Source organism: Stegostoma tigrinum, chromosome 4 (genome assembly GCF_030684315.1).
Source record: "Stegostoma tigrinum isolate sSteTig4 chromosome 4, sSteTig4.hap1, whole genome shotgun sequence".
Taxonomy (NCBI): Eukaryota; Metazoa; Chordata; class Chondrichthyes; order Orectolobiformes; family Stegostomatidae; genus Stegostoma; species Stegostoma tigrinum.
Genome location: NC_081357.1, coordinates 28537080 through 29113795, shown reverse-complemented (window position 1 = coordinate 29113795; position 576716 = coordinate 28537080). Strand labels below are relative to the sequence as shown.

Sequence of the window (576716 nt, the reverse complement as noted above, 5' to 3'; positions counted from 1 at the left end):
TGCTCAGTCACATGTTTATGGAGGTATATTAAGTTGGTATGAGCATTGCAAATAAGTCTTCACTCTGCAGCCAACCCTTGAGGAGATGAGTATGTTCGGCATTGGAAGCTAGCTTAGATTGGGCAATATTTTACAATGCAGTTACGTGTTTAGCATGGAAAACCCCAGTAAAATAGTGGGAGAAGTTAAAAATGTTGAAATGCCCTCCAATTCGCAATGAAGCCAAATTGTTCTTGTAACGAAAGTACTAGTCAAATGAAAGGCATTGAGAGAATTTACCACAAAAACGGAACAAAACAAATCTCAGGTAAACAAAAAAGAACGACTAAGGGAAGAGGTTTGTTGGAGTAAAGAATTCAGAGGGAGGAACACGCAAGTAATACTTTGTAGAAATATTGCAAAATATAATGTGATTTAAAGGTCAACATTGCTCATACATTCATGTGTTAGTTATTGTGAGTTCCATAATTACAGAAATATTCATGTTTAGGAAAATTATAAAATAAATCACGGTGTGTCCTTGAAATCAGAGGTTGCAATGACAGGCAGAAATGCTTTGGGCTAGAGCAAAGAAACACAGCTTGTGGAACATCAAAATTGGAATGTATTCTTTGTACATTGTGGGTTGAACTTATGATATTAAGTGATCAATGCGAGCAATAGTTGTGAGAGTTCTACCCCCCCTACCACACAATGTCTAAAAGCATACAATCTCAGTGCCCTGGCATGGATCGGATTCAAGAAATTTGCCTATCAAACATTCAAGAAGACTCAGGAGAGTAGATTGGGATGGTGTGAGCATATGAACTGAAGGCCAGAAGACCACTTTAATAGAAGTACATCGAGCAATAGTATACATAGCACTGCTATAATGCGAGTTTCATTAACATGAATTGGCTGTAATGCGATTTATGATTAGTGGACACTGTTTGGATAATGTAACTTTTCTGCTGTGCAGGTAAAGCGATTTTTGCATTATGCAATTTTCTACAGCATGATTTTTTACAGCGCAAGGTTACGCAAGAACGCAACTATCAAGTTAAAGGAGAATTACCTGTACCAGGAAGGAGGAAGACCAAGAAGGAGAAGAGCCTTCAGAGAGAGAATGCCCAAGGCCAGGAAAGTGGAGGAGAGCCATAACTCCACCTAGTGTCATACAGCACAGAAACAGATCCTTCTATCCAACCAGTCCATGCCAACCATAATCCCAAACTAAGTTAGCCCCACCTGCCTGCACTTAGCCCATATCCCTCCAAACTCTCCCTATATATGTACTTATCCAAATGTCTTTTTAAACATTGTAACTGTATCTGCATCCATCACTTACTCCAGCAGTTCATTCCACAAACTACCCACTCTTTGTGTAAAAAAATTCCCCTTCATGCCCTTTTTAAAACTTTCTCCTCTCACTTTTATAAATATGCTCTCTAGTCTTGAAATTCCCCACCTTAGGAAAAACACACCTCTCATTCATGCTCCTCGCAATTTTATAAACCTCTATAAAGTTACCCATCAACCTCCTACACTCCAGTGAAAAAACTTCCCAGCCTATTCAGTCTCTTCTTATATCTGAAACCCTCCATTCCTTGTAACATCCTGGTAAATCTTCTCTGAACTCTCTCCAGCTTAATAATATCCTTTGTATAACAGGGCGACCAGAAATGGACACAATAATCCAGAAGGAGCCTCACCAATGTATTATACAACCAAATGGGAAAAGCGAGAGCAGAGAACAAATGCTGGCAAGGACACCATATCCTATCCCACTCTCCAGCATGGGTACGCTATGTCTCTCTCTTTCAGCAGAGTAATCACTGAAAACAAAAGCTCTTTGTATCTTCTGTCTTCCTCATCTATACTACATTTGAAATATTCCCTCTCTTTTCTTTCATTGCTAGTCCTGTGTCTCTCCTTTTCATGGTTCAATGCAACCCGTCTCCCACTTAATAACTGTACCTATTCTTATAGGCAGAAGCTGAAGCAGGATACCCCAAGCGTGTTTTTCCTGACATCTTTATCACCTTTCTGACCATTCCTTTTTTCAAATCTGACTTTCTACATGGCTGCTCACTCCTTTTTCTGTCTGGCTGTACTTATCACTGCTCACGTGTACAATGGGAGTCCCTCTACCCTCCTCTGGCAATTGTCCTGTCCCATGTATCGTTTGGGCTGAAGACTAACAGAGCTTGCAGTTAACCACAATAAACCAGGCCTTGAGTAACAGACACATGGTAAGAGCTAATTCACAGGCATCTATTGGGAAGCTATCATTCCAGCTGCTTTTACAACTAACTTTGGCAATAGTGCGGAAGGAATAAAATAAACAAACTTCTTCGAAATGTGTGCTTCCTATGGTGCAAAGAACTCCAAAAAGGCATTTCTAAAATCACTCTGTACATTTTTCGGTCAGTAGAACACCATATGTTACTGCAATCTTTAATATATTCATTCCTTGCTCCAAAGGCAAATTCCTTCTGTCTAACAATGTTTCATCGCAGTACATATTTCCCATGATTGTAGGTTAGGGGATCTCATGGCTTAATGGCCAGTCTCAACAACAAACACATTTCTTGTCAAGCCATTCTTGTTGGATTAACTCATCTTTACATGTGGTTGGTTGCTGCTCAAGGAAGTGCTGTGAACCAGAAAATATACTTAAAGGGGATGCCTTTCTGGAGGGTTTGGGAGAAGTGTAATGTACCCCCTGTAAATCCTGTCACAATGGTCATGGAGAATGTCCCTCACCACCACCCGCCAACCTCCCCCACTCAACCCCTGCCACTAGAGCAGACCAGTATCAATTGAATGCATTTTTCAGCACCAGGGGCAGATTGCAGGAACAGAAGAATATCAAAAGCTAAAGGTCGACAAACTTTCACCAGAAGAGCATCAATCCCATTTGAGGTGATTAAAGGATTTGATGGGGTAGTTAGAGAGAAGCTATTTCCTATAGTGCAAGAGACATAACCTCTGTGTTAGACCATACCAGGATGGTGTCAGGAAGCACTTTTTCCCACAAAGGATAGTTATATTTGGAACACGTTCATCCTCAGTTGAGGCTTGGTCAATTGCAAATTTCCAAACAGAAATAGGTAGTACTAACCTCATCCCGTACCCTTGACCTGTCTGTCCTCCTTGGACTGACCTATCTCCCCCTACCTCCCCACCTACATTCACCTTTACTGGCTCCATCTCCACCTCTTTAACTTGTCTGTCTCCTCTCCACCTATCTCCTCCTCTATCCATCTTCAAATCCGCCTTCCCCCTCTCCCTATTTATTTCAGAATCCACTTGCCCCTCCCCCGTCTCTACGTTTCTTCTTTTCTCTCCATCTTCGGTCCGCCTCCCTCTCTCTCCCTATTTATTCCAGTTCCCTCTCCCCATCCTCCCCTCTGATGAAGGGTCTAGGCCCGAAATGTCAGCTTTTGTGCTCCTAAGATGCTGCTTGGCCTGCTGTGTTCATCCAGGTCTGATGAGTGTTATCTAGAAATGGGTAGTCTGTTTTTTGTTCGTCAAGGGTATTAAGAGTTACAGAACAAAGACATGAAGACTGAGTTAAAATATACATTAGCTTTGATCAATTGGCAATAGCAGAACATGTTGAAGGGGTTGAAGAGCCTACTCCTGTTGCTACGCCCTTAAAATATTGCACGCTCAGGAAACCAGAGATAAAAACAAGAAATGAGAAGCAAGAAATCAGAAGCCTGACTCTTTGCTCTCCTCAGTAATAGGTACCAGAAGAGGCCCATTCAAAGCACCAACCAAACAGTATGAGGGTGTCCAGCAATAGCCTGGAAAAGATAGTGTAGGGTATAGATGCCATACTAACACTCCAGAGAGCCAGGTAATGCTCTAAGGAACCGGGTTTGATTCTCATCACAGCAAATGATAGGATATGAATCCAATAAAATCTGGAATTAAAGTTTACTGTCAGTGCAACCATATAATAAAACCCCATCTGGCTCACTAATACCCTTTAGGGAAGGAAAACGGTTGTCCTCACCTGGTCTGGTCTAGGGATGACCCAGACCCACAGCAATATAATTGATTCTTAACCACCCTCATGAAATAGCATCGCAAGCCACTCAGCTGTAACAATCACTAGAAAGTCTCAAAAAAATGGTACTGACCTAGGAAGCACAAACAAAATTGACAAACTCATTTCCTGCTGTCTCACAGATCAGTCATCCTCCTGAATCATACCTTACAATGTCCCAGACACCATCATCACCATTCTTTGGTATGTCCTGCCCCTCCAGTGGGACAGACACAGCAGAGATGGCAGCACAGTGATATACTGGGAGGAGTGAGTTACAGTTGGAAGTTGTCAATATTGACTCAGGATCCCATGAGATCGCATGACTTCAGGTTAAACATGTGGCTGATTACCATGTACCCTTAGCTGATGGTTCAGTAGTCCTCCATGTTGGACAACACTTGGAGGAAGCTCTGAGGGTAGCAAGGACAAATAATATACCCTGGGTGGGGGATTTCAATGTCCACCACCAAGAATGGTCAGCAGCAGTGCTACTGGTCGAGCTGGTTAGGTCCTAAAGGACATAATTGTTATTCTGGCTCTGTGGCAGGTGGTGAGGGAAAGATATATTTGACCTCATCAGCATAGTCTGCCTTCTCCAGACATTTTGTCTGTGTCAGTATCAGTAAGGGTGACCATCGCACAGTCATTGTAGAGATGAAGTTCCAACTTCACGTTGAGAATACCCTCCAATGTGATGTGTGGCAATATCACCGTGCTAAATGGGACAGATTTCAAACAGATCCAGGAACTCAAGACTGGACATCTGTGAGATGTGAATTGTGAACAGTGACAGATTTGTAGTCTGTAAACTCATGGCCTTGCATATCTCCCACTCATCAGCCCTGGTTCAAAGGAGAGTGCAGGAGGGCATGTGAGGAGCAGCACCAGGCACACCTGAAAATGAGGTCTCAGAAAGGGCTACTTTTGGAGCAAACAGCAGAAGCAGCAAAGTGATAAACAGATGGATGCTGTAAATCAGGAACAAGAACAGAAGTTGCTGGAAAAGCTCAGCAAGTCTGGCAGCATCTGGGAAGAAAACCCAGAGTTAACGCTTCAGATCCAGAGAATGTTAACTCTGATTTTTCTTCACAGATACTGCCAGACCTGCTGAGCTTGTCCAGCAACTTCTGCTTTTGACTCTAAGCCATGCCTGAATACTGGAGATGTTATTCTGGAGACGATGCTAATATTGGAGTTCCTAGTCTGCAGGATTGTGCGGAGGCATTACTGGTGATATTTCTCTCAGGATTTGAAGTGTCTGTTGTACATTGTCCATGGAACCAGCACACTCAGGAAGGCAGACAGCGTGTCTGCTCCGATGAGTGTGAGCTTGGTGCTGAAATAAAGGTTCTTGGCATCAAATGCTGTGTTGTTCAGATGGCTAAAGCTGCCCTGGTACATTGAACTCAATATTGGATTTCATCATTGATACTTTCCCTCACTGAGAGGAGGCTCCTAAAGTATGTGAATTGATCCATATTGCCTGGTGGCTCACTGTGGATCTTGATAATCGGCTGCATCTTTGTGTAGCAGGAACTGACTGGCAGATGGCCATAATACTCTACAATTTTAGACGAAGGCCTATTTGTTCCTGTGCTTCCATAAATGAGGGATTGCAGCTTAGGCTCTGAGTGTGCACACATGCAAGTTTCTTCATATTGCATCTTGATGACAGAGATTGGGGTGAGCTTGGCTCTGGACTCAAGGTAATACAGCTTGAACTGTTTGCTATTCATCCTGTAGATTACTTGCACACCATTGGAGTTAGGACGGAGCCCTGCAGTGAGGAAGATGAAGGATAGTGTGAATGCAATGACACATCTTTGCTCAACTCTGGTTTGCACTTGTACTGTGTCTGCGTTGAATCCATTAGTGAGGATCATGGCTTGCATGACATTGCCTGCTGCACAGAAGATGGTGATTCATTGTGCGGTAGCCAAATTTGAGGACGATGCTCCATAATATCTCACAGCTAACAAAATTGAAGGTCTACATGAGGTTAAAGAAGGCCATGTATAGAGTTTGCTGCTACTCTCTGCATTTTTTTCTTGGAGTTTTCTTGCTGTAAAGCTCAGGTCTATTCTTGATCGACAAAATCTGCAGTGCGACTTTGGGACGAGCTGTGCAGCCACTGCAAGATTCTGATTGTGAGCTTCCCTGAGGCGGAAAACAGGAAGACCATCTGAATGTATCATGGTCAGACTTGTCTCTGCTCTTGAAGATGGACAGAGATCTCATGATATGGATTCCAATGAAGCAGCTGAAGTTGTGTATATATGCTAAGAATATTTCTCTGCCATAGTTCAGTATTTTAGCAGGAATTCCTCATGAAACAGTGGCCTTGTTAATTTACACCTGTTGAATGGCCTTGGCAATGTCCTGCCAGACTGGAGTTGTGCAGAGGCGGTCACGATAGGAAAGAGTGAGATATGGTCAAGAGGATCCACATCAAGGACGAAGTCTCAGTTTGGGTTTTTGAAGTGCTGTTTCCAACATGCACTGACTGTTTCATGCTGTTAATGTGCAGCAATCTATTGATAGCCCTCAGTGAGTGCAGCCGTACGGGCCTAGGGCCATAGATGGTCTTGTCGGTGCTGAAGATTCAACATGCGCAGCGCTTTCAGTTTGATTTCCTGTGCTCTATCCAGCCATCATCTGTTCTTTGGGTCATGCATTTTTCTTTTGTTAGACCTTGGGGTTTATTGTTTGTAGAGCTGCTTTCTTTCCCTTGAATTTCATTGGTGCTTTCAGTTCAGGAATGACTTGCACTTATGATTAAGTTGGATTAATGCTGGATTTCCTGGTGAGTCTCATCAAATGGGCCTTGATGTTTCCTGGTGGGGGAACATAGATTCTTCATGGGAACTGGTTAAGGGTGGAGCAGGTGTTATGTACAGTCTGGTTCCTGCTCATTGAATGTTGCCAGGTGAGGCATTGAATGAATAGATCATTTTTAACGGCTATCAAGCTCATTAACATGGAATCTTCTTCAGCAACATTTCGAAATGACTACATTAATACTATCCCATAAATAGGGCTGAAGGTCAGGTCAGGTGTTATGAAATCTGAGGTGACTCATTCATCTTCTGACTCCCACAATCTCCCCACCATTTATAAGACACAAGTCAGCAACACTCAAGAAGTTCAACACCATCCAGGACAAAACATCCAGTTACATCCACTACCTTCAATATCCTGCCGTTCAACACAGCCACACAGTGGCAGCAATATGTGGTATCTATAGGATGACTCACTAAAGCCTCCTTCAATAGCACATCCAAACCCTTGACTTGCCCCATCTAAAAAGGCAGTAGACATATGACAACTCTACCACCTGAAAGTTCCTAGCAGAACTCCTTTCCTAAAGGAATCGTGGATATCTCTACTATCCAAGGACTGCAATAGTTCAAGAAGTCACCTCACCACTACCTACTCCAAAACAATTAGGGATGGACAATAAATGCCAGCCAAACTGGTGATGCTCACATCCCATGAACAAACAAGGAAAGAAGTTAGCTATTAATCTGTATCAGTGAGTTAAAAGTGAACAGTCCTCATCCCAGATTGTATAAAAAGTGGCTGTGACTTCTCTCTGTATAGCAGTCATCTGTCCAATGACCTTAATCTGAATGCCTCCCAGTCCAAGCAGTTTAATACTGGATGGCTGAGGCTAACAATTCAGAATTGTAAAGTTCCAAAATTCCACCCCGGCACCCAGTTTAAAGTGTGTTTTGTATCCCAAAATTTCTGCATTCCAACGATCTTTTAACTTCACCCAGGAATGAAACCTTTATGTCATTAACGTCTTTACTTTCTTGAATGGTACTTTGTGAGTTTTTTCCATTTGCTTCCATGCTGTGAGCTTCTTGCTGGAACACACAGTTTTAAAATGACCCAGTTGGTTATAAAGAGGCACTCTGCAGTTTTAGCAGGACTATCTGCATGAGGGTCTTTGCGCTTCCACTGTTTCTGGGCAGCCACACTTTAATCCAGAGATCAGCAACAGGAATGGAGTCTTGTTTCTTGACAAGAAATCTCTAGAATTATTCTTTGGTTTTGTTTCTAACTTCTGATTGTACAACGTCAAGTTCTCCTTTGACTGCAAAAGATCTGACATCTCCTTTAAGACCAATCACAACTTAGTAATGGATTAAGTTTTCCATTATACTTACAAATTTGCAATGTTCAGAATGCCACTATAAATCATTGCCATTTTCCAGTCAGTTGGTGCACTTAATAAACTTTGCCAGCTCAACAATGGAATTTTTGTAAAGTCTGGAGTAGACCTCAACTGCTTTAATTACTTTATCATATGGAACTGTTTTATGTTAATCCCTTGGCTGACTAGGATGTCATCTGTTCTACCTCCCATCACGTACAAGAGAGTAATGATTTGAGCTTTACTAGGTGTTGTAGCCAGCCCCAAAGCAATGTGACACCTCTGCAAGTCAGTGTGCTGGTTCTTCCACTATTCAGCGAGGCTTGGGCCTACCACTTGCAGCTCTCCGCTAATAACAATAATTACTTCATTCCTCTGTTGCTGCTCTCCACAAGCTGGTTGATCCCGGGCTGTTCTTCTGTTCTGCAACCCACCATTAGTTATTCTGCTCGGCTTCATCTGGGAGGGGGTGTACTAAAGATTACAGAAATCTTTGCTGTTGGCAAACATCAAACATCTTATTTACGTGCGATAAATACCAACTACATACAGGACAAGATTTCACTGCAGCCACAAAGTTGCTGGAGATGACCATCTCTTATTGGTCACGTGATCTTACATCACGTCCCAGTTGACTATCTTATTTAAATATTCACTTTACCCCTTCTCACTACACCACCTAAAAGCCCTGGGCAACAGACATGTGAACATTGCTACCTGCATGTCCCTCTTCAAGCCCCTCACTATTCTGACTTGGAACTAGATAGCCATTGATCTACAAGGCATAGAGCTGGATGAACACAGCAGGCCCAGCAGCATCACAGGAGCAGGAAAGCTGACGTTTCGTGCCTGGACCCTTCTTCAGAAATGGGGGAGAGGAAAGGGGTTCTGAAATAAATAGGGAGAGGGGGGAGGGAGACAGAAGATGGATAGAGGAGAAAATAGGTGGAGAGGAGACAGACAGGTCAAAGAGGCGGGGATGGAGCCAGTAAAGGTGAGCGTAGGTGGGGAGTTGGGGAGGGGATAGGCCAAGGAGGCGTGATGACGTTAGTAGGTACAAAATGGGGGTGGGGCTTGAAGTGGGAGAGGATAGGTGGGTGGAAGGACTGGTTAGGGAGGTGGGGACGAGCTGGGCTGGTTTTGGAATGCGGTAGGGGAAGGGGAGATTTTGAAGCTTGTGAAGTTCATATTGATACCATTGGGCTGCAGGGTTCCAAGCGGAATATGAGTTGCTGTTCCTGCAAACTTTGGGTGGCATCGTTGTAGTTCTGCAGGAGGCCCAGGACGGACATGTCGTCTGTTGAATGGGAGGGGGACGTGAAATGGTTCGCAACTGGGAGGTGCAGTTGTTTAGTGTGAACCAAGCGTAGGTGTTCTACAAAGCAGTCCCCAAGCTTCCGCTAGGTTTGCCTGATGTAGAGGAGGCCACAACGTGTTCAGTGAATGCAGTATACCACATTGGCAGATGTTCAGGAGAACATTTGCTTGATGTGGAAAGTCTTCTTGGGGCCTGGGATGGGGGTGAGGGAGGAGGTGCGGGGGCAAGTGTAGCACTTCCTGCAGTTGCAGGGAAAGGTGCCGGGTGTGGTGGGGCTGGAGGGGAGCGTGGAGCGGACAAGAGAGTCATGGAGAGAGTGGTCCCTCCGAAAAGCAAATAAGGTTGGGGAGGGAAAAATGTCTTTGGTGGTGATGTCGGATTGCAGATGGCGGAAGTGTCGGAGGATGATGTGTTGGATCCGGAGGTTGGTGGGGTGGTGTGTGAGGACGAGGGGGATTCTGTTTTGGTTGTCATTGTGGGGATGGGGTGTGAGGGATGAGTTGCTACTATCTCTGAAGCCATTGTTTCACTGTCACTCAGTCAAAATCCAGGAACACCCTCCAAAACAGTATTGGTTGTGCCTACGCCACAAGGACTGTAGAAAGGGGCAACTACTGCCCAGTCAGCAATGCCAATCTGCAGTTTTCAGCTCCACAGACACAATCTTAGATTCAGGATATTTTCAGAAAATGCATTGAAGGAGCTGCCTAATTGAGAACAGGCTGAAACTAAGTCCTCATTTACTGAATGAGCTTGGTTCTTTCTGTTTGGACAATCTGTAAGCAGCCAACACAATGCAACACAGCACTTGAGTCCAACTCACAACAGAGTGCTGAAGTAGACAGATATTTAGTCAGCAAAGGAATCTAAGGTTTTGAGGATAAGGCAGAAAATGGAGTTGAGGATTAACAGAAGTTCTATCAGTGAATAGCAGAACAGACCTTGCTGAACCAAATGACCAATTTCTGCTCCTACATCTTATGGTGTTCACATGAAGGGATTAATTAAAAAAACAGTTCCTCCATCATGTCCAGGTCAAAGTCTAGGAATTCCCCACCTAAACTGCAACTCCCAGATGGTGGCATTTCAAAAAGGCGGTTCAACACCACCTTCTAAAGAGCAATTAGGAATGGGAAATGCAATGGCAGCATACAATGAGTGAATAAAGTAAAAAAAAATTTGCATCTGGCATTAAATGTTGTTTGATGGCTTCTGAGTGACAGCATTCATTTGGATAAATTACAACGTTTTATAGCTGTGTTTTTATATCATAAATCTTACCATACAATTATCTCAAACAATTCATTACATTTTAGATATGGTTAAATTGCCATGATTGTCTGATAACCATTGTAAAACAACAATAAATGAGCTAAAAATCATTGTCCCCAAATTAGATTTTCCAGACCACCATTGAAGCAGTGATATTTATACAGTGCCTTTTACAAGCTCAGGATGTTCTAAAGTGCTTCACAGACAATAGTGCAGTTATTCTGAAGTGCAGTCATTTTTATCTTTTGTAGGTAGTTGTAATAGTGAATGAGATAAACAATCTGACTATCTCCGTTACCAAAGTTAATCGAGGGACAAATGTTAATCAGGACATTGGGGAATTCCCTTGCTCCTCTTCAGAGCTCTTACACTGCTCTGAACAGGCAGAAAATAAGCTGACAGCCTGAATGGATAGCATAAGAAATCAGTTTGGTCATGGTTGGACTGCAAGTTGTATAACTTGCCTAACTAGCCTAATTAGAACGAGCAATAAGCTGGTGATGATTGCTGCCTCTGACAACCAGAAGTACCAGGCAAAATTCTAACCAAAATGACACAACAACTACTTGTATTTACATAACTTTATTTTAAACATGGAAAAATACGCTATGAGGATTGTTATTAACTCTGACAGTACTGGCATTCCATTATTTACTTCACAGGGTTACCCCTGACCATGGAAGCTGGGCATTGTGGCCCATCAAGCCCAAATTGACTTTCTGAAGGGCATCCTACCCAAACTCATCACCTCCCTATCCTTGTAACTTTGCATCTCCCATAGCTAATCCACGTAATCTACACAACGTTGGACTGTGAAAGGAAACTTGAGAATCCAGAGAGTATCTACACAGATACATTTGAGGCTGGAATTGAACCTAGGTCCCTAGGCCTGGGAGGACAGCAGTGCTAACCACTGAACTAATATGTCACCCAACTTTTAAGTGCTTCTGTGCAAATGCCTTTCTCCCTTCTTCAATGGTACCGTTTCCAAATTGATTTATCACTATTTGTTCGAAAGTGAACGCAAAATATTGTGGATGCTAAAATAAATGATTCCATTTCAAAACTGGACTCAAAACATTCACTTTAAATGAAATTTTCCCAAAATTCAATGGGGTCAATTTCAAGGAATTGTATAAGTTTTCTCTCTAATAGCTCTAGCAAATTATCTCATGTCATTCTCTGTCACCACGACTCCCAGTACAGGGATGGTGAATGCCTAGCAATAATATCACCAGACTGTTAATCCTGAGACCCAAGTAACATTCTGGGCACCTGGGTTTGAATCTAGCCATGGCAGATGGTGGCATTTGAATTCGACAAAAATCTGGAAGAGAGTCTAATGATGACTGTGAAATCATTGTTGATTGTTGGAAAAGCCCGTCTGGTTCATTAATGTCCTTTAGGGATGGAATCATTTCCTGGTCTGGCCTACATGTGACTCCCAACCCGCAGAAATGTGGGTGACTCTTAACAGCTCTCTGGGCAATTAGGGATGGACAAAAAGTGCTGGCTTAGCCAGCGACATCCTCATCCCCCGAATCATGCCTGTATTGTTCCACATCGGTGCACTTGTCAGTAGATGAGGTTCTGCTATGACCTTCTGGATCTTCTGCTATTGGCTCCATGTTTAAATCCCAGCTGTAACCCATATCAGATGCAGCCAGCCAGGAATAACCTTTCCCAGTGGGTGTGCCGGGAGGAAACAGAAAAGAAAAGTTTCTTATAGCATACAGGCACAATGGGTGGCATTTCATGGCAAAGAGAATATCACATTTGAAAATACAAAGTCACTTGAAATCATCACCTGTCTGACTATCATTGTAGCTGCAGTTAAACGCTGTAGTGAGACAGCGCAGTATGGAGTTGGAGGAACACAGCAGGCCAGGCAGCATCGGAGGAAGTTGACATTTCGGATCGGGAACCTTTTCTGAAGAAGTGTCCCAACCTGAAACGTCAGCTTTCCTGTTCCTCTGATGCTGCCTGGCCTGCTGTGTTCCTCCAGCTCCACACTGTGTTATCTCTGACTCCAGCATCGGCAGTTCTTGCTATCTCATAAGTAGTGGTGAGCTGCCTTCTTGAACTGCTGCGGTTCATGTGCTGTAGGTAGATTCACAATGTCACTAGGGAGGGAGTTTCAGGGAGGACGATGGAATCTTCAGCTCCGATGCCTTCACGTGGAGGAAGTTCAGCAACTGCTGGAAGTTGCTACGTGCCCTGGGCTTGCTGCATCTGTGCCTTTTCAGGTTTCCTGTACCATTACAGCAGCACAGCGCCAGTGAGGATGACCTCGGCCTCCGGTGGATCTGTTGCGGATGGTTCCCATGATGGCATTTGAGGAATATCAGAAACAGAATAGTAATGTGAGCAGTCAGTATTTACATCACACATAAATGGCAGTTCATCATAGTCCTTGATACAGTATGACATGGAGGACTCTGACATGGAGGGATACTACACGTGGTCCCTTGACATTGTGGATGTTATTCCAGTGTAAGCAGCAAAAAATATGTTGCAGAAGTACAATAGGAGATTGTAAGCACAGTAGGATTAGTGAAACGTTTTCACTCCACCCCACTTTCACATCTCCAGGGAAATGCAACATTGTATTTTAGAGCATTTCATCATACCCACAGATCGAAGTGAGAGGAAATAAGTTCCATCCCCTTAAGCAGCCACAGAGCCTAATGGTCTTTGTGAATTGTGGTCTTCTGGTGCCACTTTAAAGGTTGACAGTCATTATTCCTGCTTCAGTCAATTTTTAATGACCAATGTTGTGGTCAAGATTATTTGTGGCTAGAATGTGTGTTTGACGAAGTTGGCCACTGCGTGCTGTTCACATGCAGAATTCTGTGATTATGGATGTCTTCAACTTGTTCTGTGTAAATGCAATTACCTCTTGAAGGACTTCATATCTCTCCAGGTTGAGCAGACAGAAACAAACATTCACCTATTCTGAGAGTTGTTTTTAATGCACATTTGTGATCCAGATCAGGGCGGAAGGCAGTGCTCCACAGAGTGAGGCACAGGCTCAGCCTATCAAGCTGAGTGACCTTCCCTCAAATCTTCACAATCCTTTCTTCAATACACTCCCTGTTGACACTACCAGGTCAGAACTTCCACACATTCCATTATAACTCCTCTAATTAACTCTTCATCTCCCCACTTTACCCCAGGCCTGCAGCTGAATTATGCCAAACATTACGATGCACGTCTCCTCCCCTCCCCCCATTAAAGCCAGGGCTTTGATAACCTTCCGTGACAAGTGATCCCATATGAACTCCCCTATCCCATATGTTGTTGACCCTTTCACAATGACCAGCCCCTCTCCTTCCTAACATCTGCCTATAATCCCCACAATTGACTCCCTAACCACAACTGTTGCCCTTGATAAGCCCCACCCTTGAACTTCAGTGAACAGTCACAGGTCTGACCATGGGCTATCTCCCAACATACAGTAACAGCCCTCACTGATGAGTGACATGTCCCATTGCTATTAATCCCTGGACTGGTTGCACATGACTGACCATGACTCACTCCCTGAACTGTAATAAAAAGGAGCTCCTGAATCAGGCTGCCTCAAGTGGCTGACTGATTACATCCAAGCCGTGGACTCAGATTGGATGCTGCCTTTTATCGACGGCGGCAGGACCCTTGAGTGACAATAATCACCATGGGCTTGACGGAGGAATGCTCCCCTCTGCCTCTGAGGCATAACTTTGTGTTTGGCAACAGCGTTGCAATCTAAGATGCCAGCTGGTAATGAAGTGCAGAGTTAAAGCAGTGAGTTGTATCCTAAGTACATCTGAGCTGTGCCATGATGACACGGTGAGGCTTGTGTGTGTCTGAGCCAACTTTCTGGGATGTTGTCACTGACCATGAAGCGTACTCTGAGACATTGTGTCATGATGGTGAGATGGAGAATACCCTGGCAAATCGCAACTGCCATGTCTTCCACTCTGATTCTATGTAGGAATTATCACTATCTTGTTGTTCTCTGCTTCCTGTGAAAATAGTAACCTGCATATAAATGAGGCAAGATTGAGTAATAGATTTCATTAATGCAAATAGGCCCCATCTCACTCAATGCTGACATTCTCACCTAACCGTATAATCCTTGGGTGGAGAATCAGACTTTTTTTTGATCTTGAATAGAATCTCAATTTCTATTCTCGCCACATTTTCCCAACTGACTCACTATGGTTTACATTGTTCAGGGGTGGGGAAAATTCTGCCCTCTGTTTCTCTCTCCACTGATGCTGTCAGACCTGTTGAGTTTCTCAAGCTCTTCTTGTTTTTATGTCAACCTCTTGTTCAACTACTTTTGCCTTTGCTTTTAAATCCAAATACTTTGCCATTCACAAGGCTTCAAACTGAGTTTCACACATACATAACCACACATCTTTGCTGCCTCAATCTCTGCACTGAGCACCATTTCAACTGTGGTCATCTTAATCGCCATTCTAACTCTCATAACATCCTTACAGCAGCTGCATTGTCCTCCAGGTCTCACATTTCATATACACTCTCCAATCCAAATTCATGGTTACTTCCTCCACCGTGGAATCTCACATGGTAGCTATGACCACTGGTTTGATCACTGACAAGGGCCACGAGCTTGTATTCTTCACAGTCCCATTTCCTTCCACATCTGTCCAGGAACCGTTTCTCTATGTAAGTAATTTAGAACTGCCTCTCATAATAAACGTGACTGCCCAGCCATTGACCCTCCATCTGCCACATTATAAATATCAAAGCGCTTAACTCTCCTTCACTACCAGCTTTATGTTTGCTTCCTCTTCAAAGTCTTCACTCTATCCAAATTTGGCACAATCTAAGCAGTGGTCATGGGTACCATGCCTGGCACACAACTGGTTTCCATGGCATGGAGGTGCTGGTTTTGGACAGGGGTAGACAAAGTCAGAGGTGACACAACGCCAGGTTATAATCCAATAGGTTTCTTTGAAATCGCAAGCTTTCGGAAAGTTGCTACTTCATCAGATGAAGAAGGACAAAGGAGCAGTGCTTTGAAAGCTTGTGATTTCAAAGAAACTATTGGACGAGAACCTGGTGTTGTGTGACTTCCGACAAATGGTTTCATCATGAGCTCGGGCTGGACCATAGCAGGCACTGTCAGGCCCAACTCTTCAAACCAGCCCAAATCATCCCAGTGTTAGTCATGGCTCTGTCAGAAATACTTTTGCCTCTGAGTCTGAAAATTATGCACTCCATTTCACTCCTATGAGTTGAGCATAAAAGCCCAGCCATCGCTGGGGTGCAGTGCTGAGGCAATGCTGCATAATCAGATGTGCTGGTTTTCCAGTGGGGTCAACCCTTCCAGAGAATGGAAAAATCTGATGACGCCATTTCCAAGTGCAGCAGGAACTGAAGCCCTGGTCTGACATTTATCTCTTAATCATTATCGTGAAGCTGCCTGTCACATCAGTATCATATTATTGGTGGGAGCCTGGTCTATACTACTGCCGTGTTTCCTACACTACCACATCTACTCCAAATCAAAAGGCACTTTGTAAAATGTGTTGGGATAACTTGTGATCACAGATGGAACTTGTAAAAATACAAGGCTTTGTCAAAGCAAAAGGCTTCTTTTCCCTATCACCCAGTGTCATTTTTATTCTCTTTTTTAGATGGCATGTGAGTGTCACTGACAAGGCAGTTACCCCCACCCCGAACTGCCCTTAAGCTGAGGGGTTTACTGGGTCATTTCAGAGAACAGATAAGAGTCAAACATAGTGGTGTGAATTTGGAGTCACAAGTAGGCGAGGATGAGTAAAGATGGCTGATTTCCCTTTCCTGAAGGACATTAGGGAACCTGAGAGGTCTAATTCTGCTCCTATTCTGTATGTTTGCACGTTCCTAATCTCCTCCTACACTAAATCCCTCTTGACCTCGCTGTGCTTCTGAAATTTGACCTCTTGTGCATCATCTAATTCCTTAGTCCCACTGTTAGCGGTCCTAGCTTCCACAAATGGTGATAGATACATGATCAGTTGTTAATTGTAAATCTGAGGTAGGTAACTTTAATGACAGGCAGAGGTATTAAGGGAAATGGTTCAAAGGCAGGCAAATGGAGTTAGGCCACAGATCAGCCATAATGGTGGATAACAAAGTGTGGAGCTGGATGAACACAGCAGGCCAAACAGCATCTCAGGAGCACAAAATCTGACGTTTCGGGCCTAGACCCTTCATCAGAGAGGGGGATGGGGAGAGGGAACTGGAATAAATAGGGAGCGGGGGAGGTGGACCGAAGATGGAGAGAAAACAAGATAGGTAGAGAGGAGAGTATAGGTGGGGAGGTAGGGAGGGGATAGGTCAGTCCAGGGAAGATGGACAAGTCAAGGAGGCAGGATGAGGTGATAGGTAGGAAATGGAGGTGCGGCTTGAGGTGGGAGGAAGGGATGGGTGAGAGGAAGAACAGGTTAGGGAAGCAGAGACAGGCTGGGCTGGTTTTGGGATGCAGTAGGGGGAGGGGACGAGCTGGGCTGGTTTTATGATGCAGTAGGGGAAGGAGAGATTTTGAAGCTTGTGAAGTCCACATTGATACCATTGGGCTGCAGGGTTCCCAAGTGGAATATGAGTTGCTGTTCCTGCAACCTTCGGGTGGCATCATTGTGGCACTGCAGGAGGCCCATGATGGGCATGTCGTCTGAGGAATGGGAGGGGGAGTTGAAATGGTTCGCGACTGGGAGGTGCAGTTGTTTGTTGCGAACCGAGCGCAGGTGTTCTGCAAAGCGGTCCCCAAGCCTCCGCTTGGTTTCCCCAACGTAGAGGAAGCCACACCGGGTGCAATGGATACAATATACCACATTGGCATCTGTTTGATATGGAAGGTCATCCTGAGGCCTGGGATGGGGGTGAGGGAGGAGGTGTGGGGGCAAGTGTAGCACTTCCTGCGGTTGCAGGGGAAGGTGCCGGGGTGCCATTATGGTGGAACAGGCTTGAGGGGCTGTATGGGGAACTCCTGTTTCTGTTAAGGCCCAAAGCTTACATCACACACTCTCCACCTCTCCCTCTCCATTGTGATTTATTTTTCAAAAAACTGACTGGTTTGACCAAGCTTTCAGTTCCTGTTGTCATATTTCACTTTCTGGCTCAGTGAGGCTTTTAGTTGAATTGTCCCGTAATTTTAGATATATTGCTATGTTAAAGGCACAATGTAAATGTAAGTTGCTCTTTTGTTAAGATACCTCTTTGGTAAAATTTTAATCTCTCCAAGGCTTCATCATTCTGCCTCTCCTCCAGCACAGTAATCCTTTGAATTCTCAGCAATTCTCCGACTCTAGCCTTGGTGCGGATTCAATTTTAATCACTCCACCATTGTTATTTGGCACGGCCCTAGGTTCTGGAATTCTGTCCCTAAATCTATCTGTCTGCCTTTATTTTCAGTAAGACACTCTTTAAAATTTCTGTCCACACTTTTGATCAGCCATTCTAAAATATCCTTGATAACGATGATGTGAAGCGCTGTGGGATATTTTATAACATTAAAGGTGCTATATGAATGCACATTGTTGTTATTTCATTCACCCCCACCCCCTCCCCCCCCCTGCCCTCCTTCTTTGGTTCAGTTTACAGATTACTCCTTTCTGAGTTGGCCTTGGCCCTGGTTATAATTTAAAGATGGATAAATGAAAATAATTGGTATTTTTACTGTTGTCGTATTTTTCTATCAATTATTAATTTCACACTAATCCCAAAACATTTCGGTCTTCTTTGTAAGCCTCATACATGGAACATTCTCAAACGAATCTCAAAAATCTAAATAGCTTGGCCACTTGGTCACCTCCTCAAATAATTCAAATAGATTTATGACCTGCAGCTTCACAATCCCTGCTGATTGCTCCTTGCAACTGCTGCATTCTTCAGATGAATCACAGATTGAGAACACATTGCTTAATGTTTGTAAACATTGTGTTCACAGCCGGACATCTGATTACATAGCTTGTGCCTTATTTCATTCTATAATTTGCATTTATACCACCACAATCCTGACATATGTTCTTTACTAATAATTTCCAGGTATACATTCTATTTTTGAGTTTTATCATAACATGCAGTCAACATGTTCTGTAGCTCCCTGAACAAAATTGAACAGAATTTGCCCAAGATCTAATATGGCGTATACGTTTTACTTCACTCCTCTCCCTGACTTGTCACTCAGAGCAAGCCAGAGTACAACAACAACTGGGATTTAACATCATAAAATGTCCCATGGTCCTTCAAAGGAGCACTGCCAAAAATAAATCGAACACTGAGAAACATAAGGACATACCAAGTCATGTGATCAAAGGCCTAGTCAACAAAGGTAGGATTTAAGGTGCATTTCAAAGGAGGAGAGAGAAATGGAGACAAGCCTTTAGGGAGGAAGTTCTAGAGTGAAGCACTTTGAATACTGAACAGAAAATTGCCAATCAGAGGGGGTGTAGGAGGGGAGTGCACAATTGAATCTTTCCTTCAGAATTGAAGAAAAGCAGAGATAGAACATAGAACATTGAACAGAACAGCATAGGAATGGGTCTTTCAGCCCACGATGTTGTGCCAAACCCGATGCCAAATTAAACTAATCCCGCCAGCCCGTCCATGGTCCATATCCCTCCATTACTGACTTATTCATGTGCTTATCTAAAAGCCCCTTAAACTCCCCTATTGTATCTGCCTCCACCACTAGCCCTGGCAGCACATTCCAGGGACCTATCATGCTTGTGTAAAAATTTGCCCCTCACACCTTCTTTGAACTTTCCCCATGTTACCCTAAATGCATACCCTCTACCTTGAAGAGTTGTGTAAAGGAAGACGATATGGGCATTCAAACAATGCACACATTATCACATTATTCTCAACAATGCTGAACCCTGTACCCCACATCTTATAGCCCACTAATAAGATTTTTTAGTTCCAGTTCTACAGCGTTATCTCACCTCAGCTCAATTGAGGGTCCATGCTTTTGTCGCTTCTATTCCCAATGGCCCTATTATTGACATGAAGATGTGGGGGACCAGGCATGGATCTAACAAGCAGACAGCTGCAGCAGTTTGGCTAAATTCAATGGCAGGCCTTATTTAAATACCCCATCAGTGACTTGTGCTTAGAATTCCAGTAGATTGACTGGCCACAACAAGAGTTTTCATTTATCAGAGAGAATTAATATCAGGGCTAGAGCATCCAATATATTCCTTGCTGCCCTTCCATTCTCTATCCTCATTAACCTGGGTCTTTGGTTTCCAGTTCCCCAACAATATTTAGTCTAAATTTTTAATCTTGCTTTGAATTCTCTCTCCCTATCCTATCTCTGCAAGATCCCCCAGTTTTATTTTCTTCTCACAGTTTAGTTAACTGATTCTAGCCTTTTACTTATTGCTTCCTTGCTGCATAATTGGTGGAAGAGCCTTCACAAGTAATTGGCTTAATTTATGGAATTCCATTCAAAAATCTGTCTGTTTCCACTTCTCACTTCACCTGGAATACCTTGTAGATAAGCCATCTCTCCAAACACCCCAATTAATGATCAGCTTCAATCTTATTTCATGTAATGTGCTTTCTGTTAAATAATTCTTTTCATTTCTGATGTTGATATAATTATCAGTTATTGTCTGTTTTCTATCAATTACCAATATCTCAACACAACATTATTTTTTAATGTATCCTTTAGAGAACCTAGGCACTTTTTCCATTTCCAACATTTCTGGGGTACACTTCTTACTGAAATTGACAGACCAATTTACTTTCCCTTCCTACCACTGCCAATGTTCTAGTTATCCTCAGGTGATTCTTTTGTATGTGAGTCTGAATCTTAATTACAACTGGTTCATTTATATCTTCTAAAATATATCAGTTTCACCCAAAGGCTAGTTATTACCTCCCTGTACAACTGGTGTGGTCTTCATTTTATTGCTTTACCTTCTTATGGAGACTTCCTTCCTATATGCCATTTCCTTCTGTGCTATTCTTAGATCAGTGCCTGAATTATTTCTCACAAGAATGCTCGCCACCACCACAATTTTCTCAAATAAAGGCCTCTAGCAGGAAGGATAGAAAAGCAATAAACTTTAAATGATGAGAGATCACAAAACACAGTGGTAGAGAGATATCTGGGTGCCTTTGTGTATGAATAACAAAGTGTTAATATGATGTTACAGAAAATAATTAAAAAGCCAAATAGAATGCTGTTATTCATTCAAAAGGAACAGAATAGAAAAATAGTGATGCTTTATTGCAGCTATGCTGGTGAGACCATATCCGGAGTACAGTGTACAGTTTTGATGTTTTTACTTGAAAATAAAGTTACTTTGGAAGCAGTTCCCAGAAGGCTCACTTTACTCATTTCTGGGTTGAGCAGCTTATCTTATGGAGACACGTTGAACCTTTGCATACTGGAGATTAGAAAAATGAGAGGATGACTTTTTTGAGACATATATAATCTTGATGGAATTGGTAAAAGGTGCATCCCTGAAGGAATTCTCTTGTGCGAGAGAATTGCTTCAGTGTGGAATTCTCTTCCTCAGAAGATAGTGGAGACTGATCATTTAAATTTATTCAAGGCTGGGTTTGGTAGATTGGATGGAGAAGGGAGTCGAGGATTATGAACACAGGCAAAAAGATGAAGATGATACAACAACCAGAACAGACACAATGTTATTGAAGCAGGCTCAAGAGACTAAATGGCCTCCTCCTAATTCCAGTGTTCCTATGTTTATTATTTTTTTCCAATATGAAGTTAAACTGTAGATCACCAAGAATCAAGTGCCCAGCTGCTTGGAACTTGTAAACCAGTTTTGCTTGAATGTTAAAATACAAAATGGTATCTATTCTTATACACAATGCACCAACACAGACTATCTGAAGAAGATACTTTGTACTTTAGCCCCTGCCTTCCATTCATTCCCGCTGTCTGCCTATCACCAGATATTTAGTACATAATGATTTCCAGCAGGTTTGCTTACTTGCATAAAAGGTTTTCTTTCCACCTACTCACCATCTCTCTTGTTGCCTTTGTAATTAATTTCTCCTTCCATTTTTACTGCTATTTGATCCCATAGTTTAATCACCATAAAGAGAAATATAAAATATTTTATAAATGTATCTTTAAAATGTTCACTTTGGGGTAAGTGATCATAATACTATTAGTTTTGAAATAGTTATGAAAAAGGATAGAACTGATCAAAAAGTTAAAGTTCTAAATTGGAGTAAGGCCTATTTTGACAGTATTAGTCAAGAACTTTCAGGATTGAGTAGGTGAGGCTATTTGCATGTAAAGGAACTGCTGGGAAGTGGGAGGCCTTTAAAAATGAGAAAATGAGAGTTTAGAGACAGTATTTAGATTTTATTGTCATGTGTACCTGAGTACAGGAATGCAGGAGAACAATGGAAAGTGTACAAAGTCGCCGTTCTCCAGCACCATCTTAGGATACAAAAGACAGGATTGAAATCAGAAGCAGAAGCAAAAGAAACAACCAAAAGGAAATACCCAGATCTCACCCCTGCCTTCGCCATGACTCCTCACTGTCATACACTCAATCCCTCAGTCTATGTACACTCAGGTGCCCTGAAACCCCACACGTCACCACAGCTGGAATGCCGCCACCTCCAGGGTCAGGGACCCAGGGCCAGCCATGGCCTGGAGCCTCACCACTGGAAATGTGTCACTATTCTTCAGTACCATCTTGCCTCCACTGGCATGTTCCTGCTGGTGTGAAGGGCACGGTTGGTAGGTGTAGGGAATGCTGGGTGACAAGAAAAATTGAGACTCTGGTCAAGAAAAAGTGGGAGGCATATGCCAAGTACAGGCAGATGGGGTTGATTAAATCCCTACAGGAGTTTAAGGGCAGTAGGAGTACACTTAACAGGGAAATCAGTTGGGCAAAAAGGGGGACATGAGATAGCTTTGGCAAATTGAGTTAAGGAGAATCCAAAGAGATTATATAAGTACATTAAGGGCAAAAGAGTAACAAGGGAAAGAAAAGGGCCCCTTAAAGATCAATGTGGTCATCTAAGTATGGAGCCACAGGATCTGGGTGAGATCTAAATGAATATTTCACATCAGTATTTCTTGTGGAGAAAGACTAGAAGCTAGGGTACTTGGGTAAATAAATAGAGATATCTTGAAAAGACGTCATGTTGGTGCAGAAGAGGTGCTGGAGGCCTTAAAACATAAAAGGTGGATAAATTCCTTGGACTTGATTAGGTATTTCCCAGAACCTCGGGGGAGGCTGGGTCCCAGCCTGAGATATTTATATCATCGACAGCTATAAGTGAGCTGGCAGTGGATTGGAGGTTTGTTAATGTGGTGCCATTATTTAAGATAAGATGTGAGGAAAAGCCACAGAACTATAGACTGGTGAGCCTCATGTCAGTGGTGGGTAAGTTATTGGTGGCGTTTCTGAATGACAGGATTAACATGCATTTGAAAAGGCAAGGACTAATTTGGGATAGTCAACATGGCTTTGTGCTTCAGAAGTTGTGTTTCACTAGCTTGATTAAGTTTTTTGAAGAGGTCACGAAGAAGATTGATGAAGGCAGAGTGGTGGACGTTGTCTATATAGACTTCAATGAGGTGTTCACCAAATTTCAACATGGTAGACTATTTAGTAATATTAGATCACACAGGATTCAGGGGGTACTAGCCAACTGAATTTTTTAAAAAGGTGGCTGGAAGTAGGAGATTGCTTTTCAGACTGGAGGCCTGTGACCAGTGGTGTGCCAGAAGAATCGGTGCTGAGTTCACTGCTTTTCATCATTTGTATAAATGACTTGGATGTGAATATAGAAGGCACAATTAGTAAGTTTGCAGATGATACTAAAATAGGTGGTGTAAGGGGCAGTGAAGAAGATTATCACAGAGTATAACAGGTCTTTGATCAGGTGGACTGATGATCAGAGGAGTGGTACATGGCATTTAATTTAGATAAATGTGAGATGTTGTATTTTGGTAAGGACTGATATAGTTCGTGGTAGGGCCCTGGGAAGTGTTGAACAAAGAGACCTAGGGATGCAGATACATAGTTCTTTGAAAGTGGAAACGCAGGTAGACAGGGTGGTGAAGAAGGCATTTGGTATGCTTACCTTCAATGGTCAGAACATTGAGTATAGGAGTTGAGACGTCATGTTGCAGCTGTACAGGACATTGGTGAGGCTACTTTTAGAATACAGTGTACAATTCTCATTGCCTTTCTATATGAAAGATGTTGTTAAACTTGAAAGGGTACAGAAAGAATTTACAAGGATGTTGCCTGTAATGAAGGCTTTGAGATATAGGGAGGGGTTGAAAAGGCTGCGAGTTCTTTCCCTGGAGCATCAGAGACTGAGGGTGACCTTATAGAAGTTTATAAAATCATATGGGGCATGAATAGGGTGAACAGCCGTGTTTTTTTCCCCAGGTTGGGGAGTCCAAAACCAGAGGGCATAGATTTAAGGCAAGAGGGGAAAGATTTTTAAAAAACCAAAGGGGAATTTTTTTCACAAAGAGGGTACTGTGCGTGTATGGAACAAGCTGCCAGAGGAAGTGGTGGAGACTGCTACAAATACAACATTTAAAAGGCCAAATGCTGGCAAATGGGACTAGATCAGATTGAGACAACAGTGTGGAGCTGGAGGAACACAGCAGGCCAGGCAGCATCAGAGGAGCAGGAAAGTTGACATTTCAGGTTGGGATCCTTCTTCAAAAAATGATCAGTTTTGATTCTATAAAAGAATAATGAATCTAAAAACACAAAGATGATTGGAGTTGGAAAAGAATATTGTTGCAGGTGTTGAGGTATAAAAATCATTTACTTAAAATATAGAAGTTTCAATTTCTTAATTTATACCAATGGGAGCTTCAGCTGTGCTTGACCTAATTAGATATGAATAACCAGTCTGTACGTATCAAGTAGAATTTATTAAGGAAGATTTTTAAAATGCTTAACCAGGAACAGCAAAAACAATAGGGAAGTTTCTTATGTGTAAGGCACAGGATTCATTGAATGTTGTCAGCATAGTTGATGTGTTTCTTTTTCTGTCTCTGAAGTGGTTTTCCATTGAACTGTGTCTCAGAAAAATTACACCACAGAAACCATAGTAAAACTATCTCAGCAAACATTCCGAGTTTCCAACACTCAATCCAAATTCTGAGGATGTCCTATGATGAAAGATTCAAATTAACTCTTTCAATTGGTTTAAGGTGAGGATCATCTGGTGTCATTTCAACTTGGTAACTAGAGTCATGCAAGCTAACAAAAAAATTTAATTCTTATTCCTTAGATTTCAGGAGTTAATGTTTTATTGCATGAATAAATTACATATCTTTTTAGATACAGAGAAGCAATACAGCAATGTTGCTAATGCACTGTGTGTAGTTCTGGTCACCATACTATTGGTGTACAAGGTAATGAGAGGCATGGGTAAAGTCGATAGCCAGAGACTTTTCCCCAGGGCAGGATTGACTGCCATGAGGGGTCATAGTTTTAAGGTGTTAGGAGGAAGGTATAGAGGAGACATCAGAGGGAGGTTCTTCACCCAGACAGTTGTGAGCGCATGGAATAGTTTGCCAGTGGTAGTCGTGGAAGCGGAGTCATTAGTGACATTTAAGCGACTGCTGGACATGCACATGGACAGCAGTGAATTGAGGGCAATGTAGGTTAGTTATATTATTTTTGGATTAGGATTATTCCACGGCACGCATCGTGGGCTGTAGGTCCTGTACTGTGCTGTACTTTTCTATGTTCTATAGAAAAGATATGATTGCAACGGAACTGAGGAGATTCACCAGAATGTTGTCTGGGATGGAGCACGTTGGTGTTGAAGAGGCAGGATAAGTTAGGGTTGGTTTCTTTGGAGCAGCAAAGGTTGAGGGGGTGCCTGGCAGAGGTATATAATATTGTGATGGGCATGGACAGGGTGAATAGAAAGCAGCTGTTCCCCTTAATTGAAGGGTCAATAACAAGGGGGAATAACTTTGGGGTTTAGAGGAAATTTAAGGAAAAACTTTTTCACTCAGAGGGTGGTGGGGCTCTGGAAAGCATTGCCTGAGATGGTAGTTGAGGCAGGAAACTGGAATAATCCCACAGGAGCTGATATCCAATCACCAAGTCACCCTTTATCTACACTTGGAGAGCCCTTGACTCAGAGTGAACAGAACCTCTGACACTCCTGTTTATATCTATTTATAGAGGATTGTGTGACCATTGAATGCCCCCTGAGAAAACTGGTGGAAGGAGAATTCACAATAAATGTTAGAAGGATTGGAAATGGAGTGTAACAAAGTGTATGGCAAAAATACAGTAATGTCTTTTTAATGGATACATTTTACAAAGAGCTGGGATGTGTGATGGGCTGCATTGTCATGATTTTTCTATCATTTCCCTGATTAGAACTATATCTACAACCTCTTCATCAGTTGAAATCAATTTTCTTATTTCTGTCCAAAAAGTATCCTTTCTTTCCTACACCCTCTCAGATATAATTCTCCAGGACTGACATAACAAGGAATCAGCCCTTTGATTTAAGTATCATAATTGCATAAAATAATGAACACACCCTTACACACACAAGTGCACAGGTGCATTTGGACAATTTACCCGATGCCATAAAAGCCAAGAGTGACAAATTGAATAATTATAAGTTTCTTCCTATTCATCGTGCTGCCTTGTGGAATGAGTCACTTTATTGTTTAAAAGAGTTGAGTTGTAGTCCCGTCAAATTCCACATTGCCATAATTCTAGAAGGTGTTTTCATCAATATTTGAATAGCTTTTTTTAGTCGTATGATATTCAGAAGAACATAAGTTAGAGCATAAACGTGCTTTGTTAATTTTGAAGAGAAGCTAAGAGTTTATCATGCAATAACTTTTTTATTCAAAGATTTGAAGGCAGGATCTAAAGTAGCTTTCATTGCACATCATACATAGAAGTAGACAGCATATAATAGAGAATTTCCCCACATTATATTTCCTCTTTCATGGATGAAGGGTCACCTCAATATTATACTCCCGTATCTCCAATTAGCTGGCTCATCACTAGAATGGCAAACAATTGGTAAATTAAGTTCAAGCAAGATAATTGGGATTTTGCCAGAAATGGAAGGTGCGAGTTATAAAGAGAGGTTGGATATGCTAGGACTTTTTTCCACTGGTCTGTAGGAGGTTGAGAGGCTTATAAAACAATGAGGAGTATAGATAAAGTGAATGACAAGTGTCTCTCCCCTGGGGTGGGGGATTTCAAAACTGAGGGCATATTTTTAAGGGGAGTGGAGAAAGATTTTAAAAAGATGTGGGGGACTTTTTTTTATACAGAGAGAGTGGTTTGTGTGTGGAATGAACTTCCAGAGGAAGTGATTGATACAGGTACAGTTGCAGGTTCAAAAAACTTTGAGCTAAGTACATAAATACAAAATATTTCAAGGGATACGGGCTAAGTGCAGGCAGGTGGGACTAGTTTAGTTTGAGATTATGGATGGCATGGAATGGTTGAACAGAAGGGTCCATTCCCGTGCTGTATGAATCTAGTAAATTTTGGTAAGAAGGATAAAAAGGTAATTTATTACCTGCAAAGTTAGGGGAACCAAGCAATCTTCAAGTACAAGTACATCAAACATAAAATGTTGCACTGCAGACTAGCAAGGCTATAGGAAAAATAAAGCAAGCGCTGAGCTTTATTTCTAAAGGGACAGAATTGAAATGTAAAGGATGTTTTACTGACTCCATAACAAACTGTGGTTGGCCACACTGCTGCACAGAGTTCTGACCCACTCATTATAAAAAGGATACTGAGATGCTGAAGAGGATACACAGGAGATTTACAAAGGTGATAGCAGAACTATGGATGACATGGTGGTTCAGTGGTTAGTACTACTGCCATACTGTGCCAGGGACTCATGTTCAATTCCACCCTTGAGTGACTGTGTGGAGTTTGCATGTTCACTCAGTGTATGTGTGGGTTTCCTCCTACTGTCCAAAAATGTGCAGGTTAGATGGATGCTAAATTTCCCATAGTGTGCAGGCTAGGCAGACTAGCCATGGCAAATGCAGAGTTATAGGATGGGAAACTCTTCAGAGGGTTGGTGTGGACTTGATGGGCTGAATGGCCTGCTTCGAAACTGGAGGGATTCTATTCTTATATCTACTGGGAAGGATTGACAAGCTGAGTATCATTTCATTTGTGAAAAATGACCGTGAGGTGGCCTAATAGAGGTTGTGAAAATTCTGAAATCTTTCAATAGAGTGAATACAGATACAATGTTCTTTATTATGAGAAAGAGCATAATTAAAAGCCATCAATATGAAATAGTCACCAAAAAATCCAACAGGGAATTCAGAAGAACCTAATTTAACCAGTGAGTGTTAGGAATGTGGAACTCAATACCACAGGGAGTGGTTGAAACAAATATGAATCACAAAAAGCTAATATCCAAGTTCAGCAGGTAATAGGGAAGGCAGAGAGAATGTTGGCCTTTAGTTCAAAAGGAATGACTACAAAAATAGAGAAGTCTTGCTTAATTATACCAGGTATCAGTCAGAACACACCCTTAATACTATGAACAGTTTTGATCCCCTTATCCAAGGAAATATATTTTGATTTTGGAGGCAGTTCGGAGCAGGCTCATTATGTTAATTTTGGTTACGGAAGGACTTTCTTCTGAGCAAAATTTACATTGGTTTGGTCAGTACTCACTGGCATTTAGAAAAATGAGAGGCAATTTTATTTTTAAACAAACAAAAATCTTTGTGAATTTGGCAGGGTAGATGTGGTGAGGTATTTTCTCCTTTTGGAAGACCCTAGGACCAGATGGTGTAATCTTAGAGTTAGGGGTCATTCATTTAAGACAGAGATAAGGCAAACTTTTTCATTTTCCTTTCAGAGGGCAGTGAATCTGTGGAAGCTTTAATTTATTACCGCAGAGGGCTGTTGAGGCTGGGTCGTTGAGTATTATCGAGGCTGAGGTTGACAGAGTTTTAAACAGTAAGGAATCAGGGGATACTGGTAAAAGGCAAGGATAACGAAGTTGGAGATTATCAGGTCAGCATGGTCTCATTGAATGACAGAGCAGACTCAATGGCCTTAATAGCCTAATTCTTCGCTTACATCTTCTGGTTTTGTGGTCTAGTAAAATGTTCTTATATTAATACATTTAAGGGGAAACTAGACTGCATAAGGTAACAAAAATAGAGGGTTACAGTAATGGACTTAGATGAAGAAAATGGTAGGAGGCTTGATGGAGAATAATGGACCTGTGTTTGTGTCTTGTATCGAATGTAATCAAATCCCATGTCTAACAGCAGGGTTGGCTTCCAGCATTTCTCTGGTCAGAGAACTTAAAGAAGGAAGTAATTAAAACCATGTAAATGTAGAAAGACTTATTTTAAGTGGCAATGCGTGCCCAAAACCACACTTCTGTGAAATTCACAACAATTTTTAGATTCCATTTCATTTGGGTAGTTACATCATTTTCAATTACAAAAGAAAACTCATTTGCATGGCATGTCATAGTAACACTGTAGGTGTGTCCAGGTGGAATTACATTGGAAAGAAAGCAGTAAACACGACAATGGCCTGCAGTTAGAGAAAAGAATACCTATTAGCGCCCTTTAACTTTTAGAAGTATTTTATTTCATCATTGATCATAATCATCTAGGCTGATTGACCTGGATTCTCTTCCCCAAAAATTCCAGGTACTTCTAATATTGTTAGACAATCTTGAGCACTGTGGAAACACTCCCAGAACTACTGTCACATACATCTTTGTGGCTGGCTTATGCTGAGCATTGGCAGTGGCCTGGATGTAGGGTTTAAAACAAATTCTAGAGAGAGAACCCAAGGTTACAGAATGGGGTTTGAAGACTTGTCCTGGTCCCCTGCGATCTGATCTACTTTATTTCCCAGCCAAATAACATTGTAATTTTAAAGTTCTCATGCAGCTGTCAAATCGTACATTGCCTTCCCTGTCCCTACCTCTGTAACCTCCGCTGACCAGACAAACCTGCAAGATGTCTGTACTCCGATCTCTGATTTTAATCATTCCATTTATGGCGGCTCTGTTTTCTGTGGCCTAAGCCCTGAACTCAGGAATTCCCTCTTCATACCTCTCTGCCTTTCTACTTCATTTTCCTCCTTTAAGAGTCTCCTTTAAGCAACTTTTTGACCAAACGCTTGGAGAGCTTAATATCTTATGTCGCTCGGTGTCATATTTTGCTTTAAGATGTTCTTGTAAAGACCCGTGGGAAAGTTTATAAAATTAAAGATGCTGTAGGAAGAAAAATTACTGTTGAAAATTGATGAGTCTTTTCCCTAGAGTGGGGGAGTTCAAAACAAGGGGCATATATTTAAGGTGAGAACAGAGAGGTTTAAAAAAAAGATATGAGAGACATCTTTTTACAAGGAAAATGGTTTGTGTGGGGAGTGAACTTCCAGAGAAAGTGGTGGATGCAGGTATAAAAGACATTTGGATAAGTACATGAACAGGAAAGGTTTGGAGGGATATGGGCCAATTGCAGCCAGATCGAACTAGTTTAGTTTACGAATGTGGTTGAAGTGAGCCGGTTGGGCTGAAGGGTCGGTTTCTATTCTGTATGGCCCTATGATTCAATGGTTAAATTTGAATATTTTTTCAGTGGAATTAAGAGCTCAACTGCACATAAAAAGTAGTAAATAGTCAAATATATTGATTTTTCTCTCACTGGATGTTGACTGTGATGTGATGTGTGTCTCCTGACCCTAATTCCTCTTATTTAAAATGGTTGGACGTAGCATCTGAGTTCTACTGAAGTACGTTAAAATAGTCCAAGCTCCAATTATGAAGATGATTTCTTACACCCTCATTCTGAGTAAGTCCTACGCCTCCAGCCTTGTTGGAGCCAAAACAATATCATCTGTGGAATGCAACCAGTCAACATTGAATAATGCAGATTGCAGTGTATGAGGAATCATAAATTATTGTTCATTACCTTCATGGTTAGAGAGATATTTCATCTCTCTAAGTGTTTGTCCTGGTATGTTTCTCAAAGCTCTAAAAAATACCTTCTCGGTGATATTTTATGTAAAACCATTATTTATTGTTGGCTTCTGGAAAGAAATTCTGCTGGTCTAGCTTACAGGTGTCTTCAGCCCTATAGTAATGAAATTGACTCGTAACTACCTTTGGAAATGGCCCAGCAAGCCACTCAGTATGCATCAAGATTCTATGAGGTCTACAAGAAATGGAACAGGATGCACCACACAACATCAGTCCTTTCCAATCATTTTGAGAGACCCGGTCACCAAACAGAATATTTTGCTACAGCTTGACTTTTCGCAATACCCAGATGTCCTCGTTCCAGTCTATGCAGCATGTTGAGTATCAAAATTCTTAGAATGAGCTCTCTGTCATGTCAGAGAGTTGAGTAAGTCACCCATTACACAGAGCTGTTCTCTCTGTACATAACGCTGTCTCAGAAAGGGATTTTGTAGTAAGCCTGCTGGCCATCCTGGGACACAATACTCCCTGACCTGAACACATTCTTCATCAATTTTCTGTCCATCTCCAATTTTATTTAGTTACTGAGTTGTTGCTGATGAAGTGGTTGTTATTATCAATAAAAAGCTTTGTATCTCGAACAAGAACCACATCTTTTGATCAGGCCATGCTATAGATTAGGGGTCAAAGCATCTGCTGTTTGATATTTTTCTGGCACATATTCTGTCTTTGCATCAAACCATGCTGTCCCCAGTCTGAATTATCATAGTTATGGAGTCTTTTTTGTAATTTCTTAGAATTTAAGAGTGTCAATATGAATTGTGTACTGTCTCTGTCTTGAAGTGGAGGCCAAATAACATAACGTGCAAACTTTTTACAAGGCCATTTACCAGCTAATGCTCCATTCTCTCTGCATATCTCAGTCCAGTGAACAGGGTTGCATAGTAAACTGTTCAATGTTTCTCCTCTCTGTATCAGAAACAGAACAGTTCCCAGGTCTCAGCAGGATGAGTCTTTAGCAATAAAGGTGGGCTTTGGGTTATGGTGGGCTAAAATATCAGATCATATCAATGTCTCTTTAACTTTTCAAAACTCAGTTATGTTTTCTCCAAGCATTATGTATTGTCTTCTACTAAAATTTTAGGGTAGCATCAGAAACACTGGCTTTGTTTCAGGATGCAGGGTGAAGTGTCATTCTTTCTTCAGCTGTCCTACTCAAGTGAACATTGCTGAAAAGTCGGCTCTGTAGTTTTTTTGGTAGATCCACACAGGTTTTCAGTTCCACTACTCTGCAAATCAAATATAAATCAATTCAGGCTTTCCTGATCCAAAGTGAAGAAGTCTGGCTCAGAAACACACAAGGTTTCAGCGATTTTTTTTCTCTATTTATATTGAAGGGTTGCACTCAGCAGTCCTATGGCCTTGAGTTCCATACTTCTTCGATCATGGAGTTTCATCCTCCAAATGACCAACATTCATTTTAGCTGATCTCATTTCTTTTTTATACTATCCAAACTTTTCCTGTCTGTCATTATACTTTGTGCTGGCTATTTTACATAATTTACATTTTTGACTTCCTTGCTTAGCCACGGATGCTTTATCACCCTCCTACAATCTTTCTTCTTCACTGCTTTATCAGTGTCTCTGGGTGAAAAGGTTGGAAAGCCCTTTTGAACAGCAATGTGTGCCTACCCACAGCACGTGGATGGCTGTGATTCAAGCAGGTAGCTCATCACCACCATCTGTAGGGCAATTATAGATGGGCAAGTAATGCTGGCCTCTCCAGCAACATCCATACTCCTGGATAATGACTTTAGCTGTAAGAATTCAGGAATGATCAATCATCAATCATCTTTAGTCAGGCCTTCCTATTGCAGCCATTTGATTGTCTGCAGTAGGGAAAGTGCCAATGGAAATACAGATACTTGAGAACAATTGAAGTGTTCTTTATTGTAATGTGAATTACAAAGAAGCAAAATGAAGAAAGATAATAAGGAAAGGAATTGGATATTCAAAACTTGTGCAATAGTGATCTCAGTTTGGAGGGAAGCATTAGCGATTTACAGTTATTTAGAGTAGCTACAGTCTCTTCTTATTTGGTAGGTGTGCCAAATCTGAGCAAACAACATTGCAGGCCATATGTTGACGCTGACCCTTAAGCAGAGTTCCACTGAGAGATCTGGCATTCAGATTAATGAAAAGCAAGGTTTCCTTCCTTAGAAATTGAGAGGAGGAGATTGAGTAAAAGTCTGATGGAAGACGTTAAAAGTAATTCTCTATTTTATATTATTTCATATAAGATATTCATCTCTGGGACTGATAGAAAATCAATTGTTTGAAAGCTGGAAAGCTAATAATATGCAAATCCTGTGGTTAGAAAGTGCAGCATATTGAGTCGCATTCATTCACACTGTCAGATAGTCAAACCCATGTACTGTGATTGCTTCATTTGGTGTGGTTGCCGACTACAAAGTACACACCCTTCAAAGAGGAGCTTTAAATAGTTCCAGCGTGAAAGCGAAAGCACTATTGTTGTTTGTCCATTTCTGAATTTTGTGCTGCAAAATTAGTAAAAGTGACTGAAGAATGCTGTTCAAAGTTTATAGTTGAGTGTCACAAACCTACCACAGGCTCAACTGATAAGCCTTCTGCCAGTGTGCACCAGATCCAGACAAGGCAAAGAACCATTTTGTTTCACTCAACTCTGAACTAAATAGAGTTCCAATTAAATAGAGCCCACAATTTAAAAAAAACTTAATGTAGGGATTCATCAGGTAGGTGTCACCACATTGTTGGAATGGAAAATGGCTGTCGTGCAACATAATGAGGCAAAATGTTTTAGGAGGTAGTAGGAACTGCAGATGCTGGACTAAATCTAAGATAACAAAGTGTGGAGCTGGATGAGCACAGCAGGCCAAGCAGCATCTCAGGAGCACAAAAGCTGACGTTTCGGGCCTGGACCCTTCATCAGAGCGGGGAATGGGGAGAGGGTTCTGAAATAAATAGGGTTGCAGTGGGAGAGAGATTCCCTTAGGTTGGTCTGGAGGGAGGAGGGTAACTTCTTCAGGTTAGGCATTCCTGGAAGAGGCTTCGCAGTGAGGTTAAAATTGTGATCAGAGATAATGGGAACTGCAGATGCTGGAGAATCCAAGATAACAAAGTGTGAAGCTGGATGAATGCAGCAGGCCAAGCAGCATCTCAGGAGCACAAAAGCTGACATTTCAGGCCTAGACCCTCCCCCCACTGCATCCCAAAACCAGCCCAGCTCGTCCCCGTCTCCCTAACCTGTCCTTCCTCTCACCTATCCCCTCCTCCCACCTCAAGCCGCATCTCCATTTCCCACCTACTAACCTCATCCCGCCTCCTTGACCTGTCCGTCCTCCCCGGACTGACCTATCCCCTCCCAACCTCCTCACCTATACACTCCCCTCCACCTATCTTCTCCTCTATCCATCTTCAGTCCGCCTCCCACTCTCTCCCTATTTATTTCAGAACCCTCTCGCCAACCCCCTCTCTGATGAAGGGTTTAGGCCCGAAACATCAGCTTTTATGCTCCTGAGATGCTGCTTGGCCTGCTGTGTTCATCCAGCTTCACATGTTGTTTTGGGCCTGGACCCTTCTTCAGAATTGGAGAAGGGGAAGAGGGTTCTGAAATAAATAGGGAGAGAGGAGGAGGCGGATCAAAGATGGACAGAGGAGAATATAGATGACGAGGAGACAGACCGGTCAAAGAGGCTGGGTTAGAGCCAGTAAAGGTGAGGGTAGGTGGGGAGTTGGGAGGGAATAGGTCAGTTCAGGGAGGACGGACAGATCAAGGGGATTGGATGAGGCTAGTAGGTAGAAGATGGGGGTAGGGCTTGAGGTGGAAGGAGGGGATAGGTGGGAGGAAGGGCAGGTTAGGGAGGCGGGGACAAGATGGGCTGGTTTTGGGATACAGTGGGGGGAGGGGACGAACTGGGCTGGTTTTGGGATGCGGGGGGGGAGATTTTGAAGCTGGTGAAGTCCACATTGATACCATTGGCTGCAGAGTTCCCAATTGAAATATGAGGTCCTGTTCCTGCAACCTTCGGGTGGCAGCGTTGTGGCACTGCAGGAGTCCCAGGATGGACATGTCGTCTGTGGAATGGGACGGGGAGTTGAAATGGTTCGCGACTGGGAGGTGCAGTTGTTTACTGCGAACCGAGCATAGGTGTTCGGCAAAGCGGTCCCCAAGGCTCCGTTTGGTTTCCCCGATATAGAGGAGGCCACAACAGGAATAGTGGATGCAGTATACCACATTGGCAGATGTGCAGGTGAACATTTGCTTGATGTGGAAAGTCATCTTGGGGCCTGGGATGGGGGTGAGGGGAAAGGAGTAGGGGCAGGTGTCGCACTTCCTGCAGTTGGAGGGTGTGGTGGGGCTGGAGGGGAGTGCGGTTTGGACAAGGCGGTCCCTTTGGAAAGCAGATAAGGGTGGGGAGGGAAGAATTTCTTTGGTGGTGGGGTCAGATTGCGGATGGCAGAAGTGTTGGAGGACGATGTGCTGGATCCAAAGGTTGGTGGGGTGGTACATGAGGGTGAGGGGTGTCTGCGGTGTTGGCGTTGGAAACGGAGGCAGCGGTGTTGACGGTGCTCGCTGTACCCGAAGTGGTGTACCCCATGCTCATGCACCTATGGATGACGCCACATCCTCCACCGCCAGTCACGCCACTTCTGGGACAGCGAACGCCATCGCCACCGCTGCTGACGCCACTGCCTCCATTTCCGAGGCCAACACCACAAACATCAAGGACACACCTACCAATATCGCTGCTGCCACCGCAACCAACATCCAGGACTTAGGGACCGACTGCACTCCTCCCATTGCCACTGCCACTCCGCCCACCGCTGACATCAACACCGACCCGCCCACCACCTCCACCGCCAGCAATTCCAGGGGAGACAACAGCACCCAGCCCTGCCAAGTCTTCACCATCCCCCCCCCCCCCCCCCCGGACTCCCCCCTCACTGAGGACGAATGGTCAGTCCTCAGTAAAGGGCTCACCTTTGTCCCCTCCCACCCACACATTGACGGATACCGCTAACGCTTGGACGTTGAACAGTTTTTCGCTGCCTCTGCCTCCGCGCTTCCTTCTTTAACCGTGAGCCTAACCCTCCCCCTACTGACCCCTTCTCCCACCTCTAACACACCCCCTCCTCCTGGACACCAGCCCAAGGCCTCCTACCCTCCCTCGACCTCTTCATCTCCAACTGCCATTGAGACATCAACCGCCTCAACCTCTCCACCCCCTCACCCACTCCAGCCTCTCCCCCACAGAACGTGCAGCCGTCCGCACCCTCCGCTCCAACCCCAACCTCACCATCAAACCTGCAGACAAGGGAGGCGCAGTGGTAGTATGGCGCACTGACCTCTACATCGCCAAGGCCAAACGCCAACTCTCCGACATCATCTCCTACCGCCCCCTTAAGCATGACCCCACCCCCGACAACTAAACCATCATCTCCCAAACCATCCACAACCTCATTACCTCAGGTGACCTCCCACCCACAGCCTCTAACCTCATTGTTCCCCAACCCCACACCGCCCGCTTCTATCTCCTTCCCAAAACCCACAAACCTGACTGCCCTGGTCGACCCATTGTCTCTGCCTGCTCCTGCCCTACCAAACTTATCTCCACCTATCTGGGCTCCATTTTCTCTCCCTTGGTCCAGGAGCTCCTTACCTATGTCCGTGACACCACCCATGCTCTCCACATCCTCCAGAACTTCCAATTCCCTGGTCCCCAACACCTCATCTTTACTATGGACATCCAGTCCCTATACACCTGCATTCCCCATGCAGATGGCCTAAAGGCCCTCTGCTTCTTCCTGTTCCCCAGGCTGGACCAGTTCCCCTCCACTGACACCCTCATCCACTTATCCAAACTCGTCCTCAACCTCAACAACTTCTCTTTTGATTCCTCCCACTTCCTACAGACAAAGGGGGTGGCCATGGGTACCTGCATGGGCCCAACTATGCCTGCCTCTTTGTAGGGTACATGGAACAATCCCTCTTCCATACCTACATTGGCCCTAAACCCACCTCTTCCTCCATTACATTACATTGGCACTACCTCATGCACCCACAAGGAGCTCAAACAGTTCATCCACTTCACCAACACCTTCCAACCCAACCTTAAGTTCACCTGGACCATTTCTAATACCTCTCTCTCCTTCCTGGACCTCTCTGTCTCCATCTCTGGCAACCACCTAGAAACTGATATCCATTTCAAAACCACCGACTACCACAGCTACCTAGAATACACCTCCTCCCACCCACCTTCCTGCAAAAATGCCATTCCCTATTCCCAACTCCTTTACTTCCGCCGCATCTGCTCCCAGGATGAGGCATTCCACTCGCAAACGTCTCAGATGCCCTTGTTTTTAAATGACCGCAACATCACCCCCACAGGGTTGATAACACCCTCAACCATGTTTCCCGCATTTCCTGCAACTCATCCCTCACAATAATAACCAAAACCTCCGACACTTCCGCCATCTGCAATCTGACCCCACCACCAAAGACATTATTCCATCCCCACCGTTATCTGCTTTCTGGAGGGACCACTTTCTTCGTGACTCTCTTGTCCAAACCACACTCCCCTCCAACCCCACCACACCCAGAACTTTTCCCTCCAACAGCAGGAAGTGTTACAGCTCCCCCCCTCACCCCCATCCCAGAACCCAAGAAGACTTTCCACATCAAGCAGATGTTCACCTACACAGCTGCCAATGTGGTATACTGCATCCACTGTTCCTGTTGTGGATTGGGGAAACCAGGAAGAGGCTTGGGGACCGCTTTGCCGAACACCTATGCTTGATTCGCGCTAAACAACTGCACCTCCCAGTCATGAACTATTTCAATTCCCTCTCTCATTGTCAAATGACATGTCCATCCTGGGCCTCCTGCGGTGCCATAACGATGCCACCCGAAGGTTGCAGGAACGGCATCTCATATTTCTCTTGGGAACCCTGCAGCCCAATGGTATCAATGTGGACTTCACAAGCTTCAAAATCTCCCCTCCCCCCACCGCATCCCAAAACCAGCCCCATTTATCCCCACCTCCCCAGCTTGTTCTTCCTCCCACTTAACCCTCCTCCCACCTCAAGCCCCACCCCCATCTCCTACGTATTAGCCTCATTCTGTCCGTTGACCTGTCCCCTCCCTAACTCCCCACCTACACTCACCTTTACTGGCTCCATCCCTGCCTCTTTGGCCCGTCTATATCCTCTCTACCTATCTTCTCCTTTATCAATCTTCTATCCGCCTCCCCCTCTCTTTCTATTTATTTCAGAAACCCCCTTCCCCTCTCGCATTTCTGAGGATGGATCTAGGCCCAAAATGTCAGCTTTCCTGCTCTTCTGATGCTGCTTGGCCTGCTGTGTTCATCCAGCTCTGCACCTTGTTATCTCAAAATGTTTTAAGCATTGTTTTAACAAGTTGCACAAATACACTACAAATGAAAAATACATATGCATGTAGACCCTATGAATATGAAGTCACATTCATAACTGAAGCACATTCATTCACTACTTCCTAAACAATAAATAAGACTGTTCCGGAATTTCAAATTTTCATTTGACTGTGTATATCCCTCTGGTTGATCTGAGATGGGGAACTAGCACTATATGCAAGGTAGCCTTGAAAATCAAAGATTTTACGTTTTAGTTGTATAAATTCCATCATTTCTTTGCTTCTAATGAGTTTATTGTACAACTGTTTCTAACAATCTAAACGTAGAACAGAATACTACCAGTAGGTAAAGAGGTAAAGACCAAAGTTTATGTTACTAATATATAGTGGGGTGAATTTGGAGACATAGAAATGCACTGAACACTGAGTAACGTTAACTGAGCACCTTACAGTATGGCTATGATTGAGTTCTGTAAAAGTTATGGATACCGAATACTGACTAGAGGGTCAACAAGCAAAACAGATGGGCTACTTCCCACTTTATGTACTCATACTTGTCCAGTTTCATCCCTGTAATGTTCAAGAAACAATAGAACAAAAAGTCAAAGCACCTTTACAGGAAGATGTCCAAATGTTGTCGACATTACAATTTAAGATTAATGAGCTCTCTGGTGGTTTAATGTATGAAACAGCCTTGAAGCCCAGGAGTTTCCCTGATTTAACTCCTGTGCTTAGTTCACTGATTTTAGATGGGGTAATGGTAGGGGTGTCACCTTTGACAGAGGTAAAACTTCATATTCCTGTGAAAGTGGTTCATGGATAGTGTTCCTTTTTGAAATGTACCTTCTGCAGTTCACAACATTACACAGCAGCTGACCAGGATTACTGAAGCATGCACATTATTTCGGTGCCTCGTGCAACTTCTCTGAACTACCATGGTATAATTCAACAGGCATCTGCACTTATTACAGTTACCAATGACAGAACTTTGTCACTTGACCATCTAATTGGGAGATAAAAATTCTCCAAACTTCAATTTGCTTCACATTTGTCCACATCTGCTTAGAAAAGACAAGGTGTCACATTCTATTTCTGCCCTCAACGAGGTTTTAAATGATAGTTTCAACATCTTGCAGCCATTCAGGAGCCTTTAGCTTCTCTACCAAAGCTTTCATTCAGTGACAGTGAAACTGCTTGCATCCACTATTAGCCAAAATTACAATCGTGTAACAATTTCCAGCTGTCTTTCTAAATGGAACAGTCGTTGTCATTATTGCAGTTAGAGCAGGCGAAGAAAATGAAGAGAAGGCGTGGTGGGAAGTAGGTGACTACTATTAGTCATTTTTCTCCATGACTGATCAGAATACATCTAAAACTTCTGCAAAAGTAACTTGCAATTTAGGGTCCTGTTTAATAGTAGGTTCAACTTACGTTTCTGTTCTCCAAAGTTCACTCATGATTAAAAGGCAGTGTGAAAAGAAAAGGAAGACTGTTCATTTACTTCCTAAATTAGGGCAGCCAGGTGTCCACTCTCTGAGCTCCAGATTTTACTCACGATAACGTCACTACACTATATTGTGGTCTGCTGAGCCTGAGGGATGAACCCAATCCAGTAATTGCCGCAGGCTTTGTGAAATGTGTAAAGTTTCTTTGATTAGTTATATCTTAGTCCTTCAATGGTAAGTCTGTTGTAACATGTAAATCCAGGTAAGGTACAGTCGGAGCTCATCTGGTTTCCAACAAGAAGCTGCATCGTTGAACGGGTATACACATGTTTTAAATCTGGTCATCCAAAAGCAAATAATAGTCTTTTGGAGCATGAAAGCAAGGAGGGGTGAAGTTCTCCTCACTTGCAAAATACGATAACACACATTGAAAATTTAACAATTGGATGCATACAGAACTTGGTGTATGTTATAGGTAGTCAATGGTAGACAGAGTTGGCACAGTCAGGGCATAGGAATTCCTTTCTAGTTTTGACCATAAAACCATAAAGGGACAGGAGGAGACCACTGGGCGCCTCAAACCTCTGCCATTCAATAGGATCATGGCTGATTCAACATTCCTGACACCCACTTTCCTGTCTTTTCCCCATAACTTTTGATTTCCTACTGATCAAGGGATCCATATACCTCAACCTTAAGTAAACAAGACTCTGCTCCCCCAGCTCTCTTTGGCAAAGAGTTCCAAAGACTCACAACCCCTTGAGAGAAGAAATTCCTCCTCATTCTAAATCTTAAATTGGTGCTCCTCTATTCTGAGACCATGCCCTCTGGTTGTAGATTCCCCCACGAAGGGAAACATCCTCTCAGCATTTAACCTGACAAGCCTCTTAGCAATCCTGTATGTTTCAACAGGATCACCTCTCATTCTTCTCAACTCCATTGAATAGAGTCTGAACCAGTTTAATCTTAGCTCAAAAGACAATCCCACCATACTGAGAATCACCCTTGTGAATCTTCCACATTCTGCCTCCAATTAAATGATATTTTTTCTTGAAATAAGGGACCAAACTGTTCACAGGATTCCTTGTGTGATCTCACCAACACCATGTACAGCTAGAATCAGAGAATCCCGAAAGTGTTGAAGCAGGCCATTTGACCGATCAACTCCACACTAATCCTTCAAACCGCATGTCACCCAGACCTACCCCATCCCTGTAACCCTGCACCTCCCTGGACACTGCAAGCTAATTTGGCTAATCCACCTAACTTGCACATCCTTGGGCTGTGGGAGGAAACCAGACCACCTGGAGGAAGCCCATGCAGACACAGGGAGGTTGTGCAAATGCTACACAGGCAGTCACCTGAGGATGGAATCAATCCCAGGTGTCTAGCACTGTGAGGGAGTAGTGCTAGCCACTGAGCCACTCTGCTGCCTCCAAAAGGTTGCAATCAGGCTTCCTTACTCTTATAATCCAACTCCTTTCACATAACGGCCAAGAAGGGCTTAATGATGACCTGCTGAACCAGTGTGCTAGGTGTGGTTCATGCACAAGTACACCCAAGTCCCTTCCTTCCAAAAGGTATAATTTCACCTTGTACTCCATTTGGTAACTTACTTCCCACTTAACCTATCAACATCTCATTGTAAACTGTTTGCATTCATTTCGCAATTTGCCATTCCAGGTATTTTTGTGCTGTCTGCAACTTTAGCTATAGTACATCCCATTCTTTCCTCCAAGTCATTACTATATATTGTAAACATTTGCGATCCCAGCACTGATCCCTGTGGAACCCGAGATAACAAAGTCTGGAACTGGATGAACACAGCAGGCCAAGCAGCATCTTAGGAGCACAAAAGCTGATGTTTTGGGCCTAGACCCTTCATCAGAAAAGGGGGTGGGGAGATGGTTCTGAAACACATAGGGAGAGAGGGGGAGGCGAATCGAAGATGGATACAGGAGAAGATAGGTGGAGAGGAGACGGACAAATTAAAAGGGTGGGGATGGACCCAGAGCAGGTGAGTGTAGGTAGGGAGGTAGGGAGAGGATAGGTCAGTCCAGGGAGGATGGACAGATCAAGGCGGGGGGATGAGGTTAGTAGGTGGGAAATGGGGGTACGGCTTGAGGTGGGAGTAGGGATAGGTAAGAAGAAGAATGGGTTAGGGAGGCGGGGACAAGCTAGGCTGGTTTTGGGATGCAGTAGAGGGAGGGGAGATTTTGAAGCTTGTGAAATCCACATCGATACCATTGGGCTGCAGGGTTCCCAAGTGGAATATGAGTTGCTGTTCCTGCAGCCTATGGGTGGTATCGTTGTAGCACTGCAGGAGGCCCATGATGGACATGTCGTCTAAATAATGGGAGGGGGTGTTGAAATGGTTTGCGACTGGGAGGTGCAGTTGTTTAGTGCGAACCGAGTGTAGGTGTTCTGCAGAGCAGTCCCCAAGCCTCTGTTTGGTTTCCCCAATGTAGAGGAGGCCACACTGGGTACAGCGGATGCAGTATACCACATTGGCGGATGTACAGGTGAACACGTGGTTGATGTGGAAAGTCATCTTGGGGCCTGGGATGGGAGTGAGGGGGGAGGTGTGGGAGCAAGTGTAGTCCTGCGGTTGCAGGGGTAAGTGTCAGGTGTGGTGGGGCTGGTCGAGGGTGTTCTCACGCAACCACCTAGAAACTGATATCCAAGCCCGACTCCCACAGCTAACTAGAATACACCTCCTCCCACCCACCTTCCTGCAAAAATTCCAGCCCCTACTCCCAATTTCGTCGCTTCCACCGCATCTGCTCCCAGGATGAGGGATTCCACTCCTGTATCCCAAATGCCATCGTTTTTCAAGGACCACAACTTTCCCCCCGCAGTGGTCGAGAACACCCTCGACCGTGTCTCCCACATTTCCCGTAACTCATCCCTCACAGCCCGTCCCCGTAATTACTGCCAAAAGAGAAGCCCCCTTGTCCTCACATACCATCCCACCAACCTCCGGATACAACGCATCATCCTCCAACACTTCTGCCACTGCTATCCGACCTCAGCAACAAAGACATTTTTCCATCCCCATTTTTGTCTTCCTTCCAGAGGGACCACTCTCTCCGCGACTCCCATGTCTGCTCCACACCCCTCCAACCAGACCACACCCGGCACCTTCCTCTGCAAAAGCCGGAAGTGCTACACCTGTCCCCGCACCTCCTCCCTCACCCCCATCCCAGGGCCCAAGAAGACTTTCCACATCAAGCAGATGTTCACATGCACATCCGCCGATGTGGTATACTGTATCCACTTCCCCTACATTGGGGAAACCAAGCGGAGGCTTGGGGACCGCTTTGCAGAACACCTCCGCTCGGTTTGCAATAAACAATTGCACCTCCCAGTTGCGAACCATTTCAACTCCCCCTCCCATTATTTAGACGACATGTCCATCCTGGGCCTCCTGCAGTGCCACAATGATGCCACCCGAAGGTTGCAGGAACAGCAACGCATATCCCGCTTGGAAACCCTGCAGCCCAATGGTATCAACGTGGATTTCACAAGCTTCAAAATCTCCCCTCCCCCCACTGCATCCCAAAACCAGCCCAGCTCGTCCCCACCCCCCTAACCTGTTCTTCCTCTCACCTCAAGCCACACCATTTCCTTCCTACTAACCTCATCCCGCCCCCTTGACCTGTCCATCCTCCCTGGACTGACCTATCCTCTCCCTACCTCCCCACCTACGCTCACCTCCACTGGCTCCATCCCCACCCCTTTCACTTGACTGTCTCCTCTCCATCTATCTTCTCCTCTATCCATCTTCGATCCACCCCCCCCCTATTTATTTCAGAACCCTCTCCTCACCCCCCTTTTCTGATGAACGGTCTAGGCCCGAAACGTCAGTTTTTGTGCTCCTAAGATGCTGCTTGGCCTGCTGTGTTCATCCAGTTCCAGACTTTGTTATCTCGATTCTCCAGCATCTGCAGTTCCCATTATCCCTGTGGAACCTCACTGGTTACAAATTATCAACTGAAAAAGTATCCCTTATCCCCACTCTCTGTTTCCTGCCCATGAGTTAATTCTCTATCCATGCCAACATATCACCTCCAACGCCAAGGCGTCTTATCCTATGATGTAATATTTTGCGAGCTATCCTTTCAAACACCTTCTGGAAGTCCAAATACAACACATCTGTGTGTGCCCCTCTAACCACTCTGGTTAGGACGCCCTGAAAAACCTCTATTAAATTAGTCAGAACGATTTCCCCTTTATGAAGACATGAAGACTCTCCTTGATAGGATTATAAATGTTCTGTTACTTCCTTAATGATTATTTCCAATATTTTCTGACAATAGATGGTTGGCTAATCAGCCTATAATTACCTGCTACTTTCTTCCATCCCTTTTTGAATAGAGGGGCTACATTGGCTGTTTTCGATACTCTCGTACTTCCGCAGAATCCAAGGATTTTTGGAAAATTATAACCAATTCATCCAGTTTTCTGTAGCTACCTCTTTTAGGACCCTAGGACGCAAGTCCTCAGGATTAGGGGACTTGACTGCCTTTAGCCAAATTAGAATGCAGTCATTCTTCCTTATGCACAAGGGTTCATTTCCTGAGAGGCCATGCGAATGATGAAATTTGCATGTGTGAAGCTCGTCAAAAATAGGTTAAAAATTGCAGACATGAGTTTTCCCATGGATGTTGAATTTTGTCACTACTTGCTTTCTGGCACAGATAAGTATATTCACGAGTCGTGAACTCACGGATACAGTGCATTTATGGCAATGGTACTTATTTCTTCCCCTGCATTTTTTTTAGTATTCATGGGATGTTTGAAGTATGTCCCATCGTAAAGACCAATGCAAAAATATCTGTTTAACTCCTCTGCCATTTCCTTGTTCCTTGTAACTATCTCCCACATTCATTTTCTAAGGGGGTCTATGTTTACTTTGACCTCTCTCTTCCTTTTGGCATCTTAATTCTAACTGGTCTGCCTACCAGTGAACTTAATTATGGTTTACAACCACTGAAATAATAGTCTGAAGCTTAAAATCTGAAGTGTTGTGTGTCCTTAAGAAACTGAAGTAAAGGACTCTACATTCTGGGTTAGCTGCTCCGTCAACTAAAACAACTCTAAGCTACTATTAAGGCAATAAAATAGTTCAGAAGGCATTGGAACCAACAGCATTTGACACTGCCAAGATGGTTAAGACAGAATACTCAGTTTCATGGAATCAAGTCTGCTTGTCTAGACATAAGAACCTACTTTGGTGGTCTGCCTTAATTGCTTTGAGTGCAGTGTTATAAGTAGTTAGCTGGCTTTTTAGAGAAGGGAATCATTTTAATGTCCAAACAATTTAGCCACTGTAAGCAGTTCTGGGCAGCACACCTTGGGAAGAATATACTGGCATTAGAGAGACATAGGTTCACACAGGATTATTGCAATGCTGCTGGCACTCTAAGAGTTAAATTACGAAGAAAGTTTACAAAAACTATGGTTCTATTTCATAGAATTTACAAGGTTGGGCAGTAATCCTCTTATCTCCACTCTTTTATTTCTGCGTGTATGCTTATCTCTTAGCAAGGCAGGTAGCTAATGTTGCTTTCGTAGATAGCTAACATACCCCGGTTAATAAAAACATTAATAGAATTTTTTATTTTTAAAAACTGTTGATCTGGAATAAAGACAGAAAATACTGTTCAAATACTCAACTAGTTGGGCAGCAACTGATCAGGAGCATGGTCGGTTTGAGGGAGACTAATCCCAGTAGGAGCACATCTCGGAATTTTGTTCAAAGTCACAATTGTACAAGGAAGAAACAGGGATTTTAAGTAAGTTTCATTGCAAGAAGGAAGGTGCGCACATCCAGAAGTGAGTGGGATGGGATAAATTTTGTGGATCAAGAGGTCTAACTGAAGGAGCACAAAAGGTAAGGCAGATGAGTTTACCACCTGGCTTAGTACATGGAACTATGATGCTGAAGCCATTACAGAAACTTGGTTGAGAGAAGGGCAGAATTGGCAGCTCAACTTTCTAGCATTTAGATGTTTTGTGCATGATACAAAGAGATGTAAAAGGGGTGGGGGAGCTGCATTACTGATTAAGGAGAAAGTCACAATTGCATTGAGGGAGGACATCTTGGAAGGCTCGTCCAGCGAGGCAATATGGGTAGAACCTAAGAATAAGAAAGGGGCAATCACTACAATGGGGTTATACTATACGCCACCCAATAGGAAGAAGGAGACAGAAGAACAAATTTTTAAGCAGATTGTAGAAAGATGCATAAACAACAGAGTTGCTGAAGTGGATGATTTTAACTTCCCAATATTGACTACGAGTCCCTGAATGCCCAGCCCTTAGAGGAGGCAGAATTTGTTGGGCATCCAGGAAGGATTCTTGAAACAATATGTAGATGGTTCAACTAGGGAACAGACTGTGCTAAACACTGCTACCCCACTGAAACTTTGGCTCACTTAGCCAGACTTATTCTCAGGTACAATTTGGGAACAGTGATCATAAAACTAAGTTTTAAGATAGCTATAGATAAAGGTAAGACTGGTCATTGTGTGAAAGTGCTAAACTGGAGGAAGGTTAATTACAACAATATTGGCAAGGAACTGGAGAAATTAGATGGGGTGTGTTGCAATTTGAGGGTAAATCCACATCTGCCATGGGGGAGTCTTTCAAATGCCAGCTGATCAGAGCTCAGGTCTAGCATTTTCCGATGTGGATGAGAGCTAAGGATGGCAAGATTTTGATAGCCTGCATGACAAGAGATACTGTAAGTTCAGTCAAAAAGGAAAAGGAAGTATATGTATGGTTCAGGAAACTGAAACCAGACAAGGCCCTTGAGAAATATAAAAGAAGCAGGAAAAATCTTCAAGGAGGAATTAGGAGGGCTAAACGGGCCATGAAATGTCCTTGGCAAGTGGAATTAAGGAGAATCCCAAAGCATTTCATACATATATTGAGAAAGAGCTAGGAAAAGGGCAGGTCCACTCATGGACAAAGGAGGGAATGTGTGTGCAGTGTCAGAGGAAGTGGTTTAGGTCATTCATGAGTATGTCGCATTGGTATTCACTTAGAAGTATATGGATAATGGTAAGATTAGGAAATATTCTTCCTTTGTTTAAGGTGGGGTAAAGGGATAAGCCAGTAAATTACAGCCTGGTAATCAATCAGTGGCAGGGAAATAATTGGAGAAGATTCTTAGAAGCAAGATCTACTCACATTTGAGGTTCCATTCCGGAGAACCTCCATGAAGTGAAATTGTAACTGCAGAATTAGTTAAAAATCAGGTTAAAGATTTTGGATGCACAAGTTTGCTCACAGATGTTGAATTTTGTTATTACTTAGTTGTTGGCATGGATAGATGAATTTGCAAGTGGTGATCTCACGGAAACTCAGAATTTACTGCATGCAGTAAATGGCAGGGCCCTTGGCAGCACTGATATGCTGACGGGTGTTGGAGTGTAAGGCCGTTAGCTCTCTGAAGATGGTGAGACAATTGGATTAGGTGGTAATGGGGGAGGCAATGGCCTAGTGGAATTATCGCTGGACTGTTAATCCAGAGACCCAGATAATGTTCTGAGGACATGGGTTTGAATCCCATCACTACACATGGTGGAATTTGAATTCAATAAATATCTGGAATTAAGAGTCTAATGCTGATCAGGAATCCATTGTCAAAAAACCAATCTGGTTCACTAACGTCCTTTAGGAAAGAAAACTTCCATCCTTACCTAGTCTGGCCTACATGACTCCAGACCTACAGCAATGTGGTTGGCTCTTAACTGCCCTCTGGGCAATTAGGGATGGGCAATAAATGCTGCCTATCCAGTGACGCCCTTATCCTGTAAGTGAATGAATAAATGAAAAGGCGTATGACATGCTTGGGGCGCTGAGTGTAAATTCGTCAAGTTGTGTTGCAGCTGTACAAAATTTTAGTTAGGTCACATTTGGATTACAGTGTGCAGTTCTGGTCTCCACAGTGTAGGAAGGATTTGGAGGCTTTAGAGAGGGCACAGAAGAGATTTACCAGGATATTGCCTGGATTGGAATGTAAAAAGCTAGAAGAGGAGGCTGGAAAAATTTAGATTATTTTTGCTACATCAGAGGCTAAGGGGGCAACTCAATAGGAGTAAATAAAATTATGGGAGGCATGGATAGCCTGGACAGTTTTCCCATGGTGGAAATGTTAAATACCATAGGGCAGAGGATTAAGCTGAGATGTGCTAGGCAAGATTTTTTAAAACCGTTGCCAAGGTAGGTGGTAGAAGCAGCTAAGATAGCAACATTTAAAGGCATTTAGACAGACATATGGACAGGAAGTGATTAGACTGATATAGACCATGTGTAGGCAGATTGAATTAGTTTAGAATGGCATCATGGTCAGAACAGACATGGTGGGCTGAAGGGCTTGTTCCTGTGCTGTACTGTTTCATATGTTATGAAAACAGGCCAGCAACAGAGCAGCATCACAAACTACAACATGATGTAAGTGTAGGAAAACATAAGACTGGCATTTCTAATCTTGAAATTAAAAGTCTTTAGTTTGTGTTTAGAGCTGTAGTCATTTTTCAATCTCTCTTTAACAAAAGGAAATTGATACTGGTATTTAAAGAAGAATTAAATTTCAAGTATAAAGGACAGGGAATAATACAGTAACTAATAAGTGAAATGAATAACTGTAGTGGTGGCCAGATTAACAAAGTGTTGCTGCTGCAGCAAGTGGCCTCTGCTGAATACAAATATGATCCACAGTGAGCACACCTGTAGTAAGCATTTGTAGTTCTAGGAATTTCAGAGTCATGGAGCTGGAATCTGAGCTGCAGACAATACCACTGTAAAGAAGGGGATGTTATGTAGACACTTCGCTCCTTAAGAAAGTCATAACCCTTAGATTTGGTGTTTCAAATTTGATTTGCAATTGTGGACAGGAGAGTGACAGCAGGTGGGTAAGGTCTGGGACCCAGGGGATTTGAGGAGTCTTGGTCTCTGCAATTATCTAACAGATAGGAGGTTCTTGCAAGCTATGTGGGTGAGAGTGGGCACTTCAAGATGATTGAGTGAACTGACTACAGTACCTTAGTACAGAAAGCCATTCAAGTGCGGTAAGTAAATAGGAATATAGTAGTGATAGGAGACAATATAATTATTACGGGGATAGATACTTTTCCTGTAACTGTGAACAAGTCCCAGAGACTGGCGCCAGGGTTAAGGAATCTCCTCAGGGCCAGGCAGTAACATGGATAGTCAGGGGAGAGGTCTAGTTATCATCATCCAAATTGGTGACAATGATATTGCTGGGACTTAAAAGGAGGTTCTACTGAAATATTTGGAAAGACTTTGAAACTAAATTAGAAAGCACAACCTCCAAGATAATAATCTTGGGGTAACTGCCTGGCCATGGGCACACTGGTATAGGGTAAATAAAGTCAAAGTTAAATTCGTAGCTCAAAGTTTGGTGTAGGTGGAACGGATTTCAGTTGATAGAGTACTGACACCAGTACTGGGGTAGAAGGGAGCTGTTCTCATGGCATGGGTTGCAGTTGACTTAAAGTGGAAACAGTATCCTGGTGAAAGATGGTGATACCCCAGAGTAAAACAGGAAGGGATTGAGTCTACATAGAGAAAAACAACAACAAAAATAAAACTCATTCATTGGATGTGGGTACTACTGGCTAGATCAGCATTTATTTCCCATCCCTAGCTGTCCTTGAGAAGACGGTGGTGAGCTGCCTTCTTGAACTGTTGCAGTCCATGGGTTGTAGTTTGACTGACACTGCTGTAGGGAAGGGAATTCCATGGTCAAAGGGAAAAAGAAGGTTAAGAAGGCATAATCATTGTTTCTTTAATGAAATATTTATAGTATTTGAAACTAATAAATTAATTGATGGCACAGAGACATTAAAGATATGGTTTTATGTCGTTCCAGAGACATGGTTACAAGAATATCAAAGCCGAGACCTAAATATTTAAAGATTATATGACAATTTTGAAAGGACAGGCAGGAAGGAAAGAATGGCAAAGTAGCTTTGTCAGGACAAGATGGAATAAATGCAACAGCAAAGCAAGAAATGATCTCTGATTAGAAGACAAAATCCATGCAATGGAGTTAAGAAATCACAAGGGAAAGAAAACACTAACTGGATTAGTCTATGGACCCCTTTCAACAGTTCTACTACAGACCACAGGATGAATCAGTAGATATGAGAGGTGATGTAAGAAAGATAGCACATTCATCATGGATGGCTTTTATTTTCATGTCCATTGAGAAAATCAAATTCGCAAACATCGCTACGTGGAAGAATTCATAAAGTGCATTCAGGGTATTTCCTAGAGCAGCATGTTTGGTTAGATCCACAACACCATGTTATTTTGCATCTGGTAACCTAACAATAAGACATATGTCACTAATCACAAAGAAGTAACCAGAGATCATTCAGGTATTAAAAATGTCATTACTGAGAAAAAGTTTGTGTTTGGGATTATTTACTTTAGATAGACAGATTGCTATCCCATTAAAATTACAAAGGGAAATGATAGGGGCTCTTGTGGTGCAGTTACAGTTTCCCTACCTCGAGGCCGGAAGGCCTGGATTCAGCTCCCATCTACTCCAGTTCTGTTCATCACATAAAAGCCGAAAGAACTGCGGATGCTGTGAACCAGGAACAAAAACAAAGTTGCTGGAAAAGCTCAGCAGGTCTGGCAGCATCTTCCTCAGAGGAAGCTCACCGGACCCGAAACGTTAACTCTGTTTTTTCCTCTCACAGATGCTACCAGACCTGCTGAGCTTTTCCAGCAACTTTGTTCTTGTTCCTGTGTTCATCACATATCTCAACAGGTCAATTAGAAATATCTATCAAAAGGAATTGATAACATCAAAGTATTAAAAGATTCAAAATAATATAGAGGTTAATATTAGGAACGAGAAGGACATGCAATTGGAGAAGCTACTGTAGAACAGAACTGAAGGAGACAATATAGACAAGCTCAATAGACAACAGCATACATTTCTAGAAAGAAAACAAATTGAGAAAAAGACTTAGACGTTTAAGATGATTTATGAAACAGGACAGACTAGTTTGACATGTTTACCTGCATAACAATAGTGACTGCAGTTCAAAAGTATTCCAATTGTTATAGAATATTCAGGGGTGTCCCCAGGATACAAAGCATTCTAAAAATTAGTCAGTTTTCCTAAAGGTCTTAGTGACCTTTGTCTATGCATAAACATTCTTAACCATTTGTTTTTATCATATTATCCCAATGGGCTTGACAATGTCATTTTTATGAATAATGTAATCATAAAAATCTAAGTAGGTAAGAAATGCATGGGCTTTGATCACATCTTTCTCTAACAAGAGGCAGCAATCACTTTCAGTGACAAATCTGATGCATTATGGGTGTTGTAGTTATGCAACAGTTGTCACTTCCCTTGATTTTGAACTACAGCACTGAACAGCTAAAATAGGTTTTGACTATTGTATTCCCTTCAATTTTGTTCTTTGCAATCTTCTGGAATACTGCAGATTATTGCATAGAACTGGCTGTCATTTCCACTTCACTTGAGTGAGTATTCATGAATAAATACAAACAAGGCATATTAGCATCCTATTATTTGCATTCATTAAATATCAACATTTACTGCCTGTATCTAATTGCTCTTGAAAGGACAGGGCAGTCCTTGGGATCTGGTTAAATTTACAATGTCACTGGGGAGGAGATTCAGGGTTTTAAGCTAGCAGAGAAGTAACAGCAATATAGTTCCAAGTCACAACGATCTAGAACTGTAATAAGAATTGACAAGTGGTGATGTTCCCCTGCACCTGCCGCTACTGTCTTTCCTGGCGGTAGAGGTCACAGGTTTGGAAGGTGCTGTCAAGGAAGCTATACTGAAGTGCTGCAGGGCATCTGATAAATGGTATAATTCAAGATTGGCTAGTGTAGTGATCAGGGTGTTTTATAGCACAGCTTGCGTGTGTTAGTAGACAGGACTTAACAGCACACTGGTAATCCTGCATATTGCACAAGACCATTTTGTAAAGCTCAATTTTCAAACAGTCAAAGTAAAACTGTGCATTATATTTAACCAAATAGCAACACAATTTGTTGCGCAAGCATAATTTTAATACGTGAACAAAATTTTGAAGCAATTAAAAGTTATACATCTTTTAAATACTTTGCATTTACAAAAGACTGCTGGGTGGAGCACTGTGAAATTTAAAATTTAAATTTATAATTCAAATACTACCCCATTGAATGGTACTGAAAGTACATTCCAAAAATAAGAGAAAAAAACCACAGTAAGAATGCAAAGTAAAAGGCCAGGATTGTTGTGTCTTTTTTATTATCAAAAGGACTAGACTTGTTGCATAATTAAAACAAGTAACAAGAGTACTTAAGTATCACAAGTATTGCATTACATTATTTGGACAAGAGTACAAGATATTAGATGAAAGTTTTCACCAGTTGAATGCGTACAATGGGTGGAACAAACATCTACCAACCTGAACCTTGACCATTATCGCAAAGCAACAAAATAATGCCTTAAGTATTTTCTTTACGGTAACCACGAAGGGGCAGTGATCATACACAAAGCTATTTTCCATTAATAAAAGATTTCACTACATAAAAAAGTTGGGTTGTTTTTTTCATTCAACGCATTAAACCTTTAAGTAAGCCCTTAACAGAATTGTTATTTCATAGCAAATTAAAAAAAAAGTGTTCATCACCCACCTCACTGCTGCACAAAAAAAGAAATCCTACATTGCAGATGATAACTCTCATCATACTAACTCTTCTTTCAAGGACACCAATAGCATGCATACCTGAAAGAAGTCAGAAGCCATTCATTTAGCAATGATAAACTAAGTAAAAGTTTACAACTTCGTTAAAAGGCCACATGGGAGATGCATACTATATATTATGCAACTGAGCATCTTCATTGCCTGGTTGAATAGTGAACCACAGAAGTGGAAAAATAAGAAAACATGTATAAATCAGTAACTGGTCAAAGCCAAGTGCAGCATCCTCAAAATGCTATGTTTTACTGAGACCCCAAGATTTCTTTATTCTCAGAGTAAATAGGTATCTCGCCACAAATGGTAAGTTTTAATTTGAAATTCATTTGTTGAATGCTCACTTGGATCTGCAAGTTAGATATTTTCCACACTTGTGAAACAGCATAGCTAACAGTAAACATCATGGATACCAGTAAATGTACAGAAATGCGTTATTGGGAAATGGTTCAAGTCAATTACAGAATCAATGGAAGTTGATCGTTTATAAGGAAATATCTGGAAATTTGTCACCCCCGCCACTTGCAAAGTCTGGCAATTATAATCAAATTATTTATTGCACATAGTTTTGGAACAAATTGGAATTCTAAATGCCAGTATTTTCTCCACAGCTGTGCACAAAATATGCTACAACAAAGGCATCAGCATTTCAACTTATAGCAAAAGGAAGGACATTGGTAGATATTTTCCAAAGATCGGAGTTTATTTAATAATTCCATTGTGACAGTATCTCTTCTCCTTTGATGTGCAACTCCTGACTTAGTAATAACAATTCCTGTATTTCCTTTCCTTATGCCCCCTTTTTTTTAGCCACAATGTTGAATGCAGCTTTGGGAAACAAATTTGGTTCCATTACAATTGCAGAATGCAATTTCCAAGGCTGCTGTTACAAGTAACCCAAACCCACGAATAGCATGCCCCATTAAGAACTCTTGCAAAAGTAAGGCTATTCAACAAACAAGGGATCTAAATTTGATTCTAGGATATTTCACAGTCATCTGCACGATAAATGATTGACTGAGTCTTTCATTTAGAGGGACAAAAGGAAGTCTAAAGTACATGATTCCGACAAAATATGGAGTGTTATGTACTTACTGAAATGCAAAAGACATGCTTAAAATGCTATACAGTCTAAGAACTGAGATAATAATTTTATTTTCTCATTATCTGTTGTTACAAAACAAATGTCATCTGAATTTATGTAAAAATACTAAATTGTGTCTAATTCAGAATCTTGATGCAAACAACTGTATTAAGCAAAAATGCTTGATTTAAGGTTGGGAATCATTTAATGGATAAAATTGTGTCAAAGTTTTAACACATCAAGTCCAATAATAGTAACTGTACTGCAGGGAAAGGAGACAAGACAGCAAGACCGGGGCGGGGGGGGGGGGGGGGGGGGGGGGAGGGTAGGGAAATAGAAAGTGAAAAAGTAGAAAAAAGGAAACAGATAAAAAGTGAAAAGGGAGGAGGGGTGAAAGCATAGAAGGGAGAGAGTGGAGTTGGCATAGAGGAAGGGCAAAAGAATGAGAAGCAAAAGAGAAATACACAAATAGAGACTTTGAACAATTTCTGTATTACGTTTTCCGGCATCATTGCAAAGAATGCTACTTGTTTTCCTGCGAGCCATTACAATCCTTTGGAAATTAGATTTTTCTTTCCATTCTCAGTCTTCAATATGATCATGGTCACTTTTGGAAATACCCCTGGTTATTTGTTAATCAGAAGGACAGTACAAACACTACATGTTTCCACTGCTTGGTGCCCTCGCAAATTTCATGTTTACCATTTTACTAGAAAAATGATACAAGTGGTCTTGAAAAGTTTTCATGCTGCAAGTGAGGTTTTATGACGACAGTAGAATTACAGTAGTGATGCAAACTAGGACCAGCCCATTATCAGGTTGTGGGATCTCTTCCTGTTTGGCTTGCAGCAGTGAGTATTTCTGGTCAAGTTGCTTCCGACAAGTTCTGTAGAAGATAGAACTGTTCTGGCAAGTCCAGGGGTCGTCTGCTTTTCCCCCCCCCCCCTGTTCAGAGCTGCTGCTTCCTCAGTCTCTAGGTAAAGGAATGATACTAATGTGCAGGAAATTGTCTGGGTAACTCAGATGTTCACTGAGCCACTGAATTGGTGTTTCCAGCATGGGTTCAATCCCGTGAATCACTACTTGATACTGTTTCTCCATATCTAGTTCAAGTATAAACAAAACAGAGTTACATAAAGCATACACAATTCAGTGTGCATATCTAATCTTACAAAAATATAGAACAGCTTCTGTTTTAAAAGCAAACTAATGCATCAGCATAGTTATTTAAATATTTCAGCACTTAATGTATGTCCTTATTATACACTTCTAATTTAAGGATAAGGTACATTTCAGAATGCACTAAATTCAAAAACATTAGGGATACAAGTAATACACATTACATGTAAGAACATATGTACATCATGGTTTTTGCAGTCTTAACCAAACCACTTCCTAACCTAGAGCTGGCATTACCCAATTTATCACTTAATGAATTCCCCACTTTACAGGGAGTGCAGCAAGTGCTCAATAGGTTCATTTAAAAATTTAGTTTCTGCAATGTAAGGTTTTAAAATCAGGACTGGATTTAAAGCACAGTTGTTACACAGCTGTGCCAGGTAACGTTAAGACATGTGTCCATGCAGTAGTAAAAACAGTGTACAAGAACAACTGGATATGTCAATCTTTTCAATTCAATTGCATCACCATTAGATGACTTGTATTTGGGTGATGATAGGAGAACTGGAACCTCAAACATTCCATTGCTTAAATGTGGGAAAGTTACATCAAAGGTAAGAGCACAGTACTACAGGACAACTACAGTAGATGAGACATGAAAAGTTGCTTTAACTTACATATTCAACAGAGTCAGTGGGAAATTAAAAACTGAATACCAGACAAGCCTTTTAGTTGAGTTGAAAGCCTGGACAGTTTTGTTTAGGTTCCGACAAATGCTTAAACTTTATTCTACTCATCAGTAAAAATCTATTTAATTGAATCCATCTACATGAAAAACCACAGGCTGACGTCTATAGCCCATACATCACGGAGAAAGATTTTACCATGGCAATTGCAGTAATAGCCAGTGGGTCAGGTCAAAGTGGATTAACCAAGCCAGGATACACCAAAGGGAGACATCAAACACACATTTTAAAAGGGTAATTAATCTTGAAAGAAAACTTGGCCTAATGTTTCCTGGTGAATGAGATCTCAATCTTACAAGCAATACATGATGTAGCAGTAAAACAAGTATATACACACAAGGATAAGTGCTTTCATCCTGTGATAGTGAACAAACAGTTTTGCTTATAATAAAAACACAAATCCATAAAGGAGTACACATTAAGCAAATTTGTATCAAATTTTATAGGGATAGTCAAAGTGCAGACCTGCAGAAAGAATTGATTAAAAATAAATCAAATGCCACTTTCTCTTTTCTTCTCTACTTCAGTCTTTTAAAAGGTCAAACATTTTGCATGCACTGTTTTTCCAGATGTCTTTTAGGTTTCAACTAAAATCAAAAAAGGGACAATGCTGATGTGACCATCTTCCTTGTATTATGTACTGTGGCCATGACACCAAAGAGAAAAATAAGGCTACTGGAATCTTTGATCAGCACTTACGCTATCAGGTTGAGCTGGTTGCCAATTCTGGTTTTGCGTTTTGAAGAAATATGTAAAAACACCTGCTCAACTGACTGTCTTCAATTTGTACATGCGATAATAGAAGGTTAATCAGTTACATTGGATATCGTAACAAAACCTCGTCCTATTCTCTCACCTATCATTTATGTATGCAGGGCCACTGTGTACTGATCCAGTGCAGAATCACCATCTAAACAGTGCCTTGCTAATCCAGAAAAGAATAGCTCAATTTTAATACCACCACTTTGGCAAAAAAACAGTTTACTCACTAGAGACTTCAGAGTTAAAATGTGGAAACTTCCTGGTCCACCCGATTTAGATTGTCACTACCCTAAATCAGTTGACCCAAGAAAACCCCGAATGCTTTTGAACTTAGAGAAAAGAGTGAGTTTGAAATCTACCGTACCTTGGAACAATTGCCAGTGGAGGTAGAGTTGCAAAGAATGAATTAGACAAGGTAAAATGCAAAAGACTCTTTTTGATGAGATGGATAGAGCTAGAGGATACAGCAAGTGTTGATTCGTGTAATTGTTACTAAATATCACTAAATATATCCTGTTGCAAGTATGCAATAATGTGGCTATCAACTGCCCGGAAAGTTTTCATTATTAGTAACTGCAGAAAATTATTCCAGCATCAAGGACAAGCAGAGAATGTATATACTAATTACAGCACTTTTTAAAATAACATTTAAAATTGATTTCACTTATGTTTGAAATGTCACATTTATTCAATGAAGGTAAAGCTTGGGTAGATGTAGCAAAGCAGGGGAAGAGTTAAGACAGATAAGCCAAACTAAAAAAGTGGGAAATGAAGGTCAGAGAACAGCAGGAAAGGTTACAGAGTTTAAAAAAAGAAAGAAACTCCACAGGTGTGCAATAACATCTCTGAACAGGCTGATTAGAAAATATCTATGGCAAGATCAAATACTGTGGTAGTTTTGGTCTCCTTACTTAAGGAAGGATGTAATTCTGTTGGAGGTGATTAACAGAAGTTATTAGGCCAATACCTGAAATTAGCAGGTTGTCTAGAAGAAACAGGACAGGCGCGGCTTGTTTTTGCTAGAGTTTTGAGGACTGAGGTATGATCTGATTAAAGTAAGCCAAACCTGTATAACGTGAATGTAGACAAAATTCTTCCTCTTGTGGGTGAATTCAGAACAAGGGGATACTGTCTAAAATTTAGGAATCATCCTATTAGGACAGCGAAGAGGGGAATTTTTTGAGTGTTGTGTGATTTTGAAGCAGTCTCTCTCAGAAGGCAGTGGAGGTGGAGAACTGATTTTTTTTTAAAGATGTAAATAGATTGATTCCCTTGTCTCACAATAACCTAAGGTTATTGGAAGTAGGTGAGAAGTAGGTAACACTTCAATATTAGAATGTTTTCACATTTAACACGAGGTATCAAAACATTTACCTCCGTTCAACACTAGCGTTGGATGGAAATATTAACCACAGACAGGCTGATGAGGGCCAGCTGGTTAAGTAAACATGAGAATTAAGAAAATGTATTGGGATGATCCTTTGGGAATTATCTGTCGGCCACTGAGGTTAGGCTGATTGAATTTTAATGATTCAACCTATCATTTTCTCCCGGTTTAAAGAAAGGCATATTAGGAGTGCTCCAGATGACTGACACTGTAGCTTCGGCCAGCAACGACTGGAACATTATGGTGAAAGCTTCCACTATTTCATCAGCATTTCTGGAGGCATTGCACCTACTGCTGTTTTATCTATTTTCAAAGATTTAGCACCCTTGAATACTTGCTTCCTCTCTATGCCCATCTCCCTCAATATTTCACACTCCTCCTTCTCAACTACAATGTCCCCTTGCTTTGTCAAGAAGCATGCAAAGTATTAATCAGTAACAATGGACAATCTCTTCCTTCTCCACACAGAGGTTAGCTTTTTGGTTTCTAATGGGCCTTGCTTTTTCCTTAGCTTTTCTCTTCCTTTTTATCCATTTCAAATTTTCATTTTTGATTGATTTTGGCTGTTAATATTTTCTCATACTCTGTTTTGTTAATGTTCTTTTTAAAATCATTTTGGCACTTTGAACACTTCTCCAGCACTTCTGCAGAATTGAACTCTTGGCATGTTATCTAAGTTCTGGCACATTCATTTGGGCTTGGGGATGAACAATTAAACAATTAACTGGAGACGAATGCTCTACCGATTTCCTCATTGCCAATGATGGTGGAGAAAAGCACACCAGTGCAAAAGGCAATGCTAAAGCAACTGCAACCACCATCAGCCAGGTTGATGATCCATCTCAGCCTCTGCCCGACGTCCCCAGCGTCACAGATGCCAGTCTTCAGGCAATTCAATTCACAACATGTAATCTCAAGAAAAACCCGAACACACAGGATGCACAAAAGTTGTGCCTTGTCAATATCTCATCTGAAGTACTGAAGTTGCACAATGAGCCATGCTGCTTGACACTATTTTAGTACAGCTGTTCTGTCCATCACCAAACAGTGGCAGCAGTGTGTATCATCTACTTGAAGCACTGAAGCAACTCAACAAGGCTCCTTCAACAGCACCTTCCAAACTCTCAACCTCTACCACTTAAATGAAATTTGGCAGGTAGGTGAGGTAGCAGTGGGTAATCATTTTGAAGGTAGTGGTCATTATGCAGTTAAATTTAGCCTCACTGTGGAAAGGGACAAAGACGGAACCACAACAAAATTATTAATTTGGGAGAAGAAAAATTTTACAAAGTTGATGGCAATCTTACAAAGTTACAGCTGCTTTAAGGAAATTCAGTAACAAATCAGTGAGGTGCATTCAAAAGCAAGATTCTACACACTCACTGTGTAAATGAGACCCCAGAAAGAAAAGCACAGTATTACCAAATCTAGAATTCCCTGTGGATATCCAGAAGTACACAGGTCAAGATAAAACAAAAAAATTGAATTTATGGCAATCTCAAAACAAAATCTTTAGAAGCTTAGAAAAGAATACAATGTGCAGGAGTGAGGAGGAAGAGAAAAGCAAAGAAATGACACAAATATATTTTAGCTGGAAAATTTAAGTAAAATCTGAAGATTTTTAATTAGTACATTAACAACAAAAGATAGAATTGGATAGGCCTATCATAGATGTACATGGTAACTTGTGCTTGAATACAGATGTGGGCAGGATTCAGATGGAATTCAATCCTGATAAGTGCGAGCTGATGCATTTTGGGAGGTTTAATAAGGGAAGGTCATACAAAATGAACGCTAGGTTCCTAGGGAGTACTGAGGTGCAAAGAGCCCTTTGCATACAAGTCCATAGATTCCTGAAGGTGTCAGCACAGGAGATAGGGTGAAAGTAGCATACAGGATCCTTGCCTTCATGGCCATGGCGCAGAATATAGGAGCAAAAATAGTCTTGTTACAACTTCATAAACCATCGGTTAGGCCATAGGTGGAATACTGTGTGAAGTTCTAGATGCTCCACTGTCAAGAAGGATGTGACTACACTGGAGAAAGCGCTGAGGAGATTTACCAGGATGTTGCTTGGGATGAAAAACTCAGTTATAAGGAGAGACTGGATAGGCTGTGTTTGTTTTCCTTGGAATAGAAGATACTGATGGGGCGGGGATCTGATTTAGGTATTCAAAATTTTGAGTGTTATACACAGGATAGATTGCGAGAATCTTTTCCCCAAGGCAGATGTCTCTCAGACCACTGGCTACAAGTATAACACAAGAAGCAAATGGTTTATAAGAGATCTGAGGAAAAATTTCTTCAGCCAGCCAGAGATAAAAATATGGAATATGGAACACGCTGCCTGACAGAGTGATGGAAGCAGGTACTCTCAACATTTAAGAGGCATCTGGATGAGTAATTAAAATACCAGGACATAGGCAGGTGAATGAGATTAGTGCAGTTTGATGTTTGTCAGTCGGCATAAACATGGTGAGCTGAAGGCCCTGTTTCTATTACTAAATAAATCTGCGATCCTATAGTCTAACACACACACACACACACACACACACACACACACACACACACACACACACGAAAGAGAGAGAGAGAGAGAGATTGAAAGAAAAAATAAAAAGAAACTTTCTCTGTAAAGATCGACTTCTGAAGATACACAAAGCCAAAACACCTGGACATTCCATCGTATCAGGCAACGGTAGCCTGTGAGGGAGCCTCTCTAGCTATGTCAAAGGCATTTGGAAACACAATGTAAAAGGAAACCCCCAGCTTCTGTCACGACACTGCATACTTCCTAGAGAAATGTAGCAACCATGGACCAGGCAGATCAGGAATACTTCTGGCCACAATGGATGTTTTGGCACTCTACACCAGCACCCCCCACAACAAAGGCATCGCTGCAACAGCCTTGATACTTAACACTGACAACTGCCAATTCCCAGATGCCATCCTACAACTCAGCCATTTCATCCTCGAGCACAACGTCTTCACCTTTGACAACCAGTTCTTCATCTAGACACACAGAACAACTTTGGGGATCAAATTTGCACCCCAATATGCCAACATTTTCATGTCCAAGTTCAAACAAGACTTCTCTGCAGCACAGGACCTCCAATAAATGCTATATACCAGATACATAGACACCATTTTCTTCCTTTAGACTCATGGCAAAGAATCACTGAAATGACTAGCTTCACCTGACAAAGGAGCAGCGTTCCAAAAGCTTGTGATTTCAAATAAACCTGTTGAACTATAACCTGGTGTTGAGTGACTTCTGACTCTGTTCACTCCAGTTCAACACCAGCACCTCCACATCCTAGTACATGCAGATAGGTCACTCAGCACAGACAAAGGTGACACTGGTATCTCTTCAGAAGCAGTTTGTTGATGGGATGTTCAAAGGAAATCTTCGAAGCTTCTCAAGAAGAATGGCTGTTTCAGTCTTTCAGCTCTCACACAGGATTCTCAAGACAGCATCTTAGGAAGATAACAAAGGCTGTGCTGAGGGTCATTTGGAAGGCTGTATTGCTAACAGTTGGCAGTGTCAAATTTCTTACCAAAATAGACCTGTCACATAGATACTGGGCAGATCCTTTCTCACCGCAAGCTAAAGGGACATGGTCTATGTCACACCAGATTGTCGTCTTCAGTGGTGAGTGAAGACAGTTATGCTAAATGGCATCAGTAACTTTCCAGAGATAGATAAATCAAGTGGTAGCCAGAATTGCTTATATTTTGGTTTAGTTTGATTATGTGCTTGTATACAGTGACACCTAGAAAATCTACACAGAACAACTGGAAGCTCTATTTTACCCGACAGGTGATAGGACTTTCAACATGTGATTTTGCAAAAGCATGTGTGACATATCTAGGCTATACAAATACGGCAAGGACAAATGCTGTAATTAATAGTAAAAGTATTAGGGGAATTCCTTGCCCCCAAGATTAAATAAGAAATCATGAGGTTTTTGAGGATGTGTGGTCCTACTACAGGTTTGTATGAAATCTCAGCTGAGTAACAGATAAGGACATATTGCCAAAACAACGCCAGTGTAGAAGATTGAAAGCAATTTTACTTAATGAGCCAGCATTGGCTACTCCAAATTTCAAATAGTTCTTCAAGGTAGGAATTGTTGATAATGGTCTGAGTGTACATGCAGTTCTGCTACAAGATGATAGATTGGGCATAGAGAAGTCAGTGTCAATTTGATGTTTACAAAAATATCCCAAAGAGAGATACTTGATTGTGGCAGAAGAAACTGACCGCTACTGCCTCTTCAACATTTTGAAATATATGCCGTGATGGCCTCAGGGTTTATACTGCTCATACGCCTCAAGCTTTTGTAGAAAAGAGAATGCTAAACTATTCTATTGCAGTTTACTATTATCTTAAAGATTGCTTACATTGTGGGGAGAAAAACCCAAATTCACTGCTTTGTCCAGAATTTAACTTGGCTTTGAATTACTGGAGTAGCAAGATTACACTGGTTATAACTGTTCCAGTTATCTGTAAGGCGTGAATGAGAATGAAGGGGTAAAATCTCTTAATCTTTTAAAAAAAACATCTTTTGTTTTTTGCTCATTTTTAAAAGAAACATTTAAAACTGTTGTTTTGTTTTTCCAAATGTGGCAATATTACAAAGGCACTTTAAAATTTTGAGGAGTCATGATTAAAGGATTGCAAACATCAGTTATTTTGAAGTATTGACAAGGTGTTTGGACCTTTTTTGTGTAAGTGTCACTAACACAACATTACGGATCACTTTAATTTTAAAAGACACTTACTAGAAGTCACATGACTTAAGTTAACTGCTTGAGCTTCTTTATAGGAAGTCAAATTTCTGTTGCCAACTGCTTGGATGTCCTGGAAGCCATATGTTAAGTTACAGTTGTAAGGAGTTGTGGCTATTTTGATTTTTCTTGGCGTTCAGTTGGAGTGTAGTAAGTGAAGAGATAACAACACCCAGCACAGCCTTTGCCATTTTCTTGAGAAGTTCTCGAGGAGCTGTGACAGCTGAACAACAAATTGTTCTGAAGAAACTTAAGAAGATACTCTCTTGACAGCTCCTGAATGAACTGCATCTGAAGAGATTTGACGGACGACTGTCTGTGCCAAGTAACCTGTCTGACTGCACAAGGTTACTCGACTTAAAAGTATTTGGATTTTTTTTCAAAGCTTTTCATTTTCTTCGTTGAGAAGTAACAAGAATGAGGCCAAAATGCTTTTTTTCTGCCCCCCCCCACACAAAACATTAATCTCTGCAGAGTAAGCTTCCTTACTTCTCTTTTAAATGCTTGTGTGTCTGTGTACACGTGCTTGGTTCGCAATTTGATTGTCAATACTTGCGAAGCTAGACAAATGAGGCTTAATTTTTATGTTAAGAACTAAAAGGTTTGAGATAAAGGACCATAAACACCCTGCAAGGGGGAAAAAAAACTGCAAAAGAGGGAATGAAAAGCAAAATACAATTTTGTAGAACAGAGTTTGTTATTGTTCTGGGCTGAGAGGTAATGGGCAGTTTATCTTCAATTATTTCTCAACTTCCCAGCTAATAAATTGCTGGTTATCAATTGTTTCCAAATGCAATGACAGAGCTAAAAGCAAGAACCTGGGGACCAAAACAAATAACTAAATTGCTATCCATTCTGTTTTTGGTAAGTGCTAATAGTTGATCCATATATGTTGAAAGACATCAGTAACTTTCCAGGGACAGATAAACCAGGTGGCATCCAGAGTTCCTTATATTTTGATTCAAAGTTCTTGCACAGAAAATTAGTCCTCTTTCAATTAGAGATAATGGGAACTGCAGATGCTGGAGAATTCCAAGATAATAAAATGTGAGGCTGGATGAACACAGCAGGCCAAGCAGCATCTCAGGAGCACAAAAGCTGATGAAGGGTCTAGGCCCGAAACATCAGCTTTTGTGCTCCTGAGATGCTGCTTGGCCTGCTGTGTTCATCCAGCCTCACATTTTATTATCCTCTTTCAATTAATTATTTTTACTCTTTCTGTCCTTTTTCACGGCAAACAAAACATTACGATCACTACCTTTTGTAGGTATGTAAATACTATAAATATTAGGCAGAACAGTACATCAAGACCTTGCGGGCTGCCACTGAGACAAATAAGGTGGAGATTGAGGCAGCAAAGACCACAAACTTTCGATTCTTCTCGGATTTTAAGGGAGAGATTGCCCAGGAAGAACTGTAACATCTTACTACCCATTTTTTAAAAAATGGCACAAGGATAAGGTTGGAATCCAGTTGGAAATGATAATCTAGGACAGAATTAACAATCTCTTGGAAAATGTTATTCTTTATTCGTTTGAGGAATGAAACCATTGCTGGCTATTGTATGCATTTATTGTCCATCCTAATTGCCTTGGAAAAACTGGTTGTGGGCTATCTTCTCGAACTGCTTCAGCTCTTCAGGTGGTGGAACATCCACTGTAATGTTAGAAAATGAATTCCAGGATTTTGTCCAAGTGACAGTGAAGGAATGACAGTATCGGACCCAGACAAAACAGTGAGAGATTTGGAGTGCAATGGTGTTCATACAGAGTTGTTGCCCTTGCAGTACAGGAGCAGGTGCTCTAGGATTTGAAGTTGCGATTGTATCCAGTAGATGCAGAGCATTGATGGTGAAGCAGATGTATATTCAAGGATGAATGCAAATCCAACAAGTTGCTTTGCCTTGGATTATGTCAAGTTTCTTGAGTGTTGGAGTTGCATCCATCTAACTAAATCTAGAGTATTCCATCAAATTTCTGACTTGACAAAGATAGTAAGAACTGCCATTGCTGAAACTAGAGATAACGCAGCGTGGAACTGGAGGAACACAGTGGGCCAGGCTGCATCAGAGGAGTGGGAAAGCTGATGTTTCTGGTCAGCCCCTTCTTCAGAAGGTCTGAAAAAGGGACCTGACCTGAAATGTCAACTTTCCCACTCCTCTGATGCTGCCTAGCCTGCTGTGCTCCTCCAGCTCCACACTGTTACCATTTTTCTGACTTGTGTATTGTTTAACTGAATTTTATTGAAGAATTCCACAACAAATTTATGAATGGCAGATCACACTTAAGTAACTTTATTAAGTTTTTGGATAAGGTGAGATAGGATTAATGAGGATAATGTAGCTGATGTTGCATACAGGAACTTTAAAAAGCATTTGCTAACACGCGATGCAATGGCTTTGCCAGCCAAATCTGAGCTCATGGGACGACAGGATAGAATGACAGTGTCAGTAGAAACATTGATACAAACAGGAAGACTAATGGCAGTGAATGGTTAATATTTGGACTGGGAGAAATGTATACCAGAAGTTACTGTTAACAGAAGCTGGTATTAGGCTTATTGCTTTTTGTGATCACTTTAATGGTTTAATCTTGGATGGATTGGCACAATTTCAGAATTTTAAGATGATAAACAGTTGTAAAATATTGTGAACTGTGAAGTCACAGACTTCCAACAGGTAAGGAAAAGGCAACCTGACCGAATTAGTACACTTGTGGCTGGGTTTGGGTTTGATTTATTGCTGTCACATATACCAAGGTATGGTGAAAAGTGTTGTTTTGCATGCTATACAGTCAGGTCATACCACACGAAGTGCATCAGGGGAGCAGAACACAGTACAAAATATAGTGTTACAGCCACAGTGAAGGTGCAGAGAAAGAGAGAGATCAGAATTAACGCTTGAGGTCCACAGAAAAGTCTGTTCATGTATCTATTCATACCTGTATTCTAATTTTTATGTCTTCAGTCTGATGGAAGAGGGTGGAACAGTGTATAACCATTGTGAAACAGTCTTTGATTATGTCAGTTGCTTTCACTAGGCAGTGGGAAGTATACATGGAGTGAATGGATGTTGGGTGTGATTTGGACCGGGCTGTGTTCACAATTTGATAATTTCTTGTCGTCTTGTGATCAGCAGTTTCCATACCATGCGTGATGCATCCACTTAAGATGCTTTCTATGGTGCATCTATAGAAATTGGTAAGAATCTTTGTGGACCTGGTGAATTTCTTTAGTCTCCCGTGCCAGTAGAGATGTTGTCCTTTCTTGACCGCCGCATTGAAATGGGTGGAGCAGGCCATCTTGCTGGTGATCACCACTCCCAGTAACTCGATGCTCTTAACCATCTCCATCACAGCAGCATTGATGCAGACAGGGGTGCACCCTCCACTCCGCTTCCTGAAGTCAATGATAAGCTCCTTCATTTGGTTGATGATGATGGAGAGGCTGTTGTCTTTACACAATGCTGCTAAGCACTCAATTTGTTTCCTGCATTATGGTGTTGAAGGAAGATCGGTAATCAATAAGCAGGAGCCTTACGTAAGTATCCCCATCATCCAGATGTTCTGGGAATAAGTGTAGGGCCAGGGAGATGGTGTCTGCTGTGCATTTGTTCTGCTGGTAAGTGAATTGCAAAAGATCAAAGCAATTTGGTCAGTTGATGTTGATGTGAGCCATGAATAACGTCTTGGTGCACTTCATAATTATATAGATTGGAGCCACTGAATATGCCACAGAGTAGTGCTCAGGAACAGAGAGCCGAGACAATATATATGCACAAATCATTGAAGGTGGGCAAGGGAGGTTGAGATAGTGGTTAGAATCGAAGGGCATATAAATACCTGATCCTATAAATAGAGGCATAGTTTATAAAAGCAAGGATAATATGGAAAAACTTTGTTAAAATATTAGTTTAGCTTCAACTGGAGTTGTGTGCACCATCTTTTTTAGAAGCGTTCCTATTATTTTAACATGGAGACAGCCAGCTAAATCAGCCTCCCTCACTCAGTATTTGCAGCACAGTAAAACATAAATACTCACTGATCCTCCAAATTGCCCTAATGATTCCTAAACTGTTATCTTGGTTATTCAGGATGTTTAAGTGTGAAGCTGGATGAACACAGCAGGCCAAGCAGCATCTCAGCAGCACAAAAGCTGGCGTTTCGGGCCTAGACCCTTCATCAGAGATCTCTGGTGAAGGGTCTAGGCCCGAAGCGTCAGCTTTTGTGCTCCTGAGATGCTGCTTGGCCTGCTGTGTTCATCCAGCTTCACACTTTATTATCTTGGATTCTCCAGCATCTACAGTTCCCATTATCACTTGGCTTATAATCACCGACATTCCTTTCTTTGGTTCTTTGCTCATACTTTATCTTGCCAATAGGTGCTTCTAAAGAACATGGTCCACTCAGACAGGAGCTTCTTTCAAGTTGGTTTCTTCTGAACAAGGGTCTCCTACACATTGACATCAATGTTGCATTTCTTGAGAAATGCCTTCAGGGAATCTTTGATACAGTTCTGTTGTCCTCTTGTTTGAATGCCTTCCTTGAGCTGGACAAGGATGGTTTACGTTGGCAGTTGGAATTCAGGCATCCTAAGCATTCAGCAATCCAGCAGGGTTGGTTTTGCATCATGGCCTGGACATTGGTTCTTCTGACTTTTTCAAAAATATGCCGGTCGATCTTCAGTATGCAGATACAGAAGCTTTAGCAGAGCAAAACGAAATAACAAGGTAATCTAATTAATGTCCATGATTTAAACCAAATCTTCTTTGATTCTGACCGCATACTCATAAATGCAGACAGACAGAAACAGTCACATTAAGGGACAAACCAAAAATAAAGTTTAACTGGCCAGTTCAATTAAGCAGTTTCCACAATCCATACTGTGACAGGCACATCTTGCTTGTTTCCAAAGACACCAGTCATTGCAAATAGCTTGCAGTAGGCTCAGAGGAATATTCATTTCATACTTACAGTATTTAGTCTCCAAACTTCCAGTAAGTTGATTATGGAAGAATAAACAAACCAAGCAGTAATCAGATCTCCCTCCTGTTGCTTTTGCAGGCATAATTCGTCAATGGCAAACGGAATTTAGAACCCCTTGAAAATTTGGCTTTTCTTTGTTTTGTTTCTCAACCATCTCTTGGTTAGACAGCTTAGCACTAGCCTACCTGTGTCAGCCCTTGGCAATTGCAAGCATCTATCTATCTGAGCATGACAAATCTCCAAAACCAAAATGTCTACAATCTTCGTTGAATAAGAATCAAGCTGCAACCTTCAACCTGGCCTCAAACAGATATCAGTTTGTCTGCTTTTCACCTTTTTTAAAAAAAAACACGAGCTAGTGCTCACAGCTCACAGATCCACAAACCACAAACAATAAAAATAAACAAAAAACCAGCAAGGGTTCTGACACTTTATAAAGCTTTTGGAAAACATTTGCAAAAATAGTTACATAGATGAGGGGCTTCAATTAGGAGGACAGACTGTAACAGCTCTTGTCTTCCTCTTAGAGAAGGCTGACTAGAGATTTGATGGCGATATTCAAAACTATATGGAATTTAGATAGACTAAGTAGGAAGCAACTACTGCCATAGGAAGGATTTTTGAAAGCCAGAGAACATTGATTTAAAGTCAAAGGGCAAACAAACAATGGTAATATTAGGAAAGCATCTTCGCACAGCAACCTATTAAAATCTGGAATATACTGCCTGAGATTGTGGTGTAAGCAATTTAATTATGACTTTTGAATACTGTAACAATAAACCAGCTGATTAAAAAAAACTCAGCCATTGATGCTTCATTGCCATTACTGGCTAAGAGCCAGATGGAAACACTGAAGTTAATGAAGAAATTTTCTCAACAAAACATATCAAATAATAATCTTTTAAAATCAGGTTTACTTTCAATTAATAATCCTCACAGGTACGAATGTGACTCATCCAAAGGCCTGTCTAGCAAATATTATAATTAAGTGCAGCACATGTTGTGTGCTTCTCTCTCACTTCACCTGAAGGGGCTACTCTCTGTAAATTTATGTTTTCAAATAAAACTATTAGACTAAAACCTAGTGTCATGTGATTTCTGACCCTGACCACCCCAGTCCAAAACCAGCATCTCCACATAGATGTAATCCAACTAAAAGTCAATGCCGCTTTTCAAACTGTTCACCACATAAGCTTCACTGCTTATTGAAGTTACATAGCACATAAAAACAAGGACATTTAGACTCCGGTCCAAATTGTGACCTGGCAAGCTGTTATCATTTCAAAATCTGCTTTCAATACTTTAAAAAAATTTCAAACTGCTAGAGATTGCTAACAATGCAGGGATATCAAAGCAGAAGCTTCTCTGCTTTATGCAGTTTATATTATTTTTGATTTTTAACTGTAATTTAACATCAAAATCTGTGGAAAATGCACAATCTTTCAAATGCATTGTTTAAAATATGAAAGAGAAGAGACCGGCTGTTAACTGTCAATCAACTCTGATGGATGCATTCTCTGCGGAACACCTTGACTATAGGCACCTTGCCAACCAATTAGCATTCTCATCTCATACAGAATTAACATTGGTTTTCTCTTTAATTTGCGTTCCTGAGAACTCTCCCAACAAGTGCAAGATGAAAAGCATCTGTTGACAATACGTACTGTTTTTCAGTAATATTCAACAGATGACCAGTTAATTTATTTTCCTTTTGTAATGAAGTCTGTGGGATAAAGAGATAACGGGAACTGCAGATGCTGGAGAATCCAAGATAATAAAGTGTGAAGCTGGATGAACACAGCAGGCCAAGCAGCATCTCAGGAGCACAAAAGCTGACGTTTCGGGCTGAGAAGCTTCAGAGAGGGGAATGGGGTGAGGGTTCTGGAATAAATAGGGAGAGAAGGAGAGGCAGACTGAAGATGGAGGGAAAAGAAGATAGGTGGAGAGGAGAGTATAGGTGGGGAGGTAGGGAGGGGATAGGTCAGTCCAGGGAAGACGGACAGGTCAAGGAGGTAGGATGAGGTTAGGTAGGAAGGAAATGGAGGTGCAGCTTGAGATGGGAGGAAGGGATGGGTGAGAGGAAGAACAGGTTAGGAGGCAGAGACAGGCTGGGCTGGTTGTGAGATGCAGTGGGGGGAGGGGACGAACTGGGCTGGTTTTGGGATGCGGTGGGGGACGGGGAGATTTTGAAGCTGGTGAAGTCCACATTGATACCATTGGGCTGCAGGGTTCCCAAGCGGAATATGAGTTGCTGTTCCTGCAACCTTCGGGTGGCATCACTGTGGTACTGCAGGAGGCCCATGATGGACATGTCATCCAGAAACCTCATTTTTGCCATGGACATCCAGTCCCTATACACCTGTATTCTGCATGCAGATGGCCTCAAGGCCCTCCGCTTCTTTCTGTCCCGCAGGCCCGGCCAGTCCCCCTCCACCAACACCCTCATCCGCCTAGCCGAACTCGTCCTCACCCTCAAAAACTTCTCTTTCGATTCCTCCCACTTCCTACAGACAAAGGGGGTGGCCATGGGCACCCGCATGGGCCCCAGCTATGCCTGCATCTTTGTAGGTTATGTGGAACAGTCCCTCTTCCGCACCTACACAGGCCCCAAACCCCACCTCTTCCTCCGTTACATTGATGACTGTATCGACGCCGCCTCTTGCTCCCCAGAGGAGCTCGAGCAGTTCATCCACTTCACCAACACCTTCCACCCCAGCCTCAAGTTCACCTGGGCCATCTCCAACACATCCCTCACCTTCCTAGACCTCTGTCTCCATCTCAGGCAACCAGCTTGTAACTGATGTCCATTTCAAGCCCACCGACTCCCACAGCTACCTCGAATACACCTCCGCCCACCCACCCTCCTGCAAAAATTCCATCTCCTATTCCCAATTACTCCGCCTCCGCCGCATCTGCTCCCACGATGAGGCATTCCACTCCCGCACATCCCAGATGTCCAAATTCTTCAAGGACCGCAACTTTCCCCCCACAGTGGTCGAGAACGCCCTTGACTGCGTCTCCTGCATCTCCCGCAACACATCCCTCACACCCCACCCCCGCCACAGCCACCCCGAGAGGATCCCCCTCGTTCTCACACACCACCCCACCAACCTCCAGATGCAACGCATCATCCTCCGACACTTCTGCCATCTACAATCTGACCCCACTACCCAAGACATTTTTCCATCTCAACCCTTGTCTGCCTTCCGGAGAGAGTGGTCTCTCCGTGACTCCCTTGTTCGCTCCACACTGCCCTCCAACCCCACCACACCCGGCACCTTCCCCTGCAACCGCAGGAAGTACTACACTTAACCCCACACCTCCTCCCTCACCCCCATCCATGCCTCCAAGATGACTTTCCATTTTAAGCAGAGGTTCACCTGCACATCTGCCAACGTGGTATACTGTATCCAGTGTACCCGGTGTGGCTTCCTCTACATTGGGGAAACCAAGCAAAGGCTTGGGGACCGCTTTGCGGAACACCTCCGCTCGGTTCGCAATAAACAACTGCACCTCCCAGTCGTGAACCATTTCAACACCCCCTCCCATTCTTTAGATGACATGTCCATCATGGGCCTCCTGCAGTGCCACAATGATACCACCCGAAGGTTGCAGGAACAGCAACTCATATTCCGCTTGGGAACCCTGCAGCCCAATGGTATCAATGTGGACTTCACCAGCTTCAAAATCTCCCCTTCCCAGACTGCATCCCAAAACCAGCCCAGCTCTTCCCCTCTGCCCCATTGCATCCCAAAACCAGCCCAGCCTGTCTCTGCCTCCCTAACTTGTTCTTCCTCTCACCCATCCCTTCCTCCCACCACAAGCTGCACCTCCATTTCCTACCTACTAACCTCATCCCACCTCCTTGACCTGTCCGTCTTCCTTGGACTGACCTATCCCCTCCCTACCGCCCCACCTATCTTCTTTTCTCTCCATCTTCGGTCCACCTCCCCCTCTCTCCCTATTTATTCCAGAACCCTCACCCCATTCCCCTCTCTGATGAAGGGTTTAGGCCTGGAACGTCAGCTTTTGTGCTCCAGAGATGCTGCTTGGCCTGCTGTGTTCATCCAGCTTCACACTTTATTATCTGTGGGATAAATATTGGCCAAATACTAAATCAAAAGTTTAGTTCTTTTTTGACATGGTACCATAGCGTCTTTTACAGCTATCCAGGTTAGGCTGGTGGGAATAAGTTCAACGTCTTACTTGAAAGATGGCACATCCAGTATGGAACGTCTCAATACTACCTCCGGCATTGCCACAGATGTTACTTTTGTGCTCAGTATAAGCTGATCACTGACTTTGGATGAATTTTTCCTGGCTCCAGAGATCATTATCAGTTATCGACCCAAATTATGGGCTCCATACTTGTTTTACGTACTGGCACTTAATAACCAAACATCCATGCCTGTGATTAATTTTATATTGACATTAGAAGTCAATTGTTTTGAAGGAACTTTTCCCAACTTCAGAAATCAACTTGTATCACAACATCAACATCTTTATGAACTTTTTCAGTTCTAATCGCCTGCATGTTTCTGACCAAACTCTTGTTTGGAAGTGCTACAGGCTAAACCCTTCTGAGAAAACTCGTCCTGAAATGACCTGACAACAAAGTGTGGGGCTGGATGAACACAGCAGGCCAAGCAGCATCTTGGGAGCACAAAAGCTGACGTTTCGGGCCTAGACCCTTCATTAGAAAAAGGGGGATGGAGACAGGGTTCTGAAATAAATAGGGGGAGGTGGACTGAAGATGGATGGAGGAGAAGACAGTACGCGTGGGGAGGTAGGGAGGGGATAGGTCAGTGGGGGCGGGATGAGGTTAGTAGGTAGGAAATGGAGGTGCAGCTTGAGGTGGGAGGAGGGGATAGGGTGTGAGGAAGAACAGGTTAGGCAGGCAGGGACGAGCTGGGCTGGTTTTGGGATGCAGTGGGGTTGTGGGGGGGGGGGGGGTGGAATTTTGAAGCTGGTGAAATCCACATTGATACCATTGGGCTGCAGGCTTCCCAAGCGGAATGAGTTGCTGTTCCTGCAACCTACCGGCGGCATCATTATTGCACTGCAGGAGGCCCAGGATGGACATGTCATCTAAGGAATGGGAGGGGGAGTCCTCTACATGGGGAAACCAAGTGAAGGCTTGTGGACCGCTTTGCAGAACACCTGCGTTCGGTTCGCAGTAAACAACTGCACCTCCCAGTAGAGAACCATTTCAACTCCCCCTCCCATTCCTCAGACAGTATGTCCATCCTGGGTCTCCCGTAGTGCCATAATGCCGCCACTGGTAGGTTGCAGGAATAGCAACTCATATTGCACTTGGGAACCCTGCAGCCCAATGGTATCAATGTGGATTTCACCGGCTTCAAATTCTCCCCTCCCCCTACTGCATCCCAAAACCAGCCCAGCTCATCACTGCCTGCCTAACTTGTTCTTCCTATCACCTATTCCCCTACTGCAACCTCAAGCCGCACCTCCATTTCCTACCGACTAACCTCATCCCACCCCCTTGACCTGTCCATCCTCCCCTCACTGACCTCTCCCCTCCCTACCTCCCCACCCATACTCTCCTCTCCACCTATCTTCTCCTCCATCCATCTTCAGTCCGCCTCCCCCCCCTCCCTATTTATTTCAGAATCCTCTCCCCATCTCCCTTTTCTGATGAAGGGTCTAGGCCCGAAACGTCAGCTTTTATGCTCCTAAGGTGCTGCTTGGCCTGTGTTCATCCAGCCCCACACTTTGTTATCTTGGATTCTCCAGCATCTGCAGTTCCCATTATCTCTGAAATGCCCTGAACTACTCCTAGTAGAAAAATTAAACTTGCCACTTAACTCAACCACTGGACTTTCTGAACTGAATTATAAAAGACCTTGAATCCCACATTCATCTGCACGGAGAACAAATCTAATGGACCTTAATGTTTACCCACTTGTTGTAAACTCAATAACATAAACATATTTCCATTAATCCTGCAGGTGGTCAGACACCTGGCTTCTGATAAATTCTGGATGTAGCAGCCATTATAAAACATATATAAATATTATATAGTTTTACATATTTTTCACAATGCTCATGCAAATCTAGTTGATAATTCTTGTACATCTTTTCTGCAACCTATCCAATGTCTGCATCTTCTTGCATATAATGTGGCAACCAAAACTTCATGGGTACTTAAGTATTTGTCATGATGTTGCTTTACATTTAGTAATTTTTGTGGACTTGATTTTGAAAGTTTGTGGACTGATTTTATAAAAAGCTCAGTGAAAAAAGTTTGAATTTTTTTTTAAGAGAAAAGGCACTTCTTAGAGACCACATGGTTCCAGAGAATCATTGGTCTTGATGGCTTGAGCTCAATTCCGGGAAAACATCTGGCTATTTTGTGACTGGGCTTTGTAGCTATTATGTTTGAATCGTGTTGCAAGAATGGTGTTTATGCTTAGCTTTTTCAGTTGAGGAATGCCTTCTACAGAACATGCTGCTTAAACTGCATTGTGTTTCTGACACATCTTTGCTGTGAAACCCAATTGTTCATCTGGCACAGTGGCTTCTTAAAAACTTATCAATATTACATTTCCTGCATCTATCAAAACCCCAGAGACAATCCTGCGTGATAAGTGACTTTACCACACATACAAAACTTTACCAGGTTGAAGATTCTAGGTCATTCTCCAGATATCCTATTTGCCTTCAAGATTACTTACCATTAACCAGAAAGTGTTTTCCTTTTGAAAAGTGAATTTCAGCAGACAGAAATCTGCTTTTTCACTTTATCTGAGGGAAGTCTATTTTGTGTTATTCAGAGGGATAAACAGTTATATTCCCATACTACAAACTGTGTGTAAACCAGCTCTGAATTGTCATTGGATAGGATGTAGCAAATCAATAACTATGTTCAGTAATGAAACATGGTTTATGGGTCTTTTTCTTCTAAGTCTGATATAGAGAAACCATATTATTGGCTATATTGGGACTTGGGTAAAGTTTTCAATTTATATTGCAATCAATGAGGGAGTGGGACAATTTCAGCAGCACAGCCTCTTATATTGTTTGGAACAGTATGGCCCAAAAATGCAAATCTAGCACAACTCCCCAACTTTTAAAAATTCTATTTCTCTATACATAAAACCTAGTGTCTGGTTTGTTTTTAGGCCTTGCTAGCTAGTGGCAGAACTTGCAGCATAAATTAGTGAAGGGTCATAACTTTAAATTGTAATTTTATTTAAAATCTGCAAAAAAAACTGTGGACACCCATCAACAGAAAGCACGAACTCTTTAGCCACTAACTGTAAAATCAATTCTGTTGACATGTAGATAAATGTGTCTTACCAAACTAAGAATTGATAAACTTTTTTTAAAAAATTCACTTATGGGACATTAACATTGCCGACTGGGCTAAAATTTACTGCCCATCCCTACCTGCCTTTGAGAAAGTGGGTGGCAAGCCGACGTTTTGAACCACTGAGTTCATGTACTGTAGGGTGATCCACAATGTTGCTAGTGAGGGAATGTATCCCACTGTCCAACCAGAAGCCTGTCCTGAATATTGATGAGTGTAATGCTACTGTGGGTACCATCTGTATAGCAGGGTTCAAGGAAATCTACAACAGCAGTAGTGATAGATGCTTCACTAGTTAGGGAACAGCTAGATTATTCTGCAGCCACAGACATGAATAGAGAATGGTGTATTCCTTCCTTGGCACCAGGCTCAAAGATGTCACCGAGTGTTGCAGGGTGTGGAAAATGAACATCCAGCAGTTATGGTCCACACTGGAACCAGTATAATTGCTCTGACTGCACTGAATAAAACAAGTGTAGAAGAACCTTGAAGTCATATTTAATAGATTAAAATTAGTGGTGAGTTCACAGCCTGAGGTTTTTAAACGGATTATGGAATTGTGGTGTTCTGTGCTGCCTAACATGCTTCTGGGTTTTCATTGTAAATACTTTGGAACTATAATAAAATTACCAGAGCAAAACACCATTTAAAAAAAACTTATGAAATTATGGAAACTTTTAATTAACTTATCAGCAATACAGATATAGCCCAAGCAAGTTTCAGAATTTAAGAGATTTGCTAGAAATCAACCAATGAACTTTGTTGGTAAGCTTTGTTGGCTTGTACTAGAGTACAACCATGATTTACATGATGCTAAAACTAAACATGGAAATTATTTAAGACAAAGGTCAGAGTGGGTTTTTATAAATGTATTTATCTCAATAGTTGTTTTCAAAATGTTGAGCTATCATTAGGATAAGCCATTACTTGGAATATACCAACATAATATCTAAAGCTTGTTCAATTGCTCAACAACTAATCAAGGATAATTTGACATAATTTGAGAAAATTAGAGGGAGACTACCAAATGTTTGGCTATTTACACAGTTTAAAGAATATCTGCTCTGTCACATTCTATTATGTTGCTTATAATCCTGCCAACATGTTAGAACTATAAATCCAAGGACTTTAGTTTTCCAGTTTAGGCCTAGAACCACTGAATTTTACAGCTGCCTGTATGGTTTCCAAAAGAACTACCCAGCTAGTGTCATTCTCTGGCCCTATTTTTGAGGCCGTCTGAATTTATTACTTTCAAATAGATATCCAGCCCTCTTTTGAAACCTCCTGCGAAATCTGTCTCCATCATTCTCCCAGGCAGTGCACTCCAAGTCCTAACAGCTGTGAGTGAATAAGTTTTTCCTATCTCACACCTAGCTCTCTTGTAGACAATTTAGAAATTGTGACCCCTAGATACTGACATACCAACTAGTAGAAGCAGAATATCCTTCTACACCCTGCTAAACTTGTTCATAATTTTGAACACAATAAGGTTATCTGAGGTTTCTCCGCTCCAAGCAGAAGTCGTCCAATTTCTCTAATCTTTTTATACGAAATCCCTCATTCTTGGTATCATTTCAGTAAATTTTCCTTGCACTCTCTCCAGATCTTTAACATCCATCCTTAAATAAGGTGTCCAGAAGCGAACGCAATACTCCAAATGAGGTCTGAAAAATGATTTGTAGAGGTAAAGCATCACTTTCATGCTTTTATACTCTATGCCTCTATTTATAAACCAATAGATCCTATAAGCCTTTTTAAAAACTATTTAAACTTGCTGGGCCACCTTCAAAGAATTATGCATTTTAAGTCTGAGGTTGCTCTGGTCCTCTATCCTTTCAAAGTGAATCATTAAGCCTTATTGTGTTACCAGGTTTCTTTTACCAAAATGCATTAATAAAGATACATAACAATAAATTCTATTTCACCTTCTGACCCAATACAGCAGTGTTTTTCTTCTTTGGAGAGTTTATAGCTGTTATGGTGTCCAATTTTTCCTGACTGTACTGTCATGACTTGCCAATGTCAAAGATATGCAAATGCAATCCCAAGGCTCTATTTCCCCAGTTTTTGAAGCCCCCATCAACTTTATGTACTCATGTACAAAACCTAGCTCTAGAAGGGCAGCACAGTGACTCCGTGGTAACACTGCTGCCTCAGTGCCAGGGACCAGGGTTCAATTCCACCTTGGGTGATTGTCTGTGTTGAGTTTGCACATTCTCCCCATGTTTGCGTCAGTTTCCTTCCACAGTTTGAAGATGTGTAGGTTAGATGGTTTGGCCGTGCTAAATTGTCCATAGTGCCCAGGGATATGTAGGTTGGGTGGGATTAGACATAGGAAACGCAGAATTATAGGGAATAAAGTTGGGGGAATGAGTCTTGGTGGGATGCTCTTTGGAGGGTTGGTGCAGACTCAACAGGCCAAATGGTCTGCTTCCACACTGCAGGGATTCTAGGATTCTATAAATATTAGCAATCTAGCTAGAAACCTTGGAAAATTGTACAATGGCTGTTCTTTATGAACAAAATTGTCAATTCTGACAGATACATGAAATTTGATGTTGGTGGTTCAGCTGACCATCATGACATACTATGCCTTGTGACAAATGTTACTAATGTCTGCCACCTACTGCAGATGTACTGACAGTGCACTGAAAGAAACACTCCCACAACAGACCCCACACATGCTTCTTTCTCTGTCAGCAGTAGCAAGAGTGAATTGGACATTTCAACTGTGCAATGTCAGAATCATGAGAATCAGGTGCCCAACAGTACTCAAATATTCTACGCAAAGAGGTTCAAACCAATAGTTCCCCATTACTGCAAAAAGATGATTAAAGAAAGAAAGCAACCTTTACCATATTCCAGGAGTGCCCAATAGAAAAGATTTTCCAGTATTTATGGAGATCAGAGTTTAAGAAAATACTGTACACCAATGAAGCAAGAGAGCTGCAACTCTACAGATCATTAAGTGCTAGAACAAACAATAATGGCAAATCTGATCTCTTTCTTCATATGGACAAGCGTCAATGGTTATGCTTATACAACAACAGTAAGTAAATGAAATTTAAATCACTTGCAGCTGACTGATAAACCCAAGTTCATCCTCAGTAGTTATTTTTAGTATAATAACCTGGTAGTGACATCCATTTTGCTGTTCAAACCTTTATCTACAACACAGAAAATGCTGGAGAAACTCAGCAAGTCTGACAGCATCTGTGGAGACAGAAACAGAGTTACCGTTTCAAGTCCATTATGACTTCTTCAGGATACATTCATACGAGACTCAAAATATCAACTCTGTTTCTCTCTCCACAGATGTGACCAGCAGCATTTCTCAAGCATTTTCTTACTGTGTTTGGGTTCCATGTCTCATGTGAAATATGTTTAATACATTAATGTAAATGTTTATGATTGATAGAGTTTGCCATACATAGAAACCATTTGCAAAGTTGACTCCTCCCACTTACTTTCCAAGAGTGCAAGTTCTATTACCATTATTTCTTTATTCTTTCAAGACATGGATGTCACTGACAGAGGCACCATCTGTTGTCTTTCCCTAACTGCCCTTGAATTGAGTGGCTTAGAAAGACATTTTGGAAGGCAGTTAAGAGTTGACCTTGTGGCAGTGTATCTGGAGTCAGACCAGATATGGACGACTGATTTCCTTCCCAGAGAACAATAATGAAACAGACAGGTCTTTGAGACAATTTATGATAACTTAGGCCAGCTTTTCAATTCCAGACATTTAATTAATTTTATGTGCCACCACCTGCCACGTTGGAATTTCAACATACGTCCCCAAAGCTAAGCCTCTGGATTACCGGTCTAGCGACATTATCACTATGCCACCATCTCTCTAATGACAACAGCTGCACATGTATTTCTAGTCCAAAGCATAAACTAACGGCAAATGGAGTTTAATGCGGACAAGTGTGAGGTGATGCACTTTGGTAAGAGTAACCGGAAGGCAAAGTACTGGGCTAATGGTAAGATTCTTGGTAGTGTAGATGAGCAGAGAGATCTCGGTGTCCATGTACACAGATCCTTGAAAGTTGCCACCCAGGTTGACAGGGCTGTTAAGAAGGCATACAGTGTTTTAGCTTTTATTAATAGAGGAATCGAGTTCCAGAGCCAAGAGGTTATGCTGCAGCTGTACAAAACTCTGGTGCGGCTGCACTTGGAGTATTGTGTACAGTTCTGGTCACCGCATTATAAGAAGGATGTGAAAGCTTTGGAAAGGGTGCAGAGGAGATTTACTAGGATGTTGCCTGGTATGGAGGGGAGGTCTTACGAGGAAAGGCTGAGGGACTTGAGGCTGTTTTCATTAGAGAGAAGAAGGTTGAGAGGTGACTTAATTGAAACATATAATATAATCAGAAAGTTAGATAGGGTGGATAGGGAGAGCCTTTTTCCTAGGATGGTGATGGCGAGCACGAGGGGGCATAGCTTTAAATTGAGGGGTGAAAGATATAGGACAGATGTCAGAGGTAGTTTCTTTACTCAGGAGTAGTAAGGGAATGGAACGCTTTTCCTGCAACGGTAGAAGATTCGGCAACTTTAGGTACATTTAAGTCATCATTGGACAAGCATATGGACGTACATGGAATAGCGTAGGTTAGATGGGCTTCAGATCGGTATGACAGGTCGGCACAACATCGAGGGCCAAAGGGCCTGTACTGTGCTGTAGTGTTCTATGTTCTAAACTGAAATTGCTGGAGAAACTCAACAGCTCTGGCAGGGTCAGTGGAGAGAAAACAGTTAATGTTTCGAGTCTAGTGACCTTTCTTCAAAACAGGTGTAGATTGTTCCAATTTTATATTTGTTTGTGCAACCAATCAAAAGAAAACACAATGTGCTGGGAACCAATAATAAGAACAAATTACTTTTCTGTGCAGAAATCTCAGTGAACACATACTTCTGTGATTAGCACATGAATAAGGTCTACGCATTTTACCCGTGCATAAGTGAGAGATATTTTGGAAGCACAACTTTTATTATTTAAGAGCTGCTGATGATCATTTGTCATGGCGCATGGGCCTGCTTAGAATAAAGAGCAAAGAACGAAACAGCACAATAACAGGCCCTCAAGTCTTCCAAGCCTACGCCGACACATTTTACCCTTCCACACGAAAAATGGCTTCACCTACAAAATCAGTATCCCTCAATTCCCTTCCCAATCACGTGGGTGTTTCTGGAATGCTCCTATTGTGTCTACTTCTACCATCTCCTCTGGCAGCACATTCCAGGGGTGCACCACCCTTTGCATGAAAAACTTGCCCTGTATATTTCTTTTAAACTCCCCACCCACCTTGAACCCGTGTCCCCTAGTAATTCACCCCTCCAATCTGGGAAAAAGCCATGCCATTCATAATCAGATAAACTTTTTTCAGGTTTCCCTTAACTTGCTGCATTCCTGTGAAAACAAACAGTTCATCCAACCCTTCTTCATAGCTAAAATATCCCAAACCAGGCAACATCCTGGTAAAACGTTTGTGCCCTTTCCAGAGCATCTACACCCTTCTGGTAGTGTGCTGATCAAAACTGTATGCAACATTCCAAGTGTGGCCTAACAAAAGTTCTTTAAAGCTGCAGCACAACTTGCCTACCCTCATACTCAATACCCCTTCCAAAGACGGCAAGCATACGACTGGTCTTTTTTCTATCTTATCTACCAGTGTTGCCACCTTCAGTGATCTGTGGACCTGCACACCCAGATCCCTCTGTGTATCAATATGTCTAAGGGTTCTGCCATTCATTGTATAATTTCCACATGCACTCGATCCTTGAAAATGCATAATCTCACATTTGTCCGTATTAAACTCCATTTGCCATTTTCCTTCCCATGCCTCCAACTGATCTATATCCTACTGTATCATTTGACAATCCTCCTCACTATCTGCAACTCCACCAACCTCTATCGTTTGCAAGCATAATAATTAGCTAATTTATGTAGACCACGAACAGCAGAGATTCCCAGCACTGTTCCCCGTGGAACACCACTAGTCACAGGCCTCCATTCTGAAATGCATCCTTCTACCGCTACTTTTGGTCTTCTATGACTAAGTCAGTTCTGTATCCATCTAGCCAGCTCACCCTTGATACCACGTGACTTCACCTTTTGCACCAGTTTGCTATTTTGGCACCTTGTAAAAGATTTTGCTGAAGTCCATGTAGACAACATCAACCACTTTTCCAATCATCTTCATCATCTCCTCAAAAAACTCAATCAAGTTGGTGAGGCACAATGACCTCTGCACAAAGCCATGCTGTCTATTGCTAATATGTCCACTTGCTTCTAAATGCGTGCAGATCTTGCCCCCGAGAACCTTTTCCAATAATTTCCCCATCACCAAAGTGAGGATCATGGGCCTGTAATTTCCTGGATAATCCCTCCTACCCTTCTTAAGCAACAGGACAACATTGGCTATTCTCCAGTCCTCTAGGATCTCACCTGTGGCCGAAGAGGATACAAAGATGTCTGTCAATGCTCCAGCAATTTGTTCTCATCTCCCTCAAAAATCTGGGATAGATTCCATCAGGACCTGGTGACTTATCTACCTTATTACTTTTGAGGACACACCTCTTCCTTTTTAATAGTGACTTAGTATTCCCTTAATGCAGATAATCCTCCACCAAATCCACCTCTCTGGTGAATACTGACACAATGTATTTGTTTAGGAACTTATCTACTTGTTCTGCCTCCACATATAGATTCCCTCCATCGTCCTTGAGTGGGTCAACCCGTTCATTGGCTACCCATTTGCTTTTATATATGTATGAGACACTTGGGATTCTCCTTAATCGTGTTTATGACTTTTCATGACTCTTTTAGCCCTTCTAATTCCTTTTTGAGTTCATTCCTAATATACTTCAAGTGTTTTGTACAATTCCCATCCTCACAGACCCTACGTATGCTTCCTTTCTCTTTTGACCAAGGTCATAACATCCCTGAGCATCCGAGGTTCACGTAACTTGCCATACCTATCCTTCGTTCTTGCAAGAACATACCACTCCTGAACTCCAATCAACTGCCATTTGAAATACATCCACATGCCTGATGTGGATTTACCCTCAAACACCAGTCTCCAAAACAACATTCTTCAGTTCCTGCCTAATACTGTTGTAGTTCACCTTCCCCAATTTAACACCTTTACCCAAGGACTGTTGTTATTCCTATCCATGACTATCCTAAAACTCATGGTATTTTGGTCACTACTCCAGAAGTACTCCCCCACAGAAACTTCACTCACCAGGCTGATTTCCCAATGCCAGATCCAGTATAGTCCTCTCCTTGGTTGGACTGTTCACATACAGTATCAAGGAACATTCTAATAGTCATTGCAAATTTTACCCGTTCCAAGCCCCCTAGCACAAAGTGAGTCCGAGTCAATACTGGAGAAGTTACCCATCACAAGCCTGTTGTTTTCACATCTTTCCAAAATCTGTTTTAATATTCCCTCCTCTATCTCCCACTGGCTGTTGGGAGGCCAGTAGTATACCTCTTGCATTACAATTTCACTTTCCCATTCTTGAGTTCTACGCATATTGCCTCACTGCACGAGTCCTTTGATGTATCCTCCCTCAGTACAACTGTGGGATACTCCTTTACTAGTTATCAACTCCGCCACCCATTTACATCCCTCTTCCATCACATCTGAAACATCTAAATCCTGGCATATTTAGCTGCCAGTGCTGTCCCTCTTTCAGCCAAGACTCCGTAATCACAATAATATCATAATTTCTAGTACTAACCAAAGCTCTTAGTTCATCTACCTTGCCTATTATACTTATTGCATTGAAACACATGCATTTCACACCGCTTTTCAGCAACATTTCCCTGTCTACTCTTGTGCTTGGTCATGTTTACCTTGGTTTCTACCTCTCCCTCAATTTCCACATCTACTGTTCTACCCCCTTGGCTCACATCTCTCAAAACACTAGTTTTAAACCCACCCCAACCACGCCATCAATAACCCCAAGGACATCAGTCCCAGTCCTGCCCAGGTGTAACCCATCCAATTTGTACAGGTCTCATCTCCCTAGAACTGGTCCCAATGTACAAAGAATCTGAAACCCTGGCCCTCATTTCAGCCACGTGTTCAGCCCATATATCCTGCTGTTTCTACTCTAGCAGCTGTGGGACTGGTAAAAATCCCAAGTTAACTACCTTCGAGTTCCTACGTTTCAACTTTCTTCCCAGTTCTCTACATTCTGCTGTTGTGACCCCAAACCATTTTCTTAACCTACCTTGTTATTTCCAACATGTACCACGACCAGCAGCTGTTCGCCCTCCACCTCCAGAATGTCCTCCAACCACTCCGAGACATTCAGGATCCTAGCAGGGAGGCTTTACCCTATCCTAGCCATTCATTTACGGCCACAGAAACACAACTATTCCCCTTACGACTGAATTCCCTGTAACAACAGCATTTTCACACCTATTTTTCCCTGTCTGCAGCAGTGCCATGAATTTGGCTGCTGCTGTTACCCCTAAGAGGCCATACCCCTCTACAGTATCCAAAATGGTATATCTGCCAGGGAACAACCACAGGAGATTCTTGCACTGTTTGCTTAGCCCTCCTGCTCTCTGCCATGTGGTCACCCATTCCCTTCCTGCCTGTGGAGTCTGAGTCTGAGTCTGAGGTATGACCACCTCTCCATAAGCTATCCACGATACTCTCCACCTTGAAAATGCTCCAGTGTTTCCACCTGCCGCTCCAAATCCAAAACTCAGACTTCCAAGAGCTGTAGCTGGAGACACTACTTGCACAAACGCAGGCTCAAACCAACAGAAATGCACCCAGCTTCCCACATTGACCAAAAGGAACAGACTACGATTTGAAGCTCTCCTGCCATGTCTTACCCCTTTAACTTAATCCTTACAGTATCAAATACTTTTAAAACTAAGTTGAAGCTACTAAAGCTTTCTGCTCCAACAGCAATTTCTCAAAAGGTACCTGTTACTTACCAACAACAGTTTCCAGAAGCTGTTTAGGCTCTCTTATCTCCTGGAACTTTCACTGCTGACCCTCCTCTCACAATGTTCTGTCTCCTCCCCTTTGAATCTTCACTCTTCATTTTTTTGGATAGAGGAGATAGGAGGGATGGATACACTGCAGTAATGCAATATTCTGTACCTAACAGCAGATTCTTCCAAGATACCCTTCACACCCATGCTGACTGTGAAGTTCACTCCCAGAATGCAAATGAATGATGTCTCAGCGACCTCTAGTTGAATACTTTTCCTCCTGTCTTCCTCCTCTTCTGCACAGTGACAGGGACCCTACACCCTGAACCAGGAGGCCTAGGTTCAAATCCCACCTGCCACAGAGATTTGAGCATATGGTTGCTCATCTCGAAAGTGTGAAATTGGACCAGGCCTGTTACACTGAAAATATAAATGGTCTTCCAAATAAGAGATAAACTTGGCTGTTAGAGGTACTATTTATAGTAAGAAAACATGTTGGTTGAAATGAATAATGTAACAAAGCAAAGCAATAAAGACAATCCTGACTTGGAAACATAATCTCAACCCTTCACTGTCACTAGATAAGAACCTTGATAATTCTTCCTTTGCACCATGTGGATTGTTGTAGTTCAAGGTAACAGCTCACATACTCCAGGGAAGTTGTTACAGTTGGGTTACAGGTGCTGGCCTTGTCTGAGCTGCTTATCTCCCGAAAACAAATTATAAAAGAATCCTGCTCAGAGATCTACAGCAGTGCTGTTCTGAGGAGAAGTCAGAGCCACTTTCCGCTTGTGGTGACACTGCTGTAATATGTTTTGTAAAATCTGGCAGTGAACACCATGAAACAAAACTACAACGTACAATAACTCAAATCACTTGGACGAAGGAACTAATTACTCAAAACAAACCCAAAAAATAAGAGCTCAATTTACAAGGCTTTCTTTCAAAATTTTTTTGTCTAGTGTTTATGAGCATTGACTCAGGTAGGGGCAGAGACTCACTTGACAGCAAAAAAATTAAGGCTTAATGTCTTGAATTTTCATATATATGGACCTACACAGTCAAGGAAAAGGAGGCTAAAAGCCCAAATGCTTTCAACAAGAAATTTGTGCGCTTAAGTTAACCGGAATTCAAAGGTATTTTTCAATGGTCAACAGCAAAGCAGCATTTTGAAATATTTGACTGTTTTTCTGGCATTGGAAATTCCAATCAGTAAACTTTGTGAAAGTACAATCACATTGAGAACAATACATGTCTTGTCACCTCTGCACTTTGCTCCTTGAACTTAAGAAGACACAAGTCTACATTTGTCGGTATATGATACACCGCTAAAACATGAAGTTAAATGAAGAACAAAAATTTATTGTCCTCATGCCTCCTACTTTGAAATCAAGAGACAGACATATTTTGTTAGTCTGATTTGACAAACAATAGAAAATTTAAAAAATCAAAAGACAGAATCACAGAAATGTTATAGCTCAGGAGGTAGCCATTTGATCCACTGTGCCAGCACCAGTTCATTAAATGATCATTAACTAAGCTCTCATTTTCCCCAAAACCATACGTTTTGTTTTCACTCAACTAAGTGTCCAATGTCCTCTTGAATACTTCAACTGAACCTGCCTCCACCACATTTCCAGGAGGTACATTTCATACCTTAACTACTCAGTGAATGAAAAACGTTTTTCCTCACCTCCCCCTTGTTTCTTTTGCAGATCACGTTAAACTTAAGCCTTCTTGTCTTTGTTCCCTATACGACCAGGCTCAGTTTCTCCCTATCTACTCTCTCTAGCCTGCTTTGTGATGGTGAAAACCTTTATCATCAATTGTCACAACATTTTTCTCTGAGGAGATACCCAGTCCTAATTTTTCAACCTAAGCTCATTCTTGAAGTCCCTCACCCTTGGCGCCAACCTTCTACACAGCTTTCACACTCTCTTCAGCACATTCACATCCCTTCTATACTGTGTAGACAAAACCCTAGATGAGTACTTTGTGCTTCCCTTCGCTCATCCAAATTTGTATCCATGTTGCTACTGACCATTTTATTCCATGACTGATAAAAACTTTCCTCATGCATCTGTTGCACTGCACTGTATCAAACACTAAAAAGTCCTTGTACATCACATCAATAACATGACTCTCATTGAGCCTGTTACCTCTTCAGAAAATGTTAGGAAGCTAGTTAAACGTGATTTCCTCTTTAGAAATCCATGCTGAATCTTTCCAAACCCTTCTGGTTGCTGGGATCATTTTAGACAAGTTAAAACTTATGTTATACAAAACAAAAATCAGACACGATTACACAAAATATGGAACTGAATTCAAAACTGGAAACTAAAAATTGGCTAAGTGAAGGATCAGAATCCTACCTTCAGGAGTTACAGCAGCAGGAAACATTTCTTTCAACAAGTCACCAAGATTATGTGGATGTCCTTCTGAACTAATTGGACGAAATAGTTTCTGAATAAATGGCCGTTCATTTAATGGCTGTAATACAAAGAATTAAATTTGTTTAAAATTCAGCACTCCAATTTACATTGCGATAAACTCGCCTGCCATCACTGGTTCACCAAACAGCTTGAAATCTTACTGCACTAAAATTGCAACTTTTCTTAATGAAATACGTACTATAACAAAAGCTTTACGGCCCTTAGAAAGAATCTTGGCTGTGCATTAACATTACCAATTACTAACTTAAGGTTCTTCCATTAATGCATCACTCCTATTCCCACAGAGTAGATTCAGTATTGTATACCTGTGGAGCTCTAAACAATGCATTAGATAGCTTTTCAGTATTAGAGGAGACTGCATACGTCAAATTGTGTTTCACTGTCTACTATCCTCTCCCCATTTTGTCTAAGTGACATGCTTGTTTTTGAAGTTATAAACAGCTCTGAATTCTCCATAGCACTTATGTATTCTCACATATTAACCCTGCTCATGAAGGATCACTCATATCAACTACTGACTGACTGTTAGGTGCACATGGTTTGCATACTCCAAAACAAGCCACTGACTTCATAGGAGATGTGAAGACAGTTGTACAAGTAAAAGATTATGGAGGCAATAAATGTCTTGGAATGACTTTGAAAACCTAAATTGATTTGATTAGAGGTTGAGTCAACCGGCCAGCATCAGTTTAGCTTTCCTGTGGCTGTATGGTTTTTGCTCCCAAAAACCAAAGCTATTGCTCATTTAACATTAATCTCAGGTGAGGGGGCATTTGACACCTCCTCTGAAACAGGCTGGACCATGAGCTCTCTGGCTAACCAGGACAAAATTCATCCCTCACTGTTATCACTAAAACAGTTAATCTGATTACTCATCCTTTGAGGAAACTTGCTCTGTACAAGTTACCTGCCATGTTTACTTAAAGATGAATGGGAATTAAAGTTTCCACTGGCCATGATTAACTCTAAGATGTTTGAACTAGTATCTTGTATAACTGCAAACTACATCTTGCTATCTTCTCAAAAGTCCTTTGCATATCATGTTATTAATCATAATAACAAGGGTGACATAAATCACTGAGCCCACCATTTATAAAAGATGCAGATTGGTCAGGAACAGCTAGCAGCGTACTTCCTGTGGTGGGAAGAACACACCATCATTGTGAGAGTATCACAAATTAAATCTGGACATGAAAACATGACATTTGTTTTTAAAAAAAGCAGAATAATTTTCTTACGTATAGAATTAAAGGGCAATAATATTTAATTCAATCCGGTGCTTATTCTTCAAAGAACAGTTACTTTACAAAACATACCAAAGAAAATTAACCAAGGCAAATATTTAACTAATAAAATCACTTAAAAGTACTGAAAGTGCAGAAAAATATTGTTTCTCATTTGGAAAAGTGTATATGTGGCAAAATCTTTGCCATGTGCGCTTATCTTGTAAACTGCCAAGGATAATGAATTTACAGCACACTTAAAATAAAAGGCAACTGTTTTTCCACACATCAGACAACTTAGCAAAAATCTACAGACACTGGAAATCTGAAACAAGCCCAGAAAATGGTTTACACCAGTCACTATCTGGAGTAAAAACAGGCAAGCCAAATTTTCAAGTATGGACCATTTGTCAGGTCTCTCCATAGATGTATAGAACTGTTGAATGATTTGAGTGTTTTCAATGACAAGCAGAGATCATATAACAAATCAGAAGCCATTGTTCTATACAATTTTCTTTATTTCAATGTAAGAGACTATTTAAAGTAAATTACATTCAGACAGGATCTTTAATACCATGAAACATCACACAACATTTCATAAGAGGAATCACAGAAAATAATTATATAAAGACACTTTGGTGGTGTTGGGGCAGATCCCTAAAAGTATAATCAACAAAACGGGTTTCAAGGAGCTTCTTAAAGGAAGAAAGAAGTGAGGGGGCAGAGATTTAAGGAGAAATTTTAAAACATAGGCTATTGGCAGCACTGTCACCAATGGTGCAGCAATTCACACGCAAAATGGGCAAGAGGTCAGAATGTGTGCAGCATATATCCAAGAGATGCAGGGCTGAAGGAGACTGGAGGGGGGAAAACAGGTGACGCCGGGGAAATTTGAGGAAAAAAGAAGGGGGATAATTTAGAAACATGGCATTGTTAAAGTAGAAGAGCCAATGTGGATCAGTGAGTTTGGGGCAGAGAACTCAGGAGGCCGCAGTACTCCTGTTAGGCTATGTAACAGCCTGAAAGAAAGAAAGTGCACAGGACTCACCATGTAGATATAGGACACACATGCACAGCTGTGCAAAAAGTTTCAATGGGATCGTGCAGTTAGATCTTAAAAGAATGGTGGGAAGCCAGCCCTGAATGCATTGGAAAAGTCAAATCTAGAGATAACAAAACTAGATGCATGTTCCAGTTTTTTTGGATATTGCTGCTGACAGACAGCATTTAGATGCGAAATAGGAAGTGATATGAAAATAGGTACTTGGGTAACATCAGAGGTAAGACTACTTGGGCACAGAAGCAGCCATTTCAGGTAAGCGACTTGCCGAAGTTTTATGTACAAGAATGGAACCAGGCAATGTTAAGGCAATGAGGTATAACCTGTTGAAGAAGTAACAAAAAGAAACTTTCCAGGCAAGTGAAGTGCAACATTTAATCAGGGGACTGCTAATTACTAGATATGAAATTGCAAGTTTATCACCAAGTAAAGATAAGGCAAATGAAACTAGAACGGGGACAGGGAAGAGCTAGGAAATTAATCATGTGTTATGTTGTGCAGTTGCCCTACTGAAAAAGTGCAGGCGATGTCAGGCAAAGACAGTTAATAACAGAGGTACATGTATCAAATCGTCATTCATACTCACTGTCAGGGTTTACAAAAAAAAGTTAATTGTAACATCCTGAAAGAATCAAGGATCCCATGTAACCACGGCTGTCAACAGTCTTGATTGAGAAGCGAGAAAATGAATGGCATAAATTAAAAGTTCTTCCCAGTTGGAAGAACGGAAGGTTTGCTTCCATTGAAAACGAATAAAAGACCTCTGGGATCTGAGGTGTTTACTTTTTTTTTTAAAAAAGACCTTTACACAAAATTCAATTTCAATGTTTACTCAATCATGCATTTGAATTCTGTTAAAAATATTCCGTTCCACAGTTATTTTCCATTTCCTGAAGACAGATTCATAGTCATGTAGGAATTACAACATCAGCTCAAAGAACTCGTTCAGTTTCTAGTTTTACTGTTAATTAAATTGCATCACATTTGCTCTAAAGATTTTTCACTGAACATTTTCCAACATTTCAACTTGTGTGGCTGGAGGCAGTGTTGGTATTTGCTCAAGGATCATTTCTAATTGAAATACTTCAAATAGATATGCACAATGTTCATTTGTTTATGTGTATTTGTTACACACTTTAATTTTGTAAGCAGCAATGGCTAACTCTCTCCTCAAAACAATGCAGATCTTGGCTTGTCCTATATTTTCCTATCCAAACTGTCAGTCACTCACACTTCAATGTAACACCTGAGCCTATGTGCCAGATATACAGTGCTTAGAGATGAATAATCAGTCAGCTCTGCAAATGTAGGTGCATGGTCTTGACACCTGTAACTAAAAGCCCTGTTTTTTTAGGAGGCTGGGGAATTGAAAGCAAACAAAATTGAAATACAGCACATGTTAACAGTGGTGCACATATAGGATTACCAGGAAAACTGAGTCACTGGTAGAATGCGAAGGATTTGAAAGATTAGCTGTAAAGTTTAGATGGTGAGTACGCATATGTTGAAATTAGATGACAACATCTGGATATATTTTTAATCAGATCCATCAATAATTAACTCTTTCAGCATAAAAGGAATGTTAGTCCCACAGTTGTATTTCAATTCCTTGTGCCACAAATAGTTAAATATTTTTAACAGTGTATTAGGAACAGTTTTATGGTCCACTGCTGTTATGCTGAATTTGTTTAATCCTTTTATTAGACAAGGTTAGAAATCACATGACACCAGGTTATAGTCCAACAGGTTTATTTGAAAACCCAAATTTTCAGAGCCTCGCTCCTTCTTCAGGTGTCAGTGAAAGAGATGATATCAGACACAGAATTTATACGTAAAAGATCAACTGGTTTTACCAGATTGTTATAATATTCTCCAGCCTTAAAACTATGTTCCTATAATTTAGATTTCAACCCTATAATTTATTGGTCACAATAGAATTAATTTTATAATAAACATCTGTTAACCTGAAATCGCATCTTTTAAAAATTAAGTTTGGAGTTTTCTAGATCAAAATAAAAAGACAATTCAAACAAAATAAACAATTAAGCACAGCACACTATCAATCTCATTCACTTACATAAGTTTTGGTGTAAAAGGCTTAAGAGAATCTGTAGTGTCCCACAACATTTAAAAGTTTTCAATTCCAGGGAAATATCAGAACACAACAGGGGTTTCATTCCTGCTCCGTCTTGAGATCTATAGTGGAAAGTGCATCGAGCTAAAAGGTCAAGCAAGGACAGAATCAGACTCAGCAACAATCCTTCTCCTACCCTGTGTTATAATACCTGTAGAGGCCAATAAGACCTTTACTATGGCAAAGATCAACATTAACTAAATGTATTATTATGAAACCCAATGCTATAAACTCCAGAACAAATTATTTTAATATTAAAAAGAGTCTTAATCTGACTGATAGGCCAGATCTCTGTAAGAGTTGCAATCTTATGTTTAAAAGTCCAAAATCAGTGTCAGTGGTTGTTCTGAAAGGAGTTCATACTGGGCTCTCAATATCAATTCTGCTTCTCTCTCCAGAGATGTTGGCAGACTGGCTGAGTTTCTCCAGTACTTGCTGTTTTTAGTTTGCATGTCCTTCACCTGCAGCACTTTGCCCTTATTTAAATATTTACTTCACTGCCACTTCTCTTTCAGTTATGCATACATTGAAGTTTTATTCTTCTCTCCAAAGGGATTTGTGTTTGCACCTTTCAGGTGAACAAATCATAAAGTATAGCACAGAAACAGGCCCTTTAAATCATAAAGTATAGCACAGAAACAGGCCCTTTGTCCCTCCAAATCTGTACCGACCATCACTCCCTGATTAATCTAAAAACAAACCTACCATTTTTCGATCTCTATTCCGTCCGTATTCGTGTGGCAATCTAGGTGCCTCTTAAATGTCTTCAATGAGCCTGCTGGCACCACCTCTTCTGGTAGCGCATTCCAGGCTGACACCACTCTCTGCACGAAAAACTTACCTCACACACCTCCCTTAAACTTTTCCCCTCTGACCTTGAACCAGTACCCCCTTGTATTTGAAACTTGGGAAGAAGCCTTTGCCTATTCACCCTATCTACGCACCTCAATTTTGTCAGCCTCTATCAGGTCTCCTAAGGTTTTAGAGCAGATCTGTAGCTCAGGTTGTGGGTGTTGAGGTTGGTTGGCTCGCCAAGCTGGTTTATTGTTCCACAGACGTTTTGTTAATCGTGCTTGGTAACATCCTCAATGCATCCTCTGATGAAGCGTCGCTGTGTTTTCCCGCCTGGTTTTTAAACTCTTGGGTCTGTTGCGATGGACTGCCTCACTTCCAGGTTTCCTCCGTAGTGGAATGTACACGGGGTCGAGTTCAACGTGTTTATTAGTAGCATGCTTCGTGGCGTGCCATGCTTCTAGGAATTTTCGTGCCTGTCTCTGCCTACCCTGTCCCAGGATCCTGGTGTTGTCTCAGTCGAAGTCATGGTTCTCCTTGTCCATGTGGATTGAGAACCACGACTCTGACTGGGACAACACCAAGATGCCGGGTCAGGGTAGGCAGAGACAGGCACGAGAATTCCTGGAAGCATTGCACTCCACGAAGCATTCGACTAATAAACACATTGAACTCGACCCCGTATACATTCCACTACGGAGGAAACCCAGAAGTGAGGCAATCTATTGCAAGAGACCGCAGAGTTTAAAAACCAGGCAGGAAAACACAGCTTCATCAGGGGCTGCACTGAAGATATTACCAGTCACGGTAACGAAACGTCTGCGGAACAACTAACCAGCTCAGCGAGCCAACCAACCTCAATATCAGATCTCCTCTGAGCTGTCATCTTTCCAGTGAAAACAATCCTAGTCTTTTTCACCTTCCCTCGTCGTCAATGCCCTAGAGACCAGGAACATCCTTCCCTGTACTTCCTCCAAAGCCTCCACATCGTTCTGGTAGTGTGGTTATCAAAACTGCACACAACACTCCAAACGCTACCTGACAAGGATTTTATTTAGCTGCACCATGTTTTGCCAACTCTTGTGCTCCTCAACCCAGCTGAAGGCAAATTTGTTCATCTTCATTGCTATCTACATTCCTCCTAGGGTTTGATAGTGTTTAGCAAAACACGGTCTCTCAGCCACCTGGTCCTCCTTAGGTGATCATCTCTGGCTTTAGCATACTCAACATAATTTCAAAAAGAAATTCCATCTCTCATGATTTTAATCCACCCAGGATTACAGAAATTTCTACAATATATTATGCTCTTAACTACTGCGTTGCCGCATGCACATTCTTGGCCTCTCTCTCCATCAGGAGTGCCTTTTGATATCTCAAAGCTGTCTTAACCCTCAGTCCTATTTCATCTCATTTGATGTTTCTACAATAAATATTTTCCTTGCAAAGGAACACAAGATCCAACAACTCAGTTACTTTCAGATCCTTGCTACCTGCTCTTTCCAACTGACTCCACCCCTCCTTTACAGAATCAGGCCATTTGGCCCATCACGTCTGAACTGATTCTCTGAGCATTTTAACTTAGCACCAATCTCCTTCCCCTGTAGGCCTGCAAATTGCTTCTATTTATATAATCATTCAATGCCTTCTCAAATGCCTTAATTTAGTCTGGCTCCACCAAACCTTCACGCGGTATATACTGTGCCCAAATAATTTGAGCATTTTCTCACCTCACAATTGCTTCTTTTAGAAAACGCCTCAAATCACTGCCCCCTCATTCTTGATTTGTTCACGAATGGGGAGGTTCTCCTAATCCAGTTTGTCCGTAGCCCAATGATTTTGAAAATTTCTATCAAATTTTTTCTTAGTCTTCTCCTGTCAGAGAGAAAGTCAAGTTCTCCAAGCTGTCAGGTTCCTCACAACGGAAGTGTCTCATCCCTGAAACCATTCTTGGAAACCTCTTCTACACACTCAAACGTATTCACATCCTTCTTATTGTGCAGCGTCCAGAACAATACAATAACACCAGCTCAAGTCTAACCAATGATTTATAAAAGTATCATAACCTCCCTGCTCATGTTATATGAGCCTCTTTGAAGCATAGAGTACTGTATGCTTGATTCAAAAATCACAGACTGTTCTCTACCTGTCCTGCCACCTTTTAGGCTTATATACATAGAGACCAGGATATCTCTGCATCCGCACACTCTTCAGAGTAGTCCCCTTTATTTTTTATACAAACAAAAACAGAAACTGCTGGAAAAGCTTGAGAGGTCTGACAGCATTTGTGAAGAGAAATCAGAGTTAACGTTTCAGGTTGAGTGACCCTGCTGTCAATGCACTTTGGTACAAAGACCATAATCTCACACTTCTCCACATTAAACTCCATCTGCCACATATTCAACCAGTGTCATTTGTTATTGTCCTTTTGAAGTTCTATACTGTCCTGCTCACAGTTTAGTCATTTCCTATTACAAAGTGCCAGAATTAACACTGCATTTTTTCCAGATGCAGCCAATTCAGTACAAAATTGTCAATATTCTACAACATTCCATTTCTAAATTTTGTTCATTACAACTTTATCTTGATTCTCAAAGCATATATAACCTAACAAAACTGCTGGCAACTGGAACAATTTTGTCTTAGGATCTTATCATCCATCTGCAAGGCACCTTCAAAATCACAAAATAACTGAAGATATTTCAGATACATAAAGTGCACACTAAATCAAAGAAGAATTAATGAGAACGGGGATTAGAAAATTGAGATGCATTTTTAAGGAGATCTTGAAGAAATATAAATAGATATGTAGAAGGGGTCAGTGGGGAATTCAAAATAGTGAGCCTTGGATGTTGGAAGGTCAGGCAGCAGTGGAGTGGCCAGCAAAAAGACTTCAGTGCTGTGACGGTGACTACTTGGGGTGAAAATGGCAATTTAAAGATAGAAGGAACACTGGATTGTAGGGTAGGGACTTTAAATTCAACACGTTGGAGGAATTGAGAGTCAAATGCAGATTAGTGAGGATAGGGATGACTGGCAGGCTTACAGCTGAAATTTATTGAGGATGGCAAACTGATAATGAGAGCCCTGACAAACTTGGGTTCAAAGGTGTTATGAATAAAGATTTGAACAAACAGAGAACAGTCTGGAAAAGCCGGGGTGGGGGGGGGGTTCCAAATCAAAAGAGTCTAATAAGATTGACAGTGGCCAAGCAGGGTATGAATTAGTGGTAAAGATATGAATTTCAAACTAAGGTCAAGGCTACTGCAGAGATAACGGAACTGCAGATGTTGGAGAATCCAAGATAACAAAGTGTGGAGCTGGATGAACACAGCAGGCCAAGCAGCATCTCAGGAGCACAAAAGCTGACCTTTCGGGCCTAGACATTTCTTTAGAAGAGATGAAGGGTCTAGGCCCGAAAAATCAGCTTATGTGCTCCTAAGATGATGCTTGGCCTGCTATGTTCATCCAGCTCCAGACTCTTATCAAGGCTACTGCATTTGGGCTTTGTGGTATTGACTCGGGTGAAGAGCTGGTACCTCATGGAGGGGGCCTGGGAGAAAGCTTGACGACATCAGCCCAAAAAAGGATGCAGCAACAAAATCTATTTCCTGTGAAGAAATCCATGAATTCTTCCTAATGGTTAGATGACAGCACGTACTTTAAGTAGGCAGTTGACAGTGTGGGAGAAGCAGCACATGATTTAGCTTTATGCTCCAAAAGTCAGAAGTCATGCTGTGTTAGTCAATCTGTTTTATGCTCCAGAAAGATATGACAGTAGTAGCAGTGCTGTAGTGGAGAGTAAGGTTTCTTAGAACTTGAAGTTGGTTATATCAGAAGTGGTGATGAAGGATTAAATCAGTTTTAGATTAGGTTCTTTCCCACTTGACCAGAGGCTATTGTATTAGAGGAACAACAAAACTAAGAAACCATGCAGACTTTATCTGAGCACAAAGGCATGAGAAGTGGAAGGGAAAGAATAGTTGAAGAAATCAGCGGCTGCAGAAGTGTCCTGGGGGAAAATGGAGTACCAAGGGGTAGGTAATTGGAAATTTAGTGTACAATTGGAAGTGACTTAGTAAAGTGTTTATTTCTTTCCTCGCCTCTCTCAGACACAAAAAACCTAGTTGAAAGTTTTTGGTTGACATGGGGAGAAATGATAAAATATTTGAAGATGACTTTGTTGGTGATTAAAACTGCAACACCAAGGGACAGCGTTGCAGTAGTGATACAGTAATAGTGCCCCTACATCCAGGCTAGAAGACCTGATTCAAGTCCCACCTCTCCAGAAGTGTATAATAACATGTCCAAATAAATTGGTTGAAAATATCTACTACACCAAGGGAGATCCAAAGTTAACTTGCTTCCATTATGTTGCTTCATGGATCGCATTGCCCAACCAATAGTGAAGGACTTCTTGAGAATGAATAAAACTTTTTAAATAATGAAAATAAAGAACGGCACACTGAAGTGCAATGAGATGGTCAGAGGCTGCATACAGCTCAGGGACAACACTGTACATTACAGATCACACCTTAATGTCAATATATAGACTTACACAGTTGCAGTACAAACTCCACCACTCTCAGATCACAGTTTGGGTGTTCCGTACATGCTGCAATCCCTTCAGATAAGGGCCAGTGATTTGAAACATACCCTTACAGAAAGGCACCTCGGATTTGCATCAATGGTTGGGTGCAAGTTTCCTGAACAGCTACTAAACTCTTTGCAGCATAATATTATTTTTTTCTAGCAAACAGCTGCATTCATTGACTAGCAGCTCAGCAATCTGACTTATGTGGCTGGTCACTGCAGCAAATTCCAAGCCATAGCATCTTAGAATTCAAGTCTAGTAGGTACAATATCATCAAGCTTATTGGAAGAGTTGTAAGGCAAACTATGTCCACTTACAGAAAATATTGGCATCAAAACGACACAAATTTAAAATAATTGGAAACAAATCAGATGTGACAAGGAATAATAATTTTGTTTTCATTAAGTTATGATGACTTGAAATGTACTGTCTATAATGGGTAAAATACAGATTTAACAGAAACTTTTAAAAACAAATTGATATACATTTGACAAGAAAAGAAATGGCAGGATGGTGGAAAAAACTGACCATGGGATTACTTGATTAAAAAACACAGAAGAGCTGGCAGCATTGAGTTTTCTTATTCAACTGCAGCTGCAAAAATGCTGGAGATGTAAATGTCAACAATTTTGCAGCATACAATAAACATTTTCCAACTATTTTTAATATCAAAGGAAGTTTGATACAGAAAGTCAATGTTCAAAATATACAGCAACTACATTAAAGTTCTGCTTACTACAGCCTTTCGTTTGAATCATCCAGAAGCCTTAATTCTTATAAAATGAGACTTCATGCAAGTTAAATGTAAGAATATATTCTTTCAAAAAGGTTGCGCAGTCAGATAGCCCCTGAAGTTAAATTCTAAAGCATGAGCGTAGAACACATTGTCTTAAGGGGCAATGATGGTGTAGTGGTAATGTTACTGGATTAGTAAGCCAAAGCCCCAGGCAAATGTCTGGGGACATGGGCTCAAACCATAGCAGATGGTGAAATCTGAATTCAGTAAAATCTAGAAATAAAAGCTAGTTTAATTGCAACCATGTAACCATTGTTGATTCTTGTAAAAACCCCTATGGTTCACTCATGCCCTTTAGAAAAGAAAATCTGTTGCGTTTTACCTGGTCTGATTTACACTCAATCCAACTTGATGATTCGGTTAGGGATGGGCAACAAATGCTGGCCTTGCCAGTTATATCCATATCCCATACAAGGGTGAAGAAAAATCTGAAATAAACTTGTCTGATGACAAAATTCTGAAATTTTGTACTGCCTTTCCAAACAATATTTTGATCCTTTGCGACAGTTAACCTCTGCCCTTGTCTATATGGAGATTAAGAAATGGAACGGGAGAGAATTACTTCAGCCTGATTAAAGTTGTTTTGTTACAAAGACAGAATAACACATATTTGAACTTCCTTTTCTTTTGGCAAGAATATAATTTAATACTACACAATCACTTGTCTTTCCTAACTGGAAAGCTACTCGAGGATAATTTTAAGTAAATGCCCCTATACGTTGTTCTTTCTCAGATGATTTGACTCCCTCTCAAATGTCTTGTCTGACACTTATTCCACTCAAGCCTCAGGCAATACAACCCAGATCCTAATCACTTGTTGCACGAAAAGACTTTTTCTTGCGTTACCATTACATTTACCAATCATCTTAAATACATGCTCTCTCATTCGTGATGCTTCTACCAACAGAAGCAGGTTCTATCTTCTTAAAGCCCGACAGCATAGAAACAGGCCCTTCAGCCCACCATGTTTACGTCCAGAGCCCTCATGATTTTTAGAACCTCAACTAAATGTCTTCTCAAACTTCTCTTCTTCAAAGAAAATAATCCCAACTTCTCCAATCTATCTACATAACTGAAGTTCCTCATTCTCGTTTTCTGCATAAGCTAAAACATGTGCATGCACTCCACATACTTCAGCTCCTGCCCTCCTCCTTAAGAACCGTACCTGTTAGTTTACATAGTCTTTCCACGCTTTCCCAACAAGGACGTATCATTTCACACTTCTGCAGTGAACTTTGACAGTGATTTTTCAAATATTCCACCAACTTTTATTACTTTGAAGTTCTACACTAATCTTGCCAATGTTGGAACAAAGAATACTAACAAATGGTGCAGGGACAGATGAACAAAATTCAGCAGGTTCAGCTCAAATTTAACCTCAGAAGTTCTGATAGAATAGGTAGGATGCCTCATTTCACTGGAGAGGACACTTCCCACTCAAAACTGTTTACAGAATTATATCTCCTTAGAAAATCTTAGGTTCTCTCTTCTGGCTTCTGAATCTTTCTCCAGAAAATGGAGTAATACAGTCCTGGATTTATTCAGGATAGTAGGAAGTGATACAACCAATGCTGCATCTTTCAGAATGGATTGGATTCCAAAGCAGGTCAGAAGCTAGGAATCTTGCTAAGTGTTAACATCTAAAATCCAAAATAAAAGTAGACCACTTAACTCCTTGAGCCTGCTTTGCCAGCCAATAAGATCGGTTTGCGTTTCAAATTGCACAATTCCATTTACCCCCAAATGTGCTAACAAACACGAATCTACCGACCTCAGTCTTAAAATTGTGGCAGTATTTGTTGATACTAAAATTTTAGTACAACTGCGCTTGCATGCTGACTTATTGGAGCTGCATTTGTACCTTGAGATGGTGGATAGGCATTGGGGAAGCAGAGATTAATTACTCAGTACAAAATACTTAGCTTCTGACCTGCACTTGCAGCCACAGTATTTATATGGTTGTTTCAGTTCAGTTTCTGATAAATCCCTGGATGTTGACCGTGGGAGACTTAAGGATATTAATGTCTCTGAATGCCAAAGGGGGATAATTGCATTATCTCTTGTTGGAGATGGTCACTATTTGGCACAGATATATTATGCCACCTTTCAACCCAAGTCTGGATGTTGTCCATATCTGGCTGTAGATGGGCACAGGCTGCTTTAGTATCTGAGTAATTTTGATGGTGACGAAAATGCAATCATTAGCAAACATCTCCACACCTGTCCTTACGATTGTCAGAAGATCAATGATAAAGCAGTTAAAGATAGATAGGGCTAGGATACTACTCTGAGGAATTCTTACAGTAACGTTTCTGGTATGAGGTCCCTCACCTCCAACGAGCATTACGTCTTCCTTCAAAGTTTTGATTCCAATCAGCAAGATCTCCCTCCAACAGATTTCAATTATCAGTTTTGCTAAGGCTGTTTGATAGCATATTTGGTCAAATACTGCACTGATGACAAAGGCAGTCATTCTCATGTTGCCTCTTTATCAGCCCTTTATCTGTGTTTGGACTGTGGCTGCAATGAGATGTGCAATGAGATCAGCCGCTGAGTTGTCTTGATGGAGCCTAAACTGAGCACTGGTGAGCGTATCATTCCTTTGCAGGGTCTACTTCACAGCACTGTCAATGACCCGTTCTATTATTTTGGTGATGATCAAGAGTACACTGATAGGGGCATTAATTCGCCAGCTTGGATCTGTCTCTCTTTTTGCAGACAGGCCATATCAGAGCAATTTTCTACGTTGTTTTAGTAGGTGCCAGTGTTGTGGGTGTAGTGGAACAGCATGGCTAGGTTTGCAACTAGCTCTAGACCTAACTTTTCAGTAGTATTACTAGGGAGTTTTCTAAGACCCATAGTCTCTGCAGTACCTAGTGCCTTCAGCTATTTCTTGATATGATCAAGTGAATTGAGTTGGCTGAATGGATGTAACGGAAGCATGAGGTACACGTGGACAGGAATAGGGTATTTAGTCCAAAAAGACGCTCTGCCATTTTAGATTATGGCATATCATCTATTGCACTGCCACTTTCCTGTACCATCACCTGTTGTCACTCCATCTAGGGTGCAGAATTCCACTATTCACTAACTTCTAAATGAAGAGGCTCCTCCTCATCTCAACCCTAAATGGCTTGCCTTTTATTCTGAGACTGTATTGCCCAGTTCTGGATCCCACAGCCGGGGAAATGTCTTTTCTGCACTATTCTATTCATCCCTTTAAGAATTAAATTTCCTAAGAAATCACTTCTCCATAAGACCATAAGACATAGGAACAGAAATTAGGCCATTTGGCCCATCAAGTCTGCTCTGCCATTCAATCATGGCTGATAATTTCCTCAAACCCATTCTCCTGCTTTCTCTCCATAACCCTCGATCCCCTTCATAATCATTCTCAGTCTTCTTTACTCCAGGAAATACCAGCCTAGTCTCTTCAAACTTTCCTCAGACGACAGTTCCAGGAACCAGTCTGGTGATGCTGGGGAACTCAAAGAAAAGCAAGATGGATCATTAATTCTGCCTTACCTTAGTAACTTTTAAAGGAAGGACATTGAATCATTTGAAGCAGTGAAGTTGCTGGAATATGGTGAAGAACAAGGTTTTGGCTAAAATAAGTAAAACTAAAAACTTTTAGAGCTAGACTTCAATCCATGGCCTTCTGTCCATGATTACCACTCTACTTTAAACCTTAAAAGTTTATCGTAGCAATGTTTTTCTTCCAACAGATATTAACTTATTTTCCAACACATTCGGGGATGACATTAAATTACATTTTGAAATGCAAATAGCAGTTTAATCGGCTTTGAACAACTCTTCTAATTCAGCTTTCAACAACAAATTCCAGTTATGAGAAGCAATATTTTGTCACTCAATTTCCCTTTCAATTTAAAAATAATTATTACCACAGAGAAAAATAAGTTACACCGATCATTAGAAACTCCTCTCACTGGCAGATTAAGTACTCTCAGTAGCACAGTTCTTTGCTCAGGGTCAGCCAGTTCAATGCAACTCAGCTATTTCAAAGTATCAAGCCAATAAGATAAAACTACATTTATACAAAATGTTTTATTTCAGCAGATTCAAACACAAATGAACTATATAAGTGGGAGAAGAGAGTTCATCATAAAGAAACAGCTATGGCCACCAAAGAAGTAGATGTATAAGGGAGATGTCAGTTGTGATGTCAGCAAAACATTTCCAAAGATGAATTTGTGACACCTCACTATCAGCATCATTGTCCTGGACTATGGTTGGGCAATAATTAGATTGCACACACAAAGAGATACATACAATTCTAGAGCATCAACTCTACAAAACAAAACCCAAGAAAACTTAGTGTTTAGCACAAGCAAGAGACCAGTAAAGTTCACAACCTTTAAAAAGTGTTCAAACCACAATCAAGTGAAATGATATAATGGATCAAAACAAAGCATCAACAGAACTATGAAAAAGCATACAGACAGGTTATCCATCACCAAAGCATGCATCTTTTGTTATCTCTGTATTTTGTCAGTCATAATTATATTTGGCATATCATCATGAACAAAAATTACGAAACTAACATCACCGCATGCATCATATTTTCATCCTACAACATAGTGGCTTAATCTGTGATGCAAAAATTATTGCAAGATTCTTCATGTCTCTGTTACATCTAATACCCACAACTTTCATCTTTGATGGCCACATTTTTAACTGTCAATTAAAATCTTTGACCCAAAATTTTGATCTTCTAAAACAGTTTCACCGCATTAGCTGCCAAGTTTTCTTCTGTGCAATAAGCATTTCTCTTCCTTCAACAACTCTTAGAAGTGCAAGTGGAAAGGTGTGAAGATCATTTTTATTTTCAAGAGACACCCTCAACACCTCATGAGTTTGCTCTTCTGGACAGCAGAGAAAAAAGTGTTATTTAATAGATTCAAATAGTGTTATTTAATAGCACTTCTCTGTAGACATTTTGTATAATTTCATTGATAGCACAATGGATTGATTTTATTACTGATTTTACTTTTGTGAATCAGAGGGTGGCAGAGAGTCATCACAGCAGAATTCTGGGAGACATCACTACAGTCATTATGACTGTACAGCAGGTCATCGAGAACCTTGTATCAAGTCTGTTTGAAGGAAAAGGAACGACTGGCAAATAGGAGACTTTTAAAAAGTGTGATATGAAGAGTCCAAGGATAGTATGCCCCTATTAGGGTGAAGGGAAAAGCTGGCAGCTTTAGGGGTCCCTACATGATGAGGATTTTTGAGGCTCTAATCAGGAAAACGGAGAAGGCGTACGTTGGGTTTAAGCTATTGGGCTCAAGTGAATCACAAGATGACAATAAAAAGTGCAGGAGCACCGTTAACGGGGAAATCCAAACAGCAAAAACAGGGTACGAGATGGATCTGGCAGATAAGGTTAAAGATAACCCCAAGAGGTTCTACAGATATATTAAAATAAAGTGGCTAGGGAGAGAATAGATCCCCTTGAAGATCAGCATTGTTGTCTGTGTGGAGGAAATGCGGGAGATTTATAATGAATATTTTTCCCTCAGTGTTTACTGAGGAGAGAATCTTGGATGCTAAGGAAATAAGGGAAACAATTGGGGATGTTTTGAATCACTTTCATATTACCGGAGAGATGTTTGCAGCCTTAGATTGCATTAAGGCAGATAAATCCCCTGCGACTGATCAAGTCCATCCTTGAACGTTGTGGGAGGCTAGGGAAGAAATAGCAGATGCCCTTGCAGAGATTTTTGCTTCATCCTTAGCCAGTGGTCAAGTTCCAGAAGACTGGGGGGTGGCAAATGTTGTTCCATTGTTTAAGAAAGGTAGCAAAGACAAGCCAGGGAATGAATGGCCAGTGAGCTTGACGTCAGTAGTGGGCAAATTATTGGAGAGGATACTGAGGGACAGGATCCACCAACAATTGGATAGCCAAGGTCTGATCAGGGACAGTCAACATGGATTTGTGCACAGGAAGTCATAAATGACAAATCTTGGAAAACTCTAAAAGAGGTAAGCAAGAGGACAGATGTGGGTAGGGCAGTGGATGTTGTCTATATGAACAGTTTTAGTAAGGCCATTGACAAGGTCCCACATGGCAGGCTAATCATGAAAGTTTGGTTGCATGGGATCCAGGGAGAGCTAACGAAATAGATTCAAAATTGGCCCGAAGATAGGAAGCAGAGGATGATGGTGGAAGGTTGTTTCTTGGACTGGAGGCCCGTGAGTAGCTGTGTGCCACAGGGGTCAGTGCTGGGACCTTTGTTGCTTGTTATTTATGTAAATGATCTGCATGAAAATATACAAAGCATAGATAGTAAGTTTGCAAATGATACAAAATTAGGTATTGCTGATAGTGAGGAAGACTATCAAAAATTACAGAAGGATCTTGATCAGATGGGGAAGTAGCAAATGCAATTCAATACAAATAAGTGAGGTGTTGTACATTGGAAAGACAAACTAAGATACGACTTAGACAGCAAATGGTAAAGTCCTGAGGAGTGTTGTGGAACAGAGGGACCTAGGAGTACAAGTACATAGTTCATTGAAAGCGGTGTCACAGGCAGACAGGGTGGTGAAGACAGCATTTAGCATATTGGCCTTCATCAGTTGAGGAACTGAGCATAGGAGTAGCGATGCTATGTTACAGTTGTACATGTCATTGGTGAGGCCGCACTTGGAGAATTGTGTATAGTTTTGTTCACCCTGTGTTAGGAAAGACATGGTTAAACTGGAAAGTATGCAAAGACGACTTACGAGAATGTTGCCAGGACTAGCAGGCCCGACTTATAGGGAGAGGTTGGCCGGGATAGGACTTCATTCCTTGGAATGTAGGAGAATTGAGATGTATAAAATCATGAGGAGCATAGATAGGATGAATGCCTATAGCCTTTTATCTAGGGATGTTGAATTGAAAACTAGAGGGCATAGATTTAAGGGGGACCTGAGGGGCAATCTGTTTGTCTGGAGAGTGGTGTATATATGGAATGTGCTGCCAGAGAAAGTGGTTGAGACAAGTAAATTTGCAATGTCAAAAAAAAATCTGCATCAAAACATGGATGGGAAGGTTTTAGAGGGCTATGGACCAAAAGTGGGCAATTGGAACTAGCTGAGTGGGCACCATAGTCAGCATGGACCAGTTTGTGCCAAAGGGCCTGTTTACATACTGTATTACTCTATAACACTACAACTGCCATGCCCTCTTACTCGGTCAATATTCTATTCAGCTCACAAAACAAAAAATGCTAGAGAAACTCTGGCAACATTTATGGAGAGATAACAGTTAATGTTTTAAGTTTGATATAACTTCTTGAGAATCCTCTTTGGCTCATTCTGTATCGCCCTGATCAAATGATGAAAGCACCCTTCCCTCTCTCTCAGGAGCAAAACAGAGCATCCCTTGTCATCACATTCTACCTCTCTTCAAAAGGATTATGAACCATTTCAGCACTTCCAAACATATCTATACTCCGTTCCCATCACTTCCTCAGCAGTAACTTAGGAGCCCCCCAACCCCGGTAGCAAATGACAACCCTGCTCCTTCCTACAACATCTTTCCCTGCAAGCACAGGCAATGTAACACTTACATCTGTCGCCTGTTCAAGCATCAATTTCATTGTACTTCATTCAATTATAGGAAGATGATGGCACACTGTATTTCACGGGGCTGCTCTCGGGACATTGACCCAAATTCTACCTGGCAACTGGAATTTAAATTTAATTAATAAACTTTGAACAATCTCAGTTATGGTAACTGTAACAACTATCATTGATTGTTGTACAAACCCAACTGGTTCACTGACGTTCTTTAGGAAAGGAAATCCACCACCCTTACCTAGTCCAGCCTACATCTGATCACAAACTCAAAGTCATGTAGTTGATTCTTAAATGTCATTTGAAATGGTTTTACAAGAGATGGGTAACAAATGCTGCTTTAGCAGCGATGGTCACATCCCACGAGAGAATAGAAAAAAAATACACTGAATTTGTGTCTAACTGTGGAAGCCCCTACAGTGGGAGACTAGAGACTACAGACTAGATGACACTACATAGATCTCCTCTGTTCAGACAGCAAATGCGACTTTTAAAAAAATTCTCCACTTAGCTTCCATGTTGACCTTTCTATGCTCAGAAGATAGAAAAGGCATTTTGGAAATACAATCTTAAGGTTTTGGAGCAGATTTGTAGCTCGCGTTGTGGGTGTTGAGGTTGGTTGGCTCGCCGAGCTGGTTTGTTGGTCCGCAGACACTTCATTACCGAGCTTGGTAACATCCTCAGTGCAGCCTCTGATGAAGCGTCGGTGTGTTTTCCAGCCTGGTTTTTAAACTCTGGGATCCATTGAGGCAATCCATTGCAACGGACCAAATTTAAAAATCAGGCGGGAAAACACACCGATGCTTCATCAGAGGCTGCACTGAGGATGTTACCAAGCACGGTAATGAAACGTCTGTGGAACAATAAACCATCTCGGCGAGCCAACCAACCTCAACACTAATACAATACTCATGGGGAACTTCAATATGCAAGTGGACTGGGAAAAATTAGGTTAGTAGGAGATCAAGGAATTTGTGTATGAGATTCTGCAGTTTGAAAAGGAGAAGCTGAACTCAGAAGTAAAAGCATTTCAATTAAGCAAAGGTAACTACAAAGACATAGGGAAGTAGTGACAAGGACTGACTGGAGGCAGAGCTTAGCAAGGAACTCAGAGCAGCAGCAATGGCTGGAGTTTCTGGGGATAATCTGGGAGGCACAGCAGAAATTCATCACCGAGAAGAAACATGCTAGGGGATGAGGAGGCACCTATGGCTGACAAGGAATGACAGGGACAACACAACCACAAACGAAGAGCATACAATGTGATATGACTACAAAACCAGAGAATTGGGAAGCCTTTAAAAACCAGCAGAGGACTACAAAAAAAAGCAATGAAATAGAGAAGAAGAAATATGAGGGTAAGCTAGCTTGAAATAAAAAAGACTGCAAGAGCTTTTTAAGATATATAAAAGACAAGAGACAGGGATGAGTGGATATTGAAGCACCGGAAAGTGAGACTGAAGAAGTTGTAATGGGGACAAAGAAATGGCAGAACACCTGAATAGTACTTTGTATCTGTCTTCACAATAGGGCACAGACAGGGGGCAGAGGCAAAGTCAAGTGGCCATCGCAAAGGGGAGGGTGCTGGAGAAGCTGGAAGCTCAGATGGTGGGTAAATTACCTCGACTGAATGGGCTACACCCCAGATTCTAAAAGAGGTAGCTGAAGAGACTGTAGAGGTGCTGGTGGTGATCTTTTATGAAGCAATGGAGTTGGAGACAGTCCAAGAGGACTGGAAAATGGCTAATGTAACAGCCCGGCTTAAGAAGGGAGGGAGGCAGAAGACAGGAAATTATAGGTCAGTTAGGCAGGCCTCAGTCTGTGGCAAGGTTTAAGAGTCCATTACTAAGGATGAGATTCTGGATTACTTGGAACAGCATTAAAAAGTAAGGCTGACTCAACATGGCTTCAACAAAGGGAGGTCATGCCTGAATAATATGTTAGTTTTTTTCAGACAGTAACGAGCACTTTGGACAAAGGAGAGTCAGTGGATGTGACAGATTTAGATTTCCAGAAGACTTTGACAAGGTGCCACACAGGAGGTAGCCATTTAAGATTAGAGGTCATAATGTTAGCAGCAAACTATGAGGGGCAACTTTATTCAAACATTCAATATTCTGAGATTTGACAGCAGATGTGGTTGCACCTCCTTGTGAGAGTGTCTCAGACCAGACAGCATAATGTCAGAGATAAGGAGGAATTCTTTTTTCCCCTCAGAGGTTAATAAATCCATGGAGTGCTGATAAGGCTGGCTTGTTAAGTACATTCAAGGCAGAGATAGACAAATCCTTAACCTCGGAATCAAAGGTGATAGGATTAAGGGAGGAAAATGGATGAGGATTATCAGAACACCACCGTCTCACTGAATGGCACATGTACATGAAAGGGACTTAAAGGATGATTAGCCACAATAATTATGAATGGCAGAGCAGGTTCAAAGGGCCAAATGGCCTACTCCTGCTGACATTTCTTATGTTTCTATTTCTCTTTGCTCTTACTGCTGGTTCAGAAAGCCTGGGTTCAAGTCCCACCTACTACAGAGGTGAATCTGAGTTGTTTGATAATTAGATTAAGATTATAATTTAATGGGATGGATAGGCGCAGACAGAACACATTTCCATAAACTATTATAGCACATGATAAAACAATTCAAGAGGATAGTTCCAGGGATGAAGAACTTCTGTTATGGAGAATAAATGGGGAGTGTTGCAATTATTTTCGTGAATATAAGAGACCATCACTATACGTTGCACTCCCCAGTGCCTTGCAAACTGAAACATAAAACTTACTACTTTTGTACTCCATTCCTTTCACAATAAATGATGACATTATATTAGAATTCCTAATTACTTGCTGTACCTGCACACTAGCAGGTTACAATCCACGCAGAAGAATATCTAGATCCCTCTACATCTCACCTCTACTATCTCCGAGGTAACAGGTTTTTCTTTTAATTCTGCCTGCCAAAATGGACATTTCACATTTCCCAGATTTATACTCCATTTGAATCATTTTTCCCTTCCATTTCCAGATTTATAGCTCCTTATCTCCCTAATAGTGAAGAAAAATGCAAAATATATGGTCAATTCATCTGTTGTCCTTATTTTCATTAATTCTTCAGACTTGCTGTCTACAGGACCAATTTCATTCAACCATTTGAATAGCTTCCTGCTCCATGGTACAACAGTCTGTTAGCTAACTCACCTTGCAGCCTCACTCCTCATCCAAACAAACTGAAAGAGCGTCAAATCGGTTGTGAAGATGTAAGAGATCCCACAGCACTACTGAACGAGTACAGCAATTTTACAAGTTTACTAGCTTACATTCTTACCTAAAGGATAGAAGTTAAATAAAATGAATAGATTACACATCTTGCTGCTGTCTGTGGAACTTGGTCATGTATAAATTACCTGCTATATTTACTAGTATATCAACAGTGCCTCCCCTTCAGAACCAACTAACAACTTTTGAAGTGCTTCAGGTTGTTTGAGTGTAAAAATCACCTGTACAAATAAAAATACTTACTCGAGAAATATTAAATTTCATAACTTTTTAACAACTGCCAAAAAGGTAGGTCACCTAAAAACCATTCCAATTTCTTTGTCACATTTAGGTTGAGAAACTGTCAGTCATTATAATGTTGGCTTTAGGAATTGAGGAATGGTTCGCTAGGGAAACCTATTGATGCAGATAACTGCTCCAAAGATGGCTAAATATATTTTTAGAGGAAGACAGTTTTTGATGTACGGAGCTGGGAAAGAGACAGATCAATTTAGGATTAATTTGCATGACCTTAATTAGTTAAACCTTAAATACTGCTTATTAAACTAAATACCAACATGAACATTAAACTCTCAAAATAGAACTGAAGCAAATGAATGATGGAAAATAAAGTGTTATGGCATGGCAAATAAAACAAATGGCAGAGATAGTAACCAAGTCAGCTCTTGATGGAATTTGTAACTTATTCATATATTTCCAAATACCCTCAGAAATTTCTTAAAATCATGCAAGGATGAACTCTGAATTTGTACAGAGTGCATTTAGAAAAATCAGTAATATAGAATTACACAAAGTAGAAGGCCATTCAGATCATTGTGCCCATGAATGTCTGCCATGCTTTCACCACAAATGGCTAAATTCTGCTCCTACATCTTATGGTCATATCAAGAGACTGGGGTTGAGATCAACCTTGATTGAATGGTGGAGCAAAGTGTGGAGCTGGATGAACGCAGCAGACCAAGCAGCATCTCAGGACCACAAAAGCTGACGTTTCGGGCCTAGACCCTTCATCAGAGAGGGGGATGGGGAGAGGGAACTGGAATAAATAGGGAGAGAGGGGGAGGCGGACCGAAGATGGAGAGAAAAGAAGATAGGTAGTGAGGAGGTAGGGAGAGGATTGGTCAGTCCAGGGAAGATGGACAGATCAAAGAGGCGGGATGAGGTGGTAGGTAGGAAATGGAGGTGCGGCTTGAGGTGGGAGGAAGGGATGGGAGAGAGGAAGAACACATTAGGGAAGAAGAGACAGGCTGGGCTGGTTTTGTGATGCAGTGGGGAGAGGGGACGAGCTGGGCTGGTTTTGTGATGCAGTGGGGGGAGGGGAAGGACTGGGCTGGTTTTGGGATGCTGTGGGGGATGGGGAGATTTTGAAATCCACATTGATACCATTGGGCTGCAGGGTTCCCAAGCGGAATACGAGTTGCTGTTCTTGCAACCTTCGGGTGGCATCGTTGTGGCACTGCAGGAAGCCCATGATGGACATGTCGTCTGAGGAATGGGAGGGGAGTTGAAATGGTTCGTGACTGGGAGATGCAGTTGTTTGTTGCGAACTGAACGAAAGTGTTCTGAAAAGTGGTCCCCAATGTAGAGGAAGCCATACTGGATACAATATACCACATTGGCAGATGTGTAGGTGAACATCTTGATATGGAAGGCCATCTTGGGGCCTGGGATAGGGGTGAGGGAGATTCACCTGCACATCTGCCAATGTGGTATATTGTATCCATTGTACCCGGTGTGGCTACCTCTACATTGGGGAAACCAGGCGGAGGCTTGGGGACCGCTTTGCAGAACACCTCCACTCGGTTCACAACAAACAACTGCACCTCCCAGTCGCGAACCATTTCAACTCCTCCTCCTCCCATTCCTCAGACGACATGTCCATTATGGGCCTCCTGCATTGCCACAACGATGCCACCCGAAGGTTGCAAGAACAGCAACTCATATTCCGCTTGGGAACCCTGCAGCCCAATGGTATCAATGTGGATTTCACAAACTTCAAAATCTCCCCATCCCCCACAGCATCCCAAAACCAGCCCAGTCCTTCCCCTCCGCCCACTGCATCACAAAACCAGCCCAGCTCGTCCCCTCCCCCCCACTGCATCACAAAACCAGCCCAGCCTGTCTCTGCTTCCCTAACCTGTTCTTCCTCTCACCCATCCCTTCCTCCCACCTCAAGCCGCACCTCCATTTCCTACCTATCACCTCATCCCGCTTCTTTGACCTGTCCATTTTCCCTGGACTGACCTATCCCCTCCCTATCTTGTTTTCTCTCCATCTTCGGTCCGCCTCCCCCTCTCTCCCCATTTATTCCAGTTCCCTCTCCCCATCCGCCTCTCTGGAGAAGGGTCCAGGCCCGAAACGTCAGCTTTTGTGGTCATGAGATGCTGCTTGGCCTGCTGTGTTCATCCAGCTCCACACTTTGTTATCTTGGATTCTCCAGCATCTGCAGTTCCCATTATCACTGAACGGTAGAGCAGACTTGGTAGGCTGGATGACCCAATTCTGCTCTTATACCTTATGATTTTACAGTCATAAGAAACATTGAACTGCTGACTTTGCCTTGTCCGTTGTCTCTCTGAAAGCCAAGTGTCAAAACCAGTGCTTGAATTATTCAGAAGAATATTGGATCTAATTATAAAAAAGAGAAACCAGATCCATAAAATTCAAACTTTGCATTAATATTAATACAATGATTATTTGACAAACACCCATTAAAAATGATAATTTTGCTTAAAGCTAACTTTAACGTTAAAATCAAGTAAATACCACTCTCATTCTTAAACCAAAATCAGCCATTTGGAACTATTAAGTTTTAATAAAATAATTTAAAAATGTTAAAAAAGTAATGCTGAAAGAGATTTCATTCAACCTTATCTTGTATTCTATGACCACTCACACAAATACCAATACAAAGGGGGGAAAAAAACATTTATAACATGAGAGAAAGTAGTCAGCATAAAATACTGCAGTTTCCATGAAAACAATTCATATTTAGCTATAAGACAACACCCTCTGTGCCGTTCATCAGTATAAAACATTTGCAGCCTACCCCCTCAAGCAAAATGCCCGCACTTATTTACATAACTGGAAAGAGGCAAAACAGAATTTTTTGGACTACGTTAATTTCAGAAAGCTATTTCTATAAAAATAAATTCTCAGCAGAATTAGGTAATTAGGATAATATGGTACTCAAGATTCTCTGATTCATGGTTTCCTGGTCACAGTAATGGGATAAAACTGTAGCTAGTTCGTGCAGCTAGGAAAATAAAAACCTCCGGTATGACTGCTCACTCTCATGTGACTTGCACCTTTGGTAACTTTGCCATTACACAGCTGTGAAGTATTTTAGCATGTTCTTTTAAACAAAAGGGTGGCACAGTCGCACAGTGGTTCGCACTGCTGCCTCACAGCGCCAGACACCCGGGTTTGATTCCAGCCTCGGACAACTGCCATGAGTCTGCACATTCTCCCCGTGTCTGTGGGGATTTCCTCTGCGTGCTCCGGTTTCCTCCCACAGTCCAAAGATGTGAAGATTAGGTGGAGTGGCCATGCTAAATTGCCCATAGTGTTCAAGGAGGTGTATATTAGTTGGGTCATAGAGGGATGGGTCTGGGTGGAATGCTCTGAGGTTTGGTGTGGACTTGTTGGCCGAAAGGCCTGTTTCCACACTGTAGGCATTCTAGGAATTAAAAATATCTGACTATAATTTGTTGCTTGCCATGTTATGGGTGGAAATTAGGAACAGCAAGGGAGTAGTCACCTCGTTAGGGGTTTACTACAGGCCCCCCAATAGCAGCAGGGAGATTGAAGAAAGCATAGGTCGACAGATTTTGGAAAAGTGTGCACGCAGTAGGGTTGTTGTAATGGGTGACTTTAACTTTCCCAATATTGATTGGAACCTCCTTCGAGCAGAAGATTTGAATGGAGCTGTTTTTTAAGGTGTGTTCAGGAGGGTTTCCTAACGCAATACGTTGACAGGCCGACGAGGGGAGAGGCCATTCTAGACTTGGTGCTCGGAAACGAGCCGGGGCAGGTATCAGATCTTGTGGTGGGAGAGCATTTTGGTGATAGTGACCATAACTGCCTCACATTCTACATAGCTATGGAGAAGGAGAGGATTAGGCAGAATGGGAGGATATTTAATTGGGGAAGAGGAAACTATGATGCGATTAGACATGAGTTAGGAAGCATGGACTGGGAGCAGTTGTTCCATGGTAAGGGAACTATAGACATGTGGAGACGGTTTAAGGAACAGTTGTTGCGAGTGATGAGTAAATATGTCCCTCTGAGACAGGCAAGAAGGGGTAAGATAAAGGAACCTTGGATGACGAGAGCGGTGGAGCTTCTAGTGAAAAGGAAGAAGGTAGCTTACATAAGGTGGAGGAAGCTAGGGTCAAGTTCAGCTAGAGAGGATTACATGCAGGCAAGGAAGGAGCTCAAAAATGGTCTGAGGAGAGCCAGGAGGGGGCACGAGAAAGGCTTGGCAGAAGGAATCCGGGAAAACACAAAGGCATTTTACACTTACGTGAGGAATAAGAGAATGGTCAAAGAAAGAGTAGGGCCGATCAGGGATAGCATAGGGAACTTGTGTGTGGAGCCTGAGGAGGTAGGGGAAGCCCTAAATGAGTTTTTTGCTTCTGTCTTTACGAAAGAAACCAACTTTGTAGTGAATGAAACCTTTGAAGAGCAGGTGTGCATGCTGGAATGGATAGAGATAGACGAAGCTGGTGTGCTGAAAATTTTGTCAAACATTAAGATTGACAAGTCGCCAGGCCCGGATCAGATTTGTCCTCGGCTGCTTTGGGAAGCGAGAAATGCAATTGCTTCGCCACTTGCGAAGATCTTTGCATCCTCGCTCTCCACTGGAGTCGTACCTGAGGACTGGAGAGAGGCAAATGTAATTCCTCTCTTCAAGAAAGGAAATAGGGAAATCCCCGGCAATTATAGACCGGTAAGTCTCACGTCTGTCGTCTGCAAGGTGTTAGAAAGGATTCTGAGGGATAAGATTTATGACCATCTGGAAGAGCATGGCTTGATCAAATACAGTCAACACGGCTTTGTGAGGGGTAGGTCATGCCTCACAAACCTTATCGAGTTTTTTGAGGATGTGACTAGAAAGGTTGATGAGGGTCGAGCTGTGGATGTGGTGTATATGGACTTCAGTAAGGCATTTGATAAGGTTCCCCATGGTAGGCTCATTCAGAAGGTCAGGAGGAATGGGATACAGGGGAACTTAGCTGCTTGGATACAGAATTGGCTGGCCAACAGAAGACAGCGAGTGGTAGTAGAAGGAAAATATTCTGCCTGGAAGTCAGTGGTGAGTGGGGTTCCACAGGGCTCTGTCCTTGGGCCTCTACTGTTTGTAATTTTTATTAATGACTTGGATGAGGGGCTTGAAAGATGGGTCAGCAAGTTTGCAGACGACACAAAGGTCGGAGGTGTCGTTGATAGTGTAGAGGGCTGTTGTAGGCTGCAGCGGGACATTGACAGGATGCAGAGATGGGCTGAGAGGTGGCAGATGGAGTTCAACCTGGATAAATGCGAGGTGATGCATTTTGGAAGGTCGAATTTGAAAGCTGAGTACAGGATTAAGGATAGGATTCTTGGCAGCGTGGAGGAACAGAGGGATCTTGGTGTGCAGATACATAGATCCCTTAAAATGGCCACCCAAGTGGACAGGGTTGTTAAGAAAGCATATGGTGTTTTGGCTTTCATTAACAGGGGGATTGAGTTTAAGAGTCGTGAGATCTTGTTGCAGCTCTATAAAACTTTGGTTAGACCGCACTTGGAATACTGCGTCCAGTTCTGGGCGCCCTATTATAGGAAAGATGTGGATGCTTTGGAGAGGGTTCAGAGGAGGTTTACCAGGATGCTGCCTGGACTGGAGGGCTTATCTTATGAAGAGAGGTTGACTGAGCTCGGTCTCTTTTCATTGGAGAAAAGGAGGAGGAGAGGGGACCTAATTGAGGTGTACAAGATAATGAGAGGCATAGATAGAGTTGATAGCCAGAGACTATTTCCCAGGGCAGAAATGGCTAGCACGAGGGGTCATAGTTTTAAGCTGGTTGGTGGAAAGTATAGAGGGGATGTCAGAGGCAGGTTCTTTACGCAGAGAGTTGTGGGAGCATGGAATGCGTTGCCAGCAGCAGTTGTGGAAGCAAGGTCATTGGGGTCATTTAAGAGACTGCTGGACATGTATATGGTCACAGAAATTTGAGGGTGCATACATGAGGATCAATGGTCGGCACAACATTGTGGGGTGAAGGGCCTGTTCTGTGCTGTACTGTTCTATGTTCTATGTTCTATGTTCACTTTGAACCAAAAAGGAATAACAGACTAAGTGTAGCCAAAAAGAAAGTTAATAAGATTGAATGAACAGTTACAACAGCAAAGTACAAAGGATGCAAAATTGGAATGTTACTTCAGAAGTTGTATCATTTGGTTGTTAACTGTTCGTTAACTACCACTTATGACATCTGTCGGTGTTGCCTATCTCTCAAATTGTATTAAGGAATTATTTTTACTTCAGAAGAAACAGAAACCACATCCAAACATTAACTGGCATGTTGGCAACCAAATAAGGAAAGTTCATTTCACGAATGAAGTTATGTAATTTTTAACATGGTTTAAATACTTAGGCCAAATGTACCTTCCACTTCTGAGAATCTGGGAAAAAGAATAAAGAAGTTGACAAAGCATTCATTTAAAAGGAGGCAAGTTAAGAAAGCACTGTACCACAAGATATATTTGCCATAATCCTACCAAACCATAGAGCTGCTCGCTCATTACAGAGAAAGGACTGGAGTACAATTTGAAGAATAAGAGGCACTACAGTTCCTGCATTTACAAACTGTATACAAACAGAAACACGTGCCAACAAGCAATGGCATGGAAATGTTTTGTTGAAACAGAAGCGAACACAGATTAATTTAAAGTTTCCTCATTGGAAAAAGCCACCAGCTTGTTAATTTTATCATTATAGACAAGTCCTAAATTAATTTGACTCCATGAAAAATATTGTAATTTTGAACTAAATTTTATTCGACTATTCCCTTTTCCTTTCTAATGTTTGAAATTAAGACAGGCTTGGACGGTATGGATTTGTGACTTTTGCTTATTTTAAAAATGGCAGAATGAGAAGTCAGGACTCTGAACATGAAACACATTGTGCAATGCAAACTACAAGTGAGAAACAGTGTAGAAACACCTACTGCAGAGAGAGGAACTTGCCAAACAGAGGAAAAGAATCTTGTATATGGGAGCAAAGAAGACAGAACACATGGTACATAGAGAAAAAAAATCTAAAATGCAATGTAACATTGTATTGTATAACAATGCCCTATATTGAAAATAGCTTACAAGCATCTATGTCTATCAAGAAAAGGAAGTTCTAACTGCTGAGACCACTGAAGCCTGACAATTGCGCAAGCTAAACAGATCATACAATCTGATATGTGGCCTTTTGAAAGACCACAACATTTGTGTAATGTAACGCTCAGTGCTTTTCAAAAATGATTCTTGGAAGGTAATGAATGAAGATGCAGCTACAAGTACTGGTTAACCAACATCAAGTTTGAGACCACTCAATCATTTACAAAGACATTTTAATTTACAATGCATTTCTGTATCATATTCAATGAACATAATGCACTTGAGGGACATTCAACCACTCAGGCTGGACAGCTTTTGAAGGCGATGATTGAAAGCTCCATAGGACATTTCATGGGTTACCTGTTTGTATGTTTATGAAGCCAATTTTAGATTGGCAGGTAATTTTATCAGATCATTTCAAAGAGTGTTTGGAGACAAAGTAAGCAAAATCAGAGAAGGATACATCATGCCATTTCCATGAAGTAGCTACCAACTCCTGTATGAATGTGCAAATTAGGCCAATTCCAGACGAACTTCCTGCATGGTCACCCTTTGGAAAGTAAAACTTCAAACAGTACTATTTGGTACCAATGATCAAAAATATTCCTTTTTCTGGAAAATTTGACTCTAGGGGTCAGGCAAAGTCAAAGTGATACCTCAAGCTATGTTTTGGATATGGAATGTAAGCAATGCAGGTAGGTGCTGAACTATTTCTCAGATATAACTGAGAAGAATAAAACAATTGTGTCACTTTCACAAATTAGGTAAATCACTGGCACAAAGTTTTAACATTGTGACTTTGCATGCTCATTTTGTAACCAAATTAATGGAGATGGTTGAGCATTGTATACGAATGTACAAGTTACTTAACAGAAAATTTATTTCCAAAGAAACTTGGAAAACAAAATAACAAATGTTGATCAGATGTTGAATGCCTTAAACTTTCGTCCAAAATAGTGTCTTCCTGGCATCACCATACGGATGTGGTATGAACTACCCCAACTAAATTTACATTCCCAGATATTCAAGAAATATTTTTGACCCATCTCTTAGGCAAAATCGTTATTCCTGACATTAACTAAAATCAGCAACTCACCTCAATAGAGTTCATAATCAACATATCAGGTCAAAATACCAGTGTCCTGATGTCCAATGATGATGTCACCACTGGCCAAGAGATCAACTAGACTATCCATATAAATTCTGTGCCTATAAGAACAGATCAGAGTTTATGAATTCTGCACTAAGTAATTCTCACAAGAACTCCTGTCCTTCTAATATCAGTACATTATTTACAAAGCATGAGGCACAAGTGTGATGAATACTTTCAACTGAAAGAGTGCAATTCCATAACAATCAAGAAGTTTGACATCATCCATGACAAAGTGATAGCTTGACAGGCACCCCACTGACCACCTTGGGCATTCTCCTCCTTCATACCATTACAAAGGCAGCAGCATACCATCTACAGGAGCTGCAGTAATTCACCAAATCTCCTCCAAAATCACTATCATCTAGAAGGAAAAGGATAACAGGTGCATGAGAATACCACCACATGCAGGTTCTCCTCCAATATATACACATCCAGACTTTGAACAATATCGCCCTTCCTTCACTGCCTATAAGTGAAAATCCTGGTAATCACTTCCAAAAGCATTGTGGGCATCCCTACACCACAAGGCCTGCAGGAGTTCAGGAATGCAGCTCACCAACACCTTCATCAGGGTAATTACAAATGGGCACTAAATGCTGGACGAGCATGCTACATCTACATTCCATAAACGAACAAATGAAATTAATTAGTCTGATATAAAATAACCATAAACATTATTGTCTGCCAACATGCTGAAACAGGAGGTCTGTGCTGAAGTCGTCGTTGTGCATCGATGGCTACTGCCTCTTGCTTGACTTCTTACCATTTGCTGCTACTTTCAGGAGTGGAACGGCAAAGGGTCTTTCTAAAAGTTCTTCTGGATAAAAAAAATTGTGTACAGACTTTATAAATGGGTGTTTTTTTAAAAATTGGGGCAAATTTACCAAAGTTTCTAATTCAGCATGTCCAATTGTGAAAACGGTGATTTTCTGGCAAACTTCACATGCAAGGAAAATGTTTAGATGCAGGCAACTATACAGGCATGGGTGGTGAGGACACCCCCTGCAGTTATGATGGCAGCAAATGCAGGCAAAAGGAGAAGCTATTCTAGTAAAGTGGAATATTTTAATGATTCCAAGAACAGTATCTGATCAATGGCATACAGTTATTTTTACAGGAAGTGACCAATACACACCTTCCTTCACTCTAAGAGAGGACTTAAAAGACCAAAGGAAATGCAGAATACCCCATTTATATCACTGACTACCAAGAACTTTAGCAAACCACTTACACATAAGTTACTTCAATCTGCTTTCCTATATTGAGTTCTGCACTTCCTCTTTATTGTTCAATCTAGTTTCATGAGTCAGTTGTGCTGAGTGAAAATGCAACTTTGCAGATTACTCCATGATACTTTAGTTTAAAAACATGCTGACAGACAAGTCAAATAAGCTGCTCAAAAAGCTGCTCAACAGCTTTCAAATTACTAGAATGGAAGAACTGCCAACTCAAAATTACACAAAATTAAATATTTTTATTGTAAAGTACACCATGCAAAGTTTTGACTGCCTTTGATTTAGCAGCCTGTAAATGTTAATTAGATGTTCCAAACAATTTGTCTATAATATTTCCAAATAATAGGTTACCCATTTGCTAGGATTAGCTTCATTCTTCATAAAAAATAACTCATTACAAGATGTACTCTTCCAACTAGTGCCTTGAAAACATATCCCTAGCCTGCTCTCCTCTATGTTAGTAGGTTACCCCTATATGATGAACTCTAACTCTGTAAAAATGGAATTTGGCATCCTGTCAAATAACTTCTGGAAATCCAAATACAGTACATCAATTGACTCCTTTTATCAACATCACATGTTACTCCTTTAAAGAATTCCAGTAAGTTGGTTAAATACTAGCTTGTCTAAAGTACAGCAAGTTCTGGAGTACCAAGTCTTCAATACAACTACCAGGACCCTGCCAATGGTGTATCCAATATTTTCAACTGTTTCTTGGTATCATGTGGAGCAGCCTAAATGGGTTGAAGACTAGCACGTGAGATGGTGGGAGCCTCAAGGAAACAGGTGGATCATCCACTTGATACAGCTAGCCGAAAACATTCTAACACACATGGCAGTGACTTGGTAAATAATTTGTTTTATACACATCCACGTAGAAAGATTGCCACCATCTAGGTAGCATTCAGGACAAAGCAGCTACTGGATTGGTATCCATCAGCTTCAACGTTCCTCCTTTTCACCAAAGCACACTAACAGCAGTGTATTTAGAGACGATACGAGATGCAAAATAAAAATTAATGTACATTTAATTTTAGAAAACGCTACTCTTTCAATCATAGTATAAAACACAAAGGGAGACATGTCAGCTCAGCAAGTCTAATCTGACATTAAAAACAAACATAATACTTTTTTTAAAAAGTATGTCTACACACAATACAGGTGCTGGCTGGGAGCTGTATTTATTGTCCATTCTCAGTTGCTTGAGAAAGTTGTGGTGAGTTGCCTTCTTGAATTGCTTTGACTTGTTGCAAGACAGCAGGTACACTCTTTTACAAATAAATGATCGATTGCCAGACAAAAATGGCAGCTCACAGAACGGTATCAGAAGCAACAGAACATGCTGGGTCAAATCAAATTTCTATCAGAAGTAAAAATAAAACTGCAGTTTCTTTTATATAATTGGCTAACCACACCAAAGCAACAATTAAATTAGGTTTGCCTAAGTGCTTTCAAACATCTAAAACAGAGGAATGAACTACTTCAAATTTTGCGGAAATGAACAAGTAGAGAATCTCATGAAAGAAAAGCACATAAGCTGTGACATATCTATTACACGGTAAAGGCTGTTACCTGATATATCCTGAAAGGAACATATCGGAATCCTCCTTCCTCTGTTGGATACTCCATGAGTTTTCGATTGATGGCCCAAAACTGGTCGAACTTATCTAGAGAAAGAAAAATTAAACTTTAATATTTATTTTGGCACTTAAATTAGCATCAAAACTCATTTTGTCTGATCAAATTTGAAGTATATAGCTGTTTGGTTAACTCAATTTGATTGATCTCTTGGACTGCAGTCTTAAGCTTTGAAAAGCCAACTGCGACTATTTGCTCCTTCAGAAAGGAGGAGGCAAATAACATACCGGAAATGTTGGTGAACAGAATCTAGTGAGAGGGAGGAACCGAAGGATTTATTGGGAAATGGTGTTGGCGAAATCGATGGGATTTTAAGGCCGATAAAGCCCCAGGACCTGATACTGTACACCCAACAGTATTTAAAAAAGTGGCCCCAGATGTAGTGGATGCGTTGGAGGTCATCTTCCGAGATTCTACAGAAACTGGACCAGTTCCTACAGACTGGTAGGTAGCCAACATAAACCCCCTATTTAAGCAGATAGAAGATCGGGAATTATGGACCAGTCAGGTGACACTGGTAGTCAGGATAAAATGCTCAAGTCCATAATAAGAGATATAATGCCTGAACACCTAGAAAACTGTGGCAGGATTGGGCACAGACCACATGGATTTACAAAAGGCAAATCGTGTTTTATAAATCTACTGGAATTCTTTAAGGACTAGCTCTCACTTGACAATGGGGAGCAAGTGGACGTGGTTATTTGGACTTTCAGAAGGTTTTTGACAAAGTGTCACTTAAAATTAAAGCAATTGTGGGGTAATGTATTTGGAAGTATAGATGGTTGGCAGGTTGACAGGAAACAAACAGTAGAAATAACCAGAGATAATGGGAACTGCAGATGCTGGAGAATTCCAAGATAATAAAATGTGAGGCTGGATGAACACAGCAGGCCAAGCAGCATCTCAGGAGCACAAAAGCTGACGTTTCGGGCCTACACCCTTCATCAGAGAGGGGGATGGGGAGAGGGAACTGGAATAAATAGGGAGAGAGGGGGAGGCGGACCGAAGATGGAGAGTAAAGATGATAGGTGGACAGAGTATAGGTGGGGAGGTAGGGAGGGGATAGGTCAGTCCAGGGAAGACGGACAGGTCAAGGAGGTGGGATGAGGTTAGTAGGTAGATGGAGGTGCGGCTTGGGGTGGGAGGAAGGGATGGGTGAGAGGAAGAACCGGTTAGGGAGGCAGAGACAGGTTGGACTGGTTTTGGGATGCAGTGGGTGGGGGGGAAGAGCTGGGCTGGTTGTGTGGTGCAGTGGGGGGAGGGGACGAACTAGGCTGGTTTAGGGATGCAGTAGGGGAAGGGGAGATTTTGAAACTGGTGAAGTCCACATTGATACCATTAGGCTGCAGGGTTCTCAGGCAGAATATGAGTTGCTGTTCCTGCAACCTTCGGGTGGTATGAGTTGCTGTTCCTGTTTCGGGCAGGAACAGCAACTCATATTCTGCCTGGGAACCCTGCAGCCTAATGGTATCAATGTGGACTTCACCAGTTTCAAAATCTCCCCTTCCCCTACTGCATCCCTAAACCAGCCTAGTTCGTCCCCTCCCCCCACTGCACCACACAACCAGCCCAGCTCTTCCCCCCCACCCACTGCATCCCAAAACCAGTCCAACCTGTCTCTGCCTCCCTAACCGGTTCTTCCTCTCACCCATCCCTTCCTCCCACCCCAAGCCGCACCCCCATCTACCTACTAACCTCATCCCACCTCCTTGACCTGTCCGTCTTCCCTGGACTGACCTATCCCCACCCTACCTCCCCACCTATACTCTCTCCACTTATCTTCTTTTCTCTCCATCTTCGGTCCGCCTCCCCCTCTCTCCCTATTTATTCCAGTTCCCTCTCCCCATCCCCCTCTCTGATGAAGGGTCTAGGCCCGAAACAGTAGAAATAACCAGGTCATTTTTCTCTATAGCAGTGACTAATGTTACTGCAGGGATCAGTGCTAGGACCCCAGATGTTCACGATATATGTCAATGATTTAGTCGAGGGAACTAAATGTAATATCTCCACATTTGCAGATGGCACAAAGTTGAGTGGTAGGGTGTGCTGTGAGGAGGAAACAAATGATTCAACTTGATTTGGACAAGTTGATTAAGTGGGAAAATGCATGGCACATGCAGCATAATGTAGTTAAGTTATCTACTTTAGGAGCATAAACAAGGTAGCAGATTATCTGAACGGGTATAAAGTGAGGGGAGGGAACGTGCAACCAGATCTGGGTGGTCATGCACATCAGGCACTGAAAGTAAGGATGCAGGTGCAGCAGGTGGTCAAGGCCATAAGTGGCATACTGGCTTTCATAACTAGACAAATCAAGTATAGGAGCAGGGATGCCTTGCCACAATTACACAGGGCCTTGGTGAGACCACACCTAAAATCGAGTTATGTAGTTTTGGTCTCCTTGTTTTAGGAAGGATATCCCCAAAATAGAGGCAGCACAGCAACAATTTACCTGGAATGGCAGGACCGGTAAATGGGGACTGGTTGAAGCTGACAGGAAAATAGTCTCTAGAGCTCAGAAGAATGGCATGGGATCTCTCAGAAACCTATTAAATTCTCACAGTACTAGGTAAGTTAGATGCAGGATGGATGTTCTCGATGATAGAAGTCCACAACCAGGGGTTACAGTGTCCGCAAAAAGGGTAAACCACTTAGGGCTGAAAGGAGGTCCAAAACGAAACTGCTACCAATGAGCGAGTCAAGGGATAAACAGTAAAATTATTTTTCAAGCTTCCAAAACTCTCAACAGAACTCAAAGAGAAGACAGAATCTTTAAGGTTAAGACGGCAGCATAATGGAATGTTTCATATGGCCAAGAAAAGATAGTGTTTAGTAAGGCAAAAAGAGGGACAACAAAATTTTAAAAGATAAAACAAGCGAACAACACACTGCCACCATTCATCAGTATTGTATTAAAAGATGGCCGAATCAAGAATCTACTGAGTTGACCAAGAACAAATACTTTGAGCACCAACAACGCGTTACGTTCATAGGCAACTTAATAGTGTATGACAATGTAGCACAAGACTAGTCATTCATGCTTCCCTGGGGCCAAACAGAGGGAAATGGGACTATTTTAGTGTAGGAAACCTGGTTGGCACGGACAAGTTGGGTTAAAGGGTCTGTTTTTGTGTTGTCCAATTTTATGATTCTAGTCTGTGGAAGTCTGTGAAATTTGCTATTCTCAAATAGTCAAAGACAAAACACTGTATGATTTCCAAGGAAAATTCAGATATAACACTTGAGGCTAAAGGAATCAAAGGGTAGGAGGGAAAAGTGGAAACAGATTACTGAGTTGGATGATCAACCATGATCATAATGAAGAGTGGAGCAGGCCTGAAGAGGCGATTGGCCTACTCCTGCCCCTACTTCTTGGATAACAACACAGGAATGTACAATCTTCATCATCTTGGAGAGGGTGAGAAATAACTACTGCTGAATCACCAGATAACGAAGTGTGTAGCTGGATGAACACAACAGGCCAAGCAGTACCTCAGGAGCACAAAAGCTGACCTTTTGGGCCTAGAGGGTCTAGGCCCAAAACTTCAGCTTTTGTGCTCCTGAGATGCTGCTTGGCCTGCCGTGTTCATCCAGCTACACACTTTGTTATCTTGGATTCTCCAGCATCTGCAGTTCCCATTATCTCTTATCGCTGAATCACCAAACGCTTTGTCTTAGAAATACTGTACGTTGCCAAACTGTGAAGTTTCCTTGCATGCAACTACATTAATCTCTTCAGCATCTCCCCAGCCTAAACAAAGAAAGTTCATTTTAGCAAAAGTATGTGGCAACATAACAAAGGAAATAACAGGATTTTAAGGATGACAGAGTCTGCGAACAGACTTGACAAATATCTCCATAAAGTCCACTCTCCTCAAACACAGTGACATCTGTAAGAGAAGACTGTCTTGGAGACACAGCCATATCACAAGGCCTTTTACAATGTCCCCATCTAAAGCATCTTCAGATCAAAAGGGAGGGAAACAGTCAACCATAGGTCAATTAGCTTAACATCTGTCAGTGGAAAAATGTTACAGTCTAATATGGGAGAACATTTGGAAACATAATAATAATTAAGCAGAGGTAGCACAGCTTCATAAAAGGTAAATCATGCCTGACAACTCTCTTTGAGCAGGTAACAAGCACAATAGATAAAGGGGAACAATTAATGTAATATATTTGGTGCTATGGGTGGTACAACATTAGCATCGACAGAGAATGGGATAGCTAATTTGGCTAATTGTTAAACTAACTGGTTAGCAATGGCTAAGTAATAGAAGCTGGAGTTGAGATGGTCAGGGTGTTACGTTCAGGACGGCAACCTGTAACTACTGTCGTGCCACAAGGATTGATGCAGAGGCCATAATTATTTACAACAGACAGTGGAAATTAATCACCATGCATGTGACTGACAAAAATAGGTGGGAAGACAAGTAATTAGCCTGAACATTCTACAGAGGAAACTAGGTTAAAGGAGTGGGCAAATACTTAGCTGATGGAATATAATGCAGGATTAAGCACTTTGACAGGAGAAATAGAAAAGCTGAATATTATTTATATGAAGAAAGACCAGAGAGCTTCAGAGGAATTTGGGGACCCTTGTGCATGAACTTCAAAAAGTGAACATAAGTTCAATGGGTGATAGGGAAGCTAAGTGGAATGCTGGCCTTTATTTCAAAGGCACTTTTGTGTGAAAACAGAGTGGTCTTTCTAAAACTACACAACCTCATCAAAGCACACTTGGAATATTGTGAACAGTTCTGATCTCGTTACGTAAGAAAAGATGCATATTAGCATAGAAGACAGCCTAGAGAAAACTCACTAGGTTTGTCGAGAGTATGGATGGACTGTCTTATGAGCAAAAGATGAATAGTTTGGGACTTCACTTAATAGGAGTTTAGAAGGTTGAGAGGTGACATTATTGAAACATACAATATTCTTAGGGGAAAAGCTGTTCCCTTTGAGCGTGTCCAAGACCTTATGGACCAATTTAAGACAGAGATGAAGACAAATTTCTTGCCTTCAAGGGCAGTGAATCTGTTGAAGTTGGATCATTAGACATATTAAAGGCTGAAACAGACAGGTGGTTTATCAGTGAGGATATCAAGAGTTATCAGAAAAAGAGAGGAAAGGAGAGGATCTGCAGGCTAATGTTGTCCCACTTTTCAAGAAAGGACGGAGAGAGAAAACAGGAAATTATAGACCAGTGGTGGAAAAGATGCTGGAGTCAATTATAAAAGATGAAATTACAACTCACTTGGATAGCAGTAACAGGATAGGTCAGAGTCAGCATGGATTTATGAACGGAAAATCGTGCTTGACGAATCTTCTGGAAGTTTTTGAGGATGTATCTATGATGATGGACAAGGGAGAACCAGTGGATGTAGTGTACCTGGACTTTCAGAAAGCCTTTGATAAAGTCCCACATAGGAGATTGGTGAGTAAAATTAGGGCACATGGTATTGGGAGCAAAATACTGAGTTGGATTGAAAATTGGCTGGCTGACAGGGAGCAAAGAGTAGTGATAAACGGGCCCCTTTCGGAATGGCAGGGGTACCGCAAGGTTCGGTGCTGGGGCCGCAGCTGTTTACAGTATTCATTAATGATATAGACGAAGGCATTTAAAGTAATATTAGCAAATTTGCTGATGACACAAAGCTGGGTAGCAGTGTGAAATGTGAGGAGGATGTTGAGAACACAGGGTGACTTGGACAGGCTATGTGAGCGGACGGATACATGGCAGATGCAGTTTAATGTGGACAAATGTGTAGTCATCTACTTTGGTGGCAAGAACAGGAAGGCAGATTACTATCTCAATGGAGTCAAGTTAGGTAAAGAGCAAGTACAACAAAATCTAGGTGTACTTGTACAGTCAATGAAAGCAAGCATGCAAGTACAGCAGGCAGTGAAGAAAGTTAATGGCATGCTGGCCTTCATAACAAGAGGAATTGAATATAGGAGCAAAGAGGTCCTTCTGCAGCTGTACAGGGCCTTGGGGAGACCACACCTGGAGTATTGTGTGCAGTTTTGGTCTCCAAATTTGAGGAAGGACATTCTTGCTATTGAGGGAGTGCAGCGTAGGTTCACGAGGTCAATTCCTGGAATGGCGGGGCTACCATATGTTGAAAGATTGGAGCGACTGGGCTTGTATACACTTGAGTTTAGAAGGATGAGAGGGGATCTGATTGAGACGTATAAGATTATTAAGGGTTTGGACATGCTGGAGGCAGGTTTCCGCTGATGGGCGAGGCCAGAAACAGAGGACGCAGTTTAAAATTAAGGAGGTAGGCCATTTAGAACAGAGTTGAGGAAAAGCTTCTTCACCCAGAGAGTGGTGGATATATGGAATGCTCTGACCCAGAAGGCAGTGGAGGCCAACTCTCTGGATACTTTTCAAGAAAAAGATAGATAGAGCTCTTAAAGATAGTGGAATCAAGGGTTATGGGGATAAGGCAGGAACAGGATACTGGTTGTGGATAACCAGCCATGATAATAATGGATGGTGGTGTTGGCTCGAAGGGCTGAATGGTCTACTCCTGCACCTATTGTCTATTGTCAGATCAGCCATCATCTCAATGAACAGCAGAGTGGGCTTGATGGGTGAAATGGCCCATGTCTGCTCCTGTGTGCTCCGATCTAAATCTTGAACTATTCTGGGAGATGCCAAAGCATCTGTTCCAAAAATAACAGGGTGAAAGCAAACTGATGGCCTGTTGGCATTATTTCCCTCCCATACAGTACCACAAACAAAACACAAGATTTATTCTGGGATCTGGGATTGTTGGTCCAGGATTCTCTAAAGGTTAACTTGCAGGTAGAGTCTGTAATTAAGAACGCAAATGTAATGTTGTCATTTATCTCAAGAGGGTTGGAATATAAAAGCAGTGATGCGCTTCTGAGGCTTTATAAGGCTCTAGTTAGGCCCCATTTAGAATACTGTGTCCAATTTTGGGCCCCACACCTCAGGAAGGATATAGTAGCCCTGGAGCATGTCCAGTGGAGATTCACACGGATGATTCCTGGAATGGTAGGTTTAACATATGATGAACGGCTAAGGATCCTGAGATTGTACACATTAGAGTTTAGAAGGTTGAGGGGCGATCTAATAGAAACTTACAAGATAATGTATGGTTTAGAAGGGGTGGACGCTAGGAAGTTGTTTCCGTTAGGCGGGGAGACTAGGACCCGTCGGCACAGCCTTAAAATTACAGGGGGTAAATTTAAAACTGAAATGAGACGACATTTCTTCAGCCAGAGTGTGGTGGGCTTGTGGAATTCATAGCCACCGAGTGCAGTGGAGGCCGGGACGTTGGATGTGTTCAAGGCAGAGATCGACAAATTCTTGATCTCAGAAGGAATCAAGGGCGACGGGGAGAGTGCAGGGAAGTGGAGTTGAAATGCCCATCAGCCATGATTTAAACGGCGGAGTGGACTTGATTGTCCGAATGGTCTTACTTCCACTCCTATGTCTTATGGTCTTATTTCTAAGAGTAAAAAAGCATAATGTTCCTATCTTAAACACAATAGTACTATCACTGAATCTGCATCTACATCTGCATCTGCATCCTGGGGGAATATCAACCACCAGGCACTGTACAGGATCAGCAGCAAGGAGAGAGGGCACATTGGAATACTTCATCTGTAAGTTCCCTTCCAATGACTTCGAAATATATTGTATCATTCTTTTGGTGACTGAGTCAAAGCCCTGGAATTCCTACCCTAACCAATGCTGATATACCTATACCACAAGTACTGCAATGATTAAAGGAGGCAGCCTGCCAGCACCATCTTGACAGCAGTAAATGCTGGTCTAGCCAGTGATGCCCACATCATGTGAACAAATGCATACAGTCTGAACAATCATGCCGAAAAGACTAGAGAAGAGATTTCCTATTTTCCACCTTCCTACTAAAGGAATCAAAAAATCTTCCATTTTAATTTGCACTGCTTTAGAATGATCTAATCAACCTTGAGAAAGCATCATTACAAAATAACCACCCAGACACCGATCATGCTCTGGTTTGACAAAGTGATTTCTCATACAAGTATTTCCAATGTCCCCATGCTTTAACCTTGGGTGTATTTTAAATTGGTGTTCAAGAACAACCTTTTCCATTCTACTTAGCATCTGGTGTACCTGCACAGTCACATACATCCAGCTATTTCCTTTCAAGTGTTAACATAGACAAGAAAAAGATGGCCAATAGGTTTGTACCTCAACAAGTTGTTGTAAATAAAGGCCCACTACATACTTAGGGGAGTATTAGAAGCATCAATTGCAGGAAGTAAATTGAAAAGAAAGTTTGAGTTAAATTAGAAAGATGAGTTAGAGTAACATTTCTGGGAGAGTTTCACTATTCATAACTACTGACTCAGAATAGAAAAAAAGGATAGGAAATGTGTAAGAGTTCTTCCTTGAGCAGTATGCTATTTGGCTAGAAGGGTGGAGGTATTACTAAATGAGTAATAAAACAGGTCAGAAATAAACACTTTGAAATTTGTGGTGACAACATGCCAACGGTTAAGAACTAACTAGAAAGAGACAAGCCAGTACAAAAACTAGAATGAGACCGCTTTAAGGCAAACTTTGGGTGAGGAATAAGAGATCACAGTGGCTCAGCTGAGAGATCTGTGGCACACAGAACAGTGGGATCCTTTTCAAAGAAAGGCTGCAAAACTACAAATAAGCATATTCTCCTAAGAATTAAACTAATAGTCAAGTTAACTTTAACATCGATACATGCAGGGTGAGATGCCTCTACAGGAAAATTACCGAGGGTCTAGAATTGATATTTCAGCAATCTGTTGAGTATGGTGTGCGCACTAATGTAGAGCTAACGTAAAATTAGTTCTTTTTAAATATGAAGGACACAGTCAATTCAAATAACTTTACATCAGTTAAAGTAATATGTCAGACTGGGCAAAAAAAAATTAAAACCTATTCTGGAGATATGAGCACCACTGTCAAGATCAACATTTACTATCCAGCCCAAATTATTTTATGGGGTATTAAACTTCATGACAGAAGATGGATAGAGATTACAGAAGGTACAAAGCAGATGAAACAAAATGTTATCTGGTATGAGTAAACACAAATACAAAAAAAATGACAAAATGGAATGTTTGAGAAGTAATGTGCTCAAAACATTGAAACAATTGCAGGATGGAAAAGGATAGATAAATCATTAACAATGATTGTTAAATCATTGGTGTGGGTCATGGTGGAGGGATAAAAATCAAATGCAGGAGATTTAGAACTGAGGGCAGAAAAAACCGTCTTTACAATTGTAAAGGTATTAATTTATTTCCAAGATTAAGGATTGAACAATGTTTTGCTCATCTGCCTAACATCTGTTATGACACCGTCATTTTAGTTGTGAAATGGCTTCAGGTGCTTTTTTTATTTTAAAGTTGTTATTAATAAGAGTGTGTTCTTCTTTCTGTTTCATCAGGCTCTAATGTTGTTCTTCTAGTTTAGAACCATAAGCAAATCTGGCTAACTTAACAAATAAAAACCAAAAGAACTGTGGATGCTATAAATCAGGAACAAAAAGTTGCTGGAAAAGCTCAGCAGGTCTACCAGCATCTGTGAAGGGACGTTTCAAGTCTGATGACCGTTCCTCAGAAACCTTCTTCGTTCAGAGGAAGGGTCACCAGACACGAAACGTTAACGCTGTTTTTCTCCTTCACAGATGCTGCCAGACCTGCTGAGCTTTTCCAGCAACTGTGTTTTTGTTCCTGGCTAATTTAAGTTTTATATTTCTGAACTTAGATGGGTCAAATAGGCCAAAAAATGAGCCAGTATTCAGTGCAATTCTGCTCAAACAACTAATGTCCAATATAACGCTGAAGACGACATTCGTTTGAAGCTTTTCTTTTTACACTCATCAGGACAATTCACTAGAGATAACAGAGCAAACTGAAAACAATTTATTCTCTTTAAGGAGAGTGCTGATTGTGAAATGCTGTTTTCCCTTTACTTTGGTATTTATTGTGAATTGTTCCGATGAGTGCAAGATAGAAAGCTTTGACAAAATATGCCTTTTTTCAGCAACACCCACTGTGTACTATGGAATGATAATTTGAATACTCACTGTTTTATTACCTTCCAGATCATTCCTTAACCATCTACAAATTTAAATTAGGCTACCAATCTTACACTTGATTAGCAGTTTCAATTATAGATTATTGATGAGACAAAGGTGAATCTTCTTTGCAATTTATTGATTATTAAAGTAATTGCAACATTTATTTTCTCACCTTTTTGAAAAGTCAGCCTCTTTCCAACCTGCAAGGCCTTCTGCATTCATTGACTCACTTAATACAGCCTCTTGCAGATTTTGCATTCATTTGCCATGTATCGACTATGCTCTGGGATGTATTGAGCCGAGAGGTACTCCGGGAAGTAATATTGTAGTTATTCTACTTATAGAATCTCATTTGACAAAACCCATGACTGCAGTAGTAAACACTTTCAAGTGGCCCTTCCTTTATTTCAAAGTTCGTCACCATTTTAGTCAACTGCATGGATGCAAGTGTTCTCCAAGTTCGGAATTATTATTTATTTGTATTTGTAGCTTCGTAAGAAATTTTCAAATGAGCATTATTCTTGTGTTATGCCAATCATTGCAACTCAGATTGTTTTATACATATTAAACACTGTGGGCGGCACGGTGGCTCAGTGGTGAGCACTGCTGCCTCACAACGCCAGGGACCCGGGTTCAATTCCAGCCTCGGGTAACCGTCTGTGTGGAGTTTACACATTCTCCGTGTCTACGTGGCTTTCCTCCGGGTACAACGGTTTCCTACCACAGCCCAAAGATCTGCAGGCTAGGTGGATTGGCCATGTTAAATTGCCATAGTGTTCAAGGGTGTGTGGGTTATAGGGGGATAGGTCTGGGTGGGTTGCTCCAAGCGGTGGTGTGGGCTTGGTGGGCCAAAGGACCTGTTTCCACACTGTAGGGAATCTAATCATATCTCAAATTTATTTTCACCAGGGAAGCAAGTACCTTATGGTATATTAAATTTGATAAATTTGTCAATTTTGGAAATGTTCACCTTTATCAGAAAAAAAAGTAAATCAACTTCAGGAAAGAATGGGATATTTAAGGATCCGTATAGAATTCTACATTACTGCAGACTAAATTTTAGAATTTAAGAATAGCTGAAATGAAGAACTGAAATAAAGACTCCAACAATAATCAGTCAGCCAGCCAGCTGCAAAATTAATAAATTAAAAGAAAGGTCATCAACTTTCACAGACATAACATACCCATCAGATTTAAACACTGTCGCTAAGTACAACACCAAATGCAGCTGTATGAAAGCTTGGCAAACCAAAGTAAGATGTACACCAAGTGGATTTATTATATTAATTTGGTTGTTGATGCAATTGAATATGGAATCTGGAGTTCCATAAACATTTTTTTAAAAAAACTATTGCTTCTTTTATAGCTTGGATACACCATCAATAATTGCAAAAAGTACACTGACGTTATAAAAATACAGTGGCAAACATTTGCATGTTGTGCTTTCAAACAGCAGTATTTTAATGATAGAATGACTAATGCCAAGAAAATTCAGTGTGTCATGTTGAAACTATAAAAACAGTTAACAGATTGCTTAAGAGTTTCTGTTAGTTTTAAATTCATTGTGCTGGTATTCAAATTCAACCAAAGATCGAAGATTTCATCCATTTAGAATTATTTTCACAAATCTAGAGAAACTGTAGGTTATAGCTTTGAATTTTTATTTATCCAAAACATTGGAAAAAACATCTTATTAGAAACTGCACAACCACTACATATTTCATCACAACTCGTGAGCTGCACAGTCAACTTTTCCCTTGTTGGAGCACACTTAGCTCTAAGGCAAAGGTTTGTTCAAATTCCCTTCTGAATCCCAAGCACAAAATCCAAGTTAGCTCACAGTCAGTACAGTACTGAGTGAAAGCTGCACTGTCAATTGCTTCATTTTTCAGGTAAGACATTAAACATCTCAGGTAGATCTATAAGATATTGATGCTGTTTGAAAAAGAACAATGGGGTCCCCTCTCAATATTTCTCACAAATGGTATTTAAAACAGGTTATGCGGCTATTATTTTTACATGCAACTCTGCGACACTTTTTCCAACATTACAACGTTTACACTTCAAAAATTCTTTTAAGTTGAAGTCCTGAAAAGGTGCTACATAAAACTCCTTACTTTTCTTGTTATTAATATATGCTAAGGCAATGCAAAACAGCGATCACCTTAAGACTGCAGGTAAAAGCTTTCATCAATTCAGCAACAAAGAATCTGCAATAACATCTATTCTAACCGCAAGATAAGATTGTCGGTTTGTGTTTTAGAAGAACTGCTACAAAAGAATTCTTAAAATTCAGGTAAGTTAAAGAAACTAAATTCCACACAAGCATTACAGAAGTCAGCAGCTCCTTGCAGAATCCTATAGTACTTCAGCACAAGTGAGTAATAGTATGGTCTGCTGACAACACTGGTATCATTCAACAGATGCCTGTGCAGCACCTTTAATTCACTGAAATGTCCTGAAATGTTTCAGAGGAAAACGAGGCATTACAATTTAAAAAAAAATTTCAAAAGGATGCAAACAAAGTTGGGGGGAAAATGGTTTCGTACAGGATACAACAAAAATAAAAAGTGAAAGTTGTTTTAAGAAAGAAAACTAGAGAAGGGCCAAGATGGCATAAATCTCCAATTACAGGAAATGGGTATTGCTGAAAAAGCTCAGATGGTCTGACAGCATCTGTGGAGAGAAATCAGAGTTAATATTTCAGGTCAAGTTACCCTTCACCGGAGTTAAATGTTGAAGTTCTTTTCTGAACATCATTTTGGTGTAAACTCACATCAATGTACCACAGAAAATGCAATGGATAACTTATGCATTTTAAGATAAAAATGCTAGCAAAGTTTTAGACAGCAACATTTACATTTTCAATATTACTTTCAACTTTCCTCTGCAGGCCCTCATCCAAATGAATTGCCAGGAACATTCTTCCTTGATGATTAGTATCTTTGGCACTTCAAGAAATGCAATTGTACTTTTCATGTCCTAGCTGACTTCTTGTTGTATGACTCCGCCTCTCCTACAGGTGTCTTGTGCAATGTCTGGAAGACATGTGCAGCTCAAAATATATGGGCTTGCAGAGAGGTAAGAAAGCCAGACACTCAAAGAAACAAGGAACTAAAAGTACAACCTGTAACTTTAACGAGACAAGCCAGCTATGTATTTACATAGCAGGGCGGAATGGAAATGAAAGGAGACTGGAGACCGAAATTAAAGTTAATGTACTCTCATTTCAAAACTGAGAAATTTCTACAGAATTAAGAAGATACTAAGGGTAGAGTGGGCATACAAGGTGGCATGACAGCTCGGTGGTCAGCACTGCTGCCTCACAGCGCCTGGAACCCAGGTTCAAATTCCAACCTCAGGTGACTATTTGTGTGGAGTTTGCACATTCGCCCCATGTCTGCATGGGTTTCTTCTGGATGCTCCAGTTTCCTCCCGTGTACTTTGTAGAATTTAGCATGGCCAATCTACCAATGTCAAGGGACTTGCAGGCTAGGTGGATTAGCCATGGGAAATGCTGGGTTACACAGATGGGGTAGAGGGGTGGGTCTGGGTTGGCTGCTCGTTGGAGTGCCGGTATGAATTTAATGGGCCGAATGGCCTGCTTCCACACTCCGGTCAATTGAATTAACCAAGCCCAATTTTGAGCATGTGTACATTTTTAGATATTTAATGCTTCAGCCATGGGGAGGACAAAAGCCAGAACCAAAAGATTGGTGATGACTTGCACTATTTCTCAGTTGCCCTTTTTGAGATGGGCAGCGTAATTATTTCTAAAATCTCAGCTGTCTGGTGATTTCTTCGTAAGTTTTCCCAGCATAGTGGAACCTCATTCCAATGTTTTGAAATTGTGTCTGAGTGTTTGAAAAGCATATTGGAAAATAAAAGAATACATTTTAAACTCCCCATCTTTCACTAATTGTTTTTAGATACATCATTTTAAGTCTACCATGTGGTAAACTAGATAATTATCATCAATTCAAATAACTTCAATCTTCACAAAAAGAACCAGCATTCATGTAGCAACTTCAACATTTTCAACATGTCAGACATTTCCCAGAGTATAGTCAAGAAGCATTGACACCAAGTTGAAGGAGGATAGGTAATTAAAACAGTTTTAAAAAGATATGAACCTTAAGGGCTGTGCACGGATTTAAACAGGTTGAAGAATTTTGTAAATTTGAGACAGTGATGGACTTGGAACCAGTATAGATGACAGTGCAGATGACATGTACATGGGATGCAGTTCAGGTTTCAAGTGCCCTCAAGAAAACCATTGAGCTTAAATAACTGGAATTTCTTTTGACACTGAACCTGTTCAGTTTCTTGAGTTTCAAAATTGTTTAGGGTCTGAAGCTTTCATCACTACAAATGATACTACATTTCTTAACCTCTTTAAAAGAACTATCATTAAAGCTTGGTTCTTGTTCATTTACTGTACTATAAGATTATGAGCTACTTAATTGTCATCTACTTCCTCTCCCAGCCACTGGAAGCATTTAGCTTATCATTTGAATTACAAGAAATTACAGAATGCAATTTCACAGTAATTGTCACAAGGATGTCTCAATTTTGGAAACTATTTTAGCTCTAATTTTTAAATATAAAAGTGAAACATTTCTCAACAATTAAACTGTTAGTTGATCTCATTTTCATTCAATCCCTGGATTGTCAGCTTGTATTTTCAATTAAGTTCTGATTCACTGAAAAGTATTTGGTCATGTACAATGAATTCTTTTGAAATGTGCTCAAGAACATTTGGGTGACTGTTTGAATTCAGGTTGTATCCTAAGAACATAAGGCCTCAGCTAACTATACAAATATATGAATGAGGAGCAGAAACAGCTAATTTGGCCCAGTGAGTCTCCTCCACCATTCAATAAGACCATAGCTCCATATTCCCATCTATCCCTAATTTTGAATTACCCTCGCCTCATGTTTGTCTATTACTAACTTAAAAATATTTAAAAGATCCTGACCCCTGCATTTATAGCAGAGTTCCAAAGTTGTCCAACCTTCTGTGAGAAAAACGCTCATCTATCCTAAAAGGAGTGACCCCAAATTTTGGAACAGAGCCCTATACTTCTAGATTTTTTTTCTGCAAGAGGAAAAATCCTTTTGACTTCGACCTGGTCATGAACTGGCAGATTTTCACCTCCCAAGACAACCTATTTGTATCGGTCTGAAACCTCCCTGTGTCTTCTGCATAATATTCTCTGCTGCCTATACAAAGGAGCCATTTTTTCTCAAGTTTTTAGAAGACCATTTTCACAATTCTGTTCTGCTTTACATTTCAGTTTTATATCTATCGTGCCTCCATTCCCCTTCATTTCACCACATATTTTTGTGCATATAGACATTATGTATCACAAACTATGACAAACGACGCTGATGATTTGCGCATATCTTTAGTTTGTTCCCCAAGTTTAAGAAGAACTTCTGTACTAAAAAGGTTCTAATATTTTAAGCCGCTCAAACAGAGAAGCCCCGACAATGCTTGTAGTCTGTGGCTATAATGGTTCACAGTCCACCACTGACTCAAATTTACAATGCTGCAATTATACTGCATTTGTTCTGTCAGCCACCATAATGGTCTGCCTGTACGATTATCTGCAGCCAAATGTAAAAAAAAAGTTAATATCAACATTGATAGAAAGTCAAAAAGATGATCAGGGATGCAGAAGGCCAGAGTCAGAAGAATGGAAAATTTGGGGACCAAAAGTCTCCAGGGATAGAAGAAGTTAATAGATAGGAAAGGGCAAGGCTAAAGCATTTAAATGGGGCAAGAGTTATTAAACTAGCGGGATATTAGGAGCTAAGTAGTTGAAGAATGGAGGTGAAGACTCAACAGGACAGAATGCAGGCAGCTGAAATTTGGATTGCTGTAGATAAATAAAGAATGAGAAGCAGGAGAGGAGTACATTACAATTTTAAATCTGGGGGTGTCAAAGGATAAGACTTCCAACTTTCAAACTGTGATGAATCCTTAGTTGTCTCTCCAGGTAAAGATTAATTCCATCCCTCAGAATTTCTCCAATTTTTCATAAAACTGATGCTAAAATCAATAGCTTGTCGTCCACTGTTTTATCCCAACCACTCTTCTTAGATTATGGTTTCACATTACCAGTCCTCTGTCACTTCTTTACCCAAGGCAAGTTTGAAAATTAACATCAGGGCCCCAATCTCCTTCCTTGCCTCCTACACCAGCCTGGAGATTGATTCAATTTTAAACCTGCTCAAATTACTGATCGCTCACCCTTTCAATTGTGCTTTGTTGATGTATATCACAATCCTGTTCTGATTTCTGTACCTACGCCTCTTCGATTGTGAACACAGTTACAAAGTACTCACTTAAAATTTCACATATCTTGTCGCTCCACCAAACATTTGCCACTTAGGTACCTAATGGAAAGATTACAGCTCACTGTTACCCATTGCCCTAATGTACTTACAAAATGCCTACGGATTTTCCTGCATTTTATTCCAGTGCTTTTTCATGCTTCCTCTTTCCTGATTTCTTTTTCAAGTAATCCCCTATACTTTCCACACAATTCTTGGGCTTCTGGTATTCTCAGCCCTCAGGGTCCACATGGCAGATTAGATTAGATTCCCTACAGGGTGGAAACAAGCCCTTTGGCCCAAACAAGTCCACACCACTCCTTGAAGCAGCCTACCCAGGCCCATTTCCCCTATAACCCAAACACCCCAGAATACTATGGGCAATTTAGCATGGCCGATCCACCTAACCTGCACATCTTTGGACTGTGGGAGGAAACCGGAGCACCCGGAGGAAACCCACGCAGACACGGGGAGAATGTGCAAGCTCCACAGAGACAGTTGCCAGAGGCTGGAACTTAACTCAGGTCCCTGGCGCTGTGAGGCTGCAGTGCTAACCACTGAGCCACCATGCTGCCTAGGGCCAGACTAGTGTGAAAGCACCCAATCTCGTCCACACCACAGGGCTCCCTAACATTCTTATCCAAAACTGTACATTCCTTGATATCCAGGATTCTCTGGATTTTTTGCTCCCAATTTTCACCTCTACAGGAAGATGATGGTCTGCACTTGCATGATTTCCTTTTTGAAAAGCTCTCACTACGCCAATGTAAACTTCCCTACAACTGCTGCTCCCAGTTAACTTTAGCCAGATCCTTTCTTATAATAAAATCAGCCTTCTCTCAATTACAAACATTTACTTTTCGTTCATCTTTGTCCTTTACCATGGCTTTTGAGTTATGGTCATCACCAAAATGCTCTCCCATTGACAATTCTACCACTTGCCTAGCTTCATTTGCTAAAATTAGATCCAATCTCTTACAGGACCCTCTGCTGGCTCGCTTAAGAAGATCTCAACACATTAAAAATTTCACCCCCGAAGGCCTTTCCCACTTGGTCTATCCCAGTTAATGTTGGGAAAATCCCTTAATAGCATTCTATTGTTTTTTACACTTCAGTGAAATTTGTCTACACATATGCCCTTCTCTCTCCTCCTGACCGTTTGGGAAGTACTTCTAACAACGCAATTGTGCCCCTTGTCTTTTTACTTTCTATCCGCATGGCTTCAATGGAGGTCCTTCTAAGATAGATGATAGAAATCAAACCATATAGTACAGGAACGCACCTTTTAGCCCATCATGTCTGTACCAACCACAGCATTATTCTAAACATTCTATTCTAATCCCATCTGCCTGCACATGGTCCATATCCCTCTATTCTCTGCCTGTCTACTTGTCTGTTTAAATGCCTGTTAAACTTTGCTAGCTCCTCTGTTTCTACCACCTCCCTTTCCACACATTACCTTCTGTGTAAAAAAGGCTTTCTTCACACATCTTTAAACTATCTCCCTACCTCACCCTCATCCAGCCCTCCACCCTGCCCCTCCTGCCACCTCACCTTAAAGCCACGCATCCTGCTATGGGATATTTCCATCCTGGGAGATAGGTTCCGACTGTCCACCCTATCCATGCCTTTCATAATTTTATATACTTCTACCAGGTCACCCCTGAGCCTCCAACTGGCCAGCAAAAACAATCCATGTTTGTCTTTGTAGCCAAAAACACTAGTCTAGGCCACAACCTGGTAATCCTCTTCTGCATCCTGTACACAGCCTCCAAACCTTCTTATGGTGTAATGTGTACAGTTTTTCAAATGTGGCCTAACCAAAGTCCTATATGGACGGAACATGACTTGCCAACTATTATACTCAATGTCCCAAATGGTGAAGGCAAGCAATCCATATGACTTCTCTACCAATTTATCCACTTGTGTTCCACTTTCAGAAAGCTATGCACTTGGACCCAAGATCCCTCCATATATCAATGATCATAAAGGCCTTCTGGTATACTTTCCTTTTGCATGTGACTGCCCATAATGCAACACCCCACTTGTTCGGATGAAACTCCTTAGGTCATTTCTCTACCCAACTTTTCAGCTGATCTATATCCTGCTGCATCCTTTACTATTGCTCCTCACTATCCATAACTCTGCTAATTTTCATGTCCCTTTCAAACTTATTAATCAGACCACAAACATTTTCATCCAAATCATTTACATATATTACAAACAACGTAGGTTGCAGCAGAACATGACAACTCCAGTGAGAAAAAATCACCCCTCAAGTACTACCCTCTGTCTTCTATGGCTCAGCTAATTTTGCATCCAACATGTCAATTCATAATGACCTTTACGGCATGGAAACAGATCCAACTCATTCATGTCCACCAGATTATCCTAAATTAATCTATTCCTATTTGCCAGCATTTGGCCCATAGCCCTTTAAACCCTTCCTAGTCACATATCCATCCAGGTACCTTTTAAATGTTGTATTTGTACCAGCCTCCACCTCTTCCACTGACAGCTCATTCCATACGTGCACCATGCTCTACATGAGCAAGTTACCCCTTAGGTCCCTTTTAAATCTTTTCCCCTCTCACCTTAAACCTATGCCCTCTAGTTTTGGACTCCCCTACCCTGGGTACTGTTCTTAGCTATTCACCCTATTAGTGTTCCTCAAGATGTTATAAACCTCTAAGGTCATCCCTTAGCCTCCAGTGATCCAGGGAAAATAGCCCCAGCCTATTCAGCCTCTCCACTTAGTTCAAACCCTCCAACATTGGCAACATCCTTGTAAATCTTTTCTGAACCCCTTAACATTCACAACATCCTTCCTTCGGTAGGAAGATCAGAAATGAATGCAGTATTCCAAAAGCGGCCTACCTACTGTCCTGTACAGCCGCAAGACGACGCCTCAACTCCTAACTCAATGCACTAACCAATAAATGGCGGCATTCCAAACAGCTCCTTCACTATTCTGCTGCCCGGGGCTCCATTTTCAAGGAACTATGAGTCTGCACCCCAAGATCAGCAACACTTCCCAGGACGCTACCATTAAGTTGCACTGATTTGTCTTTCCAAAATGGAGCATCTCTCATTTATCTAAATTAAACTCCATTTGCCATGCCTTGACCCATTGGCCCATCCGATCAAGGTGCCATTGTATTCTGCGATAACCTTCTTCGCTCTCCATTACACCTCCAATTTTGGCGTCATCTGCAAACTTACTAACTATATCCCCTATGTTCACATCCAAATCATTTATACATATGACAAAAAGCAGGACATAACATCGATCACTGCGGCACACTGCTGGTCACAGGTCTCCAATCTGAAGAAGAAACCTCCACAAGAGTCCGATGGATTATGAGATTTGATCTTCTGGATCAGCCTATCAGAAGGGACCTTATCAAATGATTTAGTAAAATCCATGCAGACAACATCCACTCAACAATCCTCCAGTTTGAGACAAGGTTTCTGCTGCACAAAGCCAATCTAACTATCCCTAATAAGTCCCTTCTTCTCCAAATGCAAGTAAGTCTGTCCCTAAGAATCTTCTCCAATAACTTCCTCATCCTTGATGCAAGGCTCACTGGCCTATAATTTCTTGGATTACCCCTGTTGCCCTTCTTGAATAAGGGAACAAATACTGGCTATTCTGCACTGTTCTAGAACCTCTGTGCGTGCTCAGAGACATCCCTCTTTATTGCTGTGTTTGACTCTTTGATCAATACTGCGACATCACCTCCTCTTTTACACTACACTGTCTCACCTGAAGAATTTATATGCTGGAACACTGAACTTTCAATCCTACCTCTCCCCAAGCCACACGTCCATGATGGCAATGATACCCTATCTCCATCAGCACCCTCAACACATCTGCCTAACTTACATGGCTCCTCGTATTAAAATAATTGCAATTCAATCTTGCCAAGCTCCACTGTAACTTGATTACATCTGCTCTGCCTGCCAGACTGATTTGGCCTTTCTTCTATATCTGTCTGTGCATTATACAGACCACATCCTATTCCCCAGTCAAAATTATTTTAAATCCCCAACAGCAAATGCCTCAGGGTACTTGGACAGGTCCCATATTTCCCAAAAACTGACCTAGTGAGATATTAATGTAAAAACCCTCTTCCTGCCCCTACTCTTCAGCTACACATTCATTTGCTCTATCTGCTTATTCCTACACTCACTGCCACGTGGCACTAGTGGTAATCCAGAGATTACAACTTTTGGGGTCCTGAGAAGTCAGGTATGCATTCAATGCTGTAAAATTCCTAGTTTTTGATAGCCTCTCATAGCCACAAGCTTTTGAATAGTTGGCCTAGTTAAGTTTCTGGTCAATGGTAACCCCCCAGGAAGTTGATGGGGTTTTCCATAGTTGTATATGTCAGAGGAAGTAACATCATTGCCAGTGCAATTTTTAAGTATACATTGCAAATTATGATCTCAAGCTGTTTGAGGTTGAGTGTTCATTTTAATAAGCACCAGATTGGCCTAGAGATTTTATCACTAGACTACTGACCCAGAGGTCTAGGTAATGTTTGAGGGACCAGATTTGAATCCCATCATGGCAGATGGTTGAATTCAAACTCAATAAAAATCTAGAACTAAAAGTCTAAAAATGATCAATGTTCATTGTTGGAAAAACCCATCTGGTTCACTATTGTCATCCTTACCTGGTCTGGCACAAGTATAACTCCAGATGCACAGCATTGTAGTTGGCTTCCAACTGCCCTCTATAATTAGAAATAGACACTAAATGCTAGCTTAGCCAGCGATACCCATATACCTTGAAGCATATATAATTTTTAAAGTGATCCTGTGCTAAATCAAAACATAGCAGGGTCAACAACCTGGAATCCTTTCCCAACGTGTGGAGATACAGGTGTTGGATTGAGGTGGACAATGTCAGAAGTCACACAACATGTGAAGTAGGAGTACTCAAAGCTTGTGATTTCAAGTAGAACGTAGAACATTACAGCACAGTACAGGCCCTTTGGCCCTCGATGTTGTGCCGACCTGTCATACCGATCTCAAGCCCATCTAACCTAAACTATTCCATGTACGCCCATATGCTTGTCCAATGACGACTTAAATGTACCTAAAGTTGGCGAATCTACTACCGTTGCAGGCAAAGCATTCCATTCCCTTACTACTCCTGAGTAAAGAAACTACCTCTGACATCTGTCCTATATCTTTCACCCCTCAATTTAAAGCTATGCCCCCTCGTGCTCGCCATCACCATCCTAGGAAAAAAGCTCTCCCTATCCACCTTATCTAATCCTCTGATTATTTTATATGTTTCAATTAAGTCACCTCTCAACCTTCTTCTCTCGAATGAAAACAGCCTCAAGTCCCTCAGCCTTTCCTCGGAAGACCTTCCCGCCATACCAGGCAACATCCTAGTAAATCTCCTCTGCACCCTTTCCAAAGCTTCCACATTCTCCTTATAATGAAGTGACCAGAACTGTACACAATACTCCAAGTGTGGCTGCACCAGAGTTTTGTACAGCTTCACCATAACCTCTTGGTTCCGGAACTCGATCCCTCTATTAATAAAAGCTAAAACACTGTATGTCTTCCTAACAGCCCTGTCAACCTGGGTGGCAACTTTCAAGGATCTGTGTACATGGACACCGAGATCTCTCTGCTCATCTTGGACTAATAACCTGATGTCATGTGACTTCTGACGCTGTCCTTTCCCAACAATATGCAAATTTCAGTAATGCAAGTAGCTCACCATCACTTTCAGGGATAACAAAGTGTGCAGCTGGATGAACACAGCCGGTCAAGCAGCATCTTAGGAGCACAAAAGCTTTCACATGGGCAATTAAGGATAACTGCTGGCCTTACTAGCAAGAAAATAAAGTGTTATCAGATCTTTACCATTTTCAAATTTTCCTCTCTACAGAAACACAGCTACTTGCATCTTGAACCTATTTATAATGGTTCTTCAGTAGCCTTCCTTCAGAACACATTCCACACCTTTCATCATTTAGGCTTGAAGTATGCCAACGTCAAGTTTGCTTTAGCTCAAACTTGTGGTCTGACATGTAAGCACTCTGCTGCAGTGATCGATCTACCTGAATCTATCAATTTATTTCACAACCAATTAGATAACCTAAGCATCCTTCAGTAAATATTTTTCAAACAAAACAAGATGAATTTGTAGAAATTGCAAATTATTGATGCCAAGAAAATATTGTCACAATGAATCGTCTCAATATCAAAATATTCCAAACTGATGAGCAGAACTTAACTATTTCTGACAAACACACAACCAGCACTAAAGCTGCAAAAATATTTAAAATCCATAATTTGAATAGTTTGAAGATAACTATTCAAGCAGCAACAGCTCTAATTTACTAATTAAAACGTAAGTGCATTTGCCAGTTAGATTCGCATTAGTTTCAACAAAAAAGCTTCAACAATAAGAGAAACTTAGGGGAGGTCTGACAGTATCTGTAGAGAGAGGAACAGATTTAATTTAACTCTGTTATGTCTCCAGAACTTCAGCCTCAGGAAAATTTGATTTTCCTTTTCCAACTTAGAGTTTCATCTTCTAGGTTTCAACCAACTTGCAAACACAAGTTGAAAGGTGGCGTACATATCTTTTCAACCTGTAGCATTTAAAAAAAAGTGTGCCTGATAACTGAAAAACAAACTGAGCTCAAATACAAAAACCAATAGATCACTTTGAAAGAGAGAATCATCACATTTATGTTAAAACACAACAGACCAGGTTACATTAAAATGATGGAATTAAAATGTCTGTCAACAATGTCATAAAAAGACATTTGCATTGCAAACTTTAATGTCTCTTTATTGACTGTACTATTATAGATTTGCTCAATGAAATACTAAACTGTTAACACATCTGTACATGCGGGCTACAAATGCTCTGGGACAGCAATTCATGATTGTAATGTTTGGATGACAAGGCTTCTGGCTCAGCTAAATTAGTGCACATTTGGATTACTAATTTCACCCCAAGATCAAAACCTTCACAAATGAAACACTTCTCCATTTGCAAGAGTTAAAGCTGTGACTGTTTTGCTAGAATATAGCATTTTAATCAATGGTTATTTCCTCAGATACTTTGTTGAAGCTCAGGTAGGACCTAAAACAGGAGGCGAACCTGCTTCCATCTGGGAGGAACAGTTAAAATCTACCTTCAGCAGGCATGCCTTTTAACAAAGACCAAAAGCTGCAAATTTTAAGACAGCGGTACTCGTAACTATACTTTGTGTCACACTAACTGAGTCCTTATGCTGCTAAATATTTTTCTATTCGGGCACCTTTCCTTTGACCCTACCCCACGCTGGCTAAATAGCATAACCTCAAACTGTTGACATGAAGGTATGTCAGCCATGGGTCATTTGACAGCATTTTGGCTTGCAAAATTTTTGGGCTCAAATCACATTCCAGGGACTTAAAAATGCACAAAAAGCTAGGCTGCTACTCTACAGCAGTGCTGATGGAAGTAATGTCAGAGACAGTATCTTTCAGATGGACAGATCATACAACCCAAATGGGGATATAGTAAATAATGCAAAGGTTCAAAGGAGTTATCCCAACTATTCTGCCCAATTATTTATCAATCAACATCATTAAAATAGATTACCTGACTATCACATTGCTAATAACGAGACCTTGCTGAGTCAAACTGTTACATTTGTGACATTACAACAGCATCACCTCAGTGGCCTTGGGACTGCGAAGTACGAAAGGTGGGATTATCAACGCAAGTCTTTTAGTTTAAAGACGTTGCACAATATTACAAAATTGTCTGTCATTTGACTTATCCTGGTACATGCATCAATAAAGAGCTTAAAAAGAACTTCCAATTGCTTCTTGAATGATTCAAGTGCTTTCACCTCCATTTCTTTATCCAGTGGACCATGGTTGCACAGTAGCAATCCAGAAACCTAGCGGACTGACATTCAATTAATTAACAAATATAGAATCGAAAGCTGAGTAATTACGACACAATCTACCAGCAATTGTAGTTACAACCCATCTAGTTTACTAATGTCCTTTGTGCAAAGAAATCTACTATTCTTAGCTCGTCTAGCGCATATAGGACTTCATACCCACTGCAACAACAGCCCTCTGAAATGGTCTAGAAACCACATGGTTATGCCTTGGCGTTACAAAAAAGCCAAAAAAGTGAACAAGTCCAACAGACCACTTGACATCAACTGAGGCACTGAAACAATGATGGCACACTCAGTACCACTGATCTGGGGAAGATCTCCTTGTGTTCAAACTGGTGAAGCATCATACAGATTAGAAAGCAATAGTTTTACATAGTAACACTCACTGAATCACACGTTAGCAGACCTCACCATCAGCTCAGGCTGTAAACTGCCCCATTAGCAGATCACACCCAATAGAGGGGGCAGCACACAATGTTATACAATCAGAACAGAAACACCCTACAAATCTTCGATTTTGACTCAGACCAATGGTGTCTCACGTCCTTCAGATCAGATACAGATGAGAAAACCTCCTGTTGATTATTATACTATCTTCCTAAGCCTTTGCTGATGAGTCAGTACTCCACCAAAGATTCACTCAAGCTGGAAAGGTCATAGAATACAATCTGCTGCAGAACAGACAAATTGGAATAGTGCAAGAGATGAGGTCAAAGACTTTCTAATAATCAGCCAGAAGCACCAAATGGTTTCCTCAATGTAGCCAGCATCACAGATGTCAGTCATAAATCTTTCCTGATATCAAATGAAGTGAATCAAATTGATTGAAGGCAGTGATACAGCAAAGGCTATGGGCCCTGACAACAGCCCTGTGGCAATGGCTTGTGCTTCAGAACTAGCCAAAAACCTAGCCAACTTATACCAATACAACTACAGTACTGGCATCTACCTGATAACACAAATTACTAAAGTACATCCTGGCTACAAAAAGTTGGACAATCCCAAAATGATGGAGTATAGATGCGTTGGCAAAGTGTAAAATGGCATCAGTAACAATATAGCAATAATCTTCTCACTGATGATCAGTTTAGGTTCTACCAGAGCTACTTGGTTCCTGACTTTATTATTGACACTGGTCCAAATATACTAAAGTGAGAACGATTGTACTTGACATTAAGGCCTCATCTGAATGTGTCTGCTGCCAATCAGAACTACAAAACAGAAGTCAATGATATTGTGAAACTTTCCACTGGGTGGAGTCATAGATTCATAGCACAAAAGTTGATAGTTTTGTTTGTTAGAGACCAATCATCCTAGGCCCAGATAACACTATGGGGGTTCTTCAATGTAGCATCCTTGGCATAACTATCATCCTCAGTTTCATCAATGATCGACATTTCATCATTAAGCTGACTGTTGAGATAATCCCTGCTGATTGCGTAATGTGCAGTATTATCTGAATCTCCTCAGATAACGAGGTCTCCACATCCAATTGCAGCAAGACTTCGATCTTGGATAATAATTAACAAGTGAAGTTTGCATCAAAAATGGTAGGTAACGACCTCCTCATTTTTATACCCTTTCCCTTTAAAGGAAGGCTAACATTCCATTTGCCTTCCATATTACTAAATGAACTCGGATACTAGCTTTTTGAACATTATGCACTAGGGGTTCTTTATTGCAGCTTTCTGGAGACTTTCCCCATTTAAATAATATTCAGCTCTCCTAATTTTCCTGCTAAAGTGCATAACACCACATTTTCCACGTTACCAGTTTTTTTTTGCTACGCATTTAACCTTTCTATATCACTCACAACTTGCCTTCTCACCAATTTGTGTATTAACCACAAATTTGGTGATTATATATTCACTTCTGTCATTTAATTTGTTGTAAACAGTTTTGGCCCCAGCATTGATTCCTGTACCACTCCACAAATTACAGGATTCCGCCTGAAAGTCTCCTCTCTCCCCCTCTAATCTTTGTGGAATTGTATTTTTTTTCGATTTGATACTCTATTTAACTTGCAGAGTGAACACGCATTCCTTTACTCACTAGAACGTGTATTTTTAACTATTCTGAACTCTCTCAAAATGTCTGCTGCCGCACCTTTACTGACCTAATCCTTAATTTGCCAGAGATAGTAAGAACTACAGATGTTGGAGTCAGAGATAACACCATATGGAGCTGGAGGAACACAGCAGGCCAGGCAGCAGAGAAGTAGGAAGGTTAACATTTCAGAATGGGTTGCTTCTTCAGCAATCAATTTGCCAGTTAGCTTTTGCCAAATAGGTCTTGTTGCATTCATAATTGCCCTGAAGTTTAGTACATTTGTATTTACTCTTCTGTACTTAAAACGAATGTGAAATTAAATGTCATAATCATTGCTGCCTTGGGATAAATTCACTGAGGTTATTAACTAATTCTGAGTCACTGTGCATTAAGAGATCTACTACAGCCTGTTCTTAGAGAATTAAAGGTAGAAGTAGAAATGAGCAATTCTATGGGGATGTAAAAACTGGCACAAGGTTGTAAATTAAGCCAAAAATTGGTTAGCAGCTAGGCAAGTGGTGAATGGAAGCCTGTATAACTTGCATTCATGATGGGTAGAACCTTAGATATCAGAACAAATGAACTAGAAATATCAAATCTCAAGGTGACAAAGCCAGGCAGATGAAGGTTTGGTAGCAGTGTGGTGTTAACAGAAAAAGGTCCAGGTGTTGTTTTCTAAGTGGAAGTAAACAAGCTTGGTGATAAACGATGTATTTTTCAGTATTACAGTTGCAGAAAGGATGTTTGGGGACTCGTCAACTGAGGTAGTATGGGCTGAGGTTAGAAACAGGAAAGGAGAGGTCACCCTGTTGGGAGTTTTCTATAGGCCTCCGAATAGTTCCAGAGATGTAGAGGAAAGGATAGCAAAGATGATTCTCAATAGGAGAGAGAGAGACAGGGTAGTTGTCATGAGGGACTTCAACTTTCCAAATATTGACTGGGAACACTATAGTTCGAGTACTATAGATGGGTCAGTTTTTGTCCAGAGAGTGTGCAGGAGGGCTTGCTGACACAGTATGTAGATAGGCCAACAAGGGGCGAAGCCACATTAGATTTGGTACTGGGTAATGAGCCCGGCCAGGTGTTAGATTTGGAAGTAGGTGAGCACTTTGGTGATAGTGATCACAATTCTGTTATGTTTACTTTAGTGATGGAAAGGGATAGGTGTATACCACTGGCAAGGGTTATAGCTGGTGGAATGGCAATTACGATGAGATTAGGCAAGATTTAGGGAGCATAGAATGGGGAAGGAAACTGCAGGGGATGGGCACATTAGAAATGTGGAGCTCATTCAAGGAAAAGCTCCTGCGTGCCCTAGATAAGTATGTACCTGTCAGGCAGGGAGGAAGCTGTAGAGTGTAGGAGCCGTGGTTTACGAAGGAGGTGGAATCTCTGGGCAAGAGGAAGAAGGCGGCTTATGATAGGATGAGATGTGAAGGCTCAGTTAGGGCACTTGAGGGCTATGAGGTAGCCCGGAAAGACCTAAAGAGAGAGCTCAGAAGAGCCAGGAGGAGACATGAGAAGTTGTTGGTGGATAGGATCAGGATAAACACTAAGGCTTTCCATAGGTATTTAAGGAATAAAAAAATGACAAAAGTAAGATTAGGCCCAATCAAGGATAGTAGTGGGAAGTTGTGTGTGGACTCAGATGAGATAGGGGAAGTTCTAAATGAATATTTTTCAACAGTATTCACTCTAGAAAACGACAATGTTGTCGAGGAGAATACTGAGATACAGGATACTAGACTAGGTGGGATTGAGGTTCACACGGAAGAGGTATTAGAAATCCTTCAGAAGGTGAAGATAGATAAGTCCCCTGGGCCGGATGGGATTTATACTCTGATCCTCTGGGAAGCCAGGGAGGAGATTGCCGAGCCTTTGGCATTGATCTTTAACTCGTCATTGTCTACAGGAATAGTGCCAGATGACTGGAGGATAGCAAATGTGGTTCCCCTGTTCAAGAAGGGGAGTAGAGACAACCCTGGTAATTATAGACCAGTGAGCCTTACCTCAATTGTTGGTAAAGTGTTGGAAAAGGTTATAAGGGATAGGATTTATAATCATCTAGAAAAGAATAAATTGATTAGGGATAGTCAGCACGGTTTTGTGAAAGGAAGGTCGTGCCTCACAAACCTTACTGAGTTCTTTGAGAAGGTGACCAAACAGGTAGATGAGAGTAAACTGGTTGATGTGGTGTATATGGATTTCAGCAAGGCGTTCGATAAGGTTCCTCACAATAGGCTATTGTACAAAATGCGGAGGAATGGAATTGTGGGAGATATAGCAGTTTGGATCAGAAATTGGCTTGCTGAAAGACGACAGAGGGTGGTAGTTGATGGGAAATGTTCATCCTGGAGACCAGTTACTAGTGGTGTACCACAAGGGTCGGTGTTGGGTCCACTGCTGTTTGTCATTTTTATATATGACCTGGATGAGGGTGTAGAAGGATGGGTTAGTAAATTTGCAGATGACGCTAAGGTCGGTGGAGTTGTGGATAGTGACGAAGGATGCTATAGGTTGCAGAGACACATAGATAAGCTGCAGAGCTGGGCTGAGAGGTGGCAAGTGGCGTTTAACGCAGACAAGTGTGAGGTGATGCACTTTGGTGGAAGTAGCCAGAAGGCAAAGTACAGGGCTAATGGTAAGATTCCTGGTAGTGTAGATGAGCAGAGAGATCTCGGTGTCCATGTACACAGATCCTTGAAAGTTGCCACCCAGATTGACAGGGCTGTTAAGTAGGCATACAGTGTTTTAGCTTTTATTAATAGAGGGATCGAGTTCCGGAACCAAGAGGTTATGGTGAAGCTGTACAAAACTCTGGTGCAGCCGCATTTGGGGTATTGTGTACAGTTCTGGTCACCGCATTATAAGAAGGATGTGGAAGCTTTGGAAGGGGTGCAGAGGAGATTTACTAGGATGTTGCCTGGTATGGAGGGAAGGTCTTCCGAGGAAAGGCTGAGGGACTTGAGGCTGTTTTCGTTAGAGAGAAGAAGTTTGAGAGGTGACTTAATTGAAACATATAAAATAATCAGAGGGTTAGATAGGATGGATAGGGAGAGCCTTTTTCCTAGGATGGTGATGGCGAGCATGAGGGGGCATAGCTTTAAATTGAGGGGTGAAAGATATGGGACAGATGTCAGAGGTAGTGTCTTTACTCAGAGAATAGTAAGGGAATGGAACGCTTTGCCTGCAACGGTAGTAGATTCGCCAACTTTAGGTACATTTAAGTCGTCATTGGACGAGGATGTGGATGTACATGGAATAGTGTAGGTTAGATGGGCTTCAGATTGGTATGACAGGTCGGCACAACATCAAGGGCCGAAGGGCCTGTACTGTGCTGTAATGTTCTACGTTCTATGATTAGTTTGAGAACATGATCCTTCTAAGTTTTTAGTTTTCTTTGTATGGGGCAGTACAGTGGCTCACTGGTTAGCACTGCTGCCTCACAGCACTAGGAACCTGGGTTCAATTCAATGCTCAGGCTGTGTGGAGTGTGCACATTCTCCCCATGTCTGCGTGGGTTTCCTCTCGGTGCTCCGGTTTCCAGCCACCAGTTCAAAGATGTGCAGGGTAGGTGGATTGGCCATGCTCAATTGCCCATTGTGCTGAGGGATGTACAGGTTAGGTGGGTTTTAGGGGGGTGGGTCTCAATGCGATGCTCTGAGGGTCAGTGTGGACTTGTTGAGTTGAAGGGCCTGTTTCCACACTGAAGGGATTCTATGATCTATGATCAAAGACTAACGAGGCCATATGGAACCACAGGAGATAGATGAGATTCTAAATGAATATTTTGCATCTGTATTTACCATGGAAGCTAGGGAATACGGGGAAATAAATAATGGTGTCTTAAAAGGTGATGGAGGTCTTAAAATGTATAAAGGCAGATGAATCCCTGGGACATGACCGGAGTGTATCCAGAGCATTGAGGAAAGCTATGGAAGAAACTGCACAGCCCCTAGCAGAGGTAGTGGTGTCATCAATAGCCATGGGTGAGGTGCCAGAAGACTACATGGCGGTAAATGTTGTGCCATTATTTAAGAAATCCTGCAAGGAAAAGCCAGGGAACTACAGACTGGTGAGCTTAACATCAGTGGTGGGTAGGTTGTCAGAAGAAAATCTAAGAGACAGGTTCTACACATACTTGGAAAGACAAGGACTGATTATGGACAGTCAGCATGTCTTTGTGCATTGAAAATCATATCTCACAAAACTTGACTGAGTTTATTTATTGAAGAGGTGACCAAGAAGGTACATGAAGGCAGAGTGGTGGATGTTGTCTATAGAAGGCCTTTGACAAGGTTTTGCACGGTAGACTGGTTAGTAAGGTTAATCAAACAGAATCCAGGGAGAGCTAGCCATTTGGATATAAAATTGGCTTGAAGGTAGGAGATAGAGGGTGGTGGTGGAGGGTTGCTTTTTGAACTAGAGGCCTGTGACTAGTGGTGTGTCTTTATCTGCTACTGTTTATCATTTACAAGTGACGTGGATGTGAATATAGAAGGCATGGTTCGTAAATTTGCAGATAACACTAAATTTGATGGCGCAGTGAACAGTGAAGAAGCTTACCTCAGAGCACAACAGGACCTTGATCAGATCAGCCGAAGAGTGACAGACCTAATTTAGATAAATGAGGTGGTTCCATTTCAGCAAGACAAATTATGGCAGGGCACATTTAACAATAGGGTCCGGAGAAGTGTTTCCAAACAACAGGACGTCGGGGCGCAGGCTCATTGCTCCTTGAAAGCGGATTCGCAGGTAGACAAGGTAGCAAAGAAGACGTTTAGTAGGCTTGTCTTTATTGGTCAGTACATTAAGTATAGGAATTGGAATGTCATAATGCTCAGTACAAGACACTGGTTAGACCACTTTTGGAATACTGAGTTCAATTCCGGTATCCCTGTTATCAGATGTTGTCAAATAAGAGAGGTTCAGAAAGGATTTACAAGGAAGTTCTCAGGGTTGGAGGGTTTGAGCTACAGGCTATTTTCCCTGGAGTGTCAGAGGCCAAGTGGTGACTTTGTAGAAGTTTACAAAATGAGGGGCTTGGATAAGGTGAATAGTCAAAGCCTTCTTCCCAAAGTAGAATGTCCAAAACTAGACAGCATAGGTTTAAAGAGAGAGGGGAAAGATTTACAAGGGACCTAAGGAGCACTTTTTTCATTCAGTGGGTGGTGCAAGCATGGACGAGCTGTCAGAGGAAATGGTGGAGACTGGTACCATTACAACAATCAAAAGGCACCTGGGTGGGTACATAACTAGGAAGGATTGACAGGGATACAGGCCAAATGCTGGAAAATGTGACTAGATTAATTTAGGACATCTGGTGGACATGAAAGAGTTGGGCCAAAGGGTCTGTTTCTATGCTGTGTCACTCTAGACTCCATAAAAATGGTATCAAGTTTGATAGTCTGAATAAGAATTCAATGCAGAAAAAAAATTGAAACTTTTCTCAACATCTGCAACCAATCAAGTAGAACTCCAAAATATCTTCCGTGATAAAGCTAATTAACTAACTACCAACTGAATAACTAAGTACTATACTCCTCTGTGACAAATTACCTTTTTTTAATAGCTTAACAATACAATGATGCAGGTTTATTTCAATATGTTTAATGCACTAAGATTGTAAGGATGTAATTTGAATGAAATTTGTTCAGTGAAAGACAGGCATGAAAATGCCTATATATTTATTAAACAAGGTAAGCAACTTTTAAAAGCTTGGGGAAATAGGGATTAATTTCTCAATTTATTAACTACATTTTCTTTCCGAGATTCTTTTGACACAGACTCAAAAATATGCTGGATCTTATTCTGATTAAGATGATAATGACACATGCTTGGACATAGAAAAGCATGAACCACTAATTTAAATTCTCTCCACAAAAAATACCAAGTGTACGATGAACAAGAAGAATGCATCTCCTTGCAGCCCTGTTTCAACATGCAATTACTGTTTCAAATTAATACTTGATATGCAAATGAGGAACTGCCATAGTTTTGTAATTACAAATCTCTCTTCAAAACAAAACTTCACTTAAATGTATAAAGAACACAACTTCAGAATCTGAAATGCCCATCTCTTTAATATTCGTACCCTACGTCAAAGCTGCAAAACAAGCTGATAATTCAATTTTTGCTTTAACTCAATTATTCATCTCATGCATATAATTCCGTTTATTATTAGTACACATGGATATTTGTCATGCAAGTGGAAGTATGCAAACAACATGAGAAAAATAAAGACCAATACTGTCCTTGCAATACAACTAGCATGAAGAATATTTTCCTTTAAAAGCTGAACTAATCATATTCAGAAAAAAGCTAAATTGAAAACTGATTAAATCAATTTGCCCAATTGTATTTAAAATAGGCAAACTCAACTTGATGAACTGTGTTAACAAATTCAACATCAGAGCTACTGTTCAATACTCTTAAGTTACACAGCTGCATTTATACAATAAATAAGAGTTTTAATTTATTTTTATTCATTCGTAGGATGTGGGTTTCACTGACTAGGCCTACATGATTTTCCATCGCTAATTGTCCTAGAGTGGAGACAATGAGCCACATTATGGAATTGCTGCAATCTACGTGCTTAAGTACACACAGTGCTTTAAGGAGGGGAGATCCAGGGTTTTGACCCAATGACACTGGAAGAATGAAGAAGGGTTTCAACTGAAGATCAAATGAGGCTTGGAAGGAAAACTGCTGGTGGTGTTATTCCCAAGTGTCTGCTGCTCTTGTTTAGAAGGTGATCTCAGAGGAACTTTACTGAACTACTGCAATACATCTTGTAGACAGTACACACTGCTGTCACTGTGTGAGTTACCATTAAAGTGATGAAAGAAATTCAGATCGTGTTTTGTTCTGAAAGGGGTCAAGCTTCCCAAATGTTGTTGGAACTGCACTCATTCAGGCAAGTGGTCAGTATTCCATCACACTCAACTTGTGCACTGTAAATACTAGGTAGGCTGGAGGTTAGTCACTTTTCACAGAATTTTCAGCCTCTGACCTATTATTGTAGTCAGTGCTATATGATTGGTTCAGTTTCTGCATCATTGTTATTGGAGGTGATGGCATTGTGGTATTATCACTAGATCATTCATCCACAGACTCTGGCAATATTCTGGGGAACCGGGTTTGAATTGGCAGACTGCGGAACTTAAATTCAATAAATATCTGGAATTAGGAGTCTAATGATGGCCATGACTCCATTGTCGGTTGTCAGGTAAAACTCATCTGATTCACTACTGCCCTTTAGAGAAGGAAACTGCTGGTTGTACCTGGTCCGGCCTGCATGTTACTCCAGACACGCAATGTGACTGACACAATGCAATTACAGATGGATAATAAATGCTGGCCTGGCTAGTGACAACCACATCCAGTAAATGAATGTATATTTTTAAAAATCCCAGGAATTGCGTTAGTTCAGTGTCAGTAATGGTAATACTGACCATTCAGCACCATTCATGATTCCTCAGATATTGAAGCAGTCCATGACCAAATGCAGCAAGAGCTAGAAAATATTCAGGTCTGTGCTAATAAGTCGCAAACAATAACAATCGCCAACAAGACAAAATACAACGACTGACTTTGACACTGAGTGGCATTACCACCGTTAACGGTGGGAGAATTCAGCAATGGGGTCACCAGTGGCCAGAAACTGAACTAGATTAGCCAAATAATGGCTAAATAATATTGAGTTACTCACCTCCTGACTCACCAAAGCCTGCCCAGAAGGCATAAGTCAGGAGTGCCCTGGAATATTATCCATTTTCCTGGATGAGAGCAGTTTGAACAACATTCAAGAACCTTAACATCATACTGGACAAAGCAGTCTGCTTCACTGACACCATCTCTTACAGACAAGCGCTCCCACCATCACCAGTGCTCAGTAGAAGCAGTATATCTCTACAGAAACGCACTGCAGAAATTAACTAAAACACTTGAAACAACATCTTCCAGACCCATGGCCCCTAAAGGCAAGAACGACAAGGGCTCAAGATACATGTGAACAGCTCCATTTGCTAATTCCTCAGCAACCACTCACCATCCTTACTTGGAATTGTATCACGATTCACTCTGTCACAGGGTCAAATCCTGACAACTCCCTCCCCAAAAGCATTTGGAGCGTACTTACATCAGATTGACAACAATTCAAAGGCAGCAGCTGCTCTTGAGGTGGTCATGAGCGAAGGATGAGTAAACAAATAATGGTCGAGCAGGCAGCTGCCAACTTGCGAAGATTTATACTTACAAACAAGATCTTATTATTAATATTAATTCAAGTGAATAAAGTGAAAAATAAAGTCACTGTTACATAATGAACAGTCCAAACATATCAGACATCAACTACAGCCCTCAGTACCTGGAATATAGTCCAAATAAATTGTCACAAATCTGATCATAAACCACACTGGGTCATGTTACTTACAAAAGTGAAAAGCTATTTTATTGATCAATTTTAATTGAAAGTGCTTTGCAATGCATTTAGCTACTACATGATTTTTAATTAATAATTCAGCCCAAAAACCTTGTTGTTCGAGTGGACTAGTTATCATTATCTGCACATGAAGTGTAAAATGTACTACGCACTGCGACTATAATTTGTTTGCAGAGGACAATTTCCTCAATTCTCATTACAATAATTTCTCAGTTCTTGTAGATATGCTAACTAACACCTATTAAAAATGCACAGGCAGTAACCTGATTACCTATGGGATCTCATCTCAAGCATATTCAAAGTCGATTTGTAGACAAGTTGGAATACAATACAATATAAACTAGCCGTCTGTAAGCAGAAGAAAATGTTCACATCGGATCTTTAGAATTAATATTAACACAGGACTTCGTTTGTAAGCATAAATGTTTGCAAGCTGGCAGCTGCTTGTTAACAGTTTAATATTAAAATGAATATGATGCCACCTAGTGGAAAAAGTCAGAAGTCACATGACACCAGGTTCTAGCTCAAAAGGTTTATTTGGAATCACGAGCTTTCATAGCCTAGCCCCTTTACCCAGTGAAGCTTGTGATTTCAAATAAAACCGTTGGACTACAACCTGGTGTGTTTCTTTTGACTTTGTCCACCATAGTCCAACACTGACACCTCAACATCATGGTTACCTAGTGGGAAATGCCTGATTAAAAGTCAACTGAAGCAATAACTGTGGCCAAAATTATTAAACTTAAATGAGTTAAGGGCACCATACATTCTAGCCTTCCACACCAAAACATTAGAATATTAAACCAGCACAGAAAATCTGCTGCTGATGACAGATATTCAAATTCCAACCAAGAAAAGTTTTCTCCTTAACCTTTCACTGCATATCCAAGTTTTGTTTTCAATATAATGAAAGCCTCTGCCTATAACCACTGTTTCATATAGCGAATTTCAGATACCCACTAGTGTCTGGGGAAAGAATTCCCTAATTCTCCTCTCTTCTGATGGTTACTTTAAATCTATGCATTCTGATTATCGATCTCTGTCACTATCCAGCTGATGCAGGACACTCAATTTTCTCACCTCAATTAAATCAGCCTCCTCTTCTTCAAAGAAAAATCAACAACAGGCTAAGTAATCTCTCAAAATTCTGCAGTTCTGATGACATCTATATGGAGTTCTCTGTACATTCTGTAGTGCTATAACCAGAACTATATATACCAAGCTCTAGCTGAAGCCGAAACTGTATTTTATATAAGGTTCCAGCATGGCCTCAGCAAATAAAAGGTAAGCATATTATATTTTTAATGACATTAAGTACCTATTCTCCTACTTTCAAGGGCCCATGGACATGCATTCTGATGCACCCATGTCCTTCTACCTTTTAGCATCCTTTCATTTATTGTGCATTCCTTTGTCTTATTTGTCTGAAGACCTTGCATTTCATTTACCAAATTTTTGCCCTCCTCATTCATTATCATCTGTCTGCAGTCTACTATGAACCAAACCCTACAATTAAGTTTAAGTTAGATAGCAGAAAAAGCAAGAGAACGAGTACTGAGACCACCCCAAGCCGAACAGAAACTGCCTTATGTCACAAAAATACTAGGGGACCATTATCTTTTGCTTCCCGACACAGAGCCAATTTTAGGCCCATCTGGTTACTTTCTTCGGATTCCACAATCCTTAATTTTTCTATATAGAACAGTATAAAAAGTCTTAAAACTGAAACCTATTTCAAAGGTGTCATCATTGAATCTTTTGAGAAGGGAACAAGAAGACAATTAACACAATTTTTCTCTAACAATGACCATTGAGTAATCTGCACCTAAAAAATAACAATTTATTTGAAAATTTATCCAATAATTGCCAATCACACAGAGGTTTAAAAATTAAGTAATTGGGAAGAATGAGTCAAGCATTTAAACATACTTTACATTTTCATTTTACAGTCAATCTTCTTGCCTGGTGAATAACCAAATTAGAGAACTTTTACGTGAGAAGGCACATAACACAAAAGAATTCACTAGGACCAGGCAAAACTCCATGGAAGTATCAAACAGACTGGGCAAACTCCAAACACCTCATCTGTCTGATCTAATCTGCACCATATTTGGCACAGTTTGCACTCAAACTCTGGATTTATCAGCGATCTCAGAATCCTCCAAACTGGTGGTAGCAAATAATTCTCCATTCAAGATCTGTGTAAGGAGAAGCTATAAAAAGCAGGAAAGATAAATAACTGCATATCAAAAGGCTGATTTTGGTGTGATAAAGTTCTGAACCACTTTATCATGAAGGTTCCACAGGCAAATCCTCAGTACATGATATTAAACCTATCATGATCCCAACATCAGCAGAGAACTTTTAATTGGTCTTTATATCTCCTGGCTAAGAGACTAAGAGTGAAAATTCAGCCAATATTCCTAATCATTCCATGGTTACTGCTGATACAATTTGTTTCTGCAAGTATCAAGTGATTAGCCTGCTGACCTGCCTATTTCTCTACCCAAAAGCAAAATACCCCATCACTGGCTTCCCTCATTTGCAATGTATGATTTCTAAAAGAGCTTTCCAAACATATAATGCCATACTTCAGCATGTCAAAGGGAGTAGGAAAGGGTTAATTAAACAAATTTTCAAAATAAATCATCTGCAGGAAGGTATTTGCAGGCATTATTTCAGTTGTTTTATCCAAATGAAACAATGAGTATTTAACAAAGAAAAACACTTAATTTCTGCACAATCTTCAAGCTTATTGCAACACTTGTTCAACAACTGTCAGAATCAGTTTTGCTTCTCTTTTCAATACCAGAAAATACTTGCAGATGTATCATGTTCTGAGATTCAGTGGGCCTAAATTGTACTTTCTTTTACATTTGTGGTTGTGTGCACTGTTTCATAAGTAAGAGAAGATATTCAAAAGCTATGTGAGAATCCTATAAAAAGTAAAGAAAGATGCTAAATGTTCTAAAAGAGTTGTATCAGTTTCAGAAGTTTTATTTCTTTTTCTTCTGATTTAAAAAAATTTGCCTGATTTTTCTTGAAAGCTAGGTGGCATTCATATTTGCCAAAAGCTGCGGCTCTCTTACTTGGTCAAAATTTGCATATCAACTCGAGTGGGCACTATATTTCTAACTAGGATAACAAATATAAAAAAAAAGTCCTTTGTTCACAAAGAAATCACATTGCACAAAAAAGTGCTGTTAAAACCATTTGTTAAGAATTTACAATTCTGCCAGTAATGGTGGCTAAAATTTTGAAAAAGCAGATTGCTGCTTCTGTACCTACAGATGCAGCAATGCAAGGAGTGCGTAGAGATACAAGATCTCTACATACAAGTGCTACAAAAGAACATATTCAGAAAGGAGGTTGCTGTCATCCGGGAGAGTGACACAAAAATTAATGGACTGGGGAGAGTTGGCAGAGAAGAAATGTATTTACAATATTACATTGTTCTTGATGATAGGTGATTAATCTGTCATACAAGTAACTAATTAATTGCTCAGTACTACAATGTCATAGAGTTATACAGCACAGAAACAGGCGCTTCGGTTAGACTAGTCCATGCCAATCATCATCCCGGACTAAACTAGTCTTATCTGCCCGTGCCTGGCCCATAACCCTTCAAATATTTCTTAATAACTTTAAGAAATCTCAAAGTAAATCTAGAAATAAGCCTGAATCTCAAGAGCAAATGTTCTGACAGCCTTCAACAATGATCTTATAAAACACAGACCTGATGTTTTCAGAAATAATCTGATGATAGCACAATACTCAGTAACTTATAGCTCTGGAATCAACCAGAAACAGTAATACATACAGCAGAAAATCCAACAAAGCCAAGTCAGTCCAGTGAAAAACTCTGATGTTGCTTTACCAACGAACTCAGTGAAATCAAATCAGTTATTATAAAATGAAAAAGAAAGATCAGATACTGCCTCAAAGTGAAGTTGGGATATTAGCACCTTTCTGCTGAAAACACTTAACTCTCCTTGCTCTAAAGTTTCTATTCTTCCACACTATGTACTAGCCTGAAACCAGAAGCGCTGCATAACGGTGCCATCTGGTGCAGTAACTACCTCATGTACATTCAACTCTATTTATTGTTCAGTTTTTGGAACAATCCCTGAGAATAACACACTACAAAAATTGATGAACTATGTTTTGCAGCAAACTTAAGATTACTTTAAGATTTCTCCAGTTGGGTTAGCCCCTCAAAATGAATGAAATTACCAGCCGTTTAACAATTATATTTCAAATAATCTCAGATTCAAGAGATAGGAAGTGAATCAGCAGCGTAGCATTTGTCCTTAATATCCTGGAGGAAACTTTTCCCACCTATTCTGTGCACTTTTACACCATTGTTTAGAGGACTTGGTTAAAAATAGTAAACAATCATTTAGGAAAACATCAAATTTGGAAGAAGGAAATGTAATTCTGGAACATTCTGCTTCATGTTAAAACTAACACAGGAAGATGGCAACATCTGCAACACAGTCAACAAAACTGCCATTCATAAGAGATTGTGAACTAAGTACCATTTTGTAAGCCCATCCAGAGTTGTTTATGATCCTTTTTCTGCATCTCATTGATTACTTGACTTTTGTGCTTTAAGGCATCAGCTTCCTTAATGCAAGACATAAAATGAGCTTCAACAGCGTCTTTTGTGAGGCAATGAAGAAGTTCCGATTCAGGGAAATTCTGGAAAAATAGAAAACATAATATTGTGCTAGGTGAGCAAGTGTACAATCAACTAGCACAGGGTAATAAGAAGAAATTAATTTTCAAACAGATAATACTGTTCGACAATGTTGATAACCCAAACGATAGCCACAGTGGAATGGCAGAGCAAGCTGAAATTGTCAGATGGCCTATACCTGCACTAATTCTACACCACACCCCACCCACCCAAAAGAGTTGAATGCAGCAGTGTCTCGAAGTTTTGAACACATTCCTGAAAATGAGTTGAAATGTGATAGAACATTGCAGCACTACTTTTAAGGCTTTATATTAATTTACAACAAAAACAAACTTAACTGCTGTTGGCTCAGTGAATATACCTAGTAACTAAGCAAGCTTTTCAGAATTACTTAAGCCTCAGCATTGGTCTATGCGGAATTATCGTTCGTGTGGACCTATGAAAAGGAATGATTTAGTCACTACTCAAATCAGGTACAAGTCACATTCAACTGCAGGAACTTCAGCCACTTGCTGGAAGTGGATGTAAACATACACAAAAGGCCACTTCATTAAACAGTGTAAAAAGAAACAATGTAACATCATCATATTAATCACTTATTTTCACATTATCATTTAGAATACATTATTGCAAAGTACAAGAGTAAACAGTGCCAGGTACAAAATTTAACTTTTCAAACATACTAATTTTTAAATTAACATTTAAATACACAGAGGAACTCAGCTCCTGTACTGACGAGACACTTGCCACAATAGGATGTCCCAAACAGTGCTTTTCAGCCAATGAAGTATATTTGCATGTTGTTAGTTAAGAATTATCTATAATTTAGAGAAACATGACAGTCAACTTACACACAAGGTACCACAACAAGACATACTGATCTAAACATGCAAATAGGGGCTTCAAAATTATGACAACACACATTCAATACTGAACTGATGGGTTCAAGATAATTATTTTCTCTTATTTATTTTATAGCACCCAAACAGCTTCATACCTCCTTTCTAGTTCCTTCAACACAATTAGTCCAACATACTGAAGAATTAGCAGTCATGTTATTCATCACATAATGGCCTTTTCAAGGAATCAGAAAACTTTAAAAGACATTTGGATAGGTATATAAATAGGAAATGTCTTGAGGGATATTGGCCAGGAGGGGGCAGGTGGGACTTGTTTAGTTTGGGATTACGTTCGGCACGGACTGTATGGACCGAAGGGACCGTTTCCATGCTGTATGTCTCGATGAAAACAGGTGTAGCTAGATCCTAGCAATTCTTCACTTATTAGCTCAATATCAAAAGGCTAACAGGTACAGGGAACTCAGTCATACAGAACATTATGGATAGTCATGAAATCAATATTATCTTGCCCTATTCCTCCAACCAACATAAATTGAAAGGCATAAGAGTTACAGTATCTATCAAAAACATGGATACAGTATTTACAAAGAGGTGGTGGTGTAGTGATGCCTCTGGTCTAGTAATACAGCAAACCAGATTGAAATATTCTGGGGACATGGTTCAAATGGTAAAATTTGAATTCAATAAAATCTGCAATTAAAAACTGCAAGAGCGTACAAATCTGGAGCAGAGTTAGGCAGTTCAGCCCCTCAAGCTTGCTCGGTCATTTGATCATGGCTGACCTCACTCTGGCATCAACTGCCCTTTCCTGCCAGGTCTCCTTAACACATTTACTCATTACTAATTCAAAAAAATAAACATCGATCTATCTACTCCTCAAATTTAATCAAATTTACACAGCAACTGAGGAACCGTTGTTTATTATCGCAAAAACCCATCTGGTAACTAACATCCTTTAAGCAAGGAACTCTGCTACGCTTTCCTGGTCTGGCCTACAACGATCTCAGTCCCAGGGCAATGTGGTTGACTCTTAACCATCCTCTGCAATAACCAGAAATGGGCAACAAATGCCAGAGATAGCCACAGCACTCGGAACTAAAAATAAATGATGTTGATGAAAGGCCCTCACAAGCCGCTTTGCCACATTGTGACATTGTAACAGTAACCAATTTCAAGCAGCAAATACTTACGAAGCACAAAGAATTTTGAAATGCCCCTTTTTAAGCAATTATTCAACATATTTCAACATGCTGAAGACTGCAACAACTATTATAATTCATGTGCCTGCAAAGATTGTCACCAAAATGGAATGATTTCATTAACTATGTTGCTGGCCCGAGTTTCCACTGCAGTGGAGATATGGCTACTTCTTTGCCCTCAGTACAGTGATTCTAGTACAGTGATCCCAGCAAAGGGCAACCGTTAACAGCGTCTTCCAGAAATCTTGGAAAGAATTGCTCGATTGTAGCAAATCTGAATACTGAAGTTAGATCAAGAAGGCTAATGCAATGCTAGTCTTCATATGTAGAGGACTGGAGTATAAGCTCACAGAGGTTACGCAGCAGCCATACAAAACCTTGGTTAGACACCACTTGGACTACATGAGCAGATCCGGGCATCACACCTTAGGAAGGCTATACTGGCCTACTGGCCTTGAAGGGATTCCAACAAATGGTACCTGGACTTCAGGGGTTGTGTGAAAGGAGAGATTATGCAAATTAGCCTGCTTTCTTTAGAATACAAAAGGATCAGGGATGATCTTATCAAGTCTTCAATACATTAGGAAAAGGCAGGGTAGAGAAAGATAAACAATTCTACTGGTTGGGGATTCTTGGACTGGGGCATAGTCTGAGAATTGGGGTGAGACCATTCAGGAGAGGTGTTAGGAAGCACTTGTACACAAAGGTTGGTAGAGGTTTGGAATGCTCTTCCACAGCAAGTGCTGCCAGATTACTTGTTAATTTCAAATCTAAGAGTTTTTTTTTGTTAAGGGATATGGACCAAAGGCAAGTATATAGATTAAGCTACAAGTCAGCCATTAGCTTACTGAATGCTGGAACCGGCTCAAGCATCTACTCATGTTCATGTGCTCCTAACCATGTCGTAAAAACATTCTTACTTGCACTCATCAGGACAACCATAAGAATATCCCTATCACAACAGTTTATACTATAAAGGTAAAAGATGCTGACTGGTTGGCAAGTTGACTCTGCTTTTCTGTGGCAATGCGTCGGCCAAAAAAAACAAGAATGTTAGACTCACCAAGTTTCTAGGTAATTCAAAAGGCCCAAGGCTTGGAAATTTATCCCATATGTTTGCAGAGAACAGGTCCCTGCAAATCAACGTATGTCACTTTTAGCAAACCTACAGTTACACACAGGCTGATTCATTTAAACTGATTGGTGATGTAGCAATTACCACACATCAGTTAGGTATATAAACTGTAGCTCCCAACTGTTGGCTGATTGAATGAAACATGCTTATAGGAACTTCAAATGGTAACTTGTTTGCTCATAATAAACAAAGGCAACTGTGCTGAATCAGGTGTACTTGCAAACCCAAAAAACGTGTATTGTTAAATGTGATTCCATATCTGAACAGCACTTGCTAAACAATTGTGAATGTTCTCATAGGTACATTAGCAACTAATTTGAGATGATCAGCTGAGCTCACAACTTGGTTCATTTACGCGTTTTTTAAAAAAATTCATTCATGGGATGTGGACATCATTGGCAGCCAGAGTTATTGTCCATTCATAGTTGCCACTTGAACTGACTGGCTTGTTAGGGTTATTTCAAAAGGCAGTTAAGAGTCAACCACATTGATGTACATCTGAAGTCACATGTAGGCTAGATCAACTGAGGACAGCATATTTTCCTTCCCTAAAGGGAGATTGTTTTTATGGCAATTAGCAGTGGCTCCATGGTCACCATTAGACCAGGTTTTAAAGTTATATCTGTCATGGTAAGATATGACCCTCTGTCCTGAATGCCTGGCTTGTGACTCTAGACTACTAATCCAGTAATAAAACCACTGCGCCACCAACTCCCAATGAAAAACTTGGTAAAATTAGTAAGTTTTAAGCAGTGTCTTAATGGAAAGCTAAAGAGGAAGAATAGTTTGGACTGAAAATTCCTGAGATCAGGGATTAGATTTTAACAGAGGAATAAGCATTTCAAAATGAAGATTTTGATGAATTGAATGTCAATATGGTAAGTGAACACAATGGGTGAATAGGACCTAGTGTATATTAGGACAAAGGCAGAGATATGGATGAACATAGGTTTGCAGACAGAATATTAGCTAATGACTCTAGAATGGTTTTCACAAATCCTAGCAAGCAACTTTTCAGCCACTCTGTTTCACATTGCTATAACATCTGAAATTTGTCACAGTTTGGCTTTAAATCAACAATCAAAGCATTATGACCCAAACTATTATAACAAGTAAAATGTTACTTGCAAAGATTTCACTATATTGCTGATCATTGATATCTATCAAATTGAAATGAATTGCTGTAATAAACATTAGTTTGGGTGAAAAAGATTAAAAGGCAGTTTGTACTATGAAGCTTCAAGCTGACCTGCCTTTAGAAGGCTCTTTGCTTGCAATATCACAGTTTTAACACATGCTAGGTAGGTAGCAAAATTACCTTGAAATGTACTATAATGTTCCACGGTAGTGCAGTGTTCGATGCATGAAGGTCAAAAAGTAACCCAATTGGATAATGCCTAAAAAAAAGAAATCAGATTGGTCTTTGAAATATGAAGAAAAATACTCAGTAATTTCATGCCCTGAAAATTAAAAGCTGTTTACCGAATATTTGTGACCACATTTGAGTAAGAGGACAAATTAACTGTTTACATCTGGTGGTTCATTAATGCAACCAGATTTTTTAAAAAAATCATTAATCACCGACTGTCACCCCTATTTTTCTCGTCAATCTGTTCGGAAATGTTATTACATGCCTCTGGAGCAGGTGGGATGTGACCCCACGTCTCTCAGTTCAGGGGTAAGGACATTACCACTGCACCACTAGAGGGCGTTTCACCAACCTTTAATACCAAAAATGGGTCAACTTCTCAGTTACAATGTAACAATATATAAATTCATTGCACGTGAGTACTTCGGAAGCAAAGTCTGGTACAGTACATAACTTTTGTCTGAAATATTGTTTTTATTTTAATGATGAAGAAGCAGCCCAATCTGAGTTGAAAAGGCAGTGGAAGGTCTGGAATTTTCTTCTGCAAACACAGTCTCTGATGCTGAATTAATTGTTAATTTTAAAACAGGGATAGGCATTCAGGATGGCAACCTGTAACTAGGTGGAGTGCACAGAAACAGTGCTGGGCCACAATTAATTTCTATATTAACAATCGGATGAGGAAAAAGAATGCACTGAAGCTAAGTTTGCAGATGTCACAAATTGTTAGGAAGGTAAGTCAGGATGTTAAGATAACAGAGTTTGGACAGGAATACCGACAGGTTAAGCAACATTGCAAAAACCTTGCAGATGGAATGTAATGTGAAAAAATGTGAAACCATGTACCCTGGCAGAAGATATTGGAACTGAATATTATTTAAATGGAGAAAGTCTGCAGAAAGCTATAGACCAGAGGGATGTGGGTATCCTCATCCATGGAAAACAAAAAGCCTGCATCCAAGATCACTAGGTGATAGGAAAGGCAAATGGAATCATCTATTTCAAAGGAATGGAGTATAAAAGTGAGGCGATTTTGCTAAAGCTATTCAAGGCACTAGTCAGACTATAGCTCGAATACTGTAAACAATTTTGGGGCCCTTATCCAAGGAACGATATACTGACCTTGGACGCAGTCCAGAGGAAGTTCATTATGCTGATAACAGTAATGGACGGACCATTTTACGAGAAGAGATTGAGCAGTTCTGGCTTGTACTCACTGGAATTTAGAAGGACGAGAGATGACCTTATTGAAGCATACAAGATTCTTTAGGGACCTGACAGATGCAGAAATGTTCTTTCTCCCTGTGGGAGGGCTTAGGAGTGGAAGGCATAATCCCAGAATAAAGAGGTTGCACATTTAAGACAAGGGAGACCACCTTCTCTCAGAGGGTAGTGATTCTGTTAGACTTTAATATGTGACATTGACTCCATGTATGGAGTCAGTCATCGATTAGTCAGGCTCTCAATTCTGCTATACACAGTCTCAAATGTTAAATGGATTATTATGTTAAGTATTTTCCTACCAATTAGAGAAACCAGAGAAAATCTGTTGGATCCCAAACATGCTTGGGTGTGGAGCAAGTGACAATGAAGGAAGTCTGGAATGGAAGCTAGGATTTTATCGTCTGGGACAGAGAGGGGAGTTGCTGGGAGAAAATAAAGTCATTTCTTTTTGTTTCTTATTACAGAAAACTTCAGTTTATCACCAGGCAGCTGTTTCTCATACTGAAAAGAATATAGGTTACTATTTCAGGTATAAGTGCAAAACATACATGATGGCTTTCCAAGCACAGCATGACCACCCTCCACCCTAACTTCTACTGAAATTCTTTGGCAACATCACAAATTACACTATTATGTCTTGATCATAAATTCAGGAACCACATGTCTGAGGATCCAAACAGAGTAGGCAAGGAGAAACTGTCCCCACCCACAAAAGAATTGACAGAGGACAGATTTAAAGTAACCTGCCACAGAAGCAAATAAATTTGGGCTGGCGGCGGCTGGGGGGGGGGGGGGGGGGGGGGGGGGGGGGGGGGAGCCTTTTCACACAGCAAGTAGTTGAGGTTTGAGGTTGGTAAGGTCAGTCTGTTGGATCGCTGTTTTACAACACAAAGTGATGCCGACATTCATTTCCCGCAGTTGCTGAGGTTGCCAAGTATGGCTCTCCTCCTCACCAGCCCCCACACACCCCCACACCGCTCCCCCCCCCCGCCCCGCCCCGCCCCTCACTTGCCTCAGGCATGGTGATTCTCAGGTTTAAGCCACTACCAGTCATTTCTCACTAATGACAGAACAGCCCGAATGTCTGGTCAGACTATGGCACCATATCCTTAAGTTAGGGTCTGGAATGTAATGCCTGGAAACATGGTGGATGAATATTTACTCAAGGCATTCAAGAGAATATTGGACACTTACTTAAAGAGAGCCAATATGCATGATTATGGAGAAAAAAGAACAGGAGATTTGTACTAACTCGGAGTGCTCTTTCAGAAATATGGTGTAGACATAATGGGCTGAATGACCTTCTTCTGCACTGTAACATTGTCACAATTTTGCCCTCACCCTGCTATATTTCCTACCTGAAGGTCCCAATTTCTGCTGACTGGAAGTCAAGCAGAGTCATTCATCTGTGAAAAATAAAAAGCCCCGTTCAGGAATCATTCCCTAAATAGAATTCATCCATTACAACCACTTGAATTACAACCAGTCGTTGTAGTGAAAAGCTGCAAGCAAACTGTCAAAATAACTCTCATATCCGAGTCCTAATTCCAACTGCAAAGGTCAATGAAATCTTGTCAGGTATCACCGATTTCACAAGCTTCTCTCATGTACCATACCCTCTGTCCAGCAAGCAAGTATCCACCAAGTACAAATCTGCACTTCATGTTTAGAGCTAAATAATAGTGAACACTAGTAAAGTAGGTCAACCAGCCTCCCCAACTGAATGAAGTAAATTATCTGCAGAACATGCATCAGAATGTTGTATTGTATCTATAGCTGCAAAAGCACTTTCACTTCCAACTTGCTCACCAGTTCCCAAGCCCTCCATCCCAAAACATTATGAAATAATCTACGCAGCTTTATTTTTCTCATCAAATACCAGTTGGCAACATGCCACACTTCAGCTATCATTCAGGTCACAGCCTACCATGCGGTGAACACACTAGTTACATTAATGATTCAATATAGCTTGTTTTAAATATATGCAGTGGTTAGTCTGCTTTTTTTTCAATGTTAGAATCTGAAAATGTAATATTTGGCCTCCTTTCCAATTACGTAATCAACTGGGTCAATAGGCTGAGGAGCGGTAGACGGAGTTTAATTTGGATAAGTGTGAGGTATTGAATTTTGGTAAAACAAACAAAGACAGGCCTTGTACAATTAATGGTAGGGCCCGGGGTAGTGTTGTAGAACAGACAGACCTAGGAATTCAGGCACACAATTCTTGAAATTTGCATCATAGATAGACAGGATAGTTAAGAAGGCGTTTAGTACACTTGTCTTCATTGCTCAGACGTTTGAATACAGGAGTAAGGATGTCATGTCGAGGTTGTACAGGATGTTGGTAAAGCATCTTCTGGAGTATAATGTGCAGCTCTGGTCACCCTGCTATTGGAAGCAAATTATTAAATTGGAGAGGGTGCAAAAAAAATTTACCAGGGTGAGGAAGGGTCATCGGACTTAAACCGTTAACTCTTGATTTAATCTTCACAGATGCTGCCAGCATCTTTTCCAGCAACTTCTGTTTTTGGTCCTGATTTATAGCATCCGCAGTTCTTTCTGTTTTTACCAGGTTGATGCTAGGAATAGAGGGGTTTGAGTTATAAAAATAGGCTGGGAATTTTTTCACTGGAGCAGAGGTTGAGGGGTGACCTCATGGCGGTTTATAAAATCATGAGGAGCACAGGTAAGCTAAACAGCAAGGATCTTTTCCCTAAGGTGGGGGAGTTCAAACCTAAGTGTATTTTTGAAGTGGGAAGACAAAGATTTTTAAAAAAGGACATGAGCAACAATTTTTTTTTTAAATACATGGATGGTAACTTATGCATGGAATGAGCTGCCAGAGGAAATGGCTAATGCAGGTAATGTTACAACATTTAAAAGATATTTGGATAAGTACATGAATAGGAAAGATTTTCATAGATATGGGCCAATGGCAGGAGGGTAGGACTACTTTAGTTTGGGAACACGATCAGCATGGACAAGTTGGGCTAAAAGATAGGTTTCCATGCTGTATGACGCAGACTCTCAGATCATGCGGTAAATTGTATTCACAAACAAAAATCATCTTTGAGAGATTTAACCAAATTTGATTAACTGGTTATAGAACAAGTATTGGACTAATGGTTGTGAACGTGGAGTAAACTGCACAATAATCCGCAAAAATAAACCCTAACAAAAGGTCATCTTTGCTCATCATTTGTACTGCCCTAAGGGGGGATGGAGATGTACTGCTTCAGAGCACGCATAATCCAAAAACCATTTTTAAAATTTATTCACAGGATGTGAGCATCATTGCGCAGTCACTACCAATCCAAACTTCTCTGTAGAAAGTGGTGACGCGCAGCCTTCTTGAAACACTCCTAACGCATGTGATAAAGGTACATCCACAATGCCGTTAGGGAGGGAGGGAGTTCCAAGATTTCAATCCCACAAGTACAGAAAGGTAAGTTAGTTTGAAGCGATAGATAATGTGATATTAAGATATCTTTTGGGGGGTGGGGGGGCGACGCCTTATGTTTCTATGCATCTGTTGCCCCGATTTCCTGGTTGGGGATCTGAAAGCAATTATCAAAGTAGCTTTGCTGAGTTGCTGCAGTGGATCTCATTGATGGCTTCTGAGGTAGAGGAAATAAATGGTGAAGACAGTGGATGGGATACCATTCAAGTAGGCTCTGTCCTAGTGAGGTCTTAGGACAAAAATGGATTTACCTCCAAAATCCACAACAACTTTCCATTATAATCTGGTATAATTCCAACTAGCAGAGCTTCCCACCCCCATTCTTATTGACTCCAGTTTTGCTCAGGCTCCTTGGTGCAATTGGGATTCAACTGAATGTGGTCTTTACGTCAAGTGCAGGCATGTTCATCTCAGATCTGTGGTTCATTGTATTTTTGTCCTCATTTGGGTGAAGGATGCAAGGAGATCTGGAAATGAGTGGCCCTGGCAGAATCCAAACTGATCAGCGAGCAAGGAGGTTATTGTTAAGCATGAGCCATTTAACAGCACTGTCAATGATCCTTTTCATTTCTTTACTAATGGTCAAAAGCAGTCGTTGGATTGTACTGGTCCTGCTGTGTGTGTGCAGGACAGACTTGGGCATTTTCCAAATCTTTGTGCCCATGCCAGTATTTTAATTATACTGGGCCAGGTTACCTAACTTAATGTTCATTCTGGAGCAACAGTGATTTTAGTACTATTGGCATAACTTTTGGAGTCTCTGGTACATTTGGCACTGAAAAACTAGAAACAAATAATGCTGATGAAATGTTATCAACCAAGGTGTCCATTTTGGGTATCACTTTCCAAAGGTGCTGTTTGACCTGTTGAGTATCGATAGAATTTTGCATTTTACATTGGCCATGCTTGCGTTGTACATGGAGCGATTTCTTTGTACTTGACACTAGCACCATCTAGTGGCAAATATACATATACAAGGAGCTAGAACTCACCAATGGGAAAGGTTGATTGATATATTGTGTTCAAATGCTCACACACTCAGGAGGTTGTTTAAGCTTAGCAGTGCATTTGCCTAGACTATGTTGCCATAGCCAGACACTTCGAAGTAAGCCAAATGTTTTGCAAAAAGTAGAAACTGGAAGCAATTTCTTCACCCTCCACAGCCAGCATTATCAATATTTGAACTGATACAACAGGATTTTGCTGTACAGCCCCATCACCTGTGAATTTGTTGCTAAACTTGGTTCAACTAATCTTGATGAATTTTATAATCATGGCTCTGCATCATCTATAATCATGTTTCAATCTTCACGTTGTATATCAAGTGACATGTGGGAAAGGGATATCCCGATGAAAGCACTAAATATCTGTTTGAACTCCAATCAAGAATTTCAAACCATATTGCTCAAAACTCAGTGAAGGAACCTCAGCAAAATTTGGCAGATATCAGGAGGACCTGCTCAAATGTCCCATCTGTATACAGTGCCATTGGGCAAAACTTAGATTTTAAGTCCTCTTATAAACAAAATGTTAGAACAAAAAACAAAGAAAATTACAGTTCAGCAACAGGCCCTTTGGCCCTCCACCGATACGCTGCCCGTCACAACTAAAACCCTCTACCCTTCCGGGGACCATATCCCTCTATTCTCATCCTGTTCATGTATTTGTCAAGATGCCCTTTAAAAGTCACTATCGTATCTGCTTCCACCATCTCCCCTGTCAGTGAGCTCCAGGCAAGCACCACGCTCTGTTTAAAAAGTTTGCCTCATGCATCACTTAAATCTTGGCCCTCGCACCTTAAACCCACAGCCCCTGGTAACTGACTCTTCCACCCTGGGAAAAAGCTTTTGACTGTCCATACCTTTCATAATCTTGCAGATCTCTATCAGGTCACCCCTCAACCTCCGTTGTTCCAGTCAAAACAAACCAAGTTTCTCAAACCTCTCCTCATAGCTAATGCCCACCACGCTAGGCAACATGCTGTTAAGTCTTTTCTGTACCCTTTCCAAAACCACCACATCCTTTCGGTAGTGTGGCGATCAGAATTGAACACAATATTCCAAATATGACCTAAGGTTCTATAAATCTGCAACAATACCTGCCAAGTTTTAAACTCAATGACCCAGCCAATGAATGCAAGCATGCCATATGCCTTGTTGACTATGTTTTCCACCTGTGTTGCCTCTTTCAGTGACCTGTGTCCCTGTACACCCAGAGCCCTTTGCCTATCAGTACCTTTAAGGGTTCTGCCATTTACTGTATATTTTGCATGTGGATTACAGCTTGCAAACTGCAATACCTCACATTTTCCAGATTAAACTCCATCGGCCATCTCTATGCCCAAATCACCAAGCGATCTATATGCAGCTGTATTCTTTGACGGTCCCCATCGCTATCCGCAATTCTACCAACCTTTGTGTCAAACTTACTAATCAGACCAGTTACGTTCTCTTCCAAATCAGGGGAGGCAATGGCAGACTGTTAATCCAGAGACCCAGATAACATTCTGGGGACCCAGGTTAAAATCCCGCTATGGCAGACGGTAGAATTTGAATTCAATAAATATCTAGAATTAATGGTCTAATGATGACTGTAAATCCATTGTCAATTGATGGGAAAACCCACCCTGTTTACGAATGTCCTGTAGGGAAGGAAACTGCCATCCTTACCTAGTTTGGCCTACATGTGCCTCCAGTCCCACAGCAATGTGGTCAACTCTTAACCCTCTGGGTAATTAGGGATGGGCAATAAATGCTGCCTAGCCAGCAATGCCCTCATTCCCGTGAATGAATAAAAGTATAAAGAAAATTCATATATATTACAAACAGCAAAGGTTCTAAAACTGATCCCTGAGAAACACCACGAATCTCAGCCCTCCATTCAGAAATGCACCCTTCCACTGCTAACCTGTCTTCCATGACCGAGCCAGTTTTTTTAAAATTCATCTTGCAAGCTCACCTCTGACTCTCAGTATTCTGGGCTATATCCCATCAGGCCCTGGGGATATGTCTTCCTTAATATTTTTCTAAGACCCCCCCAATACCACCTCTCTTTTGATCTCAACATGATCCAAAATATCTGCACACCCCTCCCCAGACACATCATCCACCAAGTCCTTTTCTACGGTGAATACTTACGCGAAGTACTCACTTAATACCTCGCCCATTTTCTCTAGCTCCAAACAAATTCCCTTCCCTGTCCTTGAGTGGGCCAACCCTCTGCAATGGCTACCCTCTTGCTCTTTACATACGTATAAAGAGCTTTGGGATTTTCCTTTATTCTGTTGGCCAATGACTTTTCATGACTCCTTTTAGCCCTCCTGACTCCTTGCTCAAGTTTCTTTCGACTTTCCTTGTAATCCACCCTTGCTTTGTGTTCCCAGCCTCCTAGCCTTGAAGCTTTTTCTTTTAGATTAGGCTAACAATATTTCTCATTATCCAAGGTTCCCTAAACTTGCCATACTTAAAAGGAACGTGCCGGTCCCGAGTTCCCAGAAACTTACACTTGAAAGCCTCCCACAAACCATATGTTCATTAGCCCTCAAACATCTGCCTCCAATCTACATTCTTCAGTTCCTGCCTAACATTGTTGTAATCAGACTTCCCCCAAATTCAGCATCTTCACTTGACAACTACACCTATCTTTATCCATTAGTACCTTAAAGCTTACCAAATTGTGATCACTGTTCCCGAGCTGCTGACCTACTGAGATGTTGACCACCTGGCCAGGCTCATTCCCCAATACTAGGTCCAGTGAGGCCCCTTTCCGAGTTGGACTGTCTACATACTGGGTGAAGACGCCCTCCTGGATGCTCCTTCCGAACTCTACCCCATCCAAACCCCAAGCACTAAGTGAGTCCCAGTCAATATATGGGAAGTTAAAAATCACCCACGACAACAACCCTGTTACTTTTACATCTTGCCAAAATCTGCCTGCATTTCTGTTCTTCTATCTCATGCTGGCTGCTGGGAGACCTATGGTAAACCCTAAACATTGTGATTGCACCCCTCCTGTTCCTGAGCCCTACCCATATTGCTTCACTGTGAGAGCCATCCGACATATCCTCCCACAGTACAGCTGTGATATTCTCCCTGATATGTAGTGCAACTCCCCCATCCCTTTTATATGCCTCTCTATCCTGTCTGAAATATCTGTATCCTGGAACATTAAGCTGCCTCTCCTGTCCCTCCCTTAACTAAGTCTCTGTAATAGCAACAACATTATAGTTCCAAGCACTACGTTCATCTGCCTTACCTATTACACTTCAATTACAATTAATGAAACCATAATAATTTAATAATATAAATTATGAAAGGAGATTAAGTTAGCTACACTTGAAAACTATGTATGCATTTACGGTCTGCTCAGGTTTCAAAGAATCCTTGAAAATTTATTTCTTGCCAACTGTGCGATTAGAATATTTTACTGGGTATCATGATATTACATGATATCAGATAAACTTACTTGGAGAAATCACACAAATATCACATGCATTTCTTCTACTGTTTTTATTTTACTATCCTTACATTTACTTTAATAAATGTGGCTTTCCAATACGGTCAGACTTTACTCTCATCATATACCGACACGGTTCTTTCTACATATTATTTCTAAAACAAAGCTCAGTTTGATCTTAGCTGTACAATACAACTTATTTCTAAAAAAGGTCAGTCATTCATTCTTTAGGTTATTTTAAAACAGTAAACAGCAACTACTGAATCTTGCTGCATAGAAAGGAACCATTCTGCCCACACTCCTGCTGAGTTGTCCAAAAAGTTTCATTCCTCTGCCCATTTCCCATTGCTCTCCAAATTTTTTCCTTTCAAATATATATCAAATTCTCTTTTTTGGGGGGAGGAGTGGGTAATCTAAGCCACTGATGTTACCTTTTTAATCAGTCTCTTTCTTCAGGTAACATCCTCATTATCCAAGCTAATTACAGCTCAAACAACTCCAAGCCATGTTATTACCATGTGTCCAAGCGACAGGTAGGCCCGAAAAACTACCTCACTTTGTATGGACACAGAACCCCTTTCCAACAGCCCCATTCAAGACCACAAATTCCCAAGTGACCAAAGATGCTCCCTTTGAGTCAGTGCATTAGAAAGAAAATCTAATTTCACCTTGAGTACCAGGCAAATAACTTTCCGATCTTTTCGGATGTACCATTATACAAAGATTTAAAGAAAATAATGGACGAGAAGCATTTTCTGAGTTTACAGACCTGAATCGAATCAATCAGATGAGCATCAATTTCATACAGCTCTGAGTGTCATACATGACAGATGAGAGAGTGGGAAAGACTGTCCAAAACAATCAGCAAGTACTAGACCAATCAATGTCTGTCAAGTACAGGTTTCATCTTTAATTTTCCTGATTGTGCCTCCCAAATATGAAAATCCTCTTCAAATAATCACAACTCCATTTTTCTTAGCAAACTTCATTCAGCTCAGTGGTACCCCAGCTAATATAATGCTTGTTGTCAATGACATCATGTAAGATATCTCTTTTATTAAGTAGAAAAAATTATCAGTGAATTTCATCCCATTATGTAGCTTTTGTTGATAACTTATTAAAAACAACGACCTTTCAAGATGAGTTAATTCATAAATACATGTTCACTTAGCTAATATTATACGCCTCAGTTAGATACTTCCTCAAACCTATGTGATCTCCTGCTTCACGAGAAACACATTTTGTCGTCATACTCAGAGACAACATAGACGGTGACGTTCAAGTGCCTTGGCTGGATGAGTGCTGCTCCAACAATACTCAAATTGGCAACAAGGCGAAAGCAGACCAATGAGTGGTACGCCATCCATCATTACCAATATTTAACCCTCTACCACGGACATTTTGTGGTAACAGTGGGTGACATCTACAAGATACTCATCAAGCTTCTTTTGACATCACCTTCCAAACTTGTGACCTGTACCACTTAGAAGGGTTGCTGGTCCATGGAAACCACCACCTGCAACATCCCCTCCAAACGACACACCCTCATAATTTGGAACTTAATCAACTTTCCTTCAGTGTTACTTGGTAAAAATTCTGGAACAACCTCCCGCAAACAGCATTGTTGTTGTACCCACACCACACAGGCAGAAGCAATTCTAGCTCATCATCACCTTAAGGCAATTAAGGATGCGCAAGAAATGAGAGTCCCATAAGCTGTGTCCACATGCCTTTTTCTCCGAAAAGAGGATATAAAGCTGCAACTTAAAGTGCATAAACCCTTAAAAATACAGCAATAAATATCAAACACATTACATTCATCTGTTACAAACCTTATATGTTTTGTAAAGAAAGTTAATCTATCTTTAAAATGGTCACAAATAATTTTCCTAAAAGGCTTTCAGAACCATATAGCTTCTCCTGGGTTCACCTATAGCCAAAACAGATTGATTGCAATCACAGTTATTAAATAATTAAAAGGTATGAAGACTCAAAGCTTCAGTCATGTTGAGAGTCAGGAGATCCTGCACATGAATTTCCACATAGCTGACTTTGCTATGTCGAACATGACATGTGCAGCCATTATGTTTGATTGTGATTAACAAGATGTTGTAAAGCCATGCAAAGGAAAACTATCTGAACACCAAGAGACACGTTGAAACAAATGCTCTCAACAGGGAGACTGAGTAAAGCATTGACAGAAAATTAGCTAAAGGTCTGCTATTTTGAACCAGGTTTCCAACAGTCACAGCTCTCAGAGCCATAAAAGTAAAACAAAGGACAATACTCTCTCTCCCAAGAGCTGAATCTACCTGTGGGAAACAACCCACAACAGTTTGACCATAGAAGCCATCACGGCGGCTGAAGCAGACTTCAAATTTCAACACTACATAAGACAATCTTCACACAAGTAAGATCGACAATGATGAGACTAAACTGATTTTTTCATTTCATAAGGCCTGAACCATACCCACTCTCCTCTACCTGGTCGAGCCGGTCTTTACTTTGAACAACTTCTCCAATAACTCCTCCCACTTTCTTCAGGTAAGAGAGCACCAAGGATAACCACAAGTCTCAGATATTCCTGCCTGTGTGGGGTATATGGAACAATCCTTGTTCCAGTCCTACTCAGCCCCCACCCACCACTCTTTCTCTTGTACATTGATGATATCATCAGTGCTGCTTCCCTTTCTCATCCGGAATTGAGAAAGTTTTATCAATTTAGCTTCCAATTTCCACACACCATCATTTAATCCATCCCTGAATTTCCCATTCCCTTCAACGAGTTTGATTCAATTTTGGGGACGACCTGGCCACCAATATTCAACAAAAACTCATCGATTCCCACAGTTACCTTGACTATACATCCTCACAGCCTCCTTCCTGTAAATATTCTATTCCATTCTCCCAGCTCCTTCATCTCATCTTTTCCAATGATACCAACTTCGACAAGGAGGCCTCTGAAAATGTTCACCTTCTTCTCAAGTAGGAATCCCCCAGTTGTGGCTGGCAGGGCCCTCAGCTGCATCCAAGCTATCTCCTGCACTACGGCCTTTGCTCCTTCTCTTTCCTCCCACAACGGACATAGGAACATTGGAATTAAGAGTCAATTCAGCCCTTTGAACCTGCTCCTCGATTAAACATAATTATGGCTGATTTTATCCTTGTCTCAACTCCACTTGTCAGCCTGCTTCTCAAGTCCTTTATCCCACTTTTTAATCAGAACATACCTTTTTTTTCTTGAATCTCTTGATTAACTCTGCCTCCACTGCACTCTGGGGCAGCGAGTTCCACAGTTTCACAACTCAGAGAAATGGTTTCTCTGCATTTCAGTTTTAAACTACCTCCTCTCGCTCAAATCTACAACCTCTTCTTTGAACGGTCCCAGAGAGGGAACATTTGATCAACATCCACCTTATCAATCCCTTTTAGCATTTTATATACCTGAATGAGATCTCCCTCATTCTTCTAAACCGCAACGAGTACAAGCCCAAGCCCAAACTATTCAACTGCTCGTCATACAAGAGCCCTTTCATCCCTGGAATCAACATGTTGGACCTCCAATGAACTGCTTCCAGGGCCACCAAATTCATCTTCAAGTAAGCGAGACCAAAACAGAACACAATATTCCAGGTGTGATCTCATTAAAAAAAAACCAAAAGAACTGCAGATGCTGTAAATCAGGAACAAAAACAAAGTTGCTGGAAAAGCTCAGCAGGTCTGGCAGCATGTGTGCAGGAGAAAACAGAGTTAACGTTTCGGGTCCAGTGACCCTTCCACTCTACCCTTAACCCCTGGGACCTAAGCTTTTTGATCTCGTTAATGCTTCATATAATTGTAACAACACTTCTGTACTTTTCTAATTCAGTCCTTGACTGCCAGGGTAGCCTTTCTTTTTATATGCTGCATTTGCTTACCCACTTTCTGCAATTCATGCACAAAGATGCCCAGTTCCCTCCTGCTGATGCATTTTGAATCTGCTTCCCATTTAAATAATAATTTGCCTGTTTATTTTTCCTGCCAAAACGGACAACCTCACACTTAGCTACATTAAACTCCATCTGCTAGATTCTGGCCCATTCTCCTAGCCTATCAATATCCACCTATAAACTCTCATCACAGCCTGCTTCCCCACCTATCATCTGCAAATTTTGCTATGTTACATTCTGTCCCTTCTTGCAAATCATTTATATTGATTGTAAATAGTTGAGGTGTGACAACTGAACCCTGCGACACCCCACTACTTATAGTTTTTCATCCAGAGAAAGACCCATTCATCCCAAGTCTCTTCTTTCTGTCAGTTAGCCAATCCTCTACACAAGTCAAGACTCTACCCTTAACCCTGGGACCTAAACTTTTGGATCAGTCTTTTATTGGGCACCTTGTCACGTGCCTTCTGGAAATACACCACATCTACTGAATCCCCATTATCCACCATGCTGGTCACATCCTCAAACAACTCAAGAGTTAGTAAAGTACATCTTGCCCTTCATGAACAAAAACAAAGTTGCTGGAAAAACTCAGCAGGTCTGGTAGCATCTGTGAAGGAAAAAACAGTGTTAATGCCTTGGGTCCGGTGATCCTTCCTCAGAGCCAGACCCGAAACTTTTGTTTTTGTTCCTGATTTACAGCATCTGCCGTTCATTCGGTTTGCCCTTCATGAAACTGTGCTGACACTAGTGAATTCAGCTTTGTTTTGCCAAGAGTTCTGTTATCGCCTCCTTTATGATTGCCTCCAGCAACTTCCCCACTACAGAAGTCAAATGAACTGATCTGTAGTTTCTCATTTTTCGTCTATCCCCATTCTTGAATCAGGGTGTCACATTAGCATGTTTCCAATCCACTGATACCCTTCCAAATTCCAGAGAATTTTGCAATATTGTAAATAATGCATCCACTATTTCTGCTGCCATCTCATTTTATATTCTAAAGTGCAAGCCATCAGGACTCAGGCTTATCTGCCTTTAATTCCATCACTTCACTTAACACCTTCTCCCTGGTAATTTCACCAAGTTCCACTGTACTACCTGCAGCTTTTCTGGAAGAAATGATTTCACTGTGAAAACACACAAAATATCGGTTACTGCCTCTACCATTTTGGAGTTTCCCACTACTACCTCACCGTTTTCATCTTCTATCAGTGTACCCGTCTACCATCCGACCATTTCCATCACCTCCAGCAGGATGCCACCACTAGACATATTCCCCTCCCTTCCCTTGTCAGTATTCTACAGGGACCGTTCCCTCCAGACACTTTTGCCCACTTCCAACATCGCTCTAGAACCCCACAGTACCTTCCCATGCAATCGCAGAAAGTCTAACACTTATCTACTGACTTCCTTTCTCCTCACCATCCATCACATCAAACACATATTTCAGGTGATGCAGCAACTTACACGCACTTTACTCAATTCAGTCAACTGTGTTCACTGTTCACAACGAGCTCTCCTCTACAGTGGAGAAAGAAAGCACAGATTGGGCTTTTTCGGTTCTTTTCTGTTTCTTGGCTCCATCTCCTCCTGTCATTTACTCCTTCCCCTTCCCTACCCCTTTTTTAGCAAACAAACCAAGCTTTTCCAGCTACAATCAGTTTTGAAGAAGGGTCAACAGACCCAAAACATCAATTCTGCTTTCTGTTCAGAGATGCTGCCAGACCTGCTCACAGAAAATACTGCACCCTTTATATGTATGACTGAATCTGGAACAATTGGAGCAGAAGTACATGGTAAGTAGACAGACATTACCTCTTTGTTCATCCCTAGATGCTTTGAGAGGATGATTATGAGATGTTTTCTTGAATTGTTGTATTTCTTCGAGTTTTGGTAGGCCCATATTGCTGACTTAATTAAACATCCAATATTTGCATCTGTCCCCGATCACTAATCTGATTTGTCTCAAATCACGTATGCCCGTTGTTCTGAAGAATCATACCAAATTCAAAAGGTTAACTGTTTCTCTCTCCACAGATGCTGCCAGACCCAAGCTTCTTTCATGTTCTCCGTGCTTAATCCAAGTTCAAGTTAGTTGATTTCTTTTGAAAGTTAGATTTGAGCATTTTTGCTAGGGAGTTTTGACGCGTATTTTAGTGGGGTGTAAAACTTCGACATGGAAAAACTTGTTTCAATCACAGAAAGTAGACAACCAACCAGCATTGTAAAATTTACAAAACATAAATTATACAGGATATCAAACAGAAGCTCACCACTTCAAAGGTACTCCTTCGTATTCAAACCATATTTCTCCAATATCCTCTTGTCTCATTACTTTCTGGAAGTGCTTTTTAGCTTTGTCAGTTACCAGCATCAAATAACTCACTCTTGGCAACAGCAGCTGAAAAGAAATTCAGCAAATTAGCACATTTATAATCTTTGTAAACATGCCAAAGTCAGATAGGTTTTTTATCATGACAGGATTGTGGGAAGTGTTGGGAGCGAATTCTGTGGAAATAAACACAGTCACCAAAATCTCCAACTTGTACCCAAAAAGTGGTGTTGACATCTATTTTTTAACTTAGAAGCTCAAGTCAAATATTTCTAAACAAGGTTTAATTGAAAATTCAATTTTACCCTTACCTGACATACTGTCACTAATATCATTTTTAAAAATCACTACTTTTTCTAAATTGTGTATTTTTTTAAAATGGAAGTTACAACCATGTGTACCTGCTCCCCCAGTCACGAAGCTGATCTTTCCCACATCCTCTATGCTTGGTGTCGGTCTTCGACACAGCGAGGGTGTATAACAGTACAGTTTGATAAAAGCTCACAGTTCACTTTTCTTCCACTCCTTTTGGACAGGCCTGGCATTTGACTCAACATTATTACATTCTTAAATTTATTTCAGAATGTACTGTGATTACATATGCAGAGAAGCAGCTTTTTAGAAACTCTCTTCAGACGTTTCTCTGCTAGAAGGATTCATTTAGACAGCATTGTTAATTTTAAGAAAGAGAACATGGGAAAGCCCATTACACCAGTATGTTAAATGGAATATTTTCCTGATTCTCCATTTCTCCTTATTTAGCCAATCTTCTATCCTTGCAACCATATCACACTCTATCCCATGAGCTCTGATTTTGTATAACATTATGTGCTACATTATCAAATGTCCTTTTGGAAATTCAAATACAACTGCTGGCATCTCTTTATTGACCCTCAAAGAACTCTGGTAAATTTGCTGGTGTATCCTTATGTTTGGATGCTCTTCACTATCAATCATCAGCCTGCACAAGTGCCTACTCCTTTCTCTTCAACTTTCCAACTCTCCCCTTGTGCAACTATAATGAGTATTACAAGCAGGGCAACACAACAGATTAGCGCAGATCAACAATAATTTCCAAGTTTTCACTTAAGTGTTCTGGTTAGAATTTGTTTATGTATATGACAACTAAGGCTCAGTTAGGAGCACACATTCTTTGGAGTCAAAAGGTTGTGTATTGAAGTCTCGCTCCCATGCCGGAGCACAAAAATGAGTCAACATTCTAGTGCAGTACTGAGGAACCTGCAAGGTTGGAGGTGCCACCTTTCAGATGAAAAATTAATCCAAAGCACTGTCTGCCTTGTCAAGTGGATTTAAAATATCCCATGGCACTATTTAGAACAACCGCACAGCAGTTATCCCCAATGTGTTGGCCTTTATTTATTCGAGGATCAACACAGTAAAAACAGGACATCTGGCCATTATCAGAATGCTGCTTGAGTTTGGTGTGAGTAAATTAGTATCCAAAATGTAAAGCATTTTGCACACCAGGTCAGTACGATGTTACATGCAGAGTTTTTTTAAATGTTCAAACAAAGCAGGAACAGAAGGTCTAAGGGTGAACAAACATTAAATTGTGATACAGAGGAGTTTGGCTTGCAATGCATTTGACCCTGAAATTAATTCATTTGAGACTTGGTAAAGGTGGAACTTCTGTATCATCCAAAAACAAGCTGTTTAGACCATAAGATGCAAGAGCAGAATTAGGCCACTCAGCCAATCGAGTCTGCTCCACCTTTAGATGTTGGCTGATAAGGCTCTCGATCCCATTCTCCAGCCTCTGCCCGATAACTCTTGATCCCCTCACTAATCGAGAACTTGTCTACTTCAGCCTCAAATACACTCAATGACTTGGCTTTCACAGCCTTCTGCGACAATGAATTCCACAGGTTCACCACCCTTTGGCTGAAGAAATTCTTTATCTATTATCCCTTCATTCTGAGCCTATGTCTTCAGGTCCCGGTATCTCCGATTACTGGAAACATTTGTGTCCATTCCATCCAGGTCTCTCAGTATCCTATAAGTTTCAATGAAATCCCACCATCATTCTAAAACTCAAGAGTACATACCCAGAGTCCTCAACCATTTCTCATACGACAGGCCCTTTATCATCGGGTTCAGTCTTGTAAACCTCCTCTTGACTTCTCTAACACCAGTACATCCTTCCTCAGATAAGCAGCATAAAACTACACACAATATTCCAAATAATAAAGTGTGGAGCTGGATGAACACAGCAGGCCAAGCAGTATCTTAGGAGCACAAAAGCTGACGTTTCGGGCCTAGACCCTTCATCAGAAAAGGGGGAGGCAAAGAGGGTTCTGAAATAAATAGGGAGAGAGGGGGAGGCAGATTGATGGTGAATAGAGGAGAAGATAGGTAGAGAGGAGACAGACAAGTTAAAGGGGCGGTGATGAAGCCAGTAGGAGGTGAGTGTAGGTGGGGAGGTAGGGAACGGATAGGTCAGTCCGGGGAGGACGGACGGACGAGTCAAGGGGGCGGGATGAGGTTCGTGGGTAAGAAATGGGGGTGTGGCTTGATTTGGGAGGAGGAGATAGGTGAGAGGAAGAACAGGTTAGGGAGGCGGGCATGAGCTGGGCTGGTTTGGAATGCAGTGGACGCAGGAGGAGAAATAGATTTCGAAGCTTGTGAAATCCTCATTGATACTCCTCTGTCCATCTTCGATACGCTGCCCCTGTCTCCCTGTTTATTTCAGAACCCTCGCCCCACCCCCTTTTCTGATCAAGGGTTTAGGCTCAAAACGTCAGCTTTTGTGCTCCTCAGATGCTGCTTGGCCTGTGTTCATCCACATTGTTATCTCAGATTCTCCAGCATCTGCAGTTCCCATTATCCCTGACACAATATTCCAAATGCCATCTAACCAGAGCCTTATACGTCATGAACAATATATCACTGCTCTTTTAAATCAGTCCTCATGAAATTAATGCTAACGCTATTTGCTTTCCTACCTACTGACCAAACCCACGTGCTAACCTTAGAAGAATCCCGAATTAGGATGGCTAAGTCAATTTGTGCTTCAGATTTCTGAAGCCTTTCCCAATTTAGAACACAGGCTATGCCTCCACTCTTCCTACCAAAAAGTGCACAACCTTAGACTTTACCACATTATATCCCATCTGCCACTTCTTTGCTCACTCCCCTACCCTGTCAAAGTCCATCTGTAGCTTCCCTGCTTCCTCAACGTTACCTGTCCCTCCAACTATCCTTGTGTCTCTTGCAAACTTAGCAATAATGCCTTCAATCCCTTCATCCAGATCATTAATGTTTAACACAAATAGTTGTGGTCCCATCAGGGGCTCCTGCGGAAGTTCACTAGTCACTGGCTGTCATTCTGAAAAAGACCCCTTTATCCCCACTCTCTGCCTTTGGCCAGTCAACCTCATGCAAGTGCATTTCCCCTAAAACCATGGACTCTTCTGTTACTTAACAGCCTCCCTGCACAATACCTTGTCAAAGGTCTCTCGAAATTCAAACAGATCAAATACACTGGCTTTCTTCAGTCCAATTTGTTTGTTACCTCTTCAAAGAATTCTAACAGATTTTCCAGGCAAGACCTCCCCTTGACAAAGCCATGCTGACTAATATTTTACAATGCACATGCAAGTACTCCACAATCCCATCCTCAATAATGGACTCTAAAATCCTACCAACAATCGAGGTAAGGCTAACTGGCCTTAATTTCCTGTTTGCTACCTCCCTTTTATCTTAAACAGGAGTGTTACATTAATTATGTTCCAGTCCTCTGGGACCCTCCCTGACTCCAGTGATTCGCGAAAGATTACCACCAATGCTTCTACAATCTCCACACCTATCACCTTCAGAACTCTGGGGTGTAGTCCATCTGGTCTGGGTGATTTATCCAACTGCAGGCCTCACAGCTTTCCCAGTACCTTTTCTTTAGCGATGGTCACTACATTCACCTCTGCCCCTGACTCTCATGAAATTTTGGTATACTCGTGGTGTCTTCCACTGTGAAGACTAATGCAAAGTAACTATTCCGTACCTCTACAATTTCTTTGACCCCCATTACTACTTCATTTCCCAGCCAATGTCCACTCTTGCCTCTCTCTTACCTTTTATACATCTAAGAAAAACTCTTGCAATCTGCTTTTATAATACTAGTAAGCATACCCTCATTTAATTTTCTTCTTCCCTGCCCCAACCCTGGCATTGCTTGGTTAAGAAATCTTCTGCTGGTTTTTGAAGGCTTCCCCCTGAAGCATCATCACATTGTATGTTCTATCTTTTCCTTTTGCTTTTATGCTGTCTCTGATTTCTCGTCAGCCATGGTTGCTTCACTTGCCTCTGGTCTGTTTCTTCATTGGAATGATTTCTGCTGTGCCTCCTGAATTACTTCCAGAATCTCCTGCCATTGCTGCACCGCAGTCTTCCCTTCTAGATTCCCTGTCCAATCAATTCAGGTTAGTACCTCCCTCATGTCTTTGTAGTTGCCTTTGCTCAACTGTAATACCGTTACATTTGATTTTACCTTCTCCCTCTGAAACGGCAGGTTGATTTCTAACATACAATGATCACTGCCACCCCTAGGGGCTCTTTCATTTTCAGACCCCAAATCAAGTTTACCTCATTACACCAAATCCAAAACTCCCTACTCCACAGCAGGATCTACCTCAAGCTGCTCCAAAAAAAAATCTCAGAATTCCTTTCTTCAGGATCTGCTACCAACCTGATTTTCCCAGTCCACCTATATATTGAAGTCCCCCATGTTTATTGTAATAGTGCCTCTCTTACACACCTTTTCTTTCTTCTGATTTATTTTCTGCCTCACATCCTGACTGTTCTAGGAGGCCTTTGCGGCTCCTCAACTCTACCGATACAGATTCCATTCCTTCCGACTGTAGATTATTTCTTGCTATCAATTTAATTTCATTTCTTACTTACAAAGCAACCACATCTTCTCTGCCCATCCTTTCAATGTATGCTTGGATATTCAGTTCCCAACCCTGATCCACTGGCAACCAAATCTGTGATATCCACAATATCATACCTGCCAATTTCAATCTGTGCTACAAGGTTATTTACCTTGTTTCCCACACTGAATGCATTCAAGTGCAATACCCTCAATCCTGCGTTGACTACCCCCTTCTCATAGTTATCCACTTCTCTGCTGTGCCCGATGTCCGATTCCTGGCTTTTTCCATACTGTCTGCCCTATTACTTCTTTTAGAAAGATTAATAATCTCTGCTGCGCCCTCCCCCTCTTTAAATTTTTCCATGCAACTGAACCTACCTCCACAATTCAGTTTAAAGACCTATTCACAGCACTAGTTATGTGATTCGCTAGGACTCTGGCCCCAGCATGATTCAGGTAGAGCCTGATCCATTGGAACAACTTTTTCCCCCATTACTGGTGCCGATGTCCCAGGAATTCAAATGCATTTCTCCCACACCAATCTTTGAGCCACAAGTTTACCTCTAATCTTATTGACCCTGTGCCAATTAGCTTGCAGTTAAGACATTTCAAACTAGAGGAGGGTCAATTACTCCCGGATAGTTTCTATCAGATTAGTGGACAGGGGTAAAAAAGAAAAACAAACAGTCAACAGACAAGAAGGAAAACATCCATGTCACAAATACACCACTTGTTTTTCATCAAATAAATTGTTCAAACCAAAATCAGATGTTTAAGTGTCCCTAGTTATTAACAGAATGTACAGAAGTACAGCCCAGTCATTTAAAGTGATTTGCACTTAATACCTCAATCATAAATTGAATCAGTCTTGCCCCATTCCATAAAGCCAAAGATATGCAAACAAGTATTTTCTTTCCTCAGACTTACATAATAAGGTTCAGCCTCTCTTTCAGTTACTTCATCCTGAGATAAAGTGAAACAGGTTGGTATTCTTCCAAACCAAACATCCCGTAATACATCTCTGTCATCTGTCATTTTTCCAACACTCTATGTAGCACATAGAGACAGGTGCGTCTGTCACAGCTTTGGGAATAAAAAAGAATAAGTACACATTCAGCTGGTAAAACCCTGAAGCTGTGTTCAACTCTAACATTTTCTCCCTTTCCATTAAAGTGAAATACATCCTTCATAATATCATGATTGAACTTAAAAAAAAGCGTAAAGAGCGAGCGTACATCCATCAACACCATCAAGCAATTACTTCATACTTTTCTACTCAAAACTAATCATCTCACTTTCTTAATCAAGGTAAATTCTTGCCAAATTATAAGAAATATGGGTAGGCCAAACAAACCTTGAATTTATTCTGCTATTTAACAGTCATAGTTGATCATCTAACTCCACCTGCCCACACTATTCCTCTATCTTGATTCCCTTACTCCCTAGACATCAGTCAACTTCTGTCCTAATATCTTATCACAGTCTGAAACTGATAGTCCTTTATTCTGAGGTTGCAATCCTTAGTTGTAGACTTCCTCTACCCTATTAAGTCTCTTAAGAATTTTGTGTTTCAGTTAGATCAATTCTCAATCTTCTAAATCTATGCAACCTCGCATCCTAAGACGCTCCCCTCAGCCTAGGTACCAGTCCACAGAACCTTTGTAATATTTGTTTCATGATAGTATATCCTTCCGTAGACAAGGAGGCCAAAAATGTACACGCAACTCTCTATTCTCTGAAATAGTGAATATAATTTTAAAACTTTGTCATATTTGTACTCTAATACTTTCGTAATAAAAGCTCTCATACTATTTTCTTTCACATTGAGTGCTGTACCTTCAAGTTAACTTCATGACGACATGTATAAAGACATTTAGGTCACTGAACAGTAACAGTGTATTGTCCCACACTCTAAGGAAAAAAATCTGAAATGGATAACTCAGGATCTCTCCAATTATATTCCACTTATGTTTTAGTCCAAACAGTTAACATAGACAAGAGTATTTCACACTCAGATGTATAATGATGAAGCATTTCAAACTGGCTAAGGCAACACTATTTTGTAAGGAGGCTAACGTTCTCCAAATGCCCTTTTCTGATGGGTGTCGCAAAACTTCACCTCATCCCCAGGCCTAGATACATGCACATACAAGGAAAGGATGTCGTCAAATAAGAGGAAAGGCAATAAAATTTCCGACATCATTCACGACTTACTGACAACAAGCCGTCCGGAAATTGTTTCGTTTTAAACATATGCAAGTGAAATCCTCTGATTTTTGCAGAGAAACTTAATTAAACAGCTCCAAACTAACGGGCGATTGTGGGCAAAGTCAGACACTGATTTTCACGGTTTAAAACCTCAAAGGAAGTTCTGTCTTTCATGTCAAACCATAACTAGTCATTCCCTTTCCCACTCCACCCTCCCAACTGTGCAATCTCTTCTTTCAAGAATCAAAATGTGGGCGTCAATTCCTCCCAAACGGGAGACGACATACCAACGGCTTCCCTCCGCGGGAACGCGCACAGGCCTGGGGACGCGCGCCCGCACACACACACCGCACGCCCCCACTTCTCCTGTCCACGGGGACGCGCACGCCCTCACCTCTCCTGTCCACGGGGACGCGCACGTCCCGGAACGCGCTTCTGTCCCCAGGAGGCGCACGCCCCCTTCTCTACCCGCCCCTCACGCCCTGGGGTAGGGAAGGCGCACGTCCCTCCTCCTTTGCCCCATAGGACGTACAGGCCCCAGTCCTACACCTGTCCCCAGCGATGGGCAGAGCCGTAGCCCCACCATCCCACAAGGCCGCCCTCAGAAACAGTGAACAGACGCAAGCGACTCACACGGAGGTTTAAGACCTATCATCTTACCCGAGCTTTCCTCTCCTCCCCACCCCGCCACTTCCCGCACAAATGTGCTGTTCCGATCGGTCCACTTCCGGCCGCCGGCTCATTCGCGGAATCAAAACCCCAAAGAGCCCCGACCTCGCGCACAACCTGCGTCCTCAGCACGTGACCACCATCGGCAGCAGGATGGGCGCGGACCAGATGAGGGCGGTGCCACAGCGCCACTGCTGCCTTGGAAGAAGCGCGACTGCCATATCTCCACGAAGTGGTGCAAAGGGGGCAGTGTAGCTTCAGTGTGTTGAGCTTGATCTTCTAAATCGACTGGGACAGTCAGCTGGGAGCAGGAATAGGGCGTTGAGCTTGCCCCGTCATTGAATTAGATTCTAGCTGATCAATCATTTCAATGCTACTCCTCTGCAAAACTGAAAGAACTGTAGATGCTGTAAATCAGGAACAAAAACAATGTTGCTGGAAAAGCTCAGCAGGTTTGGCAGCATCTGTGAAGGAAAAAAAGAGTTAACGTTTCGGATCCAATGACCCTTCCTCAGAACTGATGGTGGCTGGGGAGCTTATAAGCTTATAAACTGACGTTTCCCCAGCCACCATCAGTTCTGAGGAAGGGTCACCGGACCCGAAACGTTAACTTTTTTTTCCTTCACAGATGCTGCCAGACTGTGGGGCTTTTCCAGCAACATTGTTTTTGCTACTCTTATGCATTATTTCCATATTCCAAAACTGGAAGTATCTGTTGGAATAAAACAGAGTTAATGTTTGAAGTCCAGTGATCCTTCTACAGAACTGTAGAGCTACCTATAGCTGGTACCCATGATTTAAAACTGAGGAACCTGATACTCATTATAAATGCTATTTATGTGGCTGCTGGTTCTGGCAATAGTTGAAGTTTGCAGAGCTTTAGTTGGCAACAAGTAGCTGATTGGTCTGTGGACTAATGATAAAATATCGAAAATAAAGACTTTCTGCCTGTAACAACTATGTGATTAGTTCTTAGATTGCTGACCAGCTTGGGGCTATGAACAAGATGCAGAGACGTCATTAGTTCTCAACCAACTCACAGGCTAGGAGATAGCAAGAACTGTAGATGCTGGAAAGAGTCAATACAGCATTGAACTGGCAGAACACAGCATATCAGGCAGCATCAGAGGAGCAGAAAAGTCAACAATTTGGATTGGAACATTGGGTCCTGAATCATAATGTCAATTTTCCTGCTCCTCTGATGCTACCTGACGTGTTGTGTTCCTCTGGCTCTGCACTGTATCAACTCACAGACTGTATCTATTTTCTACAACAAAAGCCACTTTAAGCCTGAAGAGTACCAGTTTCTTTTTCCTTCAGTTTCTGTAAGCCATAACTTTTAACTAATCAGTCAGAGACCTCAAGATAAGTGAGAACTGGCTCCCAATACCTCCTGAAAACTAGTGAAAGCCTCCAGAGGAGAAAGACCAGGAAGTAGCATTCAGACTAGCATAAGAAACATTCCAGTAACAGTGTGAACAGGAAGTACTAAATTGCCTCCCAATTTTTCCCTCTGTCTATAACACCTTTTTTTCTGTGTCTGTGTCTGTTTAAGGAGAAATTTACAAGGAGACTAGAGTTTTAATCAGTAAGATTATATTAATGGTTCATAATTGTTTACTTGTTGCTAGAGTTTAGTTATTTATATGGTAGCTCTTGTTAAGTACAACAATCTAGTCCATGCTTTTTGTCAATCGGATATAAAAGACAGGTTTGGGAAATCAGAGATAATGGGAACTGCAGGTGCTGGAGAATCTGAGATAACATAGCGTGAAGCTGGATGAACACAGCAGACCAAGCAGCACCTTAGGAGCACAAAAGCTGACATTTCGGGCCTTGATCCTTCATCACCCTCTGATGAAGGGTCTAGGTCCGAAACGTCAGCTTTTCTGTTAATTGTGACCTGTCATTTTAATTCACTTTTGCTACTGACAACATTTGTGCTATCAGGTGATGAAGGGTCAAGGCCCAAAATGTCAGCTTTTGTGCTCCTAAGATGCTGCTTGGCCTGCTGTGTTCATCCAGCTCTACACTTTGTTATCTAGGTTTGGGAAATCATGCAGTTTTCAAAAAACTTTAACTTTTGCGATGTCTCCAGGATTAGCAGAACTTGATTTCCAATGTTTTAACCCAATGATTTCTAACATTCTGTATAATTCCTGGTTCTAGACTCGCATGCCAGAAAAACATTTTATCTATATCCAGCCTGACACGTCCTATAAGAATTTGTTTCATCTTCATTTCTTTATTGTTATTCTGTCTAGCTTCTGTCGCATGATGTCCTTTGACTTCTAAATCTCTCCTGCCTTCTGCTCTATCACAAATCACCCTCTTTAATCATCATCCACCTATTTCATTTGTTCAAACTGTATTGCATTTATATCTTAGATAACAAAGTGTGCAGCTGGATGAACACAGCAGGCCAAGCAGCATCTTAGGAGCACAAAAGCTGATGTTTCGGGCCTAGGCTCTTCATCATCCTCTGATGAAGGATCTAGGCCCGAAACGTCAGCTTTTTGTGCTCCTAAGATGTTGCTTGGCCCGCTGTGTTTATCCAGCTGCACACTTTGTTATCTCAGATTCTCCAGCATCTGCAGTTCCCATTATCTCTGCGTTTATATCTTTCTTTAGTTCTGATAAAGGATCATCAACCTGAAGCATAAAACCTGTTTCCCTTCACAGATACTTCTTAATATATTGAGTGTTTACAGCATTTTCTGTCTTTATTTCAGATTTCTGGCACTTGCAACATTTTGATTTCGAAGTACATTGTTATAACATTTCTACATATTGCACCATTCATTTTTATTTTAATTTTTTGATCAAACTGTTAATTGTGACCTGTCATTTTAATTCACTTTTGCTGCTGACAACATTTGTGCTAAATGATAATGCATTTGGGGAAGTAAGGGTGGATTAGAAATAGTCAGCATGGCTTTGTGCATGGGAAATTGTGTCTCACAAACTTACTTGAGTTTTTTGAGTATGTGACCATGAAACCAGATGAGGGCAGAGGAGTAGATTTTGTCCACATGGACTTTAGTATGGCCTTGGACAAAGTTCTGTATGGCAGACTGGCTAATAAAATTAGATCACGTGGGATTTGGGGAAAGCTGGCCAATCCTGAAGCAAACTAGGTAGAAACTGCTCGACCATGTCCTGAAGCAAACCAGGTAACTTGTCCGTCTCCCCTGGACTGACCTATCCCCTCTCTACCTCCTCACCTATACTCTCCTCTCTACCTATCTTCTTTTCTCTCCATCTTCGGTCCGCCTCCCCCTCTCTCCCTATTTATTCCAGTTCCCTCTCCCCATCCCCCTCTCTGATGAAGGGTCTAAGCCCGAAACGTCAGCTTTTGTGCTCCTGAGATGCTGCTTGGCCTGCTGTGTTCATCCACACTTTGTCAATTGGATACATAACTGGCTTAAAGGTAGGAGACTGACGATGTTGGTGGAGGGTTGTTTTTCATACTGAAGGCCTATGACCAGCGGTCTTCTGCAGGGATTGGAGTTGGGTCCAAGGTTGTTTATTATTCATGTAAACAATTTGGATGAGAATTTAGGAAGCTTGTTAATAACTTTGCGTAAGACACCAACATTGGTGGCATAGTGGATGGTGAAGAAGGTTATCTAAAATTTAAAAGGGATCTTAATAAATTTGTCCCGGGCTGAGGAGTGGCAGGTGGAGTTTAATTTAGATACATGCGAGGTGTTGCATTTTGGTACGAAGAACGAGGGCAGGACTTACTCAGGTAATGGTATGGCACCAGGCAGTGTTGTTAAGCAGAGAGACGTAGAGGTTCAGGTACAGTTGCTTGAAAGTTGCATCACAGGTAGACAGGGTGGTAAAGAAGATGTTTGCAAGCTTGCCTTCATTGCTCAGACCATTGGGACGTCATGTTACATTTGTACAAGATGATGGTGAAACCATTTTTGGAGTGTTATGTACAGTTCTGGACAAACTACTATAGGAAGGATATTATGAAATTGGAGAGGGTCCAGAAAAGATTTACAAGAATGTTTCTGGGACTGAATGGTTTAATTATAAGGAGATGCTGGATAGGCTAGGACAGTTTTCTACAAGACCATAGGAGGTTGAGGGGTGACCTTATAGAGGGGCATAGACAAGGTGCATAACAAAGGTCTTTTCCCCAGGGCGGGGAAGTTCAAAACTCTGGGGCATATTTTTAAGGTGAGAGGAGAAAGATTTAGAAGAGACCTGAGGGGCAACCTTTTCACATAGAGGGTGGTTCGTATGTGAAATAAACTACCAAAGGAAGTGGCAGATGCAGGTACAGTTACAACATTTAAAATACATTTGGGCAGGTACTTGAATAGGAAAAATTTAGAGGGATATGGACCAAACTCAGGCAAATGGAACAAATTTAGTTTGGGAAACTTGGTCAGCATGGACACAATGGACTGAGGGGTTTGTTTTTAATATCGTATGACTCTAAAATCCCTACAATACAGAAAGGAAGGTATTTGGCCCATTGGATCTGCACCAACCCTCTGAACAGCATCCCACCCAGTCCCGGCCCCATAACCCTACATTCACCATGCCTAAGCCAACTAGCCTGCACATCCCTGGACACCTCAGAGCAATTTTCCATGGCCAATCCACCTAACCAGCATGTCGTTCGATTACGGGAGGAAACTGGAGTACCCTAGCAGAAACCCACACAGGTACGGGGAGAATGTGCAAACTCCATACAGACGGTCAACCAATGTTAGAATCAGACCCAGGTTCTTGGTGCTGTGAGGCAGCAGTGCTAAGCACTGAGCCACCGTGACACCCCTTATTTGGAGAATATGTTAGAGAAATGGTATATAAAATTGGTCATGACACAACTGTGTCTTGGTTACCTGTGAGGCGGTAACCTATTTTTTAGTCATTACTCTATGAATAATTCTAGCTTCCGCGTGACATATGGCTTCAGTTCCGGGCTTCCTGTGATCTTAACTTGAAGTACCATGTCCATCAATTTTGCTGGTAGTGGATCATTTCTGGTGTGCTTCTTAAATTGTCCTGCCATTACCAGAGCGCTATCTATTTGCTCAAAGTAGCAAGTGTCTACAAAAGGACTGTTTGTAGTTGACAAATTTGTAATCTCGAGAGCACATCAGCATTCCCGTGTAAATTATATTACTCATGATTGTATATGGGTGCACTCAGGGCAACAATACCCACCTTTGCATACAGATCACTGTAAGATAAAATATCCCTGTATGACCCCCAAATATTGTGGTCAATGGTCTGTAGTCTGTTAGTATGGTTAATTCCTGGCCGTACAGAAATTGGTGATATGATAGGCATGGCCCAATCCCCCACATTTATATGTTCAGGGACCACCATCTTGACCAACCTCTCTAATTCTGCCTTGACCTTTGGTATGATTGCATAAGGCACTGATTTAACCTTGCAAAATTTTGCTTGATTCTCATGCTTAATTTTCAATTTGACAGGTATCTTTTCCATGCTTCCCAAATCCCCATTGAAAACATTCTTCCCAATAAAGTTGGAAAATTTTGTTTGAACTCGTGTAAGGGCAAATGTACAGACTGACCATATAATTGAACATTCAGTTTGCTGCAACCCTCTTAAAAGTGCATGTTTGCCTGTGTACTTTTTTAGTACAAGTGTTGAGGTTGCAGTGCAATGTGACTCAGCTTCTTCTGGTACACACGTTCGGATATCAATGAAACTGCCGCACTGGTGTCCACCTCTATCCTTATTGGTTTGCCATTCAGTAATGGCTTGTGACTCAGTGTTGGTTGGTGTTGCAGCAGTGGGCAGTGTATTTAGTAACAGCATGTCTTTGGATTGTGAGTATGGGCTTTTCTCGTGCCCTTTTTGCACAATGTAAATTTTCTTTTTCCTCTTCAGTTTCTGTACTTTTGCTTTATGTTGTTCATGTTTCTTCCTCAAATATGCGTGCTGCAGCTTCTGTATTTGTCCTCTTTATACCAGCTGCTAACCTGTTCTTCAACACTGATGGCAGTGTTGAGTGTTTGTTGGTGCTTGCCGCCTTGTGAACTTTCATGCTTGAACTTAGTTGTTGAACTTTCTTGGCTGCTATTTCCAGCAAGACTGCTATTTCCAGTCCTTTCTTTAAAGTTCTATGAACTGGGAAATAGATTCATTATCATGCTGGTTGCATTTGTGAAATCTGAATCTTTCAGCAATCCCCAATGGTTTCAATGAAAATTAATTCTATAAAATTCCTATTGCTTTTTCGTAAGTTCTGGAGTCCTGATTTTCTGGCTGTAGCAGACTACTGGGGAGGTTAAAAGAGCAGGAACGCACAGATGATGATATCTGCTTCAATTTTAACAGCTTGAACAAAATAAATGACTCTCTATGAAGGCATTCCATCCCTCTGTATTACCATCATGTGGTTGAATGGTGCCAGAATTTCCTGCCTTTATCTTAAAATAGGCCTGTGGGGCATTATATGCCACAAACATTTTAAGCACAACTTGTCTTCTTCCTGTCTAAAACAAGTTATTCATGAGACTGTCTTTGCCTTTGGGAGTCTATGCCCCGAGATCAAAACATGTTCCTTTACACTGGATACTCATTACAGTGCTCCTTCAGGGTAGAGCATACAGTGAGCTTCCTCTGCATCGTTCACTTATCCCTGCGATGTATTTTCTTTTTACTGTATCAGTGGATTGACTCAGTAGATATCAAAGCAGATTTTATCCTCGTTGTCAAATTTCCTCTTGTATTAAGTTCCAAAAGGGACTGGGAGGCCATAGTGTTAAATGGCAGGAGCTTTATTATAGAGGTGTTAACTCTACAGGCAGCAAGGTTAGAGAGGTCTGTTTGGCCACTCAAAATGGTCTATGCTATTATCATTATGTCATATAATCGGACTCCTGAAGTGACCATCAAAGGTAGAAAATATAATAACAGGTAAGCTTCCTTTACTTGCAGATTATCAAGAGCAATCAGAAGCAGGACAATTGCATTGTGTGACACTATCACCATGTTAAACAGGATAGGCTTTGAACTGATATAGCAGCTCACAGCTGGGCATCCATGAGGCACTGTGGGCCATTAACAGCAGCAAAACTGTATTCCAGCACAATCTGCTACCTCATGGCCAAATATATTCCACTTTTCAACCATTACTAACAGGCCAGGGAATCAATCCTGGTTCAATGAAGAGTGCAGGAGACCATGTCAGGTTCAAAACCAGGCATACCTGAAAATGAGGTGTCATCCTGGTGAACCTACCATACGGGACTTGTGTACCAAACGGGACTTGTGTACCAAACAGCAGAAGCAGCGCATGATAGGCAAAGAAAAGCACTTCCACAACCAAGGGATCAGATCCAAGTGGACAATTAAACAACTCACTGGAGAAGGAGGGTCCTAAAATATCCCCATCCTCAATGATGGGGGAGCCAACCACATCAGTGTAAAAGATAATGCTGAAGCATTTACAACAATCTTCAGCCAGTAATGCTGAGTTTGTTAAAATACATTTATGGAAAGTGAGCATTGCTGACCATGCCAATATTTATTAACCATCCTCAGTTGTCTAGATGGCATTTGAGAGTCAACCACATTGCTGTGGCCTGGAGTCACACGGAGGTGAACCAGATAAGCACAGCAGATTTCCTTCCCTAAAGGGCACTGGTGAACTAGTGGGTGTTTACAACAATCAACAGTGATCACAAGGTCATTAGGCTAGCTTTTTCTGATTCCAGGTTTTTTTTTAATGAATTCAAATTTCATCACCTGCTATTGTGGAATACAAACCCATGTCCCTGGGTTAGTCCAGTGCTATTACCACTGCACCCTGTAATAGTTCATCAGAGATGCCAGCCTTCAGCCAATTTGTTTCACTCTAAGTGATATCAAATAAAACTGGTTCAAGCAACATCCTGATAACATTCTTACAATAGCACTGAAGACTTGTGCTCCAGAATTTGCCGGTCCCCAGCCAATCGGCTCCAATACAGTGACAGCAATGGCATCAACCTGACAATGTGGAAAATTGTCCAGGTATCTCCTGTCAACAAAATGCAGGACAAATCCAAGCAGTAACCACCTCATTAATCTACTCTCAATCATCAGTAAAGTGTTGCAAAGTATCCTCAACAGTGCTATCAAATAACACTTGCTCAGCATTAAACTGCTTGCTCATGCCCAGATTGGGTTCCACCAGGGCCACTCAGCTCCTGACATTATTACAGCCTTGATTCAAACATGGAGAAAAGGGCTGAATTTTAGCAGTCAGGTGAGAGTGATTGCTATTGACAGAAAGACTGCATTCGACCAAATGTGTTTTTAAGGAACTCTTGAAAAACTGGAGTCAATGTGAAACAGGAAAATTCTCTGCTGTCACACCTTATACAAAGGAAAGCTGATGTTTCGGGTCTGGTTCCATATTCATTTCTGAATAAACGTCAGCTTTCCTGCTCCTCTGATGCTGCCTGGCCTGCAGTGTTTATCCAGCTCCACACCTTGTTATCTCATATTCTCCAGCATCTGCAGTTCCTACTATCTCTTGTACAAAGGAAGATGTTGGTGGCTGTTGGCGGTCAGTCATCTCAGCTCCAGGGCATTGTTGCAAGAATTCCTCATCGTAGTGTCCTCAGCCCAACCTTCAATTGCTTCATCAATTATCTTTCCTCTATCTTAAGGTCAGAAGTGGAAATGTTTGCTAATGATTACAATAAGTTCAGCACAATTTGCAACTCCTCAGATACTGAAACAGTCCATGTTTAAATACAGCAAAACATGGGCAATATCCTGAGTTGGACTTGCAACAGGCAAGTGACGCTCATGCCATGCAAATGCCAGGCAATGACCATTTCCAACAAGAGAGAAGCTAGGTATCACTCCTTTCCTTTTATTGGCATAACCATCACTGAATGTCTCACTATTAACAACCTGAGCTTACCACTGACCAGAAACTGAACTGGACTAGTTGTATGAATACAGTGATTACAATACAGATTAAAGCTGAGAAATAGAGCAGCAAGTAACTGATCTCGTGACTCCCCAAAGCCTCTCAACTATCTACAAATCACAAGTCAAGAGTATGCAGGCAACTCTACTCTTGCCTGGATGAATGCAGCTCTAAAAGTACTCAAGAAGCTTGACTGAGACAAAGCAGGTCACTTGACAGGCACCACATTAACAAAGATCTAATTACTCCACTGCTCGTGCTCAATAACTGAACTGCATACCATCTGCAAAATGCTCTGCAGAAATTTACCAAGGCTTCATAAGACATAGGAACAGACCCACCAAGTCTGATTACTATTCAATGAAACCTTCGCTGTTCTGGTTCACCTGTAGTGGAGGCCATACTACACATTTTTTATTTTTAATTTGTGGAATGTGGGCATTGCTGTCTGGCCAGCAATTATTGCCCATTCCTGGTTGCCCTTGAGAATGTGGTGGTGAGCTGCCTTCTTGAACTTCTGCAGTCCACCTGCTGTGGGTGACCCACAATGCCCTTAGGGAGAGAATTCCAGGATTCTGACCCAGCGACAGTGAAAGAACAGTGATATATTTCCAAGTCAGTATGATGAGTGGCTTGGAGGGGATCATGAAGGTGGTGGTATGCCCATATATCAGCTGCCTTGTTCTCCTAGGTAGAAGTAGTCATGGGTTTGGAAGGTGCTGTCTGAGAATTTTTGGTGAATTTCTGCAGTGAACCTTGTAGATAGTACACACTGCTGCTACTGAGCATCATTGGCGGAGGGAGTAAATGCTTGTGTATGTAATGCCAATCAAGCAGGCTGCTTTGTCCTGGACGGTGTCAAGCTTCTTGAATGTTGTTGGGGCTGCAATCAACCAGGCAAGTGGGGAGTAATCCATTACACTCCTGATTTGTGCCTTGCAGATGGTGGACAGTCTTTGGGGAGACAGGAGTTAAGTTACCCGTCACAATATTCCTAGTCTCTGACCTGCTCTTGTAGCCACTATGTTTATGTGGTGAGTCCAGTTGAGTTTCTGGTCAATAACAACCTCCAGGATGTTGTTAGTAGGGCATTCAGTGATGTTAACACCATTGAATGTCAAGGGGCAGTGGTTAGATCGTCTCTTATTCGTGATGGTCATTGACTGGAATTTGTATACTGCAAATATTACTTACCACTTATCAACCCAAGCCTGGATATTGTCCAGATCGTGTTCTATTTGAACACGGACTGCTTCAGTATCTGAGGAGTCACAAATAGTGCTGAACGCTGTGCTATCATCTCCAATTCTGACCTTACGTTAGAGGGAAGGTCTCTGTTGAAGCAGCTGAAAATGGTTGGGCCCAGGACACTATGTCGAGGAACTTCTGCAGAGATGTCCAGGAGCTGAGATGACTGATCTTGAACAACCATGACCATTTTCGTGTGTCTCAGGTATGACTTCAACTATTGGAGAGTTTGCACCCAGTCCCAATGATTCCAGTTTTGCTACAGTTCATTGATGTCATAGTCGATCGAATGCAGCCTTGATGTCAAGGGCTGTGGCTCTCACCTCCCCTTTGGGATTCAGCATTGTTGACCATGTTTGAACTACAGCTGTAATGAGGTCAGGAGCTGAGTGGCCCTGGCCAACCCCAAATTGGGTGTCATTGAGCAGGTTATTGTTGAGCAGGTACTGCTTGTTAGCACTGTTGATGGCACCTTCCTTCATTTTACTGATTATTGTGAGTAGACCACTCGGGCAGTTATTGGCCAGATATACTATCCCCAAAGCCATGGCCTCTCAGGATGGCAGCTGGTGACAAGTGGTGTTCTGCAAGGGTCAGTGTTGGGGTTACAACTTTTTACTTCTTATAATAATGATCTAGATGAAGGAACTGAGGGCATTCTGAATAATCTTTCAGATGATATCAAGATAGGTGGAGGAGCAGATAGTATTGAGAAGGTGGGGAGGATGCAGAAGGATTTGGCCAGGTTAGCAGAGTGGGCAAGGAAGTGGCAGGTGGAGTACAATGTGGAAAATTGTGAGGACATGCACTTTGGTAAGAATAGAAGTATGGACTATTTTCTAAATGGGGAGAAAATTCAGAAGTCTGAAGTGCAAAGAGACTTGAGAGTTCCAATCCAGGATTGTCTCAAGGTAAATTTGTAGGTTGAGTCGGTAGTTAGGAAGGCAAATGCAACTTTGGCATTTGTTTTGAGAGGACTTCAATATAAAAGCCCCAATGTATTTCTGAGGATCTGTAAGGCTCTGGTCTAGCCACATTTGGAGTATTGTGCACAGTTTTGGGCACTATATCTCAGGAAGGATGAACTGGCCCTGAAGCCAGTACAGAGGCAGTTCATGACAATGGTCCCAGGAATGAAAACCTTAACATTTGAGACATGTCTGAGGTCTATACTCAATGGAGTTTAGAAGGATGAGGGGGGGATCTAATTGAAAGTTACAGAATACTAAATGACCTGGACAGATTGGATGTTGGGAAGATGTTTTCATTGGTAGGAGAGACTTGGACCTGAGGGCACAGCCTTAGAGTAAAGGGAAGACCTTTTAGAACAGAGGTAAGGAGAAACTTCTTCAGACAGAGAGTGGTGAATCTATGGAATTTGCTGCCACAGAAGGCAGTGGAGGTCAAGTCATTGAGTACATTTAAGACCAAGATAAATAGTTTCTTTGATCGTCGAGGGATCAAATGTTGCGTGGAGAAGGTGGGAGAATGGAATTGAGAAACAGCTCAGTCATTATTGAGTGGCAGAGTAGTCTCAATGGGCTAAATGGCCTAATTTCTGCTCTTAGGTCTTATGGTCTTACAGTTATTAAATAGCCTTGTATATATATTGCACTAGAAGCATTTTTTGAAAATCCATCCATTATGTCTACTTTTATCTATCCTGCATGTTCCCTCCTCAAAATTTTTCAGGCATGATATCTTGTTCACGATGTCACACTGAAACTGCTGGGCTATATTATCTATTTCTAAATACTTCACCACTGCATCCTTTTTAAGAGGTTCTAGCATTTTCCCAATGATAGATGTTAGGCTAACTAACCTATGTTTTTATCCATTTTTGTCTCCTTCCTTTTCTGAATAAGGCAGTCTTCTAATCCTCTGGGGCTTTTCCAGAAGCTAAGGAATCTTGGATGATTACTACCATCACATCCACTATCTCTGTAGCTACCTTTTTTAAAATCCTTGAACACAACCCATTCGATCCAGGGAACTTATAAAAACATAGAAAACAGGAGCAGAAGTAGTCTACCAGTTCTTTGACTCTGCTCCATTTAAAATTATAATTGCTGATCTTCCAACTCCGTGCCATCTTGTTATTTTCTTTCCATATCCTTCCATCCCTTTAGCACTAAGATCTATCTGTTGAAAACATTCAATGTTTTGGCTTCAACCACTTTCTGTGGTCGAGAATTCTCCAGGCCTGCCACTCTCTGGGTGAAGAAATTTCTCTTTATCACAATCCTAGATGGCCTATCCTATATCTTTAAACTGTGACCAAATGTTCTGGATTCCTCAGTCATTCGGAACATCCTTCTTCTGCTAATCTTGTCAAGCCATGTAAAAATTAAATAGATTTCTGTGAGATTCCAAATCAATCTACTAAACTTCAATGAATATGATCCTAACTGACATATCCTCTCCTCATAAGTCAGTCTTGCCATCCCAGGAATCCATTTGATAAATCTTTGTTGAACGTCCTGAACAGCCAGAAAATCCTTCCTAAAATAAGGAGACCAAAACTGTCTACAGTTCTTCAATGTGGTCTCACCAAGCTTCTGTACATTCGCAGCAAGACTTCCCTACTCTTGTATTCAAATGCTTTCGCTAAAGAGGTAAACATACCATTCAGCTTCATCACTGCCTGTTGCATCTCCATGCTTACTTCCAGCGCCTTTTGGTCAAGGACACCCAGGTCTTGATGCATGTCCCCCTTTCCCAATGTATTGCCACTGAGGTCATAATTTGCCTTCCTGTTTTTACCACCAAAGGGGAGAGCCTCACATTATACTTCATCTACCATACAAATGTATAATCACTCAATTTGCCCCAATGACACAGATGACTCTGTGCATCTTACAGTTCACCCTCCCGCCCAGCTTTGTGTTGATTTATTGGAATTTTTCCCCATTAAATTGACTAGTATTTTTTCCTATAGTGGTTGTTAATTTCCTTGTCCTGTCACTCTCACTTTCAGGCCCTTGATTATTTAATATTTTGGTAGTGCTGCTACTGTCTTCCAGCATGAAGACTGACACAACATATTTATTCAACCTTTTTCTACTACCTGTTTCTCCATTATTGTTTCCCCAGCCTAATTCTCTAAGGATGCTGTTGTCACTTTAGTTTCTCTTTTCATATATATTTAACTATGCTCATGATGTCCATGTTTATATTACTTGAAAATTTGCCTCATAGCTTATTTTCTCCATTTCTTTTTGTCATCTTTTAATGTCTTTGAAAACTTTTCTGACCTATTGGATTACTACTAATCTTTGCAGTGTATGCTTTTTCTTTCAATTTGATACAATCCTGAACTTCTTGGTTAACCATGGCAATTCTATCCCCTTCCTATCCCCTTCTTCCTCACTGGGATAAAGCTTTGCTTTGAGTAATGTACTATTTTCTTAAATGCCTGCCATTGTTCCTCAACTATGTTTTCTGCCAAATCCTTTCCCTAGGCAACTCCAGCAAACTTTGCTGTCATTCCCATGCAATTACTCTTACATACGTTTAGCACAGTTGTTTCTGACCCAGGTTTGTCACTGTCAAACTGAATGCTAAATTCTGCCTTGTCATGGTCACTGTTCCCTAGGGACTTTTTTTAGTCTGACATAATTTATTAAACCTGCCCCATTTCCATTACCGGATCCAAAATAGCCTGATCCCTGGTTGGATCCACAACATTTTGTTCTAGGGAACTATGCTGAATTCATACTATGAATTATTCCCCATGACTACTTTTGCCAACTTGATTCTCCCAATCTACGTGAAGTTTACGGTCACATATGACTAATATACTGCCTTTTCAGCTGTCCTAATTAACTCATGATTTATTCTCTCTGCTACAAAACAGCTACTGTAGGGGGCCTATATACTACTCTCACCAGTGTATCTTTTCCCCTGTTAGTTTTTTTTATCTCCACTCATTACGATTCTGCATCATCCATTTCCAGATCATTTCTCCCTATCTCACTTATTCCATCTCATTCTAACACAACTACCCTGCCACCCTTTCATTTCTCCCTGGCATCTAGCAGGTAGCACAACCTTCACACTCACACTAATGATTTCAGGGATCAGTATATATCTTCTTAAACCTCCGCAATTGCTACATTTTTATTTTCTCCCCCATTTGAATGACTCCCTGTACCAGAGTGCTGTGGTCAGTTCACTCATCTTCCTGGCAATCCCCACTCTCATCCACACAGCTTGCCTTATCAGTTGATAGGGATTCTTTGAGAGTTTCCCCTTCTGCCTCACCTACAATCCCACCTTCCAGTCCTTGATCACAGATTGGTATTAAACTACCTAATCTAAGGGGTGTGACCGCCTCCTGAACCAGAGTCCAGGTAACTTCTTGTCTCCCTAATGTGGCATAATGTCTGCAGCCCAGGCTCCAGCTCCTCAATTCATATCCAATGTTGCTTGAGCTGCAAGCACTTGTTACAGATGTGTTTATTGTAGGTCAGCTTGTCCAACAGCTCCCCCATGCTTCAGCTGCAACACATCACTTGAGCCGCCATCATAGATTATTTAAATCAATCCAGTATCCCTGTTCCTTACACTTGAAGAATACCTAATGAAACAATTTATTACATTTTTCTCCTTTTGTTTTTACACACTGTTACCAGTCTAATCCTTAACCAGCTATTTTTATGAAACAGAAACAAAAGTCCAGAAACCCAAAAAAAACCAAAGCCCATTTTATGTTAAAGCCTAGAAATATTAAGCAATCATACTCACCAATCAGTTGCTTTCTTAAGGCAAAAGCAACCAAATGTTTCTTTCCCTTCATCACAGAATTCATTGTGATGCTCAATTCCAGCACTCTAGTGTAACTCATCCCTCCAAACCCACGACAACCACCAGGTTAGCAAGCCAATGCATCTAGCATGTGGCTGAAGACAGCCAATTTTCCACTTTTGTTTGCCAGTTCATTTTTCATTTTGAGCCTACATTTCTGGCTAGTAGCAGTATGAAAAAGGTAGACAAATATTTAAAGCTGTTCCTTGAAGACTGTTTGACCTCCAGATATGCAGTGTTCAAGCCAAAACATGCTAACAGTATGGTCTCATGAACCAAATTTCAAGCTGTGGTCAAATAGCCATCTGATTTGTTGAAACATCAGGAGATTTGAAGGGTAACGGAGCAAACCCTGACATTAAAAAAAATGAACTGATCCCAAAGTTGACCGGATATCTAAAAATGCCATCTTTCTTGCAATTCCTACAACCTAGCAAATATCAAGTATAGTGCATTTGATTTCTGTGGACCTGATCAGGCAGATTGAGAGGGGGGCCTTGTTGTTTGTAGAGACCAGAGCTTTACGACTTGGATAGGTTATCCAAGTTATCCAACAGAGTATTAACACAATGGGGGAGAGGACAGTTATAATTGATAAGCCTGACACGATTGGCATTATTGAATGAGGGCTATGTATAGTGTTCACAAGAAGGAGGAAAGTTTGTTGCTCCAATAGTCAGCCAGCACCCACTCAGGTCAGGCAGGCCACTGGCTAATAAAATGCCAACCCATGACAGTTTATCTGCTTCAGTAGGTACTGGGAGCTTAGATATTTTGCTCAACAAGTGGATGAGAGGTGATGCCAATTCTTCAATTGACAAGCTGCAACATCAGGGCCATCTGCACAGGTTTGACGGGTATCATGCCAGTGCAATTAGTATGGGCTGTAAGGCTAATGGCCAAGGCTACTGTATAGCATGTCATTGGAAAAGGTGAGCAGAAGCAAAAAGCTGAGGGCCAAGAAGAGGACTCTCAGTAAACTTGAACCTTGTGATGATACTATCGTTTTAAAAGGTGTATTTTGTCCTTTCTTTTAAGATAGGTTGAGACAGAGGTACTGAGTAGTCTCTTCCAAGCCAATAAAGTAAATAGCTTGTGAAGCTCTGAGTCTTTTTAAAAGTTAGAACAATAGAAGCAACATGAATGGGTGAAGGCAGGCTAAAAAAAAAACAGGGTTTTAGTTTCACTTTGAGTTGTTTGAGTTTTGAAGTTGGCTATGGAAGCTGTCTGCTTCAGCAAAAAGCTTGAGTTCTCCCTTTCTCTGCCAGAGTTTTCTCTTGGTGTTCTTTTCTCCTGGACTGGAGAAATATTACATATAAGACAACCCCTTTTATTGACTTTGCCTTCGCCACAGGTGTGTTTATGGGATGTTACAATATTGGAACAGTTGCTGTTTAGTAGTTAAATAATCTATTATTGTGCTAAGTTTTCCAATAGCTCTAAAGTTAGACCAATTCCTCTTTCTTTTGTTTATATTTTAATTGGGTGTAAGAACTGGTGTGCTTTGCTTTAAGCTGAATAGCCTAACTAACTGAATTACATCTGGAACACAGCACCTTACACTTGCCTTTAAATAAGATGAAAGTTAGAGCCTAGACTTTGCCTTGAAAGGTGTTTGGTATAGCCCACAACAGACTGGCAAATCATACACCCTCATAGCCCATTGTCTTCTTCTACAGCATATGTAGTCAAATCCTAAGATGACCACCACAGTGCAAAGCACCATCTTGTTGGTGGAAGGCAGAAAACTCTAACAGGAGATGTGGTAGAATTGTCCAGAATGATGAAAGGTTTCAACAGCATATTTGGGAAGATGGTGGCATAATGGCAATGTCAGTGGGTTGATAATCTAGAGGTACTGGCTAAGTTTTTTGAATCATTCATGGGATGAGGGCATCACTGACCAGGCAAGCATTTATTGCCCATCCCTATTGGCCCAGAGGGCAGTTATAAGTCAATGCATCTAGGCCAGATCAGGTAAGGTTGGTAGTTCCCTTCCCTAAAGGACATCAGTGAATGAGATGGGTTTTCACATCAACTGGCAATGAATTCATGGTCATTATCAGACTTTTAATTCCATGGTGGGATTCAAACCCAGATCTGGATCTCCGGATTAACAATCCAGCACTAATGCCATTCAGCCATTACCGCCCACCACCCCCCCCGCCAACTCCCCACACACAATGCTCTGGAGACCAGATTGAAACTTCACCAAGGCTGCAGTTGGACTTCAAATTCAAGTAATACGTTTGGAAAATATGTGACTATCAAGCGCCTGGTTACCCTGTTGCTACTTTGGTCTCTATTTTTGTCTTTCATAAGTGATTAAAACAAAGTGTTTAAAAAGAAGTTCACAGATGGGAATCACTTCAGCTGCACTGCAAAGTTTCTCGTTGGCAATATGGTTACCATGGGAATCAGATTTGACAATAGTTGTTCCTACCTGTTCCAGGAGCTGAACAAAAAGTCATTGCTTCAAGTGTGAACGAGTATCATAATAAAAGTCCTTTTGCGTAAGTTGAAGGAAAATGTTCAATGTGACATGACACTCCACAACATGAAAAGAACATTCAAGTATGATCATTTTACAACTTGAAGATGATGATCTGATCATCAGGACAATACCTGATGATCGGATTCTTGTAAATTTTTTTTATTTAATCATGGGATGTGGGTGCCGCTGGCTGGGCCAGCATTTATTGCCCATCCCTAGTTGCCCTTGAGATGGTGCTGCTGCTACTGAGCATTGGTAGTGGAGGGAGTAGATTTTTGTAGATGTGGTGCCAATCAAACGGTCTGCTTTATCCTGAATGGTGTCTAGCATCTTGAGCGTTGTTGGATCTGCAACCATCTAGTATTCCATCCCATTCTTGGCTGGTGTCTTGTCAATGGTTGACAGCTGTACTGCTCCTCTGATGCTGCTTGGCCTGCTGTGTTCCTCCAGCTCCACACTACGTTATCTATATATAGACAAGTCTATTATACAACACTCTTCCACAAAGTTTGAAATGCGGAATTTGATTACCCCAGAACTTTGACCACTGTGTCAATTGTATTTATTATAGCAGATTTATTAAAGCAGTATGTTTTTTTTTAAAGAGACTTCTTTACCAGCTTCCCCACCCCTTACCTTTTCTCCTAAAGGCAAGTACCTTAAAAGGCATGCCACATTCACCTCATTTCCAGCCAAAGAACCCATGCTTAATGCATGAGCTTGTATTCTGATTGGTTTGTTTTAATGCTGGTAGGGCATCTATAAGAATAAATGAACAATCACATGCACTCACAAAAATGTAGGAAAATGTGTGTTGATCATATTATTTAATTCTTCTGGTGTTATTCATCCTCCTGTAATCAGACCTGAAATCATTAAAGAAAATGACACTTCTTTTGTTGAACTGCTCCAGTTAAACTGCCTCATTTCAATTCTCATTTCAAGAAGGAAGCAGTTTTGAATCATCATCGTGCTTTTATTTCCAAATTCAAAAGTTGCCTGCTCATACATAATTAGAATACTTGCAGTCTGTTTTTCAGTTAATGGCTACTGTGCCTAGACTTGTAATGACAGAAATATTTTTTAGCAGGTGTTTATGATATGAATTGTTAATGAACTGTTGTTCATGTTACTACCCAACAATATTGTTTTCTCATGTTATTGTTCCTGTTGTTATATTCTGTTCCGTATTATAATTTATGTTATGCTACTTGTCCTCGAAAATACCCTCTTTTCATTATGATTAAGATGATTTTTTTTTCCGTTTCCCTATGCTACCTCAGTGTGGATTTTGGTTCAGCTACAAGCTATGCAATATCCAGTTAACATTCCAACAGTTAATGGCATTATTTTTACCAGAATCGGTCTAAGTAACATTGTGCAAGTAAACATTCAGAATTCGTGACATCTCTGATCAGTAAAGTGAAAATCTGACTGCAGCAGTTTAAGGACAGCAGTTTTACTTGATGACATGCCAGCGAAGGAAGCTTCAGGCACATTAAGCATTAATTGGGCAGCACGGCGACAGCACTGTTTATCATTCTGCCTCACGGCGCCAGGGATTTGGGTGCGATTCCAGCTTCGGGCAACTGTCTGTGTAGAGTTTACACGTTGTCCCTCTGTCTGTTTCTCTAGGTGCCCTAATTTCCTCCCAGCATCCTGGGAAGTGCAAGCTAGGTGGACTAGCCATGGGATAAGGCAGGGTTGCAGCGATGGGATAGGGCAGTGGCCTGGGTGGGATGCTCACTGGAGGGTCAGTGTGGACTCAATTGGCTGAATGGCCTGCTTCCACATAGTGGTGATACTACAATTCTAAACTATTTTTACATTAAGTTGATACCTAAGTTTTCAGACTGGCTGGTTGAGGGTGGTCTTCTTCCTTAGGACTGTAAATCGTAAAACCCCAAGGTGGAGCTACTCAGCGTACATGCTAGCAAGTGACTAATAACATCAATGCTCCATGCACTGATCAGGCACTCTGGTTAAACGGTATTAAATGTCTAATTACTTCACTTTGTCATCTTAATACATATAATTAACCACAATCTCAGGTTCACACAATACATCAAGCAAGCATGGCACATGGGTGTATCTTCTTCTCCTTCCCATTATTCAGCACTGTTCTTTCATTTATATTTTTAAATGCATTTCCTACCCCTATAAGGTTTTCCATACAACATAGAGGTATGATATTTGTACAGAGATGTCCTCTTAATAATTCAAATTACGTAAACCCCCTTTCCCTTTCCTTTACTTCCAACAGTATCTTCCAAACCCATGATCTTCCCTGCGAGAAGGAGAAGGGCAGCAGCTACAAGAGAGATGCCACCAGTTACAAGTTCACCTCCAAGATACACGCCATCCTGTCTTGGAGATGTATTGCCGTTCTTTCAGAGTCCCTGAGTCAAAAATCCCAGAACTCCCCTCCCAACAGCATTGTGGACAAACTCACATCTCCGAAGACCATGCGGTTCAAGAAAGCAGCTCACTACCACCCTCTCCAGGGCAATACATGTTGGCACTGCTAGTGACAGCCTATTTCCACAAATGGATTTTTAAAAAAAACTGATGATGAAGAGGCATTCCCCTCCCTTCCAGTCCATGTCTCTCCGCTTTTCAAAACCTAACGATTTATATCTTCAAAGTGTGGAGCTGATGAACACAGCAGGCCAAGCAGCCTCTCAGGACCACAAAAGCTGACGTTTCGGGCCTAGACCCTTCATCAGAGGTCTAGGCCCGAAACGTCAGCTTTTGTGCTCCTGAGATGCTGCCTGGCCTGCTGTGTTCATCCAGCTCCACATTTTGTTATCTTGGATTCTCCAGCATCTGCAGCTCCCATTATCTCTGATTTATATCTTCAACTAAGCTTTTTTCAGGCCTGCTAAGATCACCTTTGACACAGCATTTAATTTAGTCAGATTCATATGTTTATGTTTCTGAGATGTATCTTGGGACCCTTGCCTAACTGAAGGTGTGATGTCAATGAAAATTCTCTTTAAATCAAATTATGACAGACTGGGAGAGCCAGTATTAAAATAAATACATGGGTAAATGGCGTTGAGTCACAGATCAGATATGACCCTCATTGAATGATTCTTCTTTTTTCTCTCTTTTGTTTTTTTTAAATCATCCTCTTCCTCTCTCTACCAGCCACCAAACTCCTGGCCTTGAACCTTTTGGCTTCAGGCCTCCCAGTCTGGGAGCTCACTGCCTGCAGCTCGCAGCCTCGGAGCTCTCAGCCTCAGAATTTTCACCCTCAGCACAGACCCGACAAGGCGTCCTCTCAGCCTGTTATGACATTCTGCCGGCCCAGCATGGCTTCAGTGTGGACTTCTGTCTCAAGTTGATTCCAGAACATTTCCTTGGCCTTGCAAATCCTGAGCTGAAGGCAGATGTGGCCTGGAGTCAAGGCTGGGTGCAAACCAGAGGCTAAGTGCCAGCATGGATTGGTTTGGAAGACTGTTGTCCTGAACCTTTTTCTCCTTTTTATAATTTATTCCTGTAATCTGCAGTGCTGGACTTCGCTCTTTTTAATTTCTATTCTTCCAAAGAACTGTAACTGCAAAAGCTGTACTTTGGGATTCATGATCACTTAGAAAGGCACAGTTTGATTCGTGATAGTCAGCATGGATTTGTGAAGGGTAGATCATGCCTCACAAACATTATTGAATTCTTCGAAGAGGTGATCAAACACGTGGATGAAGGTGGAGCAGTGCATGTGGTATGCATGGATTTAAGTAAGGTGTTTGATAAGGTTCTCCATGGTAGGCTCATTCAGAAGGTAAGGAGGCATGAGATGGGGGAAATGTGGCAGATTGAATTCAGATTGACTGACCCTTAGAAGACAAAGGGTGGTAGTGGATGGAAAATATTCAACATGGTGCTCAGTTACAAGTGGTGTACCGCAAGGATCTGTTCTGGGTTGTCTTCTATTTGTGATTTTTGTAAATGATTTTGATGAAAGAGTGGAAGGGTGGATTAGTAAGTTTGCAGACAATATGAAGGTGGGTCGCATTGTGGACAGAGCGAAAGGTTGTTCTAGGTTATGAAGGGACATTGATAAGATGCAGAGCTGGGCTGAGAAGTGGCAAATGGAGTTCAACCCTGAAAAGTATGAGGTGATTCATTTTGGTAGGACACACTTGAAAGCAGAATACAGGGTTAACGGAAAGATTCTTGACAGTATGGAGGAGCAGAGGGATCTTGAAGTTCATGTTCACAGTTCCCTGAAAGCTGCCACCCAGGTGGATAGAATTGTTAGGAAGGCGAATGGTGTGTTAGCTTTCATTAATAGAGGGATTGAGTTCAAGAGCCATGAAGTTATGTTCCAGCCGTACAAAAGCCTGGTTTGTCCACACCTGGAGTATTGTGTCCAGTTCTGGTCGTCTCATTACAGGAAATATGTGGAAGCGTTGGTAAAGGTATAGAGGAGATTTACCAGGATATTGCCTGGAATGGAGGGAAGATCTTACAAGGAAAGGTTGAGAGAGCTAGGGCTTTTCTCTTTCGAACGACGAAGGATGAGAGGTGACTTGATAGAGATATACAAAATGATCAGAGGTATAGATAGAGTGGACACCCAGAGACGTATTCCTAGGGTGGAGTTAGCTATTATGAGGGGCCTTAGCTTTAAAGTGAGTGGAGGTAGATAAAGGGGAGTGGTCAGAGGTAGGTTCTTCACTCAGAGAGTGGTCGGGGCGTGGAATGCATTGCCGGAGAGGGTAGTGGAGTCGGCCTCATTGGGGCATTTAAGCAGCTATTAGATAGGCATATGGATGGTAGTATAAGGTAGTGGTGGAGGTTAGATAGAATTTAGGATTAGGGTAATAATTTGGCACAACAGAGTGGGCCAAAGAACCTGTACTGTGCTATACCATTCAATTAGTGGAAGAAGACAGGACATAGAGGGAGTAAACCCCACCCTATATCCGCATACCCTGGTCAAGGAGACACTACATTGGGAAAAGGTGGTAAAAGGGAAACCAATGATGGAAGCTTGTGGTCATGCTTGTGGACTGAGCAGAGATGTTCTGCAAAGTGGTCAGCCAATTTGCACTAATTTCCAATATAGATCTATATTATGGATGGCAATTACAATATACTAAATTGAAGGAAAGGCAGGTAAATTGCTGCTTCACCCGACAGGGTTTCTCTGATGAAGGGTCTAGGCCCGAAACGTCAGCTTTTGTGTTCCTGAGATGCTGCTGGGCCTGCTGTGTTCATCCAGCCTCACATTTTATTATCTAGGATTTTTTGGGGGCTTGGGCAATGAGAGAAAAGGAGGTAAAAGGACAGATGCTGCAAATGCCTGTCATTTTAATTCTCCACCTTGGGCACATTCAGACTTCTCTATCCCTGGCCCACTGTACTGTTCCAGTGAAGCTCAAAATAAGGTAGACAAACAAGGCTAGAAGAACACTGCAAGCCAGACAGCATCTGGAGGAAAGGAGCTGTCATTATTTTGGGTATTACCCTTCTTCAGGACTGCTCCTTTCCCCCAGATGCTGCCTGGCTTGCTGTGTTCTTCCAGCCCCCTGTTTGTTTATCTTGGATTCCAGCATCTGCAGTTATTTTGCCTCTAATCAAACTCAAAATATGCATGAGGAACAGCATGTCATCTTTTAGTTAGGCACTTGACAATCTTCAGAACTGAACTTTGCATTCAACAGTTTCAGACTCTAAACTCTGAGATCCAGTCATTTTCTTTGCATGCTTTGTTTTTTTTCTAACTTTTGCTTTTCGACAGCAGCACACCAGCTGTTTGCTTCCTGTCTCAACACCACTCCCCTTGGTTTGCTAAAACCAACATTTACATTACAAGAACAAAAGCAGAAGTTGCTGGAAATGCTCAGCAGGTGTGGCAGCATTTCTGAAGAAAATAGCAGGTCTAGTGACCCTTCCTCAGAACGGAAGGTAGCTAGGAAAATGTCAGTTGACAATTCCTTGAACAGGGTGGTGTTTCTAAAAGGCAGGTGACTGGAAGTTCAGGGTCTTTTTCTGCGAGCAGACTAGATTCTGGGAAATGCAGGTGGTGTTGGCTCACCTGAAAGGTATGTTTGGGTCCTTGGACACTGAGGATGGAGGAGATAAATGGGCAGGGGTTACACCTTTGCCGGTTGCAGGCGAAGATGCCGTGGGGCTATGGGGATTGTTGGGGGTGAAGGAAGAATGGACCATGGTATCCCGGAGGGAAGGATCCCTGTGGAAGGTGGAGGGGATGGGAATATATGTGTCTGGTGACGGCATCTCGTTGGAGGTGGCAGAAATGGAGTCTGATGATTTTCTGGATGTGGATGCTGGTGGGATGGTAGGTAAGGACAAGAAGAACCCTATTGTTGTTGCGGGAGGGTAGAAGGTGTGAGGGTGAAAGTGCAGGAGATAGGTTGGACCCAGCTGAGGGCCCTGACAACAATGGTGCTGGGTAATCCTTGGTCTTCTTAGCTACCTTCAGTTTTGAGGAAGGGTCACCGAACTCAAAACATTAACACTAATTTTTTCTCTTCACAAATGCTGCCGGACCTGCTGAGCTTTTCCAGCAAGCTCTGTTTTTGTTCCTGATTTAAAGCCTCCACAGTTCTTTTGGTTTTTATTTAGGATTTAACTCACTGTCACATCTCTTCTAGGCATGTCCACCTTGAAGAGGTTCTGCTCCTCACTCCAGTCGTTCTTCTTGTCCACTGACATTAATTTCACTGTCACTCCTGGTGTTTGACCAAGTATTTGGTAAAATTTGTTCCCACTGCCATATCACATTCCTCAGTGACTGCCTCCAGCTCAGACTTACCCCACGTGGATTCCACCTGAAATTTCATCCCTCATGTTTTGAATCCTCTCAGGATCACAGATATCTCCATCATGTTCAATATTCCATGGACAGCTACTCTTGCCACATCCTGAGATCCACACTCAGTGCCATGCAGCATCACATATGCAGTCTCAACCTTTCTCTCCAACAGCATCGTAACACATTGGCTCAGGGCTGCACCACTCCGCAGTTCCACTTCATCCTCCGGCTAGTTCATCATGCTAACAAGAAACTTTTTCTTTTCCTTTTGGGCATCAAGGCCCACAAGATGCATAACTCAGAGATACCCATTTCCCTCTGGGACCTTCCTCTCGTCCCCTTCCATCTGACTCCATGCCCTTTCCCAATCCCACCTCCTGTCAGGTATTCACCACCCTTTTTAATCTCCTGCTCTCCGATGCTGAATGTTCTGTACTCAGCAAAGGCCTCAGCTTTATTCTGCTGTGTCCCCACCTTAACGAATTTTGGGCATGTCATGCCGCTGAACTCTTCTTCCACCATGCCCATTTCTTTGGTCAACAGTCCTTTTCCCATTCCACAAACACTGTGCCTAGTTCCAATACTCTCCGTCCACCTGGACCTCTTATGCTGGCCTTTTACCTGCTGATTGAGAATTGTTGACGTGATATTGGCTGCCTCAATCTCTCTGCCCTCTTCACCAAATCCAACCTATCTCGCTCTGAACTGACTGCACCCTGTGCGCTTAGATCTAACCTTGACATTTTTATTAAGCCTGCCTATCAGGGTAGTGCAGTTGTAGTGTGGCGTATTGACCTCTACATTGCAGAGGCTGAGGACCAGCTCTCAGATACCTCCTCCTATCTTCCCCTGGACCATGACCCCACCATGACGCATCAGACCATTGCAGCTACTGTGGTAACTGATCTCATTTCATCCAGTGATCTCCCCCGCAACTGTCTCCAAGTTGATTCTCCTCCAGGCCTGCACAGCTCACTTCTACCTCCTCCCAGGAAGTCACAAACAGGACTGTCCAGGCAGATCTATTGTTTCTGCCTGCTCCTGCCCCACAGAACTAATCTTTTCCCACCTTGACGTAGTCTTCTGTCCCCTGGCCTAATCCCTGCCCATGTACATCTGCGATTCCTCTGACACTTTATGCCAGTTTCAGAATTTCCAGTTTTCAGGCTCCAGCTGCCTCATCTTTGCCATGGGCGTGCAATCCTTTTCTATGTCCATCCCCCACTAGAATGGTCTCGGGGTCTCTGCTTCTTCTGGGAACAAAGGCCTGAACTGTTCGCTGCGCTCCCCACAACCCCCACCCCACCCCAACCTGCCACTAGGAAAAACCATTTTCCTAGCTACCTTCAGTTCTGAAGAAGGGTCACTGGATCTTAGACGTTAACTCTGATTTTATTCTTCACAGATGCTGCCAGACCTGCTTTTCCAGCAACTGCTGGTTTTGTTCCTGATTTACAACATCCGCAGTTCTTTTGGCTTTTGTTTTCCATTCCAAGTTCTGTTCCAAACCTGACTTGGAAATATATTGCTGTTCCTTCACTGTCGCTGGGCCAAAATTCTGAATTCCACTCCATGACATTATTGTAAATGTACTTTCAGCATGTGGACTGTCAAGAAGACAGCACAGCACCACCTTCTCAAGGGCAATTAGGGATGGGCAAATAAATGCTAGCTCAACCAACAATGCCCATGTCCCATAAGTGAGTAAAATAAATTCAAGCTTTCCTGTTTTCCACACTATCTTTCTCTGTTCTTGTCCCATGTGCTCAAAAACTATTGCATCTCTATTCTTTCCGTAGTTCTCTTGTAAGGTCACCAGCCTGAAATATTAACTCTGTTTTTCTCTCTCCACAGATGTTGCTTAAACTGTTTCTGTTTTCATTGCACATTTAAATAAGGCAGGTTTATTTATCCAGGCGCACAGATGGTTCCGAAGAAATGAGAGGAAATAATAAAACATGGCTATCTGAACAATCATAAATCATTTCCTCAAACCTTCTTTTCAGAATTCAGCTCTCAGCATGTTTATCTGTTGAGAACAACCCAAACTCACTTTGGCTATATCCCATAATATCTGTGTAAATACTCAGATACAAGGTGGGTAATTAATCATCACTGACCAAAGATTATATTTCTTCAAAATCTTTGTAACCAGTGGTGGACATACATCAGGATTGCTAGATGAATGAGGACAAAGTTCTGCCTAGTTTGCTTTCTATCCTGGTAGTCACACAATAGACACACAAAATCACCCAATCTTGTTGTTAATGGCTAACTGTCGGAAGCAATTACTATTTGCAGATTATATAAAACTTTCAGGCATTGTAAACTGTGAAGAGGATGGTGTAGAACATTCAAAAGGGCATTGACAAGTTGGCAAAATGGACAGATACTTGGCAGATGAAATGCAATACAGACAGTGGACAAGTGGCAAATTAGATACAGAATTGTCTTGATGGCAAGAAACAGAGGGTAATACTGGAAGGATGCTTGTCTGACTGGATGCCTGTGACTAGTGGGTGTGCTTCGGGTTGGTGCTGGGCCCATTGCTGTTTGTTATCGATATCAATGATTTGGATGAGAATGTTCAAGGCAGGATTAGTAAGTTTGTGGATGAGACTAAAATGGGGGATATCATGGACAGTGAGGAAGGTTATCAAAATTGTAGCAAGATCTTGATCAGCAGGGGAAGTGGGCTGAGAATTGGCAAATAGAGTTTAATATAAATAAGTGTGAGATATTGCATTTTGAAAAGTCAAATCCAGGTAGGAGTTTCATGATGAATGGTAGGACCTTAAGGAGTGTACGTGGAAGAGAGGAACTTGGATTTCAGGTGCACAGTTCTCTGTAAGTGGAGTCACAGATAGATGGGGCAGTGAAGAAGGCTTGTGGCACACTGGCCTTCATCAGTCAGGGCATTGAGTAAAGGGGTTGGGAAGTGACATTGCAGTTGTACATGACATTGGTAAGGCCACATTTGGAGTATTGTGTTCAGTTTTGGTCACCTTGCTATAGAAAGGATATTATTAAACTGGAAAGAGTGCAGAAGAAACTTACAAGGACGTTACCAGGACTCAAGGCACTGAGTTATAGGGAGAAGTTAGAGAAGCTGGGACTTTTATCTTTAAAACATAGGAGACTGAGGGGGGATCTTATAGAAGCATATAAGAACATGAGAGGCATGGATAGGGTGAATGCACTCAGTCTTTTTCCCAGAGTAGGAGAATTGGGGATTAGAGGGCATCAGTTTAAGGTCAGAGGGGAAAGAATACATGGGAACCTGAGGGGCAACGTTTTGTACAGAGGGTGGTATGTGCATGGAATGAGCTGCCAGCAGAAGTGGTTGAGGCGGGTATATTAACAACATGTAAAAGGCATTTGGACTAATACATGTTTAGAAGGATGTGGGCCAAGTATAGGAAATGAGGTTAGTGCGGATGGGCATTTTGGTTGGCATGGACCAGTTTGGGCCAAAGGGCCTGTATCCGTGCAGTAGGACTCTATGACTCTAAGTGTGAGGAGATTCATTTTGGTAGGAAAAACATGAAGAGACAGCACAAAATCAAGGGAATAACTTTAAAGGGAGTGCAACTGCAGGAGGAACTGGGCATTTAGGTGCACAAGTCATTAAAGGAGGGAGGACAGATCAAGAGAGCTGTTGATAAGTCAGACAGTATCCTGGACTGTATACATAAGAACGTGGACTACAAGAGCAAGGAGATTATGTTGAACTTGTACAAGACACTTATTTGGCCTCAAGTGGAGAATTGCATTCAGTTCTGTGGGTGGCAAATGGAGTTTAATGCAGAAAAGTGTGAGATGATTCACTTTGGAAGGAGTAACAGGAATACAGAATACTGGGCTAATGGTAAGATTCTTGGTAGTGTGGATGAGCAGAGAGATCTCGGTGTTCATATGCATAGATCCCTGAAAGTTGCCATCCAGGTTGATAGGGTTGTTAGGAACGCATATGGTGTGTTAGGTTTTGCCCGTAGAAGAATTGAGTTTTGCAGCCAGGCGGTCATGTTGCATCTGTACAAAACTCTGGTGCGGCCGCACTTGGAGTATTGTGTACAGATCTGGTCGCCGCATTATAGGAAGGATGTGGAAGCTTTGGAAAGGGTGCAGAGGAGATTTGCCAGAATGTTGCCTGGTATGGAGGGAAGGTCTTATGAGGAAATGCTGATGGGCTTGAGGCTGTTTTCATTAGAGAGAAGAAGGTTAACAGGTGAATTTATAGAGACATACAAGATGACCAAAGGATGAAATAGGGTGGACAGTGAGACCCTTTTTCCTCAGATGGTGATGGCCAGTATGAGGGGACATAGCTTTAAATTGAAGGGTAATAGATAAAGGACAGATATCAGAGATATCTCAGAGAGTAGTAAGGGCATGGAATGCCCTGCCTGCAACAGTAGTAGACTCACCAAGTTTAAGGGCATTTACGTGGTCATTGGACAAACATTTGGATGATAATGGAATAGCGTAGGTTAGATGGGCTTCAGATTGGTTTCACAGGTTGGCACAATATCGAGGGCCAAAGGGCCTGTACTGCGCTGTAATGTTCTCAGTTGTATGTTCTATGTTTCACACTTTAGAAAAGATGTGAAGGCATTGAAGATAATGTAGAGGATGTTTTCAAGAATATTCCCAAGAATGAGGAATTTCTGGTATGAAGATAGAATGGAGAAGCTGGCGTTGTTTACCTTTGAGCAAAGAAAGCTGAGAAGAGATCAGATTGAAGTATTCAAAATCCTGAGAGGGCCAAGCTGATTAAATGAGAAGAAAATGATATGTCCCATGAGTGGATTGTGACTCTGAGAAAGCACAAATCTGAAGTAATTAGGAAAAGAAACAAAAGTGCCATGGAGAAATACATTCTCATACAGCAAGTATTTAAGATCTTGAATGCATTGCCTAAAAGTGTAGTGGAAACAGGTTCAATGAAGGCATTCAAGAGGGAACTAGAGAGTAATTTTGAAATGGAAGAATATGCAGGTTTAGAGGGAAAAGGCAGGAAAGTGGCACCAGGCGAAATTTGGAGAGCTGGTTCTAATACAATGGGGCGAATGGCCTCCTGCAGTGGTGTAACTAACAAATAGTCTGCAACAGACCCAGACAAGACACACAGAAAATCTTGAATGAAGTTTTCTACTGACCAACAGAAGTTGGTTGCTTTTGTTGAACTCGGAAATGAATGCTGTAGAAGTAAATTGGAGTTAGGAGTTAAGACTTTTAAAGTACTTTATCCCCACTCTGCAGATTAACTTCAAACAAAATGCACATCTCGTTCCCCTTTCAGACACAGGCTATGTCCTCTAGTTCCACCAAATACTTTGACACAATTTGTCAAGGCCTGTATTATCTCTAGTTCTGATAGAATCTGAAAAATTGAAATCTCTGTTCTCATCTTTCTAACAGTGAGAACTTGATCAATTTTTCTCATTTGGATTTAAAGGTTTTATAATTCAGCAACTGAACTGTGAGATGGGACCAGATAGGCTAGGATGGAGGTTGCAGAGTAAGATAAGGGCAGTTGAGGTGGAACAGATTGAGATAGGATGGGAGGAGCGGTGGCTGAGTAAGGTGGAAGAAAGCAAGATGATCTAGACTGAGGTGGGAGAAAAGGGAACTTGGGGGCAGAGTGAGAAAGGATGAAGCATGCTGGGTGAGGTAAGGCAAATTAAATGGTGTTAAATCATAACTAACTGACTTGTTGGATTTTTTTTGAATAAATAACTGAGAGGGTTGCTGCAGGCTGTGTGTACATGGGCTTCCAAAAAGCATTCAATAAAGTGCCACACAACAGACTTATGAGAAAAATTATACCATAGTTAACAGAGAACAATGATCAATGGGTGCTTTTCCTGCTGGGGGTAGGTTTTTGGCAGAGATCCCCCAGGGTGATATCGGAATTCTTACTTTTCTAGATATATTTTAATGATCTAGATCTTGGTGTGCAGTGCACAGTTTCAAAACTTGTGGATGACACAAAACTTAGGAGAATAATACACTGTACAGAGAACAGTGTAAAGGTTCAAAGGACCATGACAATTTGGTGGATTGGGGAAATAGGTGGCAGATGAAATTCGATATGGAGAAGTACGAAATTATGTGCTTTGATACAAGAACTTGGAGAGACAGCATAAAATAAAGGGGACTATTCTAAAGAATCTGCAGGAGCGAAGAAAGCCAGGTTTCTTTCTTCTTCTCTCCTTTGGCGGTTCTTCAGGCTCGAGGATGATTTGTTTCCAATCTGGGAGGGTGGGTTCTAGATGAGTTTCCAGTGCTTTTCATAACCACTACTCTCACTGCACTTTCTGTGTTTTGAAAGCGTTTTTTTATTGACACCAGATTTTGTCACAATAAAAGAGTAAATCCCATAGATTGAAATTTGAAAAAAGGAGAAGTCAAGTGTTCCTCTGAATTTTACACAATTGTGAATTGTTTGCCATTCTGGCAGGGGTTGATGAGATCCTTTGCAAATTTAGATTTATGTCGCTGTTGGCAAGATCAGGAGGAACAGGTGTCAATGTAATTCATAGGTGTAATTGTGGAAATCCCAGCCCATTGAACTGAACTGTTTTAATAACAGTTCATAGTTGTGGATGTTATTTTAGTTCCTCTTATGCCAGCTTTGCTTGGAAACAATGTGGAGTTATGCATGGCCAAGAAAGGGCAATCAAATTAACACAAAAGATTCCTTACTGATTCCTAATGCATTTAATTGCGCTGCAAATAATTAAGACATGTGATAATGGCAAGTCATTATCATCGATCATATGGTTTTTCTGACTCATATTATTTTGTATAACCATTACAAACAGGAAGGGATATTTTTATTCCTCTATGGAATGACAATGTTGTTGGCTAGATCAGATTGTTGCCCACCCTAATTGCAATTGTGAAAATGGTATTGAGATGTCTTCATGAAGTTCTGCAATCTCTATGGTACATGCACACACACGTACACACACACACACACAACACACACACACACACACACACACACACACACAAGTGCGCAGTGTAATTTACAGGAATTTATTCAGAGTCATGAAGGAGCATCAATGTATGTGCAAATTAAGATGTTGTTTGTCTGGTCATTTTCTCATGCATCTGCTGTGCCATCCCTTCCATGTTGCAAAAGTCACAGGTCAGAATATGCTGTCAAAGGAGGCTTGGTGAATTTCTGCAATGTTTCTTGTAGATGGTACATTTGCTGCCATTGTGTTCTGTTAATGGAGGAATTGAATATTTAAGATGATGGAGAGGTGCCAATTAAGTGGGCTGCTTTGTTCTGGATCATGTTGAGCTTCTTGAGTGTTGTTGGAGCTGCATTCCATCACACCCATGACTTAGGCCTTGTAAACTGTAGGCAAGCTTTGGCCGAACAGGATGTGAGTTACTTGCTGCAGAATTCCAAGCATCTGACCTGCTATTGTAGCTGCAGTATTTACATCATTGATGAATAAATTCCAAGAAATTATTCTTGAGATTGACTTATATGATCCTCATTGACAACTGATTTCAGGCAGCAAACTAGCTGGCTTCCTATGCAGCTACAAGGCCAGTAGTTAAGTGAGAGTAATCTAAGGATATCTGTTTGATCCAGTTTGCTTCACTGTACTGAATTTAAGCTGCTATTTGATTTTAAAGCGATCTCTTTAGTCAAAACTGTGTTTACATACGCCAACCTCAATCATTCTTTCTTCCAAAATCATTGCCAAGATACTTAAAAGAAGCATAAAGACAAAATGCAGTATAAACTCTTCTACCCACATTCACAATCAATGTTTGCTGTGTCATGTGGCTTCACTACTTATTGTGTCAATCAAAGCCAAGGTGATCTTAAACTACTTCCATGTCTCCAACTCCATCCATATCTTGCCACCATCATCTAATTGCATTTCTTCCTGTGAAACACAATCCCTCTAGTCTACTCTAGTTTACTCTCTAACAGCCTGGTTGTTCACCCAGCTTTAGTTTCTTTAAGTGCAAGTAGGTGCAGGCTTGCTTGCCAAACACCTTTGTTGCATCCAAAGCTTTATTGTGTTGAAGCCATTGTTTTTTGAGGTTTACTGCCATTTCTTATGCTCCTCTGACATAGTAATTGTGATGTGTTCTATTGAGCTCAGAACATAAGACAAATGCTATGTCTACAGGCTTCCTGCTCCAGTTGTCTCCAGCATGCCTGTCCATGCTACTGCTGGTTCATGGTATTAGGGAATGATCATGGTTGATACTGGCAAGAGGACTTAAGACCCTCCAGTTTGAAGAAACTTTCAAGAAGATTTCTGTTTTGGTGTTGCTTTGAATAGAGATACCCTTACCTTTGTCACAAGTTCAGAGGGTACTTGCTTACAGCTACCAGTTTGAGAGGTTTTGAGTACCAGAATGGGATTGCCTTTGGAACTTCCCATTATGTAACTATTACAGAGTAAAATGATGATCAATGCAGTATATGGACAAAGACGAGGTGATTGTTTGAGGAAACAGTGCTCATCAAGGTAATTCTCCCTCTTAGAGAATTTACTGGTCATACAAACTTTATCACAACCACAGTGCTTTGGAAAAAGTGCAGTTCACCAAATGGTGCTCTAGGGTGGTATCATGGGCTGCTATTCTAAGGCCCAGCGCCATGAAACGCTGGAAACAGGACACAGATCTGGTGGCAATTGCCAATCTTAGAAGGAGAGTTGAGCAGTGAAGCAGAAAACTAATTGTGAGGCACATTAAAATTAAAGAGCTTTTATATTCTCTCTGCAAAGTTGAAAGTAGAAAGTCCCACAGTTTGCTGTGGATTCATGGGAGTGGAGGAGTAACCTTTTCAAATGAGTGGTTTTGTCCAGGGCCGTGGTCTGTCTCCCCTAATGCCTCTTTCACAGGGATATTCAGCCTCTGTTTCCAATGGCCTCATGATCAGATACAAAGTAGCCTTTCCAATGAGCTGCCAGGTTTTTGACTCAACAGTGGCCCACACTCAAATAGTAGAAAACTGCGAACATCTTTGGAAAAGGTTGTCCTTACCTGGCTGTTTGTTAACTTTAACCCAGAAGACTAGAAGCATCAGGAAGCTAAACCACCCCACATTCACCATCAATATTCCTAAATTGAAATCATTGAAAGCCACCTCCCAGCCAAGGGTCTTTCATCAGAATCTGATCATTAACTCTGTTTTTCATTCCAAACTTGCTGGCTGAGCCATTGGGAGTTTCCCACTTTTCTTGTTTGTGTATTGTATATCTAACATCCAAGGTATTTTGTATTTGTATGAATATTCTGTAAGTAATGTATCAATTGTAATTTTGTAAACTAATACATGTACTTGAGAGGTTTCAATGCTCATGTTCAACCATAGGACAATTAAAATCTCACTTCTGGGATATGGGCATTGCTGGCTGGACCAGAATTTATTACCAATCTCTAGTTGCCTTCAAGAAGGTGATGGTGAGCTGCTTTCTTTAGCCTCTGCAATCAATTTGGTGTAGGTTCACCCAATGTCATTACAGAGGGTGTTCCAGGGTTTAAACTCAACTACACTGAAAGAATGGTTATACATTTCCAAGTGAAAAGTGACTTTGGAAGTGGTGTTGTTCCAAAGTATTTAGTGCCCATGTCCTTCTAGATGGAAGTTACTGTGTGTTTGGAATATGCACTCGTTTATTATTACTATCCATTCTTATTTATTATCTATTTCAGTTGGAATTTTGACACTGCGCTGTATATTTTATGAACAAGGTGGGTCATGCCTTCAGTAAATACAGTGGATTTGTTCTCAGGAACTGCATGTAGTGCACGTAAGATGTTTACCCCAGAAAATAAGTCCAATGATAGATAAAAAATTTATTGACTCAGCATCATGGTGAATTATAAATCTATCCCTTAGTCTTTATATTTCCATCAAGTAGCAATGAAATATTTTTAACTTCTCCTTAATGTTGGCAGATACGGGTCCAATCCTGTTTCCTCATGTAAAATAATTTCAATGCCAGGCACAGGAAGCAGGTAGAGGCATGTTCATTGAAAGCGATAGGAACGTGGAAAGGAACATTGGAACATAAGTTGGACATTCAGCCTCTCTCCATTATTTAATTATATCATGGTTCATTTCTGTATCAACACTACCCTTTGTAAGCCTCAGGGCTTGTGTAACAAAAATCTATCAAGCCCAGTTTTGAAATGTCTACTTAGGGTCATAGATTCATAGAGATGTACAACATGGCAACAGACCCTCCAATCCAACTCATCTGTGATGACCTGACTTATAGAGTCATGGAGTTGTACTGCGCAACTAGTCCATGTCAAGCATAATCCAAAACTAAACTAGTCCCACCTGCCTGCTTCTGGCCCATATCACTCCAAACCTTTCTTATTCATTAATCTATCCAAATGTCTTTTAAACATTGTAATTGTACCCACATTCACCACTTCAATAAGAAGTTCATTCCACATACGAATGACCCTCAGTGTAAAAAATTTGTCTCATGTCTGTTTTTAAAATTTCTCTCCTCTCACCTTAAAGGTGTTCCATCTAGTCTTGAAATTCCCCATCTTAGGGAAAAGACAACTACCATCATCTCTATCTATACATTTCATTATTTTATAAACTTCTATTAGGTCACCTTTCAACCTCCTGTGATCCAGCAAAGAAAGCCCCAGCCTATCCAGCCTTTCCTTTTTCCAAATTAATCTAGACCCATTTTCCAGCATTTGGCCCATATCACTTTAAACTCTTCTTATTCATGTAGCCATCCAGATGCCTTTTAAATGTTGTAATCATACCAGTCTCCACCACCTCTTCTGGCAGTTCATTCCATACAAGCATCACCCTCTGCGTGAACAAGTTGTCCCTTAGTGGCTTTTAAATCTTTCCCTTCTCAACTTAAAGCTATGCCGTCTAGTTTTGGACTCCACTATCCTATGGTAAAGACCTTGGCTATTCATCCTATCCATGCTCCTCATGATTTTATAAACTTCTATAAAGTCACCCCTCAGCCTCTGATACTTGAGGGAAAACAGCCTCAGCCTATTCAGCCTCTCCCCATAGATCAAATCCTTGAACCCTGGCAGCATCCTTCTAAATCTTTTCTGAAACTTTTCAAGTTTCACAATATCTTTCTTATAGCAGGGAGACCAGAATTGAATGCAGTGTTCCAAAAGTGGCCCAATCAATGCCCCGTACAGCCTCAACATGACCTCCCAACTCCTAAATTCCATGCACTGACCAATAAAGGCAAGCGTTCCAAAGGGCTCCTTCACTATCCTGTCTACCTGTGACTCCGCTTTGAAGGAACTATGAACCTACACTCCAAGGTCTGACCAGCCTGTAAAGCTGTTTTTGTTGGGGGGGGGGGGTGTTGCGGGTATTTTCTGAATTTTCACTTCCTTTGTTTGGGCATTTGTGAATATTTTTAATCAACCGGTTCAAACACATTATGACAACATGTCTGGGATAGGTGGGACTTGAATCAAGGGCTTCTAGCCCTGAGGTAGGGACGTTACCACCACACCACAAGAACAGTCTATTGTGAATAACTGTATCCTGCAGTCAAGTCAAAATATCTCAGCTCTAATTTTAAAATTATACCCAATTAGTCTGAACTCCTACACTATATGTTCCTCTCTTTCTACCCAATCTAGTCATCTTGAACACATCAGACAGAGTACTCCGCACTCTTCATAATTTAGCTCATTAGTCTCAGTATCACTGTGATGTCCTGCACCTTCTTTAAGATCAATAATATTGGTCTGATGATTGCTGCCCAGTATTGAATACACTGCTCTAATGCGGTCTAATCCGAGCTTAATAAAATTGTAGTACAGCTTCATCCCATTTGTATCTCAGTTCCAATTGCAATAGCCTTATTAATTACACTTTGTGCTTGTCCACTAACTTATTCAGCATGTTAGCTAGTATCTATGGAGAGAAAGTTAGCATTTCTGGTCGAGATGATCTTTCATCATTCTCCTCAAATTCTGCCTGACTTACTGACTATTTTGAGATTTTTATGTGCATTTCAATTTCAGGTTTCAAGCAGTGAAAATAAAATTGGACCATACCACAATTTGGTAGAGTGAAGGGGTGCTCAATTAGAAACTGGAAGAATTGAGAGATTTTGGTGTTCATACAAAGAAAATACTCCATGTAAACAAAACTACAAGTTAATGTAAAAGCAAAATACTGCAGATGCTTTCTATTGACCATATTGTTGGTGGCTTTTTTTCTGAGGTTCTGAATTGTCCTGGTGATATATGATGAGGGAAAAAAACTGTAAGAATTATCGTGATTGAATAAAACATTGTGTGTTTCAGCACTGTGTAGCTCAGAGATTTGGTCATGAATAAAATGTTTGGGAGGGCACCAAAGATATATCTGAATTTTGGAGTGGGGATGACTATGGAGGGGTAGAATGGGGAAGGGGCAAGGTGAAGACAAGGTGTCTTTCAAATACGTTACTCCAGAGAAGGAAAGGAGGAAATAATTTGTAGTCATATTTCACAACTTTGAGATATCCTAAAGCTCTTTATACTGATAGCACTTTTGAAGCAGGTCATAGGGGACAAAATAACTCACTGGCGACAGCAATTGGCACTGCAAATTGCATGAAACAATCAACTATTTAGTTCAACGTGACAGTCACGATGAAAAATGTTTGGAGAATGTCTCCGTGGCTACAACAAAAACAAACCTGTTCCTGGTGACCACAAACTTCAGGCAGGTTGCGACTTATTTTAAAATCATGATTCATGTGGTGCATAACGTAAATTATGAATTTATCCTTTTTACTAATCAACTACTTGAACATTGCCACTCTTTGATAATCTTTATTTCAGGACAAATATTCAAAGTGTGAAAGCATCAGAGGAGTAAGAGGCATGATAGTCACTGGGGCCTCATTGTTGATTGTACCCCGGATTCCCAGACTAGAAAAGGGTGGTAACATTTAATTAAAGGCAAATTATTGCAGGTGCTGGGAGTCTGAAACAAATACAAAGAACGCTGGTAATACTCAGTATGAGGAACAGTCACATTGGACTGAAAACATTTTTGTTTCTCTCTCCATAGATGTTGCCAGGCCTGCTGAATTTCTCCAGCATTCTCTGATAATGCTTAATACCAAGTTCACTTAATTCAACTAGAAAACAAAACCTAAACTAATATGTTCAGACTGCCATAGGGGAGAGTCTACTCTTCACTGCAGCTGGGAAATTTGTAGCAAATAAGTGGCAAACAACATTTGCATCACTCGAGTGCCAGGCAATGACTACCTTAAACAAGAGAGAATCTATCCATCTCCTTTAACATTCAATGGCATTACCATCACTGAATATCCTACAGTCAACATCCTACAGTCATCTTTGAGCAGAAATTGAACTGAGCTAGCCACATACATACAGTGGCTACACGAGCAGATCAGAGACTGAAATATCTGCAGCAAAGAAACACTCAATATCTGTCTACCATCTGCAAAGCACAAGTTAGATGTGCGAAGAATTACCCTCCACTTGGCTGAATGAGTGCAGCTCAACCACACTCAAGAAGCCCGAAAACATCCATGACAAGATTATCAATTTTATTGACACCGCATCCACTACTTTCAACATTTTCTCCCCTCACCACTGATGCACAATGCCCGGAGGGTGTACCACCTACAAGATGCATTGCAGCTACTCAGCTAGGCTCCTTTGATGGCATATTCCAAGCCCATGACCTTTGACAACTGCAAGCCATCTAATGATATACATGCACATTGTTGTTGTCTATTCTTCTGATATCTTACCATTCCCTGGATGATGTTCCATCTCTGGAGAATAGTATTCCTGTGGGCTGTGTTGTTCTCGTAATAATTGGTGTTGTTGATTTATTGTCTTTATGAGGAACTGTGCTGCTCTGGAATTGATGGTTATTCTGTACTCTGTGCATCATAATCTTCTAATCATCTATCTGCTTTGAAGGAGCAGTATCTCTAGTTGCATGTATATGTTTATGGTTGTGATGATATAGCTTGTCATTCACATTCACCACATATAATCAAGTTGACAGTCACTTTATACAGGTGTCAAATTGCCCTGTATACTGACACCATTGAGAACATGCTCTGACTGGATCTCCTGTGCTCAGCTTCAACAATGATGGGCCGAATGGCCTTACTTCCACTCCCATGCCTTATGGTCCTAAGGTCTAATGATTTGCCAGTTCCTTTGTTCTGAAATTTGGTTTTCTGACATTTCACTTTGATTTCTTCACTAACTCCTGTTGCTACTTCTGGCATCAGTAGTATTTTAGCTAGTGGAAGAGAGTTTGGATGCAACATGACAATAGTTATAGCACTGGACTACTTTATACTCTGCCAATGCTTCAACTCGGCCCATGGTTGAGCAAATGATGAAGCTGTTGAAGATGTGGTTCTGCTGCTTGGACCAGTCTGTGAAGGCTCTTAGGTATAGCCTAGACAGAGTGTGATGCACCATCCTGGTGAGCTGTGCTCTTCACAATTGGAGCACACATTGAGATGATGTGCTGGATGCAGAGAAACTGGGAGAATGGGAGCAGTCTTCCAAAGAGGAGGATGAAGACTTTGGGGAGGAGGAAGCCCTCCTTCTCTGTGAAAGAACTTAGCTGCGTCAGCTGGTGCTACAGGTTAGACAGGACCTGATCTCACACCTGGTTCCAGCAAGTGAGACCTGGGGTGTACAGAACAGCAGTGATTGTAGAATAATCGTTGGTCACAATGCAAGAGTAATTACTTTTTGGGAGTGAGCTGAAACTTCTATTTGTTTTGTTTGTGTTCACATTTGATGGCTGTAAATAATGTTTGGAATTGTCTGATTTCTTAACTGTGTTTGATGTTGTCCTTCTGGACAATAACAACATACAGTAGCAATGGACATTGGAGACAGAGTAGAGGTGACTTAGAGAGCATGTTCAGATGGAATGTAGGTAAAGACAAGTAAACTGTTGCAATATTCCAGGAATGCAGAATGGCGCAAATGCCAAAACAAAGAAGAATACCTCTACCAAGCATTTAAGAACAATGGATAACTGAACAGCTAGGTCTGACAATACCTGTTACATAAACAACAACAGGAAAGTACAGTTCATCCTGACACACTCGTCATGTTACCATACCATACAGCAAGAACATATCTGAACTGAACACAATCTTTGGGCATCAGAATGGCACACAAACCTACCTCAACCCTACACTAACTGCTAACTCAAATCAAAGGCCCCTTACCCACTCTGGGCAAAACCAATGTGCTATTCAAGATTCCATGCAAAGACTGTGACAAACATTACGTTGGGCAATGGAGGAAAGTGGCCACAAGAATACATGAACACCAACTAGCAACAAAAATACATGACCAATATTCACTCATCTCCATTCACATGGATAAGGAGAACTACCAATTCGATCAGGACAACATCAAGAACCCAGGACAGGCCAAACAGAGCAAAGCACAGAAATTCCTAGAAGCCTGGTTCTCCACCAAGAAGACTATCAATAAACACGTAGAACTAGACCCTAAATGTACACCACTGAGAAGGAAAACCAGAAATGAGGGAATCAACTCCAATGGACCCCAGAGTTTAAATACCAGGCAGGAAAACACAACAGCGCACTGATGATGTTACCCAGCAGGGTAATGAAATGTCTGAGAACTAACACACCAGCTTGGTGAGCCAACCAACCACTGTACCCACAATCCAAGCTACAAATCTACTCACAAACCTTAGATCATCTTTCAGTTGTCCAAAGTTACAAATATCAACAAAATGTGTCAGTTCTATTACATACTGACTAACGTACTGTCTCTTTCCCTGGGTTCCGATTAGAACACATATAATTCATCAGTAACATTAGTTGAGGGTTCAAACTGTAGCTTTTCTGCTCCTCTGTGAGATCTACAACTTGTAACACTGTTTCCTCACAAATGATTACTATTCCTATTTATCCAGGCTTCTTATTCAATTCTGTAATTACGTTATAGTTTTGCCACTAAGTCTGGAAGAAGTTTTAATTCTGGCTCATATCACTTTTCGTTCCCATAGCATTAGGAATTGGAAAATTCACAGCCAAACTTACTCGCCAGAAATGCACAGTTGCAGACTGGTAGAATAGATTATCCATTGTTGTAATGCTAGGCTTAGAAAATGATATCTCCAAATCAGATAAGTGTTAATTGTTAACAATTACTAGGACATGACAATGAGCAACTGAAGAAAGTGGAAAATTACACGGAAAGCAGCCCTGTTGCAAGAACAAAAACAGAAATTGCCGGTGAAACTTGCAGAAACAACATTTAGGCTGGAAAGTAACTTCACTAACCTTGGCTGGGGCCTGGGAAAAAGACTGTTGTTCAGTCAACACAGAAACACTTGGAGTTGTTTTTACACATTGGAATGCCTGGGAATGTATTGGAAGTACTATGAAATGGTGATACACCATGTACTTCTGAAAATTAAAAACATCCAATCTAACTGCATGGATATGGTATAGACCATTCACAAGGCTGGGGCCATAGACTTTTGCCACTGGGCTTGGATTGGTGAGACCAGTGCATTGGAATCTGAGATGATTAACAATTACTAGGACATGACAATGAGCAACTGAAGATCAACTGAAGACTTCAATCAGCTGAATATACAGAAAACCCAAGTGGGACTTTGCCCACTCATGGGGCTTTCACAATTAGGCGGGGGTTCACAAGGCTGGGGCCATAGACTTTTGCCACTGGGCTTGGATTGGTGAGACCAGTGCATTGGAATCTGAGATAGAGCTCCAGTGCCACAATCGCCAATCCCCAATTAGCCAAAAGGCAGTGAGATTCACTATGTTCCACATGTCTAAAGCAGTTTAAGCTGTTAGATTTGGTCAATAGTTTATACATAAAGTAGTTAAGCTGATATATTTGCTCATTTGTTTATAGATTAAGCTGATAAATTTGCTATGTATTGAAGCTCACATGTCTTCTTGCACTCATTTTGATCAGACTTTGAAGAACCCGCTAGGTACTTTCAGCCAAACAATATAGTTGCTTCCTTGTTGATTCGTAGGAGTAGCTGGCTCTCCTGCAGTTCTGCTAGCCACATAATTTTAGCTTCATACTTCTGACATCAAGCTTCAAGTAATGTGTTTATAGGCTACACTCGAAAATGAAAGCAAGTTGCTGAAGATGTCACATGATTATGGCAAGGCACTAGTGTACAATGTACAAAAGCATTTCTCTCAACATTGAATGTGTTACAAGAACAGCAAAGTCATAAGATATTACACATCACTTCGTTGGCTGCTTTCTTGCAGTATTCTCTATTTATCACATTGTCATTGCTAACACCTTAGCAGAAAATATTCAGAACGCACTGACTTAAATCAGGTTGAAATGCATGTTAGGGACACTTGGGAGGTAGGAAGATGTTGTTTCTGTTGTCGGCAAAAGCTACACAAGAGCTACTCTACTTAGACTTCTGAAAATTAAAAACATCCAATCTAACTGCATGGATATGGTATAGACCATTCACAAGGCTGGGGCCATAGACTTTTGCCACTGGGCTTGGATTGGTGAGACCAGTGCATTGGAATCTGAGATGATTAACAATTACTAGGACATGACAATGAGCAACTGAAGATCAACTGAAGACTTCAATCAGCTGAATACACAGAAAACCCAAGTGGTCTGGAGTTAGTAAATGAAATGCATTTTGCGACCCACTAAGTCAGGAAAGCCACAAGAAACAGTGCTTGTCTCAAGATGGTTCTTGTAAATAACAATGCACAATAAATATCAGTGATTTACTTCCTGGATACAGCAACTGAAGATGATTAAGTTCAATATCGTCTGTTTTAGACACATCAAACATCAGGAGCTACCGATACAACTTTAATGGGGTTACGTCCCAAAAATAAGAGCAAATAAACCAAATGGACTGAGTTAAGTTATTGTAAAACACTTCATGGCATAAGAAAAATCTTTAAAACTTGAATATTCAGACTATAGGACATATAAATTGTGAAAATCAGAAAGTTCAAACTGAATAGATGTGAAAGTGAATAGATTAACAAGTAAGTCTAAGATGACATGAGGGGGAAAAATGTCTTGTATAAATTTTGTGACAAGAAAGAAGATTGTGTTCACTTACATACGCAAAAGAACATGTAGAAGCATGCCAGAAGATGAACAAAAAGAAATGACAGAACTAGAAAAAGAATTGCTGTGGATTGAAGGTACAAGAGCACTAAAATGGCATAGAAAGCATTTCAAAAGCCATAAAATATCCTAAGGCAAATCAGAGGAACATTATAAAGCAAAATATGACACTAATGCACATAAAGATATTTTGGGCTGGATTGCATCATCTCAATGGAAATGGGACAGAGCCAGGAGTCTCTGGCACTACTGCCTTACAGCGCCAGAGACCCACGTTCAATTCCAGCCTCAGGCAATTGTCTGCGTGGAGCTTGTGTATTCTCCCCATGTCTGTGTGGGTTTCCTCAGGATGCTCTGGTTTCCTTTCAGCCCAAAGATGTGCAGGTTAGGTGGATTGACCATGCTAAGTTGCCTAGAGTGTCCAGGGATGAGCAAGCTGGTGGATTAGCCATAGTAAATGCAGGGTTTAGGGATAGGGTATGGGTGGTAGGATGCTCTTTGGTGGGTTGGTGCAGGCTCAATGGGCAGAATGACCTGCTACCACACTATAGGGATTCTAAGATTCTATGATTATATGAGGAAGGTTGAAAACAATGTCAGAAAACACCAGGAAGAGAGTTGGATATCTTCCCTTCCTATGCATTCTACCAGCAGCAAGACCTTCTGTGATATGGCTGTGCATTGTAGAGGTAACAAAGGACACAAAGAGGACTTCCCTACACCACCAGCAACAACCTCAGCAGGTTCCTGTGAGGCCTGACCTCCCCCACCACTCCCCCCATTGCAGTTATGGTGCATTCTGTCCCACCCCCGCCACCATTGCCAGGCCGTGTCTGCTAAGCCACATTAATGTCTGTAAAATAACTTTGTTTTTGAGAGTGCTTCTACATACAGTCAACCTCTCCTTTATCACGCAGCCCTAGCAATGTTTCACCAGCCACAAGTAAATGAGAGGCTGGCAGCTTTAAGCAGCAGATACTTCTTCCCAAGAGGTTCTTGAATTTGGAGTCAGTCTCTGGACTATCAAATGTCTGAGTATAATAACAACAATGTGCAGACCTTTGCTTAAAGAAGTGATGCAGGGTGTCCACCAGCTCTCATGTCTGCAACCAAGAACTCTTTCATTTCCACAAGATTCCAGCTAGTGTGCTGAAAATCAGTTGCCTCATCTAAATACAAGGCAGGTCGCACTGCACCAATTCTTAACTAAACAAGAGCAAAGGTAATGTATCAGTACACCTGATCCAAAACAAACAGGATATATCAATCACAACTTATTATGGTTCCACAGATTCTTTTCCAAGTATATTTCACAAGGGAGGCTATTTCGAAGTACAGTGCCACACAATGTTACCAGTGATAGATTGAACATTGCAATGGGAATTATTTTAGAAATCAAAAACAAAAAAAAACAATGTCAAGAAACAGACTGCTGATTCTGAGTCAACAACAGCTACAGTAGTTCAATTGACTGCATACAGTGCACTCCTTATAGGCACAGTATCAGGCCAACTATACTGCCAGCATTGACCACAATACTAAGCTGGCATGTCTCAGTTCCAGTGCATTATCCAATAACAACAGAGCTCATTGAACCCCTTTTTCTTCTCTGAGATCATGGCATAGCCAACAACAATTCTCATCTTTCCTTATCTGAGATTCTTCAGTCAAAGTCACCAACATTTTTTGACTTCAACGACAGTGCTGTGTATTTCCTCATCCTCTCTGCAATGTTAGACATGGTCTATTCCTCTTCCATCAATCATCCCATTTTTAACCGCATCACAAAGCCATGCTCTCCCATTTGACCCAATACAATCAGCAAACTCAACTGCTTCTCCATTTGCAATAATGTAGTTTTCAAATTTATTCATCTTTGTTATGCAGGAAGTACTGTGCCCATTTTGAACACAGAAATATCTAACAATCAGCAACAAGATGGATAATTATATTGTCCTTGACTTGCTTGAGTGACTGATGTTAACCAGAACCTCCTGCACTAGTAATAGCTCTGACAGGGTCTCACTTTAGCATCACAACTTAGTGACAACATTAATTACACTATTACCTCATGTTATGAACCAGATGTGACCCTTCAAAATATATTAAGCAGGTAGCCCAGACCCTAACTTTCCCTTATTTTAACTGTAAATGTGAAGTGCTGTGTTCCAGATGCAATTTGATTGGTCAAACTACTTGACATTAAGCAGAACACAGTTCATTCAAACATTATAGTTAAAATACAGCAAAAGAAATTCAGAAAACAGAATTGTCTCACATGCACTGCCAATAGCCCAGTAGGAAAAACATCCAGAGAAAACTCAGACAGTGAGTGTAGCAGCCAAGAGAGATCCATTGTCTTCCAACCCTGCTGAGACCCCAGCAACGACTGCTGAATGCTAAAGCTAAAAATCCCGGTTCTGTGAGTGGAATCTTGAACACACCCATTCAGGGTGCTTCCATTGTTCTAGCTTTAAAAGCCCAAGGCTTCACAAATTGGTTATCTTCTCACAGACTACTCAATACCTGTTTTTCAATCTCTCTCTCTAAAACAAAAAGGACGAACACTCTTCTTCAAACTACAGTATTGTCACATTCAATACTGAACCAAATGTCAAGATAAGTTCAAATCTGTGGTCTGAAATTGCAAAGCTCTAGACTCTTTATCGAACGTCAACCACCTAAAAGGTCACTTATTGCCCATTAGCTTGCCCACCTCACCCCTTCTTTAATGAAATATTAATGACTTCCCATTAATTTACTCTAAACCTTCTTTTGCTGGTTTCTTAGTCTCTCTTCAAATACTGAAGTTCATCTAGAATTCTGCCAACCTCACCTTTTCAATATCCTTCTTCTTTATCACCATGTTTCTTAACAATTTCAGTGGATTTCCCAAACACCAATATATCCAATGCAAAATAATCATCTGTAAGCCCTTCCTGTTCTCACCCATCCAAGGCAATATTTAGTCACACCAGTGATGTTCCCACCACTGAAGCCAAAAATCAGGCAATGTGGGGGCGAGGTGTGGTGAAACTGCTGCGAAAGTCAACAGGGCCTCATGAGTACAGTCACTTACCACTAAGAGCGGCTGGCCAATCAAAGGGCTGGCAGCAGAACAGCCTCAGCAACGCTACCAGGAAGAGAGGTCACTCTTGGGACTGCATCTAAAATTTGAGAGCACATTGATGGATCTGCCCTCAAGGCAGATTCTTAGAGCAGACAGGCAGGTTCTAGAGATGGGGGTCACTTTACGCAAGAGTGGTGTTATTGATGCTGGGGAATGGGCGTGGCAGGGCCTCCATTGGCTAATGGGTGCCTAAAAATGGAGGATTTCCCCTGGAATACATCAGGGTTTACCTTCAAGTTTCTCCTCATGGCAGAGGGCCTCCAAGTGTTGGTAAACTGACAGCAGAGGTGGGAACAACACCCCACTACTTCTCACTTCACAGCCTGTCCCAGGGGCTAGTAAGATCCAGCCCTATATTTCTGTATTTCTCATTTTTGTGACTCATTTATTTTGCATTGTGTCCTTCCCTACCGCACATTCAGCTACCTATGTGCAACAGGTTGTCTGCAAACCATCACTTGTTAACTCATTTCCCTTCTTTAACAAGCTCATCAACATGTACATTTTGGAACATTTCTTCCTGCAAAGGTTTCTCTTGTTAATACTGAATGACCACTTACCCTTTCTGAAATGCATTGGAACATTTTTATGTATTAAAAACTCTGTGAAATATGAGTTATTGCTGAAACCTGTTAGTCAGCTTACTACAGCATTTATGGCATTAAGCCAAGTTCAAGCTACAAGTGGTGAAGATTTGCTTACTAAAAAGTTGCGATTTTCATATGCCTGATTTGTATGTAGGAAGGCTTATACAGTTCCCTGAAACATCTGAAGTGCTAGTTTTCCACAGGTTTCAAGTATACTTGGAGTTCCATCTAAACATTTAGAGTCAAAGAAAGGAGGATGCTGTTTTTGATCAAATATGCCTATTGAATGGTAAAGAAAACAGTCCAGGTTCAATGGTTTGGGACAATCTTCTCTTCGTTTTTTTGCCTTAGTTCCATCCTTCCAAACTGCAGAAGTTCCAAAACTCTACCATACTAAAGAGCATAGAAGTATGACGGGGCAATAATTTCATAAATGCTTCACTGCACACACCAGGGGTTGAGTTTGCACACTTGGTCAATGCATCTATCCTGATAAATAACTGGTGATCAATGTTTGTCTGTGGACATTTGTTGTGGGCATTATTTGGGTTTTACTGCAAGTGATTGGAGGGCTGCTGCAGTGAATATTTAAGCTCAGAGGCTGAATGTGGGAGGGGTTGCTTCAGATATGAACATTCCCATCGAAACATAAACTAAAGTTTTGACGATCAAACTGGAGCAGGGTTCTGTGTAAAAAGCTTTTTAACAATGAGTCAAATGATTCCCCTCCCACTCAACGGTCCACCAATAATTACGGTTTGAACTCGTACTTAGATAATGGCCTCTTTGCTAAAGTACTAGGGATCATGGAACTGAATCGCATTTTTAAAAGTGCAAATAACATGATCACATTTGTTAATTGTTACAATTAATTGTTGTTCGAAACCAAACAAATCTGATCGTGGAGCAAGTCTCAAAGATTGGATGTAAGCCCAACATTTCTTGATTAGGGGAGTGCAAGGGAACTTGCTAGTCACAAATTGGGTGCCACAACTTTTACATTTCAACAGTCACTACACTTGAAAAGTGCTTCATTGGTTTTAGGATTCTCTGGGGATGTAAAAGCTGTGGAAGGTCCTATAGGAACCTATTTTATTTATTTAATGTACAAGGTAATATTGAATATAATTAGAACCAGCACAAGATAAATATCTTGGTTTAGGTTTATTTATGTACATATTTCTTAATTATACAGATACATTACTATTTCACATCAATGGTCACAACATAAGATAATGTACCTCTGATTGCTTCCTTGCTTAAATGCATGGTTGAGGGAGTACTTAATATTTCTAGATAGCAGCATCCAGTTGTTTCTGAAATGATGACAGGATTTGTAACTCCACTGTTCAATTTCATACATTAATCACCATGTAGAGAGGTTTCCCATATCAATTCTAAAGTAACTTTTTACCACTCAACTTTGAATATGTACTTCTGAATATGTCTGTAAATAATCTCTGTTTTGAGCTGACGAGACAATAATCTTGACTACAATGTGTCTTTATTGAATTGTTTGGAAGATGGCTGCCTGCCATAAGTACCTCATGATTGAGGTCACATGACTACAGCGAGCTAGGAAGCACATCAGCTTAATTTCAATTCAAACACCTCACTTTTCGTACAAAACAATATCAAATTTGCATGTACCACTATTTAAACAATGAATCACCTAAGTTACCCACTAGACAAACAACTATTCTCCTGCATTGGCAAGATAGTAGATTACTCTTGTTAATCACTACTATGTCAGTCTTTCTGGCATGCAGGCTTTTCCTCCAATGTCCATTGGTTTGCATGATGTGGTCTCTGGTTCTATTTAAAAATCTTCTCAGCTAACATTTATAGGAGGAATGTGATTGAACTGCAGAAGGTGCAATGGAGATTTATCAGGATATTGCAGGAGAAAATAACTGCAGATGCTTGAATCTGTACTAAAAACAACAAATGCTGGAGATCACAGTGGGTCAGGCAGCATCCATGGAGAGATAACAAGCTAAAGTTTTGAGTCTAGAAGGCTCTTCATCAGAGTTGAAGTGTGGAGCATTTATGTTACTGTTTGGCAGGAGGTAGTAGGTGTGGGGGGTGCTGGAGGAGAAAAAATGTTGATATTTCAGATTAAGTGATTAGCATATGAGAACAGCAGAACAATGGTGTATCTCCTGCCAGGCTTGAAAGGACAGACAGTTCCACTGGGATGAGGGGAGAGGAGGCAGGACACGATAACAGAATGTACCAAGCGAAGCTTCACAACTTGAAGTTGTTGAACTCGCTATTAAGTCCAGAAGGCTGTAAAGTGCCTAGTCTGAAGAAGAGATGTTGTTCCTCCAAGTTTGTCTGTGATTCACTGGAAAACTGCAACATGCCGATGACAGACACATGGGCATGCGAGCAGGACGCTGTGTTAAAATGACTAGCTACGGGAAGGTCAGGGCCATACTGACTAGAGGTGTTCTGCAAAGTGGTCACCCATGTGTTTGGTTTCTCCAATGTAAAGTAGGCCACATTGGGTGCAACAAGTGCAGTACACAAGATTTGAGGAGGCACAATGAAATCCTGCTTCACCTGGAAAGACTGTTTAGGCTATTAGATAGTGAACAGGGAGGAGGTGAAGGGTCAGGTGTAGCAGCTTCTATGGTTACATGGAAAGGTCCTGTAGTGAGGCGGGGTGGTGTTGGTGGTTGCGGAATGGATGAGGGTGTCCCGGAGGGAATGATACCTGCGAAATGCAGATGGGGGAGTGAGGGGAAGATGTGTTTGGTGGTGACATTCTTTTGGAGTTGTCTGAAATGGTTGAGAATGATCCTTTGACCGTGGAGGCTGGTGGGATGAAAAATGTGGACAATGGGGACCTGATCACACTCTATTGGGTGATCGGAAAGTGCAAACACAGATAGGTCAGATGTGGTTGAGGACACTGTCAGCCACAGTGGGTGGGAAACCATGGTCATAGAAGGAAAAAGCCATGTCAGCAGCGCTGTTTTAGAAGGTGGCATCATCTGAATAAATACAACGTAGACAAAGGAACTGGGAGAATGAGATGGATGTGATGAGTTGCACTGAAGGTAACCACAGGAGTCAGTGGCATTGTAGTGGATAGCAGTGGACAGATTATTCCCTGAAATGGAGACAGAGGTCAATGAAAGAAGGGCAAGTGTCGGAAATGGACAATGTGAAAATTATAGATGGATGGAAATTGGAGGCAAAATGAAGAAATTTTTCAAGGTTGGAGCAAGAAGCGGCTCCGAAGCAGTCATTGATGTACCAAAGAAAGAGATTTATGAGGGGGCCAGTATAAGACTGGAACAAGGATTGTTCCACATCCCCATAAAGAGGCAGGTATTACTGGAACCCATGTGGTGTCCATTGTTACTCCTTTGACTTAGCAGAAGTGAGATGAATTAGAGGAGAAATTGTTCAGTTGCAGAACAACTTCAGCCAGGCAGAAGCAAGTGGTGGTGTATGGGGATTGTTCTGGCCTCTGGTTGAGGAAGAAGCCGAGAGCTCTCAGATCATCCTGGTGGGGAATGGAGGTATAGAGTGATTGGACATCCATGGTGAACAGGAGGCTGTTAGGGACAGGGAACTGGAAATTGTCAACATGGTGAAGGGCATCAAAGGAATGGCAGATGTGGGTGGGTAGGGTTTGGACAAGCGGAGAGAGGATGGAGTCAATGTAGGAGGAAATTAGCTCAATGGGGTAGGAACAGGCTGATATGATGGGTCTACTGAAGCTCTCTGGTTTGTGGATTTTTGGAAGGAAGTCTAGGGTTATCAAAGGTTGGAAGTTCGGAGGCAGTGGGGGCAAGATCCCCAGAGGCAATGATGTCAGTAACATTCCTGACAACAATGGCTTGAAGTTCGGATGTGGGGTCATGGTCCAGGGTCAGTCGGAAGAAGTGCCTGAGAGTTGGCATTGAGCCTCTGCAAGGTGTAGATTAGTGCACCAGACTACAACAGCACCACCTTTGTTGGCCGGTTTGATAACAAAGTTAGGGTTGGACCTAAGAGCACAAAGTACAGCAATTTCAGAAGGGGACAGGTTAGAGTGGGTGACAGGAGCAGAGAAGTCAAGAAGGCTTATGTCATGTTGGCAATGAAGAGATCAAGGGCAGGTGAGAAGCCATGGGAAGGGGTCCAAGTAGAAGTTGAATATTTGAAGCACGTGAGGGGTCAGTGGAATGAGGGGAGGAATTGGAGACAGAGGCAGTGTAACAGTTCAACATTATGATGGGTCTGAAATTCATTAAGGTAATTTACCAGGTTATTGCCTGGGCTGGAGTGAGTTGGTTATAAAGAGAGCTTGAGATAGACTGGACATATTTCTAATTTTGAGCATCTGTTTTCCTTCATTTAACAGTCACATTATCACAGAAAGAATCCCTTACCCCTAAACTAATTCTACCCTTGACGACATAATCTTTTATAGCCTAAATTCACAGGATTTTCTGAGCTGTGCCAATGTAGTCAAACCTCTGATACAAGGGATCATCAGTCTCAGAGCTTTTTCTCCACGATGGACTTACATTTTCAATGTTTCTTAAATTAATGTTCAGATGTGTTATGTCAAATTTCTGGGCAGGTGCATGTTGAACATTGAACTCCAGGATCAGAGGTATGAACAATACCACTGCACCACCAAAGCCCTGGGCCAGAAGTCAACTTTCCTGCTCCTTTGCTGCTGCCTGACCTGCTGTGTTCCTCCACCTCCACAGTGTTGACCTCGAACATTACTTGGGTCTCCAGTGACAATATTGCTACGCCATTCTATAGGGTTTCAACGCAAATTTCAGAGGATGGTTGTGATCCATCAAACACTAGGCTCCAGGCTCAGCGCAATCCCTCTTGCCGCATGTCTCTTGTTCCTTGGCAACCAGAATTGGACGTGAGTATTCAAGGTGCACTCTGACCAGAGCAGGGTGGTGACGCATCACCGCATGGTGAGTGCAACTTGGCAATGAGTTACTGAAAAAAATGAGCTTTACCAAGTCCCTTCAGAACTCGTTCCGTTCCATCCTCAGCTACTTCTGCGCTTTCCTGGATTATTCAAATATGAAATAAATATTTGTTATCCTCTTGAGTTGGGGCCAATGCGAAGAGGGGATTGCAACAGTAAAAGAGTTTGGTTATTGTACTCTCCGGACATTTGGTGGCGGTACTTCCATGCAAACAGAAGGCTGGGCCGAAGTGAACCTGTTGGCCGCCAACAGGAGAAAACATCAGTTACCTGTACCGGGAAATTGAAAACCTGGCCTATCGGTGCATTATTTGCAACCCAAGCGTCTCTCTCCACAGACGGTTTCGCAATGCTTGTTTGAACAGCACTCAACTGTTTTGGTTGGCAGTCGAGTTGTGGAAGAGGCAATGCGGTGAGCGGGGGCTCTTTCCTCATTCTGTTTGTTTGTGTTTTTGCTGCGGCAGAGCAGGGAGCGAACCGGTTCGCTTCCAGTCCTGCTGCCTGCAGCTCTCGCACAGCAGCCCTCAGCGGGCACTTCACTGACTGACCTCCCTCTCTCCGTCCATCGGAGTCGCCGCTCAGCCCGATGGACGGCTCGGAAGGGGCGAGCCCACCGCAAAAACGGCCGCAGAAGGGGCTCAGGGAGAGAATCGGCCGCGTCTTCCACCGCAGCAAGTCGGCGGGCGATCAGGAGGGGGACCAGGAAGCCCCTGGGTCCGGTAGGAGCTGCTGCAATCAGGAGCCGGACTCTCCTCCTGTTTCCCAAGTTGGCGGCAGGAGGAGGAGAAGTTGGGGAAGCTGGAAACGGAAGAAAAAGTCCAACGAGCCGTCGGTGATATCGACACCTCTGCTAACCTGGCCGAGAAGCGACATGTAAATCTTTTCTTTTACATCCTCTCTTCCTAAAGAAGAAATAAATTGCTAGGGCTTACCGGGCAGCTAGATTTTTTTTAAAAAAGGAATATACATTTTTGCAACTTCTAGTCATTTATTATAGTTTCTTTCGGGAGAGGTGAATCCACTTTTAACACATGGAGAAGCTGTTGATATGAAAGCCTACAGTTTGATCTGGGGGTAACAAGATGTGGAGCTGGAGGAACACAGAGCAGCAGGGAAGTTGACGTTTCGGGTCGGGACCCTTCTTCACTGTCATCCTGAATGACTATCCCCTCATTCTCAGCTATTGATAACCTGGTCACCGTCCTCCTGAATGACTATCCCCTCATTCTCAGCTATTGTTAACCTGGTCACTGTCCTCCTGAATGACTATCCTGTCATTCTCAGCTATTGATAACCTGGTCACTGTCCTCCTGAATGACTATCCCCTCATTCTCAGCTATTGATAACCTGGTCACTGTCCTCCTGAATGACTATCCCCTCATTCTCAGCTATTGATAACCTGGTCACTGTCCTCCTGAATGACTATCCCCTCGTTCTCAGCGAGTGGAACATGCGCTGAGGGCTATGACACATGGGTTGGGATAGGACAATGCGATGTTGTTATACATCCCCACTACTTCATGCTCTGTAACTCTGTAAGTCTCAGTGCCCCAGGAGTGTCGAAATGTAAATGTATTGAGGCGGCCTGGTTGGCGGGGGTGTTAGTGTTAAACAGACCTTGTGTTTTAAAAGCACAACGGAATGGAAACCCGGGTAAAGGATCAGCCCAATTCAAAGTACAAGTAGCGGAACTCCCCAGTCCTCCCCCCCCAGCCAGAGGAGATCTAATGACTGATAAGTTTATAGCCGCCTCCTCATTCATGTCAGCAAAGTGTAATTACTGCGTATTAAATCCTACAGTCTGCTCGATTCAAACCGTGAGTTCAGGCTCAGGCCGTGGCTGGTGTTAATTGATCGACCGGCGCATCAGCTAGGGTAGGCATCACTACTGAGAGGAAAATCACCAGGTTTCCGCAGGCGGCACACCTCTGCCTATTTCTACATCAAGAGGGGTCGTTGCTGTTCACAAACAGCGCTTATTTTTTTGGAAAGCCGGGTGGATATTAGGCTCCCAATAATGTTTCTCCATGGACTTGCCAGCGAATTTCCTCTGTCCATTTTTTTTGAGACGAATTTTTCTTTTAAACAGACGAGTTTGTTATCCTTTGTTGATATTTAATATGAAAGGCTGCATCATTGGGCCGAGATAGATACATAAGTCCCCTAGACCACGTTAACCCTGCCTTGTAGTTCTGAAAGCCGCGGGAACATAAGCAGGCACATTCTTTGGGAAATTACATAGAGTCTGACCGCTGTCTCAAACATCATCTTGACTAAACCTGCGCTGAGGTGCGCAATTCTGTCTAGTTGTATAGTATATGACTTGTTGGGGCTATTAGCCATTTGCAAGTAATAAATACGACTGAACTGGATGCCTTGCTGGTGGAAAAATTGGCTCGTAACTTCTCTAGTGTTAACGCCAGCTCTCTCAGTTTGAAGACAGCACCCCCTTCCTATCCCTAAACTCTATTTACACATTTATTTTATTATTCATTCTGTGGGATGTAGGCGTCGTTGGCTGGCCAGCATTTCTTGCCCATCTCTAGTTGCCTTTGAGAAGTTGTTGGTGAGTTGCCTTCTTGAACCGCTGCAGTCCCCCTGCTATGGGTCAACCCACAATGCTGTTAGAGAGGGAATTCCAGGATTTGGACCCAGCGACAGTGAAGGAACAGTGATATATTTCCGAGTCAGGATGGTGAGTGGCTTGGAAGGGAACATGAACGTGGTGGTGTTCTCATATTTCTGCTGCCCTTGTCCTTCGAGATGGAATTGGGTGTGGGTTTGGAAAGTGCTGTCTGAGGATCTTTGGTGAATTTCTGCTGTGCATCTTGTAGATAGTACACACTGCTGCGACTGAGTGTCGGTGGTGGAGGGAGTGGATGCTTGTGGATGTAGTGCCAATCAAGCGGGCTGCTTTGCCTTCGATGGTGTCAAGCTTCTTCAGTGTTGTTGGGGCTGCACCCATCCAGGCAAGTGGAGAATATTCCATCACACTCCTGACTTGTGCCTTGTAGAAGGTGGAAAGGCTTTGAGGAGCCAGAAGGTGAGTTACTCACCACAGTATTCCTAACTTCTGGCTTGCTGTTGTAGCCATTGTGTTGATGTAGTGAGTCCAGTTGAGCTACAGATCAATGATAATTCCCAGGATGTTGATATTTGGGAATTCAGTGATGGTAACATCATTTAATGTCACAGGGCAATGATTAGATTGTCTCTTATTGGTGATGATCTTAGCCTGGTATTTGTGTGGTCTGATTGTTACCTGCCACTTGTTGGTCCAAGCCTGGATATTGTCCAGATCTTGTTGCATTTGGACACTGAACTCCAAACCAGTGAGCTTCGGCATTGGTTCCCAAGGGTTAGCTGATATTTCAGAAGGTTCCCTTTCCTCAGGCACTATACCCCCTCCCTTTCAAATCTGCCGCAAACCCACCATCACCAAAAAAATCTTGCCATCTGTTCTTGCAAACCACCATCTATTTCTAACCTCCATTTTCATTCAAGAACCCTTGAATGTGTTGTTATCTTCTAAATTTGTGCCCTAATTCCAGCAAGTCCATATTTGAATCTCTAATCAGGTTTCCAGCTTTGCCAAAGCACTGAAATGGGCTAAATCAAAATCACTGACCCTTTCATTCTTTTTGACTTCTGTGCAGTCTACACCATTAGATTTGTAACCCAGAGGCACAGGCGAATGCTCAGAGGAGATGGATTAAAATCCCATCATGGTAAAATTTAAACTCATAAAGCGAAATCTATAATTGTAAGATAGTCTCAGGAACACAGCTGTCACTAACTATAAAATCCCAGCAGGTTCACTGATGTCTTTCAGGGAAGAAAATCTTACACAGTTTTGCCTCTGTGACTCCTGACCCACAGCAGTTTGGTTGATCCCCGATTGCATTCTAAAACGGCTTTGCAAGCCATTAGTTAAGGGTAATTAGGAATGGGCAACAATTGTTAATCTTACAAATGAAACCCACAACCCATGAATTAATAAATATCAGCAAAGATGACTATGCCATCCTTCTCCGATGCCTCTTTTCTAAAATCCATCCGGAGGGAGGCTCATCAGATTAGCCAGAGACAAAAAAAAACTGCAGATGCTGGAATGCAAGATAGACAAACAGGAGGGTGGAAGTACACAGCAGGCTGGGCAACATCTGGAGGAAAGGAGCAGTCAATGTTTCGGGTATTATCCTTCTTTAGGACTGGATTTGGGGTAGGGGAAGCTGCAGATAAAGCAGGGAGGAGCGAAGCACAATGGTGGTGATAGGTGAATGCTGGTAGTAGGCATGACCTGCTTGGTCGATGGGAGGGATGAATCTGGTTGGTGGCTGGAAGGGAGGGTCAGCAGATGGAGTGGAAGGGAGCCAGGGGATGGGTGGGAAGTCTACTTGAAATTGGAGAACCCAATGTTGAGACCTCTGGGCTGTAGGCTGTCCAGGCAGAAGATAAGGTGTTGTTCTTCAAATTTGTGTTTTGACACTGGAGGAGACCAAAGGCAGACATGTCGGAGGGTGAGTGGGGGCTGGTGTGGGAGGAGATGGGTGGTGACTGCAAGGTTAGGCTGGCTGTAATGTGCCAGGCGAAGATGCTCAGTGAGCTTCACCTGCATACCAGACTACACCTCCTTCCACCCTGTATCCTGCAAAAACTCCATTCCTTTTTCCCAATTCCTCAATCTCAAACACATCTGCTCTGACAAAGAGACATTCCACTCCCAAGCATTCGAGATGTCTGCCTTTTTCAAACAATGCTCTTTTTCCCCTCTGTCATTCAGAACAGCCCTCCACCATGCCTCCTCCATTCCCTGCTCCACAGCTCTTAACCAATCCCCCCGCCAAAATATAATAATGATTGAATCCCCTTGTCCTCATCTTCTACCCCACCAGGCTCCCCATCCAAACTATCACCCTCAAACACTTCTGCCAACTCCAATTAAACCCCACCACCCAGAACATCTTCCACTCTCCACCCCTCTCTGCCTTCTGCAAGGACCATTGCCTTTGCCACTCCTTAGTTCATGCCACACTCCCCACCAACCTCTCCAACCTGCCTAGTACCTTCCCCTGTAACCGGAAAAGATGCAACTCCTGCCCATACACCACCTCCCTCATCTCCATCTGGGGCCCTAAATAGCCTTTCCAAGTGTGACAGAGCTTCATCTACACCTCCTCTAATCTAGTCTACTGCATCCAGTGCTCCTGATGTGATCTTCATTACATCAGTGAGACCAAATGTAGACTAGGTGCCCATTTCACCGAGCATCTTCACCTGGCACGTAATGGCCAGTCTAACCTCCTGATCACTGCCCATGTCCTCCTTCAACACCCCACCCAATTTCCCCCCTGACATGTCCATCCTAGGCCTCCTCCAGTGTTGCAGCAACTCAGAAAGCAAGTTTGAAGAACAACACCTATCTTTTGCCTGGGCACCCTACAGCTGAAAGGACTCAACATTAGTTCTCCAATTTCAAGTAAGCTTCCCCATCCATCCTCTAGCTCCCATTTTAGCCCCACCTGCTCCCTTCCCTTTCTCCTTCTGACCCTCACATTTCCAGCCACGAACTGGATTCATCCTTCTCACCAACCCATAAGGTCAGACCTACTACTGGTGCCCACCTATCACTGCCATTCAGCTACCCACCCTCTCTTTATCTGCAGCTCCCCCTACCCCCAAATCCAGTCCTGAAGAAGGTTGTACCCAAAATGTTGATTTCTCCTTTCCTCCAGGTGCTGCTTGGCTTGCTGAGTTCTTCCAGCCTCCTGTTTGTCTCTCATTAGATTAGCCATCCAATCATACGCAGAAAATCTGTTGCGTTGTCTTTTCTTCCTGCCACTGTACCTTTGGAGGGCTCCCCTTCTATTTCTCATCTATGTAATTCTTCAATAACTTCAGAATCATGATATCAGTTTCCAAATATACACTGAAATAATTTGTCTACCACTTCTCATAACTCTTCCATTGGCTCTGTTGTCAGTCTGCTCACATGCTGCACTGCAATTTCCTCCATTTAAGTATTGGAAGACTGTGGCATTGTCTTAGAACATAGAACGTAGAACATAGAACCCAGAACAATCGCACAGTGCAGGCCCTTCAGCCCATGATGTTGTGCCGAACTTCTACTCTAATCTTAAGAGCTATCTAACCTCCAGCCCTACCTTATTCTATCATTCATATGCCTATATAATAGCCATTTAAATGTCCCTAATGAGACCGACTCCACTACCCTCTCTGGCAATGCATTCCACACCCTGACCACTCTCTGAGTAAAGAACCTACCTCTGACGTCTCCTCTATATATACATCCACTCACTTTAAAACTATGCCCCTCAGAAAAGCTACCTCCACCAGAGAAAAAAGTCTCTGGCTGTCCACTCTGTCCATACCTCTGATCATTTTGTACACCTCTGTCGAGTCACTCTCATCCTTTGTCGTTCTAAAGAGAAAAGCCCTAGCTATCTCAACCTTTCCATGTAAGACCTTTCCTCCATTCCAGGCAACATCCTGGTAAATCTCCTCTGCACCTTTTCCAAAGTTTCCGCATCTTTCCTGTAATGAGGCAACCAGAACTGGACACAATAGTCCAGATGAGGCCAAACTAGGGTTTTGTATAGCTGGAGCACAACTTCACAGCTCTTGAACTCATTCCCTCTATTAATGAAAGCTAACAGACCATACTCCTTCTTAACAACTCTATACATCTGGGTGGCAACTTTCAGGGAACTGTGGACATGAACCCCAAGATCCCTCTGTTCCTACACACTGCCAAGAATCTTTCCATTAACCCTATATTCTGCTTTCAAGTTTGTCCTACCAAAATGAATCACCTCACACTTTTCAGGGTTAAACTCCATCTGCCTCTTCTCGGCCCAGCTCTCATCCTCTCAATATACCTTTGTAACCTAGAACAGCCCTCCGCACTATCCACAACTCAACCCACCTTCATATCATCTGCGAAATTACTAATCCACCCTTCCACTCCTGGATGTGAGTTTGCTCGTTGAGCTGGAAGGTTAGTTTTCAGATGTTTCATCACCATTCTAAGTAACATCATCAGTGAGCCTCCGATGAAGCGCTCATGTTATGTCCCGCTTTCTGTTTATCTGTTTAGGTTTCCTTGGGTTGGTGATGTCATTTCCTGCATTGGTGATGTCATTTCCTGTTCTTTTCCTCAGAGGGTGGTAGATTGGCTCCAAATCAATGTGTTTGTTGATGGAGTTCCGGTTGAATTGCCATGCTTCTAGGAATTCTCGTACGTGTCTCTGTTTGGCTTGTCCTAGGATGGATGTGTTGTTCCAATTAAAGTGGTGTCCTTCCTCATCTGTATGTAAGGATACTAGTGATAGTGGGTCATGTCGTTTTGAGGCTAATTGATGTTCATGTATCTTGATGGCTACCTTCCACTCCTTCATCCAAATAATTTACAAATGCCCCCTCGTCTTCAGCTGCCATCACAAACCTCCATTCAATGTTATCGACAACATTTTGCTCCTATACCATTGTTGGCCTCAGATCTTTCCAATGTTCAAATTCGCACTAAGTCCTCCTTATACATCTCTACTGTCCTACCTCACTTCACTGGTTTCCCAGTATGGCAAATTTAAAATCATTGTCCTTGCATTCAGATCATACCTTGGTTTTGGATCCTGTCTGTCTTTCACAGCTCTGCAGCCTACCAGTCTTGGAATTCTGAATTCATAGAATTCCTGCAGTACAGAAAGAAGCTATTTGGCCTAGAGACTCTGTACTAAGCCTCTGAACAGCATTACACCCGAACAGCATTACACCCAAACCCATTCCCTACCCTATCCTCATAACCAGGCATTTACCAAGGCTAATCCACACATCCTGCAATCCCAATACACTATGGCGTAATTTAGGATGGCCAATCCAACATAACCTGCATATCTTTGGAATTTGGAAGGAAACTAGAGCACCCAGAGGAAACCCACAGAGACATGGAGAGAGTGTGCAATTTCCACACAGTCACCCGAAACTGGAATCGAATGCAGATGCCTAGCACAATGAGGCAGCAGTGCCAACCACTGTGCCACCAAAATCTTATTCCCTGGCTGGGAACTGTATCCGGACCACAGCAGTGAGAACACTGAATCCTAACGACTAGACTACCAGGAACCTCTGATCACTTCCTCCTGTCATCTAACAGTTGTTAGCCATGTCTTCAGCTACCACTTTCCCAGTGGCTCAAATTCCCTCTTGATCCTCTGCACTTCTACACTTCCCTCTCTTCATTAATGCCTATTAATCCCCAATTCTTTGAACAGATTTCAACAGATGCTGTCAACAGCTACCATGCCATATCTATCTTGTGTTAACTCTCTAATAATCATATGCTGTTTCCCAAAGTATTTTTTAAACTAGGCCTGAAATTGTGACGGTTAAAATCCTGATAAACAAGTTGGTTACTTTTATCAGATTGCTAGACTGTAGCTAATTAGCATTTGAAGTTGCTGTATTTGCAAATCAACTGAATGTGAAACGTGGAAAAGATAGCCCAACCCTTATATTTGATTACGGAAGGTTGTGGCAACTTAACTGGAGGCAGAAACCCGATGCGATGCAGACTGTGGCTACACATTTGTGCTTATGGCAGTGTGGGAGATTTGATTCAGTTCAGAGATCTGTGTGTAACAAAACCTGCAGAAACAAAGATTATAAAGACAGTATGTAATTGGTTTAGCCAGTTCTTGGTGGTAATACTGCAGTCGCTTAGTCAGAAATTAACAGGTTTAAGTATTATTCCCAAGACTTGAGCGTATAACTATATTGACCCTTTACTGCAATGCTGAGTGTGAGAAGGGTCACTGGACTTGAATCGTTAACTCTGTTTTCTTTCCCACAAATGCTGTGTGACCTGCTGAGTTTCTCCAGCAATTTCTGTGGCTTGTTTCAGAATTTTCAGCACCTGCAGTTCTTTGCTTTATTATAGCTGAGTGTGTATTTCTGGAAGGGCTGACTTGCAGATCAAATGCTAAACCAACACACTGTCTGTGCTATCAAGTAGACAATAAAGATCTGATGCCATTATTTGAAGGAGAACAGAGAAGTTGAACTAGGGCTGGGTAGTTAACAGTGTACTGCAGTCCCTACCCTCCTCTATTCTCTAGTTTAAAGATTGGTAGGGTAGCCTGCTCCCCTTCCAGATTGCTGCCAGTTATGAGCCAATTGAAGGTTCAGTTAAAGCAGGACTTGTGTTCTTCAAACCCAGCCCTACCTCAGCAGCTATCTAATATCTGTAATTGAACCCAGCCCTGCTAGTGAGTCTAGGTTCACATTGGGCCCTTGCATCACTGAAAGGAGAGGAGGGAAATCTGGGTGGTTTACACCAACAACAGGACCCTGTGATAGGCCCATTAAGGAACAACCACCCCATGCTTATCACCAGTTCCCTTAGGCATAGGTCTCTCTCCTGCTGCCAGTTAAATCATAATAAAATGTGAGGCTGGATAAACACAGCAGGCCAAGCAGCATCTCAGGAGCATAAAAGCTGACGTTTTGGGCCTAGACCTTTCATCAGAGAGGGGGATGGGGTGAGGGTTCTGGAATAAATAGAGAGAGAGGGGGAGGCGGACCGAAGATGGAGAGAAAAGAAGATAGGTAGAGAGGAGAGTATAGGTGGGGAGGTAGGGAGGGGATAGGTCAGTCCAGAGAAGACGGACAGGTCAAGGAGGTGGGATGAGGTTAGTAGGTAGATGTGGGTGCGGCTTGGGGTGGGAGGAAGGGATGGGTGAGAGGAAGAACAAATCTCCCCTTCCCTCACCGCATCCCTAAACCAGCCCAGCTCGTCCCCTCCCCCCACTGCACCACACAACCAGCCCAGCTCTTCCCCTCTACCCACTGCATCCCAAAACCAGTCCAACCTGTCTCTGCCTCCCTAACCTGTTCTTCCTCTCACCCATCCCTTCCTCCCACCCCCAAGCCACACCCCCATCTACCTACTAACCTCATCCCACCTCCTTGACCTGTCCGTCTTCCCTGGACTGACCTATCCCCTCCGTACCTCCCCACCTATACTCTCCTCTCCACCTATCTTCTTTTCTCTCCATCTTCGGTCCGCATCCCCCTCTCTCCCTATTTATTCCAGAACCCTCTCCCCATCCCCCTCTCTGATGAAGGGTCTAGGCCCGAAATGTCAGCTTTTGTGCTCCTGAGATGCTGCTTGGCCTGCTGTGTTCATCCAGCCTCACATTTTATTATCTTGGATTCTCCAGCATCTGCAGTTCCCATTATCTCTGATGCCAGTTAAATCATTGTGGTAGCAGGATGAGGCCCTTAATTGGGCAGCAATTGTCTCAGTTGAGGGTGTCCTCAAAGAACCATCGAATCCCTATAGTGTGGAAGCAGGCCAATTGGCCCATCAAGTCCACAAGGTTTGAGTGAAGATTTGTAGCTCGGGTGCTGGTTGTAGATATTGACATGTTCGTAGAAGCAGGAGGTTTGATAGCAGACATTTTGCTAGGTGATATCCTCCGTGTTGTGGTACCTCCTGTGAAGCGCTGTTGTCGTGTGTTGTTTCAAATTCATATGGTTTGGTTTTCGCTGCTTCCAGTAAGTGCAGGTTCCGGCTGTGCATTGTAATGGTCAGTACATTGGGTCTAATCAACAAACACTAGTTCAGCAAGTTCTACCGTCCAGTGATCAAAAATGCCCTCAACCATATCTTTTGCATTTCCCGCACTTCTGCCCTCAAATCTCCCTTCCACCAATGAAAATAAAGACAGAGAGCCCCTAGTCCTCACGTATCACCCCACCAACCTTCGCATCCAGCGTATCATTCTCCACCGCTTCTGCCACCTACAATCCGACCCACAACCAAAGAGGTATTTCCCTCCCCACCCCTATCTGCCTTTTGTAGGGACCACTATGTGACTCCTTCATCCACTCCACACGCCCTACTCATCACATTACACCCGGCAACTTTTCCTGCAATCACAGGAAGTGCTATACCTGCCCCTACACTTCCCCTTTCACCTCCATTCAAGGCCCAAAGCAAACCTCTCATATCTGACCAGGGTTCACCTGTACTTCCTATAACTTGGTCTACTGTATCTGTTGCTCCCGATGTCATGTCCTCTACATTGTAAGACCAAGCGTAGTCTCAGAGACCATTTCATAGAACAACTGTGCTCTGAAGCGACAAACGACAACACCTTCCAGTCACCAACGATTTTAACTGCCCCTCCCACTCCCTGGGTGACATGTCCATCCTGGGATTCCTCCAGTGCCACAATGACACCACATGCAAACTGGAGGAGCAGCACCTCATATTCCACCTTGGGAGCCTACAGCACGATGGCCTGAAGATAGAGATCACCAGTTTTAAGATCTCCCCATGCCTGGGCTCATCCCACGTCCAGCCCTTCCTCCCATCCCTGCCTCCTTGAAGTGATTCAACCTGACAATCTTTTCTCCCACCTTACTGACCAATTCCCTATCACCATCCCACTTACCTTCCCCAGCCCACCCCTCCTCTCTATTTATTTTGGAGCTCACTTCCACCTCCCCATTTCTGAAGAAGGATCCCAACCGAAATGTTAACTTTCTTGCTCCTCTGATGTTGCCTGGCCTGCTGTATTCCTCCAGCTCCACACTATATTGTCTCGGACTCCAGCATCCGCAACGTAGTCACTTTTTATTGCCAGTTGTCGTGCGTAAATCACCACAAGTTACTTTTAATTTGGACACTTATTAAGAAACCTCACAGGCAATCAAACACTGTAACAATGGTTTAAACTTTGGCACGTCACAACCAAAATAAGATCCCTCAAGTAAGCAAGTTAAGCCTCACATTTCAACTTCCTACTGCCTGATTTAATGATGGAAATTAGCATTGATTTCAATCAACAGTGTCTGTCTCTGGAAGTGTCCAGCATTCAGCCCTCATGCATTGCTTTTTATCCAAGTTCTGCTGCTGAATTGTTCTGGTTTATTGCATAAAAGCAATGTGTACAACTGAATTTGGTCAGGCATAGTTACTAGGATCTTTGGGAACTAGATAGTTTGGATATATTTGCTCACTCTGAAATCTAGACAGGAGCTCCTTCTCTACGAAAACAGGCTGTGTGTGATATTAACAGAATGGATGGAGCCAATGTAATTTGAATGTTAACATTTTCAAAATCTATTCCTTATACAGCATTTCTCCCTAAACATTTATCCCCATATTAACCTATTGTGTAGTCTAATGTATAACTATGTTACATTTACTGCTTTTTCACCTACCCCAAGTGTCTGAATCCAATCTGATGTTGCACACGTTTTTCAGAATGCACTCTCTTCAGAATTGGTCAATTGATAGGTCTCTTTCTTGTGGACTGTTGGCCATGGTTCTGATCTGTGGGTTTTGCTTTAATCTCTTAGATATCCTTTGCAGAGGACATTGTTCTTTGTAGATGTTTATGCAGGTCCATTATGTTGAATCTGTGAATGTTTGTTTGGCTCCCATGGAGTTGTATTCAACTCATCTCATGGATTTATTCATCCAGCTGGTCTTCTTCAGTTGCCTCTTTTGTATGTTTAACTGGTAATTGAGACATTTTCAGATTCTGTTCCTGAAAGATTGCTGCTCCCTCATCTCTGTTGCTGACATTGACTGTTCTGTTTCAGAACACAGAGAATTGAACATTTCCATTTGTCCTACAAAGTTTGTCATTCGACAATGTTGACATTATTAAATAGCTCCTTTCCACCAAAGTAAGTGATTTCACTTGATTCTTCCTTCATAAATCTGGAAGTGCCATGAAGTATTCAACTGATTGTTCACCAGCTAGTCAAGAAGCAGTGGTTTGCCAATAAATGTGGAGCACAGCAGATCAGACAGCATCTGAGGAGCAGGAAAGTCAATGTTTTGGGCCAAAACCAAGTCAACAACTTTCATCAGAAACCTTTGTTGGGCCCGAAACATTGACTTCCCTGCTCCTCAGATGTTGTCTGACCTGCAATGCTTTTCCAGCTTCACATTTATTGACTCTAGCTTCCAGCATCTGCAGTCCTACTGTCTCCAGGCAGTAGTTTGTTCCTGGACTGTGTTTTGACAGCTGTTTACTTCTGGACCTGTTGTTCCCTCGGAGCTTATCAATTTCCTCCAACTCTTCTGATAAAGTTGAGATCAAGATATGCATGCAGACTCAAAATTACAAGTTGGTTATTTGCAACCAATATGTGCATTTTAAATACACTTATGTGCATTACATTTTGGTCTAACTTGCAGTACTCCTATGCTTCTGACAGCTATTCCACTTGCGCTATATAATCTTATAGCTGTAAAGTGTAATTTCTACTTCTTTTATCTGTGGCAATTGGTCTGATCCGACAGTCATACCTTCTCCTGTATCAAGTACAAAATAAACAGCATGGTCATTGATTTAGACATATGCTGTCTCTTTTGGTTCACTTGGGCTAGCTTGTTCCCCTGGGAAAACCTTAGGTATCTTTTCCACTGGAGGTATCTCTTTGAATGCAGGCTTATGATAGTGAGGGTTATACTGTGTGGACTTCATTTGTGTGTGAGCGCCAATAGCTGCATTGTTCTCAAACTCTTATTTCTGCACATCCAGAAGTGACCTATGTTTTTGCAAATGGGGAATTCCTTAGTCATGCTTGGACATTGTCTGTGCCTGTGAGCTTTTGTTATTGCACAGCACAAAACACTTTATTTTGCACCATATATTTAAACTAATTCTCTGGTAGACTTGTCACATGCTTCTTTAGGGTGGCCATATGTTATGTCAATGTGCTCTGTTGCCCCTTTTTGCACTGCTGCTACCAAGTGGTATTTTCCCAGAAGACCACTTGTGGTACCTTGTGATATATTTGCTACCTCACCAGAATCTGGTACTGGGTGAGGGTTGTTTAAGATAGTCCATTGCCACAAATCCTCATTTGCCTTGGCTTGGGACTATCTAGTGGTTAGCTGTGGAGAATATGTCACCTTATGGTATTTACAGAAGAGGCAATCTTCTTTGGTAGCAATGCTTATTGCATAATAGAAATAAATAAAATTACATTTGATCAGGCATAATTACAAGAATTGTAGAGGGCTGCTCCCTCTACAAGCAAGAATAGCACTCCTTGTCTCTGTATATACAATATATATGCTAAGTATAGATATCGGTAATTTAATTGATTGAAAGCATTGGGTATTGATTGTGAAACTCAAGGGATTGGGACAAATCACCATATTTTGTGATGTACCCAGTTTTATTTGCCAATAATAAGTGCCTATTTTCCAGCAGGTGCTGGAGTGCTGACTCCATTCTCTTCGGAGAGATGGAAAGACAAGACAAGTGCAAGGCACAACTATCTGATCCAAATCACTGGGGGATGTTTGGTTACACCATCCAGTCATACTATCGTACAAATAAGTATAAGGCAGCATAAATTAATTTTCATGGTTCTCAGACTGCTTAACAAGGGACAAGCATCAATGAACCCAAGAAAATAACTATTGCATACTGAAGCATTCAGTACTCTTCAGGTTTGTGGTGTTAGATTGAAGCTTAAGTTTCTACTTGCATGTTTCAGCCATATTGTGGCACAACAGTCTCCTCAAGTCCCAGTTCAAGACATGAGCAGAAAAGTCAAAGCTAACTTTCAACTGCATTACTGAGGCAATGCTGCATCGTCAGAGCTGCTGTCTCTTGATGAAATGTCTAGCCTCTCAGGTAGTTGTAAAAAATCCATTGGCATCATTTCAAAGCAGTGGAGCTATCCCCAATTTTCTGGTGAATAACTATCTTTCAATGCATATTGGATTGCAGATTATCTGGTCATGATCACATTATTTGTGGGATCTTGCTGTGTCAGGTGTCTGTTGTGGGAAAGCAACATTCCAACAGTGATTACATTTCATTGGCTTTCAAGTGCTTTGAGACATTCATTAGTCATGAAAAAGTGCAATATAAATGCAAGTTTTTTTTAGCATTCCAATCTGAGCTGCCAACAGGGAGAGCAGGTTCTACTTTAAACAAAAGTCCTCCTACTCAGGCTGCATTCAGGCCTTTGCTCCAGATACTAAGTTGTTTGTATTTATCTTTTATTCTTTCTTGGGACCTTCTGAAAACCAGCATTTGTTGCCCATCCTTAGTTACCCTGCAGAAAATCATGAATGGCTTGTATGTCTAGACTCAGCACACCTCTGGGTAAAATGACTGCCACACCTCATTCACTTCACTAGCAATGATGCCATGCTTTTAAAACAGAAATTAAGTGTTTGCAGAAGGTATATTCTGTGCCTCTGTAGCGTTTACAAGTTTTGCTTTTATAGCACAATGCGTAGACCCTGCATCAGAAAAGGGGGATGGGGAGAGGATTCTGAAATAAATAGGGCCGGGAGGGGGGGGGGGGGGGTCGCGAACCAAAGATGGATAGAGGAGAAGATAGGTGGAGAGGACAGTATGGGTGGGGAGGTAGGGAGGGAATAGGTCAGTCAGGGGAGGATGGACAGGTCAAGGGGGCGGGATGAGGTTAGTAGGTAGGAAATGGGGGTGCGGCTTGAGGTGGGAGGAGGGGATAGGTGACAGGAAGAACAGGTTAGGCAGGCGGGGAAGAGCTGGGCTGGCTTCAGGATGCAATGGGGGGAGGGGAGATTTTGAAGCTGGTGAAATCCATATTGATACCATTGGGCTGCAGGGTTCCCAAGCGGAATATGGGTTGCTGTTCCTGCAACCTACGGGTGCCATTATGGCACTGCAGGAGGCCCAGGATGGACATGTCGTCTGAGGAATGGGAGGGGGAGTTGAAATGGTTCGCGACTGGGAGGTGCAGTTGTTTACTGTGAACCAAGCGTAGGTGTTCTGCAATGTGGTCCCCAAGCCTCTGCCTGGTTCCCCCAATGTAGAGGAAGCCACACCGTATACAGTGGATACAGTATACCACATTGGCGGATGTGCAGGTGAACATCTGCTTGATGGGGAAAGTCATCTTGGGGCCTGGGATGGGAGTGAGGGAGGTGGTGTGGGGGCACGTGTAGCACTTCCTGCGGTTGCAGGGGAAGGTGCCGGGTGTGGTGGGGTTGGAAGGGAGTGTGGACCAGACAAGGGAGTCATGGAGAGAGTGGTCTTTCCGGAAGGCAGACAAGGGTGGGTCTGGAAAATGTCTTTAGTGGTGGGGTCGGATTGTAGATGATGTGTCGGAGGAAGAAGCGTTGTATCCGGAAGTTGGTGGGGTGGTATGTGAGGACTAGGAGGATCCTCTTGGGGTGGTTGTGGTGGGGGCGGGGTGTGAGGGATGTGTTGCGGGAAATGCAGGAGACATGGTTGAGAGCGTTCTCGACCGCTGAGGGGGTAAGTTGTGGTCCTTGAAGAACGAGGACATCTGGGATGTACGGGAGATGAATGCCTCATCCTGGGAGCAGATGTGGCGGAGGCGAAGGAATTGGGAATAGGGGATGGAATTTTTGCAGGAAGGTGGAAGGGAGGAGGTGTATTCCAGGTACCTGTGGGAGTCGGTGGGCTTGAAATGGATATCGGTTTGTAGGTGGCTGCCTGAGATGGAGACAGAAAGGTCCAGGAAGGTGACGGATATGTTGGAGATGGTCTGGTGTATGAACATCTGGTTTGTGATGAAAAGTGAAGTCAATATTGTGGGTTCAATTTCCACACTGGCTGAGGTGACCATGAAGATCCCATCCCCTCAACCTTGTTCCTCGCCTGAGGTGTAGTGACCTGCAAAAGTTGAGATATCATGATGAGATTGTACAGGATGTTATGAGACCACTTGTGGAATACTGTGTACAGCTCTGGTCACCTAGAACTATTTAATAATATTCTGTAGGAAGGATATTATTAAATGACAAGGGTTCAGAAAAGATTTACAAAGCTGTTACTGGGACTGCAAGGTTTGAGTTATGAGGAGAGGCTGGATAGCTTAAGACTTTCGCCTCTGGAACGTAGGAGGTTGAGGGGTGACATTGTGGAAGCTTTATAAAATCATGAGAGGCATAAACAAGATGAATAGCAAAGGCCTTTTCCCTAAGGAAGAGGAGTTTAAAACTGGAGGGCCTATTTCTGAGTTCCGGGAGGAAATGTTTAAATGGGACCAGAGCGGCAACCTTTTCACACAGGGTGGTTCATGTGTGGAATGAACTACCAGAGAAAGTGATTGATGCAACATTTAAAAGACATTTGGACAAGTACATGATAGGAAAGGTTTAGAAGTATATGGGCCAAATGCAAGGAAGTGGTACTTGTTTAGGTTGGGAAACTTGGTCAGCGTGGACTAGTTGGACCAAAGACTCTGTCACCGTGCTGTATGACCCTTTGATTCTATGACCATGTTGAGACCACTGTTGTTTGTGATATACATAAATGATCTGGAGGAAGGTATAGATGTTCTGACTGGCAAGTTTGCAGATGACACTAAAATTGGTGGAGTAGCAGATCGTGAAGGGGACTGTCGGAGAATGCAGCAGAATGTAGATAGATTGGAAAGTTAGCGGAGAAATGGCAGATGGCGTTCAATCCAGGCAAATGTGAGGTGATGCATTTTGGAAGATCCAATTCAAGAGCGAACCATGTGGTAAATAGAAAAGCCCCTGGGAAAATTGATGCAGAGAGAGATCTGGGTGTTCAGGTCCATTGTGCCCTGAAGGTGGCAACGTAGGTGAATAGATAGTCAAGAAGGCATACGGCATGCTTTTGTTCATTGGACGGGGTAATGAGTACAGGAGTTAGTAGCTCATGTTACAGTTGTATAGGACTTTGGTTTGGCCACATTTGGGATACTGTGCACAGTTCTGGTTACCACATTACCAAAAGGATGTGGATGCTTTGGAGAGGGTGCAGAGGGGGCTCACCGGGATGTTGCCTGGTATGAAGGGCACTAGCTATGCAGAGAGGTTGAGTAGATTAGGATTATTTACAATAGAAAGATGGAGGTTGAGGTCTGAAAAATCATGAGAAGTAAAGATAGGGTGGATAGCAAGAAGCTTTATCCCAAAGTGGGAGACTCAATTACTAGGGGTCACAATTTCAGGGTGAGAGGGGAAAAGTTTAAGGGAGATATGGTCGAAAGTTCTTTACGCAGAGAATGGTAAGTGCCAGCAGAGGTGGTAGAGGTGGGTGTGATAGCGTCATTTCAGATGTATCTAGACAGATACATGAATGGGCAGGGAGTAGAGTGATATAGATCCTTGGAAAATAGGCGACAGGTTTGAATAGAGAATATAGTTCGGCGCAGGCTTGGAGGGCCGAAGGGCCTGTTCCTGTTCTGTAATTTTCTTTGTCCTTTGACTTATGACTCAGTTGTCTGTCTGTAATAAAAGAGTATCCCTATGGTCCTGTGGAACTGTGGCAACTTAACCTTATCTTTATAACCTTCAGGGTAAATGTGGTCAAAGAAAGACCAACGCTGTAAGTTCTGTGACTCTTAGCTCTGGAAGTAATGATTTTCTTGTAATTGATTGTACTTCTAAAGCTGATGTCACCTTCCATCTCACTACCCACTGTCCCTTGACTTGAGGATAATGTGTACTCAGAATCATGAGTTTCTGGATGATCAACCAGAGATGACATTGCTACTAATGACATTGGTGGGATAGGTGAATGTGATACTACAGACAGAATTTTAGACAGCTACAATAGAAAATTAGTGATCCTGGCCTCAAAAGACTGCACACTCCCAGTACCAAGCACCTGTCAGTGCAGAGGTGGGAGGATAAGACAGATGAATGTGTGGCTGGAAGGATTGTATAGAAGGGAGTGCTTCAAAATCCCGGGACTAGTTCTAGGGAGATGGCGCCTGTATAAGTCAGACAGGAACTAAGTTCCTTGTAAAGTATTTTGCTGATGCTGTTACTAGAAGGGAGGCTCTAAGCTAACTCAGCAGGGATGTAAAAACCAAGAGACAATATTAGAGAGTAATATCAAGGTGCCCAAAATACTGCGAGACCTCAATAGGACTAGAATTGAGAATGGTAAATTAATCGATAGAATTGAAGTAAGGGAAAAAATAAAACTTTATGTTAGGATTACACTGCATGTATATGTTTTTATGGGGTATAGTCACTACGTTTGCTAAATTATAGCTGCAGATTGCCATGTGAAATTCTGATATTGTGGCAATAACAGCAACCTGGTTGAAGCAATAGCAAGACTGTGTGTTAACTTTTCCTGGTTATGTGGTGTTCAGGAAATACAGGAAAGGAAGAAAAAGAGAAGGGCGGCAGTATTGAGTAAGGACAGCATTGCAGTATTGGAGGATGTCTCGGTGGATTCAAAGACAAAATCAATTTGACTAGGGCAAAAGAACAAGAATCGAATAATTATACAGCAGCCTGCAGACCACCAATTAGTTGTAAGTATGTGGTGTAACAAATCTGCAGGCGGTTATTGGGATGTGCAGGAATGATAGAGTAGTTATAATGGGGTGTAGCTGTAATTACCTGACTATAAACATGGATAGTGGTATTTGTTTGAGACAATGATAAAAATAATAATGGTCAGTCTAGAGTATGCATACTTAACTGGAGATGAGGCAACCTCAATATGATAAGAGCAAAACAGTTCCAGATAGACTGGAACCTCAAATACACCACCTCTGACCCACCTTCCTGCAAGAACGCTTTCCCATACTGCTAATTCCACTGCCCCGCCGCATCTGTTCCCACGAAGAGGAATTCCACTCCAGGACATCCCCGATATTCTCTTACTTTAGGGACCGTAGTTTCCCTTCCTCAGTATTTAAGGATGCCCTCAACTGCATCTCCTCTACTTCCTGCAATTCTGCCCTCAAACCCCCTTCCCCCAACAACAATAAGGATAAAGTCCCATTAGTCCTCACATACCACCCCACCAACCTCTGGATCCAATGCATCACCTTCTAACATTTCTGCCACCTACAATCAGACCCCACACCAAACAGATATCTCCCTCCCCGCCCCGTCTGCTTTTTGCAGGGACAGTTCATTCTGTGACTCCCTAATCAGTTCAACACTCCCCATCAGTTCGTCCAACACACCCAGTACTTTTCCCTGCATCCGTAGGAGGTGCTACACCTGCCGCCACACCTTTCCCTCACTTCCAAGGCCCCAAACAATCCTTCCAGATCCACCAGAGATTCATCTGCACTTCTTCCAATCTAATCTATTGTGTCTGTTGCTGCCAGAATGGTCTCCTCTATATCAGGGAGACCAAATGCAGACTTGGGAACCAGTTTGCAAAGCTTCTGTGCTCTGTACGCACCAACCAATACGACCTTCTGGTTGCCATCCATATTAATCCCACCTCCCACTCCCCTGCCTACATGTCTATCCTTGGCGTCCTCCACTGTCAGCATGAGGCCAAACGTAAATTGGAGGAACAACATCTGATATTTTGCCTTGAAAGCTTACAGCCCAATGGCCTTAACATTGACTTAACTAACTTCAAAATCCACCCCCAGCCACATCCTATGTCCAGCCCTTCCCTTCCTGACCTGACCTAATCTGTCCACCTTCCCAACCACCTATTTGCTCCACCTTTCCCATAGACCAATCACAATAACCCCCTACCTGCATCGACCTTCAACCCTTCCACATCTCTATCCCCTCCCTCTATTTACTTCTGGGTTCCCCTCCCTCATCCCAGCCCTGACAGTCCTCACACCCATAGAAGCAGGAACCAAAGGTTTGCAGGAAAAACAGTAGCTGAACAATGGGCTACTTTTGAAGAACAGATGGGTTGGGCATAGTTAAGGTACATTCATTCAAAATGGAAAGTTAGGACAAGCAAATCCAGGGCCCCCTGAATGGAAACAGGAGGATGAAATGAATATAAAGACAAAAGTTAGCTTAAATGAGATGCCAGGTAGGAAATATAACTGAGAATCGGGATGAATATGAAATGTTCAGAAGTGAAAATGCATATTGGAGCAGCAAAGAGGGAGATTTTGTTTCTGTTTTTGCAAGGAAGCAGATATTACCCAAAGCATAGGGACAGAGGAGGAAATTCAGTTACAAATAGGAGTCAAAATTGTCAAGGAATAAGTATTGTATAAGACATTGTTACTTAGCGTGTTGATGAGACACTTGGACCAGGAGATACCTGTATAAGGATTTAATGGACATGAGGATAAATAAATTAAATCAAATCAAATCAAATTATGACTTTCCTGGACTTGGCAATATGTCCGAGAACTGGAAAATTACAAGCACTATGCTCATGTTCAAAAATGTAAGGAAAAGACCAGCAATTGCAAACTCGTCACTTTAAATTTGATGCTGGGGAAACTTCTGGAAACAGTTATTTTAGGATAGAATTAATAGTTTTGTGGTCAAATATGGATCAGCTAGTGCAAGTCAGCATGGATTTCTTAAGGGAAAATCTCGTTTAACGAACATGCTGGAGTTCTTTGAAGAAGTATGGACACCCATGCTGACGTGGTGTACATGGACTTTCAAAAGGTGTTTGATGTAGTGACACACAACAGACTTCTGAGAAAAGTTATTTTTCATAGAATAAAGAGAACAGTAGTGATGTGGATTCAAAATTGGTGAAGTGGACAATTTTAATGGATATTTTTCAGGACAAAGGAAGATTTGTAGCAGGGTTCCTCAGGAGGCTCAAAATGCAGCAGGCAATTTCCAAGTTTAACAATAATACAAAAGTTGGAAGCATTGTGAACTGAATGGAGAACAGGACCGAGCTTCAAAAGGACATTAACAATTTGGTGGAGTGGTTGGAGAGTTGACAGATGAATTTCATTGTGAAGAAGTGTGAAGTGATGCACTTTGGTAAAAAGGACATGGAGAGACAATATGTACTAAAGGGCACTATACTAAAGGATGTGCAGGAACGGATATACATACATATAAGTCATTGAAGTTGGCAGGACAAGTGAAGAGAGGGGTTAATAAAACAAACAGTATCCTCGACTTTATTAATAGCAGCATAGAACAACCAGTGCAGGAACGTTATGCTGAACTTGTATGGGACACTGGTTAGAGTATTGTATGCAGATCTTGGCACCGCAGAGGTCTGGACTGATAGACAAGGGGAAATTGATGCTACTCGTAACTAGATTGAGAAGAAGAGGGCATAGCTGTAAAGCAATTTGTGAAAGAAGTAAATTAATGTGATGAGAGGAGAACTTTTTTCACACGGCAAGTCATTAGGTTACGGAATGCACTGATTAGAAGTGTGTTGAATTAAGGTTTATTTTAGGCATTCAAGGGGTTATTTTATGATTATTAACGTAGAAATAACGTGCATAGTCCTGAGGAAAAAAGTAAGAGAATGGCACTGTCATGGTACACATTTAGAGAGCTGGCGCAAGCAAGGTGTGCTGAATGGCCTCCTTCTGCACCATAATAATTCCATGATTCTATATTCAAGATTCAGGGACTCCGCAGGTAATTGTTCAGCATTATCTGATTAAGTTTATGCTGAATGTATGTGCAATCTGGCAAAATGAAAACAAAATATTAAATGGCCCAGAATTTTAATGCCTACCTTCTGTTGCTTGGTAAATTTTATCAAACAACAATAATTGTATTCATATAGCACCTTTTAAAGTAACAAAATGTCCAAAATGTGTCTCTGCAGCATTATAAATCAAAGTATGACACCAAGCCATTTCAGTCAATATTAAGTCAAAGAGGTAAGTTTTAAGGAGTGTCTTAAAGAGACTGGGTGGCATAGGGAATGAATTCCAGAGCTTGGGGCTTGGCCAAAATAAACTGGGGATAGTCAAGACTCCAGTCATTAAGGAGTGCAGATATATTGATGGTTTGTGGGGCTGGCGGAGATTACAGAGCCTGGGATGAGGACACCATTGGCACTCTCTGCTCCATTAAGCCCCAATTCCTAAGTTTTGTTTGCAAAAGTATGGTAAACAAAAGCAGAAGCTTCTCAGCTTAGTGAGGAATTCTCGAGCAAAAGCAAATTAAAGTCCACATGCAACTCCGTAACTGAATTTGTGTTCACATTAGGCTGACAGCTGAAGCTCTGGTTCCCAGCTATAAATGATAAAGAAAAAAAACGCCCAGAAATAATTCTTCAAACAACTCCGCCACTCATTCAAGAAGCTGGCTAAGTGGTACCATAATCATTTCTGTGCCCATTATTTAAGCAATTAATAATTCAATGTGTAGCGTTAAAAAGAAGTTTTGAGTGCTCCACAGCAAACTGTGTTAACAGTGCAGATGAATCCAGCTCAATATTTCATTACCCATAAATTGTTTCATGTACATTCAGAATCATTATTTGTAAAGTATATTTGAAATCATTCAAATCAGATACTTAACAAAATTTACTACAAGGAATACTGAAGTAAACAAACAGCCGTATTTTGAAATAATGGGCAGAATTTTGTAATCAAAAGCCTTCTTTTATTGAACACTGTATTATTGACTTGCCAGACAAGGGACTTGCAGCAGATATCATAACACTTGGATTTTTATTTTTGAAAGCTTTTGGCCAGGTTCCATGCTAAGGATTAATAGCTAAACTACAATCACTGAACAGGAAGTAAAAGTATGGTGCTAAAGTTAAAAAAAGGCATGTCTCAGTCAATGGGGAGGATGTATATCGAGATGAAAGTGGATACATAGGAAATAGAGTTTAATGTATCACACACAAGAAATCAAGACTAATTATAGTTCTTGGGTAAAACTGGGTTAGAAGACAGGGCTCAGAGAACTGAGTTGTTGGTGGCTTGGGGAGGAAGGGAACTTATGACATGGAGCAGCTTTCTTTTCATGACTTGAAATGACTCTTGTTTGTGAGAAAGGGCGAAGAATGCATACTCCAGACGTTTCAGTATTTGACATGCTTTACACATTACCAAATGTCAGAGTGGGATTTTTTTTGCCCTTTATCTTTATTTTAGGATATGACTAGCAATCTTTCCCCATCCCGAGTTACCTCAAACTGAGTGGCCATTCAGAGGGCAGTGAACCACATTGTTATGGGCCTAGAGTCACATAGGCTAAACCAGCGAAGATGGCAGGTTTGTTTTCCTCATGGTAGCAGTGGTTAGCATTGAGTCTCCTGTGGCTGCTCCGGTTTCCTCCCACAGTCCAAAGGTGTGCATGTTAAGTGGTTTGGCCATATTAAATTTCTCAGCGTCCAGGGATGCTTTTTGGAGCGTCCAGGTGGACTTGATGGGTGAAATTGCCTGCTTCCATGCTGTAGCTATTCTATGATATTTGGGAAATAGAGGTCATTGTTTCTGGTTTTCTATTCTGGATTATATCAATTAAATTTTAATTCCAGTAGCTGTTGTGTTGGGATTTGAACTTGTGCCCTCAGACTGTTAGGCTGGGCTTCTGGCTTATTAGTCCAGTGACATTGCCATTACGCCACATCCTCCACTATGGACTATAGGGTTCCTTTTGCTCCATCAAGATCAAAAATCTTAACTATTAATCAGTGGGGAGTGGTGTGAAGTGAGGGCAGTTACTATTTTCTAGGATACATATTTCTTCTTGATGTGGCTGGAGGATGCTCAGCTGGCGGAGGTGATGGCCTTGCAGTATTATAGCTAGACTGTTAATCCACACACTTCGGTAATGTTCCAGGGACCAGCTTTGAATCTCACCATGGCAGATGTGAAACTTAAATTCAATAAAGTAATCTGGAATTAAGAGTCACGAATCCATTGCCAATTGTTGGAAAAATCTATTAGGTTTACCAATGTCCTTTAGGGGTAGGATACTGCCATCCTTAGTTGGTGTGACCTGCATGTGACTCCAGTTCCACAGCAATGAGTTGACTCTTAACTGCCCTCTGGGCAATTAAGGATGGACAATGAAGAAGAATTTGACTCTTGGTGGATTTGTCGAACAGCAGCAGTGAATGAGATCCCATTTTGCTAGTTACCTAGACAGCTGCATTTGCATAGGTGATTTGCAATAAACATTCTTCTTTGAGTGTCAGTAACTACGAGTTGGACCTTAAAGGAGCAGTTTTACTAAGTGTTTAATACATATAGCTTCTGTTCAGTAATAAAAATTTTACGAAGGAAAAGTGAATCTTGTGCTTAGGGAAGTGTAAAGGAAGGTGTGGAATCATGTGTTTTTAACTTCACAGCAAATCTTGTCATGTTACATTTGGGCTCTGTGTGGTAATATGTTATACAACAAGCTGACAGAAGTTACTGGAGGTGACAATCTGCTGCAGAAGCACGCGCAGGCCAAAGTATTGACTTTCAGGAAGCGCCAAAAGTACTGTTTATAATGCTGTAACAAACGGCTATTTTTCTACTAACATTATTTTGACATATTTAAATCTGGAAATCTGCCACTTAGTGTTTGTTACAGGTGACATAGGTGTAATTACAGCATGCCATACTCATATTTAGCATGTTTAGTACAATGTATGGACATTTATAATTTTCATAATTTCTAAATAGGTTGGAACATTTAAGATTCTGGGATGTACTTCTTTAGTAATTGAATACAAATCAAAATAATTTTAATTTCTTCTTTAGTCTTAGTAACTTCATCTCATATTATATACTTTAGCAGTTTAGTTGCAACTGAGAAAAGACTGACTTGTTTATAATTTTCTGGAGATGCATCACTTTGGTAACCCTGTAATCCCCCCACACTATTTTTCAATTACATAGAGTCTTGGAAAGGAAAGGAGTTGAGCAAAATGGTGAGAAGCTGGATAACCTGGGATGTAATCCATGAAACTGTGACCGTAACTTTTGCTGAGCCTAATAGTTTTGTTACCTGCTGCTCAAAATGTTGACATAAAGCCACAATTGAATATTAATATGTTTCCATTCCAGAAAGCCCCTGCTGACAATTTAGCTGTAAGTACACAACACTTAAGTGAACATCTGTTTGACAGGGACAAACAGCTAATGAAAACAATTCCTTAGTTTCGTCATGGGTTCCAGCCTGAGACATTGTACAAAAGGATTTGCATGTGGCTTCATTGGAAATACTGAATACATACAACAGTGATGAGTTATAATAGACTGCAAAGTTCTAGCTGTTGTATCGAAGGAGATTTTATTATCAAAGAAGCAAATTACTGCCAATACAATAAAAGCAAAAAATGCTGAAAATACACAGCAAGTCAGCAGCTTCTGTCAAGAGAAACGGTGGGTAAATCTTTTTGAGGCATGGAGGCATATGCCAATCAGGCATTAACCATACACTGATGGATCTTTATCTGAATGAAGACCCTGGGAAATATTGGTTGGGGGAGGGAGGGGCCATTCAGAGGCAGGAGCTCTTGCGCTCAATAGCACCACAGAGGAGGCAGTGGCAGCTAGTGGGAGAACACCCCCACAGTTCTAGGATTGCAGAGGACCCAAGGCAACAATAAATGTTTTGTGAGATGGTGTCTCGGGTACAGCACGCTTATCAACCTTTAGCCCCATTCATTCCCCCAGTTATTTTTCCTCTAGTGATTGTTATTGCATTTATTTCTTTCCCACACCTCAGCCCCTTGATTATTTGATATTTATGAAATGCTAATAGTATCTGCCACTGTGAAGATTAATGCAAAGTATTTGTTTAACTCTTCTGCATTTCCTGCGTCTATTATTATTTACTCAGGCTCATTCTCCAAGGGGCCCATATTCCCTGTTGCTTTTCTTTTCCTTTTTATATATTTAAAATGTTGGGGTCACTGTGAAAAGGGGACAGTGAAATCTCAGAAGCACGGCCAGGTAGTGGCTTGTAGAAGGCACCGCCTACCCTATGGCCAGTTCCTTCGTCAGACTCTGATATCCTTTGATTGAGGGAACCCTTCTCTCCCCACTTAGTTGGCCACTTAAAGGCCTCAATTAGCAATGGGGTTGATGGGTCAACCTTGGGCCTTTCTGTCTGGAGCATAAGTCTGATGGAGGCGAGACAGTGGTAGAATTTAGGTATAGGGCACACCAGCAGCCTGTTTAACAAGGTGCCCTTCCTGTCTCCAACTAGGAACAGAAGAGGGATGCCAGAGCTAATGTTCTAGATTAATGTCCCTTAATAAGAACCTGAGAAGTTTGGTGTCAGACCTGGGAAACCATGAGGAAATCAATGCATGCTGAAGAGGGTCTGATAGGCTGAAAAAACAAAAAATAAAGATGTTGTTTTATTATTAGATATTCCAGACCAGACAGGAAATGTACATTTAAGACAGTTAAGAGATATCATGACATTGATGTTTGAGTATGAAGTTACCTGCCTCATCTCAGTTGCTTTTTCTATAATGGAGTATGGCAGTGTATTCTGTCAGTCAGTCATTTGTATAATGTACAGTAATATTAAAACACACTGAACACAGATAATGTGTAAGCTTCTGATATTATAGCAATTTAAACAGTTGGTGTTGTTAATCAACTTCAAGTCACCTGTCTCACTAAGAACCGATCTTTGTGATATATTATCTGAGTTAGCAGATAGGGCACCTCTCAGAGAATATCATGTTGGCAGTGGTGTTTGACCTCCAAGACACTATGTTCATTCTCATTATCAATGTACATAAAAATTATTTATGGGTTTTTATCTATCCCTAATTTCCCACGAGCATTGCTGCAGTCCTTGGGTGAAGGTGTACCCATGATGCCATGAGGACGGAGATCCAGGATTTTGACCAAGCAGCAGTGAAGGAACGGTGATATAGTTCCACATCAGGATGATGTGTGGCTTTAACAGGGTCTCGCAAATGGTGGTGGTCCCTTCTCCTTTAAGGTGGGAGAAGTGGTCAGTTTGGAAGGTACTATTGAAATGCGTTAAAAGGATTGGAAAAGTTTTTGAAGCCAACAACATAAGACCCCAAAAAAGGCAGAAAATAAACTATGATGAGAAACTTGCAAATAACATTAAAGCAGACAACAAGAGCTTCTCCAAATATATAAAATGGAAGAGAGAGCAACAGTAAGCACAGGCATCTTCGAGAACAAGGCTTGGAAAGTAATAATAAGGAGCCAGGAAATGGCAGCGGAGTTGTACAAATATTTCATGTTAGTCTCCATCTATAGCTTCACAAATAATACTTCAAAAATGCTAGGTAGTCAAAGAGCTGGTGGGGGAGAAGAAATAAACACAATAGTTAACCCTGGAGAAAAGGTATGAGGGAAATGAAGTGGACTAAAGGCTGATAGATCCCCAGGACTGGATGGGCTGCATGCAATAATATATGTTAATAACTTGGATGAGGAAAGTGATTGATTGTACTATAGCCAAGTTTGTGGATGGCTCAAAAATAATGGGAAGGCAAATGGGGAGGATGGCACAGAGTCTGCAGAGGGATACAGACAGGTTAAGTGAGTTGGGAAATACTTGCCAAATGGAATATAATGCAGGAAAATGTGAGGTTATGCACTTGGATAGGAAAAATAGAGGATCTGAGCATTACTAAAATCAAATTACGAAAACTGAAGTCTAAGGAATTTGTGTATCCTGATACATGAATCAGAGAAAGCTAGTATACAAATTCAGTGAGTAACAGGGAAACCAAATTGAATTTTGGCCTTTATTTCAAAAGAAATGGAGTACAAAAATAGGGAGATCTTTTTAAAACTATACAAGACACTAGTTAGACCATTGCTGGAATAATTTCGGGCCTCTTATCTAAGCAAAGATATATTGTCATCCAGAAAATGTTCAGTACGCTGATGCCATGTATGGAGGGCTGTCTTATGAGAAGAGGATGAGTAGCTTGGGCTTCTTTCAATTGAATTTGGAAGAATGAGATGCTACGTTATTGAAACATTTAAATGTAATGATTGTAACAAGGTCAGCCAGGCAGACCTCATAGAATATGAAATAAAAACCGAAAGAACTGCAGACGCTATAAATCAGAAACGAAACAAAAATTGCTGGAAATTTCTGATTTTGTTGCTCATAGAATATGACTTCCCTAATTGGGGTTGTCAGTCTGGTCTGATCAGAGAACCCTGGCTGACAGATATAAACAGGAGTGTCAGAGATCCTCAACTCTGACAGCTGGCTGTGAGGGAGCTGGATTACTGTCAAGGATGCTCCACGTGTTAATAAAGAGGGACTTGGTGACAGGATATGGCCTCTGTGGAGTTATTTCAATAAGACTGTTAGATGACTTAGATGTGGAAAGGTTGTTTTCCCTTTGTGGGAGAGTCCAGGACCAGAGGGCATTATCTTGAAGGAAGGTATTGCCCATTTAAAACAGATAAGGAGGTTTTTCTTCTTTCAGAACATAGCTACTCTGCTGAATTGTTTACTGCAGAGTGCTGTAGATGCAGGGTCATTACGTATATTCAAGGTTGAGATAGATTTTTAATTAGTAAAGGAATCAAGGATTATGGTGAAAAGGCAGTGAAGTGGAATTGATGATGATCAGATCATCCATGATCTCATTGTACAGTGGAGCAGACTCAAGGGGCTGAATGGCCTATTTCTGCTCCTATGTCCTATGGGCTTATAGCTGCAGAGATGGCGGATTCGCTGGTTATAATCACCCAAGATCTCCCAAGTTGGTTAAAATCTGTCATTAGGAAAATTTTAGTTTATTATAAAGTATGTAATAGCAAAACATTTAGAATATCACTTCACCTGATGAAGGAACAGTGCTCCAAAAGCTTGTGGTTTCAAATAAACCTGTTGGACTATAACCTAGTATCATGTGACTTCTGACTTTGTCCACCCCAGTCCAACACTGGCACCTCCACATCAGAGCATTTAGAAACACACAACATAATAAAGTAGATGTAAGTTTGCTCGCTGAGCTGGAAGGTTTGTTTTCAGATATTTCGTCACCATTCTAGGTAACATCATCAGTGAGCCTCCGGTGAAACGCTGGTGTAATGTTCCGCTTTCCATTTATGTGTTTATGTTACTTATACCTAACCACATAAATAGAAAGCGGAACATAACACCAGCACTTCACCGGAGGCTCACTGATGATGTTACCTAGAATGGTGATGAAACGTCTGAAAATGAACCTTCCAGCTCAGCGAGCAAACTCACATCCAGAACTTCAACCTAAGCTACAAATCTTCTCAAAACTCTCTATAATAACGTAGAGTCAACCTAGCTTCACAAAGTGGAAATCATGTCTGACAAATTTATTAGAGTTCTTTGAGGAGGTAACAAGCAGGATAGATAAAATGGAACCAATCGATGTCCTATATTTTCAGTTCCAAAAGGCAAGTGATAACGTATCCCACATAAGGCTACTTAGTATGTTAAGAATACATGGTGTTGGGGATTGTATACGTAGGGATTGGCTAACTAATAAAAGACAGAATTGGGATAAAGGGACAAAAGGGCAACCTATAACTTCTGGAGTACCGGATGGATCAGTGCTGAGGCCACAGATTTTTACAATAGACATTAATGACTTGGATGTGCTAAGTTTTGTGAACTTGAAATTACAGATGCCTAAACGGCAACCAACAACTTTTAAGCAATTTTATGATAGTTTATTGCATTCTTAAAAAGCAGCACCCTAGATGGGATACATTAATTAATTAGATTTTTTAAAAATGCAACCGTGACAACTGGGGATGGTTTACTGATACCAGAGGACAAACAGGTTATTGGTGCAGAATATATTGGTCTCATTAAAGTTGTGAAGGGAGCATCTTGCTCTTTAGCCAAGCTGTTAAAGAACTCTTCCCTGTTCTGCCTCTACTGATCCATCTTCCAAGTGGAGAAAACAGCTCTCTGGGGACTGATGTGTACAAAATCTACCTGATGAGAATCCTCCTCTGCCCTTGAGCAATTGTTGTTTTTTGGGTTTAGATAACTTACTCTGTGTCAATCAATTGTTTGAACCCTTTAGAATTATGATAGATGTTGCCTGCCTTCATCTGAGGGTTAGTTTATCATCGTTTTTCAGAACAAATACTTCTCATAACGCTGATAACAGGTAAATTTGGCATCAGTTAAACAGTTGACACCTGTTCAGTGGGGCATTGTGACCTTCGTGCTTCTTGAAACTCTTTCCTTTTGTTTTCATATGCTAGACATTTAGAAAATAATTACTCCTTTAAAACTGTAAATATAAACCTCATGTAATAAAATACATTTTTAAGGGGCCCCAATTTCCAATAGATGACTGAAGTTATCACCAAATTTGCAGATACTATAGAAGTGCATGGAAAGGCAAGTAATGAGGACACCAGAGACTATAGAGAAGTGCACACAAGTTAAGTGAGTGAGCATAAATGTGACCAATGGAATATAATGGGGAGAAATGTGAGGTGATGTACTTCAGCAGGTCCCTTACCTAAGGAAAGATATACTAGCATTGGAGACAGTCCAAAAATGGTTCAATAGCCTGATCTTGGCTATGGAGGAGACTGTCTTATAAGGACAGTTTGAGTAGGTTGGGCCTCTACACATTGGAATTTTCAGAGGAGAATTTTTGAAATACACATGATTCTTAGAGGGCTTGGCAGATAGACGGGGCAAGGTTCTCTCCCAAGTGGAAGATTCTAGGACAAGACCTCATTACCTCAGAGTTGCCCATTTAGAGTCATAGAGTCAAAGTCATTCAACATGGAAACTGACCCTTCAATCCAACTAGTTCACTCTGACAATGTTCCCAAACTAAACTAGTCCCTCTTGCCTGCATTTGGCCAATACCTCTCCAAACATTTCCAATTCAAGTACTTATCCAAATGTCTTTTAAACTTTGTACTATACCTGCATCCACCTCTTGCTCTCGCAGTTCATTCCACATAGAACCACTCTATACAAAAAAGTTGCCCCTCATGACTTTTTTAAAACTTTCCCTCTCATCTTAAAAATATGCTTCCTAGTTTTGAACTCACCCATCTTGGGGAAAAAGACCTTTTCTAGTCACCATATCTATGCCCCTCATGATTTCATAAACCTATATAAATTCAACGCTCAATCTCGTATGCTCCAGTGAAAGTGTTCCCAGTCGTTTGAGCATATTTTTGTAGCTCAAGCCCTCCATTCCCAGCAACATCCTGGTAAATCTTTTCTGAGCCCTCTGCAATTTAATATGTTCCTACATATTAAATGAGCAGGGCAACCAGAACCGCACACAGTACTTCAGAGGAGGCCTCACCAACTTACTGTACATCTTCAACGTGATGACCCCAACTCATATACTCAAAGGTCTGAGCAATGGAGGCAAGCACGCTCAACGCCTTCTTAACCATGCTGTCTATCTGTGATACAAATTTCAAAGAATTATGAAACTGAACCCCTCAGTCTCTCTGTTCTATGACTCTGCTGAGGGCACTACCATTAATTGTATAAGCCCTGCTGTTGTTTGTTTTGCCAAAAGGCATACCTCACATTATCCAAATTAAATTCCTTCTGCGACTCCTTGGCCCATTGACACAATTGATCAAGATCTCTTTGTAATCTTACATAACCTTCTTCATTGTCCACTATACCACCGACTTTGATGTCATCCACAAATTTGCTTAACGTGCTCCTGTATTCTCATCCTAATTGTTTATGTAAGTGACAAACAAAGGTGGACTCAGTATTGATCCCTCTGGAACACTGCTGGTCATAGGTCTTCAGTCTGAAAAACAACTCTCCACCACCATCGTCCGCTTCCTACCGTCAAACCTATTTTATATCCAGCTGGTAAGCTCACCCTGGATCATATGTGACCCAACTTTATTAATTAATCCAACGTGCAAAGACTTGACAAGGGCTTTACTAAAATGAGAGTAAACAATGTCTACCGCTCTGTGCTCATCAATCTTTTGGTTACTTCCTGAAAAAACTCAATCCAACTTTAAGACAGAAATATGAGAAATTTCTTCTATCAAAGAATGGTGAATCTGTGGCATTCTTTACAATAGAGACCTCTTAAGGCTGAGCCATGAAATATATTCAAGGCTCAGACAGACAGATTTTTAATCAGTAAGGGTATGTCACAGGTTATGAGATAAAGGGAGGAAAGTGGAGTTGAGGTTGATCAGATCAGCCATAATCTCTTTGAATAGTACGGCAGATTCAATGGGCTTCTTCTGCTATTATCTTATCTGTTAGTAAATGACAATGAGTGTAATTTCACAAGGAATAGCTTCTGCCTAATAGGTGACACCTTAAAATGGTTGTAGAGGAAATGTACATAAATGACAGAGTGGACTATATTGTAGTTGAGTAGAATGGCCATTTATATGCTGCATTTTCCGTGAAATAGTATATAATGTGTCTAAATTTCCAAATGTCCTTGATCAAACAGAATGAGAATCTCGTACAAATTCGGACCACAAGAAGATATGAACTTGCATTGGCACTGGCTATGGGGTGGAAACAAAGAAGAACGGGAACTCAGTTGTAGAAGGTGGAGAAAATGAGCATGCTAGTAGCACCCTATTCCTGTTATATAAAAAGTTTTCAGGAGTCACAGTCATGGTGTATAGAGTAGGCAGGACGTTCTGATCTTACACAGGGAGTTTGGCAGGAATTGCACCTGATTTGATCAAAATAGTACTTTATGTTACACAGCGATAATCGTGATAATGAGATTCAGAATAAATAAAAGGCACAGCCTGTTCCTCCTCTCAAAGTAGTGGATATGGTCAATCTCATCAAAAATATTTCATTTTACATTAATGATCTACTTCAGAACTTCACCATATAACACACACCTGCTGCAATAGCAAGTTGTAAATCTTTGGAGGGGGCATTAAACTAAGGCCCTGTCTGCCTTGCGTAGATCGGGGAGGTTCTTCACACATGTTGACCAAAATTTGTAGAATGATGAATTGGTTAGAGCAAAAAAGTATGAGGTTAATTCACCCTGTCATGGCCTGTGGACTCTCTGAAAGAGCAACCTGTCTAAGCCCACTTTTCTGCCCATTCTGCCATATTTGTTTTCTCTTTGGGCGCTTATCCAATTCTCTTTTGAAAGCCATGACAGAACCTGCCTCCATCATACTGTCAGGCATTCTCCGCATGTCAAAGCTTTTTCTCCAAGCATCTCTGGATCTTTTGCTGAGTAACTTATGCACCATATCCAATACCAAAAAGGCATTAGCTGATCAGTTTCTCACTATTTGAAAGAATTTGCAGTATAAAAATTAGCTGCTGATATGTATTTACAGCACTTCAAATCTTGCTGACTTAGAAGCAACCTGGGATGCCCAGTAGCACTCAAGAAATTCTAGGTGTCCTATAAATGCAAACAGCTTATTTCATAGTACAGGTTCATAGTTCCTTAAAATGGAGTCCTAGGTAGACAGGATAGTGGAGGTGACATTTGGTATGCCAACCTTTATTGTTCAGTGCATTGAGTATAGCAGTTGGGAGGTCATATTGTGGCCGTACAGGATAGTGGTTAGGCCACTTTTGGAGTAATGCATTCAAGTATGGTCTCCCTGCTTTGGAAGGTTATTGAGAACGTTGAGAGGGTTCAGAAGAGACTTACAAGGTTCTCATGAGGGTTGGAGGGTTTGAGCAATAGGGAAAGGCTGAATAGGCAGGGGCTATTTTCCATGGAGCGTTGAAGATTGAGGGGTGACCTTACAGAACTTTATAAAGTCATGAGGGGTTTAGATAGGGTGAATAGCCAAAGTCTTTTCACCAGGGTAGTGGAGTCCAAAACTAGAGGGCATAGGTTTAAGGTAAGAGGGGAAAGATTTAAAAGGGACCTGAGTGTCATCTTTTTCACACAGAGGCTGGTGCATGTATGTAATGAGCTGCCAGAGGAAGTGTTGGAAGCTGGTACAATTACAACATTTAAAAGGCATCTGAGTATAGAACAGGAAGGATTTATAGGGATATGGGCTAAACGCTGGCAAATGGGACAAGATTAATTCAGGATATCTGGTCAGCATGGACGAGTTGGATCGAAGAGTCTGTTTCCATGCTGTACATCTCTGACTATATAAGAGAAAAGTTGGAAGTTACATCTAGAGGCCCTGACAATAGATTTTACCTTCTTTGACTCCAATGGTAACAGGAATAAGCATTTGCTCTTACTCATGGATGTCTACACCAATTCTTGCAGGCTATTCCCACCCCAGACTAAAAAGAATCAACTATAGCCAAAGTGTTAGCATGTGATTCAAAAATATAAATTGCTAGTGAAACTCAGCAATTTTGCAAGGTCTAGTAATAGACAGTGTGAATCATTCAACCATACTCTGCATGACCATCAGCCTTAGCACCAAAAGTAAAGTGGCCTGCATACTTCCCAGAGCTGGTTTATGTTTCTAATAGCACCCTATACTCTCCATAGGCCATTCTTCACACTGTTGTTTCTCTGGACAAGACCCAGCCCATTTCATGAACCACCTCCTTGCGCTCACTGCATCTTCTGATGGAGATGACCAGGATAATGAGTGGATAGCCAAGCTTCACACAAGACTGAGCCAGATCTTTGAGATATTGTCCTAGACAACTGACAGCGAAGCATTGAGAAGAAAAACAGTGACTAATCACAAAACTGATTAGATTGACCTTCTAATCAATGCAACTAACCCTAACCCTATCATATTCCTCCAAAATCAGAAAATTAGAGTTTGAAATAAGATGCAGGATTTGTTGATCATGAAACATAGAGTCATCAGGTGACTGGAGACAGGTGGCTACACCAATGTTTTGAAGCAATAGTTGGAGAATGGCCTCAGACAATGGTTTACAGAGGAATACCAGTTGCTTGAGGCTGGATGGAAGCAGCTCAGTTAGTGGCGTTGTGGAACCTGAAGTGTCAGTGCATGAAGGCTTAAGTGAAGTAGAGTTGGATAGTGGTGCAGAATCCTAAATGAACTTGTATGTTGTGAATCCTGCAGATGTGTCCACAGTGGGGAGACCTACCCCAACCCTTGGAAATGCTCTCTAGAAGGACTAGCTGAATGCCCTCAGAACTATTTGAGACTTATCCAACCCAGACCCCAGTGTGGTGATCCAATCCAGAACCTAGATCCCCTGGAAGGTGTCAATATCGATAAGATACTGAAAAGGTCTTCTCTGACAAATGGAAATCCAACCCTTTGCTATTGCCCAGGTCAGCTGCAAGATCTTTGCACTGTTGGTGTGTTCAAATCTTAGGTTAAAAAAGGAAACACATGGAAATAATGCGCATGTAGAAAGAAGCTATGAATTACAAACACTGTGTTTATTTTCTACCTCTGGATAGGTCTGGTTCAGAGGACCAAGTTAAACTTATCACTTACTATAGCCAATACTTTTGTGATGATTTGATTGTGGACTTCCTGAACTACTGATTTGATCATGAAGCCTGTCTTAAAGTTGTGTTCATGCTGTTCTGCTAAACTGAGAATTGTTTTGAAGGAACAGGATAGAACCGTTGCCTCCAATAAAATCAGAAAATTGCTTGTATTCATTATCTCCAGGAATTGCTACACAGCTGGGTATGGATAAAAAAGAGTGAGAGATCGCTCAAGGATGTGAGGAAAGAGGGTCTTTTTATGGGCACATCCTTTAAAATGAGTAAACCAGCACCAAACAAATAAAAAGCCTACAAGAACACGGAAATGTAATAAAATCAGATGGCTGCTGCTGTTTCAAATAATGGCTCTTGGACAAATTGAGTTAATGAGCAAATGCTTGGCAGACGCAGTATAATGCGGATAAATGTGAGGTTACCCACTTTGGTAGCAAACACAGGAAGGTAGATTATTTCATGATTGCTTGTAAATTGAGAGAGGGGCAAGTACAATGAGATCTGGGTGTCCTCATGTACCATTCGCCGATGGTAAGCATACAGAAGTAGTAATTGGTGGGGAAGACATATAGTACATTGCCTTTTATAGTGAGAGTATTCGAGTACGGGAGCAGGGATGTCTTGTTGCAATTATCCGGGCCTCAGCGTGACAACACCTGGAGTATTGCATGCAGTTTTGCCCTCCTTATCTGAGGAAGGATGAGAGGGAGTGCAATAAAGGTTGGCCAAATTAATTTCTGGGAAAGCAAATTGACATAAGAGGAGAGGTTGAATTGGTTAGGATTATATTTGCTGGAGTTCTAAAGAATGAGGAGAATCTCACAGAAACCTACAAAATTCTAACAGGACCAGTCAGTGTAGATGCAAGAAGGGTGTTCCCGGGATTGTCTAAAACCAGGGTGTCATGGTCTAAGGATACGGGGCAAACCATTTAGGACAGCAATCAGGAGAAATTTCTTCACACAGAGAGTGGTAAGCCTGTGGAATTTGCAACCACATGCAGCACTTCAGGCCAAACCATTTCATGATTTCAGGATGGAGTTGGATAGCACTGGGGCTAATGCAATTGAACTGTTTGGGAGAAAAGCAGGAATGGGCTATCAAGTTGGATGATTAACATTAATCATAATGAATGGAGTAGGTTTAAAGGGCAAAATGGCCTACTCCTGTTCCTGTTTTCTATGATTCTGATGGGATTAAATTTCACATTACAGAGTCGCTGCCCATACTACCGATGTCACCCATGTTTGGTGGGTGGTGACAAGGAGTTCTCGTCTAACTGCAGTAGAGAAATAGTCAGAAATCCTACTTAAGGTATGGCTTGGAATGGCAAAATTATAAGCAGTGTATTGATCAAATCAAAAAAGAGAAAAAATAACTAGGTGCATGAAGCATCAGTGCTGAGGGACAGATTACAGTGTATGGCCTAAATAAGAGTTCTATATACGAATGCATGGATTGTAAAGAATAAATTAATTTATCTGTAGGCACAGATTAATGTTGGAGATTATGATATCGTTATGGACCAAATTAAACCTGTCAAAATATTCTGAAGATAGTCGAGACCCCCTAAATTTTTCATATTTTAAAGGCAAATGTAAGGTGTTATATTCCAGATGCATTCGATTGGTCAAACTACTGAACATTAAGCAAAACACAATTTATTCATAAGCTACAGTTAAAATACAATAAAAGAAAGAATAAAGAAAAGAATTGGCTTAGCTATAATTTTATTGAGTGTTTAAAAAGAATATATAGTAACTATTACTTATTAACTGTCCCGCAATAGTAATATCCCATAAACACACGGTTGGCAAAAGGCAAATTCAGAAAATACATTGTTTCACATGCAGTTCTCCAATTCAGAAGGAAAGAAGATCAAAAGACAATTCTGAGAGAGAGAGAGAACTCCAGCTTTCAGCTGGATAAAAGAGAAATGTGGCAGCTTTTCACAACCCCATCAGTTTCTGCTATTGAAAACCTAAAAAAAGCTAAAAATCCTGGTTCTCTGGTTGGGAACTTGGCTACACCTGTTCAGGCTGCTTCTATTGTTCCAACCTTTTGAAAAAAACACTTGCAAAGGAGATGGAGTAGCCATTACTTCAATCATGAGGGAGGATAAAATGAAGAGAAAGCTTTCAGTAGAGACCATATGAGTTGGACTGAGCAATAGCAAAAGATCTAAAACAGTAGCAGGTGTAAAGACCTCTCAATGGTAGCTCTGAAGTGCTAGGTTATATAAATGTAGAAATTAGGCAAGTGTGTAGCAAAGCCACAGTAGTTTTAATGGGCGATTTCAGCTTTAACAGAGATTGGGAGGGGTAGACAAGCACCTGTCGGGAAGGTAGAGAATTTTTGGAGTGTGTCCAGAATCGTTTCCTATAGCAGTATATCCTGAATGTAACAAGGGAACAAGTATTATTGGATTTGGGAATGAGATGGATTTAAGAATCCAATTGTGCATGAACATTTAACAATTAGTGAGCACAAAATGACCAAATTCAATGTAGCATTGGAAAGCAAAAAGCATAAATCCACTGCTAGAGTTTTAGGTCAGACCAACTTTAATGAGATGAGAGAGAGCAAACAGTAAATGTCCATAGTAAACTGGGAAAATCAAAGAGTAGGTAATACAGCCAAAGAACAGTGGTGATAAGAACTGCCGAAGCTGGAGTCAGAGACCATACAGTGTGGAGCTGGAGGAACACAGCAGGCCAGGCAGCATCAGGGGAGCAGGAAAGTTGACATTTTGGGTCGGGACCCTTCTTCAGAAATGCGCGAAGGTGAAGAGAGCTCCAAAATAAATAGAAAGAGGAGGGATGGGGCTGGGGAAGGTAGGTGGGATGATGATAGGTGAGTGCAGCTCAGGAGTGGTGGGGATTGGTCAATGATGTGGAAAGAACGGATAGGCGGCAGAGAAGACGGACAGGTTGTGTCAGGTCAAGGAGGTATGGATAAGAGGGAGGGTTAGTTGTGGGATTGGGTTGGGAGTAGAGAGATTTTGAAACTGATAAAGTTCACACTTAGACCATTGGGCTGTAGGCTGCTCAGGTGGAATATGAGGTGTTACTCCTCCAGTTTGCATGTGTTGTCATTGTGGCACTGGAGACAGCCCAGGATGGACATACCTCCCAGGGAGTGGGATGCGGAGTCGAAATGGTTCACAATCGGAAGATGTTATTGTTTGATGCGAACAAGTGCAGGCGTTCTACAAAGTGGTGTCCGAGCCACTGTTTGGTCTCACCGAAGGAGAGGAGGCCACATCGGAAGCAGTGATAAAATAGGCCACATTGATGGATGTGCAGGTGAACCTCGGTCTGATGTGAGAGGTTTGTTTGGGGCCTTGGATGGAGATGAGGGGGGAGATGTAGGGGCAGATGTGGCACTTCCTGCGCTGCAGGGAAAGGTGCCGGGGTGGTGGGGCTAGTGGAAGTGTGGAGAGGAAGAGGGAATCGTGGTGAGTGCAGTCCCTGCAAAAGGCAGATAGGGGTGTGGAGGGAAATATATCTTTGGTTGTTGGTTCAAATTGCAGGTGGCAGCAGTGGCGGAGAATGATACATTGATTTACGGAGGTTAATGGGGTGATACGTGAGGACAAGGGGGATTCTGTCTTTGTTTTTGTTGCGGGGAGGGGATGTGAGGGCAGAGGTGTGGGAAACGCAAGAGATGTGGTCATCGAAGGGGAAAGTTGCGGTCCTTGAAATGAGAGGACATCTGGGATGTTTGGGGCGCCCCATCTTGGGAGCAGACCCAGTGGAGGCAGAGGAATTGGGAGTAGGGGATTGCATTCTTGCAGGGAGGTGGGTGAGAGAAGGTGTAGTCTAGGTAGCTGTGGGAATTGGTGGGCTTGAAATAGATGTCAGTTTCAAGGCGATTACCGGAGATGGAGGCTGAGATGTCCTGGAAGGAGAGAAAGGTATTAGAGATGGTCCAGGTGAATTTGAAGTTGGCAGCAATTGCTTAAAGAAATATTTAGCACAATACAAAACCAGTTTCTACCTCTGAGAGGGAACAGCTCCATTTCACAGAAGGAACAGTCATGAAAAACTAAAGAGGTAAAGGACTGCATAAAAATAAAAGAAAGGGCTTACAAAAATGTAATGAGTAGCAAAGATCCTGCTGAATGGGAAAGATACAAAGATCAGCAAAGATCCTCAAAGAGCTAGTGAAAGGGATTATGAAAGGAATCTTTTCAGGGACTTCAAAATCGGGACAAGGAAATATTGCAATTAAATAAATGGGAAGCAGGTGATCAGGAGCAATGTTGGCCCATTAAAGACCAAAAAGTGAGGATACTGTCAATGATTATGGGGCAGGGGCAGTGGTAGTGGCAGTGGCAGACACAATTATCAGCAAACGAAATGAGGAGAAACTTTTTCAGTCATGGTTGTTAGGCTTTATAATATGCTGCCTGGGAGAGTGGTGGAAGCAGATTCCGTAGGAGATTCCAAAGACAGCTGGATATATATTTAAAAGTGTTGAATTTATTGGGCTATGGAGATAGGGCTGGAGGATGGGAGTATGAGGGTAGCAGTTTCAGGAACCAGTAGACAGACAATGAGCCAAATGGCCTCATTCTGTACTGTGAAATTCTATGGGGTGGTATGGTGGCTCAGTGGTTAGCATTGCAGCCTCACAGCGCCAGGGACCCGGGTTTGATTCCAGCCTCGGGTGACTGTCTGTGCAGAGTTTGCATGTTCTCCCTGTGCCTGTGTGGGTTTCCTCCCACAGTCCAAAGATGTGCAAGCTAGGTGGATCGGCCATGCGAAATTACCTGTAGTGTTCAGGGGTGTGTGGGTTATAGGGGGATGGGTCTGGGTGGGTTGCGTCAAGGGGTAGTGTGAACTTGTTGGGCCAAAGGGCCTGTTTCCACACTGCAGGGAATCTAATGATTCCATGATTCTACACATGAATATTATTTTGCCTCAGTATTTACTGTAGAAAAGGAAATTAGGCTGTGGTGGGGAATTGTTGGAGTTTATAATCAAGGAAGGGGTAACTGAACACCATGAAAATGTTGGTCATGTCTGACAAACCTCATTGAATTTTTTGAATAGATGACTACGATAGGGTGAACAGTGGATGTTGTTTATATGGATTCGCAAAAGACATTTGATAATATTGTTCATATAGACTACTAACTACGATTAACAGAACTGTGGGCAAATTACTGATATGGCTAGAAAATGTTTTGAGTTAGAGTTGGCAGAAAATAGGGATAATGGGTAGGTACTCAAATTGGCAGAATGTGACCATTGGTGTTCCACAATGATCTTTGTTACGTCTTTGATTATTCACACTACTTAACAATGACTGGGACAATGGCATGGAAAGTCAAATATCCAAATTTACTGATAGACAGTGTAGATGATAGCATAAAATTATTAAGAAATATTGATAGATTAGGTGAATAACTAAACCTGTTGCATATGAAGTTCAGTGTAAGCAAGGGTGAGGTTATCCATTTTGAATAGATCAAGGTACTTTCTAGATACTTTGAAATTAAATACAGTTTGTTGTCCAAAGAGACTCGGAGGATTAGCTGCATAAATCTATAAAATGTCAAGAACAGGTGCAGAAAATAATCAAGGAGCATCAGAGGAGCAGGAAAGTTGACATTTCGGTTTTACGTCGTTCATCAGGACTGTAAACCCAAATGGCCATAAAGACCCAAAACATTGATTTTCTGATTCTCTGGTGCTGCCTGACCTGCTGTGTTCCTCCAGCTCCACACTGTATTGAATCTGTCTCCGGCATCTGCAGTTCTTGCCATTGCCCAGAAAATAATCAAGAAAGATAATGGAATGTTGGTATTTATAACTAGAGGACTAGAGTACAAGGGTGTAGAAGTTATACGAAACCCTGGTTTAGACTTCACCTTGGAGTATTCTGAGCAGATCTAAAGCACTATACCTTAAGAAGGATATGTTGTCTTTGGCAGGAGTAGAAGGTAAGTTTACAATGATGATACCAGGACTTCAACAGGAAAATACAGGATAGATTAAAAAAAACTGTTTCCACTGACTAACAGCTCTAGAACTAGGAGACATAGTTTGAGAAGTTGGGCCAGGCCATTCAGGAGAGATGTCAGGAAACACTTCCAGACAGAAATGGTTGTGAATCTTTGAAACTCTCTTCCACAAATGGCATTGGAGGCTGGACCAGTTGTTCATCTTAAATGTGAGAAAGATCATTTTTGTTAAGCAAAGGTATTGAGGAATATATGTCAATGGTAGGTATATGGAGTCAGGCCATGATTGCATTGAATGATGGAACAGGCTGGAGGAGTTGAATGGCCTATCCCTGTTCCTATGTTCCTGAGTTTGATGTTCCTTACTTTCGGAGGTGACATGTACATCTGTGCCAGGTTCATAATGTCCTAATATCTGACCAAATGTAGTTATATTTATTGTTATCATGAATTTAACCTTCGTATTTCATTTTTAAAAAAGCGTCAATCTATAGATAGTCTGAAATGGAGTATCATCCATTTCTAACCACCAGGTAGGCCCAAGATAAATGAGGGTTGGTGGCAGTGAGCTACCTTAAATAACCCTTAGCCAGTACCACACATGGGTAGAAGTGGCAAATACCACAAGGTGTCAGGAGTGGTCAACTGGGGAAAATGATACAAGCACCTTCTTCATTCCAGCAAATTTTGTGATATTTTGTTAGTTCGTTGATTAATTTAGCAACTAGACCATCAGATTCGATGAGTCTAGTTGCTTTAGGCTGGGTAGGTAGTGTTAATGTGGGAAACATCTTTCTCAAGTGTCCGATGTTGACTGTTTGTCAGACTCCTTGCTACATAACTGCAGACATGCGATGTGTCACTATTTTGTGAAAATGTAACTAGAAAGAATATAATTTTGTTGGGCCTTCATAACACTTAAAATGTGTGGAACAATATTGGTGTTAATGTAGCCAAGCTTAATTGGCACAGGACAGATCCCAAAAAGAGTAAAAGGAGTGAGTGATCGACCTGTATGTTATTGCAATGTTATTTAAGGAAGAAAATTGATCAAGTCCCCACTGCAGGATTGAGTAGCTGGGGAAGCTTTACTCATTTCCCAGCAGTGATTTGTTCAAGGAAAATTGTTTCTGAAAGATCTGATTGCATCTTCTGATTGAATTTTTTTAAAAAGGGATTTGATGGAAGTAGGGTGGCAGATTTTGTATGTGTGGGTTTTCAAAACAGTATCAAAAAGACAGTGATAACCTAGATATGTAATTGGCTACCAAATGGTGGTATGAATGGATGCTTTTCAATTGGAATGAAGCTGTGTTATGGGGCTCCCACTTAGGATTGTTGGTTTCTTTGATAAATGATATGAGCACAGCAAGTACAGTTTAGAAGGCAACTGATGACAGAAAACTTGACAACACAGTAAAAAATGAATTTTTTACGCTAGACCTGAGGAGGACATAACAATATAGTGAAATGGACAGGCAGATGGCAAATGGCCTGATTTTGACTCTGTCTCTGCTCAGCTGCTTCATCATATCTCAGTTACCTCTAGATTACCTCATGTTTGTAGACTATACCAAGTTGGCTGGGAGGGCGAACTGTGATGAGGATACGGAGATCCATAAATATGATCTCGACAGGTTGGGTGTGCGAGCAAATCCATAGCAAATGCTGTATAATTTGGATAGATGTGAGGTTATTCACTTCAGAAGCAAAAGTTAGAAGGCAGAATACTACCTGAATGCATGTACATTAGGAGAGGGAAGTGTGGAGTAGGACCTGCATGTCCTTGTGCAGACGGTTTTGAAGGTAAGCATGCAGGTGCAGCAGGCAGTAAAGAAGGCAAATGATACAAAGGGAGAATCTCATAGACACTTATAAAATTCTAACAGGACTGAACAGGATAGATGCAGGGAGGATGTTCCTGATAGTGGATGTGTTCAGAACCCGGGATTAAAGTATGAGGATTCGGAGTAGATGATTTAGGACAGAGATGAGAAGACATTTCTTTACCCAAAGAGCAGTGACCCTGTGGAATTCATTACCAAAGGAAATAGTTGATGCCAAAACATTGAATGTATTCAATAGGCAACTAGATTTACCACTTGGGGCAAATGGGATCAAAGGTTATGGGGAGAAAGCAGGGTTAGGCAATTGAGTTAGACGATCAGCCATGATTATGAAGAATGGCAAAGCAGGCTCGAAGGACCAAATGGCCACCTCCTGCTCCTATCTTCTATATTCCTATGTTTCTATGATTGTGCCAACTTATTTTGGACTCGTCTCCTTCATTCTACCACTGTAAAATTGAGATCATCTAAAACTCTGCTGACCGTATGTTAACTCGTACCAAATCCCATCCATCTGTCGGCCCTATGCTCTCTGAACTGCATTAACTTTGACTAAGTAAAGTCTGAATTGTAAAATTTATATCCTTGTTTTCAAATCCCTTCATGGTTCCACCCCTCCCTATCCTTGCAATCTCCTTCAGCCCCACTACTGCCTTAGGTATCTGGATTCAGATTCTAGGCTATTCCTCATCCCTGATTTTTGTTGTTCCATCATTGGTCCTTGATGCCAAGGCGTGGAATTCCCTCCTTCTTCTCTTCATCTTTATCCATCTCTTTCCTCTTTTATGACGAGCATTGAGACTTACTACTTTGACCAAACTTTAGGTCATCTGACCTGATATCTCCTTATGTGGTTCAGTGCCACTTTCACTTTATAATAATCTTTTGAAATGCCTTGAGTTGTATTCTTATGTTTTCCTTATGTTACAAACAACCAATTATAATTCTGATGTCAAGGTGCTCGGTTAAATGGTCAAGGTCAGAAATCACATATTGCCAGGCTCTGGCCCAACAGGTTTATTTGAAAACACAAGCTTTTGGAGTGTACCCCCTTCGTCAGGTGAAGTGAGAAAGAAATACTTAATTTATAAATTGTGTATTCTATGTGCTTCTTTCTGATTTCACCTGATGAAGGGGTTACACTCCGAAAGCTTATGTTTTCAAATAAACCTGTTGGACTATAACCTTATGTCATGTGATTTCTGACAATTATAGTTGTTATTTTCAATGAAATTTAATTTGGTAAATTTGAAGTCATACACTTTCGGAAGAATATTATGGAAAGAGCAATAAATAGTGCTATTTTAAATGCAAGAGCTGACCTGGGGCTTCATTTTACTAGCCTTTGAAGATAGCTGGGCCAGTTGTCAAGGTGGTTAAGAATATGAAGGGATAATTGACTTTGAAAGTAGACGCTTGATTATACAAATAAAGAAGCCTGTAAGTCCTTTACAGATTATTGGTTAGGCCTCAAGACCATGAGCAATCAGAGCAAAAGTAGGTCATTCAGTCCATTGAGCCTGCTTGAGCCTGTGATAAGATCACACCCATTTTCACACCCTTTCCCCATGACCCTTGATGCCCCTACTGATCAAGAATGTACCTGATAGTATCAGATATAATTTAATCTTCCTAATCTTTAATTCGGCGTATACTTAAAAGCATCAGTCTGCAGAACAACAAGGTAAATGCGGGATGCAGGCTCAAGTTGGACAATTCTTTCAAAGAGCTGGCATAGACACAGTGGGCTGAATTGGTTGCCTCCTATCTGATTCTAACACCATGGAAATGTTTTTATTTATAGAATATAGAACATACAGCACAGGAACAGGCCTTACAGCTCACCATATCTGTCATCTACATTCAACAAAGGGAAAACACCTCGTACAAGGCAGTACTCCCACAGTATTGCACTGAAGTGTGAATTTAATTTGTTAAAGACTTGATGTGGGCATCAACCCAATCATTGCATCAGAGTTAAATGTGTTATCAGCTGATTTCAGCTCGCACTTTAATGCTAATTAGTATTTTGAAGGTAGAGGATGAGAAGTTGTTTTTTCGGGGGTTTTAATGCATCAAATAGTTTCATGCAACTACCATAATATACAAAGCTATCATACAATTGTCATTAAATCAGGCTATCTTTTTATCATATGAATGTTTTGTAGAAGAAATGTAGCATGATTATAACCCAGTACCTTTTTGTTTGTTTCCATGGGTACAAGATTATAGACTTGCCATGAAATTGAAATGACAGTGATAATAAAAATTGAAATTCTGCCCACCTGTGTTACAATTGAGGAGATTCTCAAGCAAAGCAATCATTTCAGTCAGTCCTACAACAGCAGCTCTGACATTTTACATCTATTTCTGTGTTTCTTACTTGTTAACTTGGAACTCACTTCGAGCACAAAACTGAAAATGAGGACAAAACCTGCATGATGAGCACAGTGAACTAATTTTGGCTTAAGGTAACTTGCTTTGTATCAGTTCCTGGATTGTGTCTAATTTTGGAAATCCCACATTTATTTTGCATCATTAGGTGCTATGAGAAGAATGTAGATATTCCTGAGAAGGATGAAAGCCACTCTAATATGTGATCAGACAATGATAGCGACAACTAAGGGAAGGAGGTGGCATTGTCTCTGAAAAGATCAATATTACTCATGGAAGGGAAACCAGTGGAGAGGATAATTCTGACAAAATTTTAGACATTCTTATCTCTCCACAGTTTCTATCCAAATTCTTCAGCTTTTATTGTTTTTATCTGCTGGTTAACCGGTTCTTCCCCCGTTTGATTTATTTACCTAGTTTTTAAATAAACGTGTTTGGTTGTGGCATTGCCAAGAAGAATGTAGTGATTAGATGAAGACTGACAATTAACTGCCAAGCAACACTCTCTTCTCACATAGTACGAAATGTCACTACCCTTTACAGTGGTATTCTTGTGAAAGTATTGATGGATGCAAATCAAAATTTGACAAAATTGAGTAAACCATGCTCAATATAATTTATTAAAATATCTTTTCCTATCTAATTGCCCTTAAGAAGGAGATAGTGAACTACTTCCTTGAACCACTGAAGACATGTGGTATAAGTACATCCATATTGCCATTAGGAATGGGGTACTGGGATTTTGACCCAGTGACAGTGAAGGAATGATGATATATTTCCAAACCAGAATGATGAGTAGCTTGGAGAAGAACTTGCAGGCAGTGGCATTCCCATGTATCTGCTGCTCCTGTCCTTCTAGATGGTAGTTGTCATGGGTTTGGAAGGTGCTGTCTACATTACCTTGGGGAATTTTTACAGTGCCCCTTGTAGATAGTCACACTGCTGCTACTGAACGTTGGTGGTGGAGTGAGTGAATGTTTATGGACGTTGTGCTAGTCAACCAGCTGTTCAATCCGATATAGTGTCAAGCTTCTTGAGTTTTGTTGGGGCTGCAGTCATTCGGGCAAGTGGGGAGTATTCCATCACACTCCTGACTTGTGCCTTGTAGATGGTGGACAGGCTTTGAGCAGCCAGGAGGTGAATTATGAATATTTACAATATTCGTAACATCTGATGTGCTCTTGCAGTCACATCATTCCAAAATATTTTTAATCAACCTGTTCAGGCACATATCTGAGGCAGGTGCGAGTTGATCTCCGACCTTAAAGCCCAGAAGTAGGGACTGTAGTCCAGTTCAGTTCTGGTCAGATGTGGGGAACTTGGCAATGGTTAACCTTTTCTTGTTGGTGAAAGTCATTGCCTGGCATTTATGTTGTGCAGATCTGACTCACCATTTTTCAGCCCAAGCCTGGATGTTTTCCAGATCTTGCTACATTTGAACACGGGCTGCTTCAATATATGAGGAGGATCTTGCTGGAACTATAGAGAAACGCTGGATAGGCTGGGAATTTTTTCATCAGAGTTTAGGGGGTTGAGAGATGACCCAATAGAAGTTTATAAAGTAATGAGGGGTATAGATGGAGTTAATAGTAGTTGTCTTATCCCTAGGATGGGGGATTTCAAGTCTTGGGGACACATTTTTGAGGTGAGAGGAGAGGGGTTTAAAAAAGACATGAAGCAGAAAGTTTTTACAGGGAGTGGTTCGCATGTGGAATGAGGAAGTGGTGGATATGAGTACAATTGCAATGGTTAAAAGACATTTGGATAAATACATGAATAGGAAAGGTTTGGAGGGATATGGGCCAGGAGCAGGTGGGACTAGTTCAGTTTAGGATTATGGTCATCATGGACTGGTTGGACGAAGGTTCTGCTCCCGTACTGTATAACTCTATGACTCCAAGTCACAAGAGGTTCTGAACGTTGTACAGTCATCGGTGAACATCCCCACTTCTGAATTTATCAAGGAAAGAAGGTCATTGATGAAGCAATTGAAGATGTTTGGCCCTAGGTTGTTACCCTGAGGAACTCCAGCAAAGATGTCTTACAGCTAAGATGACTGACCTCCAACAACCACAACCATCTTTTTACGTGCCAGATACAATTCTGAACTGCAGAGCATTTTGCTCTGATTCCCATTGATTTGGGTTTTGCTAGGGCTTCTTGACACTGTTTGGTCACATGTGGCCTTTACGTCAGGGGTAGTCACTGTCACCTCACCTCATGTGATGCACAATTCCACAGATTTATGTAGAACACCTCATAGGATATTACAGTGAAGAAGGGGACCACTCAGCCAACCATGCCTATGTTGGATCTTTGGCAGAGCTCTCCAAATGATTCCATTTCCCTCTTCCTTTCCAGAATTCTGCATATTTCTCCCCTTTAACTAGTTATCCACTTCTTTTTTCAACATTTCCGTTGAAATTGCTTCTTTCCATTGCAGATTGCAACACTCACCTTGTTTAAAATGAAGGTTTCTCATGTTGCCTCTAGTTCTTCTAACAATTACTTTAAACCTGTGGTAACAAAGTGTGGGGCTGGATGAATACAGCAGGCCAAGCAGCATCTTAAGAGCACAAAAGCTGACGTTTCGGGCCTAGACCCTTCATCAGAAAAGGCTTTTGTGCTCCTAAGATGCTGCTTGGCCTGCTGTGTTCATTCAGCCCCATACTTTGTTATCTTGGATTCTCCAGCATCTGCAGTTCCCATTATCTCTGATCACTACTTTAAATCTGAGTTAACAGCTCTTCTGCCATTGGAAAGAATTTCCTGTTATTTTTTATTCACACCTTCATGATTTTCAACACGTCTATCAAACCTTCTCTTTTCCCCTCTGCTAAGAAGAGCAAGTTTAGCCTTTTCAGTTTAGCACTGCTGCCTCACAGCGCCAGAGACCCAGGTTCAATTCCACCCTCGGGCAACTGTCTGTGTAGAGTTTGCACGTTCTCCCTGTGTCTGTGTGGGTTTCCTCTGGGTGCACCGGTTTCCTCCCACAGCCCAGAGATGTGCAGGATAGGTGCATTGGCCACACTAAATTGCCCGTAATGTTCAGGGATGTTTAGGTTAGGCATTTTACACATGGGAAATGCAGAGGTAAGGGAATGGGTCTTGGTGGGATGCTCTTTGGAGGAGCAGTATTGACTTGTTGGGCTGAATGGCCTGTTTCCACGCTGTAAGGATTCTATGATGATTCTATGAAGTCATTCAGCCTTGGTACCATTTAAGTAAATCCCCACTGGACCCTCTCCAGATTTTTGTCATCTTCCTAATGTATGGTGCACAGCTTCAGCAATTCGCCTTTCTTTTCAGCATTGTGTAGAATTGAGCAGTGTGCTCCATCTGGTTAACTGTCTTATAAAGATTCAGCATAGCCTCCTTTCTTTTGTACTCAGTCTCTACATTAATAAATTCAGGGATACCACATTCATTTTTTAGCAGCCTTCTTAAATTGTCCTATTCTTCAAAGATTTGGGTACATACATTGCCAGGAATTTTGGTTTTTTTGCATCTGCTTAAAATTTGTTTCATTGGTTTATCTTGCTAGATTTTTTTTACACAAAACTGTGTCACTCACTCTTCACAGTGCTAAATTATATTTGCCATTTTCTTTTAATTTCATTGGTCTATGCAGTTCCTTCTGAGGTCCTTGTTGTTAAGTGCATTTCCAAGTTTTGCATCATCTCCATATTCTGAAACAAGATCCTGCATACAATTCTGAAGTATCAGTGTGTCAGTTGTGGTTCAGTTGGTAGCACTCTGGCTGCTGAACCATGGGTTTAAGTCTCACTGTAACAGATCACCGTAATATTGGAAATGCTGCTTTCGGGATGAGATGGTGAACTGAGACCCAGTATGCTGCTTTTCAGGTGGCTGCATGAACTCCCTTGGTATTGTTTGAATGGACAGCAGGTGAGTTGTGCCATTGGCAGTATCTATCAACATTACAAAGACAGATGGATCATTGTCACATTGTTAGCGACATTCATTATTTACAAAAAATATTGACGCAACATGATATTGGTCGGTGATCCAAAAACGACTAAAGCAGAATTAGAATGAGATAACCTCGGTGAAAGACACTGGTGTTAGTTCTCCATTAGTCATTCCTAATGAGTGACTGTCACATTATTGCTTCATGGGTGCCTGTGAACAGGGTAAAGTGCTGTGCTGAATTTTACATGGAGGCTGTAGGGAGCATCTACTTCTGCCAACTGCGTTCGGACTTTTCCAACTATTACTTAGTTATTTTTGTAAGGTCGTCTTTTCTGCCTTCATGAGGAATGATGTTCTGTCTCCAAGAGCTGCCAAACAATCAGATAGTCAACAGTTCTCTAGTTCCAACAGAGCCGCTTGGTATGATAGCCACTGCTGGGGTTGCGATTGGTCCAGTACAAGTAAATCATGGGAGGCCAAGGTAAGTGGGATGACCTCATTCGGGCCAGTTATCCAAGCCCGGCAAGGCTAGGGGTGGGAGTGGTGACCACGAGCCAGTTTAGTCAACTGGGGATGGACCTGTCCACTGACTGAACCTACATTGCGCCTGAAAATGAGAGATCACTCTACGGCCTGCAGTGAGGCAGTCAGGGGTCCCACTGTGTGGCATGGGCATACTGGCTACTGGTAGTTATGCAGTAATTGGTCACTGTAAGACCTCAACTGGTCCAAGAGAGATGGTTGGCTGGCTGATACACACCCCACTACTGGTAAAGCACCAGCAAGGTCTGTAGGCGATGGGCATGGTATTTAATTCTGCCATTCCACTGAATTTTAAAGTACTCCTTCTTCCCTGTTAGGCTATTTCCCATTTATGTGTGTTTATGTGTGTGTGTGTGTGTGTGTGTGTGTGTGTGTGTGTGCGTGCCTGTCTGTGTGGTCTGGGGGAGTTGGTTTGGTAGAATGGAGCTATAAAATTCGAGCCACTACTTCCATCAAAGTCATTAATTAAAATCTGAAGAAGGGTCTTGACCCAAAGTGTCAAACTTTCCTGCTCCTCTGATGCTGCTTGGCTTGCTGTGTGCATCCAGCTTCATACTGTGTTATCTCAGCTTCTCTAGCATCTGCAGTTCCTACTATCTCTGCAACAATTGAAATCATTTTAGTTTTTGTTTTGATTTTTGAGCACCAGATGGCGCTATTCTATGTTTTAAGCAATATTTTATAAATAATTGATAATGCAATATGTTTCAAACGATTAAACTGCAATAACGTGAAGCTGGAGGGCCTAATTTAAATGTGTACAATATATACTAGCCTTTTTTGTTGGAAGTCAGCAGCTGTGATATTTCGTAATAAAGTTGTGTACCCTCAAAATGCACAGCAAACAGTGGCTGAATAATGCATGAGGTGCAAGGTGATTGAAACTTGGTGTACATTGTATTTATGCTGTGTTATATCTTCAGAACCTTGGGAGGGCACTTATTCTAAGGAGATTTCATGGAACGGTTTCAGTTTTTAGAATGGTAGAAACGTACAGGAGAGAATTGGCCCATAACCAATTGAGTAATGCAAAATTAATTACACTGGCAAATACTTTCCCCAGAGCCCTGTAATATCCTTTTCTGATATTTATTCTCACATTTTCTTAACAGATGCATTGGTTTTGGCCTCAATCACTCCATGTAGTAGTACATTTTGTGCTTGTGGAATTCCCCATGTTAAGACATTTTGACCAAAGTCTGCACTCCCTTCTCACCCATTTGTAAATCGAATTACTTTGTTCATTTCAAACCCTCACCCACCATTGACTTGTCCCACTTTCTTGAAGCAATAATTCCTGTAGGGGGGAGAGTGCATTAGAACTGAGCTCAATCTAGTCCTCATCATCCTATCATAAGGTAGTGATTGAGATTGGGGATTCACGTTGTATTCCTCCTCTCAAGCCATAATGGCTATTAAGAACATTCAAGCTGGATTACAAATTGAACCTGTGGCTCAGTATAACATTCTTTGGAATGGAAACATTCTTCGCCTGCCAATTCTTTTTGCCGCTAAAGATGGGTTCCATGGTGCAATTTCACGGGCAAAAGTCATAATCTGGAACCTCAACTAATTGCATTCTTCACATTTGGGCTCAGAAAGACAGCCATGGTTTTCTGTTTTACAAAGGAAAGCCCATGACATGGACCTTGGTGCAGGAATTTCTTGCTATAATTTCAAAGTGGAGATACTGGTTGATCTTCCTCATCTTTGCCCTGGAGCACCAAGACCCATTGCCCATTAACTCCACTTTTAGTGTTTAACTATTTACTCAGTGCAGACTAGTAACTCAAGGTAGGATGCTTTGATTTTGATGGCAAAGTCACATATCTGAGCCTCTGATAGAAACGTAAAATGTAAATTCTGGATAGACTTTGGACATTTAATTTTGAACAATTTCACTACCTACCAAAAAGCAAATCTCTGACTATATCAGGAAGAGAATGGTTAGGGAAGGGATTTAACACCGGACAACGTAGAAATCTAACCGTCACTCCTAGCCGCACCTATCATCTGGTTTAACATTACCCACAATGCTGTTTGACTGCTAGATTTACATCCTGCTTGCTATGTAGCTCAACAATGTGAAATTGTAGCTTGTTCTCCACCAACTGGTAAACTGCTCATCAATCAGTGACAATCAGTATACCCTGTGTGAATTAAACAGCTATTTTCCAACTAACTGGGCAATAATTGCTGCCCCAGCCAGTAGTGCCCAATCTCATGAATGAATAAAAGAGCTTTTAAATACAATGCATTTTGAAACTGTTGCATGCAAGGACAGGTTATGGTAAACTTCTCCCTGTTGGCTGCAACATGTTATATTTTGAGAATGATGTGTTTTAAACCTTTTTGTGTGTAGTGACTTTAAAGAGTAAACGCACAGATTTTAAATAAAAAGAAATGATAAACAGTTGATGACACAAAACCTAAAATGTAAACCCAATACCCCTTAAACACTGAGGCACACATACGCACAAGGCAAGATTTAAAGTTGAGGTAGATAGATTGTTAATCAGTTGGGGAATCAGTAGGGGGCTTTGGGGAAGAGGCAGGAAAATGGATTTGAGGACTGTCAGATCAGCCGTGATTCCATTGAACAGCAGAGCAGACTTGAGGAAGGAAGTGAGTAAACTGTAGCCAGATTTGCAGATGACCATAGGTGGAAAGGCAGGTTGTGAGAGTGCTACAAATTGTACACAGTTATTAATAGGTTGAGTAAGTGGGCAAAAAGGTGGCAAATGAGTTATAATGTGGAAACTGGTAAAGCTGTTCATTTTGGAAGGGACAACCAAAGAACAGGTTATTATTTAAATGGTGAAAGGCTGCAAACCAAAGGGATTTGGGGGTACTGGTGCAGAAACCACAAAGCTAGAATACAGGTGCAGCAGTTAATCAGGAATGCTAATGGAATGTTGGCCCTGGTTTTCAGGCTTAGGAGCATAACAGTAAGGAAGCCTTACTGCAACTGTACAAGTTGCTGGTAAGCCCACATCTGGAGCACTATGAGCAATTTTGGTCTCTTTATTTTAGGAAAGAAATCATTTCATTGGAGGCAATTCAGAGAAGGTTCACTTTGATGGTTGCTGATATGGAGGGTTTGTTTTATGAGCAAAAGCTAAACAGGTTGGGACTCTCCTGGTGGTACAGGGTTGCGCTTTGAACTGGAGGCCTGTGACCAAGGATTGATGCTGGGTCCACTGCTTTTTGTCATTTGTATAAATTATTTGGATGAGAGTATAGGAGGTATGCTTTGTAGTTTGCGGATGATACCAAAATAGGTGGTGTAGTGGACAGTGAAGAAGATTATCTCAGAGTACAATGGGACCTTGATCAGATGTGCTGATGGGCTGCGGAATAGCAGATGAAGTTTAATTTAAATAAGTGTGAGGTGTTGTGTTTTGGTAAGGCAAATCAGGGCAGAACTTGCATTGTTAATGGTAGGGCTCCAGGAAATGTTGCCGAACAAAGAGACCTAGTGATGCAGTGCATAGTTCCTTGAAAGTTGAGTCACAGGTGGACAGGTTGGTGAGGAAGATGTTTGGCGTGCTTGCCTTCGTTTGTCAGTGTACTGAGTGCAAGAGTTGGGATATCATGTTGCGACTGTACAGGACATTAGTGGGCCACTTTTAGAATATTGTGTACAATTCTTGTCACCATTCGATAGGAAGAATGTTGTTAAACTTGGAAAAGTGCAGAAAAGATTTACAAAGATATTGCCAGGCCTGGAGGATTTGAGCTACAGGGAGAGTTTGCATAGGCTGGGGCTATTTTCCCTGGAGCATTGGAGGTTGAGGTATGACCTTAAGGAGGTTTATAAAATCACGAAGATTGGGTAAATAGCTTTGGAGAGTCCAAAACAAGAGGGCGCAGGTTTAAGGTCAGACGGAAAAGATTTAAGAGACCTGAGGGGTACCTTTTCATGCACAGGATGGTGCATGTATGGAATGAGCTGCCAGAAGAAGTGGTCAAGGCTGGCATAGTAGGAAGGGTTTAGAGGAATATAGGCCAAATGCTAGCAAATGCGACGAGGTCAATTGGGATGTCCGGTCAGTGAAAACAAGTTTGACCTTAGGGGGGTCTGTTTCCATGATGTTTGACTCTATGACTCTCTGATACTGGAGTTTAGAAGAATGAGAGATGTTTCATTGGAACATATAGGATTCTTTAAGGAGATTGACAGAGTAAATGCTGAGAGAATGTTTCCCCTTATGGGACCAGAGTGAAGAGTCTCAGAATAAAAAGGTGCCAATTTGAGACTGAGATGAGGAGGAGATTCTTCTCTTAGAGGGTTGAGAGTCTTTGGAACCCCTTGCAACAGAGAGCTGTGGGGGTAGAATCCTTATGTATATTGAAGGCTGAGCTAGATTCTTGATCAGTCGAGGAATAAAGGGTTGCGGGGAACAGGAGCAAATTAGACATGAGAATTGTCAGATCAGCCACTATCTTATTGATCAGTGGAGGTGGCTCGAAAGCCTGAAAGGTCCACTCCTGCTCCTATTCCTTATGGCCTTATGATACACAAGTACCGACAACCAATAAAATAATAGGAAATATGTTATTAAACAAACCTATGAAATGAAAAGTGTAGCAGATTTGAAGGATGCTGTCTTTTGCCTCTTTAATGACAGCACAGGTTGGAAACCGAGTTTTCCTTTAAGATTGTGGCTGAGCTTCTGCAGAGAAGTAATTTTTGGAAGGGATGGGTAGTCAACCATCCAACCCCTTCCCTGGAAGATAGTCCCATCCAGTGAAATAACATGCTATAATTGTGCTGAACCTGCAAACTGTGGGACATCTTGCCCCTAACTCAGCAAAAAATCCTGCCCCTGGAACTACTGGCCAATTTGATCCACCAGATTAGGTATCTGTTCACCCAACTTATCTTTGGAGAAGTGTCATTCAAAGACAATGCAGCATGCCCCTGAGTATCAACCTTGATCTTTGTGTTTACATCCTAGAGGGAGATTTGAACCGAGACATTTGCAATTCAGAGGCAAAAACACTACCAATTGACCAACACCGTGAACTGATCTTCAAAGTAAATAATGGTGCTGCAGTGAGGGGGTGCTGTTTGAGATCTTGGATCGTGGCTTTTTATTAGCTATCTGAGTAATGACTGTTCTATACTTCCTGCCTATGCTATGACTATTGTGCAAAATGGAATCATGACAAAGAATGTTGCGACCATTTACACATTCTTTCAATAATTCATACTACTTGAGTGTACAATTTGAAGAACTGAAGTATGTTGGCACACGAGTGCACTCGTGATATAAATAAACTTCTGTGGATATATATGTATTTGTTCTTATTTATCGTATTAATCTTATCTAAAAGTGCATTTTTGGGAAAGATAGGTTATATACCATTGGCATTCCAGATTTTAAAATGTAAACACCCAACCACCAAACCTGGATTTATCTCTCTCTCTCTTGCTATTTTCACCAGATTGCTGCTGTCTGTATTTTTTTCATGAAGCCAGCCCTTTTAGATTAGATTCCCTACAGTGTGGAAACAGGGCCTTCGGCCCAACAAATCCACACTGCCCTTGAAGCATCCCACCCAGGCCCATCCCCCTATGACCCACGCACCCCAAACATTATGGGCAATTTAGCATGGCCAATCCACCTAGCCTGCACATCTTTGGACTGTGGGAGGAAGCCGGAGCGCCCAGAGGAAACTCATACAGACACGGGGAGAACGTGCAAACTCCACACACACAGTCACCCAAGGCTGGATTTGAACCTGGGACCCTGACCCTGTGAGGCTGCAGTGCTAACCACTGAGCCACCATGCTGCCCCGAGCAGCCCTCCTTTCAGGTTGCTAGCTGTTATCTAGGGGAAGTAGTAGTGTAGTGGTAATGATGCTGAATTAGTACTCCTGCTCTCTGAGCTGATGTTCTGGGACCAAGGTTCAAATCCCCTCATGGTAGATGATTAAATGTGAATGAGCCATTTAAATTGGGGGGGAAAAAATCAGAATTAAAATAATAATGTAGTGGCACCACAGGGAAGAATCCTGTCTGTTTTGTCAATCTGCCATCCTTACTTATTCTGGCCAATTTGTGACTCTGGATCTGCAGAAATTTTGTTGATTCTTAACTCTGACCAATGAGTTATAGGTGATAAATGTTGGCACAATGGGCAATGCTCACATGCTGTGGACAAATTAAAAACAACCAGAATTTCCTGAAAGTTGTAATAAATCAGCAGAACATTTACCTCTGTCCTCTCCACAAGCAAACTCAATACATTATCAAGATAATAAAATGTGAGGCTGGATGAACACAGCAGGCCAAGCAGCATCTCAGGAGCACAAAAGCTGACGTTTCGGGCCTAGACCCTTCATCAGAGAGCTCTCTGATGAAGGGTCTAGGCCCGAAACGTCAGCTTTTGTGCTCCTGAGATGCTGCTTGGCCTGCTGTGTTCATCCAGCCTCACATTTTATTATCTTGGAATCTCCAGCATCTGCAGTTCCCATTATCTCTCAATACATTATCAGTTGGCAGCTGTTCTAATATGGACTGCCAAAACAAGAGCAGTCCACAAATGAGAATCAAACATTCATGTAAGACACGTATACTGTGAATCACAGAGGATAGCAAGAAGCAGGTTAATATCTGATCTCCAGCTTTTGGATTAAAATTCTACCACGACTGGACAGACTTCATGCAGTGAAGATATTTTCCCTGGTTGGGAATTGGGAGACCCCGTCTCAAACCACAGGATAGGCAATTTAGAACTAAGATGAGGAAAAATGTCTTCGCTTAAAGGGTAGTGAACCTTTGGAATTCTCTACCACAGAAAGCTCTGGAAGTCAAGTAATTGAATATATTCGAGGAAGATACAGGCACCTTTTTAGATTTTAAAGGCATGAACAGGTATGGAGACCAAGTGGAAATATAGCATGGAGGCGGAGGATTACTAGACTGATGTCTGGAAAGAGTAGGTTGTTATCTGAAAATAGTTTGAACAGACTAGCCATGTTTCTGTTGGAGCTTTGAAGAGTAAACAGTGATTTGTTGAACTGTATAAGATTCTGAATGTTTCCTCTTGTGAGTCAGTCCACTATATGAGAAGGGAAATCAAAATTTGTTTTTACTCTTACAAAAATGTGCAGCTTTGGAGCTCTGTCCCTTAGAAGGCATTGAAAGTGGGATCACTCAATATATTTTAAGATTGAGCTGGATAGATTCTTGTTTTCGTGGAAATCTTTGTGGGTGATAGGAATGTGGAACTTGAAGGTCAAATGGATCAGCCATGAGCTTATTAAATGATAAAGTGAGCTGATAGGGATAGCGTTAGTGATTGAATGGTCTGCTTCAGTTATTTTGCATGCTTTGTATCAAAGTAGAGCACATCTGCCCTGTCCCTGGGATTTTAATTGTTTTAAGTTCCTCACTGACTTTCAATTTTGATTTACAATTACTGCCAGAGTGTTATTTACATTCTTTACAATGGATCCAGTTGTGAAACATACAGTTCAATTCACCTGCCATTTCTCTATCTCCCAGAATTAGGTCTACAGATTCACTCTCTAGAGGGCCAACCCTCACTTTTACATTTCTAAATCCATGTTGAAACTCTTTTTGTATTTCTACCTCACACTTTAATTTCCTGTTCCCATTAATCTTAGTTCATCTTTTTATTCTGCCCAAGCTTTTGAATTGCACAAATCTTTGCAGTATTATAGATATTTTCTAACCAACTTATACAGAGATGGTATTATGCACTGCTGGAGCAGACAGGACTTGATGTTAGGCCTCCTCATGAAGAGTTAGGGACAGCATCACTGTGGCAGAAGACCGTCCTTGCAGAAGTATATGCTTTTCTTTCATTTTTTTAATCTATCTTTAACTTACTTGATTCGGCACAGATGGTTCATCCTTCCCCTAGAATCTTTCTTTTTTAGTGGATGAATCTTTTCTGAGTATTCTAAAATATCCCTTCAAATGGCTGCCACTTTATCATTTAATACCGTCCTACATTTAATCTAGTTTTGCAGTTTACTTAAGCAATTCACTTTATTTATCTAGTCAAATTCTTTTGCTACCCTCTTCCTGTCCCTGTTTCCATAAATGAACCTATCATGGCTCCCGCCTTTTTCTGATCTACATGCAGCCCCCGTGGCAACATCATCCAATTGCATTATATCAGTTTCCACATTTATATTGATGCCACTTTACCTCTTCCTCAGCATCATCTCACCCACTCACTCTCTGTCAGACTGCATGAATGTGCAGAAATTTGATATTAAATTTGGGAAGACACAACCATTGTCTTAAGTACAAAATTCATTTCATTGTCAGTTTGAAGCAAATTGTGTGGACCTTTGGCATCACATTTGCCTCTGAGCTCATCTTCAGATCCTCTGAGCTTGTCATCACAAATCTGCCCCGCAAACAGTATCAAGTTGACCCCAAGGCAAGGTCCCAACCACACGTCAGCATGAATGCCTACTCCAGCTCTTGACATAGAGCATTGAACATAGAACATTACAGCACAGTACAGACCCTTCGGCCCTCGATGTTGTGCCGACCTGTCATACTGATCTCAAGCCCATCTAACCTACACTATTTCATGTACGTCCATATGCTTATCCAATGACGACTTAAATGCACCTAAAGTTGGCGAATCTACTACCGTTGCAGGCAAAGCGTTCCATTCCCTTACTACTCTCTGAGTAAAGAAACTACCTCTGACACCTGTCCTATATCTTTCACCCCTCAATTTAAAGCTATGCCCCCTCGTACTCGCCGTCACCATCCGAGGAAAAAAGCTCTCCCTATCCACCCTATCTAACCCTCTGATTATTTTATATGTTGCAATTAAGTCACCTCTCAACCTTCTTCTCTCTAATGAAAACAGCCCCAAGTCCCTCAGCCTTTCCTCGTAATCAACATGATCTGATTCTGCCTTTGTCACAGCTCATCTGCTGCTGAAACCTTCATCTATCCATTTGTCTAATCTTCTCTTGACTACTACAATGCACTCCTGATTGGTCACCCATCTTTTACACAGTATCAACTTGATCTCAGACTTTGACCATAAGACCATAAGACATAGGAGTGGAAGTAAGGCCATTCGATCCATCAAGTCCACTCCGCCGTTTAAATCATGGCTGATGGGCATTTCAACTCCACTTCCCTGCACTCTCCCCGTAGCCCTTGTTTCCTTCTGAGATCAAGAATTTGTCGATCTCTGCCTTGAACGCATCCAACATCCCGGCCTCCACTGCACTCCGTGGCAATTAATTCCACAAGCCCACCACTCTCTGGCTGAAGAAATGTCATCTCATTTCAGTTTTAAATTTACCCCCTCTAATTTTAAGGCTGTGCCGACGGGTCCTAGTCTCCCCGCCTAACGGAAACAACTTCCTAGCGTCCACCCCTTCTAAACCATACATTATCTTGTAAGTTTCTATTAGATCTCCCCTCAACTTTCTAAACTCTAATGTGTACAATCCCAGGATCCTTAGCCGTTCATCAAACGTTAAACCTACCATTCCAGGCATCAAAGATAATGAAATGTGAGGCTGGATGAACACAGCAGGCCCAGCAGCATCTCAGGAGCACAAAAGCTGACATTTCGGGCCTAGACCCTCCAGCATCTGCAGTTCCCATTATCACCATTCCAGGGATCATCCGTGTGAATCTCCGCTGGACACGCTCCAGGGCCAGTTTGTTCTTCCTGAGGTGTGGGGCCCAAAATTGGACACAGTATTCTAAATGGGGCCTAACTAGAGCTTTATAAAGCCTCAGAAGCACATCGCTGCTTTTATATTCCAACCCCCTTGAGATAAACGACAACATTATATTCGCTTTCTTAATTACGGACTCTACCTGCAAGTTAACCTTTAGAGAATCCTGGACCAACACTCCCAGATCCCTTTGCACTTCTGATTTGCGAATTTTCTCACCGTTTAGAAAATAGTCCATGCCTGTATTCTTTTTTCCAAAGTGCAAAACCTCACATTTACTCACATTGAATTTCATCAGCCATTTCCTGGGCCACTCTCCGAAACTGTCTGAATCTTTCTGCAGCTTCCCCACCTCCTCAGTACTACCTGCCTGTCCACCTATCTTCATATCATCGGCAAACTTCGCCAGAATGCCCCCAGTCCCTTCATCCAGATCATTAATATATAAGGTGAACAGCTGTGGCCCCAACACTGAACCCTGCGGGACACCACTTGTCACGGGTTGCCATTCCGAAAAAGAGCCTTTTATCCCAACTCTCTGCCTTCTGTCAGACAGCCAATCCTCAATCCAAGCCAGTAGCTCCCCTCGAACACCATGGGCCCTCACCTTGCTCAGCAGCCTCCCGTGAGGCACCGTATCAAAGGCCTTTTGGAAGTCTATGCCTGTAATTGTAGCTCACATGAAATGCCATTCACCAATCCACCCATCCTTGTGCTTGGTAACCTACATTGATCCCAGTATGCAAGCTGTGAAAATATCTAGTCTTTTCCACCTTTTCAGTCCTCTTTAAATACGCTCATTAAAATTAACCTGCATCTGCCCTCGTTTGTTTTTTGGGTCAATGTCAAAGTCTGATAATTATCAAAACTTGAGAACACTTCTGCAAAGCACCTTAAGGCATTTTTTTGTGGTGAAGTTGCTAGATGAATGCATGCTGTAGTTGTTGCCAACATCTCCATACCAATACCCTTCTAGAATCTCCATAACATAGTCTGCATCTCGTCTTGTTTCAGATAGGAAAAACTGTCGTCGAAAATAAAGTATGACCTTTATCAATGATGTCTAAATATTAGTTAAGCAAGTTAATATTTGCATTTATTTGTTTGGTCATCGCAAGTAAAATAAAAAGGCCTTGAATTTATACATTGCCTAATCACTTAAACACCTCTGCTGATTTCACTTTCATTTAGATTCTCTGGTATTAGCAATGCAAAAGCACATATATCATTTCAATCATAATGGTAACATTTCAGCACAGGCTATTAAATAGTATTCAGCTCAAATATATAGATTTTTGACAATATTATTGTAATTCTGCAGATCTCTCAGAACCAGTGACTGGATGCCAGCTGAGGAAGTCAAGCAGAATTCTGAAGTGGGAAACAACTATGCCCACAACACAGACATTGGTGCTCCAGCTTTGTATTTTGAACAAAGTCCTACAAGTCCAAAAAGCCCAACTGGAAAATTTGCAAAGGTGAGCTAAGCAAGATCATCTTTTTGTATGTTTCCAACTGAACTCAAAATAAGTGACATTTTCTAATTGGTAACCCACACTCTTAGGATTGAAATTACTTCATGGATAATGACATAATATCTCAGTGCACAGGTTAGCACTTTTGCTAAAATGCCAAGGAGAGGTATTTGAGATACCTTGGTTTAGTCTTTCCCTATCATGAAGCCGTGTATTTCTTCTGTTTTGTGTTTTGTAATTACTTATTTAGCACTTACAAGAAGAGATGATGTTATTGGAAACTGAGAATTCTGAGTCATGTGATATGATCGTGACTTTATTATTGTCATCTGGTATCATTTCCCTAAACCTCTGTGCGTCCTGACTAAAATTTATAAGATATCAAGGTTGCTTGAAAAGCTCAGCAGGTCTGGCAGTATCTGTGAGGGAAAAAAGCAGTTAACGTTTCGGGTCCCATGACCCAAGGGTTAACTCTGCTTTTTCCTTCACAGATGCTGCCAGACCTGCTGAGCTTTTCCAGCAACCTTGTTTTTGTTCCTGATTTACAGCATCCACAGCTCTTTTGGTTTTTAAAAGTATCAAGTCACTTTATGTCTGTTATTGCCTTCATTCGGAGAATTATTTGAAGGCCAAGTAGGTAATGTGAGCAAATGCAATATGTGTGATTTCCCAGAATGTATCAGTACTAACAGCTGTACTGTTATAATATCTTTCTTTAGCTTCTTCTAGTACTATTTACTTGGTAGGTCTTCTTTAATCGAATTTGTCAAGTTAAAGCAGATGTTCTGAATTATTTATTGAGCTGAAACTGTAGAGCTTTTTTTTTAATGAAAGGCTAAAAGTGCTGTAAACAACACCCGCAGGGTGGCATCAAGAGTGCATATGTGTGAAGAAGCCTGTTTTGTAATCTTGGAGCAAAGGGAGAGGCAGTCTCCATGCTTGAGCCCAAAGTGATCCAGAACAGGGGGAGTCTGGGGCTGGCAAAGAGGTGCAAAAAGTGCTCAGATCAGCACTTTACCTTTCAAAAAGAGTGGCACGGTGGCTCAGTGGTTAGCACTGCTACAGTGTCGGGGCCTCAGTTCGATTCTACCTGTGGGCAACTGTCTGTGTGGAATTTGCACGTCTTACGTGTCAGTGTGGATTTCCACTGGGTTCTCCTGTCTCCTTCAACAGCCCAAAGATGAATAGGTGAGGTGAATTGGCTGTGCTATAGTTTCCTGGGATATGCAGGCTAGGTGGGTTAGCAATGGGAAACGCGAGGTTACAGGGATAGGGTGGGACACTCTTCAGAAGGTTGGCGTGGGCTTGATGAGCTGAATGGCTTGCTTCCATACTAATAGGATTCTATGATCCTATAAAAACCAAACATTGTTGCCCAGCCATGTCCACCTGACCTTCCTTTATACCCTACTGCACACAACTCATCGTCCACAGATAAAGCATCAGTCTGTACCACCTTGTAGCTCCTGGAAGAACAGTGCAGCAAGGTGACAGCAGGGTGGGCATGACAATGCAGTGGCAATGACAGCCTCGCCTCCACCTACCCTGCTTCTCCTGCCACTGGCTTCAGTATCCAGATCCCAGCACTCATTCAAAGTGTCAATGTAGTGAACCTCCTTGGAAGTGCCTCCTCACCTGGCTCACTCACAGTCACACTGTCTCTGACCACTGACTAAATCACAGGATCACAGAACTTGTCAGAAGGAGGTCATTTAGACTGGAGAACTATAAGACATAGGAGCAGAAATAGGCTGTTTGGCTGTTTGAGTCTGCTCTGCTATTTGATCATGACTGAAATGTTTCTTAATCCCATTCTCCTTCCTTCTCCCCATAACCCCTGACCTCCTTACCAATCAAGAATCTATTTCTGTCTTAAATACACTCAATAACTTGGTCTTCACAGCCCTCTAGGGAAATAAGTTGCACAAATTAACAACCTGTTGGCTGAAGAAATTCCTCCTTATCTCAAAAGGGTCATCCCTTCACTTGAGTCTGTGCCCTCGGGTCCGAGCCTTTCCTTTAGTGTAAACATCTTCTCCGTGTCCACACTATACAGGTCACTCAGTATTCTATAATTTGCAATCAGATTCCCCCTCCCATGTCATCCTTCTAAATTTCATCAAGTACAGACCTGTAGTCCTCAACTGCTTCTCATATGACAAGCTTTTCATCCCTTGGATCATTCTTGTAAACCTCCTCTGGACCCACTCCAATTACAGCACATCCTTAGCCCAAAACTGCTCACAATATTCCAAATGTGATTTGCTCAGAGCCTTTTACAGCCTCAGCAGGACATTTCTGTTCTTGCATTCTAGCCTTGAAATGAATGCTAACATTGCATTTGACTCTTTAACTGCCAACTGACCCTGCATGTTAACTCTTAGCGAATCCTGAATTTGGACTTCCAAGTCCCTTCATGCATCAGATTTCGAAAGCCTTTCCCCGTTTAGAAAATATCTCTGCCTCTATTCTTCCTACCAAAGTGCATAACCTCACATTTTCTCACATTATATTCCATATGCCATTTCTTTGCATTGCTACTCTTCTAGCCTGTCCAAGTTTTTCTGCAGGCTCCCCTTTTCCTCAACACTATCAATCTGTAGCTCCACATTTTGTCTTCTTTCCACACTTAATAATAATGCCCTCAGTTCCTTTGTCCAGATTGTTAATGTATGACATTATGTATGCAGAATTCCACTAGCCACCAGTTGCTATCCTGAAAAGGACCCATTTACCCCCATTCTCTTCTTTCTGCCATGACACTACAAAATAAAGAGCATGATTAGCAGCAGCGAAGGAATTAGGAGAGGTATTAGTGATATTATCACCACCCTGTTAATTATGGACTGTTAATCCAGAGACCCAGATAATAATCTGGGGATCTAGGTTTAAATTCCGCCATGGCAGGTGGTGGAATTTGAATCCAATAAATATCTGAAATTGAGAGTCTAACGATGACCATGAATCCATTGTTGATTCTTGGAAAGAACAATGTCCTTTAGGGAAGGAAACTGCCATCCTTACCTGGTCTGGCCTATGTGTGACTCCAGACCCACAGCAATGTGGTTAGCTTTCAACTACCCTCTGGACAATTAGGGATGGGCAATAAATGCTGCCTAGCCAGCGAATGCCCTCAACCCATGAATGAATAAAAATAAAACCAGCTGATTCTTTATCTATGCCAGTACGTTCCGCGTAACACCATGAGCTGTTATTTTATTTAGCAGCCTCCTGTGCAACTTTTTGTCCAAGACCATCTGGAAATCCAAATAGATCACGGCCATTGGCCCTCCTTTGTCTAACTTGTTCGTTACCTACTTGAAGAATTCTAACAGATTTGTTAGGCGTGACCTCCCCTTGATGAAACTGTGCTGTCTCAGCCTTTTTTCACTGTGCACTTCCAAGTACCTCTGCAATCTCACCCTTAATAATGGACTCCAATGACTACCAACAACTGAGATCAGGCTAACTGGCCTATAGTTTCATGTCTTGTGTCTCTGTCTCTTCTTAAATAGGCATGTTACATTAACCATGTTCCAGTCCTCTGGGATCCTCTCTGACTTCTGTGATTCCTGAAAAAATTGCCATCAATGCCTCTCCAATCTCCTCAGCTATCTCCTTCAGGCCACTGTGGCATTGTCCATCAGGTCCAGGCGATTTATTCAGCTTCAGACTCTTCAGCTTCCCCAGCAACTTCTCCTTAGTGATGATCACTACACTCAGCTTTGCGCCCAACTCTCTTGAAGTTCTAGTATACTACTGGTGTCTTCCACTGTGAAAACTTATCATGAAAGCTTTTTTGCTTAGCCTTCTTCTCTTGGCTTCTCTTCTTCAGAGCAAACAGTCCCAAATCATCCAACCTTTCCTCATAATTGCTTTGTCTCAAACTTAGAACCAGTCTTGTAACACTCCTCTGCACTCTCCAATGCATTCATATCTATAGTGTGGCACCCAGAAATGTACACAATACTCCAACTCCGGTCTAGCCAGTGTCTTAAAGAAGTTAAACATAACTGCCTTGCTCTGGTACATTTATGAAGCTTAGAATACTGTACAATGTATTAAAAGTTCTCTCTGTCTGCCCTGGTACCTCTATTGACTTCTGTACATGTACAGTTAAGCCTTTGTTTCTGCACACCCTTTAGAATAGTACCTTATATTTTCTGCTATATCTCTGTGCTCTTTGTACCAAAGTGCATTAATGAACCAATGATTTGTACAATTGGCAGTAAATGAAAACTTATACACGATTTGAACCCAGAATCTCTCACATTCTCAACTTATCCCTGAACTGACAGTCATACCTCCAAGCAATTGGTATAGTGGAAGGGAAGGAAATGAAACTCAGCGAATTTTGAGAAGATTTGTAGCTCAGGTTGAGGTTCTGGATGTCAGTTTGCTCGCTGAGCTGGAAGGTTCGTTTTCAGACATTTCATCACCACTCTAGGTAACATCATCAGTGAGCCTCCGACGAAGCGCTGGTGTTATATCTCGCTTTCTGTTTATCTGGTTAGGTTTCCTTGGGTTGGTGATGTCATTTCCTGTGTTGGTGATGTCATTTTCTGTTTTTTTTTCTCAGGGGATGGTAGATTGGCTCCAAATCAATGTGTTACAACACATTGGAGCCAATCTACCATCCCCTGAGAAAAAGAACAGGAAATGACATCACCAACGCAGGAAATGACATCACCAACCCAAGGAAACCTAACCAGATAAACAGAAAGCGGGACATAACACCAGCGCTTCGTCGGAGGCTCACTGATGATGTTACCTAGAGTGGTGATGAAATGTCTGGGAACACACCTTCAAGCTCAGTGAACCAGCTTACATCTGGAACAAAATAAAGACCCACTCTCTTGTGGACTGAGAGGAGGAGAGCGCTGTGTTGGAGGTGAAAGGAAGACAGCGGGTTGGCTGTGCACCCTTGCAACCAGTGGATCTTAATGCTGGCTTTGGCCTAATGCTGGTTCAGGGGAGCAGCCAACCTGCAACGATGGCTGCGGCAGGTGCTCGTGCCCCAGGTCAGGGGGTCTGGAACACCATCCGCGTTTCCGTGAAGAAGGTGGATGAAGGTGCACCTGTGGACCGCACTTTCTTCGTGAAGAGGGTCCTGTTGGACTGTTGTGGGTTCGCTGCTGCGGACATTTACTGCCTGCAGGATTTCCCCGGAGGAGGTTTTTACGATGTAACCTTCAGGAGTGCCATGTTTTGCGAGCACTTCCTGGAGGTTTTCAAGGAGAAAGGAGGTGAGGGCCCCCTCTCTGTATTGACCGCTGTCCTGCTGTTCGTAATGCCAGCGCAGAGGAGCCGTATGGTGACTGTACACATTTACAACCTGCATGTGCCAGCAGTTGATGTCCTGACCTTGCTTGGAAGGTACGTGAAGGTGGAAGGGGACCTAACTGACATCATGGACCCCTTTGGCATCTGGACCAGTAAGAGGCAGGTCAAGGTTACGCTGAGGGTGGGCGCGGATGGGAACGTCGTACACCCACCGTCCAGCTTCGCGATTGTGGGAGCAAGGGCTACCTGACCTATGCAGGGCAACCTAAAGTCTGCCATGCCTGTGGTAGGTCAGGTCACGTGGTGGACGACTGCAAAGCCACCATCTGCAGGGAGGAGGGACACCTTGCAAAGGATTGCCCACAAGAGAAAAGCTGCAACCTTTGCGGGGAAGCGGGCCACCTCTATAGGGCATGCCTGCAGCGGGGGACCACCTACGCCCAGGTCGCCGGCAGGGGCCATGTGGGGCCAGCCCCCCAGGAGGAGAGGAAGGCACCAGGGCCCAGCAAGGACCCCACTAATGTGCACGAGGGCCAGGTCGTGCAGGAGGGCCCAGCCCCGCAGGATGGGCCCGAGGCCAGCAAAGCGCCCCTGCAGGCTCCGCTCCCTCCCCCCCCCGACTACACGGAGTCGATGGAGGCGACAACAGGCGGCCCAGGGGAGTGGACGATGGTCCGGAAAGCGAGGAAGGTGCGTCGGCGGGCCCTGGAACCGCAACCATCAGGCGGGAAGAGGCAGCTACAGGGGGGCTATAAGAGCTCCTCTGACGATTGGGATTCAGAGAGGGCCCGCCTGAAGCAGAAGTTAAAGATCTCAAGGGAGAAGGAAAGCAGCACCACACTTCCAGGTGACGGGAGGTGTCCTGAGGCTCCCTCCGACACCCAGTCATGTGCTGCTGGGGCACTGGAGGGCCCCCTGGAACTTCCAGGCGGGAAGGAGGAAACAGCGCGTCCCCAGCCTGACCCAGAGCCGGACTCTCCTGCCTCCGTACCCCCGATGGGGGGATGCCACCCGGAAGGCAGCACGGACAGTTTCCTGAGCCCGGAAAGCGTCCAGCAGTTAGCCCGAGCAATGGGCATGAAGGGACAGATAGAGGGGCTGGACCTTGGACTTGGGGAGGGTACTGTGGTCACTGCCCACAATGGGGGTACGAGTTGCGAGCACTAATATGCGCAGCGTCAAGTCCGCCGCAAGATGTGTGTCCACGTTGACCTACCTGACCACCGTCAAGGCGGACCTCCTGTTTCTGCAGGAGTGCGGGATACCGCACCTCAGCAGGTACAGGAAATGGTCCGGCGCCTGGACCTGTGGGCCTTCAATCTGGTCGGGGGGTAACGACTGTTGCTCCTCGGGCCTGGCTATTCTGCTGCGGGGGCGCAACTTCACCATCTCTCAAGTTCAGGAGGTGGTGGGGGGGGCGCCTCCTCGTGACTGACGTCATCTACAGGAATGCTCCCCTGAGGCTGATCAACGTGTACGCCCCAGCGGTACAGAGTCAGCGGTTGGCCGTCCTGCAGCGGCTTCCACCCCTGCTGGCTACCTCCAGGCCGGTCATCCTAGGCAGAGACTTCAACTGCATCATCGATGCAGATGGAAGATCCGGCGTGGGGACAGCGGGTGGGGGGAGTCAACTGGACGCCAAGCTGCTCAACGTCTTCAGCGCCCCTGCAGACGGAGTGCAGCAGAGGTACACCTGGTCGCTGCCAGACGGGTCTATTCGCTCAAGGATAGACGTCCTGTTTGTGTCACGGGCGTTCTCGGTCAAGTCCACCGGCGTCGAGCCGGTGTTCTCCTCTGACCACTGCCTCCCGCTGGCCGACTGTCACTTCCAGAACAACCAGCCGGCCGGCAAGGGGACGTGGAAGCTCAACACGACTCTGTTGACCCCAGAGAACGTCGAGGAGCTTAAGAGGGAGTACGCCAGTTGGAGAACCGTGAAACCCCTCTTTGAGTCTCCCGGCGACTGGTGGTAGACAGTGAAGGAGAACATCAAGAGGTTCTTTGTCATCAAGGGTGTTCGGAAGGCGAGAGAGAGGCAGGGAAAGCTGTCACGACTCCAGAAAAGGGTGCAGAACATGCTCCTTCTGCAGTCAATGGGGGTTGATGTCACGGAGGACCTCCGTGAGGTGAGCGGCCAGCAAGCCTCGCTCTTCGCTGCGGAGGCCTCCAGGATAATCTTCCGGTCCAGGGTCTGCTCCGTGGAGCAGGACGAGACGTGCTCGCGTTTCTTCTTTCAGAAGGTGCACAAAGAGAGCTCTGTGCTTAGCCGGCTGAAGGAGGACGACGGCTCGGTGACGTCATCTCAGCCCAACATTTTGAGGATCAGCAGATCCTTCTATGCCGGACTGTATGACACGAAGCCCACGGACAGCGCGGCCTCCGAGTCGTTCCTGTCGTCTATCACGGAGGTCTTAGACGACGGCACGAGGGAGTGGCTGGACCGGCCGATATCCCTGGACGGGCTGACCAGAGCCCTCAAGTCCTTGGAGATGAATAGGACTCCCGGGAGCGACGGCTTACCGGTCGAGCTGTATTCCGCTCTGTGGGACCTGGTCGGCCAGGACCTGCTGGAGGTGTACGATAGTGTGCTTCGGGCAAGGGAAATGTGCAAGTCCATGAGGAAGGGCATTATCACCCTCATTTACATGAGGAAGGGGGAGAGGGAAGAAATTAAGAATTGGCGTCCCATTTCACTGTTGAACGTGGACTACAAAATCCTGGCCAAGGTCATAGCCAACCGGGTCAGGTCTGTCCTGGAGTCGGTGATTCACCCTGACCAAACCTGTGCTGTGCCGGGCAGGAAGATCGCTGAGAGCCTCGTGCTCATCAGGGATACGATCGCCTATGTACAGGACAGGCGGGTGGACACCTGCCTCGTCAGCGTGGACCGGGAGAAGGCCTTCGACAGGGTCTCTCATGCTTACATGAGGGACGTCCTCTCCAAATTGGGGTTCGGGGAGGGCATCTGCAATTGGATCCGGCTGCTATACACCAAAATCGTTAGTGCAGTCTCGATCAATGGGTGGGAATCGAACAGTTTTCCCGTCAGATCTGGAGTCAGGCAGGGCTGCCCGCTCTCTCCTGCCTTGTTCGTGTGCTGTGTGGAGCCCTTTGCCGCGTCCATCAGGAAGGACGTGAGCCTGAAGGGCGTGACTATCCCAGGCAGCGGAGGCCTTCAGGTCAAGACCTCCCTGTACATGGACGATGTCGCTGTCTTCTGCACCGATCGTCGGTCGGTGAGTAGACGGTTGGACATCTGCGGCCAGTTTGAGCTGGCCTCGGGTGCCAAAGTCAATAGGGGTAAGAGCGAGGTCATGTTCTTCGGGAACTGGGACGACTGCTCCTTCATCCCCTTCACCGTCAGGACAGACTACCTGAAGATGCTGGGTGTTTGGTTCGGTGGAGCTGGAGCGTGCACTAAGACTTGGGAGGAGCGTATCACCAAACTGAAGCAGAAGCTGGGCAGGTGGACGCTCTGGTCCCTCTCCATCGCGGGTAAGAACCTGGTTGTCAGGTGTAAGGGGCTTTCGGTACTGTTGTATGTGGTGCAGGCCTGGCCTATTCCCTGGACCTGCGCCGCTGCGGTCACCCGGGCCATCTTCCACTTCATTTGGGGGTCGAGGATGGACCGGGTCCGCAGGGACACCATGTACAAAGACCTGGAAAATGGGGGAAAGGGCGTACCGAACGCCACCCGCGCCCTGATGGCTACCTTTGTGTGTGGCTGTATCAAGCTGTGCGTAGATCCTCAGTACGCAAACACCAAGTGTCACTACTTACTGAGGTTCTACCTGTCCCCGGTGTTGCGAAGGATGGGCCTGGCCTCGTTGCCGCGGAACGCTCCGAGTAGTTGGACCGTTCCATACCACCTGTCCTTCGTGGAGAAATTTTTGAAAGGAAACACCTTTGACCACAGGGCCGTCAGGCAGTGGTCAGCACGTAGTATTCTCGCGATCCTTCGGGAAAAGGAGAGGGTGGATCCCGTCATGTGGTTCCCCACGCAGACTGCCAAAGTTGTTTGGCAGAATGCCTCATCGCCAGAACTTTCAAATAAGCACAAGGACATTGCTTGGCTGGCGGTGAGAGGGGCTCTGCCAGTGAGATCCTTTATGCATGCCCAGAATCTCTGCGCCACCGCACGCTGCCCTCGAGGTGGCTGCGGGGGGGACGAGACTGTCAATCACCTCCTTCTGGAATGTACCTATGCGCAGGAGGTCTGGAGGGGGATGCAGTGGTATTTGTCGAGGTTCGTCCCGAGCAGCTCTGTGACGCGGGACTCCGTGCTCTACAGGCTGTTTCCCGGGACGCACACCGAGACCAACATCAACTGCGCCTGGAGGACCATCAATGCAGTGAAAGACACTCTTTGGTCTGCCCGCAACTTGCTGGTCTTCCAGCTGAAAGAACTGACCCCGACCGAGTGTTGCAGACTGGCGCACTCCAAGGTCCAGGACTACGTGCTGAGGGAATGCGCTAAAGCTTGGGGCAGCTGCCGCCAAGGCGCGGTGGGGAAAGACCACCGTATGAAACCCCTCGTCCAGAATAGAAAAAAGGGCCCTATCTGGTAACTGGGCCCAGCTGGCGCCTTCCCCAACTAGTCAGGGGGCCAACTGGGACTGTGCGGGGTGACGACTGCCGGGGTATTTTCTTTGCTTTGTTTTTTTTTCTTTTTTGTTTGTTTTTTTTTCCTTTTATTTGGTGTACGTACCCCCTGGGTAACCCGGAGCGGCTTGCCTGACTGGGTAGGTGTATAAATATGTTTTATTTTTTGTACATCTTATGAATAAAGTATATTTTTTCAAATAAAAAAAAAGGTAACGAAACGTCTGAAAACAAACCTTCCAGCTCAGTGAGCAAACTCACATCCAAAATGAAACTCCGTTACTAGAAGGGTTTAAAATTGATAACAAGGAGATATGTATAAGCTGTTGGTACTTAAAGTTCATAAAACACTGGGACTGAGTGATCAAAGGATATTGAAATAAGTAACAGTGAGAATTGCTGAGTCATTGGTAATTATCTTTCAATTTTTCCTGGATTTAAGAATGGAGCTGGTGGATTTGAGAATTGCAAAAATTGTCCCTTTGGTCAGAAGGGGCTGGAAAGATTGGCTAGCAATTACAGGCCAGTCAGTTTAACTTCAGTGGTAGGGAAATTTCTTAAAGCAATTATTCAGGGTAGAATTAATTGTCAAATCGCAAAATGTGGATTTATCCAGAAGAGAGAGCCAGACTTGATTTGGGAAATTCATGCCTAACAGACTTGTTGGAGTCTTTGAGGAGGTAACGGGGAGGGTTAGTGAGAGGAGACCCGTTAATGTGCTGCACAGGGACTTGCAAACCTGAATATGCTATCGACAGTGGTGTGACTGCCTCCCTTCCCTTATTTGCCACAGAGCCTGAAATTCAGCCTCCATCTCATAAATTCTGATCTGAAGTTGTTCAAACTTCAAACAAATTGCAGACATGTTTGCTGTAGCTCACAAAGGCAGAAAGAAGCTCCTATATGCTGCAGCCCTGACACATGTCCTGTCCAGCACCACTATTGCTTCAAAGATCTGCTCCTTTTATTGCAAACTCCTTTCATTCTGTTCTGCCTTATGCCTGGTTTGAGGTTAGTGCAAATCCCAGTTTTAGTGCTGAGTTTCAGGCCTCAATGATTTCTTGCCATGATCGCACCTCATCTCGGCTGTCACATGCAAGACACTGCAGAAGACCTGTACAGTTCGCATATAGCTATTGTAGGCTCACATTTTCTTTCAATTGCCTCCTTAAACTTTTGATCGCCATCTTTCTGTGACCCCACTAATTTTCAGCAATGTTCCTAACCCACCCACGGGAAGAATGGGAGGAGTTTATGAGACACCAGGATAATGACTTTTTCCTTGATATTGTCCATTTCCCCACGTCCTCCAAACCTGCGAAAACCTCTCTTCTTTGAGCAAAGTAGATGGGAAAGGAAAGTAGGATGAGGAAAACTGGCCTCAAGGTGAAGGTGCTTTTTGGCACTCATTCTTTAAGAGGAAGGATTGGGGTTCGAGCTGGGCTGGTTCGGTGTGCATATGTGACTTGTAGAACAACAGAACAAAATTGAAATGGTAGGATATGTGGGTTTTACATGCAGCTTGAGGAAGAGTAAATTGCAATTTTAAAGAGAAGTCAATGGGGAAACTGAGACATCTCACAAAAGAGGAATGCATTAGTGTCAAGGTCAAGTGTTAAGGGATGTGGTATGAACACAATGGTGGGTTAAACAAGAATGATAATGCAGAAAGGACCTTGTAAAAGAAACCATTAAGAGTCATAATTTTGAGATATTGAAGGGTGGTTGTATCCATGAAACTGAACTTCACCAAATAGCTGGGGCAAGAGACAGGTACAATGAAAAATTCATAGGGCAAGGAAAATCTCATGTCTCAAAAGCGCTAAAAAATAGACACACATTTGTGAAAACTGACAAACAGGGGTGCTGTAGTTTTTGTTTGGTGCAGAATCACTGATAAAGCAATATTTTAAAAATTGTTTCAACTCAATGTGCAAAACTGCTTTTAATCTTACAGCAGAAGGAGAATTTTTTGAATTTTATGAAGTGAACTGATTTCAGTAATGGTCTATAATCTAATTTATAACTTATCACTTAATATGATGGCATTGTGGGCAACACATTGATGTATAAATTTTAAAATGACTACAAGGACCCATGGATGTTAACAGCGCAGAAGGAGGTCATTCAGCACACATATGGCTTCACTGATTAATAAAGATCTGCATACGTCATCTCATTTTCCAGCTTTTAGCTCCTAAACGTGGCGGCTATAACAATACAAGTGAATATCTGTGTAGTAATAGATATTAGAAGCCTCAACTAACCTTTCAAGCAGTGAATTTCAGTTTCTGAATGAAAAACATTTTCCTCAACTCTCCTCATAGCTATCTACCTCAAAACTTACATCCATGCCCCCTGGTTTTCTTACACCTGTACTACAGAGAAAGTGTCTTCCTATCCACCTGTATTCATGTCCCCTCATAATCTTATACATCTCCATCAAGTATCCTTTCACTCTTTGTTGCCCCAAGGAAAACAATCCTAACCTATCCAATCTTTCTAATGCAGAGGTGCTGGTGTTGGTCTAGGGTGGACAAGGTCAGACATCACTCGATAGCAAGTTATAGTCTAACAAGTTGATTTGAAATTGCAAGCTTTTGGAGCACTGTTGCTTTGTCAGGTGCGTGAAGGAGCAGCACTTCGAAAGCTTATGATTTCAAATAAATCTGTTGGATTATAACATGGTGTCATGTGACTTCTGACCTTACCCAATCTTTCCTCATACTTCAGCCTCTCCAGTCCAGGCAACATCCTGGTAAATGTCCTCTGCACATGCTGTAATGCAATCACATCCTTCCTAAAATGTGGTGACCTGAACTGCACACAGTATTCCAATTATGGTTTAACCAGTATTTTATACAGTTCCAGCATGACCTCTTGTTCTTGTATCCTATACCTCAACAACTAAAAGCAGATATCTCATGTACCCTCTTAACCAACATATCTACCTGTCCTCTTACCTTCAGGGATCTGTGGCTATGCAGATGAAGGTGCCTCTGATCTTCGGTACTATCATGTCTTTACCATTCATAGCATAATCCATTGCCCTGGTTAATAAAATGTGAGGCTGGATGAACACAGCAGGCCAAGCAGCATCTCAGGAGCACAAAAGCTGACATTTCGGGCCTAGACCCTTCATCAGAGAGGGGGATGGGGAGAGGGAACTGGAATAAATAGGGAGAGAGGGGGAGGCGGATCGAAGATGGAGAGTAAAGAAGATAGGTGGAGAGAGTATAGGTGGGGAGGTAGGGAGGGGATAGGTCAGTCCAGGGAAGACGGACAGGTCAAGGAGGTGGGATGAGGTTAGTAGGTAGATGGGGGTGCGGCTTGGGGTGGGAGGAAGGGATGGGTGAGAGGAAGAACCGGTTAGGGAGGCAGAGACAAGTTGGACTGGTTTTGGGATGCAGTGGGTGGGGGGGAAGAGCTGGGCTGGTTGTGTGGTGCAGTGGGGGGAGGGGACGAACTGGGCTGGTTTAGGGATGCAGTAGGGGAAGGGGAGATTTTGAAACTGGTGAAGTCCACATTGATACCATTAGGCTGCAGGGTTCCCAGGCGGAATATGAGTTGCTGTTTCTGCAACCTTCGGGTGGCATCATTGTGGCAGTGCAGGAGGCCCATGATGGACATGTCATCTAGAGAATGGGAGGGGGAGTGGAAATGGTTTGCGACTGGGAGGTGCAGTTGTTTGTTGCGAACTGAGCGGAGGTGTTCTGCAAAGCGGTCCCCAAGCGTCCGCTTGGTTTCCCCAATGTAGAGGAAGCCGCACCGGGTACAATGGATGCAGTATACCACATTGGCAGATGTGCAGGTGAACCTCTGCTTAATGTGGAATGTCATCTTGGGGCCTGGGATGGGGGCGAGGGAGGAGGTGTGGGGGCAAGTGTAGCATTTCCTGCGTTTGCAGGGGAAGGTGCCGGGTGTGGTGGGGTTGGAGGGCAGTGTGGAGCGAACAAGGGAATCACGGAGAGAGTGGTCTCTCCGGAAAGCAGACAGGGGTGGGGATGGAAAAATGTCTTGGGTGGTGGGGTCGGATTGTAAATGGCGGAAGTGTTGGAGGATGATGCATTGTAATCCATTGCCCTGTTAGCTCTCCCAAGTGCTTTACCAAACACTTATGCTCTGCCCAGCTTACCAGTCCATTGATATTCTTCTGCAGTTTATAGCTATCCTTAGGCTTACCACTCCAAAAATTTCAATGAAATCCATAAACTTTGTGATCATATCCTCAACATTTAAGTCAAAATTATTAACATACATTACACTTACGACTGCTTCAAAAGTCATGTTACAACTGTAGTTTTGAGTTGAGCAGACTGGCATCCTATTGTGGCTCCAGGAGCATGGTGGTTACATTGTTGAATTAGTCATCTAGAGGACAGGAGTAGAAATCTAATTATGTTTGAATGATCTTTTCCTCTAATGATAGCATTGGATCTTGCTGTGACACAATTATACTGTGAAACCTGCAGGACCACCTTCATCTTTTATGTACTGCTTTTTGTCTGTTTCAGTCAACCATTAAACTAGAAAGCTGGATGTTTACTGTAGGGTTATTCAGCCCCACAGGTGGAGGGAGCAGTTGTCTCAGATGACCACTCGTTACTTCTACTGGCATTTAGAAGATACAGTGAGTAATGCAGCAGACATGCCAGAGACTGAGCCCAAAGCCTTCCTGGGTGTTTTAATGGTTCAATTGCCATTGACTCAGTAAACTACTGCAAAGTTAATTATTACTTCCTTAAACTCACTTCTAAAGTTGCTACCAAAAAAATAGTCTATGCCACTTATTTTCTTCTTGGTTCTGCAACTTGTGTTGTTGATGCATAGTTCATTAAGTCAAAGTGACTGTTATTGAGTAGTACAATTTGGAGGCTGCAATAAAATTTGCAAACTGCACATATGCAATTCAGGTGATTTTCTGTAACATCTGCTTCATAACCAATAACACATGTTTACTGCGTTAAATAAACAAGCCCATGGAATTAACCGTTTCTGAAAAAGAGTCCCGACCCGAAATGTCAGCATTCCTGCTCCTCTGATGCTGCTTGGTCTGCTGTGTTCCTCCAGCTCCACATTGTGTTATCTCAGACTCCAGCATCGGCAGTTCTTACTATATCCATGAAATTAGCCAATCCCTGACTATTAGTTTATTACCAGGAACTTGACACTGCCAACCTCATGGGTAAATGCACAGGAGTTTGTTGCTTGGGCACGTTCTGATATATGAAATGATTTAATATAGGGAGCAGTAAGATAAGGGGCAAGTCCCATTTTGTTAATGAATGGTATACAAGATCAGCAATGCCAGCTGATGTAAGGACTTACTGGCAACTAGAATCAAGCCTGTAAGGTTGTAAAAATATATAGTGTATGTGGTTTATAAAACAGGCAGACTGAGGACGGATCGAGGAGAAGATAGGTGGAGAGGAGAGTATGGGTGGGGTGGTAGGGCGGGGATATATCAGTCCGGGGAGGACTAAAAATAAGAAGAAAAAGAAGAACCTTTGAAAGTTGCCACCCAGGTTGGCAGGGCTGTTAAGAAGGCATACAGTGTTTTAGCTTTTATTAATAGAGGGATTGAGTTCCGGAACCAAGAGGTTATGCTGCAGCTGTACAAAACTCTGGTGCGGCTGCACTTGGAGTATTGCGTACAGTTCTGGTCACCACATTATAACAAGGATGTGGAAGCTTTGGAAAGGGTGCAGAGGAGATTTACTAGGATGTTGCCTGGTATGGAGGGAAGGTCTTCCGAGGAAAGGCTGAGGGACTTGAGGCTGTTTTCATTAGAGAGAAGAAGGTTGAGAGGTGACTTAATTGAGACATATAAAATAATCAGAGGGTTAGATAGGGTGGATAGGGAGAGCCTTTTTCCTAGGATGGTGACGTCGAGCACGAGGGGGCATAGCTTTAAATTGAGGGGTGAAAGATATAGGACAGATGTCAGAGGTAGTTTCTTTACTCAGAGAGTAGTAAGGGAATGGAACACTTTACCTGCAACGGTAGTAGATTCGCCAACTTTAGGTACATTTAAGTCGTCATTGGACAATCATATGGACGTACATGGAATAGTTGTAGGTTAGATGGGCTTGAGAGCGGTATGACAGGTCGGCACAACATCGAGGGCCGAAGGGTCTGTACTGTGCTGTAATGTTCTATGTTCCATGTTCTATGTTCTATTCATTAGTAAGGGAGCAGATTCTATTCTATCTACAGCCTAGCATGGTCTCACTGCATGATGTACAGAAAACAACCTCCAAACCCATGACCCACACCATCTAGAAGGATAAAGATAGCAGATACATGGAAACACCACCGTCTGCAAATTCACTCCAAAAACACTCAGCATCCTGACTCAGAAATGTGCTGTTGTTTCTGTGGTGTTGCCAGATAACAGTCCTGGAACTCATTCCCATTGTGGGCATATATATACCAAGTGGACTGCAGCAGAAAAAGTAGGTAGCTCGCCACCACCCTTTCAAGGTAGCTAGGTAACTAATAACTGTCAACCCACCCAATGATGCCTGCGTCCCATGTATTCATTTTAAAAAAGGACCAGATAAGTTAGCATCAGAGCATTTCAAGTTTGTGGTGAAATTATTCTTTATGATGCCATGGATGAATAATTATGAACCTACGGCTTGTTTTACATCACATTAAGTTGAACCCAGCAGACTGTATTGGTATATGTGTGGGACAGAAACTGGGAGCAAGTCAATACCTGCAAATCAGGGTGAAGTGGTTTGTCAGTAGATCTGTACTTGTGAACCTTTTATCTCGTCCAATGGGTCGTTTTATTATTCTCCTCTTTACAGACTCAGCTATTGCTTTCAATTGTTTAATGATTTGTAAGATTAAGCAAAGCTGCTTGTTTGTTGTATGTCAGGCAAGTCCCTGATTTAACTATAAGCCGAGCAGTTAATTATGTTTATGATTCATTCAGCGGCTGCGTGTCCACTTGTTGCCTCAGCCATTTTTTTTGCTGTTGCACCTTTCGATCGGACGTTGATCTGTGCTGTCAGGTAGGACCTCAATTTTAAAATGTTAAAACAAATGCTAAGAATACTGGGTCCCACAGGCAGTGTGTTTACTGGCATTGCTTTTATAATCCAACCACTAAAGCCTCAGCTCGCTGAATCAGTCAAACATTTGTTTTCTTCAAGACTGTAAATTGGAACGATGGCAGTATTTTGTTGTTTTTTTTAAAAGACATAAATATAAGTGCTGAATTAAGGCAATTCAGTGTAATTTACTAATACTTTCAGGAAGGGGCTGAGACAGTTACTGATGGAGAACAGATTTAATTTTAAAGAAAGTATGGGAAAGAAATTCATCTCCGGTGATGATTCAAAACAGTCTTGCATCAGCCGCCCATTATATGCAGCACATGACACTAAGTTGCTGTGATCGCATTAAAACTGAATATCATGCACTGAGTGGTTGATTCAGTGTTGCCTTCTTATGTCACTAGTCAAGACCAATTTCTAGGTCTGAGATAATGGGAACTGCAGATGCTAGGTCTGTGTGTTTTTATGAAAAACACAGCCTGTTTGATCGGCATTTAACCTACACCTTCAAAATTCATTTGGTCCACCGTCGATGCACAGTGACACTTGTGTGTACCATCTACAAGAAGTAATACAAAATTCACCCAGCCTCCTTGTCTGCAATTTTTACCGTTTAGAAGGCCAAGGACGGCAGATACGTGGAAACATTTTCCAGCCTGTCTCATTTGTGCTGCCTCTTTGAAAGAGCATTGACCTAGTATCACCTCTCTGCTTTCTCCACCATATCCATGCACACAAAACAACCAACTCCATCTTCAATGCCTCAATTGACACTGCCTCCATTGCACTCTGCGGTAGTGAAATCCAGACCTTAATTTCCCACTTGATGAAAACATTTTTTCCTGATGTCTCCTTTGCTTCTGTTGCCAATTAACTTCAGGCTGTGGTCTTTGCTTCTCAACTTGTACCATGAAAAAGAGAAAGGCAGAGATCCAGGAAATAAAGGGTTAAAATAGAAGAAATTTCTACAAGTTCAGACAGAGTTTCTCAACATTAGGAATGATCATACCTAGTCCAGGACTAGGTATGACACATAGTTTTTGACATCATTTTACTTTTGCAGCTGCAGCAGTTTTATTACATGTTTCACTCAAATTGCAGTTATGCATCAGGGTTCGGTGTCATTCTGGTGAATCTGTATGTATCTCCTCCACAGTCAAAGTATTTTTTGTGGGGTGGTTCACAGATATGCTTGATCTGTGATTCAAAGGGAGCTTAATGGAATTCTTCGCGGACCTCTATGGCTCTACAAAAAGCTACAGACCAAGTGAGAGAAAATGGGATTAGAATAGATAGATGGTTGTTTTTGACTGGCACAGACCTGATGGGCCAAAGGGCTGCAGACCTCTTTGACTCTAATTGTGGCATAAATTCACCCCATTGAATTTCAGCCCACAGGTGGCAATATACTCAAATGTAATAGTGGTCTGAAACAACTTGTGCTTCCAGCACTGAGAAACCATGGACATGACACAGACTTTGTAGTTATTTACTACTGAAATCACATCTCAAGATTTCTGCAGAATCTGGCTCAATATGCACCTTAGTTATAAAATATACTATCAGTGTAAAAGATTTGAGTATTTCTGGAAAAAAAGACACATTCTTATGAAGCTTTTAATCTTGCACTCATTGCATCCCTACCTCCGAGCTAGGAGGCTCAGGTCCAAGTCTCATCTGCTCCAATGGTCTGTATACAACACTTTCATTGGTCAGAACATTGAGTAGAGGAGTTGGGATGTCATGTCACAACTGTACAAGACGTTGGTCAGGACACACTTGGACAATTGCATATGATTTTCGCCCTGCTATAGAAAGGCTGTTATTAAACTGTAAAGTTATTAAATTGCAAAAAAGAATTACAAGAATGTTATCAAGACTGGACGGTTTGAGTTATCAAATAATGATTATAACATGACTGAATTCAGTGCAGCATCTGAAAAGTGAAAAGCATAAATCACCTAATAGAGTTTGAGATTTAGGTCAGGCTGACTTTAATGAGATGAGACAGAGACTGTCAACAGTAAACTGAAAAATCTGCTAATGGGTAAAGCAACTGAAGAATTATGGAGGATATTTAAAGAAACATTTACACAATAAAAAAAAGTTCGAACTCCTGAGAGGGAAAAACTCCACTTCACGGAAGAAACACAAATGAACAATAAAATAGATATGAGACAGCATAAAATTGAAAGAAGGTACTTAGAAAAATGCAAAAAAAAACCCAATCTTGCTGAATGGGAAAGATACAAAGATCAGCAAAACACCACAAGGTGGCTTAAAAGTCGCAGTAAAGGCGATTATGAAAGGAAACTTGCAAGAGCCATCAAGATCAATAAGAATAAATTTTATGGTTATGTAAAGAGAAAGCAGATGATCAGGAGCAAAGTGTGAACACCAAAGACTGAAAGTGTGATACTGTCAATGACTACTAGGAAATGGTAGAAATGTTGAGTAATTACTTTACCTTGGTATTCACAGTAGCAAAGGAGGACAGCTTATTGGATGTCTCAAGGAAATTAATGGTGGATTTGTAGGAACTGAATAAAATTAATGTAAGTAAAATATTGATAATAAGGAAATCTTTGTAATTAAAGAGTGATAAATCCAGAACTTGACAGGTTCCATTCAAGGGTGTGTTGAAGTAAGAGAAGAAGCCTATCCATAACTTTCTGGAGCTCCCTATATACAGAACTCATCCCTCTGATTTGGAAAATTGCATATGTTACTCTGCTTTGTAAGAAGGGCAAAATAGGTTCACAAGGGAATTGCAAACCAGATAGCTTAATATTTGTGATTGAGAAATTGTTGGAGTTTATAATCAAAAATGGAGACTGAACACCTCAAATTTTCAGTCAATCAGGGAGAAGCAGGATGAATTTATAACAATTCATGACATGGTCATGCCTAACAAACCTCACGGAATTTTTTGAAAAGGTGACTCAGTTAGTGGACAGGAGAATAGCGATGGCCATTGTTTATATGAACTTCCAGAAGGCAGTTGATAAAGTCCCACATAAGAGACTGTCAACTAGGGTAGATGCCCACAGAATTGAGGTCAAATTACTGACCTGACAAGGAAATTGGTTGAGTGGCAGGCGACAGAAATTGGGATAATGGTTAGGTACTCATTTATTTTGTAATTCATTTGTGGGATATGGGCATCACTGGCCAGCTTTTATGGCTTATCCCTAGTTGCCCTGGTGGTGATGAGCTGTCTTCTTGAACTGCTGCTGTCCTCCTGCTGTGGGTTGACCCACAATGATATTAAGGAGGGAATTCCAGGATTTTGCCCCAGTGACAGTGAAGGAATATATTTCCAATCAGGATGGTGAGTGGCTTGGAGGGGAACATGAACGTGGTGGTGTTCCCATATGTCTGCTGCCCTTGTCCTTCTAGATGGAAGCGGGTGTGGGTTTGGAAGGTGCTGACTGAGGATTTTTGGTGAATTTCTGCAATACGTCTTGTAGACAGTACACGCTTCTGCTACTGATAGTCAGTAGTGGAGGGAGTGGATGCTTGTTGATGTAGTGCCATTCAGGTGGGCTGCTTTGTCCCGGATGGTGTCAAGCTTCTTGATTATTGTTGGGGCTGCACTCATCCAGGCAAGTGGGGAGTATTCCATCACACTCCTGACTTGTGCCTGGTAGATGATTTACAGGCTTTGAGGAGTCAGGAAGTGAGTTACTTGCCACAGTATTCTTAGCCTGTGACCTGTTCTTGGAGACTCTGTGTTTCTGCGGTGAGTCCAGTTGAGTTTCTGAGCCAATGATAACCCCCAGGATATTGATAGTGGGGGATTCAGTGATGGTAACACTGTTGAATGCTGAGAGGCAATGGTTAGATTATCTCTCATTAGTGATGGTCATAGCCTGGCATTTGCTTGGTGCAAATATTACTTGCCACTTGTCAGCCCAAACCTGGATATTGTCCAAATCTTGATGCACTTGAACATGGACTGCTTCAGTTTCTGAGGAATCGTGACTGATACTGAACATTGTGCAGTCATTGACGAACATTGTTACTTCTGGCCTTATGATGGAGGGAAGGTCATTGATGAAGCAGCTGAAGATGTTTGGGCCTACGACACTACCCTGAGGAACTCCTGCAGGGATGTCCTGGAGCTGAGATGACTGATCTCCAACAACTACGGCCATCTTACTATGCGTTAGGTACGACTCAAACTACCAGGAAGCTTTCCCCCGATACCATTAATTCCAGTTTTGCTTGGGCTCCTTGATGCCACACTCAGTTGAATGCAGCCTTGATGTCAAGGGCTGTCACTGTCATCTCACCTCTGGAATTCAGCTCCTTTATCCATGTTTGATCCAAGGCTGTAATGAGGTCAGGAGCTGAGTTACCCTGGTGGAGCTCAAACTGGGCGTCACCGAGCAGGTTATTGCTGAGCAGGTGCTGCTTAATAGTACTATTGATGACATCTTCCATCATTTTACTGATGATTGAGAGTAGAATAATGGGGAGGTAATTGGCTGGGTTAGATTTGTTCTGCCTTTTATGTACAGGACATAGTTGGGCAATTTTCCACATTGTCTAGTAGATGCCAATGTTGTAACTGTACTGGAACGGCTTGGCAAGGGGAGTGGCAAGTTATGGAGCACAAGTCTTCAGTACTATTGCTGGAATGTTGTCAGGACCCCTAGCCTTTGCAGTATCGGTGTCTCCAACTGTTTCTTAATATCATGTGGATTGAATTGAATTTGCTGAAGACTGGCATCTGTAATGCTGGGGACCACTGGAGGAGGCTGAGATGGATCATTCACTTGGCACTTCTGGCTGAACATTGCTGCAAAATCTTCTAATTGTCAGAATGTAACCAGTTATGACCTACAAGGATCTGCGTTATGGTCTCAATTATTCACAGCATTTATTAATGACTTGGATAAAGTTATAAAAAGTCATATATCCAGATTTGCTGGTGACACAAAGTTAGGTGGCATTGTAGCCAGTGTAGATGATAACATAAAATAACAAAGGGCTATTGATGGAGTGGATAAACGGGCAACACTGTGGCAGATGAAGTTCACTGTAAGTGAGTGCAAGATTTTCCATTTTGGACCAAGGAAGGGTGGAGCAGCATATTTCGTAAATGATATAAAATTACATGCAGTGGATGTCCAAACAGACTTCGGGGTTCAGGTGCATAAATCTTTAAAAACTCATGAACAGGTGCAGAAAAAAAAAACAAGAAAGATAATGGGATAGTGGCCTTTACATCTACAGGTCTCGAGTGCAAACATGCAGAAATTGTCTTGCAGTTATACAAAACCCTGGTTAGACCCCACTTGGAGAACTGTGAGCTAACTAGAGCACTGCACCTTAGTGACTATATAGTCACTGTTATACTGGAGTTGAAATACGATCACTAATAGCAACTGCTCAACAACCAATCAATTTACAACTTTCCTGTGATGTCCATCTTTTGACTTTTTTCTCTTCTCGTGCTGTTTTATCCACTCCCCCCCTCACTCTCACTCTCACTCTCTTTCTTTCTCTATCTATCTCTCTCTCCTCTCTCTTTCTCTCTCTCTCTCTCTCACACACACACACACACACACACACACACTTTTAAGTGTTGGTCATTTGTCTCTGGGTTCTCCAGTCTTCTGCTGTTTTCAAAACATTGAGCAATGCAGACTTGCCTTCTCTGAGGATTACTTTCCAATCTACTGTAACCATTTGAGAATCTATAAAAGTTTGAAAATGGCATCCACGACCAGTTATTATCGCTATAGGAACCTCCCTCAAAATCTGGGATGTGGTTCACAAATAGGATTGTTCAACCTTCAACTGTAACAGTTTGTCAAGTACTGCTCATTTATTAACACTACTCTCTTTCCATTCCTCATTCTCACTTGTTCCTTGGCTCCATTACATTTCTGGAAGTTTTCTCCATCTTCCTGTGTGAAGACAGACACAAGATCATTGTTTTGTTTCTGATATAGCTGATATTGGTTCTTGGCAGCACCAACTCACCTCACTCAACTCCTCAAATCCCCTTTCTAGGGCAGCAGTTCCATGGTCAGTGGACCAATATTAACAAGGTCAGTAGATCAATTTGCTGCAATGTTGCTGCCAACCCCAGTAGAATGGTCCAATTGGAATTCCCACACCATGTGAGGTATACTGATTTCATGAAACAAAAATGTAAATTGTTGGAAAAGCTTGGCAGGCCTGGCAATACCTATGCAGAGAAAGCTGGATTGACATTTTGGAGGATCCCCCTTCAAAACTTCAGATTTCAGTTCGTGCAATGGTGGAGTTACAATGAAGGTGAGATAACAAGGTGTAGAGCTGAATGAACACAGCAGGCCAGGCAGTATCAGAGGGGAAGGAATGCTAACGTCAACTTTTCTGCTCCTCTGATGCTGCCTGGCCTGCTGTGTTCATTCAGCTCTACACCTTGTCATCTCAGACTCCAGCATCAGCAGTTCTGACTATCTCTTACTATGAAGGTGGTTAATTTGTATCTCAATAGCATCACAACTGGTGAATATCAAAGTGGAACTTCCAGTTCCAGACGCAAAGTATTTAAAAAAGATTTTTACATTTCTATCTCATGATAGATGCCAATCTTTGTTCTGAGCTGAGAATGGGTTGATCATATACATAGTCAAATGATTGGACAGATAACTTGATATGATGCAATTTACAAACAGAGCTGTTCAGTTTGAGAACACTCCCATACATTAATACTTAACTTACTTCACAATTATATCACATCCGGTGATTTAGTGTGACAGAACTAATTCAGGAATGCCCAAACATTAAATGCCACCATTGTACAATAAATATCAATGAGCCGCTGAGTGGTAGTGTCTCTCCTCCTAGCTCAGAAAACCTGGTTTCAAGTCCCATCTGCTCCTGAGATGTGTCATGAGAACATTTCTCCAAAATCCACAACAGTATCAAAAGTGTGATGGTTTAATATGCTGGTACGCTCATTGCCTAAGATCGTTACAGGATTTTCCGTTTCACCGAAACTGCAAATACATCTGTCACTTCATTTTAAATTCTGCCCCAAAATATATTGCCCAATAGAAACACCCATTCTTACAGACCAGTGAACATACCATTGTACCTATCGGCAATAATGATTGCGATGGATTATATATGCTGAAATTAGCAGCGTGTTACTGTTTGTTTTAGTATTCAGTATTACCTTGTGTCATAACAAACACAGGTGTGGTAACTCAGTCCCAAAATACACACTTTTTCCAACTGACGATAACTTCATATCCTATCACAGCTTATATTCTGACTTAGTTTTGTATTAGCAGGAAGCTTGTACATTGCATTCAGTTCCTTCATTAAAGTCATCAACATAGGTTTTAACCCACAGAGAAACCAGGACTGATTTTTAGGGATACAACTGCTTGCCAATCCTGCAGTTGTAGCTGAGCAGATGAATTAGAAATTCATCAGTACTTTCACATGCAGGTTCAAATTGTAAGGTCTATTGTGGTGAAATGGGTGTGTCCCTACTTGTAGGTTGAAAGTTCTGGGTTCAAGTCTCAACTGCACCAAAGGTGTGTCATAACATGTTTGAACACGTTGAATAAAAATAAAAGCTACTTGTCAGATTAATCATTTATTCTCATACATTTTTTTTCCATCCTAGAACCTATGCGCTATCCATACGTTTATTCCTAATTGCCCTTGAGCTGTCTTCTTGAACTGCTACAGTCTTTGGTGCATAGGCACACCTATAGTGCTGTTAGGAATGGAGTTCTATGATTATGACCTTAGAATAGTCAAGGGGCAGTGAATAGTTCCAAGTCAAGATGGTGGGTGGCTTAGAGGAGAAATTGCAGGTGGTGGCAGCTCCAAGTTGTCCTTCTCTGTGGTAAAGGTCATGAGTTTTGCTCGTGCTATCAAAGGAACCTAGGTGAGTTGCTGCAGTACATTTTGTAGATGGCACATACTGCTGCCTGTATGTGACTGTTGAAGGTAGTGATATGGTCCTGATCTAGAGAGCTTCTTTGTCCTGATTTAATCTCCAAAGGATTCTTACCATTCAACTAATACCTCGGTGAGGGGGTGGGGACGTTATCTTATGAGAAAATTTGGGGTAATGCTGACCCTTTCTCCAGTGGAGTTTAGAAGAACTTATAAAATTGTGAAGGGATCGTACAGGCTAGATGATCAAAAGATGTTTCCCTTATGGGAGAGACTAGAATGATGGAATGCAGTTTAAAAATATGGGGTCTCCTATTTAAGATGAAGATAATGAGGAAACATTTTCTCAGAAGCTCATGACTGTTGGAACTTCCATCTGCAGACAGCAAGAGGCAGAATCATTGAATAATTTTAAATTTCCTGATAACAAAGTTGTCAAATGCCTGTTGGGGGAGCAGATGGGAATGAGGAGTTAAGACCATAATCAAATCAACCATCGTGTCATTGAATGGTGGAGCAGGCTGGAGGGACAAAATGGACTACTTCTGCTCCTAACTCACATGTTCATATCTTGTATTTACAATGGCTGTTTCAAATTCAGGTCACCCAGGAATTTCAAAGTGCCGGTTCAGTGATAGTAATTCCATTTGATGTCAAGACAAGGTTGTTAGATTCTTTCTGGTTGGAGATCATCTTTGATTGGCACTGTGTGACACAAATGTGACTTGTCACCTATTAGCCCACACTTGGACATGGGCCTGGCTTGTTATAAATGAACATAGGCTGCCTCAGAATCTGAGGAGTTGTGAGTGTTCTGAATATTGTGTGATCATCAGTGAACATCCCACTTCTAATATTATGATGGAAGGAGGTTCATTGATGAAGGAACTGAATATGTTTGGGCTTAGGACACAACCTTGAGGTGGATCTGCAGTAATATCCTTTGTGTTAGGTATGACTCCAATCAGTGGCGAGTTTTCCCCCAAAATCCCATTGTCACACTCAGTCAAATGCTCCCTTGATAATGTGACCTGCATTGAATGATTTAATTTTGCTGTGTAGTGAATACAGGGATAGGGAAGCTGACATGATTTGACTTATTGTTCCTGTGTCATAACACAAGTTATTAAATATTCTGGGGTATCTGACTTTTCAAAAGGACAGACAAGAAGGAAATAGCAATGGGGTAGGTTTGTTAGTATGAGATGGTATAAGTATGATAACAAGAAATGATATTGGATTGGATTGGAGTGGGTGGATGTAAGAAATAACAAGGGTAAGAAGACACTGGTGTAAGTAGTTTAATAGGCCCTGTAATAGTAGTAAATGCTTGTAGGGCAGAGAATAACTTAGGAAATAATGACTGCTTGTTTAAAAAAAAAATCAGTACATTCATATTGGGCGATATTAACCTTTATGTAGTTTAGGAAAAGCAAATTGACAAAAGTAGGTGAAATAAATCTATGACAGTCAGTATCCTATCACCAAGTTACCCTTTATTTAGTGCATTGTATGAAACACTGACCCAGTGAGCAGAGTGCCTGACAGTCCTATTTATTCTGTCAGGCTAGGGCTCCTGATTGGGCCAGGTTAACAGCCCCAAACAGGGAACTCCTATTTAATGAGATCCACCTGGCTAACTTTGTTCCAATTACTACAATCTGCATGAGGAAGAATTTATGAAGTGTATTCAGAACAGTTTTTTAGAACAAAATGTTATGGATCCAAACTGGGATCAAGCTATTTTGGATTTGGCAATGTCTATGAGGCAGAAAGACCCTTATGAATTGTGATAATAAAACAAAATAATTTAATGATCAGTCTCAGTGACAAACTTTGATTAGAAACATCTGTGTTAAATTTACATAAGGGCAGTTGTGAAGGAATGAGTGCAGCGTTAGCTGGAGTCATCTGGGAAAGGAATTTAGCAAATAAAAGTTTGATGAATAATGATAGCAAGATGACCAAAATAGTAACAAAAGAGAGAGAAAGTGAACTATGAGGTTTAGTAAATCATATAAAATGGATGTGAAGAGCTTCTTTAGATATATGAAAAGGAAGAGAGAGGTCAAAATGAACATTAGACTCTTTGGAAAATGAGGCTCGAAAAATAATAATGTGGAACAAGGAAATGACAGGGGAGTTATCTTCACAGCAGAAGGTAGTAGTAGCTTTCCAAAAATACTAAATAATCAAGTAACAAAAAGATGAGGAGGAAATATAAAATTACAATTTCTAGAGAAAAAATACTCGGGAACCTAATAGTCTAAAGGCCAATATATGCTCTGCACCTGATGGATTGCATCCCAGCATATTAAAAGAAGTAGCTACAGTGAAAGTGGATGCACTGATTATAATCTTCCAGGACTCCTTAGATTCTAGAAAATTTCTAGAGGATTGGAAATCTGTCCATATAACATACATATTCAAAAGAAGGATAGGATCAAAAAGTAGTAACTAATAGTCAGTTAGCTTAACATCTATCACTGGGACAAAATTTGAGGTAACTATAAAGGAACAATAGAGTATTGAGAGGTTCAGAATACAATCGAACAAAATCAGCAGTTTCATGAAAAGTAAACCGTGTCTGACAAATTTATGTGAATTTGTTTGAGAAGGCAGCAGACAAAACAGATGAAGGATAAACAGTGAATGTAATATATTTGAATTTCGAAAAGGGGTTCCATGAGATACTGCATGTAAGACTGGTAAATAAGGTATATGCCCATTGTGTCAAAAGTAGTATATTACCATGGTTACAGAATTGGCTAACTGACACAAAACGTGGGATAAAAAAGGTTATATTCAGGATGGCAGCTCATAACTAGTGGAGTTCCATAGGTATCAGTGCAATAATTATTTAAAATATATCTCAATGATTTAAATGAAAAAATTGAATGTACTTTAGCCAAGTTTTGGGATAGGCCAAAATTAGGTGGGAACGCTAGTGGTAAAGGTGACACAGAGTCTTCAGAGGATTTTGACAGTTAATTAAGTGGCCAAAAACTTGGCAGCTGAAATACAATTTATGAAAATGTATGATAATGCACTTTGTCAGAATGAATTGAGGAGATGAATATTATTCAAATGGAGAAAGATTGCAGAAAGCTACAGAACAGAGGGATTTTGAATTTCCTGTTCATGAATCACAAAAGAACTAGCATACAAGTTCAGTTTGCTCTAGGGAAGTCAATAGATTGTTGGCCTTCACTTCAAAGGGAATATAGTATAAAATTTTGGAAGCCTTGTTAAAACTTAAGAGGCAGTAATTAGACCACACCTAGAATACTGCTATGAGCAGTTTTGATCACCTTATCGATGGAATGATGTATTGGTTTTGGAGGATGTCCACAGAAGGTTCACCAAGTTAACCCTAGGTATGAAGGGATTTTCTTTAGAGGAGAGTTTGAGTAGTTTGGGCCTGTACTCTTTGGAGTTTTGAAGAATAAGAAGCAACCTTAGTGAAACATAAATTATTTTTAGGGCACTTGATAGGGTAGCTGCTGTGAGGTTGTTTTCCATTGTGGGAGAATCTAGGATCAGAGAGTGTAAACATCTTAAGTAGTTGCTCATTTAAGATGGAATTGAGGAAGACTTTCTCTTCTCAGAGGATGGTGAATCTGTGGAGTCTTTACTGCTGAGATTTGAAGTGGCTGAGCTGCACAATGTTTTAAGCATTAGTGTCAGGTGAAAAGGCAGGAAAGTGGAGTTGAAGATTATCTGATCGGTCATAATCTCAATGAGTGATGGAACATACTGAATGGGCTAAATGGCTTTCTTCTGCTCTCATGTTTTAAAGAAGATCTTATGACGAAGAGTAGATTGATGTGGTGGTAATTAGCTGGGTTTGGTTTGACCTGTTTTTACGCATACATCACAAGTGGGCACTTTTCCACGTTGCTGATATAACTATTCTGGAGCAACTTGCCTGTGGATGTGGCTAACTTTGGAACATGTGGTCAGTACCATTCCTGGAATATTGTCAGGGCTAGGCCCCTCTGCAGTTATCTCTGCCTTTTCTCTATATGGTTGACTACTAAACAGCCTCTGAAATGGCCTAGCAAGCACTCAATTGTATCAAACTGCTTATGATTGGCAAGCAATTCTATGTCTATCTTTTTGGCATTTTAGAAATGCCTATTGAAAATCTTAATTTGCAAGATGCCCTTCGACTACCCTGCTATTTACATCATCTAAAGAACCACTAGAGATTGGCCAAACTTGCTTTTCCTTTTTTAAAAGAAATGTTAAACTCACCTAACCATTTTTCTGATAATTGATGTTGGGCTGATGTCAGTTACCTTTTTTGCTTTCTTTCTCTTGAATAGTGGAATTAGGTGTGCTAATGTCTGATCCACTGCAACCATTCCAGAGAATTTTGCAAGCTGAGAATGAATGCATTCACTTCCGACGCAGCTATTGCTATTAGAACACTGTGATGAAGGCTGCCAAGTCCAGGAGTTTGTCAGTTTTTTTTATTATAAGTAGTTGTCCTAAACATTAAAGAATTTATGTTCTTCTCTCTTCTGAGATCTTTGGTTCCCCACAATCTCAGATATGTTTTCATTGTTATTAGCAATCCTTTATGTCCCATTACTGCTGGTGTAATGTGTTTGTATGCTATTTTTTGGAAACTCAACTTGGAGATCTGGATTAAAAACTAAAACCAAAGCCTGGATTTTTCTGCTGGGGGTTGCAGGTCAGAGGCTAGCTACTGCAGTGAGCAACTGACCTCCTGACTTGCCATACCTTGCCCACCATCTAAAAGATAAATGTCAGGGCTTTGATTAAATAATCCTCACCTGCCTTGTTCGAAAAATACTCACTAAGTGTCACACTGTTCTCAGTTCCGAAGAAGGGTCACTGGATCTGAAACGTCAACTCTGCTTCTCTCTCATAGACCTGAGTTTCTCCAGCTATTTCTGTTTTTGTTTCAGACTTCCAGGATCCGCAGTTCTTTGTTTTATTACTTTTAGTTCCTACTAGCGTCTTCTCCTGGTTCTGACTACGTGTGAAAACCCACCCTTGTTCATAAGGACCCAATATTATTTTGGGCATTCTAGCTTGAGTAGATACACGCCATGAATTCAAAACATAAAAGTATACATTTAATGAAAGTTTAATTCAAGGATCCCACAAGTACAAGAATTCAGGAAGTGGGGAATATTGGAGTAAGATCTCTCGCACATCATTTGGATGCTGTTAAAAAAAAATAAACAAGACATATCCGAAAGCAAAAAGTGCTGGAAATTACATTGGCTCAGGCAGCATCCATGAATGGATGGCACAGTGGCTTAGTGATTAGTGCTGCTGCTTCACATCACAGGGATAATGGGAACTGCAGATGCTGGAGAATTCCAAGATAATAAAATGTGAGGCTGGATGAACACAGCAGGCCAAGCAGCATCTCAGGAGCACAAAAGCTGACGTTTCGGGCCTGGACCCTTCATCTGATGAAGGTTCCAGGCCCGAAACGTCAGCTTTTGTGCTCCTGAGATGCTGCTTGGCCTGCTGTGTTCATCCAGCCTCACATTTTATTATCTCACATCACAGGGACCTGGGTTCGACTCCACCCTCAGGCAACAGTCTGTGTGGAAATTGCACATTCTCCCTGTGTCTGTATGTGTTTCCTCCTACAGGCCAAAAGATTTGCAGGTTACGTGGATTGGCCATGCTAAATTGCCCATGGTGTCCTGGGATGTGCAGGCTAGGTAGATCAGTCATGGGAAATGCAAGATTACAAGGAATAAGGTTGTGAGGGGTAGGATGGGTCTGGGTGTGATGCTCTTTGCAGTATTTGTGTGGACCTGATGGGCCAAATGGCCAGCTTCTGCACTGTAGGGATTCTGTGATTCTAAGAAGTTGAAAAGAGAAGCAGAGAAAGGAAGCTAATGTTTTGAGTCGAGATGACTCTTCACCAGAGCTGCATCTTCAGCATGCAGCATCGGCAGTAATTTGCTCCTACAATGTATATCTGATCCTGGGGCTACTTGGTGTTGATGCAGCATCTTCTAAATATGGAGAAATGTGCCACTCCTCAGCAGTGGTACCACTCGGTTGCTGGAGCATGAAAGAATTCTTTGAATTTTTAGAATAGCTGAAAAAAAATTTCATTTTGAAAATAGTGGTTTCGCCAGTTTGCTGACTTTCTTACAATCCCTTGTGAAAATTCGCATCAAAGAGAGTGTATTCATCTCACCAGTTGCTATTTCAATCACAAAAGTGCAGACAAATGCTGAAATTGTTGCAAATCTGTTATAAATACAGACTTGTTGGAATATAATGGAAGCTTTAAAAATCTTGTAGGTGTTACAAAATATCATACCCTATGACTTACTATCCACTTACTTTGTTTTATAATTTCTTTTGAAGTAAGACTGAATTTTATAAGCATACATCAATTAATGGGCTGTATTTTCAAAAGACATACCAGACCGATATGGAAAGCTTTTGCATAATTTACTGTCAAGCATTATCACCAATAAGTTGCTGATTTCACTGAAGTAATTATTGAGCGTTTGCAGTAACTAATACTTGTATAATAGAATATTAAAATCAAAAGCAAGTTGATAGCAAGTATCTATGATGCAGTCACAAGCACACCTTCCTCACCCAATAAATGTTCCGCTCTCTTAATCATTCTTAAATCTCTTGAAAGGAGACTCCCTCAAAAACAAAACACCCGCTTGTTTTTTATTGCTTTTCCTAACTTAAAAGTAGTTTTGTTTCATTGAACCAGCTGGGTAGACCACCGACTGCTGCCTATTTGATAAAGATTCTTAACTGATACCCGTCTGGGCATTCAATCTCAATATATTTAGATACATTAAATTTAACGTCCATTCTGATTATGTACAAGGTGATTTTGAAAAGACTGGAATAGTTTTGGCTTTGTATAATCATTTAAAATTTGCAAAAATTAGAAGAGGTGTTTAATAGGTTGTGGGACCAACATCACATGGTGAGGCCATAGTGTCCAAAGCCTCAGTCCCAATGCTCTGTTGTAAAATGAAAAAATATAAGATGTTTACATTCTTGTTCTGTGCACTTGAGCTTTGAATTTTTTTCTCTCTCATTGCATTTTTAGAGTGATCTTGTTTCAGCAGGAAATACCAATGAATTACTTGTGAAAATGTGGAGGTGCCAGTGTTGGACTAGGGAGGACAAGGTCAGAAGTCACATGGTACCAGGTTATAGCCAAAAGGTTTATTTGAAATCACAAGCTTTTGGAGTGCTGCTCCTTCATCAGGTGACAATAGTTGGACTATAACCTGGTAGTTGTGAAGAAGGTGAGGGAAATTGTTGAGTCCAACTGTGTAAAGCAGTTCATCATATTGTCAACTTAGTAAATTGATGAAGCTGATTAATAGCTTCAAAAAAGCTAGCACAAACCTCAATACAGCTCGGAAGATATAAATATATCCTTGTGGCATTTGAAGTCAAGAAGATGCTTTTCTGTTGCAGTTAGAAGTACAGTTTACAGCGGGGTGATGAAAGTGTTAAAATAGTGTTTCTTTTTATTCTCTGTGGTGACTGGGGAGCTTTCTCAAGCATTTATAGTATATTTACTGAAATTTTGGATCCTACTGTCATTGTACCTTTCAACCCATGTCTGCCAGGGAATGGTCATCTTCAATAGAAGAAGTCTAACTATGTTCTGCTGATGTTCAAATGGCATTAAAATCCCTAAATGCACTGCCACAAAATCCCGGGTTGCGGGGGGGGGGCGGTGGTCACCATTGACCAGAAACACAACTGGACCAGAGATAATGGGAACTGCAGATGCTGGAGCAACGTCAGCTTTTATGCTCCTGAGATGCTGCTTGACCTGCTGTGTTCATCCAGCTTCACACTTTTTAATCTTGGACCAATTAGCTGCTGGAGTAGGTCAAAGGCTGGGTATTCCATGGTAAGTAGCTCACCTCCCGACTCCCTGAAGCCTCTCCCTCACTTACAAAGCACAACTCGGGAGTGCAATGGAATGACGGATGTTAATCAATTTTAGGTCATCCAGTAGAAAAGACAAACCGTGCTCTGAACAAGTGGTCCACTTAATAAAAACCTCATCCACGAATCTACTTTTGCTGCACCACCTGAATATTATTAGCAGCAAAGTCTATTCCACAGGATACAATGCAACAATTTGCGCTGGCTTCATTTGCAGTGATCACAATTTTAAGACATTGACCATTAGAACATAGAACATTACAGCACAGTACAGGCCCTTCGGCCCTCGATGTTGTGCCGACCTGTCATACCGATCTCAAGCCCATCTAACCTACACTATTTCATGTACGTCCATGTGCTTATCCAATGACGACTTAAATGTACCCAAAGTTGGCAAATCTACTACCGTTGCAGGCAAAGCTTTCCATTCCCTTACTACTCTCTGAGTAAAGAAACTACCTCTGACATCTGTCCTATATCTTCCACCCCTCAATTTAAAGCTATGCCCCCTCATGCTCGCCGTCACCATCCTAGGAAAAAGGCTCTCCCTATCCATCCTATCTAACCCTCTGATTATTTTATATGTTTCAATTAAGTCACCTCTCAACCTTCTTCTCTCTAACGAAAACAGCCTCAAGTCCCTCAGCCTTTCCTCGTAAGACCTTCCTTCCATACCAGGCAACATCCTAGTAAATCTCCTCTGCACCCTTTCCAAAGCTTCCACATCCTTCTTATAATGCGCTGACCAGAACTGTACACAATACTTCAAGTGCAGCCGCACCAGAGTTTTGTACAGCTGCAGCATAACCTCTTGGTTCCGGAACTCGATCCCTCTATTAATAAAAGCTGAAACACTGTATGTCTTCTTAACAGCCCTGTCAACCTGGGTGGCAACTTTCAAGGATCTGTGTACATGGAGACCGAGATCCCTCTGCTCATCTACACTACTAAGAATCTTACCATTAGCCCTGTACTTTGCCTTCTGGTTACTCCTACCAAAGTGCATCACCTCACACTTGTCTGCATTAAACGCCATTTGCCACCTCTCAGCCCAGCTCTGCAGCTTATCTATGTCTCTCTGCAACCTACAGCATCCTTCGTCACTATCCATAACTCCACCGACCTTAGTGTCGTCTGCAAATTTACTAACCCATCCTTCTACACCCTCAACCAGGTCATTTATAAAAATGACAAACAGCAGTGGACCCAACACCGAGCCTTGCGGTACACCACTAGTAACTGGTCTTCAGGATGAACCTTTCCCATCAACTACCACCCTCTGCCTTCTTTCAGCAAGCCAATTTCCGATCCAAACTGCTATATCTCCCACAATTCCATTCCTCCGCATTTTGTACAATAGCCTATTATGGGGAACCTTATCGAACGCCTTGCTGAAATCCATATACACTACATCAACCGATTTACTCTCATCTACCTGTTTGGTCACCTTCTCAAAGAACTCAATCAGGTTTGTGAGGCACGACCTTCCCTTCACAAAACCGTGCTGACTATCCCTAATCAATTTATTCTTTTCTAGATGATTATAAATCCTATCCCTTATAACCTTTTCCAACACTTTACCAACAATTGAGGTAAGGCTCATTGAGAAAGGTTATGACAGCATACCCATGGGAATACCATTGACGCCAAGTGCTCCTCTAAAGCCAACACCATTATGACTTGGACATTAGAAAATGACCTTCAATTACAGCATAATTATTATGTTGCAGAAACAGGCCATCATGTGTGCACAGCCCTCCATCAAGCATTATGAATTTGTTCTGTTTCCCCATTAAAACATTGTTTCTATTCAAATTATGATCTAATGCCCTTTTGAATGCTTCAATTCACACTGCCTCCACTACATTTCCAAGCAGTGCCTTCCAGATCCTAAACATGTATTCAAAGGTTTTGCCTCACCCCATATTGGTTATATTTGTAAATCATGTTAAATCTGTGCTGTCCCATTCTGGATACTTCTCCAAATGGGAACGCTTTATCCCTAACTTGTTCCAGACCCCTCAAGATTTTTAAAACTTCTAGCAAATGTCCGCTTAGCCTTCTTCTCTCCAGAGCAAACAGTCCCAACCTCTCTGATCTATCTTCCTAATTGAAGCTTTACATTTCAGGGAATCATTCTTAAAGATCTCTTCTGCACTGTCTCCAACATGTTCACATCCTTCTCTAGTGTGGCATCTGGACCTGTACACAGTACTTCAGCTAAGGTCTAATAAATGCCTTGTATAAGTTCAGCATAACCACCTTACTTTTGGATTCTATGCAACTCTTGATAACGACCAGAATACTGTGTGTTTTGCTAACAGCTCTCTTCACCTATCCTGTCACTTTCAGTTATCAATACGCATATCCACCCGGGTCCCTCTGCTCCTACAACCCCTGAATTATTATACCCATTATTTTATGAAATCCATTGTCTCCCTATCACAATACATCACTTGATAACAAAGTGTGGAGCTGGATGAACACAGCAGGCCAAGAAGCATCTCAGGGGCACAAAAGCTGACGTTTCGTGATGATGAAGGGTCTAGGCCCGAAACGTCAGCTTTTGTGCTCCTGAAATGCTGCTTGGCCTGCTGTGTTCATCCAGCTCCACACTTTGTTATCTTGGATTCTATAGCATCTGCAGTTCCCATTATCACAAAATACATCACTTCACAGTTTTCCACATTGAACTTCATCTGCCAATTATCTGCCCACTCCACCAATTTATACATGTCCATTTGGAATTTTACAATGTGCACAATGCTTCCAGGTTTCCTACCTTCTGTAAAAGAATGTTATTGCCCCATCAAGATCTTGATCATTAACGCATATCATAAAAAACTAGGACCCAATACTAACACTGGGGAACTTGACTTCAAACCTTCTTCCAGCTCAAAATCTATCCATTAACCACAACTCTGTTTCTCGTCACAGCCAGTTTTCCAATCCTATTGCTTTTGCCCATTTTTTTCCATGAGTGATAACTTTTGTCACAAGTTCGCTGTGTGGCACAGTATTGAATGGCTTTTGTCAGTCCATGTCCAGAACATCATCAACCTTAACCTCATCAACCCATTAGGTTACTTCTTCAAAAAACTCCAATAATTCTGCTCTTACGTCTTATGATTTCATAAGTATATTTAAGGCTTGGACAGACAGAGTTTTGATCAGTAAGGGAATCAATGATTACAGGGAAAAGGCAAGAGATGGACTTGAGGATTATCAGATTAGCCAATTTTTTTGAATGGCAGAGCAGACTCGATGAGCTGAATGGCTACTTCTGCTCCTATGTATTCTGGTCTTAAGTTAGTCAAATTCACTTTCCTTTTTAGGAATGTAGGCTGGTTGTTCCAAAAAATTCACCTTTTTTCCATGTTACTGCTAATCCTATCCCGAATAATTGTGTTCTCAGCCCCATGTCAGCTGAGATGTAACCATTGTAAATAAACGACTTTACATTTTATGTAGCTTCAGGAGGAGTAAGGGTGAAGTAAATATTAAAGGAATGGCAGTGTACTGAATAGAGTATACTGAGCCACATCCTGAAATTTATCTTAATCTTTTTCATTTTAGACAGTACACAATCTGTTTCAAACATGCTGTGACAAATGATAATAGTACTTACTGTTAGAGTGGTAATTACATGTGATTCTAAATTGTTGGTCAGCACACATTGGGAAGTGAGAGGAGAAAATGTATAGAATTTGGGTGGTGGCCAGTGAAAAATTTGTAAAATTTTTATCCCTGGACTAGATACAGTGCCCTGTCCCAGGTTTGAAACTAAGGATGTTAAATAAAGTGAACAGGTTGTCTGCTCTGTCTGAGACAGCAATTGTAATGACATTGACAATGGCGTCCACCAATCAGGCACTAGAGATCCTCAAGTGGAAATTTAATGTGCACTTAAGGACATCATCCCACTGATACGGCAGAGACCTCAACAAATGGCCAATTTTCCATGGTTGGTGGTGGGCAGTAGAGTCATGATCATACAGCATAGGAATAGCTCCTTCAATCCAACCAGTCTATATCAAACATAATCCCAAACTAAAGTAGTCCCACCTGCTTGCTCCTGGCCCACATCCTTCTAAACTTTTCCTTTTAATGTACTTATCCAAATTTCTTTTAAACATTCAAATTGTTTCAACTTTCACAACTTCCTTTGGAAGTTCATTCTACACACAAACCACCCTCGGCACAAAAAATTGGTCCTCATGCATTTTTGAATCTTTCCCCTAGTGCCCACTAGTCTTGAAATCCCCCCTCCTAAGGAAAAGTAGAGGGTAGATCCTCCGTCTAACTGGTCCATTATAACTCCGCTGATAGTACAAACCCTCCAGATTCCTAGTCTTCCATGTCTTCTCAAACCTTGCCTCAAATCCCTCCTGACAACTCCCACAACATCTGCAAAGTACTGATCAAAAGCAACTTGCTCCATCCACCAATGTCTCCTGCTGTCCCACTGGGGCTACAGGTGACATGACAGCTGCTAGCCTCTCAGTTTCTGGCAGCTCTCTGAAGAAGAGTTTCCTGTGCTTGAAGGGCAGAAATTATATTTCCAGGCTATTAGGAAATAATTGTCAATTTAATTAATGCAGAACAGATAGTTTTAACCTGGGTGAGGCCCTTAGTGACCTTTTAACCAAGTGGTGTATTGGGCACAGGGACCATAGAGCCCCCTGATATTGTCACTGCTTTTTCAAACCCTGCCATGGTCTCATCCTCCCGATCTCTGTAATATACATCATGGACCACAAATAATGTCAATTATTTCCTTCTTACATACTATCAACTCCATAACCCCATCTAGAGAACAAAAGCTCACTTTATTTACTGTTTTCCTTCTTGAATGCCTGTAGAAACTCTTGGTATTAGATTTATATTTCTGGACAACTTCTTTTCATAATCTAATTTCTTTCTGTTGATTAATATTTTAGAAATTCACTACCCTTCTTCATATTCCATCCAGTTATCTGACCTATCGCTCATCTTTGCACAATTATGCTTTTTTTTCTTAAGTTTGATGCTTTTCTTAACTTCTGCACTTAACCATGGATGTTGGCTCAGTATGTGACTTGATGCAATGAGTGTGTAAGACTGTCTTAAAGTTATCCATTGGTTCCTAAGGTAATTGTCTGGTTGAGTGATAGTACTGTTATGCAAATTTGAAGATTGAACTAGCTGTGGAGCTACCACAAATTACTTCAAAAGGCACACCTTACCCTGAAATGTCAAGAGGAAATAGAAATGTTACCATTGGCACTGCTGGTCACCATTTTTTGTCTGAGGGTGACTTTCTCATTGAAGTGTTCTGTCACAAACTTAGTCCAGGCTATTGACTACAGGACTATTACTAATCAAATGAATTCTGTAATAGAAAGCAGACATTGCCAACAAATATTCACAGTGAGGTAACAGATTTTTCACTTTGTGTATCCATCTTATTTTTGTTCTGACGTGTAATTAATAAATTCCTCATCAGCTATCGGACATCTGAGTAATTCTAATGTAATAAGCGTAGTGTTTAAGTTTGGAATACTCCTTATTTTGTAGTGGACAGGAGTAACCTGAAATCCTCGTGCAGAGTAAAAGCATTCTATGAAGTAGGATGAACAAGATCTGAGTACACCCATAGAAAAGGGGTATATTCTCTAATTCTTATTAATGATGATGAGGATGTCTTCAGCTTATTGGGCATGTTCTGATGACACCTTCCATATAGCTAATTACATACAGCATCCTGAATTGATTAGCCATTAGGAAAATTATATGATTAAATATTCTGGTATGTTTTTCAAAAGGCCTTCCCTTGATTACATTGTCTGCCTTTCCAATAAACAGATAGATATTTTACCTACTATGCTCGTACCAATAGGTGAAAGGTTGTTGTAACTTGAATATGAAATGTAATGCAGTCATGGTTGAAGACTTAATGCGGTACCATAGTCCCTGCAATGCCAGCCCCCACTCCTAATGCCCAGTAAGAAGATGGGAAGGGGAGCCTGCCTGTGATCCTTGACCCTCTAATGCTATTTAACACTAAGGGTGGCGTTAATTGGTTGGAAGCAGGAGTTCCAGCCCTCTTGCAGAGAAAGCACAATCTTAGGGAGCTGCCACCTAACTGTGACCAGTAGCCACTGCTGGGAATACAGGTAGTATGACTCAGAGAAGATCAGATAAGGCCAGGGTTTGGGGACCTGGTATTGGGCAGGTGGGCCCTGGCGTGGATCCTGTGAGCAATTGGGTCCTGGCTGCTAGCGATTGGTGGAAGGAGATAGAGGGTGGGTGGTGCTTTTGATGAGCACATGGGGCCATAAAGAAGGCCTGGTTCAAAAGAACTTTCTGAAGAAGGATCTTGACCTGAAATGTGAACTTTCCTGCTCCTCTGATGCTGCCTGGCCTGCTATGATCCTACAGCTCCACATTGTGTTGTCTCTGGTTCTCTTTGTGTCGGGTAGCAATTGTCATGACTTGGATTTTTGGCCACAACTTTCCATCTTAACTCGGAAATTTAGATGGTAATTTTGATGGACCCAGTCTGTTGAGAATGGCTGGGTTAGATTGGATGCAAAAAGTGCTTTGAAATCCAATGGTCCCAGTAAGACTAGTTCTCTTTCCTGATTCCAGGAGCCTTGTTCTATTTTCATTTGATCCCACAACTGTTTCGCATCATGGGTTACCAGATATGCCCCATCATCCCACTCTGGAAATGCTTCCTGAGATAGCTGACTATACATTTTCACCACAAAGTAGGACATGTTTCCTGAGAGATTAATGTATATCATGTATGGTTCAGTAAGCCTCCAAGTGTATTGTCAGGATGAACAGTGTAGTGATTAGAACCAGCGACAAGTGAAATCTCATTGACTGAGATCCTTGACTGGAGCTATTAACTTGGGCCAGTCAGGGAGCCCTGACTGACAGACAATTAACAGGAGATTCAGCAGGTCCCCTCAGTCTAGGGCCTAGCTTTGAGCTTGCTGGCCATAGCCCACGATCATTGTACATGTAAGTAAAGGGTGACTTGGTGATGGGAAACTGGCCTCTGAGCAGTTATTTCAAGCAGCTTTATGGTTGTAATTTTGGTGCAGCAGCTATTATTTTGTTCCGCATTGGATTATTGAGAAATTGGAAAAAGAAACAAAGTTAAGCCAACAGGTTGATGATCAACTTGAAATATTGAGATGAGATTTTATTTCATTCAACACCCCGCCATTTGCACAGTTTAAATTGGCCTTGGTTACTGTGTTACTTTTCTTAATAGGTACAAGCAGACATACAAATTAGGAACAAGCTTAGGCTCCTTAGACTCTTCAGCCTCCTCTGTCATTTGAAAATATCATGGCTGATCTGATTGTGGTCTCAACTATATTTCCTGCCTGTCCCATATATATGTCTTGGACTTCAGTGTCAGTCAAGAATTTATCAAACTCAGCTTAAAAATATTTAACGTCCTTGGAGGATACATTTTGTGTGTTGAATTGCTGTTGTGCGTTGACTGATATGCAGCCAGGCTGCGGTCAATTTTCAGTCAGTTACCAGCATCCATTTTTGTGCCGGTCAACAGTTTGTAACTCCCCAACAATCTGCAACTTCGGCCATTCTTTAGCTGATTACCAATGACTATTGAAAGTGTGTAGTCAGCTATCTCAAAATGCATTTCCAGAGTTGGATGATGGGGCATATCTGGTAACCCATGTTGCGAAACCGTTGTGGGATCAAATGAAAACAGAACAAGGCTCCTGGAATCAGGAAAGAGAACTAGTCTTACTGGGACCATTGGATTTTAAAGCACTTTTTGCATCCAATCTAACCCAGCCATTCTCAACAGTCTGGGTCCATTTAAAATGCCATCTAAGTTTTTGAGTTAAGATGGAAATGCCACAAAAGTATAAGAAACCATTTTGCAATTTACAAACGTAGCAGAGATCGTTAGAAGAAAGAATGAATGAGAGAGAAGACATTAAAAGGTAAAAACACAGTTACTAATTACATAGGATATGCCTTGTGAAAGAGACTGACATTGCACACGAACAAGAGTTCAAGCTGTAATATTTTCCAAAGTCCTAGCCTAAGCCTTGAAGGCAATGATCAATCCTGGAAGCTGTTCAAAGAGCAACATTAGTCATTCAGTACTTCATCTAACAGACTGTTCTTTGTACATCCAAAGCCAGTGTTTACAGATGAAAATTTGCTTGTGATGTGAGAGAGTAAAATCATTTTAGTTAAACCTAGTCTCTCCCAACCAAGGTCCATACCTATACACTTTCAAATAGCTGAGCAGATGGTGGGGTGTGTGGTGGTTGATCTGGTAGTAATCAAAAACTTAATTAGTCTAGTTCTTCCATTATCCATGTGACATTAGGACCAGTTGAGGTACCTACCATTTGTCAGAGATCAACTAACAGCCGAAAATGATGACTGAGTATTTGAATGTTCTGTTTTGTAAAAACCATCCACCAGTTTGGTATAAAGCTTTACCACCAATTCATAGAAGCAGCTAACTCACACTTTACCTTAAAAGAAAGATTTTGTCCTCAGGCTTGTTATCACTTCTTTTCCTAAAAGTTAAGGATGAATGAAAGTGCCCTATATTTGGGACACGAACTTCATTGTCGTAAGTGAACTGCTGAAGTCATTGAATCTGATCTTTCCAAATTGAGTCATAGGGTAGAGGGGGTTGGGGGATACAGCTGAGCACTGCAGGTGTAGTGGCTGAAATTGTCAGCATCATAAATTGGACAGCAGTAAAGGAACATATTTACCCCATTCAACAACATCCCTTTACAGAAGGGGGTTATTAGCAAAAGGAGAATCAAAGATTTTCTGCTCCCAATGTTCCTTCTGCTTCTCTTTGAAGTTCAATCAAATGAAGTTCTGCTAAATGGCAAAATCACACTAAAGAATGTGCCAGGAATTTACATCTCCATTCATTTACATCAAGGGGAGAAATTCCGACTACTCTCTGTCTGCAGGAGGGATGGGAAGTGGATTGGAGGCAAGAGAGGGATTTGCCTCTTCATAGACAACAGTTTAAATGCTTTACAGCAAGAGATGCTGCCCCAGATGCGGGTCCCAGGGTTCACGTCTTTGCCCGCTCCCATGCAACTTGCCCCACCCACTGCTGCATGATGTTTAAAAGAAAATCCTTGTTTCTTCATTAGAGATAACAAGGTGTAGAGCTGGATGAACACAGCAGGCCAATCAGCATCAGAGGAGCAGGAAGGCTGACGTTTCGGGCCTAGACCTGTCTTCAGAGAAGGGGGAGGGAAAGGGGATTCTGAAATAAACAGGGAGAAAGGGGGAGGCAGATAGGAGATGGATAGAGGAGAAAATAGGTAGCGAGGAGACAGACAGGTCAAGGAGGCAGGGTTGGAGCCAGTAAAGGTGAGTGTAGGTGGGGAAGTAGGGAGGAGACAGGTCAGTCTAGAGAGGATGGACAGGTCAAGGGGGTGGGATGAGGTTAGTAGGCAGGAGATAGGGGTGGGGCTTGAGGTGGGAGGAGGGGATAGGTAGGAGGAAGGACAGGTTGGTCGGGGGGGACAAGCTGGGCTGGTTTTGAGATGCAGTTGGGAGAGGGGAGATTTTGAAGCTTGTGAAGTCCACATTGATTCCATTGGGCTGCAGCGGCCCAAGCAGAATATGAGTTGCTGTTCCTGCAACCTTTGGGTGGCATCATTGTGGCACTGCAGGAGGCCCAGGATGGACATGCCGCCTCAGGAGTGGAAGGGGGAATTGAAGTGGTTCGCGACTGGGGGGTGCAGTTGTTTGTCATGAACCGAGCGTTCACAAAATGGTCTCCAAGCCTCCACTTGGTTTCCCCGATGTAGAGGAGGCCACATCCTACTATCTCTTCTTTCTTTATTTTTGTTTTTTCTTCCTTTTTTTTATCCCCACCACCAGCAAAACACCAATGTGGATAATGAAATGCTAACAAAGCAAAGCCTGTTGAGGGCAATGGTGTCAACTAAAAAGTGAGGGGGAGGGGTATGGAGAGGATAGGACTAAATCAAAGTGGAGTTGGAGTGGGAAATAAAGCAGTCCATCTCCCGCCTCACCCTAAGACTAGGTCCAGTGTGTGGAAAGAATGGGTTACCTTTTCTGGGTAAATGACATTGGGTCAGGTTGAAAACCACAAGTTAGGGTGGCATGGTGGCTCAATGGTTAGCACTGCAACTTCACAGCACCAGGGACCCGGGTTTAATTCCAGCCTCGGACAACTGTCTGTGCGGAGTTTGCATGTTCTCCCTGTGTCTGTGTGCGTTTCCTCTGGGTGCTCGGGTTTCCTCTCACGGTCCAAAGATGTGCAGGCTAGGTGGATTGGCCATGCTAAATTGCCCACAGTGCTCAGGAGTGTTTGAGTTATAGGGGGATGGGTCTGGGTTAGATGCTGCAAGGGGCAGTGTGGACTTGTTGGGCTGAAGGGCCTGTTCCCACACTGTAGGGAATCTAATCTAATCTAATTCTCCTGACGGCTTGTGGACCCACAGCGTTTTCGGTTATTAGGAGCCTAACTTTCCCTGAGGCACCAGATACTAAAATCTTTCAAGATTTGACAGATTAGTAGGGAATATTATGATCCCAAGCCTCCTCTATTTCTGACATGCTATCAACATTACTCGGCGCTTCGAGAACTAGGGGAATCTGTAACAGAATTTTTGGTGTGGGTTAAGGTGACTGGCAGAGGCATGTGACATTGGTTTAACTCATAATGAGATGTTGAGAGACCAATTGGCTTGTGTATTTGGAATCAATGATGTAACTCTGCAAAAGCACCTACTAGCTGAAACCCAACTGGACTTCAAGTAAGCACTATCACTGGTTTTATTTTTGGTAAATGTAGCAAATGGGGCATATGAATTGCAGGATAGTTTGTTGGAAGTGGACACCCTCGCCAGCTTAACTTCGCTTGGAGAACACCACTTAAGTGAAGGCAATTGCTTAGCCTCACTCAGGACAGAGGCTGAACAGAGGGGCTACTTGATCAGCCAACAGCAAAACACCAAAACAAAGCCACATCTCAGCCAAATGGTTGAAATTTTCAGGATCTGGGCTGGCAAGCTATTGTAGATGTGGTTGGTATGCAGACTGCAGACAGCAAAAGAGTTCCACGTGACAAAAATTGAGTAAGAGAATTCAAAGCAGGTATCCAGAAGACAGCACACCCTGGCTAGCCCACAGCTGACGCCAACGCAACCCCGCCCACAGCTGATGCTGGTGCAACTCCGCCCACAGCCTCCACAGCCAGCAGGTCCAGAGGATACAGCAGCACTGAGCCCTGCCGAGTCTTCACCATCCCCCCAGACCTCCCCCTTACTGAGGACAAATGGCCAGTCCTCAGTAAGGGCTCACCTTCATTCCTGTCCACCCAAACATCAATGACTACCAGTCACGTTTGGACATTGAGCAGTTTTTCCGCCGCCTTCGCCTCCACGCTTACTTCTTTAACCGTGAACCTAACCCTCCCTCTATTGACCCCTTCTCCTGCCTCCAAGATAAGCCCCCCTCCTGGACACCACCCTAAGGCCTCCTACCCTCCCTCGACCTCTTCATCTCTAACTGCTATTGAGACATCAATCGCCTCAACCTCTCCACCCCTCTCACTCACTCCACCCTCTCCCCCGCAGAACGTGCAGCACTCCGCTCCAACCCCAAACTCACCATAAACCCCACGGACAAGTGAGGCACAGTTGTAGTATGGCGCACTGGCATCGCTGAGGCCAGGAGCCAAATCTCTGACACCTCTTCCTACCACCCCCTGGATCTTGACCCCACCCCAAGCACCAAACCATCATCTCCCAAAACATCCACAACTCATCATCTCAGGTGACCTCCCACTCACAGCCTCCAAACTCATTGTTCCCCACCCCTGCACTGCCTGCATCTATCTCCTTCCCAAAATCCACAAATCTGACTGCCCTGGTCGACCCATTGTCTCTGCCTGCTCCTGCCCCACCAAACTTATCTCTACCTATCTTGACTCCATTTCCTCCCTCTTGGTCCAGGAACTCCCTACCTACATCCGTGACACCACCCACACCCTCCACCTCCTCCAGAACTTCCAATTCCCTGATTCCCAACACCTCATTTTTACTGTGGACGTCCAGTCCCTATACACCTGCATTCCCCATGCAGATGGCCTAAAGGTCCTCTGCTTCTTTCTGTCCTGCAGACCCGACCAGTCCCCCTCCACCGACACCCTCATCCGCCTAGCCGAACTCGTCCTCACCCTCAACAACTTCTCCTTCAATTCCTCCCACTTCCTACAGACAAAGGGGGTGGCCATGGGTACCCCCATGGGCCCAAACTATGCCTGCCTCCTTGTAGGTTATGTGGAACAATCCCTGTTCCGTACTTACGCTGGCCCTAAACCCCACCTCTTCCTCCGTTACGTTGATGACTGTATCGGCGTCGCCTCGTGCTCCCATGAGGAGCTCGAACAGTTCATCCACTTTACCAACACCTTCCACCCCAACCTTACGTTCACCTGGACCATCTCTGACACTTCTCTCACCTTCCTGGACCTCTCTGTCTCCATCTCGGGCAACCACCTAGAAACCGATACCCATTTCAAGCCCACCGACTCCCACAGCTACCTAGAATATACCTCCTCCCACCCACCTTCCTTCAAAAATGCCATCCCCTATTCCCAATTCCTTCGTCTCCGCCACATCTGCTCCCAGGATGAGGCATTCCACTCCTGTACATCTCAGATGTCCTTGTTTTTCAAGGACCGCAACTATGACCCCCCCCTCCCCCACCACCCGCTGCAGTGGTCAAGAACACCCTCAAACGTGTCTCCCGCATTTCCTGCAACTCATCCCTCACGCCCCGTCCCTGCAAGAATTCCCCTCGTCCTCACATACCACCCCACCAACCTCTGGATCCAACACGTCATCCTCTGACTCTTCCGCCATCTGCAATCCGACCCCACCACCAAACACATTTTGCCCTCCCCAGCCTTGTCCGCTTTCCGGGGGGACCACTCTCTCTGTGACTCCCTTGTCTGCTCCTCACTCCCCTCCAGTCCCACCACACCTGGCACTTTTCCCTGCAACCGCAGGAAGTGCTACAACTGCCCCCACACCTCCTCCCTCACCCCCATCCCGGGCCCCAAGAAGACTTTCCACATCAAGCATATGTTCACCTGCACATCTGCCAATGTGGTATACTGCATTTACTGAACCCGTTGTAGCCTCCTCTACATCAGGGAAACTAAGCGGAGGCTTGGGGACCGCTTTGCAGAACACCTATGCTTGGTTCGCAATAAGCAAATGCACCTCCCAGTCACGAACCATTTCAACTCCCCCTCCCATTCCTTAGACGACATATCCATCCTTGGCCTCCTGCAGAGTGCCATAATGATGCCATCTGAAGGTTGCAGGAACAGCAACTCATATTCTACTTGGGAACCCTGCAGTCCAATGGTATCAATGTGGATTTCACAAGCTTCAAAATTTTCCCTCTCCCTAATGCGTTCCAAAACCAGACCAGCTCATCCCCACCTCCCTACCTGTTCTTCCTCTCACCTTTCTCCTCCTCCCACCTCAAGCCACACCCCCACTTCTTACCTACTAACATCCCCCTACCTGTCCGTCCTCCCTGGACTGACCTTTCTCCTCCCTACTTCCCCACCTACACTCACCTCTACTGGCTCCATCCCACCTCCTTGACTTGTCGGTCTCCTCTCCACCTATCGTCTCCGCTATTCACCTTCAATCCACCTCCCCCTCTGTCCCTAATTATTTCAGAAGCCCCTTCCCCTCCCCCATTTATGATGATGGGTCTAGGCCCAAAACGCCAGCTTTCCTCTTCCTAAGATGCTGCTTGGCCTGCTGTGTTCATCCACCTCCACATCTTGTTACCCTGGCTAGTCTACCCACATCTGGTTTGGACTAGTTAAATTGCTTAGCAACATCCAAATCAGAACCAATCAAAATAAGCATATGTTAAACGGTGACATGGTTCTATTGGAGGTTGATACTGTTGCGACCGTTTTCAGTGATCGCAAAACTAGTATTTAACAAAATTTGCTCTGGGCTCCAACCTGTAAGTTTGCACAAGACCTTGCTAGACTGAGAACCTGTACAGGGGATCTTTTACAGATTAATTGTATAACTTCGGTTCTGGTCTCTTACAAGAAGCAGCTGGTTCAGTTACGACTGATTGTAGTAAACGGCTCAGGCTCAAGCTTGATGGGGGGAAACTGGTTGAGAAAGATTCATCTTCTGAAGAAGGGTCCAGACCCAAAATGTCACCTTTCCTGCTCCTCTGACGCCGCCAGGCCTGCTGTGTTTATCCAGCTCTACACGTTGTTATCTCAGACTCCAGCATCGGCAGTTCCTACGATGTCTCACTTTAAATACCTGGAAGTTTTTCAGTAAGATAGTGTTGGAACTATCAAAGCGGCCAAGGCCACCTTGCATGTTGATTCTGAAAGACCTGCCCAATGCCATTTACCATAAGGACAAAAGCAGAGTCTAGGAAGTGAAAGCATTATCAAACCAGTCCAGTCGGTGGAATAGGCAGCACCAGCCTTACCGATTTGTGAAGCCCGACCGATAGGCTTGCTTTTGTGGGGATTGTAAGAAAACAGTAAACCGCTTTTTGTTCTTGGATAAATCCCCAATCCCTTGCATAGAGGATTTATATGCAAAGTTGGCAGGGGGCCTCTCCTTCACGACGCTGGACATAAGCCACGCTTACAAAAACAGAAGTTGCTGGAAAAGCTCAGCAGATCTGGCAGCATCTGTGAAGAAAAAAAATCAGAATTCATGTTTCAGGTCCAGTTCTGAGGAAGGGTCACCAGACCCGAAATGTTGACTCTGATTTTTTACTTCACAGACGCTGCCGTACCTGCTGATCTTTTCAGCAACTTCTGATTTTGTTCCTGATTTACAACATCCGCAGTTCTTTCGATTTTTATAAGCCATGCTTATTTGTAGTTGCAGTTGGTGAGTGTTCCCAGAAGTGTGCTACGATTAATACTCATTGTGCCAATATACAAGAGTGCCATTTGGGCATTATCCTCAGCCTGTGCAATTTTTTAGCAGACGATGGAGAATATTTTACAAGGTTGAGCCCAGGTCACCATTTATCTAGATGATGTGCTAATAACAGGGAAGACCAATAAGGAATACATACAGAAACTTGGACATACACCAGCTGGAAGAAAATCTAAGGGCAATGCCTTCGACGGGAAAAATGTGTATTCCAGGCTCCCTCGGTGGTCTACTTGGGCTACAGAGCTAACAAGACCAGGTTGCATCTGTTGAAGGATAACGTGAGGGTAATCAGAGGCCCCTGCTTACATGTCTGTACTGGAGCTCACGTCTTTCCTTGGGCTGGCGAATTGTTATGGAAAGTTCATACATAACCTGGCTTCCATTCTGGCACCTGCCATCCTTACCTGGTCTGGCCTACATGTGACTTTAGACTCACAGCAATGTGGTTCCCTCATAACTGCCTTCTGGGCAATTAGGGATGGGCAATAAGTGCTGGACGAGCCAGCGACACCCTCATCCCATGAATGAATTTTTAAAAAATCTTTGCATTAACTCTTTAAAGGGTCAGCCTTGGAAATGTTCACGTAGCCAATCCGTAGCTTTCAGGGAAGTGAACAAACAGCTAACATCCTCTAAAGTGTTGGCACACTGTGACTCCAAGCAGGATTTCATAATGACATGCAATGTCTCCCTGGATGGCATTGGGATAGTATTAACTCATAGGTGACCCAATGGAAAGGAATACCCAAAAGCATATGCATCCAGGCCTTTGGCTAATGCTGAGCATAAATATGCCCGGATAGAGAAAGAAGGTTTGGCAGTCATATTTGGAGTGTGGATGCAAACTTGTAATAATAACAGGCAAGAGGACAGGCAGTGCCATTCCATAGTTTCAGGCCGAATTCAGTTGTGGGCTCTGATACTAAGTGAGTATAATTACAAGTTGGAACACTGTCCATTAGACAAAGTAGCAAACGAGGATGCATTGCGCTGCCTCCTTCTGGTAGATTCACCACTGGTGGTACGGCCATGGAAGATTCCATTGTGGCTTTAGATTTTCTGGACACACTTGGAGTCACAGTTGGCAATGTTAGATTTTGGATGCAGAATGATCCGATCCTGGCAAAACTGATACAGTTGGTGGTGATGAGGAAAACCAATGGGCCATTGCAACAAGAATTGAAACCTTTCCGGACCTGAAGAGACCAGATTACAGGAGGAGACAACATATTATCATGGAAAACAGGAGTGATTGTCCTGAGCAAAAGTCAGTGCCAGATAACAGCTAACCTCAATCAAGATCATTCAGGAGTTTCCAAAATGAAGATATTGGCGAGACATTATGTCCGGTGGCCAGGATTGGATGCAGAATTAGTCGTGTTGGTAGGCAATGCCCAGAGTGCCACCAAGGACAAAAATTACCACCAGCATCTCCCCCACATTCGTGGGAATTGCCGGGTAAGCCCTGGATTTGGCTTCACATTGACTATGCAGGTACTTTCATCAGCTCAGTGTTATTAGTCATTGTGAATTTCACTCAAAATGGCTGGATATGTACAGCATTCATTCATTAAACACAGACACTGATAGAAAAACTGCATGGATCCGTAACATTAGGAGGACTCCTGGAAGTGTCAGTCATAGATTATGGGCCTTCGTTTACTCGCAGGGAATTTGATTATTTCCTAAAGTCAAATTGATTTCGATGTAAGGACCGCTCTATCATTCAATGGTCTCTCAGAAAGAGCAGTCCAAACTTGAAGGCACACTTAAAGAAACAGCCTATATCTTTGCTAGATATTAAACTGTCCTGATTGGGGCAGCATGGTGGCCCAGTGGTTAGCACTGCTGCCTCACAGTGCCAGGGACTGGGGTTTGATTCCAACCTTGGGCGACTGTCTGTGTGGAGTTTGCACATTCGCCCCTTGTCTGCGTGAGTTTCCTCTTGATGCTCCGGTTTCATGCCTCAGTCCAAAGATGCGCCGGCTCGGTGGATTGGCCATGCTAAATTGCTCACAGTGTGCAGGGATATGTAGGCTAGGTGGAATATAGGGGGATGGGTCTAGGTGGGATGCTCTGAGTGCCGATGCGGACCTGTTAGGCCGTAGGGCCTGTTCCCACACTGTAGGGAGGAATTCTGTGATTTTTGCTTGATTATATGACCATTCCTAAGTTGCTAATGGAGAGAAGACTGCACATCAGGTGAAATCTGACCTTTCCAGAATTGGAGCAGGGAGGGAGAAATGGCATCAGGAATGCCGATGCCAGACACAAAAAAGACTGTGCTAAACTAAAGAGAGAATTCCTGACAGACAACTTCAGGGGACAGAATTTGGTGTAGGGACCATGGGAATGGCTCTACATGAGTAAGATCATGGTCGATGCGGGGTGAGGTCCAGTGACATATGAAGTTCAGGCATGCGAGACGGTCCTCAACACGCACATGGATCATATGGAAGCTGCTAATTCGCAAACACCGCGGGAGCCAAACGTGCTCGGCTCCTCAGCCTTCCTGTCTGTTCTGGAAGCCGTGGGCTCACCCTCTCTTCAAGCATTAAAAATACCTCAGAATCTGAGATGGACAGGGCAGATGTTATCACCTTAACATCTTCACCACCTGAAGAAGTGAGCGAATTTCTTCTGAGATACTCTGGGCGCAACAGGTGAGCCATATCAGAGACAGAGTTGGAGGAACCTGACCCACAGCTAAAATGCCCCATGAAGAGTTACAAAAGCGGACTCAGAAGCGGGGAGAGATGTTGTGATTGTAATGAAGTCAGCCAGGACCTCATAGAATATGAGTTCCAGATTGGTGTTGTCAATGTGGTCCAATCAGAGAGCACTGACATTCTGTTCACTCTGAGGAAGCTGGATCAATGTCAAGAACTCTCCATGTGTAAATAAAGGGTGACTTGGTAACGGCATATCAGCTTCTGTGGAGTTATTTGAAAAAGCACAGATTTTATTTTCAGAGGGGAAGGGGTCTTGGTGCACACGTTTGACAGAAAGCAAAGATGGATATGAGTGCCGGTTTGGATAGGTAGAGTGGGAAAATGGTTGTGGATTATAAATATTGCCTTTGACCATTTGGGCAAATTGGCTGTTTAGTTTTATACATTCTTTTTAAATCTGCAGATTTGCATCTTGTTAAGGGAAGGCTTGTTCGAGCAGACCTGAAATTCAGTTGCTTGTGATTCAGCAATGACTCACACAGTAATTCTGTGGTTGTGTAATTCCCTTTCCTATGTTGCTAGGAAACATATTTCATAGAGATATTTTCTGTCTTTTTAGTTTACGTATCCATTATATACCATATACATTACAATCTTCAGTAATATGTAGACTGTGTAATCGTCACTACACTGTCACTAGGAGTGAATTACAGGTAAATCAAATAGCCTGGATATCGAGGAGTTTATATTTATTTTCTGAACTGTTTAGTATTATTATTGATTGATAAGTCCTGAATTAGCTGCATGTTCAGATATCTGTTGGGGAAAATCACCAGGCTTGAAGTGTTTAACACAATCACCATTGCAATCTAGTGTTCATATTAGGCTTAGTAAAAAATGCCTAGACCATCAGTAAATGTCACCCTGTCCTCTTCCTTAGAGCATTTGCTTTACTTCACATATTTTCCTGACATACTAACGTCTTCAATCCAAACATGAACTCACCCCAAAATATTTAGAAAATAAGGAAGAGCTCCTATATTTTTGAGGCCTCTTGCATCAACTATTTTATTGTAAAATTTCCACCAGTGAATTCCCATCTGTTTTTACTAAACACTCACTTGAATCATAGTAGTCTTAATATCATTGTATAAGGCAAACCAGACAAGCATATGAAACAGAAGGGAATAGAAGGTTTCAATGGTAGATATTTTTGGAAAAGATTGAGAAGGGGCTTGAGTGAAGCACAAGCACCTGTTTCTGTGCAGTATTATCTGCTAACTTCAATTTGAGGTTCTTCAAGGACCGCAACTTTCCCCCCACAGTGGTCGAGAACGCCCTTGACCACATCTCCCGCATTTCCCGCAACACATCCCTCACACCCCGCCCCCGCCACAACCGCCCAAAGAGATCCCCCTCGTTCTCACACACCACCCCACCTACCTCCGGATACAACACATCATCCTCCGACACTTCCGCCATCTACAATCCGACCCCACTACCCAAGACATTTTTCCATCCCCACCCTTGTCTGTCTTCCGGAGAGACCACTCTCTCCGTGACTCCCTTGTTCACTCCACACTGCTCTTCAACCCCACCACCTTCCCCTGCAACCGCAGGAAGTGCTACACTTGCCCCCACACCTCTTCCCTCACCCCCATCCCAGGCCCCAAGATGACTTTCCATATTAAGCAGAGGTTCACCTGCACATCTGCCAATGTGGTATACTGTATCCATTGTACCCGGTGTGGCTTCCTCTACATTGGGGAAACGAAGCGGAGGCTTGGGGACCGCTTTGCAGAACACCTCCGCTCGGTTCGCAATAAACAACTGCACCTCCCAGTCGCAAACCATTTCCACTCCCCCTCCCATTCTTTAGATGACATGTCCATCATGGGCCTCCTGCAGTGCCACAATGATGCCACCGGAAGGTTGCAGAAACAGCAACTCATATTCCACTTGGGAACCCTGTAGCCCAATGGTATCAATATGGACTTCACCAGCTTCAAAATCTCCCCTTCCCCCACCGCATCCCAAAACCAGCCCAGTTCGTTCCCTCCCCCCACTGCACCACACAACCAGCCCAGCTCATCCCCTCCCCCCACTGCACCCCAAAACCAGCCCAGCCTGTCTCTGCCTCCCTAACCTGTTTTTCCTCTCACCCATCCCTTCCTCCCACCTCAAGTCGCACCTCCATTTCCTACCTACTAACCTCATCCCACCTCCTTGACCTGTCTGTCTTCCCTGGACTGACCTATCCCCTCCCTACCTCCCCACCTATACTCTCCTCTCCACCTATCTTCTTTTCTCTCCATCTTCGGTCCGCCTCCCCCTCTCTCCCTATTTATTCCAGTTCCCTCACCCCATCCCCCTCTCTGATGAAGGGTCTAGGCCCGAAACGTCAGCTTTTGTGCTCCTGAGATGCTGCTGGGCCTGCTGTGTTCATCCAGCTTCACACTTTATTATCTTGGATTCTCCAGCATCTGTAGTTCCCATTATCTCTGATTCAATTTGAGGACCATGTCTACTCGGCCACAAATTTCTGCCATAGGTCTTCATATGAGCAAACAGATGTATCCCAAACCCATAAATTGTTGGGCTCATGAACCAGGATGGTAGCAAGATCCTGCGTGCAGGTTTTACTTCCTTTTCTTTCTTTTTCTGTTGTAGCCATGGCTCGCTAAGACATGACTCACCAGGCAACAGACAAGTTGTTGTCACTTTGATCATTGACATCAAGCTCCTCCCAGTTATTAACATCACCACTACATCAAGGAAGGGCTTCTTGCTGTCACTGATGCATTTTTTCTTGCCCTTCTCTGGAATGTTGACCATTTGAATGTTGAGACTGTAGGAACTTGGGGAGATGTTTGTTTTCAGCCATGCAAACGCAGTGTTCAGTCTATCAAAGGTGATTTTGTCTGAATGTTTATGGAGTTGGCTTCTCAGTGAATCCAGAGGATGTGGCATGGTGTTGTTGATGTACTTTCTCTTAACTGTCACTGATACACAGATACAGATCTTGCTGAGGTATAAGAGTGTGATAATGACAATTGCTCTGTCCACCAAAATTTTTGATGACTTATGGCGATCTTTGTTGTTGAACACTCACTGCTGTAGCTTGTAGAAGGCTGAGCTGATTTGGAGATTGATACCCACATTTTGACAGACAGGCCGCCAAGGGTGTGGGAAGTGCTTGATATATTCAACAAGTATGGAAGATGGAATATTTGACTGACTAGGTATGGTTCAACATGAGTTTTCCTTTGGCAACACTGAAGGACAGACTGAGTTTTAGTATATTCAGAATTGGAGGGATCAATAGAGGCTTTCAAATCAGCTACAGAGTGGGTAATAACACTGTACTCGTCCACAAACTGTAGAATATGTATAGGCGCGGTAGTTGGTTTAATTTTGGCATGAGGTGGCTGAGATTAAAGAGTCTCGATTATAACTAAGACAATAAAATGTGAGGCTGGATGAACACAGCAGGCCCAGCAGCATCTCAGGAGCACAAAAGCTGATGTTTCGGGCCTGGACCCTTCATCAGAGAGGGGGATGGGGTGAGGGTTCTGGAATAAATAGGGAGAGAGGGGGAGGCGGACCGAAGATGGAGAGAAAAGAAGATAGGTGGAGAGGAGAGTATAGGTGGGGAGGTAGGGAGGGGATAGGTCAGTCCAGGGAAGACGGACAGGTCAAGGAGGTGGGATGAGGTTAGTAGGTAGGAGATGGAGGTGCGGCTTGAGGTGGGAGGAAGGGATGGGTGAGAGGAAGAACAGGTTAGGGAGGCAGAGACAGGTTGGACTGGTTTTGGGATGCAGTGGGTGGAGGGGAAGAGCTGGGCTGGTTGTGTGGTGCAGTGGGGGGAGGGAACGAACTGGGCTGGTTTTGGGATGCGGTGGGGGAAGGGGAGATTTTGAAGCTGGTGAAGTCCACATTGATACCATTGGGCTGCAGGGTTCCCAAGCGGAATATGAGTTGCTGTTCCTGCAACCTTTGGGTGGCATCATTGTGGCACTGCAGGAGGCCCATGATGGACATGTCATCTAAAGAATGGGAGGGGGAGTGGAAATGGTTTGCGACTGGGAGGTGCAGTTGTTTATTGCGAACCGAGCGGAGGTGTTCTGCAAAGCGGTCCCCAAGCCTCCGCTTGGTTTCCCCAATGTAGAGGAAGCCACATTGGGTACAGTGGATGCAGTATACCACATTGGCAGATGTGCAGGTGAACCTCTGCTTAATGTGGAAAGTCATCTTGGGGCCTGGGATGGGGGTGAGGGAGGAGGTGTGGGGGCAAGTGTAGCATTTCCTGCGGTTGCAGGGGAAGGTTCTGGGTGTGGTGGGGTTGGAGAGCAGGGTGGAGCGAACAAGGGAGTCATGGAGAGAGTGGTGTCTCCGGAAAGCAGACAGGGGTGGGGATGGAAAAATGTCTTGGGTGGTGGGGTCGGATTGTAGATGGCGGAAGTGTCAGAGGATGATGCGTTGTATCCGGAGGTTGGTGGGGTGGTGTGTGAGAACGAGGGGGATCTCTTTGGGTGGTTGTGGCGGGGGCGGGGTGTGAGGGATGTGTTGCGGGAAATGCGGGAGACGCGGTCAAGGGCGTTCTCAACCACTGTGGGGGGACAGTTGCGGTTCTAGAAGAACTTGGACATCTGGGATGGCCTGCTGTGTTCATCCAGCCTCACATTTTATTGTCTTGGATTCTCCAGCATCTGCAGTTCCCATTATCATCGATTATAACTAATATTGACACTAGAGGGCAGTCGATCTTTAATGGGGTGAATAGCCATTGTCAGGTAGATTCTGAATAACATGGGACCTGTTGCACAGCCTGTTGGATGACTTTCTTGATTTTTGAAAGCATGTGCGCATTTCCTGTTGATTGCCACTCCTCAGAAAATCCATTTCATTATATTCAGGCGACTGGAATTGTGTTCATTTCTTACCAGACAAATCCAAGGAAAATACCAAAAACAACACCAGGAACTCTTCATTGGATTCATTCAGCTGACTGAAGCATTTGTCTCAGTAAATCGAGATGCTCCTCCACAGGTGGATTTTCCTCCACAGATATGGATATCCAAGAAACCTCATCACATTCGTGCAGTTATATTACACTGGTATAACTGCAACTGTCTTGAATAGGAGACCTAAAACAGAAGCCTTCGAAATCAAGAGAGACATCAAGCAGGCTGTTTGATAGCTCCCACATTAGTTAGAATCCACCTGACAGTGACTGTTCACCTTCCCGTGCTCTGTCAATATTGATTATCATTAATAAAAACCAAAAGAACTGTGGATGCTGTAAATCAGAACAGAGGTTGCTGGAAAAGCTCAGCAGGTTTGGCAGCATCTGTGAAAAATAATATCAGAGTTAACATTTCGGGTCCAGGGAACCTTCCTCGTGAAGACTCTTTAACTGCAGTCACTTTGTCCCAAATTTAAACCAACTACAATACCTATACATATCCTACAGTTTGCAGGTGATTACAGTATTGTTGCCTGCTCTTCACCAGATTTGCAAGCCTGGGTCAATCTCTTCAATTCTGCATATAAATCAAAAACTCTGTCTGTCCTTCAGAGTTACCAAAGGAACACTAATGCAGATTGCCACTCTGACATTTGAGAGGAAATACTGCTCAAGGGTCCCACAGAAATGTGGAGCCATACTTACTTCTGACTTTCCTTCCACAGCACAGAACTGTCAAAGGAAGGCAAACCACACCCCCTTTGAAACATTCACTCAGCTGCTGTCAAATGGAAAGCGCAAAGTATAAAGATTGATGTTAGGGTGCTGGGAGTGTAAGTTGCAGATAGGTACAATGTAGGGCACCACTTGGATAGGGAAAAGGGTTCCAGGGCTTATGATACCAGATGAAGAGGGGTAGGTACCAGCTGGTTAGGGTGCCAGGTGAGTATAGACTAGGATGCCAAGTGGGAAGTGAATAGGGTGTGAGGGTGCACAGTATGTCTGGGTCTGGTACAGGTCTTGGAGGATCTGGGTCTATGAGTTTCAGGTCCTGCTTGCTAACTTTCATAGAATATAGAACATAACAGCACAGTACAGGCCCTTCGGCCCTTGATGTTGTGCCGACCTGTCATACCAATCTCAAGCCCATCTAACCTACACTATTCCATGTACATCTACATGCTTATCCAATGATGACTTAAATGTACCTAAAGTTGGCGAATCTACTACCATTGCAGTCAAAGCGTTCCATTCCCTTACTACTCTGAGTAAAGAAACCACCTCTGACATCTATCCTATATCTTTCACCCCTCAATTTAAAGCTGTGCCCCCTCGTGCTCGCCATCACCATCCTAGGAAAAAGGCTCTCCCTATCCACCCTATCTAACCCTCTGATTATTTTATATGTTTCAATTAAGTCACCTCTCAACCTTCTTCTCTCTAATGAAAACAGCCTCAAGTCCCTCAGCCTTTCCTCGGAAGACCTTCCCTCCATACCAGGCAACATCCTAGTAAATCTCCTCTGCACCCTTTCCAAAGCTTCCACATCCTTCTTATAATGCGGTGACCAGAACTGTATGCAATGCTCCAAGTGCAGCCGCACCAGAGTTTTGTACAGCTTCACCATAACCTCTTCGTTCCGGAACTCGATCCCTCTATTAATAAAAGCTAAAACACTGTATGCCTTCTTAACAGCCCTGTCAACCTGGGTGGCAACTTTCAAGGATCTGTGTACATGGACGCCGAGATCTCTCTGCTCATCTACACTACTAAGAACTTTACCATTCGCCCTGTACTTTGCCTTCTGGTTACTCCTACCAAAGAGCATCACCTCACATTCGCTCCAGATTCCAACTCTTAAGCTTGTCTAAGACCTTAGCTAAACTGAGAAGCAACACTGGAGAATCCCTTCAGAATAAGGGGTATGAGAAGCAACTGGTTCGATTGCCATTGATTGTCTTAAAAGGCTGGGCCTAAGCTTGATGGAGTGAAATTGGTTAAGAAATGTTCAACTTGATTGGTTCAATATTTTTCGATTAGAAAATGGCTGCCTGAGTGAAGTCCTAATTAAATACTCGGAGATTTTTCAGGAAGGTCTAGGGACTATTGTAGGAGCCAAGCCCACCTTACCTGTTGACCAGGAAGAAATTCCATGATTCTGCAAGGCCTCCTCAGTGCCATTTGTCTTATGGGACAAAAGTAGAGGCAGAAATCAACAGACTGGTATGCTGCTTGGCCTGCTGTGTTCATCCAGCTCTACAACTTGTTATCTCAGATTCTCCAGTATCTACAGTTCCTGCTATCTCTAAATCATCAGAACAGTCCAGTTTGCAGAACGGGTAGCACTGGGGTGTACTGATTGTGAAACCCAATGGGTTGGTTCACCATTGTGGGGATTTGAAACAAACAATAAACAGCTTTTTGTAACTGGATAAATACCCAGTCCCTCGTATAGAAGACATACACAAAGCTGGCAGTGAGGCTGGCCTTCAAAAGGTTGGACATGAGTCATGCTATTTCAACATAGCTGTATGAATTCTGATTGGAGGACCATATCTCCCTTCTTAATCAAGTCATTGCTATGACCATGACCTCTGACTGTTCACCGTCCTCCAGGAGAATGTCCTACAGCCGCTCAATGGCGTCCTTGACCCACATTGTTATGAGATTAGGGAAACGGAGGTGATCAGTCATGTTCTGTTTGAATGGCAGGATGGGATCAATGGGCTGAATGGCCTAATTCTGGACCAATTTTCCATGTTGCTATGTGATCACCTGAGGAACAGATCTCTGTAAATGCTCCAATGTTCTTTAAATAAATCAATAAAACTCCAGAGAAGTTACCGATTTTCACAATACCACTACTCAATGCTGTGTCTCTGTTCTGTAGTCAAACAACCTTCCTCTCCTCAACCCATTACTTTTATCATGTGCCAAAGCTACTTCTGAAACAGCAATTTTATAATACAATCTTACATGCTCAGTCTCAGTTTATATTGTTGTTGCTACTAAGTATGAGTGTCACATGGTCAGGGCACTAGCATGGTACTAAATCAGTATGAAAACAATTATAGTTCCGTGGAGAATTTGACCAATTCAGACTATACCTAACATAAAAGCCATCCATTGCATTTGAAAATAGGTAGTTCTAAATACTTTATTTACATTAATTAAAACAGTTAACGACTGAATCATGCACAGAAATAAAAATCAGTAGTGAGAAACACAATAGGGGGGAGTTCTGGCACTTAAATTAGTGTATGATTTCCCAATTTGTGAACTAAAGGGTCATGCTGTTTAACATCTATGAGGCTGGTTATTGCTGTAGGGCAAGACTGAGATTTGTGTTTAAGAAGAAGGGTGCTGAAGATGAAAACGTTGAATTCTTTCATTCAACACATCTTCTGATGCTGCCTATTTTTATAGGTTGTGTTCTTCAAACTTTGTAGTGGCAGCCAAACTTAATTAGACATCAAGCTTATTATCTGCAATGAAAGGGCTCGTAACTGAATAGATAATATTCACTTGGTGTTAGCCAACAGAAAAGAAACATCACAGATATATTTTGTCCAGTGACTGCAAGCATATTATGATTATGATGCTAGACTAATAGACCAGAAGTTGTAAACTCCTCCCACAGTGGCAAATTGAGAGTTTGAATGCAATAAATCTTATAGTTTGTAGATTGGACACAAAGACCATGAGAGATGCTAGATGGACAAAAATTCAACTAATTCTCTAATGTCCTTCATGGAAGAGAACCCTCCACACGATCTGACCTTTAATATTACACAATGTGGTTTTACAACAAGCTAAAAATGCTCAATTAATACAGTATTGCCCAATTCCAAAGGAAAAAAAAAGAACTCTGACTTTCCTAAAAATGCCAGTTCTGAATAGTTGCAATTTCAGAGTGTTAATCCAACTGTTGACAATAATCAGTGGTGAGCAGGAAGAGTATTTACCTTTTCTTCCAATGGAAACCAATTGTGAGTATTGAAAACCTTCTGAAGCGCTTGTTAGGGTATGCTGCTAACATTCTGAATGGGTGACTCCTGCCTTCAGAAACTGTGTAGGTGAGTAGAACATGACGAGTCATTGATGGTTTATCACAGGGCATCACACTATCCTGTCAAGGAGTCAGAGAGGCAGACATTTTCAGGGATGTCTGCACAGTTGGCAGAGAGAATGGATACTTAATGCCTGTGCTTTGAATGCAGTTAGCACTTGTGGCACCATGGGTACAAAGTTGGATGTTCTCCAGGATGGTGGCAGAGTAACCTGCAGCTCGTCCGCTCTGTTCGTTTTTCCTTTTCTACCTTTTTTCTATGCCTTCAAAAATTTAACCTTATTTACTTTCTTAAGGAGAGCTCAGAGGGCATCCAGCACATTGGAGGCAAGATCTGTCCCTGGCAGTGGCAGAGGGAGTAGAACTGTGGTCCCATCAGAAGTGGCAAAAGGAGGCGATTTGGGGCCCAGTGGCCAGTGCAGGACCTGGCGTCTTTAACAAAGGCTAAATTACAAAGACCAGCCCAGTGCAGTCTCATGGCAGAGGTATCAGTGATAGAGGCAAGATGACGCCAAAGAATGGCAACACATTTCTGCAGTGGCAGCGTAGTGAAGGGACTCAAGGCTGGCCTATGGCTTTGTGCTGGTGTTGGCTTGTGTTGGTGTGGTTCAGCCCAGATCCAGGCCCATGGATAAGCACTGAAGAAATGCTGTACTGTCAAACTTTGAACTTTATTTCTTTACTTTTCTACCTTTACGCTCTATGTCTGGTTTATTTCATGTGTTTTAAGATGGTGCCAGAGAGTGGCGATATTATACAACACTTTCACTACACTTGTAACAAATACGTGTGACAATCAATCTATAATCAATCAGAAGAGCAGGGGACAAAGGAAGGAAAACTGGGCATCCAGCTGTGAAGAATGAAGGCAACAGCTGGTATTGGAGATAATGTGAACTGCAGATGCTGGAGAATCCAAGTGTGAAGCTGGATGAACACAATAGGGCAGTCGCGAACCATTTTAACTCCCCCTCCCATTCCTTTGATGACATGTCCATCATGGGCCTCCTGCAGTGCCACAATGATGCCACCAAAAGGTTGCAGGAACAGCAACTCATATTCCGCTTGGGAACCCTGCAGCCCAATGGTATCAATGTGGACTTCACAAGCTTCAAAATCTTCCCCTCCCCCACTGCATCCCAAAACCAGCCCAGCTTGTCCCCTCCCCCTACTACATCACAAAACCAGCCCAGCTTCTCCCTGCCCTTCTAACCTGTTCCTCCTCTCACCTATCCCCTCCTCCCACCTCAAGCCGCACCTCCATTTCCCATCTACCAACCTTATCTCACCTCCTTGACCTGTCTGTCCTCCCCTGACTGAGCTATCACCTCCCCACCTATACTCTCCTCTCCACTTATCTTCTCCTCTATCCATCTTCGGTCCGCCTCCCCCTCTCTCTCTATTTATTTCAGAACCCTCTCCCCATCCCCCTCTCTGATGAAGGGTCTAGGACTGAAACGTCAGCTTTTGTGCTCCTGAGATGCTGGCATTGGAGTGTGGCTGTGGTTGTGTGAAGCCAGTGTCGATGCAAAGCAGCATCCTCTGCAGGATGGACAGGTCTCTGGGCGTCAGGAGGGCATGACAGATTTGTAAGAGTAGGAAAGCAACAAGGACAAAAACCTCAATGAGGGAATGACGTCTGAAGGTGGCGTGACCCGGAGGTGACTGAGAACCACAGCTGCAGGAGATTGTGGCCTTCTGGGCAGGTGGTCAAATAGCCATTGCAAAATGGCGTCTGATCATAAAGCTTTATTAGCCATTGTAGAAGAGTCTGGGTCAGAAAATCATGCTGTAATCCAAACAGGTAACAAATTTAAATGAAGAATTATTCTCACAGGAAAAGAGTCATTGAATCAGCATGGTAACAGACCTTTTGGTATAACTCATCCATGCCGACGAGATATCCCAGATAAATCTAGTCCAATTTTGCAGCATTTGATCCATATCTCTCTAAATCCTTCCTATTTGTTTACCCATCCAGGTGCCTTTTAAATGTTCTAATTGTACAAGCCTCCACCACTTCCTCTGGCAGCTCATTCCATCCACGCACCACCCTCTGTGTGAAAAATTTGCCCCCTCGGTCCCTTTTAAATCTTTCCCTGTCACCTTAAACCTATGCCTTTAGCTTTGAATCCCCCCCAACCTTTGATAGAAAAGGTTATCCAGACACATAGGGCAAAAATTGTTGCCCTTCTCTGTGCCACGATTCAGTGGGAATATGCCTTCCCACCTCCAACCACAATAAGGTCATGGCAGGTTGGCCAATGGGCGGCCTTCCAGTCTGTGGCCAATTCAAGCCCTTATGTTGTGCCTCAATAAGGGCCTCATCCCTCTGCTACTGGTACTAACTCAGTGGTGGGTTCACAGTGCAGAGAGCACGCCAAACATACCTCGTCTGCTCGCAGCCTCATGTAAGTGAATCCTTATCAAAAACACTCTGTCTAATTGCAGGACCCAGTAATGGGTCATAGGTGAATTGGAGAAGCAGGCAAAAAAAGGATGGGAGATAACTGAAGCCTGAATGTTCAGACCAAAGGTCACTAAAAAAATGGAATGCTCGAAGTGATAGTTCCAGCTGGAGTGACAAACAGGGAGCAAAGGACTATTGTTAAAAACGGAAAGAACTGAGCATGCTGTAAATCAGGAACAAAACCAGAAGTTGATTAAAAATCTCAGCAGGTCTAGCAGCATCTGTGAAGATTAATCAAGGTTAACATTTCGGTTCTGATGATCCTCCTTCAGAACCGTTTTGAGGCAGGGTCATCTGACCCGAAACGCTAACTCTTGAGTTTTCTTCACAGACGCTGTCAGACCTGCTGAACTTTTCCAGCAACTTCTGTTTTTGTGAAGGACTATTGTTGTTAGCAAAACACAAATGATCAGTAAAGTGATCACTCAACTGACATTTGATTTCCTCAACATATTTGGAGATGGGAGGATTCTTAAATGTCCAGAAAGGGCCCTGTGCCTACTTTGGGATCCAGATTGCAAAATTCAAGCATAATCTCCTCAATAGTGCTGAATAATGTACATCAGATTGGAGCCTTCATTTCAGTTTTCATCTCCTTCAACTTAATGGGAAACAAGCAGGTGAAGAGCAATCAGAACTCAGGATAATGGAAGGGAGTTCTTGGCAGATTTAACCTTCTGGCAAGCAATGATAGGAGAAGAAGGGAAGGTGTATTGGCTGGCAGAACCATGGTTCAATATGTGCAAGCAACAGAATATAAATTGATGGGATAGAGGGACAAGAGTAGTGGAGTTGCGAGAAAGATGGAATGTTATTAAGGGGATTTAATGATCAGAGGATAGCAAACAGCACTAAGGAAAATGGAGAATATTTTAAAAGCCCAAATGATTGAAACTGATGTGGAACAGGCAGGGATCTAGAAATTTTGCAGCAGATCATGAGAACTTAATTGAAATACAGTGTCAGGGAATCAGTAAGGGACATTGTCTTCGAAGGACATATAATTAAAATTATATCATTATCATAAAGTCATAGAGCATTGAAACAGACCCTTCGGTCCAAGTCATCTGCACTGACCAGATTTCCCAATGTGATCCAGTCCCATTTGTCAGCATTTGGCCCATATCCCCTTTTTGTTTACAGATGCTACCAGACCTGCTGGGTTTTTCCAGCAACTTCTGTTTTTGTCCCTCTAAATCTTTCCTATTCATGTACCCATCCAGATGCCTTTTAAATCCTGTAATTGTACCTGCTTCCACCACTTCCTCTGGTAGCTCGTTCCGTACTCGTTCCGTACAGACACCAGTATCTGAGTGAAAAATTTACATGTCAAGTCCTTTTTAAACTTTATCCTTCTCACTATCAACTAATGTACTCTAGTTTTGGACCCCCCACCCTAGGAAAAAGACCATAGCCATTCACTTTATCCATGTCCCTCATGATTTTATAAAACTCTATAAAGTCACCCCGCAGTCTCCGATATTCCAGGGAAAAAAATGCCTCAGCCTCTTCAGCCTCTCCCTTTGGTTCAAGTCCCCCAATCCCGGCAACATCCTTGTAAATTTTTTCTGCACCCGCTCAATTTTAACAACATACTTCCAACAGAAAGGTGACCAGAATTGTACACAGTATTCTAAAAGTAATCTCACTAATGTCCTGTACAGCACAACATGTCATCCCAAATGCTGTACTCAATGTAAGGAGAACTAGTAGCAAGGAATCAGCCTGAAAGGGAATTGTACATTTCCCATGAGCATTGTGTTTGCAGTTAGGATTATTCTTGCTAAACAGCTTTGTCAGTTTGAATGCATGTTGCAACATGGAATCCAGGTTACAACTGGGACTTGAGCCCAAGGCTAAAATTCAAAGAAGCATTTATGCAAATTCATCTATAATGAAGTATTTTTCTTCACATAATAACAATTGTGCATTCAAGGCTTATGAAGTAAATATGAGTTTGTTTATTGCGTTGTTCTAATTGCACAATTTTCCCCTTGTTTTGGAGACAGATAAATTTTCAAATTGTTGCCCAGATTACAGGTTAATCACCAATTTCAGAAATCATTCATGTCATAATGGGCTGTTCTTATGATGACTATCCTGTGTAATCATTCCTATTTCAGTTTCTATGCAGGGGAGCAGATCCTCAATGATCATTTTCTACCAAATCTGATCCACTGTGCCAATTCTGAAAAAAAGGTTATTAGTTGAAAGTCCACACCAAAATTAATTTCCTTTTCTTGTCACTCATCACCAGAAGATCACCAGCTATTAATGGGTAAACAAAGCTATTGCTGTCCACTTTAAATTAGCCTTTGAAAACAACTCTGCAATCCCTTTATTGCTCCATCTTGATTTTTTTCATTAATTATTCCAATAAGTTTAATTTTTAATGATTTATAGCACTGTTCACCTCTGTCGACATGACACTAGTAAAGGAGACACTGGCCACATTACTGGACAATCTGAAAGCACAAACCTCCAATGAAACCACCAGCAAGGACAGCATACTAAAATTATGAGACCTATGCCTTACCACCCACTTCATCTTCAACGGCCAGGTATATGAACAAATTAATGGAACACCCATGGGTTCACCCATTTTTTTGGGCTCACAGTGGAAGCTGTTATTGCAGAAACTGGAATGCACAGTCCTCCCCCAGATCCAGCCTAAACTGTGGGTTAGATACATGGATGATACCTTTGTGACCCTTAAATGAGAAAAGTTAGAAGAAACACCCTCCACCTCATTAACAGCATATTCCCCAGGATCAAATTCACCAGGGAAGAAGAGAACAATTATCAACTCGCATTTCTATACATAATGGTGGAACAAACAAACAATGGTGAATTCCTTACATACACAGACCAAACCCTGAATTACAACAGTAACCACCCCAGTGTCCACCAGCAGAGCTATGCCAAGACTCTGTTTAAATGAGTGATAGCTCACTGCAAGACCCCGGAGCTGTGCAAAACAAAGAGGAAGCCCTATGCAAAGTCTTTGCAAATAATGGTTATCCTAACAGCTTTGTCCACTGATGCCTGGCAGACAAAAAAACACCAAAAAATACAGCATGCCCCAACACACTGGCCACCCTGCACTATATTGGAAACACATCAGAACTCACTACAAGACTCCTACGACCTCTTCGCTACTTCGACACTTTGCCAACTCCTCTCAAAGACGAAAGACCCCATACCCACAATGAGCAGGACAAATGTGATAAACAAAATAACATGCAGCAACTGCGAGAAACACTACACAGGACAAATGGGAAGGAAACTTGCCACAAAGGATACATAAACATCATCTCGCAGCAAAACAGCATGACAGAGTTTCCCTTGTTTCAATACACAGACATTGAAGGACATCAATTTAGCTGGGACAAGTTGCAGTACTAGGACAAGTAAGACAAAAACAAGCATGAGAATTCCTGGAGGCCTGGTTTTCAACCACAAAAGCAATTAACAAACATGTTCAAATAGACCCTATCTACATACCACTATTGTACAAACCCGGAAACAAGACTGCCCACGATGACAAAGTGTGGAGCTGGATGAACACAGCAGGCCAAGCAGCATCTTAGGAGCATAAAAGCCGACGTTTCGGGCCTAGAGCCTTCATCAGAGAGGGGGATGGGGAGAGGGTTCTGAAATAAATAGGGAGAGAGAGGAGATGGACCGAAGATGGATAGAGGAGAAGATAGGTAGAGAGGAGAGTATAGGTAGGGAGGTGGGGAGGGGATAGGTCAGGCTGAGGAGGATGGACAGGTCGAGGGGGCGGGATAAGGTTAGTAGGTAGGAAATTGAGGTACGGCTTGAGGTGGGAGGAGAGGATAGGTGAGAGGAAGAACAGGTTAGGGAGGCGGGGACGAGTTGGGCTGGTTTTGGAATGCACTGGGGGGAGGGAATGAGCTGGGCTGGTTTTTAGATGCAGTGGGGGGAGGGAAGATTTTGAAGCTTGTGAAATCCACATTGATACTATTGGGCTGCAGGGTTCCCAAGCAGAATATGAGTTGCTGTTCCTGCAACCTTTGGGTAACTCGCCCTCCCCTGAAGGTTGCAGGAACAGCAACTCACATTCTGCTTGGGAACCCTGCAGCCCAATGGTATCAATGTGGATTTCACAAGCTTCAAAATCTCCCCTCCCCCTAAGCTATGATCCTGCTGACTGCCAGAATTCTGCCTGGGCACACCGGCTGCCTTGTGGCTGAGCGTCAAAATCCCCCAGCTGCTGCTGTCATCAATGCTATCTCCATAACCCACCTTGCTCCAGAAAAAGAAAAAATCTAAAGACCTGACAGAAAGAAGGAAAGAAAGGAAAGCAGTTGGAGCAAAGTGCTTTGGTCGTGAGCCTTGCTCCCCTGCCATCTTGCTTACAACTGACAAAGGTCTGAGAGAAAAGTTCTCCTCATGTCTGACTTAATGGAGAGACCTCTTCCTTTTAAACTGTTTACCCTGATTCCAGTGTCTCCCATAAGAGGAAAGATCACCTCAGCATTCAAGGTAGAAAACTTTCCTAACTTCTATATTCCATTCCTTTTGCAATAAACTACAACATTGCTTTTGACTTTTGAATAAAAAAATTGCTGTACCTGTGTAGTAACATTTTGTGATTCATGTACTAGGACATAGAGATGGCTCTGCACTGCAGAGTTTTTCAGTCTGTCACTATTTAAATAGAATTGGAAAGCAGTACACTATTTCCTGATGAGGACAAGTTCACATTTTCCCAGACATTTCATCTGCCATATTTTTACTCATTCACCATACCCTATCTATATCCCTTTCCAGACTCTAAGAGCATCTTCATCGATTACTCTCCTAACTATTCTTGTCATGTTCTCATTGTTGAATTTAAAGTAATCTTTCAGGTTACTCTTTCACACACATTTTTTTGTAACCCTATAAAATCATCTAATTTGTGTCCATTCTAGACTGCAGAGCCCTAGGCTGTGGTGCTTTCTTATAACTGAAATGCTCAGCATCAAAATCAGCCTCATGGCTCTTTCTGTATAATACCATTCTGTGGTAAACAGAAGTGGAGACTTAGGTGCAGTTTAGCCAGAGCACTTTACAGGTTGATCACAATGTCCTTTACTGAGTTAGTTTTGCTTAAGAGAGGGGTAAATTCTCTGCTCACAATTGAAAAAAATGCACCAATCCAGAGAGAATTGAATACAGATTCACAGGCCAATGTTTAAATTCCCTATTGTAAAGAGCAACTGAGAAACGGGATGTAATGCTGTACAATTAAACATCCCCAATGGCTTTTCTGTTGTATGCACCTGACTGTCTTGGAAGAGGGTGCAGCAATGCAAATTATGTGTAAACCAATATAAAATTATATCAGTTCCTCTGATTAAGGTGTTTGCAAGATAGAAATTAAGCTGTCCCCTAAATGGTATAGCCTATTGTTTCTTGACCAGTTATTTCTGCACAAATAATGTTACAAATAAGTTGGAACATCAAGAAATATCTTTGATTTTGACTTTTTGATTTAAAATTGGTTTTGTGTTCTCAATTTTTATTGCAGAATTTCTAGTATTCATTTATGTTTGTCATTGTAATATTAACACTCAGCAATTATAAAAAAACAGGCATAATATAATTAGTTGCCTTTTGTACATCTCTCCCAATCTTCAGCATGTTTACTGGGTGGCTAATACTGCCCATTTTACACTGTCACCAAAATTAAAACCTATTCTAATGTTTCAGGCTGTGTTAAGTATTGTGTCGTTTTCAAGTTGGCTTATTTGGAAGTAGACAAGTGAGATACAGTCACCAACTCCTTCACAATTTGTAATGTGTTCACCAGCCCTAGTCTGAACTTTGTTTTTTGGCCACAGAGTGGAAATGACATTCTTCCTGCCTGTACATGTATTCTCTGCCACTGAAAATAAAAGAAGCAGCACTGTCAAGAAATGAGCATTTTCCCTTTATTCAAAAATCATAATTTTCTGTGCTCAAGTTTGGACTCTGTGTATCTCTATTTAATGCATTTCCGATGAACTTCTTCAAGGCAAGCTCCAGAAGTATCCTCTTACCTGGGTACATGTTGTTGTTGTGCCATTTCGATATGATAGCCGAGTAGCAGCCTAGTCACAGGGGAAGTGGCATCTTTAAGTTGAGATGAAGGCCTTCCATGTAAAATGCTGAAGGAAGCAGAAGTTCATCAAATAAATGACCACTCCTCCTCTCAAGCTTCCAAGGCAAACCAGAAAAATCCCTGGAGCTTTTCCACTGTCCTCTCTCAGGTCAATGCTGCCCTTCACTCTGTCATGATTTTTATACATTGCAAGTTGCTAACGTAACCCCACTATTTAAAAAAGGAGGTAAAGATAAAACAGGGAATTATAAACCAGTGCATTTAACTCGTTCACTTTACCTACCATATGACAGTTTGCCCCTGGCATAGGTAAGTGATCCTGAGATTATTACCTTAGAAGTTCTGCTTTTCAGCTAAGCTTCTAATGGCTTGCTGTCGTATCAATTGTATCAATGCTGCTAACATGGGCACTAACAACTGGCTCCCCCTCCCCTCCATCCAAGTTCTCGTTCAGTCTTGAGGAAATGTTCTTAACCCTTGTACTGGGCAGGCAACGCAGCATCAAGACTCACACAGCCCAGCTGCACAGAACAGTAGTACTTTCCCTCATATCTAATATATTCCTATTACCTCCACCCAATTAAAGTCATAGAGAAGTAGAGCATGGAAACAGACCCTTTAGTCTAATTTGTCCACACTGATCAGATATTCCAAACCAATCTCATCCCTTTTGCCAGCATATGGTTCAGAACTCTTTCTATTCATAGACTCATTCAGAGGCCTGTTAAATGTTGTAAATATACAAGCCTCCACTACCACCTCTGGCAGTTCATTTCATACACGCACCATACTTTGTGTGAAAAAGTTTCCCCTTAGGTCCCTTTTAAATCTTTCTCCTCTCATCTTAAACCTAAGCTCTCTAGTTTTGGACTCCCCCAACCAGGGGAAAAGACCTTGTCTATTTACCCCATCAATGCCCCTCATGATTTTATAAGCTTCTATAAGGTCACCCCTCAGCCTCCAACCCTCCAGGAAAAATAGTCCCAGCCTATTCTCCCTATAATTCAAACCCTCCAACCCTGGCAACATCTGTGTGAATCTTTTCTGAGCACTTTCAAATTTCACAACATCTTTACTACAGCAGGATGACCCAAACTGAACACAGTATTCCAAAAGTGGCCAAACAGATGCTGTACAGCTGTTACATAACCCCCCAACTGCTATACTCAATGTACTGACCAACAAAGGCAAGGATACCAAATGTCTTCTTCACTCCCTGTCGGCCTGTTACTGTTCTTTCAAGGAAATATGAATCTGCACTGCAAGATCTCTTTGTTTGGGAACACTTCCCAGGACCTTACCATTAAATATATAAGTCCTGCCCTGATTTGCCCTGGCAAATTGCAGCACCTCATATTTATTGAAATTAAACTCCATATATCAGTCCTTGGTCTATTTGTCCATCTGACCAAGGTCTTGTTGTAGTCTTTGCTGTCCACTACGCCACCAATTTTGGCATCATCTGCAAACTCACTAACCATCCCTCCTATATTCACATGCAAAGCATTTGAATAACACCTTGTAAACATTGCTGTGGTCCGTTTGTTCATTTTCATTGCAGTCCACACTCTCATCCACAGTTTTCAAGATCTTTATAGCCATTAGACAATTACAGTGACTAAGGCTCCTTGGATGCTTCTCCCTGGGTCCCCCCATGTCTGCTCCACTTGCATTCACATTGTTCTGTCCCCGATCACAGACTAGTCTGATGAATATGACAGACTCTTGGAGCAAATTGTCCAGAAAGCATACTTCCTCACAAGGTAGCACAATGTCTGGAGGTATGATTCTAGATCTGAAACTCAGATCTGAATTTCCATGAGCTGAAAACACTATAAATGTGTTTGCTCTGTGGAGCTCAGCAGTTCCCACATACAGCAACAGTAATACATCACCCATCTGCTATCATATTAATTTATTAACTAATTACTGTAGCATCCCTGTTCCTCATACATGAAGAATAGCGAACTTTTTACTTTTTCTTACTCGTTATTGTAATTTCATTTTACAAACTAGTATCAATCTTATACTGACAAGTTATTTTTAAGAAAATAAAGGGAAAAGAAGTCTTAAACCAAGAGAAAAGGGTAGAGACCTAAACACAAACTGAAGATCTTTAAAGACTTGAAATAGTCACCAGTCCTACTCACCTTTCTCTTTCCTTGTGCTTGCTACACATTGTGGTTTGTGATGCCACTCAATCACTAGTCTCATTGCAGCTTGGCCTCTTGAGCCATGCGTGTATCTTCTCCCATTCACCTTTCAATAAGAATATACTATTTTGAGCCTTCCTTTTTCACTTATCAGATACTCTCCAATCTACCAACTTCTTCTCTTGTAGCAGAGAATCAATTCCTGAAGCTAAAAGTGTTTAAGAAGAAGTACCAACATCTATTTCCTTACCTCTGCATAACTCCCTGAAGCACTCTGCTGTAAGTTGCACACTTGTTGGTCAGGGCATGGTGTGTTTGTACGATGGGACAAGAGGTACAGGCACACCACACCCTGAAGCGTCTGTCACCTTTCAAACTCCTGACAATTAAGTCCAGGACAGGAAGGATTCAAAACTGCCATCTCACTTTGAAACAAACTTGTATATGTAAGAGCCCCATCCCGCTGCAGCTGGTGTTCAGTGGGAAGGGGTGACAGCATGCAGACTAGTCACCCAGTAAATTGCTTTGGGTATCCTTCTGGCCTTGTAGAGCTCTTTCCTTTTTAGATATCCTGTACCTGTCAGTGTGATCAGCTTGATAACAAAGGAGGGTCCCAGGGTAAAATAACTCCCTACCCTTTACACTAGCTCCTCTCTCTAACCTTTCCTGGTGCTCCCTGACTTGTCCATGCGTGATGCCGCTCTCACTCACCTGCACTCCAGAACAACAGTGCTGATCCTTATTCTTGTGCTAATAGCATACTACCTGTGGCTACTACTCCTGCTGCCACTACCAGTATTCATGAACTGACAGCCCCTGTTGGCTAGCTGCTCTCTTAAGTGGAACATCCACCTTTCAGGAGAAAGTGTGGCAGAAATTGCCCCTGAGACAGCTGGAAGCCCGGTTCATAGCCAGCGAGCTACTAATTTGCGATTTCATCCCTAGCAGGGTTGCCATTGCCTTTGCAGCTGGTAGACTGCATGTTGCCATGACCATTAAGGTCCACCCTCAATTCTGAATAAAATAATATTAACAGGCAATGTTCAAAATTTTAGCATTAAATTAGATCACCTATTTCAAGGAGTGTAAGTAGATCAAACTATCCCATTTCTGTGTTTCAACACTCAAGGAATGATCAACTGTATACATTTTTTTTCTGTATACATGTGTTTTTGAACCTACACTTGTATGTAAATATATGTATGTGTGCATGACAGCCAAAGCAAGCAAACGAAGAATATTAAAGCACCGTTTTATCTCCCCATTCGTAAAGGAAAAACAAAATCAAAACTTCAAAAACTTGGCTTAGTTTTCCAAAATGTTTAAACCTTACAAACCATAGCAAAGAGTGGGTGGCTTATTATATCTGGGGGAAGTGAGTCAAGAGGATTGTGGCTCGAGAGGTGGGGCATATGAATGATGAGTAATAAGGTCTGTGTTGCTAAATCACGCATGTAATACAGCAGTTGGGATGTAGAGCAAGCAGCCGGACAGAACTTCGAAACCGAACAAAACTAGCGATAAATCCAGATGTACAACAGCTATTAAGATATGGTGAGTGGGAGACTTTTTGTATGTGGTGTCAGATATTGTTTTGGATTTTCGCTTTCTGAAGCGCAAATCCAGTGCAGTCACACAGTTAATTTGTGGCTGGGCAGACGCAAAGTGGAAGTTCTGGTTTCCAGAGGATGAATGCCATTTTAAAAAAGCTGTTGAAAAAATTCCAGCTGCTTTGGTCACAGTGAAAAGCAATTTTCTGGCGTGTTTCCGGGATTGAACCCTCAGTCTCTGGTGTCGTGAGATTTCAATGAGGGACTGATTGTTCGGACAGACAATTGGCCTCTGTTCCTGGAGTTGGGCGGGAGTAACAGCGACAATTCCCAAGTGACAGTTGTTTGGAAATGTACGCCGTAAGTGTAAATCTGCATTGACGAATCGGTGTCGGTTGTAATCAAATGCCTTTTGATGATATTTGAGGGCATGTACGGAATAGCCCGGACTCAACACTGTGGGACAAACCTACTGGCTGTAGACCACAGGGACGTGGAGACAGGAATTTCAGCCCCTCGTGCTCGATATCCTATTGAATTGTAACATTGCCAAGCGGCATCTCAGACCCATATCGTGTTACCTCCCAAAAATATCTGCTGAATATTCGAAAGCTGGTTGATTCAGAATCTGCAGACTTCTGGATGAAACAGTTTCGGATTTCATATGCCTTTGTGCTAAGGAGCGCTTCTTGGTCTGGCTCTAACTTTAAACAGCCTAGTTCTGGTTATTCCCACAATAGAAAATTTCAGTCGACACCTTGTCCATTTCTTTTGCCATTGTGAACATTTAGATCAGATCACGCTGCAATCATCTGTCCGCAAAATAGTGCAAGCATTTCTCGGGTAACCTGGCTTTATAACTTAACTGAGATAATGGGAACTGCAGATGCTGGAGAATCCGAGACAACAAAATGTGGAGCTGAATAACACAGCAGGACAAGCAGCATCTTAGGAGCACGAAAGCTGACGTTTCGGGCCTAGACGCTTCATCAGAAAAGCTTTTCTTGTCCTGCAGCGTTCATCCAGCTCCACACTTTATTGTGTCTTGTTTATAATTTAACTGTTTAAATTGTAAAAGTGTGAGAGACCATCCTGTCCTTCCTAAGAGCTGCTGTGACCAGTCTGCCCTTCCTCGGAGACGCGGTCCCTTAAGCTGAGCTCCAAGTGTGTTCAATCAAACCTGTAATGACTGACACAACACCTTTACATTCAAGGCCCCTTGAGACAAGTGGCAACATTGAAACAGACTGCTTTTTGACTAAGGCCTTCAGTTATTTTCCTACTACTGTGTTTTGTAAACCAGTCTGTCAATAGTTATAGACAATAGACAATAGGTGCTGGAGTAGGCCATTTTGCCCTTGGAGCCAGCACCACCATTCACTATGATCATGGCTGATCATCCACAATCAGTATTCTGTTCCTGCCTTATCCCCATAACCCTTGATTCCACTATCTTTAAGTTATCCTGGAACCTCTATTGATAATAATAATAATATTAATAAATAATCAAAGCAGCATATTTTGAATGTCCTATCAGTGCTCAAGATCTTTGGTTCCAACTCATTTTCACCTAAATGGCATTCTATGCTTGAATCAACTCTTGGGAACAAAAGTAAAGTCCTATATATTGAATGTGGTCTCAAAGCCCAGCCATGTCACATATGAGAAATGCTTTGCAAGAAATTATAGCCTAAACAGTTAAAATGTTTGTTCTGCTTCAAGTTACTGGCCAAATACTGTGTGAAACAAACAGCCAACTTGATTCAATTGCTGCATAAAAGTGCATGTTAATAATAAGTGGATGGTGTCTATTAAATTCAAAGAAGGTGATGTATTGTCTCATAATGATTAGTTCATAACTCTTTACAAATAGTGTAATGATTGTAGCAATTAGGGAAGCAAGGCCTAGTGGTATTATCACTGGACTGTTAATTCAGAGACCCAGATAATGTTCTGGGGACTTGGGTTCGAATCCCACCATGACACATGGTGAAATTTGAATTCAATAAATATCTGTAATTAAGAATCTAATGAGAACTGTGAATCCATTGTCGATTGTCAGGAAAAACCAACTGGTTCACTAATGTCCTTTAGGGAATGAAACTACCATCCTTACTTGGTCTGGCCTACATGTGATTCCAGACCCACAGCAATGTGGTTGACTCTTAACTGCCCTCTGGGCAGTAAGGGATGGGCAACAAATGCTGGCCCTCATCCCATGAATGAATAAAGAAAACAAAAATCACACACCAGGCGACCAAATTTATGTTGTGATCTGGCTACAGACCAGTTGTTTTTTAAAGTACATAAAATGTGAGATCCAGGGGATTTACTAGGAGAATAAAGTCACAATATTCCATGTTTTGAACAAACAGCAGTAAATTACTGTATGACTTTGGAACGGTAACATAACCTGCTGTATATGTATAACTTCACAATTTATATTCTAGCACTGGAATTAGCATGTGCTGTATATGGATAATAGACTGTAATCAAACAGCTCACAGTGCACATCACATGGCAAATTCATCAAGACAAATCCCACAGAAGTTCTGCTAGACATGAATGTTACTGTGGTCATCAAATCTTATATTCACAAGGGATCACAGTGCTTCACTTTTGCCGATCTACACTTGAAACTCCCTCCCAAGAACCATTTCATAATGGGCTGTCTCAAGGACTCCTCCCTTTCTAGTTTACATCCCTCCTTTCTTCGACATTTGCTCCCTTGAACTTTGGAAATTGCTCACAGGTATGACTCTAACTTTCACCATCAAGTAACTTCACCAAGCAAGAATGAGTCCTGGGTTTATCCCTAAGCTTTAACCTTGCTCAGTTTTATGAACTAAATTCTGCATAAGGATTTTTATATCCCCCACTGTCAGCTCTACTGAATTGTTAAAGGCATACAGCTTCTTTTGAGCCTCCACAGCTCCCAATAGTTTCCTGGAGCCCTGATTGCAACTGTTAAATGCCTGCTATTTCCAAGAACTTCTTCTCATAAAAGCCTTCACCCAGAGTGTGGTGAGCCTGTGGAATTCTCTGCCACAGAAAATGGTTTAGACCAATACATTGAATGTTTTGAAGAAGGGGTTAATTATAGTTCTTAGAGCTAAAGGAACAAAGGATATGAGAGAAAATATGAATAGGACGCTAAGTTGGATGATCAACCATATTGAATATCATAGTCGACTCAAGTGCTACTCCTGCTCCAATTTTCAATGTTTCTATATTTCTATGAAAGATAGGAACACAGAACAGTGTCTATTTTTTAAATTCGCTCGTGGGCATTGCTGGCTGGACTACCATTTATAGCTCATCCTTCACTGTTCTTGAGAGGTGGTGCTGAGTTCCTTTCTTGAACTACTGCAGTCCACATTAGATTATATCTCCTTTGTTGTTCAGGAAGGAATTCCAGGATTAGAGTCAAGTCAGGTACAGAAGTAAGAGAGGTTAAGATGGGTTTTCATTCAAATGACTTCAAGGAATCATTCGATCATTCGCTGGCATACAGAGATCTCAAACCTGCTCTTTACCCTTAAGGGGCAGATGTATGTACTGCCTCGGAATTCACCTCACAAATGCAACCACAGTGAAAAATGCTTCTGAAATGCTAAACTAATTTGAGTCTTTTCAGGACTGGAAGCCTTAGAAAGAGGGATCTTATTTTAAGGCAGCATATCCTACCCCTGAATCTGATGACTGTTCAAGGTGCATTTGTCATGTTCTACACAGGTTGATTATCAACCTGTAAATCTTGCATTCACCTACGGCGGGTGCTAAGTGTGGATTGGTCTTCTAGTCAGCCATACAGAGTGGAGATCCTCAAACTATGGCCTCTGGCTATAGGCAAGCAACCTATTTGAGGAATACAGCAGGCCAAGCAACATCAGAGGAGCAGGAAAGCTTGACGTTTTGGGTCGGGACCCTTCCTACTATCTCTGTTTGAGGAATAGCCTCGTTATGGAAACAGAAGGAAGTAAGTAGATAACAAGGTGCAGACTGGATGAACAAGCACTGCTGTGTTCATCCAGGTCTACACCTTGTTATCTCGGATTCTCCAGCATCTGTAGTTCCTATTATATTTGAAGTAAGTAGATACATGTTCTGCCTCATATACCACAGGACTTTGGGAATAGAGTTAAAAAAAATCAAATGGACTAGTTTCAGAGGTAGTAAGAACTGGCGATGCTGGAGTCAGAGATAACACAGTGTGGAGCTGGAGGAACACAGCAGACCAGGCAGCATCAGAGGAGCAGGAAAGCTGACGTTTTGGGTTGGAATCCTTCTTCAGAAATGGTGGAGGAGGAATGGAGGTATGAAATAAATAGAGGGAGGACGGGTGGGGCTGAGGAAGGTAGATGGGATGGTGATAGGTCACTGCAGGTAGGCAGTGGTGGGGATTGGTCAGTGAGGTGGGAGGAGCGGATAGGTGGGAGAGAAGATGGACAGGTTGTGTCAGGTCATGGAGGCAGCGATGAGAGGGAGGCAAACTGGTGAAGTTCACATTTAAACCATTGGATTGTAGGCTGTCAAGGCAGAATATGAGGTGCTGCTTTTCTAGTTTCCAGGTGGTGTCATTGTGACATTGTAGGAGGCCTAGGATAGATATGTCGCCCAGGGAGGGGGAGGACAAGTCCATCCCTGAACTCATCCCATAACCAACTGTCTTTCTCATTCCTGCCTCCTTGACCTGACACTATCTGTCCATATTCTCTCCCACCTGTCCGCTTCTTCAACTTCACTGACCATTTCCTACCTGCACTCAGCTATCACCATCCCACCTACCTTCCCCAGCCCCACCCCTCCTCTTTCTATTTATTTCAGAGCTCCCTACCCCCACCCCCATTTATGAAGAAGGGTCTTACCCGAAACATCAACTTTCCTGCTCCTCTGATGCAAACATACTAGTTTGCTGGCTCGTTACTCAATAGTTATCTTTGCTTTAACTCATTATGCAATATACTTCTAAAATATCATGAATGTGTAATTCTTCCAGGATGCTGTCCTAATTCTGCACAGTTGGGTCTTTGTTATTCTGAGCTTATGAGTGGAAACAAGACTGAAAATAGAATGGTGTGTTTTGTGTTTGCAAAAGTGATGAGAACATGATCTGTAAATACTACGAATCTGAATCAAAACCAAAAATGTCAGTGAGTTAACATCCGAGAATAAAAAATTAATGATCAAAAGTTTTCACCAAAATAAGGTTAATGTGCCTATTTTCACAAGAAAAAAGGGGAGGGCTAGTGGCAGGGTCCCCCATTGGAACAGATTCTGGATGGAGTCCCAGCCCAAATAGCTCCATGATTTTGTCACTGAACTGTTGACTTTTAACAGTTTTCAAAACATCCAATTTCCCCTCACCCCCATTGTTAACAAGCTCTGTTAATTAATCTTAGAGGCAAAATAAAGGAATTTCTTGGTGAAAGTAAACTGAGGTTCATCTAATTTGTCTTCTGTTGTGTGTTATTATGAAAATAGATTATTTGCTATGATTAAATAACAATTCCATTGATTGAACTGCAATAGATCCAAGCAAGCTATGAGGAATGCTTCAGTTGTGGAACATTTCAGGAATGATATATCCAAAGTCTCTTGATACTGTTGTAAATACTAGACTTCATCATTGGCATGGCCAGCATTTATTCCCCACCCTTAACTGCCTTCAAGTGTATGTCTTGCAAGGCTGTTTCAGAGGACAGTTAAAGAGTCAACCACATTGTTATGAGTCTGGAGTCACAAGTAGGCCAAATCAGATAAGGGTAGCAGGTTCCCTTCCCTAAAGGGCATTACTGAGCAAGAAGTGTTTATATGGCAAAAAATGACAGTTCTGAGATGAGGAAAAAATTTTCCCTCAGAGGGTTGTGATTCATTGGAACTCCTTGCTGCAAAGAGCTATGGGGGCTGTGTCCTTCTGTATATTTAAGACTGAGATGGATAGATTCTCATCAGTTCTGGAATCAAGGATTACGGGAAAGAACAGGAAAGTGGGTGTGAGGAATGTTGGATCAATCATGATCCTACTGAATGGTGCATCAGGCTCAAGAGGCCGAATTTCTGTTCCTATTTGCCATGGTCTTCTATGGTCTGCATTACTGATTGTTGTTTTCAATTCCAGATTTTATTAATTGAATTTAAAATATAGAATCATTGAGTTTTCACTGCATAAGAAGAGGCCCTTTGGCCCATCATCAAACATCTATCTATTCTAAGCATATTTTCCAGCACTTGCCACAGAGCCTTGTAATGTATGACATTTTCAGGTTTTCATCTAAGCAGTTCTTAAATGTTTTGAGGGTTTATGCCTCCACCACTCTTTTGACTTACAACCCAAAATCCACTGATTGTTTTTTTTTCCCCAAATCCACTCTAAATCTCTTGCTCCTTCTCTTAAAACTGTACTGCTCCTAGTTATTGACCCCTCTACTAAGGGGAAAGGTTTCTCCCTATCTATCTTGCCTGTACCTCTCATACCTTGTATACCTCAATCAGGTTTCCCACCAGCCTTCCCTGCTCTAAGGAAAACAGCCTGAAGCAATCTAGTCTCGCTTCGTAGCTGAAAGGCAACAGTCTGGTGGATCTGAGATACTAAGGTGCAGACCTGGATGAACACAGCAGACCAAGCAGTATCAGATGAGCAGGAAAGCTGACGTTTCGAGTCTAGACCCTTCTTCAGAAATGGGGCAGGGGAAGGCGATTCTGAAATAAATAGGGAGAGAGCGGGAGGCAGATAGAAGATGGATAAAGGAGAAGAAAGGTGGAGAGGAGGCAGAGAGGTCAAAGAGGTGGGGTTGGAGCCAGAAAAAGTATGTGTAGGTAGGGAGTTTGGGAGGGGATAGGTCAGTCCAGGGAGGATGGACAGGTCAAGGAGGCGAGATGGGAGTGGGGCTTGAGGTGGGAAGAGGGGATAGGTGGGTGGAAGGACTGATTAGGGAGGGGGGGATGAGCTAGGCTGGTTTTGGGATGCGGCTTGGGGAGGGGAGATTTTGAAGCTTGTGAAGTCCAGATAGATACCGTTGAGCTGCAGGCTTCTCAAGCTAAATATGAGATGCTGTTCCTGCAGTCTTTGGGTGGCATCGTTGTGGCACTGTAGGAGGCCCAGAATGGACATATCGTCTGAGGAGTGGGAGGGGGAGTCGAAGTGGTTCGCGACTGGAAGGTGCAGTTGTTTGTCGCAAACCGAGTGTAGGTGTTCCACAAAGCAGTCCCCAAGCCTCCACTTGGTTTCCCCGATGTAGAGGAGGCCACATCGGGAACAGCAGATACACTATACCACATTAGCAGATGTGCAGGTGAACATCTGTTTGATGTGGAAGGTCTTCTTGGGGCCTGGGATGGGGGTGAATGGGGAGTGCAGGGGCAGGTGTAGCACTTCCTGCGGTTGCAGGGAAAAGTTCCGGGGGTGGTGGGGCGTGGAGCGGACAAGGGAGTCACAGAGAGAGTGGTCTCTCTGGAAAGCACACTAGGGAGGGGAGGGAAAAATGTCTTTGGTAGTGAGGTCAGATTGCAGATGGCAGAAGTGCCGGAGGATGATGTGTTGGAACCAGAGGTTAGTGGGGTGGTACGTGTGGATGACGGGAATTCTGTTTTGGTTGTTACTGCAGGGATGGGGTGTGAGGGATGAGTTGTGGGAAATGCGGGAGACACGGTCGAGGGCATTTTCGACCACTGTGGAGGGGAAAATGCGGTCCGTGAAAAACGAGGACATCTGGGAAGTCCCGGAGTGGAATGCCGCATCTCGGGAGCAGATGCGGCAGAGGCGAAGGAATTGAAAAACGGGGATGACAGGAAGGTGGGTGAGAGGAGGTGTATTCTAGGTAGCTGTGGGAGTTGGTAGGCTCGAAATGGATATCGGTTTCCAGGTGGTTGCCAGAGATGGAAACAGAGAGGTCTAGGAAGGAGAGAGAGGTATCGGAGATGGTCCAGGTGAACTTAAGGTTGGATCTCCTCTGCACCCTCTCTCGTGCAATTTCATTCTTCCTTTGTGTGGAGTTTACATCTGTACACATACTCTAATATTAGCCCAGCTAACATTATGGGGACCTCCAACGTAACCTCCCTCACTCTTGTACTCCAGGCCTTGATTAATAAAGTCAAGTATTCCATGTGCCTTCTTTAACCATATCTAGCTGTTCTGCTACCATAAAGGATTTGTGGACATGCAGACAAGGTCCATTTGATCCTTAATTGAATGCTTCCTGGTGTTCTACCATTCAACGTATGGTCCCATGCTTGGTTAGTCCTCCCAATATGCATCATCTCTGATGAAGGGTCTAGGCCTGAAACGTCAGCTTTTGTGCTCCTGAGATGCTGCTTGGCCTGCTGTGTTCATCCAGCTCCACACTTTGTTATCTGCATCATCTCACATTTAGGTTCAAATTCCATTTCCATTTATATTGTCCCATAGGCTTTCCTCCTTGTTATTTGTCACACCACTAATCATCATGTCATCTGTGAAGCTACTTATCATACCTCCTACTTTCAAGTCTACAACAAATAACAAGGGTCCCAGCATCAAACACTCTGGTATGACATTGAACACAATGAATCACAAAAATATCATTCCACCAACAGCCTCTCCTTCCTGGTATGAAACCAATTTTAGATTCAGTTTTCTAAATTACCCTGGATCCCATGGGTACTTTGCTGCTTCACTGGTCTGTCAGTCAAGATCTTGTCAAAAACCTTACTAAATTCCATGTAGACTGAATCAACTACACTATTCTCACCTACATGCCTTGTCTCCTTGAAAAATTCATTTTTTTTAGACATGATCTTCCCCTTACAAATCCTTGCATTATCCTTGCCTCTCTAAGTGCAGAGTAATTCTGCTTCTCAGAACTTTTCCCAATAGTTTCCCTGCCGCAGATAGCGAACTCACTGACCTGCAGTTCCCTGATTTATCCTTACCCTCCTTCTTAAATTATGGTACCGTATTAGTTGTTGTCCTGTCCTCTGCATTGCTCCTCTGGCCAGAGCGAACAAGTAACAAAAAAATGAAGAAATGTACAACATAGGAACAGGCCCTTCGGCCCTCCAAGCCTGCGCCAACACATTTTGCCCTTCTATACTGAAACTGTCTTCAATTACAGGATCTGTAGCCCTCTATTTCCTTCTGGTTGATGTATTTGTCCAGGTGCTTCTAGAATGCTGCTGTTGTGACTGCTTCTAGCACAGCGTCTGGCAGAGCAATCCAGGTAGTCACCACCTTTCGTGTGAAAATCATGCCTTGCACATCTCTTCTAAACTTGCTCTCCACCCACCTTGAACCTGTGTGTCCTAGTAATTGACCCCTCCACCTGGGAAAAAACCTCATATTTTCCATTCTATCCATGCCATTCACAATCTTGTAAACTTCTATCAGGTCATCCATCAACCTCCTGTATTCTAGTGAAAACAAACCTAGTCTATCCAACCTTTCTTCATAGCTAGAAGCCCCATACCAGGCAACATCCTAATAAACCTTTTCTTTACCCACTCCAAAGCATCCACATCTTTCTGGTAGTGTGGTGACCGGAAATGTATGCAATTTTCCAAGTGTGGCCTAACAAATGTTCTATAAAGCTGCAGCATAACTTACCCATCTTTGTATGCAATGCCCCTTTCAATGAAGGCAAGCATGCCTTTTTCACTACCTTATCTACTGCACTGCTATCTTCAGTGATCTGTGGATCTGCACATCCAGGTATCTCTGCACTTGTAAGGGTTCTGCCAGTCACGGTATATTTTCACCTTCCAAAATGCATCAACTCGCATTTGTCCAGATTAAACTCCATCTGCTATTTTTCTGCCCATGCCTCCAACCGATCTATATCCTTCTATGTCCTCTGACAATCCTCCGCACTATGTGCATCTCCACCAATCTTTGTATCTTCCACAAACCTACTAATTAGACCAGCCACATTTTCCTCCGAATCATTTATGTAGCCCATGTACAGCAGGGGTCCCAGCACTGATCCCTGTGGAATACCACTAGTCATAACTCTCCATTCCAGAAAGGATCCTTCCAATGTTGCCTACTGTCTTCTATGACTAAGCCAGTTCTGTCACCATCTTGTCAGCTCACCCCAGTATGATGTGACTTCACCTTTTGTACCAGTCTGCCATGAGGGATCTCGTAAAATGCAATATCGACTGCTTTTCCCTCATCAATCATCTTTGTTACCTCCTCAAAAGAATCGATTGAGTTAGTAAGGCACGACCTCCCCTGCACAAAACCATGCTGTCTATCGCTAATAAGTCCACTTGCTCCTAAATGTGCACAGATCCTGACACTGAGAACCTTTTCCAATAATTTCCCTGCCTCTTCCCCTGCTCTTTTCAGCTATGTTTCCCTGCCTGTTGTTGTTTCGCACCATGTTTGCCTTGGTTTCTACTCTTACTCAAATTGTGCACCTACTGCCCTACACCTTGGCTCACACCCCCCTGCTACATTAGTTTAAACCCTCCCCAACCACTGTACCAATTACTTCAGCAAGGATGTCAATCTCTGTCCTGCCTGGGTGTAACTCGTCCAGTTTGTAAGGGTCCCACCCCCGAGCTGCCCCCCCCCCCCCCCCCCCCCCCCCCCCCCCCCAATGAACTGTTTCCAATGCTGCATGAATCTGCAGGAGGATTAAAGTCAGAAACATAGAAGATAGGAGCAGGGGTAGGTCATTTGACCCTTTGAGCCTACTTCTGCATTTATTGTGATCATGACTGATCATCGAGATCAATGCCCTAAACCCCTGTCTCTTGAATCCTTTAGCTACAAGAACAATACTCATTTCCTTCTTGTGAACACATAATTTTTAGCCTCAACCACTTTCTGTGAATTCCTCAGGCTCACCACGCTAAGTGAAGAAATTTCTCATCTCAGTCCTAAAAGATTTACCCTTTATCCTTAAACTATGACCCTTGGTTTTGGGCTCCCCCACCACTGCAAACATCCAGCCTGGTTAGAAATTTATGGTTTCTATGAGATTCCCCCATCATTCTTCTAAATTCCAGTGAATATAATCTCAACCAACTCAGTGTCTCCTCATATATCAGTCCTGCCATTCCAGGAATCAATTTGGTAAACCTTTGTTGCACTCACAATATCAAAATCACACAAAATATTCCCAATGTGGCCTTATCAATGCCATGTATAACTGCAGAACAAGGATATCCTTGTTCCCGTACTCGAATCCTCTTGCTGTGAAGGCCAACATACAGCTTGCCTTCTTTACCACCCGTTGTACCTTTGTGCTTACTTTCAGCAACTGGTGCCTGAGGACATCCATCTACTTCCAGCCTTCAGAGAATCCTGAACAAGGATTTTCATGTCCCTTTGTGCCTTAGATTGCTGAAGGTTTTCCTAGTTTAGAACATAGCCTGTGCCTACCTTGCTCTTTCCAACATTGTATTCCATCTGCTCCTTCTTTTTCCCACTTCCCTTACCTATCAAAGTCTGTCTACAGTTTTTATGATTCCTTAACACTATCTGTCCCTCCACCTATTTTTGTGTCATCTGCAAACTTAGTAATGGTGGGCAGCACAGTGGCTCAGTGGTTAGCATTGCTGCCTCACAGCACCAGGGACCTGGGTTCAATTCCACCCTTGGGCAACTGTCTGAGTTGAGTTTGCATGTTCTCTTCCTGTCTCTGGGTTTCTGCTGGGTGCTGTGGTTTCCTTCCATAGTCCGAAGAGGTGCCAGTTAAGTAAGTTGGCTATGGTAAGTTGCCCATAGTGTTCAGGGATGTGAGTGCTAGCTATGTTAGCCATGGGAAAAGCAGAGTTACAGGGTAAGAGTAGCAGGATGGGTCTGAGTGGGATGCTGTTCAGAGGGTTATGTGGACTTGTTGGACCAAGTAGCCTGTTTCCATACTGTGGGATTCTATGGAATACCCTCAGTTCTGTTGTTAATGTACATGTGGCTAGTTGTGATCCCAACACTGAACTCCACTACTTACTGACTGCAATCCTGAAAAACAGCCGCTAGTCAGTTAATTCTCGAGCCCTAAAACCATGGGTTGTTTTTTCCCTTAGCTGCTTCTTGTGCAGAAACTTGTAAAAGGCCTTCTGGCAATCCAAATAGATCCTTTGTCTAACATGCTTGTTACTCTCTCAAAGAATTCTAACAGATTTGTCAGACATGACCCTCCCTTTATGAAGATGTGCTGACTCAGGCCTGTTTTGCCATGCACATCTAAGTACTCCATGGTGTCATCCTAAATAATGGACTCTAAAACCTTACCAATGACTGAGGCCAGGCTAACTGGCCTGTAATTCCCCAACTTCCGCCTCCCCGCCTTCTTAAACAATTTATTGTTATTTTTTTCAAAATATGTTCCAACATTCAATTTGGTTTGCTCACTGCCACTGGGCAATAACTTCCCCTTATTGTAAGCTACCAACCCAAGTCTCCTTCATCGTTCCATTTTCTGTTATTTCAAATCTAGTTCAATAAATCCTCTTTTTGAATGTTGTTTTGTCTCCAATTGAAGCATTTGCAGTGCCATGCATTGAATTTTGTTTTGTCACCTGTCCATCCCGTATATTGGAGTATATTCCAATCAGGAACAAAAACAAAGTTGCTGGAAAAGTTCCGCTGAGGAAGGGTCACTAGACCTGAAACGTTAACTCTTGTTTTCTCCTCCACAGATGCTGCCAGACCAGCTGAGCTTTTCCAGCAACTTTGTTTTTGTTCCTGATTTACAGCATCCGCAGTTCTTTTGGTTTTTATTGTATATTCCAATCAAACAGTTGCTCAAAAGGAGAGTTCTAGAAATCTGTGATAAAAAACCACTGATATGACATCGACTTGAAAGCTAATTCTTTCTCTCATCATAGATACTGTCCATCCCACTGATTATTTGCAGAACCTTTTTGGTGTATTCATCTTGTTCAGTTTTGGAGCCTACAATCTTTTGTAGAAATTAATAGTGCCAACTGCCTGTTAATCTGGCCACCGCCTCCCACTAATATCACATTCCTGCTTTGTTTCCTTTGTGAGGGTTTTCTCTGTTCCCTTTTTGCTTACCGCTCCAAGTCTATCACGTTACCTAGCTGACTAGGCCTGTGACATCAGGTCACCTCTCGTCAGATCCCGGACTCTTGAACAAAGCTGAGTCACAAGGAGAGTATCAGCGCACACTTGGAGCAGCAGAGTTTACCTGAAGCTCCAGCCCAAGGAGAGCAGCGACACTCTCTTGGTGCTCGCGACCCAGGCACAGCAGCAGCGCCGATTTGGAGCTCGCGGCAGAGGCACAGCAGGAGCAGCGCTTACCTGGAGGTCGCGGCAGAGGGGCAGTAAGAGCGCTTACCTGGAGCTCGCGGCAGAGGGGCAGTGAGAGCGCTTACCTGGAGCTCGCGGCAGAGGGGCAGTAAGAGCGCTTACTTGGAGCTCGCGGCAGAGGGTCAGTGAGAGCGCTTACCTGGAGCTCGCGGCAGAGGGGCAGTAAGAGCGCTTACTTGGAGCTCGCGGCAGAGGGGCAGTGAGAGCGCTTACTTGGAGCTCGCGGCAGAGGGGCAGTAAGAGCGCTTACTTGGAGCTCGCGGCAGAGGGGCAGTAAGAGCGCTTACCTGGAGCTCGCGGCAGAGGGGCAGTAAGAGCGCTTACTTGGAGCTCGCGGCAGAGGGGCAGTAAGAGCGCTTACTTGGAGCTCGCGGCAGAGGGGCAGTAAGAGCGCTTACCTGGAGCTCGCGGCAGAGGGGCAGTAAGAGCGGTTACCTGGAGCTCGCGGCAGCGGGGCAGTAAGAGCGCTTACCTGGAGGTCGCGGCAGAGGGGCAGTACAGAGCTGTCACCTCTTGGGCACATCTACGCTGCCGTTCTTTTTGTTTTAATTTTCTGGCCCGTTTGTAAACATTGTGTTTTTGGAATGGATAGAAGTGAGTTTTATTTTTAAGCTTGTGTCAGTTTTATCGAGAAATTAAGAAGTTGTTGAGAAAGTTTATGCACAGAAAGCAATCGTTCAGAAACTAACCAATCCAGGTATTAATGGGAATACAGTAACGTATTTCCAGTGTGTATATACTCTCAAGGTGCTATCCTAACAGTCCAAATCATTAGTTTTGGATAAACCTGGTTTCCTGAAATGATGGCATAGATCTTATTTAAATGTTTTTCTAAACTTTACACTATATACAAAACTTGTCTTTCTGCAGGCTGCATATTCTCTAAAATCTCTTTTTTTAATGTTTTAGTTTCGTTTACCAGGCCTCCAAAAGGCAGAAGAGGGCAAAAAAAATCAAGTGCTGGACTATCTGGAAGGTTTGTTTGGCTCCTCAAGAAGAAAGAATTCAAAAAATGCATCCCCAGCATCTTTAAGCCAAAGCAATTCCCTGGAGGAAGCTCCTCCCTTGACAAGGGACTTAAGTCATACAAGGGAGACCACAATTGTAAGGGAAATTCCTGAACCAGCAACATCTTTGATTTCACAAGACGACAGGTGTGAAGGAGTGACAGAGACTAAAGCAGCTGTCCAAGGCCGAGCAGAGATATTGCCTGGCTACCCAGAAGAAAAGGACCTAATACCAGCTGTTGGTAATCCAGACAAGTCATCAGTGAGTTTACCGCAAAAGATTGGGTCAGCAAATAAAAATATCGTAATAGCTGATGTCAACCAGCAGAGCACCAACAGTGAAACTGAGAAACAAGCTGGACCTGAGTGTGCTAGAGAACAATTAGCTCCAACATCTGTTGGTAGAAAGCCAGAGAAAGAATTTGGAGGCAATGTGTCAGATGTCTGTGGAAACACTTTGGTGAATAAAGAGGATACTTCATTACCCAAAGTCTGTGCAGATGCACATTTGTTCTCAGATGACAGAGGTGTTAAGGAATGTGGGATTGGTGAACTTGATACCCACTCTATTAATGAAAACAAATCCCAGGTTACAAGGCGAGTAAAAGACACTGAATTTGTAAATAATGACAGACTAGTTGAATGTCAATATGACTGTGAAACCATTGCTAACTGTGTAGATATTCCAGCCATAAAAGAATGTGTTTTACCAATTTCTGAGACTCTAAGGGTTGAGCAGGTAGCTGACATTATTGAAATCAACGTGCATCCTCCCAAAATCCAAGAAAATGCAAATGTAACCTTGTCAGAAACATCTATTTCATTACCCATTAACAATATTAATGTGAAACTGAATGTTTTAGAAAAAACTTTGAAAAATGTTGAAACTGTTCAGTTGAACCATTCTGTGGCTCAAGGATTTAAAAATGAAACTGAAAACTGCAATATTCCACAAGAAGTATTGTGTGATTCTACTTTGAAAAAACAACAGAATTCATCCAAGGAAGACACATACACTCAAGATACTAAAAATAGCCAGGTGGCAGAGGCAGGAATTCTTCCTCAGATTTGTGAAGGTGCAGAAGCCTTACATGACATTGAACAATTAAGAACAAGTAACCTCTCAGTTGAAAATCAGAACAGTGTGGTGGAATCAGAAAAAAATACTGATAAAACAGTTTACTGCTCCCTCAATGGCACAATAAATTTGAACAACACAGCTGAAAAATCAACTGCTTTGTTGTCTGAGTCTATTGAAATGGATAAAAAATCTCCTACGGAAGCCAAACGAGGTAAAAGAAAGGGAAAGAAGAGGAGATCGCTGAAATCTGATCAGCAGTCTGATAGAGGTACGGGAAGTGCAGATACTAATACATTTGAAGAGGAAACTAAAGGAATTGATTCCAATAATCCCAACAAGCAGTCTTCTGAAGCTTCGGCTGAAACCACCTCCTTACCAAAGCAAAGTACTCCTTTGCTGCCTCATCAAACACTATCAAAATCTTTTCCAGCCAGTGAAGAATCTGCACAAGACTTAACAAAGCCAGCTACATCAAGGAAAAAGAATTCAAAACAGGTGCCTTGCAATCCAGCTTCAGGTAACCAAGTCAAGTCTCCAGTAAAAGCTTCTTTGGAAAAGGCCCTAGATACAGATAGTGGATTCTGTGGTTCTGAAAATGTCATATCGACAAGCAGCACTGCCTCACAATCTGGTCCAAAAGTTGAAAAACATATTGCTGCAGAAAATTTTGATACTAGCTTTGGTACTGTAGATAATAGAGGTGTTGCAGGTTCTGCAAGTAATGAGGATTTCATATTTTCTTTACAAAGCGCAAAAACAAATGAACTAGGGAAAAATTCGGTTGCTTTAAACTCTGCAGATCAAAATAAGGCAATTGCTTCAGTTAGCCAAATATGTAATCATCAAAACATGGAAAACTCGAGTTTGACTGAGCATGGACATAGCACTGACCTGAGAATACTGAAAACTCCAGAAATTAATGACTTGGAAGGAATGAATATCGACCGTAATACAATTACCTCACAACTATGTTCCACAGTCACTACAAAAATAAGACTGTAAGTACATGTTTTTTTCTTTAAACTCATTTGTTCTCAACATTCCAAAATCATCAAGTTAAGCTCCTGTTAAAACGTCCACATCCCAGGCCCAGATTCATACTTCTGCTTCCCAGCTTCTCACCTGGAGCGAATGCAGTGATGTACAATCTCTATTCAGACTGCAAGATTAGCTTCACACCTTAGTTCTATGACAATGTGACTCTGCTCTACCTAACCCACAGCTCAGTTCTCAGCTTTGTCTTCATCACCACCATGCCGAATTTTAGAAGTTGTTCCAAATTCTTGAGCTCTGTTTTGGTCAAAATTCTGCTGTTTTTCTTTGGGTATGTTGTGTAACTTCCCTTTCACCACTGTTCTTAGCAGCCTCTGATGGTTATCTCCTTTGCTTGTCTAGTAGTTTATGCAATCACCACAGCCCTTTGTTCATTTACATGTTAAAACACTTTTCTGGATGATGGAGCATTCAGCGATCTTACATCTAACTTGGAAAAACTTTCTCTAAACCACTCTGCCATGCTGCAATTCTACAATTTCCAAAAGCTCATTAGAGTCTGTGTCTTTCTCCATGTCTTTATTTAGTCTTATACTAATTCTTATATTCAGCTTTTACATAGAAACATAGAAGATAGGAACAGGAGGCAGCCATTTGGCCCTTCGAGCTTGCTCTGCCATTCATCACGATCATGGCTAATTGTCCAACTCAGTAGCCTAATCCAGCTTTCTCTCCATAACCTTTGAGCCCATTCACCCTAAGTGCTGTTTCTAGTCCCCTTTTGAATACATCCAATATTTTGGCATCAACTAGTTCCTGTGGTAATGAATTCCACAGGCTTACCACTCTTTGGGTGAAGAAATGTCTTCTCATCTCCGCCCTAAATTGCATACCCCAAACCCTCATACTGTGACCTCTGGTCTGGGCACACCCACCATTGGGAACATCCTCCCTGTGTCTACCCTATCCAGTCCAGTTAGAATTTTATAAGCCTCTGAGATTCCCCCCTCATTCGTTTGTGCTCTAGTGAAAACAACCCCACCCTAGTCAATCTCTCCTCATAAGCCAGACTTGCCATCTCCAGAATAGGCCTGGTAAACCTTTGCTGCACTCCCTCGAGTGCAAGAGCATCCTTCCTCAGAAAAGGAGACCAAAATTTCACATAATATTCCAGGTGTAGCCTGACCAAGGCCCTGTACAACTACAATAACACATCCCTGCTCCTGTACTCAAAACCTCTTATAATGAAGACCAACATACCATTTGCCTGCTACATCTGCATGCTTACCTTCAGTGACCGGTGCACAAGGACACCCAGATCCTGCTTCACTCTCTCCTCTCCCAATTTACAGCAATTCAGGTAGTAATCTTCATTCTTGATTTTGCTTCTGAAGTGAATAACCTCACATTTATCCAAATTATACTGCATCTGTCATTGATTTTCCCACTCACCCAACCTGTTGAGGTCATGCTTAAGGATCTTTGCATCCTCATCACAGTTAATCCTCTCATCCAACTTGGTATCATCTGCCAACTTGGAGCTGTTATGTTTTGTTCCCCCATCCAAATCATTAATATATATTGTGAATAGCTGGGGTCCCAGCACCGATCTCTGTGGCACCCCATTAGTTGCTGGCTGTCAATTTGAAAAGGACCCATTAATTCCTACTCTTCATTTTCTCTGTGCCAACCAGTTTCCTATCCATTTCAATACACTTCCCCAATCCCATGAGCTCTAATCTTGCACATTAATCTCTTTTGTGGGACTTTGTCAAATGCTTTCTGAAAGTCCAAACGTTGTCTGGGTTTTTGCATGTTTCTACACCGTGTCTCTTTCTGTGCCATTATCAAAATAGTAATGTTGCCATGTTCTCTTGCTTTGTAAACCTACATATCCCCATTTCCAATACTTGATTTTGAATTTGTCCTTCAAAGAACAGAAACACTGAACTTTTAAGAAATTGCGTACTTTCTGAAAATGTAGCCAGACTGAGTTGTTGATGCAAAGATGTTGTGATGTTTGAAATAGTTACCTATTGACTGACACCAAATTTTAGATAGGCTACAGTTTCAACTAAACGTTAAGAGGTCCAAATCCATAATCCCTTGTATCAAAATTCAAATTGTGTACTGATTCCAGTGCCCTTTTTGCCACTATCTCAAGGTGACTCACAACATGTGTTCACAACATCTCTTCACTACTTCACAGGATGGAAACGTCAATTACTAGGGGACCTAGGTTGAAGGTAGAATGGGCATTCATTTAAAGAAGTGAGAGGCAGGTATTTTACATAGAAGCTAGTAAATGCCTGTAATGCGCTGCCAGAAGAGGTGGTATTTGCAGATACAATAGCAAAGTTTAAGAAATGCCTTGACAAATATATGAATAGGCAGGGAATAGAGGGGCACAGACAGTGCAGAGGCAAAAGGATTTTAGTTCAGAAAGGCATCATGTGTGTCAGCGCAGTCTTGTTGGGATGAAGGGCCTGTTTCTGTGCTGTACTGTTCTTTGTTTTATCATGTGGCATGGAGTGACAACCTACCTGATTTGTTGTCAAAGTCCAAACTCATGTTTCCAATATCAGTATGAGTTAATTTGACTTATCCACGTTAATATTTATAACAGACCAGCAGGTAAATATATGAACTTTACTGGGAGGCAACCTTTTTTTTTCTTACCCATGAAGGAGTTAAATCTGTTTGTCAGTGGTTATTTGACACCTTGGTGAATAATTAACATCAGATATCAGTCATCTTCAGCTGAGGCAGGTTCAGAATATGTGGTAAGTTGCTTCGTGATGTTGTGGTTATTCTCCTTACATAGACCACAGGAGGACTCAGATATGCAGGTTAACTTTGTATTTATTGAAACAACTGCAGTATCACACTGACTAAAGAGGATTCTGTCTGATTCTGTGCCCTTTCTCTGTTCCACATCTACCCAATCTCTTCTTGCTCATTGTGCCACAACAACCACCTTGTCAAGTTATATTTGAGACCCATTCTTCAGTGCATTTTCACTGTGCATTCCCTCATGTTAGTTGCTTCAGATGTAACAAATTACTCCAGCATGTTTACGTCTTTATCTTAAGATCATGCCGTACATTATTGATTTTCATGTGCATAGGCTTTTATTCCCACTTTCACATCACAAATATGTCACCTCCCATTGTCTTAACTCATTAAGACTGCTTGCATCTCTGTAGAGAGGTTTATCTCTTGTTTTTAGTGAACTCTCACAATCAATTTTAGCTTGCTTTTGCTGTACACCACTTTTATGTTGTTTAATCACTCATATGATGTTTACACAGCACAATTTTATTGTCAATTCTATGACAATCTAAGATTTAGCTAACAAATGGTCCACATTATCACATGCGATTGTCTTTTTTAGACAAGACTTCTATTTTTCTGTAGTTCCTGTGACAGTTAGCCCATTACAATTAAAGCGCAGATCTCAATCTAAACACCTTAAAATTCCTTCAGCAAAACATAGAAACATATTAAAACCAATGACATTATAAATAATTAGGTCATTACCAGGCTTCATTTGTATTTCCTTTGCATTTCATTTAATGACATTTAACTTCATTTTAGCTAACCCAACAGATTTTAAGTTAATGTCTACAGGTGATCTTTTTGAAAGGTAAAAAGTTGTGGGGAGGCATGGATTTCGGGCACACGCGTATCCTGTTCTCTTGATCCTGATGTTCTTTGTGGAGGTGATATTGTCCAGTTCAGTCCTCTTTAACAAGAGCTTCATGGGCATCTTCAAAATTACACTGGCAATGGTTAATTTCATCTATACTTTCCTTCTAGTTGGTATACTCCATTAACAATACCTAAAATGAATTATTCCTATTTCTATTTGTTGTTGTATCACATTTTTCCACCTCTATTGTTTATTGTAAGTGGGGTGTCCCATTCTATCTGATTCAGCAGCTCTGGGGAAACCCTATTGTCCAGTCTAAAAAGGTGTTATTGCACTGTCTTTGAAACAGAATCAACCATAGTTGTGTGGTTCCAAATATTACCAAATTCTGCTTCTTTACCTGTTCTTACAGAAAATACATATAATTTCCTCAGAGTAGTTTTCTCTACTATGCTCAAATTTTCCTTCTTTTACAATTATTCCAAAATCAGATATGACAACAACAGATATGAGAGTTTGTTTTATGTAGAGCAGAGCTGTTAGGTTTACAGTGTTTGACGGTAATCAATTAATTTCTTCAGAAACAATCTTTCCCATTTTTTTAAATGCAAAGTTATTTTATTGATTCCAAATTCAGAAACAATAGTATCTAAGCAACATTTTAATAGCACAAATGATTACGGTCAGTTCAGGGTACTCCTGCTCTCTCACAATTTGTCCATCAGTAAGTTCTTGAATCTGCAAGATATCAGGGTCTCTTGCTATGGCCTTGGTTGACTCTTGAGATCTGTTTAAAAACACAAATACAAAAATGGAAATCCACTGTTATCCTGGTTAGAAATCCAACGGGTTAATAATGTCCAATCACATTTGTAAATTTAGAAACCCAAATCCTAATCCTGAACAAGATTACACATCTCACCACCCAGAAGTTGTGTTGTCGGATTTAAAATTTATCAGCAGAAAGAGAAGGAGCGGAGTCACAGTCACCAAGTGACATCATGTTGTAATGTTACGTACTTTGTTTTCTGTTTTTTCTCTCATATTTCATGTTTATATTTTGTTTTCTTGTGGAAGCTATCACAAATGTAAACATGTTCAAATTGGTTGTGTGTCAAATTTTTGCTAATCTGTAGGTTTTGGGAATGTGTCAAACATTTTTTCAAAACAAATTCTCTATTTTTTTTAAATGGACGTTCATGTAATTCTCAGAAAGTTTCACATTTTAAACGGGGCGGCATGGTGGCTCAGTGGTTAGCACTGCAGCCTCACAGCACCAGGCACCCGGGTTCGATTCCAGCATCAGGCGACTGTCTGTGTGGAGTTTGCACATTCTCCCTGTGTCTGCATGGGTTTCCTCCGGGTGCTCTAGTTTCCTCCCACAGTCCAAAGATGTGCAGGTTAGGTGGATTGGCCATGCTAAATAGCCCGTAGTGTTCAGGGGTGTGTGGATTATAGGGGGATGGGTCTGGGTGGGATGCTTCAAGGGGCGGTGTGGACTTGTTGGGCCGAAGGGCCTGTTTCCACACTGTAGGGAATCTAAAAAAAAATCTAAACCCTCCTGATCAAGCCAGTTTTGAATCTATGATGCTTGGGGACTACTGCTTGTTTTAATACTGCCTTCATTCGAATATAAGGGATGTTATCATTGTGACAATCATGGGACTGCTCTGTGAATACAGTGCAATTTTCACATGGGGGCCTCTTTAACCTCACTGGGTGAACGGGACTTTTACAGGCTCTTGATCACTTCCTTAACTGTGTCTAAGGGTCCTTTGTCCACCATTGGACAGGTGGAACAGTGGAACTTAACTGCATTTGAAGGTTACCTGCCTTGTCTTGTGAGATAGTAGTCACAGCTCCGGCTGTCTGTTCAAAGTTTTCTACTTCATATGTTTGACTTTAGTTTTAATTTGGGGAGAAATCCAGCTAAAAATCATTATCCAGTTTGTTTAGTTGCTGATTGGGCTTGCCAGCAGTCCTTTCCTTCAGTTACATTATGCCATGTGCAAGACATTACTTTCCTGTTTGGCAAATATTTATACCCTCCAACTTCTTTCACTAATTCTTACAGTGCCGTGTTTTCCATATCCTGCTGTAAAGCACACAAATGCGTACCACAGGCGAACTACTTCAGACCGTTTCTAACTGAATTGGTTCTTTCATAACATTTTTCAAAGTTTCCTACTTCACATGTTTGATTTTAACTAAATTAAGGGAGAAATACAAGGCCTGTCAAAGACTTGTAATTAGCATGGCGTATTTCTATAATTTCCAAAGCAGATTTCTTTACTAATTAGTAGATACTATGTTTTCCACTGAGCTATCTATCAGTTGCATTTTAAAATATCCCAATCCCATGGTAACATCAACCAAAAATTGCTGCTTCTCAACTTCAAAACCAATTTGTAGTGATTGAAACAAAGTTGGCCAGATGGATCTTATTGAGTGTTCCACATATCCCTGATTGGGGCTTTTAACATGGGCCGATCAGGGAGCCCTGGCTGACTGACTGTCGTGACTGGCACAGAGCCCATGTCCTGTGCTCTTGTAAATGAAGGATGACTTGTTGATGGGATGCTGGCCTCTGTGCAGTTATCCCACAATTAAACCTCAATTTTGGTGAGATCATTTCACTTCTCAGCTGCTAAGACATCTGTCCCCTGCACCACTTCATATTTCTGCAACATTTTTACTGATAAGTGGTCTGAACAAAGTTACAAATCTCACCACTCAGAGGTTGTGTGGCCAGATTTAAAATTTATCTTATCGCCTACCTTCATCTGCTATCAGCTTATACACTGGAACCCATCAGCATGGCTACCACCTCTACTCAATAACTCTTGACCTGTGTCCTCAGTCTAGGTATTTCTGATACTCAATCAGACAGTTGTTACATAGGTTTGCTGCACTAACTGTGAGGGTTAAATAAATTACTGACCCTTTTGCAGAGCCAACCTGAGGATGTGATATGACTCTCCTCTCTGACTACACCAAGTGCTGTGGTCTTCACGTGTTTCGATTTTAGGTTTTTCTAAAGACTTCAATTTGTTGTGATTGTTTTTGTACAGACTACAGGACTGAAGTATACAAATCTTAGATCTTACTGTTTATTAGAACCACATCAGTATTATACTAGCTAAACAGAGTTCTGTCTGACACTGAGTCCTGGCTCTGTTGCACTTCTCTGATCTCTCTTCCATGTACATTTGATACATACAGCAAATCATTGATTTTTATACATGTCCATTCTTTTATTTGAAAGGAAAACATTTACTTGCCATTTGAGCTTTCAGCCTTGTTTCTTGAGCTTCAGGCAAATCTGAGATGATTCTTCTCTTGGTGGTAACTGACTCACTTTAGGATGTTCCCATTATTGAAATCCAGTGGAGTATCTTAAACAAAATTAAATGAAATGCCAGTGGGAGAATTATTTGCTTTTTAAATACCAACAGAAAATGTATTACCTTTTAGCTTTCTTTCCCCTTTTAGTTCAAGGAAATTGATTCACTGCCTGATGATGAGTCCAACAAATCTTTGCAGGTTAATTTCTAGAGTTTGGGGCAAAATATTTATTTTTCTTTGTGCAACTTACACTCTATTTGTTCGCTTCCACAGTCCAGCAACTGGAAAGGAAGATAAATCTGGCAATTTGATCATAAACCAACAAGGAGCCTGCACTGAAACAAGAACTGAGGAGGAGGAAACCATTCGAATTACTCTTCTGAAAAAACAGAAAGCTACAAGTCACCACCAAGTCGACTTCTTTGCCACCAAGGACCTGCCTTTAGGCTCAACGGACAGCAAAAAGTATGTTGGTAGCCTGAAGATACAACTGAACAATAAATGTGACAAAGAAGCAGATGACAGTGCAACTAATATTGTCCAAAAGAAGCCACAGGCTTCCAAACATCCTGAAGCATCTGATGGTGTCCATGTAGAGATGGATGATAGTGACACAAAGCATATTTCTGCAGAAGACCACAGAAGCAAAGAATTGAAGATCGCAAGTGCCCCTATTGAAAAGAGACCGTTAGAAATGGTTTCCAATGCACAAACTGGTAGATCAGAAGAAAGTAGCTCACTTGGAGTGGTTTTTTCAGAATCATGTACAAATCCTGGTGTGAAAGATCAATCATTTTCTATTGATAGGCTTACTTCTGGAATGACTTCACAAGAAATTGATGCCCCCATTAAAGGTGCTGGAGAACACATGGGTCACTTAGCTGCAGCCGGCAGTGATATTTCCCGATCTGTACCATTGACTGGAGCTGAATTGCAAAGTAGAGAAATCAAAGTAAAGACATCATTACCATTAAGTGTACAGATTTATGAAAGCACAGAATCTGAAACTGAGAGTGTTGCCCCCACACAGAATATTAATGAGCAAAAGACTATGCAAGGTGAGGCACAAAATGAGCATGTCCAGCCTGTTCAGCAAAACCCACCCATTGTAGAAAAACATGACATGAAAGTTAAGGATGCAGCATTACCACAGAAAGTTCAAACATCCCCAACTCCAGTGCCTGATATCAAAGACATGAATGTGGTCGAAAAGTGTACAGAAGACGATGCAATAGTTGAAACTGCTCAACAAAGTCTACCAAAACCTCAACGTGGAGAGATAAATGATATAACTTCACTTGAGAGCACACAAATATCTGAAACTACAACTGATGTTGGGAAGGAAGTATCTGCAAAGAGTGATGGCAAAATGACACCTGAATCAGGGGCAAAAAAGGGTGAATTTGCACAGAATATTTCACCATTGCTGCAAAATAGAGATTCCAAAACACAGAATGCACTTCCTCAGCCTGAACAAACACTTAAAAACACTATGTCTGAAATAGAAAAGGGCTCAAGTATAAACATGACTAATGAGCAGGAAAGCTTCCATTTGATAGCAGTTGAAGGTGCCTTACCTGTGCACTTAAGTCCAACACAGACACAACCAAGAAACTCTGACAGAGGAGCCACAAAACCTTACATTGTAGAAGTGTCAAAAATAGAGGAGGACAAAACAGGCACAGATGATGCTGTTCAACCTTTGCAAAATAGCACAATAAACTCAACATGTAAGGGAAAAGAAATACATGACATACAAACTTTGTGTGTAGAAGCGTCTAAAATTGCAATGCATGAAATTAAGACAGACACCCCTTCAAATATTAGTAGTAACACCAAGGTGGGTTCAAATAACGCAAAAGGGGAGATTGAACTGTCTTTACAACAGAACACGCCTCTACTACAAAATAATGACACTATCACTTTTATTGCGCTATCACCAGACGCTGAAAATAATAACAAAGTGCCTGCAAACAGTTTTAATGAATTGAATACTTTGACCAGTGATGACCTCATCCTACCTGTACAAAAATGGATGGCTGAAAGGCAATGTACAGGATCCAAAGTAAAAGACTTAGAAGCTGGTTGTTTGGAGACATCTACTACAGCATCTGAAATGATGAAGGTTGCCACAGAAAATGGTACTAATGACACAGGCACTGGTTCCCCTGCAACAAGAGGAGTGTTTTCCCTACCTGTAGAGCAATACACATCTGCATTAGAAAATAGGAACTTTGATGTTAGAGAGGAAATCTTGACCCAGAGCCTAGAAACAGCCAAGAGCACTGGAGGCAAAATGAATAAGAATTCTTCTGCAAAAGAGCAAAGGCCTAGTTTAGAGTCTGCAATAAACAATTTTGGTCTACCTATCTTATCAAGCACGCCTAAAGTACAGCATAAAGAGATGGAACCAAGGAGAGCAGTATCACTTTCAAATGTAGAGGCATCTGCAGAAAACATGTCCAGACCTGAAGATGCCCAATCCGCAAATTACATTGCAAAACATTCTCAGCTAGGCGGAACAACAAATGAATTTTCTCTGTCTGCCCAGAATGTAGGAGAATTGCATCCCCAGGACATTATGGTCCAAACATTCGTAGTTGATGATATGTGGAACACACAAACAACCTCAGATTCTGAGGGGGGAAGAGGAATTAACTTTCCATTAAGTGACGTAAGTAGTTTAGACAGCTCTTCTGATATGGATAGCTTTACAGAAACAATTCGGAAATATGGCAATCCCATTCAACTGCCTCAGAAGAGGCAACGAGTTCCTAAAGTGCCTTCAGTGCCACCATTTGCCATGCCACCAATCCAAGAAGATCATACATCACCAAAGAAGGAGAAAACATTTGATCCAACATCATTCAAATTTGGTTTAATGAAAAATAAACATAAAACCGAGCCACCTTCCTCTCTCTTCAAAATGCACCAAGTTGAAACAAAATCCAAAGTAGTCAAACGTGTATCTGCAGAACAAAGCTTGCTTTTTAAATCTCTTGCAAATAAAAGCTCACATTTGGGTTTACCAAAACAGCAAAAGGCAGCAAATGATCTTGCTTCTGAATCAAGCAGTAAAAGATCACGTTTAGAGATTGATGAGGTAACTACACAGAATTGCAAACCATCCACTGAAGCTGTGATGGAACCTACTGATCTCACACTATTTCCAAAAAGTGATGTTGTTCAAGGATTTCAATTTGATTTGTCAAATTCAACTTTTCCTGAAACCCAGTTGCCAAGCTTTATGAAAAACTATTTGAAATCTAACACTTCTGAGGTAGAAAAGAAACCTGCTGAGTCAGAACAACAATCAGAAAATGGATTAACTATCCCTAACATAAAACACAATTTCTTGGAAAATAATACCGATTTTACAAACGTATGTGCAGTTGACAGTCCACTTGCATTTCAAGGATCAAGCACTATAGATGGCAATCAAAATGCCTCAAGCTTATTCAATACAGACCTGTTCACTCCAAAGTCAGTATTGTCTAATCTTCCAGAAGTTGGGGTAAGTTCATTTTGCTTGTTATTTGGCACTAGAATTTAAAAATTAGTTATTATGAAAGTATAACTTCATTGTTACGATCTACTCGTTTATCAATTGACAGTGGCTGTCTTTTTGTCTTTTGAATGATTTTTATGGTCAGATATAAAATAGCTTTTATCACTTGATAATCATGGTGCTAGAATATTTTTCAAATTATTAAAAAAAGGAAAAATGCAGTTGCAGCAGCTCAACTTCCTTGTCTTTAACAAAGAAATCTCTGATGAATTTGGTCTTATGTCTGTATAGATTTATGAGACCAAAAAAGGGGTGGGGCAGATAAAGTGTTATGAGCAGGTAATTTGTGTACAAATTAACTTATTAATTAAAATGGAATATATGTTAAGTTAAACTGTACTTTTAGTAAGTGTTATTAAAATGTAAGTGTTCTGCATTGCTTTGGGATACCTTGAGGTGTGGTGTATTGCAAGGCATTTATAGATTTGTCTTCTTTTTTAGAAGAAATTAAGTCTCTGAAGCACACTTACTGCTACATGCTGAAATTGAGTACATTCTTATTCAACTGTTACGCTATCCATTTAGCGGTCCTTATAACATTGCAAATTTTGCTGGGTCAGTGTTAGACTCTGTTGTGACCAGATGAGGAGGGGTGATCTGCTCCTTTTTAAACAGCCAGAACAAATGTTTATATTCTTTGCTTTCAACACAGTGATGAAACCTCAATTAAAGCATAGTTAACTGGATCAAAATGAAGCAGCCTATTAATTACAAAGTTTCATAAAGAACACACAGATAATCAGCTTAACCAAAGGGAGAGTAGGGTGTCCATACACAAAGGAAGTAGAAGGAGTTGAACAATTGAACAATTTCTCAGGGAGTGTTCCACTGTCTTTTCACTGCAGTGCTAATCTGCATTGTTCAGGAGGGCATTAAGACTGGTAAATCCTCCTGATAGTTTGCCTAATGTGCGTCTCTCACCATCAGCATAAAAACGAGCTGAACTGGTCATTTCACTACTATTTGTGGAGTCTTGTTCATTTGAAAAATGGGTATACTTGCTTCCTTCATTTCCTCAGTGAATACACATCAAAATAAGTCATAAATGGAAAATGCTTTAGAATGTCTTTCAGAGATATGACAGACCCAATTTTAAAAAATGTCATAAGATGGCTAGGATTTTGTAGGGCCGACAGAGGCCTTGCACATTCGTTGAAGAAACAGCAGGGTGACTTGTCCATTTGATGGGGCACCAGGTACAATCAAATGGCCTTTGGGCACTTAATTGGCCATTGTGAGGCTGTCTCCAGGACTGACGTCCACTCAGAGGCCAGCGGTTCCTCATTTCTACCTGTGTCACTTAGAATGGTTGCTGCTGGTGGTCGTGCTGCCAGCCGAGGTGCAGAATTAGCAGGAGAGCTCAGGCGAAGGGTGAGTGAAAGTTGGATGTCCATTGTTGAGTTCAGGACATAGGAGAGGAATTGGAGCAGAGGTTACAGGGGTGGCTTTCCACAGCCAACCTTCTGACCATTAGACACAAAAAAACAGCAGATGCTGAGATCCAAGGTAGGCAACTAGGGGGCTGGAAGAACATAGCACCAGCCAGGTAGCATCTGAATAAAAGGAGAAGTCAATATTCCGGTATCACCCTCCTTCTGACCATTGCTAGGTTGATTGATTGAGCACAGAATTGGGTGATAAAAAGGCAGTGCCTCCACCAACCTTCCCCTTGCCCTGGGGTGGTTACTGCTTGAAAGCAACAGGGCTTTGGTGGTGGCTTTCTGACAGTGTGGGTGCTCCTTATGGCTTCCATTTAATCATTGATCTGTTAAACCAGGATCGTAGATGTTAATTTCATTATTAATGATGCCAAATGATATCCTGTTCATCATGTTAGAAACCCCTTGCCAGCCCCTTCTGCTCTCTGACTTGATCAGGGGAACTTTTCCCACCAGTGAGAGACTGACATGAGAGCTCTTCCACAATTATATGGGCCTGGCTGCCATGTTTTCCACCGTGACAGGTCACATTAAGTCTTGCCCACAGATTGCACAATTCATTACTGGTAGTTCTATACTCAACATGAAGTATTGGGTAGCTCAGTTGGCTGGATGGCTGATTTGTGATGTTGGAGTGACACCAACAGCACAGGTTCAATTCTACACTGACTGAGATTACTTTGAAGCCCCGCCTGCTTGACCTTGCTCCTTGCCTGAGTGATGATGGCCCTCAAGTTAACCTCACCACCAGTCAACTCTCTCTATTGAGCCATCTGGGATTATGGCAAATTTACTCAACATGGAAAATTCAGAAACTGACTTTAGACATTGATTTATGCAGTACTTCTAACATTCATAAATGTGGTTGAGAAGTTACAGAAGATAACTAGATGTTAGATCGTACATAATGAAAATTAAATGGATTTCAATTATTTTAATAGATACCTGGAACAAGAGACTCAGCATTGAATTCTAGACCTGGAAAGGTAAGGATCATGTGCAGTGTGAAATCAGACAATTTGTTAATGGAACACAAAGCCAATTTTTAAATAAATTCTGTTTTACAGATTGTCATCTATGATCAGAACAGACTGGGTGGAAAAGCTATTGAAGTCTTCCATGATGTTGAAGATGCTACCTCTTGGCAGCTGTCCTCTGAAATTTCCCTAAGGGTAGTAAGAGGCTGGTAAGCTATGGGTTGGGGGATTTTATTGTTTTAGGGATGTTATCCTGTGCAGGTTGTTATTGACACTCATTATTCTAAGACACTAAATTCACATTACATTAGTCTTCATTATAACACTAAGAATTGCATTATGTTGAGAGACATAGGGAATATTTTGTAATGTCTGATGCTAACTACTGTGTGAAATAAATAACATAGTCAAGTACATTCAAAGTGTGAATCAGAGCTGGTTTTAATCATATTGATTACAGTAAATTAAACAGTGAAAATTTGAATTAAAAATGCTAGAAAATTTAGAAACATATTTCTGGTCAGTTAGTACTTGGAAAGAGAAATTACAGATTAAAACTCTGAAGAATGCTCAATTATTTGATTTTAACAGAACTGATTTAGATGCACAACATTTTGTGACTTTGATTTAATTCAGCATTGTATGCTAAGAGTTCATGGTTTGGGCTGGGTCAGTAGATTGCCCTTGCTAAGACATGAAATTAAATCTCTTCAGTTGCGTTTGGAGAGTACAATATTTTATTTTATCACTAGATTTACTGTGTAGTGTGTAATGTGAAATTTTTAATCGGTATATATTTCATTATAATCAATTTCTGGGTTCAGATTTTTGAACTTGAATGATTAGCATATGGATTTTCTGTGTGCCTGAAGTGGCTTAATGATTAACTTTTAAGTACTTCTGTAGCTATGGTAATTTTTTTTGAAACACAGTGAGAGAAAGACTCCTGCATAGTAATAGGATTTTATTTTCTTTTGGAAAACTTTACCAATGAACAAGATAAATAGTTGCACCTTAGTGTACTATTTGGAAGGTCAGGAATCGATTTTGATTATGGAAAACACGCACAGGTTTGAATAAAAATTTTCTTTTAGTTTCATTTTAGACAGGTCTGATGGGTTATTCTCACATCATGAAAATAGATGTGTAAAGTTTCTAAGAAAGGAAAAAGGTAGTTTAGATTTGTTAAAAAGCAGGTTATGTACGAGTACGGAGTTTTGTAATAGCTTCAGACTGGCAATGTTTTGAAAAAATCCAGAAGGGCTTATTTGAAGCTGCAAGAGTTTATAATGCAGTTCCATAACATTGATAATTTTGGTATAAAATGATTTTACTTCACATGGAGACTGCTGTATGTTTGAACACACAGGACTAGTTGTAAATTCTTAAAGTATAGCCATAACACTGGCACCAATCCAGCAATGTGGAAGATTACCCAGGGATGTCCTGTCCCCATAACATAGGATAAAGCCAACCTGGATAATCATTACACTAACAACCGAGTCTCAATCAACAACAAAGTTATTGAAGGGGTCGTCAGTTGTTCTATAAAGCAGCAGTTGTTTAGCAGCAATCAGCTGTAATCATCCAGGGCAAAGTGGTCCACTTGATTGACATCCCTTCAATATTCTTTCCCTTCACTACTGATACATAGTGGCTGGTATATTATTAATCATATACTATTTACTTTAATAACTCGCCAAAGCTCCTCCAATGGCTCCTTCCAAATGCAAGTCTTCTACTTGCTAGAGGTCAAGGGCAGCATATGCATGGAAACACCACAACCTGCGAGTCCCCTCCGAAGTCACGCAGTATTATGACTTGGAACTAAATAATTTCCTTCACTGTCATGGGTTCAAAATCCTGGAACACGGTCCCTGAATTCACTGTAGGTACCCTTACACACCAAGGACTGTAACATTTCAAGAAGGTAGCTCACCATCATTTCAAAGGCAGTTAGGAATTGGCAGCACATCTGGGCCCAACCAACAACAGCCACTTTCCATGAATGAATGCTCAGTAGCAAAATGTAAATCTTATATCAATACTGTTGTTGTTGTGAACTCCACAAAATCTACTCGTTTTTCTTTAAAGTTGTATTTTCAGTGACCAATTTAAATGAATTGCGCAACAAGATTTCAACTTTTAACGTTTTTACTGAATCAAACTAAAATGAACATAGAATGATGGAATGGTTACAAAAGAGAAGGAGCCCATTCGGTCCAATGTCTACATGCCATCTCTTTAAAAGAACACTTACCCATGAGCCACTGTGCTTACTTTCCCATTCCGTCCTGTATATGTTTCCTTTTCGGAGAATAATACAACTTCCTCTTGAGTACCTTAATTGAACACCACCAGACTCTCAGGCAATGTACCAGATCCTAACCACTCACTGCATGAAGAAATATTTTCATTATTTCACCACTAGTTGTTTTCCCAGTCACTTTAAATCTGTGCCCCCTGTTTCTCAATGTTTCCACCATTTTGAACAGTTTTTCCTAACTACTCCATCTGGACTCATTATTATGTGTATTTCTATTAAATCTCCCTGCAACCTTCTCTGCTCCCAAGGAGAGCAGTCCCAACTTTACCAGTCTGTCTGTGTGACTGAAGTTCTTCATCCCTGGAAGAATTCCCATGAATAATTTCTGCACCCTGCCATGAATCAACATTCCTCCTCAGTTGTGGTGCCTAGGCCTGGATGCAATACTCCTTTTGAGGAATCAGTGTTCCATACACGTTGAGCATAACTTCTTTGTTTTTTGCACTCTTCCTCCGTTAACATCCAGGGTGTTGCTTGCTTTATTAACTGCACTCTCAACTGTGCACATACACCCTGAACCCTTTGCTCCTCTCTATCACCCTATCAAAACTCAAACAAGTCGGTTAAACAATATTTTCCCTAAATAAACCTGTGTGCTAGTTTTCCTTAATTAATCATGAACCCTAGAAAGTTCATCGGAATTTAACTTGCCCTGGCCCTCACATCCAACAACAGGAGCTGTCCTGAATCCCTTCTCTGCCACACCCCCACTCCCATCCAACCCCGTTGAAGCATTCCTTTTATTTTCGTAGAGTTTGTCAATTTTGCTCTTAGCCCACATGGGAATCAAGGCTGTATCAGAGATAATGGGAACTGTAGATGCTGGAGAATCCAAGATAACAAAGTGTGGAGCTGGATGAACACAGCAGGCCAAGCAGCATTTTTGGAGCACAAAAGCTGACGTTTCATCAGAAGGGTCTAGGCCCAAAACATCAGCTTTTGTGCACTTTAGAATCAAGGCTATGATGGGTTCTGGAACCAGGTGGCCCCTCCAGGAGTCAAGCTGTTAAAGCTTGGCCAAGGGTGCAGACATGCTTGAGGTACAATCCTTCATACATGGGCCCTCTACAAATGAGTGAACTTGGGCGGACAAAACATGAACTGGAATCACCACCGACAAAAGAATGTGTGGTTGGGAATAATTCAGTGGTGCCGCTTAATTATGCAATTTTCAAAATATGCAGTGTGATCAATCTTCTCAGTCACTTGTCCCATATTCTACTTTGGTTGACACTGAGATGCTGCTTGTCCTGAGTTTGTGATGTTTATGTTTCATTCATGCAAAGCCTGCACCTGCACATGTGCTCTGTACCCTCCTCTAAGATGTCTTTTTTGGTGGCCCACACAGTTCTATTCCAGAAACAAACTTAATGCCCCGTTTCCTCTCCTGGGGTTTATCACCCTATGTTGTGCTCTAAAATCCTTGTTAGTGTCTTATCAAGATCCATGACCAGATGCTTCACGTATATGTTACAGCATGCTCTCTGAAGAATTGCAGTCCTTGTGGGAAGCAGTCCAAAGTCTTTTGCAGATTCCAGTTGGTTCGCATCTCCCTATTCAGCTGTCTCATTATACCCATTTACTGTTGAAGATTCTTGCTCTTAGTTTTCTGAGCAGTCTTCAACTTACTTGACAGGGAGGTAAAATAAACCTAAAAAGAATTGTTCAAGTGAGACAAAATTTCATAAATATTGTGTGACTGGTATTCATTGTGTTGATAGCAATGTTTTAAATTTTTCCCAACAGTTGGATCCTTTATCAAAAGCCTAACTTTGAAGGTGATAAAATTGCATTGGAAGAAGGTTTCTTGAATCTTGCAGATATTTGGGGAAAGGAGATGGCTGAAGACAGTTGTGATGATACATTACTTTCTACCCCTAATGAGTGTTTGATTGGCTCTTTAAGAAGAATAGTCAAGGTAAATGTGCTTTTTAAATTCTTAAAACAGGAAGCAGCCAGTTATTGATCCACATGTATGATTTGATTTGTCATCAATTGCAAAAACTTCTGAATTTTCAGTAGGATGTCAGGAGATTGAATATGCTTTCTTTTCCCACATTATACCTCTTGTGTTTTGCTCATGTCTCAAAATCCTTCCTTGTGCCAAACTACCTGCTACACTTGGACAAGAAAATATCCCAGTCTGTTGGTTAATTCCACTGGAAAGAGACTAAGAGAGAGGGAAGTAAAAGAATCAGAAAGAGCTTTTCCAGTGCCTTAGTGGGTACAAATGGAGAAGTGATTGCCTAATGGTTTTATCGCTGGAATCCGGAGACCCAAGTTAATGCTCTAGGGACCGGGGTTCGAACCCTGCCGTGGCAGATGATGGATTTTGAATTCAATAAAAGTCAGGAATTAAGAGTCTAAAGATGACAATGAATCCATCATCAATGTTGGGAAAAAACCTATCCGTTTCACTAATGTCCTTTATGGAAGGAAACTGCCATCCTTAACTGGTCTGGCCTACACGTGACTCCAGACCCACAGCAATGTGATTGACTCTAAACTGCCCTTTGGGCCATTAGGGATCGACGATAAATGCTGCCTATCCAGCTGACTGAATGAATAAAGGAAACAAAACAATAAGATATATTAGTAGCCCCAAGTCTTCTATTTGTAAGAGATGTCCTTAGTTTGCTGGGATAGAGTCAAATGCAAATGTTTGTTTACTTGATATGCTACTGTACTGAACCGAACTGCATTTTTGGCAATGTGTATATTTAGATTTTTTTTTATCAATATAGTATATTTTAGAAATTAAAGAATGTAACCTCAAATTACGCACCCTCTGGCTTGTGGATCATGCATACGTATAAGTACCTAGATCCCAGACGTTGGAGCCCATCAGTATTCCAAGAGAAATTAGAGTAAATTTTTTTCCACTTCTGATACTCTGCTGATATCCATGGGAAAATGGTTATTTTGGAATGTTTGGTGAATCCTGGGTTGTGCTAATCTAACTTGCCCTCCCAAGGTAAAGTGCCATACACATAAAGAAAATGGAATTGTTTTTAACCATTGTGCATTGTTTGGGACTAGGATATTGAAATTTATGATTTGGGTCCTAGTGCAATAAAGAACACATTTTAGCTGGGGATTGGGGTAGTACATTGTTTAGGTGGTAGCGCCATGATAATGATTGGCAATTCAAAATCCCAGACTCATGTTCCAAGGACATGCGTTCAAATTCTACCAAGGCAGATGGTGAAACTTGAATTCATTAAAAAAAATCAGGGATGAGATTCTAGCCTAATGGTAACCACTGTTGGTTGTTGTAAATACCTGTCTGGTTTGCTAGAATTCTTTAGAGAAGGTAATCTGCCATCCTTAGCTCTCCTGCCTAAATGTGTCTGCAGATCCACAGCAGTGTAGTTAACTGTTAAGTACCCTCTGGGCAATTAAGGAAAACAAAAGCAATTGAAAAATATGTTAGCCAGTAAGGAAGGAGTCTTAACCAGGATGTAATCAGAAAAATAACATCAAGAAAGGAAGTATCCAAAGAACATAGAACAGTACAGCACAGGAACAGACCCTTTGACCCAAGTCTGTGGTTGAACGTGAATCCATTCTAAACTAATCCCATCTCCTTGCTTATGGTCTGTATTCCTCAATTTTCTGCCTATTCATGTGTTTGTCTAAATGCCTGTTAAACATTGCTATCGTATCTGCTTCTACAATCTCCCCTGGCAATGTGTTCCAAACATCTACCACCTCCTGTGTAAAAGCCTTGCCTTACACATCACCTTTTAAATTTCCCCCTCTCACTTTAAACTTATGCCCCTGAGTATTTGATATTTCCAACCTGGCTGAAGCGCCCTGACTGTCCATGTCTCTCACAAAGTTATAAACTTCTGTCAGGTCACCCCCTCAGTCTCTGATGCTCTAGCCAAAGCAATCCAAATCTGTCCAACCTCTCCTTATAGCTGATACACTCCAATTTGGGCAACATTCTAGTAAACTTCTTTTCCACGCTTTCCAAAGCCTCCAAACCCTCCCTGTAATATGGCAACTGGAACTGCAAACAATACTTCAGATATGGCTTAACTGAATTTTTTTGAAGCTGCAACATGACTTGTCAACTTTTATACCCCATGCCCTGATCGATGAAAGCAAACATGCCCTATGTCTTCTTTACCAATTTATCCACTTGTGTTGCCACTTTCAAAGAGTGTGTACTTGCATCCCAAAATCTCTTTGTATGTGAATGCTGTTAAAAGTCCTGCCATTTACTGCATTCTGTACTCTTGCATTTGACCTCCAAATATGCATCACCTCCCACTTACCCGAATTAAACGCCATCTGCTGTTTCTCCGCCTAACTATCCATCTGATCTATATCCTGCTGTATCCTTTGACAACATTCCTCACTATTCCATGTAATCTACAAATTGATGGATTTAGGATTGAAATGAAATGCAGAAGCTATGATAAATGATGATAAATTGTGACTGCTAAATAAACCTACAGTTGTGGAAAGGCAGCAAACCATGTATTCACTGCCTTCAATGTGAAAAGTAGCTATGTAGCCAGTAGCAAATTAAATTTTTGTATTTTTAGAAGTTTGTGAAATCTTGGAGCGTTAGTTGATTGCTGTCATTGTACATCATATGAAGTTAAAAGGTTACAAGGTCAAAAAAAGTGAGATATGCTACATGGATTGGAGGAGAGAAAACAGATTGAGAGAATACACTACTGTTTTGGAGTAGATTTGTAGCTTGGGTTATGGGTGTTGAGGTTGGTTGGCTCACCGAGCTGGTTTGTTGTTCCACAGACATTTCGTTACCACTCTGGGTAACATCATCAGGGCAGCTTCCGATGAAGTGTTGACGTGTTTTTTTTCCCACCTGGTTTTTAAACTCTGGAGTCTGTTGAGCTGGATTACCTCACTTCCGGTTTTCCTTTGTAATCCAATCAAAACTATGGATACGCTTCATGGACAACACCTTTGTCATCATTAAACGGACTAAACTAGAGGAGACACACAACTTATAAACAACACTTACCGGAATAAAATTCACCAGCGAGGAGGAGAAGAACAAACAGCTACCATTCCTGGCCGTCATGTTAGAGCACAAGACAAATGGGGAACTCCAAACGAAAGTACACAGAAAAGCCACACACACACACCAGGTACTGAACTTCAACCGTAACCATCCCAACACACACAAATGAAGCTGCATACGAATACTATTTAAACAGACAATAACACACTGCAGCAACATGGAACTATGCCAAGAGGAAGAAAAATACCTCTTCCAGGTTTTCAAGGATAATGGATATCCAAAAACTGGGTCAGAAGATGCCTGCACAGACAACAGCAGGAAGATACCACACGCCCCAACACACTCATCACACTACCCTACATCAGGAACCCATCAGAACTAACCACAATACTCCTACAACTGCTGGGTGTCAGAGTGGCACACAAACCCATGTCAACCCTACAACAACTGTTCACCTGAACTAAAGACCCATTCTCCGCCATGGACAGGACCAATGTCGTCTATAAGATCTCCTGCAGAGACTGTGAGAAACACTACATCAGACAAACAGGAAGGAAACTAACAACGAGAGTACATGAACACTAACTGGCTACAAAAGGCATGATCAATACGTGCTCATCTTAATCCACGTGGATAAGGAGAACCACCAATTCGACTGGGTCAACACCAAAATCCTGGGACAAGCTAAGGAGAGACAGGCACGAGAATTCGTAGAAGCCTGGGACTCCACAAAGAAAGCCATCAATAAGCACACAGAACTCAACCCCATATACACTCCACAACGAAGGAAAACCGGAAGTGAAGCAATCCAGCTCAACGGACTCCAGAATTTAAAAGCCAGGCAGGAAAACACACCGACGCTTCATCAGAGGCTGCACTGATGATGTCACGCAGCATGGTAATGAAATGTCTGTGGAAAACAAACCAGCTCGGCGAGCCAGCCAACCTCAACAGAATACACCGCTCTTGATGTTTGAAGATGTTGTTGGTTGAAGAAAGTGAAACTTTATTGGTTGATTAAACTTTAGCGGGGTCATGAAAGTCAAAAAGGATAGGGGAGGTAAAGACAAGCAAACACAAACAAGAAATTGCACACCTCAAATCCAAACGAAAGGAAGAAGTACGAATCCAGAAACAATTAAATGCACTGTTCTGTAGTATTGGATTCTGCTCATCGGCAAATTATTCATAATTTACTGTTGGTGATAAAAGTCACAAGTATGCAAGAGATCAAAGGCCTCTTTTTAGTATCAGTGAAATAAAGGCGTAATAATAAATATAAATACAATGGAGCCTATTCTAATAGTATTTCATTGTTTTTTTAGTAGTAAGCATGGATCTGCTGAAGGATGCTTTGTCTCAAGTCTGTGTGTTTTGAGATAATCAAATCTTTCTTGTTGGGGCCAAATAATTGCCAAGAATATAATGGTCTGAAAATTTAATTTATTACCTTTTGCAGAAATGGGGTTTACCAGAAATAGATTTATGCACGGAACTAGATGGTCTGGGAAGAAAAACAACATACATCGATGACGTGGAAGAAATAGAAACATATGGTATTGTGGAGCCAACACTATCCATTGAAGTATTTTCGGGCACGTAAGTAGAATGTTTCGATCCTGACCATTTCCAGTGTCGAATGGTCAGGAAGTGAATTAGCTAATGCAATGCTTGTGCTTGCTATGCAAAAGTTGTATTAGACAATTCAATAACAGCAGCTCCATTTGAGCTTTTTGGAAAGAATCTTATTCAGCTGAAATTGTCCTCTGTATAGTTTTACTGGGTGTACCTTGGTGAAAATAACTATAATACTGAAGAAATCGCACAATTGTAGCATTGGAATGAATAGTAGTATGACTTTGTCCTAGACTTCATAAAGAATGTTAGAATCTGCCAATTTTCTGCACTGAGTACATCTTTTCAGTAAGTTTTTGCGATTATATATAACAAGAACTATCTTTACTTGAGTGATTTAATTTGTGTCTTGGAAATTGAAATTCAAGATCTGGGTACTAATATTTACAAAGTATATTCTGACTCTGTTATCTAGGTTGCAAACCCATAAAATAAAGCACCAGGTTCCGCCGTCTTCGCCTCCATGCCTACTTCTTCAACCGGGAACCTAACCCTCCTTCCACTGACCCCTTCACCCGCTTCCAACACAAGTCCTCCTCCTGGACACCACCCCCAGGCCTCCTACCCTCCCTCGACCTCTTCATCTCCAACTGCCGTCGAGACATTAACCGCCTCAACCTCTCCACCCCTCTCACCCACTCCAACCTCTCCCCCGCAGAACGGGCAGCCCTCCGCTCCCTCCGCTCCAACCCCAACCTCACTATCAAACCCGCAGACAAAGGTGGCGCAGTGGTAGTATGGCACACTGACCTCTACATCGCCGAGGCCAGACGCCAACTCTCCGACACCACCTCCTACCGCCTCCTCGATCATGACCCCACACCCGAGCACCAAACCATCATCTCCAACACCATTCACGACCTCATCACCTCAGGGGACCTCCCACCCACAGCCTCCAACCTCATTGTTCCCCAACCCCGCACGGCCCGTTTCTATCTCCTTCCCAAAATCCACAAACCTGCCTGCCCTGGTCGACCCATCGTCTCAGCCTGCTCCTGCCCCACCGAACTCATCTCCACCTATCTGGACTCCATTTTCTCCCCTTTGGTCCAGGAACTCCCCACCTACGTCCGTGACACCACCCACGCCCTCCACCTCCTCCAGGACTTCCAATTCCCTGGCCCCCAACACCTCATATTCACCATGGACGTCCAGTCCCTGTACACCTGCATTCCGCATGGAGATGGCCTCAAGGCCCTCCGCTTCTTCCTGTCCCGCAGGCTCGACCAGTCCCCCTCCACCAACACTCTCATCCGCCTAGCTGAACTCGTCCTCACACTCAACAACTTCTCTTTTGACTCCTCCCACTTCCTACAGACTAAGGGGGTGGCCATGGGCACCCGCATGGGCCCCAGCTATGCCTGCCTCTTTGTAGGTTACGTGGAACAGTCCCTCTTCCGCACCTACACAGGCCCCAAACCCCACCTCTTCCTCCGGTACATTGATGACTGTATCGGTGCCGCCTCTTGCTCCCCAGAGGAGCTCGAACAGTTCATCCACTTCACCAACACCTTCCACCCCAACCTTCAGTTCACCTGGGCCATCTCCAGCACATCCCTCACCTTCCTGGACCTCTCAGTCTCCATCTCAGGCAACCAGCTTGTAACTGATGTCCATTTCAAGCCCACCGACTCCCACAGCTACCTAGAATACACCTCCTCCCACCCACCCTCCTGCAAAAATTCCATCCCCTATTCCCAATTCCTCCGCCTCCGCCGCATCTGCTCCCACGATAAGACATTCGACTCCCACACATCCCAGATGTCCAAGTTCTTTAAGGACCGCAACTTTCCCCCCACAGTGATCGAGAACGCCCTTGACCGCGTCTCCCGTATTTCCCGCAACACATCCCTCACACCCGGCCCCCGCCACAACCGCCCCAAGAGGATCCCCCTCGTTCTCACACACCACCCTACCAACTTCCGGATACAACGCATCATCCTCCGACACTTCCGCCATTTACAATCCGACCCCACCACACAAGACATTTTTCCATCCCCTCCCCTGTCTGCTTTCCGGAGAGAGTGGTCTCTCCGTGACTCCCTCGTTCGCTCCACACTGCCCTCCAACCCCACCACACCCGGCACCTTCCCCTGCAACCGCAGGAAACGCTACACTTGTCCCCACACCTCCTCCCTCACCCCTATCCCAGGCCCCAAGATGACATTCCACATTAAGCAGAGGTTCACCTGCACATCTGCCAATGTGGTATACTGCATCCACTGTACCCGGTGCGGCTTCCTCGACATTGGGGAAACCAAGCGGAGGCTTGGGGACCGCTTTGCAGAACACCTCCGCTCAGTTCGCAACAAACAACTGCACCTCCCAGTCGCAAACCATTTCCACTCCCCCTCCCATTCTCTAGATGACATGTCCATCATGGGCCTCCTGCACTGCCACAATGATGCCACCCGAAGGTTGCAGGAACAGCAACTCATATTCCGCCTGGGAACCCTGCAGCCATATGGTATCAATGTGGACTTCACCAGTTTCAAAATCTCCCCTTCCCCTACTGCATCCCTCAACCAGCCTAGTTCGTCCCCTCCCCCCACTGCACCACACAACCAGCCCAGCTCTTCCCCCCCACCCACTGCATCCCAAAACCAGTCCAACCTGTCTCTGCATCCCTAACCGGTTCTTCCTCTCACCCATCCCTTCCTCCCACCCCAAGCCGCACCCCCAGCTACCTACTAACCTCATCCCACCTCCTTGACCTGTCCGTCTTCCCTGGACTGACCTATCCCCTCCCTACCTCCCCACCTATACTCTCTCCACCTATCTTCTTTACTCTCCATCTTCGGTCCGCCTCCCCCTCTCTCCCTATGTATTCCAGTTCCCTCACCCCATCCCCCTCTCTGATGAAGGGTCTAGGCCTGAAACGTCAGCTTTTGTGCTCCTGAGATGCTGCTTGACCTGCTGTGTTCATCCAGCCTCACATTTTATTATCAGGCAACAAGTCTATTGTGATTTGGTACATGATTAAGCAAGGCATGTTAATTCTTGTGAGAGTCATACTAGAAATTGGAGTTTCCTAATTCACAGTCAGGCAGAACATTTTGAAAGATTTCCCTTAAGCATCGCTAAGCAGACTTAACAGTTTTACCTTTCACACGTAGATGATGTTGGTACTTTGGTTTGAGGATCCCATTGATGCTTAGTGTAGTTGTAAGATCTTGGAGTATAACATGACACCTATTTCGTAGACACTGTTCTGGAATCTCACCTGAAACGGCACCATTTTAAGTTATTAAGTTTCTAAAGTTTAGCAGCCCTCTTTGCAAAGTTAAGGTACATCAGCCATATCATTATTTATGCAGAGTAATCTCACATACCACCTTCAACATCACTGCAATTCTCACCTTCGCCAGACAGTCTCAGATATAAACTGCAAATCTCAAAAACGCAGTGTTCTTCTAAAGGGCAAAGTTGATCAAAACCATAAACTAGTTCCATCATTGTTTCACCCTTCTCAGGATAATACCTAGTGTGTGAAATATAGTTAAGATATTGCAATCTTGGTTTTAGTCACCTCGTGCAATTTACTGAATATCACAACTTATTTTGACCATATCTCAAGAAGGAAAAGATTGTTATAATTACAGTATAAAAGCAGTTTTTGTTAGTGTCAGTCAACCCTGGAACTTTCATTAAATGGATACAGGTTTCTGTGGCTCTACTTCTTCCCCTCAGTATGCAGGGTTAAATGAAATGATGCTTTTCAGTGTTGTTGTACTTTGAATACAACAGTTAGAATTTTCACAAAGGGCTTTGCACCCAAGCCAAAAAGATGCTGGAGCTCTGAATCTGGAAGACCTATCCTCATATCTGGCATCACCATTTTTGCCAAGTGACATGGAAACTGGGTGTGGGATGTACATGTGCATTTGGATTTCACATAAGCAGGGGCACAATTATAAACACAGCTACCTTCATTCAGCAATTTTTGTGACTGGTATTTCCAAACAATTGGAGAAACCTGCCAAATTTCTTTGGAGAGGTCAGGTACTCCTTTGACTTGCAAAGAGTGAACATAAATGTGCATAAAAAGTGGATAAAGTCTGTGGAATTGTCAGACTACCAAGTCATTTAAATCCCCTGCTCTATATATTTTATGGTAAAATAATACCTGCAATTAAAATAAAATGAGTGCTTGTAATTTCAGTTGATATTTATTGACATAAATCTAATGATAATGATTAAAAGATCATTGTTGACTCCTTCGACAATTTATCATTTTTGAAGGTGGGTTTGAGTTATTTAATTAGAGATAAGCTGCCTTTGTGTGGTTCTAAGATTAGACATGCTTATTACAAGTGATTTGAATGTATTAAGCCAATCAATGAGTGTTTTTTTTAAAGAAGTCCGTGCATGGCAATCAGTTCGAAAAACAAGGTGGATTGGCATGGGCTGGCATGGTAGCTATAAGAGACCATGGGGGTGGGTAGACAGACATAGGTTGCCATCCAACATATGAGGAACTATGAGGCATGAATGGACATGAATGAGGCATGACAAGTGTGTGAGACGTGTGGTCTTCTGAGGGGAGAGGTCTGGAGAGTCTTACTGTTCTTAATATAACTGGGAAAATTTCAAGAAATTGAGTCTGCCTCAGCATTTAGCAGCCCTTGTGACTTGCTCCATGTTGTTTCCAGGGTGGTGAGTCAACTTCACTATATTTCCTGTGGTCCCAACCTCCTCCAATACGTGGGAATGAAAATTTGGCCACTCAGGGATGCTTCACGTGAGCCAGGTTCGCCAGGTCAGGAAATTGCCCAACTCTGCACAACCAACCTGGCAGTGAGAAATTAACCATGAGTTTAAGGATTAGATTGTTGGCCTCTTTTTAATCTAAAGGTTTATTGAGTTTCACGTGATGGATTTTATCCACTGTGGCATCACATTTGTAGACATCAAAGAAAAAAACATTTTATCTGAATCGTTGCTTCTTCTGAACATTGAGTTCGATCAGAAATTTATAGTGGCCAATTGATTTATGTTTCCCTAATGCATGAAATGATTGTTTGCACAAATGCAGCTTAGAAATAGTTATAAAAAATTGAAAATGGCATTTGTGATTCAGTAGCTTAAGTTAAACAGGTTAAGCTTACCACTTCCCGATGAGTAGTTACATGCGTATGTCAAATTATTGCAAAGAAGTGATTTGTGCAAAGATTCTAGATGCACCCTGATAGTCAGCATTCCAGAGAGTCAACAGGTATCAGCCTGTACACTATTACAATGGCAAAATACTACAGATACTGGAAATCTGAAATAGAAACAGAAAGTGCTGGAAAAATCTGTGAACCCTGACGGTATCTGCAGAGAAATAGAATTAATTTTGAATCAGTTGACTTTTATTTGGAACTCAACACTCAACTCAGTCCATACAATTACTTGTGATCAGAGATAATGGGAACTGCAGATGCTGGAGAATCCAAGATAACAAAGTGTGTAGTTGGATGAACACAGCAGGCCAAGCAGCATCTCAGGAGCACAAAAGCTGGTGTTTTAGGCCTAGACCCTCTGATGAAGGGTCTAAGCCCGAAACGTCAGCTTTTGTGCTCCTGAGATGCTGCGTGGCCTGCTGTGTTCATCCAGCTACACACTTTGTTACCATACAATTACTTTGTTCCTGCTTCAAGCTGATTGCACACAGTCATAGAGTCACAGAGCCCTACAGCATGGAGACAGGCCCTTTGGCCCAAATGGGTCCATGCTGACCAAAATGTCCATCCACACTAACCCCATTTCATAGAACATAGAACATAGAACATTACAGCACAGTACAGGCCCTTCAGCCCTCGATGTTGTGCCGACTTGTCAAACCGATCTGAAGCCCATTTCCCTGCACTTGGCCCGTTATCCTTCTAAACCTTTCCTTTCCATGTATTAGTCCAAATGCCTTTTTAATGTTGTTAATATACCTGTCTCAACCACGTCTGCTGGCAGCTCATTCTATATGCATACCACTGTCTGTGTAAAACAGTTGCCCCTCAGGCTTTGATAACACAGTGTGGAGCTGGAGGATCACAACAGGCCAGGCAGCATCAGAGGAACAGGAAAGCTGACTCTTCTTCAGAAAAATATTTTTCAGCTTTCCTGCTCTTCAGGTGCTGCCTGGCCTGCTGTCTTCCTCCAGCTCCACACGGTGTTATCTCTGACTCCAGCATTGGCAGTTCTTACTACCCCTCAGGTTCTAATGCACTCTTTCCTCTCTTACTTTAAACTGATGCGCTCTAGTCCTTGAATCCCCGACTCTGGGAAAAAAGACTGAGTGCATTCACCCTATCCATGCCTCTCATGATCTTATACACTTCTATGAGATCCCCCCCCTCAGTCTGCTACACTGTAAAGAAAGAAGTCCTAACTTGATCAACCTCTCTGTGTAACTCAGTCCCTTGAGCCCTGGCAACATCCTCATAAATTTCTTCTTTAATAACATGCTTCCTGTTGCAAAGTAACCAAAACTGAACACAATGCTTCAAATACAGCCTCACCAACATCCTGTACAACTGCAACTTATCTTCCCCCAACTTCTGTACTCAATGTCCTGACTGATGAAGGCCAGTGCACCAAAAGCCTTCTCCACTGCCCTGTATACCTGTGACTCCACTTTCAGAGAACCATGCACCAGAACTCCAAAGTCCCTCTGTTCCATTACATGCCTTAAGGCTCTACCATTCACCATGAAACTCCTACCTTGATTTGACTTTCCAAAATGCAACACCTCACACTTATCTATGTGAAACCTTATTTGCTGTTTCTCAAGCCATTTCTCCAGCTGATCAAGATCTTGTTGCAATTTCTGATAACCTTCCTCACTGTCTGTGATAACGCCTATTTTAGTGTCATTCACAAACTTACTTAGCATGCCTTCTACATTTTCATCCAAATCATTGATGTAGACAACAAACAGTAATGGACCCAGAACCAACCCCTGAGGCACACAAGTCATCGCAGGACAAGCATCATTCCACTGTAACTCTCTGCTTCCTACCATCAAGCCAACTGTGTATTGAATTTGCCAGCACTCCCTGGATTTCATACAATCTAACCTTCCAGAACAGTCTACCATGTGGAACCTTATCAAAGGCCTTACTGAAATCCACGTAGACCACATCTACTGTCCTGCCCTCATCAACCTTCCTGGTCACTTCTTCAAAATCATTTCTCAATAATTTGAGAGAGGATTTCCCTCTTCAAGATAGAACTTTTATCATGTTGACCGCATTGCATGGGATGGTCACTGCAAGACAATTTAGATTAGATTAGATTACCTACAGTGTGGAAACAGGCCCTTATTATTATTTATGTTACATTTGTAGAGGGATGTTCACAACAAGGAAAGGAAATGTATATTGAAGTGTCTTCCCCATCTCCCACTAGCTACAAGCTCACTTTATGACTGGCTGACTTGAAAGATTTGAATAACTTCTCTTCACATCAGACTCTAATATACTTATTTTAAATATGATGGTAGTTAACCCTTCAAAAGTATTTTTTTTCTCTCTTATTCCCTCGTGGTTCTTCATATTTCATGTATTTATGAATTTCTCCAGGCAGGTGTTTTGTAGTTTTAGATGACAGCTTTTTTTTCTGGAACTGTAATGTAATGCTCATTTTTAGCCCTCTTAACTTGTCTAGAGTCTTTACTTATGCACACCATTCCTCTTCCAATTACACATTCTTTTGTTGACCTCTGTTACACTTCAAGACAGAAAGGACTGCAAATGCTGGAAGTTAGAGTCAAAAAATGTGGAGCAGGAAAAGCAAAGCAGGTCAAACAACATCAACAACAGAAGGGTTCTGACCTGAAGCATTGACTTCCGTGCTCCTCCGATACTGTCTGATCTGCTGTGCTTTTCCAGCTCCATATTTTTTGACTCTGCTACACTTCCCTCACATGACTTCTTAATAGCTACCAAATGTTCAGTGATATCTCCTATTATCTACATTTACATTGCATTTTTTTTTTCTTGGAAGTGTTTGGAGATTTTTTTTCACATTAAGGGTACTACAATTTATATAAAAGTTTTTCTTGTTTTCTAATAAATGCTCTGGCAACTCCTAAATACTGCTTGATGCACAGCTCAACAGTCAAACAAAATCGTCTGGACAAATAGTTGCTTGTATAATTGTACAAAATGGAGATACGTTTGTGAAGTAATTGCACAGAGACTGAGTATTCTGTCACCATGTCACCTTTTATTAACATGTTCACACTACATGGGCTCTGACCAGCCAGCTCAGAATCAGTTCGCACCCCTAAATGAGGAACCTCTCTGAATCTCTTGTTTACAATCTGTCAGCCAAGTCTCCTCGATTGGCCCAGGTTAACAACCCCAAATCAAGAATCTCATTGCCAATGAGATCCACCTGGCCCTTGTCCCAGTCACTACAATTTGAAACTTGCAAGTGATGGATAAAGGATTCTACCCTATGCTTCTAGATATGTAGTAGCATAGCTATAGTGCTGCTGAACCAGGTGAGGAACTTAAATTTTGTTGATTAACTATATCTGCAATAAAATTCTGGTACCAGTAATGTTGACAATGAAACTACCAAACCTTTGTGAAATATTTGGTTCACCAATGTTCTTTTGAGGAAAGAAATCTGTCATCCTTGCGTGGCCTATGCGACTTTAGGTCCAGAGCAACTTGGTTGACTCTCAACTAACAGCTGAAATGGTCTGGCTGCAATGCTTTAAGTCAGAGGCTCACCACCATCTCTAAAGCAATAAATGCTGGTTTTGTCAGTGATACCCAGATTCTATGGATAGATAAAACATAAATTCTCATACACATTTCATTTTCATTTTAAATAACCAAACGCACACCTAAGAATAACTTTAAAAAGGACAGTTATCTTTAACTGATATAAATTGATTCCCATGTACTGTCCTATCTGCAAATCATAAAATATTTTTAACAAAGGAGCCGCAAAGGCAATGAAATCATTGGCATGAATTCTAGAACTTCTTACTAATGTGAATGGACAGAAAATCATGGGAAATACAACTGACAATGATGAATACTTCAAATATCCTTGGTCCTTGCTAACATCAAACTGACAGGCCACTACAGTTATCTCAACAATGTAATCCATTGTACTGACACTGATTGGTAAAGGTGTTCAATGAAGAAGCCCAGGACCTTGATCTTGCTTTACTCAAGACAAACACCTTAGGAACTTTTGGCTTGATTCATGAGTATACTTTAACTTTATTATACCTCTAGAATATTGATAATTTTCCAGTGTGAGCACAATCATTTATACAGTCTTGTGCCAGTAACATACCTTAATCTTTTATGATAGAAATGTATAACTTATTTAAGCACATTGTGAGAGGTTGTTAATGTAAAGTGAGACATGTCTTTACAGTGTTTATAGTTAGTTGTCTATTTATTTTTTAATTACCGTCTTTACTCTGCTAGTATTCATTTTGCTGGAGATACCAAACCTCTAGCGGAGGCTTCAAAAAAGCATGAGATATTTTAAGTGTGCCAATAAAGTGCCCACAGTTTGACTGAAGCTTGGGTGCTAGGCATATGGATGACAGTATAAGGCAGGGGTGGAAGTTAGATAGTCCTTGGTATTAGGGTAAAAGTTCGGCACAACATCGTGGACTGAAGGGCCTGTACTGTGTTGTAATGTTCTATGTTCTGTATGCTGCACACATTTTTTTTCTAGCCTTTGCCAATACGACACCCTGCAGGTTGCATTCTGAGTTCTGGAGTTTTGAGTTCTTCTCAAAACTCGCTTGCATTCTGAATGTTGGTCCGTTAGAAAATGAACCTGGGGAATTAGTAATGGGGGAATAAGGAGACAACAGATGAACTGAACAGATATTTTGTCGGAGAAAATTACTGTAGATGCTGGAATCTCTACCAGAAACAAAAACTGCTGGAAATCACACTCAGTTAGGCAGGATCCATGACAAGAAAGCAAGCTGTTTTGGCCTTCACAAAAAAGGAGACAAGTAGCATCCTGGAAATAGGAATAACTCAGGAATTGAAAGGGAGGGAGGAAGTGAAGAAAATTGTAATCACTATGGAAGTAATACTGAATAAAGTGTTGGAGCTGAGATGCGACAAATCCACATCTCCTGATGGATTTCACCCTGAGGTCTGAAGAGAAGTAACTAGTGAGATAGTTGATGCACTAGTTTTAATTTTCCAAAATGCTCCAGATTCAGGGAAGGTTTGTTTAGTTTGAAAAATAACTAATGTAACTCCTTTATTCAAAAAGTGAAGGAGGAAGAAAGCAGGAAACTATTGGTCAGTTAGCTTAACATCTGCCTTGCAAAAATAACTTGTACTGTGGATAAAGGGAAAGCAATGGATGTATTGTACTTAAATTTCCAGAAGGCATTTAGTAAAGTGCCGCACTAAAAGTTATTGTGCAAAATGAAAAATCAAGGTGCACAGATTGATATGTTGGCTTGGATCTTTCTTTCGGGTGGCTCAGAGTTAGTACTGCTGCCTCACAGTACCAGGGACCCAGGTTCAATTCCAGCCTCAGGTAACTTTCCTTTGTGGAATGTTGAGAGTGTTTGTAAACACTTCTGCAAAAGACAGGGGTTGCAGAATCTTTCAATATTCATAAGACAGAGATTGATAGATTCTTGATTACCAAGGGAATAAATAAAGATTATCAGGATATATGGGAATGTAGAGTTAACACTAAAATGTAATCAGCCATGAGCTTATTGAATGACAGAACAGGCTCAAAGGGTTGAGTGGCAATATTCTTTGTTAGTATGTTCATAAACTATGTGATTTGTATTTTTTATATAATTTATTTGCAAGTTTGGGCTCTTAGGTTCTGGGTTAATGAGATTTTTTTTTCTGTGTGTTTGAAGTATTTCTGTAGCCATAATGATTTCTTTTTAAACAGTTTCTGAGGCATACCTTTAGAATTAATGGGCTTTGTGTACATTGTTAGGGTTATATGACAGACAAGATAAATAAGCTATGGGTTAGAAGATCATGAGAGGTCTTTTAAAGCTGAGGAGAAACACGTATAGCTTGGGGAGAGAGTTTTCTTTTAGCTTTTTTGTGAGATTTGAGCAGGCCTCCTAAATGCTTGAATAAAGATGGCTGTGTGTCCCAGGAAGGAAAGGATATATTTTTGAGGTTACTTTAGGGTAAAAGGTAAGTGTTATTCGGACTGAAGGTGTTGGAATAAAACTCTGAATAGGTCATTTGGAGCTATGTAGCTTAAGCTCAGGTGCATAATAACTAATAGGATGGAACTATCTGCAGTTCCAGTTTATAAGTTAGAGTCATTAGTGCCTTAACCTAGTGGGCTATTAAAGACAGGGTGTCTGATGTGAGTGCTATATGATTCACATTTATGTGTTCTATGTCAGTTGTGTTTTGGGTCCACACAAAAGTTGCCTTTTTCTTTATAATTTATGACAGACTGTTGGGATTGAGGTGATTAGACTTTTATTGGGTGTTTAAAAATCTTTGAATTTGTGTGATAAGTAGATAGTTTGATTTTATTCTGCTTATCTTTTTGAAAAATAAATTTTCATTGTTAAAGCAAAATCTGCAGCGTTACCTGCTTATGTTTCAGCAAGAAACCATTTCATTAAAAATAAAACAATCAAAAAATGATCCATCAAGCCAGATTTTAGCCTGCAATGTGACAAGCCTGGTAATAACTTAAGCTGGCATCATAGCAATGTACAAATTTAGTCTTTAACACATGGCAAATGTGTCCCCTTCAAACCCGAACAAACTGCCCCACCCTGACACACACACACACACACACACACACACACACACACACACACACACACACACACACACACACACACACACACACGATGATTCTGCTGGTTTCTGGTGGCAAGATCATATTGCTCTTGGATGTAAAACAAGCAGAAGCCCTCAGCTTGGATAGATAGTTGGTTTTACTCAGGCCCTTTATTGAGTTAACAGTTCAGCTTTGTTGTCTTTTACTCAGAGAGAGAGTGTGGGCGAGAAAGAGAAAACACACTGCTTCTTTGCAAACCTCTGTACAACAGTAAGGTTTTCTTTTCCAGGAAAGGCAGAGACCTGTATTAGCTTCAGACTTCTGGCGTGGAAAATGCAAGGATAGGATAAAGGGTGGGGCTGGGTGGAATGCTGTCCAGAGGATCAGTGTAGACTCGATGGGCCAAATGGCCTGCTTTCACCCCGTAAGGATTCTATGATTCTTGGAGGTCTCTTTTCAATTGCACCACTCCCCAGTTTCAGGCAAAACAGGAACCAACCATCCAATAACTGCTACTGGGTAACATGTAGCATAATATTAATATGTTATTCCATCGGTTTGTCTTGCAAGATTTAACAAATTCATGTGATCTCTGTTTAAACGGCTCTGCTTTTCCAATCAAGGCTTATAAATAATCAGTGAAGCTCAATACAGAGTTATTTTTGATCTTTGAGTTTGAAAAATTCAAATAGTAAATTGGAAACTCCTGGGCTTTGTCCAAAGTTTCAACTTTCTAGTTTTTATTCTAACAAACATTTGTGGTTCCCACAATTTGAAAAGCAACGTTTCAAATTTTGCATAGCCAGCACTTTGACTCAGATACTGTTGCTTACTTCTTACTCCTGCATTTTTGTAGAAACATAGAAGATAGGAGCAGGAGGAGCCCATCAGCCCTTCGAGCCTGCTCCGCCATTCTTCACAACCATGGCTGATCATCCAACTCAAGAGCCTAATCCTGCTTTCTCCCCATAACTATTGAACCCATTCACCCCAAGTGCTATATCTAGTCACTTCTTGAATACATTCAATGTTTTGGCATCAACAACTTCCTGCGGTAAAGAATTCCACAGGCTCACCATTCCTTGGGTGAAGAAATATCTCATCATCTCCATCCTAAAGATTAATTTTTGTATTGAGTTCTGATCTTTTGTTTAAGCATTTTCTCTTTGTTTCCAGTGTTCAGCATTTTGAGAGCTTTTATTAGAAGAGCTGAGTACAATTTATCTAGATTAATGTAACTCATCTAGATTTTCAAAAATAACCTTTGATAAGTACTACATAATAGACAAGTGAATAAGTTCAGAGAATGCAAGGTCAGAGGACAAGTTGCAGAATGGTTAGCTCGTTGGCTTCAAGCCAGAAATTAGAGAGTAGCAGTGAAGAGAGGCAGAAGATAGAAAGTGGTGCTGTTGTCCACTATATATATTAATAATTGTTGTTGGAAGTTCCTGGAGTCTATTTGCAAGCACAAAGATCAAAGTACTTTGAAAGAGCTTCTTAATTTCTTCACACATTTCTTCACTTCTCCATTCTAGTGCTCTCTCAACTCCTTCTGGCTGGTTCTTTATATACGTTTTAATAAGTATCTTTCAATCAGCCTACTCCAACATGTTATGATGCACTTCCAGGAAGATGAAACTTGAACTCATACCAACAGGCCCAGAGGCACGGACAATACCAACACACCACAAAACCATTATACATTTTAATACAACAACTAATTAATTCCCAAAATCTCATTACATTGGTACCTCTAACTCCGAGATAATCAATATCCTACTTATTGAATTAAAGGTTGAAAATTTGGGCTTTGGAATAAAAAGACATTTCTAAATAGATGACCCTAAATTGAAAGTGATGTTGATATGCCACATGAGGAGGACCTCAACATATCATAAGCACATTAACAAATTTGCAGAATAGGTATATAATTCAAAAATATTTTTCAGTATAAATACATCTGAGCTTTTTTTTGCAAGAAGATTAGGACATTTTGTGTATTATTTAGAACGTTGAAATCTAAATGAGATAGAGAAGCAGCGCTATCTTGGCGTCCAGATGCATAAATCACTGAGACTAGTAACAAAAGCCAACAAGAACCAAAGACACATGTGGAATAGAACTGAAATGGAAAGTCATCCATCATTTGTATTGAGATTTTATTTTAAAAAGTAGAATCCTTACCGTGTGGAAACAGGTCATTTGGACCAACGAGCCCACACCGGTCCTCTGAAAGGCATCCTACTCAGACCCATCCCCGATCTGATCCCTGTAACCCTGCATTTCCCATGGCTAACCCACTTAGCCTGCACATCCTTCAATACTATGGGAAATTTAGCATGGCCAATCCACCTAACCTGCATATCTTTGGACAGTGGGAGGAAATGAGGGCAGCTGGCAGAAACCCACACAGACACAGGGAGAACGTGCAAACTCCACACACAGTCTCCTGCAGTTGGAATCGAACCCGGGTCCTTGTCACTGTGGGAAGCAGCACTGAAACCACTGAGTGACCATGCCATCCTTAGAGCCACCGGGCCACCCATTCCATGTCTGGTATGTGACGTATGATTTTGGTCACAAAACGCTAGAGACTGTACAAAAAATATTTACAACATTGATGCACAAAATGTAGAGGTACACTAAACAGAAGTGTAATGACAGGCTGATTCCCATTGCCATATTGAGTGATTGAAGTGAATAGATGCATTTAAGGAGAGTCCAGATAACTGTATGATGAAGAAGGGACCAGAGGGTCATACTGATATGCAAGATCAGGAAAGGTGGGAGGATCGTCAAATGGAGCATGGACACTGAAATGGACTGATTGGTCTTTTTTTTTCTCTGTGATATATGTTCTATGTACTATGTAAGCAGTAGCATAACTCTTGCTTGTTGAAATTTGTCTTCTAGTTGGGTTCTATTTGAAGAGCCTTTCTATCAAGGAAATTCGTATATTGTGGAGCCTGGTCAATATCCTTCTCCAGAATCTTGGTATGCAGTGAATCCATTCATAGGCTCGCTGAAACCATTGAAAATGGTAAAAACAAATCCTTTTTTGACTCATATGTGAAAATTAATTTTTAAAGATATTTAAAATTGACTCAAAATTATTAAACTTCTACAAAATAGCTAGACACATTGTCAGTATATACCACTGTTGATTTTGCTTTTTCACAGTTGAACTTAACTACGTACCAGGGTTGACAGACTGCCCTGAGACAGCCTTTACAAAGCTTAACATGCTGATGTTTTCATGCTGTTTGCTTCCACTTGCAGTAAATTTTTAATAGGTCATTGTCCTTACACTGTTATAGTAATATTGACTCTCTACCACTTCACAAATACTTTTGTACACTGTGATTTGTGAAATGCAGATGTTCCCTTTTATTTATCTTGAGAAACAAACAGATATTCCTTCATGTGCATTTTAATTGAGATTTCTTCTAGCGTGTTTAATATTAACAATGACAAGGAAAGTAAAGAGCAGTAAAGTGGCCTACAGACCAGTGGCTGGCAAAATATTGATGCCTAGACTTCCATAAAGTTTTTCACGCATTTATGAGAAGTACTTATAATGAAGTAGTTAAATATAAGCTTTTCTGCATTCTCTTTATATCATGAATTTAGAGTTTGTGGAAACCTCAGATTATTGTGGATCATTTTACCTAAACCTTCCAGGAACTTGAATATTTGATTCATACCTTTAGCCTTCTTTTTTTGCCCAAATAAACAATCCAGAGTCGTTAACTTATGCAAATTTCTGTCTTAAGTTTGGCTATCAGTTTACTTTTTCTTCACTTGAATTTACCTTGTTGGAATTATGTTGACCACAGTTATACTCAGTGTTCCATGTGATTCAGCATGACTTCCTTGATATTTTTGTTAATCCTCTGATCAGAATATGCTGTACCTTTCCTTAGGTTGGCTCTCCTTGGTGCTGCCATAGAAACATAAAAAGTAGGAGTATGCCATTGACCCTTCAAGCCTGCTCCATTATTCAGTTCAATCATGGCTTATCATCCAACTCAGTACCCTGTTCCCATTTTCTCCCCATTGACTTTGAATCTTTTAATCCTAAGAACTGTATCTGCAACATACAGTATCATTAATTTCAGTGAGCAGTCCGCAAATAATGACCAGAGAACACTTTCCTGTGTTCTGCCCTGTAGACAAGAATGAGTTAGTTTCCTTCACTTGTCTCATTTACCTTTAATGATTTGACTGCTCTTTCCCCTAGCAGTGTGGATTTATCTCACGAGGTTAGGTAATTTTGTTTCTACCCACTCTCAAATCAACTGTATATATTGATAACAATGACATCCTGTTAATGACTTTTTGCCATGTTGATGAATCTAAATGAGGGAAACTAGGATGGCATGATGCCCTCATCCACTTCGCTGAACTTGTCCTCACCCTCAACAACTTCTCTTTCCATTCCTGCCACTTCCTACAGACAAAGGGGGTGGCCATGGGTACCCACATGGGCCCAAGCTATTCCTGCCTCTTTGAAGGTTACGTGGAACAATCCCTCTTCCGTACCTACACTGGCCTAAACCCCACCTCTTGCTCCGGTACATCGATTGCTGTATCGGTGCCGCCTCATGCTCCCGTGAGGAGCTCGAACAGTTCATCCACTTCACCAACACCTTCCACCCCAACTTAAGTTCACCGGACTATCTCTAACACCTCGCTCACATTCCTGGACCCCTCTGTCTCCATCTCAGGCAACCACTGAGGAACCGATATCCATTTCAAGCCGACCGACTCCCTCAGCTACCTAGAATACACCTCCTCCCATCCACCTTCCTGCAAAAATGCCAACCCCTATTCCCAATTCCTTCGCCTCCACCGCATCTGCTCCCAGGATGAGGCATTCCACTCACGTACATCTCAGATGTCCTCGTTTTTCAAGGACGGCAACTTCGCCCCCTGCAGTGGTTGAGAACACGCTCGACCGTGTCTCCCGCATTTCCCGCAACTCATCCCTCACACCCCATCCCTGCAATAACAACCATAAAAGAATCCCCCTTGTCCTCACCTACCACCCCACCAACCTCTGGATCCAACACATCATCCTCCGACACTTCCGCCATCTGCAGTTCGACCCCACCACCAAAGACAATTTTCCATCCCCACCCATGTCCACTTTCCGGAGGGACCACTTTCTCCGTGACTCCCTTGTCTGCTCTAACACTCCCCACCAGCCCCCCCACACCTGGCACTTTTCCCTGCAACCGCCAGAAATGCTACACCTGCCCCATCCCAGGCCCCAGGAAGACTTTTCACATTAAGCAGCTGTTCACCTGCACATCTGCCAATGTGGTATACTGCATCCGCTGTATCCGTTGTGGTCTCCTCTACATCGGGGAAACCAGGCGGAAGCTTGGGGACTGCTTCGCAGAACACCTACGTTTGGTTCGCAATAAACAACTGCACCTCCCGGTCGCGAACCATTTTAACTCCCCCTTACATTCCTTAGACGACATGTCCATCCTGGGCCTCCTGCAGTCCCACAACGATGCCACCCGAAGGTTGCAGGAACAGCAACTCATATTCCACTTGGGAACCCTGCAGCCCAATAGTATCAATGTGGATTTCACAAGCTTCAAAATCTCACCTCCCCCCACTGCATCCCAAAACCAGCCCAGCTCGTCCCTGCCTCCCTAACCTGTTCTTCCTCTCACCTATCCCCTCCTCCCACTTCAAGTCTCACCTCCATTTCCTACCTACTAACCTCATCCTGCCCCCTTGACCTGTCCATCCTCCCCAGACTGACCTATCCCCTCCCTATCTCCCCACCTATACTCACCTCTATAGGCTCCTTCCTCACCCCTTTGACCTGTCTGTCTCCTCTCCACCTTTCTTCTCCTCTATCCATCTTCGATCTGCCTCCCCCTCTCTCCCTATTTATTTCAGAATCCTCTCCCCATCCCCCTTTTCTGATGAAGGGTCTAGGCCCGAAACACCAGCTTTTGTGCTCCTGAGATGCTGCTTGCCCTGCTGTGTTCATCCAGCTCTACACCTTGTTGTCTGGCATGAGAAGTGAACTGGTTATTGATAGATTCCTGAATGCTACTTAAAGGGATGATGGCAAAGAGGCATAGATAAACTAACAATTGTTCATTGTCACAAGAATAAAACAGGAAACGTGGCTCAGCCATGACTGAGAAAGGAAATTAGATCCAAACAAGTTACATACAAATTGGCCAAAACAAAAGGCCCCAGAGAATTGCCAGCAGTTTAGATTTCAAGACAGGAGGAAAAGGGATTGATTAATAGGAGGAAAATGGAGAATGAGAGTTGGCTTGTGGGAACACTCAAACTGATTACAAATACTTGTATAGGTATGTGAAGCAAAAAAGATTAATGAAGACAAATGTAAGTTTCTTACAGTCAGAAATAGGTGAAGTTATTATGTGTAACAAAGAGATGGTGGTCCAATTAAATAAATACTTTGTCTTCGCAAACTAGGAAACAAGTAACTTCCCAAAAATTGTGGAACAGAGTCCAGTAAGATGGTGCAGTGCAGGAAATCAGTATTAATAGGGAAACGATATTGGAAAATTGCCAGGATTAAAGGCTGATAAATCCCCAGAACCCATTAATCTACATTACAGGACACAAAAAGAAGAGGCTTGAGAGAAATAGTGGATGCATTGGTGACCATCTTTCAAGATTCTGTATTTTTGAACAGCTACTTTCAATTGGAGGGTAGCTATGTAAGCCTACTGGTTTAAAAAGAGGAGGTAGAGACAAAATAGGGAATTATAGAACAGTTAGCGTAACATTGGTAGTTGGTAAATACTAGAATCCATCATGACATCTTTCCAAGTATCAGCTATGAAATCAGTGACAAGTTCAGACAAAGTCAGCATAGGTAATCATGCATGGTAACCATGAAAGGGTAATCATGGTCAACAAATCTACAGGAATTCTTTGATGATGAACTAGTAGAGTTGATAAGGAGGAGGCAATGAATGTGGTTTACTTGGACCATCAGAATCTTTCAATAATGTCCCACATAAGAGACTAACATATATAAAATTAAAGTGCATGGGATTGGAGGTAGTTTACTGACACGAGTAGAGAATTGGTTGGCGATGGGAAACAAAGCATAGGAATAAACAGATCCTTTCACGAGTGCCAGACTGTAACTGGTGGGATAGAGGAGAGATCAGTAATTGGACCTTAGCTATTTTCAATATATGTTGATGGTTTAGTTGAATGAATTAAATACAATATCTCCAAGTTTGCAGATGACACAAAGCTGAGCTGGAGACTGAATGTGAGGAGGATGTAGACATACTTCACTGTGATTTAGACAAGTTGAATGAGTGGGCAAATGCATGGCAAAAGAAGTATGACATGGATAAATGTGAGGTCTTCACTTTGGTATCAAAAACAATATAGCAGATTATTATCAGAAAGGCAGTAGATTGGAAAGGTGGGAGGTGCAGTGAGACATGGGTGTTCTTGTACACCTGTTGATGAAAGTAGGCATACAGGTGCAGCAGCTGGTGAAGATGGCAAATGGCATGTTGGCATAGTGAGAAGATTTGACTACAAGAATGGGGATGTCTTGCTGCAATTGTGCAAGGCTTTGATTAGATGAAACCTGGAGTATTGTGTGCAGTTTTGGTCTGAGGAAGGTTGGTCTGGCTAAGGAGAGAGTACAATGAAAATTTACCAGAGTGACTCCTGGGATGGCGGGACTGATGTGCAGAGAGAAACTGCATCAGTTAGGACTATATTCACTGGAGCTTATAAGAGACCATTTAAGACTGAGTTGAAGAGAAATCTTTTTCGCCCAGAGAGTGGTAAGCTTGTGGAATTCTCTGCCATAGAAAGCAGTTGATGTCAAAACATTAAAATGTTTTCAAGAAGGAGTTAGACATAATTCTTAGGGCTAAAAGGCTCACAAGGTATGGGGAGTAAGTGAGAACAGGGCACTGAGCTGGATGATTAGCCGTGATTATATTGAATGGTGGAGCAATCTCAAAAGGCTGAATGCCCTGCTCTTGCTCCTACTTCCTATGCTTCAATGTAAGTTCCATTGGCAATCATTTAGACTTTTTGTACTATCCAATTTTCAGTTCACTTCAGAAATAATCCCCCCAGTCCATTCTTCCTTATCCTGGTTTAATAATTTTAGGGCAATAAAAAACTGACTGAAATCTAAATTTATCACATTCACAAAATTTCTGTTCCAGGCAAGATCCTTGCATCCTCATAATATCCCAGATAATATTTCAAAGAACTTCCTGTCTTAACTGCCTATTAAGCCCTACTTATCATGCCACACCTATCTGGGTGACTCATTGTTATTTCTGTTGATATATTTTTGCACTTTACCCTTGGCAGATGTTAGGACTGCCTGCTGCATAATCCCTATGTTCACTTGTAAATACTTTCCAATTCTCATGTTTGATTTTGCTAACGGTTTCTTTCTCTGAAATGCACCTCAGTCTAGTGTCTTGGCTGTTTTAGCCTATCTATTCCTTAAGAATAAATATAGAACATAGAACATTACAGCACAGTACAGGCCCTTCGGCCCTCGATGTTGTGCCGACCTGTCATACCGATCTCAAGCCCATCTAACCTACACTATTCCGTGTACGTCCATATGCTTGTCCAATGACGACTTAAATGTACCCAAAATTGGCGAATCTACTACCATTGCAGGCAAAGCGTTCCATTCCCTTACTACTCTGAGTAAAGAAACCACCTCTGACATCTGTCCTATATCTTTCAACCCTCAATTTAAAGCTATGCCCCCTCATGCTCACCATCACCATCCGAGGAAAAAGGCTCTCCCTATCCACCCTCTGATTATTTTATGTTTCAATTAAGTCACCTCTCAACTTTCTTCTCTCTGACGAAAACAGCCTCAAGTCCCTCAGCCTTTCCTCGTAAGACCTCCCCTCCATACCAGGCAACATCCTAGTAAATCTCCTCTGCACCCTTTCCAAAGCTTCCACATCCTTCTTATAATGCGGTGACCAGAACTGTACACAGTACTCCAAGTGAAATATAGAAGCTTATTAATTCAAAGAGTATCAGTTGTATTTGTAACTCCCTTTTCAACCTCAAACTTTCATTGGCAAACGCAAATGTTTTTGTTAACTAAGAATATCTGGCCACTAACCCACTTGAGAAGTTATGATGCAATTGTACCACTGAAAACCATTAAAATTAGTAAAAAAATCCTTTTTGGGAATTGATTAACTGTAGTTAGTCTAATTTGTGATTATTTACAATCACATACGTCAATTATTTAAGAAACTAACGCATTTGGGTGCCTTCAAACGTTGTAAGCTTAAGGTTTGCATTCTCTTTAAGAAAATGCTTTTTTTTGTTTCAGGGTCCATTGAAAGTGGAAAAGATTAATGACAACAGAGTAAGTGTTTTTTCTTTTCTTTTGTGGTATTGCTGGGAAAGTCAGTATTTGTTGCTCCTCCCTTCACGCTCTTGAACCGAGTGCTTAGTGGGCTAGTTCAGAGGATATTTAAGAATTAACCACATTGCTGTTGGTCTGGAGTCGCATGTAAGCCCAACTGGGTAAGGGTTGCAGATTCCTTTCTGTAAATGATATGAGTGAACAAGATGGATGTAGTAGCTTCATGGTTACCATTACTGAGACAAGCTTTATGTTCCAGAATTATTAATTAGATTTAAATCCTGGTGGTATTTGAACAATTGTATCTAGAGCAATAGTCTGAACTTCATGACTACCAATTCAATGACATTGTCACTGTGCAACTGTCTCCTCTCAACATCTTTCTGGCATTACCTTTCAGTAAATAGGATACATCAAATAAATTTCTTCTACAATAATACTCACTTCTGTGCTATGCTTGTTTGCAACAGAATAGATGAGTACTTTATGATATTAAACTATGAGAGATTACTTTCTCCCTTGTGTGAAGGTTGTGACTTGTGCAGGCTGTGATTCCATTAATACCTGGACCCATCCAGAATATCAGTTATTATCTTCCAAATCTGAGTCTAGACAGTTGACAAGCAATGTGACCACACGCAGTATTGTAGCAAGACCTATTTGTATCTTTACTCTTTTCTTCACAAATGTGAACGCGCAGGATTCACTCAGTATTAGTTAATGAAGTAGATTTTGATTCACTCATCTGAATCCATTGAAACAACAGCTGCCAGCTGAATATACAGTCACAATCAAACCTTGACTGTTTTTAAATTAAAGCATAATACAGTAGATACTGGACATCTGAAATACAAACAGAAAATGCTGGAGAAACTTAGCAGGTCTAGCACGTGTGGAGAGAGAAGCAAAGTAAATGTTTGGCATCCGAACACACACTGAAACTTGACTTGCCTTGATTTATATTCTTCATAGGGGCAATATAATATTAATTTTCCCAGTAAAAGATTGGAATGTTTTTTCATTCCGATTTTAATCTGAGTAAATGCAGAATCCTTGATTGACAGATTGCTTTTTTAAAAATCCATAGTAAATGATAATAGCATTAGAGATGGAGAGGTAGACTACCTGAAAAAATTATAATACAATTGGATAGAATATATGCTGACTCATATCAGAAATCTCAAATTCTTAACTTTAAGGGACAGATTGAATATAGGGGAAAGGACTGTAAGATCATTGCTTTGCCATCTACATTTCACCCCCGAAAGGCGATTTTCCCAGAGATAGAATTTTTTACCTTCGTGATTTCAAGTTTTCCTGGCAGTAGGCAGAATATTTCTTTGTTGGCAGGTTTAAAAATATATTCAGTTCATTGAAGCCTCCCTGTCCCTCAATCCCTTACAACCTTCGTCTCCTTTAACCCTTTGCAATTTCCTTCTCCCCTGACCCCTTGAAACCTCCCTCCCCTCAACCCTTCACAACCTCTCTCTACCATAACCCCTTACAGCCTCCCTATTCCCCCAAAAAATTCTGTTTCATGAAGCCTTCTTGCAACCTCTTCCAATTTCCCCTGTAAATTTCCAAAAGCTATGTTTAGTTCGGCTATGTATTAAGAAATCTCACAATCAAATACCAAAGCTATAGCATAGCAACCAAAATAAGACCCCTCGCAAGCAAACAAGTTAAGCCTCACAACCCAACTTGGCTATTACCTGATTAATGGCTGGTGAGGCCACACCTTGAGCATTGCATGCATTTTTCATCTCTTGACTTGAGAAAGGATGTGCTGGCACTGGTGGGGGTGCAGAGGAGAGTCACTGGGTTGATTCCGGAGTTGCGAGGGTTGGCTTATGAGGAGAGACTGAGTAGACTGGGATTACATTCATTGGAATTTAGAAGAAGGTTGGGGGCATCTTATGGAAACATATAAAGTTATGAAGGGAATAGATAAGATGGAAGCGAGGGGAATATTTCCACTGGTGGGTGAAACTAAAAGGGCATAGCCTCAAAATAAGGGAGAACAGATTTAGGACTGAATTGAGGAGGAACTTCTTCACCCAAAGAGTTGTGATTCTGTGGAATTCCCTGCCCAGTGAAGTAGTTGGGCCTTCCTCATTGAATGTTTTCATAGCTAAGATAGGTAATGTTTTGAACAGTAAAGGAATTAAGGGTTATGTTGAGAGGGTGGGTAAGTGGAGCTGAGGCCAGGAAAAGATCAGTCATGATCTTATTGAGTGGTGGAACAGGCTCGAAGGGCCAGATAGCCTACTCCTGCTCCTGGTTCTTATGTTCTTATGTATTTTAGCTACAATTCCAACCAACAGAGTCTGTCTCTGGATGTGTCCAGGGTTTGATCCTCATATTGTTGTTCTCTGGAATTCTGCTTCTGAAGAATCCTAGGGTTGCATTCTTATATAACTTTCTGTACTTCAAGCTTATAGTGTGACATTATTGATGATCCTTTGGATTCTTTCATCCATAACACTGAATATTACTCCTCTGGAGATATCAAGTATGCAGCTTGCCTTATCAGAAATAGCTTCCCTGTTCCTCTTACACTTGGCATTGACTGTCTGCCTGAAGACACAACTTACCTGCAATTAACTTCTTAAATTCTTCTGCAGGGCAATCATTTCGCCTTGTGGCGTAAGGCATATCAAACAGATGTTAAAATAATTTTGTTTATGTAGTTTTGACTTTTTTTTCCCCAGGAAGGCTAATTGCTTTCAGTTCCTGTATAACAGTTTGGCCTTGTCCCTGAACAGTTTATTCCAGAAAGAATTATTGCTGATTCTTTCAATCCATGAAGTTATTAAAGTTCTGAAGTTTACAGTATCACACTTCTTACCGCTTCCCCTCCTCCCACAAACCTCTTGTAATCTGTTCCTTCAGATCCTCTTAGACCTTCCTCCTCCAACAGCCCCATCTCTCTTTGCAACCTCCTTTCCTCATTTTCCGTCCCACCCTAATGCAAACACATCCTCCCCATTCCCACCACTTTACAGCCACCCTTCATCCCTAAACTCCCTTGCAGCCTCCTCCTCCTCCTCCACCTCACCTTGCAGTTTCCTCCACCTCATTCACTCAACACTTTTGCAGTTTCCTTTGCCCTATCCCTTTTAGTTTCCACCTACTCTCTTGCCACTTATTCCACCCCATCTCTCTGGCAGCCCTTCCATACCCCCTTTATTTTGCACGCACCTCAGCTCTGATTGGCACAAGCCTCCTCACTAGACTGGCAGAAGGCACCACCCATGGCAAAGGCCGTGTTGCCTGGCACGAGGCTGAAAACCCCCTGGCTACATGCCAGAAGCTGGGATCAGTTACCCCTGGCAAGAACCTAGGTACTAACACTTACTTTCCCTACACCTTGCTACTTCTCCAGTTACAGATCGGATTTTCCCTCATGTTTGCTACTTTACCATTAGCAAACATGGGAGGGGACCAACTTTTGGAGGGGCAACTTCTCACGGAATCTGACCATTCTAATTACTGGGGTGAGCTTTTCCTAATTGGTTCCCCTCACCATACCATGATTGAAATTTCCCAGAAGCTCAGAGAACTTGCTCACTGCCCTTTGTGTTTTGAGCAATGTCTAAAGCTGAAAGCTAGATGAGGTGCAATTATCCACTGTAAATCTAATGGAGTCGCTCCTGTTCAGTTTTGGGCTGCTGTTAATGTTCTGAGAATTACTGTGGTATTTGTTGATTTCAACTTTCAATGCTTAGGAAATGTCCATTGAGATGTAAGGATCAATGGTTTACTTCAATCCCCCTTCAACAATTTGCTATTGTTAACTTTATATTGCAGGTTATTGCGTATGAAAAGCCTTTCTTTGAAGGCAGACAGCTGGAGCTCAAAACAGATGTATTCAGCTTTGTTGAAGGAGTTGGAGAATCAGCTTTGTGCCACACTTATCCATTTACAAATATTGGCTCAATGAAAGTTTTAGGAGGATTGTAAGTTGTATTTACCCATTTGCAAATGTTAATTTTAATCTTTTTGATGTGGGGTGCAGATTGATGCTGCTTTGAATGAATACATTTACTTTCTATCCAGCATACATAGTTAAACTGTGATTATAGGAACACCACAGCTATTCATTATCTATAATTTGGCACACATATTGCACCTGGCACATTGCTTCGTTCATGAATAAAGAATTAAGAAAGCTAAATTTCCCAATAGCTTCATCTTTATTTGTCTAGACTTAACCATAGTGCCATAGAATGATTGACCTTCTTGGAAAAATACTTAACACGCAATGAAATCTGCTGAACACATAGATGGATTGGAGTGAGTAGTAAGGTTGTATCCTGATTTCGTTGACAAGAATGAATTTCCATTTGTTTATGAATGTTCATTGGAATGTAAGATTAATCTATATCCATTGCTGTTATCTTTTTTGAGAAAAATATTGCTTAATAAAGTTAAGGCATTCATGTGACAATTAAAATTGACCGTGCTGGCAAAAGCATTTTCTGGTATTTAAAAAGATTAATTATGGTGTTGAGACAATTATGCACTTGCCATGTTGTATTTTATGCCCCTCCCTGTGGCACGTTTGGAGGCATCAAGCCATCTCTATGACGATTAAGATGAAAATGGGAAAGCCCATGGTTAGACATTCCTTTCTTCCAGCAGCCAATTGAGACCATGAACTCACAACGATGAGGTAGTAAACCAGTGGATGGAGGGCAATGTCACCATACCAGGGGAGCATGATGATCAAACATGTGCGGATTGCTTGTGATTTTGTAGACCAGAGGGTTAGTAAATCACTCAATGCTTGAACTGACAGTAGATGGCATGGGAACCCACGGAAAGCCATCCCCTGCCCATGCTGCTGGCCGTAAGCCCCCCCGCCCCCCCACCACCCACACCTTACATGACCACCATCCTGCACAGACCTTCTCTCCATTCATTACCTTTGACCTGAGCACTTGGTGATTTTGGGCCTCCAATGAGCATGATTCCCACAGCAGCCACCTTCATCAGAGCTCTGATGAAGGGTCTAGGCCCGAAACGTCAGCTTTTGTGCTCCTGAGATGCTGCTTGGCCTGCTGTGTTCATCCAGCCTCACATTTTGTTGTCTTGTAATATTTATCTAAAGTGATATGCATATGAAATGAACCAAGACCTAAATTCAAATAAGCTGGAAAATTATGCCTTGAAATAAATTTAAATTTAAAATTTAAAAAGTATCTTTAAATAAACCTAAACTTTAATAAATGTAAATGTGTGTTCCACACTATCCAGACATGATGTAGAAGATGCAACTTGGAAGGTTAACTGTTCCTAGAAGCATTAGGAGACTGAAATATCTAAATTGATAGTTGCACAGATCTGAGGACACCTCAAATGAATATTATATCCACATACTTGATTCTCACTTTACCAGTCACTTCTCCTCGCTTAAATCTTATATTGTTCATATCTACCTGGCATGTGTACCTTTTTTATGTGCAGTTATTTTGTAGCCTTTGTTCACCCAGTAATTCAGCAAGTAGAGCCATTTCACTTCCTAGATAACACGGTGTGAAGCTGGATGAACGCAGCAGGCCAAGCAGCATTAGAGGAGCAGGAAAACTTGACGTTTCGGGTCTGATTTCTGAAGAAGGCTCCCTACCGAAACGTCAAGCTTTCCTGCTCCTGTGATGCTGCTTGGCCTGCTGTGTTCAACAAGCTTCATGCTGTGTTATCTCAGATTCTCCAGCATCGGCAGTTCCTATTATCTCTGTAACCATTTCACTTCATATACAGTTTTCAGTGTTAAATAAATACAGGTGATTAATAATGATTCAGCCGATGAGCTGTTTTTAATTTCTCCTAGTTGTGTTGGCTATGAGAAGCCTGGGTTTCAAGGCCATCAATATGTTTTGGAAGAAGGCGAGTACCAAACGTGGAATGATTGGGGAGGCTACAATGAATACCTCCAATCTTTGCGGTTTATCCAGATCGTAAGTTTTGCTTTGCTTAGTGCAACTTTGTAATGCAATTTGGCAGATTTTAGTTTTGTAATTATGTTGTATTAGCACACATACACACAGCCCTTTCCTCACTCTGAAAATCTGGTAGTGACTTGTGTAAACGTGTAATTTCGGTAGCTTTCTTATCCCTTATGCATGCCTAGAGTCTGAGGGCTGTTAGAAAATTGTGTTGTGATTGGGTGTCAGATCAAGCCTAATGCAGTTGTCACAGGTGCAATTTCCAGCAGATGGCCCTCAGCAGTGAGCTGGAATGAGCCATTAGATTGTAAGATCCATATATACACACATAGTAATCATACCTTTATAGCATTTTGTAATATTTTAAAATAATCTATATTGGCAAAGAAGAAATAACATTTTTATGACACTCTTTACAAAGGCTGAAAGAATTAATCTCTTTCAGCTTCTTCCGTGTATTTTCTGGAATTTGCAGTGCTTTCCTTTCTGAGGGGAGCTATGTGTTTATCAAACAATTTGTGTACTTTTTATGTTCACAGAACACATCAACTCCAGTCATGATAATGTATCGTGAAGCAAATCTCTCTGAGAAAGGTGGGAATATTGAAGTATTGGGACCCATTCCAGACTTGCAAGATACCGATTATGGGTTGAGGACAGAGTCTATAAATGTGCTCAGTGGAATGTAAGTTAAATTTAACTACTTTAAAACAATTGTTGAACAATTTAATACAGTATGATTTTTAGAAAGACATTGAGGGCAGCCTAAATATCTCTGCTATTTTAGTTTAGTAATTTCACTTGTAAGGTTTTAAAGAAGTAGAATTCTTGACCAGTGTTTAATACTCCACTCCCAGCTGGTCTGCATTCAGGACAGTGCTAACTACACTACATGTAGCAATCACTTCAGTCTGTATTTCTTGGTAAAATGATAAAATGCTAGCAAAATGTGTGTGTTTTAATTCTTCAGTTAGTGAATGGTAATCGATAGCAACTAACCATACATACGGATATTGTGTGCCTATAAGGTGTTTCCTGCTAAATTAGGTGTCTGTGACTCATGATTTGTTCCAAAGACATAGCTGCAGCCAGGTAGCAGTCTCTATTGGACAGTCCTGACCAACGTTGGTTCCAACTGGCAACATTTTCCAGATACCAGATTTATCTTAGGCTGTTTAAATCCAATTGCATTTCCTTGGATATAATGTGCTGTTCTTCACTTATTTGTATGAAACAACTGAAACATTCGCACCACATTACTGGTAAACAATTGATTTTTTTTTCTGAATACAAAGATATCCAGTCTTTAAAGTGTTAGAACATGGAACGTAGAACATTACAGCACAGTACAGGCCCTTCGGCCCTCGATGTTGTGCCGACCTGTCATACCGATCTCAAGCCCATCTAACCTACACTATTCCATGTACGTCCATATGCTTATCCAATGATGACTTAAATGTACCTAAAGTTGGCGAATCTACTACCGTTGCAGGCAAAGCGTTCCATTCCCTTACTACTCTGAGTAAAGAAACCACCTCTGACATCTGTCCTATATCTTTCACCCCTCAATTTAAAGCTGTGCCCCCTCGTGCTCGCCGTCACCATCCTAGGAAAAAGGTTCTCCCTATCCACCCTATCTAACCCTCTGATTATATTATATGTTTCAATTAAGTCACCTCTCAACCTTCTTCTCTCTAACGAAAACAGCCTCAAGTCCCTCAGCCTTTCCTCGTAAGACCTTCCCTCCATACCAGGCAACATCCTAGTAAATCTCCTCTGCACCCTTTCCAAAGCTTCCACATCCTTCTTATAATGCGCTGACCAGAACTGTACACAATACTCCAAGTGCGGCCGCACCAGAGTTTTGTACAGCTGCAGCATAACCTCTTGGTTCCAGAACTCGATCCCTCTATTAATAAAAGCTAAAACACTGTATGCCTTCTTAACAGCCCTGTCAACCTGGGTGGCAACTTTCAAGGATCTGTGTACATGGACACCGAGATCTCTCTGCTCATCTAAACTACCAAGAATCTTACCATTAGCCCAGTACTTTGCCTTCCGGTTACTCCTACCAAAGTGCATCACCTCACACTTGTCTGCATTAAACTCCACATTTGCCACCTCTCAGCCCAGCTCTGCAGCTTATCTATGTCTCTCTGCAACCTACAGCATCCTTCGTCACTATCCACGACTCCACCAACCTTAGTGTCGTCTGCAAATTTACTAACCCATCCTTCTACGCCCTCATCCAGGTCATTTATAAAAATGACAAACAGCAGTGGACCCAACACCGACCCTTGCGGTACACTACTAGTAACTGGTCTCCAGGATGAACATTTCCCATCAACCACCACCCTCTGCCTTCTTTCAGCAAGCCAATTTCCGATCCAAACTGCTATATCTCCCACAATCCCATTCCTCGGCATTTTGTACAATAGCCTACTGTGGAGAACCTTATCGAACGCCTTGCTGAAATCCATATACACCACGTCAACCGGTTTACTCTAATTTACCTGTTTGGTCACCTTCTCAAAGAACTCAATAAGGTTTGTGAGGCACGACCTTCCCTTCACAAAACCGTGCTGACTATCCCTAATCAATTTATTCTTTTCTAGATGATTATAAATCCTATCCCATTATAACCTTTTCCAACACTTTACCAACAACTGAGGTAAGGCTCACTGGTCTACAATTACCAGGGTTGTCTCTGCTCCCCTTCTTATAGCGTTCCCAGTCAATATTTGGAAAGTTGAAGTCCCCCATGACAACCACATTTGCTATCCTCCAGTCATCTGGCACTATTCCTGTAGACAATGACGAATTAAAGATCAATGCCAAAGGCTCGACAATCTCCTCCCTGGCTTCCCAGAGGATCCTAGGATAAATCCCATCTGGCCCAGGGGACTTATCTATCTTCACCCTCTGTAGGATTTCTAATACCTCTCCCTTGTGAACCTCAATCCCACCTAGTCTAGTAGCCTGTATCTCAGTATTCTCCTTGACAACATTGTCGTTTTCTACAGTGAATAATGTTGAAAAATATTCATTTACTGCTTCCCCTATTTCCTCTGACTCCACACACAACTTCCCACTACGATCCTTGATTGGCCCGAATCTTACTTTTGTCATTCTTTTATTCCTTAAATACCTATGGAAAGCTTTAGGGTTTACCCTGATCCTATCCACAACAACTTCTCATGTCTCCTCCTGGCTCTTCTGAGCTCTCTCTTTAGGGCTTTCCTGGCTACCTCGTAGCCCTCAAGTGCCCTAAATGAGCCTTCACATCTCATCCTAACATAAGCCGCCTTCTTCCTCATGACCAGAGATTCCACCTCCTTCGTAAACCAGGAAGTTTCTTCCGCGCTCTACAGCTTCCTCCCTGCCTGACAGGTACATATTTATCTAGGACACAGGAGCTTTTCCTTGAATAAGCTCCACATTTATAATGTGCCCATCCCCTGTAGTTTCCTTCCCCATCCTATGGTCCCTATATCTTGCCTAATCTCAGCATAATTGCCTTTCCCCCAGCTATAACTCTTGCCCAGTGGTATACACCTATCCCTTTCCATCACTAAAGTAAACATAACAGAATTGTGATCGGCTATCATCAAAGTGCTCACCTACTTCCAAATCTAACACCTGGCTGGGCTCATCACCCAGTACCAAATCTAATGTGGCTTCGCCCCTTGTTGGCCTATCTACATACTATGTCAGCAAGCCCTCCTGCACACACTGGACAAAAACTGACCCATCTATAGTACTCGAACTATAGTGTTCCTAGTCAATATTTGGAAAGTTGAAGTCCCCCATGACAACTACTCTGTCTCTCTCACTCCTATCGAGAATCATCTTTGCTATCCTTTCCTCTACATCTCTGGAACTATTCGGAGGCCTATAGAAAACTCCCAACAGGGTGACCTCTCCTTTCCTGTTTCTAACCTCAGCCCATACTACCTCAGTTGACGAGTCCCCAAACATCCTTTCTGCAACTGTAATACTGTCCTTGACCAACAATGCCACACCTCCCGCACCCCCCCCCCCCCACCCCCAACCTTTTACCATCTTCTCTGTTCTTACTGAAACATCTAAATCCCGGAACCTGCAACAACCATTCCTGTCCCTGCTCTATCCATTTCTCCAAAATGGCCACAACATCGAAGTCCCAGGTACCAACACATGCTGCAAGTTCACCCACCTTATTCCGGACACTCCTGGCGTTGAAGCAGACACACTTCAAACCAACTTCTTGCTTGTCGGGTATAGAGAAGGTGAATGGCAGTTGTCTTCTTCCAAGGGTGGGGGAATTTCAAGACTAGGGACATATTTTTAAAGTGAGAAGAGAAAGATTTAAAAAAACACGAGGGGCAATTTTATTTACATAGAATGGTTCGTGTGTGGAATAAACTTTCAGGGGAAATGGTGAATGTATGTACCATTACAGTGTTTGAAAGACATTTAGATAAGTACATGAATAAGAAATATTTGAGGGACATGGGCCAAGTGCAGGCAGGTAAACTAGTTTAGTTTGAGATTTTAATTAGCACAGACTGGTTGGACAGAACGGTCTGTTTCCCTGTTTCCCATATGAATGTATGACCGATAGGACCAATCAGGAGAAGAAATAGAAATTTAACTTGAGACTACAAGTATAATGGGAGTCATTTAGCTCAGTTGGCTGGATGTCTGGTTTGCAATGTAGAGTGACGCTAATAGTGTGGATTCATTTCTTGTACGGGCTTGAAGTTCCTGCTTCTCAACCTCTCCTCTTGTCCAAAGTGTGGTAACGTTCAGGTTAAACGGCTATCAGTTATCTCCCTCAAATGAGAGAGCAGCTGTATGATCCTCTGTGACTATGGCCACTTTACCTTTTCACAGGAAAAATAATTCATCGCTTAATTCCAATGTTTGAGAGTGCAAAGAATTTTGCTGTGCAACTGGTCTGCTTGACTGTTAACCTGGAAATCCCTGATGCTAATAAGTATGCTATCATTCATCAGAACAGTCCCTCGTCAGCTATCCAATGCCGTTTAGTCACAGCATAATTGATACCCCTTGTTAAATAAACTTTGGTGTTACCATGTACTATTTAGAAAGTAGTTGTTTTGGTCAGATCATTCTTGTTGGAGTCCAATCCCTCAACCTCAAACTTCACCTCAGGGGTTCCTCATGGTGCTATTTATTGGGTGAAATGTCTTCAACTGCTTCATAATAACCTTCTCTTCAACGTAAGGTCAGACGTTTGAATATTTTCACCGATGTTGGCAGAATCTTCAGCACCATTCACAAATCCTCAGAAACTGAAGCAGTCTGAAGTGTCTGGATAAATGTTACATTCTGGCTTGGGCTGAGAGATGACATCTGATAATAGCACCTATATTTTTGCAATAAACAACTGCACCTCCGAGTCGCGAACCATTTCAGCTCCCCCCCTCATTCCTCAGGTGACATGTCCATCCTGGGCCTCCTGCAGTGCCACAACGATGCCACCTGAAGTTTGCAGAAATAGCTACTCATATTTGGCTTGGGAACCCTGCAACCCAATGGCATCAATGTTAATTTCACAAGCTTCAAAATCTCCCCTGCCCCAAATGCATCACAAAACCAGTCCAGCTTGTCTCCGCCTCCCTAACTTGTTCTTCCTCTCACGTATCCCCTCCTCCCACCTCAAGCCGCACCCCTATTTCCTACCTACTAACCTCATCCCGCCCCCTTGACCTGTCTGTCCATTCTGGACTGACCTATCTCCTCCCTACCTCCCCTGCTATAGTCACCTTTACTGACTCCATCCCCATCTCTTTGACTTGTCTGTCTCCACTCCACCTATCTTCTCCTCTATCCATCTATCTACCTCCCCCTCTCTCCCTATTTATTTCAGAACCCCTTTCCCCTCCCCCATTTCTGACGAAGGGGCACGGCCCGAAACATCAGCCTTCCTGCTCCTAGGATGCTGCTTGGCCTGCTGTGTTCATCCAGCTCTGCACCTTGTTATCTCGGATTCTCCAGCATCTGCCGTTCCTATTATCTCTGATACACCTTCCAAACCCACAACCTCTTCCATCTAGAAGTACAAGGGTATTGGACATACGGGAACACCACCACCTCCAAGTTCCTCTCCAAGTCACTCACCATCCTGACTTGGAAATATATTGCTGTTCCTTCACTGTTGCCGGGTCAAAATTCTGGAATTCCCTCCCCAGTAGCATTGTGGGTCAACCCACAGCAAGAGGACTGCAGCGGTTGAAGAAGGCGGCTCACCACCTTCTCAAGGGCAACTAGGGATGCACAAGAAATGCTGGCCAGCCAGCGACACCCACATCCCACAAATGAATAAAAAACAACAGTGGCAACAATGTATGTTATCTCCAAGACGCACTAAAACAACTTGCAATGTTCCATCAATATTTTCTACCAAACTACAACTTCTATCACATAAAAGAACATCAGTGAACAAGGATAACAAACTGTGGAGCTGGATGAATACAGCAGGCCAAGCAGGCACCATTTACAAGCTGCTCACCATCTTGATTTGGAACTACATTGTCATTCTTCACTGCTATTGGATGAAAATCCTAGAATTCCTTTCCCAGCAGAACTCTGGCTGTGCCTGCACCAAATTAACTGCTGTGATTCAGGATGGCAACTCACCACTACCTTCTTAAGTGTAATCAGGGATAGACAACAATGGCTGCCCTTGTTAGCTGTGCCCGAATCCCCAGAACTATTGAAGAGAAATATCTATTTCAGTCAATAGAGTCAAGTAACAGATGGCCTCTTTGATACCTTTCTTTTACATCACTGCCACTGATGTCATTTCACCCCATTTTCTTTTCAAGAAAACCATAGGTGGTTACCCCATCTCCTGGAACCAAAACTGCAACACAATAGCAACTTTGTCATCACTCTGCTTGTGCACCATGTCATTTTGACAACCGCGGTGTTTATCAAAGCTACAATTTGATAAACACGATGAGCAACAAATTACTGTTATTAAGTTGCGATGCAGGTGAACACTTAGTTTAAGTGGAGTTTCTGCAATTCTTACATATGAAGTTATTTGGCCTAACATCTTCCCTAATGACATAATGACATCTCAAAATTGATTAACGCTTTTGTGCTACCTCCTCAAATGTCAGAAATAACCCTTCCATTTCATTCTAACCAGACTTCTTGGAACTAAATAAAAACACGTCTAAATCTCTTTTGAGACATTTCTGCTCGCAAGGAAGTAGTGCGAGATCTTCACTATCTCCTGAAAATATGGCTTCCCATTCCCGTTATTGAGACCCCAACTCTGGGCTAAAGTATGCCCGATAATATGTTCGCTGAGGATATCTGAATGACAAGTCTTTGGCCAGCCATTAATCCCTCCAGTGAAAATTTTCTACCATTTAGAATGAAACATACGGAAATTCTGACAAGTTTGCCAAAAGGTATAAATGGTAGAGCTGGGAGGCAGAAAGCATAAGGCATTCAATACAGTGAAATGTGAAGTCACCTTTAAATTATTTGAAGAGGAAGACTGAAACGTCTGGGAGCAAGTAGAAGATTCATGAACAGTATCACACTGGAACTGATTTGACTGGCAAGGAGTTCTATTTCTATGCAGCAACTTTCAATGATTCTGTAAGTTGACGGCCAGAAGAGTGATAAAGATGCTGATGTGTGAAACTCATAGGAGGAATATTTTCTCTGAACTTGTCTTAATGAATATTTTTGGGATAAAGCAAAGGAAGTTTGAGTTATCTTGTAGATATTTAGAATGTAGCTGTGAATATCCTTCTTCTCTCTGTTCTTCTTCTTGGATCATATTTGTATTAGCAGCTGTATTTTTCAATTTAATTCACCTTGACAACTGTAAGCAGATAGGTGAGTATTCATGGTAGATGGGTGGGCCTTCTTTATGACTGTTCTCAGGCCACAACATGTCTAAATGGAATCAGGGAAGATCTTTAAGGAAGGGTGTTTAACACAGTTGCAAACAATCTGTCACTTTTATATGATGTAAATCAAACAGACAGGGTAAGGCAATTCAAAGTTTTTATCTGTTGATTTGGAGAGATATTGCTAATTGCCGAGATGGGTGTGCCAGAAATAATGATATTATTGAGAGTAATTACTATCATTTTTTTTTCTTTGTAAGTACCACAGAGAGGACTAATAAGAAAAAAAATTTATGTAAATTTAGCTTGCTTGTGGTTTGGCGCAGATAACAGCAATTTTCTGCTAGAAATGGCTCCATACATTTTATAGCAGAAAAGCACTTCCTCGATTGTTGGTTTGTTATTAGTTAATATCTGAAATTAGAGTTAGGGTTGCATTTCAAGAAGCTGTAGAAAGTACATCCATCTTTGAACATGCCTCACAACCAGAGGTGTGATCTTGTCACAAAATAATGGATTATCATCAGTACATTTTTGGCAAGATTGCTTGATTTAGTTTTAATGATTAAACATAATGTAGACGAATGACAAATTGAGGTGTATACCACAAGAAAACAAAGCAACTTATCTGTAATTATTTATTGGAATGATGCATGTTTCAAAGTTGCAACTAATTAATGCTTAGAGGCATTATTAAGATTAGCACATTTGAGAGGGTTGGGATCATGCGAGCTGAGACTCGGTGAAGCTTAAGCAATAGTAAAAATAATCTGAATTTTGAACGCAGTGACAACTCAAACACTTCTTCTAGTGCAATTCAAATAATTGGTAGATTTCCAATAATGTTTTACGTTGTCAGCAGGAGGCTACTTAGCCAGGAGTCACAAGAATGATATTGCAGTAAGTGTTGGGAGGAGGTCAGAAGTGGGGAAGATTTAGGATTGAGATATTGGAACAGAGGATCGAAAAGCGGATCAAAACAAAGACAGACTCTGTGGAAGAACTGGAAATAAATGTTTAAAATTTAGCTTGCAGAATACTTTTCCTTAAGTAGTATTATGGGGAATCGAGTTGAAATTGAGAAAATGTTTGAGCAACAGGTGAAGCCAACTATTTCACACTACTACTCTGCAGCAGGAGTACAAGTTTATATTCACTACTAACAGAATGCTGCCATCAAACTAAAGACGTTCTGCCTTTCTCACAGATGTAACATGATGCATGAATCTTCATGCCAGTGTGTTGCCAGCTATTTAGCCTATGTATCACAAAGACTGGTAGATTATATTTCGGCATATACTTCGGCATTTCCTATCAGACAAGGTATTGTTTTGCCCAGCCAGTGCATGCTTGCAAATCACACAGCACTGTATCCAAAATTAGATATGATTTTGATTTGAAGAAGATGTACTAAATATTCCTGTGTGTGCTAATGATCATAATAGCAACCAACTTAAGCTTGTTTGTCAGGCTAGTATGCAGGGCCCTGTCCTTTGCAGACAAAAAGAACCAGTATATATGTTGTGCGATATTCAGATATTTTCTTGTTAACTCCTCAGGGCAACGCCTTGAATGATCAGTCAACCTGACTGCTGTAAAATTTAAACAAAGTTTGGCAATTAACTATAAATCATCATCTACTGTGCATTCTCCATGGCTATCCCTCTACCAATCACGGATAAGTAATCTGCATGCTTTGTTCAAAGAATACATCATTATTATTGCAAATTGCCCTGATGAGTGCGAAACAAAAGGCTTTGAGAAAATATGCCTTCTTCCAGCAATACTAAAATTGAGTTCCATTTGAAATTGATAAATGAACATACAGATATCTCGTGATGAACACTGCAAGCTTGCGTTCCACTAAAGAGAAGGTGTAAACAGCAGGTGGTTGTAGGACAGAGGGTAGGAGGATTGGGCTGGTGAGCTGTTATCACATGATGTCCTACACCAAGTGCCACTCACCTGTTACCACTGTCATCATTGAGTTCCTTCTCCTCAGCACTTTTCCATCTCTGTAAGCTCATCCAGCCCTAGGACCCCCAACACTATGGGAATTCTCCTGTGACTCTGTGTGTGCCCCTCCTTCTGGCCAATTGTTGGCAGATGTACTTTCAGCCACCAAGGCCTCATGTTCTGTAATCATCTACCTTTATCCCCTCTGCACCTTCACCTTCCTCTCTGATTTAACCCCTCTTTAAGCCTCTTTGAATAAGCTTTAGGTCACTCTCTCACCTCCACCTGTATCTCCTGCCCATTTTCCTCTGTGAAGTACTGACTTGTCTCTATCTACTGAGATATAATTATGCTGTATTGTTTAAAGTATTAATTTAATAGTTAATTCAAAAACTTTAGTAGAGGATTTGTCTTTATAGGGCCATGCTATAACTAGCACTTCCCTCTACAGGAAAAAATGAAAATTCATTTTTCCAGTGAGACAGCAAATTGGTACTTGCAGATCGAGTGCTCTTTGTGCACCCTGGCCAACTTCCTGCCTGTACCCAAGTAAAAAGTATGCTGTTGTGTTTTCATTCTGACATACATTGCATTTGATATCATAACGTGTACCTCCTCTTGGTTTATTCATTGATTTGCTTTGCAGCAAAGGAGCACCTGAGTTGATAATAAAACAGCAAGAAGGTGCTAAATCCATTTACAAGCCTTGGACTAGTGCTTGTTTCATGCATTTCAATCTTGTAAGGCAGGTCAATAACCCAAAAGAAATTTGATGTTTGCATTCAATCCATGAAAAGTAGAACTATGCTTTGCCCATATTTTTAACGTAAAAATGGATAAATCACCTGATTGTGTACTTAAGTTTATTTTCAACCTGATATTCACAAATGAAAGAATGTGAAATGTATTTCTAACACAAAATGCATAAGTTTCAAAAACCAAAAGAACTGCAAATGCTGTAAATCAGGATCAAAAACAGAGGTTGCTGGAAAAGTTCAGCTGGTCTGGCAACCTTTGTGAAGAAAATTCAGAGTAAACGTTTTGGGTCTGGTTCTGAGGAAGGGTCACTAGACCTGAAACATTAACTCTGATTTTTCTTCACAAATGCTGCCAGAACTGCTGAGCTTTTCCAGCAACTTCTGTTTTTGTTTATGCATAAATTACATATTTCATTTCGTTGAGGATGAAAATAATGATACATTAATGAAAATATCATTCCTGTCAAATGTTGCTTCAACTTGCAATAGCAATCAATGCAACAAAATGGCAGCAGTGAGGTCTTGAAAGAGAATTTGGATAACACTGATCTTCGTGATCCTGAATAATCTTGTCTTGCTCTATACTCTCATCATCATAGGAGCTATTTCTTGCTTCATTTCAACTGTTTAAAGTAAAACTTTCCATTGTTTATAATCATTTATACTTTGAGCTCCTGTGCATATACCATAGAACACATTATATAAGCCAACTTGTAACATAAAATGAGTGCGCTTTCCTGGTGTGAAAAATCATGTTTAGGCATATAAGATAACGAGGTGTAGAGCCGGATGAACACAGCAGGCCAAGCAGCATCAAAGGAGCAGGAAGGCTGACGTTTTGGGCCTAGACCCTTCTTCAGAAATGGAGGAGGGGAAGGGCGTTCTGAAATAAATAGGGAGAGAGTGGGAGGTGGATAGAAGATGGATAGAGGAGAAGGTGGATGGGGAGGAGAACAAGACAGGTCAAAGAGTCGGGGATGGAACCAGTAAAGGTGAGTGTACATGGGGATTTAGGGAGGAGATAGGTCAGTCCAGGGAGGATGGCCAGGTCAAGGGGGCGGGATGAGGTTTGTAGGTAGGAAATGGGCGTGGAGCTTGAGGTGGGAGGATGGGATAGGTGAGAGGAAGAACAGGTTAGGGAGGCGGGAATGAGCTGGGCTGGTTTTGTGATGCAGTAGGGGGACGGGAGATTTTGAAGCTTGTGAAATCCACATTGATACCATTGGGCTGCAGCGTTAACAACATTCTGGCAGTAACACTGAAGATTTGTTTCAAAACTAATGTCACCTCTGAGCAAGCTGTTACTGTACAGCTGCAATATCAACACATTCCCAGCATTGTAGAAAATTGCTCAGGACTGTCCAGTCCATGAATAGTATGACAAAACAAACTTAGTCAGATATTGCCCTATCAATCTACTCTTAGTTATCAGCAAAGTGATAAAGGATGTCATTGACTGTACTGTCAAGTAGCATTTGTTGAGCAATAATCTGCACAGTGATGTTCAGTTAGGCTCCATCCGGGCTGCTTAAACCTGAATTCATTGTGAATTTAGTCCATCGTGAACAAAAGAGCTGAACTCCAGGGTGAGATGTGAGTATCTGCACTTAACATCCAGAATTATTGAGTGCAGCGTCAAGGAGCTGTAGTAAAACTGGAGTCAATAGGAATCCGGCATGAAATCTCTCCATTGGTTGGAGTCATATCTAGCACAAAGTAAGTTGGTGGTTTTTGGAGACCAATCATCTTTATACGAAGACATCACTGTAGAATTTTATCAAGATAGATATTTTCAATCAAGGTGTAGAGCTGAATGAACCCAGCAGGCCAAGCAGCATCATAGGAGCAGGGAAGGCTATGAAGCTCCTCTGATGCTGTTTGGCCTGCTGTGTTCATCCAGCTCCAGACCTTGTTATCTCAGATTCTCCAGCATCTGCAATTCCTATTATCTCAGATATTTTCAATCAGCCTGTTAGGGGACGGTAACACACCAATGGAGCAGGTGGGACTACAACATGGATGTCCTGGCTTAGAGATAGGGACATTACACTGTGCAACAAGATTCCTTTAAATTCTTCAGGGTAGACCTTAGACCTAATCTTCAGCTGTCTTCACCAGTGATTTTCTCACCATTACAAGGGTCAAAAGTGAGGCTGGTTGCAATTAATTGTACAACGTTCAACACTATTTGTGACTTTTCAGAAACTGAACAACATCCCGCTTGAGCTGATCAATAAGCAACAAGTTATTCACATTGATGACAAACATGCCAGCCAATTACTACCTCAAACAAGAGAGAATCTAGCATTGCTCCTTGATGTTCAATGGCATTGCCATGTTTGAATCCCCCCACAATCAACATTCTGGTGGTTACCATTGACTGTAAACTGAATTGCAACTGCCATACAAATATTGTAGCTACAATAACAGTTTAAAAGCTTGGAATTCTGAGCAAGTAACTCACTTCCTGTCTTCGTGGTACTTACAGGCATCTACAAGGCCCAAGTCAGAAATGCCCTCCACTTGCCTGAATGAGTGCCCTCCAAAAATACACAAGAAATTCAACACCATGCGGGACAAAGCAGCCTGCCTGATTGACATCTTTCCACCACTTTCAACATTCACATCCTTCACCATGACTCACAGTTTATTGGAACCCTACAGTTCAGCCTTGCAAGTCTGTATCAACCCTCTGAGGAGCATCCTATGCCGACCCTTTTATTCCTGCAACCCTGTGCTTACTATGGCTAATCCACCTTGCATGCACATCCTTGGACTCTATGGACAATTTAGCATGGCCAATCCACCTAACCTACACATTTTGCACTGTGAAAGGAGACCAGAGCACCTGGCAGAAACCCAGACAAACACAGGAACACCATGAAAAAGTCACACAGACATTTACCCAAGGCGGTAATCAATCCCGGGTCTCTGGCTCTGTGGGGCAGCGCTGCTAGCTATTGATCCACTGCCATCCTATTGGAACAGTGTGTACTTTGTTAGATTTTGAAAATGGTGACCAGCATCTGCAGGTCATATTTTGTGAAATAACCTGGAAGTTTCTTATTTAGATCTTCCAAATGGACAAATATTGAGATTTTTTTTCTTTTTCACTGGATCAGTATTTTGGACCCTCATACCTCAGCTCTGTTAAAATTATATTACAGTAGTTCAATAAAGAGGCACACTGCTTCTCAGGAAAACCTGTAATGATTAGTAAATGAGCCACTGCCAGTGTCGCCCACCACAAATAAATTGCCTTTACAGTCCTGAGATGGACCCCAGTCTTGTCAGTTATTCACACTCTGATTTAGTTATTTGATAAAGCTGAATGGCGTTGAAATAGAAGTCCACATCTGCTTAAATTTGTTTTCTCCATGTTGACTAATCAGTAGGGCAACTAGCCTATAATTCCAGATGATGAAAAGCAGAGAAATGAGGTCGATAATTTAGCTTTATAGTGAAGATTAATGGTGATTTGCATGGGAAGTAGGGTAATTTCTACTAGAGTACTGTATACAGTGAGATCATCAGATCTCTGCAGTCAAAAGCATTGTTTGTCTAATCACATCTGAACAGGTTGATGAGAAAATATCTAGCAAGATTGCCTTTAGGGATCTTGTGGCACAGTGATAGTGTCTCCTTCCACCAGTCATCTCTCTTTAATGAGACGTAGCCTCTGGGACTGTATGACTTTACGTATACCTCTGGACCGAGAGCCCAGAGTTCAAGTTCCATCTGCTCCAGATATGTGTAATACTGTCTCTGAACCAGTTGATTAGAAAATATCGAGTAAGATAGCCCACAAACTTGACTATAAACTTAACCAGTTCCTGACAGGCCTAATGCTTGGATCCAGTGGCAGATCAGGTCTCTCTGAAATGGAGAGTTGCGGATCTTGGTTGCCAACTGTTCCTTCATATTTTTAAAAATTAATTCTTGGGATGTGAGTGTTTCTATCAAGGCTAAAATGTACTGCAAATTCCTACTTGTGTTGAAAAGATAACAGCAGTTAGATTCTGGAGTTGAGTGGCTAATTGCGATATTTCATAAGGAGATAGAAAGTCTATTATATTGATGTTAACCTAGAGTCATAAGAGTTAGGCCGGTTAAAGATGGCAGTTTTCCTTTCCTAATGAGATTGCCTAGTTTTGCCTTGCAGTACTTACAACCATACAAAATAGGAGCAAAAGTAAGTCATCCAGTCCCTTGAGCCTGCTATACCACTCATTAAGATTATTATTCGTTTGTATTTTGACTTTCATATTCCCAACTAAGCCTTATTAAAAAAAAACACAAATTCTATCCACAATAGTAAGCTTGGAATCACTATATGTGGAGACATCAGCAAACATGTTCATTGAGAAAGTGGTCGAGATATTGAAGGGATGTGTTGGCACAACTACTGCGATTATCTCCACTGGTCAGTGGGTATGAACTGATCAGATACTTACTAATCAGATAGCAATTTAAAATAATTGAGGAGCAATGTGGATTTAAAGGAAAGCTTTCTTTGTACAGTGATGGGAATGTGGAATTTTCTGCCACAAACACATAGTTGAATCCAAGTGCATAAATTCTTTTTAAGAGGAAATTGGAGAAGTGATTAGAGTAAAAGGGCAATATTAAAAGGAATGTAAGTAAATTGAGAGTGGATCAAGACTCTTGAAAAATATCAAGAGGTACTTGAAAGATTGAAAGGCCATTATTAATAACATTCCATGCAGCTAAATGTTCTGGTCAGAAAACTTAAGTGAGGACTTGTTGAAATTCTCTTTCTTTTCAATGGTGTGGTTGCTAAGTTTTGGAATCTCAAGAGGTATAAAATTGACAGCTCCATTATGGATTGGTTAAATATGCTGACTCAGTACGTATAACAATTGTCTTCTCACCTTGTTTTGTAGCTGGGTTGCATATGAGAGTACTGACTACACAGGTGAACAGTATGTTCTGGAGAAAGGACTTTACAGTAGCTTGGAAGACTGGGGCGCGATAAGTTCAAAAATCTCCTCTGTTCAACCCGTTCTCTTGGTAGGTGATTAAATTTACCACTTTGTATGTTTAAAATGGATTCAATAATTTAAGAGGCAATTTATTAATTTGAGGCTGATATTTCAAAAATTTCCAGTAATGTAAAAGCCTATTACAAGGTAAAAGGTAAGACACTTGTAACATGTTAATTTTTAAATCATCTTAACATTTAAAATTATAGAACAACCGTTTGGAATGGAACGGAAGGAAAAGCTGTAGAAAAATCAAATAGGTTCCTCCACCTTTCTTTCCCAAAACATGTTTGCAGACCATATTGATCAGGTCTGATTTGACTTTTACGTTTGAGACAAGGTACCTGGTAATTCTACAAAATACTGAAATATATTGTGTAACTTTCTGCTGAAGTGACATTTGTCTCCCAAGTACATAACATAATAATACTAGCAAATTTTATTGTGTGGTACTATACTCTTATAAAAGTCGATCGCATTATAAAAATGTTACAATTGTGTGCACTTCCTTTTAGAAATAAATTATCTTCCTTTTATCTCTGGCCAGACAAGTTGAAACAGCTGTTAAAAAGGCTTATAGAATCCTTGGGTTTATAAGTAGACGCATAGAGTATAAAAGCAAGGAAGTGATGCTACATATCTACAAATTATTCGTCACACCAAATTTGGAGTATTGTGTTTCGTCCTCGGCACCCCATTTATGGAAGGGCGTTGAAGAATGCCAAGGAGATTTACTTGAGTGACACTAGGAATGAGGGATTTTAGATAAAGGGAAAGATTAGAGAAATTGGGCTTATTTTCCTTAGAGCAGAGAAGATTAGGAGGTGACTTTATTGAGATATTCCAAATTCTGAACAATCTTAATGAGATAAAGAAAGTTGTTCTATTTCTATTAGTTGGCATGTCAGCAACTAGGGGTCACAATTTCAAGATTGTTAACAATAGAGCCAAGAGTGAAATAATGAGAAATGTTTTCACTCTTAATTGTTGTGATTTGGAATGCGCTGCTTGGGAGAGTTGTGGAGTGGATTCCATGGTAGGTTTCAAAAGACAGCTGCATAAATATTTGAAAATGGTGAATTTAGAGGGCTACTGAGATAGGGCTGGAGAATGTGACTAGCTCGGTACCTCTTTTGAGGGCCATTACAGGCACTGTGTGTCGAATGGCCTCCTTTTGTGCTGTAAAATTCTATGATTCCATGTCCATAGTTCAACCATGAAAATGAGTATGAGACAAAAGACAGACAGACAGACAGAAACAAGAATGTGACAGATGAGCAAAGAGGCTGCGATGGAAATCAGATCATGACCCATTTCTGGCTGATCTCAGTAAGTTGTTCTTCCCACAGGGCCATCAAAACAGTTGTGGACCTGAGAGTAAGATAGTGGACCCATGAATAATTTAAGAATGATGATTAAGCTATTTCTGGATGATTTAATTAAGACAGGTAAAATAGACTTAGATCAATGCACCCACTTTGCAGTTTTATTGCCAATAGATGCCATCTTCCAACTAGGGAGTTCCTTCCAGGACATAAGGCAAAGTAGCTATTCTGGAGAGGAGTGGGGAAGAAAGGGGGAGGACGGGGAGACTCCTTATAGCCATTAATTATAGCTAAGCCTCTTCTTTTAAGAATTTGTTAATGAATAACAATAAACCTTAATCTTATTTTTTACAGGATATTGAGGACAGTGAACTTTCTAAGTTCAAGGTATGATTCAAAGTTCAATTCAATGTTTTTATTTACTTTTTTAATATTTGACAAGCATTTAATAGGAGTGGTTAAGCTATGAACAAGCATTTAATAGGAGTGGTTAAGCTGTGTCCAAGTATGGTTAGAGTGATTTATCACAACCTGCAGTTTAAAGCAACAAAAATTGTTACAACATTGATGCAGACATTTTGGGCAGCAGAACCTTTCCAAACATTAATGTCATTTTGGCACCAGACATAAGGAATCTCTGCATGTTGAGCAATAGTGATATCATCAGGCAGGCTGAACAACCAAACACATCAAAACAAAATCCCTCTGACACCAAACCAGGAAGTAGCAAGCATATTTTATCACAGGCTGTGATTCATATAAACACAATTTGTAGGTGTTGCAAGGAGCACTCAAGTGCAAACAGGAAGCCACAGAAAGCAGCAGGCATTCTCAAAGATGATAGGAACTGCAGATGTTATCTCGACAGTCTCAAAGAGCACTCTGCAAGAAGTGCCAGTTTATAAAAGTTCCTCAGAAATTTAGAACTTGTTTCTGAAAACTAATGTAGTTCATTCCATGTCATGCTCCTTGCTTTCAAAAAAAAAGAGCCTGGCTGGCCCTTTGCGTCTCTCTCCAACTGCACCCCTCACCCTGTGCATGCTTCCCCTTGCTCTTGTTCCCGGCACTGGTCTTTGTCCCTGCACTCATCAGGGAAGAGAAGCTTCATCAGAAGCAGCCTTTGCCACTGTCTGCCTCTTGTCCTCAGCCCCCCAGACCCCTTGTTAGCGGCATGTGAACTGATGCTGACATCACTGTGCACCATTGGCTAGGCCACTTTGGCACTATACCTAATCACTCCATTTTTCATGCTGTTCAGAATTTTACAGAAAAAATAAATTTAGGGACGTACACGCAGAAATAAGGAACAAGCGCAATTTTTTTCTTTTGTATAATCCAAGCATCCGTGGAACTTCTACATGAGCTGACATTTTCCTTAACAAAGCATCACTTTTACAAGTTCTCACTGTAAATAAGTGTCTATAGGTGAAAGTTCATGTCATTTCAGAGATTCTAGATAGCTAACATCATTAAAAAATCTGGCAGTGTGCCCTGTGGAAGAGATCAAGGAACAAAAGTGGCCCATTCAACACTTCACATCTGCTCCACCATTTAATCAGGTCAGAACCAGTTCAATTCCTGGGATGGCAGGACTGATATATAAATAGAACATAGAACAGTACAGCACAGTACAGGCCCTTCGGCCCACGATGTTGTGCCGAACCTTTACCCTAAACCTAAAGGTCTATCTAACCTCCACCGCTACTTTATACGATCATACATGTGCCTATCTAATAGCCACTTAAATGGCCTTAATGAGGCTGACTCCACTACCCTGTCCAGCAATGCATTCCACACCCCTACCACTCTGAGTTAAGAACCTACCTCTGACGTCTCCCCGATACCTACCTCCTTTCACTTTAAAACTATGTTCCCTTGTAATAGCTACTTCCACCCTAGGAAAAAGTCTCTGGCTGTCTATTCTATCTATACCTCTGATCATTTTGTACACCTCTATCCAGTCACTTCTCATCCTTCATCATTCTAAAGAGAAAAGCCCTAGCTCTGTCAACCTTTCCTCGTAAGATCTTCCCTTCATTCCAGGCAATATCCTGGTAAATCTCCTCTGCACCTTTTCCAATGCTTCCATATCTTTCCTATGATGAGGTGACCAAAACTGGACAGATGTGGCTGAACCAGGCTTTTGTATATCTGGAGCATAACTTCACGGTTCTCGAACTCAATCCCTGTATAAATGAAAGCTAACACACCATACACCTTCTTAACAACTCTATCCACCTGGGTAGCAGCTCTCAGGGAACTGTGAACATGAACCCCAAGATCCCTCTGCTCCTCCACACTGCCAAGAATCTTTCCGTTAACTCTGTATTCTGCTTTTTGTCCTTCCAGAATGAAACACCTCACACTTTTCAGGGTTAAATTCCATCTGCCACTTCTCAGCCCAGCTCTGCATTCTATCAATGACCCTTTGTAACCTAGAACAGCCCTCCGCATTGTCCACAACATGACCCACCTTCGTATCATTCTTGAATTTACTAATCCACTCTTCCGCTCCTTCATCCAAATCATTTACAAAAATCGCAAATAGAAGAGGACCCAGAACAGATCCTTGTGGTACACCACTCATAACTGAGCACCATGTTGAATATCTTCCGTCCACTACCACCTTTTGTCTTTTGAGCGTCAGCCAATTCTGAACCCAATCTGTCACATTTCCCCCTATCCCATACCTCCTCCCCTTCTGCATGACCCTACCATGGGGAACCTTATCAAATGCCTTACTTAAACCCATGTATACCACATCCACTGCTGCACCTTCATCCACGTATTTGGTCACCTCTTCGAAGAATTCACTAAGGTTTGTGAGACATGATCTATCCCTCATAAATCTATGCTGACTATCACGAATCAAACTGCACCTTTCCAAGTCATCATAAATCCTGTCTCTCAGAGCCCTTTCCAATAATTTTCCCACCACTGATGTAAGACTAACCGGCCTGTAATTTCCGGGGTTATCCCTGTTCCCTTTGTTGAACAAGGGAATGATGTTTGCCTGTTTCCAATCTTTCGACACTATACCTGTGGACAGTGAGGACGAAAAGACCACTTCCGAAGGCCCTGCGATCTCGTCCCTCACTTCCCATAGAATCCTTGGATAAATCCCATCAGGCCAGGGGGACTTATCCATCTTCAACTTCCTCCTAATTCCTAGCACATCTTCTTTACTAACATCGACCTCCTCTAGCCTACCAGCCAGTTTCACAACGCCCTCCTCTACAAGTAGGTTCTCAGTTGTGAACACTGAAGAAAAATATTCATTAAGGACCTCTTCTATCTCTTTAGGCTCTGTGCACAAATACCCTTTACAATCCTTGATCGGCCCTACCCTTTTTCTGGTCATTCTCTTGTTCTGCACATATGTGTAAAAAGCCTTGGAGTTTTCCTTGATCCTATCCACCAAGGTTTTCTCATGCCCCTTTATAGCTCTCCTAAGCCCTTTCTTCAGCTCCTTCCTGGCTAACTTCTATCCCTCTAGAGCCTTTTCCTTTCTTCTCTTCCTAAACCTTACATAAGCCTCCATCTTTCTCTTTACCAGTCGTTCGACCTTTCTCAAGAACCATGGCATGAATAGAGGTGATAGATCAGTTGGGACTATATTCACTAGCATTTAGAAAAATGAAGGGTGATCTCATAGAAGACTATGAAATTCTAACAGCTCTACAGAAGTAAGTGCAGGAAGGATCTTTTTGAGGTCCAGGGCATCCAGAAGCAGTGCTCCCAGTCTAAGGATGACATGTAGCCCATTTAGGGCTGAGATGAGGAGGAGTATCTTCACTCAGAGGATGGTGAATCTGTGGAATTCTCTGGCACAGGATGCGGTTGAAGGCAAAACATTGAATGTTTTCAAGATGCAGATAGATGTAGTTCTTATGGCTAAATGGATCAAAGTGTATGGGGCGAATGCCGAATAGAATACCGAGTTGGATAATCAGCCGTGATCACATTGAATGGCCTACTCCTATTCCTATTTTCCATATTTCTGTGTTTCTGCAGCTAATCTGATTTTAACTCCACATCCTTGTATATCGCTGATGATATTTCATCCCCTTGGTAATCAAGACACTGTCTACCTCTGCCATAAAAATATTTAAAGATTCTGCATTATTACCTTTTGGGAAAGGGAATTCCAAAGACTCTCAACTGTCTGAGAGTGAAACATCCTCATTTCTGTCTTAATTTGGTGATCCTTCATGTTTAAATTATGTTTAAACTTAGTTTCAGATTTTCACACAAGAGGACATATCCTTTCCAAATTCAACCTCCCCCAGGAGCTTCAATTTAGTTTCAGTTTAGCCAGTCCTGACCGGGACCCGTGGTTCAGTGGTTAGCAATGCTGCCACACAGACGAGGGAGCTGGGTTCAATTCCAACTACAGATGACTGTCCATATGGAGTTGACACATTCTCCCCATGTCTGTGTGGGATTCCATTGGGTGCTCTGGTTTTCCCCTACATTCCAAAGATGTACAGGCAAGGTTGATTGGCTATGCTAAATTGGCCATAGTATCCAGAGATGTGCAGGCTACGTGGGTTAAACTGTGGGGAATGCAGTGATGGGGCGGGTCTAGGTGGGAATGCATTTTGGAGGGTCAGTGTTGACTTTTTGGGCCAAATGGCCTGCTTCCAAATTGTAGTATTTCTATCATTCTACGACACCTGTCTCTGTTCCGTCATTGAAATGCCCAGGCGTGGAAGTTGGAAAATCCTGTCAGTTTTCAGACTAATGAACATTAATAGTTTTCCTGTCAGTGCAAAAACCGGACAGTCTGAAATACAACCAAAATCTAATTTTACACACAGTTTGACATAAATAAAGGAATGGGTATATTGTTTCATGAAAAAGTATTAAATTAAGATATATGCTACATTAGCATTATGGTTATTTTTGCTTAGCATTTTCTGTGTCATTTATTATCGATTAAACTCTTGACTTGCAGGTGCATTTTTTTTCGGAGCCTGAATTTCAAGGGAATGCACAGATTTTTGACGTGGACACAGCCCAATTTCCAGATGGTTTCTCACCCAAGTCCTGCAAAGTTCAATCTGGCAGGTGATGAAAATTAACTTCAGACATGCATCGACTTAGCCAACTCTTGATAAATTGGTTTGAAGCACAAATTTAACTATTTCAATTGAATTAATCTATATAATTATTTTCACAACATTTAGCATTATAAACAGCTAATCATTCTAAGAAATAATCTAACCTAAATACTGGATTTTTAACAGTTCCTCTGGAGGAACTATTAAAATGTGTTAAAATGTTCCTCCAAAGGAACCGCCTTGAATTTTGATGGAAAATTGGCTCTGTTAAAGTTTCACTGTACAGTGCATATTGCATTGCCTCTGTGTGAGAAAACCCCGTTGTCTATAAAAGAATACAAATCCCATCTGAGCATATTGCTGCTGTGAAATGTTTCTCTGTTTAGACCCTTTGCATGCAAGATGGTTTGTTGAAAATGGTGAGATAACAAGGTGTAGAGCTGGATGAACACAGCAGGCCAAGCAGCATCTTAGAAGAAGGAAAGCTGCTTTGTTTTGCCTCCTTTATGGATCCTCATACACTACATCTTCAATAGTTTACTAAGAGTACCTCATGATTAGAATTATAGTAAAAGGTATATGTGTAAGTTTATGCTTTCGCTTTAAGAGTATCAATTTGCTTACAGTTAATGTATCTGGGAATTCTTAGACTTTAAGGTTCTTTTCAAATGAGTGTTTGAACCTGATTACGAACAGACATGGACTGATATCACTAGATTAATTCTAAATTAGCAATGTCGTTGTAGGTGAAAATTGGAGTTTAAAAAAAGGAGAAATAATAATTTGTGCAATTATGTACTTTTTTTTAAATGAGAAGACCATCTGTTGAGAATGGGAAAAGAAACAGGAAGATATACACCAAGAAACTGTGATTCATTGTATTTTGCCCTTTGCAGCTGGGTGGCTTATGATGCAGAGAATTTCACTGGTAACCAATATGTACTCGAGGAGGAAATCTATCCTGATTTGATCATGATGGGATGTACAAAGGGTGACTGTATAAAATCTGTGAAGAAAGTAGATTTTGTAAGTATCTTTTAGATATTTAGATATTTTAGTTTTCACAACAGTGACATCTGATGTCATTGATGTGTTCTAAAACAAATCAGCAATCAATTTCTCTTTTAAGTAGAAGTTGCATGATTGATAGCATCAGCATGAAGTCACAGCGTCCAATCCTAATGTTGTTCTTTGTAATTCAGCCCAAAGATTACTAAAAGGAAGCCCTCAAACAAGACTGTTTTTCTCTCATTTACAAAGTATGTATCCCAGCTGTGCAGTTGTGCTCTTATCTAAACAACCAGTAATAGCATGAAAACTTGAATCTTCAGTAAGTGTGGAAAGATTAATTGGAACTGCTTGAATTCCATTTTTCTGTTGGAGATCCCTACCTCTCAATTGCTTGAGCACCAGGCCCGTCCCTGAACGAAAATGGCTTGCAAGTGTTTCGTTTAACACCTTAACATCAAGTAGTTATTAAATGACATTGCTACTACACACAATCTTTATCTCCTAATTTTGTATCTAAAGTTCCCAAGAACAAGATTGCAGCATCTTTCATGAAGTGAGAATGAACAGAAAGAGTCCATTTGACTCCTTGTGCTTCTGCTACTACTTTGAAAGGGAGATCCTATCAATCCTACAGCCTTGCACATTGCTCTCACAATGTCTTCACTTTGAGATTTATGCTTTTTCAAAACTATTATCAATTGGGTATCCATCACCCTTTTAGACAGTGCATGTCAGATAATAACAGCTTGCTGTGTAATTTCGTTCATCTCATCATGTCACCTCTTGTTCTTTGCGTGTTATCTTGAATCTGTATCCTCTAGCTAATGACCTTTCTGTCACTTGAAAGATGTTCTTTTTACTTGCTGTACCAAAATCCTTAATATCTTTGAGCACCCATATTGGATTTCCCCTTATCTCTGCTGTAAGAGAAATATCCCAGTTTGTCTAGTCTTTTTCTGTAGGTGAAATCATATATCCATGGAACTGTTCCAGTAAATCTTCATTGCAACCTCTCTAACAGCTTGACATCCTTCTGTACAGTATTTTTCCCAAAGTTGGCTACAATACTTGAGAGGCAACTTAACCAGTGTCTTAAAAAGAATTAGCATATATCTTCCTTGATTTTATGCCCTATGTCTCTATTTATAATGCTACAGACCCCTCATCTTTTCAACAGACTTTCAGCTTGTCCGGTCAGCAGCAGAGACTTGTGTACAGACACCCTAGGTCTGTCTGCGCCCCTTATAAATTATACCCTTTAGTGCATCTTGCCTCTCCTCATTGTCTCTATCAAAAAGAATTAACACTTCTGTTTTTTTGTTTTGATAGTGCTTTTCTATTCCAGCAATAATTCTCTTTGCACGGGAGAAATTTCATGGAAAGAAAATTGAATTGGCTTCAGAAATGCGGAATCTGGCTTTGGAGGGATACAATAATCATATCTTTTCTGTTAAAGTTACTGGTGGCATGTAAGTACATATTTGTCCTAAATCATTTAATACACAGGATACACTCTTTAAAAAGATCTGTACATGTGTTGGGAGACTGTAGATCCATCTATTGCATATTTGTTATTACCAAATTATATTTAACTCTTTATCTTCCATATTCTAGTTAGGGTTCATTTCATAAACTATGCAATTGGACGAAATTTCCCAAAATTAGCAAATACACTTTATAAATATTAATCATTTTGTTTTTGTTTCAAACATGTTGAGCGTGAATAAATGGAGAGAGGGGTATTAAAGCCTGCGTTGAAGAGTGGAGTTTGGTGCATTATATAAAAGAGCCAGGATATAGGTAAACCTATACACATAGTGCCCCACCAAACCATTTGCCAAAATTTAAAGCTGTAGCTTTGCTCACACTGTACCAACTAACTGAAGGGATTTCTCCAGTATTCCTCCAAAATCCAGAAGACAAGAGTCTGAGTAGACAAAAACAGAGAATGTTGGAGAGACTCACGAGCCCTGCCTGCATCTGTAGAGAGGAAGCAGAATTAACATTCATGGCCAATGGATCCTTCCTCAGAACAGATGCCGCAAGCCTTACTCAGTTTGTCCTTCAATTTCTGTTTTTGTTTCATATTTCCAGCATCCATAGCTCTTTGTTTTATTTTAGCTTATGGGGAAATATATGTGTAATTGCTTTTACTCAATACTCCATATTTTGTTTTAAGAGTAAGAAAGGAAAGTATTGCATCTTTTGAGCTCTCAGGCATCTTAACATGCGTCACATTTGTTTGAAATATAATCACTGTTGTAATGTAGGGAATCTTAATTTTCATCTCTATGAACTTGCTTTGAATTTGCAAAGCAAAAGTGGTCTGACTTCCAATTGGCTGGGATGGTTTTGATGCGAAATAGTTTGGTGAAAACGTCAGTTTAACTGGTTCAACATTTGACCCTTTGACCCAACATTGTGATACCAAGCTATATTCGTTGGTCTTGCTAGAATTGATATTGATTATGTGTGGATAGGTGATCTGATCTCCAAGGTGCATTTAGATCTATTGGTCACAGAGTTGAAATTGGCTTGATATAGTGTTTTCAATTAACAGATGTTTTTGGAACGTTTCAGCTGAATGCCGAAATGCCACAGTGAGTCATTTGCATAGGATAAGAAACAAAAGCAAATTCTGTCTTAAGGTACTTTTGCCAACTGGCTTCAGTATGTGAGGTCAGAATCAGTACCTCATTGAAGCGGTTCCCAGGGCACTCAGACCTTACACTGGATTTCTGCAACATATGTACTTTGGTTTCCCTCCCACAAAGTCATGGCTGTCCATAGCTTAATTCATGATTTACTGTGCTGGCATATATTGAACCTCCTTATTTGCACAGAGGAACACCTTTCATCAAAGAACATTTTCAGCTGAGAGGTAATGAAACACTTCAATTGACACAGAAAAACCCGCATGTTCATCTGATATCTCATAGCCTCTATTTGACACAGTGCACACCCTACAAACAGGAACAGTCCCTGTATGGCACATCTCCTGTTTGATTACATCACTGGCCATAAGCTGGTAACTAACCGAAGTGTTAGAAGTACCAAGTTGCACAGAATATCTGGATAACCCTCAACTGCTTAATGACAACTCAAGGAAGATGTGGCCACTTGCTCCGCAAGTGAAATATAATGGGGAGCTTAAATTGTGACTATGGCCATCCAATTCAGCCCATCTCCTACAATATTAAACTTCTGACCAGAGAGGCCCATTCCTGGTGGCATCACAACCATCCCCATTGTGTCAGCTGAAGCAATTTTTAATGTATTGAGTTTAAGTCCCACCCACTCACTGTAAGCACCATTGTAAAGCTATTTTGTGCTTAAAGATTACTGCTGAAACGTTTAAAATATTTCTTGATTTCTTCTGCAAAACAGATGGGTGGCTTATGAATGCGGCAACTATCAAGGACATCAAATTTTGCTACAGCCCTGTCAGATATCTAACTGGCATCAGCACACTGGATGGCACAGGATTGGTTCTTTACGCCCTTTACCTCAGGTCTGTATGTGTTTAGGTAGAGAATTCCATTATGTGAAATTTAAATTCTGAACCTGTTGTTACTATCTCTGAGATATCTTTAAGGTTGTTCACTTAATCAAAAGTGCCAGTGACACCTATTTGTGAAATACTAAATTGACTGATAGTTCATAAAAGTTAATCATTAAAGAAGTAAAAATCAGATAAATTCCATACTTCCTTCAATGTTTAGACATTTTCTGCATCTGCAATTATTTTTGATAAGATGGGAGAAAAGAAATCAGGTTTTCAAAATATTTGTTCAATACATGAGAGATTCTCTCAAGATGCGTTCTCAAGATATTTAAAATTTTTGACAAGATATTCTCCTTTGCTCTTCAGATATTGTTGAACTAGCAGTGTATTTCTAGCTTTTTTGGTTTTGCTTCAATTTTCTGACTTTGTTTCTATTTTTTCTCCATATTGGATTGTTTTTGAAGTTTTTTGGCAATATATTTGTTTACTTATTTTGTGTTTTCAAACATGATGTATGATGAATTCTGCTGGCCCTTCTCTGGTACCAGCTGCTGTATAATAGTTTGGGTAGATATGGTTCGGATGATTCTTAGCATTTCATGTAATTTTCATACCGCCTGTGTAGCCCTCTGAGGCCTGCTTGCAGAGCAACTTCTGCACCTTACTTGCGGGGAGCATTGGAGTGACTGCGCATGCACCCATGCAACTTAAAGGTCACGTTGATGGTCCCCTTGGTTGGTGAGTCTAGATCTAGGGTCATTATCTCAGAGGAGGGGGAAGACCTCTTAATACCAAGGTGAGAAACATTTTCTTCATTCTGAGTGGCCAGACTTTGAAATTCATTACACTAGAGGGCTTTGGAAGCTCTGACATGGAGCATATTCAAGCCAAAATCAATAGATTTCACTTTACAGATGGTAACAAGGAATATGGGGCAAATGGTGCAAGATGAAAATGGTGTGAGAGGCAGATGATCAACCATAATCTGATTGACTGAGATAGTATGCTTAATGGACCCAAACAGCCTATTCTGGCCCTTATTTCTTATGTTCCTAAAAATATGCCCAATGTTTTTTTTCTTTCTCCCTTTTGAAGAAGTAACCAATCTTCACTGAGCATCTAACAATGGCAGGAAAGTAAAAAAAAAATTAGGAATTGTTGAAGCAAGGAAAGGGAATTTCACAATTACATCAAGGTGCACGTTACTGAAGTGTAAACAAGCTATTCAGCATTGTTAGTTTCTAATGTTATTACGATACTGCTTTAAAATGTTATACTTTTTCACTTTTTTTTAAAGAAGACATTTATGTGATTTGTGGAAAGATAGAACACTCATTTGCTTCCTCCTCAGTTAGTTCTGGCACAATTTGAGATTGTATGACAAATGTAACTGTTTATTTTCACAAATCTGGAAAGACAAAGCCCAAGTTTATATTACATGTGTGGAAAAGCCACGGCTTAAACTTGCAATAATCTGGAACAATAAAAAAAACGCAATAGAAAACTATGTGCCATTTACCATTTCTGTCTTGTTTACAGAGTCGAGTGTATTTTCGGATACGAAACAGAGCTACTAGAACATTCATGACATTTGCCGGAGACTTGAATGAAATCCACATGGTACGCGTGCAAGCTTTAGAAAGCACAGGAATGGATGACCAAATCTGGTTCTACCAAGATGGATTTATCAAAACCAAGGTATTCAAATTATTGAGTCTAATAAAAGAAAACCCTAGACTAGCTTTTTCAACATAGCTTCTTTGTGTGCTACCTTTTAATTGACTTTTTTTGAAAATGGGAGACCTTAGGTTAAATTTCCAAATGCCAGGGGTGTCAGAACCTGATGCTGATGTGATTTAAAATTCTGTCCTGGGAGAACTTTGCAGGATCCCAACATCTCTAAGAAAGTTTACAGTTTCTAAAGTGTTGTCGGGGATAGTGGATTATGATCTTAGCTGATGGTACTACTGGACGAGTCAGGTACCAGACTGAAAAATTGCTTGCTGGATTTGTTTTTCTTTAGTTACCTCATACAGTGGATAGTCACTGAGACATATTCACATGAGGCTGCCAATTTTCTTTTAATGAAAGAATAGAAGTTCATTTCATGAAAGTAGATTTAATAAAGACAATCCTTTGAAATACAAAAGACCAATTGAAAGATCTTAAAGCATAGACCAAATCATAGTTTCCACCTGTCTCCTGCCACTGTCCTTTATGGAAATTTTAGTCCAGAGAAATGATACCTCATATCTCAACACTTTTAATTGCTACTTTGCTGGCTCCTTGTCTTTCCTTTTCTATGGAGTGTGGAGACAATTCAATGACATGAACTTTTCATAAGCCTAACAACCTAAATTTCCTCAATTCTACTGAACTGTAGATTTCCAAACAAACCCTCCTGGTTTGGAAGTTTTACTAAACCTTTCTGCCAAGGTGACTTGTTCTCTGAACTGCCTGAATTCCTTTGTAGGAGAGAAACTAAACTTGCTTCCAAGCTTAACGCTAGTATTTTCTGAACTTAATTTAAGAACTTGCTTCATTGTAGATTCTTCTGAACTGAAATCAAAGGTGATAGCCTGACATATTTGCCTTGCATAAACTCAGCAGTGTAAATATCTTTCCATTCAACACCACAGGGGTTCATATTTTTCTGAAGAAGGGTCCAGACCCGAAACTTCAGCTTTCCTGCTCCTCTGATGCTGCTCGGCCTGCTGTGTTCATCCACCTTCACGCCTTGTTATCTCAGACTCCAGCATCGGCAGGTCCTACTATCTCTGAGGGCTTCATATTCACCTGTTTTCTGACAATCATCCAGATTTAGATTATTGTTCTAGAAGTACTCTATAACCTGGGGTTTGACTGATTTTGAAATCCACATTTCAAAATTAAATTGCTTACAATTAAAGACTTAGTTAGCTTCTCTTGGGAACTTGTTAGAATGGTATCAAAGCTGGGGCTGCAATTTTAAAATTCGATTCCAGAAATAAAAGCAGTCTGGAGCATGTTACTACATAATTCTTGAATTCACGATGGGGTGATCTGAAAGTTTGCTTATCTTATGAGAAGTGTTTATTAAGGGGGATCTTGGATTAGGACAGGTGCATTATCTTCATTGTGGCCCTCTGGGCACTTTCACTTAATGTTATGCTACTTGTCCTTTGAGGAGCTTATTATTCTCAGCAGCATGGCATCAGCAGGCTCCAATATGACTGCTGCCTGCTTTCCACTGATGCCAAACAGGCAGCTCTCCTGTCCAACAGACACTTAGCATTACTAAACCCATCTCATTTCAACACAGGGCCTTAACATCTAAAAATAGCATCATGTCAAAAACACAGCAAAGGCATAGCGTTAGGGCCCAGAATATATCTGGGTGTGGACTTCTCAGCTCCACTTTGAAAATCTGGCCCCTTATTCTTGATTGCAGACTGCACATACTGCAATTTAACCAATTTCCAAAAAAAATGTATTTGTTTAACTTTATCAAATGTGTTCTCCTCATTTAATTTTGAGGATGTTCTTTACAATTCTCATCCCTTCTTCCTCCTTCACCTCCTCCCACTCCCCATTCCCAAAAATGATTCTACTTATTGGACAGCTAGTTTTGGGTAGGGGTAAAAGGTCATTGTCTTACAAAGATTTCCATTAGGGAAAGAACGAAAAACTGCATCATGTATGAATTTTAGCTTTAACTGTTTTCAATTATTAAATGAAGTTGTGAGATGTGCTTTATTATTTGTTCTAGGGACAGGAGCATAGAGTTAGTATTTGTTGTCCTTCCTGACTCACCCTTGAAAAAGTGGTAGTGAGCCACCTTCTGAAGCACAGCAGTATGTCTATGTACCTTGTAATAGTGAAAGAATGGTAATGTAGTTCTATGTCAGGATGTATATGACTTGGAAGGAACTTCCAGAAGGTGTTGTTTCCTGGAATGTAATGCCCTTGTTCTTCAAGGTGAATGAGGTTTGGAATGTGGCCAAGTAGGAATCTTGATAAGTTGCTTCAATACTTCATTTAGATAATACCTACTGCAGTCACTGTGCACTGGCAGTGGTTGGAAAGAACGTTCAAGGTGGTGGGTAAGGTACTATCAAGTGAGCAGCATGGTATAATGGGAGCTGCATATACCCAGGCAGGTAGTGACTATTCCATCACACACCTGATCCCTGCCTCTTAAATGAAGGGAAAACTTTTAGGAGTCATTGGGTGAGTAACTTTCCATTAAGTTCCCAACTTCTGACTTCCTCTTGTGGTCACCACATGCAATTGATCCAATTTAGTCAAAAAACTGAAAGAACTGCAGGCTCGTGAAATCTGAAACAAAGACAGAAATTACTGGGAAATCTCAGCAGATCTGGCAGTATCCATGGAGACAAATCAGAGTTAATGTTTTGGATCCAGTGACCTTCTGAAGAAGGATCTCTGGACCTGAAACACTGGGCCTGAAACATTAACTCTGCTTTCTCTCTACAGATGCAGCCAATCGTGCTGAAATTCTTTAGCACATTTTGGTTCTAGTTTCTTAACTCTGATTGATTTGAACCACTTTCCTATTTGCCTCTTCCTCTACTACACAGATGGCAGACGATTGCTGCATGGATGTGATTGGAAACTTTCTCGGTCCAGGTTCAAGATTAGGAATCTCTGTGCAGAACAGCAAAGACATTCATATCTGGAACATCAGTTCAGATGGAGTCATACTGAGTGGAATAAGACCTGACCTAGTTATTGATATAAAAGGTGAGGCATTGATTTTTCATTCTTCTCTGCACTAACAAGATCTTTGAACTTATCAGCCACTTGTGTTAACATAACGTGACCAATATTAAAGACAACAGTAAAGAAAGATTCACCCATCTCCCCCTCACCCCCATAACTAGCTTATTCCACAGAGATAGTAGGAACTGCAGATGCTGGAGAATCTTAGATAACAAAGTGTAGAGCTGAATGAACACAGCAGATCAAGCAGCATCAGAGGAGCAGGAAAGCTGACATTTCGGGCCGAAATGTCAGCTTTCCTGTCCTTCTGATGCTCTTGGCCTGCTGTGTTCATCCAGCTGTACACCTTGTTACCTTATCCCACAGATGTTCCATGATTGCCTGAACATTTCCAGCAATTACTGACTTCTGTTCCAAACCATGTTGAATTACAAAAGTTTCAAGAAGGAGCATTTATTATTGATAGGTGATTCTGATGTATGTCACTGGTAGACTAATTGTGAGAAAGCATTTCCCTCACTCCCCACCCAGTATTTGCTGTTTAGATATATCAACACCAGTCAAATTCAAACTAGTAACATAAGTCAGTAGTCACATCAGGAGAGAGCTGAACAGGTGACATTGAGCTGCCGTCTTCCTTGATGGATGTCTAGGAATAAGTTGATCATTTCCTGGTAATTGTCCATACATGAACAGTCTTTTAAAAGCTTGGTTTCACAAACAAACATAGAGGGATTTGAAAGCTTTGTAGATTTTTGTTCAGAACCATTGGATTGCTGACCTAGTGCTAATTTGAACAGGGTTGAAATTCCAGACTAAGACTAGAAACAGTTTAAAAATGGTACGCACATGTAAAGTTTATTGCAGCAATTACAGAAATTGCATAAAAGATTCAAATTACATGCAGTTGGTTGCATTTTCCAACCGGGAAATTAAATGCAATTATAAATTGTTGGTTTACAGTTGTTTAGTTTGCTACGTGTAAACAAATTTGATGGCAGTAATATCTAATTTATATGTGATCTCAACAATGGTCATATTTATTTGACAAGAGCACATTGCTGCCAATGCTTGAAATCTGAAATTTCATTCCTAAATTGTCTTGAACATGGTAAAGATTCTTATCCGGAATTCAAAGAGCACAAGCAAAAAAAAAACAATATCGAGTCACATAAATATCAGAAAAGGGAATGAAGGCTCAAAAAAAGTGGTTTTAAAAAGGAGCATCTTTGAAGGAAGAAGGGCTAGAACGCAGGGAGATCTAGTGAGGGAAATTCAGAGCCTTAGGGCCGAAGTAACAAAGGCATAACTCGAATGGTACAACAATAGAAACATTGGCGGCGGAATATCCAGAATTAAAAGAACACAGAATTCTCATAGGATTGTAAGACCAGAGAAGGTTATAAAGAAAGAAAGAGCCATATGGGGTCTTGAACACAAGCATGAGAATTTCAGAATCAAGATGTTAATAGACTAAAGTCATTGTAGCTTAGAGAAGATGGGTGAATGGGATTGCTGTGGATTTTATTTTAAAGTTTACATTGTAAATTACTGTGTGGTGAAAATATTTGGATCAACATCATGTGTATTTATGTATGATTTATGGCTTACTGGTAATGCATTAGCTGCTGAGACAGCAGTTTGTGATTTCCAGTCCTGCTCGAGCAGATTTGACCAAAAAATCTAGACTGTTTGCATGGAGGAGTATATGAGGGTACCTGCACTGCCTGAGGTGCTATCATTGGAGACCAAAGGTAAACTAGCACCGAGGCTGCTAGTTCAAGTGAATGTAAAAGATCCTATGGCACTACTTTGAAGATGATCAATGCACTTCCTTGCGTCCCGATCAATTCTTAACTAGAATCAAGTATGACCAAAAGAAAATTTTCTTCTCAATTTCAACCTGGATTATTTGAGGGTAATCGAACTATGGCCTGTACTGTGATTTAAGAATAGGAGAAGGTGAGGAGACAGACCCTAAATCTACTTAAGGTGGAATTGAGATCAAAGTCCATGTTGTTGGTGATATTCTGAATCATATGCTAGTTATATTTTGAACTTAGCTAACTACATCCTGCTGCCCATCAGACTACCTGGTTATTATTAAATTGGTTAGAACTTAGTGTAAAATTTGATGTCAGAGAAAGAACTGGGTCATCGGTTGTGAGATATCTTGAGGTCATGAAAACCAGTATATAAATTCAAGTATCTTGTCTTGCCATGAATGTGTTAGAAAACAAAATTCATCAACATAAGTTACAAAATGTCAAATCTTTCCATATTTGGCAGGTAATTATATTTGCAAATTTATGAACTCTTGCAGTTTTGTTAAACTGTCATAATGTATTTATTTCACAACTTTAAAATGCTCGTTTCAGGTGATCTGTTTTTTTTTTGAGGAAGCGACTGTGATTTTTGATCATTTAGCAGCAAGTTAAATGCAATTTGTTCTCAACAAAATATATCCTGTGTTGGCTTCAACTTGCATTGACTTGTTCAACTTTCATTCTTTCATTCTTGGGTGGCCAAGCCTTCAGCTGCCTAGGCTGTAATCTATCTCCTCTCTACTCTCTTTTTTATATAGTTGTTCCTTAAAATGTAACACTTTGACCATGTTTCTGCTCAGCTTTCTTAATACTGTATTGCTTTAATTAATTTGGTGTCAAATTTTGTTTGGTATCTGTCCTGTGAAGCGCCTTACACACTTTATTTCTTAAAGTTGTAGTACAAATGCAAGATGGTCACTTATCCATGAAATACTCATTGACCAATGTACAATCAGTGAGGAGTGCACTTTTAAAGCTTTAATGTTCACTTAACAAAGTGAAAAATTGACAGATTCATGCATTCCGTCAGAAAAGCCAATATCAGAGCTTGGTTAGACATGCAGTTTACACAAGCTCTGAAGAATACAATGTGCTTGCTAACCCAGGCTATTAATTATTTAAATAGTGTTAGAAAACGCTTGTTATAGTATACCATTCACTACACTGACTGTTCACTGGATAGTACTGACATACACACATTATTCCTTCAGTCACATCGTCATGTATTTAGTGCCTTCAGAAGCCTTCACCTTTGAGTGTTAACCCTTTTAATAATTACTGTTCCTGGAACTCCCAGAGCATCTCCCATTCAAACACTCAGCAAACCTGAGTTTGCTTAGTTTTTAAGATCAGATGTTTCCAGACAACTCTGCCCACAAGCTACCAGCTTGTCTATTCACACTGCATTTCTAACGTTGCTGAAGTCGATATCTACAAAACAGAAGATCTTTCAGCCCCTTCAGGCTTATTCCTTTATTTAATTACATGACAACTTCATCTAACTGCATTTGTACCATATTCCTTATAGTGTTACCTAAAAACAATCCGCATACTGTGACATATTGCTGGTAATTAAGGACAATGTATCTTTGGAACAAATGGCACTTTCTTGTCAGAAAATTTTTTATCAATATTTGCTCTGTTGGGACAAGTGTAGTTTTACATTCTCATGGTACAAGTAATTTCAAAGTGCTTGTGATTCAAGTTTTAGGTATGCAGGTAGTAGTCATAGGGTGTGGAAGGTATTTTATCTGCTGAGCTGTCACATTATGCAACAAGACTTTTTTTTAAGCAATTGCTTTTATTCAGAGGTAACAAAGTGTAGAACTGGATGAACATAGCAGGCCAAGCAGCATCAGAGGAGCAGGAAGACTGACATTTTGGGCCCAGATCTTTCTTCAGAAATGGGGGAGGGGAAGGGGGTTCTGAAATAAATAGGGAGAGAGGGAGAGGCGAATAGAAGATGGATAGAGGAGAAGATAGGTGGAGAGGAGACAGAGCGGTCAAAGAGGCAGGGATGGAGCCAGTAAAGGTGAGTGTAGGTGGGGAGGTAGGGAGGAGACTGGTCAGCCCAGGGAGGATGGACAGGTCAAGGGGGTGGGATGAGGTTAGTAGATAGGAGATGGGGTGGGTCGTGAGATGGAAGGAAGGACAGGTTGGTGGCGGGGTGGGGGGGTGAACAAGCTGGGCTGGTTTTGGGATGCAATATGGAGAGGGGAAGATTTTGAAGCTTGTGAAGTCCACAGACATTTTTTTTGCTGCATGGACACTGCTATGTTTCATTAATGCAACTCCAACCAGGTATCAAATAAACATACAGAGCCAGACAGTAGGGCACAATTAATGTAGAATTCCCATCCTAAGTGGCTCATTTGAGGTAAGGGCAGGGAGGAGAGCTGACCTCTAATCAGGTTGTAATTGTTATGGTGGTTCTTGTCAAAGGAGATCCATGATGTTAAAAATATTGTCTTGTCCCAATGTCTGTGAAATATGTGCATAAATTTTGCTTGTTTATTCAGAATAAGCAAAAATATCTTTATCATTATTTTGTGCTCCTGAATAACATCATTCAGCATTGTTACATAAGGGGTAAGTGTTGCCTTCATCTGTTCTGCCTGTGTCCATGAAGACTGAGGCGATTAGCATGATTCTTTAATAATTTGCCCTGTACCTTTTAAGATCAACAAATTTTAATTTACTTGCTCAGAGATACCAGAACAGGTGGAACATGAACCTGAGCCTTCCGACCTTGATGCTTCACGATTATATTTATGCTCCTCAAAGATGTGCAAAGTGTCAATCGGGACGGACAAATATTGGCCTTGCCAGCACACACTCATCCCAAGAAAAATGTGAAAAAGTGCATCTCTAGAAAACAGACTTCTTAGAGGAGCAGTCTTTGCTTGGAAATTTCAAAACTGAATTCCATATTGATATCAGAATCAGGCTAAATTTAACAAAAATGAACGTTTAAAAAGGTGTCAAAATTATTATTTAGCATTAGTTTCTGCAATTTTTATCAGCTGTTTTCACTTTCAGAGGTGCAGTTTAATGAGTCCAGATTTTTTTGTTTATCCTGAATATTAGTTGCTCACCATCTATTTGCCCCTGGGATCTGAGTTTGAAAATCTGTCCAAATTGACTGGATGACAGAATCCTTGCAGGGAACAAGGGCTTAAAGTGATACAAACACAGAGAATGCTGGCAAAACTCTACAAATCTAGTAGAACCTGCAGAGGGAGAAACAGAGTTAATATTTCGCATCCAGTATGAAGAGTCATACCAGAAAACTACATAAGCAGCGAACCCAGGTACATGAGCAATAGGGTTCAGACTGCTGAAACAAATTTCACATAGGTCCCTGCAGCCATGGGACATATATGAGGGTTCCATTCATCTGTTTAGGCTGGGTTTGAACAGAAGGCAACGCATAGCAATCTGACTCTGCAGGTTTAATTTAAGTAAACCTTCTCTCAACAAGTACCCATTCAAAATGATAAAGATTGCACACATTGTTTGAAAGGGTTGTGCAGTCAAGGCTTGAAGTTTTGGCCAGAATTAAAATTTTTCTTTTAAAAATGGAACCAGCTTTTCATCAAATTTGTCTAACCACTGTAATCTTATTGCTTTTAAAGGTGGCCAGCAATACGACCAGAATCAAATCATTCTCAGCAGATTTGATGAGGTTCAACAAACACAAAGATGGGACCTGGAAATCCTCTGATTCATTCCTCGTGGAAACAGGAAATCAAAGACAAGGCACTTTTGAAAGATTGTGAACCTTTTCATTTTACAATCAGTAGTGCAATGTTTCACTTTTAAGTGAATGCCAGACACAAAACACTGGAATTCATGGCAAGACTGGTGGGAAAGTCATCTCAACTAAATGTTTATTTCTAAGCAAGTACTGCTCACTCTATGCAACATAACCAAATCTGATGTAGGGTCTTAAGTCTTTATCATTTTTCAAGATTAGTTCATGTATTGGCAGCAGGGACTGGTTGCTATTGTTTCAGTATCAAAATGAAACACTCTCATTCCTGGTGTAAACACTTTGAAATCCTACTTTGTTTTAAAAGAATAAATACTTGATAAATGCTGTGCTCACTCTATGGTTTTATTGAACATCAGAAGGCTTGTTTATTGTTTGGGTTTAATGTCTTCTATTACTGATGCAGCATGTTAGGATTGTTTAAGTATGTTTCTTCACAAAAGCAAAACCAGACCAACACCATTTGTCTGGTGTAGTTGCTATACATATCAATCAAGTCATATCTGATTCCATTAATTTCAAAGGAGTTATTCACACAGTGGAGAAAATAAGATTGAATATCAATAACATTGAATGCCATAATCATTGTAAATGGTAACATCTACATTTCAGAGTATTATGTAGCTTGTTATTCTCATGTTCAAGGTCGTAAGGTAAAATGTTGGGAAACAAGTTACTATTTTATTGCACCATGACATCCTTGCAGATAAGCTGAATTAATTTATGTAGCAAGCACTGTGCCACTGTCTCCCTGTTTGTTCAAAACATGAAAGTATTTATAAGAAACATTTAGTCAGATGACATGGACATGAGACTCTCAAGAAATTTACAGCAACTGTGCTCTCTATTTTTAAATCAATTAACAGAAGTCAATTCATTTTAGTTTCTTAGGCAATTTAAGAACTGTCCTTTGAAACGGTGTTGGTCCCAGTTAGAGTTCCCAGTTTTAATTTAGAGTTTTAAATTACTGCCAATATGTTTAGTGTTTGCATTAATAACATTCTATGTAGTTAAAACGTTTAGTAACACAAAGATTGAAAAATAAAACATTCCAAAGAGCTACCCAACAACAGGTCCTACTGAAAGTGATGATAGCATGGTTGCCTTGGTGTTATTTCACTTCTGCTTGTGTCACACATTGAGACATCTTACTGGCAGGCCAGGATTTGTTTTATGTTAGAGAATCAGTAGATGTTTATAAACTACTGTTTTGTTTGATAATTGCATCAAGGGTTGTAATCTCTATCAGTTGTAGCAATTTGTAATTTGAGAATTTTTTTCACCTTTTAATTGATCATGTTAAGTATACAGAACTTCTGTCAGATGCTTTATTGATTGTTTGAGGTAATGGGAATAACTTGAGAACTGTATCAGTGTGGTGGTATAGTTTTACACTGAGATTTTATGCTGTCTAAATTTACCTATGTTACCCCAATTCCTTGCTTTCACCAGCTGAACTATTGTTACACTAGCTCTTGACAATTATTTTGATGAATGGTGGACTGTGTTTTATTACCCAATTTATTACCTACAGCAGCTGCACTACTGTTTTCATTCAAGGTACTGAACCATGTTTATGTAACAACTTTAAATAAAACGTACAATGTTTTGAGTTAATTGCTGGAGACAATGTTTATTGCAGCCATTCAAAACAGAAATAAGCAAACTAAAATATCAAAAACTGGTCTGTACAGATCTTCAACTCCTATTATAAACAGCCTTTACTTCTATCAATTACAGTCTTCCCTCGTGCATGACCACCTTCCAGTTTCAGGAACGCTTGGGGTACTTCAGAGAATGAGAAAATCTGTTCAACAACAGGCCGAATCTAAAATAAGATAAAGTGAATAAAGAAATTACTTCTGCAAATTACTCAAAAATCTTACAATGTAAACAACTGTTTCACTTAATCACAGCAAATAGTTCTTACTCAGGTTGCAGGAGGAGTGTGAGGTTGCAATGAGGTGATTTACAGAAGTAAAATACTGCACTGCAAAAAGTCATTGAGCTTATTACGTTATAAATTGGAGGGAGTTTCTATGTGACATACACAAATTCTCTAAGCATTAGATCTCAAATTCATCAGCTGCTTTCAGGTGCTAGATACCCATAAAACCCTACCTGCAGATATGGCATCTTTGCACAGCAGAAAATTCTGGCAAAAATCAAACTCCTTTCAGGTTGTAACCCATTTAAATCATACACTGGTCACAATCATCAACACTGTCATTTGAACAAAAAACATTAATTCCAGCTTGTGCTGCCATTCAATCCACATCTTAATTAGCCACCGTAATCGTGTATCCTATAATATTCTACACGTGAACCCCTCTCAGTTTCATTTTCCATTCACTTAGCTACAACAGCTTTTGGCAGGGAATGAGTTCCAGATATCCATCTACCCTTTGTGCACATATGTCTTGATGTCATGTCTGAAATGGCCTGGCTCCAATTTTAACGTGTCCCTTAATTCAAGTTACCCAATGTGTGGCAATAATGTCTGTTTACCTCTGGCTCAGTCTGTAGTATGCTTGCCCATGAATCACAAGATTCTGGGATCAGGTCCGAATGCAGGGTTTGAGTATAAAATTAGAAGTTGACACTGCAGAACAGTAGGTGTTGTACTACCAGAGCAATGGGCTTATGGTGAACACATGAGCACTAAATGAGGCCACTTCCATACTTAGATGGATGCAAGATACCCCATGGTACTAAACTGAAGACATTCAAAAAAATTATCCCCAGTCTCCTGGCCAATAATTGCCCTTCAATCTATACCACAAAACAAATTTACCAATTATCGTATTGCTGTTTTTGGGAGTTTGCTGCAAACATGGTAGAACACTGCTGAAGCTTCAATGGCCATAAAGTACTTTGAAATTTAAAGTACTTTTTTTTCTAAAGTACATTGGTTATGTAATATTATAATTCTACCCAATTGTTTGATCATCCCTAAAACATCTGAAACATAGTTATACAAACCTAATTTACATAACCTCTCACAATTTAGCAAAAGAAAAAAAAACAACTGTGGATGCTGGAAACCAAAAACAGAACCTGAACCCTAAATGTTAACTCTGCTTTCTCTCCAGAGATGCTTCCAGATCTACTGAGAATTTCCAGCAATTTCTGATCTAGACTCAGATGTACAGCATGGAACCTTCTGTTTCAGTTTTCCTAAATTAATCTAGTCCCATTTGCCAGCATTTGGCCCATATCCCTCTAAACCCTTCCTATTCATACACCCATCCAGATGCCTGTTAAATGTTGTGATTGTACAAGGCACCAACAGTTCCTCTGGCAGCTCATTCTGTCAACGCACTACCCTCTGTGCGAAAAAGTTGCCCCTTGGGCCTTTTTTGTATCTTTCTCCTCTCACCTTAAACCGAAGCTCTTTAGTTTTGGACTCCCTCATCCTGGGATGAAGACCTTGGCTAGTCACGCTATCGATGCGCCTCATGATTTTATAAACCTCCATAAAATCACCCCTCAACCTCTGATGCTCCAGAGAAAAAAAGCCCTAACATATTCAGTGTGTCACTATAGCTCAAACCCTCCAACCCTGGCAACAACCTTGTAAATCTTTTCTGTGTCTTTCAATTGAAACAACATATTTCCTATAGCAGGGAGACCAGAGTTGAATGCAGTATTCAAAAAGTGACCTAACCAAAGTCCTGTATAACCATAATATGACATCACAACTCCTTTACTCAATGCACTGACCAATTAAGACGTGTATGAACCACCTTCTTCACTATCCTGTCTACCTGTGACTCCACCTTCAAAAGAACTATGAGCCTGCACCCCAAAGCCTCTGTTTGGCAACACTCTCCAGGACCCTACCATTAAGTGTATGAGTCATATCTTGATTTGCTTTACCAAATGCAACACCTCACAGTTATTGAAATTAAACTCCATCTGCCACTCCTTGGCCCATCAGATCAAGGTCGTATTGTACTCCGATAACTTTCTTTGCTCTCCACTACACCACCAATTCTGGTGTCATCTGCAAACTTATTAATTGTTCCTCTGATATTCACATCCAAATCAAATGACAAAAAGCAGAGGACCCAGCACTGATCCTTGCAGCATATCACTGGTCACAGGCTCTAGTCCAAAACACAAATAGATGAATAAAGATATTGAGGCTCTAGTCATGAATAAAAGTGAATCTTATTTTAGGTGTACACGACGTGGTTCAATTGAACTTCTCTATCAACATAAAGAGTGTAGGGGCATTCTTAAAAAAGAAATCAGGAAGGCAAAGAGGGTCATGGGATAGCATTGACAGATAAGGTTAAGGATAATCCAAAGAGATTCCACAAATACATTAAGCGCAAGGGCGAAATGAGAGACAGCGGGTAGGGCCTCTTAAAGATCAAGGAGGTCATCTTTGCATTGAACCCCTGGAGATTGGAGAGATGTTAAATTAATATTTTGCGTGTTTTTACTGTGAAGAAAGAAATGGAGACCAGAGAACTCAGGGAAATAAACTGTGATGTTTTAAAAATAGTTCACATTACAAAACAAGAAATTTGGGAGGTACTACAGAATATAAAGGTGAATAAATCTCCAGGACCTTATCTAATGAACATTGTGGAAAATACAGGAGAAAATTGCAAGATTCCTTGCAGAAACATTTGCATCATTTACAGCTATGGGTAAGGGACCTCTTGATTTGAAGGTGGCTAATGTACTTTTGTTTTTAAAAAGTTGTAAGGAGAATCTGGTGAGCCATAGACCTGCGAATCTTACTTCAGTTGTGGGTAAATTTTTGGAGGAGATTATGAAAGATAGGATTTATGGCCATTTAGAGGGGCAAAAATTGATTAGGGTTAGTCAGCACGGTTTTGTGTGAAGAAAATCATGTCCCCCAAACTTGATTTGAGTTTTTTCAACAAGTTACCAAGAGATTGATGATGGCAGAGCAGTTGACATTGTTTGTTTGGGTTTTAGTAAAGTATTCCTGCCAGGGCCATGTCTGACTCTGGCGGGGCTGATCCGAGGACCTCACTAAATCATCCAATTGGTAGTACTGACGGGCTCTGTGTATAAAACGCAGTGACTTAATCAATGCAAGCTTATGATCCACACTTACTGGGAATTCCTTGTTCATGGGAAATAACTGCAATTCCCAGTCCCCATCACTAATGGGGTTCCGCATCGTAGACTATTAGTAAAGGTAGGTCACATGGGATTCAAGGTGAGCTGCAAACTGGATACAGATAATTGGCTTAACAGCAGGAGACAGACAGTAGTGGTGTAGAGTGGCTTTTCAGACTGGAGGCCGCCACCAGGGGATTTGCACAGGGATCAGTTCCAGGCCCTGTTTTGTTTGTCATTTGTATAAGTGATTTGAATGAGAATACTGCTTAGTAAGTTTGCAGATGACACCAAAATTGGTGGCACTGGAGACCGCGAAGAAGATTTTCTAATATTACAGAAGGATCTTGATTAAGCTGGTCAATGGGCTGAAAAATGGCAGATGGAGCTCAGTCTGGATAAATGTGAGGTATTACATTTTGGTAGAGCTTAAACAATTAATGGAGGGCCTTGGGTAGGGTTGTAGAACAGAGAGACCTAGAGTTGCAGGTTCATAATTCCTCGAAGTCTGTGTCACATATAGACAGGATGGTTAAAAAGGCATTTGGCCTGTTTGCCTTCATTGCTTTGTCTTTTGAATATAGGAGTTGGGAATGCATGCTAAGGATGTATAGGATACAGGTGAGGCCTCTTCTGGGATACTGTGTCCAGTTCTGGTCCCCCAGTTATAAGAAGGATATTATCAAGCTGGAGAGGGTTCAGAAGAGATTTACCAAGATGTTGTGGGTGTGGAAGGTTTGAGTTATGAAGAAAGGCTGGATAGGGTGGGACATTTTTCACAGGAGTGTAGGAGGTTGAGAGGTGACCTGACAGAAGTTTATAAAATAATGAGTGGTATAGAGCGAGTGGCAGTTGTCTTTTCCCTAGGACGGGTGATTTCAAGACTAGGGAGCACATTTTTAAGGTGAGAGGAGCGAGATTAAAAAAAAGCATGAGAGGCCCTTTCTTTTTTACACAGAGGGTTGTTTGTGTGTGGAATGAACTTCCTGAGGAAGTAGTGTATGCAGATACAATTACAACATTTAAAAGACATTTGGATAGATACATGAATAGGAAAGGATTGGAGGGATATGGGCCAGGAGCAAGATGGGACTAGTTTATTTTGGGATTGTGTTCAGCATGGGCTGGTGGGTTTGTTTCCATGCTGTATGACTCTATGACTCTCTGACTCACCACCCTCTGTCTCCCACCTTCAAGCCAACTGTGTATCCAAAATGGCCAGCTCCTCCTGAATTCCATGTGATCTAACCTTACTAATCAGTCTACCATGTGGAACGTACCCCTTGTTGAAGTCAATACAGACAACGTCCACCGTTCTGCCTTCATCAACCTTCTTTGTCACTTCTTCAAAAATCTCAAGCAAGTTAGTGAGACACAATTTCCCAGGCACAAAGCTGTGTACATGTCCGAATAATGTAAATCCTGTTCCTCAGAATTCCCTCCAACAACCTACACTGTCGTAAGTCTGTGGTCTATAGTTCCCTGGCTTTTCCTTACGATCTTTCTTAAATAATGGCATCACATTAGCCACCCTCCAGTCTTCTGGCACCTCACCTGCACCTATCCATAATACAAATATCTCAGCAAGGGGCCCAGCAATCACTTTCCTCGCTTTCCACAAAGTTCTGTTCTTGTTGCTCGCAATTTAGTCATTACTCAAGCAATATTCTGCCAAATTTCGCATTCAAACTGAATGCAGTACCCTAAATGGAGCCTAAGCTAACTTTATATCAATAAGACAACAGTCATCACTTTTCATTGAAGCCCTCTTGAGAAATGGGCATTGCAGCAATTTTGTTTTGTAAATAGTAAGAACTACAGATGTTGGAGTTACAGCTAACAGTGTGGAGCTGGAGGAACACAGCAGGCCAGGCTGCATCAGAGGAGCAGGCAAGTTGACGGTTCGGGTCGGGACCCTTCTTCAGAAATGGCAAGGGGCAGGTGGGATTGATTTGTATCAGATAATTATTTAAATAAAATAAAAATACATAATTAAGTTTCACAATGAATTGTGAAGCATGAAAAGCTGAGGCATGAAGCCGATTCAAATTACAGCAAAATACAGCAGATAATGGAAATCTAAAACTTTTATTTTAAATACGAGAGAAGAGCAGGACTTCCACAAGTTGGGAATATGTGGAACAGACTCAGCAGCGTTAGTTCTGAAGAAGAGTCACACTGAAATTGAAACATTGGTTCTGTTTCTGCCTTCACAGATGTTACCAGTTTGAGTTTGGCAAAACCAATTTTAGATTTTTGAAGATGAACCAGGTACCAAACACTTTTAAAAATCAACAGTGCTGAAGACTTGCTTAGTTACACTGTCGTGCACAACCCTTTAATAGATCAAAGTTAACACCAGCATATTACTGGTATTTGGGTCATAGAATGGTAAAGGTCATCAATGATGAAATGTTCTGATGGTCTGCTAAGGATGCAGACTAAATCATTAAGGTATTGTTGGATCAACTCCAAGTTCTAAACTATGCTCATGGTCATAAATATAAAATAGTTCTTCCAGAGTAATTTGCTATATAGTTTAAGGAGTTATTTTGTTAGCTGGGTATTTGCAATGTCCCAAAAGACAGTGACCCATATAGGGATGTGGTTCTACAAGTTGCATTTTATTCTTTTCCCAATCCAAACATATTAGATTCTTAACATGAAAATTCCAGATTTTAAATAACATTTTCAGAATATGTAGAGCTTCCAGCTAAAATACTTCAAGGTAACAGCATCAAATCACTATACAAAGCTATCAAACTCCAGCCCACATTACTGGCATGGAGACTATTCAATAGAGTATTGTGCTGTAAAGATAAATGCCCATATTGAAGGTCCAATCACTCTCACAAATGATATTCATGAGTACGTAAGATTTTCCTTCTTACATCTGACAATCAATTCAATTGCACATACATCTAAATTTATCAAAATTATCAAAAACATCTATTGCAAGTATTCTGTGGCAATTGCAATGATCATGTCAGCCAATTAGAAATAAGCCCACAGTTTGGGGCTCCTTTCCATTAACTGGTCTTTGACCTAAAACATTAATTTGTCTTCTCTTCACAGATACTGCCAGACCTGCTGAGTCTATCCAGCATTTTAAGTTTTTATTTCAAACTTCAAGTATCCACAGCATTTTGCTTTAGTCTATTGTAGCTTTTGATCAAACATTCAGTTTGCGAGTAGGCCCATTACTTGACTGTGAAAATTTAATTTGAAGTGATTTTACCTTCTCTGTAATAATTTACAATCTTGGATTTTATTTGCAGCACAATGGAGTAATCACTTGCCCCTTTTTAAAGGATACAGAGGTCAAGATTTTCCTCATAATTCAGAGCACTGTAGAGTTTTGGGTTTTCGTCACTAATTTTGCACGTAATGTGCATTTTTGACAGTCACATATTGTCTGAATTGCTCTTGCACTAAAACTTGCATCAAGATGGCACTTTTGATGCAGAAAATAGCAAAGTGCTTTGTAGTTCTGGTTGTACTGGAACAGATGCCAATTCATTACGGCAGAATTAGAAGCAGCAACTGGAAGGAAGATTGAAAGCAACATGGACAAAACTGGAGAGGAAGAAAGCAGGCTTTGAGTCCTATTTAAAAAAAGGAAAAGGGTGAGGAAGATGGCCAGAATCACGGGGTGTGGGGAAGAAAGAGGATTCAGAAATGTAGTGCAACATTCTAAGTAAGATGCTATGTTTTATGGCAGAGTGAACCTGATAGGCAGAATGGCCATCTTCTCTCCTACCCCTAATGATTTTATGCTGGCTAACAGAACCCAGGAGTATTTAATGGCTGTAAAGCACATCAAAATGTCCAGAGGCCCCAAAAAGTGCAATATAAATGCCACATATGATTTATAAATGTAATGCAATATTCTAAGTAAGGATGTTATGCTTCAGTGATGCAGGGCATTTGTGAAACCACATCCCATACTCTGTGCGCTGTTTTGGTCTCCTTGAGGAAGGATGTGAATCTGTTTGAAGTGGTTCACAGGAGATTTATGCAAGACACTTCGACAAGATTGATGCATACGTGTATAATTTGTAGGCAAGAGAATAGAGCTCAGCTGAGCTCTTCTTACTAAATGTGCAAACATTTGCTATTCAGGTTTTCCAACGGTGCTGCAAAGCTGCCACCTCTTGGAGCAATCCATTCTTTCCTCATTCAAGAAACTGGTTAAGAAAGATTCAAGAATGCTTTTCCTGATTTGACAAATAGTAAAGTGATACCAATCATCTAGGTCCTCCCTGTGCACTGCAACTATACAAGAAACAGGAGTTTGGACCTGCAGCAAAGCAGCTGCTCCAAATAAGCCATGTTTCAAAGATAGTTTTGGAATAAAACAACTTTGAAATTCATTGTACAGCATAAACACTGACAACAAAACCCTGCTGGTTTAAAAATGCAGATAATGCAGCCTGGAACTTTAAACTATACTGAGAAAACAGGTCAACTGGAAAATTCTGCTGCTTTGAAATTTATCGGTTCAGAGACAAACACATCAGATTAGCGATGAATGTTTCTAAATACAAAATGACAATGAAAGTCATTTAGCATCAATCATGACGAAGGTCTAAATAGGATTAAATTCCAAATCATGTCTCTTCCTGTTGATACAGCTTTCAAATTCTTCTAGTCAATCAGAACTGTACTATCATCACAGACCTCACAAAAAAAAACACTTTGCACAATTGCAGTGAGTCTACTTGCACAATACACGGGCAGGAGGGGTAGGATTCAAACATGAGCCTTGCTATTAGTTCCCCAATGATATTGAGGAAAACAGATCAGTAGGATGGAGGGAAAACAGTATTAAAATGGGGTGTGCGTGTTCAACAGAGCATATCCATCCTTCGTTCCACAATGATGGTTTTCCTGGAAGCAAAGTGTTCCTGAAAGAACGATTGATCAGAGATTCAGACAGTTATACCGCACGCTACTGCACTCCAATGACAGACCCAGACATATCGGGAGGAAAGGTGCGTCTCCAAGCCCAGGCCAGGAATTACAGTGCAGACAGGTGTCTCTCCAGACCAGACCCAGAGTTTCAGTGCTGACAGGTAATTATTCATGTAATTTTTATTTCACACAGGGGACTACAAGATTTTTAGAAAAAGAGGAAAAATATACCATTTTTTAAAAAAAGTTCTTCCAAGGGAGTGACAAACAGAAAGATTCAGGGAACACATTATGGACTTTAAAAATCTAACTATATGTTCTTAAGGCAGTAAATTAAATCCCATTTTTAAAAAAAAGTCCCATTCGGAATAACCTGGTTTGAATTTGAGCCACTGGTTTCTGAATTGCACTTGCTTACAAAGCACCTTGGCTGAGGAAGAAAGAAGCCATGGGTCTTCCTCAATTACATTCCATAACTGGAAATGTATCGATATCGGCTGAGGATAGCGCTCAGGTTTTGTTGTGACAGCCCTTGTGGCAAATTAGGCTGCTAATACTGATTACTTGGGCACACACAAGAATAGGCACTAGGCGTATATAAACATAGCAGGATGAAGTGGTGGGAAGAGGAAGAGATAACTGTCTGTATTTAGGGTCTTATCTTGGGAGAATTTGCTTAATATTTCACTGGGAGAGTATTAGTCTTTTGTTATGACAGCTTGTCTGAACTGTCTTTTATTAATATTTCACTGTTTAGTTTTGTTAGGAGATTGATCTTGCTAAAGTAATGATACCAAAGTAAACACTACAGCTCAAGAACTGACTAGTCATTTTTCATATTAAATGATACTTCTGTGCGGTACAGTAACTACTAGTGAGTGGGAATGATACTTCACTGTGAATTGCACAGTCTGAAATAATGTACACCACACAATACTCCTAGGATCTGCCTAGCAACAAAATGGCACATTGAAGTACGCTCCATGGTTCAAGTGGTCTATGGCTGCCAACTGTGACATTTGGCAGAACATCACAAGGGTCCAACCTATTTATAAGGAAACCGCTTCCACTGAGTGCAAAGCAAACGTATACACAGCAGATTTCTTGCAAGAGCAAACAGGGTCAGAAGAAAGGTACCATTTATCGTGAAAGCTGTACCAGTGTTAGTTCTGTCAGCAAACAATGTACACAAGATGTAGTTTATCATTTCTTGCTCTGCTAAAGACAATAGAATGTGATGAAAGCAGTGAAACCAAACAGCTGAACTGTACACTTGAATAATGGGACACAAGTTTATGAGGAAACCATGCTGTAAATGTTTAATCCTTCGGATTGAATCAGGAACAATTTGTGAACAAATGTGCCAGCTCAGTTGCAACTCGATGATGTAACCAAGGCTTAAGGATCAAAAAAGCATCCCTGGAGCAATCCCTGCATTTATTTAGGGTGATGCTACAATGGCCTTGGGCACTTGGACAAGGGAAATGTACATTCGAGTGGCATCCCACCTCCTTTCCACTGTCAAATGGCCCCAATTGGTAAGCAGATAAATTAAGTGAAGACACAATCAGACACCATTATGATGTCTTTTCCAGTTAGAAACCTCATCCATAGACAAATCTATGTTCCTTACATTCCCAAACCCAAATGTGTTGGAATAGGATTTCTAACTACTGACATGTCCCTAAGCTGTACCTCAGCGATCTCCAGTGGAGGCAAATATCAAAGCTAGTGCTGTCCTGGTGGCATTTTCAGATACAGCAGCGGGACTGCAGGGCGCAGCGGGACGGCCCGGAGCGCGGGGCGCAGAATGTTTGCCTTGACTGAGTTGCAAGAACAAATACTGCTGGATAAAGCAAAACTAAATTTGAAAAATGCTTTCCCGCGATCTCCTCTTTTGCCTCATGTTAAAGAACTCTGTGACTTAACACAGAAGGCAGAAGAACTATTTAAATTGCAGAACTGTCCCTTCCATCAAGATAGTAATGAAAGGACAATACATAAAATTATTTATTCTGTTAAATCCAATTCAATTTGCACACGGATACATTCAATGTCTATCAATACTTCTAGCAGGAAAATTCAAGGAAGACAGAACACTCATTGACGAGCTTTACATTTCATGAAAACCAGAGAAGCAGGTCCCAATTCTGCTAAGGAGCTAGCCCAGCAAGATAGAGTCTCACATGATAAATAACTACTGAGATGGAACCAGCTAATCAGTAATCTCAATAACTGTATTGATGAGAACAGGTTTCAGAGAGATAGACAGAAGTCGTCATGCAGATATCTGCAAAGATCAGATCATGTGTCAGCACCAATGTGGCAGTAACTGGGACTAACTTTCACAAAAACAGAAAGTAGCACCATCTTCTGATACATAAGGAAATTGCAGTAAACTGTGCACCATGCTCACAAATAGCTCCTCTGCAGCAGTTTCTTTAATAGCCAGAGTACAGATGAGCATGCCTTGAATGGACAATGTAGGTCCACACTCTAAAATAAGTTCTAACGAAAGGTCACTAACCTGAAATATTAGCTTCATTTTTATTCCCTCTTTTGCCTGCAGTGACAATACTTTGCCTTTAAGAGGAGCATTTTCTCCTTTTTTTAAATGAGGAAAGGTTGAGAGCGAGGTGGTCTCTCTGAGACTGGTGAGACTAGTCTGCTCAAAGCCAATAAACAGCTTGGTAGGCCTTGGGGTTTTTTTACAAGTTAGAACAATAGGAGCAGCCTGAATGAATGGGGTCAAGCTTCCACAGAGCCAGGATTTTTAGTTTCAGTTTTCATAGCAGTTGCTGCTTGGGCTCTCTTTCTGCTGCTAGAATTGCAAATGAGGTAATCTGGTTCACTGAATTTGCCTTTTCCAACAGTGTGTTTATGGGATATTACTGTTCTGGATGTGAGTTTGCTCGCTGAGCTGGAAGGTTCATTTTCAGACATTTCGTCACCATTCTAGGTAATATCATCAGTGAGCCTCCGACGAAGCGCTGGTGTTATGTCCCGCTTTCTATTTATGTTACTGTATTGGAACAGTTGCTGTTTAGGAGTTAAATAATCTACTATTCTGTTGAGTTTTCCAATATAGTTATTTCAATTCTTTTTATTGTTTGTATTTTAACAATGGTGTATGAATAAAGTGTGGTTTGCTTCAAGACTGGTAGCTTGACCAACTGAATTGCATCTGGAACACAACGCCTAGCTCTTCCTTTAAAGTAAGGGTCTAGGCTATCTTCTTCATATGCTTTGATGGAGTTTGGTCTGGTCCGTAACACTGCCCAGCTGAGTAACTCCTGTTTTTTTTGTTTTCCAGCATCCTATGTGTTTTGAACTGAAGATGCACCTGCCTGTTCACATCAGCCTTGAACATTTCATAGCACAATCCAGCAAACGGTACCAAATTCATAGTGTCTCAGTCAACATTTCTCTCTCAAACAACCAGAACCTGAAACAGTCTTTACCGGTCTTCAGCTGAGTATTTGTAGGTTACCTATGTAAGAATTACATTGATCTTTTTAAGAAATTTCAATCTGGCAAGGAGTCACATCAAAGCGAGCAGGAAAAATATACTTAATTTTTTTTCGTAGAATCCCTACAGTGTGGAAGCAGGCCATTCAGACCATTGAATCCACAACAACCCTCTGAACAGCTTCCCACCCAGACCCGCCACTAATCTTATTCTGCAACCCTACATTTCCCATAGCTAATCCACCTAGCTGGCACATCCCTGGGCGTTATGGGGCAACTTAGCACGGCCAATCCACCTAGTCTGCACATCTTTGGACTGTGTGAGGAAACCAGAGCACCCGGAGGAAACCCACACTGAGAATGTACACCCAAGGGTGGAATTGAATTCGGGACCCTGGTGTTGTGAGGCAGCAGTGCTAATCACGGAGCAACCTATGGGTTGTCAACAATGCAAAGTCATTGGCAGATACTCCGGCTCTATTTATAGGCAGATTGCAAACTGTGCAGAGAAGTAACACTGGGGTAATAAAATGTGAGGCTGGATGAACACAGCAGGCCAAGCAGCATCTCAGGAGCACAAAAGCTGACGTTTCGGGCCTGGACCCTTCATCAGAGAAGTAACACTGGCATTTTTCAAGCACATTCCTTGGCAAGCAGTCAGAGTAAGAAATCCATAAGACATTATTGACCATATGGTGTTTTAGGGGTGGGGTTACACGACTAAGCATACGGAAGACAAACAGAATCAGAAACAAATCCTGTACTTTTACTTATTTGGTCAGTCTGGGTCATAGGGGAGCTTCATGTCATTCCTGATATCCAGACATGAAGTACTTGCTTCTGCCGACAGTTATCAGCTGCTGAAAGGTTCACTAAGACCGTTCCTAAACATCACTCCCAGCCACAAATATCTGCAGTAAAGTTCAAATTCAATTGGAAAAAACAAGACTCAGCTTAAATTGGAGCCATTGAGACCTGTCACAGCAAAATTGCAACAGAAGTCAATAGTCATGTTTTGAACACAAGCAGAAAATATTAACGTGATGGCCTCTCAAAGCATCACTCGTACAGGATATTTTCTGCTCAATCCATCTCAGCCTTTCCATTTCTTGGCAACTGCAATTATAATTGCCGTGATGTGGAAATACTAGTGTTGGGCTGGGGTGGACTAAGTCAGAAGTCAGATGACACCTCACCTGATGAAGTATTAGCACTCCGAAAGCTTGCGATTTCAAATAAACATAGAACATAGAACAGTACAGCACAGAACAGGCCCTTCACCCCACAATGTTGTGCCGACGATTGATCCTCATGTATGCACCCTCAAATTTCTGTGACCATATGCATGTCCAGCAGTCTCTTAACTGACCCCAATGACCTTGCTTCCACAACTGCTGCTGGCAACGCATTCCATGCTCTCACAACTCTTTGTGTAAAGAACCCGCCTCTGACATCCCCTCTATACTTTCCACCAACCAGCTTAAAACTATGACCCCTCGTGCTAGCCATTTCTGCCCTGGGAAATAGTCTCTGGCTATCAACTCTATCTATGCCTCTCATTATCTTGTACACCTCAATTAGGTCCCCTCTCCTCCTCCTTTTCTCCAATGAAAAGAGACCAGGCTCAGTCAACCTCTCTTCATAAGATAAGCCCTCCAGTCCAGGCAGCATCCTGGTAAACCTCCTCTGAACCCTCTCCAAAGCATCCACATCTTTCCTATAATACGGCGACCAGAACTGGACGCAGTATTCCAAGTGCGGTCTAACCAAAGCTTTATAGAGCTGCAACAAGATCTCACGACTCTTAAACTCAATCCCCCTGTTAATGAAAGCCAAAACACCATATACTTTCTTAACAACCCTGTCCACTTGGGTGGCCATTTTAAGGGATCTATGTATCTGCACACCAAGATCCCTCTGTTCCTCCACACTGCCAAGAATCCTATCCTTAATCCTGTACTCAGCTTTCAAATTCGACCTTCCAAAATGCATCACCTCGCATTTATCCAGGTTGAACTCCATCTGCCACCTCTCAGCCCATCTCTGCATCCTGTCAATGTCCCGCTGCAGCCTACAACAGCCCTCTATACTGTCAACGACACCTCCGACCTTTGTGTCGTCTGCAAACTTGCTGACCCATCCTTCAATCCCCTCATCCAAGTCATTAATAAAAATTACAAACAGTAGAGGCCCAAGGACACAGCCCTGTGAAACCCCACTCACCACTGACTTCCAGGCAGAATATTTTCCTTCTACTACCACTCACTGTCTTCTGTTGGCCAGCCAATTCTGTATCCAAGCAGCTAAGTTCCCCTGTATCCCATTCCTCCTGACCTTCTGAATGAGCCTACCATGGGGAACATTATCAAATGCCTTACTGAAGTCCATGAAACCTGTTGGATTATAAACTGGTGTTGAGTGGCTTCTGACTAAGAATATGATTATCAGCTCATCGGACCCTTGTGCATAGCCCATCCTGGTGTCCAATAGCACTGTCCAGGACTATGGCCACCAATGTTTCAGTCACACAGACAGCAAATTACACCAGAGCTCTGCACCCTTCTAAATTGTGCTGCTCACATCCTCACAACCAGTTACCTTCAAAATCTCCCAACCTGCTCACTACCACTTTCTCAGGGGCAATTAAGTAGGGATGGGGAAGAAAAACACGAACCCAGCCAATGCAATCCAGATCCCCTAAATGGATAAAACCGAAATCCCACCGCACAGTTTCAAAATGCTTGGCCTGCTCTTTAAATCCCTAACATTTTTTCTCTCTGCCACAGCTCTTTAGTCTTTCTCAGTCAACGTTTCAGCCTTTCTCATTCTCAAACCCAATCCCTAAAACTTTACTTTTTGTTCTAACTATTTCCGTCTGGACACAAGCCTTACACTAACTTCTATTCTTGACAATTCCTTTGTTTTTCTAGCCACTCCTCTGTGCATCTGGATAGGCCATTAGTCCAGAACTGCCTGGCACAGTTACTGACACTGACCGTGGACATGCCAGACATAGGGAAATAAATCACTGCCCTAGTGTCTGGGCAGATTCCTGAAGGTCCTACTGGATCAGGTGATGTAGAGGCAGAACGTCCTCTTTTCCTAAGACCAACCGAGGAGGCTAATGTCAAGGCAGATCTTGTCGAACTTTTCATCCGATTCTGCCAAAGCTCCTGACACTCTGACATTTATAAGATTCCACTTTTGATTTGAGAATATATGGACGATCCAACATCTGTCACTAAGATAGTCGAGGAGAAACATGTTAATAGAAAACTTAGAATGATGTGTCAAAGGTAGAGGCAGAGACCAGTGTATATTTTTCTGGGGCAAGTGGATAAATATTTTAAGCAAAGGAAGACACAGAGATATGGGGTGGAGTCGGAAAAGAGTTTAGTTGTGGTTTGCTCCAGCGTAGAGACACTATGGAGATCTGGTTTCCCACCAGTGTTGCAAACCTCACTGCCTTACCAACGTAACGAGATATGCCTTTAAGAGGGATTGGTCAGTCCTAGTTCTTCTGAAGAGGATTCTTGTCAACCTGGCGATGAGGAGTCTGCTCCATGGAAAGCAGAGTAAATAGCTTTTTTCTTAAAATTAGAGAAAAGAGATATGAGACAGTGAACTCAGGCTCACACTCACCCAGCGTTTTCGTTTGATTTTCAGTCATTGAAGTTAGGGTTTGTGGAGTTGAAGTTGCTCGATACAGGTCTCTCTCTGCTGCTCTAAAAAGCTTCAGTTCTCACTCAGCTGCTAGATTCATACTGCTGGTGTTCCTTCTCTTGGACTTAGGGAGACAGCAAATGGGGGAAATCTGTTCTGCTGAACTTGCCCTTGCCAAAGGTATGTTTATGGGATGTTGCTATATTGGAACAGTTAATGAACAGTAGTTAAATAATATATTGTTTTGTTAAGAAGTTTGATAGAGTTAAAGTTATGCCAATTCTTCTTTTTAGTTTGAATTTTAACTATGATGTGAGAATAGAGTTTGGTTTGTTTAAAGCCTTGTGGTTTGACCAGTCAAATTACATCTGGAACACAGCACATAATACCTGCCTTTAAATAAAATAGAAGTTAGGGTCTAGGCTATCTCCTCGATAGGTTTTAAGGGGGTTTTGTCTGATCCATAACACCAATCACACAGCATTATGTTCATTAGGTGAGTATGTCACAGCATGCTGCTAACTCTTCAGCATATACAACTCAAGCACCAATCGAACATCAAAAAAACTCCAGGATGCTGTCGCCATTCTTTGGATTCATTCATCAGAGGAGGTGCCATTTGGCTTTTGTTGTTGCATTCTCCATCTCAGAGTGAACAACTTGACTTGTTCCAACAGAAACCAACCCCTTCCCCACCACCCCACTCCAGCCCCACCACCTCAACTGCTGTCTCTCTAAGTGAGTAACCAATCCTGCCCGAAAGTTACAACTGAATCTACTTCCAACACCCTTTCCAGCAACGCATTCCAGACCATAACTCGCCTTGTTAAATACAAATTCTCATTTTCTGTCTGGTTCTTTTGCCAATTATTGTAAACTGATGCCCTTTGATTATAGATCCTCTCCTTGCTCTTCGCTAACAGGGAAAAAAAATCAAACACACGGAGGAGAAAGGGTAGTGGAAAATATTAAGCCCGTAGATCAAGAAAGCAATTGTGTGTTAGAATGACTGACTGAATGCCTAGAATTAACAACCCAATGATCTTCCACATCTTCCACTACTGCTAGCAAGTCCAATTTGTATTAAGAGCTATGCTAACTCATGCAAGTGACAGAACTATTGCGAATGCAAAAGAAACCCTGTCCTGAATTCAGTTTAAGTAAATAAATTGAATTCAGGAAAGGGTTTTTTTTTGCATTCCCAACAGTTCTGTCATCTAAAACAAAAGAAACAGAATGAACATGTGACTCAGATAATGACTCTTTTCAGATATGCAATTGCTCAACACTTTTTCCTCCTCACTGGCTGATCTTAAAGCAATTATGCAGTGTGGAGTATTTGAAAACTGCTGAATGGGTTTTTCAATGCATTGATCTCGAACAGCTTGTTTCACTGCTAGTCCTGTTCATGCACTGAAATATACATGCCATCACAGTCTACATTTAATATAAAATCCTGGTTTAGGAGAATGAAATCAAACTGAAAAAATTTCAGATGTGTTTAATATGAGAGGGATAAATGGCAAATGAGTGAGTGAGAGAGACAGACAGAGAGCGAGAGAGGGCAAGCTAAATATAGGAAGATGAAGGCAGAATGGGGCAGGAGAACAGGCGAGGGGTCAGAGTGTAAGCGGGGAAGAAAGTCAGGAAGCTGGAGGAAGGGAAGAGAAAAGATATTTAGCTACATTAAACATTTACTCCAGCATTATATCCCTTTTGTACATGTGTAGTTTATCCAACCTGTTAGTTCATCCTTCTCAACTTGAGATGGTCAATTGTAAGTGACATTTGCGCTACTCAAGAGATTGGCTGTATTCACAACTGTCCCAATACTGTAACATTTGAAGTCTGAGTGTAATAAGTTTTGACTCAAATTCAATCATTGGCAAGGAATATTTGTGCTACACACATGTATCCAGCAAGAGTCTAACCGCCTCCACTTTGGCAGTACCATTGGCAAAATCCACACCATCAATACCTTCTTCATTGACTCAATTCCACAGCTTTGCTAATAACATGGCCAACAGTGCGGGTCAGAGGCCGGGTACTCTGTGATACCAGAGAGGCATCAGTGTGTACCATCTAAAGGTGGACTTTAAGTTTCTCTAACAACACCTCCCTAATCCACAGCTTCCAATGCCTAGGGGGTAAAGGAGGGAGGGGCACAGAGAAACTGCCTCTTTCAAGATCCCCAACTATGATCCCAAATGCTTCTGCACAAATTGTTTCCCATTTTGCCTCCAACATAAACTAGGATAAATGAGACCAAACACAGATCAGCAGCATGACGGAAGGAGACAAGATGTAGGGAAAAAGGAGCTGCATGAAGGGATATAGCAGTTTTGGCAGAAAGAAATTTGTGGCAGGATTGAAACAGCAAGTTACTTCACTCCGTCACAGTCAGAAGGTTGTTCAGTTAAGGCTTTCTGAAAAGTCAGAGCATATTATCAAGGCACACATTCTAATGCAGTACTGACAGGGAAACATTGTTGATGCAGATGTCCTGCAGGGGGATATTGAAAATACCATCTCACTATTTGAGAGTGTAAAGGGGATTTCCCAGTGTCCTGAACAACGTCTTTCCTTCAAATGCTAAGGCAATCAATTTCTACAACATTGAATAATTACTGCAGCAAATGTTCAGTTACAATATTTAAAAGGCAATTGGGCAGGTACATGAATAGGAAGGGTTTGAAAGGATATGGGACAAATGCAGGCAAATGGGACTAATTTGCTCTGGGAAATCTGGTTGGCATGGACGGGTTGAACTGAAAGATGTGTTTCTGTGCCATATGAGTCTATGACAGAAACAGTGAAAGGTGCACATTTAAAACATCACAAGCTGTCTCTTTCTGCCCAGACAATGGTTGTAAGGTATTTTGAATAATCTCTCTTCTTTTAAAATGTACAAACAGCCAGCAATGAGCAAGCTTAACTGGTGTAATCTATGCTACCAGAATATATTACGATTTACTGATTGAAGAAGGTCAAAGTAGGTGAAATTTAGAGAAGGCGCTTTAACTGCAAAAACAACAAAACCAAAGACTATCAACGTAAAATAGTCACTAGTAAATTCAATGAGCAAATCAGAAGGAACAAATTTATCCAAGTGTACTTAGAAAGTGGAACTTGCTACCACATGGAAGAACTGAAGACATAACTGCAAATGCATTTAGACCATAACACCATAACATATGGGAGTAGAATTCCACCACTCGCTTACAGCTGACATTTTCTCAACCCCCTTTTCCAAGTCTTCTCCCCGCATCCGTAATCGCCTTACTAAACAAGAACGTATCGTTCTCTGTCTTAAAGACACTCTGTGACTTTGCCTGTCCCCCCGTTTCCCCCCCCTCCCCACCCCAGCCTTTTGTGGCAATGATTTCCTCAGGTTAACTGCCCTTTAGCTGAAGAAATTCTCTCGTCTCAGTTCTAACAGCTCACCCTTTCTCTGAGGCTGTGCCCAACGGTCCTCGTCTCTCCTACTAGTGGAATCATCTTCCCCATGCCTACACAATCCAGGCCTTTCAGTATTCTGTAAGTTTCAATGAAATCTCCCCTGATCCTCTAAATTCCATCGAATACAGACACAGATTCCTCAGCAGCTCCTCATACAACAAGCCCTTCATCTCTGGGATCATTCTGATCAAACTGCTATGGACACCCTCCAATGCCAGCACATCCATCCTTAGATATGGGGTCCAAAGCTGATCACAGTATTCAAAATGCAGTCCATTCTGTCCGGATGATTTATCCAAGTTAAGATCTTTCAGCTTCCCCAGCACCTTCATAACAAAGTTAGATAAGTGGCGAACAGAAACTGGGATAGAAGGGTACCCTGGGTAAAACTGTTGGGTGGGAGGAAGTTCATGTGGACCATGTATTGTAAATGCAATGTGAAAGAACAGTTTGGGAAATTAATCGTGAAAATCCTCCATGACATAACCGTCTGTTCTAAAAGACTTTCCCTTCATTCACACTAACCTTTCCTTTATCCACAAGTTCCGTGATTTCATCGAGAGTTGGACCACTTGGTGTAAATATGGCCCAGCGATAATGGACACCCTGACTCAGATGCTGCAACGATAAAGAGAGAAAAAGAGTTACACTAAGATTAGCTGCCTCTGATTATCCATGCAAGACTTCTTGAATACAGTGTCACAAAACCCACTAAGGCTGGAATTACTGTGAAACTGCTGCTCACTATATTTGTAAAAGAACAATCTTTTTCTTCAACGTACTCCTCAACTCACAAAACAACAACAGGTAAGCACATTTTTATTCTCTTCTGGGACACAAGCATCGGTTGCTGGTCTAGCATTTATTGCCCATCTGTAGCTGCCCCTGAGAAGGTGAGGTGGCTGCCTTCTTGAACCACCGCTGTCATGCTGCAGATAGACCCACAGCGCCACCTGGGGGGGAGGCGCGGCGGAATTAGGGGGGGATTTTGAATCAGCAACAGTGAAGGAACTGTCATATTTCCAAATCAGGACGGTGAGTGGCTTGGAGGGGATCTCGCAAGTGGTGGTGATCCCATATATCTGCTGTCCTTGTCCTTCTAGATGGAAGTGGTCATGGGTTTGGAAGGCGGTGACTAAGGACTTTTGGTGAAATTCTGCAATGCATCTTGTAGATACTAAACAATGCTCCTGTTAAGCCTTGATAGTGAAGAGAGAGGATGCTTGTAGAAATGACGCCAATAAAGCAAACTGCTTTGTCCTGGATGGTGTTAAGCTTCTTGAGTATTTTTTGGACCTGCAGCCATCCTGGCAAGTGGGGAGACTTGTGTTTTGTGGACGGTTAATAGACTTTGGCAAATCAGGGGGGGCGAGTTGCTTGCTGCAGTATTCCTAACCTCTGACCTACTCTTGTATCTACCTTATTTTTGTGGTAAGTTCAGTTGAGTTTCTGGTCAATGCTAACCCCCCAGGATGTTGATAGTGTGATTGAATATCAAGGCGTGATGGTTAGACTGTCTCTTATTGGAGATGCTCATTACCTGGCATTTGTGTGGTGTAAATGACCTGCGACTTTTCAGACCAAACTTAAGATTGTGCAGGACTTGTTACCTTTGGCCATGGATTGTTTCAGTATTTGAGGAGTAACAGCTGCTGCTGAACATTGTGCAATCATTGGCGAACATCCCCACTTCTGGCCTTATGATGGAGGGAAGGTCATTGATGAAGCTGCCCTGCAGAGTTTACTTTATTTTCCAAGTACATGCCAGAGGGTAACTGGCATCCTGTTTTGCCAGTGGGGTACTGAAGATTCCAGTGGACAGGGGTGTATGCAGTCACTAGCTAGTAATGCACAGAGATGTTGGTGACTGACACAGAGTTGATGGAGGGAGCGGTGAGCTGGAGTCGCCAGCTAACCATTCTGGGCCCAAAATGTCATTCTTCCTGCTCCTCTGATGCTGCTTGGCCTGCTGTGTTCATCCAGCTCTACACCTTGTTATCTCAGATTCTCCAGCATCTGCAGCTCCTACTATCTCTGGTACAGCAACTGCTCTGCCCAGGAAAGTAAGAAACTAGAAAAGGTCAGCTGCATGGTTCAGACCATCACAGAGGCCAACCTTCCATCCATGGACTCTATTTACACAGCTCGCTGCTGCAGAAAGGCAGCCAACATCATCAAAGACCCATTGCACCCTGGTGACGCTCTCCTGCAACCTCTTTCATTAGGTAGTAAATACAGAAGCTTGAATACAAGGACTAGCAGGTTCAATAACAGCTTCTTCCCTGCCACTTTACAGTGATGAATGGAATCGCTACCCTTAAATAATGCTGATCTTGTTCACGTTGATCTTGCCTTGCATATGTTCTGTGCAGTGTAACCTGTATGCCTTGCTCTGTCCAAGTTTCTTTAACACAATGATATGTATGTCCTTGATTACTATGATCTGTCTGTACTGCTTGCAAACAAAGTTTTTCACTGTACTTAGGAACATGTGACAGTAAATCAAATCAGTCAATCAATCATTGCAAGCTTCAGCAAATAACAAGGCATGATCAGATGGTGCTTTGCTAATGCTGGCCAAGGGACAAATACTGGTGAGGATGCAGTGTGGAACTTATTGCCCATCATTGCAACAGCACCATGAAATCCTTTATGCAATGGGACAGTAGATGGGCATCTGTTTAATATCATATTTGAAAGGCAACAGCTCCAGCAGTGCAGGATTCCCTCGGTACAGCACTGGAGCGTCAGTCCAGCTTATGCATTCAAGGTTCCAGGGTGAGGTCTTGAGTTTCTGAAATGATATTACCTTTAAAATTTTGCTGCCCAAAGTCATTCCTGACTTAACTATTCCATTAGCAATTCCAAGTCTATCGGTATTGAGCATGAAGGGTGTCACTAATGTTACATATGTAGCTCCTGACCATGGCTTCAGTAAGTTCAAGGCCCAGTCTTCGGTCTGTCCACCCACGTTATCCAAGATAAAGTCAAACCTGCGCAAATGATAAATGAATATTTCAAAAATAGGACAGCACATGAATAGATACCCACTGAAGATAATTCAATTCCTTGGATTCCTAAATTGAGATTTGGGAGTAAAGAATTGTTCAAGGTTAGTTACCGGGACACCATAACGTAGCAGGATTTGAGACTTCAGTTGAAGCTCTCAGCTTCAGCAGTGTTGTTACTGGGGAAAAACACGGGGGAAAGGGAAGAGCAGAACAACAGGTCTCCCTTCGGGATGTTAACTGTTAGCAACAGAGGTCTAAAGAAAAGCTCCAGAGGAAACAGTGCCCATCGGGAAGAAAATGAGTCTGACCCATTTGTAACAAAATAGAAACAAATTCAAGATGAATTGGATCAGAGATAATGGGAACCGCAGATTCTGGAGAATCCAAGATAACAAAGTGTGTCGCTGGAAGAACATAGCAGGCCAAGCGGCATCTTGGGAGCACAAAAGGGTCTAGACCCGAAACGTCAGCTTTTGTGCTCCTAAGATGCTGCTTGGCCTGCTGTGTTCTTCCAGCCCTACAATTTGTTATCAAGGTAGATTGGAAGTGTTTTATGGAACTTGTTAGTACTGAACAGAGTTCAGTAAAATGACTCAACATCCTGCAGTCTGTTTCTGTTCCATTATTTAAAAAATTCCGACAACCTGCTGAACATGACCACGCTTTGAAAGATTTACATGCCAGCAGGAGTGGTGGTTGCAGAGAAGAGTGGTTGAAGCAGATTGTAAAACTTAGCCTGACTTAAAATGTCCAGCTGGGGAACATGGCCTCTTTTCCAGAATCATATCATTGTTACAGTGAAGAAGGAAGCCACTTAGCCCATCATGTCTGCGCCACTCTCCAATGAGCTGCATAACTTGGTTCCATTCTCCTGCCTTTCCCCCATCCCCTTGCACATTCAAATAATTATCCAATGCCACCTTGAATTCTCAGCTGAACCTACCTCCACTACACGTCCAGGCAGTGCATCCCAGGCCCAAACCACTCTTAGTGCAATTTGGGTTTCTCTCACATTCTTTTGCAAATGACTTCAAATCTGTGCCCTCTCATTCTTGACACCTTTTCCTGTCAGAGCAGCTTCTCCTAATCCACTCTGTTCAGATCTCTCAGTTTCGAAAATGTTATTGGATCCCCTCTTAGCCTTCCATCTTTCCAAACGTCATCTCTTTGCTCTTGTACTGCATGGTAATAATAAAGCCAAGTATGTTGCTTGCCTTATTAACTGCTCTCTCTACGCATTCTGACACTTTCAATGATCTGTGTGCATAAATATCCAGGTCTCCCTGCTTCTGCACCACCTTCAGAATGGTGACCTTTGTTTTACATTGTCTGTCCATAGCCTTCCCACCAAAAATGTCTCATCTCACACTTCTCAACATTGATCATCTGCCATCCAGCCACCCAACATGTCAATGTCCATTTGATGTTCATACTATCTTCCTCACAATTTACAATGGTTCCAAATTCTCTCAGCCCATTTGCAATCAAATTGCTACTGTTCCTTTTATTCCACAAGCTGTAACATTCCTCACACGTCTGTTGCATGGCACTGCATCGAACATCATCTGGAAATCCATGTATATCTCATCAAAAGATTACCGCTGAGTTTTTTTTTGTCAGTTCTTTAAAAAAAAACTTCAACATGCTAGTTAAACATGGTTTCCCTCTTAGAAATCCCTGCTGGATCTGCTTAATCATCCTACTCCCTTCCAGGTAACTACTAATTCCATCTCGAATAATTTGCTCCACAAGCTTTTAAATCTCAAATTTACAGTAACTATGGATTTCAAACTCTATTTATTCAATTAATTTTTCAGCTTCAATTTGCAAGCAAAAATGGATCAGAGAAGGGGGTCAGAGACAAGGTACAGGGGCAGAGACAGAGAGAGAAGATACAGCAGAGAAAGAAAAAGAGAGGGGGGTATGGGGGAGGGGCATGGGGATACAGGATACAGGGAGATACATACACAGGGAAATGGTTACATGCTCTTCTTTCACTTCCATGATCTATCAGACACGGGAATCGGTTGGGAAGAGGAGTCATAATGGACTGAAAATATTATTTCTGTTTCTCTTGTCACACATGCTGCCATACTTGTTAAGTTTCTCCAGCATTTTCTCTTTTTACAGGAATCCCTTTTGCATTGACTTGGGCCAGTCTCATTCTGGATCCAGTTAGACATACAGCTGAAAACTCCCCACCAGGTTTGCAACCTCACAGAGGCGCCACCCAAAGGCTGGAACTTCACGCATAAAAGCAACATAGCATTAATTTCAGAAGTACCACAACATCTCAGACAACATACGAACATAAAGGTGATTTACCTCAGAGCTTCTCTCTCTCTCACTTACTAACTCTCATCAGACCACTGCCTGACTGTATCTGGAACTACTCAACTCAACGGGTCTACTGCCAGACTTTATTCAAGATAGCAATCAAATTTTGTATGAAAAAACAACCTCTATATTCAATCTGTCTTCTATCTCTGACTGTTTGGCAAGGTCTCTAAAAAGACATTTTGAAAAGTGAAGGATTATGCTGCAGTTTATTATTATGCAGGCAAAACCAAATCTACAAATTCTACAATCCGCACCCTTAGCAAGAAGTAAATTCCACGGAAGCTGATGCGTAGACAGTTTCATATCACCATTTATTTTCTTTTGGTGATGAAATTATATGAACTATCAGGTAGTCAGTTAAGTGAATGTTAATAAATTCCAAGGGGAATGGGTCAAACAGTGCACCAGGACCACACCTGTGGTGGGACAAATACACTCTCCAAAGTCTAACTTCGGATGAAAGCAGGTGCACTTTTGGTGTTTTCTTTCCCTCCAGAAAAAACAATAACGCATCCCAACTGGCAAGGTTAGAAGCTGTTGTACAATACGCCAGTGCTGGCAAGATGCATAAGAAGTCTGCTCTCGAGGGCCATTATTCAAAATAATAGCTTCCTGTCACATCCAGAGAAAACAGGAGTGGGGCACATGGTCCCAACACTGTTGTTCCAAATGAGTCTGTCAATGCAAAAATCATCCTGAGTTTGACAGGTGGACTGCCGCTGGCTCCAAGAGGATGAGAAATAGCGCTGTCACCAGTACAAATACAGGGTTTTGTTTTGATTAATGTGCTCTGAATGAACAAGCTACAAAAGGCACATCTGAACTAAATGAAATTTGTAGTGCAGCGTTGCTAACATGGGCGCTGTACAACAAGGTGATGTCATGTGCCTCAATCCACTGACATTCTCCATTCATGACTAAATTTTGTCTCTCAAAAGAGGGCAATGATGCGGCAACATTATTAAAACACACTCATTCCAATCTCTGCATTCATTTCCTGCTCGCCCATTCCACACAGACTAATGACTTGATCCCGTCAGGGTCAGAGTTGGGAGTCTCTGCTCCTGGTACAGGATGTTGCTTGATGACAGCATGGATTAGGGACTTCACTTTTGAAGTCAGCAGTATTAATTTACACAGGTGTTTAACAACAAATTCAGGACGTGCATTCAATTCACTAATTCACATTGCCGTTGCTGAGTAGGAAAAGATTTACTGCAGGCTCTTTTACCAACAATAAAAAAAACTTACATTTTCAGTTCCTTGAGCTCTTTCTGCAAACCCGGAGTTTTGTAACTGATGGTGTGATCCGCACCCAAATCCTTTAACAATGAGAAAGCACTTTCGGAACAGGTGGTGGTCACATGGGCTCCCCAGGATTTCAAAAGCTGGGGCAGAAAATTCAAGATGTCAGGTGAAAAATGTATGACTTAAAACACCCTTCACAACATTAGCAGAGTTGAAGATGTAAATTTGCTCATATTTGGTATGATTGAATATTACAACACTGCACATTGTCACTGGATTGTTAATGAATTATTTGAATTCAATCTGATTTGACTTGATTTGAGTTATTGCAGTCATGTGTATTTAAGGACAGTGAAAAGCTTTGTTTGCAAGCAGTACAGGCAGATCATAGAAAGCAAGGACATGTGTCTGCTCCAGGCGGGGAGAAACTATGGACCTTCAAGTGGGGTGGGGTGGGGAGGTGCATGCTATTTATATACCATCAGTACTTTACTCAATGGTTATTCAAAAACAAGTCACTCCCTTAACTTCCTTTCAGCAGAGGTCATTATAAGTCTAGAAAATAAGCCATGTGACTCAAGTTGGTTCAAAGTCCAGTCTTTTAGGTAAATATATTTGTGGCCTCGGCCTAGAAATGTCAGGCAGTCCTGTAGAAAATGCTAGCCATCGGGAATCAAATCAATTCGCTTCTGACAGGAATTCCTGCCTATTCTTACCCGGCTCACAAACCAAGTACGGTGACACGGAAAAGCTTGGTGTCTGCTGAGTGACTTAGGATCCATCTGACCACATCCTAGCAAGTGTGGACAGCTTCAGGGAGAATTAAAAAAAGCTTGCAATTGCATAGCACCTTTTACATTCCTTGGATGTCCCAAAGCACTTCGTAGCTAATTCATTCATTTGGAAGTGTAGTCACTGTTGCGATGTTGGCAAATATGGCAGACAAGTTGTATACAGCAGGATCCCAGAAATAGCAATGAATTGCATAACCCACTTGCTGTTGCTGTTTGAGGGGCAGGCCAGGTTAGAGAGAGCTCCCTAACTCCCCTGATTTATGTTGTAGAGTGCATTATGTCCCACTGAGTTAGTCTGACATGATGTTGGGCTAATGATAGATTGTAACTCAGACAATGCAGCATTCCCTCAGTGTGAATCTAGACTCACACTGGCACTGAATGAACTAAGGCCAACATGCGAGAGAAAGCAGAAAGTCTCTTTCAAAAATGCTTCTTGTTAGCTAAAATTACCATTGTATTAGTACAGCACCAAAAGTAAACAGGCAAGATTTAAGTGGTTTTTTTTCTGAAATTGGAATGTGATGTTCTGCAGATATAAAGCATCTTTGGTATACATCTGAATTGATATGTCAAGCAAAACTTAGTTGGTCTGAAACACGGGTACTTTTTACCAGTTTAACAACTAAAATTGAGCCATTTGAAAACTGTTTACCTGCATCCCCAAGTTAGTCAGAGTCAGCTAGAAGGCCTTAGCAGTTGGCAGATTAAAAAAAAAGGATTATATAGAATTTTCTGTTGAGCTCCTGTTCATTTTTGGAACTATTAAGTTAGGTATAATTGTCTAGCAAAAGGTTAAACAAGTGGTATTATTGGGAATTGGGGGAGGAAGGTTTGGGGGAACAAGTGGTGGGTGTCACTACAATTTAGCTGATGACATTTCTTATGGAAATATGGCTGGGAACTGAGTACTTGGCCATCAAATACCATTTGGAAGAAGGCGCCTCTTTTGATCGTTGCATGCATCAAGGATCGACTGCCTGAAAGAATATTCAACAGTAGCATTCAAAAGGAATTGAATAAGTACTTGAAGGGGAAGAATTTACAGAGCTTTGGAGAAAGAGCAATGGGAGTGGGACTAGTTAAATAATTACACCAAAGAGCAGGCACTGACATGAAAAGCTAAATGGTCTCAACCTGCGTATATTAATCAATGACTCCAAAGTTTTACCGTGTACATTTTAATTCAATTTAAATCGTAAATTGCTGATCAGGTGTGTCTGTTCAGCTTTTGCAAAATTTTCTGCAGTCAGTACATGATGCCCAGGTTGGGCTAGATGCCAACATATCACACTTACATAACACCATTCAGAAAGTAAAATATCCCAAGGTGCATACAGTAACAAAAATAGATTCCACACAACAAAGGTATTACAAACAGTGGCCAAAAGAAAGAACCAAGTCTAAATCGTGGAGTGTGTTCAAGTGGGTGTTGAGGTGGAAGCTGTAGACAGGGGCATGCAGAGCTTAGGGCCTGTTTAGTGGAATAGACTGCCAATGATGACGGGTGAACACAGGGGGCGATCAACAAGAAATGTTTAAAGACATCCCTTGGTATACCTCTCTTTTGGTAGTTTTTTTCACTCAATTTGTAATACGGTTTTATTAATTTTAACAGGTAATTTTCTCATACACCAATTTACTTTTGGGCTCATTAACATTCTGCAACTTACTGTCAGTGGTTGGGAAAGAGCCATGGACTTGGACTAAAGAAAAGATGAAGCAGTGGCACCCTCAGGTGGCCACTGTGTTTATAGATTCAAGTTGCAAGATTGGGAGGAAATGATGTGATTTTAGATCTGATCTGGAGGCCAAACATATTTATTCAACAAAGCAGAATCAGAATATTTTTAGAAAGAGAAATATTTTAACGAAGCTTTCCATCTTACACTCATCAGGTCAATGCTCACAAATTTTTTTAAAGCAAATTCAACATATCAGAGGAGCATGCTGATTCATTGGCAAGTTTATTGTGATTGGTATAGACATTGCCATGGAAAATGCACCAGTTGGATGATAATTGGCAGTTAACTGCTAAGCTTTATTTAAATTTTAAACCAGGCAGTTTGCGTCTGATTGGTCAAGACATTGCCCCGAGTCATGAACCACAGAATGGCTGTTGCCAGATTTATTGAGTTGAAATAGGTGCAGTGTGTGTACATGTTTCTTTGTCTACAAAGAACAAGGCCTTGAGTATTAATTAATGTAGCATTCTGCCCATGCTAGCGTGCCACATTGTGACCTCAACGGAATCCTAAACTGGTTGTCAGCCGAAGGTCATCACTTTTGCTCCTTAAAACTGCCCAATCTACCTCGGATTTCTCTGGAAAGCATTATCTCAAAGGTTTGAGTAACGAGTGAACTTGATGTTTCATGCTGAAACTAGGCAATGTGAATGGCATGCACCAGTAACAAGACTTTGCTGTCAAGCCAGAAAGACATTCTGTCACAAAAATAAACAATGTAATGTGTGAATTTCAATGCCTGGGTAACGTTAGATATCTACACACATCCCAAAGACTGTGGTGAATGTATCAATGGCTATTCTTTTGGATATTTGTAACTGACCAGGAACTGGCCACAGCCAACCAACCTGTGTTTGTAAAACCAAGACAGTATCCAATATTAGATGGGTTTCTGTGGTTGGACAATATTTGTTAAATCATCCAGGCTTTGCAAAGAATTAATGCTGTCCAATTATGACTGCCAGGCAGATTCACAGTGAGGCACACTTGTGTGTACTAGAAACTACATATATTAATACACAGGGTGCTATTCTTTGCAGGCAGAAAGGTGTACACACACAGTGTTTCAACTCAACAAGATAGACAACAGTCCTTCTCTGGCTCATTTATTAGGATAATACATTCACCAGAGTCAATCTGATCTGTTTAAAATTTCAAGAATATTGTCCTTTATTGTTGGGGGGATAGAGTTTAAAAATAGGGAGGTTACACTGCAGCTGATAGGGTGCTGGTGAGGCTGCACCTGTGTACAATTTTGGTCTCCTTACTTGAAAAAGGATGAACTGGCACTGAACAGAGTGCACTGGAGGTTCACTAGGTTGATTCTGGAGTTGAGACGGTTTCGTTATGAGAAGAGATTGAGTGGACCTGGTCTGTACTCTTTGGAATTTAGAAGAATGAGGGGGGATCTTATAGAAGCATATAAAATTATGAAGGGAGTAGATAAGATAGAAGCAGGGAGGTGGTTTCCACTGGCAAGTGAAACTAGAATTAGTGGGCGTAGCCTCAAAGGGGGAGCAGATTTAGGACTGAGTTGAGGGGAAACTTCTTCTCCCAAAGGCGTGTGAACCTGTGGAATTCCCTGCCCAGTGAAGCAGTTGAGGCTTCCTCATTGAATGTTTTTAAAGCTAAAATAGACAATTTCTTTACTGTTCAAAAATCTAAGGGTTATGGTGAGTACACGGTGAATGGAGCTGAGTCCACAAAAAGATCAGCCATGATCTTACTGAACAGTGGAGCCAGTTTGAGGGCTAGATGAGCTACTCCAGCTCCTATTTCTAATGCTCATATGTTAAGCAAAGTGTGACAGTTAATTGTCAGTCATCATCTAACCAGTGCATTTTACAAGGTAGTACAATCAGAATCCACTTTCCGATCAATCAGCACTCTCCTCCCATGCAGTATTGACATTGGTTTTTCCTTAACTTTGATATTTCCTGTAAATTATCCTGAAGAAGAAATGTACCTTTTTCACAGCAAAACTCAAAGTCTGGGCTACCAAATGGCTAAAATAGAATCTTTCACCTCCTAGTTCTTTTTAAAAAATCTTATTTGCTTTACAAAAAATATTTAAATTTATAGAGTATTTAATTAGAATGTGGCAAAGCACATTGTATCAATTAAGAACAAACACACATTCCTTTTACCTGAATAGCAAAGGTCCCAATTCCTCCAGATCCTCCGAGGATCAGAACCCTACAGCCGAGAAACAAGAAAGGTCTAGCATTATGGCAGCCATTAAGATACACTTCCAATAGTCTAGGCAATAGAATATCTAATCAAAACTCTAACGAAAACAAAACATATACTGAGTTCAGAGAAATGTCACTGATTATTTTGATAAAGGGGATTCATTCATTGAATGCTTGTACTACGGAAAAAATAACAGAGAGAGTAATGGAGTGGGATTCACAGAATAAATCATAACTTACAGAATAAATAATGACCTGGCATAAACACTGCCACCTTCTGTGCTGTGAGATTCGAGGTGAATGACACAGCAGTGGTGCAAGACTCTCCCACCACCCCACGCTCCCTTTGCAATCTTCCCACCAACATCTGAGTGAGAGACAGAGCTTTGAAAGCTGATTACGGAGTCAGAGTCTGGCCCTTCGGTGGGTAGGGCAAGGAAAATTAGGCAAAAGGAAACAGCAAAAGTTAAATAAACACCAAAGTTCTCAAATTCTAAAACTTCAACATCCTACAGTGACACTAATACATTCAAAAGAAAGCTAAATAAACACAAGAGAGAAAGAAAGAGAGGGTTGTGTTCATTAGATGAAGAAGGGGTGGGGGAGGCTCATGCAGAGTAGACATGCTACAGTGTTGGATCTCAAGGCCTGTTCAAGCGCTGGCATTGTAATTCCTGTTTCACTACAAGAACAACAATCATCATGAAAGGTAGCGGTTAACATGCTCAGTGAATAGCAGCTACATCACCGTTTCCCTTTACAGTTGCCTTTTCTCAGTCCTCCATTGTTCACCAGTGCTGACCATGTTGTCAAAGCCACGTAAGGTAAAGCTGCAGCTTGGCTGTGACTGAGTACTTTAGGCTTGTGGGCTACCTGGTAGGAAACAAGATCACTGGTGAGGACCACGAGCTGAAATTAACCGATTTATTTTTTTTTCTTTCAGTCCTCATCTGAAAGAAAACAAACCTCCTTTGTGCTGTTTGAAGGGCCAATCCATCAGCCACAGATGGACAGTGCCAATGGTTCAGTGAATAAATGTCAAACCCTCAGGACAGAAGATTCCATTTTTGCTGCCTGATCTGTACTGAAAGAGTTGGAGTGAAAGTGGGGGTACCAAGATCAACATAATTTTCCTGCAGTGGCAACAAGATAAAGAGAAGGAAGAAACTGAGCCACAGCTACTGCTCCTGAGCATTATCAAATATAAATACATATCAAATAAATGCTTAAAAATGTAGATCTGAGGGTGGCAGAAGACAACAAGGTAAGGATTAGCCTTGGTGTCCGTGCAATTCTAAAACCTCTCAAAACACACGGTCTAAGCTCACATACCCGGAAGGTGACTGGAACTAAGGGGCTTGAAAGTTGATCAGTGCCTTCAGCAGATAATGTCTTTTGTCATCTGTAACTTGAAGAGCTGCATGAAAAACACTCTGAGCTCTCTCCTATTGTGCAGAACACAGGAACAGGAGTGGGTCACTCAACTCCAGTACCTCCATTCAACTAGATCACGGCTAATCTGAGACAGGAGGGCGTCCTTTCGAAACTAGGAGTTTGATTTAAAGAGAATTATCAATTTAACTCCACCAACAACCAACCCCTTGTATATTCTACTATAACACCAACACTGTCACAATCATCAACACAGTAAAATTTTATTCTGGTGAAATATAAAAATGTTATAAATAAAGCATCCATGCAGTTCATACTTGCGCATCTGACACAATGTAACAGAGGACTTGAAACAGTGGTTTTTTTAGTCAAATGATGGATTGAAATAAAATTTCCATCAAAATATCTAGGGCATAAATCCACAACATAGATTAATTTAAAAGAAGGAAAACTAAAGAAAAATGCATTCCGATAGGGGTTTTCCTTCTAACCTACATAGCCAGAATGTTTGGCATTCTGACAAAGAAAACGTTATTCTGAATGATTGTTTCCAGTATATTTAAAATTTCCACTATCATTTCATTAGAGGGCACTGTTTCCTAGTTTCACTCCACCAAATGAAGGCTGCGTGCGCTGTCTGAGGAAGAATAGCATTGCTATCTACCTCTGATTGCTACTGAGCAGCCAGTATCCCCTCCAATTTTCTCTACGGCTGCAAACGCCAACAGCGTTGGCTATTTACTCAGCTTAAAAAGTAAGTGACTTCCAAGAAGTGGTTGTGAATAAAAGTCCCACGTTAACACTTTTTATCAAAAAAAACTAATCCATTTATTTTCTCAGTGCTCCAAAGAAGAAATTTTCACAATCTTTTACACATGAATCCTTGAAAAGCATCAATAACCGAAGCATCTTCAACCCATCCCCATTGTTCCTAATGATAGCCTGTTCTGCAAATAAATTATATGAATAAAATAGTTTGTCCAGAATTCCAAATTGAATTCTTAATCACAGCTTTATAAGCAGATGGTTTGAGCTCTTGAACTCCACCACAACCAGACATATCCCTCAATTTCTCACTGCAAATGCCAAAATTCACAGGCTCTTCCCAGGACACAAGTACAGACCAGAGCACAACCAGCCCCTGTGCGACACTATTGAAAAAGGGAAGCATTTGAAGGTCAATATTAATATTTGTTGATATTTGTTCTATTTCCCAGGCAAGCAAGGACCATTCCAGTTCAGCAGCAGGCATCAGCTTTCAGAATAGGAAGGAGTAATTCAGCCGCTTGAGCCCATTCCTCCTCTGTACCAATCTGTACCACAACTCCATTTACACACCTCTGCTCGATATCCCAATATTCTTACTGACAAAAATCCATTAATCTCTGCCCCAAAAGCAATAATTGATACTGCATCCAACCTTAAAGGACTGAGGATTTCAGATCTCCATTATTATGTGTCCTTCCCGATTCCCTTCCTAAATGCCTCAGCATGCATTTTAAGATTATGTTCTTACATTCTGAAATCCCTTGTCGTAGGAAATATTTCCTTAGTATCTATCAAGGCATTCTAAATGCCTTGATTAGATCTTCCCTCAGCCTTCTGCAGTTAATGGAATACAGGGTAAGCTTATCCAACACATTAAGTTAATCCTTTAAGTCCTGATATTGCTCTGGTGAATCTGCGCCAACCACCTGCAAACCTCAAATGCTCCACCTCCAAGGTCAATACGCACTCCTCATGGAATCACAGAATCCCCTGCTGTGTGGAAGCAGGCCATTTTGCCCGTCGAGTCCATACTGAGCCTCCAAAGATGTTTCCACCCAGACCACTTACCCCTATGTTATCCCTGTAACCATGTACTTCCCATGGCTAATCCAACTAACCTACACACCCCTGCATACTATGAACAATTTAACATGGCCAATCCACCTGCACGTCTTTGGATTGTGGAAGGAAACCGGAGCACCCAGAGGAAACTCACACAGACACAGGGAGAACGTGCAAACTCCACACAGTCACTCTAGAGTGGAACTGAACCCAGGACACTGTGAGGCAGCAGTGCTAACCACTGTGTCACCACGCCCAAAACTGAACACAGTATTCAATGTGAGGTTTTGTGCAACTAACACATTAATTCTTCTGCTTTGCATTCCACCCTCTCATGATAAGGGCCGATGTCTGTTTAGTCATTCTGATTGCTGTTTCTTTGTACCTTGTGGTTTTTGTACTCAGACTCCCAAATCTATCAGCAGTAGGGAGTTTCTCACCCTTGAGACAACAATTCCGAATATCTTCCTTGGGTCCAAAGGGGATGATTTCACACTGTGAAAGTGGTGTTATACCAAAGAACTGAAACAACAGTAGTTTTTCTTACACTTCACACAGGAGCCAGGCAGCAGGCTCTCTTTATATTACAAACATTTTTGATTTTATTCTGCCGTCACAGTAAATATTCGTGCCCGATAGTTCGTCACCTAAACTTGCACCAACAGCCTGAATAATCAGTCAATTCATTTTCAACAAACGGATCTGTTTTGATTAGGAATGGTCATGACGAATGAGTGCAGCAGTATACTGTACAAAGCTCAAACTGAGCTGTAGTGACGAAAGCAACTTAAGGCTAAACAACTAATTAAAAGACACATAGGTTGTGAAGGATCAGTATCAGGGGAAGTCTCCAACTTTAAAATCTTTGGGGCCTGTTGTCCTATCTATCTTCTTTCTCTCCTAGATTACATGTAGAACGAGACACCTAAACAGTGTAACGGTTTGAAGAAAATGTCTCAACCAATTGTTTACCAGGATATGAGGGCAAGAAGTTATATATTAGCTGCGAAACGTTCTCTTTTATCATACCTCATTTGCACTTGCCACAACAAATTCTGCCAACGTGCCCTGTTTCCAGGGTGGCAGCGCTGCCCAGACCTGCAAAGAAAACAACAGAAACTGTTCAGATGTTCAACAAAAGTGTTGCACCCAACCAAACAGTAAGAATGAAAGTAAGAATGAAGTAAGAATGCTCCTGCCCCACCGAACTCATCTCCACCTATCTGGACTCCATTTTCTCCCCTTTGGTCCAGGAACTCCCCACCTATGTCCGTGACACCACCCACGCCCTCCACCTCCTCCAGGACTTCCAATTCCCTGGCCCCCAACACCTCATATTCACCATGGACGTCCAGTCCCTGTACACCTGCATTCCGCATGGAGATGGCCTCAAGGCCCTCCGCTTCTTCCTGTCCCGCAGGCCCGACCAGGCCCCCTCCACCGACACTCTCATCCGCCTAGCTGAACTCGTCCTCACACTCAACAACTTCTCTTTTGACTCCTCCCACTTCCTACAGACTAAGGGGGTGGCCATGGGCACCCGCATGGGCCCCAGCTATGCCTGCCTCTTTGTAGGTTACGTGGAACAGTCCCTCTTCCGCACCTACACAGGCCCCAAACCCCACCTCTTCCTCCGGTACATTGATGACTGTATCGGCGCCGCCTCTTGCTCCCCAGAGGAGCTCGAACAGTTCATCCACTTCACCAACACCTTCCACCCCAACCTTCAGTTCACCTGGGCCATCTCCAGCACATCCCTCACCTTCCTGGACCTCTCAGTCTCCATCTCAGGCAACCAGCTTGTAACTGATGTCCATTTCAAGCCCACCGACCCCCACAGCTACCTAGAATACACCTCCTCCCACCCACCCTCCTGCAAAAATTCCATCCCCTATTCCCAATTCCTCCGCCGCATCTGCTCCCACGATAAGACATTCCACTCCCGCACATCCCAGATGTCCAAGTTCTTTCAGGACCGCAACTTTCCCCCCACGGTGATGGAGAACGCCCTTGACCGCGTCTCCCGCATTTCCCGCGACACATCCCTCACACCCCGCCCCCGCCACAACCGCCCCAAGAGGATCCCCCTCGTTCTCACACACCACCCTACCAACCTCCGGATACAACGCATTATCCTCCGACACTTCCGCCATTTACAATCCGACCCCACCACCCAAGACATTTTTCCATCCCCTCCCCTGTCTGCTTTCCGGAGAGACCACTCTCTCCGTGACTCCCTTGTTCGCTCCACACTGCCCTCCAACCCCACCACACACGGCACCTTCCCCTGCAACCGCAGGAAATGCTACACTTGTCCCCACACCTCCTCCCTCACCCCCATCCCAGGCCCCAAGATGACATTCCATATTAAGCAGAGGTTCACCTGCACATCTGCCAATGTGATATACTGCATCCACTGTACCCGGTGCGGCTTCCTCGACATTGGGGAAACCAAGCGGAGGCTTGGGGACCGCTTTGCAGAACACCTCCGCTCAGTTCGCAACAAACAACTGCACCTCCCAGTCGCAAACCATTTCCACTCCCCCTCCCATTCTCTTGATGACATGTCCATCATGGGCCTCCTGCACTGCCACAATGATGCCACCCGAAGGTTGCAGGAACAGCAACTCATATTCCGCCTGGGAACCCTGCAGCCTAATGGTATCAATGTGGACTTCACCAGTTTCAAAATCTCCCCTTCTCCTACTGCATCCCTAAACCAGCCCAGTGCATCCCCTCCCCCCACTGCACCACACAACCAGCCCAGCTCTCCCCCCCCACCCACTGCATCCCAAAACCAGTCCAACCTGTCTCTGCCTCCCTAACCGGTTCTTCCTCTCACCCATCCCTTCCTCCCACCCCAAGCCGCACCCCCAGCTACCTACTAACCTCATCCCACCTCCTTGACCTGTCCGTCTTCCCTGGACTGACCTATCCCCTCCCTACCTCCCCACCTATCTTCTTTACTCTCCATCTTCGGTCCGCCTCCCCCTCTCTCTCCCTATTTATTCCAGTTCCCTCCCCCCATCCCCCTCTCTGATGAAGGGTCTAGGCCCGAAACGTCAGCTTTTGTGCTCCTGAGATGCTGCTTGGCCTGCTGTGTTCATCCAGCCTCACATTTTATTATCTTGGAATCTCCAGCATCTGCAGTTCCCATTATCTCAGTAAGAATGAAAAGGTCGTTTTCTCACTGGCAGCCAGTCACTAGTAGGATATACCACAGGCAACTGTTCTTGAGCCTCAGCTACACACCATATGTTAATGATTTGGATGAAGGAACCAAATGGAATATCTCTGACTTTGTAGGTGCCACAAAGCTGGGTGGAAGGGTGAACCATGAGGAGGAGACAGAGAAGCTTTGTTGTGATTTGGACAAGATGAGTGAATGGGTAAATACATGGCAAATGAAATATAATGTCTCTAATTTAAACATGAGGTTACCCGCTTTGGTAGCAAAAACAGGAATGCAGATTATTAGAGATAATAGGAACTGCAGATGCTGAGAATCTGAGATAACAATGTGTACAGCTGAATGAGCACAGCAGGCCATGCAGCAGAGGAGCACAAAAGCTGACGTTTCAGGCCTAGACCCTTCATCAGAAATGGGGGAGTGGAAAAGGGTTCTGAAATATATAGGGAGAGAGGGGGAGGTGGATCGAAGATGGATAAAGGAGAAGATAGGTGGAGAAGAGACAGACAAGTTAAAGAGGTTGGGTTGGAGCCAGTAAAGGTGAGTGTAGGTGGGGAGTTAGAGAAGAGATAGGTCAGTCCAGGAAGGATGGACAGGTCAAGGGGGCAGGATGAGGTTAGTAGGTAGGAAATGGGGGTGTGGCTTGAGGTGGGAGGAGGGGACAGGTGGGAGGAAGGACAGGTTAGGAGGCAGAGACGAGCTGGGCTGGATTTGGCATGCGGTAGGGGGAAGGGAGATTTTGAAGCTTGTGAAATTCACATTGATATCATTGGGCTGCAGGGTTCCCAAGCAGAATATGAGCTGAGTGTCCTTGTACACGAGTTAGTGAAAGTAACCATGCAGGTACAGCAGGTGGGGAAGAAGGCTGTTGGTATATTGATCTTCATAGAGAGAGGTTTCGAGTATAGGAGCAGGCAAGTCTTGTACAGGGTCTTGATAAGACCATGCCTTGAGTATTGTGTGCAGTTTTGATCACTTCACCTGAGGAAGGACATTTTGGCTTTGGAGGGAGTGCAACAAAGGTTCACCAGACTGATTTCTGGGATGACAGAACTGAAATATGAAAAGCCATTGGATTGGTTTGGACTATGTTCACTGGCGTTTAGGAGAAGGAGGTTCAGTCTCATAGAAAGCTATAAAGTTCTAATAGGGCGAACACAGGAGGATGTTCCCAGTGACTGGGATGCCTGGAATTATGGGTCACAGTCTAAGGGTATGGGATTGGCCCTTTAGGACTGAGATGAGGAGACATTTCTTCACCCTGAGAGAGGTGAGCCTGTGGAATTCTCTGCCACAGGAAGTCAATTAGGCCAAAACATTGATTGTTAGCAAGGAGTTAGACAGAGTTCTTTGGGCTAAAGGGATAAAAAGGGTCAGGGAGGAGCATTAACATATATAAGCCCAAGACATTTGACATTGAACAGGGGTAGCTTCTGACTGCCATCTTGCCCTCATACCTGAAATACTCTATTCTCCTCCCTTCATCAGAACTCACCAGATTCACAACATGAACTCTGCTTTCTTCCCACAGATACAGCCAGACCTGCTGAGTTTTGCCAGCAGTTTCTCGCTGTGTTTTTCTTTCGCCTACAGACGATGATGACACAGGAACACAGGAATAGGAGGCGGCCATTTAGCCCCTTGAGCCTGCTCTGTCATTCAGTGAGATACTGGCTGATCTGTGGCCTAACTCCTTAAAGCTGCCTTTGGTCCATATCCCTTTATACCTTTACAAAAAAAAAGGTCGATCACAGATTGAAATTAACAACTGATCCAGCATCCACTATCATTTGTTTAACAGAATTGCAAACATGTGAAAAAGGGTGGCACGGTGGCTCAGTGGTTAACGCTACTGCCTCACTGCACCAGGGGCCCAGGTTTGATTCCTGCCTTGGCTGTCTGTCTGTGTGGAGTTTGCACATTCTTCCCACATCTGCATGGGTTCTACTGGGTGCTCTGGTTTTCTCTCATACTGCAAAGATGTGCAGGTTAGGTGGATTGGCCATGCCAAATTGCCCACCTAGTGTCCATGCATGTACACTCGAGGTAGGTTAGCATGGGAAATGCATGGTTATGGGGATAGGGCTTGGCGGACTGGATCTGTGTGGGATGCTCTTTGGAGAGTCAGTGTAGGTTTGATGGACCGAATAGCCTCTTTCTGCACTGTAGGGATTCCATCTACCACCATTTGTGCACATACTGCTTCCTAAAATCTCTCCTGACACCTCTGGATTTTGGAGCGCAACATCCAAACACCTCTGCCAGTTTCTATGTTCAGGGATAAGAGGCTTATTCAAACACACACCACACAGTAACGCAATCCACATTACCTCATCGAAAATAACAAGGTGTAAAGCTGGATGAACACAGCAGGCCAAGCAGCATCATAGGAGCAGGAAGGCTGACGTTTCGGGCCTTAGGGTCTAGGCCCGAAACATCAGCCTTCCTGCTCCTCTGATGCTGCTTGGCCTGCTGTGTTCATCCAACTCTACACCTTGTTATCTCGGATTCTCCAGCATCTGCAGCTCCTACTATCTCTGATACAATTTTAACCACATTACCTCATCTCCAGGTTTGAAGTAAGACACATCCAGTCCAGTTTCCATGACAACACCAGAGACATCCCGGCCCAGAATAAGAGGAAATTCACTTCCGGCAGCTTTTATATGCAATGGGTCACGTTTCACTTGAAGTGCAGCTGCACCATAACCATCTTTAAGAGATAACAAAAAATTCCAGGCTATTAGTCACAACTGACCAGTACACAAAAAAAGTGCAGGACATCTCCACAGAAAATCAGTAACTACAACTAAAAGAAAATACTGTGGAAGCTAGAAATCTGAAATAAAAGCAGAGAACACTGGAGAAATTCAGTAGGTCTGGTAGCACCTGTGGAGAGAGAAACAGATTTAATGTTTCGGGTCCTGTATAACTCTTCTGGGGTCTGTGTTTATTATTCCTTGCTGCTATCGCATTTGTCACACTTTCTTAGCAATCACAGCCTCTCTGTAAACCTGAAGTTCTGAAGAGGGGCTTCCTTTTGCGTAGTAACAATGCTGTAAATTCTCCAAAGCAAGGTGCTCAGTCTGAACCCAGCACTTGGCTGACACAGTCACCCTGTTTTTGCGCGTGAACACAACACCAAGACAGGAAGCTGCGAGTTTAAAAAGAGGTCATTTGATGATAAGGAAAGTCAGACAAGAATGAAGAAAAGGTGGAGTTACAACATTAATGCAAGATGGGTTCATTATGTTAATAACAAGTTAATAAGTTACTGATTATTAATCATCAGTACATTAATCGTCGCAGCACACTGACTCAGTGGTTAGCGCTGCTGTCTCTCAGTGCAGGGCTCGATTCCAGCCTCGGGCGACTATCTGTGTGAAGTTTGCACATTCTCTCTGCATCTGCATGGGTTTCCTCTGGGTGCTCCGGTTTCCTCCCCCAGTCCAAAGATGTGCAAGTTGGATGGATTGGCCAGGCTAAATTGCTTGAAGTATTCAGGGATGTGCAGGCTAGGTGGATTAGCCATGGGAAATATGGTGTTACGGAGATAGGGTGGGATGATCTTTAGAGGGTGCAAGTGCAGACTCGATGGACCAAATGGCCTCTATCTGCACTACAGGGATACAATGATTCTATAAGACAGCACTTTAGATCAGAAAAACAAAAGTGTGTAATCTGTTTGGGTGGAACCAAGAAACAACAAGGGGCAGCAGATAGGAGAGAAATATGTAACATGTGCTCCAACACAGTTATCACAGGGAACTTCAATTGTCTATTGACTGGTTAAATCATCTGAGCACTAAAGCTGTGGCGTACTGGTTTCTGGTGTGCCATAGAGATGGATTTCTACAGCAGCATGTTGCAGAGCCAACCAGGCATCAGGCTACATCAGTGCTCTGTTCTAAAGAAGGGTCGCTGGACCTGAAACATTAACTCTGCTTTCTCACCACAGATGCTGCAGGACTTGCTGAGCTTTTCCCGAAATTTTTTTTGTTTTGATTCTGACTGCCAGCATCCACAGTTCTTTGGCATTTTTGTTTAGAAGTCAGGCTATTTTAATTCAAGTGACAGAAAATATATAATTATTAGTCTTGTCATAAAAGACAATATCAGGATGGCCGAATGCAATATGATTGAATTTAACATTAAGTTTGAAAGTGAGATAGTTCAATCTGATGCAAGGATTTTAACATCAAATAAGAGAAATTCTGAACATATGAGGCACCATTTGGCTGAGCTGGATTGGGAAATGCATCAATAGGCATGACTGTACATTGTAATAGTTCTTAAAAGACTGTCCATTGCCACAATCTACATTCCTGCAAGGTGCATAAACTCAGAAAATATCTCAACTGTGGCTGACATAGCAAGTTAAGGATCATATTGGATTAAAAGACATGCATAGTGACTAGAAATTGTAACAAATCTAAGGATTGCCAAATGTTTTAGAACAGCAAAGGATGACCAAGAAACTGATAAGGAAGAAGAGAATGTAAATTAAATCCAGCAAAAAAACATAAAAATGGATTTTAAGCCTTCAATAGTTACATAAAAAGGAAGCATTTGGCTAAGAGTCATAGAGATATATAGCACAGGAACAGACCCTTCAGTTCAACTCATCCATGCCAACCAGATATCCTAAATAAATCCAGTCCCATTTGCCAGTAGTTGGCCCACATCCCTTTAAACCCATCCTATTCATATACCCATCAAAAAGCCTTTTAAATATTGTCATTGTAATAGCCTCGAACACTTCCTCTCGCAGTTCATTCCACACATGCACACCCTCTACGTGAAAAGATTGCCCCTTAGGTCCTTTAAGTCTTTCCCCTCTCAACTTAAACCTATGTTCTCTAGTTTTGGGCTCCCCCACCCTGGACGAAACCCACACAGACACTGGGAGAATGTGCAAACTCTACACAGACAGTTGCCTGATGCCGGAATGGAGCCTGGGTCCCTGGCGCTGGGAGGCAGCAGTGCTAACTGCTGAGTCAGCATGTTGCCACTATTAATAAACTGATGATTAATAATCAGTAACTTATTAACTTGTTATTAACATACTGAACTCATCTTGTATTAACATCATAAGTTCACCCACTTTTCATCCTTGTCTGGCTTTCCTTATCATCAAATGACCTCTTTTTAAACTTGCTGCTTGTCTACTTAGCCTATCCATACATCTATAAGGTTACCCCTTACCTTCTGATGCTCCATGGAAAATAGCCCCAGCCTATTCGGCCTCTCCTTACAGCTCAAACCCTCCAACACTGGCAACATCCTTGTAAATCTTTTCTGAACCCTTTCAAGTTCACAACCTCCTTCCCAGAGCAGGGAGAACAGAACCACATGCAGTATTCCAAAAGTGACCTAACCAATGTCTTGTACAGCTGCAATATGACCTCCCAACTCCTATACTGAATGCACTGACCCGTAAAGGCAAGCATGCCAAACCCTTCTTCACTATCCTGTCTACCTGTGACTCCACTTTCAAGGAACTATGAACCTGTGCTTCAAGGTCTCTTTGTTTGGCAACACCCCCCAGGACCTTATCATTAAATGCAAAAGTCCTGCTCTGATTTGCCTTTCCAAAATGCAGCACTGTGGGTTCATTAAACAGAGTCAGGAAAATTCATAATGGGGAATAGAGAAATGCCAGAGATGCTAAATGTTGTCTGCTTGCCCGGAGGAAGATGCAAGAAATCTCCCAGAATTGGAGATCCCAGTGACAGAAGAGAATGAGGACTTGCAGGGAAGTAACGTTGGTAAGAAGGCTGTATCAGAAAAATTAATGGGGTTGGCATGTCCCTGAGACCTAATTGTCTGCAACCCACAGTGTTGAAGGAGGTAGTTATAGAGATAATCACAGCATTTCACAGATTCGGGAATGATTCTTGCTAACTGGAAGCTTCCCAATGTCATCCCACTATTTCCAGAAAAAGCAAGGAAACAAAACAGACACACCACCCTTACATCAGTAGTAAGGACAATGCTAGAAGCTGTCATAAAGGATGTGCAAAATGTTCTGAGGAAGGATCACTTGACCCAAAATGTTAGCTCCGATATCTCTCTGCAGATGCTGCCAGACCTGCTGAGCTTTTCCAGCAATTTCCTTCTTTGTCTGACAAGTCTCCAGCAGCTTTCTTTGTACAATTGCTTTACTTTTATTTGATTAGTTCTGTTTGTGTAAAATAGACACTTGGATTTAAAGCATGATGTGATTGGCAAATCCATGGCCCAATCAAAAATCATGTTAGATAAACTTAACAGTTTTATAAGGCCACAAGAAATAGGAACACATGTAAGCCATTTGGCCCATCGAGGCTGCTCCGCCATTTAATAGGATCATGGCTAATCCATCATTCAGTATGTCCAGTTCCCTGCCTTTTCTCCATAACCCTCGACTCCCCACTGAACAAGAATCTATCTCATTTTTCAATATAACAAAGAACTCTGTGATAAGGAGCTCTAAAGACTCTCAGCCTTCTGAGAGAAGAAATTCCTCCTCACCTCAGTCTTAAATTGGCACTGTTTATTCTGAGACTCTGCCCTCTGGGCCTAGACTCACCCAATTGCAAGGAAACATCCTCTCAACACTGACCCTGTCAAGCCCTCAAGAATCATGTATATCCAGCAAGATCGCCTCTCGATCTTCTACACTCTAGTGAGTCCAGTGCCAAACTTTTAACCTTTGCTCATAAGACATTCCCTCCACACTAGGAATCATGCTAGTGAACCTTCTTTGGCTTGCCTCCAATTAGCTAATATATTTTCTCAAGTAAGCTGGCCAAAACTCCTCACGATACTCCAGGTATCAGCATCTTGTACATTTGCAGAAAGACTTCCCTAGTCTTATTCTCCAACCCCCTTGAAATAACACTCAACATTCCATTAATCTTCCTGATTATCAGCTGCACCTGTGGGCTAACTTTTTCCAAGGATGCTACAAACAAAATCAACAAGGGGGAGTTGATAGTTATAGTATATGTGAATTGTCTGAAGGCTTTTGATAAGGTCCTCCACAGCAAAAGTAAAGCACACGATATGATGTAAAGTACCAGCTTGGGTTAAGGATTGGTTGACAGACAGAAAATGGGCTGCAGCGGTTCAAAACTGCAGCAACATCTATGTCCCCAAACTGAATAAAAATAAAAATTCTCATATTGACAGGATGTAGCTAGTGGGGTACAGCAAAGATCAGTCCTTGGGTAGCAACTCTTCACTTTTTTACATGATTTGGATGCGGGGTCAAAGGGTTCTTGTGGCACAGTGGTAGTGCCCCTACCTCTGAGCCAAAAGGTCTGGCTTTCGGTCCTACCTGCTTCAGAGGTGTGTCATAACACCAGGCTATGTGGAGCAGATGTAATATTTCCAAATTTGTAGATGGTATAAAGTTAAGCAAAATGTGCATCATAACAGACATGTTGAGCCTTTTCTGGAAGAGTTGGACTGACTGAGTGGTTGGATAATAACACGGCAGATGGAATATCAAGTGGAAAATGTCAGGGAATCTACATTGACAGGGAGGATAGATGCTTTGAGTATTTCCTAAGCCATGAGAGGTTGGAAAGTTTAGATGTGCAAGGACTTGGATATCCTTGTCAATAAGTCACTGAGGCTAACATGCAGGTGCAGCAAACAATGAGGAGGGCTAAAGGAACGTTAGCCCTTATTACAACAGGATTTGTGTACAGTATTAATGACATCTTGCTTTAATTGTAAGGAAGCTTGGTTAGGGACATAGGAGCCTGTTCCACTATTCAATGAGATCGTGGCTGAGCTGTGACATAAGTCCATGTACATGCAATTGGTCCATATCCCTTAATACCTTTGCATAACAACAATTTATCTGTTTCAGGTTTAAAATTAATAATTGATCTAGCATCTACTGCCTGTTGTGGAAGAAAGTTCCAAACATCTATCACCCTTTGTGTGGCGAAGTGCTGCCTTACATCTCTCCTGAATTATCAGGCCTTGAAGTAATATGTGCAGTTGCGTTCTACTTACCTCAGTAAAGATATTATTTTCATAGAGCGATTGTAATGAAGGTTCACTAAGCTTGTTGCTGGGTAGTGGGACTGCCCTATTAACAGTGATTAAGGAAACTGAGCCAATAATCTCCTGTGATGATGCTGTCACTTTAAGAGGTTATTTTGTCCTTTTTTTTGAAGAGACATTGTAAGACAGAGGTGAAGACCGTCTCTAAGAAAGTAAATAATTTGTGAGACCTTGGGAATTAAAGTTGGAACAATGGAAACAGCCTGGGTGTGGCCAGCTCTGACAAGCCAGGCTTTCTAGATTTTTTTAAGCTTTTAGGTTTATTTTTAAACAGAAACCTTTGGAGACTCAAAAGAGTTAGAAGCCTCAATAAATGTCTCCTAGCTGCTACTTTCTTTGAATTTGCTCAGTGACGTTTCCATCCCCTATCTGGATTGGCGAACTGCATATGAGAATTTGTGTTTGAATTTGCCTTTTTGCCAAGGGGTGTGTTTATGGGATGTTACTATATTGGAACAGTTAATTAGTAATAGGTATTGCATCTATTATTCGGCTTCATTTTCCAATAGTTAAGTTATTATAAATTCTTCTTTCTTTTGTTTGTATTTTAAAGATAGTGTTTAAATAAATTGTGTTTTGTTTAATGTCGAGTAGCTTGAGAAGTTTGCATTGCATCGAAAACACAGCACTTCACATCTACCTTTAAAATAAGAAAAGGTTACGGTCTAGGCTACCTTCTTAAAATATATTGAGGGGGTCTGGCCTGGTTCATAACACTGCTGAGTTTTAAAGCATAAGAGGTGGTCTCATTGAAACTTACAAAATAATTAAAAGGGATAGGCAAAGTAGATGCAGGCATCATCTTTCTCCTGGTTATAGGGAAGCCAGAACTAGTGTCACAATTTCAAAATAAGGAGATGCCATTTATGACCAAGGTGAGGAGAAAGTTTATATTCTGAGGATGATGAATCTTTGAAATTCTCAGCATAGAAGCCTGTGGAAGTTTAGACTTTGTGTTTAAAGTAGGGGTTGATTATCATTGGTATAAAAGATCATGGGGATAGTTTGAATAAAAGTCAATGAAGTGTTCAATCAGCTTCACTTCTGAGAATCTTTCTTCCTTGCTAGGATATATCTTTGCTGCAAATCATAAACTATTTTTGTAAAGGTCTGCATTGTTTATCAATCATCCTTTCTTGCTAAAATCCTTTCCCAGCCCACTGCAACCAGCTCTGCCCTCATTCCTTTGTGATTACCACTATTTAACTTCAGCACATTTATTTCCAACCAAAATTTGTCACTCTCAAACTGAATGTGAAATTCTAGTGCATTATGATCACTGCTTCCAAGGGAATCTTTTACTCCAAGATCATGTTGTAATCTTCCTTCCTTACACATTACCAGATGCAAAATAGACTGATCCCTGGATGAATCTACAACATATTGTTCCATGAAATCATACTGAATACATTCTATAAATTATTCTTTGTGGCTACCTCTGCCAATTTGATTTTCAAAATCTACATGATGTTAAAGTGACGCAGGACTAATGTTCTGCCCCTTTTTTTACATGTCTTTATAATCTCATGATTTTTATAACTGTACAGCTGTTAAAAGGGTGCCCATAGACACGACCACAATTGTCCTCTTTCCCTAATTATTTCTTACCTCCACTCGTATGGATTCTACGTCTTCTATCCTAGACCATTTCATGCTATCATTCTTAAGCCATGCTGACAAAGCCATCCCTTCATCCTTTGCTGCCCTTCTGAAAAATTACTTAACCCAGTATATTTAGTTCCCAGTTTTTATCTCCTTGTAACTGTTCCACAATGGCTATACAAGCATTCTTATTAACCTCTATTTTTTGCTAACTTATTTATTTTGTTCTGAGTCCAATGTGTATTTAAGAATCATTCATTTTAGTTTTTTAAAAAAATATTCTCCCCTTTTACCTTGTTTGCTGCTCTTTCCAAATGTTACTATACTCGGTCACTTCCTGTCCCACAGTGGTGTTAAATGCTGCCCTGCAATACTTCCACATCCTGGTGCATTGTAAGCCTTATGCACCATTGTCTGAAACTGCCACCATTTAGCTTATTTCACTATTTTTCCATTGTTAATAAGTTGCCAGACATGACAAATGGAATCAAGGAGAAGACAATAACATGATATTTGAAAACAATTAATGGAAGACTTAAAAGAGTCCCAATGAAACACAAGGCCCAATATCACTCTAGAAAAATACTAGGGTAGCTTCTAACAGCAACAAAACCAAACAGAAGCACTTAAAACTTGTAATATGCTGTTTAATAGATACAAATTATGAATACAATATTGGTGTTTATTCAGCTATTTGAATGCCTGCAGTTATACTTGGACAGCATCCAGTCTGTTACTTCACAAAGGACATTGGTCAGAGATCTCCCTGCAGTAGAAAGTTCATTACTGAACCACAAAAAATAGGAAATGCCAGTCTGAACCTCATTGTAAGTTATTGACTGCTGAACCGAAAACCTGGGCTTGGGATAGGAGAAGTGGGGAGAGAAGAGGGCCTGGTGGCATTATCACTGGACTGTTAACCCAGAGAAGCAGATAATATTCTGGGGACCAGGGTTTGAATCCCATCACAGCAGATGGTGGAATCTGAATTCAATAAATACCTGGGTTTGACAATCTAATGATGACCATTGTTGATTGTCAGAAAACCCACCTTGTTCACTAATGCCCTTTAGGGAAGGAAACTGTCATCCTTACCGGTCTAGCCTACATGTGACTCCGGACCCACAGCAACGTGCTTGACTCTTAACTGCCCTCTGGGCAATTAGTGATGGGCAATAAATGCTGCCTGGCCAGTGACACGCTCATCCCGTGAATGAATAAAGGGTAAAAAAAAGTTCAAATTGTTTGTAATTAGTTAGGAAAGGGAAGAACTAATCTGGTAAATTGTTCGTGTAGCGCGTATGAACAGACCAGAAACCTCTGCATCACATCAAGGAAAGAAGAATCATCTTCATGAAAAAAAATGTTACATATGTAGTTAATTTGCAATTAAAGCACATTGCAGTTTGCTTTCCACATATCAGGAAATTAATACACACTCCTTTGAAAAATTGCTAAACTTTATATACAAAGGTAATGGCTAAAAGTGACACATCAACAAACAAAGACTCCAATAACTCTTCACTTTCAATTCAAATATACAATATGAAGTCTATCGATGTAGTGTATTAATCTGTTAGTTTCTAGAAGACATAATACACACTGTTCATAACAATTTTAGAAACAGAAATATGAACTTACTTCTCATGGAGATGTCAATAGGGTTTAAGCTGCAAGCGTGAACTTTAATCATAACTTCATTGGGATAGTGTATAATTGGAAACATAGATTCCTTTGTAAAACGCAGTGTGCTATTATTCCCATATCGATCAATCACCCAGGCTGGCATAACAGTCTTCTTAACTAAAGAAGTTGTAATCTTCCTACAAGTGACATTCTCAAAATGCTTTGCCCAAATTCTCCGAGATTTGCCCAAAAGTCCATTCCCAATCCTTTTACTTGCCAAATGCCACATGAGGTAGATGACTAGTCTTTAAAAGTGCAGATATTACAAAGCACCCATTCAAAAGGGGTGCATTTGCCTCAATATAAAGAACGTCAAGTACAAAGTTATGTTTTAACGGTAATCCTTAGAAAAATCTGAAAATCACGCTGCCTACTGAATACAGAGCGCAAACTTGAGGAGAAGTGTACGAAGCCCAAACCCAGACCCCAACTCGCTGTATTCAGCTCAATGCTGGAGACTGGACTCTTCCCTCTAAGCTAGTTCCTCACTGCTTCACCTCTGAACCTCCGCCAGCAACCAATCAGCACCAAGTCCCTGCCTGGCCATCACCAATCAGTGGGCTTGTTGTTGACCGGTGACTGTCCGGAGGCAATATGGCGGCGCCCAGTAGGCATTCATCCTTCTGGAACTAAGAAGGACGTAATCGGTGTCGGGACTCGGCTCCTGAAAACAAAATGTGGGGCTGGACGTTGAAAGAGGTAAGCCCGGTTCAGAGTCGATAAAATCGGCGCTACCTACACGAGCCGAAATGAAAGGAAATCATTGGATTGTGGGGGGAAAAGTCATTGGGACTTGGGCCAAGGCCATAGCCCGAAAAGGTTAAATCCTCCCCCCCCCCCAACCCAACCCTCCTCCTGGGGCATGACTTCCAGAGAGCAGAGTAAGCTACATCTTAGAATTCATCAAAGTTTTCGACTTTTTTTAAACCTTGGGGCAATGGGTGGCTAATGTGGTGATGTTGGGGGTGGGGGTTGAGGTTATAAGTAGGAAAATGGATTTAAAGCTACAGCCACAGAGGTGCTCCTCAGATGCTGCTTGGCCTGCTGTGTTCATCCAGCTCCACACCTTGTTATCTCAGATTCTCCAGCATCAGCAGTTCCTACTATCTCTACAGCTACAGTCAGGCCAGCCACAATTTTACTGAATGGCCCGCTCCTGTTTGTAATGTTTACGTTCTAATCTCCCATAACCCACAATCTCCGAGATACCTGCACACCTCTCATTGTGATTTGAGTTAAAGTAAAACTTTAGTTAGGTCGCATTTGGAGTATTGTGTGCAGTTCTGTGGAAAGGATGTGAAGGATTTTGACAGTATGTGAAAGAGGTTTACCTAGATGTTGTTTGAATTGGAGTGTATTAACTAAAAGGAGAGGTTGGATAAACTTGGATTGTTTTTGCTAGAGCATTGGAGACTGATGGTGCCACCTGAAAGAAGGATATAAAATAATGTGACGCATGGTGAGGGTGGATAGTCAGAGTCTTTTCCCAAAAGGTGGCAATGTCAAATAATAGAAAGCATAAGTTTAAGGCAAAAAGGGTAAGTTTAAAGGAAAGAAAAATCAACGTTTCAAGGTCAGGACACTTTTTCAGAGATCCTGACCTGAAATGTCAATTTTCCTACTCTGATGCTGCCTGGCTTGCTCTATTCTTCCAGCTCCACACTGTGTTGTCTCTGACTCCAGAATCTGCTGTTCTTGCCACCTCCAAGTATAAAAGAAATGTGTGAGGCAATATTTTTATGCAGAAGGTGGCAAGTGCCTGGAATGTGCTACTGCGTAGGTGACAGAAGAAGATATGAACACAAAGTTTGAGAGGCATTTGGACAGATACATGAGCAGGCAAGGAGTAGGGGGAAACACAATACCACAGAACTGGTACTACTGAACATCAGAATCAAAAACAGAAATTTCTGGAAAAACACAGCAGGCCTGGCAGCATTTGTGGAATGAAAGCAGAGTTAACATTTCGGTTCCAGTGACCCTCCTTCAGAACTGATTGTAACTAGAAAAATATTGGTGTGTATGCTGAAGGAGTGGGATGAGGAGGAGGAGGAGGCGGAAGGAAGGACCAAACGATAGATGGAGCTGAAATTCAAGAGAGAAACAGTTGGGCAGACAAAGCAAAGGGTAAAAGAGCCTTGGAGAATGAATAGCTGATAATAGGGACCTATAGTAGCTAGCAATGATTTATTTGTGACAGCAGCTCATGTGATGACATTGCCTGGTGTTTTGGGGTTGGGCTATTAAATGGGAGAAAATGCTCAGACCCTAAAATAGAATAGAGGTATCCGGGCCATGTACAGACAGATGGGATTAATTTAGAATTGCATAATGGTCGGCACAGACTTGGTGGGCCAAAGGACATGTTCCTGTGCTGTCCTGTTCTATGTTTATCTTAACTGAATTTGAATTTCTCCAGCTGCTCTGTTGGGATTTGATTTCATGTCACCGGGTCGTTAGACTTGACATGTGGATTCCTCATCCTGTTATGATGCTACTGTTGCAGCTTATTTTCTCTGGAATTTCATTCCTAACCCCCTTCACTTATGCTTCGAAACACTCTGAGCAAGTATTTTTCTGACTACTTATTTGTAGCTAGCTATAAATGTCTTTTGATGGCACTCCTCTAAAATGCCTAGGCCAGGTTTATTACAAAGGCACTATATAATGCATGTTGTTGTTGAAACTCATCCACTGTCTTGACCCTTTTCTGCTAAACTGCATCTACTGACTTTTCTGTCCAGGTCTACATGTAAACCAGAATTATGAATTAATCTGTCTCCGCACATCTATTTCTTCTACCAAAGTAGATGATCTCACGTTTTTACATATTATATACCATCTGCTATGTGATTGCCCATTTATGAAATTTGTCCAAACTCTCCGGGACCCACTTTACGTCTTCCTCACATTCCCACTTAGCATCATCTGCAAATTTGAAAATTTTACATTTGGTTTCTAAATCCACATCATTAACATATATTGCAAACAGCTGATGACCAAATACTGATCCTTGCAGAACCACACTAGTCACAGCCTGCCATGACTGACCCAAAACAGAAACTGCTGGAAAACACTTAGCAGGTCTGGCAAAATCTGTGGAGAGAAATCAGAGTTAATGTTTTGGGTGCGGTGACTTTTCCTCAGAACTAAGATTGACCCATTTATTTGTTTTCTGGCTTTGGGTAATCCTTAATCCATGCCAGTCCGTTCCCTTCTGTCTCAAGTTCTTTACTTTTGCTAAACAGCCTCCTTTGGGTGACTGTCAAAAACAATCACAAATTCTAAACATTTTAAAGCCAAGCTTACCTTTCCACTCAGCTTTGTACCATCAGCAAACTTAAGATAGTTTACACCATGTCTCTTCACCTATGTTGTGAATGTGGATTTTAAATGTTTACAAATCATTATAAAAATTAATATCTAAAAGCTTACTGCGGAATCGCTTGAATTCTGCGAGATTAATATTTTCAATTCTTTAAAAAGAGGCACAAAACTGATTTTTACTAATTTCAGATTAGCTTCCATTGCAATTATGTCATTTTGTTCACTGCAACAGCACAGCTGATCGTCACCTCAATGTTGCCTAGCAGAGAGATGTGAAGTTAGCTGCTGACACTAGAGTGGAAATATTTGATACACATTAGCTGCCACTAGTCAAATTACTCATGTAATTAAAATTAACATCATCACCTGTAGTTTGCTCAACATATTTGGCAAAATTTTACAATGTTCTGACATGCTTAGTCAGAAGAAATGCTATTTTAACCCATACATCTGAAGGAGTGAACAACTGCTCTTTTTTTTCAAGAAAAGTGTGACGCATTATTTTATATTTTAAAATACTTGTCAAAGATCCCAACCCTAGCATAGGGAAGGAGTGAGTCATTTTTAGATTCTGACTCCTTTTGCATTTACTTCCTTTAACCCCATGATTGACTTACTCATCAGCTCTGAAAATTCTTCTTCTTTCTCCACCTTTCAAGCTCTTAGCTTGATTGTTGGCCATCCTTCCTTCCATGCAGCATCACGACACTGCAATCTTTTCAATTTATCACAAGTTGCCTTGCAGATGTAAGATTTAGTTCCTTCCTTACCTGCTGCTTCCTACCAAATTTTCTAAACCCGGATATTAATCGGTCCGTCCCTGTGGTGGCTGGATGCTCAGATGCCCGAACTGCAAATGGTGAGTTAGGAAGGATCGCTAGCAATTTCCTCTCTCAGCCTGATGATAACCCAGAAGATAGCATGCTGTCCACGCATGCTGTTCCTTTATGTTTCTGCATGTGCACAACTGTACAGAACAATTGAAAGCACTCATACACTTTAATGAATAGGCTGTGCACACAATAAAAACATTCGAGAGAAGGTTTTCACTAGTATGTTTAAAACCACACTTAGAAATCATTTGGAAATATAAGGTACAGAATGAATCAGAGAAATTTCTATCATTGGTGCTTCCCTGGTGCCAGGGTCAAGGATGTCACAGAGCATCTGCAGGATAACCTTCTGGGGAAGGGGCATTAGCACAAAATCATGGTCCACGTTGCTACCAACATGCAGGTGGGAAAGGGAAGAGGTCGTGAAAACAGATTTCAGGTACTTAGGAAGGAAATTAAAAAGTAGAACCTCAAGAGCAGTAATGTCAGGATTACTGGCAATGCTCCATGCTATTGAGCATAAGAACAGGAGAGTTGATTGATTAAACACATGGCTGGAAAACTGGTATCAAGGGAGGGCATCAGATTCCTGAGGTATTGTGACCAGTTCTGAGGCTAGTAGAATTTGTTCCACCTTAATGCGACTGATAGTGATATCCTTCCAGGGAAATTTGCTGGTGCTGTTGGAATGAATTTAAAACTGCTTATCTGGACATGGGATGATAAGCCGTGTTGGAAGCAATTAAAGTTGACAACAGAAAGTAGCTGGAGAAACAAAATCGAGCATCAAGTGTGGAATTTTTTATTCATTCATGGGATGAGGGTGTCACTGGCTAGGCAGCATTTATTGCCCAGAGGGCAGTTAAGAGTCGAGCACATTGCTGTGACTCTAGACCCACAGCAATGCCAGACCTGATAAAGATGGCAGTTTACTTCCCTACAGGACATTAGTGAACAAGATGGGTTTTTCCGACAGTTTATAATGGATTCATGGTCATCGTTAGATTCTCAATTCCAGATATTTTATTGAATTCAGATTCTACCATCTGCCATGGCGGGACTTGAACCCTGGTCCCCAGAACGTTATCTGGGTCTCTGGATTAACAGTCCAGCAATAATGCCACTCGGCTGTCACCTCCTCTCTGATGTCAAAAATACAAAGTTAAGGACACTTTAGCTGAAAACACACCGCATGCGCGACAAGGCAGAAAATCTAAAGGCACCAATAGAGGTAAAGGGACAAGACATAATTGCCATTGCAGTAACATGGCCACACAAAGACCAGGACTGAGAACTGAATAAGCAAGAATATTCAACATTTACAAAGGATGAACAAAAAGGAACAGTAAGTGTGATTGTCCTGACAGTATAGGATGGAATCAGTATATTTGTAAGGGAGGGATTTCTGATGGGGAGCATAATGTATAGAATCTATTTAGGTGGAATGAAGACACAGTGAGAGCAACAGATGTTGGTTTGATTATTTAGAAGCCGCCAAATAACAATAGGAGCATGGGGCACGGTGTTCACTGGGAGACGAGAAAAGCGTATAACATGGGCAATGCGGTTAACATAAGTGACTGCAATCCACCTATAGACTGGATAAACCAATTGAGCACTCAGGCTGTGGAGGATGAGTTTCTAGAGTGAGTTAGGCATGGTTTGCTAGAGCAGAATGTTGAGCAGCTGACTACAGGACAGGCTATTTTAGTACTAATATTATGTAATGAAAAAGGACTTATTAATGATCTTGTAAAAGAAACTTTTTAAGGATGAGTGATCACAATGTGATGGAATTTCACATTATATTTTCAGTTAAATCAGAAGCAAGACTCTTCACTTTGAATAAGGGAAATTATGAAAGCATGAGGCAAGAATTGGCTGAAGTGGATAGGGGAGATACATTAAAAAGCATGACTGTACATCAGCAAATGGAAAGTCTTTAAGGGACTGTAACTTTTCACAGCAACAATACATACCTTTGATGTTTTTGAGCTTTTGCACCTCGGTCACTTGTGGATGACAAAGGAACTTCTTATGAAAGAGAAGGCTTGTAAAGTTATCAGAAATATAATAAATCTGAGGATTGAAAGAGAAATGAGAGAGAGAGAGAATGCATACATATGAGATCAGAGTTTCAGCAGGATTTGTTAACTAGATAACTGTACTGCACCTGTCGTAGTTTTCCAGTGCTGACCAGACTCTTAAATTTATTAAGGGGTCAGAATTTCAGGGGAATCTGTGTTGTCAAGACTGTTGCTAGCTATGGAGTTTCTGCAAGAGTTCCCCCTTCTGTTTCTGGTTATTTCCAGGTACCTCAGGAGGACGTAGTAATCTCAAGTCTAGGATTTAATGTTAGATTGCATGAAGTCCTGGGAATTAAGACAAGTGCACAGTGAGAATTACCTACAACACCAGCAAATTTGATCGAAATTTATTGATGTGCTGGGTAACCTTTTCTTATCCTACCCTTTAGTATTCTTTTGACCCTTAACACCCATATTAAAATTATAGGTTACCCGAGCTTTACAAGAAGGTCAAATCAGTCCGACTGAGCTGTGCCAAAGATGTCTGTCTCTAATCAAGAAGACAGCCTTCCTGAATGCCTATGTTACTGTCCCTGAGGAGCTTGCCATGCAACAGGCTATAGCAGCAGAGCAAAGGTTGCAAAGAGGTAAGATAGAGCCATATCACTATCTACAGTTAAAACGTCTGTGCAATGTGATTACAGGATTTTTCAAAAAATTAAGCTTCACTACACCTTACTTTTCAAAATGTACTTACCTATTTGTTGAAAATCCATTAGAAACTTATTCATATTTTGGATAGTTGTAATCTTAGTTTTTGTTTATCATCCATTACAACAGCTGTCAATATGAAATGTTTGAAACGCTTCCCTTTCCTTCTTTTCTCCCCAGTCAGTTTACTTAATACTAAGGTTTTAATTACCCATTGAGACAATGTTACTATTTCATTCATACCCTCCAGTACAAATGAAGTGCAGAAAGATTGGACAAAAATTTCATGTGGTGCAACTTTTATCACTATAAGACTCTGTATCAGATGATCTAATGTTGGAGTATTAGCTAAGAGAAAAAAATCTTAACCAGAACAAAGGCATAGTCAGTTGCTCTTCAAATCAAACTATTGATCTTTTATGTTCTTCTGACCATGCAGAAAAGGCCAAAATTTAATGCCTTACCAGAAAGGCAGAAACTCTTAACAATGCAGCTGTCTTAGACTTTAATATTTGATCTATGATACTGCGGGAGTTGAGGCAATAATCTTCTAGCCTTCCAGTTAAGAGAAAAGAGGACTATCAATTGAGCTAGGCTGTCAGTTTTTAAATTCTGAAGAAGAATCGTATAAGACCTGAAACACTGGCTCAGCTTCTATCTCTGTGGTTGTGGCCAAGCCAGGATGGATTTTCCAGTACTCTAATTTTATTTTGGACCTCTAATATCTGCAGTACTTGTTGAATACTCATTTTAATGTTCAAATTAAATTATTTGAACCAGTTTGAGAAAATCTAATTTGGAAACATCAATAATATTAAACTGGTATGTAAACTAGATGATCCTGCTTTCCATCCTAAAGAAAAATGTAATTGAAGTGGATTTGTTTTGGTAACTATGAGTCATTTTGTAGTCAATCTGGAAGAATGCTACTGTGCTCCTAATCTCTGCTAATTTGTAAACAGCCATAACAAAGTACACACCAACTACCAATAACTACTTTGTCAATTAGATTTGGTTTGTAATTTATTATGATAACATATGCAAATAAAAAATTACGACACAAGACTGTATTTCACTATATAAATATTTTTAAATTATATTCACCCAGGCGAATCCACTGGTCCCTTAGATGGGGTTCCAGTTGCTGTTAAGGATAACTTCAGCACTGCTGGTATTGAGACAACATGTGCATCAAATATGTTAAAAGGTAAAGGCCTTTTTATTCTTTATAAAACAGCTTGGTGAATTTTGAAGCAAATAACTAGGTAATAGAAAATATAGCATCAGTCATTCAATTGTAATATTCCTGCACTGTTTTCAGTCTCTTGTGTATGAGTGAAAATGTTTCATTCAAGACCTGTGCCTTGAGTGTTATTGAATGCCTTATCACATTCAGGTTTAATTTCTCAAATATTGTTATGACTGCCATCTGCTCCCTGTAAACTGTATCTCATTTAGAATGCTGCAGCCTAAAATTCCCATCCACACACACTCCCTCAGCTCTTTTTGTAAGGTTTCAGAATTTTTTGTAACCATGTATTTGGGAATGAGTTATGTTAAAGGTCTTTAATTTGTTTTTTAAATTCCTTCATGGAACATGGGCTGGGCCAGCAATTACATCCCATCCCTAGTTATCTTTGAGAAGGGGGTGGTGAGCTGCCACAGTCCATATGCTATAGGTTGACCTTCAATATCCTTCAAGAGGGAATTCCAGGATTTTGACCCTGCAACAATGAAAGAATGTTTAATATAGATCCAAATCAAGTAGATATGTGGCTTGGGGAGGAACTTGCAGATGGTGGCAGGTATGAGGTTGCCAGATGGACCTAATATAAAATGAGTTCCCTGATTGGGGCTGTTAATCTGGTCCAATCAGGTAGTGCTGACTGACAGATAAGGACAGGAGTGTCTGAGGTTCTGCTTGTTGAGAAAGCTGGATCAGTGTCAAGGATTTTTCATGTGTAAATACGGGGTTTCCTGATGACAGGGTTCCGGTCTCTGTGGAGCTGTTTTAGTGGTGTTCCCATGTAGGAACAAAGAATATTACAGCACAGAAACAGACCCTTCAGCCCTCCAAGCCTGCGCCGATCCAGATCTCTATCTAAAACTGTCGTCTATTTTCCAAGGATCTGTATCCCTCTGCTCCCAGCCCATTCATGTAACTGTCTAGACATCTTAAATGATGCTATTGTGCCCGCCTCTACCACCTCCACTGGCAACGTGTTCCAGGCACCCACCACCCTCTGTGTAAAGAACTTTCCACACATATCTCCCTTAAACTTTTCGCCTCTCACCTTGAAATTGTGAGCCCTAGTAACTGGGGAAAGCTTCTTGCTGTCCACCCTGTTTATACCCCTCATGATTTTGTAGACCTCAGTCAGGTTCCCCCCTTAACCCCAGTCTTTCTAATGTAAACAATGCTAAGCTGCTCAACCTCTCTTCATAGCTAGCACCCTCCGTACCAGGCAACGTCCTGGTGAACCTACGCTGCACCCTCTCCAAAGCATCCGCATCCTTTTGGTAATGTGGTGACCAGAATTGTGCGCAGTATTCCAAATGTGGCCGAACCAAAGTCCTATATAACTGTAACATGACCTGCCAACTCTTGTACTCAATACCCTGTCCGATGAATGAAAGTTTACTGTATGCGTTCTTGACCACTGTATCAACCTGCGTTGCCACCTTCGGGGTACAATGGACCTGAACACCCAGATCACTCTGTGCATCAGTTTTCCCCTAGGGCTTTTCTATTTATCACATGGTTCATTCTTGAATTGGATCTTCCAAAATGCATCACCTCACATTTGCCTGGATTGAACTCCATCTGCCATTTCTCTGCCCAACTCTCCAATCTATTTATATTTTGCTGCATTCTTCAGCAGTCCCCATCGCTATCTGCTACTCCACCAATCTCAGTGTCATCTGCAAACTTGCTAATCAGAACATCTATACCTTCCTCCAGATCATTTATGTATATCACAAACAACAGTGGTCCCAACACGGATCCCTATGGAACACCACTGGTCACAGTTCTCCATTTTGAGAAATCCCCTTCCACTGCAACTCTGTTGCCCAGCCAGTTTTCGATCCATCTAGCTGGTACACCCTGGACCCCATGCAACTTCACTTTCTCCAAGACCTTCTCCATCAGCCTGCCATGAGGTACCTTATCAAATGCCTTACTGAAGTCTATGTGTATTATATTTACAGCCCTTCCCTCATCTATCAACTTTGTCATTTCCTCAAAGAATTCTATCAAGTTGGTAAGACATGACCTTCCCTGCACAAGACCATGCTGCCTATCACTAATAAGCTCATTTTCTTCCAAATGTAAATCGATCGTTTCCTTTAGTATCTTCTCCAGCAGCTTCCCCACCATTGATGTCAGCCTTACTGGTCTATAATTGCCTGGATTATACTTGCTACCCTTCTTAAACAAGGGGACAACATGAGCAATTCTCCAGTCCTCCGGGACCTCACCCGTGCTCAAAAATGCTGCAAAGATATCTGTTAAGGCCCCAGCTATTTCCTCTCTCGCTTCCCACATAACCTGGGACAGATCCCATCCAGACCCGGGGACTTGTCCACTCTAATGCCTTTTAGAATACCCAACACCCAACACTCCACCCCCTGCCTTATGCTGACTTGGCTTAGAGTATTTAAACATCTATTCCTAACCTTAACATCCATCATATCCCTCTCCTGAGTGAATACCGACACAAAGTACTCATTAAGAATCTCACTCATTTTCTCTGACTCCTCACATAACTTTCCTCCTTTGTCCTTGAGTGGGCCAACCTTTTCTCAGTTACCCTCTTGCTCCTTATGTATGAATAAAAGGCTTTGGGATTTTCCTTAACCCTGTTTGCTCAAGATATTTCATGACCCCTTTTAGCCCTCTTAATTCCTTATTTCAGATTGGTCTTACTTTCCCGCTATTCTTCCAAAGCTTAGTCTGTTTTCAGTTGCCTAGACCTTATGTATGCATCCTTTTTCTGCTTTTCTAGTCGCAGAATTTCACCTGTCACCCATGGTTCCCTAATCTTACCTTTTCTGTCCCACATTGTCACAGGGACATGTCTGTCCTGCACTCTAATCAACCTCTCTTTAAAAGATACCTACATATCAAATGTGGATTTATCCTCAAACAGCTACTCCCAATCCACATTTCCCAGCTCCTGCCGAATTTTGCTACAGTTAGCCTTCCCCCAGTTCAACTCTCTTCCTTTCGTCTTTGTCCCTCAGTATATTAAAAGTTAGGGAATTGTGATCATTATTCCCAAAGTAATCCCCTACTGAAACTTTAACCAGCTGGCCAGGCTCATTCCCCAACACCAGGTCCAGTATGGCCTCTTCCTGAGTTGGACTATTTACATATTGCTCTAGAAAACCCTTCTGGATGCTCCTTACAAATTCTGCTCCATCTAAACTCCTAACACTGAGTGAATCCCAGTCAATGTTGGGAAAATTAAAATCTCCCTTCACCACCACCCTGTTGCTCCTTCATCTTTCCATAATCTGTCTACATATTTGTATCTCTATCTCACGCATGCTGTTGGGAGGCCTGTAGTACAGCCCCAACATTGTTACCGCACCCTTCCTGTTTCTGAGCTCTGCCCGTATTGCCTCACTGCTCGAGTCCTCCTTCAACACAGCTGTGCTATCCTCTTTGACCAGTACTGCAACTCCTCCACACCTTTTACCTCCCTCTCTAACCTGCCTGAAGCATCTGTATCCTGGGACAACTAGTTGCCAATCTTGCCCTTCCCTCAACCAAGTCTCAGTAATAGCAATAACATCATACTCCCAGGCACTCATCCAAGCCCTAAGCTCATCTGCCTTATCTACCACACTTCTCGCATTAAAACAAATGCACCTCAGATCACCTGTCCCTTTGCGTTCATCGTCTGTTCTCTGCCTACTCTTCCACTTAGTCACACTTACTTCATGATCTAGTTCCTTACAGGCTTTGGTCACTACCTCCTTACTGTCTACTAACTTCCTCATTTGGTTCCGATTCCCCTGCCACATTAGTTTAAACCCTCCCCAACAGCGTTAGCAAAAGCAGCCCCTCGGACATTGATCCCAGTCCTGCCTCAGTTTAGACTGTCCCATTTGTAATAGCCCCAACTCCCCCCGAACCAGTCCCAATGCCCCAAAAATCTGAACCCCTCCCTCCTGCACCATCTGTCAAGGCACTCATTTATCCTGCTTATTCTTTCTATTCTGATTAGCACGTGGCACTGGTAGCAATCCTGAGATTACTACCTCTGAGGTCTGACTTTTTAACTTGGCTCCTAATTCCCTAAATTCTGCTTGTTGGACCTCATCCTGTTTTTTTTCACCTATATCATTGGTGCCTACATGCACCACAACAGCTGGCTGTTCACCCTCCCCCTTCAGAATGTCCTGCAGTCGATCTGAGACATCCCTGACCCATGCACCTAGGAGGCAACATACCATTCGGGAGTCTTGCTTTCGACCACAGAACTGCCTATGTACTCCCCTTACATTCAAATCCCCTATGACTATAGCCCTTCCACTCTTTTTCCCGCCCTTCAGTACAGCAGAGTCAGCCACGGTGCCATGAACCTGGCTACTGCTGCCTTCCCCTGGTGAACCCTCTCCCCCAGCAGAATCCAAAACGGTATACCTGTTTTGGAGGGAGATGACCGCAGGGAACACCTGCACTGCTTTCCAGCTTTTTTTCTGCCTTTTAGTCACCCATTCCCTTTTGCTCTCAGCGATCCTAATCTGCGGTGTGACCAATTTGCTGAATGTGCTATGCACTACTTCTTCAGCATCGCAGATGCTCCAAAGTGAGTCCACCTGCAGCTCCAGAGCCGTCATGCGGTCTAACAAGAGCAGCAGCTGGACACACTTCTTGTACGTGTAGGAGTCAGGGGCATCAGCCACGTCCCTGAGCTCCCATGTTGAGCAAGAGGAGCATAACACAGGTCTAGAACCTCCTGCCATTTTTACTCTTAAGTTTAACTTAGTCCTACTATAATATCAAATACTAGATAAATGAAATGAAAGAATGAAATTTGTACCAAATCACTACTCCCCAGCGCATGATTTTAAACAAAAGAAAGAGGAGAACACTTACCTTATCAACACACCAGCATTTTTTTTTCGGTCAGAGGAGGAGGGCGGGTGTCTCGGGTTTAGTCACTGCCCAAATATATCAGTTCACTCAACTTTTGGGAGCGCAATTCAACCCCTGCTGAAGTGAAGAACCTGCCTCCCAGCAAGGCCCTGGTCCTCGCCCTCATGCTCCTGCCACTGCTGCAAAAAATGGAGTTGCTCTCTCCTTCTAGTTGGATCTGGTTATGGGTTTGGAAGGTATTGTCTAAGGGTCTTTGGTAAATTTTCCCAGTGCGTTTTGTAGATAGTACATACTGCTGTTACTGTGCTTTGGTGGCGAAGGGAGTAGATTTTTGTGGATGTGGTACCAGTCAAGGGGGCTTTGTCCTGGATGGTGTCAAGCCTCTTAAGTGTTATTGGAGTTGCACTCACCCAGGAAATGAGTGGGCATTCCATCACACTTCTGGCTTGTCCCTTGTAAGTTGGTTTTTGGGGAAGTAGGAGGTGAGTTCCTTGCCTTAGTATTCCTAGCCTGTGGCCTGGCCTTGCGGCCACTGTGTTTATATGGTGAGCCCGGGTGAGTTTCTGGCTAATGATAACTACCAGGATGTTGATACTGGGGAATTCAGTGATAATGACACCATTGAAGGTCAAGGACTGGTGGTTAGATTGTCTTTAATAAGAGATGGTCATTGGCTGGCATTTGTGTAGCGTAAATGTTAATTTCCACTCGTCAGCCCAAGCCTGGATATTGTACAGATTCTATTGCATTTGACAGCTGAATAAAGGCAACTACAGAGGCATGAGGCGGGGGAGATGGGCTGGATTGACAGGGAGGAGCCTAGCAGGAAAGACAGTGGAACAGCAATGGCAGGAATTTCTGGGAGTAATTCAGGAGACACAGCAAAAATTCATCGCCGGGGATAAAAAACCATACCAAAGGGAGGACGAGACAACTAAGCAACTATGTGCCACTTTGATGCCCTGTGATCGTAGTAGTCTTGTGGTGAGTTCTGACATGTTCCTGATGTAGGGCAGTGTGATGATTGCATTTTGGGTCAGGCAACTCTACATGGCCCGACACACTCATCACACTGCTCTAGTTGTAGATTCTGTTTGGACTGCTTCAGTATCTGAGGAGTTGCGAATGGTGCTGAACATTGTGCATCCATTAGTGATCATTCCCACTTCTGACCATGTGGTGGAGGGAACATTGTAGATGAAGCAGCTGAAGATGGCTGGTTCTAGGATATTGCCCTGAGGAACTGCTGCAGCAATGTGCTGGAACTGAGATGACTGACCTCCAACAGCCGTGACCATCTTCCTGCGTGCCAGCATGACTCCAGTTGGCAGAATGTCTGCCCCTGAATCACATGGAGTCCTGACAAAACTGGAATCATTGCCATACTCAATCAAATGTGACCTTAATGTCAAGAGCTGTTACTTTCACCATCAAATTCAAATTTGTCCATGTTTGAACCAAGGCTATAATGAGGTCAGGAGCTGTGGCCTTGACAGAGCCCAACTGAGTAGGTGCTGCTTGATAGCACTGACAACACTTTGCATCTCTTTACTGATGATCAAGAGTAGTCTGATGGGATGGTAATCAGCTGGGTTGGATTTGTCAGTTTTCCACATTTGCTAGTAGATGCCAGTGTAGTAACTGTACAGGACCAGCTTTGCTAAGGAAGTGACAAGTTCTTCAGTACAATTGCTGAATGTTGTCAGGCCCCATAAACTTTGCGGTGTCCAGTGCCTCCAACAGTTTCTTGATATCACTTGGAGTGAATTGGCTGAAGACTGGTATATGTGAGGCTGGGGACCCAAGGAGGAGGCCGAGATGGATCATCCATTCGGCACTTCTGGCTGAAAATTGCTGAAAATGCTTCCGTCTTATTTTTTGCACTAAAACAGAAATTGCTGGAAAATCGTAGCAAGTCTGAAGCATCTGTGGAGAGAATTCAGAGTGAATGTTTTCAGGTCCACCGAGCCTTCAGACTTGATGGTAGCTAGGAAAAGGTTGGATTTTATACAAAAGATGGAGTAGGGGTAGGGAGAAGGGGAGAGTAAATGATAGTTGGTGATAGAATCAGAGGAGAGAGAAAAACAGTTGGACAGATAAAGGAACGGTTAAAGGTCAGTCTGGGAGGATAAATTCCTGCTAATGGGAATGATTAGTAGCCGACAATGGGTAGTATGTGGTAGTAGCCAAGGTCTGTTTTGTGCTGGTGGGGAAAAGCAGGGAGAAAGGTGCTCAAGCCCTAAAATTGTTGATCTCTGTATTAAGGCCAGAAGGCTGCAGAGTTCCCAAACGGAAAATGAGTTGCTGTTCTTCTAATCTTTTACATTAATGTGTTGGGCTCTTTGATCATTGAGAATGGGGATATATGTGGAGCCTCCTCTTACGGTCACTTAATTAATTGTTTACCACGAGTGGATGTGGCAGGACTGGAAAGTTTAGATCTGATCCTTTGGTTATGGGATCTCCTAGCTCTATCTATCACTTGCTGCTTATGCAGCTTGGCATGCAGGTAGTCTTGTTTTTGAGTATTTTTAAGTATGCGTGAAGCTGCTCCTGGCATGCCCTCCTGCACTCTCCATTGACAACGGGCTAATCACCTGGCTTGCCAGCAATGGTTGGGTGGGGGATATGCAAAGCAAAGAGGTTGTAGATTCTGTTTGAGTGCAATTCTGCTGCTGTTGTTTGTTCACAGCGCCTCATGGGATGCCCAATCGTAAGGTACTAAACTATTTAAACTCTGTCACATTTAGCATGGTGATAGCGCCACACCCCGCCACGGTTAGTAAATTTGTGCATAACACCAACATTGGTTTAGTCAACAGCGAAGAAGGTTATGGTGGAGTCCGCTAGGGAACAGGCAATACTGGATTTAGTGTTATGCAATGAGGCAGACTTAATAAGGAAGCTTAAGGTGAAGGAACTCTTAGGAGGTAGTGGCCATAATAAGTTTGGTTTTCTTCTGTAATTTGAGAGGGAGAAGACAGAATCAGAGGTAACAGTATTACAGCTGAATAAAGGCAACTAGAGAGGCATGAGGGGTGAGATGGGCTGGATTGACAGGGAGGAGCCTAGCAGGAAAGACAGTGGAGCAGCAATGGCAGGAATTTCTGGGAGTAATTCAGGAGACACAGCAAAAAAATCATTCCCAGGGATTAAAATAACCATACCGAAGGGAGGACGAGACAACTATGTAACTATGTGCCACTCTGATGCCCAGTGGTCATAGAAGTCTTGCGGTGAGTTCTGACATGTTCCTGAGGTAGGGCAGTGTGATGAGTGTGTCGGGCCGTGTAGAATCTCCTGACCCAGAATGCAGTCATCACACTGCCCTACATCAGGAACATGTCAGACCTCACCGCAAGACTTCTACGACCATTGGGCATCAGAGTGGCACAGAAACTCACATCAACCCTTCGAAAAGTGCCCACTCGAACTAAAGACCCACTCCCCGCCCTGCACAGGACCAATGTCATTTACAAGATCCCCTGCAGAGACTGTGGGGAAAAACTACATCAGACAAACAGGAAGGAAACTAACAACAAGAGAACATGAGCACCAACTGGCTACAAAAAGACACAACCAGTACTCACTCATCTCAGTCCACATGGACAAGGAGAACCACCACTTCAACTGGGACAACACCAAGACCCTGGGACAGGCCAGGCAGAGACAGGCATGAGAATTCCTGGGAGCATGGCACTCCACAAAGCAGGCTATTAATAAACACATTAAACTCGACCCCCATATACATTCCACTACAGAGGAAACCTGGAAGTGAGGCAATCCATCACAACGGACCCCAGAGTTTAAAAAACCAGGCAGGAGAAAATACCGACGCTTCATCAGAGGCTGCACTGTGGATGTTACCCAGCACGGTAACGAAACGTCTTTGGAATAACAAACCAGCTCGGCGAGCCAGCCAACCTCAACACCCACAGCCCGAGCTACAAATCTACTCCAAAACCTTAATGGAAGACAATAAGAGTTTCTTTAGATATATAAAAGGCAAAAGAGAGGCAAAAGTGGACATTGGACTGCTGGAAAATGAAGCTGGAGAGATAGTGGTGGGGTACAAGGAAATGGCTGGAGAACTGAATAATGAATTCACATCAGTCTTCACAGTGAAAGGCACAAGTAATATGCCAAAAATTCTAGAGAGTTGGGGGCAGAGCTGAGTATAGTGGCAATCACCAAGGAGGAGCTGGGTGCAAAACAGAATGGCCTGAAGATGGATAACTCCCCTGGACGAGATGAACTACATCCCAGAGTTCTGAATGAGATAGTGGAGGAGTTAGTGGTGATCTTGCAGGAATTGCTTGTGTCAGCCAGGGTCCCAGAAGACTGGAAAATTGCTAAAATGAGAAAGGGAGTAAGGCAAAAGATGGAAAATTACAGGCTGATTAGCCTAACCTTGGTCATGGATAAAATTTTGGAGTCCATTGTGAAGGATGAGATTACTGAATACAGGGAAGTGCATTGTAAAATAGGGCAAATTCAGCCTGGCTTCATCAAAAGGAGCTCATATCTGACAAATCTGTTAGAATTCTTTGAGCAAGTGATGAGCAGGGTTGACCAAGGGGAGCCAATGGATGTTACCAACCTGGACTTCAACAAGGCCTTTGACAAGGTGCCACACAGGAGGCTGCTGAGTAAGATAAGGGCCCGTGGTGTTAGAGGTAAGGTGCTAGCATGGATAGGAGATTCACTGTCTGACCGAAAGCAGAGAGTGGGGATTTAAGGGTCTTTCTCAGGATAGCAGCTGGTGACAAGTGGTGTCCAACAAGGGTCAGTGTTGGGACCACAACTTTCCACTTTATACATTAATGATCTAGATGATGGCAGTGAGGGCATTCTGGCTAGGTTTGCACACGACACAAAGATAGGTGGAGGGACAGGTCGTATCGAGGAGGTGGGGAGGCTGCAGAGGATTTGGAGAGGTTAGGAGAGTTAGGCAAAGAAGTGGCAGAAGGAGTGCAATGTGGGAAAGTGTGACATCATGCACTTTGGTCAGAAGAATAGAGGCATGGACTATTCTCTAAATTGGGTGAAAATTCAGAAATTTGAAGTGCAAAGAGCCTTGGGGGTTCTAGTCCAGGATTCTCTCAAGGTAAACTTGCAGGTTGAGTCAGTAGTTAGGGAGGCAAATGCGATATTGGCATTTATTTTGAGAGGACTTGATTATAAAAGCAGGGATGTACACATGAGAACAAAGTGTGGAGCTGGATGAACACAGCAGGCCAAGCAGCATCTCCGGTGCACAAAAGCTGACATTTCGGGCCTAGACCCTTCATCAGACGCCCGAAACGTCAGCTTTTGTGCTCCTGAGATGCTGCTTGGCCTGCTGTGTTCATCCAGCTCCACACTTTGTTATCTTGGATTCTACAGTATCTGCAGTTCCCATTATCACATGTACACATGAGGCTGTATGAGGCACTGTAAGGCTCTGGCCAGGCCACATTTGGAGTATTATATGCGGTTGTGGGCGCCATGTCTCAAGAAGGATGTACTGGCCCTTGAGCGGGTTCGGAGGAGGTTCACGAGAATGGTCCCAGGAATGGAACATTTCAGAACTCTGGGTCTATATCCAATGGAATTTAGAATGCTGAGCTAGGATCTAACTAAAGCTTACAGAACACTGAATCCACTGGGCAGAGTCAATGCCGGGAAGATATTTCCGTTGGCGGGAGACACTAGGACCTGAGGGCACAGCCTTCCAGTAGAGGAAACTGGGAGGTAAGGAGAAACTTCTTCAATAACAGAGGGTTGAATCTATGGAATTCACTGCCACAGAACGCTGTGGAGGCCATCTCATTTAGTATGTTTAAGATGGAGATAGATAGGTTCTTTATTGTCAGGAGGATCAAGGGAGAGTGGGGTTGAGAAACTCATCAGCTATGCATTAATGGAAGTGCAGACTCGATGGGCTGAAGGTCCTAATTTATGCTCCTATGTCTTATGGTTATCTAAGATTACAAAGGGATCTTGATCAATCGAGCCAATGGGCTGAGGAGTGGCAGATGCAGTTTAATTTGGATAAATGCAAGATATTGCATTTTGGTGAAACAAACAAGGACAGGATGAATACAGCTAATGGTGAGGCCCTTGACATTATTGTCAGACGGAGAGACCTAGGGTTCAGGTACACAGTTCTTTGAAGTTTATACCACAGGCAGGCAGGGTGGTTGGGAAGGCATTTAGCACACTTGCCTTCATTGCTCAGATCATTGAGTATAGGAATTGGGACATTATGTTGAGGTTTGACAGGACATTGAAGCCACTTTTGGAATACTGTGTACAGTTCTGGTTACCTTGATGTAGGAAGGATATTATTAAAATGGAGAGGGTTCAGAAAAGATTTACAAGGATGTTGCTGGGACTGGAGGGTTTGACTTATAAAGAGAGGCTGGATAATCTAGGACTTCTTACATTGGAGCATAGGCGGTTGAGGGCTGACTTTATAGAGGTTCATAAAATCATAAAGGTGTAGATAAGATGAATTGCTGAGCTCTTTTCCTTAGGGTCAGTGAGTTGAAAACTAGGGGACATATTTTTAAGGTGAGAGGAGAATGATTTAAAAGGACCCTGAGGGGCAACATTTTCACGCAGTGGGTGATTTGTGTGTGGCATGAACTGCCAGAGGAAGTGGTGTTTATAGGTACAGTTACGACGTTTAAAAGATATTTACAAAGATGCATAAATAGGGAAGGTTTAGAGGGGTATGGACCAAATACAAGCAAGAGAGACTAGTTTGGGAAACTTGGTTGGCGTAAATGGGTTGAACCAGAGTCTGTATGACTCTATATACACGATGCAATGTGAACGTGAATCTCAATGTGAAGGCGGGACTTTGTCTCACAAGGAACGTATGGTGGTCACTCTTACCAATTCTGTCATGGACAGATACATCTGCAGCTAGGACATTGGGAAGGATGAGAATCTAGTATGATTTCTCCTCTTGGCTCCCTCACCACCTGCTGTCGAGCCAGTCTCGCAGCTATGCCCTTCAGGACCCAACCAACGCTATTAGTAGTACTGCTGCTGAGCCACTTTCGGTGGTGGACATTGAAATCCCGCGCCCAGAGTACATTTTGTGTCCTTGCCAGTGCTTCCATCAAGTGTTGTTCAATATGGAGGAGCACTAATTCATTCATCAAGAGCAATTTAGTTAGTCCCACTCACCTATCCCTTTGCTTGTGGCCCTGCAGACTTTTTTTCCAAGCAGCTACTGATCAAATTCTCTTTGTAAAACCATTATCGCAACTGCCTCCACCACACTCTCGAACTGTGTATTCCAGACTGTAATAACACATTATGTAACAGCTTTTCCTTCTGACACTAATGGTTCTTTTGTCATTTACCCTAAATCTGGAGATATTCAGTATCTCCGCAATGTCTTTTGTCACTGACTCCAGTATTCCGACCCTGGGTAAAGACCGGTCTAAATGATTTATTCAGCACCTCCGGTGTATCCTCTACCTCCATGCATGGCCCCTTTTTTGATCCCCAATAGGACCTGTTCCACGTCTTAGTATCCTTTAAATGGTGCCTATAGACTACTTTTGAATTCCATTTTGTTAGCTGACAGTCTCTTCTTGTAGTTAAAATATTCAATATTTGCAGAATCTAGTAATTTATTTCATTTTTCAATCATTGCCATAATTACTTTACTCATGAAAAATGTTATTTTTTGTAGAGTTAATGTTATTTGGAAAAATATAGAAATTTAAAATTTTTCTAAACCTGTTCCTGGCACAAAAAAAGACTGATTGATTGATTATACCCTTATGTTTGCAAGTAATCTTCCAAAATTCTTACCTAAGAAACATGTTTTATATGAAAAGCTATTCCTTGAGACAAGCTAGTCCATCAGATATAACTGGTTTAATAGCATTGCGCTGTTCAGCTTGTTTGACACTTGTTGAACAACGTCACCAAGCGGACCGTCCTCTCTTCTAGTCACTCCACTGAAGCAATTCCACTAACTGAAGTATCTAAACTTTATTTTCTTTCCACACATTGATTTAAATTTTCAATATGATGGTTTTAAATTTTGGGTGTAAATTTTGCCCAAGTACTGATCAAATACAACATTCAGAGCAGCGTTCACACTGGCGAGACACAAGGTAAATTAACTATGATGACAAATGATTTTAATTTGAAAATAATTTGACTCAGCAGTTTCACTCTCTAATTATGCTTTGTCATTGACCCCGCAGTGTATCTAATAAGGTTACTGTATTGCTTGCAGGCTACATTCCACCTTTTAACGCCACAGTTGTCCAGAGGTTACTGGATCAAGGTGCTGTTCTTATGGGAAAAACAAATCTTGATGAATTTGCAATGGGGTAAGAACATGCTAACCTCAAGTCATCTAATGCACGTATTGGCAATACGTTTTTTAGGACTGAGGTATGGTGAAATTTCTCTGCTCCAGGTTGTGGATCCCCCATTGTTCAGTGTATTGAGACTGGAATAAAGAGATTTTTGATGCTCACGGAAAGACAATTTAAAGTGAAGGTTATAACTCAAAAGGTGCTGGAAGAGCAGGACATGGGTGTACATGTGTATCAGTCATTAAAGGTAGTAGCAAAGGCTAATAAAGCAGACAGCATTCTGGGCTTTAACAATGGAAATTATGTTGAATTAATATAAGGTAAGTTAATATAAGATTAATATAATTAGTATTCAGCCTCATCTGGAATATTGCATCAAGTTCTGAGTACCATACTTTAGGAAAGACTTGAAGGTATTAGAGAGTGTGTAGAAGAACTTCATGAGAATGGTTTCCAACATGAGGATTTATAGATATGACAACAGATGGAGAAGCTGGGACTGTTTTCCTTGGAGAAGCAGAGGCTGAGAAGAGATCTGGTTTAGTTTATTCAGTTATGAGTTATGTGGGCAGAGGAGCTAGGGAATAAATATTTTCACTTGTGAAAGGATCAAGAGAGCACTGCTTTTAAAGTAATTAGTAAAGAAGGCAAAAATGATATGAGTAACAACTTTTTCCAAGTTCTGAGTAGTTTAGATCTGGAATGAACTACCTGAAAGTATAATGGAGACTGGTTCAAAAGGTAATCAGACAGCCATTTGAAAAGGAAGAACATGCAGGGTTATTGGGAGAAGACCAGAGAGTGGCACCAGTGACATTGCTCTTTCAGAGAGCCAGCACAGACACCATAGGCCAATATTCTAACAATTCTGTGATTCTGTGATCTCTCAAGGAACTGGGGGGTGGGGAGGAAAGTGAAATTTAGTTGGAAGAACAATCCTGAAAAGTGAAGAAGATTCGAGAGGCCATATGGTGAATTTCTGTTCCTTTTTTTATGGTTTTCTTAACTCTTACTTGAAGATTTATATAATGTTACTTTTAAGCACACAGTACAAATTATCCATATTTGGAATATTCGGTCTTTCTCAGTAAGGTTTTAGAATCTCAGAATTGTTGGCATAACCTTTTGTAGATGCACTATTTTCGCTACTGATCAATCTATTTTAGTCTCATTTTTGCTGAGTTTCACATAACCATTATATTTTTTGCTCTTCAAATTTCACCTAATATCTGCTAACTGTTGTGATGCTGTGATCTGCTTTAATGTTCTGTAGGTGATGATATGACCAGCCACGTTTAAAAACATTGCATTGCTGTAACCAAACATAGTTTCCTGTAATCTCTCGGTGTTTCTCACAGTTTTGAGATGACAGGTTGTCGAATGTAACGAGGCCTCTGATGTCAGCCTTTAGTCCAAAAGTGGGAAATGGATGAATCACTGTTCCCACAATGTCACAGCTTAACATTTTAATTCCCTAGGAGTGGGAGTATTGATAGCATATTTGGACCAGTGCAAAATCCTTGGGGATATTCCGAACAGTACAGAGAGCGACTTATTCACGACCAAAAGCTGGAAGATTCCAATTGGGTGATAGCAGGCGGTAGTTCTGGAGGTAGTGCAGTCGCAGTGGCTTCACAGACATGTTTTGCGTGAGTATGCCAATATTTTTCTTTTCCCCAATCCCCATATTTGGATTTTTAAAAACTATTTAATAATTTCAAACTGAAGATTCTAAGAAATGATGTGCTTATAAGAAAATTAAAATCAAACTTCTAAAAGGAATGAGCTAGTAGTTGAGGCTGTTCCTGTTGTCACTTTGCTTTCACATGCAAGAGCATTGCTTAAACACTCCATTTTAGTTATCAGTATTACCGGCAGCATTTAAAGAAAGTAATTTGTGAAGGACAGTGGTAACATCACCATTTCCAACCCCCGCCCCCGTGGCAAGAATGTGGAGATGGCCTTTTTTTTTCTTCTTCAGATGCTGCAAATAAATAATGAACGTGATCCCACAGTGCTGTTTTAGGGGTTTCATGACAATGAAGGAATACCAATAAATATCCAGGCCAGGGTGGCAAATGATTTGAGGGGAATGTTGAAGTGCTGGTGTTTCCATGCTTCTGCAACCATTGTCCTTTTATGTGGGCAATGCCGCGGGTTTAGCCAATCATTGTGAAGAAGCTTTGGGTTGCATTGTTTCCTCTGTGATGACACTTAAGGCACCGTGTTCTATTATTAGGGAGACTGGATATTACAGCAAGTGTCAGCAAGGCTGCTAATTGAGCAGATTTTTTTTGTCCTGGATGGGGCCAGGATAGTTATTTCAGCTGTAGCCATCCAGGCAATAGAGAGCATTCCAGCAGGCTCTTGCCTTGGGCTTCCAGGACTTTGGGAGTGAAGAGTTGAACCAATTGTCACAGTCATTGACCTGCTCTTGTTGCCACAGTATCCAAGTGACTGGTCTTCTTCAGTGTCCGGTTACTTGTACTGCCCAAATGTCAATTGTGATATCTGAGTGATGGCAATTCTGTTAAGCTCAAAGGCAGGTGGTTTGGCTGTTTTGTTGAAATAGTCAATGCCTGATTTGAGTGACAGATTTTATTTACCACTTGTGTACCTGAGTCCTTAAATTACCCCGACCTTGTTACATGCAGACGTGTACTACTCCATTATCTGACAAGTTGTGAACAGAGCTGAATATCAGTGAGTTAAAGTTATTTGGGCCTAGAATACTGTTATGCATTCACACTCGCTAAAATGATATGTCTCATGTGCATATTTGCAGCCTCCTTGCAAGTTTATAAGGAGTCCACTGATGTAACGCAGTTGTACATTTTGGAACAGTAGCATTCACAGGCTCGAGAGAATATTTCAAGAATATTAAATATACATAAGATTTGCAGTGTAATAACAGGATGCTGGCTGCCAGCCTTCTGTGTCCCTGCAGTTGTAATTTCACAAGACCAGAGCAAGTCAGTAACCAAATAGTGTTGTAGTTAGTGTGCAACAGCCACCCCATGTTAAAATATTGAAAACACACACATCTTTGTCCTTATAAGGTTTGTGGCCTGGAACATCAAGGAGCTCATGGACAGCCCCAGCAAAAACAGATCTGGACATCACAGAGCTATCATAGCCCAGGATCCCCAACACATTGAATTTTTACCCTCAGTGACAAATATCACCAGCAATGCTTTTGTCAAATCCAGAAACTCCTCTGGCAGGATCGCCACTTCAGTGTCAGTCAGTCTCAGGCCAATGTTTCTAGCATTAAGGCTCTGGTTACTGCTGTATTGGTCAGACCTCAGCATCTGTATGTCCAACACAAGAATTCCAAAACAAGGTATTCATAAGACAAGACATAGGAGCAGGAATTGGGCTATTCAGCCCATCGAGCCTGCTCCACTTTCAATCATGGCTGATACGTTAGTCAACCACATTCTCCCATTTTCCCCCTGTAACCCTTGATCCCTTTGACAGTCAAGAATCTTTCTATTGCTGTCTTAAATGTACTCAATGACGTGGCCTGCACAGCCTTCTGTGGCCGTGAATTCCATAGATTCAGCACTCTCGAGCTGGAGGCGTTTCTCCTTCTCTCCCATCTAAAAGGGCTTCCTTTTACTCGAGAACCTGAAGGCACAGCCTTAGTCTATCCTACCAGTGCAAATGTCTTCCAAAATCCACTCTGTTCAGGCCATTCGGTATTCTGTAAGTTTCAATTAGATCCCCCCTCATCATTCCACACTTCATCAGGTATAGACCCAGAGTCCTTAAAAGTTCCTCCTGTGTTAAGCTTTTCATTCCTGGAACCTTTCTCATGAACCTCCTCTGAACCCGCTCAAGGGCCAGTATATCCTTCCTGAGATATGGGCCCAAAACTCTGTACAACATTCTAAATGTGGCCTGACCAGACCCTCATGTGTACATCCCTGCCTTAATAATCAAGTCCTCTCAAAAAAAAATGCCGACATTGCATTTGCCTCCCTAACTACTGACTCAACCTGCAAGTTTACCTTGAGAAAATCCTGGACTAGAACTCCCAACACACTCCACTTCAGATTTCTGAATTTTCAGCCAATTTAGAGAATACTCCATGCCTTTATTCTTCTGACCAAAGTGCATGACCTCTTACTTTCCCACATTGCACTCCTTCTGCCACTTCTTTGCCTACACTCCTAACCTGTCCAAATCCTTCTGCAGCCTCCCCACCTCCTCAATACTACCTGTCCATCTACTTATCATTGTATCATCTACAAACTTAGCCAGAATGCCCTCACTTCCATCATCAAGATCATTAATGTATAAAGTGAAAAGTTGTGGTTCCAGCACTGACCCTTGTGGAACACCACTTGTCACCAGCTGCCATGCTGAGAAAGACCCTTTAATCCCCACTCTCTGCTTTCTGCCAGAGATCCAATCTCCTATCCATGCTAGCACCTTGCCTATACCACCATGGGCCCTTATCTTACTCAGCAGCATCATGTGCAGCACCTTGTCAAAGGCCTTGTTGAAGCCCAGGTCAATAACATCCATTGGCTGTCCTTGGTCTACCCTGCTCGTCACTTCCTCAAAGAATTCTAGCAAATTTGTCAGGTATGAGCTCCACTTGATGAAGTCATGCTGTATTTGCCCTATTTTACAATGCATTTCCAAGTATTGAGAAATCTCATCCTTCACAATGGACTCCCAAATCTTACCCTTGACCGAGGTTAAGCTAATCACCCTGTAGTTTTCTATCTTTTGCTTTTACTCCATTTTTAAACAACGGTGTCATGTTAGCAATTTTTCTGGTCCTTTCTGACCCTCCTTGACTCTAGTAATTCCTGTAAGATCACCACTAACCCCTCCTCTGTCTCTTCAGCTATCTTGTTCAGATCTCTGGGGTGTAGTCCACCTGGTCCAGGTCATTTACCCACTTTCTAGCCATTCAGTTTTTCTATCACCTTCTCCTTTGTAATGTGCGCCATGCTCAGGTCTGCCCCCGTCTCTTTTGAATTTTTGGGATATTACTCGTGACTTCCACTGCGAAGACTGACATGAAATAATTATCAGTTCTTCAGCAATTTCCTTTTTTCTACTACTATCTCTCCAGTGTTATTTTCCAGTTGTCCAATGTCCACTTTTGCCTCTTTTCATTGCCCTTCATATAAGTAAAGAAACTCTTATGGTCTTCCTTTATGTTACTGGCTCGTTTACCTTCATGTTTAATCTTCTCCCTCCGTATTTTTTTTTGTTGCCCTCTGTTGGTCTTTGTAAGCTTCCCAATCCTCTGGCTTCCCACTGCCTTTTGCCGCATTGCATGCTTTCTCTTTTTTCCTTTTATGCTGTCCCTGACTTCCCTTGTCAGCTATGGTTGTCTCGTCCTCCCTTTTAGTATTTTTTTTTCCCGGGATGAATTTTTGCTGTGTCTCTTGAATTGCGTCCAGAAACTCCTGCCCATGCTGTTCCACTGTCTTTCTGGCTATGTTCCTCTCTCTCAATCCTGCCCATCTCCCACCTCATGCCTCTGTAGTTGTCTTTATTCAGCTGTAATATCTTCTCCCTCTCAAACTTCGAAGTAAGTTCAATCATGTTATAATCACTGCCTACTAAGGGTTCCTTGACTTTCAGCTCCCATATCAAGTCTGCCTCATTGTACAACACTAAATCCAGTATAGCCTGCTCCTTAGTGGGATCCGCCACAGCTGCTCCAAAAAGCCATCTCGTAGACATTCCACAAATTTCTTTCCTTGCAATCCACTACCAACCTGATTTTTTTTCCAGTCCACCTACATATTGAAATCCCCCATGATCGCTGTAATTTTGCCCCATTTAAATAACTTTTCTGTTTCCTGGTACATCTTGTGATCCAGCTCCTGACTACTGTTGGGAAGCCTGTACATAACTTCAGCATTGTTTTTTTTTTAACCTTTGTGGTTCCTCAGTTGTACCCACACAGATTCTACACCATCTGGCCCTACTTTGTTTCTTACTCCTGATTTAGTTTCATTTCTTATTAATAGGGCAACCCCATCCTATCTTTTTGATGAGGGCGGCTCGGTGGCTCAGTGGTTAGCACTGCAGCCTCGCAGCACCAGGGACCCGGGTTCGATTCCAGCCTCGGGCGACTGTCTGTGCAGAGTTTGCACGTTCTCCCGGTGTCTGCATGGGTTTCCTCCGGGTGGTCCACTTTCCTCCCGCAGTCCAAAAATGTGCAGGCTAGGTGGATTGGCCATGCTAAATTGCCCGTAGTGTTCAGGGGTGTGTGGGTTATGGGGGGGGAATGGGTCAGGGTGGGATGCTTCAAGGGGTGGTGTGGATTTGTTGGGCCTAAGGGCCTGTTTCCACACTGTAGGGAATCTAATCTAATCTAATCTGTATCTTTGGATATACAGCTCCCAATTCTGGTCCCCTTGCAGCCATGTCATACCTGCCAATTTTGATCTGCACCACAAGCTCATTTGCCTTATTTCTTATATTGTGTGCATTCAGATATAACACCTTCAGTCCTGTATTGGCTGACCCTCTTCTCATTGTCATTCATTTGACCAGTGTGCTGGAAGTTTGATTCCTAACCGTTTCCAAACATGCTGTCCTATTTGTGTCTGTGCTGGAGACTTTAATAACCTCTCCTGAGTTCTCCTTTCTTGTCATTTCTTTCTTATTTCTTCCACGCAGTTGAATCCATCCCTACAGATGTTAACCTGCTGCTTTGTTCCCCATTGAGGGAAGTTTTACCCCCTCCCCCCACCCCTCTCCTATTTCTAGTTCAAAGTGCTGTTGACCAGCCTATTTATCCTTTTCGCTAGAACATTGGTCCCAGCTCGGTTCAGCTGGAGACCGTCCCAGCAGTACAGATCCCTCCTGTTCCAATAATGATGCCAGTGTCCCATGAAAAAGAACCCCTCTTTTCCACACCACTCTTTTAGCCTCATGTTTACTTCCCTTATTCTCGTGTCCCTATGCCAATTTGCACTTGGCACGGATAGTGATCCGGAGATGATAGCCCTTGAGCACCTGTTCTTTAATTTGGTTCCTAACTCCTGATAATCCCCGAACAGGTCATCTTTCCTAGTCTTGCCTATGTTGTTTGTTCTCACATGGACCATAACAACTGGATCCTTCCCCCTCCCTCTTGAATATCCTTTCAGCTGGTCAGAGTATCCCTTACCCTGGCACTGCGCATGTGGGACTTTCGGTTCTGCTTACGAAGAATACTATCTATCCCCCTAATTATAGAATCCCCTACCACTATCACTTGACATTCCTCCCCGCCTCCTCCTTGAATGGCCTCCCACGCCACAATGCAGCAGTCAGTTGGCTCATCCTCCCTGTGGCCCTTTTCCTCATCCACACAGAGAGCAAGCTTCACTCAAGCTATGTCACAGCAAGCAGTTAGCAGCAGGATATGATTGTCCTTAAAACCTCCATGAAAATATGCACTATCCCCACTGACTTGTGGGAATTGCTAGACCAAGGTCCTCCAAACTGGAGAAGCAGTAGCCACAAAGGTATGAATTGTTCAAGTATTTCCCACCAGGATAGATAGAAGCACAGGTAGAGTAGCGTATGAAAACAAGATGATCCAACCAATGCTCTCCTGCAGGCACCCCTGGCCTACCCATGGCAGGTATTGCAGCTCTAACATTGGGCTATTTAATCACCTCCGGACCCACATCTCCAGAGTGGAAAGAAATCATGGTCATCTCAAGGAGTTGCTTAAAAAGGAGAAAATGAATACTGTTGCCAACCAAAAAGAAAATATATTTCTGTCTTTTGTAGTAAAACAAGTTAAATTATGCTTTGTTAAAACTGAAATCTGTATTTATCGTGCCAACGTTTTTTTGTTGTGTTGCTACCAGCACCAATAAGTCAATCTGTAGGCTCTAGGAGTGCTTGTACTTGTCTTTATGAATTTCCGTAGAAGTGGATCGTTGTTAATTGTCCTTCACTCAGTAAAATTATAACCATTCATTAGTGTTGTTTAGGAAGTTTTTCTTCTATCTAGTCAACTGTTTGGCAGTTGGATGAATGTTTCTTTTATTCTTGGTGATCCAATTTACAATGATTTAAAATTATGATAAATAAGGATCTAAAGACCCATGATCCTGTTTCCTGCTCCCCTGTCATTGCAACAAACTGGTGCAACAATGTAAAAATTCCATTTTCGTAAAATGTATGGGTGAGATGTTATATGCGGGGACTCATTGGTAAAGGCTATATTCACTAGAGCAGAGATGGTGAAACAGATATTTAATAATAAACTCAAAAAATTGTTGAGAGTTGAAGTGAAAGATTTATGAGGAGCATTAGAATCTGGAATTTCTTACTCGAGTGACTATTGAAGCTCACTTAATGGCAGTGACTAAGAGGAAATTAGATAATGACCTAGAATTTGCAGTCTGTGGTGAAATGACAGCTCCCACTCCTCGCTTCAAAGAAAATAGCCCATAAAGATACAACGTGGGTTTCACCATTCTTGATGTTAATACGAATGTGGTGCCAAGTAAAGGGGATCTTGAGGCACCAGCAATGCTGATGTCATCTAACAGGGTAAACACCCAATCATGTGCTGTATGGCATCTTAGTGTGCATGTTACAGAGCTAATAATCCAGAGAATTCAAATCCCATCACAGCAACTGCGGAATTTTAAATTCAGTTAATTAAATCTGGAATAAGTGCTACTATCAGTAATGAAGACCGTTAAAGTTGCAAAAAAAAACTGCCCTTCTAGTGTTCTTTGGGAAGACACTCCACCTTCCCTACTCCGAGTGACTCCAGACCACGGAAAAGCGATGGACTCCCAACGTAGGTTTTTGTAATACGTGTAGCCTTGCCACGAGCACCCACGTCTCATGATGCTCTGACAATAAACCAATTTGTAACATGTACTCATTTACTTTCTGTGAGCATGAGATACACATCTGGGTCTGAGATAGAAGCTGAATTCCAGTTTTAATGACTGAATTTGGAACATTTTAACAAAATAGAAAAATGTGAAGTATAAAATTAGATTTCAGAGGTCAGAGAGGTTCTTCAGAACTTTAGAAATCAAAAGCAGATAGTGCCTCACACACAAAGCGTAGCTTTTACAGGGATTTTTAAAGGCAAAATTACAAGGAGCAGAAGTTCACATCAGTCCAGTCATCTCTAACTGATTGCAGTCTATGGAGGTTTCAAAGGAGGTTTTAAGGAGAAGCGTAGAATCATGTGCAACAGTTTTTTGACTGCCATGTGCAAACTCTGGAAGTTTCTGTCAGTTTTGGTGGAGGAATGATTGTGAGCATTGATAATTTTACTTTCAACTCTGTCACAAAATCCAGGTCAACAACCTGAAGAAGAAAAGATATTAAAGATCTTGGGAAAATAGTTCTGGTGTTGAGCAAGGAGCACTTGATCACAAAGGGTCAAAATTATAGTCTCCTATGCTCAATATGGAAGGTTTTTTTGTTCAGCACTTGGCAAAGCCTGACTCCTTGCTTGCAGGTGACAGATTACTTTGAAGGATGCAACATAGTATGAAAAATAAGAATGGGTATTTAACTCATTGCATATCTTTCATGCATGAACTGACTCTCTTCAGTTCATGTAAATCTCTTAGATAAGACAGCCAAAGGTTGACCTCTGTGATATTAATCCGACCTTTCATCTTCGAGTATCATCACTCCATAATAGCACATGAACAATCTTGCTTCATGGATTTTGATTCTTTGTCTTTCCTTGTAACCAAGCATTTTTGGCTGTTCCATGCCAATGGTGTTGGTGAATGTTTAGGTGCATTCTAATGTAATTGGCCCACAAAATAAAATATCTACTTTTGAGACTTGGGTGACCTACAGTAGGGACCTCAAAACCCTGGAGAAATACTACCAGTGGTGTCTTCACATGCACACTGGTCTTGTGTACTATTGATGAAGCACATATGTTGACTAAACAACCTATTTAACCATACCTGTGAAAATCAGCAAGCATCACTATCCCCAACTCTGAATCATTGAGAAGCCTTTTTATTGGGTTTCTGGCTCACAATCTATGGCATTTGTACAAATTGAATCTTGTTTCAGATGAATCTTCTTTATTACATCTGTTTCCGTATTGCTCATTTCCCAGAACTTATGTTCAGTCTTATCATGCTTCAACTTTTGTTTCTTCTCTATTTGCTTGTTTTATTCCATTCTTTATGACAAATTCCTTAATTTCCAGTGAAAGAGATAATTTGACATTCATGCAGTTGAAGGAGAACATGTGGGGCACACAACACTAATCGTACAACATTTCTCCCAGTTCGTTAGGTTCAGACACCGGTGGCTCCACACGCAATCCTGCAGCCCACTGTGGTATTGTAGGTTTCAAGAGTTCCTATGGTTTACTGTCTCGTCATGGTCTCATTCCATTGGTCAACTCTATGGATGTTCCTGGCATTATGACCAGGTGTGTAGATGATGTAAGCACAGTACTAGGTAGGTTATTGTTCATTAAAGTATCTCTGTATTTGTGCTTCTTGCATATCTTGAAACTGAGTGTTAGAGAGTCAAGAGCTCTTAATGATGAGCTATATATGAAAAAATTAATTCACTTCTGGTAACTTAGCACAAAGTAAGAAAAAGTAGCAGGAATACACACAAGCCATCAGGCCTGTTCTGCCATTCAGTACAATCATGGCCGGTCTTTTGTTTCTACTTCGTTTTCTTACCTGCTGTCCATATCCCTAGTACTCAGAGATCAGAAAACTTCTAGTCATGAATAATGAAGACAAAAACAGAAATTGCTTTAGAAGCTCAGCAGGTTTGACAGCATCAGTGGAGAGAAACCAGAGTTACCATCTCGGGTTGTGACCCTTCCTCAGAATAATGGAACATCTGCACTGAAGCGAAAGCTGTCAGATGACTGTAGAGACCACTTTCCTGCCTGTAGGGCCCGTGTTATTTAGTTAGGAGGTTACTGGCATGTTGAGCATCTGCTGACTTCTCAAATTTTCTTTACCTTTTTACAGGAATGTTGAGTCAGATGGCCAGTCCTCATTCATCTGATTCCATGTAGCTCTTTCTGTAATATGTGAGATATGGGTTAACCACTGAATGCTAGTTTATTGATCACCATCTCAGCCAGGACAAATTAGAGCCAGATAATAGTGCTTCACGAAAGGATCCCATTGAAACCATAGCAGCATTTTTGAAAAGCAATCCAGTTGATCCTATTCCCCTACCCTTTGTCATCATTTTTCCCTTTCAATTAATTATACAATTCCTTTGAAAGTAACCACAGAATGAGTCAAATCCTTGCCACTCATTGCTTAAAAACATTCTCCATGATGCTGCTTATTTTTTGCCAATCCCTTAAACCATTGCTGTTCAGTCAATAGAAGGATTGGTTCTTCATTTACTCTATCTAAACTTACGATTTTAAAATGCATCGAACATACTTACTCCAACCAACCTCAACTTCTCGAATCTACCCACATAACCATTTTAGCACATATCAGACAGAACATTCCAAGGTCTAAATTTTTTTTTTGAAAATTAATCTTTTATTTTCCTGCCAATAAGTGACTGTTCAGGACCACATACATAATTGTATGGGTGGCATGGTGGCCTCCGTGGTTAGCACTGCTGTCTTATAGCTTCAGGGGCCTGGGTCCAGTTTCAGGCTTGGGTGACTGTGTTGAGTTTTCAAGGTTGCCCCCTGTCTGCACAGGCTTCCTCTAGGTGCTCCTATTTCTTTCCACAGTCCAAAGATGTGCAAGTTAGCTAGATTGTCTGTTCTAAGTTGGCCCGCAGTGTCCAGGGATGTACTGATGATGTGGATTAGCAATGGGAAATGTAGAGTTACAGAGAGAAGATGGGATGCTGTTCAGAGGGTTGTTGCAGATTCAGTGGGCCAAATGACTTCTATCTGCGTTGTAGAGAATCTATGAATCTGAGAAGTATTCATTTTAGACCACACTTTCAGTCACTGACCCCCCCCAAAGTTGCCTCTTTAGTTGTAATAGGTCTCACCCTTTCCCTGGTAACCCTGTTATTTTTACTGTTCTTTTTTAAAAAAAACCTTGGTTTTTCCTTGATCCCATCAGCCAAAGATAATTTGTGGCCCCTCTTTGCCCTCCTAATCTCTTTATAAAGCAACCTCCTATACTCTCTATACTTTTGAAGGTACTCCCCTATTTTTATTGTTCTGTACCTGACATACGTTTCCTTCAGTTTCTTTATCAAACTCTCAATATCCCTTGACATCCAGCTCTTAATGCCCTTGCCTTTCATTCTTCAAGGAACATGCCGGCTCTGAATTCTCACTCTACTACTTCTAAAAGACTTCCACTTTCCAAACATAGACTTAGTCGACAAGTAGCTGCTGTCAGTCTATACTTTGCTGATCCTGATAATATTGAAATTGGCCATCCGCCAATTTAAACACTTAATTTCTGCACTATTCTGATCCATTTCCATTATGACTTTGAAACTTAGAGTTATGGTCACCATCCCCAAAATGATCACCCATTGAAACTTCACTTTGTTTGCCCTCATTCCCTAGGATTAATTCTAGCATTATCCCATTACTAGTAAGAATTCACCCAAAATTGGGGCCAAAAGCATGTGGCTTCTCCGTTCAATTCATTCCCACCTGCACACTCCCCTACCTATTCACTCACCCATCCCTTTATTCAGTTGCTCTGGCTCAGCCCCTGACTTGTCCACCTGTTTGGTTGCAGAAGCAGGCCATTCAGCCCAGCAAGTTTGTTCCTCCATTCGATGAGACTATGGCTGATCTGATAATCTTCATATCTACTTCCCTGCCTTTTCCCAATAACCTTGAATTTCCTTATTTGTAAAAGATCTGCCACAGCCTTGAATCTAATTAACAACCTGGTCTCAACAGCCCTCTGCGGTAAAGACTGCCACAAATTCACTACCTTATGAGAGAAAAAAATTCCTTCTCAATTCTGTTTTAAATATGCAAACCCTTATTTTGAGATTATGCCCGCTGCTCCTAGGCTGTCCAACAAGGGGAAATGATTTTTCCACATCTAAATTATCAAGTGTCCCAAGAATTTTGTATATTTCATTAAGATTACCTCACTTTTTCTTCCTGTCCCTCTATACCTTGGGTCACCTAGTGAATATACCCTAGTGAAACTTCTGTGGATGGTCCTGATGCCAGTATATCTTAACCATTCCCAAACCCAGCTCTCCTTTGGCATGCTGTTGCTGCATCCACCAACTCAGCAGTGAATCTATCACCATCCAGTTTGGGCAAAACAACTCCTTATTAGAGGGACAGTTCCTTGTAAATACTTCAATTTATATGCTTATATTTACCTGTATTTTGAACAACAGTTTGGTGAACTGTTCGGGCATGTTTTTTTTCACTGTCAGCAAAACTTCCTGGCTTCTGTACTGTACCTTTAGTTCTTACGACTGTGTCCTCACGAGCTTTGTTAATTGCTTTCACAGCCTGTCCCATCATCTCCACAGATTTATAAAAGCACAAGGTCCCAGGTTTCTCAATCTCTCCCTACGCCTGCTTTGCAGTAACATCCTTTAGTTTCACAGTCTAGTTGCCCAAGTATATTAGCTCACGTTTTTCTCTATTGCATTTCCTCTACTGTAGCCATTCCACCACTCTGTGTTCTCTTGAATTGGAATTCTTGATAATTTCCACTTTCATATCCATTTTATAGAACAATCATGTTTTCACATTAGGTTCAAGCTTGTCCTCCAAAAATTGGCATTGAACAAGAACACTGTCCATCTCCCTTCATAAACATGGAAACTAAAACCAACTTCTCGCCTCTGTGATAGACACCATTAAAGTAGTGTTGCAGAGGGGCAAGAACCTTTCTCCATTCTGTATCAGATGGAAATGAAAGTGGAAAAATAGAAAGTACAACCAAAAGAATGAGGAGGGGGGTGGTTTAGACAACTTAAAAAAAAATTTAGGAATATAGTTTCCAGGACAAACCTTTCAATGCCCATTGTGCCGACTGTGCCATTCCCTGTGTTGTTCTGTACATTATGTGGCTTTTAATTTTGGGCTACAGTTTTAGTAATTTTACTCTAATTCTTGATTAGGTACACTTGCTGGGCATGATCCAAAGGACTCAACCACAATTCAGGATCCCTTCGAACCCTTTGAGTTACCTGATGAGATAGATGTAAGAAATCTGTGTGTGGGGATTCCAAAGGTGAGGCCTATAATTAAGCTTTGGTAAACCTATGTCAATGTAGTATGGAGCTGGAGAAACACAGCAGGTCATGCAGCATCAAAGGAGCAGGAGAGTTGATGTTTCAGAGATCTAATTCTCCTGTGTCTCTGACGCCTGACCTGTTGTGTTTCTCTAGCTCCACACTCTATTGACACTGACTCCAGCATCTGCAGTTCTTTCTGTCTCCTTTGGGAAATCTATTGTAAGGTAACGTGTAAAAGCAACTGAATTTTGAAAGGTGTGATCTAGTTTTATAACACACTTTGTGCTCTTCTGAATTATTCTGATCAAAGGAGGACACTGTAGTAGTTTTTAAACTTTACTTACCTTGGTCATTTAGTTGTGGCATATTTGTGTTGCAAACATGAGATGTAAAGCACAACATAACCCCCAACTAAAAACAATATAATGGGAAGCTGGAAATCTGAAATAAAAACAATGTGCTGGATCTGGAGAGACAGGCTTTGAAGAAGGATCACTGGACCTGAAGTGTCGACTGTACTTTGTCTACACAAATTCTGCCAGATCCACTGAGGTTCTCCAGTAATTTCTGTTTTTTTTTTTGCTGGAGACACTCAACAGATCTGGCAGTGTCTCTGGAGAAAGCAGTGGAATAAGTTCTGAAGAAGAATCATTCGACTCAAAATGTGAACATCTGCAGACGCAGAAATAGAGTTATCAGACCAGCTGAATTTCTCCAGCACTTTTTATTGTTAATATAAAGATCCCCTTTCTCCCTCATTTGAGTAAGCGTGCCAATTTGTGTTGGTGTTCATCTTAACTAAACTCATTTTAGCCAGTATACTGAAGAATCCCATCATTTTGGGTTAAATCTAAATGCAGTTCTTGGAAATGAAATATCAAAGTCTGATTAACTGTCCCGACTAGATACATTTTCCATTGAACCAAGTGCTTCTCATTAGCTGTCTAAGAAATTTAAACAAATCTTGCTAGCTAGGACTTTTTGCAGATCACCCCTATAGTGAGAGTAGCAATAGTCAGAATGGGATAATCATGGCAATTAAACTGTCAAAACCTGCCATAACCTATCATGAGTCACTCAGTCAGCCCCAACAAGAGAGAATGTAACCATTGCCTCTTGACATGCAATGGCATTACTATTGCTGAATTCCTCACTCTCATGACCTTGGGGCCACCATTGACCAGAAACTGAACTGAACCAGCTATATCAATGCTGTGGTTACGAGAGCAGGTCTGAGGCTAGGAATCCTGCAGCAACTAACTCACCTCCTGTCTTCCCAAAGCCTGATCACCATCTAAAAGGCACAAGTCATAAGTGTGATGGAATACTCTCCACTTTTCTGGATGCATACAACTCCTATAACACTGAAAATTCAGCATGATCAGAACAAAGCAGCCCATTTATAGACACCACATCCTCAAGTGTTTACTGCCCCCACCACTGATGCTCTATCGCAGCAGTACGTGCCATCTACGAGAGGCACTGCAGAAATTCCTCAAAACTCCTTAGACTGCATCTTCTAAACTCTCAGCTTCTACTATCTAGGAAGACAAGGGAAGTAGATATGTGGAAATACCACCACCTGCAATTTGCTTTCCAGGCTACTCACTATCCTGACTTGGAAGTATATCATCATTCCTTCAGTGTTGCTGGGTCAAAACCTTAGAAATGTCTCCCTAACAGCTTTGTAGGTCTACGACCAGCGAAAGAACTGCAGCAGTTCAAGGAGGCATCTCGCCACACTCTTCTTGAGGGCAGTTAAGAATCGGTAATAAATACTGGCCCGAATGCTAAAGTTTCTACCTATTGAATGATTTTTTTTTAAATTAGAAAATTTGCAGAAAATGAAGGTGGATAACTGGCAACTGTGGAAATGCTCTGCCACATCTTGATAACAAGATCCGACTCTTGATATGCTGATTGGTGGGTAGTGAGGTTTCCATTCCTTTTGTAGCACCAAAGTGGCTGCCATTAAGGACATAAATGACCTCCTGTGACTGTGGTGAAGGCAAACTGTTCCACTTTGTCCTTCTCAACCTGTTGGTAGCCTTTGAGACAATTGACCACACTGTTGTCCTCCGACCACTTGCTACTATCACTGAGCTGGATAGAGCTGTACTTGCCAGGTGCCATTCTTGCCTATCTAATTCTTCAGAATATCTTTTGAAATGGGTTCTCTTCCCTCTGCCACGTTATTACTTCTGGTATCCCCAGTGATCTATTCTTCGTCCCCTCCTTTTTCTCACCATCATGCCACCCCTTGGTGATATTTTCTAAAAGCAAAGCATTAGTTTTAGAATGTAATCTGACAATACCCAACTGCACCTTACTACCACCTCTCTCCACTTTTCCAGTGTCGCTGAATCATCACAGTGCTCACAACATCCATTCCTGATGAGTACAGGTTTTTTCCAAAAATATTGGAAGCTGAACCATCGCATATGATCCCTGCTTCAAAATCTGTTCCCCAGCTGCTGACTTTTGATTTTATTTTATTATTGTCACATGTACTGAGGTAAATGAAAAGTATTATTTTCTGTGCTATCCAGGTAAATCATACCATACATGAGTATGTCAAGGTAGTAGAACAGAATGCAGAATATAGTGTTACAGCTACAGGGAAGATGCAGAGAAAGATCGGCTTTAATATGAGAGGTCTATTCAAATGTTTGACAGCGGGGAAGAAGCTATTCTTGAACCTGTTGATTCAGGTCTTCAAGCTTTTTTATTCTTCGATGCGACAGAAGAGGGCATAAGAGATTTATAACCACAGTGGGAGGGGCCTTTGATAATGTCGGCTGTTTTCCCAAGGCAGCAGGAGGTATAGATGGAGTCATTGCATGGAAGTCTGGTTTGTGCGATGCATTGGGCTGTGTTTACAACTCTAATTTCTTGCGGTTTTTGACAAAGCCGACGTCATACCAAGATGATCGGATAGGATGCATTACACGTTGCATCCATAAAAATCGGTAAGAGTCGTTGTGGACTCGCTGAATTTCCTTACTCTTCTGAAGTACAGGCGATAGTGTGGTTTTTTTTTAACTGTAGCTCCATCCCTCTCACTAACAACTACCTTGAGACTAAGTCAAAATGCTCACAAATTTGCTGTTACATTTGACCCTCAGCTGAGCTGCTGACAATGTATCTGCATCATCATGAAGACTGTCTAGATCCACCCCTGTAACATTGCCAGGTATTCCTTGCCATAGATTATCTACTAATGAATCCCTTATTTCTGTCTTTGTGCCTGGGCGTGAGTAGTCAAACTCCTGGCTGGCTTCCCACGTTCAAACCCCAATAAACCTTGAAGTCATCCAACGCTCTGCTTCCTGTGTCCTTATTTGTAGTAAGCCCAGTTTGCCGATCACCCATGTACTCACTAATTGCATTTTGTTTTCCAATCAGATAACATCTTACTATTGAAAGCCTTGTCCTTGTTTTCAGTATGCCCTTAACTCCCTGTAATTCTGTCGTCTCGCCAGGCCTACAATCTTCTGTAACATTTGCCCTGACCTGATTCTGACTTTGAGAATCCCTGAATTTTGCAGCAATTTAATTGTGACACCACCCTGAGCTGCAGAAACCATAAATATTTTTTCTTCCTCCTTTCATTGTAATGAGAGTATCACTGACAGGCTAGCATTTGTTGCCCATCCCTATTTAGCCTTGAACTGAGTGGCTTGCAAGTCTGCTTCAGAGGGAGGATATGAGTCATCACATTGTTGATGGTCTAGAGTCAAATGCAGGACAGGATTTCATTCATGAGCTAGATTAGTTTTTATGTTTTTGAGTTTTTGATGTTGCCATTACTGATACTATCTTTATAAATTGAATTAAAATTCTGCGGTGGGATTTGAACCCACATTTGCCAGAGTATTAACCTGGGTGTCTGGCTTGCTAGTCTGATGATATTATCTTCAGGCCACCATCTTTTCCTGTATCTCTGTGACTCTACCTCACTTTCTTCATTATGTTGAACCTACATCTTGGACCAAGATTTTGGCCATCTGACCAAAAATCACCTCATGTAGCTCAATGACTATTTTATTGTGAACTGTCGTGGCACAATATAAATGCAAGTTCTTATTTGCAGATTTTTGAATTTATTAGGTAACGTTTATGTACACTCTAATCATTTTAAACAAAAGTTAAGGTGTGAAATTATTTTCCATAATATTACTATTGTTAACCAGATAGGAAAGCGGCGGAGTTTTACTTTATAAAAGTACAGGACTTGTTTAACAGTGTACAGTACCCTTACAGTTTACACTACATTAATATTAGGAATGAATGGCAGTCTGTTTGTTCACCTGGTTACTTTGAAATCAGTGCTGTAACTGTAGAATAAGTAAGGTTTACCAATGCAGTTTTAAAAATAGACATTATTATTGTGCGTTTCATTGCTCATCTTTTTATTTGACTAACGTGTTTAGAAGCTGTGGTAGTTTTATTAACTATATTTTCAGTCATTTACATATGCTGCTCAATAGGATCACCTGCTACTAAAGTACAATAGTACTTAATATTGGGTGTACGAATAAAGGTAATTGATCCTCAAGATGGTCTAGTGCTTTATTGAAGTTATGCTATGTTTGTGTACTCTAGTTTTAGTAGGTATGCAATGCTGTGTCAGTTTTAGATGGGTCAATACTACTGTGTCAATACGGATATACACACTTGGAACAGGGGCAGGCCACTTGGCACCTTGATTCTGCTCTGTCATTGAATAAAATTATGGCTGATCTGTTTGTTGTGTCAACACCATATTGTTGCCTACTCTGACAACCCTTTTCTCCTGTTAATTCAGAATCAATCTATCTGTCTGCCTTAAAACTATCCAATGATCCAGCCTCCACCATTCTCGAGGGAGGAGTGGTTCACAGACTCGTGGCTGTCTGAGAAGATAAATTTCTCTTCATTTCACCCTTTTTTAAACAATGTCCTATAGACCCTCAAGACATTATACGTTTCAATAAGATCATCTCTCATTTTTTTGAACTCTGTTGGACACAAGCCCAGCCTATCCAACCTTTATATCATAAGGTGACCCTTCCATACTTGCCATCAATGTATACCTTCTCAGAATAACTTTTAATGCATTTGTATCTGTTCATTAATAAGAAAATTGTACACACCTGTATTGCTGTGTTGGGGGATAGGGGTGTCTGTGTGTGTGTGTGTGTGTGTGTGTGTGTTCATTACAAGGAATGACTATTCCTGCCCAGGCTATTTAAGTAGGGTCATAATAAGTGAGATCAGAAAAGGTACTTCTGCTTATTTCCTCCCAAACCCATTTTCCTAAAATAGTTTATACAGTCTGGACACCGGGCTCAATGTCCTTCTCAAGTCCTTGAAACCCTGTTTTGGTGCATCAGTCTAGAACCTAGGTATTTAAAAATTTTCCTATTTGGATTTTATAATTAAATCGTTGGGTAAAGGTCTGCCTCAGTACTGTAGTTTACTACCTATTAATTTGAAAGAGGGGACAGCTTTTAAATATCTCTTTTAATTAATCAACCTCTTCTTGTTTTGAAAGGAGTATCATGCCCCAGGACTGTCCAGTGAAGCCCTGAAAACCTGGACAAAGGCTGCAGACCTGTTTGAAAATGCAGGTGCCAGAGTTGTTGAAGTCTCCCTACCTCATACCCAATATTCAATTGTCTGCTATCATGTCCTGTGCACAACAGAGGTAGCGTCAAACATGGCACGCTTCGATGGACTAGAATATGGTACGGAACAACTGTGGTATGGATAACTATATGGTATAGATTCACTGAATGTGTAATCTCAACCATGAGTTACTATACATGTGTGCGGTTTAAGAATTGATATCTAATGGATAAGTTTTTCATATCTTCACAATGACATATTTAAAGAGCTGAAAAATATGATTTTGGAACCCGCAACCACTACTTAGGGAAAATTTGAGGGTAACTGTTCAGTTTGAGACAACTGGCAAAGCCATGGTCTAAACTAATTGTAGCCCAATTATGGGGGCTAGTGCTGTCCCTGGAAGTATTTTGGTTTGTGTTTGAAGCTGTCTACTGGATACCTTGGTGATGTTTTAGCAAACCACTGGTACCAGGACCACTTGGCACATGCTTATAAGGTTTTTCTCTGCACCCACCCACCCACCCCCCTTCCTCCAACTGATTTGGTTTATTATTGTTACATGTACCAAAGTACAGTGAAAGGTTTTGTTTTGCATGGAGTACAGGCAGCTGATAATATACAAACATCATAGGGTGACTGAACCAAGGGACAAATGCAAAGTTATGGCAGCAAAGAAGGTGCACAGAAAGTAAGATCAACATTAGATCTGAAATTTGAGAGGTCCGTTCAGAAATCTAATAAAATCAGGGAAGAAGCTGTATTTGAACCTGTTGGTACAAGTCTTTAAGCTTTCATATCTTCTGCCTAGCAAAAGAGGTTGGAGCAAATCGTAACTGGGCTGAAAGGAATCTTTTGATGACATTAGCTGCCTTTCTGAGGCAGTAAGAAGTGTAGATGGAGTCAATGGATGGAAGGTTGCCTTGTGTGACATGTTGGGTAATGTTCACAGCTCTTTGTAGTTTCTTACGGCCCTGGGCAGAGCAGTTGTTGTACCAAGCCGTAATGTATCCAGATAGCATGCTTTCTATGGTGCATATGTAAAAGTTGATGAGAGTCCTTCTGGGCATGCCAAATTTCCTTAGCCTTCTGAAGAAAAAGAAGCATTGTTTGTCGCCTTGACTGTCACATCAGTATGGGTGGTCTTGGACACATTGGTGATTGTTGCACCTAGGAACTTAACACTATCGACCATCTCTACCTTAGCTCTATTGGTGTAGGTAAGGGGGTGCTATCCACTCTGTTTCCTGAATTCCATGATCAACTCTTTAATTTTGCTGATGTTAAAGGAGAAGTTGGTATCTTTACAACATACCACCAAGCACTCTGTCTACTTCCTGTCAACTCTCAAGGTATCACCAGCTCCTTCTCTGTTTTCACCCCTATATCTCATCCATTCCATCAACCATGGTCAATCACCCTGGTTTTATCATTTAAGTACAGACTTGATGAGTTGCGTTTGCTGAATTCCCTGACAATAATGTTCAGGTTAAATTATAGGGTATCCTTCCATATCTTGATTATAACAGCCTTAAAATGCTGAACAAATTTGATTCACGTTGTTTTGCCATATTGTCCAAGGAGAACTCAGATGACAAGGTGTGTCCAAGCAACTCCTTGTGAAATAAAACATCACGGCTTAGTCAGCCTTGGTTGATTGATAACACTACAGTTTCTATTGTAAAAGGCTGGCACTTCAGAATTGAGGGTGTACAGCACCGTCAAAAGCTCAATTTTTCTGATGAGACGTTTAACTGAAACTCCAATTGTCTTATCTTTAAAAGATCATTCAAAAAAGAATGATGGACTTCTCCTAATCGACTGACCAATATCTATCCCACTATCCATGTAATTAGAACTGATTGATTACCCTATCATTATTGTTTTGCTGTTTGTCTGTCACATTTCCAACACTACAATAATGGACTTCAGGACTGGTTCATTGGATGCAAAGTTTTTCGGGCCATGCTAAAGATAAATGTAGCTCTGTCTTCTTTCTTTTGTTCTTTCCACTTATATAGACTTCTAAAAATTCAATTAGATGGAATCAAGACTTCCCAAGCAATTAAACCAGCCGTCATTAATGGATGGAACTATATGAAATGAGTAGCAGAGATTGTGCCAGCAACTAAGTGCACCACAATAAATTAACACGAACAGACGATGAATGTTATTTATGGCAGCAGTCAAATTCTGATATTACTAAAAATAGCTGCATTAGTTTGGAGTTAAATCTCGACATAGCTAATAAATTAACATCAGATGTTCAATTTATATATATATGATTAATAACATTCCAGGGCTGATATGATTTTAACATTGTTGACATGAGTTGACCTCTCTCCTGTTTTTTGAGACACAAGTACCTGGCAGCATTTTCTCTTCCACCTGGACAGAGTTAGTTCCTTTTCCGGGCGAACCTAGCTTCTACACAAACAACAATAATGGAATTAACTAGCTTGCCTCCCACCATTCTTGACCTCAGAAACTGTAGTATTAAATTACACACTAACTAAGACTGTTCAGGTCTGTAGATAATCCTATTTCATAATGTGCTCTACTCTTATGAAAAGTGCCTTCTTGCATCTGCTAGGTTAAAGTTTTTGCAGCAGAAGAGAGAACTTTTTCCAACTACATCTGCTGGCGATTGAGCCTTTTATTTTAATTTCAATGAGGAATCTCTTCTATGCAATTAACAATGAATGGCAGGTTAAAATAGATTTTCTCCTTTTCCTGTTAATCATCCCTAACAATTATTACATTTCTGGGACTCCTTTGAGCCACTGAACCAGGCCAGCTCCTCATCACAGCCTTTCTTACCCAATAGCCTCATCTTTAATCGGAAATCCCATATAGTTTGTGAAATGCTTACATTGCTCTTATTCCCTGGATTTGATCTCTAAAGTATCTTTCAAAAGTAATAACGCTGATTTTGTTTGTATGTTTCTATGATGTATTCTAAATCTTTTTGATCTTTTGGGACATGGTCACAAGCTTGGTCTCCACCTAATCCAACTTTCAATCCTGGGGTGGCAGGGTTGATGTATGAAGAGAGAGACTGTATTGATTAAGACTTTATTCACTCAAGTTGAGAACAATGAGGGGGCTGTAATTTTAGAAAAAAAAAACTACGAAATTCTAACAAGGTTATACCAGGTAGATGCAGGAAAGATGTTCCAGATGACAGGCGAGTCCAAAATCAGGGGTCACAGTATCAGGATGCTGGGTATGCCATTTAGATACGAGATGAGAAATTTCTTTACTCAGAGAGTGGTGAGCTTGTGGAATTCTCTACAGTTGATGCCAAAATATTTATGTTTTAGAGAAGGTATTAGATATGCTTCCTGGGTCTAAAGGGATCAAAGGATATGGGGAGAAAGTCAGAACAGGATACTGACTGTGATGATTACCCATGATCGTATTGAGTGGTAGAGCAGGCTCAAAGAACTGAATGATCTACTCCTCATACTTACTCTGTTTCTAGTTCCACAGATCGACTTTCAAATTCAAACTCCATTTGAGGAGCCTTCGCATGGTGCAGTAGTAATGTCCTTATTGCTAGACTGGGTGGCCTGGGTTCAAGGCCACCTGGGCGGCCTGCTCCAGAGGTGTATAATAACGCCTCTGAACAGGTTGATTTCAAAACTAAGTTAAAACTCATCGTTTGAAAATGCCTCTACTCAGTTTAAAGAGTCACTCCACCAGTTATGATGAGGTGAGGAGGTTTGAAATGGATCTTCTCCCCTCCTGGTGTGATTACTAATGGTGTGTTTAAGGTATGAAAGATGAAATTGCTATCGCAATGTATGCGCTTAGCTGTTTAGAAGTTCATCGTAAAATATTAGCCACACAGGTTTTTGAGATTTTAACAAAGTGAAAGCTGAAATATTCTGAAGTTAATTTGGTTAAAAATGAGTACGAGTCCTGAAATGCAACACAAGCATAAGAAATCCTGTATGCATAATTACACGTTAAAAGTTGAAGTAGCTAGATTTCACCACATGTTGAATAATCATGAGAAAGGAAAGAGATCAGTTTGTGTCTTGCATTTTTGGCCAGCTGTAGGATCCAAAGACTTTGTCTCAATAGACAATATTTTGAGAAGTGACTAGGATGTAAACAAGGTAGGTAAAGGTAAGATAACAATAATCCACTAATTGCTTCCTACTTTTACAATCCCCAAAGTCTAATAGCTATGGCTGAACTGTTCAGGAGAATTGTTAGGAAGCACTTGTACGCAGAAGGATGGTAAGTGTTTGGAATTCTCTTCCAAATATGGCAGTTTTGCTAGATCGATTATTAATTTTAAATCTGAGACAGCTAGTTTCTTTTTGTTAAGGAAAAATATTAAGGGATGTTGGCCAAGTGCAGATATTTGGAGTTAGGCCACAGATTGGCAAACAGGCTCGAGGGGCTGAGTGGCCTACTCTTGTTCTTATGTTTCTGTAGCTGCTTTCTTCCAGCTGCATTGCTTTGGAAGTTCGGAGGTTTTTAACTGTAGAGTATCTCTCTGCTTGCTGGAGGTAGAAGCAGTCCACGATTCAACAGACAAGGCCCAAGGTTTAGCTGTTTTACTAAAGGGAGAGAGAGAGAGAGAGAGAGAGAGGCGGACAGGAAGAGATGAATAGAGAGCAGCCTTTCCTCACTTCTGGCTTCTGCCAGCATGAAAGCACAAAGCTTGATTGGTCATATTACCGCACATTGCCTGTATATTCCAAAAAAAAGCTTGGTTAGCTCACCCCTGCAGATGTTTTTTAGCCATGGTGCCATGACCTCAGGTGATGAGGCTTCAGTGACTTCTTGTCTGCTTTGAATCTTCATTTTTTGAGAAAGGAGGAAGTAAGCTGATGTCAGCTCTCAAGGTGGCTTTTGTAGAACCTGCATGAATGGGAATGTGATTGCTTAGTAATAAAAATTGGCAGATACTTCTGCAGTTCTTCAGGAAAATACCCTTTGTTAAGATGAAATAGTCTTTTCGTTTTAAAAGTGTGATATGTGAATCCAACCAATGAAATTCAAAGTTAATATTTGGTATCTACACACTTTCAACTATTTGTGGGGCTGTTTGTTTGTCCAGGAATATAATCAAATAAAAATTATCACTGAATCTAATATGGAGACATTCTGAAGGGTGGCTCTTGGCCAAAAAGGTAGGTTTCATGCATCAGCTTAAAGGAGGAGTGAGAAGTGAAGAACAGAGAGAATTTCAGAGCTTAGACATCTGAGCACAGCTCCCAGCGGTGTGATGAAGCACTCACAGTTTTTGAAATTTGTCACTTTTCAATCTCCAGATATGACATTAATGTTAACAAAAAAATACAAAAGCACTGCAGATGCTGGAAATCTGAAACAAAAACAGAAATTTCTGGAAAAATTTAGCAGATCTGGCAACATCTGTGGAGAGAAATCAGAGTTGCTGTTTCAGGTCCAATTACCCTTCTACATGACATTTGTACTGTTGCCATATCTCGTTCATCTATTTCAGCAAAATCGGCATGTTTGCAAACAACAGGAGATTATGTGCAATGGCAGGCCTCAGCATTCTATCTTTATATTCATTTAAAATATTTTTATTTAAAGGACACCGCAGTGAAATCAAAAGTTCTACAGAAGCCTTGTATGCAGCAACCAGGCATGAAGGATTTAATGATGCAGTCCGAGGAAGAATCCTGGCGGGAAATTACTTCCTTTTAAAACAGTAAGGGAGCCTTCTAAGCAAGTTACGTACTAGTGGTTTACTCAAACAGAGTGCGTGTTGCCAACACCAAAGTGGCTGGCAAAGATGGCCGCTGCCTGCAGAAGCACAGATGTCACCACCGCGACAGAGGACACATTTGTACGTGGAGGGGCAAAGTCACTGATACCCAGGGAATTGCCAGTTGGCCACGCTGTGCCTGCAGCTCTAGGGCTGGAGGTCTGTTGCTTTCACCCCAGCTTACACCTCCCCCTACTCCTAGCTGCACTGTACCCAATTGCCACCTCCCACTCCTCTGTATGTACTTTGCAATGCCTCTCACTGCCCACCTCACAATGAATTTAGCTTGAAACGCATTCAAATACATTGCTGATGTTAACTAAACACGCATTGGTAAATTACATGGATAACAAAGCGTGGAGCTGGATGAACACAGCAGGCCAAGCAGCATCTTAGGAGCACAAAAGCTGACGTTTCATGCCTAGACCCAAATTACATGTTTGTTTGTCTCAGCTGATGGAACTCTTGCTTCTGAATCAGAATATAAGCAGCACATAATTTAGACTAAAGTGTGGAACTGAGGAAGCTGGAGCTGCTATATTCAGCTATTTGCTAGTTAAGGGACTATAAGATCCCATCTTGAGGACATTCTCATGGTGTTCAGATTGAAATGTTTTGCTTAACAACCAGCCCTGTAAAGATATTAAACCAAAATGAACTGTGAACGCTGGGGATCTGGAGCAGACAAAGACAAATCGCTGAAGAAACTCAGCGGGTCTGGCAGCATCTGTGGAGAGAGCAGAGTAGTTTTAACATTTCAAGTTCAACCCTTCTTTGCAACTTAAATTCTGAAGGGTCACTGGACTCAACGTTAACTCTGCGTCTCCCTCTAAAGATGCTGCCAGACCCTCTGAGTTTCTCCAATAATTTACGTCTTTGTCACTGAAAAAACGTTATTCGGCTACGAATAATTCATATGTGAAACACTGAGACATTTAGAGAGATGTAATGGGGTGCTATGTAAATGTCAACATTTCACTCTTGGACTTTGAAGTTTCTGCATACAGCTCAGGGTTGCAGTTCTTCATCAGGGTTGGAGATTCATGTCATCCACTGTCGGTCTGAAATATTGTCGACCTGGAGTTGAATCAGTGTGTCGTCTATCTTTGTCATTTCTTTGTGTTTAAATCTCTCAGGAATTATGATCGCTTCTTTGTAAAAGCCCAGAAAGTGAGACGCCTGATTGCCAATGATTTTCTGAAGGTATTTGGATCTGGTATAGATGTGCTTCTTACACCCACAACCCTAAGCGATGCCTTCACGTATCACGAGTTTGTCAAAGAAGACAACAGGACAAGGAGTGCTGAAGAGGATATTTTTACCCAATCTGTAAACCTAGCAGGTACACACAGCACTTCATCTGCCCAACACTCCAGCTTTACTTGGCTTTGGGATTTTTTTCACATTTCCCTGTATTTTTCATGAATTACTTCATATTGTATCAGTAAACCCATCCTCATCAAGTGTTTCAGAGATAGTAGGAACTGCCGATTCTGGAGAATCTGAGATACCAAGGTGTAGAGCTGGATGAACACAGCAGGCCTAGCAGCATCAGCGAAGCAGGAAGGCTGACATTTCGGGCCTAGACCCTTCTTCAGAAAACCAAAGAGCCTAGGCCCGAAACATCAGCCTTCCGGCTCCTCTGATGCTGCTTGGCCTGCTGTGTTCATCCAGCTCTACACCTTGTTATCTCATCAAGTGTTTCATACTTCTTTAGTTCACTGTCTGTTCAATAAATTATTGCATGCAGGACTGTGAGCTAGAGGTTCCACTATTAGTTTCATAGGAATAGGAAAGGCTATTGGTGGAATTTTGTATCGAATGCTGTTCTTTTTATGCACAGTTCTCCCTGATCAGTATTTAGCAGATTTTTCAGTGTAGTTTTGACCGGGGTTTAAGGAATGCAAAATTCAAAAAAAAATTTAAACGAACATGAACAATTTACAGGGTGTGTGTCAATAGGGGGCTACAAATTCTAAAAGCCTACAAGAAATGTCAGTCTGTTAGTAGACTAAAGAGGCAAGAAACCCAGGAAAAGCAACAACAAGCAAGGAACAAAATAATCCATGGTACCCAAGGGTCTCCCGGTAGAGGCAACACAACTCATTCCTCAGGTCACCGTGCAGATGATCCTGCTTTGATATTCTCCACTTGCCTCCTCAAGAGGCTCAACACTATTCAGGCCAGTGCAGTCAGTTTGATTGACATCATGTCTACCATCATCAACATTGACTCCCTCCAACACCAGTGCACAGTGGCAGCTGTGTGTGTCATCTACAAGGTGCACTGCAGTAACTCACCAAGACTACTGTGGAAGCACCTTCCAAAGCCTTGACCTCTACCACTGAGAAGGATAAGGGCAGCAAACACAGGGGATCACCACCACCACATTTCCCTCCAAGCCTCACACCATCCTGGCTTGGAATTATGTTACTATTCCTTCCTTGTCACTGAGTTGGAATCCTGGAACTACTTTCCAAATATCGCTGTCAGTGTACACACGCGCAAGGATTATAGCAGTTGAAAGAGGTGACTAAATGTACCTTTCAAGGGCAGTTGGGGATAGGCATAAATGCTGACTTTGTGACTGACGTTTGCACCACAAGAACGGAGAAAAAAAATTAGGACTGTGAGCCTAGAATTGTATGCTTTAAGTACAAAGGCACTTTGGCAGGGCAGTGCTGATGTCCAGAGAATAAGGATATACTGAGCTCTCAGAGGCACCTATTACTATTTACACCACTGTTCAAGATAAAAACAGCAAATCCACTGGCGGCTTCAAGAAGCCAGTCCCTGCTGCAGCTGGAACAAGAGAAGTTAGCAGTGTTTTTCAATTCGTTCACAGAATGCAGGCATTGCTGGCTAGGCCAGCATTTATTGCTCATCCCTAATTGCTGAGAGGGAAGTTAAGAGTCAGTCACATTGCTGTGGGTCTGGAGTCACATGTAGGCTTGACCAGGTAAGGATGGCAGATTTATTTCCCTAAGGGACATTAGTGAATCAAATGAGTTTTTTTCCAATGATCAGCAATGGTTTCATGTTAGCATTAGACTCTTAATTACAGATTTCTTTTATTATTAAATGCAGCTATCATTTTGAATTTTCATACAGCTGGCAACTTAATTTATTCGGAATTATTACTGAAAGGACATTGGAAGCAGATTCCAAATATGTAGGTGAAACAAGTGATGTGAAATACCCCTGCTTCCTCCCACAACACCGTGTCCTCTGATCTTCCCTAGCCCTGTTCATTGACTCTGACCCCAGTCACTGATTTGCCTGTTGCCCCTACCTACTGACCCTCCCCAGAGCCTCAAAAACTGACTGACCCAGCAGCTCTGGTCCGTGATCTCTTCTCCACCTCCCCAACATTCTGTTATGTTCAGCAGAGTCTCCCTATCCTTCATCTTACCAATCACTGCAGCCTCTTTGTTTATCCATTTGCCTCATTATTAATATTATACCTGGGATCTTGGGACTTGGAAATGCTAACCTATTGAAAGCAGTTGGTTAAGTTTGAATATCATAGAAAGAGATTGTTGAGTTTCAATTAACCAAATTTGCTCAGGCTGACTTTGAGTTTCTTAGGATTATTTAGGGTTAGTGCAGTTCAGAGATAGTATGGACTGAATGGGCAGTTTTTCTTCAATCATTTTATCTGTTCAATTTTCCCCCCAAGCCACCTCATTCAGGAAATGCTATGAAACAAAACAGCAATAGAGAAGGGAGTCAAGTAAAAGTCTCTTGAGGACATAACAAATTTTATTTTCGACTCACTAATGTCTTAATTTTGCTTTTCAGGTTTGCCTGCTGTAACAGTCCCGACTGCCCTCTCAGAAAGAAGATTACCACTAAGCGTTCAGTTTATTGGACAGGCTTTTTGTGATAAGCAGCTCCTGACAGTTGCCAAATGGTTTGAACAACAAATGAATTTCCCACGTATTGACATTGAGGGACTGTTAAATCACTGCACTGAGCATGACAAACTTCACAATTCAGTTGGAACTGTCTGAAATTACTGAAAATCATGATTGCCGTAAAAGTTTAAATGTGTAAAATTTGAAATAAACTTTTTGTAGGAAAAAATCAATTTGTTTAATTGTCAGAAATACAATATATGTTTAATATTGAGAGATGGAATGAGAAGCGTGTTAGTAAATTTGTTTTTCTTTCTGTCTGGGAGCTACAATTATTGAAAAATGTCTGGACTGATCTATTTGTGTTAAAATGCCAGGACTATCAAATGGAAACTGACTGCTATGATAGATCAGTAGTGTTGTTTCTGAGAATCCTTTGCAAACATGTGGGTTAGTGGCCACGCTGGGACTTTCACACATTTGGAGATTTGTATGAGCCCATATCGTTCTTCATTATTCAGCCATTGCTGTGGGGATTGCTGTCTGTGCCAGCAATTATTGCTTATTCCTACTTGCCTTTGAGAAGGTGGGGTGAGCTATCTTCTTGAACTGCTACAATCTATTTGCTATAGGTAGATGCACAATGCCCTTGGGGAGGGAGCTGCAAGAATTTGAGCAAATAAAGCAACAGTGATATATTTCCAAGTGAGGATGGTGAATTGCCTGGAGGGAAACCTACAGGGGGTGGTGTTCCCATAAATCTGCTGCCCTGGTCCTCCTCCATGTTAAAGTTTGTGGGTTTGGAAGATGCTTTCGAAAGTGCCTTGGAAAATTTCAGTAGTGCATCTTACAGATGGTACGTACTACTGAATTTTGATGGTAGAGGGACTGAATGTATGTGGATGTGATGCCACTTGAGTGGCTGATTGTCCTGGTTGATATCAAGCTGCTTCAGTTTTGTTGGAGATACACATATCGAGATAATTGAGGAGTATTCCATCACACTCGTGACTTGTACCTGTAGGCAGTGGATCGGCTTTGAGAGGTCAAGAGCTTAACACTGACAGCAAGATTCCTAGCTTCTGACCTGCTTTGGAATCCAATCCAATCCATTCTGAAAGATGCAGCATTGGTTGTATCACTTCCTACTATCCTGAATAAATCCCGGATTAATTACCCCAGTTTCTGTAGAAACCGAGTCAGAAGCCAGCAAAGATAACCCAAGATTTTCTAATGAGCTATAATTCTGTAAATAGTTTTGAGTGGGAAGTATCCTCCCCAGTGAAATGAGGCATCCTATCTAGCTTCTATCAGAACTTGAGGTTTAATTTGAGATGAACCCGCTGAATTTTGTTCATCTGCCCGTGCACTATTTGTTAGTATTCTTTGTTCCAACGTTGTTCATTGGAAGGAGTACACTGAAGGTTTGTGAGACTCTTTCCTGGGATATGAGGAGAGATGGAATCGGTTCAGAAGAATAATTGGTGATATCATAGAAAGCTGTAAAATTTTAACGGGACTAGACAAGGTAAACACAGGAAGGATGTTCTTGATGACCTAGGAGACCAGAACCCGGAGTCATGGTTTAAGGATACAGGGACTGAGATAAGGAGAAATTTTTTCACCTAATGTGTAATGAGCCTGTAAAATTTTCTGCCATAGAAAACAGTTGAGGCCAAAACATTGTATGTTTTCAAGAAGATGTTAGATATAGTATTTATAATTGATTAGCTTGGATAGAGGACTGGCTAACCAAGAGAAAGCAGAGTCGGGATAAATCGGTCCTTTTCTGGTTGGCAAGTCTTGATGAGTGGAGTGCCATAGGGTTTGGTCCTCGGGCCCCAACTCTTTATGATTTATATTAATGAACTTGAATGCAAGGATAAAGGCCAGATTTGCAGATGATGCTAAAGTAGGTGGGAAAGTAAGTTGCAATAAATAAGAAATTTACAGTATGGGAATGGATTGGCAAGGTGAATAGGCCAAAATTCAGCAGGTGAAGTTTAATCTGGATAAGAGTAAGGTTATCCATTCTGGTTGGAAGAAATAGAATGGCAACATTTAATCTAAATGGAGAGAAACTGCCATGTGTTTCAGTGCTTCGTGCATAAATTGCAGAAAACTTATGTAGGTTCAACAGGCAATAAGGAAGGCAAATAGAATTTTCACATTTATTGGGAAGTGTTACTGCAACTCTAAAAGGCATTAGTGTGACCACATCTGGAGTATTGTGTACAATTTTGATTGCTACTACTTGAGGATGGATATAGTTTCATTTGGGGTAGTTCAGAGGATGTTCCCTAGACTAATTCCAGAGGCAGGAGGTTTGCCTTGCGAAGGAAGATTGAGTAATTTAAGTGTATACTGCCTGGAATTTAAAACATGGAGAGTAGCTGTAATTAAATAAGAATATAAGATGCTTAAAGGACTGCCAAAGTAGACGTAAAGGGGATGTTTTCTCTAGGGCAGTCTAGATTGGGATGTCTTACCTTTAGAATAAAAGGTAGCAGATTTAAATCACTGATGAGGAGAAATTATTTCAGTCAAAGGGTTTTGAATCAATGGAATTTGCCTATCCTGTAGTGTAGTGGGTGTTGGGATATTGGCTCAATTTAAGGAAGAGTTGGACAGATTTTTAATTAGTACTGGGCTAAAGGCTTGTGGAGTTAGGAAAGTTTAAGGATATAGGGTAGACCATTTAGGACTGAGATAAGGAGAAATTTCTTCACTTAATGTAAGTGAGCCTGTAAGGTGGAGTTGAGGCTGAGATGAGATCAGTCATGAACATATTGAATGGTGGAGTAAGCTTGAGGGCTGAATTGCCTACTCTTGCTGCTTATGTTCTTCGGGCTGAAGGGGTCAAAGTGTATGGGGTGTAGGTGGGAACAGGATACTGAATTGGACGATTAGCCATGTTCATTTTGAATGGTGGAGTAGGCTCGAAGGGCTGAATGACCTATTCTTGCTTCTGTTTTCTATGTTGTACGTGTAGGAAATTAAAAGCAGACAACATAGCTTGCATTACGATACAGTGTATCACTGAACATCTATTTTGTAGCAAATTTTAAAGTTTAACATCTTCCATTGAGAGTCCTTAAAACTT

The 576716-nt window shown here is 41.8% G+C and overlaps 4 protein-coding genes across 12 annotated transcripts in view; 2 read left to right on the top strand and 2 right to left on the bottom strand.

Moving 5' to 3' along the window:
* atg5 (ATG5 autophagy related 5 homolog (S. cerevisiae)) overlaps nt 1-186262 on the bottom strand; it is a 250982-nt gene extending 64720 nt beyond the window's left edge. Inside the window, exons 1-8 of one of the 6 annotated variants that reach the window (XM_048530922.2) lie at nt 185765-185837; nt 184197-184352; nt 178323-178450; nt 162931-163009; nt 158258-158420; nt 118795-118889; nt 85918-86035; nt 51868-54563 (exon numbers count right to left, since the gene is read on the bottom strand). In XM_048530922.2, coding sequence (XP_048386879.1) covers nt 54427-54563; nt 85918-86035; nt 118795-118889; nt 158258-158420; nt 162931-163009; nt 178323-178450; nt 184197-184304 — 828 coding nt within the window. In that variant the 5' untranslated portion in view covers nt 184305-184352; nt 185765-185837 and the 3' untranslated portion in view covers nt 51868-54426. Of the gene's footprint in view, nt 1-51867; nt 54564-66606; nt 66964-76116; nt 76242-85917; nt 86036-118794; nt 118890-158257; nt 158421-162930; nt 163010-178322; nt 178451-184196; nt 184353-185483; nt 185682-185764; nt 185838-186137 lie in introns of those variants that run through there. The other 5 variants (XM_048530921.2, XM_048530920.2, XM_048530925.2 and 2 more) reach the window with 5 other exon arrangements.
* A 51199-nt stretch (nt 186263-237461) lies between these two features.
* crybg1a (crystallin beta-gamma domain containing 1a) lies at nt 237462-474802 on the top strand. 4 transcript variants are annotated; one of them, XM_048530499.2, is made up of 22 exons: nt 237466-238104; nt 299003-299159; nt 385143-387319; nt 394585-397825; nt 400260-400304; nt 400386-400504; nt 404368-404539; nt 409083-409222; nt 423935-424061; nt 430386-430421; nt 434232-434380; nt 436255-436381; nt 436909-437054; nt 451868-451994; nt 453646-453678; nt 458249-458361; nt 459251-459380; nt 460695-460834; nt 462753-462876; nt 464410-464568; nt 467451-467613; nt 473054-474802. In XM_048530499.2, the coding sequence occupies exons 1-22, from the start codon at nt 237818-237820 to the stop codon at nt 473140-473142; spliced, it is 8001 nt and encodes a 2666-aa protein (XP_048386456.2). In that variant the 5' UTR covers nt 237466-237817; the 3' UTR covers nt 473143-474802. The 4 variants fall into 4 exon arrangements, with proteins under 4 accessions (XP_048386459.2, XP_048386456.2, XP_048386458.2 ...); XM_048530501.2 differs by lacking the exons at nt 237466-238104; nt 299003-299159 and adding an exon at nt 370863-370976; XM_048530500.2 differs by lacking the exons at nt 237466-238104; nt 299003-299159 and adding an exon at nt 371244-371332.
* rtn4ip1 (reticulon 4 interacting protein 1) lies at nt 474797-523391 on the bottom strand. The gene is made up of 9 exons (XM_048530503.1): nt 522844-523391; nt 514101-514252; nt 509379-509447; nt 505876-506000; nt 505083-505131; nt 500400-500536; nt 496607-496790; nt 494323-494415; nt 474797-475018 (listed from the first exon to the last, which is right to left on the bottom strand). The coding sequence occupies exons 1-9, from the start codon at nt 523115-523117 to the stop codon at nt 474899-474901; spliced, it is 1203 nt and encodes a 400-aa protein (XP_048386460.1). The 5' UTR covers nt 523118-523391; the 3' UTR covers nt 474797-474898.
* Nucleotides 523392-523473: 82 nt separating this feature from the next.
* On the top strand, nt 523474-573901 carry qrsl1 (glutaminyl-tRNA amidotransferase subunit QRSL1). The gene is made up of 11 exons (XM_048531807.2): nt 523474-523587; nt 529563-529722; nt 530895-530993; nt 544144-544240; nt 545707-545877; nt 554493-554668; nt 558275-558387; nt 563928-564120; nt 569582-569699; nt 570893-571098; nt 573558-573901. The coding sequence occupies exons 1-11, from the start codon at nt 523564-523566 to the stop codon at nt 573767-573769; spliced, it is 1569 nt and encodes a 522-aa protein (XP_048387764.2). The 5' UTR covers nt 523474-523563; the 3' UTR covers nt 573770-573901.
* Nucleotides 573902-576716: the final 2815 nt, after the last annotated feature.

Bases quoted from the DNA above. Each gene is read 5' to 3' on its own strand.
- rtn4ip1 (XM_048530503.1), bottom strand. From the start codon at position 523,117: ATGTGGCATTTGGCAAGTAAAAGGATTGGGAATGGACTTTTGGGCAAA. The intron at 506,001-509,378 runs GTATGATAAAAG...GTTTCCTACCAG, and splicing joins TTGTGGCAAGTGCAAATGAG to GTAGCCCACAAGCCTAAAGT. The intron at 496,791-500,399 runs GTAAGTTTTTTT...TCATTTGCGCAG, and splicing joins GAGCTCAAGGAACTGAAAAT to GTTTGACTTTATCTTGGATA.
- qrsl1 (XM_048531807.2), top strand. From the start codon at position 523,564: ATGTGGGGCTGGACGTTGAAAGAG. The intron at 523,588-529,562 runs GTAAGCCCGGTT...TTAAAATTATAG, and splicing joins GGGGCTGGACGTTGAAAGAG to GTTACCCGAGCTTTACAAGA. The intron at 558,388-563,927 runs GTGAGGCCTATA...TTGTTTTGAAAG, and splicing joins TGTGTGTGGGGATTCCAAAG to GAGTATCATGCCCCAGGACT.
- crybg1a (XM_048530499.2), top strand. From the start codon at position 237,818: ATGGACGGCTCGGAAGGGGCGAGCCCACCGCAAAAACGGCCGCAGAAG. The intron at 238,105-299,002 runs GTAAATCTTTTC...GTAATTCTGCAG, and splicing joins ACCTGGCCGAGAAGCGACAT to ATCTCTCAGAACCAGTGACT. The intron at 397,826-400,259 runs GTAAGTTCATTT...TTATTTTAATAG, and splicing joins CTAATCTTCCAGAAGTTGGG to ATACCTGGAACAAGAGACTC.